Here is a 407994-nt window from a genome sequence, read left to right as displayed (position 1 = left end):
CTTGGTTGTATCTTAACAACTTTAATACAACCTTTTCCTCTGAGTGATATGACACAATAGAGCGGCATAGCAGATGATGTGGCTCACCACCTGGGTTTCCTCCTTTAGGGCTGAGGTACTCTTCCTCAGCTGCTGCACATGTTGGCAGCTGATGGCTCTCAGCTTGAGTTTCTTTGGGAACCCCCCTGCCTTCATTTAACTCAAGGCCATGCTTCTTCCCTGAAGAGAGTCTACAGCCAATGACTGTTCAGTAATGGAGTATAAAGGCCCAGTTGCCTTGGCTGAAAGCAGAATAACTTTGAAGGGTCTTCTGAGATCCAAAGTTCTCTGTAGGATCTGAGGGAGGCCTCAGTTGCAACTGCATCGTAATTTGATCTCTCCTTCTGCCCAATCCGGTTTCCCTCATCCCTCAAATATGATTCCCTACAGCACTCTCCAATAGACCTCCTGGGCTCAAATCTGAGTCTTAGAATCTGTTTCCCTGGGAACCCAACCTGTAAACTGGTAATATAATAATGGACATGTCACTTGATTCCAAGATGAACCTTAGAGGATGGTGCTTTACAAATGGAGAAATTGTTGCTTTCATCAGGTAAGGGGTACAGAAAAGGAGGGTTTGGGAGCAATCTGAATTTTAAGGCTTCGCCCAGTTTTTCTGACCCCTCTTGGAACCCAGTAATCTCCTCTTGTGATGTCCACTTCCTTGACTTCGGTCACACTAAATGCAAGCTCAGGCACAGAATTCAGCCTTGGTAATTCTCTAAGACCTAGCTTATGTGACTGTCAGTGGTCTGAGATTGAGGCAACTGGAGAGAGGACTGCTCAACAAAGCTGTTGCCATTCTCCTGCTTTCAAATGATTTAGCGTGGAGTGAAGTTTGTTCCCTTCGTCCAGAATGTTAATGAAGGCCAAAAACAAACAAACAAACTCTACTATCCTGATATTTTTCTCCAAAAAAATTTCCTGAAACTCTAGCTTTAGTAAGCACATTGTGCCACTCTATTTCTTCCTACCAGTTTTTACGTTAGTCAGGGCTCTTTCAGGTGCAAATAGCAGAAACCCTACTCAAGTTAGGTGAAATCAACAGAAAATTATTAACTCATTTTACTGGGGAATCCGAGAATGGAATTCAGTTCCTGCTATATCTAAGGGAACAAAATAGGTCATCAGAATGTCCTCTCTTTTTTTCTCTCTCCCTCTCTCATCTGTATCCTTCTGTATGTTGACCTTTTTATCTTCCATTGAAAATGGGCTCTTGGCTGGGTGTGAAGGCTCACACCTGTAATCTCAGCACTTTGGGAAGGGAAGCCAACTTGGGCATATCACTTGATCCCAGGAGTTCAAGACCAGCTTGGGCAGCATGGCAAGACCCCGTTTCTACAAAAAAATACAAAAAATAGGCTGGGTGCAGTGGCTCATGCCTGTAATCCCGGCACTTTGGGAGGCCGAAGTGGGTGGATCACCTGAGGTCAGGAGTTTGAGACCAGCCTGGCCAACATGGTGAAACCTCATCTCTACTAAAAATACAAACATTAGCCAAGCGTGATGGTGCATGCCTGTAATTCCAGCTACTCCGGAGGCTGAGGCAGAGGTTGCAATGAGCCGAGATCGCACCATTACACTCCAGTCTGGGCGACAAGAGTGAAACTCCATTTAAAAAAAAAAAAAAAATTAGGTACTTGGGAGGCTGAGGTAGGAGGGTTGCTTGAACCTGGGAGGTTAAGGCTGCGTTGAGCCATGATGGTGCCACTGCACTCAGCCTGGGCAACAGAGTGAGATCCTATCTCAAAAAACAAAACAAAAAACAGAAAATGGGCTCTCTTCACATGGTGAAGAGGCTGTCTGCAGGCAGGTCTTCCCTTCCTTCAAGCTCCATGACCTAAAAAACCAAAACACACTCCCTACTAGCTCCTTTAGTTCAAGGGAAAAACGTTGTTTAGGGTAGATTGGGTCTCATCTCTAGGATTGTTACAGAATCATCATTGTGACCAGGGTGATATATTAGTCAGGCCTGGTCATGTGTCCATCTCTGGGCTCAGAGGTAGGATCTATTAAAAAGAGAAAGAAAAGTAAGATGGGAAGCCAAGAACAAGAGCCACATCAGTGTCTTGCAACTTAATGAAATGGAAAATCCATACTTCTTTTTTTCTTTTTCTTTTTTTTAAGACAGAGTTTTGCTCTTGTCGCCCACGCTGGAGTGCAATGGCATGATCTTGATCTTGGCTCACTCAACCTCTGCCTCCCAGGTTCAAGTGATTCTCATGCCTCAGCCACCCGAGTAGCTGGGATTACAGGTGCCCACCACCACGCCTGGCTAATTTTTGTATTTTTAGTAGAGATGGGGTTTCACCATATTGGGCAGGCTGGTCTTGAACTCCTGACCTCAGGTGATCCACCTGCCACAGCCTCCCAAAGTGCAGAGATTACAGGCATGAGTCACTGCACCCGGCCGGAAAATCCATAATGTACTAGCCCAAGTAAACTCTATTAGTCCTCCCTCTCCCAATTAAACTGAAATGATCAGAAGGCAAGTTGCATAAAAGTGTTCAATGTAAATTATTTTTCAACCCTCAGAGATACACAAGCTAAAATAGAAATTCCACATTATCCATTGCTCAAAGAAAATTAAATACATTTTCTAGTTCCTTAAAAACAAAACAAGACATACAGAAACCATCCATTATCCAGGAAATTTAAGAGATTCATGTTACATTTTAGGCATTAACAATGATTGTTCAATAAAGACGTCCTAAAGTTTATTTTCAGTAATATAAGAATTATATCCATTTTATGTTTTAAAGGGATTCAGTTGTATAGTACATTGAAATGCCAATTATGTTTGACTACTATTCTATATTGATTTATCCAGACACTATCTGCCCTGTGGGAAACACATAAACTTTTCAGCCTTCACACATGGTAACACTGGGAAAATATCAGCAACAACTCCTTGTTGCCAGCGTTGGTTACTTTCTTACAGTACATGACCCTGCATCTGTCTTGCTGGTTTGTAAGCTTCTGAAAGAATCATTGTTTGACAGAAGTGTTGCTGAAGGGTGTAACAATGGCAAATTGGACCTCCACTTGTAGTGAGAATCTTGAAGCTGTGTGCAAACAAAGATCTGAGCAGAATAATTTTTGAATAATTGGGAATTACATACATGAATACATTTGGATATAAAAAATGCAGTCACAGATGGGAGAAGCCCTTGATTCATCAGACAAGTTGCCTTAAGAGAAAACATAATCACAGCTAAACATTAAATCTGCTGCTTAAAATATGTTAAGTCTTTTGAGTAAAACAGGCTTTTAAACTTAAGGCAATCACTTGGTTCTTTGCTCACACTATTTTGAATGTGCTTGTGTCAAAATTGGAATAGATTCCAAAAAGGCTGACAAACAGTTATGAAGAATCAGTTATATTTTCTGATCACTGTGATTCATAAAAAATTATTAGGAGGCAAGAAATAAATTAATTGATCTAAGAGAAACAAGGGTAATGCCACCTGCTTTGTAAGCTTCTGATTTAGGGTGCTGAGTACTATACCTTGGGCTCAGAATTTCAAAGTTAAATTTTTTTTTCTTTTTAAACTTTAGTGTTACATGCAAATCTTTTTCTTAGATTATAATAGCTACAATCTTGGAGATTTAATATTTTATGTAAAATGGTTTAGCAACAACTGCAAGTTTTGATGTTTGAGCTACTATTTGTTGGAGAAGTCAATTAATCATGTTCCTATGAACGGGTCTCCAGTTCTCAGGGTATAGTCTGGTACATTTGTTTAGCTGGTGCTTTTGTCTACTTTGCATTTATATTGACTATTTGAATACAATGTTTTTCAAACTCCAAGTCATGCCGTATTAGTGAGAAGCGAAATCAAAATATAACCAGCATTTAAATTCTTTTTCTTTGTGAACATATTTAAACATACACAAAATAGAATAGGCTGGGCGCAGTGGCTCACCCTGTAATCCCAGCACTTTGGGAGGCTGTGGCAGGCGGATCACTTGAGGTCAGGAGTTCGAGACCAGCCTGACCAACATAGTGAAACCCTGTCTCTACTAAAAATACAAAAATTAGCCAGGTGTGGTGGCATGCACCTGTAATCCCAGCTACTCAGGAAGCTGAGGCAGGAGAATCGCTTGAACCCGGGAGGCAGAGGTTGCAGTGAGCTGAGATCACACCACTGCACTCCAGCCTGGGCAACACAGCCAGATTCCATCTCAAAAAAAAAAAAAAATAGAATAGTAAAATGAGCTCCCATATACCCATCACCTAGCTTCATTGATTATCAACATATTGTCACATTTCCTTTTTCTATATTTTTGTTATTTTATTTTTTTGAGACAGGGTCTCACTTTGTCACCCAGGCTGGGGTGCAGTGGCATGAACAAAGCTTACCGCTGCCTCCACCTCCCGGGTTGAAACAATCCTTCTGCCTCAGCCCCTTAAGTAGCTGGGAATACAGGTGTGCACCACCATGCCCGGCTAATTTTTGCTTTTTTTTTTTTTTTTTTTTTTTTTGTAGAGACAGGTTTTCACCATGTTGACCAAGCTGGTCTCAAACTCCCGAGCTCAAGTGATCCTTCCGCCTCGACCTCCCAGAGTGCTGGGATTATAGGTGTGAGCCACTGTGCCCGGCCTTTTATTCTTTGGGGAAGTATATTAAAGACAATTCCAGGCTGGGCACAGTGACTCAACGCCTGTAATCCCAGCACTTTGGGAGGCCGAGGCGGGTGGATCACGAGGTCAGGAGCTCAAAACCGACCTGGCCAAAATGGTGAAACCTCGTCTCTACTAAAATACAAAAATTGGAAGGAATGGTGGCGGGTGCGTATAATCCCAGCTACTCGGGAGGCTGAGGCAGGGAATTGCTTGGACCCGGGAGGCGGAGGTTGCGGTGAGCAGAGATGGCGCCACTGCACTCCAGCTTGGGCAACAGAGCAAGACTTCGCCTCATTAAAAAAAAAAAAAAAAAGAAAAAAGACAATTCCAGACATCATGTTAATTTACTTCTACATATTCCAGTGCCAACATGCATCTCTAAACATATTTTTTCTTACGTAACCACAAAGCCATTATCATGCCTTAGAAAATTAGCAATAATTGGCTGGGCGCGGTGGCTCATGCCTGTAATCCCAGCAATTTGGGAGGCCAAGGCGGGCAGATCACCTGAGGTCGGGAGTTCGAGACCAGACTGGCCAACATGGTGAAACCCTGTCTCTGCTAAAAATACAAAAATTAGCCAGGCATAGTGGTGCGTGTTTGTAGTTCCGGCTACTTGGGAGGCTGAGGCAGGAGAATTGCTTGAACCTAGGAGGCGTAAGTTGCAGTGAGCTGAGATCACGCCACTGCACTCCAGCCTGGTCGACAGAGTAAGACTCATTCTCAACAAACAAACAAACAACAAATTCTATGGTCAATGTTGCATGCTCATTGTATTGGAACTAACAGTAGCATTGTATGTGATTGATAATTCCTTCCTGGAAGGACTTCTTTCATTCAGGTATTTGTGACCTCACTGGGCTCAGTTCTCCTGCCTCTCTGGCTCTTCTTTCTCAGTTTCCTTTGCTAGATTTTCATCTATACATCCTCTAAAGATTGAAATGACACAAGCCTCAGTCCTTGGACTCCCTCTCTTGTCTATCTGCATTTTCTTCCTAGATGCTTTCATCTATTTCTGTGGCTTCAAATATTAGGTACAAGCTGCAGATTCCCAAATGTATCTTTAGCTCTGACTTTTCCCCTGAACTGACTTGTATGTCATATAGCCAACCCCTATTCAAATTTGACGCTTGGATGTCTAGCAGGCACAAGCTTAATATTCTAGAAGATCATTTTTGATTTCACTTTTTAAATCTGCTTCTCTTTGTTTTCTCCTTTTAAATCAGAGTCATCTCCATCTTTCTAGTTGTTTAGGCCAAAACCTTTGGAGCCGTTCTTGACTTACAATCCACAGCCAATCCATCAGTAAATCCCCTTGGTTCTACTATTTAAATAGAGTAAGAACCTGACCCTTTCTCATCATTTCACCTGCTGCCCTCTAATCCAAGCCACTAGCATCTCTATTCTGGATTAGCCTTCTCTTTGGTCTATTTTTATTTATCCCCATTCCCCTAAAATCTCCTTTCCAAACAGCAGATAGAGTGACCCTTTCAAAATGCAAATGGGTGGCTGGGTGCCGTGGCTCACGCCTATAATCCCGGCACTTAGGGAGGCTGAGGTGGGTAAATCACTTGAGGCCAGGAGTTAGAGACCAGCTTAGCCAAAATGGTGAAACCCCATCTCTACTAAAAATACAAAATTAACTGGGTGTGGTGGTTCATGCGTGTAATCTTAGCTACTTGGGAGGCTAAGGCATGAGAATCGCGTGGACCCGGGGAGGCAGAGGTTGCTGTGAGCCTAGATTGTGCCACTGCACTTAAAAAAAAAAAAAAAAAGCAAAAGGGTGTGGTGGCATGCACCTGTAGTCCCACTTCCTTGGGAGGCCAGGGTAGGAGGATTGCTTGAGCCCAGGAGTTCAAGGCTGTAGTGTGTCATAATTGCACCTGTGAATAGACACTGCACTCTAGCCTGGGCAACACAGCAAGACTCCATCTCTTTAAAAGCAACACACCAAACTATCCAATGGTTTCTCATCTCATTCTAAGTAAAAGTCTTCAGTCTAAATAAAAGTCAGTCTTCACGGCCACCTACAACACCCTGTTTGATATGGCCTCCAACTACCTCTCTGACCTCCAGGCCCCTCTCCACCCCCTGCTCCTTCCTCTACTCCTACCCCCTGCTCTCTACCCCCTGCTCTTTTCTCTCATCCACACAGTCCTCCTCCTTAAAGTTCTCTGAATAGGCTACACCTATTATTGCCTCTGGGTTTTGGTGTTTGCTGTTCTCTAAGCCTTAACCACTCTTTTTTTTTTTCTCCTTCCAGAAAATTCTCCTGGCTTCCTCCTTTCCTTCCTTCAGGTTTCTGTTCAACGTTTTTCCTATTTAAAATATCAACTCTCCGGGCGTCGTGGCTCATGTCTGTAATCCCAGCACTTTGGGAGACGAGGCAGGCAGATTGCTTGAGGCCATGAGTTTGAGACCAGCCTGGGCAACACGGCAAAAACCCGTATCTACTAAAAATACAAAAATTAGCCAGGGCTTGGGCCTGTAATCCCGGCTACTCAGGAGGCTGAGGTGGGAGGATCGCTTGAGCCCAGACGTCGAGGCTGCAGTGAGCCAAGATCGTGCCATTGCTCTCCAGCCTGGGTGACAGAGCAAGACCCTGTCTTGAGAAAAAAAAAAAAAAAGCAACTCCCCCCATGACACCCTCAATCCCTTTACCCTGGCGTATTTTGCATCACAGTTCTTTTTGTCTTCCCAAATTAAACTTTAAAGAGCTTAATTAGAATCTAGGGTTGGTTTGTTTTGTTCTCTGCTGTATTCCTAGGATTTCAAATAGTGTATGGCACTGGATATGTATTCAATAAATACGTGTTGAATAGGTGAATAACTTGTATTCCCAGTGCTCAGTAATATAACCCAGAGTCAATCAATTCACCTTGTTTCTTTTGGGGGCTTGGAGCGGGTGTCTTCGTTCCCTCATCTCTCAAAGGAGAGGTGAGCTAGGTCATCTCAAAATAGACATTAATTTAACACATATTTAATGAGACCTACTGTGTGTCTGGCACTGGGTAGGTGTATGGCCTACAATAAGAGATCACAGTCCCTACTGATAAGGAGTTCGTGGGATTAACTGATAAGGAGTCCAGTGGGATAAACAGTCACTTCGGAAATGACCGTGGGAGGGCTTCCAGAGGAAATACCCGCCGCGTTTGCCTCGTGATAGGTAGGGGACAGGCAGGTGTAGAGGGAGTGGAAGGCTGTTCTCAGCTTCCCACGTGTGCACAGGGAACCGATCCAGTCTGTAAGCCCTGTGAAGGCAGCGACGTGGTTTTTTTGTTTTGTTTTAGACAGAGTCTCGCTGTGTCACCCAGGCTGGAGTGCAATGGCGCCATCTTGGCTCACTGCAACCTCCACCTCTCGGGTTCAAGCAATTCTCCTGCCTCAGCCTCCCGAGTAGCTGAGATTACAGGCGCCCGCCACCACGCCCGGCTAATTTTTTGTATTTTTAGTACAGATGGGGTTTCACCATGTTGGCCAGGCTGGTCTCCAACTCCTGACCTCAGGTGATCCACCCGCCTCGGCCTTCCAAAGTGATGGGATTACAGGCGTGAGCCACTTCGCCAGCGATGGGTTTAACTTGCCAGTTTTCTCCCCATATTTGGCTGGAGACTCTTAATTACATTGTTCTTTTACTTCTCACATGTATATGTGCATTTACTGAAGGGAGAGGCGCGGTAGGGGTGGAGGGTTGGGGAAGAGAGTCAGTTCAATTCCAGCTTTAAAACTATAGGATTTTTGGTAGAATTCATTTATTTTCTAAAGCGAGGCCCCGCGTACGCGCTTAGGGTGGGGACCTGCGCGTTCCTTTACACTGTTCCCAGGCCCTGATAATCCACATCCTATCATGTTGAACCTGGGAGGCAAACGGCAAGGTGCAAAAGACCTCCACGGTTTCTCCGGCCCGCGTTTCTGAGAGTGAAGGGCCGTTCCTATTGGACATGGCGTCAGGGCTGAACGTTAGCAGCAACATCTGCACTCGGGGGCGGGGGAAACCTTCCCACGTCCTGGGATCTTCATAGTCGGCTCTCCTCGAGAGTTCTCGGTATTTTTACTAGTTGGCCTCCCACAAGCCTCTGCGCCAACCTGGGAGGAGTTGACCTCTTGCGGCTCTACCAACAGAGGAGTGCAGGGGTGCAGCGAATGAACACGATGCCCAGATCGGAGACGGAAGACGGAAAAGAAAAGCTTCGATAATGAATCAAGCAACATCGTTTATGTAAATATTACATTGGGTCTTCTGTCCTCGGAGAAGTGCGGTTTTCCATCTTCCAACCTAAAACAATCCGTCGCTCCCCCCACATTTGGCACGCCCGGCAGTTGGTCTCTGCCGCGCCAGGCTACCCTGCGGTCACATGCTCCTCCTGTCCTTCTGGCGGAGCGTGCTTCCCGCTGCGGGGACGTTCGAGCAATGGCAGCCCTGCTGAGATCCGCGCGTTGGTTGCTGCGTGCCGGGGCGGCCCCGCGCCTCCCGCTCTCCCTGCGCCTCCTCCCTGGCGGCCCGGGCCGGCTGCATGCCGCCTCCTATCTGCCCGCCGCTCGCGCCGGGCCCGTGGCCGGGTGAGTGCCCAGGCCCTTTCTCCAGGCAAGCTGCGGCGCCAGGGTCCCCCGGGGTCGTGGGTGCCGGCAGGGACCGGGTCCTGCCTGTGCTCGCCACCCTTCTCCCCGCCCCAGGACCTAGCCTCCCCGGGCTCCGCACCACGCTCCCTACCAGGGGTTTTCGGGTGACAGGGTTAAGCGCCTTCAGAAGGTCACGGCTGTGGGCATGGCCTGCCTCCGGCTTGAATCCTGCCCCCGCCACTTCAGCCTGGACCTTACTGCCCTCGGGGTACCCATGGTCAACGAAGATGAGGGGGGCTTTGAAGACTGCTTTGGGAAGTCGGGTGGTGGTCTTTTCCTTACACTTGGCCAGCTTGGGTGGTGTCCCACGTGCGGTCACCGTTGGTGATCAGTAACCACCTAGCATTTAGATATTGGAAATTTAGCTTTTTGCGAGGGATGGGGCGGCGAGGAGTGGGTTGGGAGTTTGGGTGAGCCACGGATGACTTAAAGCTGGACGCTGGATTATGATCACTTTGGGCTTTTGCCTGCGTTCTCTTGAATGGAGTTTTCCTTCAGCATTTAAGAAGGTGTTGCGCGAGTTGGGCTGGAGTGCAGTGGCGCGATCTCAGCTCACTGCAACTTCCGCTTCCCGGGTTCAAGCGATTCTCCTGCCTCAGCCTCCCGAGTAGCTGGGATTACAGGTGTGCGCCACCATGCCAGGCTAACTTTTGTACTTTTAGTAGAGACTGGGTTTCACCATGTTGGCCACGCTAGTCTCGAACTCCTGACTTCAAGCGATCCTCCTGCCTCGGCCTCCCAAAGTGCTGGGATTACAGGTGTGAGCCACCGCTCCCGTCCTGTAAGTGTCTTTGAATGAATGAGCACATGCAAGGCACTCTGTTGGAATCTGGGGATGCAAAGGCAAGTTAAACTCTAAGTGGGTGTCAGATAGGCGAATAAATGCTCTCATGGTTTGAGGTTTATCAGAGATAGGTTTGGTATAGACTTTTGTAGTGGAGGGGAAAAGAAAAGTTGGTGAAAGTGTTCATTTGGTTATTAATAGTATTCTGACCACCAGAGAAGGGGAGATAGGTGCTGAGCTTTTAGCATTGGAGAAAAAATGATTTTGAAAGACTGATGCTTGTAAATTAAGGTACTTTGAGAGCTCGCGTAAGGACTGAGAGCCAGGGATCTGCAGTAGGCTGGGCCCAGACTGCAGCCTACTCCAGATTTATCTGCATTTTATCCTCAAATTATCTGCATTATGCCATTAGAGAAGTTACTTAACATCTCCAGGCCTCAGCTTCCTTAGCTATAAGGTGGGAGTAGTAGTAGTGTTAGGAATATTGCAGAATTATCTGTATTAAGCACTTAGTATAGGGCCTGATGCCTAGTAAGTGCTTTGTTGGTTACTACAGGAGTCATAATATCTACGGTTATGCGGACCTTCATGGACCAGCCTGAACACCTAATCTCGCCATAAAATTACGTGGAGGAAATAATTTATGATTTCTTAACAACTTAGTTATAATCTTTGGAATGGAGCGTACTTGTAATTTGGAGTCTGCCTATATTTTCTTATTGGGCTTGAACAGTTAACTTTCCGAAATCATGCCTCTGAGCACAGAACTATATACATCTCTTGGCTTTCAGAGTTTCTTTTGAGAAAGTTGTGCCCATTACTCTTATTTTTCTAATCCTCAGCATTTCTGTGAGGCCAGGGGAAGGTCCACATTTTCTTTTATCTTCACTGTTGCATTTGAGGAGAACTGAATAAAGAGAGAACATAGTTTAGTAGAAAGGGTGGTCTCGGTGTTCATCAGACCTGGGTTCTGTTTACTTACTGCGTAATCTCAGCCATCTTACTAACCTGTCTGTTCCTCAGTTTCATTATCTGTAAAGGCCTTTCCCCCTTATCTTTGTAAAGTTGCTTTCTTATCATTCAGATCTCAAATGTCTCTTCAGGGAAGCCTTACCTCAACACTCAATCCAAAACATGCCGGTCCCACTGTAGATTTATTCGTGGCACACCTCACTTGTCTGATATCATTACTTATTTCTCTGGTTTTTTTTTTTTTCTTTAGTAGAAGGTAAGCTATATGAGAGCAGGACTTTGTCTTGTTCACCACTGTGTGTTCAGGTGACAGCAGGCAATAAAGAAGTGATTGTTCCCTCTTTTTCCTGGACTCTGAGCACTGTATATAGTCTCCTACCCGACATCCTGTAAGCATGCCCAGATCTTGCCCACGTGAAACACAGAACCTTTCCTGGAACTCTGTTTACTCTAGAAGTTTCTCAGTCTCTTCCCTGTCCATACTTCTCTGTCCCTTTAATTTCATCACTTTTCATTCACTTTCCTATCCACTGCAGTCACACCGCTGTCAAAGGCCATTATTATCTTATTGATTTTTTTATTGTATTTTTGAAAAATTATTTCAAAAGTGCCTTGAAGAACAGTTGCAAAAATTATTCCTTAAGGTGCCTCGAGGGACAGTTGCAAAACCTGGGTGGTGGGAACAATAAACTAAAAATCACCCTTAATTATGTCAACCAGAGAGCCATTCATTGATAGCTGTCCTTCTAATGACTTATGTATGTGTAAGATGTATGTTTATTTAACTTTTTGAAAGGACCTCTTTTAATTACCAAATCCACTTTTTAGGCCTTGACCTGGCATATTACTCTGTCTTCCATTTTCCCCTTCATGAGACACTTTTCTTGGTATTGATGACACCATTTTTCTAGGTTCTCTTCTCTTTAGGATTTGTCTCATTTGCTTGATTCCTCTTGCTTCTGTTCACCTATTAAATGCTGATGTTCTTGGTAGTTTTACTCGTGGTCCTTCTGTGTTTTCTCAACATTTTCATTCTCTTTTGTGACCTTTTCCATTTTTCAGGGCATTACTTACCTATCTGATGATGTTTCTCCCAGATATGGACCATCTACTACACATCCACCTGCTTGAACTATAGGTACTTCAGAGCCAACACAGCTCAAATTGGACCCCTCCTTCTTCTTTCATCTGTTCCTCTTGTGTTCCCTATTTTCGTGAATGTTGCTGTTTCTACCTGCCTTCCAGAAAGATCCTGGATATCTACATATTTGTTTTCCCATTCATCTCTCACTCCCTTCACCCCCCATTTATTGATTGCACAAATGATTAAGCCCTGTTAGATCTGCTTCATTTGGAATGCATCCCTTTTCCTCCAGCCCCTTCATCATTCCCTAGTCTCCCTGATAATTTGATCATGTCATTTTCCTGCTTACACTTAAGCATTGTGGTGGCTCCCATTGGGTCCAGAAGGAGATCCAGACTCTTTAGCACAGGTGCTTTATGAGCTGGAGTTGCCTCTGGAGCGTCAACTCTTCTGAGTTCCCTCCCATGGCATCCTGCGTTCTAGCCGTACCAGACTACTACTTTGAAGTGCTCTACAGCAGGGCTTCTCAAACTCTAGTGAGCATGATTGCCTGGGGCTCTCGTTAAACTGCAGATTCTGATTTTGTAGGTCTAGTGCTTGTCTGTGGATCTGTAAGGCTTTGATGGGCCATGTTGTATATTTCCTTGCCTTTGAGTGTAATGTTGACTCTTGGAATGTGTCTCCCCTTCCCCCTTAGTCAGGTGTCCCCCATCTCTGTTGAACCTTAACTTGACTGCCTCTCCCATTTGACTGGCTCCTTTCTTGTGCCTCCTCTTAGACCGTGTATCACTAAAGCACCCATTAACACTATGACGTGCACTCACCAACACTCTGGAGCTGGCTGTAAGTTGCTTGAAGGCAGATACTGTGTCTTACTCCTTTTGCTTTCCCTGGTGTTTAACTTTGTGGCATATAGTAGGTGTCAAATGTTTGTTGAGTGAATCAATGAAAATCTTAAGACATTGAAGAAGGAATATGGTAAACTGGAGGAGATTGAAGGGATGCTTAACCCACCCATGCAGTGCAGTGTGTCTACACAAATTCACCCTGAGCTTGATTTCCAGGAATGTCCTATTTGAGGACAAATGAGTATTAGTGAGTGAAATTATTAGACATTAGTAATCTGTTTTCAAAATTGTAGCACCAAGAAGTATATCCTTTTACTTTGTAATATGTGGTCTTGCTCTTCATTTTCCCATCTCAGTACATCTATTTTTCAAATAGATGCTTTCTGGAAAACCAGCTTTTACTCTGTTCTCTTTGAGGTGATAAATACTCTTGCTTTGTCACATACATTTTCCTTGCATTTCTGGATCAGAGCTGCTTTGTGTGTGTATTCTTTGTGTGATGGTTTTTAGCATAATACTTGTATACTTCAGAGGAAAGATAAGCTTTGAGCTCAATCTGTTTGGAAGTAGATCTAGACTAATGATTGGCCTAAAGGTGAAAATTACATATTGTTCTTTGATGGGATGGTGTGATTTTTATTTCTAAAGTTGGAAGAAAACTTTTAGAAAACTCTCATTTTAGAAAAATCTTCTGCAAATATTAAGAATCTGATGGGTCCGGCTGGGTACTATTGTTCACACCCATAATCCCAGCACTTTGGGAGGCCGAGGCGGGCAGATCACTTGAGGTCAGGAGTTTGAGACCAGCCTGGCCAACATGGTGAAATTCTGTCTCTTACTAAAAATACAAAAACAAAATTAGCAATGGTGGCGGGCGCCTGTAGTCCCAGCTACTCGGGAGGCTGAGGTGGGAGAATGGCATGAACCTGGGAGGCGGAGCTTGTAGTGAGCAGAGATCAGGCCACTGCACTCCAGCCTCAGTGACAGAGTGAGACCCCATCTCAAAAAAAAAAAAAAATAAAAGTATCTATACATAAGTTAGCCAGGCGTGGTGGCCCATGCCTGTAATCCCAGCTACTTGGGAGGCTGAGGCAGGAGAATTGCTTGAACCCGGGAGGTGGAGGTTGCAGTGAGCCGAGATCACGCCATTGCACTCCAGCCTGGGCTACGAAGCGAGACTCCATCTCAATTAAAAAAAAAAAAAAAAAGAACCTGATGGGTCCTTTGGGGTTCTGAAATCTGTAACATTCGGCCTCTGCTCTGTGAGTGTAGATTTATCAATCACAGGGCTAGACAGGCACATGTACAACTATTAGACGTGCTGTCCATAAGAGAAGAATATAATATTGTGGTATTTCAGAGAGAGGAGCAGTGCCATTTGTTTTATGGCAGGGGGACATTGAGTTTTAGAGGACACATGGTAGTGGATATTCAGAATGTTCCAAAAATAGAGAAGAGCGTGAAGAGACTTGGAGGCCGTTTATCCCGTGTAGCTGTGTGGGATGTGGTGGAAGTTGATTTCTTGAGGCTACCAAGATTGCTTAGAAGGTAGGTTAGTTGATGATTGGAAGCCGTTGGAGGATTTTAAGTACAGATTTTGACAAAGTTTATGTAGATTATAGGAACGTGGGGATGGAACAACACTGGTATTGCAAATTAGCAGTAATAGGCCTTCAACGAGGTAGTAAAGAACTGACGAAAAGATCCGTTTCTTGAGAGAAAGAGAACAGAAGATTGGTGAGAGTGTTAGCAGAATTAAGAAAAGTAGATTTGGGGATTAGGGTAAACAATGGTACCTTTAGAATAGATGCTGATTACTTTCTTTTTTTTTTGAGATGGAGTCTCGCTCTGCCACCCAGGCTGGAGTGTAACGGGGCCATCTCGGCTCACTGCAACCTCTGCCTCCCAGGTTCAAGCGATTCTCCCACCTCAGCCTCCCAAGTAGCTGGGACGACAGGCGCATGCCACCATGCCTGGCTAATTTTTGTATTTTTAGTAGAGATGGGGTTTTGCCATTGCCATGTTGGCCAGGCTGGTCTCGAAATCCTGACCTCAGGTGATCCACCACCTCAGCCTCCCAAAGTGCTGGGATTAAAGGCATGAGCCACCGCACCTGGCCTGATGTTTATTATTTTCAAAGTGTGTTTGTAAACATAACATCATACAAACATTTCAACTTCCGTGGGTTATTACAAATTAGGAAACAGGGTTAGAAGTATAATTTATTCAAGACCTCAAGTTGAGATTCAACTCCAGATACCGTGATTCCCGTTTCTGAAATGTTTTACATATGTTGCAACATATGTTACAAGTGTTTTACATATGTTACACATTTGATCTTGTCATTTTCCTGTTTACAGTTAACTGCCATGGTAGTTATCATTGGGTGCAGAATGAGGTCCAGACTGTTGTGTTTTAGATGGTGAAGGGATTACTTATGGACAAAAACATTTTTTAAAAGGCAATATATGATATAAACTTGGGATTTAAAGACTTTCACAGGTAAGTAAACATAGAAGATCTCAGAATGTATCTGGAAGGGATCTTCATAGATTCTGAAGAGTGTCCATGTCACATTATCGGTCCCAATCTGGTTAACTGACTTTGCATTACTTCCTCCATAGGTGAGACACAGGAGACATCCCATTTGACTGGAGGATCCTGGGAGATGGAAGGGAAATCTCGATAGGTGGAAAGGAGTGGATTGGTATTTCAGGCCAGAAGGTTGTTATAAAGTGTAGAAGGGTGGCTAGTAGCTTTTTTAGTCTAAAATTCTGTGATTTACCATAAAGCATAAAACTGGGGCAGCTAAATTTGTCAAAAGTTTTTGGAGAATTCAGTTCTTAGAGGGAGAAAGTTCATTGTGACTTAGTTTTATAAAAGATTTTTTAGGCCAGGCCCAGTAATCTCCGCACTTTGAGAGTCTGAGGCAGGAAGATCACTTGAAGCCAGGAGTTCAAGACCAGCCTGGGCAACATAGTGAGACTCCTGTCTCTAGAAAAAAAGAAATTAGCCAGCTGTGGTGGCATGCACCTGTAGTCCTAGCTACTTGGGAGCTGAGGCTGAGGTGGGAGGATTGCTTGAGGCCAGGAGTTCAAAGCTGCAGTGAGCCATAATTGCACCACTGCACTCCAGCCTGGACAACAGAATGAGACCCTGTCTCAAAAAAAAGATAAAGGAAAGATATTGTAAAAACTCAGAGGCATTTGGTCAGGCGTGGTGGCTCATGCCTGTAATCCCAACACTTTGGGAGGCTCAGGCGGGCGGATCACGAGGTCAGGAGATCGAGACCATCCTGGCTAACATGGTGAAACGCCGTTTCTACTGAAAAAAATAACAAAAAAATTAGCTGGGCGTGGTGGCGGGTGCCTGTAGTCCCAGCTACTCCGGAGGTGACAGAGCGAGACTCCATCTCAAAAAACAAACAAACAAAAACTCAGAGGCATTTATTGAGCACCTTCTATAATAAGACAGCTATTGTTTATTGAGCAGTGGCGTCTCTTTTCTTTCTTGTTAGACGGAGTTTCGCTCTTACTGCCCAGATTGAAGTGCAGTGGCGTGATCTCGGCTCACTGCAACCTCTGCCTCCCAGGTTCAAGCGATTCTCCTGCCTCAGCCTCCCAACTAGCTGGGATTATAGGCATGCGCCACCATGCCTGGCTAAGTTTGTATTTTTAGTAGAGATGGGGTTTCTTCATGTTGGTTAGGCTGGTCTAGAACTCCCGACCTCAGGTGATCCGCCCGCCTTGGCCTCCCAAAGTGTTGGGATTACAGGCATGAGCCACTGTGTCCAGCTTTTTTTTTTTTTTTTTTTGAGACAGAGTCTCTGTCTCCCAGGCTGGAGTGCAGTGGGGCGATCTTGGCTCACTTGCACCCTCTGCCTCCTGGGTTCAAGCAGTTCTCCTGCCTCAGCCTTCTGAGTTGCTGGGATTACAGGCACCTGCCACCATGCCCGGCTTATTTTTGTATTTTTAGTAGAGATGGGGTTTCACATGTTGGCCGGGCTGGTCTCGAACGGACTTCAAGTGATCTGCCTACCTCGGCCTCCAAAAGTGCTAGGATTACAGGCTTGAGCTACCGTGCCTGGCCCGTTGTTTCTTTTCTTAATTACATTTACCATAATTAATATTTTTAAAGGTCTAATTTATTAGATTTATTACTAGATAAGAATATTCTAGCCAGTGCCTTATACATAGAAAGCACTCAGTAAATATATTTTGAATTAATAAATGGAAGAACAGAATTGATGTGATAAGTAAAGAACAATGATAGGATTTTTGAAAAAAGATGGTTTTGAGGATGGTTGATCTGGCAGTTGTATGAAGAGAGGCTGAAGCCTGAGAAACTAAAGATTTGTTGCAGAAATCCATGAGTTCATCAAGAGCCTCAGACATCTAAGCACTCACTAGATGGGATGTAAAGGCTGAGAGACTTTGCCCAATAAAATAATTAGTCTAAGATTTTGAGTTTGAGTTTGTGGGAACAGGGTATTAGTGGAATGGTTGGTTGCAGTGGAGAAATTTGAAGGGAATACCAACCTTTTTTTTTTTTTTTTTTTTGAGGAGTCTGGCTCTGTCGCCCGGCCTGGAGTGCAGTGACGCTATCTCGGCTCACTGCAAGCTCCGCCTCCTGGGTTAACGCCATTCTCCTGCCTCAGCTTCCTGAGTAGCTGGGACTATAGGCGCCCGCCACGGCCCCTGGCTAATTTTTTGTATTCTTATTAGAGACGGGGTTTCGCCTTGTTAGCCAGGATGGTCTCAATCTCCTGACCTCGTGATCTGCCCGCCTCGGCCTCCCCTAAGTGCTGGGATTACAGGCATGAGCCACCGCGTCCGGCTCATTACCAAACATTTTTAAAAGGCATTATCTTTTTGCATTTTGGATACATTTAAAACTCGGGAGGCTCCAGCAGTATATAAAAAGAATGATTTACCGTGATCAAGTGGGATTTATTCCAACTGTGCAAGGCTGGTTCGGCATTTGAAAATCAATCCACGTGATCCAGCGTATCAACAGGCTAAAGAAAATTCAAGTGGAATAGTTAAATTAGGGATTGGTGAAAACGTAGGAGATAAATTTGAGTTCCCCATTTTCTACATTACAGTGCAACAAAATAAGTTGAGAGAGCGGCTCTATGAAAACTAGTTTTGTACTTTACAAGTGTGTCATAAAATCCAAATCCCTTATTTATCTGCCATTAGAGACTTTGCACTGTCTAGTCTCACTCTCACTGTCTAGGTTTAATTTTTTACCACTTTCCAGTGTGAACACCCAATTGCAGCCAGATTAGTTTCTTCAATGCCCTTTTGCCACGTTGAGTTCGTTTCAGAATGAGACCGTCTCAGAATGAGACCGTCTGAGTGCTAACCCTGGCCCTATCATTAGCCTTAACTGTGATGACTTTGGGCAAGTTGCTTCAGTTTTTTCATTTGTAAGTTATAATTTTCTCATACCCAGCACAAATTAAACACCTGATAAACATTAGCTATTAATAATGCCTCTTCTGTCTTCTACCTGTATCTACCTTTAAACTCTTGATAGCTCTAAAGTGACACTAAACTGATTCATAATATCAGTGAAGAAGAAAAAAAGTGGAGAGAAGAGTTTTAAGAACGTGTATGGCCTGGGCATGGTGGCTCATGCCTGTAATCCTAGCACTTTGGGAGGCCAAGGTGGGCGGATCGCTTGAGGTCAGGAGTTTGAGACCAGCCTGGCCAACATGGTAAAACTCCGTCTGTACTAAAAATATAAAAATTAGTCGGGCATGGTGGTGTGTGCCTGTAATCCCAGCTACTCAGGAGGCTGAGGCATGAGAATCGCTTGAATCCTGAGGCAGAGGTTGCAGTGACCTGAGGTCGCGCCATTGTACTCCAGTCTGGGTGACAGAGCAAGACTCCATCTCAAAATAAAATAAATAAAAATGGGCAGAAAATACTTCACCAGAAAAGACATATAGATGGCAAATAAGCATACGAAAAGATGTTCAACAGCTTATGTCATTAGAGAAATATAAATTAAAACAACAATGAGATACCACTATCGGAATGGCAACAATCCAGCAAAACGTCGAAAACCCCAAATACTGGCAAGCATGTAGGACAACAGGAACTCTCATTTATTGCTAGTAGGAAAGCAAAATGGTATAGCTATTTTGGAAGATAGTTTGATAGTTTTCTTAGAAAGCTAAACATAGATTTACCATTAGGTATTTACCCAAATGAGTTCAAAATGCATGTCCATACCAAAACCTTCACACAAATGCTTATAGCAGCTTTATTCATAATTGTCAAAAATTGGAAGCAACCTGGATGTCCTTCAGTAGGCAAATGGGTAAACAAATCATGTATATCTACAAAAGAACATTATTCAACAATGAAAAGAAGTGCGCCGTCATGCTGTGAAAAGACATGGAGGAACCTTAAATGTGTATTGCTAGGTGAAAGAAGCCAATCTGAAAGGGCAGCATGCTGTATGATGCAACTATATGACATTCTGGGAAAGGCAAAACTAGAGACAGGTAAAAATCAGTGGTTGCCAGGGGTTCGGAAGGAGGGTGGAAGGAATGAGGAGATAGAGCATGGGGCATTTTTAGGGTGGTGAAATTATTTTGTATGATACTGTAAAGGTGGATACATGTCATATGTTTGTCAAAACATGTATACACACAGTGAACTCTAATGTAAATTATGGACTTTGGTTGATGGATAATGTATCAGCATTGGTTCATCATTTGTAACAAAGATACTACACTACAGCAAAATGTTACTAGGGGAAATGGGAGGGAGAAGAAAGTGGGAACTGTTCTTTCAGTACAATTTTTCTATAAACCTAAAAACACTAAAAAATTGTGGGTTTTTTTCTAGTCAGTCTCTGCTTATCAAAAAATTGTGTTTATTTTTTAAAAAAATGGTACATGCTTAAAAGTAGTGGGGAGGGTCCCATGGAAGCCTGCTTAGTAGGATAATCTGATCCCTTATATCTTTTTTTTTTTTAATGGACATTCAACTATAAGATCGTTTTCTATTGAAGAGTTAAAAAAAAACCCACCTTAATTTTTTTAAAAAAACTGAGAGATAATAACTTTAAATGGTAGATTTTACAAGAAAACATTTATGGGTAATTTGAGTATTAGTGGTAGGAGCTGGAGTCTGGAAGGAACCTGAGACATTTAACTAGGAAATGTAAAGGAGCCAGTATGATACTTGGATGAGATGATACAATAATTTCCCCTTATGTGGTTATATCAATTTTGGTCCTTAGCATTTGGAGGCAGTGAGCTCCAGCTTGTGCAAGCCTGGTGGGTGTGATCTTCTTGTGGGGCCCCACCGTCACCCCTGGACTTGTTCTGTTCTTTCTTTTCTGTGACGACATACCCATTACTCCAGGCTGTGAAACTCTTGTTTCCAGAATGTATTAGAGTGAATTTAAAAATAAGTTCTGGACCATATAACTGAAGAGTGAAGACTTCTTTGGTTAAATATGTAATCCTTCCTCTATCCCAATTTATTTTATAATAGATTCATGTTTCTACTTAATTAAATCCAAGCACACTTATGAGAAGGAGACTCGGCTGCAGTAAAGACATGTATATGAGAAAAATTTGCCTAGAATATTCAGAACAATGTGCTAGTTTATAAACATGTTTTCTGCCTGAAATTTGAGTTGGTCTTCTCTTACATTTAAAAAATATCCTGTAGCGGAAGTTTTATTTTTGCTCTTTAACAGTTTATCAGATTTGCATTGTGTAAAAAACTTTGGCAAATAGACTTCACAATTTTGAAATTTCTGTATTAATCAGCTTTTGTTGTTGACTAATATTATTGCATACTCCTCCAAACTTGACATGTTGTCCTGGACAGTTTAAAAATAATGTCACTTTGTGCTTGCGGGACATTAAGAAGGGGATAGTTTAGTAACAACTGATAGAGCAACTAGATAAATGCCTTTTGGAAGTAAGGGATAAATATTATTTTAAGGGTATATCTTCTGTGGTTTGTAGCTTAATTCAGCTCGTTTGACAAACTCGAGTCAATTAGCCATCTACAATGTGCTGATCATTGGTCTTACAAAAATAAGACATTGTCTTATTTAGTCAGTATCTTGATTTTTTCCATTATTTTATACCTAGATGGTGGAATCACTAATGGTTAGAGTCATGATTTCTCCCAGATCACAGTGGTAGAATTTCTAGTCTATTATCAATTACAGCCTCGTTTTATATAAACTTGAGGTGAAACCTCTAGTATAGTTTCCTTTAGTAAAACAACACATACTTGATCATTCAATTTGTGACTGGTTTTTTCAGATTAATAACATAGGATAGAAATGTAAGTTTTATTTTTAAAGTCACCATTGTGATGAAAATGTGTACGTCTGAAAAATGTGATTATATTATACTTAGTTGTTATATAGTGTATAATATATTTAGTGGCTGCTGTAACTAAGATATTTGCAATAAATGTGTAAACCACTGATAATTAGAAATCATTTGTTAAAAGTGATGTTTAAATGCAGAGAAAGCATTTTTAAATTCAACTCAGATTGATAACAGGTTTCCTTCACACATAAGAATTATTTTTTATCTGATATTTTTAAATCAGGTACAGCTTATATTTTTACCTAGAATAGCCTAGAGAAGAAAGTATATGGGAACTCTACTTAATGCACGATTTTTCTATAAACCTAAAAATATTCTAAAAATTGTGGTGTTTTTTTTCCTAGTCTCTGTAAAAAATTGTGTTTATTTTAAAAAAAGGTACAGCCTAGAAGCCCTCAGATTTCATGTTAGAGAGCATTCGACTTGCATATTAGACTCCATTACTAAAATAGTGAATGGTTTAAAGATTGCTTGCTCTTTGTAAACACATAATGTACTATTCTGACCATACCTAATTTGTAATCATTTTTCTTTCCATTCTGGCTTCCTTAAAATTAATGATGTTTAACACTTTATTTATTTTTGGTGGCAGTTGTTTTAAATAATTAGGAAAGAATACAGCTAACATTTTGACAGTTGCACAGCAGATAAGAATTAAGAGCCTTATCACTATTAAGTGTTTCAACTTTATTTAGACAGATTAGAAATTATTTGGGCCTAAATGATCCTTAAAAAAAAAAACCCTGCATCGTTTTAGCCTGGACATTGGTCTTCTTTTAAATTCATAGTAAGCTTATACCTAGAAAACTTAAAGGTAGTTATAAAAATTTTGGATATATTTTAGATCTCTTGTCTTATTTACAGAGATGAGAAGAGCTTTGCAGCATAAACTGCTTCATCTTCTGTCATTACCTTGTTTTGGTTAAGGAGAGATTTAAAAAACACTTAAAACACACTGTATTTCCATCTGATTTTGAAATCATTCCATGTTCAAAGTTACCAAGATGTTGTCAATTATTCAGGAGATTTACTGTGCATATAGTTTATGTATGTGTGTATATGATTTTATCTAAAGTAAAAGCTAAAACTTTCTTTCCCATTAGTTCATACCTCTATTTTTGGTATTGTACTGTGATTTTAGGTGTTTAATAACTAATTTTAAAATTTGTTTAAGTTTTGTTCAAAAAATGACCTAAATAGATAGCAACTGATTATTATTAATTATGTTTCATTTTTTAGAGGACTACTGAGCCCAGCCAGGCTGTATGCCATTGCTGCCAAAGAAAAAGATATTCAAGAGGAGTCCACTTTTTCTTCTAGGAAGATTTCCAATCAGTTTGATTGGGCTCTAATGAGACTAGATCTTTCTGTTCGAAGAACTGGCCGCATTCCAAAGAAGCTTCTACAAAAAGTTTTTAATGATACCTGCCGCTCAGGTATTTCAAAATTTCCTGTTCATAAAGTTGACTTTTGGCTGGTCACAGTGGCTCAGGCCTGTAATCCCAGCACTTTGGGAGGCAGGTAGATCGCTTGAGGCCAAGTGTTCGAGACCAGCCTGGCCAACATGGCAAAACCCCATTTCTACTAAAAATACAAAAATTAGCCAGGCATGGTGGCGCGTGCCTGTAGTCCCAACTACTTGGGAGGCTGAGGCATGAGAATCGCTTGAACCCAGGAGGCAGAGGTTGTAGTGAGCTAAGATCGCACAACTGCACTCCAGCCTGGGCGACAGAGAGAGACATCTGTCTTTAAAACAAAAAAAAAAGTCTTAAATTTAGGTTGGTGCAAAAGTAATTGCAGTTTTTGCCATTAAACATAATGGCTGCAATTACTTTTGCATCAACCTAAATAAATACTTGAGGGTAAGCTCATTACACAGTAGATTATTTGATACTTTAATTTTCTTTGTTATATTCTGTTGATTGTCATTTATGTTATGATTGTGATTTCTATCTTGTCAACTCATCTGGGCAAAGTTTGGAGTAACTAAAACATTTTTAGATTTTTTTTTTTTGGGATGGAGTATCGCTCTGTCGCCCAGCAGGCTGGAGTGCAGTGGTACGATCTCGGCTCACTGCAACCTCTGCCTCCCGGGTTCAAGCAACTCTCCTGCCTCAGCCTCCCAAGTAGCTGGGACTACCGATGCATGCCACTGCCCAGCTAATTTTTGTATTTTTAGTAGGGACGGGGTTTCACCATGTTGGCCAGGCTGGTCTCGAACTCCTGACCTCGTGATCCACCCGCCTTGGCCTCCCAAAGTGCTGGGATTACAGACGTGGGCCACCATACCTGGTCTAGATGTTTATTCCATATCAGAAAATAAAAATTGTCTTTTTGCTTTTCCTAGTTTATGGAGTCACTTTTAGTAGTAAGTTTCTTGGAAGATAACTAGTTTTTCTTACCTTCCATTGTAGAGTGTCAGGTTTCTGTAAGATGATCATATAAGACAGCTTTCCATTATTTTCCTTTCATTTTCAATTAGCTACTAAAAATCTGTTTGAGTCACTAATGCCTGATGCAAGCTATAGGTCTTTCACTCCCTGCCCCCGACCCCCAAAAGCCTCATGCAAACATATGCATAATTTTGCATGCAGTTTAAGAGGATTCTGTAGCTTCCTAAAGCCTATTCGTGGGTTTCAGACACACTCAGAAGTGTAGATATAAAATCTGATGGTGAGAGATACCAAAGAAGTATTAATTATTACTATAGTTATGTACATTTAAAGACCTGTGTCACATTCTCTCTCTGACTTATTTATTCAACCATCACTACAATCAGTTTTGGAACATTTTCATCACCCCAAAAAGAAATTACCCAACTCCTCATCCCTTCCAGCCGTAGGCAACAACTAGCGTATTTTCTGTCCCTGTAGGTTTGCCCTACTCTAGATATTTCATATAAATGGAATCATACTAAGTGGTTTATTTTTGCTTTGTTTTAAAGTCAGCTTTCAGGGATATGTAGATAAAGCTTACAGATATAGGGAGAGGGAAGCTTATATTGTAGCTGATTATGAACCTAACTTTTCTATTCATAGATGTTAATTACACTGCTTTACAGTATTCTTTCTTTCTCTCTCTCTCTCTCTTTCTTTCTTTCTTCTTTTTTTTTTTTTTTTTGAAACAGAGTCTTGATCTTGTTGTCTAGGCTGGAGTGCAGTGGTGCAATGTCGGCTCACCGCAGCCTCCACCTCCTGGGTTCAAGCAGTTCTCCTGCCTCAGCCTCCCGAGTAGCTAGAATTACAGGCATGCGCCATCTCGCCCAGCTAATTTTATATTTTTAGTAGAGACAGGGTTTCTCCATGTTGGTCAGGCTGGTCTCAAACTCCCGACCTCAGGTGATCTGCCTGCCTCAACCTCCCAAAGTACTGGGATTCGCGCCTGGCCCTTTATACTGTTTTCATAAGATACTGGGAAGTTTAGCCTTTGAATTGTAGCAAGCACTGCCTATAAAGTAGGTTCTTTGTATTTTTGTATTTGATAGAGTTTTGCAGATTACATAGATTTTATAACCTTAGATTTCTTAAGAAAGCAGACTAATATTTAAAGTTTGACTTGTAACTTAGTAACACTGTACATTAGGATAGGATTTTTCTAATTTATGGTTACTCTCAGTTTGAGCCAGAAGATTTTTGAATGCTTATAGATTTCTGTTTAAATTTTGATATTTATCTATGTGATATTGCTGCTATGTTAAATGTTATCCATTAACCTTTTTTCCACAGGTGGCCTAGGTGGTAGTCATGCCTTGCTTCTACTACGTAGTTGTGGTTCTCTCTTGCCTGAACTAAAGCTTGAAGAGAGAACAGAATTTGCTCATAGGATATGGGACACACTTCAGAAATTAGGTATGATTGTTTAAATATATGATGTGTATAAAAGGTGTAGATGTTTTTTCTTTTTGCAAAAAAGTGTTTGTTTACATAAATGCTGTAATTCAGTTTTATGGAAGGGCTACTTGATTCATAATTTTTTGATAATATTTATTTGGTGAGGTATAGTGACATCTAGGGTCATTAACAATAAATAATTTTTCATAACAAGTATTACTTACAAGTACGGTAAGTTAAAAAAGAAAAAGAAGAAAATAGCCGGTTTGTCTGTCAAAGTTATAAATGCACATACCATTTGACCGAGCAGTTCCATTTGTTCGAATTTAGGTACAGATATACTCACATATGCAAAAGGATATTCTTCATTGTAGCTTGTTTGTAATAGTAAGAAATTGGAACCAATTCAAATATTCTTCTCTAGGGGATTAGGTAAATAAATTATGGAGTACCCGTAAAATAGATTACTGTGTAACTGTTTTAAGAAATGAAGAAGCTCTTTATATGCCAATGGGGGTGTTCTCCAGAGTATAAATAAAAATTAAGGTGTAGACCAGTATGTATAGAATGATACCATTTTGAAGAAAAGTGTTTTTACACGTGCATGTGTATACAATATTAAAATATTTCTAGAAGGATGATGAACACTGGATACAGGTTTTACTTGACCTTTTTATACCTTTTCAGTTTTATGTCATGTAACATAGTACGTATTCAAAAAATAATTTGAAAAAAGATGGTTTAATACAATTTAATGTTCATTCCTGATTTAAAAAAATCTTAAAGTATAGAAAGATGCTTCTTTAATGTGTTAAAAATCTAAAACCGACAACAATCATGTATAATGCAATGAAATAAGATGTGAAACAATACAAGAAGTTATTATTTTTAGATGATGTGATTGTTTAATCTGCAAAATCCCAGAAAATCAGCTCACAGTAATTAGCTGGACTCACTAAATGTTTAAGAATCCATACCTCTTCTAGTTATAAAAGAAAATAGAGAAAAGAATCCAAGAAAGTATAGCTACAGATAAATAAAATATTTAGGACTATCCTTCAAAAAGTGAGTAGGACCTATGTGAAAAAAACTACAGGATAAAGACAGATTCTTCCTTCACAGTTTTGAATACATCTAGAATACATTTTGATAAGTTGATTTTTTTTTAAGTTAAAAACTATATAGATAAATGTTGACTTTCAGAATGGAAAAGGATTTTATAAGTATAAAAGGAGCAGAAAAGTAAAGCTAAAATATTGAATCTCTAAAAATTAGAAATTTCTGTATGTCAGTAAGTCATTGAACTGGGAGAAATATATGCAGAAAAGGTTACATTCTAAAATAGAAAAAAGCATTACACAGCAGTAATAACATTAATTCCTCCATATAAAGATTAACAATGTGTTATTATATTAACATTCTTTACAGATAGGTCTCTCCTGTATAAGTGTCTGCTTTATAAGGATGGAATCCATGGCTTCTTTATTTTCCTGTTTGACAGTAGCATGATGCTTTGTGTATAATGGCATTTGATACATACTTGTTGAATTAATATTGCCAGAAACCTTGTAGTTTGCCAGTTTGACTCTTGTTTACAGATTTATAAAGATACAAGAGATCTTTTAGCTTAAGTAACTTGTCCAAAATTACAGAATGAGCTGTTGACAGATCTGAGCTATCTGTAAGATGGGGCTGATAATAGTGTCTCAAAGTTGTTGTGAAGTTTGAGTGAGCCACTATATGTGGAACACTTAGCATAGTGCCTGAAACATAGTATGAAAGAAACATATCTGTTAAGATAAAAATGTGTATTAATTTAATGGAACAGCTCTCTGCTGCCTAAAATCACATACTCTCACCCCCAGATACTAACCATAGGCCTGTATGGTCACAGGCAGTTGAATAAAGATGTGAAATTTAATGCATGAAAATGTAGTGAGACATGTTACCACAAAATTGATATAAAGACCATGATGTCATGACTCAGTAGAGTAAGGCTGTGTGGTAACCTTATTTGATGTGGCCCTAAACAGTAGGGATACAAAGAAAACAAAGGTCATTAGAATACAGATAATTAACAAGAGCATACCATAGATCATGTTCATCAGCTGAAAATGGAATGCATCCTTAAAATGAAGGCTTTGAGTGACAGAATTGCCAGCACAGTCCTACTGTGTGAAAGAACTGAAGTTACAATCCATTCTTCACAGTGTGTCTGTAATGTGAGGACTGCTTTATATAGAAAAATCTTACAGTCACTTTTAAATATAGGGATATTGTCAGCGTTTTCTAACAGGAAGATAATTTTGTGCTTCATAAGTAAGAGGCCTTTTAATATCCGAATAGGCAGTTACTTGTAACTATACAGTAACTCAGTAATTACTGTCTTACATGCTTAGCTTGCTCTGTGTGACAGAGTATCTGTGTAGATAGGTCTGAGCGCCAAGATGGATGGGTGAAATGCTAAAGTGATAGTTTTACTCTTTTTGTTTGTTAAATTTAGGTCCACTTTAAAGCATAGGATTTTCAATGCTTTTCTAAAAATTCATTTTAAATTTCATTTGTAGGTGCTGTGTATGATGTGAGTCACTATAATGCTTTACTTAAAGTCTATCTTCAAAATGAATATAAATTCTCACCAACTGATTTCCTGGCAAAAATGGAGGAAGCAAACATTCAACCAAATCGAGTAAGTAGTTGCTATTGTGAATATATTTTCACATCCACCATTTTTTTTCTTTACTCAGAAAAAAAAGTATATTTAAAATTAACTGGCCCATTTCATTGACAGGTGACATACCAGAGATTGATTGCTTCTTATTGTAATGTAGGAGATATTGAAGGTGCCAGGTATGGATCTGTATGAACATGTTTAAGCGAACAAATTTGTACATTTTGTAAATCTAATGTCTGTTCACTCTTTGTTTTAAAGCTTCTTCCTAATGGAGGAAATTGTTTCAGAACTGTTTTAATCTAGAAAATCTGGTAATCTGACTTACATAAAATATAAAATTATCGTGTAAGAGAGAAAAGATAAGTAAAAGTTGCTATTTTAATTAAAAATTTGATTTACTGGAGAGAGGTATAAAGTTGTTGAGCTATAAAGCTGACTTTGCTTTTTTTTTTTTTTTTTTAAATATTTCCTAAGGGAAATGTTCTTAACCATTTAAGCTGTATTCATTTATAAAACTGGAAGTAGTGTAGAAAATCAGTTGCACCATTTCTCTGCTTATGTAAAATTTATTACTACTTATGAATGGAAGGTTTGGAAAATAAGGGATAAATTGGAATACATAATTTCATTTTTATCTAAAAGAATCTTATGAAACTATGCTTTTAAAAGGGTAATTAGTAGTGTAAGACAAATCAGATAATCAGATTTTTAAAAATCTAGTATTTGTATCGATAGTACTTCAAGACTGTTGATACATTAGAGAGTGGGGTTTTGTGGGAAGGGGATCAAAGGGATTAGTTCTTTCTTTGTGGTTTCTAAAACAAATGTATATTACTATTATATTTTAAAAACAAAAGTAACTCAAGGCCTAATTCTGTACATGTTGTAAAGAGTGTTCTTATAAATACTTTCAATGAGTATCTTCGTTTTTCCTTTGCAGCAAGATTCTTGGATTTATGAAAACTAAGGATCTCCCAGTTACAGAGGCAGTATTCAGTGCCCTTGTGACAGGGCATGCCAGAGCTGGGTAATGTTCAACCTAAGGTTTTGGTTCTTAAGTGATAGATGGCTGAGATGCTAAAGTGGTCATTTTACTCCTTTTTTGTTTGTTAAGTGGGGTTTAAATTAGAGAAAATTATTGTAGACAGTTCTTAAAATACATTTGTCTATCCCTTCAAAAAAAAATCTGTAGTATATGAGGTAGAGCATACTAATATTTTTATAATGAGCTTTTACATTTGTTCCACAAATCTTTCTTTTATTTGAATTTTTAGAAATTGGGCTTGAAGCCGGGCGTGGTGGCTCATGCCTGTAATCCCAGCACTTTGGGAGGCTGAGGTGGGCAGATCACCTGAGGTCAGGAGTTCAAGACCAGCTTGGCCAACATGGTGAAACCCGGTCTCTACAAAAATATAAAAATTTAGCCGGGCATGATGGCAGGTGCCTGTAATCCCAGCTACTTGGGAGTCTGAGGCAGGAGCGTTGCTTGAACCCGGGAGGCAGAGGTTGCAGTGAGCCGAGATTACACCATTGCACTCCAGCCTGGGAGACAGAGCAAGACTCCATCTCAAAAAAAAAAAAGAAAAAAGAAACTGGGCTTGATCTGATCTGAAGTAACTGCTCTGGAAAATATTTTTATTTTTGAAGAGTAATTTACTAAATGTTATTCTTACCTCGAAAGTTAAGTCTGAGTCATAACCTACATAATATTAAGAGGGTATGTTATTTAATGTCTATGTAATTATTATTATTTTTTAATGGGGGATCAGATGTTTATGATCTTTATTATTTCAGAAACATATATCCAGTTTAATATACATTAGTTCTTTTCTGACATCATAATTCCAAATGGTACTTAGCATTTTTTATTTTAATAAGCATATGTTTTAGTTTGAATAACTATATTAAATTTGGCAAAAGCATAATAATCTGTTTTTTGAATTAACTTGTAGTGATATGGAGAATGCAGAAAACATTCTCACAGTGATGAGAGATGCCGGAATTGAGCCTGGTCCAGACACATACCTCGCATTATTGAATGCATATGCTGAGAAGGGCGACATTGACCATGTTAAGCAGGTATGACTTATGTCTAAATAAACATACTTTAAAATCATTTGTAAAAATTTGTGTTATGTTTTACATGAGGCAGGAAAGTGAAGTTTATACCTGTTTTCAAAGATGTTTCCTTGCAGAAAGTAGTATTTATGGAGAATTATTATAGTTTAGTATCTCGGTGCTGGTATGTAACAGTTACTGTTGAAGTAGAGTATTTCCTGTTTTTTAAAAGAAGTCGTAAACCTTTAGGTGGTATTTTTCCCTAGTTTTTTGAATCTGGATATTTTATTTAGCTTTAATACTTAAATAAAAACACTCTAACTTTGTCTTCTAATTTCTGGAACTCTCTATAGACTCTGGAGAAGGTGGAGAAGTCCGAGCTTCACCTTATGGACCGTGATTTACTGCAAATTATTTTTAGCTTCAGTAAAGCTGGGTATCCTCAGTATGTCTCAGAAATTTTGGAAAAAGTTACATGTGAAAGAAGATATATTCCAGGTAGTTTTAAAAAAATCTATTTACATGATTTTTATAAAAATCTGAATTGCTATTCTTACATGATGGAAAGGACATTTTCTAACAATGGGCATTGTGGGAGTTGAACATAGAACTCTTAAAGTCAGTTAAATAAGCCCAAAAACATGAGTTAATGAACACATGGGGATGATTTGATTTGCAGGTGTTTTATTGTTATTTAGGCAGTTATATGCTTTTGATGTTTGCAATTCTTATTTTGTCTTCAGTATTGGAACATTGGTTGCAGTGTAAAAATATTGTTCAGTTTATTAACAAAAGATGTCTTTGTTTTCTTCCCAGATGCAATGAACCTCATTTTACTTTTAGTCACTGAAAAATTGGAAGATGTAGCGTTGCAAATTTTACTAGCATGCCCCGTATCAAAGGAAGATGGCCCAAGTGTCTTTGGCAGTTTCTTTTTACAACACTGTGTGACTATGAATACGGTATTCTGTCCACTTTTACTTTGTAGACAATGTAATTGGCAGTGAAATAAGATTCTTTAAAGTATAGGAACATTTATAAGATTAGACCAGTTGTAAACATCATAACAATGTTCTTGTGTTGCAAGATTTTTGGGTAGAAAGAGGATGCGGGGTTTAAAATGCTCATCTCAGAAGTGGTAGAATATTTGCAGCAGGTCAAACGGTGGGGTGTTTGCCAATCCAGCTAATGTGGTGACTTTTTTCCCACAGCCTGTGGAGAAGCTAACAGACTACTGTAAGAAGTTAAAGGAAGTCCAGATGCACTCCTTTCCTCTGCAGTTCACCCTCCATTGTGCTTTACTCGCCAATAAAACTGGTACTACATTCTTAAAGTTAAAGCCAAGTAAGGAAGTTTTGCTGAGGTAGCTTTGTGATCTTTTATGATATCTCTTTCAGATTTGGCAAAAGCCTTAATGAAGGCTGTGAAGGAGGAAGGTTTTCCTATCAGACCTCACTATTTCTGGCCATTGCTAGTTGGACGTCGGAAGGAAAAAAATGTTCAAGGTTAGATTTTGCCTTTTACCGATTTGTAATGGTTCCCAGAGCCAGTATGACAGTTTGCACGCACATCTAATTGGATTCTTTGGAAAAGCATACTTATTCCTGAGTATTATGAGATAATGGAATTGTTTTAAGTCATCATGAAGTATTATGTGTAAGCATTTTAAAAAACAAAACATGATGGATTTCTTTCATCTGAATTTCATTAATTTCATTTCTTATTTCATCTCTGATCTTGATATTCAAACTTAATGAACGTAGTTTTTTTAAGTTCTTAAAAAAACTCTTTAGTTCTTGATTTTATATATAGTGTTTGAAATCAGATTGTCTACCTTTAATAAAGATAAAGTTGTATATACAATTAGGTTCATGAAAACAAAAAGTATGGTCATTTTCTTTGTGGGCCAATCTATTTCTTTTTAACTGAGCTTAGTTAGAATAATAGGAAAGGCAGGAAAACTTTTATTGTGAAATGAGTACTCATGACCTGACAGCCTGCTGATTGAAGGACAAAAATGTTCAATCTTTCAGGTTCTTAAGTACGTTTAAGCATTTATCATACTTTTCCCTTGTACACATGGGATGTCTATAGGATATGAATAAGAATTGAACAAATATTAAATTTTAGAGTACAGTATCTAATTCTTCGGTTTGCATTATTGGTAATTCAGAAAGAGTAGTCTCATAAAAAGATGCTTTTAACAGAAGTACTTTCCCCTTGGGGAAACAAAAAATGGTCTTTTTCATTTTATCTCGAAGTATAATGTGCTTTGGAATGAGATGCAGAATTGTTAGTGTGACATTGGGTGACAAACAGAATGCACAAACAACAAAAAAAGTGCTTTTAGCAGACTTTCATATTGCAATTTTATTTTAAATGTACAGCCGTCTTCTGGTTTAAAGGAAATAGTGAAACAAGTATTCCCTAATTGTTTCTGGCTATAAAAGTCTCTAAATCCTTTTTAGAAAAATCTTTGTGAAAACAATATGCTAGTTTGATTAACTCTTTGTATATCCTCCAGTCTGAAAGCTCCAAAAGGTAACCTATAACCCAGTGTTTTGGAACCACAGAAAGTTTACATCATTCCATCAAACTCTTCAGGCATGTTAGTATTGTCCACCTTTACACAAGTATGAAAATTTTTTTGGTACCAGTTGAAATGTTTGTTCATCAGGTTAATCTGCTTTCCACAACCATGTCACAGTTGAATTGATTACTACATTTTTACTACTTAGTAAACATAAAAGAGTTAGGTAATTTCTTTCTATGGTTGTAGCAGTTGAAATAGTAGAAAATGGGCTTTATCTCAAATCCATCTTGTCTTAGAATCTCAGAATTTAGATTTTAAAAGTGCTGTACTGAAAGCTCACATTACGTGAATGAAGGAACTGAGGGCCACACAGACATTCAGTGACTGACCTTAGCTTCCACGTCTAGGTGTGATTAGGCTGGGATTAGAATAGAGGGTTTCTGTCCTCCTTTTAAAATATCCTTTTTTATACTATAACCCTTCCATATTCAGCTTTTGTAAGTACTATACTGTGTTTATTTTCTAAAAATTCTTAGCTGCTGTTTAAAAATTAGTTGCCAGTTTTTACACGAATAACATTGCTAAAAGAGAGTGAATTTTTTAATCGATGAAGGTTTTGTCTGAAAAAATATAAAAGTTTATGCTTTTATATTGTGTGTTCTGAGAGTGCAAAAGATTGTCAGTTTTACAATTTTTAAAAACAATATATTCTTCTTTGCAGTAGGTCCTGAAAGATAGTAAAGTATATATTCTACAGTCTTCTTTTATATAACAGAGAAATGGCTGTATGTATTCTTTATAGTTTCTTTAGTGTAAGGTAAGAAAGTAACATTCTTATTAGTGCAATGAACTTGTTCTTTGTCCAGTGAAAGTCACGTATAAAATGGTAGAAATCACAGAAGAAAGTGACTGCAGTGATGGAGGATGTGCTGTGTTTCATGAGGAATAAATACATCTCTTCAGAAAATCAAAGATATTTGGGGATCAGACAAAGTGGAACCAAGAGTTTTCAACAATAGGATAATCAAGTGTCTTTTTTTTTTCTTTTAAAAAACATATATATATATTTTTTTCTTTTTTTTTTTTTTTTTTTACTGTGACACAGCCTCAGGAGGTCCTGAGGGCATGTGCCCTGTATAATAATCAAGTTTCTGTTGAATTTTTCTGGCTGCAAATTTAGCCATCACCAACCTCCAAGAAAGATATTTATAATTACTTCCTCATGGCTCATCTTACTAGTATTTATCTCTGTGGCACAAGTGAAAAGTTATCACTTAGAATAATGCATCTCTAGCCAGTTGGCCTGACTTTCAGGAAATAACCTGTAATGAATATGGATCTATATCCCTGGGCATATTTAGAAAACATAGAAATGAGAATGTGAAAGGGATAAAATACATAAAGAAGGGCTGATCAGAAAGCCCAAATGCCAGTTGAGTGAAGTGGTTGAATAGAAGGAACTTGCTTTTTTTTTTTTTTTGACACAGTTTCGCTCTTGTTGTCTAGGCTGGAGTGCAATGGCACTATCTCGGCTCCCTGCAACCTCTGCCTCCCAGGTTCAAGCAATTCTCTTGCCTCAGCTTCCTGAGTAGCTGGGATTACAGGCATGCGTCACTGCACCCAGCTAATTTTTGGTATTTTTAGTAGAGACGGGGTTTCACCATGTTGGCCAGGCTGGTCTCAAACTCCTGACCTCACGTGATCACCCGCCACAGCCTCCCAAAATGCTGGGATTATAGGCGTGAGCCACCACTCTTGGCGGAACTTACTTTTCAAAGAGGAAGCAGTTGCCTCCTAATAAAGTGAGTGCCGTGGCTAGAGTGTAAAATCCTGTGGAATGAAACAGTCATAGTTGGTGAAAGTTGTTCAGGCAAATCATATATCATTCCTGATAGTTGGTGAGCTGTTATAATTCTCATTAAACTTTTTAAATGGAGACTTTCCTCTAGATTGATCAACTTTCTCATGGCTATATTGAAATATTTTTATTAGATTATTTAGTCTTAGTTTAGACTTTCTGTGTTCACAGAGGTTTGGAATCTATTTATATCTAAGTTAATGTAAGATTATTTTAATCTTTTTCTTGTGAAAAGAAATGTGAATTGTATTTTTTATTAGAATTTGTTCAGATAGATCAGTCTTTCCTTCTTATTGGTAAGTGCTTCTATCCCCCCATCTGACTATAGTTACTGAACAGAATATCTTTCTTTGTCTGCTCTCTCAGGCTGCCTGAGCGAGTGATTGAGCAGAAGGTGGGATCCCAGGTTTTCTTGAGCCTGCTTTAGTTTCAGTTAGAAAGATAATGTAAGTTAAAAATGCCAGCAAAATAGATAATGTAAATGAGCAGAACATACTCCTCCTTCTGATAAATGTTACTGGAAAAATGAAGAACTAAGAGAATGAAACATATTTGAGGCTTAGAAGATGGGGTGAAGGGTTTCCTGTAAGAATAAGAATCTTGTAGCTGCAGTCAATTTGGTGGCCAGTTTTCAAACACTGAAAAATCTATCATCTGAGAAACTTTTCAGGATTATGTATTATTACAGTATTTTGATACAGCTGAAAAAAATTAAGTTATTATTGCTCCTATTAACATTTATTTAGGCTGGGTGTGGTGGCTTACACCTGTAATCCCAACACTTTGGGAGGCTGAAGTAGGGGCATTAGTTGAGCCCAGGATTTTGAGACTAGCCTTGGGAAGTTGGCAAAATCCTGTCTCTACAAAAAAATAGAAAAATTAGCCGAGCGAGGTGGCATACTCCTAGCTGCTTGGGAGGCTGGGGTGGGAGGATTGCTAGAGCTTAGCAATTGAGCCTTGATCGTAGCCACTGCAGTCTAGCCTGCGTGACAAAGTGAGATGCTGTTTCAAAAAACAAAAAAATCAAAAACAAAACACCACACACCCAGTTATTTAGTAGTTTTAGGATTCTGCACATATTTTTTCCTTTAAATTTAGTGACTACCCTGAGAGTTAAGTGGGGAGCTTTATTATCATCATTCCTATATTGGCAACAAGGAGCCACTGAAAATCATCCTTTTTGGTGGCAGAACAAGGACTTAATCCCAGTTCTTTCTGATTGCAGGAAAAACATGTAGGCTTTAGCATTTTTTGTAGTGTAACAAGCACCTGCCAGGAATTAAGAGACTTGGTTTCTTTTTTTTTTTTTTTGAGATGGAGTCTCGCTCTGTCGCCCAGGCTGGAGTGCAGTGGTGATGTCGGCTCACTGCAAGCTCTGCCTCCTGGGTTCACGCCATTCTCCTGCCTCAGCCTCCCAAGTAGCTGGGACTACAGGCGCCCGCCACCACGCCCGGCTAATCTTTTGTATTTTTAGTAGAGACGGGGTTTCACCGTGTTAGCCAGAATGGTCTCGATCTCCTGACCTTGTGATCCACCCGCCTCGGCCTCCCAAAGTGCTGGGATTACAGGCGTGAGCCTCTGCGCCCGGACTGAGACTTGGTTTCTTACTCAAGTTATGCTTGTGATCTTGGAGAAATTACTTTATACTTTTGTTAGAAGATTCATTGACTTTCTTTACCCCACTTTTAAAAATTGACACAAACTATATATATTCAAGGTGTACAATATAATGATTTTATATACAGGTACATTGTGTCCTGATTACCATAGTCAAGTTAATTAACAACCATAAACCTTCAACACCCATAGTTAACCATTTGTGTGTATGCCTGTGTGCATGAGTGTGGTGAGGACACTTAGAATCTGTTCTTTTACCAATTTCAAGTCAACAATACAGTATTACTAATAGTAGCCACCATGCTGTACATTAGAACCCTAGAACTTACTCATCTTATTAACAGAAAGTTCGTGCCCTTTGACCAATATCTCCCTCACCCTAGTCCCTGGCAACTGCTGTCCTACTTTCTGCTTCTGTGAGTTTTCGACTGTTTTTTATTCTAATGTAAGTGAGACAGTATTGTCTTTCTGTGTCTAGCTTATTTCACTTGATTAGTTGACTTCTAAAGGCATTTCAGCTTTCTTTATGTAGAGAAGCACACCCAAACCCTGATTGAAACCTTGGAGTTTGACATACTGATCTAAGCCAAGTGGTAATATTGAAAATTCTTTTTTTCCAGAATGTTATAGTTCTGTTGTCTGCAATCTTGCCCTAAGAATTTAGACCACAAGAATTTCTTCCATGCCTATGTATAATATTTCAGTTCTTGGAACTTCCATCTATTCAATAGGCATAGACTCTTATAGGTCAGAAAATTATTCATTAAGTGCTTCGACACATATTGCCTTGCATAGTCCATGGATGGTAGTTAGAAAGATTTAGCAAAGGAATATGTGTAAAAGCGTCTGGAAGCACAGTTCCTGGCATATTTCCATTTCTAGTGTGTAAGCCACCAAATTATGGCTCAGAAACATGCGACAACTTGCTTAGATTTACATTGCTATTAAGTACCAGAACTAAGGGGGAGAGCTGGGTCTTTAAAGTCCAAAGCCTTTTTTTTTTTGTCATTTCACCAGAGTATCTCACCAGCAACTTAGCCGTTTACTTTAACTAAATAATAATTGTCCTGGAAACAATTATTACTGGTCAGAAAGGACACTGAGGACATAAGATTAACACAAATCTATTACTAGGAATTCAGAAGCAACTTAGCTATGTCATCATGTCAGGTGCTTAGTAATCTTTTCATATAAAGAAGAGCACAGTGGGATTTGCCATCTTTTATGGTAGTTATCAAGGTTGTTAGTAGTGATACCCAGTGAATTATTAGAGGAATAGTTTAAATTTCGCTTACAAGTATTGTTAGGCTTCTGTGTGCAGTGTGGACCAACTCTACATGCATGTTCTCTTAAATTTCAGTAAGCACATGCTTTGTTTAGGGATTTTAAAAAACATTATTATTATTATTTGAGACCGAGTCTCGCTCTGTTGTCCAGGCTGGAGTGTAGTGGCGTGATACTGGCTCACTGTAACCTTTGCCTCCTGGGTTCAAGCAATACCCCTGCCTCAGCCTCCCCAGTAGCTGGGATTATAGGCGCCTGCCACCATGCCTGGCTAATTAAAAACATTATTTTTACATCTTGAAAAATACATTTAAACCTCTTAGATTTGAAGATATTAGGTTATTTATTTATTCTTCCCAGCCAACTTTACTGAGGTATGAAGGATTAATAATTGTGTAGCTAAATCTATATCTGTCTTTCTATCAATCGATCATCTATCTATATGATAAACAACATGATGTTTTGGAGACAGTGTCTCACTCTGTCAGCCTTGACCTCCCAGGCTTGAGATTTTCCCACCTCAGCCTCAGTGGGACCACAGGCTCATATTACCATGGCTGGCTAGTTCAAATAATTTTTTTTGGTAGAAACAGGGGTCTCCTTGTGTTGCCTAGGCTGGTCTCAAATTCCTGGGTTCAAGCAATCCTCCCACCTTGGCTTCCCAAAGTGCTGGGATTACAAGCATGAGCCATCTCACCTGGCTACATTTTGATATGTGTACACATTGTGAAGTCATTACCACAGTCAAGCTAACATATCCATCACCTCAGCTAGTTATGGAGGCTCTGTCACCCAGGCTGGAGTGCAGTGGGGTGATCTCAGCTCACTGCAACTTCTGCCCTCTGGGTTCAAGCAGTTCTCCTTCTTCAGCCTCTCTAGTAGCTGGGATTACAGGTGTGTGCCACCACACCCAGCAAATTTTTATATTTTTAGTAGAGATGGGATTGTGCCATGTTGGCCAGGCTGGTCTCAAACTCCTGACTTCAGGTGATCCACCAGCCTTGGCCTCCCAAAGTGCTGGGATTACAGGTGTGAGCCACCGTGCTGGGCTTTTATTTATTTTTTTATTTTTATTTTTTTTTAGCTAGTTACCTTTTTAAAAATTTTGTATTGGCCGGGCGTGGTGGCTCATGCCTGTAATCCCAGCACTTTGGGAGGCAGATGCAGGCAGATCACAAGGTCAGGAGTTTGAGACCAGCCTGGCCAACATGATGAAACCCCGTCTCTGGTAAAAATACAAAAATTACTCGGCGTGGTGGCGTGCGCCTGTAGTCCCAGCTACTCAGGAGCCTGAGGCAGAAGAATCGCTTGAACCCAGGAGGTGGAGGTTGCTGTGAGTTGAGATCGCACCATTGCACTCCAGCTTGCACAACAAGAGCGAAACTCCGTCTCAAAAAAAAAAAAATATTGTGGCCAGAACACTTGAGATCAACTCTCTCAGCAAATATCAAGTATTCTGTACATTGTGTCCAGAACTTATTTACCGTATAACTGAAAATTTATACCTATGGACCATCATCCCTTTTCACTCACACCCCAGTCCCATAACAGAGTTCAACTTTTTTTTTTTTTAGTAGATTCCATATATAAGTGAGATGATGTAGTATTTATCTTTCTGTATCTGGCTTATTTCACTTAGCATGTGCTTCAAGTTCATTCATGTTGTTGTAAATGACAGGATTTTCTTTGTTTTTAAGGCTGAATAATATTCCATTCTATATGTGTATATATGCCACATTTTCTTTATCTGTTGACAGCATGTTTCTACATCTTGGGTACTGTGAATAATGCTGGGATGAACAAATGTTTCTTCAAGATAGTGATTTTATTTCCTTTGGACATATGCTCAGAAGTGGGATTGTTGGTAATTCTACTTCTAAGTTTTTCAGGAATCTCCATACTCTCCCACCAACAGTAGACCAGGGTTCCCTTTCTCTCCATCCTCACCACTGTCTAATCGCTTTTGACTTTTGATAGTAGCCATTCTGACAGGTGTAAGGTGATATCTCATTGTGGCTTAAATTTGCATTTCCCTGATGATTAGTAATGTTGAGCATCTTTTCATAAACCTGTTGGCCATTTTTATGTCTTTGGAAAAATGTGTATTCAGATCCTTTGCCCATTTGTTAATTGAATTATTTGGGGTTTTTTTGCTATTGAAATTTGTGAGTTCCTTATTATATATTTTAGGTATTAGCCCCTTATCAGATACGTGGTTTGCAAATATTTTCTCGCATTCCATAGGTCGCCTTTTCATTTTATTGTTTCCTTTACCGTGCAGAAGCTTTTTAGTTAGATGTGGTTCCACTTCACTGTTTGTTTTTATTGTCTGTGCTTTGGTCTCAAGTCCAAAAAGTCGTTGTCAAGGCCAGTGTTTTCTTCTAGGAGTTTTATGGTTTCAAGTTTAAGTCTTTAATCTATTTTGAGTTGATTTTTGTGTATTGTATAAGATAAGGGTCCAGGCTGGGCGTGGTGGCTCATGCCTGTAATCCCAACACTTTGGGAGGCTGAGGCGGGCAGATCACGAGGTCAGGGGTTCAAGACCAGCTTGACCAACATGGTGAAACCCCATCTCTAGGATCACGAGGTCAGGAGTCCAAGACCAGCCTGACCAACATGGTGAAACCCCATCTCTACTAAAAATACAAAAACTAGCTGGTCGTGGTGACGTGCGCCTTTAATCCCAGCTACCCAGGAGGCTGAGGCAGGAGAATTGCTTGAACCCGGGAGGTGGAGGTTGTAGTGAGCCAAGATCACACCACTGCACTCCAGCTTGGGCGACCGAGCAATATTCAGTCTCAAAAAAAGACAAGGTCTTGCTATGTTGCCCAGGCTGGACTTGACCTCCTGGGCTCAAGCAGTCCTCCTGCATCAGCCTCGTGAATAGCTGAAACTATAGGTGTGAACCACTGCCTGCAGCTCCAGCACCATTTATTGGTACCTTTGTCAAAATTAGTTGATTATATGTGTGTGGGTTTATTTTTAGATTCTTTGTTCCGTTGCATTGGTCTATTTGTCTGTTTTTAGGCCAGTATTAGGTAATTTTGTATATGGTGAACTGTTTAAAGTTAAAATATTCTGATTCATAACCTAAATTTTAAAAAAAATTATAGTTTTTTTTTTACATAATTAAATTTTATCTAAAAGAAATGTGCAGGTATTTATAATGTAGTTAGACTTGCTTGTGTTTTTCTGTACTCAGTAGGAATTTACTGTCAATTATTTGTACTGGAGTTCATCATGTAACAAATTCGAAAGAAATGTAATTTATCTTTAGGTCTCTAGTAGGCCAGAAACAGGGACTTTTAGGGGGAGTTTTAATAATGTGAAAGTAATGAAGCTGAAGATAAGTAAGTTTTTAGAAGGAGAAATAAGAATGTTCTTTCTTTTTATTAAACTGTAGCCTCTGTCAAATTAGGTGATACTTGAGTAATCTGACAGTTGTCTAGAATTAACTGGATCTATTTGAAACTCACTGTAGCTCTGAAAACATGAAATGACTTAATTTTTAAGAAGTTATTAAAAGAGATTTTTGTGAGTGGGAAATGAGATAGAGGAAACAACTTATTTGATTTTTAAGTTAGTTTTAAATACAATTAGACAATAATTCATTAAATTGTTCTCTATTAATTTTTCCTTCTTACATTGTAAAATATGAAATCAGAAATTAGTAACAATTAGGGAACTTTTTACATAAGTGCTTAATTGAAAACATGTTTTGAAATCAGTCACTTCTCTTTGCAGCATTTATTCTGGTCAAATTTTTTGTGTACAAGTCCATCATTGCTCTATAATAGCAGTGTTGTATTATAATCACTGTTTGGGGTGCCAGAAATGTTGGGCACATTGCTTAATTGTTTCAAGTTTCTTTATACTTATAATTTCAAGGATAGTTTCTTGAAATTTACTGTTTCACAGAGGGGGATGAAGAAAGGAGGAGTTAATTTTTTTATCATTGTATCTCACAGTGTTTCTTTTCTGCCTTTTAGACAAACGAATTGCTGAGTAATTTTCTTATACTGTGATTCAGAAAATAATTGAACTGAACTTACCGATCTTTTCTTACTTTATTCTAAGTTCTCTATCTCTGTGCTTCTACATTTTATTTGGTAGGTATAATTGAAATCCTCAAAGGAATGCAAGAATTGGGAGTACATCCTGATCAGGAAACATATACAGATTATGTGATTCCATGCTTTGATAGTGTAAACTCAGCACGAGCCATTTTGCAGGTGAGTACAAGTGTGGTTTTAATTTAATAATTGAAGAGGATATCTTTCCTCCTTAATGTTTAGTGTTGACACACAAAAAAGTCATTGAACTGAGGACTCAAAATGGTCAAATCTGTATACAATTTTCTTTTTTTCTTTTTTTTGAGATGGAGTTTCTCTCTCATTGCCCAGGCAGGAGTGCAATGGCACAATCTTGGCTCACTGCAACCTTTGCCTCCTGGGTTCAAGCAATTCTTCTGCCTCAGCCTCCCGAGTAGCTGGGATTACAGGCATGCGCCACCATGGCTAGCTAATTTTGTATTTTTAGTAGAGACAGGGTTTCTCCATGTTGGTCGGGCTGGACTCAAACTCCCGACCTCAGGTGATCCACCTGCCTCAGCCTCTCATAGTGTTGGGATTACAGGCATCAGCCACCGCGCCTGGCCCTGTATACAATTTTCTAAAGCTTTGTAAAAATATTAGTTGGTATAACATTTATAGTGGTTAAACTTTCAAAACTCAAAAAGACAAAGCAGCTTTTTTCTTGTGTATTAAAAAGACAATATGCCAATATCGGGAAAAATTAAAACAATATTAACTCCTAATCCCATCCTGAAATGCCCCTGCAATTTTCATTTATAAATTAGGTTTTATTTTATTTTATTAAAGAAACAGGAGTTTCAGTATGTTATCCAGGCTGGTCTTGAACTCTGGGCTTAAGCAATCCTCCTGTCTTAGCCTCCTGAGTAGCTGGGATTATAGGCACATGTCACTGTGCCCTGCTTCAGTTTTCACTTTTTGAATATTATTTTTCACTTCCCATAAATTTTCATAAATGCACTAATAGTATATATACTAGTCTTTCTGTCTCTCTCTCTTTTTTTAAACTTCAAACCTTTGTTTTTCTACCAGAAGTTTTCTACTTCTGGTCCTTAGCAGAGTAGGCAAGCTGTTGATGAAGAGGCACATGAAGATGTTGATTGGGACAGTGCATTGGATTAGCAAAGGTTGCGTTTTCCACTTTCAAAACAGCATGCTTAGCGCTGAATATATGAATTACAAAAACAAAACAAAAAGTGCTGTGCAGTTAGGAACAAGTTGGCAGAGCACCTAATACCTAATAAGGAACATGTTGTTTAAGAGATGTTTCCTACACAGTCATTCATGTAATACCTTGATTTTTCTAATAATGTTAGAGTGTTTCTTTCATTAAAATAATTACATAATTACAGTCTTCTGAAGTGTTAGGGTTTATATCTTCAGTGTCTTCACCTCTTTCCCTAAGTTCTTAGTGGAGTATGTTGAGCCTGTACTATACATATTTTACTGTTAAAAAAAATTTTTTAAGTAACTTTCCCACATATTCTTACTTTTTCAGATGTTTTCTTTCTTTGCAGAAATACAGCCCCCAGATCAGTGTCTTTGTGGTTACTGCTTTGGCTTTCTCACTAGTGACTTATCTTAGGGAACAGCAGATCTAATTTGGAAACTTATCCCAAATTTGGTTACATTCATTCTCATCTCAACTATGTTGCCTTCATTGCTGGAATTTCAGTAGTATTGAGTGTTTTGGGATTGAAAACAACTACTCTGTTAAGTGCTTAATAGAACTCACAGTATTGATCTGCTTTTTTTCTTTGTTTTTTGAGGCAGAGTCTTGCTCTGTCGCCCAGGCTAGAGTGCAGTGGTGCGATCTGGTCTCATTGCAACCTCCTCTGCCTACCGGTTCAAGCGATTCTTCTGCCTCAGCCTCCCAAGTAGCTGGGATTACAGGTGCCCACCACCACACCCAGCTGATTTTTGTATTTTTAGTAGAGATGGGATTTCACCATGTTGGCCAGGCTGGTCTCAAACTCCTAATCTTAGGTGATCAGCCTGCCTAGGCTTCGCAAAATGCTGGCATTGCAGGTGTGAGCCACTGCGCCCTACCTGATAATGCCTTTTGTCTTCAGCTGGGCATTAAAAAGTACATTTTTAAATTAGTTTTCAGAAATTACATAATAAATGTTTGTTGATAAATTAGAGAACACAAGTAAGTGGTAGGGCTGTACAATCTGTCCATAGTTCCTTGAGATAGTCATTGCTTAGCATGTATGTTCTTTCAGATGTATACTAGGCTGGAGAAATCTCTTTTAGCAAGAAAGTATACTGTTCATATTATCGAGCAACTCTTATTATACTGTTCCTATTATCCACCTAACTTGACAGAGGCTATAGTTTAATAAAAAGAAAGAACATTCTTATTTTCCTTTTAAAAACTTACTTCTTTTTGCCTTCATTACTTTCAAACTCCCCCTAAAAGTCTCTGTTTCTGGCTTACTAGAGACCTGAAGAAAAATTACACTTCTCTCATATTTGTTTCATGATGAACTTTTTTTCATTTGACACCTTTTCATAACAGTATTTAATTCCACAAAATATATTTTATGCTTGTATGCTGTTTCATTGTATGGGTATGCCATAATTTATTTTTTATCCTTGCTTATTGCTGATTAAGTGGTTTTTTAATATACTATAATAAAATGATTCAATAAATGTATTTGAGCTAAATTTTGACTCATATATTTAAATTGTTAAACAAATGATGTTGGGACAAGTGATGAGCCTCTATGAGTTAAATTACATTAAATTAGATCCTGGCCAAACTGTATGCCCCAAAATATTTTAGATTAATGCATTGAATCTTTGTTTTGTCTTGAATGGGAGAATTATTCTAGTGTCCTCAGTAGTAAACTCATCCTGGAAGTAAGGCCCTCTAAAGGCATCAGACCATCTGTATTTGAAGATAAGCATTTAACTTAGAATGCTGAAATGTCATCTTTAAATTTTTGCTAAAATTCAATTACTGAGCTTATCTATTTTTCTAGAAAATCAGAGAATATGGTGATTCAAATAATCAGGAAAACAGGATCTTTGGCTTATCAAAATATTGTTAGCTGAGATGTATTCTCATTGATATATGCTTTATCTCCAGGAAAATGGATGTCTGTCTGATAGTGATATGTTTTCTCAAGCTGGATTGAGAAGTGAAGCAGCAAATGGGAACTTAGACTTTGTATTATCATTTTGTAAGTATACAACATTAGCGGTAAACTTGATAGATGTTTATTTCAGTTACTATTGAGGGCATGCAGGGTGGTTCACGCAATGAAAGCAAGGAAGGTTTATATGTTTTGTTAAAGCCAGACTGATAAAACGGTTTATGAGTTGAACTTGTGGATAATTTGGAAGTAATTTTAATGTTATAAGGACATTGAATATTATATGTAATATGGTGTTAGACTGAAGGCTGGACCTGGAGACCCTGAAGACGTGGATATTCTTTATAATTTGGCCACCGATTATGTGATTTAGAAGAAGTCTTCTAACCTCTCTGCTTCACTTTTACTAAACAGGGATAGTACTACCTAACTTGGGGGAGTTGTGAAAATCAAATGCGGTATTGTTTCTGAAGTGTTTTTTAAACTAACATCTATTATAAAGACTTCTAGTCTTCATTAACAAAAACACAGCAAATGTTTACTAAACATTTTTAAACACTAGTGTGCTTTATAATGCTCATCACATGTTAATACAATTATCTCCATTGATAGATGACTAAAGGCATAGAGAAGTTAAATGATTTGCCCAAGGTTAGTGATTTGAACCAGAAGTAAGATGTTCAGACTTTAGCTTTGTTCTTTTCACCATACTGCACTTTATTTTATTTTATTTTATTTATTTTTGAGACACAGTCTCACTCTGTCACCTAGGCTGGAATGCAGTGGTGCGAACTTGACTCACTGCATCCTCTGCCTCCTGAGTTGAAGCGATTCTCCTGCCTCAGCCTCCCGAGTAGCTGGGATTATAGGCACATGCCACTATGCCCAGCTAATTTTTTGTATTTTTAGTAGAGACAGAGTTTCACCACTCCTGACCACAAGTGATCCGCCTGCCTCAGCCTCCCAAAGTGCTGGGATTACAGGTGTGAGCCACTGCGCCTGGCCTGTATTTTATTTTTAATTAATAAATAAGACGTTCTTAAGAGACCTTATTTTTTAACACGTCCATGGTGTTGCTTGACAGTTTTTCAGATCTTCTGAAAAATATGTCATTTACAAACAAAACACAGACATAATTAATTTTTAGCTCCCTAAAATGTTAACAGTTAAGCTCTCATTAATGTTATATTCAAACTGTATGGGTGGAACCTTTATACCAACCAGGTTATTGGTATGTATTACTTGTGCATGTCGCTTAAAATATTTGTTGTAATATTGTAAGGGAAAGGCAAAGTGTCCAGTATGAAAAATGGTGACTGTTGTAGTTATTTGAGTCAAATATTGAGTATTATTGCTGGCTGCTATCTGAGTGTATTGATTTTGCCTTCCACTCTGTATACTATATAGATTTTCCAATCTGACAAGAAGAAAACAGAGAAGCATTAGCAGAGGAATCTGGGCTCACGAGGTGGATCCATGAGAGCTGCCTTTTCCTTTTATCATATCATCCATTCCACTTCGTTGTCAACCTCTTGATTTTTCAGGCTTGTTTGTTGCTAAGGAAACTAGATGCTTTTTGTCAGCAGCCTTCATAGCTGAGATGTTTCTGGTCATCTTTTTAATGAATAAAAACTTGACAATATTCTGTAGAATACTATTTTGAATAGTATAAAAATGAATTTTCAAGAGGTTGTTTATTAGATTTAAAAAAGAAAAATGCCAAGAAGTTTGCCAAGTATTTGAGCTTTTCCTGTCAGTGCCTTCCCCTCCAGCTTTGATTTACAAGTCTTTGAAGAGCGGTTCGTTCTATGATTGCTGGTACGTGCTTCAGGCAGCTCTTAGGAATGCACTACTGGTTACTACATCACAGGAAATGTCAGGTAGTAGAGAACAGTAAATGGATTATCTTGATTAAGTTTTGGAGTAGTAGAGAACATTTTCCCACTTGTGTTTGTAGGCATGGAAAACTAATTTGATCACATGAAATTAAAAGCTGCTGAGAGGCATGTGGTGGTGTTCCCTTTAAAATTCCTTGAGTGACTCAGTGCAGGTCATTTTAAAAGTGACTTTTAGATTTTCAAACACTATAAAAGCACTGAGAAACTTAGGCTCCTTGTTCAAGGAATATAGCAGCTGATCTAAAACAATTCTCCTTATGTGTGTGGGTTAATTTGTTATTTTTGGGGAGATGAACACTTAAAATGGGCCATGACTTTTCCCATGGGATTTTTCTTTAATGAAACCAGGTACCTTAACCTTCACTTAAACTGTATTTATTGTCTTCAGAATTTGCTTCTACTATGAATTCCTCTCTAATCCCATCCTTTTTGTATTATTCAGTAGCCACATTACATTTATAGTGAAAAGATTAACTCTATTACTTATAACATGGTCCCATTTTAGTACAATTACAGGGAAAAACAAATTCAGGGAATGCCTACTGTGATCTCATCCCTTGCTAGTTTGGCAAGGGTTATGTGAAGAGTCAGTGTAAGGTGTGATTCTTACACAATGGCAAATCAGGCTTATAATGTCAGCATTGAAACATACAAGGTTGTAGACTGTTAAATGTCAAAATGAGTAGTAGAGCAAACAAATACTCAGAAAAGTGAAAGATCAATATAAGTCAATTACATAACGGACGTATGACCTATTTTATTATTACTTTAGGTGGTTACTCTTGTGTGAGTGCAGGTCATTGATCATAGTGGAAAATGAAATGAGAAAGTATGAATGGTTCAACAGAACCCAACACCTCTCCGAGAAAAGAATTTTTCCTCTCATGTGCTGTCTTTAAAGAACAAAAGTCTTGTAGGGTATTACAGTCTCTCTCTTCATGGTGCCACCATGTCCAACAACATACAGCCTCAGTGTGTGTACCAGGCTGACTCTGATTCTGCTGGTATGTTAGTAATTGCCATTTATAGGAAAGGATATTTATAAATTAATTAGTTGTATATATTCATGAAAATTAAAAATACGTTAAAAGGGTAGCTTATATTGCAGATATATATTACTGCATTGTCTAATTTTGTATGAAAACATTTTTATTTTTTAAATACAATTTCCAAAATGAAAACTAAAAGGTATTGGTATAAATATGTTTTCAATTTGATAATACAGGGTTTTTAAATTTGTTTGGTCTGAGATTTAATGATGGTCATTTTCTTTTGCAGTGAAATCAAATACATTGCCCATCTCGCTGCAGTCTATAAGAAGTAGCCTACTGCTAGGCTTCAGGAGGTAAGATGATCAACTTAAATGTTCCTTGCCTGAACATGGACTGATTTCTCCTGTCCTTTTGACTTATTGCATGAGGAAAAATACAAATATTCTTATCTTTCAGTGTACATTCAGTTTACCTGAAATAACCTTTGCTTGTTTAATTTTTTCTTTTAAGTCATTGAATTAAATTTAGGCAGCTTTGTGTCATCTTTTCTGAGAAATGCACACAGGTTTGGTAAAGATCCTGTTTCCAGGAAGAAAGTCCTGTTTCAAAATGGCAAGTTGGAGTTACAGACCAATTTGCATATGTATGTTCAGCTTATTCTTTGAGCATTTAATTGCAAGGTGACTTTTATTCAGTAAAGTATCATTCTCCCCTTCTGTGTGCTCAGAGAATGTTAATGACCTTGCCCTTCCAATTTTGTTATTTTGAAAATAGATAAACATAAAAGCTGAAAGAATAGTAAAAGGGAATACTCCCATACCACCCTTTTTTATTTGATTTATTTTTTTGAGACGGAGTCTTGCTCTGTCGCCCAGGCTGCAATGCAGTGGTGTGATCCTGGCTCACTGCGACGTCCGCCTCCTGGGTTCAGGTGATTTTCCTGCCTCAGCCTGCTGAGTAGCTGGGACTACCGGTGCCCACCACCACGCCTGGCTAAGTTTTGTATTTTTAGTAGAGATGGGGTTTCACCATGTTGGCCAGGTTGGTCTCGAACTCCTGACCTCAGGTGATTCACCTGCCTCGGCCTCCCAAAGTGCTGGGTTTACAGGCATGAGCCACTGTGCCCATCCTCTGTAATACCCTTTGTGTAGATTTGCCAGTTGTTAATATTTTGCCGTGTCTACTTTCTCTCATACCCTCTTTCTCTACACAAGAAAGTACCTACACACACACACACACACACACACACACACACACACGTTTTTTTCTTTTTGGCTGAACCACTTGAAGTTGTATGCATAATGACACTGGATCTTTCAGCATATTTCTCTTAAGAATAAAGTCATCATCTCTAAAATCACAACATCAGTATCACTCTGAAAAAATTAACAATACTGTACCACCATCTGATATATGTAGTCCATGTTCAGATTTTCCCACTTTAACAAGTTTCCTTTATAGATGTTTCACTTTTTGACTGAGGAGTCAATTAAATTGATGCATTGGATTTGATTGCTACATCTCTTTATTATCTTAATGCAGAACAATTTCCTTAGCTTTTTTGTTTGTTTTTTAATAACACTGGTTTTTGTTTTGTTTTGTTTTTTAAGAGCCCAGGCTGGAATGTCTCTTCTACATTTTGTATTTTTCTGTTTTTTTTTTTTTCCCATGATGAGACTCAGATTAAGCATTTTTAGCAATAGTACTTCATGGGTGATGGGCACGTCTTACATTGTATCACATCAACAGATATAAAGGCAGGTGTGCAATAATGATGCCACCACCAAAGTTTGATCACTTGGTTAAGATGGTGATTCGCACATCTCTCTTGCAGAGGCCCCTTGTCCACTTTGTAATTACTAAGAAGACTATGGGGTGGTAATTTGAGACTGTGTCTACCCTGTTTTTCCATTACTTTTCCCTCCTTGGTTTTAGCAGCCATTGGTAATCCTTGTTGAATCAGTTATTGGTAGTTCACACAAGAATGAGTTTCTTTTTTTGAGATAGGGTCTCGCTCTGTCCCCAAGGCCAGAGTGCAGTGGGTTAATCAGCCTACTGCAGCCTTTACCTCCCGGGCTCAAGCGATCCTCCCATCGTAGCCTCCCGAGCAGCTGGGACTATGGGCGCATGCCACCATGGCTGGCTGATTTTTAAAATTTTTTTGTAGAGACGGGATCTCACTATGTTGCCCAGGTTATTCTGTTGAGAGAAGCAGTGTAGCACAGTGATTCATAATTTTCTTTTCTTTTTTTTTTTTTTTTTTCTTTTTGAGACAGAGTCTTGCTCTGTCACCCAGGCTGCAGTGCAGTGGTACGAACATGGCTCATTGCAGCCTCCAAATTCTGAGCTCAAGTAATCCTCCTGCTTCAGGCTCCCATTTAGCCAAGACTACAGGTGTGCACTACCACGCCCAGCTAATTTTAAAATTTTTTTGTGGAGATGGAGTCTCACCGTGTTGCCCAGGCTGGTCTTGAACTCCTGGCCTCAGGTGATCCTGCCACCTCTGCCTCCCAAGGTGCTGGTATTGCAGGTGTGAGCCTCTGCACCTGCTGCCCTAACCTTTTTTGATTCATTGATCTCTTTGAGAATTTGTTGGAAGCTATGGCTCATCTTTCCCTGCAAAAGATGCATATTATAAAATTATGACTATAATTTAATGGAGTTCATGAAGTACTTTCCCTCTCCCTATAAAAACCCGTATCGTGGAAGCCAAAATTAAGAGCCTGGAGTGTATCCTTCCATGCTTTTCTCTGTATAGAAGCAGAGACCTGTAAGAGGTGTTTGAAGTTTTGCTTTGTTTTGTTTAAACAAAAGTAATATATCATACTTTACATACTACTCATCTTTCTTTTTCACTTAACAACACTACATGAACATCTCTTGGTCTACTGATATAAATCTAAGCATTTATATCTGGAGGGGATTCCATGGTAGGGCTATACCATAAATTTTCAATCACTCCTTTATTAATGGACTCAGATTCCTTCTAATTTTTGCCACTACCAAAACAAAGTGGTACATTACATATTATGTCCATATGTATATGTGTTTGTGCACATGCATGCACATGTGTGTACATATATATTATATATACATTAGTTTATCCCCCCTCAGTGGCTAGAATGTAAAAAAGAGACGTCTGTTTTCAAGAGTGTATGTATTCTTTAATAGCTACTACCATACTACTTTTCCAGAAAAAGTTGTATTAGCTCATACTTAGATTAGCAATTCACACTTCTACCAGCAATGTATGAGAGTACCCACTTCCTGCAAACTTACAAGTATTAGACATTACAATGCTTTTTAATTTTGGCCAAGCTGATGGATGACAAATGACATCTTAATGTATAATTTTCAATTTGCATCTTCCTAACTATTAAGCAGGGTTAGAGCATACTTATTGGCCATTTGGATTTCTTCTATGAAATAACCTATTTAAATTCTTTGCCAGTTTTCTACTAGGTCATACAATTTTTGTTGTCAATTTGTAAGGTATTGCATTTGAGGGATATTTATCTATACACTGTCACATGTGAAATATGTTTTTTTTTAAACCTTGTTGCAGAGATGAGAGAGAAATGTAAGGATAAGATCTTGGATAGTTACTGGAAGGAGTCAAAGGAGTTTGTAGTCAGTGTCGCAAGTTACAGAGATGTAGGGGAGATAGCCCTATAAAAAGAGGGTGTTCAGTTTGGTATTTGGAAAAGTTACTGAGTTTTTTTCTTTTCAAAATGGAGATGAGGTCTCGCTGTATTGCCCAGGGTGGTGTTAAATTCCTGGGCTCAAGTGAACCCCCAGCCTTGGCCTCCCAAAGTGCTGGGATTACAGGCATGAACCACCGGCCTGGCCATTATTGAGTATCTTTAAGAGAAGAGTTTTGATACTATTGTAGTGGAAGAAGCCCAGCTAGAAGCTCTGAGAATCTTGGTGTCTTTGTTTTGTTTTTAGTGATTGGATTATGTATACTATAACTGAATTTATGTGTGCTTTCAGATTATTTATATTTTTATTTGAATAGATAACATTGAAAATATTCGAAAATGGATTACCTTATCTTTAAACCACACCAAGCTAGGTGCTCTGCGTCTCCCCTGACTTAAATCCTTTTTTGGTGCTTTCCCTGTTTGTTAGCATCTAAAATTTTTAATTGATTCCTGGGTTTAAAACTAGCCACAGATTGGTCATTTTTTTAACTTTCCACTTTAAAGTTAGATAAAATGTTTAAATATGTTTAACAAAGGGGACACTACCCAGGAGCCTCCAGTGTTTGCACAGTTGCAAATCTGTCTTTATTCTTGACATAGTAAAAATAAGTTTAAGCGGATTCCTTCCAGGAACATATTTCAACATGTAAGTCCTAAAACTGTATACCATTGGTTAATTTTTCTTATTGTAGATAAAGAAAAATCGTAGGTTGTGGTAACTTGGCATTTTTCATAAGAATATGTGCCTAATTCAGAGCACTTGTGTAACTACAGGTGATTTCTTTCTTCTACTCCAAAAACTAGTCTTCGTAACTATGAATGTTTATAGAAGGTACTCAGTCTTCTGCCAAGGTTGGGGAAGGGATGAATCAGGGCAGGGGCTGCAGAGAAATTGCTGAGAGGCATATTGAGTTTGTAGAGGGGAAGGGAAGGGTTTTTCAGGCCGAGGCATTGAGGCTGAGAGAACAGTGGTTCTGGGGAAGTGTAAGTAGATTGGTAGTAGCTTAAGAAACTATGAAATAATTACAAGAAATAAAGCCAAAATGGTAGCCCAGGGGTCTTTATGAGTAGTCTCATTCTAAGTTAGGATATTTGGACCTTGAGTCACATGGCTTCGAGCCATTGAAAGGTTTACATGATGAAGTTAAGATTGACAGATATTCAAAGGGGAGAGTACAGGTAAAGGCAGATAGGGGGACAGGAAACATTAGGAGATCATTCACAATTTATGGGATTCTTTTAGGGGACTGTGGAATTTCCAGTTGAAGGTATTTTACATCGCCTTACCAAATTTGTTTCCTCTTCTGGGAAACAAAGAACTTAAATACGTACATGCAGGATTGTCTTTAAGATAAAAAATATAATGCACTTAGAACCTAGTACAAAGTCTGGGTCACTTTTAAGGGGCATGTAGGGAAGGACAGTTCCTGAAAGAGGTTGAGTAGCATCTAGCAGATAATGGCTAACAACAACAGAAATTCCAAAACTTAGTGAAAGAGGACCAAAAAAATGTTAGTTGAATTTTGAATTAAAAATCACTGGTAATTTTAGCATAAGTAGTTTCAGTGGAGTTTGGGGCCAGAAGTCAGATTGCACTGGTTTGGGCACTGGTAACTGTTCCTTACAACAGCTTGGTTTTGAAGGATACCGTTTATTTTTGTTTTGGTTTCAAACCTGTGGCATTCACCATGAAGCTTCACATTCAAGGTAGTGCTTTTAGTCATTTTCAGTTGTTTTAGGTATATGTGAAATTTTGAAAGTTTATCTCCATGCCTTCCTTAGGTACTTCATGCCACGTTTGAGGGCAGCTTAATATCCAGTTGTTTTTTTTTTTTCTTTTGAGACGGAATTTCGCTCTTGTTGCCCAGGCTGGAGTGCAGTGGCGCGATCTTGGCTCACCGCAACCTCCGCCTCCCGGGTTCAAGCGATTCTCCTGCCTCAGCCTCCTGAGTAGCTGGGATTACTGGCATGCGCCACCACGCCTGGCTAATTTTGTATTTTTAGTAGAGATGGGGTTTCTCCATGTTAGTCAGGCTGGTCTTGAACTCCCGACCTCAGGTGATCTACCCACCTCAGCCTCCCAAAGCGCTGTGATTACAGGCGTGAGCCACCACACCCAGCCTTAACTATTTTTTATTTGACAGTAAGTTGATACTTTGATAAAAATATATGGTTAAAGTAAATTTTAAAAATAAATAAATAAAGGAAGCCCAGCTTACTAATGTTGAGAGTTAAAATAGAAGTACAAAATTTAGACTGGACATGGTATGTGTTTATTTTTTTATTTTGGAATTTTTAAACCTTCACGAAAGTAGAGCTGCCATGTACCCATCCCCCAGCTTTAACAGCCAAGATTTTGGCAGTCCTGTTTTACCATTCCCCTTCTCTTTCTTTGCTGGACTATTAAAAATAACTATGGATCTTTGTCATCTACCCATAAATACTTCAGTATATATCTCAGAACTTACTTTAAATAAAACAACATAACCACCGTAATATCATACCTGACAAAATTAATCCTAGTTGATAATCAGAATTCATCAAATGCCCAGATGGGTCCGGGATACAGCAAAGGAACCATGGCAAGTTTTACCACTTAATATTATGCACTTTGGCACATTAGCCCCTCACTTTCTTGCAAACTCTGATTGTTCTCTACTTTCCTTGTCCTGTTTTTCAAATGTGGTAGGCTACTGGCAAGTTAAGATTCCTTGGAATTAAAGCTCTTTGTAGCCTAACCAAAAAAAGATACCTAATTTTTATCTTATTTTACTGTATTTTATTCTTCACTGTTACAGCTTCAAGTTATCCCCTGCTGGAAGACCACATGAGTGATACTCTGTCTTCTCAGGGAATTATATTTAAAGGCACATTAGTTTTGATCACCCGGTCCAGGTGTTGGGATTTCTCCATTATGTAGTAACTGTTTTTCCCATTACAAGTAACAAGCAATCTGTGGGCAGTCACTTTGAGACTCACTGTGTCTCCCAGGCTGGAGTGCAGTGGCACGATCTCGGCTCACTGCAACCTCCGCTTCCCGGGTTCAGGCAATTCTCCTGCCTCAGCCTCCCGAGTAGCCTGGATTACAGGCATACACCAACACTCCCGGCTAATTTTTCTACTTCTAGTGGAGACGGGATTTCACCATGTTGGCCAGGCTGGTCTCAAACTCCTGACCTCAGGTGATCCACCTGCCTTGGCCTCCCAAAGTGCTGGGATTGCAGATGTGAGCCACCAGGCCTGGCCTATTTTGAATATTTGAGGTGGGTGAGTGTCAGCCTTTCTAAATTACCTTTGTCCTGAAAATTCATCCTGATACAGCAAACATTTATTTACTTATTAATTTTAATACTTTGATCTGTACATATTACAAGTATGCATATACTTGAAAATAAACCTGGGTTTATTTTCGATCCTTTGCTGCCCTCTGCAGGTCTATGAATATAAATCTTTGGAGCGAGGTAAGTCCCTCTAATATTGCAAATCATAAGGTGCTTTTAACGTTACAAGCCAATACCATAGGTTATGTAATAATTTTTATCATGAAACCTATATTTGGTTTTCTACTAAAATTTTGCTGGCAGAGTTAATGTTGAAAAATAATAGTTATGTGTGTCTTTTAGTGTTTGTGAATCCAATTGATAAGAATCCAATGGGAGGAGGGAGAGGATCAGGAAGAATAGCTAATGGATGCTGGGCTTAATACCTGGGTGATGGGATGATCTGTGCAGCCGACCACCATGGCACACGTTTACCGATGTAACAAACCTGCACATCCTGCACATGTACCCCTGAACTTAAAATAAAAGTTGGAAATTAAAAAAAAAAGAATCCATGAGAATAGACACTTTAATCTTTAGACCCCTTTTGTTTTAGTCTCATTAAGATGAATGGAAGTTGTTATTAAATATCTAAAAAATGTAAGTTATTTAGCAGTTCAGGATATTTTACTTTATATTTCAGTAAAACTTAATATAAAATGAGGAAACCAGTTCAGTGTCAACAAGACCAAAAGCAATATAATGAGGAATAATATTGGTCAATAATTCCTATAAGCTCTTTTCTATTTATAACAGTTCATTCAGAGTGATGTTTATATATCAATTTATAAATCAGTTTAGAGTCTTTCTGTGTGACATTTCACAAAACATTGCAGTTTTCCTTCAACATGGATTTGTTTTTGTTTTTAAAAGACAAACCTATTATTTAAAAACAAAACAATCTCCTTGGCGGGTGGGGGTGGTTTTGAATTACTGTGAAATAGAATAGTACCTTACTGGGGAGAGGTTTTATTATTTCAAGAATTCAATTTCAGATTGTGTTTGTTCTTGTTTGCTTCTCTTGCTGCAATGCACGAATTTTCTGTCTTACCAGATAACAGAATTGTTGTACAAGGATGGACGTTATTGCCAGGAGCCTCGAGGACCGACGGGTAGCGTTTCAATTTCGATGATTGTAACTTATCCACAAATCCATTTTTCTGTGTAATGATGGGTTAGGAGGATTACAGCAGTAAATACTTTATTTTTTAAAGTGGAATTTGAAAACATTTGGTTATAAATCTTTATATTGATTACAACATTTTGAGATCTAAAGTGTTTGATTTTGTTACAATTATTTTTTCTAAAGACAGGGTTGGGAGGCTTTTTCTTTTCAGATATTGGGGAAATGTTTCTTCTAACATCTATGGAAATAGGCTTAAAAATCAGTGATTCTTAGTATTTATGTGCTTTTAATGTTTTGCAGGTGTAGTTAATTTTAAACATAAAATGTAGCGAAGGTTCTTGTGGATTTCCGCTTAAATGTAATTTATTGCCCCAAATACATTGTTTTGACATTTAATGATTTTCATTTTTCATATAATGAAGCTAGACTATATAGTTTTCTGTAAGATGGTACCCCTCTTGAAAGTTTACATTTCTATCCTAGGTATTACTGTAACATGGCCCTATACATTTTATGCTTGAATGCAAAGGAAAATTACTGTTGTTACAAAACATCTTTGTTAATCTTGGTTTTTCATTGGCTAATAGGCAGCTCTCCACAGGATTACTGTATCTGCTTATTAAAATTGTTTAACTTTCTTTACTCAACATTTAACAATCCTTTCTAATTTTATGTGCTTCCCTAAATATTGTCCACAAAAAAAAAACAGTATAGAAATGTGTACAAGACATTTATTTATTCTTATTACGTGTGATTTGGACAGGAAAGGGGTAAGGCCTTGGGCAGGACCACTTCTGTCACAGAGTGGTGGAAAAAAAATAGATTGAAGTAAGATTCAGTACTGAAAAGCTGTCACTCGGTCTGAAAATAATTAATATTCCTTTCACTCACCAGTTAGATATGTGCTCCCAAACCACATAATCTCTATGCCTCAGTGATCATTGTTGCCATTTCAGAGCCTCTCATCAGGGTGACATCTCACACCAAAATGATTTCTTATAAATTAATCTTGATAACATGACAGTCTCGGTAATTTTAGTGGAATGCTTTCTCTTGTTTTTTTCCACAGAAGCTGTTGGCTATTTTCTTTATAACTTGATTGACAGCATGAGTGACTCAGAGGTACAGGCCAAGGAGGAGCATTTGAGACAATACTTCCATCAGCTGGAGAAGATGGTACCATTTCGTTTTTTGCTATATAATGCCTGTCCTGCCTGACATGTATCTATTAGATTTGAAATTGCTGCTTTTAAGTACAACCAGACCACTTCTCAATGACATGCAAGAGTTGGAGACTTAAATTATGTCTGAGATAATTTCTGTTAGACAAATTTCAGTTTGGTTGTCTAAAACTCAGGTTTTTTCCCCCCTCCCTTCCCTTCTCACAGAATGTAAAAATTCCTGAAAATATCTACAGAGGCATTCGTAATCTCCTGGAAAGCTACCATGTTCCTGAATTGATTAAGGTGTGTGTGAAATAGCAATCAACTGGATAAAATGCTTAACTTACATATAACAGCATGTTAAAATTTTATTTAAATATGATGCTTTTGGTCAGAAAAAAAATTTGTTTCAATGACAGCCATTAAAACGAAGCTTTTCATTGATTGTTCATAAATACTATTTATATATTCATAAATATATTTATAACGTTAATTACATTGATTAATAAAGTATGAAGAGAATGTCTAAAATTTTGGAAAGATGAAAAGTAGTAATATGAGGTGAGACTTACAAATTTGCTTTTGATGTTTGCTGATGTATTTTTACGTGTGTTTTCTAATTCTGGGCTAATTTAAATTTCAATTTTAGGATGCTCACTTGTTGGTTGAGAGTAAGAATTTAGACTTTCAAAAAGTAAGTAGGATTTTGACTAGATTCTACATGCTATAATACCCATATTTAATGAGTATTCTGGATTGTGTACTTATAAAACCAGTGATTCCTCACATTTTTATCATCTTGTATACCTCTAAGAAGTTGGTAAAACCTGTTCCCCACCTCAGAAAAATCAACATATCTAAGAAATTTGCATATAATCTCAGAAGGTTTGTAAATCCCTGGAGTCCATCCATGGATTCCCCAATTAATATCCCTGATAGCATTTATGACATTTAGGAAGGTAGAAAGGAAAGTCAGTTTAAAGGGAAGAGTGACAAAAGGCATACTATATTTCCTTTTTCAGGAAATTTTTCTTTTCTTTTTTCTTTTCTGTAGACTGTGCAACTTACATCATCTGAATTGGAGTCCACACTTGAAACACTAAAAGCTGAAAATCAACCTATAAGAGATGTCCTAAAGCAACTCATATTAGTGCTTTGTTCAGAAGAGGTAACATTTGTTTTAATATTTAAATATTATTAAGGCAAAAAATTCTTGGTAACAATAAGAAAAACCAAATATAATATTTATGATTTTTACAATTGATCGTTATATGTCAGGCTTGTAAAGAATGCAATTAAATGAAAGGTTAACTAATTTCAGCTACACCTTGAATGGCATGTTTTCTGGTTGCTGTAGTTTGTTTACGATAATCTGCAAAGTGAATGATAGTAACAGCTGTGATAGGTTTATCATACATGCCAAATGTCCTTTCAAGCCATGGCTCCGGTCTCTTATATCTAGATTGTCAAGCAACTGATACACGCAGTAGTCATTTGCAAGTCAAATATTACTAGGTTGTTAATGCAGGGATTGAAATTCCATTTTCCTGCTGGAAAAAAGCTCTTTCTGAGATAAAGGGTCCCTTGCCTTTTTTCAGCGGGCATCCAGCTGTACTTTGTGTTCATTTTAGTGTATGTCTGCAATTTGTGGGATATCACTAGACTATTTTTCACTTTCTAGTTCAATATAATTGAGCCATAAACTTGTAGTTTTAGGGAAAAAATATCATGACTAACTTTATGATTATAATCTGCTACTGTTAAATTCTAAAATATTTCTTCATATTACTTGGATACTAAACTAGACTGAGAAACTTTTCAATGATACATATTTCTGCATCCTGAAATTAGACTGTGATTAGGATTTGATTTGGGAATTACTTAATCTGGAAGTCTTTTTTAAATAATACCATACACAAAGCCTAAAACATCAAATTTGGCATAAATAATGGCCTATTTTATATTACAGATAACACATCTTTTAACCCCTACACGTGTAAGACTTGCCCACTTCTTAGAGGTGAATAAAAATATCAAGGGGCAGAGTCAGGTTGTTAACATGAAACCATTTATTTTTAAAGTACTATTAACTTTTTCTAAACTCTGAACAGTAAAGCTAAAAATGTGACATTTTTACCTTCACACTGATTTCTTCTTTTTCACATCTATGCTGTATTTTAGAATATGCAAAAAGCCCTTGAATTGAAAGCAAAATATGAATCCGACATGGTTACTGGTGGCTATGCAGCTTTAATAAATTTATGCTGTCGACATGATAAAGTAGAAGATGCCTTGAACTTGAAAGAAGAATTGTGAGTACCCTGGCACTGAAACAAGTTGTCAACATTTATTCTGCTCTACAGACCTTGATAGATTATCTAGATGGAATATTACTCTCTTATATAATGTCATTTTTAAAAATTCTTTTGTTGTCAGTGTTTTTGAAATTTCGTATTATACGGCTCTTTAATTAATTGTGGCTTATGTTCAGCAAGGTGTCTTTGTTTAAGTATGATAAGACATTCTAGTCCTTAGAACCAAAGGTTTTTTTCCATTGATTATATATCATCACAACAGTGGTGATGGTGGTAACTGTTTTAAGAGGCTTGATAACATTTCCCTTTCAATATTGTAGTGTAAATAAAATTCTATCCATTTCTCAGGTACCTTTGGCTTCCTATCCTGTTAGATTTTTCAAGTAAAAATGTCAAGTATTCGTGATGAAGGTTAGAATCACTTAAAGCCAAAGAGTTTCTTCATAAGTATCCTTTGCAGATGGAGTGATGCAATATATATGTAGTGTTGGGCTTTTACTTCACTAGTCACTTTGAATATAATTTCGTGTGAACTTGTATATGGCTTCAAAAAGAAATCCTAACTGAAGCGTAGAGGCCAACATTAGTTCAGGTCTTCTGATGAGCTTTTGAAAAGTGATTAAATGGATGTTGCTGTTCTTTTAGCAGTTAATTGACTTTTAAAACAATATAAATGTGGCTTTAATTTTTAGTGACCGCTTAGATTCATCTGCTGTCCTTGACACCGGCAAGTATGTAGGCCTTGTAAGAGTATTGGCAAAGCATGGCAAGCTCCAAGGTAAGCCTCAGCACATAAAGGAAATATGTGATGCAAGTATCTTGCCACTGGAATAACATGTGAATTGATATTAATGGATATCATGTCCTGCAAAGTGCTTGAACACTTTGCATAGAAATTTGCATGTGAATCCAACCAGAGCTACATGGACAGTGTAGGCCATTAGTTTTAATGGATTGGCAAGCTTGTCATTTACATTTGCACAGCTCAGTGCTTTTTGCATTTCTGCAGCTAGTTTTTATTAGCATTGCTGTTTGGATTGAGTTTGAAGATCATGACTTATGGCACAATTTGCTTATGTGCCTGCACTAATGGCTTTGTTTTTGCTTAAGAAGGTCTGAAGGCTGAACGTAAAACCTATAAACGTAAAACCTATAAACATAACCTAATATATGCGCCTGAATTTTGCAGTAGTCTTTGCCTTACTTTTTAATAACATTAACAAAATATATACTTTAAAGTTTTTATTTTAATTAAGGTTTTTATTTAATGGTTCATGGAAAAAGCATAGCTGATTACACAGCTGATTTGCATACTCAAATTTTCTCGTTGAGATAATGCTAAGCCTAATAAAATTAATTACACTTGATAATACATTCATACTATTTTCTTGTTTCTTAACTTTCTGATTTGGCTTTATTTTGAAATTTCCTTTTTAGCCTTCCTCTTTTCCTTTGATTTTCAGAAAAGATTGTTTTAATTTTATTATAGGGAAAAATGTATGGAGAAAATCATTTATTAGAACATTGAATGTTTTCCTAGGACGCCTTTCTAACTCTTTCTAAGGATTAGCCTATTTTTTTAAAATCACTTTTTGTAAAGTGGTCAAAACATTTTGTCTGTGTAATAATTAAGAACAACATTATAAAAATGCACTTATTCCATATCCTAAAATGTTTGTTTCTGCCTTCCTAATGAAGCTTAATGAATCTAATGTATTAACATGCAGTCTTTTGGAAAGCTTTCATTGGCTCTGCTTGGCTAATTAGTATCGACATAGCAAACAGGCCCTATCGGTATCAGACCATTAGTCTGGCTGTATATACAGTGTAAACACATCTTTATTATCTGGCCTCCTGACAAGCCATCTGCTGAAGAAACAATGGTGTGATTTAGCAGATGTTAGCTCTGAACGATAAAAGCATCCATTTAGGAGGATCTTACAGCTATAGGGCAGACCATACAGGGTTATGTGGTACAGAGTGGGCACATAGTCCCTATCTATAATTTGTAGTCAAAGTTGCAGGGAAATGATAAAACCATGCTATTGTGGATTTATAATTGTAGTCTCGTTTAGAAATGCAAGTAGTAATTAACTTGAAATCGGCATTATACACTAGAATTTACATTCCTGCTGGGCTTGAAATGCTGTTTTAATAGCAGTTTGTTTTCCCTACATGAAATTACCTAAGGGTCTTTTGTGTTACTTCATTGTAGATGCTATTAACATTCTGAAGGAGATGAAAGAGAAGGATGTTCTTATCAAAGATACAACAGCCTTGTCCTTTTTCCACATGCTAAATGGCGCAGCTTTAAGAGGTGAAATTGAAACAGTAAAACAGTTGCATGAAGCCATCGTGACTCTAGGGTTAGCAGAACCATCCACCAACATAAGTTTCCCATTGGTCACTGTACACTTGGAAAAGTAAGTTAATTGAATTTTGAATTTTAAATGTTGGCATTAAAAGAATGAGTCTAATAATTTTCGGATTATACTTTATAAATACCCTCATGATGGGGAAGCCTTGGAGGTCATTTACCACAGAGTAAGAGGGCTAATATGAACTAGGTGACCTTTAAAATCACTAGCAGCCCTGTGGTCCTGTGGCTTTACATATCAATGGAATAGTCCCTGGTGCTTTTTTTGTAGGAGCATGTGATCACTTGAATTTGAATCTAGTTTTTCCTAGTTTTGAGCCTGATAAGTGTTATTAATAAATATAAGAAAAAAGGATCTTCTGGGGCTTTTGAGTATGTGTCTTGACAGTTATTCAGGTAATAAGTGTTGAAGCATCTTCAGTGCTCCTTTTCTTCACAGGGTATTTTAAATACATATACCATTACAGTTATTCTAGCTTTGATAAATGTTGTAGGAGATGAATTTTACTGATAGGGCAAGATTTACTGAGTTTGTTAATTTTTCCATTTGAAATGCTCTTGTTGGTGCTCAATTTAAGGCATTATTTGCAATGTAAATCATAAAGTCAGTCTATTTTATAATGAATAAAACATTTTAGTAAGATGACTAAGCGTAATTTATCATCTTTTTCTTTTGTACTTGTTTTTGTTTTCTGTTTTGCTTTTTAAATTTCCTAGATCTTCTTTGTCAGCTTTTTCATAGCTTAACATAGTTTGTAATCTGCATTACATGGAGACTGCACTGGCAAATTAGTTTAAACAACCCTAGGCAAACAAAAATAGAAGATAATAATTAAAATAAAATAAAATGGAAGATATACGTATCTGAAAGTAGTAAAACACCGAAAATGAAAAGATACTAATTTAGATTTCTTTAGTTCAATTAACAGGGAGAGCTGAATTTGACTGAAACGCAGAAATATCTCACTGTGGATGTAGTGTGGATGTTGTCCTGTTGATGCCAGGAGAAAAATAAAATATGTATTTTAACGGTTCTCATGTTTTCCCCAAATTTCTGGTAGTTTTTCTTTATTTATTAGAGAGTTTAATTAATTGAATATAATAAATGATTTAGTGTTGAATTTTAAATGTATAATAAAAACCATCTCTTTTAACTAACTTAAAAAAATGTGTGAATACATGCATGCACACATGAAATAATTCCTTTGCCATCCAATCAAAAACAATTACCGGGTTAGATGACTGGTCAAATCTTAACCTCTACAGTCTCAGCATTACATCCTTTTAAAGAAATAGTGATTCAAATAATGACTGTGTTATTGAGTTATCATATTCATAGCCAACTTTATATAGAAATCCTATAATTAATATGCTTCCTATTAGAATTTTTTTCAATTGCTTAAAAGACCCATTTCTGCAAATTGCATGTGCAACTCTACAGAAGGATTTGAAAGAAATGGGCCCAGTGCCCAGAAAAATTAGGCCCTCCTACACTACCGGGCAAAAATAAAATAATTAACAATGAAAATGAGGCCATCGTAGAAAAGTATCTTACAAATAGAAATACTTTGAAGACAGAGGAGACCTGAAAGCTTTCCGAAAGAGGTCTGCAGATGGGGCTCATGAACCAAGGAGAGCTTACCCATGGGAAAATGGAAACGGTGTGGAATTCAAATGTTAACCTAGAGCATCCTCTGTGCTTCTGATTATATCCTGAAGTCAGATATTTCTGTGTCTCAGTCAAATTTGGCTCTCCCTGCTAATTGAGCTAAGGAAATCTAAATTAGTGTCTTTTCATTATTGGTGTTTTACTACTTTCAGATATGTATATCTTCTATTTTTATTTTATTTTAATTCTGTTTTTATTTGCCTAGTTTTTTTTTTTTTTTTTTTTTAGACTACTTTGCTAATGCAGTCTCCATGATGAGGTCTTTCAGTTTCATCTATCATAATAAAAAGGGCTATTGACTCTTTCAGAGTCATGAGACTAATAAAAAGATAAAGGAAATTTTATATTTATGAAATTACAGAAAACAGCAGAAACATTCGTAGTCAGGGGAAATGCCTGGAGTAAAACCCTGACTTTGAAACTCTTTCTCAATTGTGTTTTCTCCAACTGATGGAAGATAGCTAATTAATTCAGAATCATGACAAGTGCTAGGATTAACCACACTAGCCTGCCAAAAAGTCCACGTGTATTCGATTTGATTAAATGTGTATAATCTTCAGTAATATCATGTAATTGACCTCAGCAGGTATGAGCTCATCTGGCAAATGAGCTTTATTTATTCAAACTTGTGATAAAAGTATAAAAAACATTTTGAAACATCATCATAAATCTTCACCCTTTCATTCAAAGGCAGGCATCTTTTTGGCATGTCACTGTAAAAGGCTCTAAAGAGAATATCACTTTCGTGTTGTAATTCTGAAGCAGTTCCATGAGACTGAGTTCCTTAGAAAGATAATCTCTTTAAGTTTCAGTGGATCTTAATTCTGAACCGACTTTTCCAGCATTGGACAAAACACAGGAGAAATTAATACTGTGTCAGTTTGTGTTATTTAGACAATGTAAAAAAGCTTTATGGGTATAGAAAAAATACACTGTTTTTATTCATTTGCCAAGGGAAATCCAAAACAATAACAGATTTAGAAAATTATAAAGAAGTTGGTAAGCTAACCTGCTTTTGTATTATCAAAATGAAAATACTTGCATTGAATGGAAAAAAATTTGCAGTTGAACAAAATTTTTATGTTTCATTTACATTACATTACAGTCTCTAAGCCACGTATTTTACATGTAGTCCAAATGAGTATTATTTCAAACATTTTCTTTTGTAAGTATTTTATCTTATTAAAATCATGCCTGATTCATGGAGATGACAGCAATCCGTCACATTAAGGAAGAAAGAAATGCTTTAAAATAGGTTAAAAGAGTTTTTTATTAGTCTTCATGTTATGGTCAAGGAAATGAAATTAATAAAGTCTGGGCCATCAGATATTAAAGCATAAAAATTTGTATGATGCAGTTTCAGGTTCACTTGTTTTATACCTGATCCATTTTGGTTTCATTGCATGCATTAAAAAATAACTGAAGCTGTTTAACTGGATTATGTTGGTGCAAGTGATCAAAGCAGCTTTAATTTCTGCTTTCCATTAAGGATTTTTTTTGTGCTGGTTTGTGTTATAATCTGTATATGTACATATGCATTTCATTTAAGTGTGTCATGAACTTCATATATACTATCCTCCCAGAATTCTTGCTGAATTAATCTTGAGTTCATAAAGGTCACAATTTCTCTAAGATGAACTTGTAACAATGTTTTTGGAACTCACTGTAACACTTTAATATGTTACATAAATGGGAAATAGGCTTTTTAAAATGTTGATGATTCTGTTACACATGCTCCCCTTCAATTTTAGCATCTTCATTTGTACTGGATACTTTCATTATTTATGGGAATGCTTGCCTTCTAGAGTAAAACTCCTTATGTGCTGAAAGGAAATTAAGGAGGTTTGGCTCTTTTACTCCATTATTGCAATTAAGAATTTAGCATCATCAGTGCCAAAGGACAAAAAGTGGTTCATTTGCCCTAGGGGGACAGGACAGTGATAAGATGATTTTTCGTCAAGGATCATTGGGTCGTAATTAAGTTACATTCATGGCTATTGCTTTTTGAAGGATGATTGGTAAATGACAGGCTTCATGTGCTTAGTACGGACAGTGTGCAGTAGGGTTTTTTCTGCCTCTGTCAGAAAATCCTGTTGAGCCTGATAATGTAAATGTGGCATTTTATTCTGAACAAAAGAGCAGGGAAATGAGCTATCTTGTCTAATCATTCAGTTGTTTAACACCGACTTCCAGTTTAGACTCAATTGGCTGGAAAGCACTTGACATGTGAAGTTAGTGCTGTTCCGAACGCATGTTTGAGTAAATTTTAAAGTAAGTGACAGCTAAATTGTACCTAGGGAAATTACAAAGCCTTCAACACAGTTAATTTTTTGGGGAGGATTAGTTGTAATTGCAACACCAGTCTCCTTGAAGATTCCTCATTTATAGATGATGAACAGAAAAAAAACATTTAGCTCTTTCAAGTGCTGGTTCTCTTAACAGAATAATTTTTGTGAAGATGATGGTTTCTCTTGAATTGGTTTCTTCCCATATTGAACATCTGCTGAGGATTTGTAAGATAGTTTGTTTTTAAGGAGTTCAGTTTGGTTTTTGTTTGTTTGTTTTTTCTTTTTTAAACTTTTTTCTCCCCCCACAGCCCTTCTTTTCTGTAGTGATTGCAGATTTGAGCGCATTTCAGTAAGGAAGCCTGTTACATAAATTGCCACTTCACTAACAATGTATAAGTTTAAAGTACTTTATTCCAAATAAAAAAAATCAATATTTGTCATCTTTCGTTTTTTGTTGTTGTTGTTGTTTTTATTTTTATTTTTATTTTTATTTTTTTGAGACGGAGTCTTGCTGTCTCCCAGGCTGGAGTGCAGTGGCACGATCTTGGCTCACTGCAAGCTCCGCCTCCTGGGTTGATGCCATTCTCCTGCCTCAGCCTCCCGAGTAGCTGGGACTACAGGTGCTCACCGCCACGCCAGCTATTTTTTTTTTTTTTTTTGTATTTTTAGTGGAGACGGGGTTTCACCATGTTAGCCAGGATGGTCTCGATCTCCTGACCGCGTGATCCACCCACCTCAGCCTCCCAAAGTGCTGGGATTACAGGCGTGAGCCACCGCGCCCGGCCATCTTTCTTTTGTTGTTTAAGTATACTCTCTGGGATTAGAAAGTTACTTAGTATAAATTACGAGACTTAAGTTTAAAGCTACTAATAGATAAATAGATAGTTGTCACTCGTGGTTGTTTTAACAATTCCAGATTGTATGAAATACATTTATGATTTTTACAGGTATATGTATTGAGGAATGTATATGAGTTTTAGGAGTACATGTTTCTTGGTATCTCAAAGTAGATAGTTTTATGATTGGTGGATGTCCCATAGAAATGTCTGTCCAGCAAACTTACATGCTACATGGTGTTTGTTTTTCTGTCAGTGACGTTATAGCATACTTCAGTTTCAGAATGAGGACTCAAATGAGTGGTACTATCAGATTTGCCATCGGAGCTTCAAGCTTATTTATCGGGATGTTCTTCCGTGTAATAATGAAAAAATTGTAGTTTGTAGTAGCTCTTTGTAGTCATGTTCCCTTAAGAAGTGAATTCTAGATTCTAGAATGAATTTTGATGCAGGCCAAGTGAGTCTATTCAAGTTAATGAATTTAACTCTATTTTAAGTTTCCAAATTTCTTGCTGGACCCAGCCTATCTCATATATATGTTCTTAAAATTTAAAATTACAGAATCTTTTCCTCAATTTTACCTTTATTTCATAGACTTACAGAATTTTGGTAAAGCTTATATTTTTAATTTGCACCAAACAAAATACTGCTTTTTAAAATGATTGCTTACTTTTTATTAGTGTACGTAGTTTTATGCATGAAAATTATGTAGTCTATTGAAATTTTGAGGGGGGTGTCTTGATTTTTTTTTTTATAAAGGGTAATAGTATGCTACAGAGTTGATTTTCTTTTAGTGTCATTTGTGAAAGCATTGACTAAATTTTTATTAGGAGTGAGCCTTTAAATATTTGTATGTGAAGCTTTAGGAATTATGCATATATGCTGATACAAGCATGGGCTCAAAGTTTTGAATGCAAAATTAATGTGTCAACATTAATTTCTTCAGAGGATTATTGTTATTTCTTAGCAGGATTTAAATCATTTCTAGTGCTCAAAGAAATTCACAGATCACTTTGGGTCACAGAAGCTAGAAGTAGACTGATTGGTAATGTGTTGTCCCACATTTTGGTTGTAAAGCAATTTTTACCTTTCTCCTTTTGATATTGTGCTTCCCTTACTGATTTCATCCTGCCTAATAAAAGTGGTATTTTCACCTGATGATTTTCTCTGCTTGTGCAAAACACTTTAGATGAACCTAATAAGCACAGAGTCATAGAACCTGTTAGAACTAGGAGGGAACCCAAATGTCCTTGAGTTCAGCTGTTGTGATAATTTGCTTTTCATCACCACTTCTAGAAATGTATCACGTTGCTACAGCTGAGTAGCATAAGTACTCTTATCAGTTGGGATGGAAATCCAAAGTCCTATGACTACATAGCTATCTTCATAGCAATGCAAATTTTAGGTGCTTTTAAACATATTTTTCATTTCCGTCATCACCTAAGTTTTCAAGCTTTATTATGAAAGATTAATAGTGACATAAATTATGTGGGGAATGTAAATTTTTGTCTTTTAAAATGACATGATCCAACCACAAGTCCGAATTAGATAATAGGGACTGAAGAACTGACTAGTCATTTACTTTGTTTTTATCTCCAGTACACTTTGTATGAGGTATTTCATTATAAATTTCTAATTCATTTTGTTGGCATCCTAAGAGCAGTAACATTGGTTCTTAAAATTACTGACAAATATATGAATTATTTCCATTTTGCCATTCTTGTTTTTTCTGTTGTTGTTCTGAACATGTATAATCTTCAGAAGCATATATTTGGAGACCAAAGACTATTAACGTGTCGCTTTGATTGACAGAACAATTATTCATTCATTTATTGATAGCTTTGACCTAATGTAGGGGGAAATACAATTGAGACAATACTATTCTAGTTTGGGAATTGATCTGGAAAAGCAAATCATGCCACTTAAAAAAAAATCGTATGTGTGTTAGCTTTGCTCTTAAAAAATGTTTTAGTAGTTTTTCGTTAAGCAGAGTTATAGAAAGGCAATAACCGAACCTGTGTCTGAAGTAAGGGAAAATACTGATTATATAAAGCTTTATATCATATGTGGTAGCTACTGTACCATTTCTCTTCTATGACAGTAATCCAGCCTGCAACATCTACTTGCAGTTTGAAATTAACCTGTAATTTAGTCTTCACCCCAAATGACAAAAATTCAAATGACTCTGTGGGGTGCCAGAAGATGCACTGTAAACAGGGCTTAGTAAGGGGATAAGGTAAGAGTTCCATCAGGATAGGCTCGTTTTCACTGTGTCACTATTATTGCAATAAAACTAACATTTCTTCGTTGTCTTTTACTTTTTTAGTACAGCTTAAAATCAGATCTTGATAAAATAGTAATTCAACTTAGGGCAATGTAACATTTGTATAATAGGCAAAAATGTGAAGGCTTTAACAGGAAGTATAAAAGGACTTTCTGGTTTTGAAAACTGTTATGTGTATGAGAAATTTATATTCTCTACAAAGATTTTCACTAATTGTCACTAGTTGTACTTGGAGCCATGTCTCTAACCATGCCTCTTTTTAAAATACCTTTCATACTCTCTTTTCATAAATCGTTAATTTCTTATTCCAAATTGCACCACTTTATTACATTATTCAAATACCAGTGCTTTTAATAAAGCATAATGTGTAATTAGATGTACTGAACTGACAATGGGAAGTCCAGCGACTTGCTTACCTAGTACCTTCCTCTGTTTACCTGGTAGCCTTAGTCAAATCAGCCAGTCTCTAGATGCCCCAGTTTCATTATTTCTTTGAAAGTAAAAGGGGGTGGCAAGTAGAATTGGATCATATAATCTCTATAGTTCTTCCAAGGGATTTCTTTTTTTTTTTTGAAACAGAGTTTCACTTTTGTTGCCCAGGCTGGAGTGCAATGGCACGATCTCAGCTCACTGCAACCTCCACCTCCCGGGTTCAAGGGATTCTCCCTCCTCAGCCCCCCGAGTAGCTGGGATTACAGGCATGCGCCATCACGCCCGGCTAATTTTATATTTTTAATAGAGATGGGGTTTCTCCACCTCAGGTGATCCGCCCTCCTTGGCCTCCCAAAGTGCTGGGATTACAGGCATGAGCCACCGCACCTGGTCTTGCAAGGTCTTAAATATTTCTCATACTAACATTGTCCTTTTATTTTATTTTTTTTATATTACCTGTGAATTTTATTTCAGTATGGTAAGAGAGAAATTACAAAAAAACTTTTAATAAAGACAGGGTTAAAGTAAATTGAAAGCAAATTGTCCTTTTATGGGGGGAAAATACTTCTTAAGGACCCACAAGAATATAGTACCACACTGTTGTTTAAGAAACTGATTTAATGACAGTGTCTTTTTATTTTAATTTCTCACATAAAAGAAGGCTTGACTTTGTAATTGGAAATAATTTTTAAAAGCTTACCCTTTAATGAAAAAAGTATTTAGAATTCTTCTAGAATTCACTGACCAACACGAATATCCTAGTTTTCATAATAGTAAGTTCCCATATATATGAAACTTGAGGTTATTTCCTACTTGGCTAGTAAGGTGACAGTACAGAAAATATTATGATAAAGATGAAAAAGTTCTTGAAAATTCCTTATTAGCTATTGGTGGACATTTAATAACGTTTACCAAATCTGAAATTATTGAGATACAATTGTTAAAGGCACGTAAGTGATTGGAAAAAAGTATTTGACGGTAGTCCTTGCTTTCAGAAGTAATACATTCTTACAGCAACTTTCTACATAAAGTCAGAATTTACAGTAAAATCAGAGAATGCCTTAATCTATTTGGACTTTTTTATAAAGTACCCTTTAACACACGAAATAATAAAAGATGAAGCAGGGTAAATAGTGGATTGCTGATGATGTATGTTTTCTGAACATTTACTTATATATAAAGATTGTTTCTTTTTTTCCCCCATTTTAGCTTTGTGGTTTTCTACCTTAAGTAAAGCTCAGTTGTTTACATATTAACTGGTCATTAAACATCTCTCTAAAGTATTACTAAGAGACTAAGCTGAATTCGATTTATTTTATTCATTGCTAATTTTTTTGTTTCTAAGGGGCGACCTATCTACTGCTCTTGAGGTCGCCATTGACTGCTATGAAAAGTATAAAGTATTACCAAGGATTCATGATGTCTTGTGTAAACTGGTAGAGAAAGGCGAGACTGATCTAATTCAGAAAGGTGAGTCACTTTCTAGTATCTTAATGTAGTTTTTTTTTCCCTTCTTGCTGATTTAATCTTAGTGTATTGTTAAGAGAAACCAGCAGAAGGCCAGCACATTCAGATAAACTTTCTTTATACTTGTGAAATCTAAAAGAAAAATATCAGGTAGATTTCCAATATTATACATGTTCTTGATTTTAGTAACTGTTCATTTTGAAAAAATGTCTGTTATTTTTGTGTTCTAATTCTTGGTGATCTGCCTTTATGAAGATTTTTTTTACCCTTATCCTCACTAGTTCTCTTTGTAGCTACTCTGTTAGGTACTTAATTAGTCGATATAGCTATATTCTTTAAGTTATTCTTAATATTTGTTTTTAAAATAAATTTTTCTTGTATTTGTCTGGAACTTCATATGATACTGTTTTTCTGGGTTTTTTTTTCTCCTAATATATATATTTTTTTCTCTCCTACCTAGCAATGGACTTTGTGAGCCAAGAACAAGGTGAAATGGTGATGCTCTATGATCTCTTCTTTGCCTTCCTACAAACAGGAAATTACAAAGAGGCCAAGAAGATCATTGAGGTGTGATTTTAACTACAGTGTTCTAATTGTAGAGCTATTTAGACTCTTAATTAGAATACATTTAAAAATTTTAACCTTTAATTACACTTGTTCTGATTCATGTTAATAGAATTCAATCCCAGTAATGTTGGGGGAGGGGGATCTCGGCCAGCTTCTTTATTGTATATAATTACAGTTCAGAAAAGGCAGTCTGGTTGTATATTAAATTTGTTTCCTCACTTTGTTAAATTCACTATTATATATCAAAATGATATTTGCATATTAAATCTTGGATTGTGGAACAATTAAATTAAACTGGCATTCCTGGGTGTAAAGTTGCTAATCCTCTTTGCCAAAGAATTCTTTGTTCTTAAAAGCAGTGGAATTTAATTTGCTGCAGACCATGCTCAAGATTTATTTGTAATGCTTGTCTACAAGTTAATCAGCCAAACAAGTGCTGTCTGCAACTGTTTGGCATTTAATTTAAATTTTCTTCTTCTTTTTTTTTCCACTATGCTAAGCAGCTTATGGGAAATGGTAGGTGACAAACCTGGCCTATTTAGGATTAGTATATTTTATCTAGGCTTTACTAAATTTTGCTTAGTGGAATTGATAAGTCAAGGGCCAACTATAAAGTCTGTCCAAATTGTGATTAATTTCACTATTAAACAATTCTGTGTCCACTAAGAAAACAAAACATTCCGCAGAAGATGGACCCATTGCCTTAAGAAAAATTATTTCATGTGATTAAAACTGTTAACTTATAAATACATCAGTAATCATGGGTTTTCTCAGATTATACTTCGCTTTTGGTCAATGTCGTTTTCCAAAAATATACAGGGGACAGGATGCAAAAGTGGTGTTTGACCTCTTTATTTGTGTATTGATGACTGCTTATCATGAAACTGAAAATATAGGCACACAACCCAGAAAACTGTATTTTTTTCCTCCTGATGTTTTTTGAAGAAGAGAACGGTGTAGTATAGAAAAGGAGGACTGTGAAATCAATTCAGAACTTTCTTCTCTTTCCATTTTATGACTCAATCTGCCCACTTGTCAGCAGACAGTGGGGCATGCTATCGTGCTATCTTGGACAGGTGCTTCTGTAGCTTAAGTGGTTCATTTACATTTTCTAGAAAATGGTATAATTTTTCTTCCACATTCGCTTCTGAAAGTACAGTGAATCCAAATGTGAGAAGAGCTGTCTGGCTATTGAGTTCTGCTCCTCTGTAGGTACAGTGTCAGTATTAGCAGGTCACTGATCAGAGCGGAAATGAAGCTCAGCTCTGAGAGGTTCTGCAGGAGGAATGCATGTGCCTGTCTTTGTGTAGTAAGGTGTAATAGAGCCAGAGGCAGAAGAGTGATTTCTTGTTTTGCCATCTACCTGCTTATGTGATAATGGACAAGTTATTAAACCTTTCTAAGCTTCCTCATGTATAAAAGAGAACATAATATCTGTCTTTAAGATTCAATCACATAATGTATGTAAAGCAGCTTGCATGTTTCCTGGATTATGGTAAGTGATCAATAATATTAATTCCCTTTGCCCCTTAAAGGTAGGGATTGTGTTGTCTTCTTTACCTCACATAATTCAAAATATGATGTTCAGCATAAGGTACATGTTTGCCACATGAATAGGCAAGAGAAGACTGCCTCTTAATTACTTAGAGCTTTGCCACAGTACAACCACATTTAGGAATGGCTGTCTGCTGATGACAGAATTTTCGTAGTAGGTGTGTACAAAATTTTTTAAAGGGTGAAGAATAGCTTTACAGAAAGAATACTACAAGTCATGAGCAACATTTTTATCATTCCCAAAAAAAGCAATAGTGTCTTATCATTGGGTAGATTCACTATGGTTGAATTTACAGAGCTGCTGTGTATTTGAAGCGTTGTGGAAATAATTAGATAAACCAGTCATAAGCTCATTAAATGAAGAAAGATATAGGCAAGGTTCAATGTGTAAATATCACCTGTTTTTTTGTTTGTTTGTTTTTAAGATGAATTGGCATACATGTATCATGTGTTATATGTAGTATATTTGACAGTCTCCAGTCTTTTTTTTTTTTTTTTTTTTTTTTTTTTTTGAGACAGGGTCTTGCTTTGTTAGCCAGGCTGTAGTACAGTGGTGGCTTAGCTTACTGCAGCCTTGATCTCCTGGGCACAAGCAATCCTCAGAAAGACCTAGTCTGAAAAAAGTCCTTTCTACAACACTTCATCTTATAGCAATTACTACATTCTGTAGATTCTCTTTTTAAAGGTCTATCTCTTTGACTAGAATGAAGGGAAGGGAGAAAGACTGAGAAGGAAAGGAAGGAGGGAAGGGGAAACTGGTCCAACTGGGAAGCCATGCAAATGCTATCAATCACCTTTGCTAAAGAGCTTCATTCTGGAGGTTTCAGATGAAGAAATCTGCCAATGCCACCTTTAAGGGTTCATGACAGGAGATTCTCTATCAGATCTAAGAGCTTCATTTATCTTGTACCTATGTTAATTCACCCTATTTTCTGTTAACTCAGGTCTCTCTCCGTCATTTACATAGCATTTGAGATGACTGAGTAAAGTGTCATAAAAATCCACCACCATTACCTTAATTTTGAGTGTAGCAGTGTTTAGGGTGAGAATTAAAAGATGAATTGTGCGTCTGCACTTAGAGTAGAGACAAAAGCATTCCAGGCAGAAGGAACTGCCTGTGTGAGGGCCCTGAGGCAGCAAAGAGGTTCCTCCCTTTATCGTTCTTCTGCCTCTCAGAACTCTTATTAGATAACACTAATAAAATGACATCTGGATTGTCTGGTACATTATCAGACATTTAATAAATGCTAGTTTGATTCCCTTCCTTCTCTATGCCATTCTTTACTGTGTAGAGGTCAACCCTTCTGTCTCTTCTGCAGATACATCCTCTGTAGGCTGTCTTAAGAACTCTTGGGAATCAAACCCAAGGGAAGAGGTTAGAATACGAAATGCTAAGTTTAAAGCAGAACTTTTTTCTCATCTTTGTGTTGGTTCTGAGAACCTAGCAGTGCCTGGCACATGACAGGCATTTAGTAAGTGATTGCAGAACTACTCAAAGGGCTAAGAGTTAAATTAAATAATATATTTCTTGATAGAAACCTTTAATATGGTAACATTTCATACATCATTTAACTTTTTTGCTTGTATATATAATCTTTCCCTGGATTTAATGTCTGGTCTTGGAAAAAAAAGAATGAGTAACCCAAAAAGTGATACTTTATTTGTATGGTCTGCAACACTGTCTTCCTGGGAGGTAAATGAAGTACCTGAAAAGGTCATAGACTAAAAGAAGGAAGTCATTTTTCTGTTTGTTTGTTTACAGAGAAATACCTTCTTTTACCATAATTTCTAGCAATAGGAGTATTGGACTAGAACTCACGAACCCTGAGTTTTAGTTCTGGCTCTGCTACCAGGAACCATAAAGGAGGTCCCATCCTTAAAGACATAACAACATTACTGTCTTTGTGTATCAGGGGCTTTCAAAATGGTAATGACATTTGACCCACTTTTGAGAAATGATCCTAAGTAAATCATCTGAAAACCAAAGTAGGTAAAGATGTAAATTATGATTATTACCTGTAACAGTGAAAGTTTTTCTCAAAGGAGAAAGGGCGCAAATGAACTCCAGTTTGTTTATGAAATGGAATGATGTGGCCATTAAAAATAATGCTTACAAGATTTTGGATTTTCGAATTTGGGATGTTCAACCAGTAAATAATACAGATATTCCAAAAGTCAGAAAAATCTGAAATCTGGAACGCTTCTGGTCCCAAGCGTTTTGGATAAGGGATACTCAACGTATAGTAGTTACGGAATTTGAAACCAGGCCCTGAGTTTCTGTTTTCTATTGGTTCCTCTGTACCATCCTACGTCCATGATCTCATGACCCCTCAATATCTGAACTGTCGAAAATAACTTACCCTTTCTCCGGAATTCCTCTTTCTTGACTTTTCCCTCTCTCCCTATCTGCTGTTTTGCCTTTCCATCACGGTGCAGCCGGAGTACATTTTGATCTCTTCTCAGTGGGGGAAAAACTCTCTTTTGATGGCTTTTGATTTAAGACCAAAAGCTTGGATTCCAGTGATCTCCCAGTCTTTGTTACTCTTCCTTTTGTTCTTTTCCAGATCTGATTCAGGAATTTTTATCCCATTTGCCTTCCTTAATAAGCCAGCGTGGATCGTATACACAGACAGTGGATTTTAGAGCTAGGGTTTGTTTGTTTGTTTGTTTGTTTGTTTGTTTGTTTTTGTTTTGTCCTCCAAAATTTCAGGATATGTCAGTTCTCATGTAAATATATACCCCCTTTTGTGAGTTAGTTTAGTATCTCCTATAACACCTGGTCAAGTGGATAATTTTTTAGTTCATGATAGTTTGTTAATTGGACTTGCTCAGCCATATTTTCCTCCTTATTATACATGGTCTTCAAGTCTATCTTGGAAAATTTTAGAGAAAAGGACAAATGCTAAAAGACTTAATAGTACCATGAGACCTTTTTTGCTCCCTTGTTCTGTGCTAGCTATGGGGATAAATATAGTTGATCCTTGAACAACATAGGTTTGGATTGTGTAGGTCCACTTACATGTAGGTTTTTCTTCAGTAAATATACTGGAAAAGTTTTTGGAGATTTGAAAAAACTCACAGATGAACTGCATAGCCTAGAAATACTGAAAAAAATTAAGAAAAAGGTATGTCATGAATGCTTAAAATATAGGCAGATTCTAGTCTATCTTATTTGCTACCATAAAACGTATACAAATCTATTATTAAAAGTTAACATTTATCAAAACTTACACACACATAGACTATACATGCTGCCATTCACAGCTGAGAGAAATGTAAACAGAAGTAACGAAGTACTAGTCATACGAAGTAACGAAGTACATAAAATTCCCTACAGTACTTATTGTATTACTGTAATTATTTTGAATAACACCATGACATCCATACACAGTATCACTAGTGATGCTGGAAGTGCTTCTAAGAAGTAAAGTTGTGACATTTCAAGAAAAGGATGAATTGCTTGTTATGTACTGTAGATTGAGGTCTGCAGTTCTGGTTGCCTGCCATTTCAGATAGAAATTCATCTTGTAAAAAGATGTCATAAACTTACGGTATCAAAAAATGCAGTACTGTAAATGTATTTTCTCTTTCTTACAATTTCCTTAACATTTTCTTGTTGTAGCTTACTTTATTATAATGATATAGTATTAAATACATGTAACATACAGAATATGTGTTAATCGACTATTTGCTATTGCTAAGACTTCCAGTCAACAGTAGGCTATTAGTAGTTCAGTCTTTGGGAAATTAAAAGTTATATGTGGATTTTTGACTGCACAGATGGTCAAACTCTAACCCCTGTATTGTTCAAGGGTCAGTTGTACTTGGACGGTACTTGGGTTGGGGTGGGGATGTTGTTTTCTTTTTTTTTTAAGAGATGGGGTCACACTGTGTTGCCCAGACTGGAGTGCATTGGCTGTTCACAGGTGCAATCATAACACACCGCAGCCTTGAACTCCTGGCCTCAAGCAGTTCTCCTATTTCAGTCTCCCGAGTAGCTGGGACTACAGGTGCATACCACCTTCTCCAGCATTCTTGTCTTTGTCTGTCCCTTCTTTAAAGCCCTTGTGCACATGATTTTTCCTCCTACTATGTTAACTAGGGGACATGAGGCTAGGGCGGGCGGTTTTTGTTGTTGCTTTCATTTGACATCTCCAGCAGAAGTGGCAAGAAAAATCAGAACAGGTGAAAATTTCTATTTGAGTTAAATTCAGGATAATCTTCCTTGAGACAGAGTTTGAAATGCAGTAGAAAAACTTTCATTTCTTTTTACCTAACAGGTAATAATTATTGGATATCTATTTTTACTAGTATACATAGAAGCTTATGATAAGCTTTTTATGGTAAATTTACATCAGAGTGTTGTAATGAAATTAAAGTAATGACAGTTATTTTTGACTTTGGATTACTTTTTTTTCCCCTATACAAGTAAACCTAGTAGTGAATTGCAACTGCAGAAAGTTGTGGTTTGAAGCACAGTAGCTCAGGTGGAAACAAACATGCAATTGTTTCTATAAAAATACTTACTGTATCCTCACTGTTCATTAGATAGATTGTATGTGGCAACACAGAAAGAACTAAATATGAGTTTAATTAACATTAACTGTTTTTTCATGTTATATTTAACATCCCAATTAGAATTCTATTCTTCTCCATGTTTTTATTACATTTTCTATTTCTGCTTTCAACTTGCAGTTTTTAAAATTCAATAAGATGTTAAGAGATAAGCCAGAAATCTTGACATTACAGCAGCCTAGGAGATTTAGTTAATCTGACCTAGATGTTCTTTTGATGATTGAGATTTATATATGAAAACAGTTCTCAATTTCAAAATGAAACATGGGAAGATCTGCCATATAAATCAGCTGTCCTGCCAAAGACAGGCAGATTAATCAGCCACAAACAGAAAGAGTATGTCATAAAAGTTGTGCTGTTTAGATTGTTGGCATTTGGATCAGCAGTAATATTGAAAGTTGTAAGTGACCGTAGCCCTTGCATTTTGCCGTGTTCTGAAGAGGATTATTTCATAGTTTTTCAAGGGCTTTTAGTATATATTGACATTGGTTTCATTTTCAGTATTATGCGTGTGAAACAAAACAAATAACGTAAGAAAAATCCTTGAGAAGAAATTGTGCCTGAGTGTAGATATTAATAGTATTTGAGACTGTATTTCAATGACTAATTTATTCATCATTGATTTCTTGTATCCCAAAAAGTGGATGATATAGGAAATGAGAACAAGCTATCCAACTTCTAGTCTACCAATTTTTCTGTCATCCCACCAAAGCTGCAAGATGTTAGTTTCCACTTCAGTTCTTAATTTAACGTTGTACAATGTTATTTTTTAAAATTAAAAATAATGAGGACTTAAGAGATTAGATTCAAGGGATACCTGGTTTGATCAACAGAAGTGAGCGGAGAAAGCAGTAAAGATACCTCCTCTAGACTGGAGCAGCCAGGGCTAATGAGTATGTAGTTTTCTTACCATAATGCTGTGATTGAAATGTAGTATTTAATGGTGAAGCCCTCTTGCAGATGATGAAAATACTATAGAGTGACAAATCCTTGGAATTATGTTGAAATGGTTTGTCTTTTATTCCAGTATCCAAAATTGTAAACTAAGTGCTTTGAAGCCAGACTTATTGACCAAACGATAGTAATTTCTAATTGAGGATATAACATATGTCTCAGTTGTTTAATTGAACTGAGACTATAAACCAATTTTAAAGTACTTAGCTTGTTTTGTTCTTTAAACATTTAGTTTTAGGTGCTAGGCAAAAGTCATTAGAGTACTTTTATCACTGTGAAGTTCGCAAAGCATTTTCTTTTAAAAACGAAAGCCAATGGTTTATTATTGTGACAACTGTTACTTTGTGTAACATTGATAATTTTTGTCTCCTGAGTCTATTGGAATAAAGTGTATGTGTGTGTGTTCAAGAGAGAGCGTGTAAATGAGAAAGAGCACGTGCAGTCAGGTGTGGTGGCCCATGCCTGTAATCCCAGCACTTTGGGACGCTGAGGTGGGCAGATCACTTGAGGCTAGGAGTTCGAGACCAGCCTGGCCAACATGGTGCAACCCGTCTCTACTAAAAATACAAAAATTAGCCAGGTGTGGTGGCACACACCTGTAATCCTAACTACTTGGGAGGCTGAGGCAGGAGAATTACTTGAACCCATGAGGCGGAGGTTGCAGTGAGCCAAGATCATGCCATTGAGACTCTGTCTAAAAAAAAATAAATTAAAAATAAGAGCACATGCATGTGAATGTTGACACACACTTTTTATTTGACGTTTTCTAGTTTATCGCTTATTTTTGAACTAAAGACAGTATAACCATTTTATTAATTAAAGATTTATGGAATGAACTTTGACGTGCAGTGCAGCATTTGGAAATTATCGGCGTCTTCTAGGCAGAGGTTAAGCATAGTTTGTGTTTTATGCTCTCTTCTACTCTTACTTAAAGGTCTTTGATAACTATGGGGTTAATTATAGTTTGTATTAGTTATAGTATAAATTTAGTATATAGATTGTATACTAGTATATATAGTTTAGTATATAAGTTTAGTATATATATTTGGCAGCAAATTCATAAGAAAAGAAACTGTCTTTGAGGAAAAAAATAATATTCAGCCGAAGCCTTACCTTGGGTGCTATGTGATTATTTTATTTTACAGACTCCAGGGATTAGAGCTCGATCTGCAAGGCTTCAGTGGTTTTGTGACAGATGTGTTGCAAATAATCAGGTTTGTATTTGATTCAGATGTCTCAATCACCTAAAAGTGTGAGTAGAAGGCAAGGGTCCTCTGTATCACATGAAGATTTGGGGACTTCGAGAGACAGGGCATTGTGGAAGCAGTGTTTATCTCGATCATTTGCCAGATAAGCAATGGCTTATTTCTTATTCCTGAGGTGCAGTAGAAACCCTAAACTGTTAACCTGGGCCCTGATGATATTATCTTTAACTAGTTGGTTGGAGCAGGCTGACCTAATGTCCTTGGCACTTCAAGCCTGCATTAGTCCTTAGTGGAAGAAGGAGTTGCTTCCCAGAGCTCTGGAATTTCTGCTTGCCCTCCTCTGGTGCAGGTACCTGTTTGCACCATGCCAAGTAAAAGCCACAGGGCAAGAAGAGTGTAAAGTTTGGAGGGGGAAGTATTTTTGTTAACGTACGATACACTCATTGAGTTCTCCCACCCAGATACCTTTGAATTAGTTATTCATGTTGTGTTCTTGACTCCAAATTTTTTTAAAATTGTGGTAAAATAAGTATAATGTAAGATTTATGATTTAACCTTGTATAAGTATACAGTTCAGTGGCATTAAGTTCATTCATATTGTTGTGCTCAGCCCATTAACTTTTGAAATGAAGTTCAACTGCCCTTTTGGTAAAGCTAATTTGAAAGATTATTCCACTGCTATTTGTTAACTGTAAAATACATCCTTTACACAAGGTAGATCTATCTCTTAATCTTACTTTTAAGGTTGAAACTCTGGAAAAATTAGTGGAGCTGACACAGAAGCTATTTGAATGTGATAGAGACCAGATGTACTACAATCTGCTAAAACTGTATAGTAAGTGATTTAACTATTCTTCACGCTTTCATTTATTCTGTTGAAGGCAGTGGCAGGAAAGGAGTATTTGGTTTTGAGGGAGCTCCAGGGATTGTCAGAAGGCAGTTTTCATTCAACAGAGGCTCAGGTAGAGGCTAGATTGAATTTTATCACAGAATGTTATATCGTAGCACTAGACACTGTATGTCTTCATAATTTCTGACATTCTTACTGCAATAATGAGAAAGTACGAAAACCTTCATCAGAACCACAGAATTTAATAGGACTTTTTGAGGTAAGAACGGTCTTTCTGTTCTTTTTATTTAAACCTTCAGGTAAATTTATTGGTGACTTTTATAAATAGGTAACCACCAACACATTCATGTAAGTAGAGATTTTTTTCTTTTTGCAAAAAGATGCTTATCTTGCATATCTATATACAAACTCATTGTTAAACAGCTTTTTAAATGTCATTATATATTTTTGAGTCAGCTATATATTACAAACATTTTTCTATATTTAATCACCTACAAATAACTTATATACTACATAGATATACTAAAATTTATTCAGCCTATCATCTCCTATTACTGGGTTTGTGAATAGATTTCCATTTTCCATTTCTAAAACAACACTACGTTATTCATTTTTGTGCCTTAATCTTCATTCACATCCTTAACTGTTTTTTGAGGCTGAAATCTTAGTATTTGTATTTGACATTTCTGAAACTTTCGATCTCTCTTTTCAAACAATGCTCTAGTACTTTTATACTAGTGTACACATTTGGAGCTTTACAGTTTCTTTTAGGATATTTCGGTAGAGAGGAATAACACTTAGAACAGCCAGTGACCTTTCCCTATTTGTTTCATGGATGTTTATCTAGATTTATTGTTCTTCTTTTCTCTTGGCAAATTTCCCTTCACCAAACGAATAAGGGGATTTATTTGTCTTTTCAAACTTGTATTTATTACCATTGAAAGCTTTATTTTACATCTCGATGATGTAAATAAAATTAAACTTGCTTAAAATTTTACATTCCAGTTTTTGGTTGTATTGAAATACATACTTCACAGTGTAATTCTTAAGACTTTGGCTTGAACGATGATCAAATTCTTGCACACAATGCTGAGTTTGGTATTGAATGTATAGAATTAAAAACCTGTATTTTAGGCAGTTGGTCCTCAAATTGCAAATTATAATCTGTGTTTGAGCACTAACATTCCACTCTACCTACTTTTTCTTCCTTTTAAAAACAATTTCATGATGAAATTCTAATGTGCCAAGTTCAAAAGAAGCACTGACTATATGTCTAAATATGTCTTATTATTTCAAGTAGTCCTCATGGAAGACTATATAAACTTGGATTCAGAAAAAAAAAAAAAAAACTATGAAGCCCTTACTGTGTGCTAGACATTGTGGTAGGCACTGCAGATGTAAAGGTAGTGCTCTGCTGAAAGGGTCAGCCCCATCACCAAGTCTTAACACTGCAGCGGGTAAGAACAACTGTAAGTATGTGGTAGTCTAAGGCCAGGTGAGAGGTGGCCAGCCACACAAACTTACTCTTCCTATTCAGAAGAACTTTTACTATTAGTTTTGCTTTGTTTTTGAGACAGGGTCACCCAGGCTAGAGTACAGTGGTGCGATCAGAGCTCACTGCAGCCTCAACCTCCTGGGCTCAAGAAATCCTCCCACCTCAGCCTCTCAAGTAGTTGGGAGTACAGGCATGTGCCACCACACCTTGCTAATAATTTTTTTTTTCTTTTTAACTTTTTGTGGAGACGGGGTCCCACTATGTTGCCCAGGATGGTCTTGAACTCCTGAGCTCAAGCAGTCTTCCTGCCGCAGCCTTCCACAGTGCTGGGATTACAGGCATGAGCCACTGTGCCTGGCCTTTTTTTTTTTTTTTTTTTAAAGAAACAAAAAAATATACAACATTTAGCTTCATCTTAAAATTTCCATTAGGGATATATGGTCTCTGAGTTTAATACTATTTTCTTGTCCTTAATTTCCTCTATGTGTCCTATTGGACACCTGTCTCCAATTCCTTCTTGCGTTGTATTTGAGTCAATAGTTTGAGGAGGTTGGCAGAGTGTGGTTAGCTTCTTAGGAGGCTGGAAGCCAGTGGAATCCTATAGAGAAGTATATATTCTTTTTAACCACATTTGTATACTTCCTACCTTCTGCCGTGTTATAAATGGATAATCTGGTTATGATAGCCCTAATCCTTTCCTTTCTGAAGAAAAAGCAAGCTATCCCCTTCTGCATTTTGCCTTCAGACTTGGGCCACTATTTAAATATTGTTACATGGACTCAGTTGCTTTGAAATGGAACATAAGATATGAATTGGGTCTTGCTGTGTTGCCCAGGCTGGAGTGAGTGGTGCTCACTGCAAGCTCCGCCTCCCGGGTTCACGCCATTCTCTTGCCTCAGCCTTCCCAGTAGCTGGGACTACAGGCGCCCGCCACCACACCTGGCTAATTTTTTGTATTTTTAGTAGAGACAGGTTTTCACTGTGTTAGCCAGGATGGTCTCGAACTCCTGACCTTGTGATCCACCCGCCTTGGCCTCATTATGCTTTTTAAAAATCCATATTTTGCATTGTGGATTTCTTTCTTAGGATGTGATTTTAGCCCTTGAAAGAGATTGGATTAGTAGTTATTTTTGGATATTTGTTGAAAAGCAACTTTCCTTCGTTTATTTTAAAACGGTTCCTTTCACATACTTAATACACACTTAATTTTGTTGTAAATCATAACATAATACAGAAACATGCACAAAACAAAGATATGTAGCTCAGCCAACACCCATGGAACTGTGTAAGTCTTACATACATTTAAATACTAGCTTTTATTAATATAAAACTGCTTTCATTTTCTATGGACTCAATATAACATGATCTGTTACAAAATTTTGTCCTAATTCAAACTTCATTTCTATCCTTCCCAATATATTGTGACCTTTCATTGTGACAGTGTTGCAAAATTAGCTTCTAGAACCTATAACAAACATTAATTACATGAATGAAATGACTTCCTCACTTGCTTAAGGAATTTTCTATTATTTCTATATGACAAACATTTTCTTATGTTCTGAACACTTCTTTACAGATAGAAAGTAGAAATTAGTTTCTTTGTATAGTAGTCTATCCAAGAGTCAAACTGCCTTACATTTGTAATTTTGCAATACAATTCTTTGAATCTATTTAAAAAGTATGTATAACCTCAGCATTTATTCCGTCTCAGTAATGATTCATATATTATTTCTTCAAGTATGTATAGCCATTTACATTTCTTTTCATATTGTATGGCTTTTTCCTCCTCCATTATTACACAAGTGAAATGGACATATTCTGATTACTAAAGATTCAAACAATGTAATACTATACTAGCTAACTATGAAAATGTCATTGTGTCCACCACCACCCCCTAACCGCTTATCTCAGACGTAACTTTGTGAATTGGCCATCCTTTCCATGTCTTCTCTGTACATTGCCCTCTCTCTACCTTTATATCCATGTATTTTTTATGTATGTACCTATTATTTTGATTCTTTTATATCCTGTTTTGATTGTTTTATACTTTACTTGTTTCACATTCTACATTTCTACATTGTGGCTTCTTTTTGTTTTACTTAACAATATGAAATAAATTCACAAGAAAAATACTTGCTTTTTCTCCCTTTTAATACGAATCTTAACTGCTGGTATCCTTAAAACCTCTGAAGTTGATGAATGACTTTTTTAAAAAATGAATTTATGGGTTCTTAACATGTATTTGTGTTTTATTTTAGTCCTTATTTGTTTTAGTGTTCACATCTCGCCCAGGCTGGAGTGCAGTGGCCCGATCTCAGCTCACTGTAACCTCCACCTCCCAAGTTCAAGCGATTCTCCTGCCTCAGCCACCCCAGTAGTTGGGATTATAGGCATGCACCACCACACCTGGCTAATTTTTGTATTTTTAGTAGAGATGGGGTTTCACCATGTTGTCCAGGCTGGTCTCGAACTCCTGGCCTCAACTAATCTGCCTACCTCGTCTTCCCAAAGTGCTGGGATTACAGACACGAGCCACTGCACCTGCCCACAAGTCTTATTTTAATAGGTGCATCTCTGTAATATCCTTGTCTTCCCAAAGTAGAAGCTTTTTGTATAATTTGTGCTTTTTTTAAACAAAGAAAATTATGTTCCCAGAATTCTTGCAGCCTAAAGGCACGGAGTTGTAGATTATCCACCCACCTTTTTATTGTTTAGAATAACTAATCCCTTTTTAAAGGTCCTTAGCAGTATTGTGTCTAGCTGTTGGAAACCTTCCCTGTCTTCCCACAGTCCACAAGGACCTTTTGGCAGTCAACAGAAGTGCTCCACTGCAGAATAAAGATTCAGAGGCTTGGATTTTTTTTTTTTTTTTAAATCAAATAAGTTTTATACTTTCACATACTTGAAATACTTGAATTTTATATTACACAATAACATTTTAATGAAGAAAAAGCGTAATTAGTTAATGAGAGTCTTGTTTTGAAAATTGGTTGTAAATGTAAGGCTTTTATATTAGTTGGGCTAATTTTATCAGTATATGTATAAAATCACTCTGCACTTTAGGTTAATTTCTGCCATCTGGGCCTCCTTGCGATGTAGTCTGTATGAAAGTTTAGGCTGCAGCTGGGCAAGGTGGCTCACACCTATAATCCCAGCACTTTGGGAGGCCAAGGCCAGTGAATTGCTTGAGGTCAGGGGTTCAAGACCAGCCTGGCCAACATGGTGAAACCCTGTCTCTACTAAAAATACAAAAATTAGTGGGGTGTGCTGGCGCGCACCTGTAATCTCAGCTACTCGGGAGTCTGAGGCAGGAGAATTGCTTGAACCCTGGAGGCGGAGGTTACACTGAACTGAGATCGGGCCACTGCACTCCAGCCTGGGCAACAGAGCAAGACTCCATCTCAAAAAAAATATATAGGCTGCAATCTGTGTGACCCAGGGGAATTTCTCTAAGTTTTTTTTTTTTTTTTTTTTTTTAAATTGCTGATTTCCCATGAAGAATGAGTATGCTTTGTTTTTTGTTCTTTGAATTTTTTACTTTTAGGAGTCATTAGTTATCAAAAAACTTAACTTTTTGGTTTTGGGGAGAATAATCTAGGAAAATCCTACGTGTTTTTAGTATTTTTCCTCTAAAATGCTGAGGAACAAATGTATTCATGTTGTCTGGAACATTTGTGCTGTAAAACAAACCCCTCCTTCCTAGAGCTGGATGCCACACAATCCAGATATTTCTTATACATACTAGCAAATTAAAAAAAGACATCTAAAGCAGTTTTTCTGTGCATTTAATAATTGTATTACACTTAGTGTCATGTGACATTTTTCATATCTTGCCCCAGTTTTTCACAAGCAGAAACTAATTTATTATATTAAATGACTTGATGTTTCCTCTTCCAACCATGAGAATTTCTAAAAACAAAGTTTTGATTCTGGAGTTTTTGCTATTTGTAAAGACTAGATTACCACATGAAAGGAAATGGGCTTTTCAATATGAAGGGATCTGCCTATTTCCTTCCCAGCCCTTGTAATAGTCTGATAACATTATCAGTTGAGATAAGAAATCTAAGAAGATTCCATGTATCACACAGGGTCATAGAAACTCTTCATGTCAACACAAGAAACATAGACAATTCTCTATTCAACTAAGTGAAAAGGTTTGTAGATTTGTCACTTGTAAAGAGAATTACACACTTGCAATCATTTTAGTACACACCACAGCTGTGTACTATACGGCAGCAGCCCCCAACCTTTTTGGTACCAGGGACTGGTTTCATGGAAGACAATTTTTCCACAGACCAGGTTGTGGTGGGGGATGGGGATGGTTTGGGGATGAAACTGTTCCACCTCACATCATCAGGCATTAGTTAGATTCTCATAAGGAGTTCACAACGTAGATCCCTCACATGCGCAGTTCACAATAGAGTTGGCACTCCTATGAGAATCTAATGCTGCCGCTGATCTGACAGGAGGTGGAGCTCAGCGGGTAATGCTCACTTGCCCACCCACCGTACACATTCTGCTGTGCAGCCCGGTTCCTAACAGACCACGGACCAGTACCTGTAGCCTTTGCAAAGATCATAGATATATGTATACCGTATGCACTGCATACAATCACAGATATATGTATATTGCATACGGTACACGTATGTATGTATGTATATGGTGGCATATGCCATATATCTATCTATCTATATCTATATATATATCTCTATATATAGAGATATCTATATATAGATATATATATATCTATATATATATATATATCTATATATATATATATTTCCAGGATCTTTGCAACGCTAAAGGTCATAGTTGAATTGTCACCTGTTTCTGATTTTGATTTCGGCAGTAGGCACTTTCTCAGTAACATTAAAAAGACAAACTTCTTATCAACATGATTGGAAGTGTGTAATAAAGTGTGATGGGGGCTTCTTGTTATTGCTTTTTAATAGGTAGGGTATTTTTGGTTTGTAATTCAGAAGTACAGAGAAAAGTTCCCTTCTCGACTTCGGGTCACGGTCACTTTTGGTTCCTTTCCCTAAAGGCAGCATTTGGAATAATGCTTTCTTCAACATCAAATAAGAAAAAGTTCTAAATATTTTTGTGTATTCTGTTTAGCATATTTATTGATTAATTTCTGCTTAATCAAATTCTACAGAAATAAACGGTGACTGGCAAAGAGCTGATGCAGTCTGGAATAAAATCCAAGAAGAAAATGTTATTCCTCGTGAAAAGACATTAAGATTATTAGCAGAAATCCTTAGAGAGGGTAACCAGGAAGTTCCGTTTGACGTACCTGAGGTAATTGTTTTTGGCATAATCGTAACAGATTTTGTTGTCAGTATAATTAGGTTATAGATTAGCCTACTTTTATATTGAAAAGATTACCAGTTTTTATTTAACAGAATAACTTTGTTTTAAAGTTGTGGTATGAAGATGAAAAACATTCCCTGAATTCTTCGTCAGCCTCAACCACAGAACCTGATTTCCAGAAAGATATATTGATTGCCTGCCGATTGAACCAAAAAAAAGGCAAGCACATACGGGGATGGGGGTGTGTGTGGGGGGGTGGTCTTCTTTCTAATAGCAGTGTGGGGTGTAAGCCCAACCAATTAGAAGTGCTCTAGGATAGAGATAGGACTTAAATTTTACATATTTCTTGTCCCCTTCCATACTTTAACGAAAACATTTTGGGGCAATTGGGAAAATTTAACTATTGACTGAGTGGTAGATAATATTAAGGAATTACTCTTTTTATTATTTTTTTTGAGATGAAGTCTCACTCTGTCGCCCAGGCTGGAGTGTAGTAGCGTGATCTCAGCTCACTGCAAGCTCCGCCTTCTGGGTTCACGCCATTTTCCTGCCTCAGACTCCTGAGTAGCTGGGACTACAGGTGTCCGCCCCCACGCCTGGCTAATTTTTTATATTTGTAGTAGAGATGGGGCTTCACTGTGTTAGCCAGGATGGTTTCGATCTCCTGACCTCGTGATCTGCCCACCTCGGCCTCCCAAAGTGCTGGGATTATAGGCATCAGCCACCATGCCTGGCCGGAATTACTCTTATTTTTATTAGATGTGATAATGGTATTATGATTTACTTATAGGGAAATGTTCTGAAATTTTGAGATCCACATGAGTTATTGAGGGATGAAAAAAGTCAAAATTTCTATAATGTATTTAAAAATGCTTAAGCTATAAAAAACGAAGCAGGCCGGGCATTGTGGCTCACACCTGTAATCCCAGCACTTTGGGAGGCTTCAGCCTCCCAAAGCTGGCAGATCACGAAGTCAAGAGATGGAGACCATCCTGGCCAACATGGTGAAACTCCATCTCTACTAGAAATACCAAAATTAGCCGGGCATGTTGGTGCATGCCTGTCATCGCAGCTACTCGGGAGGATGAGGCCGGAGAATCACCGGAACCGGGGAGATGGAGGTTGTAGTGAGCCGAGATCGCACCACTGCACTCCAGACTAGCGACAGAGTAAGACTCCGTCTCAAAAAAAAAAAAAAAAAGCAAATCTAGTAAGATGTTAATTGTTAGATATAAGTGATGGGTATATGGAAGGTGAGGTTCATTATACTATTCTTTTTTTTTTTTTTTTTTTCCCCCCGGAGACAGGTCTCACTCTGTCACCCAGACTGGAGTGCAGTGGCGCAATCATGGTTCATTGCAGCCCCCGCCTCGTGGGCTTAAGCAGTTATCCTACCTCAGTTTCCCAAGTAGCTGGGACCATAGGCACACACCACCACACTCAGCCAATTTTTGTAGTGACAAGGTCTCGCTATGTTGCCCGGGCTGGTCTTAAACTCCTGAGCTCAAGTGGTCCTCCCACCTCGGCCTCACGAAGTGTTGGGATTGCTGGTATGAGCCACCACCCCCAACCTGTACTATTCTTCATACTTTGCTGTACATATGAAATTTTTCGTAATAAATGCTATTGTTGGCATACATTTTTATTAAAAGTATTTTTTGAAAATAACTTTTTGTGGCACATATTATAACTTACTTGAAAGCAAAAAATGATTAAGGCATTAATTACTATACTAGTATGTGTTGAAGTGATCCAGCAATATCTCAAGGTTAGAGGTCTGTTTCTTGACTCTTTCCCTTTCTCTAGTATTAAACTTTCCTGAAGACATCTTCACCTTTATTATGCCTACTTTAAATTTTTTATGACCGTCTTTAACCCTCTGTTATGAGCTTGTAAGTTGAATTTTATGTTTTTACTTAGACTTCTTATACTGTTCCAGAATCATATATTACTCTTATTTTCTTTACTTTTGTTAATTTCTTTTCATTCTAGCTTTCCATAGAATGATTCCTTCAGTTTTGGGGTGGATTTCAAGGATGGTTCATGATAGTTTACCATTAAGGAAATAAACACAAGAGAATTTTTTTATTTTAGTATTGATAGTTTTGAGGTTTATTGGAAAGGAATCAATTTAGAAATTTATAGAACTTCTTAATTTCCTAACTTAACTAGAAGGTTTGGCCAGGCTTGCAGGCTCATGCCTATAATCCCAACAACTTGGGAGGCCAAGGTGGGCAGATCACTTGAGTCCAGGAGTTTGAGACCTGCCTGGCAACTTAGTGGTATCCCATCTGTTCAGAAAATACACAAATTAGCCTGGCTTGGTGGCACAGGACTATAGTCCCAGCTACTCAGGAGGTTGAGGTGAGAGGATCAGCTGAGCCGGAGGTTGAAGCTGCATTGAGCCATGATCGCACCTGGGTGATTGAGTGAGACCCTATCTCAAAAAAAGAAAGAAAGAAATTTTGTGGCATTGATGTAAAATGTATGAAGTAAAAATAAGTTCTTATGCCTCCTCAGTTACCTATAGTATAACTTTTTATTCATTCTGAGTCATTTTCTTTTGAGAAGGAGTCTTGCTCTGTCACCCAGGGTGGAGAGCAGTGGTGCATTCTCACTGCAACCTCCACTTCCCAGGTTCAAGTGATGCTCCTGTCTCAGCCTCTCAAGTAGCTGGGACTACAGGCGCACACCACCACGCCCGGCTAGTTTTTGTATTTTTAGTAGAGACAGGGTTTCCCCATATTGGCCAGGCTGATCTCAAATTCCTGACTTCGTGATCTGCCCGCCTTGGCCTCCCGAAGTTGCTGGGATTACAGGCGTGAGCCACCATGCCCGGCCCATTCTGAGGCATTTTCCTTTGCTGCATATTCAGTCTATATATCTTTGAGTACACACTATGCATCTTTGAAAGCGAAGTATAAAATTAAGCTTGATTAATACTATGTAAATGTTCTGATGAACTTGTGTGTGTGTGTGTGTGTGTGTGTGTGTGTGTGTGTGTGTGTGTGAGAGAGAGAGAGAGAGAGAGAGAGAGAGAGAGAGTCTTGTTCTGTTGCCCAGGCCGGAGTGCAGTGGCGCAACCTCTGCCTTCTGGACTCAAGTGATTCTCCTGCCTCCCAAGTAGCTGGGATTATAGGCACCCACCACCATGCCTGACTAATTTTTTTTTTTTTTTTTTTTTTTTTTTGTATTTTTAGTAGAGACAGGGTTTCACCATGTTGGCCAGGCTGGTGTCAAACTCCTGACCTCAAGTGATCGCCCACCTGAGCCTCCCAAAGTGCTGGGATTATAGGCATGAGCCACCACCACGCCCGTCCTCTGGTGAAGCTTTGATTTAGCTAAATGACTAAAATGAATATATGGTTAGTGTACAGTTTAAGTGAAAACATTTAAGTAGTTAAATAATTAAATACAATGCAGTGTGTATTATAAATGTGGAGCTACCTCTATTCTGGAATTTTCATTTATCTAATTGGTTTCATCCTGTTAATTCTTTTCTTTTCTTTTTTTTTGAGGCAGAATGTTGCTCTATCACCCAGGATGGAGTGCGGTGGCGCAAATCTTAGCTCACTGCAGCCTCTGCCTCCTGGGTTCAAGCGATTCTCCAGCCTCAGCCTCCCAAGTAGCTGGGATTACAGGCACCCCCCACCACCCCTAGCTAATTTTTGTATTTTTGGTATAGACCGCGTTTCACTACGTTGTCTAGGCTGGTGTCGAACTCCCAACCTCAAGTGATCCTCCTACTTTGGCCTCCCAAAGTGCTGGGATTACAGGCATGAGCCACTGTGCCTGGCCATAACTCTTCAGAGTTTCCTGTTTCTTTTTTTGTATATCTCAGGATTCGAATGTTTAGTAAAATATGAATGCTTTGAAAATTGAATGCTTACATTAACATTTTTCTGGTAGTTCAGTCTACTTAAAGGTATATCGTGATTGTCACATTGGAAACAAACGTGCGGTGAATGGGTTTGGTATATTAAAATGCTAATTAAAAAAAAAACTAACAGGGACTAATTACACAGCCACACCAAGTTAATGTGAAGGCCACAGTTTTAGAAAACAACAAGAGTTTCCAAACAAGTGAAATACTATATACGATTGTTAGGAAGTTGACAATAATTGCATTACATCTTAAGTTTTTAGCCCCCTAAAAAGCATTGGGTATTGAATGGCAGATTTTATTGCAGTCATCTTATTGTGTGTCATGGTTTAAATATTTTATTTAGCAAGCCATTCTGTGACTTTAATAAGTAAATAAAAGTCTTAAATTTGTGATGCATTGATACTGGTACTCAAATGAAAATATGTCTTTATTTTCTCCCGTTTCAGAAAAGTGAAATACACCGAATAGACTAGGTATCTGATGGAATAATCAGTAAATGATAGTGGAGTTTCTTCTTGCATATTAGCGTGTTTTTATTTTCCGTTTTTTGCCAGTGTCCTGGAATATACAGTTGTTCACAACCATAGAAATCTAGTGTAAAGCACTTGGAAATTTAATGACTAACAGGGACTGTTCTATGGAAGACTGACTTGAAATGTGATAAATCTCTGCCATTGTTACTTTCACTTGCCCAAACTGTTCTCCTTAAGATGCAAATATAAATGTTGCCGTATATTTTTTTCTCCAAATTTAGCTTAAAGGGATAAATATTTCTTTGACAGTGCCACTTAAGTTTAATTAAGGGACTAATGCACACATTCCCTAACTCATACATAGAAGCGTAACAATTTTCGCCTGTTCAGAAACTTCTAAAGTAGCTTAAAATGTTCTTCTGAACATTAAATAATATCATGTTCTGTCTTAATTAGAAGTTTTATATTTCCTTACATTGAGCCCTATATTCGTAGAAGGCCGTACGTGATAGTTCATTTATGCCCCATCTTTATTGTGATTTGTTTATCCACAGAAGGGAGTAGATTGTAGTTTCAGTTGGCTGTTTATAGCCAGGCAGTTTTATTTCAGAAAAGTATAAGTGACTGAAAAGTGTAGTTACTTCTCTTTTGGTAACATCTTTTCATTCACTGACAGTTATTGTGAACAAGTGAAATAAAACTGTTAATCAGTCAAACAAATGTTGCTTAGTTTACTTGTTAGATATCTGTATATTTGAAAATTGTATGTTTTTGTATAAGTCCTGTCGTAGCCAAATAATGTGATCTCCTAATTTTAGAATTATAGGCTATATTCTCTTTAGTGCTATTGTGCTGAAATGTTAACCATTGTAACCACCCACTTATAGATTAAAGATTGCTTTAAAATGAATCTTTTGCTCCCCTCAATCTAAATTATACCTCTGGTTTATTTGGACTTTAACACACATTTTGCGATTTATTTTGAAACTAGTATCGTCTTTTCATAAATTCAGAAGAGCTGTTTCTCATTTTTATTACAAAGAAAATAATGTATCAACTTAAGAAAGCTGGTATGAGAAATCATTTTAAGAGGAAACCCCTTCAGGCACCATCCATTCAGATTAAGGTGTAGTTTCCAAACCTGTAGCTTTGTCTTTAAAATATTTGAAGAATTATGTCAGTGTGTCTCTCTATAGAGTGGTAACAGTGGGTTGGTATTAAAAAGCAAAAATATTTGGGTTTAGGTCTTTGTTTCAGGATTTTTTCCATCCTTTTGGCATTTCAGAATAATGTCATCTCATTTTTTTTGTCTGTTTTCTCTCATAGGGGCATATGATATTTTCCTGAATGCAAAAGAGCAAAACATTGTGTTTAATGCTGAAACCTACAGCAATCTCATTAAATTACTGATGTCAGAAGATTATTTTACACAAGCAATGGAAGTGAAAGCATTGTAAGTGTTAGTCCATTTATTAAACCTCTTGTTTAAAAAAGAATATTGGCTGCCATTAGCCAATAATTATAATAGTAATGTGCTGTGTAGTAAAATTGCTTGATTGGCCTCAGCTACCCATAAAAATCATATGAAATGGTTAACTAACTTTATCAGGTTTTTTCACCTTCAAAAAAAAACACCTTTACTGGCCATATACAGTGCAGTACATTTTGCTTACTAAGTTATATTCCATCACAATTCATTTAAGATATCCATGCACAGAAAAGTAATTTTATTATATTCTGTTCCTTGTTCAACATCTAAATCCATGTACCTTTTGTGGTGGGAGCAGCCTGAGAAAACAAAGACACCATGGACTTTGAACTTAGACCAAGATTTGAATCTTACTTAAAAGTTCTGTGACCTTGGGAAAATTACCTGCTATCTCTGATCCTTAGTTCTTCTTCCGTATGATGAGTGTATGATAATATTACTTAATATTAAAGATTTCTTCTATGTGTTGAAGAAGGTAGAGTGAAGTAGAGAAAACATAGGTACTGAACACATCTTATTTGTGTTTCCCCCTCCTTTCGTGTTGTTTTTGGATTAAAAAAAAGAAATCTGACTGGGCGCGGTGGCTCATGCCCGTAATCCCACAAGTTTGGGAGGCTGAGGTGGGTGGATCACCTGAGGTCAGGAGTTCAAGACCAGCCTGGCCAACATGGTGAAACCCTGTCTCTACTAAAAATACAAACATTAGCTGGGCGTGGTGGCATGTGCCTGTAATCCCAGCTACTCAAAAGGCTGAGGCAGGAGTATCACTTGAACCCAGGAGGTGGAGGTTGCGTTGAGCTGAGATTGCGCAACTGCACTCCAGCCTGGGTGACAAAGCGAGACCCTGTCTCAAAAAAAAAAAAAAAAAAAAAGAAGAAGAAGAAGAAGAAAAGAAAAGGAATAATCTGAAAAAAATTTTAAGTCCGCAGCACTTTTAGAATATTAGAATCCTAAGCAGAAAATGGATGCCTGCCATCCTTTCACATCACAAGAAAACCTGGCAGTGTCCTAGTGTTGCTAAAGTTATGCATCATAGGGCCGTATTTAGTGTCTGTGTTTTAATGTTGAAAAACATGTTCTGTATGACTGTACTTGTCTGTGTGTATATGTGTGTTGTCTTGAATCATCATTTGTATGTCTTGATACAAGAGTCGCACTAGGACTGTTGGGTTTTTAATGTACTCTGTGTGTCATTTGTGTGTTTTCTCAATTCCTAATCAAATTTTATATATATATATATATATATCTAGAACACTCGATATACCCTTAATTAGTGACTTGGAAAATTTGACAGTGAGCAGTATCCTGTCATCTGTAACCACTAGGTCAAGGGTGTGGATCATCTAAAATTACTTTTCTCAGAAAATTATGAAACTCTCCATCCCAACCCTCTCTGTGATAATGAAGGAGAGCCAGAAAAAAGAGAAGCATTTTGTGTTGAGAATTAAGTATGATTAAGTGATGAGATAGAAGCAAAGACAGAAAACTTAAAAAAAATTAGATTTTGAGTTTGGTCACAAAGACCTCTGAAATGCTTCCTGAAAGTACAGATTTTAATTTTATTTATTTATTTATTTTTTCATTTTCATTGGGTTTCTTCTAGAACAGTGATACTTACTCTGGTAGCATAAGAAGATTCCTCTCAGCTCACCACAAAGATTCTGATTCAGCCAATTTGGTGTGGGGCCTGAGAATGTACATTTTACTCCATAGCCCAAGTGATTGAAGAATCATGTCTTAAGCATTCTGATCGCATGTGATTAATAACAAATTGTACTTGATGTATCACATGTAACTATATTATAAAACATACTCAAAATAGAAAATCTTCATAAGGTGAAATTTTTAAAAAGAGATTTAAGCCCAGGCACGTTGGCTCATGCCTGTAATCCCAACACTTTCGGAGGCCAAGGCGGAAGGATCCCTTGAGGTCAGGAGTTCGAGACCAGCCTGGCCAACATGGTGAAACCCCATCTCTACTAAAAATATAAAAATTAGCCGTGTGTGGTGGCAGGCGCCTGTAATCCCAGCCACTCAGGAGGCTGAGGCAGGAGAATCGCTTGAACCTGGGTGGCAGAGGTTGCAGTGAGCCCAAGATCGCGCCACTGCATTCCAGCCTGTGTGACAGAGCAAGACTCTGTCTCAAAAAAAAAAAAGGGAGAGAGATGTAAAGGTTTCCTTGCCTTACCCTGGAGTGTTCATGCAGTGTGCATGCTGCTCATTGAAGACCACTGGTCTAGAGTAGTTTCAAAACTGCAATTGCAGCCAATTAGTGGGTCATGACATCTATTAAGTGGGACAGAACCAACATTGTTTCAATGAAATAGTATAGACTATTTCAAAGTATTTCCTGTAGTAAAGATATTATTTCATGAAAAGTTGCTTTCAGTTATGCGTGTGTGTATGTATCTGTGGATTGGGTTGTCTATGTAAAACATCATTTCTTACTATAATCCTCCCATGGATCTTGATCTACCAAGGTTGAAACTGCTGACCTGGAAGATAGTTGTAAGCATGACCGTCTATTTGCCTTAAATTTACAACCTGTGAAACATAGGTTTATCTTCTTCCCTTCTTCTCTAGATCTTTATGAAGCCTTCCTGAGATAAAATTGACATGTAAAAAGATACATATTTAATGTATCTATCTCAGTGAGTTTGGGGATAAGTATACACCCTTGGAACCATTGCCTACTTCAAGGCCACAAACATATCCTTCCCCTTCCAGAGTTTTTTCCCACCCTCAATATTATTATTATTATTATTATTATTATTATTATTATTAATTGGGTTTTTTTGTGTGAGAGAGAACACTTATGATCTATCCTCTTAGCAATTTTCAGTATAAATACAGTATTGTTAGCTGTTAGCACTATGCTGTATAGAGCTCCAGAACTTACTTATGTTCCATAACTGAAACTCTGTACTTTAACCATTATCTCCTCATTTCCCCTCCTCCCAGTCTTTGGTGTCTACCATCATACTCTGCTTCTGAGTTTGACATACAAGTGAGACTTTTCTTTTAGCTGTGTTATCCACCAGGGTTATTTGGGAGTTGCCTTCCTCCGTGCGTCTGTGTCTACCCAAGAGAACCCAAGATCCAAAGCCTGAAGTCAATCTGGGCTTTGGATGCATGTCCTCTCCCTTGAACCAATAAAATGTTATATCTAACTATGTAGAATTGTTTCATGGGTTAAATTGTTGAGTACTTTTAAAAATAATGCTGGACTGAAAATTCAGAAGTGAAAGTTCAAGTTACGAATTATCCAACTAACTATGTTACTTGAGATATTTCAAGAGATATTTTGTGGGTTCGGTTCCTGTTTATTGCCAACTAGGTCCTCTCTTCCCATTTCCCATTCTGTATCAGTGATCAGAGTGAAAAACAACTGCTGCTTTTTTATAGGCAACTTTATTATAATATGGTGGTCAAATGAGCTACTGTAGCAAGTGGCGGTACCGCCCTAGTATTATTCTGGCAGTCTTACTCTGGATCCATAAATAGCTGTTTTTACAGTTTCCTATATAAGGTCACTTGGTCAACCTTGAGAGCCATAGTTTTGGCCGAGCATGGTGGCTCAGTGGTTCGTGGCTGTAATCCCAGCACTTTGGGAGACAGAGGCAGGTGGATCACTTGCAGTCAGGAGTTCAAGACCAGCCTGGCCAACTTGGTGAAACCCTGTCTCTACTAAAAATACGAAAAATTAGTCAGGCGTGGTGGTGCGTGCCTGTATGTAATTCCAGTTACTCAGGAGGCCAAGGCAGGAGAACGGCTTGAACCCGGGAGGCGGAGGTTGCAGTGAGCCAAGATTGCGCCACTGCACTCCAGCCTGAGTGACAGAGTGAGAAAAAAAAAAGGCCATAGTTTTCCTATGAATTAAAAAAAATATCATTTTTATTTTGCCTTTGTTGTCATCTAATGTGTTACAGATACACTTGACCTCTAATAAGATTTCTTCAATTTTATTTACAAAGTCATTTAACCTTCCCAATAAGCCATGGAACCTCTAAAGTAATAGTAACTTTTAAAAATGTTCAATAAGCCATCTTTCTTTCATTTTTAGTTTCTTCATGTTTCAAAATAATTTATCTGTAGTGAATTCTTTCAAGGGAGGGAAACCACTGATTCAAAGAGCAGTAAGGGATATAAACTCTTTTTTTAAATCTCTGCTAACATTAAACCATATTCTTAGGGAATTTAGGAATCATGTAACAACAACCCTACTTTATCTTTTGAGAGTAGCACTTGATTTTCTGTCGTTCCTCTTGGCTTCCTGTATCATTCTGTTCGGAAATAATGCTATATCTGTCACTGATGATTTTTGTTGAATTGGCCTGTTTTTGTTATCCTAAATAATATAATCACCAACTAATGTCCTTTCTGCATATTATGTAAGCACAGTCATTGCTTACATGAAAGCTCACTTCTCATGCCTATATTTTTACATGTATTATACCATATTTACTTAAAAGTGTTACCTAAAATCCATTAATCCATTAAAACCATAAGGCAACAAAACTTCTCCTAAATTTGAAAGGCTGTCATTTCAGAGCAATAAATTCTCTGAAATGTCCAATGTGAAAGTTTCCCTATAATACTGTCTTCTTTGGTTAAGATAGTTTAATTTTTGCAGTTGGTCGTAAATTGAAAGAGGGTACTCTTTTTCCCCTATAATTTTTTTCCCTTCATTTTGACAGTTCTAAAAATAAAATGTCTAGAATTCTCTGCTATCCAGTTCAGTAACCACTAGTCATATGTGACTGCTTAAATTTAAATTAGTTAAAATAAAATATAATTAAGATTTCTGTTTCTTCATCAGAGTAGCCATGTGGCTAGTGGCTAACCCTATTGGACAGCCAATAGGGTTATTGGATGATTGGATGATATTCCCATCATCACAGGAAGTTTGATTTGAGAGCTCTGGACTCGATTTTTTCCAGAAGGAAAGATCAAAATTAGGTGTGAAAAGTTAATGTCTTTTATTATATTGTATAAATGATTCCAATATAAAGATCTCTACCCGCAACTTTTTAAAATTTTTTCCTTTTGCCACTTTGGAATCTGTTTTGGTTGTAATTGGTCAGTTTCTACATATGTAGGATATATTATTATAGAATAGATCTGGGGTTTCTTCTTCCTGATATTTATCTCCACTTTCATATTTGTAATGAGCAGGCAGCTTGAGAGAGGAAGAGATTATTGAAAAAGAATGTTACAGGCTTTGAGGTTTTTGAAAGGTTTGTAGTTCATACTTAGTGTCAAAGACAAGTTTTGTTGCCTTGTGGTTTTAATGAATTGTAGGTGAATATTTTTAAATTAATATGGTATAATACATGTAATAATATTAGAAGTGAGCTTTTAATAGTGTCTCATTTTTATTTAATCATGTGAAAGATTGAGAAAGTAAATCCTTTGTGCAATTCTTAGTCTCATGCATGAGTTGTTGACTTAAGTTGTTGACAGATGGGACAAAGGGAGAAAAGTCAAACTGAGCAATGGGTACTTTGGTGGGATAAAGAGGATTGGTCGGAGGAATAAGAAAATCCTGTGTCCAGGGACTGCAGGGGTGGACCTTAGAGGCTGAAAGTGACTGAGAGAATGGGCATGTCGTAGTGTCTCTGGGGGATTTTCTTGGGATTGATGAAAATAATTTAGCAGTGACCCCACTTTTGTTGCAATCTGCCCAGCTTATATGTCCGTGTTGGCAGGGCATGCTGTTGTTGGCAACAGGGTCATCACTGAGCTCGATAAGGCAAATGGGAGCAATTGCTTTTGCTCCTTTTGACCTGTTTAGATTTTCTAATCCGGAGATGAACTCTGGGAGCATTAAGGATGCAGAAATTTCATCACAGGAGATGCGCAAACAGTGTAGCAAACAGAAATCTCCAGCTAGGTTTTGGGGTTTTCTGTTTGTTTTTGTTGTTTCATTTTGCTTTTTTTAAATCCTGTAGGTTTTATTGAAAAGTCAAGTGATTTTTTGCTCTTGAGTTTTAAAAGTTGGTGTTTTGTTTCAAACTTAAGCTAGGGCAAGATGGTTGTGTGAAATTTTTAATTTTAAAGTACCAATAGTTTGAGTTCTGCAGTATGTTCAGCTTCAGAAACTGTATGAATCTAGATGGCAGAAATTTGAAAATTAATTGACCAAATGATAGAGTGTTAGTAATCTGCTTTAGTTTTTATTTAAAATGTACAGTGCTGAAAATAAATCCTCATTTTAGTTTCTGGAAGAAGATTTTTACATTTTATAATTACTGTGAATGTAGAAAAAAAAAAGTATCCAGCTTAGGATATGGCAGAACAATGCGGGGCACGCAGTTATTTTAGTCATCTAATATGTCAGCATTCAAGAATCTGAACCGATTGTTTAAAAAAAATCTTGTACTTTGTTTCTTTTGTTGCTCATTTCCAACTTTGTCATCTGTCAGAATGCAAAAAAAAATTATCCTTCTATAACCATTGACAGGATAACACAAAAGCTGTCTCCAGGTCGATATTTTGCAGCAATATTTTTAACATACGAACAGTAGTTTTTATAATTTCACCTTGGTGCTCAACCATTTATTATCGTATCAGAAGCATGTCAGTAATTCCTTTCTAAATGTCTGCTTCTTTTAGCGCGGAGACCCACATCAAGGGCTTCACACTGAACGATGCTGCCAACAGCCGCCTCATCATAACGCAAGTTAGGCGGGATTATTTGAAAGGTATGTCACAATGCTTGACCTTTACGTCACATTAATGCCTCTGCAGATTTTTCTTGTAACGCCCTTCGAATACTTGGATAAAGGAGTCCATTTAGCAAATTACCTGCTTATCAAGAGCCTTTTGTGGTAGCTGAGAGACATAAATTACTGTACATGCATTTATAATACAGCTTGAATATGAATGTACTTGTCATTTGACCACTTAGTCCAGTTTCCATTCCATTTAACACAAGATGGGTTTTCTTAAGATGAATCACAGCTCTTCAGACATGCAAAATTTGTGTTCCAGAACGAGAGAAAGTACAGGCTTTCAAGTGCGTTAAAATTCACAGCACAAGTCATTTTGCTTTGGAAATTAACATACTTTAGAGCATCTGAAACAATTCCCAGCAGTTGTTTCTTGCATATTGTGTTGGTTGTGTGTGAGATACCAAATCAGTTAAATTGAGTGTTAAATGTGTGGGATTGTGCACCAAATGATTATAATATTGATTTTTAAAACTTAATCTAATACTTTTTTAATAGTTCATAATACCAACAGCAATAAAATACAGTGTTTGTTTGAAGTTTGGAGTTTTCAAATTAATGTTAAGAGAATGACACCTGAAAGATGTGGACATGACTTTGGGGAGGATTGGGATTGGGGTGGGGGCCACTGGTTTGATAGAGGCTGTTTATGAGTTTTGAAGGGGATGAATTGGGATGTGGAGGTCTTATGAATGATCTCCCAAGGGGCACTATGACGAATCTCTTAAATTTAGCTAAGTAGCTTTCCACTTTAAGATTTACATTTGAATTTGAGTGAATACAGTGATACTGCAGTTTTGCCAGTACAACAAAACCCACTTAGGAGATCTTCAAGAAAGGTTGAAAAAGCTCTGGAAATGTAACCTTATTGCTTCCTATCTCTGTAATAATGGTATTATTCCTCACTGCATGTTCTGGTTTTGTTTTGGGTTTTTTTTTGTTTTGTTTTTTTTTTTTGTTTTTGTTTTTTTTGAGATAGGGTCTCATTCTGTTGCCCAGGCTAGAGTACAGTGGTGGGATCGCGGCTCACTGCAACCTCCGCCTCCTGGGTTCAAGCGATTCTCCCACCTCAGCCTCCTGAGTAGCTGGGATTACAGGCGCCCGCCACCACGCCCAGCTAATTTTTGTATTTTCAGTAGAGACAGGGTTTCACCATGTTGGCCAGGCTGGTCTCGAACTCCTGGCCTCAAATAATTCTCCCACCTCGGCCTCCCAAAGTGCTGGGATTACAGGCGTGAGCCACCACGCCCGGCCTGCATGTTTATAACATAAGTTCACATCCTTGAGAGGAAGTTGTTGTTTAATTGTGCAGCTTTAATGTTGCTTATAATACCTAAATGTACTGGTCTTTAGCTGTCTTCCTAATTGATTAGTACTGAATATGTAAGTGAATAGAAAACACTTCTTGTGCCCAGACTTTTGTGGCTAGGCGCAATGGCTCACACCTGTAATCCCAGCACTTTGGGAGGCTGTGGCAGGAGGATTGCTTGAGTCCAGGAGTTCAAGACCAGCCTGGGCAGTGTAGCGAGACCTTGTCTCTACAAAAAATTTTTAAATAGCCAGGCATGGTAATGTGCACCTGTAGTTCTAGCTACTCAGGAGGCAGAGGTGGGAGAATTGCTTAAGCCCAGGAGGTTGAGGCTGCCATGAGCCATGATGGTGCCACTGCACTCAGCCTGGGCAAGAACAAAACCCTTCTCCCGGCCCCCCCAAAAAAGACTTTATGTCCTATTAGTATTTTATGTAATAAAATGATAAACAATTTTAAAACAATGAAAAGTTAAACTTGCTCGCCATATAAATAAGCTCATTGTCATAAATAGCTTTTGTTTCTGTAGACATGGAGATAAGAACAAAACACTTTTCTAATTTCAGGGGGTTCATTTTTCAGCTGAACCTGACCCAGATTTCTTCAGCTGGATTGGTACCCTTTATTTTTATGTTAGGTGCCCTGTGTAAGCTACAGGAAAGGACATGGTATAATTTCTCATCTACTCTTCTGAGCTGTTCAGCTCAATTGGAGGTTGCCTGAGAGCAGGAGCCTCGAGCGCACTGTTCCTGCACTACCTCCCCCACCCCCACCCCACCCCCCTCCCTGAGCACATCACCACAAACCTGTTGTTAGAGTAAAATGATCATCAGTGAGGACAGGAGTAGTGTTTGCACTATTCCCATCTTCTTATTTTGCTCCATGGCTGATGAGAGCTCTTGATTTTTAAAAATTCCCTTCCGTTGTTCTGCCTTTCTTTTAGGTTTCCTTTTCTCAACCCCATCTAAAGCAGAAAGAAAAAATAAAGCCGATTAAATTTTACTGTTGGTGAATATTAATAGCTGATACGTGGCACTTGTACAGTGTAATTAGTATCACTAGTGAGTAATTGAGTAAATGTTGGAATTAGGTGACAGTGGGAAAGGACCTGGGGGGAGGGATGTGGATGGGTAACATTTTTGGTGTCCCTGAAGTCATTAACTGTACAGAAGGCAAGCCTTATATGAGAATAGGATTTAGGTCACAAGGTCCTGTGCTATCTTTAGACAGATGTGAAATGGTCTGTTCTCCCCACCCTTCTGCTCTCTTGTGCACACGCGCACTCATAGACGGAAGCTCTGGGATCATTGGAATCTTCGAGTCTTGTCTAAAAATATGATTTTACCTTGGGCAAACTAATCTCTGTGCCCAGGGGTCTCATCTGTAAAATTGGTACTTGTCTCGGAAGGGTAGTTGTGACAGTAGCTGTTTAAACTGCTGTGCCTGGCATGTAGTAAATGCTCAATAAGTTTGAGTTACTGTCATCACCATCATTAATCTTATTTTTGTTATTATTGTTTTGATGTACTGTGGGAAGAGCCTCCCTAGCTGACAATATTCTTGGTTAATAAGACTATTATTATAATTATCTGTGTATGACCACCCATTAGCAAAATTTTATCAAGCTTATTATAAATATTTTTAAATAGTATAAAAACATTTTTTGTTTCCTATATGTGCATGTGTATTTTTAAATTTTTATTGACTATGCTTTTTAACCTGTTTTTCTTTTTTCTCATTTGAGAATGAGTGGTTTAAGATTGTAGATTTCAAATAATCATAAATTCTTTATTCATTAATGAACACTAAATTCATCATGTCTTTCCACTGTATTTTGAGTACACTTCAATTAATACACTTTCCCCATTTTTCTGTAAAACTAAGCTGTTCTTAGTTGGAAAGCTGTTTGGAGAGTCTTAGTTTTGTCTAAGTTACATTGCTTTAGTTGCTATAAAGCTATTAAGTTTTCTTCGATAATGGTAGGGGTGATTGTTAGGCTACTCCTCAGTCTACCACTTTATTTCATATCATGATTTTGCTACAGTTTTATGAGTCAGTTAGCTAGAAGGCTATTCCATAGTTATTTATAATCAAGTACTTGAAAGTGTGATACTTCAAAAAAACATACAAACAAAACTCCATTGATTATACTGATGCTCCTCAACTTACCGATGGGGCTAAGTCGGGATAAAGTTGAAAATGCATTAACTACCCCATAAACCCATCGTAAGTCAGGGACTGTCTGTATTTGTGGAAATCAGTAGGCATTATTTTTTAATTTAGTGCAGGAAAATAATCACAAGGCATCTAATCATAAAATAAATTTGTTGGTGTTAAAGTTCAATGTTTCAGTTTGGAACATTGATCCTAGAGGATCAATGTTTTTAGTGTTTTTGAGAAAGAATTGTTGGGATATTAAGTTTTGATGATCATTTAATCTTCGAGTTAAAATCTGGACAAGTATGAACATGGATAGAAGTCACACATTTTTGGAAACTCTAGAAAATCTTTCTTATTTGTATTCATTTGAACTTACCAACTTTAGTCACTGAATGTTATCCCTAAATGGAACTCATATTGTCGGTAACATTTGTATTTTCTCTGTGACTTAAAGAAGAAATTCCTCGGGCCTCTAATATCTTATATAGTCAAGTAAATAATTTTTGGGGGTATCTCATGAAGTATTAATAATTTTCTGTAATCTAAAATTAATTATTCATAGCTTTTTGTTTATGGCCATTTGGTGCTCATATTTAAAAGCTGGTTTTCAAAATGCATTAAAGTCAGCACAGGTCATATAAGAAAAGCCATCTCCTGCTCTTGTATTTTAGAGGCTGTGACAACACTGAAAACAGTATTGGATCAGCAGCAGACCCCTTCTAGGTTAGCAGTGACCCGTGTCATCCAGGCATTGGCCATGAAGGGTGATGTTGAAAACATAGAAGTAGTTCAGAAGATGTTAAATGGACTCGAAGACTCCATTGGACTTTCAAAAATGGTTTTCATCAATAACATTGCTTTGGCTCAAATAAAGAAGTGAGTATTTGCAAGCCTTCTTTTCCTTCATTGGTCACTAGAATGGGCATTGCCTCAGATACCACCTTTTAAAAACTTTTTTAGACATGTGGAAACCTTATCAACTGCAGAGGAAATGTTGATGCTAGTTGCTGATTAGGGAATAATTATATGTTGAAAAATATGTTTTTTCTTTACCTTAAATCTTAGAATAAACAGCATTTACCAAATTCATAAATCTTGCTCCACAGTTGATAACCTTTCTCATTCCTGTGTATATATGCCAGGCCTCTTGTTGTCGAAACACTTTGTTCAGAAGTGAAAAATGATCTCATTTGTTTGTCAGTAATATTTGATAGGGACACTAGTAGAATATTGTGAAGCAGAAGGCCCCGCAAGCTTATTAAAAATGTGCATTTCCGTATTCATATTCCTTACCCACCCCGTGAACACTCTCCCACCCCCACAAAAAGGGAGGTATTTAGAGCTGATTTTCTTACCACTGTCTCTAGATTCCTTTTGAGAATTACCCCTGTAGAAATAAATAAGGACTTGATTTTTAATAAGCTCCCTAGCAAAGTACTTTATGGAATTTGATACTTTCAGTATGCTTTTAGAAAAAATGTTCTTTAGTAATCTTGCATACATTTAATGGGACATGATATTAAAATATAATGTTTGTTTTTGTAGGGGTTTTTTTTTGTTTGTTTGAGAAACAGTTGTGTTTTGTTTTGACCTTTTCAAACTATTTCGCCAGATAGAACTTCCCTTTAATAAGAAAATGTGATTGTTTTACATTAGAAGATTGAAGAAATTACTCATCTAAGAACTGGGTGAATTTTAAAGTTTTACCACATAAACACAGTTTTATATGATTCGGAGAACATATTCACTATTAAGTAATTCCTTAAAACTTGTAAGAGAAATATATTGTAACAGTATTCATTTTTAGTTAGAGAATTATGTTTAATATAATAATTTCAACACAATATTGACTGATTGGATTTAGTATGCCATATGGTAACAGTAAAGTATCCATTATAGATTACCTTAACCAAAAAGATAGTCATAGAGATAATTTTTACCATAACTTGCTAAATAAGACCATGTAACTGATTTTTTTCAATGTAAAGTGTGAAGATACTTTTTCCTGAGATTTTTAGTATAAACTGAGTATTTTCCAAATGTATAATACCTGACAAAAAGAAATTGAGGCGACCATAAGTTAGAGACATGCATATATGCCTTTTGAAACATCATCAGTATCTTTAAGAATCCTGAGATGTTAAATACTATTTTTATGCAGTAGTGACAAGTTGTGGATCATAAAGCCAAAATTGTAGCATTTATACAAGTTTTCATTTTATATCCAAAGAGTGGCAAAAATTAAGTTAAATATTTAAGATACAGAATTTTAAAAGTTATCTTCATTAATTCTCCTGTATATAGTTGTTTGATCTTGTCTGTAGAGCATTGTTAAAACAAGCAACTATTTGAACTGCTGTGAAGCAAAATAAACAACCACTGCAGCACGAACCAGCTAGTGAATGTTTTTGCTACTTAAATGTGATTCAGGGTTTCAGTTGCCTAGTGTTTATTTGGTTAAGTGTAAATGTATTTCATTTTTTTCCTAAAGTATTAGCATGAGTGGATATAAAAGTAAGTTCTTAGACTAAACTGCCTGTAATATTAACATAAAAGCAAATTTTTAAGTAATTTATTTTGCTTTTAACAGTAATAACATAGATGCCGCAATAGAAAACATTGAAAATATGCTTACTTCAGAGAATAAAGTCATTGAACCCCAATACTTCGGCTTGGCATACTTATTCAGAAAAGTAATAGAGGAGCAGTTGGAACCAGCAGTTGAAAAGAGTAAGTTAGTTGTTTGTGCTAAAGAACACACAAGCACATTTTCTCTCTAGTGAGACTAGACCAAATTTCTTTGGTAGGTGAGTTATACCACTGTTCTAATGAAAGATTTTTCTTACCTGTCATTTTTCCAGTAAGCATCATGGCGGAGAGATTGGCCAATCAGTTTGCAATTTATAAACCTGTCACTGATTTTTTCCTTCAACTTGTGGATGCAGGCAAGGTGGATGATGCCAGAGCTCTCCTACAGGTAATGACCCTCCACTCATGGAGCAGTGGGGCTCGAGGCTTGCAAGAAGTAAATTGAGAAATTACTAGACATAGGCGTGTGGTGGAATACTAGAAATTCAGTGTGGTGTGCAGCTAGCTTGTTTACATTCAGTGTGAATCACGGTTGCAGGACAAGGACTGGATGGTAGATTTTAGGTTACTGGTTTTAAAGATGCCAGATCAAACTAGAAATGTCTTTAGAATTGAGGTAGCGGGGAGCGGCGGGTGGTGCGGGGGTAGGTATGGGGCAGCGAGTTTCGCTGAAATGATTAAAGACAAATCTTTCTGTGCAGATAGATAATGCAAAACAACAATTCCTTTGATTTTCTACTTTAATTTCTCAAATGCGCTAGATACTGTGCGTCACCATGGCAACACAGTTTGCAAACAAAAAGTAGGAAATGTTTGCTTTTCAAGTACAGCTTCTCACTTGAATACTCAAACATTCTCAGTGCCTTATTCAAGGTTTATTAAGAGTTGAATATGCTTTCTATTCACTTGTGTGTCACAGACACATTAAATGACAAATGCAGGTCTCTGTGGCCCGCACTCTCAGTTAAATTAGCAACCTTCAGGGAAGGAGACAACTGCATTCATGCCATTTTAACAGCACTAAATATAAAGCTATGCCAAGTGCCGACAGAACAGTGGGTGATCCTAGCTGCCACTGGCAATGTACACAAACAGGCACCGCCGGGGAGCCCCTTCCCAGCAGGTGGCAGTCAAACAGTCACCGTGATCCCGCCAACGGCTGTGTTTGTGTAGACTCCCTGTGTCAAATTGAGGCGTGGGACCAATTTCTGATCGTAAATAGTATTATATTCCCTTACATTTTTACCAGCTGTGAAAGATCTTAAGTAGTAGATAGGGAAGGTAAAACTACCCATGTGCTTGACCTCCAGTTTTTATTCTTCAAGTTCATCTAGTTTGACAGTAGAATCCAATCCATTTTTAAAAGGAATACCTGAAAAACTGTATCTCTGTTAACAGTTTTATAAAGGGTGAATTAGCACTGCTTCTCAGACTCTTACTTTTGTTGCTGGAGAAGGGAAATTCCGGTTCACTGGGAATTTTCTTGTTTTGCTTTGCTTGTTTACTTTTTTTCCTTTGTTTTTTTTTTTTTTTTTAATTTTAAGGAAAAGGCAGTTTATGATAGGGATTTCAGGACTTTTAAAATTGTTTTATCTTGCTATCTTACGTGGTGAAAAAAAAAAGAAGGAAGATACTCATGCTTTATCTTCATATGTACATGTCTAAGTACCTACTAGGGGTATAATAAGCATATACATATCTAATTATACACATGATGGTATGCAATCAGTTTTAACACATCCTTTTGATAGTTCTTTAGAAAGTGGCACTTGGTACTTCATCTACTAGCTTGTTCTCTGCCATAATCAAGGTTTTTCTGGAAGAGCACAATTGACAGCCGCCTGGGTGGGTGGCAGCAGGGATGGCGCCTGCTCCCTCAGAAAGAACTGCGTTATCTGCAGTGACCTCACTGAAGGGCTCTTGGTGGTAGCTGAGTGTTGATGCAACAGCAGAGTCTTTTCATTTACCATCTCATCACTAGACTGGGGTTTCAGATGATAAACCCTTCACCCATCCTTTACCTGCTTGTCAAACAGTAAAAGATTATTCTTGCCGTAGCGAAGAATACTTTATTCACAGATGTCAAAAACATCAGTGCGTAATGTAAATGTTCTGTGTGGCCCCAAAAAGTTCTTTTTATACCATTCGTTTTAGTATTGACAGTGTTTTAAAGCTTTGAAAGAGCAGTGTTCTTTTAGAAACTTAAAAGAATGACATCTGTGATGAGTGTAAACTAAAATATTGTCTTGCCATATTTGATTTTACTATAGCATCTAAGATTGGATAGACATTTGATTTATCTGGTCTGTCATGTAAACTTTTTTTTTTAGTTTAACTTTGGTCTCTTTCTCAAGCGCTGGCTGTCTGTTGCAGTGAAAGCCTTTTATAAAATAGAGAGATTGAAATCAGTCCTTTTGTATGCATAAGTGTAGGTAATTATACTTTAAAGAGAACTTGCTTTGTACATTTTAATTTTTATAAAGAAATGAGCAGTTATCTCCCTGACACCTTATTAAATGTATAATTAACCTTATGATCCCTAGCTCACTTGTGAATGCTTGGCAGTATAATTGGAGAGGAATAATGTTTCTTTTTTTCCTCTTTCTTTGCAGTCCTAAACCTTATTCTGTGGTTGTTGAAGCATTAGTTTAATTTTTCCCTTTTCTTTTTAAACAAACTTTATACTTGCAATGCCAAGGACAGCATTCACCAAAGCTTGGCATAGCTTGCACTTGTTTTCTTTTTTCTTGCCTTAAAAAATAATAGTCGACTATTAGGCCTTCCTATTGGTAATAATACACTACTGTATTATTGTGAACTTTCTTAATTGGAAATATTCAGTTTGATCCACTTGTTTATCAGAAACCTTCACTTACTGAATAATGTTTTAATTTTTAGAGATGTGGTGCAATTGCTGAACAAACCCCGATTTTGTTGTTGTTCCTCCTTAGGAATTCTAGGAAACAAGGAAAGGTACTGTGCTTTACCTGCTTACAAATCAATGATACTGTACGTGCCTTGCTCAGAAGTATTGAATTTAACATAAAAGCCTGTTGTTTCAGGACCTTATTTGAGAATACTATAGAGATTCAAGACTTTGCTTGTCTCTACTTAGAGTCAGTTTTGTCGTCTGTTAGCTGTACTGGAAATGTAAAACAAGTTCACGCAGGAATTTTCCACTTACACAGGTATGCATTGAGAGCCCCAAGAAAAGGCCCTTAAAAAATGCAAGATTAGGCTGGGCATGGTGGCTCACACCTGTAATCCCAGCACTTTGGGAGGCCGAGGCGGGTGGATCACTTGAGGTCAGGAGTTTCAGAGTTTGAGACCAGCCTGGCCAGCATGGCGAAACCTGGTCTTTACAAAAAAAAAAAAAAAAAAAAAGAAAGAAAGAAAGAAAGAAAGAAATGGAAGATTAAAATTATGTTGCTTCGGTCACCTTGGGACATTTAACAATGCAGAAGCACTACCAAGGAAAATGTACACTCCAGAGTGTCTCCTAGCACGTGGCTACTTTTGAGCATTTATCAGGTATAAACCATCAGGTAAATGAGCCACTTGGCTTTCAAATTGATATGGAGCCACAAATTAATTCTAATTTGTGCAGTTACTTTATTTACACTGTAAAAGGGGTGGGTGGGTATGTAATAGAACCAAGTCCTTTTGAAAAAATTTTTTAAAAAAAAATTTCTGTGGGTACATAGTAGGTATATCACATTCTACTTTGATGTTTAACTGTAAGTATAAAATTAAATTTCTCTTAGATCGGATTTTACCTCTTGTATACGAGAAACTACATTCTTAGTTTATTTGGGTTCTTTATGAAGTTTCAAACCACATGCCAACTGTGATGCTTGTTTTATTTGAAACATTTAGGCTGTGTCCAGTTTGGGAGGTCTACGTTTTCCTGAATTTCTACACCCTTCCCCTAGATATACCTACACTTTTAAAAAATTTGCTTCATTGCATCTGTGACTCATGTATTTATTTACTACCAACAACTTTTAGAAAATATTTAATTGCCCCTTCTTTCCTTTCAGAGAGGCTGTGTTTTTATACGTGTGATTAAAAAGTATAAGGAATCTGAAAAGCACTTGTCAGTCCACCTGTGGGACTGTGCCAAGTCCCTGTTGCCTTGTCCAGGAGATGGGACGGGAAATGCACGGCAATATGTCTGCTTAGAACATCCCACCCAGGACAGTTTAAAATAGAAGAAGCCCTGGGAGGATGCAGGTCCAGGTGTGGATTGACTGAATAAACATGCTATAGAAAGGAGTTAGGATTTTTAAGATGCCTGTTAACAGTGTTCCATTGCTTGACAGTAGAATAGTTAAGCCAGATTTTGCTCCTCTTGGTGAGATGGGAAGAGGGCATAGATGTTTATATATCCATCATGGGTTTATCCAGTAACGTTGGAGTAGGGCGGGAAATACTCAGCAGATATTCATTACGGCATAGCAGTTCTGTATTCACTCGCTACAGGAAATAAAGCCATAGCCGAGTCTGCATATTCCTGGAAGAAATAAGTAAAAATTTCAGTGAGATTCTGGAAATGCTCTTTTTTGTATGTCAAGTGTGTAACACTTCAGAATGTTTTAACTGAATTCTTTACAATTTCATCAACCAGTTGTGGCACCTAAAGATAGGGTTGTTATCTCTCTACCCTTGGGATCTCATAACTTCTTGGTATGGTCACCACTTGACAAAAGAAGCAATGTGTTTATCATATTCTAGAAAAATATTCATAGAAATGTAAGTGGAATTGCATTAACCTGTGGAAAAATGCTGGTTTCTTTTAGCTGTAGATTATTGAGTCAATATCAAATGCTAATATACAAGGGACAATAGTGCATTAAATTTAATAGGTAGTTCTGTTATAATTATTGTGAAAATTTTTAATATAGTGTTGATTTGTCAGTGTTCTAATTCACTGTTAATTTGCGGTTTTCATAATATTACCTTTATGTAATTTCCTAGGCATCAACTGTGAAATCTGTGTTAGAATTGATTCCTGAATTAAATGAAAAGGAAGAAGCATACAATTCCCTCATGAAAAGCTATGGTAATATAAGTTTAATTTGACTATATTATTTATTTAAATGGCTTTATTATTTAAGTGACTATATCATGTAAATGACTTGTAGTATAGTGAACTAAGTCTTAGTCTTCAGCTCAAAGGCAGTAATCCTAAATATCAGATAATTATGATATAAATAACTCAGTTCTGGAATATGTTTTTAAACTATTAAGAAAAATATGAAATTATGCATATAACTTTAACATTAAAAAGTATCACTGAACATCTTCCGAGCAGTCCGGGTATATTGAGTAGAATCCCAGGCTCCTGGGAAGACCTGGAAATCCTCTTGGACTTATATATCAGAAACCAGTTCAGTCTCCCCAAGGGCCTGCCACCTGAAACAAGTACACATTTGAGACTCACTTAACTGGCCTTCTTGCTCCTTCAGTACCCTCTCTGCTTGCCTGCTACTCCTTTGAAATGACAGACCCTTGATTAAAAAGTAGCCCAAGGTTTTTACGTCCCAGTTCAAATTCTGGTCTTTTAACCAGTTTGTTCCCTGATTGCCAGACAATCACATATGAAAGGAAATTGTCTAAAGTTTCCTCAGTCATCAAAATAAATGTTAGCATTTCTCAATCATGATCACCTCTCCATCTGTGGCCCACTGATTTGCTCACTGGAGGCATGGGGTAAATAAAGAATTGCTTCATTGATTTTATCTATGGGAGGACAACAGACTCAAGAATCAGAATTAGTAAGTCAGTTCTCTTTTTCCGTCCTTACAGGGAGAACATTCTGTATTATTTCAAAATAGAGCTAATAGTCATAAAATTTATCAAATTTCCAGTAACTAAACACAGGCATACCTGGAAGATATGGTTCCAGACCACCACAATAAAGCAAATATAATGAACAAAGTTACATGAATTTTTTGGTTTCCCAGTGCATATAAAAGTTATGTTTACACCATAGTGTAGTGTATTAAGTGTGCAATAGCATTATGTTTTTAAAAAGTACATACCTTAATTTTAAGATATTGCTAAAAATAGTTAACGATCATCTGTGCCTTCAGTGAGTCATAATCTTGCTGGTAGAAGGTCTTGGCTCAATGTTGATGGCTGCTGAATGATCAGGGTGATGATTGCTAAAGGTTGAGATGTCTTAAGACAACAATAAAGTTTGCCACATCAGCTGACTTTTCCTTTCACGAAAGAGTTCTCTGTAGTATGCGATGTTGTTTGTTAGCATTTTATCTGCAATTGAATGTCTTTTCAAAATTGGAATCAATCTTCTCAAACCATACCACTGCTTTATTAACTAAATTTATGTCATATTCTGAATCCTTTGTTGTCATCTCAACAGTGTTCACAGCATCTTTACCAAGAGTAGATTCCTTCTCAAGAAACCACTTTCTTTGGTCATCCATAGGAAACAGCTTCTCCTCATGTTAAGTCTGATCATGAGATTGTAGCAATTCAGTCACGTCTTCACGCTCCACTTCTCCTTCTAGTTGTCTTGCTATTTCCACATCTGCAGTGATTTCCTCCACAGAAATCTTGAGACCCTCAAGGGGTTCATCCATGAGGGTTGAAATCAGCTTCTCCCAAACTCCTGTTAATGTTGATAATTTGACCTCCTATCAATTACAGATGTTCTTAATGGCATCTAGAAATGGTGAACCCTTCCCAGAAGGTTTTCAGTTTACTTTGCCCAGATCCATCAGAAGAATCACTGTCTGTGTCAGCTATAGCCTTATGAAACATGTTTTTTTTTTTTAATTTTATGTTTAAAACATGGAACGCTTTACACATTTGCGTGTCATCTTTGTGCAGGGGCCATGCTAATCTTCTCTGTATCATTCCAATTTCAGTATATGTGTTGCCGAAGTGAGCCCAAAATGTGTTAAGACTTGAAAGTCAAGATTACTCCTTGATCTATGGGCTGCAGAATGGATGTTTTATTAGGGCACCTGAGAACAACATTAATCTCCCTGTATATCTCCTTCAGAGCTCTTGGGTGACCAGGTGCATTATCACTGAGCAGTAATATTTTGAAAGGAATCTTTTTTTTCCTGAGCAGTAGGTCTCTACAGCAGGCTTTAAATACTCAGTGAACCATGTATAAACATCCATGCTGTCCTCTAGGCTTTGTTGTTCCATTTATAGAACACAGGCAGAATAAATTTAGCGTAATTCTTAAGGGCCCTAGGATTTGGGAATGGTAAGTGAGCATTGGCATCAACATAAAGTCACCAGCTGCATTAGCCATTGAAAATAGAGTCAGCCTGTCCTTTGAAGCTAGGCATTAGCTTTTCCTCTCTAGCTATGAAATCTTTGATGACATCTTCTAATATAAGACTGTTTTATCTACATGGAGTATCTGTTGTTTAGTGTAGCCGCCTTCATCAGTGGTCTTAGCTAGATTTTCTGGATAACCTGCCGTAGCTTCTGCATCAGCATTTGCTGCTTCACCTTGGACTTTCGTGTCATGGAGATGGCTTCTTTCCTTAAACCTCATGAACCAGCCTCTGCTAGTATTAGGGCCTTGCACTGGATTAGGCTTTGGCTTTTAAGGGAATGTTGTGGCTGGTTTGATCTTCTATCCGGACCAATAAAACTTTCTCCATGTCACTAGTAAGGCTGTGTCAGTTTCTTATCATTTGTGTGTTCAGTGAAGTAGCACCTTTTTAATTTCCTTCAAGGACTTTTCCTTTGCATTCACAACTGGCTGTTCCACGCAAGAAGCCTAGCTTTCAGCGTATCTCGGCTTTTGACATGCCTTCCTCACTAAGCTAAGCTTAATCATTTCATTTCTCGCTTCTGATTTAAATGAGAGATGTATGACTCTTTCACTTGAACACTTAGAGGCTATAATAGGGTTTTTAATTGGCCTAATTTCAATATTGTTGTGTCTCAGAATAGGGAGGCCTGAGTAGAGGAAGACAGGAGAATTACTAGTCAGCATCGCAGTCAGAACACGTTTCTCAAGTTTGCCATCTTCCATGTGTATGGTTCATAGCATCCCCCAATTACAATAGTAACATCAAAGATCACTGGTCACAGATCACCGTAACAGATATAACAATAATGAAAAAGGTTGAAATATTCCAGGAATTACCAAAATGTGACACAGAGACACAAAGTAAGCACATATTGTTGGAAAAATGGCATTGATAGACTTGCCCAAGGCAGGGTTACCATAAACCTTCAATTTGTAAATAACGCAACATCTGTAAAGTGCATTAAAGCCAAGGTATGCCTGTAATGTGAAATAGTGTCAAGCGCATAAATCTGTGTGTGTTACTACTAAATTAGGTAATCCATTTTGGGAGGAAGGTAGAAAATCAAGAAGTAAAGAAAGGCAAGATGCCAGAATTTTCGGAGCAGCTTCCTAGAAGATAGAGCTTGAGCCCTTAAAGGGTTCAGCTCCTCAGGAAGGGAAATAAAGGATTTACACAAGAAGTTGACTTCATGGAAACAGCAAAGATGTGTTCCAACTCCACTAAGAGCTGATGAGTCACCCTCATTCCACTTTGGGAGACTCTTTGATTGCTGAACGTCTCACCTCTGTCTTAGGGGTTCCCCTGGTGCTGCCGGAGTTGCGGTTGACAATATCAGAGTCAGTGTAGGGCAGGGGTTTATGTGATGCTTAGATGCTAACAATCTAATGCAAAATTAAGGAGTTGAATTACCAGCAGTAATTGTTAGCAGAGCCCTTACCATCTCCATGGTAAACTAAAAAATTTCCACAAATCAGCCACAAGTAGAGAGCCAGCCAAATTTGGCTCCTAACATATTTCATCATTCACTTAAGTGAAACTAGTGTAACTTGTTAATGTCTCCTTATAGGTTTTGCTTTTGTTTGTTTTTTGAGATGGTGTCTCGCTCTTGTTGCCCAGGCTGGAGTGCAGTGGCACCATCTCGGCTCACTGCAAGCTCCACCTCCCGGGTTCACACCATTGTCCTGCCTCCGCCTCCCAAGTAGCTGGGACTACAGACACCCGCCACCACGCCCGGCTAATTTTTTGTATTTTTAGTAGAGACAGGGTTTCACCATGTTAGCCAGGATGGTCTCGATCTCCTAACCTCGTGATCCGCCTACCTCGGCCTCCCAAAGTGCTGGGATTACAGGCGTGAGCCACTGCGCCCGGCCTATAGGTTTTTTGTGTGTGTGTATCATTGTAGCTAACTATACTTTCCATATTTGTTTATTTTACAATAGAAAAATGAAAAGCTTTTTTGATGTTGAGCTGATGATCTTGATGTTGATGTAGATTTCTACATAATTGACATGTCCCTCTCCACAACAGTTCCTGGATTATCTTGATTTCACAGTGGTTTTAAGCCAAAGGGGATTGAATGGTGTGTATTATTTTATAACTGAGGACTTCAGTTTGTGGTCACTTGAACTATCATAGGTCTTAAATAATGTAATAACCTAAGTGAATGGTATCAATATTATTCTAAAGTCCTTTAAATGTAGCCATATTTGTCATTTTCTTCTCCTTCAAAGTGAGTGATGCCGAATGAGGGATGTAGAGAAGTGAGGGAGATGGTAGATTCTGAATGTGGCTTCTTACTGAAAGTAGTTAAGTGTTCATTTGCCGTGGGATAAAGGGATCCAGCCGTCCCTGAGTGGCTGTTTTGGTGAAAAGAGTAAGATAGGTTGTCTTTATCTCTGATTAATATATTTTTTTCTTTATGTCAGTCTCAGAGAAAGATGTCACATCTGCTAAAGCACTGTATGAACATTTGACTGCAAAGAATACAAAATTGGATGATCTGTTTCTAAAGCGTTACGCATCTTTGCTGAAGTATGCTGGAGAGCCTGTCCCTTTCATTGAACCCCCTGTGAGTATTTCTTAATTAAGGGGAAAAAATACCTCTGCAGATTTATGTGCACTTCATAACAATGTGTAAGAAAATAAGTTGAAGACTTAATTACATGAGGATTAGATCTCTGTGAAGAGCCCTCAGGGGATGGCTTGAGGGACTGAGCAGCATGCCTTGGCTGCGGCAGTCGGAGAACATAGCTCTCTGGGGCCACAGTTTAAAATACAAGGTCTGTCTCAGACCTTCAGCTATAGGCATGGATTTACCAAATGTCCTTGGGGCAGTTCTCTCATTTCAACTTGAAATAGGATTTAATGGCCTGTAGTTCAACAGCCAAGCATATTATGTCAGTGGTAATTACTTGTTCATTTACATAAGTTGGTTTTTATTTCTTCGTCTAGGAAATTTTGCCTTTTTTTTTTTTTTTTTTTTTTTTTGAGATGGAGTCTCGCTGTGTTGCCCAGGCTGGAGTGCAATGGCACGGTCTCGGCTCACTGCAACCTCCGCCTCCCAGGTCCAAGCGATTCTCCTGCCTCAGCCTCCCAAGTAGCTGGGATTACAGGGGCCTGCCACCATGCCTGGCACATTTTCGTATTTTTAGTACAGATGGGGTTTCACCATGTTGGCCACGCTGGTCTTGAACTGCTGACCTCGTGATCCGCCCACCTCGGCCTCCCAAAGTGCCGGGATTACAGGCGTGAGCCACTGTGCCCGGCATGTTTTCTTTAATAAGAGAAATCACATATGCACAATTCCTTTTTGTTATGTCATTGAACTGAGTCAATACACCGTGTTTATTTCAAACACCTCAGCCTTCCATACCCATACCTCCATATGTGCACACACACATGCTTGCACATACACACGTATACACACACGCACCCTACCTCCTGCTGCTAGCTTTAACTCTGAACCCGAGGCCCTTGAACTTGTGATTTCATGAAACAAGGAAGGAGTACTGAAGCTTGAGGGGCAGCATCTTCCATGGGCCTGGCAGTCTTAGCTACCAGTTGGTAGTGTTTTATGATTTTTTAAGTTATGTACCATCACCTCTTGCTGGTATCTCTAACTTCCCTCTTTTTTTCTCCTTAACAGGAAAGCTTTGAATTTTATGCACAGCAGCTAAGAAAATTGAGGGAAAACTCTTCTTGAAATAACCAGGCGATACTTTGTTTTGTATATATTTGTGATTCTGTGTCTACATGTTATTTTGAAGTATATCTGAGGGAAAAATAAATGAAAATTTTCTTTATGTACTTATGTATGTGTGATGCATGTTCAAAGTCTTATTGACCATAACTCTGTGCACTTGGTTATTGGACATTTTTGGAGTTTTTTTCTCTGGGAAAAATCGATAGTGTTTTCTTCAATGCTGCTGCTGTGTGAAGCCATACTTTTTCAGGATTCTTCCCCTAATTGGCTCTTTGGTTTCCCTGCTCTGTTTCATTTATTTCATTAAAATGTTATTCCTTTATTTAAGATTCACTTATTAGTCTGCTGTTTCTCTGAAAAATTTTAGAGCTAGGTATAGTGACCGTGAACTTTCTAACGCATAATATTCTGTGATACAGCCATTCCGTACATGTGTGAAGTCCTGCATAACTTTCGAACTTTGTTAAATGTTGGCACTAGGAGTCATCAGATCTAGGCTTCATCATTTTCCAGTGAGAAGCAGAGACCCAAAGGGCCTGTTACTTGTGCTTGGTCAGGGGACTGTCTGTCATGCCTGGAGGCTCTTCGGCACACTTCCCCATCTTTCCCTTCTGCCACTGTGGCTTCAAGCACCTCTGTTCATAGAGCGTCTCTGAAATTGAGTCTCGGTCATGACTTATCCCGAAGTAGAGCAATGTGTTTCCTCTCATTGTAGTTTCAGGACTTTGTCAGTACAAGCTCTGCCCTAGGCTTGTTACTTTATACTCATATCCTGAAAAGATGTGATTTCATCTATGAAGGGGTAAAATATTGGTTTGTATTTAATTGTTTGAAATAAAAGTGATCCCTATATTGAATCTCATGCCTGTTAATATCTACACTGTAAGTAGTGACTTCAAAAAAATTCTAAGATAGGTAGTCAGGAGAGTTTGCCATTATAAAAGGTGTCTTAATAATATGGAATATTGACCTAACTGGAGATGAGGTAATTAATTACCGAAATGTTGAAAATGTTTTGAGAACTCTCCCCATTTTGGGGTATTCCTTGTTCATTTGAATTTGGTGACTCCCTACTGTTCCAGTTTCAGTGCCAACTTGGGTCACACTGTTCACATCAGGGGAGACCTTGCCTTGGGGACGTAGGCGGGCCTCTTGCAACTTGTGCTGTTGACCTTCTGTCTTGTGGAACTCTCTCTCCTGCATCTGCTACCTGCCCGCAGATGGTGTGAGGGAGGGTTGATGGCGGGAAGCCAGGAAGTAGATGTCATCATGGTATTGGCCAGGCTTTTACTTCAACTCTTTTTGTGGCGTTAGATTTAAGGAAGCAGGGGGCATGGCCAACGTTGAGTCTTGGCCCAGTGGACATAGTGCGGCTTTCCCTTGAGCACTGCCCAGATGCAGGACCTGCACATGTTACAGGTTTGCCAAAAGCATCTTTTTTTTTTTTTTTTTTTTTGAGATAGTCTTGCTCTGTTGCTTAAGCCAGAGTGCAGTGGCGCAATCTCAGCTCACTGCAACCTCCGCCTCCTGGGTTCAAGTGATTCTTGTGCCTCAGCCTCCCACGTAGCTGAGATTACAGGCTTGCACCACCATGTTCAGCTAATTTTTGTATGGTAAAGACGGAGTTTCACCATGTTGGCCAGGTTGGTCTCGAACTCCTGGCCCCAAGTGATCCTCCCCCTGCGCTCGCTTCAGCCTCCCAAAGTGCTGGGATTACAGGTGTGAGCCACCACGCCTGGCCAAGAGCCTCACTCCTGTCTTTAGTGATTGCACTGAAGCAGGCCTCATTTTTTTGCAGTCATGCTAACCACAAGTTAGTCAACATTCACTAATTGACATTCATTAGAATAGGTCTCCAAGGTGAGGCATAACGTTGGGGTGTAATCTGGATTTCGCAGTCATCTTTTTGGGGAAACTGAAAGTACCATCTCATTTGCATGAAGTGACTCCACACTGGCCCTGTATATGGACTCTGGTAAAATGTGAGTGTGGTACAGAGGAAATAGGTAAGACCCCCTTATCTAGCCCTCTCGGCAGCAGCGGGGGGGTGTTACAAAGGACTAGCTGTTCAAATATCTTTTGTATTGTATTGATTCCCCTATTGAATATAAATATTTAAAGTATAATAACTATACTGTAGGTGGGCTTATGAGTGTTCTAAATATCTAATAGCTAAATTGAAATAAGTAGAAATATAAACAATTTAGCAGCTTTCTGTAATACATTTACACTCAAATTATAAGCAGCTAATTCTAAAAAAGATGTCACTGTAAACTATTGAGAACTATAGTATTTTATATATAATTATATGTTCATGTATTTGAACCCAAAATAATTTTAACTGAAATGCTTTGAATAAAGTATACTGTAAATATCTGTGGGCTGCTGCTGCTTTTTTTTTTTCTTTTTTAAACAAACAGTCTCACTCTGTTGCCCGGCCTGTAGAGCAGTGGCGTGATCACGGCTCATTGCAGTCTTGACCTCCCAGTCTCAGGTGATCCTCCCACCTCAGACTCCCAAGTAACTGAGACTACAGGTGCATGCCACCACGGCCAGCTAATTTTTTGTATTTTGAAGAAACAGAGTTTTGTCCGGTTGCCCAGGCTGGTCTTGAACTCCTGGGCTCAAGCAGTTTGCCCACCTTGGCCTCCCAAAATGTTGGGATTACAGGCACGAGGCCCTGCACCCAACTGGCACCTTCATTTTTATCTTGTCAAATGTTTGCACAAGTGCTTTAAGCCATTTCAAAAGACTTCAGTCTTAGAATTATAAATTAAAACTTAGGCAGGGACCTCTGTTATGGCTAGAATTTCCTTGTTAAATGGCCTATAGGTTGTATGTAGACAACTGACAAAAGTCAGTGCTTATCTGTTTTAAGGACAAGCAGATAATTTGAGACTTCTGTGGAATAAAGTTGGCAAAAATTAGAAGGTAGAGCTTGGGTGTGTGGTAAATTGACACCTAAAATGAAGGAGGTTCTATCTGTATCAGAGCATTTTACATCCCCCTAGATGGCTGGGGCCCACCCACCTCACGGACAGGCTGCCTTCAGCACCTGCACCCTTTTTCGAGAATGCTGAGATACCGTCAGTGTCACCTCTGCCTCTTGGGCCCCTCACCCAGCATATTGTTCCCTTTCCAGGGCTTCCACGGCTGCTTGAGCAGAGCAGGTATCACACTATCTTCCACACAGATTCTGAACTCCACAGGGACCAGTTCTTGGTCTCATTATGTGTCCCCAGACCTAGCATAATCCTGTCACAGTAAATCAAGCCGTCTGTAGTCAGTTCTGTGCGTTCTAAACACTGCACCTACTGCTATGGGTCAGGCAGCCCTTTTGCAATGAGAATTCACCGTGAGAAACCTAGGGTCACAGCAGTGAATTTGCCCAGAATCAACTTGATAAGTTGCATGGCTAGGACTCTGACTAAAATCATTTACTTCCTATGAATAGGAAATGGAAGCAATCGGTTTAAAGTCAGTTAAAAGTCAAATTGGAATTGAAACTGTAAGAATATTCTAATTAAAAAAAAAAACCCTCACATTCACATTAATAGAAGTGCTCCCAGTTTCCAGACATCTTACACTGTAAGCCTATTTTCTTACACTTAATTGAAGATCCAGTGCCTGGCATAATCGCTGAGTTTACCAGTTCCAGTAAATTATTAAGCAAGCTTTGTATTGCAAATTGTTCTGAGGACAATTTCTTTCTCAAGTCTGCAATGTGTGTACTCTGCACACTTTTTCTCATGTCCTTGAGCATAATTTTCATTTAATATTTGTCTTTCTGATGAACCAATATTTGTAGAATTTCTATAACCGAAAGCAACATTCCTGAAGGAGGGCCGAACTAATAGCTGCAGGGAGTACAAAATCACGGTAATTTATCGCTTTCCTGTTGTACAATCATGCATGGGAGTGTTTCCATTAGAAATGTATCGTGCTTTCAGGCCCGTGGACTTTACAAAGCCTACATTATGCAGCCTTAGTACAAATAAAGAAAAGCTGCATTAGCAAATCAAAAATAGGCACTTATCTTTTTCTTTTCTGCATGGAGGAAAAAAAAAATCAGGTCCAGGTAAAGCAAAAGTGTTCAACCAGCTTCAGTCTTCCTGCCCTTGCACAGTTGTTTGGACAATGGTTGGCTGTTGAGATCTATCCTCAGAGAGTTCTCTAAAGTAGCGTGTTGTTTTTTATTTATTTATTTATTTATTTATTTATTTTTTGAGACGGAGTCGTGCTCTGTTGCCCAGGCTACAGTTCAATGGCGCTATCTAGGCTCTGCAACCTCCGCCTCCCGGGTTCAAGCTATTCTCATGTCTCAGCCTCGAGACTAGCTGGGATTATAGGCGCCCACCACTGCACCCGGCTAATTTTTGTATTTTTAGTAGAGGCGTGTTTTTGTCATGTTGGTCAGGTTGGTCTTGAACTCCCGACCTCAGGTGATCCGCCCGCCTCAGCCTCCCAAAGTGCTGGGATTACAGGTGTGAGCCACCATAAAGTAGCGTCTTCAACCCAGGCCTGGATGTGCCCTTGCTGTGACATTCCCATTATTTACTTGTTTTTGTCTGTTTTCTCCCTGAGGAGGTGAGTTCTTCCAGCACTCTGCAGACCTGCCAATTAGCAGAGCTTGGCATGATAGGCACCCGGTAGGCATCACTGAATGAGTCAATCAATGGGCACACCACCATGTCCTTCCCCTTTCCAAGTCGTGTTCCTTCTGAGATGGATGATTTGTGTGCTTTGGAGGGTTTCCTCCACATGGTGGTCTTCTTACAGGATTTCTAGTCAGCTCTGTAGCTCAGAGTTAGGACACCGGGGATTGAGGCCCAAGGAGTCCTTCAAAACCCAAGTGCCCACATAAAAATATTTTCAAGTTTACTGTCAGGAAGAGGAGGCCTGTGAAAACCAGACAAACTCAAGATCAAGCTGATTCCAAGCACAGTGCAGGGCTTCTGTGCAATAGTGGAATAATGGAATCAACACAAATAAAGCTTTTCTTTTCTCTCTTTTTTTTGAGATGGAGTTTCGCTCTTGTTGCCCAGCCTGGAGTGCAGCGGTGTGATCTTGGCTCACTGCAACCTCCATCTCCTGGGTTCAAGTGATTCTCCTGCCTCAGCCTCCCAAGTAGCTGGGATTATAGACATGTGCCACCACACTCGGCTAATTTTGTTATTTTTAGTAGATATGGGGGTTCCACCATGTTGGCCAGGCTGGTCTTGAACTCCTGACCTAAGGTGATTCACCCACCTTGGCCTCCCAAAGTGCTGGGATTACAGGCATGAGCCACCACGTTCTGTTTTTCTTGTTGTTTTGTTTTGTTTTGTTTGTTTGTTTGGAGATCGAGTCTTGCTCTGTTGCCCAGGCTGGAGTGCAGTAGCGCGATTTTGGCTCACTGCAACTTCCGCCTCCCAGGTTCCAGTGATTCTGCTGCCTCAGCCTCCTGAGTAGCTGGGACTACAGGCACTTGCCACTGTGCCTGGCTAATTTGGTATTTGGGATAGAGATGGTGTTTCACTATGTTGCCCAGGCTGATGTTGAACTCCTAACCTCAAGTGATCCACCCACCTCAGCCTTCCAAAGTGCTGAGATTACAGTCATGAGCCACTGCGCCCAGCCGAAAGAGCTTTATTTTTAGCATGGGTCAGTAGAGCTTATTAGCAGTTTGGGGAAACAAGAATATTTCCAATTTTAAAGAGACGAGACAATCATACAAATGATGTGAGCACTATTACATAGAAAGCAGAGAAGTGTTTTTGAGTTGGTTTGTGTTTAAAAATCTCAACCCACTGCTTAAACGTTGTTTTAATTATTAGCTGCTAACACCACACGTGCTGCTGTTCCTAGTGCACCAGCAGAGAATGGGCTGTGCTCCATCTGCCTGCCTGCCTACCTGCTGAAGCTGCCTCAGGCAGAGCTCATGTGATAAAGACAGGGGATGTTGCTCTGTACCCAGGCCACTTTAAATGAAGAACAAATCATTATCAAGTACGAATGACAGATGACTTGAAATCTGAATTATCTAGTGCAGACTATTCACAAATAAGGATGTCTGTTGTCTCTCAGGTGTGAGCATTGGATATATTTTGCAAACAAGCAAAGGCCAACCAACAAAATATTTCATCACTTTCCCCGCATTCCAGTTCCTTGCACGCTTCCTCAGGGCCTGTTTGGTGCTCCAGACCCCAAGGCCGGTTGGGCCAAAGGAAAGTGGTCTGTATGCTGTGCTAAGCCACTATGAGGAACCCCTGGTCCCAGGTCTGTTAACACTTGGATTTGACAGATTTGAACATTTCTGTTGCTAGTTGTTTAATTTGGGATCATGACAAGAGTTGAAGTAGAAGAAAACAAAAGCAAATGCGAGATCTACCTCTGTAGACTGGTTTAACCCAGGGCAAGATTACATCTTATATACTATTTATAGGAACAAGAGCAGATTTTTTTTTAAATCAGGAAATATTTGAGCCAATATTGGTGATTATTTTCTGTTTAATTAAAATTCCCCACCAATAGCATAACTTGAAATTGGAGGGCTTAAAATGCAAATTTGAAAACCTTTACCAAGGCTCTGCAAACTACACCCTCAGGTCAAATCTAGCAACCTGCCTGTTTTTGTAAATAATACTTTCTTAGAAGACAGCCACACCGGCTGTACGTTACTATAGTCTACAGCTGCTCTCACACTGTAACAGCAGAGTTAAGTAATTGCAGCAGAGCCTATAAGGCCCACGAAGTCCCAAATATTTACTATCTGACTCTTAACAGGAAAACTTTGCAAGCCATGCTTTCAATACTGACAAATAAACAAATCTCTACCCTTTCGCAATGCAGGGCAGGGCTCGCTGAACAGCATGCATGCCTCGAGAGCCTTGGGTTTTTTTTTTTTTTTTTTGAGACAGAGTATCGCTCTGTCACCAGGCTGGAGTGCGGTGGCTCAATCTCGGCTCACTGCAACCTCTGCCTCCCGGATTCAAGCGATTCTCCTGCCTCAACCTCCCAAGTAGCTGGAACTACAGGCACGCACTACCATGCCCAGCTAATTTTTGTATTTTTAGTAGAGGCAGGGTTTTGCCATGTTGGCCAGAATGGTCTCGATCTCCTGACCTCGTGATCTGCCCTCCGCGGCCTCCCAAAGTGCTGGGATTACAGGCGTGAGCCACCGCACCCGGGAGAGCCTTGGTTCTTTGTTTTCCTGGCCTCACAATGCCTTGAAGAGCATTTTAAACAAAACAGACCCATGGGATCAGAGTCTCTGGGCAATGGGTCCACATTGGCTTTTGTTAAAGCTCCAGCATGGGCAACCAGGGTGGAGAACCACCGCTGTAGGAAAAACACAAATAAATGGCAGCTGCTATATTTTCTCCATCCCTCCTGCCTTTGCACTTTGCCCTTTTCCCCTTCAGCACGGCATACAGAGCCACTGAGTTACCAAAACCCATTGCAGACCGAATGGTGAACTCACAAAGTCAGGTGATGTATCTTAGTGGCTGTCAATCACTGCACATTAGAATTACCTGGGGAGTTAAGGCAAGCTACCAATGTCCTCTTCATCCTTCCCCCTTCTTCATTCAGGCCTAACGCCATTAGGGGACCACAGTGACAAGGAGGTGGGGGGAAGTTGTGGTGGGCCACGGGAGTGTGAGGAAGACAGCTGCAGACTCAGGGAAAGCTGGACTTGGGAGTTAGAGCCTGAGCAGGGTAGGCAGGACGTCCATACAGGAGAAGGCGTGGCAGTGTAGATGGGAGATTACTTACCTGCAGGCGGTTAATCAAATGAGTAAATAACCTAAGGGTAATGGAAGCCAGGTTTCTCACAATTAGAGAAGAGGGAAGAACCTAGGATCAACTCTGTGATGCTGGATTGGAAATGGATGTTATCAGAGTAAACTCATGTGTACTTAGGTGTATATGTATGCACATGCGCGCGCGCGCGCGCACACACACACACACTCCCTAACTCTGTTCACTGAGAGAGCCTGGGAGCAGAGATGTTCCACAAGCAAAGAGCATACTTATCACCAAAACCTTGGCTTCTAAATACCATTTTCCACTAAGAGGAACCCAGATTCTCTGGAGAAACATCGGATTCCAGGGCTGAGATGGGAAAATACAAGATGAACCTGTGACACCAGGTGCGGTGGGTCACACCTGTAATCCCAACACTTTGGGAGGCCGAAGCAGGCAGATCACTTGAGGCCTAGAGTTCACAACCAGTCTGGCCAATATGGTGAAACACTGTCTTTACTAAAAATACAAAAATTAGCCAGGTGTGGTGGTGGGCACTGTTAATCCCAACTACTTGGGAGGCTGAGGCAAGGCAATCGCTTGAACCTGGGAGGCAGAGGTTGCAGTGAGCCGAGATCGCGCCATTGCACTCCAGCCTGGGCCACAGAATGAGATTCTGTCTCAAAAAAAAAAAAACAAAACAAAAAATGAGCCTGAAACTCTTGGTTGTTTCAGCCCTCAAAGGATGATGAGGACATATCAAAAGGATGCAGAAGCCAGCTCGACGGGGTTCCCACTGGCCAAATCAGGGACAAGCTGAGCATCAGAATTAATCACAATAATAAAGGGTTGTAAGGATACAATGGGAATTCACAAGTTTACATCAATCAAAATTTTAAAATGCATAAATGGAAAGTTTACAATTTACATAGTTTCAAAGTACCCACTTACAAAATGCTTATTAATTATAAAGGGAGGGAAAATAGTAACTTGGCTGTGGAGAAGCCTAGCAGACACCCCTTTAATCAAGTGATCAAAGTGAACGTTGTTGGTATGGGAGAAGTTGAAATCACATGCCTTCTGATAGGATGCACTGGGCAGAACACAAATTGAGAGACAGCCTTCAAACTCAAGTATCAAGGTCACAAAAGTGAAGGAAAGTTGACAAACTGTTCCTAAACTGAAAGAGACAAAAGAGACTTGAGAACTAGATCCAAGGCTTGATTCTGGTCTAGATCCCCTTGCTATGGAGGACATGATAGGAACTCCCAGTCAATCTCAAGAATGGGGTCTGCAGGTTGGATGGTGGCAACATGACCGTGCAAGCATCCTGAGTGTTGCAAGTGCTTTGGAAAACGGCAGCATGCTTGAATGTGCACAGATCACCAGGGGGTCTTCTTAAGACGCAGACTCTGACTCATTGAGCCTGGGTGGGGCCTGAGGCTCATGGGACCTATCCAATCAGCTCCAGCTGTGCCCATTCTGCTGGCCCAGGGATCGTACTTGGAGTAGCAAGACTCTAGTGAACCTATGAAGAGTATTTGCTATTTACCTCCCAAACACGCACCTTCCCCTTCTTTTGATTCTAAACTCTAATTTTCCTTTGGGAACATCCTCTCCTGCCCTCTGTGCACCTGTTTTGGGTCAGATAGTCCCCAACACTCAGGCAAGAAGTGTGCAACCTGGGCCTCTGCCTCCCCATCCTCTGGCCACTGTGAAAGGTTCAAGGCTGGTTCTGAAACCCAGGCAGGGCCAGTGTATTCATCTGCTCTCACACTGCTATGAAGAAATACCCAAGACTGGGTAATTTATAAAGAAAAGAGGTTTAACTGACTCACAGTTCAGCACGGCTGGGGCAGCCTCAGGAAACTTGCAGTCGTGGTGGAAGGCTCCTCTTCACAGGGTAGCGGGAGAGAGAATGAGAGCCGAGCGAAGAGGGAAGCCCCTTATAAAACCGTCGGATCTCATCAGAACTCACTCACTCTCAGGAGAACAGCATCAGAGAAACCACCCCTATGATTCAATTATCTCCATCTGGTCCCGCCCTTGACACTTGGGGATTATTACAATTCAAGGTGAGATTTGGGTGAGGACGCAGAGCCAAACCATATCAGTTAGTGAAATGCAACTCTAAGAAGCCTGGCTGAGTTAACAGCCTCTACAGACCCCATTTGTCTTCTGGAGCCTTCCTAAACTCCTAAGGCTTACAGCGGCTCAGGCCTTGCCTTCTGCCCTCTAACTCCAAAGGCCTCAAAGGCTTTTCTGATCCCCATATGACTCCACCACAAAGTATCCATGTGCCCTTAGGAAAATGAATTTTTGCTTCAGTTTTCACACCTATAAAATGGGATACCACTTACCTCAAGGGATTGTCCACCTAAAGTGTTTTCACAGGACCTGCTACAGAGTAGATGCTCAATACATTTTTAATTGTTCACGTTGGCTTTTGGAGCCCATGACCCCACACAAAAAGAAGGGATGGCATCTTGCTGGTACATCTTAGGTCACTTTCTGTATTGATGGTGGCTCACCACGGAGTGTGGGGCCCCTGGAAGATGAAGCCAAATCTGCTAGCTACTGTTATTGTTCCCTCCAGGTTCCAACAATTCCTGCACAGTCTAGCTACCCAATTCATTCCTAGTTTGCTCCCATCCTATATCGAGTTGCCTATATAAATGCATATCAAAAGGAAATAAATTAGCAACGTTGTAGGTGCCACCGAGTGCAGGTTTTCTCCCAGTCATCGCAGTCTCCTGCCAGTGAGCAGAAATCCCTTTCGACTGTCTTTATTCTACTGCCATCCTGTGGCTGGTCTGTGCCACTGCAGCACCCTGGGCCGGATGTAGCTGAGCATCTGTAGGGTCATTGTCCTCACTGTCCCCAGGAAGGGGCTCCTGAGGAGGGAGTGCAGTTGAAGGGTCTGCTCAGGTCCCCCACCAGCGGGCAGACGTCTGGCGTGAATCACCAGTCTTGACTTGGTTTCTGTTTGATGAACCTTAAGGACACGTAGTACAGGACCATGAAGCCACCGCTGAGGCCAATGACGATGAGGTAGATGGCGTAGAGAGGGTACGAGTCCAGCTCCATGACACTGAGGATCTGGAGACACAGACATGCAGTGGGCTCATGAGGAGGATGGAAAGCCGGACGTCCAATAATTTAGAACCCGAGGCCTTCCCCGCTTACTTTATCTCCTGAGACCGCGATGGTGAGGTTCCCGAGAGGCATTTTATAAGTTCTTCTGCTGAACTGAATCTTCATCAGCCCTTCAAAACACCACCGCAGGAAGGACACTTTGGAAATCCACGCGGGCACTGGAGACAGACAGCCGCGTTACTCACAGGTGTCCCTCATATTCTCATGGTTTCCCCATATTCGCATGGTCTCCCCCATATTCACAGAGTCTCCCCATATTCCCATGGTCTGCCCATATTTGCATGATCTCCCCATATTCCCACAGTCTCCCATATATTCAGTCTCCCCATATTCCCATGGGCTCCCCATATTCGCACGATCTCCCCATATTCCCACGATCTCCTTTATATTGATGTGGTCTCCCCCATATTCACACAGTCTGCTCATATTCCCACAGTCTCCCCATATTCCCACGGTCTCCTTTATATTGACACGGCCTCCCCCATATCCAGTTTCCTCATATTCCCATGGTCTCCCCATATTCCCATGGTCTTCTTTATATTGACATGGTCTTCCCCATATTCACACAGTCTCCTCATATTCCCACGGTCTCCCCATATTCCCACAGTCTCCCCCATATTCACAGTTTCCTCATATTCCCAGTCTCCCCATATTACTAGAGTCTCCCCATACTCCCAGTCTCCCCCATATTCACACAGTTTCTTCATATTCCCATGGTCTCCCTATATTCTCATGGTCTCCCCATATCCCCACTGTCTCCTTTATATTGACACGGTCTCCTGCATATTCACATGATCTCCCCATATTCCCACAGTCTCCCCATATTCCCATGGTCTCCCCATATTCGCACAATCTCCCCATATTCCGACGATCTCCTTTATATTGACATGGTCTCCCCCATATTCACACAGTCTCTTCATATTCCCACGGTCTCCCCCTATTCCCACAGTCTCCTTTATATTGACACTCTCTCTCCCATATTCCCACAGTCTCCCCATATTCCCACGGCTCCTTTATATTGACATGGTCTCCCCCATATTCACACTTTCCTCATATTCCCACAGTCTCCCCATATTCTCACGGTCTCCCCATATTCTCACAGTCTCCTGCATATTCATGTGATCTCCCCATATTCCCATAGTCTCCCCATATTCCCATGGTCTCCCTATATTCTTGCAGTCTTCCCATATTCTCACCGTCTCCCCATATTCCCACGGTCTCCTCCTATTCTCATGGTCTCCCCGTATTCCCATGATCTCCTTTATATCGACACAGTCTCCCCCGTATTCAGTCTCCCCATATTCCCATGGTCTCCCCACAGTCACACAGTCTCTCTTACCTGCACAAGGGCACATCCCACTCTCTGAGACAGGGCCATGGTGGCTCTGGCCCAAGTTCTCTGATGAGCAAGGAGGGGAGAGAGACCAGAGACCAAGAGGCAAAAGGGCAGAGGGGTTGCTGGGGACATGGACTGGGGCCGAGGGAGCTGAGAGGCCACGGGGTCACCCACACATTTGATCCATAGCAATTCTCGAGAGGGATGTGATGAGGCATCCCTGCACGTGCTCAGCTTCATGGACTGTGTGGGCTGAGGAGACTCAGCGGCCCCACACCAGAGACAATGGAGCCTGTGCCCTGATCCTATGGAGGTGGCATGGTATGGGGAGGGGAAGGAGGCAATGAGCCCTGCCTGGGTGCATCAGGAAAGCCCTGGCAGAAGAGATGCCCCATGGAAGGCGGGCATGACATTCCCAGAGACAATAGCTGGGCAGGCTCAGAGGTGAGAGGGTGGGGTGTGCTGGGGGCTTCAGAAAGCTGGGGAGGCCGCAGGGATTGAGCAACCCTGGGAAGATTTGAACAAAGGGGGGCATGGGTTTGCACCTTGGAAAGCTCACTCTGCGTGGCTGAGTCGAGAGGGATGTGGAGGGGCCCAGGTTACAGAGACCAGGCTATGGCAGTGGCCCAGGCTCAAACAATGGTGGCCAGGGATGGAGACACAGCCAAGCAGACATTTCAGAGAAACAGGAGGCAGAATCGACCTGGCTCACAGGTGGATGTGGAGAGGGAGGGAGACAGTCAAGGGCGACTTCTGGATATCAGCTGTGGGATAGGAGGAGGTGCATCTGGAATCTCTAATGGAATCATTCCTTTGGCCTCCAGGGCAGTGGGCAAAGGCCTCTGCTTCCAGAAGGGCCAGCCTCGAGTTGGATCTAAGTGATAAGTGTCCATCTCCAGATGAAAGCAGGCTTCATCCAGTCACATGAGTCCTAACAAAGCTGGCCCAGGCCCCGGGGGCAGGCCTTACCTGTCCACAGGCTGCTCAAGTTTATCATGAAGCCCCCGGCGAGGTAGAAGGAGTTGTAGAGGGCATTGCTGAAGAAGGAGGCCATGTGGAAGGTGGGGAGCAGGGCCGCGGCGGCCAGGGCCATAATCCTGCAACAGAAGACCACCAGCCACACCAGCAGGAAGTGCAGCAGGAAGGGCTGGAGGCCTGGCCTCAGGTTGGCCAGCCAGTAGGTGGGCATCCCGTAGATGATGATGTAGGCACAGTGCTCCGGAAGCTCCCCGAGGATCTGCAAAGAACAGCCCTTGCAAGGATATGAAGCCAGCACCTTCACTGCCATTATTATAAACGTTTAAAAGTAGCAGTGCCCCCAGATAGCAACCTTCCCTCCTGGTGATGATGAGGCTGTGGCAGGAGGGTGTGCTGGGACCCAGGAGCATGAGCTCAGTGCTGGCCTCCCCCTTGCAGATACCAAATGCTCCCTCTAGGGCAGTTCAGCCTGTTTCCCCCAGGGCAGCAATGGGCACCTGCTGTCCTAAGACCTGGTTTCAAGTCCCTACTCCCCCTGACCAGATCAAGTAGCTGTGTGGCCTTGGAGAGCCACGTAGCCTCTCTGAACCTCTGCTTCCTGGAAACACCTGCCTGGCCTGCTGGGGGGCCACAGTGAGGCTCTGAAAAGGTAAAATACAATGAGGACTTCTTTTTTTTAGATTCCTTCTGGCCAGAAAACTATCATTCCTGGTCCACAGTCCTGGTGTTTTGGTAAATGTTTAAAATAAAAGTTCAAGTCTCTGAAACTCCCCTAGAAAATGTGGCATCTGGTGGCATCGGTGACTTCACATGACCCACGGCCCCATGGTTCAGAAAAGCCTTCCTTGTAGCAACGTTTTCTCCACACTTACCCCCACCCTGGTGGGTGGGGGGCACTTGCTCTCAACCCTGCCCAGTCACCTTGGCAAAGAAATATGGACCAGTGGTGTACAGCCCGTCTTCCAGTTCATAGTAAAGCATTGCCCTCTCTGAGTAACCTAAAAAGTAAGGGAAAGGAAAAGAGAATGAAGAAGTAGAATAAATCTACAGTGCTTCTGTTTTGGAGACTCTCTTAATACAATTCAAAGTAGTTATCATATTGCCCAAGTCTCTAATTTTTTTTTTTAAATAGGCACAGTAAAGCCATCCTAATTTAGATGTTTGATGAGGCTCTTCAGGTTTTGCAAGTCTGTAGCTCGTGTTCTGCTGTCAAATATAAATCCTGCTAGGATAGGAACAGCTAAGACTCGGTAATTTACTTTCATTTGTATGCTAATATTAACATGCAAACTTTAAAAACATTATTGTCTTATATATCACAATCACAATGAAATCAAACCCGCTCCCCAGGAGCTCAGAGGAACACAGCTTGGAGGTGGCTGAGGTCCTGCCTGCCCATGCCAGTGGGCCACACTCACATTTGGAGATGACATCCAGAATGACGTTGAAAGGGATGAGAGCACCGATCATGAACAAGAGGGCGGCTGTATCCATGAAGGAGAGCTGGATGCTCCCATGGCCAAAATAGAGGAAGCCGATGGTCATTGACATCAGACAGGCCTCCGCCCCATGGATGAGGAGGGTGGGCAGGTCTCGGAAGTCGTTGGAAATCTGACGACTTAAAAACCAAAAGGAAGAGATGCTGAGGCAACAGCATACACCAGCCCCGTGACCCTGGGAATGTCACAGTCTCCATAAGCCTCATTTTTCTCCTATGCAAAATGGGGATGGTAATACCTGCCTCATAGAGTGGCTCTGAGGATTAAATCAGAAAACTGATGACAGCATCTGTCCCACAGTAGGTACTCAATAAATGATTGTTACTTTTATCATGAATGTATCAGCTTGGCAATGTTACTCAAAGAAATGATCCTGAGGAAAAAATCAATTACTTCCATAAAGATGTACGGACAGGCTGGGCGTGGTGGCTCACGCTTGTAATCCCAGCATTTTGGGAGGCTGAGGCAGGTGGATCGCTTGAGGCCAGGCGATCGAGACCAGCCTGGCCAACGTGGAGAAACTCCATCTCTACTAAAAACACACAAAAAATTAGTCAGGAGTGGTGGCACACACCTGTAATCCCAGCTACTTGGGAGGCTGAGGCAGGAGAATCACTTGAACCTGGGAGGCGGAGGTTGCAGTGAGCCAAGATTGCCCTAGTGCACTCCAGCCTGGGTGACAGAGAGAGACTCTGTGTTAAAAAAAAAAAAAAAAATGTACGCTCAATGATGTCTGCTGCCTCATTGCTTGTAGTAGCAAAAGCCTGAAGATAATCTGGCCATCAAGATGGACTTAATGGGTGGGTGATTATGGCTAGACTAACTGGAATGCCGAGGAAGACCCAATCAGACGGGAGGTAGAGGTGCTGCCCTAAGTGAAAAGAAACCAGCTACAGACCAGCATGCAGAGTATGATCCCGCTACGTTTACAAATGTGTGTATGCATGGAAACATCAGGAAAGACACACGCCACACAGTGCCGTCTGGCTTTCTTTGAGGGCTGGTATGACCACGACTTCCCTTTTAACCAGAGATTCTCTCCTATTGTCTCCATTTTTCTCAATGACCCTATGCTATTTCTACGATCTTCCAGCCGGTGAGGATATCTTAATTTTGCTTAAAGAATAAAAGCAATAGGGGTGTTCTGTGTCGCACTGAAGGTTAGTGCTGGTCCCAACAATGCTGTTTCCTTTTTTTGAGATGGGGTCTTGCTCTGCTGCCTAGGCTGGAGTGAAGGTGCAATCACGGCTCACTGCAGCCTCCACCTCCAGGAATCAAGCAATCCTCCCACCTCAGCCTACCAGGTAGGCCCACGCCACCATAACTGGCTACTTTTTATAATTTTTTGTAGAGATGGGCTTTCACCTTGTTGCCCAGGCTGGTCTCGAACTCCTGAACTTAAGTGATCCACGCACCACAGCCTCCCAGAGTGCTGGGATTACAGGCATAAGCCACCAACGCCCTGCTGGATGCTGTTTTTTTCAAATGACTCTACCTCTCACTTTCTCCTTTAAATTCACTTTAATAGAAAGGGCTTAATGTGATATACAAAGACTTGGGCAGGGGGGCGGGTTCAGTAATAAAATGACAGATAATTACCGGATCAGCGTCGTAAACTGCTGCACCGCCCCAGGCATCTTCGTAGGACTCGGGAGGCAGTTGGTGTCTAGTGGGGTCACGCTGCTGGGAGGCAGAAGATGTGGCCAGGTCATGGGGGCAGCCACCTTCTGCAGGGAGCTCTCCTCTCAGAGTCGCCTGCCACCTTACCTTTCCACACAGGTGTCCTCGTCAAGATCCTTCGTCTCTGCTTTCCATAGAAAGTCATCTAAGTCACGCACTTTTTCTAGAAACAGGGCTGCGAGTGACTGAGCCTTCTCCCTGGTGGCCAATTCCTGCTCTCTGCTGCGCCTGTCAATGCTGGTCAGGTCCACTGCAAGCAGGGGATGTGGAGTCACAGGTGGCCTGTTCCCTGGCACCTGCTCACAGGTGAAGAGCTTGGTGCACGCCCAGCTCACAATGCTGATCACCCCTCGTGGGGCTCTGGGACATTCTCCCCACCCTCAGCCATGAAGCAAGGGGCAGAGCAGAGAGAGGCAGAGGGACCCCAAGGGCTGGTCCTTCACCCTGCCAGGCCTGACCACATCTGCAGAAGCCTCAGGGTAAGAGCAGTGGATCAAAAAATGGGAAAGAGTAGAGGCCCCGCCCAAGTCCCACTACCCAGGCTCATTTTGAGGACATCTTAGGACAGAGCAAGAGCCTTCAGAGCCAAGGGCCACATGACAGTCATGCTCTGGCTCCAACTCCAGCTGTCCAGGAAGCTTTAATGAGGACTCAGTGCCCCTCCATGGGGAGAAGTTGGGCTGGTCGGGGGAGGCTGAGTAGTTAGGCTCCCAGATAGTGAGCGTTCCATCCAGAGAGTGAGAATTCTATCCAGATAGCGAGAGTTCAATCCAGATGGGGAGAGTTCTATCCAGATAGACAGTGACAGTTCTATCCAGAGGGTGAGAATTCTATCCAGATAGTGAGAGTTCTATCCAGAGAGTGAGCATTCTATCCAGATAGTGAGAGTTCTATCCAGAGAGTGAGAGTTCTATCCAGAGAGTGAGAATTCTATCCAGATAGTGAGAGTTCTATCCAGAGGGTGAGAATTCTATCCAGAAAGTGAGAGTTCTATCCAGAGGGTGAGAATTCTATCCAGATAGTGAGAGTTCAATCCAGATGGGGAGAGTTCTATCCAGATAGATAGTGACAGTTCTATCCAGAGGGTGAGAATTCTATCCAGATAGTGAGAGTTTGATCCAGATGGTGAGAATTCTATCCAGACAGATAGTGAGAGTTCTATCTAGAGTAAGAATTCTATCCAGATAGATAGTGAGAGTTCTATCCAGAGAGTGAGAGTTCTATTCCCACACAGTGAGAGTTTTATTCAGATGGTGAGAGTTCTATCCAGATGGTGAAAGTTCTATCGAGTTATTAAGAGTTCTATCCAGAGAGTTAGAGTTCTATCCAGACAGACAGTGAGAGATCTAATGAGACAGAGAGTGAGAGTTCTATCCAGATAGACAGTGAGAGTTCTATCCAGAGAATGAGAATTCTATCTAGATAGTGAGATTCTATCCAGATGGTGAAAATTCTATCCAGACAGAAAATGAGAGTTCTATCCAAAGAGTGAGGATTCTTTCCAGACAGATAGTGAGAGTTCGATCCAGAGAGTCAGAATTCTACCCATATAGTGAGAGTTCTATGCAGATGGTGAGAATTCTATCCACACAGATAGTGAGAGTTCTATCCAGAGAGTGAGAATTCCATCCAGATAGTGAGAGTTCTATTACGACGGAGCGAATTCTACCCAGACAGATAGTGAGAGTTCTATCCAAAGGGTGAGAATTCTATCCAGATAGAGAGTGAGAGTTCTATCCAGAGAGTGAGAATACTACCCAGATAGTGAGAATTCTATCCAGATAGTAAAAATTCTATCCAGATAGATAGTGAGAGTTATATCCACAGCCTGAGAATTCCATCAACATACACAGTGAGAATTCTATCCAGAGAGTGAATTCTTTCCATATAGATAGTGAGAGTTCTATCCAGAGTTAGAATTCTATCCAGATAGTGAGAATTCTATCCAGATTGTGAGAATTCTACCCAGATAGTGCTAGTTCTATCCAGAGAGTGAGGATTATATCCAGACAGTGAGAATTCTATCCAGATTGTGAGAGTTCTATCCAGAGGGTGAGAATTCTATCGAGACAGGTAGTGAGAGTTCCATCCAGACAGTGAGAATTCTATCCAGAGACTGAGAGTTCTATCCAGATGGTGAGAAGTCTATGCAGACAAATAGAGTTCTATCAAGAGTAAGAATTCTATCCAGATACTGAGAGTTCTATCCAGAGGGTGAGAATTCTATCCAGATAGATTGTCACAGTTCTATCCACAGAGTGAGAATTCCAACGTGATCGACAGTGAGAATTCCATCCAGATGGTGAAAATTCAATCCAGATAGCGAGAGTTCTATCCAGAGAGTGAGAATTCTGTCTACATAGATAGTGAGAGTTCCATCCAGACAGATAGTGAGGGTTCTAGCCAGATGGTGAGAATTCTATCCAGATAGTGAGAGTTCTCTCCAGATGGTAAGAATTCTATCCAGACAGATAGTGACACTTCTATCCAGATGGTGAGAATTCTATCCAGACAGATAATGAGACTTCTATCCAGAGAGGGAGAATTCTATCCAGATAGATAGAGAAATTTCTATCCACAGGGTGACAGTTCTAACCAAAAAGATAGTGAGAGTTCTATCCAGAGAGTAAGAATTCTATCCAGATACTGAGAGTTCTATCCAGATGGTGAGAATTCTATCCAGACAGATAGTGAGAGTTTTATCCAGATGGTGAGAATTCTATCCAGACAGATACTGAGAGTTTCATCCAAAGAGTGAGAATTCTATCCAGATAGATAGTGAGAGTTCTATCCAGAGAGTGAGAAATCTATTCAGATAGACAGTAAGAGTTCTATCCAGATGTTGAGAATTCTATCCAGATAGTGAGAGTTCTATCCAGAGGGTAAGAATTCTATCCAGAAAGATAGTGAGAGTTCTTTCCAGAGAGCGAGAATACTATCCAGATAGATAGTGAGAGTTCCACCCACATGGTGAGAATTCTATCCAGATAGTGAGAGTTCAACCCAGAGGGTAAGAATTATGTCCAGAATGATAGTGAGAATTCTACCCACAGTGAGAATTCTATCCAGACAGATAGTGAGAGATCTATCCAGAGAGTGAGAATTATATCCAGATAGATAGTGAGAGATCAATCCAGAGAATGAGAATTCTATCCAGATAGTGAGAGTTGTATCCGGATGGTGAAAATTCTATCTAGACAGGCATTGAGACTTCTATCCAGAGACCGAGAAGTCTATCCAGATAGACAGTGAGAGTTCTATCGAGATGGTGAGTATTCTATCCAGATAGTGACAGTTCTATCCACAGAGTGAGAATTCTATCCAGACTGTGAGAGCTCTATCCAGAGGAGGAGAATTCTATCTGAAAGATTGTGAGAGTTCTATCTAGAGTGAGAATTCTACCCAGATAGTGAGAGTTCTATCCAGAGGGTGACAATTCTATCCAGATACATTGTCAGAGTTCTATCCACAGAGTGAGAATTCTATCCTGATCGATAGTGGGAATTATATCCAGATGCTGAGAATTCTATCCAGATAGCGAGAGTAGTATCCAGAGAGTGAGAATTCTATCCAGAAAGGTAGTGAGAGTGCTATCCAGACAGAGAGTCAGAGTTCTATCCAGACGATGATTATTCTATCCAGATAGTGAGAGTTCTCTCCAGCTGGTCAGAATTCTATCCAGACAGATAGTGAATATTCTATGCAGATGGTGAGAATTCTATCCAGACAGATAATGAGACTTCTATCCAGAGACAGAATTCTATCCAGATAGATAGTGCGAATTCTATCCAGAGGGTGACAGTTCTATCGAGAAAGATAGTGAGAGTTCTATCCAGAGAGTAAGAATTCTATACAGATACTGAGAGTTCTATCCAGATAGTGAGAATTCTACCAGACAGATAGTGAGAGTTTTATCCAGATGGTGAGAATTCTATCCAGACAGACAGTGAGAGTTTTATCCAGAGAGTGAGAATTCTATCCAGATAGCTAGTGAGAGGTCTATCCAGAGGGTGAGAATTCTATTGAGATAGATAGTGACAGTTCCATCCAGAGGGTGAGAATTCTATCCACATTGATACTGAGAGTTCTATCCATAGAATGAGAATTCGATCCAGGCAGACAGTGAGAGATCTATCCAGAGAATGAAAATTATATCGAGATAGATAGTGAGAGCTCTATCCAGAGAGTGAGAATTCTATCCAGATTGATAGTGAGAGTTCTATCCAGAGAGTGAGCATTCTATCCAGATAGTGAGAGTTCTATCCAGATGGTGAGAATTCTATCCAAACGGATAGTGAGAGTTTTATCCAGCGAGTCAGAATTCTATCCAGAGAGATAGTGAGAGTTCTATCCAGAGGGTGAGAATTCTATTGAGAAAGATAGTGAGAATTCTATCTAGAGAGTGAGAATTCTATCCAGATAGTGACAGTTCTATCCAGATGGTGAGAATTCCTTCCAGATAGTGACAGTTCTATCCAGAGGGTGAGAATTCTATCCAGATTGATACGGAGAGTTCTATCCACAGAGTGAGAATTCTATCCAGACAGATAGTGAGAGTTCTATACAGAGACTGAGAATTCTATCCAGACAGTGAGAGTTCTATGCAGAGATTGAGAATTCTATCCAGACAGTGAGAGCTCTATCCAGATGGTGAGAATTCTATCTGGACAGATAGTGAGAGTTCCATGCAGATGGTGACAATTCTATCCAGATAGTGACAGTTCTATCCAGAGGGTGAGAATTCTATCTAGATAGTGAGAGTTCTATCCAGATGGTGAGAATTCTATCCAGATAGAGAGTGAGAGTTCTATCTAGAGTGAGAATTTTATCCAGATAGTGAGAGTTCTCTCCAGAGGGTGAGAATTCTTTTTTTTTTTTAATTATACTTTAAGTTTTAGGGTACATGTGCACAATGTGCAGGTTAGTTACATATGCATACGTGTGACATGCTGGTGCGCTGCACCCGCTAACTCGTCATCTAGCATTAGGTATATCTCCCAGTGCTATCCCTCCCCCCTCCCCCCACCCCACAACAGTCCCCAGAGTGTGACGTTCCCCTTCCTGTTTCCATGTCTTCTCATTGTTCAATTCCCACCTATGAGTGAGAACATGCGGTGTTTGGTTTTTTGTTCTTGCGATAGTTTACTGAGAATGATGATTTCCAATTTCATCCATGTTCCTATAAAGGACATGAACTCACCATTTTTTATGGCTGCATAGTATTCCATGGTGTATATGTGCCACATTTTCTTAATCCAGTCTATCATTGTTGGACATTTGGGTTGGTTCCAAGTCTTTGCTATTGTGAATAATGCCGCAATAAACATACGTGTGCATGTGTCTTTATAGCAGCATGATTTATAGTCCTTTGGGTATATACCCAGTAATGGGATGGCTGGGTCAAATAGTATTTCTAGTTCTAGATCCCTGAGGAATCACCACATTGACTTCCACAATGGTTGAACTAGTTTACAATCCCACCAACAGTGTAAAAGTGTTCCTATTTCTCCACATCCTCTCCAGCACCTGTTGTTTCCTGACTTCTTAATGATTGCCATTCTAACTGGTGTGAGATGGTATCTCATTGTGGTTTTGATTTGCATTTCTCTGATGGCCAGTGGTGGTGAGCATTTTTTCATGTGTTTTTTGGCTGCATAAATGTCTTCTTTTGAGAAGTGTCTATTCATGTCCTTCGCCCACTTTTTGATGGGGTTGTTTGTTTTTTTCTTGTAAATTTGTTTGACTTCATTGTAGATTCTGGATATTAGCCCTTTGTCAGATGAGTAGGTTGCGAAAATTTTTTCCTATTTTGTGGGTTGCCTGTTCACTCTGATGGTAGTTTCTTTTGCTGTGCAGAAGCTCTTTAGTTTAATTAGATCCCATTTGTCAATTTTGGCTTTTGTTGCCATTGCTTTTGGTGTTTTAGACATGAAGTCCTTGCCCGTGCCTATGTCCTGAATGGTAATGCCTAGGTTTTCTTCTAGGGCTTTTATGGTTTTAGGTCTAATGTTTAACTCTTTAATCCATCTTGAATTGATTTTTGTATAAGGTGTAAGGAAGGGATCCAGTTTCAGCTTTCTACATATGGCTAGCCAGTTTTCCCAGCACCATTTATTAAATAGGGAATCCTTTCCCCATTGCTTGTTTTTCTCAGGTTTGTCAAAGATCAGATAGTTGTAGATATGCGGCGTTATTTCTGAGGGCTCTGTTCTGTTCTATTGATCTATATTTCTGTTTTGGTACCAGTACCATGATGTTTTGGTTACTGTAGCCTAAGAGGGTGAGAATTCTATCCAGATAGATAGTCAGAGTTCTATCCACAGAGTGAGCATTCTATCGAGACAGATAGTGAGAATTCTATCCAGAGAGTGAGAATTCTATCCAGATAGATAGTGAGAGATCTATCTAGACAGATAGTGAAAGTTCTATCCAGATGGTGAGAATTCTATCCAGACTGATAGTGAGACTTCTATCCAGAGATTAAGAATTCTATCCAGATAGACAGTGAGAGTTCTATCCACATAGATATTGAGAGTTCTATCCAGACAGTGAGAATTCTATCCAGAGAGAGAGTGAGAGTTCTATCAGTAGGGAGAATTCTATCCAGATAGTGAGAGTTCTATCTAGAGGGTGAGAATTCTATCCAGATAGTGAGAGTTCTATCTAGAGGGTGAGAATTCTATCCAGATAGATAGTCAGAGTTCTATCCATAGAGTGAGAATTCTATCCAGACAGATAGTGAGAGTGCTATGCAGAGACTGAGAATTCTATCCAGATACTGAGAGCTCTATCCAGATGGTAAGAATTCTATCCAGACAGATAGTGAGAGTTCCATGCAGATGTGAGAATTCTATCCAGATAGTAAGAGTTCTATCCAGAGGGTGAGAATTCTATCCAGATAGATAGTGACAGTTCTATGCAGAGACTGAGAATTCTATCCAGATAGTGAGAGCTCTAAGCAGATGATGAGAATTGTACCTAGACAGATAGTGAGAGTTCCATGCAGATGGTGAGAATTCTATCTAGATAGTGAGAGCTCTATCCAGATGTTGAGAATTCTACATAGACAGATAGTGAGAGTTCCATGCAGATGCTGAGAATTCTATCCAGACAGTGAGCGTTCTATCCAGAGGGTGAGAATTCTATCCAGACAGATAGTGGGAGTTCTATCCAGAGAGTGAGAATTCTATCCAGATAGTGAGAGTTGTATCCAGAGGGTGAGAATTCTATCCAGATACATAGTCAGAGTTCTATCCACAGAGTGAGAATTCTATCTAGATAGATAGTGAGAGTTATATGCAGAGAGTTACAATTCTATCCAGATAGTGAGAGTTGTATCCAGAGAGTGAGAATTCCGTCCAGATAGACAGTGAGAGTTCTATCCAGATAGTGAGTATTCTATCTAGATAGATAGTGAGAGTTTTATACAGAGAGTGAGAATTCTATCCAGATAGTGACAGTTCCATGCAGACGGTGAGAATTCTATCCAGATAGTGAGAGTTCTACCTAGAGGGTGGGAATTCTATCCAGATAGATAGTGAGAGTTCTATGCAGAGATTGAGAATTCCATCCAGATAGTGAGAGCTCTATCCACATAGTGAGAATTCTACCTAGACAGATAGTGAGAGTTCCATGCAGATGGTGAGAATTCTATCCAGATAGTTAGAGTTCTATACAGATGGAGAGAATTCTACCCAGACAGATGGTGAGAGATCTATCCAGAGGGTGAGAATTCTATCTAGATAGATAGAGTTCTATCCAGAGAGTGAGAATTCTATTCAGATACTGACAGTTCTATTCAGATGGTGAGAATTCTATCCAGATAGTGAGTGCTATCCAGAGAGTGAGAATTATATCCAGATAGGTAGTGAGGGTTCCATCCAGAGAGTGAAAATTCTATCCAGACAGATAGTGAGAATTCTATCCATATGGTGAGAATTCTATGAAAATAGATAGTGAGAGTTCTACCCACAGAGTGAGAATTCTATCCAGATAGTGAAAGTTCTATCCAGATCGTGGGAATTCTATATATAGAGAGAGTGAGAGTTCTATCCAGAGAGTGAGTATTTTATCCACACAGTAAGAATTCTATCCAGATGGTGGGAATTCTATCCAGATAGATAGTGAGAGTTCTACCCAGAGAGTGAGAATTCTATCCAGACAGATAGTGAGAATTCTATGCAGATGGTGACAAATCTATCCAGATAGTGAGAGTTCTACCCAGAGAGTGAGAATTATATCCAGATTGACAGTAAGAGTTCTACCTACAGAGTGAGAATCCTATCCAGATTGTGAGAGATGTTTCCGGACGGTGAAAATTCTACCTAGACAAATAGAGTTCTATCCAGAGAGTGAGAATTCTACCTAGACAGATAGTGAGAGTTCTATCCAGAGAGTGAGAATTCTATCCAGACAGGTAGTGAGAGTCCTATCCACAGAGTGAGAATTCCATCCAGATAGATAGTAAGAGTTCTATCCAGACAGATAGTGAGAGTTCTATCCAAATGGTGAGTATTCTATCCAGACAGATAGTGAGAGTTCTATCCAGATGGTGAGAATTCTATCAAGATAGACAGTGAGAGTTCTATCCAGATGGTGAGAATTTTATCCTGACAGATAGTGAGAATTCTATCCAGAGACATAGAATTCTATCCAGATAGATAGTGAGAGTTCTATCCAGAGGGTGAGAATTCTATCCAGATAGTGACAGTTCTTTCCAGATACTAAGAGTTCTATCCGGAAAGATAGTGAGAGTTTTATCCAGAGAGTAGGAATTCTATCCAGTTAGTGAGAGTACTATTCAGATGGGAATTCTCTCTAGATGAATAGCGAGAGTTCTATCTAGAGAGTGAGAATTCTATGCAGATAGTGAGAGTTCTATCCAGATAGTGAGAATTCTATCCAGATAGATAGTGAGAGTTCTATCCAGATTGTGAGAATTCTATCTAGGTATATAGTGAGAATTCTATCCCGATGGTGAGAATTCTATCCAGATAGTGAGTGCTATCCAGAGAGTGAGAATTATATCCAGATAGGTAGTGAGAGTTATATCCAGAGAGTGAAAATTCTATCCAGATAGTGAGAGTTATATCCAGAGAGTGAGAATTCTATCCAGATAGATAGTGAGAGTTCTATCCATATGGTGAGAACCCTATCAAGATAGATAGTAAGAGTTCTACCCACAGAGTGAGAATTCTATCCAGATGGTGAGAAATCTATCCAGATAGTGAGAGTTCTATACAGACAGTGAGAATTCTATCCAGATTGATAGTAAGAGTTCTATCCAGAGAGTGAGAATCCTATCCAGATTGTAAGAGTTGTTTCCAGATGGTGAAAATTCTACCTAGACAGAGAGTGAGAGTTCTATCCAGAGAGTGAGAATTCTATCCAGACAGTTAGTAAGAGTGCTAACCAGATTATCAGAATTCTACACAGAGAGATAGTGAGAGTTCTACCAAGAGACTTAGAATTCTACCCAGATCGTGAGAGTTCTATCCAGATGGTGAGAATTCTATCCAGATAGATAGTGAGAGTTCTATCCAGAGAGTGAGAATTCTATTCTATCCAGTTAGATAGTGAGAATTCTATCCAGATAGTGAGAATACTATCCATATAGTGAGAGTTGTTTCCAGGTAGTAAGAGTTCTATCCAGAAACATAGTGAGAGTTTTATTCAGAGTAAGAATTCTATCCAGTTAGTGAGAGTTCTATCTAGATGGTGAGAATTCTATCCAGACAGATAGCGAGAATTCTATCCAGAGAGTGAGAATTCTATTCAGATAGTGAGAGTTCTATACAGTTGGTGATAATTCTCTCCATATAGATAGTGAGAGTTCTATCCAGAGAGTGAAAATTCTATCCAGATACACAGTAAGACTTCTATCCAGATTGTGAGAATTCTATCCAGATAGATAGTGAGAGTTCTACCAAGAGAGTGAGAATACTACCCAGATAGTGAGAGTTCTATCCAGATGCTGAGAATTCTATCCAGACAGATAGTGAGAGTTCTATCCAAAGAGTGAGAATTCTATCAAGATAGATAGTGAGAATTCTACCCAGATGGTGAGAAATCTAGCCAGATACTGAGAGTTCTTTCCAGGTAGTAAGAGTTCTATCCAGAAAGATAGTGAGATTTTTACCAAGAGAGTAAGAATTCTATCCAGTTAGTGAGAGTTCTATCTAGATGGTGAGAATTCTATCCAGACAGATAGCGAGAGTTCTATCCAGAGAGTAAGAATTCTATTCACATAGTGCTAGTTCTATCCAGAGAGTGAGAATTATATCGAGGTAGATAGTGAGAGTTCTATCCAGAGAGTGATAATTCTATCCAGATAGATAGTGAGATTTCAATGCAGATGGTGAGAATTCTATCCAGATAGATAGTGAGAGTTCTACCCAGAGAGTGAGAATTCTATCCCGGTAGTGAGAGTTCTATGCAGATGGTGAAATTTCTATCCGGATAGTGAGAATTATGTCCACTATCCGGATAGTGAGACATAGTGTCCACTATCTGGGGAGTGAGAATTCTATCCAGATTGTGAGAGTTCTATCCAGAGGGTGATAGTTCTATCCAGAAAGATAGTGAGAGTTCTATCCAGAGAGTAAGAATTCTATCCAGATAATGAGAGTTCTATCCAGATGGTGAGAATTCTACCAGACAGACAGGGAGAGTTTTATCCAGATGCTGAGAATTCTATCCAGACAGATAGAGTTTTATCCAGAGAGTGAGAATTCTATCCAGATAGATAGTGAGAGTTCTATCCAGATGGTGAGAATTCTATCCGCATTGATAGTGAGAGTTCTATCCACAGAATGGGAATACGATCCAGACAGATAGTGAGAGATCTATCCAGAGAATGAGAATTCTATCCAAATAGATAGTGAGACTTCTATCCAGATAGATAGTGAGAATTCTACCCAGATGGTTAGAATTCTATACAGATAGTGAGCATTCTTTCCAAGTAGTAAGAGTTCTATCAAGAAAGATAGTGAGATGTTTATCCAGAGAGTAAGAATTCTATCCAGTCAGTGAGAGTTCTATCTAGATGGTGAGAATTCTATCCAGACAGATAGCGAGAGCTCTATGTAGACAGTGAGAATTCTATCTAGATAGGGAGAATTCTACCCAGATGGTGAGAGTTATTTCCATATAGATAGTGAGGGTTCTATCCAGAGAGTGAGAATTCTATCCCGATAGATAGTGATAATTCTAACCAGATGGTGAGAATTCTATCCGGATAGTGAGAGTTCTATCCAGAGAGTGAGAATTATATCCAGATATATAGTGAGAGTTCTATCCAGAGAGTGAGAATTCTATCCAGATAGACAGTGAGAGTTCTATGCAGAGAGTGAGAATTCTATCCAGATTGTTAGAGTTCTATCCAGAGGGTGAGAATTCTATACAGACAGATAGTGACAGTTCTATCCAGAGGGTGAGAATTCTATACAGCAGATAGTGAGAGTTCTATCCAGAGAGTAAGAATTCTATCCAGATAGTGAGAGTTCCATCCAGAGGGTGAGAATTCTATCCAGAGAGATTGTCAGAGTTCTACCCAGATGGTGACAATTCTATCCAGATAGCGAGAGTTCTATCCAGATAGGTAGTGAGAGTTTTATCGAGATAGACAGTGAGAGTTCTCTGCAGATGGTGAGAATTCTATCCAGATAGTGAGACTTCAATCGAGAGAGTGAGAATTCTAACCAGATAGATAGTGAGAGTTCTATCTAGAGGGTGAGAGTTCCATCCAGAAAGATAGTGAGAGTTCTATCCAGAGTGTAAGAATTCTATCCAGATAGTGAGAGTTCTATCCAGATCGTGAGAACTGTACCAAACAGAGAGTGAGACTTTTATCCAGATAGTGAGAATTCTATCCAAATAGTGAGAGTTCTATCCAGAGGGTGAGAGTTCCGTCCAGGAAGATAGTGAGAGTTCTATCCAGAGTGTAAGAATTCTATCCAGATAGTGAGAGTTCTATCCAGATCATGAGAATTCTACCAGAGAGTGAGAGTTTTATCCAGATGGTGAGAATTCTATCCAGACAGATAGTGAGAGTTCTATCCAGAGAGTGAGAATTTTATCCAGACAGATAGTGAGAGTTCTATCCAGAGGATGATAATTCTATCCAGATACTCAGAGTTCTGTCCAGAGGGTGAGAATTCTATCCAGATAGATAGTGAGAGTTCTATCCAGAGGATGATAATTCTATCCAGATACTCAGAGTTCTGTCCAGAGGGTGAGAATTCTATCCACATTGATAGTGAGAGTTCTATCCAGAGAATGAGTATTCTCTCCAGACAGATAATGAGAGATCTATCCAGAGAATGAGAATTCTATCCAGATAGATAGTGAGAGTTCTATCCAGAGAGTGAGAATTCTATCCAGATAGTGAAAGTTCTAACTAGATGGTGAGAATTCTATCCAGACGGATAGTGAGAGTTTTATCCAGCAAGCGAGAATTCTATCCAGATATATAGTGAGAGTGCTATCCAGAGGGTGAGAATTCTATCAAGATAGATAGTGAGAGTTCTATCCAGATAGTGAGAATTCTATCCAGATAGTGAGAGTTCTATCTGGATGGTGAGAAATCCTTCTAGATAGTGAGAGTTCTATCCAGAGGGTGAGAATTCTATCCAGATTGATAGCGACAGTTCTATCCACAGAGTGAGAATTCTTTCCAGACAAATAGTGAGAGATCTATCCAGAGAGTGAGAATTCTATCCAGATAGATAGTGAGAGTTCTATGCAGAGTGAGAATTCTATCCAGATAGTAAGAGCTCTATCCAGATAGATAGTGAGAGTTCTATGCAGAGTGAGAATTCTATCCAGATAGTAAGAGCGCTATCCAGATGGTGAAAATTCTATCTAGACAGATAGTTAGAATCCCGTGCATGCAGATGGCGAGAATTCTATCCAGATAGTGAGAATTCTATCCAGAGGGTGAGAATTATATCCAGACAGAGAGTGAGAGTTGTATCCAGAGTGTGAGAATTCTATCCAGATAGTGAGAGTTGTATCCAGAGGGAGAGAATTCTATCCAGATAGACAGTCAGAGTTCTATCCACAGAGTGAGAATTCTATCCAGACATTTGGTGAGAATTCTATCCAGACAGTGAGAATTCTATCCAGAAAGTTCTGAGAGTGACAGTTCTATCCAGACAGATAGTGAGAGTTCTATCCAGATGGTGAGAATTCTATCCAGATAGATAGTGAGAGTTCCACCCAGATTTTGAGAATTATAGCCAGACAGAGAGTGAGACTTCTATCCAGAGACTAAGAATTCTATCCAGATAGACAGTGAGAGTTGTATCCAGAGGGTGAGAATTCTATCCAGATAGTGAGAGTTCTATCTAGATAGATATTGAGAGTTCTATCCGGAGTGTGAGAATTCTATCCAGATAGATAGTGAGAGTTCTATCCAGAGGGTGAGAATTCTATTGAAATAGATAGTCAGAGTTCTATCCAGAGTGAGAATTCTATCCAGATAGTGAGAGTTCTACCCAGACGGTGAGAATTCTATCCAGATAGTGAGAGTTCTAACCAGAGTGTGAGAAATCTATCCAGACAGGTAGTGAAAGTTCTATCCAGAGAGTGGGAATTCCATCCAGATAGATAGTGAGAGTTCTATACAGAAAAATAGAGTTCTATCCAAATGGTGAGTAGTCTATCCAGACAGATAGAGTTCTATCCAGATGGTGAGAATTCTATCGAGATAGATAGTGAGAGTACTATTCAGAGAATGACAATTCTATCCAGATTGTGAGAGTTCTGTCCAGATATATAGTGAGAGTTCTATCCAGAGACAGAGAATTCTATCCAGATAGATAGTGAGAATTCTATCCAGATGTTGAGAATTCTATCCAGATAGTGAGAGTTCCTCCCAGTTAGTAAGAGTTCTATCAAGAAAGATAGTGAGAGTTTTATCCAGAGAATAAGAATTCTATCCAGTTAGTGAGAGTTCAATTCAGATGGTGAGATTTCTATCCAGACAGATAGTGAGAGTTCTATCCAGAGAGTGAGAATTCTAACCAGATAGTGAGAGTTCTGTCCATATGGTGAGAACTCTATCCAGACAAATAGTGAGAGTTCTATCTAGATGTTGAGAATTCTATCCAGATAAATAGTGAGAGTTCCACACAGAGAGTGAGAATTCTCTCCAGATAGTGAGAGTTCTATCCAGATGGTAAGAATTCTATCCAGATATATATTGAGAGTTCTATCTAGAGAGTGAGAATTCTATAGATAGATAGTGAGAATTCTATCCAGATGGTGAGCAATCTACCCAGATAGTGAGAGTTCTATCCAGAGAGTGAGAATTATATCCAGATTGATAGTAAGACTTCTATCCAGAGATAGCGAATTCCATACAGATTGTGAGAGTTGTTCATGGATGGTGAAAATTGTATCTAGACAGGTAGTGAGAGTTCTAACGACAGAGTGGGAATTATATCCAGATAGATAGTTGGAAATCTATCCTCAGATGTTGAGAATTCTATCCAGATAGTGAGAGTTCTCTCCAGGTAGTAAGAGTTCTATCCTGAAAGATAGTGAGAGTTTTGTCCAGAGAGTAAGAATTCTACCATTTATTGAGAGTTCTATCTAGGTGGTGAGAATTCTATCCAGACAGATAGCAAGAGTTCTATCGAGAGAGTGAGAATTCTATCCAGATAGTGAGGATTCTATCCAGATGTTGAGAATTCTTTCCATATAGATAGTGAGGGTTCTTTCCAGAGTGAGAATTCTATCCAGAGAGATAGTGAGAGTTCTATATAGAGTGAGGATTCTATCCAGATAGTGAGAGTTCTATCCAGAGAATGAGAATTCTATCCAGATAGATAGTGAGAGTTCTATCCAGATGGTCAGAGTTCTATCGAGGAATACGAGAGAGTTCTATCCAGAGAGTAAGAATTCTATGCAGATAGTGAGAATTCTACACAGATGGTGAGAATTTTATCCAGACCGATAGTGAGAGTTCTGTCCAGATGGTGAGAATTCTATCCAGACAGATAGTTAAGAGTTTTATCCAGAGAGTGAGAATTCTGTCCAGATAGATAGTGAGAGTTCTATCCAGAGAGTGAGAATTCTATCCAGATAGATAGTGAGAGTTCTATCTAGAGAGTGAAAATTCTAACCAGACAGATAGAATTCTATGCAGATAGTGAGAATTCTATCCAGACAGTTAGTGAGAGTTATATCCAGAGAGTGAGACTTCTATCCAGGTAGATAGTGCGAGTTCTATCCAGAGGGTGAGAATTCTATCCAGAAAGACACTGAGAGTTCTATCCAGAAAGTAAGAATTCTATCCAGATAGTGAGAATTCTATCCAGATGGTGAGAATTCTACCAGACAGATAGTGAGAGTTTTATCCAGAGAGTGAGAATTCTATCCAGATAGATAGTGAGCGTTCTATCCAGAGGGTGAGAATTCTATCCAGATAGATAGTGAGAGTTTTATCTAGAGTGAGAATTCTATCCAGATAGTGAAACTTCTTCCAGATGGTGAGAATTCCATCCAGATAGATAGTGAGAGTTCTATCCAGAAAGTGAGAATTATATCCAGATAGATAGAGAGTTCTACCCAGAGAGTGAGAATTCTATCCGGATAGAGAGTTCTATTCAGATGGGAAAATTGTATCCAGATAGGGAGAGTTCTATCTACATGGGGAGAGTTCTATCCAGATAGAAAGTGAGATTTCTATCCAGAAAGTGAGAGTTCTCTTCCCACACAGTGAGAGTTTTATACACATGGTGAGAGTTCTATCCAGATAGTGAGAGTTCTATCCAGATGGTGAAAATTCTATCCAGTTATTAACAGTTCTATCTAGAGAGTGAGAGTTCTATCCAGACAGGGAGTGAGAGTTCTATCCAGACAGGGTGTGAGAGTTCTATCCAGACAGGGAGTGAGAGTTCTATCCACAAAGAGAGTGAGAGTTCTATCCAGAGAGTGAGAATTCCATCCAGATATTGAGAGTTCTGTCAGGATGGAGAGAATTCTATCCAGACAGATAGTCAGAGTTCTACCCATAGGGTGAGAATTCTATTCAGATAGATAGTGAGAGTTCTATCCAGAAAGTGAGAACTCTATCCAGATACATAGTGGGAGTTCTACCCAGAGTGTGAGAATTCTATACAGATAGTTAGAACTGTATCCAGAGGGTGAGAATTCTAGCAAGCTAGAAAGTGAGAGTTCTATCCAGAGAGTGAGAATTCTATTCAGATAGTGAGAGTTCTATCCAGATGGTAAGAATTCTATCCAGATAGATAGTGAGAGTTCTATCCAGAGAGTTATAATTCTATCCCGAGAGTGAGAGATCAATACACATGGTGAGAATTCTATCCAGACAGATAGTGAGAGTTCTATACAGTGAGTGAGAATTCTATCCAGATATACACTGAGAGTTCTATCCATAGAGGGAGAATCCCATCCAGATAGATAGTGAGAGTTCTATCCTGAGAGTGAGAATTATATTTAGATGGTGAGAGTTCTATCCAGAGAGTGAGAATTCTATCTAGATAGTGAGAGTTCTATCCCGATGGTGAGAATTTTATCCAGACAGTGAGAGTTCTATCCTGATGGTGAGAATTCTATCCAGACAGATAGTGAGATTTCTATCCAGAGAGTGATAATTCTATCTAGATAGATAGTGAGAGTTCTCTCTGGAGGGTGAGAACTGTATCCACAAAGATAGCGAGAGTTCTAACTAAAGACTGAGAATTCTTTCCAGATAGTGGGAGTTCTATCCAGATGGTGAGAATTCTATCCAGAGAGTGACAGTCCTATGCAGAGGGAGAGAATTCCATCCAGATAGATAGTGAGAGTTCTGTCCCCAGAGTGAGAATTCTATCCAGATAGACAGTAAGAGATCTATCCAGAGAGTGAGAATTCTATCCAGATAGTGAGAGTTCTATCCAGAGAGTGAGTATTCTATCTCGATAGATAGTGAGAGTTATATACAGAGAGTGAGAATTCTATGCAGATAGTGAGAGTTCTATCTAGATGGTGAGAATTGTATTGAGATAGTGAGAGTTCTATTCAGAGGGCGACAATTATATCCAGATAGATATTGAGAGTTCTATCCAGAGAATGAGAATTCTATCCAGATTGTGAGAGTTCTATCCAGATGGTGAGAATTCTCACTGAAAATTAATAACTTGGCCTCCCAGGCACCCTGCCGAAAGCAGGAGAATGTCTGGCTGGAGGGTTCTAGGGACCGGCCAACTTCAGGTAGATTTCTCACTGACCCCTTGGTCGGCTGCTCTGCCCCAGGAGGGAGACAGCACACTTGGCTGTAGACCCAATCTGATCAGCCCCTGCCTCCTAAATCCCAGGGATGCTAACCTGTAGGGAGCACCAGGCAACCCCACACCACAGCTGTCCTCTTGCAGTGCCTCTGCCTTCTACCTCCAAGGCCCTGGCAATGCCAGAAAAGGCAAACTGAGCCCAGCCACAGCCAGGATCTCCCTATACCCAGCTCAGTCTAGGACCATGCATGCCTGCCCACCCTCCCTTCATTCCTTCCCCAGAACCTTGGCTTGGCTAGAGGTTCCCCACTCCTCTCTCTTCCCCTTCCCTCCTCCCATATCCTTTTTTTTTTTTTTTTTTTGAGATGGAGTCTCACTCTATCGCCCAGACTGGGGTGCAGTGGCACAATCTCAGCTCACTGCAACCTCCGCCTCTCAGGTTCAAGCAATTCTCGTGCCTCAGCCTCCCAAGTAGCTGGTACTATAGGCAAGCGTCACGCACCCAGCTAATTCATATATTTTTATTAGAGACAGAGTTTCACCATGTTGGCCAGGCTGGTCTCAAACTCCTGACCTCATGTGATCTGCCTGCCTCAGCCTCTGAAAGTGCTGGGATTACAGGCATGAGCCACTGCACCCGGCCCTTCCTCCCATTTTCATAACACATCTCAAGACAAGATAATGTCTAGGTGGGGTCTTATAAACCATGATGTGGCCCCCTAGTGTGCAGCACTGTAGCTCAAAACATCAGATTTTTGGGTAACCCAGGCCCCGTGTAGCTCTTGCATCCCAGGTTGGTGAGAGGTTCCTGCCCCAGGGCTTGCAGGCCAGAGCCCCTTCCAGTAACAATATAAAATGTAAAAAAGAGTTTTCAGGTTTGCTGTGGACACTTGACTTCTGGTAACCCCTCTCTGGGGTTACTTTAAATTATTCCCCGATGGCCAGGTCGGCAGGTGCCTTTTGGCCCCTATTCTGGGGATGGCTGGCCTGAGGATGACACACCGTCAGGAAGCCAGGCTGCCACCTGAGCACAGGGAGGGAGGTGACCTTTCTGTGAGTTCATGCAGAATGTGAGTACAGAGGGCAAGGGGCGGCCTGTCCTCCTGGGGGAAGGATGGTGGAGAACTTGGGACACTAGGAGGAGGGTGTGGGCTGCTGGACGAGGAGTCACAGCCAGGGCTGGGCACCAGTCCCAGTTCTGTGCCTTACAACTGTGCTGGAACAGGTGTTTAGCTCTGCAAGCTCCAGGCTTCTCATCTGTAAAGATGGAGATGGCCTTGGCCTGGCCGGGGCTTGAGAGTCAAACAGGAGACCCTTTGAGCCTGGCATGTTTGGGCCCCATGTTTGCCTTCAAGGAGATGATCGCTGTTGTCCTGTTTACTGGTGGGGTCCTTGCTACAGTTTGCCATCCTGGGTGGAAGCTGGGGGCTCAGGCGACCTATAGCATAAGCCATGACAGCTGTCTCCCTGGGACCTGGTACAACCATGACGCCTGTCCAGCAGCCATGCCCTTCCTCAGCACTCAGGATTTCAGGCCAGGTACCTGGGAAGGCAACTGTCCCCTGCAGAATGAAGGAAGCGGCTCATGCTCCCTGAGTGTAATATGCTGAGTGTTCAGGACCCAAGCAAAGGGCAAGCCTGGGGCTGCCAGAGCAATTTTCACATCTAGAGATTCCCTGGCCAAGGCCACCACCCTGGGCCCCCCTCTGCCACCCTGCACCTTCAGGCTCCCTGCCACTGTGGGAACACCAGGGCATGTTTTAAGATCTGGTGACTTCTTGACCTTAAAGGTTGTTTCCCTACTGAGTCTGAATAAAGACTCTGATATTTATTGATCCCCACCCTCTTGAATTCCATGCCCTCCCATCTTTGGAGTTTGCAAGTTTCTAATCTATCATGCACAGAAGGGTAGCTCTTTGTCAGAAGCTTCTATTTCCAGGCCCTCATTTCTAGCATTTGATACCTGGCAAACCACCCCATGTTCTTCCCCATCATTGCTCCTCCTCTCCTGAAACCTCTGGGAGTTTCTCCCCTGAATCTTTCCAGCAAGCTTGGGCAGGGTTTAAGCATCGGGGAGGCCCTGTGTGCCAGGGCCCTGGCTGCTGGCCTTGGGGACTCACCATAGAAGTCAGCAGGATTGCTGTAGCGAGGACAGGGGTAGCCGATGGCTGTGAAATACTGGACCATGTGCTGGGCCGCCCCTAAGTAGATGGGGGTGCCAGACGTCATCAGGAGGACCAGATCAAACAGCCTGAAGATGTCAGAGCGAGGCTGGTGGAGGGAGATGAGCACCAGCCGGTTGCCTTTGGCCAGCCTGGACAAGGTCTTCACCAGGTTGTGGGCTGTGAAGCTGTCGAGCCCAGAGGTGGGTTCGTCGAGAATAAGGATTCCTTTCCAACACAGAGAGGAGCCTGGTGAGTCGGTGGGGCTCTGGCCAGACCAAGCCAAGCCTGAGGGGACCGCACAGGTCCCTCTGCCCCCATCTGCCCCCCAGGCCCTCACCTGGGTTCCACAGGAGCTGCACCCCAATGCTGACTCTCCTGCGCTCACCCCCCGACAACCCCCGCACGTACATGTTGCCCACGCGGGTGTCAGCGCACTGCCTAAGCCGCAGCTCCGCGATCACGTCCTCCACCTGTGGGCCAGAAGGAGCTTTGAGGCCACCTCAGGGGCCTCCTTCAGGGCTGGACACATTGTGACCCCAAGGATAAAGGCGCCCGCTCCTCCGGCTGGGTTTGAAAGTGAAGGGAGACAGCTCCAGCACTTGAGTTCCAAGCTGCAACATTGGTTCCCCTGATTCTTTCCACAGGTCCCGAGGGGCCTCGACGTGCTGGGCATGGTGCCCTGTGTTAGGAACGTGGCAGTGTATTGGGGACCATGGCTCTCTACCCACATGGAGGCCCAGAAAACACACAAACAAATACACTCATCCCACATCTTGACAAGTGCAGTGAAGGGAACCAATGGGCTGAGCTAGCTTCTGGCGGGCTGTGGGGTTTGAAAGGAGGGTGGAGGGTGGGCTGCAGCCCAGGGCTGGCGGAAGGCAAGCTGAGTTGTTCAAACTCGACCTGCGGCTGGGTCCTGAGGCAAGGCAGCAGGGGAGGAGCGGGGCATGGACACTGTAGCTTCTTGGACCTGGGGGTCACCACTGGGGCCAGTTAGTTACCCTTTTGTCACGCTGGGCCTGGGAGAAGGTTCTGGGCAGCCGCATCTGGGCAATGAAGGCCAAGGTCTCTCGCACAGTCAAGTTGGGGAGCAGCTGGTTGTGCTGGCGCACGTGGGCCACACACTTCCTCACCAGCTGAGGCGAGCTGGGCTGCCCATTGATCCAGATCTGGCCTGACTTGATCTTGCCGCCGTGACCTCGGCCAGTGATCACATCTAGCAAGGAGGCTCTCCCACAACCTGCAAAGCCACCAGGGATATCCCTGAGAGCGGAGCTTCTGTGGGGGCCAGGCTGTCAGCCACTGCTCCCCATACACTCTCCAGGACCCCGGACTACTCTGTCCGTGCAGATGTGACCAGCCCCTAGAGAGGTGGCATAGTCCCTGGACCTAGATGGGGTGGGCCCAGGACATGGAGCTCCAAGCCTTCTGTCTGCAGCCAACGTGAGCACCCCTGTGGGGCTGCAAGGCATGATGGCGCTGGGGGTTCAGGCCAGGCCAGCCAGTGGTGGCCTGACAGGAGAAAGCTAGAGTCCTAGATGCCACAGGGCCAGCTGGTGCCTGGAGCATTTGTCCCCTCCTGCCACCCACCAAGGCCCTTTCTCCCCAAGGCAGGCTGGTGTTAACATAACTATTTTTGGCTGGCAAACATGCCAGCAATGTCTCATTATTCAATGTCGGTTGGCTCAGAAGCTGGCTTTGTGAGGACTAATTTGGAGCATTTATAGAGCGTCTTTTAAACATGCAAAACCAAATCTATTTTGAGAAATAATGGAGAAAAAAATAGAGAAATAATAGAAGTGGAAACAATTTAAAACTACAGCACAGTGTACATATATGTTCTGACTGTATCTACACCCATCTCTCTTCTTTTCATCAGTGGTACTTTTACTTTTTCTTTTTTTTTTTTTTTTTGAGACAGAGTCCCACTCTGCTGCCCAGGCTGGAGTGCAATGGTGTGATCTCAGCTCACTGCAATCTCTGCCTCCCGAGTTCAAGCAATTCTCCCTGCCTCAGCCTCCTGAGTAGCTGGGATTACAGGCGCTACCATGCCCGGCTAATTTTTGTATTTTTAGTAGAGACAGGGTTTCGCCATGTTGGCGAGGCTGGTCTTGAACTCCTGACCTCAGGTGATCTACCCGCCTGGGCCTCCCAAAGTGCATCAGTGGTATTTTTAATACTCTTTTTTAAAAAAGGATTCACCTAACTGAGGGTGGAGGATGGGAGGAGGGAGAGCAGGAAAAAACACTTGGGTACAAAGCTTACTACCTGGGTGATTAAATAATCTGTACAACAAAACCCCGTGACACTAGTTTACCTATATAACAAACCTACTTGTGCATCCCCAAACCTAAAATAAAAGTTAAAAAAAGATTCATTGCACTCAAGTTAACAGCACCCTCTTCTGAATGATGTACTAATTATTATTGATTTGAGAAAGTAAGCATCAGATTGGATCCAGTTTCCAAAAACTTTCGGTGAGCCTCTGTCTGTGACAGCTGTTCAAGCTATGAATGCGGATTGGGCTCAGGCTCAGAACATCTTCCTACCGTGGAGCTAGGAATGAGCTCTTTCCACTCCCGCAGATGGAGTGTTTTCTGCTTGTTTGCTTGTTTGTTTTGGAGATGGGGTCTCCCTCTGTGGCCCAGGCTGGAGCACTGCAGCCTCTACCATCCAGGTTCAAGAGATTCCCCTGCCTCAGCCTCCTGAGTAGCTGGGATTACAGGCACCTGCCACCATGCCTGCCACCACACCCGCCACCACACCCAGCTAATTTTTGTATTTTTAGCAGCGACGGGGTTTCACCATGTTGGCCAGGCTGGTCTCGAACCCCTGACCTCAGGTGATCCGCCTGCCTCGGCCTCCCAAAGTGCTGGGATGACAGACGTGAGCCACCGTGCCCGGCCCCAGATGGAGTTTTGATCTCCAAAAACCAAGAAGCTTCTTCACATGATCTTTCTGGTTACTGTGCAGAGGCTCTCAGGGTAGAAGGGGCCTGTGCACCACCTCTGGGTGTACCTCATTTAAGATCCCTGAGAACATGAGTGGAACAAAATAGCCAGGAGAGAAACCTGGGAGAGAAGCTTCAGAGCCAGGCTCCAGGGACACAGAGGACTTCACCAACATTCACAGGGACCACGGATTCCCACTCAGAAAGCAGGAAGGCCACGTTTTCTGAGCAAAACTTTGTGAGAGCGGTGGGGAGCCTTCCAATGGAGGATGCCTGTGGCATCTGGGGAGACTCTCTGATATGGTTTGGCTCTGTGTCCCCACCCGAATCTCATCCGAAATTGTAATCCCCACGTGTCGAGGGAGGGATCTGGTGGGAGGTGATTGGATCATAAAGGTAGATTTCCTCTATGCTGTTCTCATGATAGTGAGTGAGTTTAAAAAGTTTACACTCTTATGGTTTAAAAGTTTTTGGCAGTTCCTCCCCTCATTCTTCTCTCCTGCCACCATGTAAGATGTACCTTGCTTCCCCTTTGCCTTCCACCATGATTGTAAGTTTCCTGAGGCCTCCCCAGCCATGAGGAACTCTGAGTCAATTAAACCTCTTTTCTTTATAAGTTACCCAGTCTCAGGTAGTTCTTTAGAGCAGTGTGAAAACGGACTAATACACCTTCCATGAACTAAGACAAAACACCCACTGGCATTCAAGACCCTTATTCAATGGCTGGAATCTCCAAATCAATAAACTCATCAATTGGAAACCACTTTTGGCATTGCTGAGAGTATAAAAGAAACTAAAATGCCTAGGGCTGCTTTCTTTTCTTTTCCTTTTTTTTTTTTTTTTTTTTTTTTTAGACAGTGTTTTGCTCTTGCTGCCCAGGCTGGAGTGCAATGGTGCAATCTCAGCTCACTGCAACCTCCACCTCCAGGGTTCAAGCGATTCTCCCACATCAGCCTCCCAAGTAGCTGGGATTACAGGCACGTGCCACCACGCCCAGCTAATTTTTTGTATTTTTTTTTTAGTAGAGACAGGGTTTCACCATGTTGGCCAGGCTGGTCTCGAACTCCTGACCTCAGGTGATCCACTTGCCTCAGCCTCCCAAAGTGCTGGGATTACAGGCATGAGCCACCGTGCCCAGCCTGGCTGTTTTCTTTGTATTTTAAAAATTATGGCCAGCGTTCTTTTGTGTGTATGTTGGGCAGGGGGAGAGGGGGATGGCAGTAAAAGTCACAGGAAGTGTAGTTGATGAACCTTTCTAATAAATCATTTTAATAATTTCAGCTGCTCAGTTAAACTAAATTTGGCCTGAGGCTGCCTGCATACTTTGAGTTCCCACAGAGCAAACTGCAAGCAAACTTAGTATGTAAACAAACTGCAACTTATCTTAGCAGTATATTCTCTTAAGACAGAGACTGGCTGAGACAAGTTGCTGAGTCTCAGCCAATCATGGCAGCCAAGCATCAGCCAATCACAGGCTACCGACTGATGAGCTCCTGTCCATACCCAACACCTGATCACATCACCCTCAAATAAATAAGGTGAACACCCAACTGTAACCAATCAGCTATTTCTGTAGGGCACTTCCTTTTTCTGTCTATAAATACTGCCTGACCAAATTGCTTGGGGGAGCCTCTGAACTGGTCCTGTTTTTGAGTGCTGCCAGATTCATTAATCACTATTTGCTCAGACAACTCTACTATTTATTTGTCTAAAGTTGTTTGTTGTTGTTTTGTTTTTTGTTTTTGTTTTTTTTACACAGGCAAGTAAACCTGAAGCCAAACAACACTGAATCTATAAACAACCAGGAGATGCTCGGTGCAGTGACTCATGCCTGTAATCCCAGCACTTTGAGAGGCCAAGGCAAGCAGATCACCTGAGGCCAGGAGTTGGAGATCAGCCTGGCCACCATGGCAAAACCATATCTCTACAAAAAATACAAAAAAAAATGAGCCAGGCATAGTGGCACCCACCTGTAATCCCAGCTACTTGGGAGGCTGAGACATGAGACTCGCTTGAACCCAGGAGGAGCGGGTTGCAGTGAGCCGAGATCACACCACTGCAATCCAGCCTAGGCAACAGAGAGAGACTGCCTCAAAAAAACAAAACAACAACAACAAAAAAAACAAAACAGGAGACTATTCAGTGTAATTTATTCATTCCTTTCTAAGAGACGGGATCGTGCTCTGTTGCCCAGGCTGGAGTGCAGTGGCGCGATCTCGACTCACTGCAAGCTCCACCTCCCAGGTTCACGCCATTCTCCTGCCTCAACCTCCCAAGTAGCTGGGACTACAGGCACCCACCACGACACCCAGCTAATTTTTTGTATTTTTAGTAGAGACGGGGTTTCACCGTGATAGCCAGGACGGTCTCGATCTCCTGACCTCGTGATCTGCCCGCCTCGGCCTCCCAAAGTGCTAGGATTACAGGTATGAGCCACTGTGCCTGGCCGGGATCTACTTTTTTCTTATTTAGGTCAGGATTGCAGGGACAGGGACAGAGTGAGAGGGACTTCATGACTGTGATGCTGTTTCAGTTACAAAGTGCATTTATACATAAGATTTCATTTGATCTTTGGTTATACGGTAAACAGAACTTATCTACCAGACGGGTGTAAAAGTTTGGAGCAGAATGTTTAAAAAATTGAGTAATCTCTACCTCTGGAAATGATTAATTAAAAGATATAAAATGCTCTCTCCAGCACTATGTAAGGGTGTCCCAGGGAGAAATGTCTTGATCCGAGAATGATGAAACCAAAGTTCTAGTTCTAGCTCTGCATTAAATATGTGTCCTTACGAGAATCCCTCAATTTCTTTGGATTTGAGTCTCCTCATCTGTCAAATGGAGGGGAGTGTGTGTGTGTGTGTGTGTGTGTGTGTGTGTGTGCACGCGCGCGTGCAGGAGGATACTCTAGACACACTGAGGAGTAGGGAGTTTGAACACCTTCCTCTGAAAATGCTTCCAAACTGGTAGGGAGAAAGAAAGGTGGAACATGATGAGAATGACCTCTGTTCCCCAAGCCCCCTTTCAGCTCAGACATTCTCTCATTTTAAATTTGGCCATGGAAATGACAATTTGAGGCACTCCAAGAACCTGGCTCTTTGCAGATGAGTGAAAGTTGTGCTAAGTAAGACACTGGAGAGGCTGTCTGAGAGGTGAGAGTGTGGCAGGGGCTGTCTGGCCATAATCAGAATGTGATTGTGGAGGAACAACCTGAACCAATGCCCCTCATGGCTGGAGGAGTCTGAAAAGAACATTACATGCTGGAGCTGTTTGCTGATCTCTCCGTCCAGGTGTTAGCCAAAGTCAGATGCTCTGGCCACAGCCTCGGGTGGACAAGAGGCGCACTCATGACTCTTAACAACAGCACCTACCCTCAAGCCAGCAAATGGAGGAGCCAGGATTTGAGCCCAGGTCTGTCTGACCCAGAACCTGTGTTCTCAGCCATTCTGCTGTATTATTCTACTAGTCAGCAAAGAGCTCCATAAGAAGCATCCATTTGTCCAAAGGACCATTCTGTATCCCAGGAGAGAAACCATTGCCCAGCGATTTGCCTTTCCGGTACCTGAGCTCCCTATGATGGCCAGCATCTGCCCACTTCTCACTTTGAAGCTTAGGTTCTGGATGCCCAGCTCACAAGAATTCTGGCAGCTGGGAGATGTCCAGGGCATCTTGAACTGAGCCAGCTGCTCAAACCAAGGGACCTGAGAGGCCAGGTCCACCTGTGGGGAGATATCAGAAGGTTCCTTAGAGAGCTGAATGGTTCAGAGGGCTTCAGCAACTTCTGTTCAGCATCTTCGTTCCCCAGGTGGCCCCTCTCCACAGAGGATATGTCCTCACCTACACACAATAGGCCCCAACCCAGGTTCTACCAAACACGGAAGCAGGACCCATGCTGAGAACCTGTAGCTGCTGTTTCTAGGTCTGAAGATAAGAAGAATGAAAAGCATGTACAGGCCAGGCATGGTGGCTCATGCCTGTAATCTCAGCACTTTGGAAGGCTGAGGCAGGTGGATCACCTGAGGTCAGGAGTTTGAGACCAGCCTGGCCAACATGGTAAAACCCCGCCTCTACTAAAAATACAAAAATTAGCCAGGCATGGTGGTGGTTGCCTGTAATCCCAGCTACTTGGGAGGCTGAGGCAGGAGAATCACTTGAATTTGGGAGGCAGAGATTGCAGTCAGCCAAGATTGCACCACTGCATCCCAGCCTGGGTGACAGAATGAGACTCCATCTCAAAAAAAAAAGTAAGGAAAAAAGAAAATCATGTGCAATAGTGGTACAGAAATAAAAATAAAACACGAAGCAAAATGTCTTCACTTGATACTAGTAATTTACTAATAATTTATCAGATGTTTACTATGTGCAAGACATTGTGTTAATCACTTAACATCCATCACCTTATTCAATCCTCACTGCAAATCTATAACATAGATATGCTCAGAATCCTTGTTTTACAGATGAGGCTCAGGGCAGTTAAGCAACTTGCTCAAGGTCACACAGCTGGTAAGTGGCAGAGCAGAGAAAGGCTCATTGGCTTGTCCCAACTCACACCCACAGGAAGCCAGACTCAGGCCTCTGAAGTTCACCATCCCAGACCCCACCATGTCCCATCTGGGTCCCTGGGGAGCTGTGGGAATATGGATCCTTGAATCTGACCAGGGGGTTCCTGGGTGCCTCTGAAAGGTCAGTCATTGTCTTTGCACTCTGGATGTTTTATAAGCTCCAGGGATAGTACATTTTACAAAAAAAAAATTATATATATATATATATATATACACACACACACACACACATATATATATAACTAATGAAATCTGAATAAAGTCTGTAGTTAATAGCATTGTACATTGTTCATTTCTTAGTGTTCATAATTATACTATGGGTATGCAAGATGTTAACATTAGGGGAAGCTGGACAATGGGTATATGGAAACACTGTGTTATTTTTGCAATTTTTTCCAAAATCTAAAGTTATTTCAAAATATAGTTTAAAAAGAGTCCCAGAGACATTTTTCTATAGGTTCACGCATTTTGTTTTATGTTTATACAACAGTTTTATTCTCTTTTCAAGCCTCTCAACCTCCAGCTCTGATATATGCCATTGATGACACCTATTGCACCTGACACGTGAGGCATCAATGTGGACTGGACTCTGTCCTTGCGGGCAGAGGGCCTGCAAGTTGGGCCCACCCTTTTATTTCCACCCGGGGAATTTCCTGGCTGTCCCTGCCTGCTCCTCTCCCCTTGAACCCAGGCGTGCCTCTACCTGGTAGTTGAGGTCTCTGACCTCCAGGGTGTTGGGCTGGCCACTGTAGGTGAAGTACAGGCTGTTGTCACTTTCAGAGGAGAACAATCTATCCTGGAGGCCCTGTGGGAGACAGGAGAGATGAGGGGCTCCTTTAGAAGCTGCTGAGAACATAGGAGAAGACAAGAAGGAAACCAACAGGTGAGAGCAACTTCTTAGAGCCGACGTGGTTAAATCTCAAATTGGCAACAGATGGGATTGCACAGGTGGAACCTCAGGGCTTTGGGAAAATAGGAGTGCTGACAAGGGCCCATCTCCTCTTCCCTTCAGAGAGAGGTTTGGGGCTTCTCCCGGGGCACCTTCCCAGAGAACCTCAACCTCAGGCTGGTGGAGCCTGAAGCCAAGCAGCTTCTGGTAAAGAGACCCAGACTCTGGACCGGAGAGAGTTCTATAAAAAAACCTCTGTGCTCTGAGAAGACCTGACTGGAGTGGGCAAACTCTTTGCCTTTAACTTTCTCTTCCCTGCAGCTGGCTTAATATCTCCTGAGGCCAAACAGACATGACACTTGCAGCATGTGAGAGGGAAGCAGCTGTTGAGAGTTAATGCCCAATATTCATGAAGATACCACCCTGAGAAAAATTCTAACCAACATCTTAGTCCTCACTAACATCTGGCATACTTCTCCTCATATCTGATTTTGATGAAGAGTTCATGCAACAAAGTGATGGAAAATGCTGCTGGGAGCTTTGAGAGGAAGTCCCTCTCATCATCATCATCATGTTGTTGTTATTGTCGAAGTGGTGGTATATTTGAATGTACATTAAAAAATCAATGTTTCATGGTGTCGGCTGATACCTTTGAATGGTATTAACCATCTGCAGATCTCAATTCCTCCTATTTTGACAATTCAATCATTTAAACCATTGAGGCCCAAACAAAGAAGCAACAGGAAGTCCCCCATCATTTCTTTTTCTTTGGATTGGGTCTCGCTCTATCACCCAGGATGGAGTGCAGTGACATGATCACAGCTCACTGCATCCTCAACCTCTCAGGCTCAAGCAATCCTCCCACCTCAGCCTCCCCACCACACCCAGCTAATTTTTGTATTTTTTGTAGAGACAGGGTTTCACCATGTTGGTCTCAAACTCCTGGGCTCAAGTGATCCACCCACCTCAGCATCCCAAAGTGCTGTGATTACAAGGGTGAACCACCTCGTCTGACCTCCATTTTTTACTGCATTCAATTTTTCTTACATTTCTGTCAGGCAGGAACAAGTACACTTTCATTAACAAGTTCCCATAGACTTTCCTCCTCAAGCTACCATTCTCACACTATACATTCCTTCAATCAACCATGCACCCAACAAACACTTATGGGGAGCCCAGAACACCCTTCAGGCTTGGAATTTGGGATGTGACAATGAAAAGGCCGTTGAAAAGCTTAGATTTTGGCAGATGAGACAGGTGATTACGATGGAGCGAGACAGACCAGGCAGAGAGGGAGGCTGACCTCAAGCATCTGACCAGGGTTTATTTTCACTATGTACACAATGCACGCACATGCTGTAGGTGAAACTAACATGACTTATGCCTTACGTGAAAATAACAAATAACATACAGCAGTCTTCTTGTCAAAGTACCCCTGCAATGATGGGGGCCAGAAGTTCTCGGAAAGAACATTCCAGGTCAGTGGAGGTGGAGGGAAAGAAATTCGGTGACAGTATGCCGCAGGCGTGCTGTGGGGAACCCTTAGAGTTCTGGGAGAGTATGAAAAACAGCAGACGAAAGTGACTTCCATTGCTTAATGTTTGAATTATCACCATAAAGACCCAAAATTATACAGAAAAAAATGGGAAAGATAAACACCTAATTCAGGAGAGGGGTTATCTCTGGGGAGCGGGGAGAGATGAAAGGAGAAAGGGGACACAGTAGGAGTGCGGGGATCAAGCTTCAAAGCTTTTGGTAATTGGTGGTGTGTACATGAGAGTTCTTTAAGCTGATTTGTGTACGATATTTCACAATATGTTGTCAAATTGAGAGAGCAAGCCAGTGAGTAGAACTCCAGAGTTCCATTCCCACCTCAACCCCAGTTGCCAAAGCCCCCAAGCAGGAGGGAGGTTGAGGGAGAGGAGGTAAGAAGGTCTGTGCCCCAAGCTCCTGAGGAGATTGAAAGCAGCTCGGACAGATGCTGGACTCCTGGCAGATCAGCCCTTCGGCCTTGCCCCTCACTCGCCCTCTCCGCTGTCACTGTGCACATTGCTTCATTGTCCCATTTTTGTTGTTGTTGTTGAATCATCAAAAAATCTTAGCCATTGCCAGCTGTGCGCAGTGGCTCATGCCTGTAATCCCAGCACTTTGGGAAGCTGAGGAGGGCAGATCACCTGAGGCCAGGAGTTCAAGACCAGCTTGGCCAAAACAGTGAAACCCTGTCTCTACTAAAAATACAAAAAAAAATTGCCGGGCATGGTGGCACACCCCTATAGTCCCAGCTACCCTACTCAAGAGGTTGAGGCAGGAGAATCACTTGAACCGGCAGGTGGAGGTGCAGGGAGCCGAGATCGTGCCTCTGCACTCCAGCCTGGGCCACAGCGTGAGACTCTGTCAAAAAAAAAAAAATCTTATCCATTTCTAAGAGACTCATGTGGGCTAACATGCATCTTGCTGTTGTTGTTTTTAAAACAAATATCTGCAGGAGGGATATTAGACAATGTAAATGAGCTGAGAAATTACTTCTGCTGGCCAAAACATCCCCAGGTCGGATTTAGGCATGGAGGAGGCGCTGAGGAAGGAAGGTCAGACATTTGGAGTCTGGAGCAATGTGTGGAGGTAACCTGCAGCCCAACTGGGTTCCACTGTGTGGTGCTTTGAGAAGGGGAGGGAGCTGGCAGACAGAGGAGGCAGAGCAGAAACTGGGTAAGAGGAAGGGGAGAGGTGCCTGGTTGCTTGTTCCAAGGCTCACCCCAAGCCCCTTCACTGTGGCCTGGGAAGGCAGGTGTGGGCCAGCCCTGACTCCAACCACCATTGAGGGATTGTGCCTTCCAGGAGTTGCACAGGCAGCTCATCTTTCGGAGGAAGAAAATTCGTGCCTGGGTTGGGGACGACCTCTGTTCCATTTTAAAATATTTTCCTTGGCTCCCAGGAAGGATTTGTTAGACTCTTCCTGAGGTTTTGACAAACTCTCTGTATTTTTCAAATACTTAAGTATCTATTCGGCTGACATCTTAATCAGTACGACTGTCAGAACATCACTTGAATTTCTGACAGGTGACACCCAAAAAAGCAAAAGCAGGTTTATTTGTAGGTAACCAGCTCTGCTCATGCTGGGCTACATTGTAATTTCTCCTCGTATTAACTTCTGATCAAATTCCTGAGTCAGATGCCTAGGCAAGAAGGAAACTCACAGAGCACATGTTTCTAGTTCTGAGATGAGGAGCCTATGCCCCGGGGGGAGTGATGTGCTGACACTCACGGCTGGAGGGTTGGCAAGAGGACACGCAGGACTTGTTCCTGGCTGAAGAAATTTTATCGAAACATTCAGCCTAGGTCACACACAGCTCTGCCTGCTGCCAGGGTTTCTCTTGTCCTTCTCTGTTGCTGCTCCTGCCCATGGCATGAGGAGTTTGTGGGTTAAGGGCACTTGCCACTCCAGGTGCCCAAGATGCCAGATATTCTCTGTGCAAATGGCCCCAAGTCCATCCCCAGGGTCTGTACACCTCTTCCCAGGCCCAACCTCCTGAGGACTTTTAGGCCAGAGAAGTATATGTCTGTGCAGGGCAGGGCTGCAATGCAGGTAGGCAGGAGGGTGACCATCCAGGGTGTTGAGGGCCCCATGGAGTGGGATGGAGCTGAGGGGGCCAGAAAAGGGGGACAGGTTGTGGCTCGGGCTGGAAGTGGCTCCCCCGTACCAGCGCATTCTAGCCAAGTTGCCTTAGAATTTCTCAATTTACACATGGCCTTTCAGGTTGTGAGGAAGATATGTCAAGATAAGAGGATAGAAACTATTTTATTTAACTGTTCTTATAGCTTGACTGATGACTTTTATATATCTAGACATAGGAAATGTGACCCTCATCCTCTTGTTCCAAGACCCACAGGTGTTACGGGCAGACCGTCACTCAGCACCTGGAGTGACAGGATCGGACAGAAGGGAAGCAGAAATGGCAGGGCCTGCGTGCATTTCTGGTGTGGTCCTAGCATTTCTTTGCCTCTCAAGCTGTGGTGGCTGAATCGTCAGCCCTCCCAGGCAGGAAGTGTTCCCAAAGTCCCGCTGACTTTCTATTCTATTCAGGCTTTAAACATTTCCCGAAGTGGTGGGCCCCACAGGGTATTCAGAGAGCAGAGCTGGTCAGATGTGGTGGTTGCAGAACTGACTAGAAATGGTGGGCTCCTTGGGTCTGGCCGAGTCAAGTCCTGGAAACTCAAGGCCAGTCCAGGTTGTTTTCCCCATTGGGTGTGGAATCCTCGATCATGCTTGTCTTTCTCTCCTCCCTCCTACCCACAACAGGCAAAGATGGAAAGGTAGGATGGGGTGAGGTGGTGGGAGTGGGGATCTGCTTCTCGCTTGTCTTCCAGTTTAGCCTCCTGCTTCAAATCCTGCCACATCCCGAATTCAGTCAAAGGCTATTTCTTGAGTAAACACTTCTCAGGTAAAATGAGGAAGGAAACATACCTCCACCTCCTGCCACCTGGCTGCTTCTACTCCTTCCAGCTTTCTCGCAGAACTTACGATTGCCTGTTAGAGCCACACATGCTGATGTTCCCACAAAAGCCGTCTGTCACCCTGTCTCACCCATCACTTCATTACTGAGACCAACCTGACAGCCACATGGATGGAGGAGACACCAGTGGAGTCCCTGGCATGTGTGAGCACATTTCTATGATGGAGTCTCATTCGGAAAAAGCGAAACTGGCCAGGCACGGTGGCTCATGCCTGTAATCCCAGCACTTTGGGAGGCCGAGGAGGGTGGGTAACCTGAGGTCAGGAGTTTGAGCCTGACCAACATGGTGAAACACTGTCTCTACTAAAAAATACAAAATTTGCCAGGTGTGGTGGCAGGTGCCTGTAATCTCAGCTACTTGGGAGGCTGAGGCAGGAGAATCACTTGAACCTAGGAGGCAGAGCTTGCAGTGAGCCGAGATCACGCCACTGCACTCCAGCCTGGGCAACAGAGCGAGACTCCGTCTCAAAAAAAAAAAAAAAAAAAAAAAAAAAAAAAAAAAAAAAAAGAGAAGAAAAGAAAAAAGAAAAAGTGAAATTGTCCCACATCACACAAAAGAACATCATTTCCCTAAAAGAGCATTTCTTAGGGCAGGAAGTGACCTCAGAGGCCTCTGGGACCCTGAATCTGTTCCCCTCCGCCCTTTGACATGCAGGAAACAGTCCTGCGGCCATGTCCTCACACTGCTTGATGTCCGGGTGGTGCTAGGACAGAAGGCTCCTGAGGGAAGAGAGAAAGGTTTGATTTCTCCTACCCGCCCACCAGGCCTGGGCCGACTTCCCATTGCTCACTCACCGAGGTATCCTGGGGAGTGGCCCCTTTCGGCAGCCCTCTCTCCTCTGCCGCCTTCCCGGCCATGGGGCCCACAGGTCTGTGACCCTGGGCTGCAGCTCTCTTAGACCCAGCTGCTGCCTGCCAGGGCCAGTGTCTTCACTCTGTTTCCTGGAGCAGGGACACCTCGGCCTCCTGCCCTGGGCCCGTCTCTCCCAGCATTCCTTGCTGGCAAGCCCACCTACAAACGTGTGTGTTCTGCCCACTGTCAAGATAAGGACGCGCTGGCTAAAGGTACATCAGATAATGGTCTCCGTGGCCAAGTCCCAGTCCTGCTGTCCCAAGGGACTCCGGGGTCAGGTGGAGCAGGCAGGGCAGTCTGCCACGGGCTCCCCAACTGAAGCCACTCTGGGGAGGGTCCGGCCACCAGAAAATTTGCCCAGCTTTGCTGCCTGTTGGCCATGGGTGACCTCTCATCTTTGACCCCCGGAGGGTCCATGGGTCTCCAAGTAAACAGAGGCTCCCAGAGCTCCCTGGAGGGGGCTCCTGCCACCGCCCCGGAGCCTCACAGCCTGGGCATCCTCCATGCCTCCTACAGCGTCAGGTAAGGCAGAGCCCTTGCTGCTGCTGCTCCCCCAGGAGTGCGGGGCCCGGCGCTCACCCCTCTGCTGCCTTTCTTCACTCTTTAAGTGCCAGTCTGGGCACTTCGGGCTCCCTCTTTAGTGGATCGGGTGGAGAGAGGAGAGGGAGAAGGGCTGTGCTGGGAAACATGGAGCGACAGTGAATGGCCCCTCCCCCTGCCCAGGGAAGGGCCTGGGCATAAACAAAGTGGCAGCAGTGCCCTGCCAACCCAGTGTCTACGGCCTGCCCTCTGTGGATGGGAATGGGGGTACTGCGAATGCAAGGAGTCTTGAAACCTGGTGAAAGAATGCAGGGACAGCCACCTCGCAGCCAAACGGACAGGACATTCAGAGCAACTCCAGCACAGGCCCCCTCCCTACGTGGCAGACAGCCTCAGTCGCTATCTGCCAGGTTCTACAGAGGAGGGCGCAGAGACTGAAACACGTTAGGAGCCTGTCCGGAGACTACTGGGGTGGGGCACAGGTAGGATCAATGCTGGGGACCTGGGTGTGGCCCCTTCCAGGGCCCCAAGCTGCCTTTGCCTTCCTGGGGTTTCCTTTAAAGCCACCGCGTGAGGCCCTGGTGGGACATCACATCTTGCCGGCAGCAGTGGACCAGGCAGATCCTCAAAGATGTCTCCTTGTACGTGGAGAGCGGGCAGATCATGTGCATCCTAGGAAGCTCAGGTAAGCTTGGGAAGGAGGATTCTAAAAAGGATTTGGCTTGAGTTAAACTCCACATTGAAGAAACAGATTAAGTTGTAACAAGAAAGCCACAGGTTTGATATTAGAATGAATTCTATTGATATCTGACTGTGAATGGAACTGCTACCAATGTGAAATCTTTAGAAAGATCCTTGAAAGAGTATAAAATTCTGCCTAACATGTACGTGAATTCATATTTCAAAATATAAAAAGCCCCCACAGTTCCATGGCATATAAAAGTACTCAGGAAACACAATTTCCCCTATCTGTACACTGCCTAGAGACAGGAAAAGGATTAAATAAGCACAAAAATGCCCATTAAGCCCCTATCTTTGATTCCAGTGGTGCTTTTTTATGATGGTATATTTTGGACATACAATCAAGAATAGAGAATAGGCTGGTCACAGTGGCTTATGACTGTAATCCCAGCAGCTTGAGAGGCTGAGGTGAGAGGATTGCTTGAGCCCAGGAGTTCGAGAGCAACCTAAGCAACATAGTGGGACCCCATCTCTACAAAAACATACAAAAGTTAGCCAGGCATGGTGGTGCATGTCTGCGGTCCCAGCTACTTGGGAGGCTGAGGTGGGAGGATTGCTTGAGCCCAGGAGATTAAGACTTCAGTGAGCTGAGATAGTGCCACTGCACTCTAGCCTGGGCAACAGAGCAAGACCCTGTCTCAAAAAAAAAAAAAAAAAGACTGGAGAATAATATTTAAAAGTTCATGTATTAACATCGGGCCTTATCAGATCTTATCTGGTCGTTTTTCTTTTCTTTTTTTTTCTTTTTTGAGACAGAGTCTCACTCTGTCACTTAGGCTGGAGTGCAGTGGTGCGATCTTGGCTCACTGCATCCTTAACCTCCTGAGCTCAAGTGATCCTCCCACCTCAGCTGGGACTACAGGTGCACACCACCATGTCCGGCTAATTTATTTTTATTTTTATCTTTTTTTGTAGAGACAGCGTTCTTGCTATGTTTCCCAGACTCTTTTTCTTTTTTAAGGAATTAAACATTACAAATTGCACTGAGGTCATCCACTGCCCGTTCTCCACATCATCCTTCTCCTCCTCTTTCCCAGGGTAGCTGCATTTGAGCCTACAGTCGGTGTTTGTGCCCCTGCATCAGCCAGTCATTGCCCCAGAGAGTCTAGCCTTTGGTGAGACAGCTCCTTGTGGCCGAGGGCAATTCCCTGGGAGGGTCCCTGTGGTGAATCTTCTGCAGCTGACGTTCTCAGCAGCTGGGGGATGGCTGCATTGGCCCTGAAGAGGGGTTCTGTGTGGCACACCACAGTGTCTGCTACACTGGATTACCATCTACATTTTAAGGTTAAAAGCTTCTGACAAATTGGCTCCACAGAAGCCTCTTGATTGAGCTATTGCTTGCAAATTGTTGACATTCACTGCCACTCTCTACTTGTGTTATTCTCTTCAATGGAGATGGGGACTCCATTGAAGTCTATGACCAAATGTAGGCATGGTCAGCCTCCTTAGACTCAGGGAATTGAATCCATGGCTATTCACCTGCTACAGCAGGTGCACAACCAGATGCCAACAGTAGTGTTGTTAAGAGGAATTCCCAGGCCGGGCACGGTGGCTCATGCTTGTAATCCCAGCACTTTGGGAGGCAGAGGCGGGCGGATCACTTGAGGTCAGGAATTCGAGACCAGCCTGGCTAACATGGCAAAACCCGTCTCTACTAAAAATGCAAAAAAAAAATTAGCCAGGCCTGGTGGCAGGTGCCTGTAATCCCAGCTACTCGGGAGGCTGAGGCAGGAGAATCCCTTGAACCTGGGAGGTGGAGGTTGTAGTGAGCCAAGATTGTGCCACTGCACTCTAGCCTGGGCAGCAGTGAGACTCCATCTTAAAAAAAAAAAAGAAGAGGAATTCCCAGACTGTCTCAGTCCACTCAGGCTGCTACAACAAAATACCATAGACTGGGTGGCTTATAAAAAGCAGAAATTTTTTTCTCACAGTTCTAGGGGCTGGGAAGTCCGAGATCAAGGGGGTCAACAGATTCAGTGTCTGGTGAGGGAGACTTCCTCCTAGACAGCCATTTTCTCACCCTAACCTTGCATGGCAGAAGTGGGGAGGGGTCTCTGAGGCATTCATCTGAATTGTAAGAGCTCTCCATAACCTAATCATCTCCCAATATCACCTCCTTGCATGCCCCACCTCGTAATATCATAATCTTGGGTGTGAAGATTTCAACATATGAATTTTAGGGAGACATAAACATTGAGACTATAGCACTGACTAAAGCTGTTACACTTTTCAAAGACTTTGTCAGTTCTTATTTCCATTTTTAACCAACATCTAGCTATACACATGTACCGTAACATCCAGGGTCATTCTCAGCTTCCTTTTGATAAATACAGTGTGCTTCTTTAAAAAGAAAAAAAACTGCCTCTTCTCCTTTAACAAATTTTCACCTGTTGCAGTCCTTATAAAGAAGTAAACAAGGTGGCATTTAGCACCCTTCTCAGAAGTGTGTCCCACTTCTAAGAACAACAAGAAATGGAACCCCCCATCTCAGAAGTGCACCCCAAAGGCCAATGCTCAGAAGTGCACCCCAAAGGCCAATGTTGTGTTTCATGCACATACAGCAGGACAGCAGGAGGGGCTCTTGATTGGGGTGGGGGAGTGGGCTGATTTCTGATGAGATGCCTAATTACGGCTTTGGGACAATGCCTACACTTTATACTGAAATGAATCCACAGTGGGCTGCAAGTTCTACAAGGGCAGGGACTGTATTCTACTGTATCCTTATCACCTAGAACAGGGTCGGTCACGTAGTGGGTGCTTAATAAATATTTGTTGAATAAAGGAGTAAAATAATTTTATGAATTACTCCATAGTATTGCATAAAATGACAATTTCATTGGTGTCTTATCTCAAGCAGTATTATCTATCAAATCTTCATTAGCGAGGCAAAAGATGATGACATATACGTTCAAAGTCTCACTAGAGTATAGTCTAAAGCAAGCCTGCACAGAGCCATCCAACTCCAGGGGAACTCCAACTTATTTGAATTGTTATTTGCTGTTGAGGAGGGCGTAGACTCTGGGTTAGATGCTTCTTTGCAGATTATTTAGTTGCAAATGTCATAGTTTTATCGCCCTTTAGGGCATTAACCTTATGATCCATCCGCCTTGGCCTCCCAAAGTGCTGGGATTACAGGCATGAGCCACCACGCCCAGCCTCTCATATCCTCTTTTGAATGAGCTTTGTCATCTTGCTGGTTCCCTCATTAATGAGTTAACAAATACTTGACACATTTTTTTAAAAAACTAAATTCATTATTATAAAAAAAAAAGTATCCCAAAATTTAGTGGCTTAAAACAACACCATTCATGATCTCTCAGAATGTCTATGGATCAGAACTCTGGAAGTGACTTGGTTGGGTAGTCCTGTCTTGGGATCCCTCCCAGAGAAGTATACACTGGATTTGGCAACAATAAAGTGGCTTTAATATCCCTGGGGAGGCCAGTTTTGATGAAGTGGTGGGGCTGGGACCCAGGCTGCAGGATATTTGCAGCTTCTGCCAGAGTTCAGATTGGATCCAAAAAATGTAAAGCCAGGATGGCTCTGGTTAGAAGAACCACACGACTGGGAAATTACAGGGCACATTTTGAAAGACAATCCCAATGAAGTCACATTTTGTTTCTTTATAATGGGTTTTCCTCTCTTTCCCCACTCTGTCCACCTCCTGAACACGCAGGGGCTATTTCTGAGTTTTGTCAATGATGCATTAGAAAAGAAGACAACTGCTAAGGGAGTTGATTCATCTTTGTACCTCTCACAGCAACAAGCAAGTTTCTTTAAAATATTTCAACAAGGGCCAGGTGCGGTCGCTCACACCTGTAATCCCAGCACCTTGGGAGGCCGAGGCGGGCGGATCACCTGTGGTCAGGAGTTCAAGACCAGCCTGGCCAACGTGGTGAAACCCCGTCTCTACAAAAATACAAAAATTAGCCAGGTGTGGTGGCACACGCCTGTAATTCCAGCTATTCGGGAGACTGAGGCAAGATAATTGTTTGAACCTGGGAGACAGCGGTTGCAGTGAGCTGAGATCTTGCCACTGTACTCCAGCCTGGGCAATAGAGTGAGACTCCATCTCAATAAATAAATAAATAAAGGGCTGGGCCCGGTGGCTCACGCCTGTAATCCCAGCACTTTGGGAGGTTGAGGCGGGCAGATCACGAGGTCAGGAGATTGTGACCATCCTGGCTAATGCAGTGAAACCCCATCTCTACTAAAAATACAAAAAAAATTAGTTGGGCATGGTGGCCGGCGCCTGCAGTCCCAGCTACTCAGGAAGCTGAGGCAGGATAATGGCATGAACCTGGGAGGTGGAGGTTGCAGTGAGCCGAGACTGCGCCACTGCACTCCAGCCTGGGCAACAGAGCGATACTTCGTCTCAATAATAATAATAATAATAATAATAATAATAATAATATTTCAACAAAAGATCTCTTTGGCTCTGCACAAGCCATCTCATCAGTAGATTTCTCTTGCTATCTTCCCAGATAGTTCAGAACTTCCTGCCTATTTCTCTGTTATGAGTCCCAACTTCTCAGCCTCCTTGGATAGGAAAGGCCTGGGAGGTCTATTCTGTCTCCATGAACTCTGGGCCTATGGTAAACTTGTGTCCAATATGACTGAGGGGCCATCAGGTTCTTGTCCTAAAGGCATCACCTAACCTTTAACCTTAGAAAAAAGCAGTGGCTCACGCCTGTAATCCCAGCACTTTGGGAGGCTGAGGCGGGAGGATCACCTGAGGTCAGGAGGTCGAGACCAGCCTGGCCAACATGGTGAAACCTCATCTCTACTAAAAATACGAAAATTAGCCGGGTGTAGTGGTGCATGCCTGTAATCCCAGCTACTCAGGAGGCTGAGGCAGGAGAATGGCTTGAACCTGAGAGGCGGAGGTTGCAGTGTGCTGAGATTGTGCCACTGCACTCCAGCCTGGGTGACAGAGTGACACTCAGTCTCACTCAAGAAAAAAGCAAACCAAGGGAAGCATCATCCCCCAGTCACCTCCAGCAGGCAGTTAGTTCACCACAACCCCTCTGTGGGAACTTCCTAGTGACATCCAGCTAGGCTATGCCCCAGGCTCTAGTGCAGGCTGTGGCCAACTTGGTCTTACCAAAGGACTTACCAAGCCAGTGCTTCTCAAACTCGACTGAAGCAGAGCTGACTCAGCAGGTCTTGGGTGCGGCTTGAGGCTCTGCATTTCTGGCAAGCTCTCAGGGGTTGCTGATGCTGCTTGCTTTGTGAGCAAGGCTCTAGACAATGTCACCTACATCCAGGTACAACCAGACCACCCCAGGGGGGCACAAAAAGAAATCCGTCCTAGGATCCAAACGTTTCCAAGAGTCTTGGCTTTCCTCTTATTCTGATACCTATAAGTATTTTGTTTTTCAATCCAAAACAGTTTTAAAGACAAATAAACAAGCAGAGAAAGCACGTTCGGTCTTGACCCAGATGAGAGAAATGGCATGTCCCCTCTCACTCAGGGGACAATCCAGAGACTCACTTGCGCGTGAGACTGCTGCACGCACAGTGCGCGTTCCATAGGGCAGGGCCTGTATCCTGCTGTGTCCTTAACACCTAGAACAGGGTCCGTCATGTAGCACTCATGGCCCGCGGGGTCATGCCTGCACAGAGGGTCTCGGGAAGCTCCTCCAAGGCCGGCACAGAGTGGTTCCTCTAGGGCCTTCTGTTGTCGCCCCGCAGGCTCCGGGAAAACCACGCTGCTGGACGCCATGTCCGGGAGGCTGGGGCGCGCGGGGACCTTCCTGGGGGAGGTGTATGTGAACGGCCGGGCGCTGCGCCGGGAGCAGTTCCAGGACTGCTTCTCCTACGTCCTGCAGGTGGGCGCGTCCCCCACACCCCTGGCCCCCCCGCCCGCCCCGGGGGCTTAGGCTACACTGACGCCCGAGTCTCCTGCAGAGCGACACCCTGCTGAGCAGCCTCACCGTGCGCGAGACGCTGCACTACACCGCGCTGCTGGCCATCCGCCGCGGCAATCCCGGCTCCTTCCAGAAGAAGGTGGGTGCAGCCCCCCGCTCACAGAGGGCAAACTGAGTACCTTTGCACCCCCCGCTGCCCTCCTCTCTTCGCCTACGCTTGCCCATTCCTTCCCTTTGCTCGTCACTCCTTCACTCTAGAGCGCGCCCTGCGTCCTGCACCGTGCACCCTGTGCTGCCCCTAGTCACATGTGCCTTTGGAGACTTGAAATGTCACTAGTCCAGACTGAAACGTGCTCTGAGCGCAAAATACACATCAAATTTCAGACTCTTAGTCTGAGGAAAACAGAACGTGAAAAAGCCCATTAAGAATTTTTAGGTCGGGCAGGGTGGCTCATACCTGTAATCCCAGCACTTTGGAAGGCCAAGATGGGAGGATTGCTTGAGTCTAGAAGTTTGAGACCAGCCTGGGCAACATAGCGAGACTCAGTCTCTATAAAAAATACAAAAATTAGTTGGACGTGGTGATGTGCGCCTGCACTCCCAGCTGCTAAGGAGGCTGAGGCAGGAGGATCTCTTGAACCCAGGAGGTCGAGGCTGCAGCGAGCCATGATTGCACCATTGCACTCCAGCCTGAAGGACAAAAAGAGACTCTGTCTCTCCCAACCAAATAAATAAATAAATTTCAAAAAGTATTGATTACAGGTTGAAATGGTATTTTTGGCTGTAAATAATATGTTATTAAAATTAATTTCACCTGTTTCTTTTTACTTTTCAAAATTTGGCTACTAAAATTTCACTTCTGTCTGTGGCTTGCATTACCCTTCTCTGGGACCATGCTGTTCTACAAGTTCCCTGTTTGAACAGACATAGTTATTTTTGCCACTGATTTTTCTCAGCTTGCTTGGAGGCATCTTGAATGTGCCTCATCCAAACTGGACTGAGTTAATGAAGGAAGAAATGATTGAATTGTCAACTCCTTCTAGGTTCCAATCTCTTTCTTAATTGTCTCCAGTTTGGAAGTAGCCACAGGTAAACCCACCGGGGACCTTACCTGGAAACTGCTTCATTTCTCTCTAGACTGGGAAGGCCCACAAGCACCCAGGGAACCAATGACAGGTGGACATGCCTCCTTCAAGGGGCACAGCTCCCTGGGAGCAGGAGAACTCCCGATAGCAGAGTTCTCTCCAATTGAGAGTCATTTCTGAGCAAATCCAGCCCACAGCGTGTAAAATCCTGATAAGTAATTCAGTGGGAAGGAAGTGCTGATGATAATAAAGGAGATAGCATGGCAGATCTGCTTCTGTCCTTGGAAGAACCTGGAAATAAAGCAAGGCCAATGTGAGCAGGCTATGTCTGCGGGGCTGTTGGCTAAGGCTCAGGCTTCCTGGACCACTTCAGAGAGCCCAGAGAGTCCTCTCAATCCTGGCCCTGCCATTTGCTAATGGCATTATCTTGGGCAAGTTATGGAACTTTGTTTTCTCCTCTATAAAAAATACAATAAGAATGCATTTCTCCTGGGTTTGATGTGAAGAATACATCAGATTACGTGAAAGCACAGAGCATGGAGGGTTGGACTTGCTCATCCCAATAGTCCTTCCAGGGACTCTGAATTCCATTTCCAAAATTTGTTTCCAAAATGTGGGAGAGCATTCCTGCTGGGGTGTGAAACCTCTGAGACAAATTAAGTAAATGTCTTCTCTGTCCATCTCTTCCAAGCCAGGAGGGGCAAGCTTACTCCTTATGATGTTACAGAGATGAGAAGGAGGCTCGGGAATCTACCCTGGCTGGTCAGCACAGAAATCTCACTGTGTCAAGCAAAGCTTAATTCTAGGATCCTTCTACCCTGATGGCAAGAGAAGAGCTTTCTTTTGTTCCAGAATATATCTATATCTAGTTTATTTATGCATTTTTACCTTCTCATTATTCCTTTGTACCTATTTCAGATATGTCCATTCTTTGGGTGGGTCAAAGCTACATCTATGCCGTCAACCCCACTCCCTGACTCCTCTTGAATGTTGGTCCACAAGTCATTCCCTCTTCTTCTGCAATCTAGCTTATTGTTTTTTAATGCAATGGTTTTGTTTCCATTTTCATAACACGGCCTTATTAGGGGTGTCTGGAAACAAAACTTATTACCATATGAGTATCTTCTGTCTCTTTCTGCTTTCCCCCTGGGGTTTCTGCAGTTAGAGGTAATCAGTACAGGGGGACAGAAACAGATTTGTGAACAGGTCTCTGGAGAGGAGATAAGCTGAGGAAGGAAAGACAGTGAGGGAGGAAAAAAGCCAAGCTTCTTGATTAGAAATTCAGTAAAGAATTTTTTTTAGTCGTTATTGTTTTGGGAGAGTTGAGAATGAGGAGGAAAAACGGTTTCAGGGAGTTACAGGCTTTAAGTACAGCGAAGAGAATTGGAAGAAAGGGAATTTTAAATGTGGCTGGGGGTTATAAATTGGGTCCCCATTAAAGTCCTTAAAGAAATTCAAGTAAAGATTGGAATTATTTTTAATTACTTCTGAAGGCTGGATTATATGTCTTTGATGTGGACTCACACTGAGATTGTACCACATGGGACCCCAGCACTTATTTGGGTTATACAGTGGGAAACAGGTTTAGTTCAAATCAGGTTGGATTTTTGTAAACACATAAAGCATTTATGATAATAAAATTTCAAAACCCAAACACTTATGAAAGTAAGCGATATTGTAATCATGAATTTGGGGGATTTTTCTGTATGGGCTGCAGTGACTATGGCTCCTGCAAATAGGAGTTTAATGAAGTATCTGTTGTTTCCTGGTTAATTTTCCTGAAGCAAGTGTAAGCAGTTTGTGTTCTAGGGAATCTTATTTTATTTTATTTGTTTATTTATTTATTATTATTTTTTTTGAATCGGAGTCTCGCTCTGTCACCCAGGTTGGAGTGCAGTGGTGCCATCTTGCCTCACTGCAACCTTGGCCTCCCGGGTTCAAGCAATTCTCCTGCCTTAGCCTCCGAGTAGCTGGGATTACCAGTGCCTGCCACCACTCCCAGCTCATTTCTGTATTTTTAGAACAGACAGGGTTTCACCGTGTTGGCTAGGCTAGTCTCGAACTCCTGACCTCAAGTGATCCACCCACCTCGACCTCCCAAAGTGCTGGGATTACAGGCATAAGCCGCCATGCCAGGCCCATTTTATTTTATTTTATTTTAGAGACAGGGTCTTGCTCTGTCACCTAGGCTGGAGTGCAGTGGTGCCATCATGGCTAACTGTGGTCTCAACGTCCTGGGATCAAGCGATCCTCCTGCCTAAGCATCCTGAGTAGCTGGGACTACAGGCACGTGCCAGCATACCCGGCTAATTTATTGTTTTTTTCTTTCTTTTTTTTTTTTTTTTTTTTTGTAGAGACAGGGTCTCTCTTTGTTGCCCAAGCTGGTCTCAAACTCCTGGCCTCAAGCAATTCTCCCTCCTCAGCCTTCCAAAGTATTGGGATTACAGGCATGAGCCACTGCACCCAGCCTCTGGGGACGTTTTAAAAAATTCATATTATTTATTTAAATCTGACACATGTATTACGATTTAAGCCGAATTGGATCATATTATTATCAAAGACATGCTTTCCCCAGGGTGTGGTGAGTCTGGAAGTGGCCCTTGGATTCTTGGGCGGTGTGCTGCCTCTTTCATGTCCTCCCCAGCCCATGAATTGAAATAGCAGCCACAGAGACTCCCAGCCTTCCTGTAATTTGTGTCTCCTGCAGGTGGAGGCCGTCATGGCAGAGCTGAGTCTGAGCCATGTGGCAGACCGACTGATTGGCAACTACAGCTTGGGGGGCATTTCCACGGGTGAGCGGCGCCGGGTCTCCATCGCAGCCCAGCTGCTCCAGGATCCTAGTAAGTGGCACCCAGAACTGTTACTAGCTGCTGTCTGGGCATCTTCTGTGTGTGTGCAGATACTTTGGGCCCTTTCTTCACGGTCCTCATTTGGAAAGGGGTTTGTGTACAACTGAAATCACAGGTTTTTCAAACTGAGGACCCAGTTTTTTTGGAAATGCTGTACAGTTCATTTCCTGATGCGATTCCATCATCCAAACAAAACAGCTCCTGGACCCGGAAGCGTTGCATTGGTGTTGAAGTGTTCCATTGGGGTTTTCCTTGAATATGGAGCCTTGCCCTGCCAATCATTTCTTCTCACCAGGGCAATACCACTGTGTGGGCTGGGGAAAGCCAATGAGTTTTGATATGACCACAGGTGTTCATGAAATGGCAGGAATTAAAATAGGAATTTGAATGATAAACTCAAAAGTGTATATGTTGTGGGGAAGGGAGTATCAAAACAGAGTAGTCAGTCCTCTGCCAGGTTTGGTCATTTTCCCCATCACCTGGGGAAACCTCGCCACTCATGCAGCTGGAGAGGACAAACTGCATCTGGATCCTTTCTTTGCACTGTGGTAGACCAGGACGGCCTGTTCTTCAAATGGTGCTTGGTCACTAGAAGGCAAATAAGAGAGATGTTTTTAACAGCTCTTGTCACTTTTTTTTTTTTTTTTTGAGACAGAGTTTCGCTCTTGTTGCCCAGGCTGGAGTGCAGTGGTGCGATCTTGGCTCACTGCAACCTCCACCTCCCAGGTTGAAGCGATTCTCCTGCCTCAGCCTCCTGAGTAGCTGGGATTACAGGCGCCTGCCACCACACCCGGCTAATTTTTGTTCTTTTAGTAGAGACAGGGTTTCACCATGTTGGCCAGGGTGGTCTCGAACTCCTGACCTCAGGTGATCTGCCTGCCTTGACCTCCCAAAGTGTTGGCATTACAGGCGTGAGCCACCGCGCCCGGCCCCCTTGTCACTTTTTAGGAAGAAATAAGTTACTTTAAACCCTCTAAAGAACCCAAATGCCTGCCACACTTCAGGCCTTGTTTTATTCGTCAGATTTTTTTCTTTTCTGTGCAAAGACCCTGCTGGTGTTGGAAAGTGTTACAGACATGAAATGGGGTTGTCTTTTTGACCAGCCTTCTCTCAGTCTTGTTTTAAAACAACTTGATGCCAGCCTGCCAGCCCTTGTTCCCTGACAGGGTGCCCTGAGCAGAGCCCAGATGGCCCGTAAGAGGCCTGATCTCCTTACTCCCTGTGCCCTGGAGGATTTGAGCCCACATGTGCTCCAGAGCTGGGAACTAGGCCCTTCCACATCAGGTCCTTTCTCCTGAGCTCAGGCTGAAAGCCAGTTTACATGTTTACTTCCCACCGCACACTGTTTGAATGGGGTACAAACTCAATAAGGAACAGTTCAGAACTCTGAGTTTTAAGCACAGAGCCTGGGCTCTGCACTACCTTAGAAGTCTGGCCCTTCTTTGCTGGCAGAGGTCATGCTGTTTGATGAGCCAACCACAGGCCTGGACTGCATGACTGCTAATCAGATTGTCGTCCTCCTGGTGGAACTGGCTCGCAGGAACCGAATTGTGGTTCTCACCATTCACCAGCCCCGTTCTGAGCTTTTTCAGGTAAGAGGTTCAACTCGTAAAGGCCGGGTCTATGGTGTGTTGAGCTGGGAATCACAGGGGCAGGGGCAAGATTTGTACCAGTGGCCAGGCACAGTGGCTCACACTTGTAATTCCAGCACTTTGGGAGGCTGAGGCAGGAGGAGCACTTGAGGCCAGGAGTTTGAGTCCATCCTGAGCAATAAAGTGAGACTCCCCATCTCTAAAAAAAAAAAAAAGAAAGAAAGAAAGAAAAAGAAAAATTAGCCAGGCATGGTGGTGCATATCTGTGGTCCCAGCTACTTGGAAGGCTGAGGTGAGAGGATCGCTTGAGCCCAGTAGGTCAAGGCTGCAGGGAGTCGTGATCATGCCATTGCACTCTAGCCTGGGTGACAGAGGAAGACCTCATCTCAAACAAACAAACAAAAAACCGTTAGTGCTAGAGAATTGGAGCCAACAGCTCCTGAGAGGGGAAGAGCAAAGGATGAAAACTCACTTCTTTCAGCACCTACCATGTTCCAAATACTTTCTGTACATAGCTCATTTCATCTGCACAACACTCCTATGAGGTGTGTTTCAGTGTATTCACCTTACAGAGGAAAAGAGTGAAACTTAGCAATGATTCAAAATTGATAGTTGGGCGTGGTGGTGTGCGCCTGTAATCCCAGCTATTCGGGAAGCTGAGGCAGGAGAATCGCTTGAACCCAGGAGGTTGCAGAGAGCTGGGATTGTGCCACTGCACTCCAGCCTGGGTGACAGAGTGAGATTCGGTCTCAGAAACAACAACAACAACAACAATAACAACAAAACAACAACAAATTAAGCCAAGATCACACAGTTGTTAATAGTAAAAAGCTAGCATTAGCCTTTCACAGCCAAGTTGGCTTCAAAGGCTGTGTTTTTCCACGAAATCATACTGATTTCCTTCCAAAAAAACTCACTTTCTCCGCCCAGTATCCCTTTAGTTAGCTATTATTTGCTTTTTACAGAGGAGGAGCTGAGATTTAAAATGAAAACAAAAAAACAAACTAAGACCCACCCCTGCTCGCCCGAGGTCACTCACTTGGCTTGGCTGGGACTTACGCCCAGGTCCAGTCATGCTTGTCTATCCCAGATATGAAGCTGGGCGTCAGGATGGGAGGCAGCATGACCCACAGTGGTAGCCTAGGCTCACAAGGGTAGGGATGCATTTCGAATGTCTCCAAGAATACTGATGCAGGGCCAAGGTCATCGAAGGACTGACTGCTTATGGGAAATGCATTTCCCATAAGGACTTGGTGACCATAAGGAATACCTGACCTTGGCCCTGCATCAGTGTTCCCAGAGACATTCAAAGTGCATCGCTACCCTTGTGATCACACACTAACTACGTCTGTTGTCTGGTCAGCTCTTTGACAAAATTGCCATCCTGAGCTTCGGAGAGCTGATTTTCTGTGGCACGCCAGCGGAAATGCTTGATTTCTTCAATGACTGCGGTTACCCTTGTCCTGAACATTCAAACCCTTTTGACTTCTATAGTAAGTTTTTCTTTCACATTCCCCATCATGAATGTTTTTTAAACTTTCTCATCTCAGACTTCTGCCTGGATGACACCAGTCTAGTGGATTTGATTTTTGCTTTTGTTTTTGTGTTTTATACTCTTCAAGGAATCAATTTGGCCGGGTCAATGAACTTGCCAGAGATGACTATCAGAATGAGGTCAGGGATCTCTCTCAAACAAACTGGCGCACTGCTACTACTTTATCAGAGCATAATTAGCTGAGCTTCTGAATTCTCCCAGACAATCCCAATGGGATCCTCAAGGCCCTGCTGGGATGCTTTAAAGTATTCTGATTTTATAGGTGGGCATTAACCACAAATTTTATCTTGATGGGATGAGGTATTATGGCCAGTACTCCTGTACCAATTGTATATCCATGTACATACATGCATTTAAAAACACATGGGTGACATCTTTTGGGAAAAACTTTTAGTGGACCTGACGTCAGTGGATACCCAAAGCAAGGAACGGGAAATAGAAACCTCCAAGAGAGTCCAGATGATAGAATCTGCCTACAAGAAATCAGCAATTTGTCATAAAACTTTGAAGAATATTGAAAGAATGAAACACCTGAAAACGTTACCAATGGTTCCTTTCAAAACCAAAGATTCTCCTGGAGTTTTCTCTAAACTGGGTGTTCTCCTGAGGTAAGAGGCTCACAAATGTGAGAAATGCCTGTTAGAGGTCTTTAGCCATCCCCCAATAACAATTCTGAAAAGGAATTAAAACAGGGTTGTTTGTTTTCAGGAGAGTGACAAGAAACTTGGTGAGAAATAAGCTGGCAGTGATTACGCGTCTCCTTCAGAATCTGATCATGGGTTTGTTCCTCCTTTTCTTCGTTCTGCGGGTCCGAAGCAATGTGCTAAAGGGTGCTATCCAGGACCGCGTAGGTCTCCTTTACCAGTTTGTGGGCGCCACCCCGTACACAGGCATGCTGAACGCTGTGAATCTGTGTAAGTGCCCACGTGCTGGAGGTGCACCTCTTTCTCCCTAAATACCTCCCTTCTCCAGCTGTAACCTTACAAAAGTCTACCATTATAAGGGTTTTTCTCTGAGCTAAACCCAGCCCTCTCCAGGTTCCCTCTCTGGGGAAAGGCAACTATTGAGTTACCAACACGTTAATATGAATGAGCTCACCAGGTGGATCTCTCTGAGGGCTAAGGATCCAGGGAAACATGAAGTGACAATGTACTGGTGGGGAGAGTTTGAGGAGTTTTTCAAAAGATCATTCCTCCTATCTCATCTTGGCCATCTCAGATGCACAGCCCATGGGGTGCTCAGCGACCAGGCCAACTTTGTACCGTTAGCTTCTCTTTGGAGCTGATTTTAGGACAGCCAGCACCTAATTTTCAAATTCAGTGGAATTCCAGAGACAAAACCTGGTTGCCTAACGTTGCAGGAAGCAGGTGTTAGAGGGATTCCCCAAAGGCAACACTGTTAGGGAATAAGAGGGAAGGACTTCGCTATTGTGAAGTTGCTCTAGAGCTTGACATGAGGGGCAATGCTAAGTGTCTGCATCTGTGGGGTTTGCCTGGCCTTCCGAGAGCAAGTCTAAAATGCAGGCTGCTGGTGGTGGGGGCGGGGTGGGGTGGGGGGAATCCTGCACAGAAAGAAGACAAAGTGCTTCAAATCACTTATTCATGCCCCTTTTGCATGTACTTTTCGTGAATTGGTGACAACTCCCCACTTTAGAGAGAAGGAAATAAATGACATCTTTTGCAATTGTATTGCAATTCTGGTAGAGTGTAGATTTCCGGGGTGGGGATTTATTGTCCTGTGGATGGCAGGTCCCCTCCTTCTATGACTAGGGAACCCCCCTAGCTGGTCCTCACCATCCAGCCCTGACAGACCTCACATTCAGCTTGGGCTAGCCCTCCCTTTTTCAGCTGGGTGGTGACTGACTGTTCTGAAACCTGCCTTCCATCCCCAGTTCCCGTGCTGCGAGCTGTCAGCGACCAGGAGAGTCAGGACGGCCTCTACCAGAAGTGGCAGATGATGCTGGCCTATGCACTGCACGTCCTCCCCTTCAGCGTTGTTGCCACCATGATTTTCAGCAGTGTGTGCTACTGGTGAGGGGTTGTTCAGTTCACCCAGGGCCGGGCTCCCATGGAGTCATGGAGCTAGTGGGACTCGTGCAGGGAGAGCTCCAGGGTGAAGTTCTCTGCTCTGGAGGATCTACACTTTGCCCATCAGTGTCTAGTGCAATGTCGTATCTTCCAGGACATTAATTTTATTGTAAATAGCCCAACTGTGGGTTGCAGGAGACCTGAGAACAAACCAACAAGATGACATGTGCCTGGGAATGACCTGTCCCACATTCACGGCAGGGCCTGGGCCAGAGAAGAGAGGACTCTGAAGTAGCTAGGACCCAGGTGCATGGGGGGGGGCCTGGGGGAGGGGAGAAAGCAGCCTGAATGTAAAACCTTAAAACAGACACATTCAGAGGGTGGGAAGAGGACAGCAACCAACAGAGGAGGCAGAGGGTGATCAGGGAGGTAGAAAGAGAAGCAGGATTGGGCAGCATCAGAGAGGATGAGGAAGGAGAGAGTTTCAAGGAAGTGTCATAAACACTTCAATATTGCAGGGGTTAAAGGAGGTGAAGCATAAAGGGAGAAGGCCATTGCAATTTCCCAAAAAAGAGCTTCGGTAGAGTCATGGGGGTGCAAGTCAGGTTTACAAGAAGGGAAGGTGTAAGATGGAGGAAGCAGATTCTGTTTTGAGAAACTTGGTGTTACAGGGTAGGATGAAGAGGGGCAGTTACTTAAATGATGATCAAGTTCAAAAAATGGTTATTTTAGGATGTGGTAAATAAGACCATCAAAAAACATCAGATTGAGAGTAGATGAAAATGCAGCCAAAATTTGGATAAGTCAAAGAGGAAGTTCCCAGAGTAGACCAAGGTAGGGATAGGGGAATCAGAATAACATGGGATCAAGGATGCAAGCAGCTAGGGTCACACTTTCAAAGATGGGGTGCGGGAAGAGAGGGGGAGAGAGAGAGAATGAAAAATAGAGATGATGAAGATATCAAGAAATTCATAAAATGGGAGGTGAATTCAGCTGCTGAGCACTGGGGAGAGAGATTGAAATTGGGAAGGGGGAAATTTTAAAGTAGAGGTTTATATCAGTCATCATGGGACATGCTATTAGAATTCAAGACACAACAAGGAAATCTTAGGGGTCCAGGGGCCAGCTGAGGCAAAGTGGCAGAGGGGATCCAGTTAGTGCGGCAATAGGCATTGTCCAGCACACCTTCCATTGCTTAAGGGAGAATAGGGTCCCCAGATGTGGGAACTGATAAGGCAAAGAATGGCAGAAGGGGTCCAGCATCTGCGGCAGTGAGGGCACTGGGGAAGTGAGAGGCAGGAGGCTGTGCTCAGAGAGGGTGTCCTCAGACTCTGAAATCCTGGGAGCGAAACCATTTTGAGTAATATTTAAGTCCAAGACATGGTGAGTGATGCAGATTAGGTAGCTGGAGCCATTGGAATTGAGATTCGCTAATTAGGAACCACTGATGTGGATGGCTCATCAAGAAGGTTAAAGAGCTTGAGGAAAATGATAGGGGAGAGGAGCAAAAAGAATGACTCTGGTCCAGATGCTATAAAATCATCAAAGGCAAGAGGATGTTTTAAACATCACAGAAGACAACAATGAGGAACGGCATTGATAGCATAAGCAAACTTCATGATTTGTACAGAGGAAAAGTAGATGGCCTTGAAGAGTAAGTGGTAAGGAGGGGCGAGTATAAGACATGCCAACATTTTTTGCTTACTCTACAAATGGGATAAAGAGCAGCCATGCCTAATGGTCATTGAAGATACGCTATCACCAGGGAAATGTAATTTGGAGAAAGGAATATAAGAGGAAAGGTGCATGGATATAGGGTGGTTTGTTTACAAGAAAATGAAGGTCAGGCCAGGCATGGTAGCTCATGCCTGTAATCCTAGCACTTTGGGAGGCTGAGATGGGCAGATCACTTGAGGCCAGGAGTTCAAGACCAGCCTGGCCAATATGGCAAAACCCCATCTCTACTAAATACAAAAAAATTAGCTGGGTGTGGTGGTGCGCACCTGTAATCCCAGCTACTTGGGAGGCTGAGGCAGGAGAATCACTGGAACCTGGGAAGCAGAGGTTGCAATGAGCCAAGATCACGCCACTGCACTCCAGTCTGATCAACAGAGTGCAACTCCGTCTCAAAAAAGAAAACGAAGGTCAAATCAGTGGAAGGGGTTGGTAGAATAAAAGACAAGAATGGAATGGAGTAGGGCTGGGGAGGGCTAACCTGATCGAGGACAAAAGAAGTGAGGGATTTTCACGTAGGCAATAATCCCATATAACAGAGATGAGGTTCAGGGAAGGGGGTGCTGGGAAGCGGGTTGGGTGAGCCCTTTAACATTAGGTAGGTGTGGTGTTGGCTAGGCAGAACATGGTTATTTATGAAGATGCCTGTAGAGTTCAACAAGCCTGCTTACTGCGGTTAGTTGTGACCATTGTCTAAGTAATTTAATGTTTTCCTATGAGAGCTGAAGGAGCCGTGAAAGGGAAAAGGTGGCTCCCAATGAGTTGCAGCCAATGGGAACAATTTGATATAATAAATAGTCTCATGTTGACTCCTTTCCAAAACGGCCTTTCAAAGGGGAGTGTGGCTTGCCCTGCAAACTTCTCCCACCCACTCACCACAAAGGATTTATTCACAGAGGCAAGTGCAGTATTTTTCTTAAATGATAGCCCTTGGAGAGGAAACTAAAGAGCTTATGCTTTTCTAGGACGCTGGGCTTACATCCTGAGGTTGCCCGATTTGGATATTTTTCTGCTGCTCTCTTGGCCCCCCACTTAATTGGTGAATTTCTAACTCTTGTGCTACTTGGTATCGTCCAAAATCCAAATATAGTCAACAGTGTAGTGGCTCTGCTGTCCATTGCGGGGGTGCTTGTTGGATCTGGATTCCTCAGGTAAGATATCATAATTCAAAAAATTTAGATTGGGATAATCTGTTATTAATGATCACCTAATAATGACTGAAGTAAAGGAATACCAGAGAACTGATAGTGGTTATGGATATTACCTTATAGTCTAGAGCATTTATACTGCTCGTTAATCATTGCCTTAGACCTTGAACTGTTCATTTGTTCAATAAAATGTCTTTTTTATCGGGAATCAGGAACTAACAAGTTTATGTTATGATATGATTCACATGTAATAAACCATTATACCAAGAGAAGAAAACCAGCCCGGATGTTCCAGGAAAAACTCACAGCCCACATGATAGGCTAAATAAATTGCATGCATTAGTTCATTTCTGACCTGGTACTGTTGAGTGTGAACTGCAGTTCTCAATTCCCAGTTATTCTTAGGAATTAAGACTAGTCAGACAAAAAAAAAAAAGCCTGCAGGATAAAAGACTGCTCCAAAGAGTATCAAGGCTTAAAGGATATGCACCAAATGATAGCAGTAATTATCTCTATCTCTAAAATCAATATCAATAGTGATATTGATTTTAATTTTTTTCTTCATATTTCTGTATTTTATCAATGTTCTGTAATGGACAAGTATCATTTTATAACCAGGAAAAAATGTATCCACACACATTTTTAAAAAGCAGCAGCAAAAAGGGCAGAAAATTTTAAAAGGCTAAAAATGATCCCAGGCAGGTGGTGTGAGTGGGATCTAGTAAGTAATCTCTGGGTCCCCAAGGAAACATGAAGGCTGTTTCTTTGACTTAAAAATGTAAAAATCAAGTCAAAAAGCAAAAGCATTACTGAGCATCTACTATATAAAAGTATATGTGTGTGTTTAATTATTTAACTCTCAGAGCAATCCATTTTCAGATAAGAAAATGAAGCTCAGACTTGACTTTGCTCAAGTCACACCACTATGAAGGCTGTGACGCACGTGACTTCGTGGAGAGAGGCTGACCTATGAGTCAGAAACTTCCTCTACCACTTGCCAGTCTCTTTTCTATCTAAATTAGTTTCCTCATTTATAAAAAAGAGATCACTATTTCAGCCCCACCTGCCTCAAGGGATCATGAGAAGGAACGGAAATAATCAATATGAAAACACATTATAAATTGCAGTGAGTTATACGAAGTGAGATATTATAAAGCAAAGTGAATTAGGCTTTGATAAATCAAGGAGGATATTTTTTCACACGAAGACCATGATATTGTATTTGTCCGTGTTGCTTAAGTGGATTGTTAATATTTATGAAAAATGCAGAAATCAAATCACACCAAGAGTACAGAATCAAGCCAGCAATGTACAGAGCCAACCTTGGGCAGCATTTCCTCTTTTATATTATTTGAATCATTGTTTCAGTTAATCTGGTGCCATTTCATGTACAGATGATCCCCGACTTATGATTTTTTGAGAAAGTGATACTCGTTCTGTAGAAACCGTATTTTGTTTTTGTTTTTGTTTTTTTGAAACACAGTTTCACTCTGCCGCCCAGGCTGAAGTGCAATGGCGCGATCTCAGCTCACTGCAACCTCTGCCTCCTGGGTTCAAGTGATTCTTGTGCCTCAGTCTCCTGAATAGCTGGGATTACAGGTGTGCGCCACCATGCTCGGCTAATTTTTGTATTTTTAGTAGAGATGGGGTTTCGCCATGTTGGCCAGGCTAGTCTCGACCTCAAGTGATTCGCCCACCTCGGCCTCCCAAAGTGCTAGGATTACAGGTGTGAGCCACCGCAGCCAACCTAGAAACTGTATTTTGAGTAGCCATACAATCATCCTGTTTTTTACTTTCAGAACAGGATTCAATAAATTACATTAAATATTCAACAAATTACATTAAATATTCAACAATTTATTATAAAATAGGCTTTGTGTTAGATGATTTTTCCCAACTGTAGGTTAACGTTAAGCTTTCTGAGCACATTTAAGGTAGACCAGGCTAAGCTGTAATGTTTGGTGGGCTAGGTGTCTTACATGTGTTTTTTTGTTTGTTTGTTTGTTTTGAGAGGGAATCGCGCTCTGTCACCCAGGCTGGAATGCAGTGGCGCGATCTCGGCTCACTGTAACCTCCGCCTCCCATGTTCAAGCGATTTTCCTGCCTCAGCCTCCCGAGTAGCTGGGATTACAGGTGCCTGCCATTACACCTGGCTAATTTTTGTATTTTTAGTAGAGACGTGGTTTCACCATTTTGGCCAGGTTGGTCTCAAACTCCTGACCTCAGGTGATCTGCCTGCCTTGGCCTCCCAAAGTGCTGGGATTATAGACGTGAGCCACCGCGTCTGGCCTTAAATGCATTTTTAACTTAGAATATTTTCAACTTATGATGGGTTTATCTGGAAGTAACCCCATCATAAGAAGCATTTGTATTAGGGTTTTAGGAAAAGGAGGTTAGTTGCTCTTTATTTTTATTTTTGTTTGTTTCTTGACGCAGAGTCTCACTCACTCTGTCACCCAGGCTGGAATGCAATGGCACGATCTCGGCTCACTGCAACCTCCGTCTCTCAGGTTCAAGCAATTCTCCTGCCTTAGCCTCCTGAATAGCTGGGATTACAGGTGCGCACCACCACGCCCAGCTAATTTTTGTATTTTTGGTAGAGATGAGGTTTCACCAAGTTGGTCAGGCTGGTCTCAAACTCCTGACTTCAAGTGATTTCCCTGCCTCGGCCTCCCAAGGTGCTGGGATTACAGGCGTGAGCCACTATACCTGGTGGTTAATTGCTCTTAAAAGGTAGGCAGTTGCAAAGAATACTAAATGTTCTCAGATTAGTTGCAAAATCTTAACAACCCAAGGCTTCATATGAATTCCACTTCCATCGCTGAAAATTAAAACTCCACTCTTAAAGGCCACATCAACCTGCTAGTCATTCCATTTACCCATTTTTCTCCCCAGTCATCATCTTTCTGGGTGAACTGCCTAAGGCATTTGTGCTGTTGGCTCCCTTCTCTTTTAAACACAAAGGAAATTAGCTTTGCTGTGTTTTCTGCTTACAAAATCATGCAAGTTCTTGGGGGAAGAAGTGCTCACAATATAAATGTGGATGTGGAAGAAAGTAAAAGTTACCTGAAGTATCAGAGCCTAGAGTTAAATTTTGTTGTAGTTCTTGCTAGAATTTTATATAATTTTTAACAAAGATGAAATCATCCTGTTGTATAAGATATAAAATATGCATACTTTTTTTCCCATTTAACAACATAATATGAATTAGGTGGGTGTGGTGTCACGTGCCTGTAATTTCAGCTACTCAGGAGGCTGAGGCAGGAGAATCACCTGAACCTGGGAGGCGGAGGCTGCAGTGAGCCAAAATCATGCCACTGCACTCCAGCCTAGGTGACAGAACAAGACTCCGTTCAAAAAATAAAAAAGACAAAGCACAAACCAACCTAATGTGGACAATGTCATGTCAATACATCCAGATCTATGGTTCCTCCCGCTGCTTCTCCTTCTGTCTGTGCCTTTCACTGATCCATTTCTCTCTCTCCGCCACCTGCACAAAGTCTGTTGGTTGTTCCCAAGGCTAGAGGCGCACTCTCTTTGAAGGCCCCTTTTGTTTTCTCTCTCAGCCTATCACACACTACTTCCTGTCACGGTCTTCCTTTGCTGTAATAGATTATCCACCCCTTGAAGGCAGCAGCTGTGTCTCATTCATCATTTTAGACCCTCTCAGCAGCCAGCCCAATTAGGCCTTGGACCAATTAGGCCTGCAAACATTATTTGTTGAGTGAATAAGTAAATGACTCTGTCTTTGAACTGTATACACACTGCATCACTCACCAAATCATGTTGGTTTTCTTTTCTGATATCAAACCATAGGTGCATGTGGAACATTTTGTGTTTGACTCTGTGTGGTACAGGGAGAAACAAAGGTTCACAGTTCCTACCTCAGAAAGATAGCACCCTAGCCACTAGGCAGCCACCATCTCATGGCCATCATCCTACTCCAGGCCTTTGTCATCTCATAGTTGAACTTTTTTTGTAGTCTGGTCCTTTTTTTTTTTTTTTTTCTTTTCCTGTTCTTACTCTGCCCTCATTCTAGCCATCCTTCTTGCTGGAGTCACGTTAATTTTCTCAGAATGCTGATTTCAACGTGACCTGTCTCATTCATGGTCATTCAACCTCAACTCACAGCAAGGCCCTGAAATGGCTGTTGCTGGCTATTGTTCCGAGCTCCCCTCCCACTGTTCCTTCACATCCTCTCTTCCAGTGTTTCTGGTCCAGTCAGTCCCATATGCAGCCCTTGGCATACCTGTACTCATACCATTTCTGCCTTCCTAGAATTTCCATCCTCTTCCCCTAATTCCTTCCCAGAGTCCCACGTATCCTTTTCAATTAGCAACCTCTCAATGTGGTTAATTCAATGTTGTGCCTTAGGAAACTGAAAGGTTGAGGACACCTTGCAAATAGGTGAAACCATAAATACTAAATACAAGAACATCATGGATGTGTGGTACACATTTTTTTATACTTTCTTGGCACAAATAGTTCACTACTGTATATTTTTATAGTTTTAAGGATATATTCTATATCTCCAACTACATTATGAGTTCTTTAGGGATAGGATACATCTTTTGAAGTTCTCAAGCTCCTAGAACTAGTGCCTTGCAAACAGAAAGAATTTTATACCTTTTGATTGACAGAAAATATACAGTGGACTAAGAAGACCACAGTGTCAGCACACAGTTTCACCTGAAATAGATTGGAGAGGAGACATATTTCATTTTCACAATGAATGTTGGTTCGGTCTCTCCTTCCTTTTTCCTTTGTATTCTAGGTTAGTTCTAACTTTCTACGTTGGTACCTTCAACTTTCTGTTTAATCACAAATCTCCTCCTCCAATTGGTATGTGTTAGGTCTGTATTTTCTTGTACGTTTATATCAGTAGTGCTTACCAAAATAAGTAGACAGTAATCGTCTACTTGAGAGAACTGTTAAATTAAGGTCTTCACTATAACAGGCCACCAAGCTGTGCCTAAAAATGACAAAGTGCTATGCTTACTGACTTGGAAGGATGTCTGAGACATATGTTTGGCAGAAAAAGAGTAAGTTAGGAAAGAGCATGAAGAGTTTAATTCCATTTATATAAAACTTTTAAACACACATGTTATATATATTACCAAAATGTTAACAATAGTTATTTCTAGGCAACGGTATTTCTTTATATTGTTCAATGTTGTTTGAAGGTTTTTTTATAGTGAGCATCATTTTTATAATAAGGAGATAGAAAACTATATTCCTGTTGGAAAATATAAGGATTGCCTTTCTTTTCATTTGGTAGGACTATTGCCAGAGCCTACTGAATTTCATTTTTGTTTTCTTTTTCTTAAGAAACATACAAGAAATGCCCATTCCTTTTAAAATCATCAGTTATTTTACATTCCAAAAATATTGCAGTGAGATTCTTGTAGTCAATGAGTTCTACGGACTGAATTTCACTTGTGGTAAGTATTCTATTTGGGGATATTATTTTTGCATGTTACTCTGAGGAAGCAATTTCTTGGAGGAAATGTATTTTTGAAATAAAAACTGTGTTTTATAATAATTCAATTTAAAACTCTGTTTTGAAATACAGTCCAACATTTTCTCTGATTTTTAAGATGAAAGAAAATAAGCAGTAGTCAAGTTAGTCTCCTGTCAAAGGTCAACAGGTAAGGGACACTTGGATGTTGTTAGAAAATGACAGACCTTATGTACACTGAGGTAAACTCCAGAATATTCTGGATAGACTCAGTTCCTGTATCTACTGAACACATTCAAGCAGGCTGAAGTGGCTTCTTGTTCCCCAAAATGTACATCGTACATAGCTAAATAAAGCTACTTTTGGCAAAAGTCTATTCCTCAATCCCACCAGATGGAAGTAGAACCAAGACAAGGACCTCATGGCCATTAGAAATCTCAGGGTGGCCGGGCACAGTGGCTCACGCCTGTAATCCCAGCACTTTGGGAGTCGGAGGTTGGATCACTTGAGGTCAAGAGTTCGAGACCAGCCTGGCCGACGTGGCAAAAACCTGTCTCTACTAAAAATACAAAAATTAGCCAGGCGTGGTGGTGCGTGCCTGTAAATCCCAGCTACACAGGAGGCTGAAGCATGAGAATCACTTGAATCTGGGAGGCTGAGGTTGCAGTGAGCCCAGATCGAGCCACTGCACTCCAGCCTGGGCGGCAGAGTGAAACTGTGTCTCAAAAAAAAAAAAAAAAAAAAAAAAAACGAAAAAAAAAACCCCAAAAAAAACAAAAAAAAAACAACCAAAAAAATCTCAGGGCCACTCCAAAGACAACCAAAGAATATGGCTGAATTTAGTAGTGTTTTAAATAATTTTAAGTGATAATGTCAGTAACTTTAGGATAGTCTGTGCTAAGGGATCATGATTTTTATCACAAATATGGTAATGAATCTATACCCAAAATAGAAACAAAAGCATGTCCATCTTCAAATGAAGCCAAAGGCCAGAACTGCTCACTCTTGCTTCATCAAATTGTAAACTCTGGGCTTGCTAAAGTGTCCTGTATTTTTCATTAAGGGTACTTAGCAAGCGCTTGGTAAATACTTGTTGATTAAATTACCTGAGATAAACCACACCTGACACTGTCAATCTTTTCCTTGACAGGCAGCTCAAATGTTTCTGTGACAACTAATCCAATGTGTGCCTTCACTCAAGGAATTCAATTCATTGAGAAAACCTGCCCAGGTGCAACATCTAGATTCACAATGAACTTTCTGATTTTGTATTCATTTATTCCAGCTCTTGTCATCCTAGGAATAGTTGTTTTCAAAATAAGGGATCATCTCATTAGCAGGTAGTGAAAGCCATGGCTGGGAAAATGGAAGTGAAGCTGCCGACTGTGCATGACTGCTCTGAACGTCTGAAATGAGAGTGCCATGTATTTCTTTCTTGACAGGACATCTCAAGTCTTTTAACCATTAAGACTCCATTTGTGCCTCTTGGATCCAAGCAGGCCTTGAATGCAATGGAAGTGGTTTATAGTCCCTTGCTCTTACAACTTGCAGGGACATGTGGTTATTTGGAAATTGTGACTGAGCGGACCCAAGAATGTAAATAATATTCATAAACCTATGGGAGACTCGTGTGACTATTTTTTTTCCTTGTTCTAGGCACAGAAAAAAATAGGTCAGCTTAAAAATATGTTTACATTGGATAAAGGATTAGGCAAAAATAAAATGTTTCAAGGATTCCTGACCATAAGTGACAGAGAAAGAGAGTTGTGGGTTTAGATGAAGCAAGGTTATCATGCAGAATTGGGTAAGAATGCTTCTGTTCCTGGAAGACCCAGAGTTAAATGCAGATGTCCACACGAGGGGTCGGAGTTACCTGATCACATCGAGAGAGTGCTGGGCAGATGGATGGTGAGCACCACTGCTACAGAGCACCCAGTGATTTTACTGAGGATTAAAATAAAAAACCGTAGGAATGGGCTCAACAGTGAACAAAGCACACCAGACAAACCTCTGGTTATGTTTTTAAAGATTCGTTTGCTATTTTTCACTTTCAGCTGAGTTTACTTATAGGCACATTGTGCACATGTACCCTAAAACTTAAAGTATAAAAAAAAAAAAACCTACCGAAAAAAAAAAAAAAGAATTACAAGTAAACTTTACTAAAGTATATGCACTGAGAAATAACCCCATTAAGGCTGGAGATCAGCTGTTATTTAAAGTCCATATAGAAAAAAATGCTGACATAGCTAGACATGGTGTCTCACATCTGTAATCCCAGCTGCTCAGGAGGCTGATGTGGAAGGATCGCTTAAACCTAGGAGGCAGGGGCTGCAGTGAGCTATGATGGAACCACTGCACTCCAGCCTGGGCAACAGAGACAGAGCAAGACCCTGTCTCTAAAAAAGAAAGAAAAAAAGTGCTGACATATTGTTTACAAAGAACAGGGTACATACTAGAAATTCACATTCTTGAACTGTAAAGGGTGCTGATATGTATAAATACAGACACCTGTATTACATATTTTCAAGGATAAAATAATGTAAATAGGTTATTAAAAATGGGTTCTGGCCAGGCGCGGTGGCTCATGCCTGTAATCCCAGCACTTTGGGAGGCCGAGGCGGGTGGATCACGAGGTCAAGAGATTGAGACCATCCTGGCCAACATGGTGAAACCCCGTCTCTACTAAAAAATACAAAAATTAGCTGGGCATGGTGGCAGGCGCCTGTAGTCCCAGCTACTTGGGAGGCTGAGGCAGGAGAATCGCTTGAACCTGGGAGGTGGAGGTTGCAGTGAGCCGAGAATGCACCACTGCACTCCAGCCTGGCGACAGAGCAAGACTCTGTCTCAAAAAAAAAAAAAGGTTCTGTATTAAAATTACTGATTCTCTTTCTGATTGATCTTCAAGTAATTCCATGTACAAACCTGAAATGAAACTGTCTCAGTGTTACTATGGTAACTTTGGGTGAGAATATGGTAGAGAGCGCATGAACTTGTTCACTGACTGTGACCTAACTTGTGAAGAAAGATAAATTATAGCATTTGAAATGTCTCACACTGAAATAGGAAAGATCATTTCATTAAGGAAACCACAGTAAAATTCTATTTCTTAGAACAGTATTTAAGGATGTGGAGGCATTGGTAAATTATCAGACTAGTATTGTCAATTTTTATAAAAGGTCTTTGACATGGATGATTATGGTGTAATAGTTACACAATGTCTTACAGATTATATATGTCACATCAGTTATAGACAATTCTGGAGATGATAATCTATTAAAGTAGTTCAAAGAGAGTCCCACAGGAACCTCTTTTGAAATCACTGATTTCAACTTACTAAAGATATGGGTGTACAACATAAGTGGAAACATTTTCTACTATTCATATGCAGATGAATTTCATTCTAGCTCAGAAACATTTGGAAAACTGACATCACACGTGACTTCAAGCTATTAAATGTTAGTGATAGCACCTTAGAAAAACACAATGGCTTTCAACATGTGACAGTTTGTGTCTCAAGTCAAAAATGGACAGTGATGTGTAAGAAAATCAAATTACATAATAACAATTCCTATTACTCTTGTGGAATAGGCTGTTTCTTCCCACCAAGTCAGTGATGTTTCTGAGATCATAATGTTCACTGTAAATTTAAAGGGATTTCTTTTTCCATAGCACTCAGCAAGAAACGTGTGCTAAAGACTGAGGTTCCTTGGAAACATGCTGAAAATTCTGTTCTCAAGGGTGTCAGAACCATACGTACTGCAAATAATTTATGAAGTCCTAGTTCATTGCAATAAGCAGATGGCTTGCTATCTGCTCAGACAGTACTCCCTTGGGGTAGTAAATGTGCTTATCTGAAGCTGGGAGTCAATATATTTTGTATGTGGACATGGAAGAACATAGAATAAATCATTTTTAATCATAGCAATTATACTTACTCAAAATGAACTTGGCTAGCAGGTACACACATCTACAGATTGGAATGGCTTCTTAAAGGCTATCCCACCTTGGAAATAATCCTGGTTATCCGCAACACATGATGTTTTGTCCTGCTTCTTGATAGGATATCTCCTTAGATGTGCCTGTTCTTCAAAAAGTGGTATTTAAAATAAATGTGTCAGTCTCACAGCAGGGTGAAATTGGTGCTGATTAAAAATGCCCCATTCCAGACCACTGATGGCGACACTCTAGGTGTGGGGACCTGGGAATGTGCATCTCCTATTTCAGGTGCTTCTTGCGCCTCACTGTTAAGAGTAAAATTTTGACATCTGTGAACCCAATTCCGGTTTCCTCCCAGCTACAGCTGAGAATGCCTTTTAGAAAGAATGTGTCTAACGTGGGCACTTAACCTTGCATTTAAAACTGTAACCAAATACTCTTACTTTTATATTCCTAAAAACATATAAGCAGAAACTTATACATGCTGAATTGAGTATATACCACTTAAACATGTTAGAGGTAGGTAGTAGAAGATTCTTTTATTTTAAAAAAAATTACACGTGGTTCTACAATAATTTTTCCTTTTAAAAAGCTTCAAGATATACAGGGAGATGCACTAGTCCAAGAAATCCAGCTTGTCCTTTAACAAATTATACAGTTTAACTTTCTTCACATATTGCCACAATAGTTAATTCACAGTATAATCTTATTTGTATTTGGAAAAGAAGAAATAAATATACAATAATTGAAATAGGTTCAAGAATCAAGCTCGATTTGTTTCCAAGACTTGGAAGAACTTCTTTTGTACTGTTCCAGTTCCTAAAACAAAAATATGTATCACTTTAAGAAAAATCAACTTTACTAATTCAAGGAGGCACCTTAAAACTGCCTTCTCATTTTTTAGATATATCAATGAATCCTTAGTAGCATTATCATTCTAAATATTTCTTGCCAATTATTTTGTAAATGATTATGCTTAGGACTTATTTTCTAGAAATACTGTCTTCAGAGTTTCTGTGTGGCTAAGCAGCACTCAGAGATGAATTTATTAAACTTTCAGACAAAATTATGTACATAAACTACATAATACATATGAATTGTCTTTCAACTAATGAACTAGACATCTGTCATCCTTCAAGTATTCAAAAGTGATCTTATTTTAATTGTTTGCTGTTCAGCTCTAATCAAAAACTTGGTTGAAGTTAGCAAAATATTTAAAAAATACATACCCAGGCTGGGTGCGGTGGCTCATTCCTATAGTCCCAGCACTTTGGGAGGCTGGGGCAGGAGAATTGCTTGAGCCCAGGAATTTGAGACCAGCCTGGGCAACATAGGGAGACCGTGTCTCTACAAAAACTGAGAAAAATAATTATCCAGGCATGGTGGTGTGCGCTGTGGTCCCAGCTACTTGGGAGTCTGAGGTGGGAGGATCGCTTGAACCTGGGAGGCCAAGGCTGCAGTAAACTGTGATTGCGCCACTGCACTCCAGCCTGGGTGACAGAGTGAGATCCTGTCACAAAAAAGTGTGTGTGTGTGTGTGTGTGTGTGTGTGTGTGTGTATCCTTTGTCCCAGTGATTTTACTTTTAGAAATTTATCATCCATAACAATAGAGCAATGCACAAGGATGTAAAAGAAGGAAACCCATTGCTCTGTCTCAGCACAACTGGAAACAACTTTGATGTCCCCCAGTAAGGACTGATTAAATAATTAGCGTTCATTCACAGGTGGCTTCCAAGGCAGCCAGCAAAAATAACAGTGGCCACATGAAAACATAATGTGTGCCACATGAAAAAAGCACACAGATAGGGAGAGGGCAGGATACTTCCATTTTCTATTTTATATACATCTATCTATAGCTCTTGAATTTTTTCACAAGGAGTATATCTTACCTTTACAATTCATAAATAAATTTTAGTGGAGGTGGCTATCCTGCACAAGGCAACTGACATGTAAAAGGGACCATCTAAGGGGATGCCTCTTGGCCTCCTACATGTTGTTCAATGTCTAAATAACTGTACAAAGGTTGTCACTACTTCAAATAAAACGTGGTTACTCTGCAAGATGAGGCAATCAATGCCCTTTGGCTAACATAACTGAAGTTCACAGTTGCTATGAAAAGAAAATCCATTCTAATTTTCAGAAAAATTGCAGAGCGTACCTTTCATACCTATACCCTAAGTTACTAAAATTTAAATGTTAAATGTTTCAAAATGGTATATAGACTTAGGAAGAATTTTTCCTTGTGTGTTTTTTTTTTTCCTTTAACTTCCTCATTGGATTCTAGGAAGAATTTTCATGGTAATAATCATATGTAGTCTTTACAGCTTGTTTTATTTTTTTCTAATAAAGCTAATTCAGTTCACCAGTTATCTACCACTTGCGGTTTTAAAGATTAACTCATAAAGAATAAACAAATTGTTTACTGCAAACTTTGTCTTTAACTGGAAGTTAAATTATTTTTACCAATGACAAAGGTGAAAATGTTGTTTTGAGATTCTTTGCTGGTAGTATCTCCCTTTTGCAGACAGCAGACTGTGAGAAAACTAGGGCTATCACACAGGCCATGCCAGAGGGAGAAAAAGGAATAACCAATATGAGACAAAAACCACCAAGTCCACTAGATCTTCAACATGACAATGATACGGCCTCAAAATAATGCATTGATGTTTTAAAGGGATAGCAAGTAAAGTTTTCCGAAGATAACTGTGGTTGGCCAAGAAGACCTTAAAAATAAATGTTAACTGTAACCTTTTTTTTTTTTTTTTTTTTTTTTTTTTTTGCTTTAACAAAAATAATAGAAAAGAAGCTGGGCACAGTGGCTCATGCCTGTAATCCCAGCACTTTGGGAGGCCAACTCAGGAGGATTGCTTTAGGCGAGGAGTTGAAGACCAGCCTGGGCAACAAAAAACAAAAAAATTACCCGGGCATGGTGATGTGTGCCTGTAGTCCCAGCTACTTGAGAGGCTGAGATGGGAGGATCCCTTGAGCCCTGGAGTTCAAGGTTGCAGTGAGCCATGATCTCCCCATTGCACTCCAGCCTGGATGCCAGAGCAAGACACAGTATCAAAGAAAAAGAAAAAAACACAAAAGAGGTAGAAGGGCTCAGCAAGTGCTTTCCACATTCGCATTCCCTTAAAATCGGGAATGCTCTAAAGCTAGAGGACTTTTAAAAAACAGAAAATACTACTTAAGTATTTTCTGGTGCCCATGTGAAGTCTGGCAAAAGACAGAACTTTAAATAATTAAAGAGGGCTAATCACGAAAGACCCTAAGTCTGCAGGAAAGATGAAAGGGGTCTTCCTACCAATCCTCAGATCCTTGAGGACTGACTTCACAGCACACAATTGGAAACAACTTAAGGTCTCACAACTACTCATGAAATAGTATGAAATAATATTCAAATTAAAAATTTTATATAGTAGAATGTCAAAATTTAGATTCGGATTATCAATGAAATAACAGCAACAACACTGGTAATTGTTAGGGTATCTTTACAGCTAAAGCATAAAATTATGTTAAGGTCCTGTGTGTGCAATCTGGAATCAATTCGTCTAAAACCACACAAATAAAAGTGGTTTAGAGGCAAACTTAGGACAGCATAACTTTTCAGGTAGGTTAAAAAAAAATCTCGAACCAAGAGATGACAGGAATTGGTGATCTGCTGGCAGTGAGATACAAGAGATGAATGAAGGGTGATATGGGTACTGTGGGGCTGCCTTCCTTTTCCACACAAAATTCTTATGGTTTTAAGTCATTTAGAGAAGACAGATTTGAATGTGAAAACTCATGATGCTCACAAATACCCTAATCCTTTAATAATACTGATGTATATGAACTTAATAAAAGTGATCATTATACAATATAAACAGATATTCTTATCAACAACAACAGTTAATCATTGACTCCTAGATAAATATTAATCAGGGATGACTTCCAACTAATCCTTATAGCCAGGCTGCAAACATAATAAGGGTTACATAAGGTCATTTTCCTGTTTCTACAACATGCCTCTCACTTTGCTACAGCTATAAAACCTCTAAATATTCATGGCATATTTTTCAAAAGTCTTCTGGACCGTTTACATAAAATGTTTTGCTTACTTCTCCAACAGCCCCCGAAGGTGAATACTGAGAAAAAAACCCTGGCTCCTACTCCCAGCTGACAGCTGTTTTCAGGTTACCCTCGCAACAACGTGACTGCCACCTGAGAAGTTGCTGGGGCTTTCGATCTAGTGCTTAGCATATATAAGTTTACTCATATAAGGACAGATTCTGTACAACGTCTCATTTTATCAAATAAAACTAAAATCTAAGTTTGCTTGTTTGTTTTTAGAAAAATCTAGGCCAGGCGCACTGGCTCATGCCTGTAATCCCAGCACTTTGGGAGGCCAAGGCGGATGGATCACGAGGTCAGGAGTTCAAGACCAGCCTGGCCAAGATGGTGAAACCCCGTTTCTACTAAAAAAGCAAAAAAAATTAGCCAGGTGTGGTGGCAGGCACCTGTAATCCCAGCCACTCAGGAGGCTGAAGCAGAGAATTGCTTGAACCCGGGAGGCGGAGGTTGTAGTGAGCCGAGGTCATGCCACTGCACTCCAGCCTGGGCGACAGTGTGAGACTCGTCTTAAAAAAAAAAGAAAAAGAAAAAGAAAAGAAAAATCTAAGTATTTGAGTGATGGTGAATTTGCCAACTCTTAACATTCTTACATCAGACTTGTGTGTTCAAATGGGGCTATCTAGTGATACATGGGATGGTGGTGTCCACTTTTAAGCATTTTCCTGAGAGAACCTGGGTTATGTCAGGTATGTCTGTGTGCTTTCAGATCGTGCTTTCAGTCCTTAACTGGGCAAGATACGTTTTCTAGTACAAGGAAAGTATAGGTATGTCTGAATGTCCTAATCAAAAACAAAGCTCTTCATGTAATTCCACAAACCAAAGACTATTAAGAAAATGTCTCTCCAGCAGCAAGGTAAGAATCACCACTCATCTTTAATATAATGAAAACTGGAAAATCAAAAAGGTTTATGTGAACACTAAGTCATGTCTGGGTGGTGGGATGACAGGTGATTTAAAAATTTTTCTTTATTCATATCAAATTTTTATTTTTTCTACAGTATACTATTAGTGTGTTATTTAAATAGATGTACTACTTAAATAATTTTAATAGTAAAGAAGATACTCTAAGTAAATACATAGAGAAAAATGTAAGGAATTCCCAAGGCACCCCAGGTTTTGTGTTAAAATTTCAGATGAAATTAAGTAAATGTTTAGGATAATACCAGATCCTTCTGAATTCTCATCTCATCGACTTCATTTTCAGCATACTGAGGATCTCTCGCAGGGTCCTTGATATCTTTCAGCGTGTTAATACTCTGAAATTACAAATCTCAAAATCACTTCACGCCCATAAACCAAAATTCAATGGCTACCATCTGCCTAATAAACCAAGCTCCCATTCCTCAGCCTGCCACAAAGGCTCTCTATGATCTTTCTAGCTTTTCTCATCACCACTGAGGCCCACTTCCAATTCTGCCAGGTCCCCTTTCAGTTGTCTCTCCCTTCTCTAACAGCCAGATAACTCTCTTTGAAAGTGGAGCAGGAACCATGTCTTACCTTTTTTTTTTTTTAACCCCCACAGTGCCTATTTACATTTTCAGCAAATGTTTAATTGATTTTTGAGCATAAAAGATGAAAACAAAGTTATCATAATAAGCCCTTTGACACATTTCCTATAACTGTTAGACAGTGCTAAAAGTCTTGCTTTTAAAAAAATTAGAAATATGTACCTTTGGTGGAAAGAGCTTTTCATACACTTTTTTCCACAACTCCATAGGTGAGTGGGCATGAAGCTTTCCAATGTCATTTTCAGGAACAGGAGGAGATCCTAAAATAGCAAGTTTTACCACAAATGACTGCAATGATTAAAATATTACAAACTCCACCAATAAAAGAAATGACACTAACAAAGGTATACATCTCGGATCACTCATTTTCCCTCTCCTTAATATAGTCACCATAAAAATTTACCCTACCCAGCATAGCAAGGTCACTGGGACAGATTCTAGTACTGAAAGAAGAGGAGGCAAAGAGTAATGGGTAAACTGTAACTCTCATTCTCCACACCCTATACCTATACCTGTATCTATATCCTATTAACCAGTAATTCCAGTTTTTGGTAGTGTTTGCCCTAGAAACACCTGCAAACTGGTACTGTATTAAGGATTTCACACTGCAGTATAATTTGTTATCAGTGAAAAATTGACCTACAACCAAAATATTCATCAGTGGTGAACAGTGCATTAATTACTATGCATAGCCATGCTCTGTAACACTATCCAACAGTTAAAATAAGAAATAGACCCACATACAGCATTAATATGGAAAAACTACTAAGGTATATTGGTATATTGAATTAAAAGGTACTGAATAATAGGGTATATTGAATAAAAAGGGGAAATTCCAAAATGATATAGACTGAACACATAATTACATTAAAGCAAATAGTTTTTTTACACTATATACACATGTGTGTAAAGGCATAGGAAATTGGAAAGAACACAAATTTGCTCCTTGTATGTACTCTTTTACCTTTTTACAAGGAGATATCTTTATGTGTTACTTGTATAATTTAATTTGAAAAATTTAAAACTTTGCTGCCATTTGCAATTTGTAACTGGATATTTCCCATCTTTCTATTTCCAACAACTGTATTGTTCCCCAAAACTGTTTTACTGGTGATCTTCCAGGACATCCTTACCACTTTGGTGCGAAAGCCATTGATACGCTCCACTGATGTTATTCAGCTTTGCCAAGTTTTACTTGTATTCCTTTGTGTGTCTGTGTGTATATTAAGTTCTATACAATTTTATCACCTGCATAGGTTCATGTATTTGCTACCACAGTCGAGACACCAACTTAATTCCACTAGCACAAAGATCCTGTGTTGCCGTTTTATAGACATAACCTCCTCCTTCCCGACCCCTCCCCTGGTCTCCCCATCCATAGTTCTATCCCTGCCCTCTGACCACCACTAATCTGCCTCCATTTCTAAAATGTTTTTCATTTCAAAATTTTTTATAAATAGAATCACACTGTATGTAATCTTTTCTAATTGGCTGCTTTTCACTCAGCATGATTCCCTGGAGATTCATCCAGTCTGTGTGTATCAATTATTTGTTCCTTTGTATGACTGAGTAGTGTTTCCTGGTACAGATGTACCACAGTTGTTTAGTCACTCACCTGCTGAACAACTTCTGGGCTGTTTCTAGGTTTTGACTACTAAACATAAAGCTGCCATGAACATATGCCTAGAGATTTTTTGTGTGAGAGTTAAGTTTTCATTTATCTTGGATAAATGCCCAACAGCACAATTTCTAGGTCATATGGTAGTTGCATGTTTAGTTTCGTAAGAAACTGTTAAACTGTTTTCTAGAGTGGCTGTACCATTTTACACTCCCACCACCAATGTATGAGAGATCTGGTTTCTCTGCATCCTTGCCAGTATTTGGTGGTGTCACTATTTTTTATTTTAGCTATCCTGTTAAATGTATAGTGATATTTCATTGTGGTTTCAATTTGCATTTCCCTAACAACTAATGATATTAAACACCTTTTCATGTGCTGCTTTGCTATGTTTATGTCCTCTCTGAAATGAAATGTCTGCTTATGTCTTTTGCCCACTTTCTAATTGGATTATTTATTTTTCTGTTGAGTTTATATATTCTAAACACTAGTCCTTTGTCATATATGTGGTTTGAAATTCTTTTCTCCCACACTATGGCACGTCTATTCATCTTCACATGGGCTTTCATAGAGCAAAAGTTTTTAATTCCGATGAGATCTAGGCGCCATGATTTTTAAATTCAGCAATTATGAACTCTCTTCTGGCCTCCAACTATTCATAGAAGCAAAAGAATTCCATCAGCATTATCTATCAGTACAACAGTGATTCTCACTGCTACTGGAATTAAGTTGGTGCTAATTATAATCATAAACATCAGTCTCCATGACCATTCACTAAGCAAAATCACCTCCATTCCTTTCATTCCAATTAATCTATAATCTCATTACAAAGATTTCTATATTTGAAGTCAAGTCACCTTTAGCTTGTAAGACTAACAGAGGATGGGAAATACAAAAAAAAAAAAAAAACCCTACTGCCCATTAGAGTTTTAAAAGCAAACTACGCCACCTGCAGAGGATAAAGAAGTGCGAGGCTCAAAGATCTTCACAATGAAAACAGTTTCTGTGGGAAGGTAAGGGCCTTGAGATATAAACTCTTAAACTTCCTTTTGATTCAGAAGCCTATAGAGTCTATGAGTTTAGGAAATACATTCCATTAGATGAGGCATGCTATTTCATAACAAAAAATCAAATCATACCTAATTGTTACAACTGTGTTCTTTTTGGTTTACTCTACCACTTCAGTCTCTCATATACTTGCTAATTGCCTGTAATATGTAGCTTTGAATTTCCTCACTACTCTATGCTCCTAGCTTCTTTAAAGCCAAGGAGCTAAAATTTAAAAGTACCTGGAAATCAGTTGGGGAAAGAAAATACTTGCAATTTGTTTTTCAGTGGAATAGAGATCAGAAATGAAAAATCAGTCTCTTATGTGGTGACATCACTTCCATCACAAACATGTCAATGTGATGCATGTTACATTAATACTGGGCATATAAACAAACACACAGGAAATAACAGCAATGATAATGAAACCAGAAATAGGAGTATGTTGGAGACAAAGTGAACATGGAGTAGGACAAAATCAATAAGCAATTAAAAAAAGATTGAACAATCTTAATAAGTTCACTAACCTATTTGACCGAAAGAATCCAATCCTGCTGTGATAAACAGCGGTTTATTCTGATCCACACATATTGATTTGCTACGTGGAGAAGAGAAAGATTCTAAATTAGTTTAGCAATTAGATTTGCTGCCACGCTCTCCTGTAAATATGACAGCAATATTATCGGCTAGTTTTACATTTAGCCACTAATGAGAGCATTGCCCCGAATGAATGAGTGACTATCAATTTAAGTGATTTCAAAAATTAACATATAGCATAAATAAACATTTTATAGGAAAAAAAGTGACAGACCCTATTACCTTAAATCAAAACCAAGAGAAGTAGCAAGGCTAAGAAGATACATACCAAAATTTTCAATTCCATTTCAAATCAGTAAAAGAAAGTGATAGTAGAGGGAAGCTACTGAAGTGTGGGAAAGGAAGTAAAAGAAATCAGGGAGCTAGTATAATATTATCATTATTTTATTCCAGCCTCAAACTAAATGTTATGTAACATTTTGGTTGTAAAATTTAAGAAATATTTAAAGAATATAAGAAGCAGGAAATAATATGAAATTATCCCCTTTATGTTGAGTCTTGACAAAATAAATAATAATATTAATAATTAAAAATAATAATAAAATAAATAATAAAATAAATAAAATAATAATAATTTAAAAAGAAATTATCCCTTTAAGAAAAGCCATCTGGGTCACTTTCCTGGTCAAGACACAAGAGACTGAGTAGAACAATAATCAGATGAGACAACATTGGCTAAATCAATCACTCAATAAATGATATAAAAAATATCTTAGCAGTACCTTTTGTCAATGCCAAATGCCAACTGGTTGATAACTCCACGTATTTTTAGTAATAGAGCTTCTGATTTACTGGTAAACTTTAAACAAATCAGGAGAACAAATTACATGCTCTATTTTCCAATCACAGAAACAGGTAAAATAAATATGGCTTTGAACAAATACAGATTACAAAGAGAATCACTGTTTTGTTGCCCAGCAAATACTTCTGTTTGAGTAGACAAAACAAAACCTGAATAAAGAAATCTTGGTAACTTTAACTCGTTCTTCAAACTTAATGAGTACATGATGTGGAAAGGACTTGTGTTTATGTACTCATCATTTCAGCTACTCACACAAATGGACCATAATCACTGTCAAATAATTTCTTTAAAATATATATATATGAATGTATGTTTATGGGCTGTATGTGTGTAAACATACTCATTATGGTCTAAAAGAAAATTTTCCAAAATGCAGTTGGGTTGGTTAGAAAATAAGAGGTATACCTCAAAAGTAGCTTTCACATCCAAGGGCGTATTGCTGCCTTCCAAAGAGTCACTGTGGGACTGCAGACTGGTCTAATGATGCTGATACTCACTAAGGTAATTTTTTAACTTCTTTTTAAATTGCTTTTGGTGCCTAAGCTACTGAATATTTTCAGTGCTGGTATATAACTAGGGAAACCAGAACCAGAACATTTCAGAGAATGAAAGGGGTTGGGTACTATTAATAATTAAGCTGTGACATCAGATGAATACCAGGACATATGGTTACCCTACAGATCTTTAAAAGCTAGATTGGATTTCTGTAGATACCAAAAGTCATTCACAGCCAAGTCAAAATGACTAAGAGGTATGGAAGTGGGAAAAACAACTTTGAACTGAAATGAAATCTAATTGTGAAGCAAAGGTATCAGCGTTATGGTTCCAATGGTAATTCCACAAGATAAGCCTCATTCTGGATTAAGAACAGAAAGTTCTTAATGCTCTCAGAGAAAGTATTCAAATGAGAATACTCATGTATATGTAAGATCTGACACATTTATTAAAGAAAGCATTGAAATAATTGTAATGCTTCTACTGAGACCATGTTTTAAAATACATACAGAAAACTTTAACTGAATTTTAGAAATATAACTGCTCTGTTTAATTTTATTTTCTTTATGAGAAAGGAAAAACCTAATCACAAACATATTTCATAGAAGATAGGGCTGGGAGAACATTAGATGTTTTCTAACCCAACTCCTCCATCTGCTGCATCAATCACTTCTAAAACATCCTTCACAAAGAACTGTAGGCCTTCTGCTTAAACAAACTCAATGCCTGGAAACTCATCTCCCCAAATAATTCATTGTTTTCAGATAATGGTAGTATTAGAATGTGCTTTCATATTTTGAGTAAACTCTATTGATTCCTTTTTCTGGACCTTAGAATAGCAAAGAATGAATTTAGTCACTTTTCCATGGAACATTCCTTCAACTATATTAGAGAGTTATCACATTTTAGGTGATATTCTCCTGGTCCTCATATATAATAATTTTAAGTCCCTGCCATCCTCATGGCTCTTCTCTGATTCTGGTTCTACTTATCAGTCTTCTCCTGTTCTTTTGGGGGGCGAGGAGCATATTGGTTTTTTAAGAGATGGGGTCTCGCTCTGCTTCCCAGGCTGGAGTGCAGCAGTGTGATCATAACTCACTGCAGCCTCAAACTGCCAGGCTCAGGCAATCGTCCCTGCCTCAGCCTCCTAAGTAGCTAGGATCACAGGCATGCACTATGATGACTGGCTAATTAAAAAAATTTTTTGTCAAGACAAGGTCTCATTTTGTTGCCCAGGCTGGTCTTGAACTTCTGGCCTCAACTGATCTTCCCACCTCACCCTCCAAGTGTTGAGATTAGAGGCAAGAGCTACCACACCTGGCCTGTGTTTTGTTTTTATTAACTTAATTAGATTGTTCATAATATTGAATCAATATTCTCAACTGCACTATATAGGATCAACTATAGTGTTGGAAAAAAAAAAAACCCTGCTAAATTTCATGGAATTTTGCAAAGCAGTACCCAACTTTCTTCCTTAAATGGGGCAGAGGGTAAGAAGAGATGTGAAACTGAAAGATGAGGCTTTGATCACTTTGGCTACATTCTTCCTGAAAGGCCTTATGGTTCCTTTGGTGGTCCAGAAGTACTCCACTAACCCAAACCCTGTTCCTTTAGGCTTATTAAAAGCTGAGATGAAGCCATTCTCAAAGTCATTCCCTGGTCCCTGATCTTGTTTGATCTCCTGGGCCATGGTTAATCCCAGGCTTGCTGTGGACTGCGTTGACCTGACTTCATCTAAATTTGTACCCATGAGACCAGACTGGACCCTCCATCAAATGTAATCTGTTCCTAAAGAAATACAGGGATTTCCCTCAGCTAACTTTATAACCAGAATTAAATGTGTGACCCTCTCTAGTGGCAAAAATAAGTAACTGCAAGATCTTTACCTCTGTACCCTCGATGAGCCATTCACTTTAAATTCCCCATATCCTCTCAAAATAGTAAAGAACATTTCCCAAAGTACTGTGTCAACCTAATACGTAAGCAAATACGATTCAAACATAAAAGGTGATCATTTTTAAGAAAATACATAATGAAATGTGTAATGTTTTGAAAGGTATAAAAACTGACAATACATATTTTGTACATATTACTTTCAGTTAAAATATTCTAGCCATGAAAGCAAGCGGCTAGACCATGTTGTCTCTAGGTTCCTCTGAGTGCTTTAATTTGGAGGAAAAAAGAGACCATTAAATAATTATTCAAATGTAAAGGAAATTTTTTTTTTTTTGAGACAAGCCCAGTCTGGAGTGCAGTGGTGTGATTTTGGTTCACTGCAGCCTTGACCTCCTGAGCTCATGTGATCCTCCCACCTCAGCCTCCCAAGTAGCTGAGACAACTGGTGTGTGCCACCATGGCCAGCTAATTTTTAAAATTTTTTGTAGAGACAGGTTCTCACCATGTTGCCCAGGCTGGTCTGAAACTCCTGAGCTCAAATGATCCTCTCGCCTTAGCCTCCCAAAGTGTTAGGACTACAGGTGTGAGCCACTGCACCCAGCTGGAAATTTTTTAAATAAAAATGTTTTGGCCAGGCATGGTGGCTCACGCTTGTAATCCCAGCAGTTTGGGAGGCCGAGGAGGGTCGATCATGAGGTCAGGAGTTCAAGACCAGCCTGGCCAACATAGTGAAACCCCATCTCTATTAAAAATACAAAAATTAGCCAGGTGTGGTGGCACGTGCCTGTAGTCCCAGCTACTCAGGAGGCTGAGGCAGGAGAATCACTTGAACCCAGGAGATAGAGGTTGCAGTGAGCCGAGACCATGCTATTATACTCCAGCCTGGGTGACGGAGTGAGACTGTCTCAAAAAAAAAAAAAAAAAAAAAAAAGTTGTTATATTTTATTGCATTAAAGGACATTTAGTAAAGTTTAGTCCTGCTATGGGAGATAATGATAACAGTGATATAATAACCAACATTTATTGAGTAATATTCTGTTCTAGGCCCTGTGCTAAGCATTTCACATGTACTCCCTCTTTGAATCCTCACAACAACCCTATGAAGAAGGTACTGTTTTTCTCCATTTTACCCTGGAGGACAATGAGGCTTAAGTGAAATTAAGTGACTTGCCGAAGATCACACGTCTAATAAATGGTCACTCTGAGATTCGAACCCAGGGAGCATGACTTCAGATTTCATGTTTTTAACTTTTACAACAAACAGCACTTTTTTAAAGAGCCCCCATCCCCAATACACACACTGATAGAGTTGATTTTTGTTTTTCTTTTAGGGGAATATAGATTCTAATTCTTAAGGGGATACCAAAAATGAATAAATAGATCATCAACTTATCTCTTTAAACTTGGTTGGGATTTATGGATATAAGCAATTTAGAACTTTTGTTCCAAAGAAGGGGGAGACCATCTAGCAGTGCATGTTCAACAGATGCATTATCAAACACTCTGTAAGGAGAGGTCTTCAGCAGTGGGAAAGCAACGGGACCATGTGCATTAGCAAAAGCATTTATTCCTCGTAGCTGTGCATCAAGTTGCTGATTTCCCCAAATTTGGTACTGTCCATTCAAGCCCAAAGGACAAGAAATGTACAAACCATTAATGATGCTCCATAATAATGTGCAACAAATCGAAGTGTCTTGCATATTACCTTTCTCTTCTCAGACTCAAAATCCTGTAGAAATATGTTATTTTAAAAAGTCAAGATAACCAAATATCTATAGCAGGAAGATTCAAATTATTAAATGTAGAATAGATTATTTCTTATTTTTTTAAACTCACTTTCAGGAATAGGATTCCATTACCTTGATATTTATTTCATAGAGAGTTGAACAATAGCTGCAGCCTTCTTAGAACTACAGCTAACAGATCTTTCTTTGTTTAAATACTTAGCTCAATAGAATTTAGATATAAGCACACATTTCATAGTGTGGAATTCTAACGATTCTCTGACAAGCAAAGATAAGAAGGAACTAATTTTCTACTTTCTTCCATTTAAAAGTTGGGAAGTAAGTCATATTCCCCAGTGACTGGGTTGAAGACTTTTTTTTTTTTTTTTGAGACAAGTGTCTCACTGTGTAACCCAGGCTGGAGTATAGTGGTGTGATTACAGCTCACTGTAACCTCAAATTCCTGGGCTCAATTGATCCTCCCCCTTCAGCCTCCCAAAGTGCTGGGACTACTGGCATAAGCCACTGTGCCCGGCAAGATTCATTTTCTAAATCTGCCTTATCCCCATTCTAATCACTGCATTTATTTTCTTTACCTATTTTTTTCTGTCCCAACTATGTCTTTTCCAAAATCTTTAAGATGCATGACTTAACCGATTCCTTCAATAATTATTTTTCTTATTTTGATATTATTTTTGTACCTCCCTCATAAAAAGCACAGCCATATATGTACAACAAACTCAGCTAGAAGCGGAAGAGCTTACCTGAAAAACATCATATTTACTTCCAATTATGACCAGAGGTACCGGAAATGGGTCAATTAATTCATGATCCTGCTAATAAACATATTTCCTTGAGTTGTTGTAATTCTTTATTGCTAGGTGCTTAGCAATTTCTATTTACTTCCAAAAACATTCCATTTTCAGTCTCTTCATAGATGTTTACTTAATTTGCTTGACATAGAATTTGTTCTAATATTTAACTTTCACTTCCTAAGCTATATTTCATAAGTGTAAAACTAGAAATGGCAATTCCCTAAATTACTATGATATTTATTATTTTCCTTTTTCTACCCTTTTATTTCCTTATATAACATATTACCTTCCTGGTTTTTTTTTATTCTATTTTATGTTGACTGTTGGAACAGCATTTATCCAGCATAGATTTGTTTTGTTCCATTATTTCCTATGAAAAACACTTCCTCTCTTTTTTTTTCTTTTGAGGCAGAGTCTCCCTCTGGAGTCAGGCTGGAGTGTAGTGGCGCGATCTCGGCTCACTGCAACCTCCACTTCCCAGGTTCAAGCGATTCTCCTGCCTCAGCCTCCCAAGTAGCTGGGACTACAGGCATGTACCACCACACCCAGCTAATTTTAGTATCTTAAGTAGAGACGGGGTTTCACCATGTCGGCCAGGATGGTCTTGATCTCTTGACGTCGTGATCCGCCCGCCTCGGCCACCCAAAGTGCTGGGATTACAAGCATGAGCCATCGCACCCTGCTACACTTTCTTATAAACTCTGGATAATATAAAATGCTGCTCTCAGTTTTCCAGATGATGATATTTATTATTGTATTTGAAGAACTTGTGTTACCATCATAGCAACTTTATAATTTAATTAGCTGTCAGATGATAAAAAGATACTGAATAAGTGACAGAAACGAAATGAATGTAAAATACAGAGTGATGGTGAAGGCTATTACAACTCTACCCCTTGCTTAAAGTTGTAGCTTCATCTAGTCTTTGTCAGGTGACTTTTGTACAATCTGGCTTTTTATCTTCATTTTTACAGAGATTATAAAATCAATATCAAACCACTACTTTAAAACTCTATTTCTCTGATTGGTGTAATATGCCATAACAATCACAGAAGATGTCTAACAAGAAGATATAAGGAATCTTCTTCCTTGTTTTGCTCTTACTGAGGTTTTAATAAATTGCTGTAATTTTCCAGTGAACAGGTTCATCTACATCAAATGAATTTCAAGTCATGCATAAAAATCTAAAGAAGTTGTTTGTGATGTTATCATTAACTATAAATGGGACTAAGGATTCCAGTAATAATCCCAAACAGCAACTCACAGGATGATCCTTCGGCATATTATTCCAGATCTTCTGTCTCATTTCAGAAACTGCTTTAGCATTTGTCTTTCCCAGTTTCATTATCACTTTGTCTACATGGCTTTTTGTGGCTTGCAAGAGATTTTCCATGGTGGGCCAGAGATCATTAGGTTTTGAAAGATCCAGAACGAGAACAAGAGAAAACGTCCTAAAGAAATAAAAACACTTTTCAAAAAAGACTCAAAATAATTACCATTTTGAAATCCTAATGTACTGAAATTTATCTAAGAATAACTAAAATATACCTTAAGGGGAAAAAAAAACCGTAGCATTATTCTAAGACTCCCAAAAACAAAAAACCAAAGTCATAGCCTTATTTATTCCAATACTTTCCTCTAGTAATATTTAAGTGTTACAATAGTGGAACTAAGTTTCTGTTTGAACTAAAATTAAAAGTAGTTTAGTTCAAATAGAGAAGCTCCAAGCATTTGCATCGACAATGCCACGTTTACATCCAGTTTTACTGTGTGCTCCAAAAAAGGGAAGCAAAAATAATAAAAGAAGCAAAAACAGTAACACAATAATCAGGTAAAGGAGAAGAAAATAGATATATGGGTGGACCTTGCTAGGGAACTACCTAGTTAATCTCCACAATAACCCTCTCCAGAAGATGTTATAATGTCCATTTTATAGATTAGAAGTCTGAGGCACAGATTTATATAATTAGTAAATTGTAGAACTGGTATTTAGATCCAAAGTTACACGTTTTTCTGCAATACCATTCTGTCTCTCTGAAAGCACACTCCTGACCACCAGATACATGACCACCATCACCACATGCACTTGTATTCTGTTCATGCCCATCAAACATAAACCTAGACTCGGCAACAAAAACAAACATTCCTGTTCAAAAATGGGCAAAGAGGCCAGGGATGGTGGCTCATGTCTGTAATTCTAGAGCTTTGGGAAGCTGAGGCAGGAGGATCACTTGAGGCCAGGAGTTCAAGACCAGCCTGGGCAACATAGTGAGACCCCAACTCAACTATATTAAAAAAAAAAAAAAAGAAGGCAAAAGACTCAAATAGACATTTCGCCAAAGAAGATATACAGATGGCCAATTAACACATGAAAAGATGTCCAACTTCCTATCCATTAGGCTAGCTATTGTCAAAACATTTTTTTGTTGTTGTTTTTGGAGGAGGAGTCTCTATTGTCCAGGCTGGAGTACAGTGGCATGATCTCAGCTCACTGCAACCTCTGCCTCCCGGGTTCAAGCCATTCTCCTGCCTCAGCCTCCCAAGTAGCTGGGATCACAGGCATGCACCACCACATCCGGCTAATTTTTGTATTTTTAGTAGAGACGAGGTTTCACCATGTTGCCCAGGCTGGTCTCGAACTCCTGACCTCAGGTGATCTACCCACCTCAGCCTCCCAAAGTGTTGGGATTACAGGTGTAAGCCACCACTCCTGGCCTAAAACATTTTTTTAAATGAGAAGATAACAAGTATTAGTGAGGATACAGAGAAATTAGAACCCCTGTACATTGCTTATGGGAATGTAAAATGGTGCAGCCACTGTGTAAAATAGTATAGTGATTCCTCAAAAAATTCACCATAGAATTACCAGATGATCCAGCAATTCCACTTCTGAGTCTAAACCCAAAAGAACTGAAGGAAGAGATTTAAACAGATAATGTACACCAATGTTCATACCAGCATTACTCACAATAGTCAAAAGATGAAAACAACCCAAATGTTCTGCATGGATTAACGGATAACTGAACTGTGGTATTTGTTTACACAATGGAACATTATTTAGCCTTAGAAGTGAGGGAAATCCTGACACATACTACAAACGGAAGAACCCTGAAGACGTTATGCTAAATGAAATAAATAACAAAAGGACAAATAATGAATGATTTCATTTATATGAGGTACTGGAGTGGTCAAATTCATAGAGACAGGCAGTAGGGATGATAGTTGCCAGGAGCTGGGGAAGGAAAAACAAGGAGTTATTGTTTAATAGGTAAAGAGTTTCAGTTTGAGAAGATCAAAAAGTTCTGGAGATGTATGGTGATGAGAATATACTTGATGTTACTGAACTGCACAGTTAAAAATGACTAAAATTTTACGCTATGTATATTTTACGACAATAAAAACTAAACATTTGTAAATCTAGGAGTATTTTTAAAAATGGTTATAATAAGTATGTAGAACCATAATCCTTGATGGTTTAGGATTATATCCAATATAACCAATATATCCTTGATCAACACAGCAAACATTCTGCTAGAAGACATAGCACAAAATTATAATATGTTATTTAATTATTTTGTTTAGTTCAAGTAAACAGGCTATTTTGTATAATTCAAGCAAAACAGTAACAATTCTGTTGGTCTAAATTCAGAAAGTAGTCTTTTACACATTAATTATCAAATTTTCTAAAAATTATTGTGCTATTACATTGTCTAGGCAATTATATTTATGTCATTTTAATAAGCTCATAAGCAGTTTTGCTTAAGTGTAAAAATAGTATATACATTTTTAATTGTACTAATTTCATTTTCAGGGTTTTGGTATGGTTGTGTTTCAACTATGATTTAACATTTTTTCATTGTGATGAAATGGATATAACATAAAATTTATTATTTTTTCAAATGAAAAATTATTCTAAGCAAAAGAAAAATAAATTACTCAAATTTTTTCTAAGATTAAAATTTTTGTTTACAGTATATTAGAAATACTTTTGTTACTTTTTACCTATTTCATAGCAAATGATAGCCAAAAAATTTTTTTACATAAACTCCTAAAACAGAGATTCAGACTACAGGAAATGTTCTATTACAAATTGTCTAAAGTGTGTGGAAATGTTCAATGCATTTATAATTCTATAAACAGTTATTTCAAAGATAAACAGTATCTAACAGTATTTGGCAATATTGTTTTCTCAAGTTGTGAGACTTCATCCAACACAAGGAAATTATGTGTCAAACTAATTCCAGTCAAAAACAGTTTGAGTGTTTTTGACATGGTGAATGAAATGTTTTTCCATGAATTATTTAACCACCCAGCAACCTACTTTAGACCCAAGCCTATGGCTCCCTTTCCCTTTCCCTCTGTTGATCATAACCCTGACCCTTCCTCTCTCCTAAAGCAGGTCCCAGCTGTCATGGGGCTCCAGGGAAAGGAAGCCCAAGACCTCACAAATGAGGTATTAACCCTTGGGATGATCTGGCTTCCTGCAGAACCTAGAATTTCCACAACCCCAGCAGGCCAAAACCTTTTGGGCTTCAAGAAGGGGAGTGAGGTAATAAAACAAGTCAGTTGAATAGGAGGCGACTCCCAACCCAGGTAAGAGCCACCTCCTGTATTTTCACCCTTTCAGCCTCTGGCCACTGTAACTGGAAGCTCCTCCCACCCTATCTCTCTCTCTCTCTTTTTTAAAGAGACAATGTCTCACTCTGTCACTCAGGCTGGAGTACAGTGGTATGATCATAGCTTACTGCAGCCTTGAACTCCCTGGCTCACGCAATCCTCCTGCCTCAGCCACCTGTGTAGCTGGTACTACAGAGGCTTGCTATGATGCCTGGCTAATTTTATTTTTTAATTTTTTTGTAGAGATGGGGTCTCACTATGTTGCCCAGGCTGGTCTTGAACTCCAGACCTCAAGTGATCCACTGGCTCTGGCCTCTCAAAGTGCTGAGATTACAGGCCTGAGCCACCGCACCTGGCCCCTCACCATCTCTTCTCAACCACACCACTAGGCACTATTCCCAGGCAGCTTCACTTATTTGTCACCATTAAAGAAAGACAAATGAAAAACTATATAACTGTAAAATTCCATGTTCCTGAAAAATAAAATCATAGAGAAAAGTGTTCAAAAGTGGAAAAGCAAGATCTAAATATGTATATAAAATATCCCAAACCTGTACGAAGTCTATTTACAGACATTGAAAAGGCTGAAATACCTCAACATGTTAAAGTGGTTATTTTTTAATGTGATTCTGGTTCCTTTTACTTTGTGTCTTTCAGTATTTTTACAAGTTTTCTGTAAGCGCATATATTACTTTTCTAATAAGTGAAAGAAAGTAAATCATATTTCACTAAAAGGAAAAAAAAAAAGACCAAATAAAACCAACCGTATCCAGCCAGTTCTAGAAAAACAACGGTCCCATTAACAAGAAATAATTCAATCCTCCAAGGAGCTTAATGACCAACATGTAACAACTAATTGTCAAGCCCTTTGTATTTGATCCAGGCAGCAGCAATGGTTTATGTTAAACTCTAAGAACAAAATATTTCAGATTAAAAAAAATTGTTTTTCTTAGCTAAGACCAGTTCCCAGGAACACTAAGAAATGTCACAATTTTCCACATATTTGGCCAACATGTGGGAGTTACTGTCAGGAAAACATCACTCAAGCGTTTTGAGGTTTTCCTCTAAGTTCTATTTCTCTAAGGTCAGCAAACGGAGAGACTTTCTCTCTTCTCCGACATATAGTCTTCCTTTAAATGAAGCTTCAAGAATATTAATTAGCACTAAATTCAAAGGTAGCTTATAATACTCAGCTGAAGAAAAAACTCAGAGCCGAATTAACTCATACTGAGATGGATAACAGAAAGAATTAGGCTTTTCAAATTTATTTTTACAAAATGAATTCACTGCCCAAGTGTAATTTGATGTATTTTTGTTTGTTTGTTTTCAGCTTGCAAAATATGTTACTGGGGGGAATGTCAGCTATCTCAGTTCAGCACGGGCCAAAATCTTGGTTCTTTTAAAACTTCTTTGAAAGCATTACAGGTTAGGCATTTAGAAAGGAAGTGGGCATAAGCCTTCAGCAACATAAAACTGTGCCCCAAAATTCTGACTGAGAAAAGCCAACTCATATTCCTCCTAGGGACACTCCTGTGTACTTACAGGTTTTCCTGGAGCTGGCTCACTTACCGTAAGGTGTCACCTGTGATGGGTATGCTGATTAAGTCCAATAAAGAGGTTCCTCCACCGAGTTCCCAAAAGTGAGCGATATCTTTTGGCTGAAAAACAAAAATTTTTGATTTTTTGAAGTTTAAGTACTTCTTATATGTCATTAGCACTTCCCAGTAATAATTATACATACAAAATATTGCAGTCCTTAATCAACCCTTTCTTGGCAGTCAAAATTTTTTCCTTTATCCCATCCCTCAAAATGCATCAAAGCACCTACTCTAAAGAAAAATGATGAACTATTCAGAATTGTTTATATGTGTACACAAATGCCCTAATTCTAGTAATACCTAAACAGAAGACATCAACAGTGCGTCAATCTTGTAAATAACATATGTAGCATATACTTATGCAGATTTTAGATAAAAATTAACCCGTTCAACAAATTTCGTATTATCTTTTGGAAAACATTTATAATTCTAGATAGAAATAAAACAGGTGAATAGGAAAACATTCCTATTTAGGAAGACAGAAGCTCGCAGAATGAATTAGACACACGTAAAGCATGAAGAAAAGGGACAAACAAATGGCAATCCTGGCTGCGGATCAAGATTACTTGAGCAAAAGTATAAGCAGACGATTTGTTCCTGATTCCTGTGGAGAATCTGACAGGCTACCACTGACAATAATACACGGTAGGTGGGGGAACAAGAGTTCAAACAACTGCTTCTCTTTTCATAGGACCCTCAAAATAATAGGAAACTGACAGGGCTAGGCAGCCAAGAAGTTCAGAAATAAGATCATCTAGGGTTGGGTGCAGTGGTTCACACCTGTAAACCCCAGCACTTTGGGAGGCCAAGGCTGGAGGATCACTTGAAGCCAGGAGTTCAAGGTCAGTCTGGCCAACACAGTGAGACTCCATCACTATAAACAATTTTTTTAAATTAGCTGAGTGTGGTGGTACATGCTTGTAGTGAATTTGTGGTGACAGTTTACTTGGGAGGCTAATGCGGGAGGATTCTTTGAGCCCAGGAGTTTGAGGCTGCCATGAGCTATGATCCTGCCACTGTACTCCAGCCTGGGAAACAAAGTGAGACCTTGTCTCCGAAAGAAAAAGAAAAGAAAAGAAAAAGGACCACTGATTCCATAAGACGTTCCTAGACTGTTGGCTAATGGCATTTCTGCTTCTGTCCTGACACTGAAGACACTTCAGGTCACTGAAATTGTGAGGAGCTGACAAAGTGCTTCTATTTAGGACTCCTAGGGAATTAAATCTGAGAAAGACATGATGCTTCCAGAATGAATATGGAAATATCCCACTTGATAGTACACAGTTTAGAAAAAAAATTACACAAGTTTTTACGTATCTGCTCCCATGAGCCTGGAAGAGACAGATTGTCAATAAAATAAGTTTTAGGTGAATATATATTATTTTGGATTTTTGACAAAATTTCATCCTGTAATCTCTACAATTGTTTGGCTGTTCATATTTGAATCATTAATTTTTGTGGGAAAAACAATTCTTCCCTGGAAAATCTCCCTCCATTCACAATTTGATAAAGGGAAGCTTTTAGAGCTCTTCTCAAAAGTTAAGCTTATGAGAGCTGTCTCAAAGTTTCCAATGAAAAGCATAATTACATTTCTAGGCTTATTACTCATGTCAAAATTCAAGTGACTCACAAAAATGAAGTTCTCCTGTATCTCTATATATTATGTTTTTTTCTTTAAATTTCAGTTTTAATAACCCACTTTCATTGGTGAATCCTGGAAGCAACAATAGGCAGTTTTATCTCTTTATACACTGTCTAATGAGGAAATATTTGGACTAAGTCAGTGTATAAAAATGTGCCTGTGTTAGCAGAGTAGCGGGATGCTCCATTCTAGATTGTCCTTCTACACACTTAACTTTAAGAAATGATCTCTTTTCAGGTGACAACTCCAAAAAGATTCTATTTAGGAATTCCCCACCCCACCCCCTGCCAGCATATACTATGAACCCTTCTTCTATCCTGAAGAGTTTATCATGTTCCTCTAAAGAGACATTAAAACAAGTGAAAATAGGATTATAATCAAGCAGGGCATATGACCTCAACTAGTACTATCAACTTCAAGATGCATTTTTAAATGCTAATAATTTAGATTTTAAACAGTATATTTTCATAAATATTCCACAGGTCAAACCTATATTTTAGCAGATTTTTTGAGAGACAGAAAATAACTCACAACACTATTCTCATGAACTGTACAATAAAGTTAAAAAGGTATCTTATTCTAGCATTTTAAGACATAATAAATGAGAAGGCTAAAATGTTTTCACAGTTTGGGTTGGCTTCTATCTGCCACACTGCATTTGAAGTTTAATGGTAGACAGCTACGAAGTGTACAACTGGGTATGTTTATTGATTACAGATGAGATGGAAAATGTAAAACAAAGTCAGCAGCATTACTTTCCCATCTATGGGCATAGCAATGTCACTTTAAAAGACACTTACTGTGTTGTGCCCTTTTGCTCTTCTTCCATATGTATATTCCAAAGCTAAGGTTGGTTTTGGTGGTTCATCTCTGTATAATAAAGGCCGATAGTATTATCATTGTAGGTGGTATTAGTTTCTTATGCTATCACCTTACCTGATTCATTTTTCCTTCCTCTTGAAAACTTTATTAGTAGAGAAGTTACCTTGTATAATAGCGTTGAAATAAATTATATTCACAAAAGAAATAAACCTGCAAAACACCGTCTTAGTGGATTTTAACAGCACATGCATGTGGTAGCCCCTAAAGGCACTGCTGGGGCAAAGTAGAGAATGTGTTGAGGCTGGCAGCGTGGATGGCCACGCTGGGCACAAGATCTCTACATCCAGGCCATGCAGGAAGCACTGACACTGGGTGTTTTTTTTTGTTTTGTTTTTGTTTTTTTGAGATGGAGTCTTGCTTTGTCGCCCAGGCTGGAGTGCAGTGGCACGATCTTGGCTCACTGCAAGCTCCGCCTCCTGGGTTCACGCCATTCTCCTGCCTCAGCCTCCCGAGTAGCTGGGACTACAAGCACCCGCCACCAGGCCCAGCTAATTTTTTTTGTATTTTTAGTAAAGACAGGGTTTCACTACGTTAGCCAGGATGGTCTAGATCTCCTGACCAGGATGGTCTCGATCTCCTGACCTCGTGATCCGCCCGCCTCGGCCTCCCAAAGTGACACTGGGTTTATACTCAGCCCTGATGTGAGGAACCTAATGACTGTCAATTTAAAACATCAATGCAAGACTTGGCCAGGCATGGTAGCTCACGCCTGTAATCCTAGCACTTTGGGAGGCTGAGGCGAGTAAATTGCTTGAGTCCATGAGTTTAAGACTGGCCTGGGCAACATGGCAAAACCCTGTCTCTACAAAAAAAAAGGTAGCACATGTCTGTAGTCCCAACTACTCAGGAGGCTGAGGTGGGAGAATCACTTGAGCCTGGGAAGTTGAGGCTGCAGTAAGCCGAGATCATGCCACTGCACTCCAGCCTGGGTGACAGAGAGGCACCCTGTCTCACAAAAAAACAAAAACAATGCAAGACTTTAACGCAGTTCTCTAGCAGTTCTTTATCTTAAATCACAGCCCAAACATGGGCATCATTTAGATAATGATAGTTAATAAATTATATCAACAAGTCCTTAAAATCAGTAATGATTAGGAAAATATTAAAACAATTTGCTGAATTATTTATACTATAGCTTATATTGCTGGTAAGCAGTTTTATGGTGTATATATATTTAATTTTTTATTATGGTAAAGAACACATAAAATAGAATTTATCTTACCTATTTTTAAGTGTACAATTCAGTAGTATTAAATTTATTCACGTTGTTATGTAACTAATATTCAGAACTTTTTCATCTCACAAAACTGAAACTCCATACCCATTAAACAACTTCTCATTTTCCCTTCCCCCTAGTCCTTGGTAACTACCATTCTACTTTTTGTTTCTGAGTTTGATTATTTTAGATATCTCATATAAGTGGAATCATACTATATATATTTTATTTTATTTTATTTATTTATTTTTTTTGCAGTGGCACAATCTTGGGTCACTGCAACCTCTGCCTCCCAGGTTCAAGTGATTCCCATGCCTCAGCCTCCCAAGGACCTGGGATTACAGGGGCCCGCCACCACGCTTGGCCAATTTTTGTATTTTTAGTAGAGATGAGGTTTCACTATGTTGGCCAGGCTGATCTCGAACTCCTGACCTCAAATGATATGCCCGCCTCGGCCTCCCAGAGTGCTGGGATTACAGGTGTGAGCCACTGCACCCACCCCAATATTTGTGTTTTTTTTGTTTCTGGCTCATTTAACTTAGCATAATGCCTCAAGGTTCATCCATGTTGTAGCATGTGACAGAATTTCCTTCCTTTTTAAGGCCAAATTATGTTGCTACATATCTTTATTTTACTTTCCTATTTTATTTTATTGAGACAGGGTCTCACTCTGTCATGCAGGCTAGAATGCAGTGGCGCGATCACAGCTCACTGCAGCCTCAACCTCTCGGGCTCAAGTAATCCTCCCACCTCAGCTTCCTGAGTAGCTGGGACTACAGGTATGCACCACCATGCCCAGCTAATTTTTGTATCTTTTGGTACAGACGAGTTCTCACTATGTTGGCCAAGCTGGTCTTGAACTCCTGAGTTCAAGCGATCCGCCTGCCTTGCCCTCCCAAAGTGCTAGGATTACAGGCATGAGCCACTGCACCCGGTCCCATATCTATCCTTAGACTGGAGAAGAAAGAGAAATGATTTTTAAATTTGTGACTTACATAATTATGTTTATTGAATATTCTGAATATCACCCCTGCATACATCTTTTGAATACGTTATATAGAGAGTAATATTCGGTTATATGTCCCAAAAGATAGAAATTTTATCAAGCCAAATGCCACTTTTAAGACAAAATTCATAAGATCTGATATTTAACCTATATTTTAGAAAATTAACCTTTTCCTAAGTAGACTATTGAGGAATTGAAATTAATACTTTTCAGGGCCAGGCGTGGTGGCTCACACCTGGATTCCCAGTACTTTGGGAGGCCGTGGCAGGCGGATCACCTGACATCGTGAGTTCGAGACCAGCCTGACCAACATGGAGAAACCCTGTCTCTACTAAAAATACAAAATTAGCTCGGCGTGGTGGCACATGCCTGTAATCCCAGCGGGAGGCTGAGGCAGGAGAATCGCTTGAACCCAGGAGGCGGAGGTTGCAGTGAGCCGAGATGGCGCCATTGCACTCCAGCCTGGGCAACAAGAGCGAAACTCCATCTCAAAAAAAAAAAAGAAAGAAAGAAATTAATACTTTTCAACTCAATGTACTATTTTGTAGTATTTTATCCTAAGCTGGTGTTGTATTAGATGATTTGTTTATGACAGGAAACGTCTAAATGTGGTCTAAAAAGACCCATGATTCCTGGATATGGAAAGATAATACAGGTGTTACTGTTGATAGTTCCTCTGAGAAACAATATTGTTGGTGAAAGGAATTACACAAAAGCAGGAATTTATTATTTGTATCCTTTAAAAATATTTTTCAAATGAGTGATGTTTCTTTAATGTGACCTTAACACCAAATTCCATCTCTTTTGATGATTTTGGAGAAGTTATAAGATATATGTATTCAAATGAAGGGAACAGAGAAATATCTTCCAAAAATGACTGAAGGCTTTCCTCATCAGCTTCCTGAAACATCTACCAATCATACTGCTAAATCTTAATCTGATGGCCTGCTTCTACAGTATACGTTAGGAAATATATAAAATAAATGATAAAATATCCAGTTTGAGGACCAACACTGTGCTTCAAAAATGTACCCCTGAGCAACTAAAGCTTACAATGAATGTTCAAATAATTGTAGATTAGGTAGAACAAAAATAATTTAAATATCAGAGTAGCATAGCCAAAAAGAAGGTAAATACTATTGTAGGTTGGGTAATTATGGTAACATTTCTCCCTCAAATAGGGAAATCCAGTATTAGTCTCATATAATTTTTGGCTTATTGTTAGTTTTATATTTAAAGGCGCTCTTAAAGGTTATACTAAGGATTTGCTAAGAATTAAATATTTTGTTTGGGTCTCAAAATCGTTCCCCTTCCTTATGTCTTTTAGAGCTAACTTGCCCTATACAACTAGAATAAGCATAAATATAGTTTAAAGGTTAACATAACACTTACCTGTCAAGACACCTTAGAATAATAGTAGTCTTTCCCTGGAAATTAAAAAAGAAGGAACACTGCGTTAATGTCACTCATATGTAAAAATTGTATTATTGTTCGTAATTGTGGCCCAAAATAGATTTTTAATCAATTGAATGATAAATTACCTGGAAACTAAAAACTAGAAACTTTCGGAATTGTTCTAAAGTTTGATAAGTGGAAAAAGTTAACTGTCAACTTTCCATCACAGTGTAACTACACTGCTATTATTATAATTATAAAGTCCCACAGATGACAAATACTAGCAAATCATACCTCACTTAAGTGGTCAACTTGGCAGCTGTCTTAAATTTTTTCTCTACTCATCAATGTTAATTACTGGTTAAGCCGATGCTTAGTGTCTTTTAAAATGTTTTAATTCCAATTGTTGAAGTGGAAATAAAGAAAAAGGTAACATACAAATAAAGGACACATTGTAAATATGTTCAAAGTAAGCAATTCAGATACTGCATTAGAGTAATTTGTTTTAAGTCCAGAGGATGTACTTATTCCAAGTTTCTGTTTATTTTTATTTTATTTTATTTTATTTTTGAGACAGAGTCTCACTCTGTTGCCAAGGCTGGAGTGCAGTGGCATGATCTTGGCTCACTGCAACCTCTGCCTCCTGGGCTCAAGTGATTCTCGTGCCTCACCCTCTCAAGTAGCTGGGATTACAGGTGCACACCACCATGCCTGGGTAATTTTTGTATTTTTAGTAGAAACAAGGTTTTGCCATGTTGGCTAGGCTGGTCTTGAACTCCTGGCCTCATCTAATCTGCCCACCTCAGCCTCTCAAAGTGCTGGGATTACAGGTGTGAGCCACCATGCCCAACCCCAAGTTTCTTTTTAGGAGTAAGGAAATACAAGTTCTGGCCTAATTCCTACCACTAGTCAGGCAACTTAACTTCACAGCTTAGCCAGGGATTAGCTCAGTGGTTTATATCATTTTTAAAAAATAGTAAAATCCTTTTTTTTTTTTTTTTTTTAAAGAAAAGACCCCTTGCAAGGAAACAGATAAAAGAGAAACAGCAGGACAAGCTCCACTGGAGGAAACCTTCAGGCTCTAAAGAAAATAATTTGGAAAACTCTGGATTGCCAAAAACACAGAACACTTATTATATGTGTTTTTGTTTTTACTAAAAAAACCTATAGTTTTTGACAAAAAAGATAATTACTCCAGATTATATCTGGAATACGATCAAATTGAGTAAATTTTTTGTAATGAGATATATTAAAAAATAACTGGAATTGTACAATATAAAAATGTATATTATTGAAGGATGTTTATTGGCCAGTGTTACATCAAACTGAAAAACTAAAAACAACCTACATGTCCCCTACTGGCTAAATTAATTATGGTAAACCATATAATAGAATAATATACAGCTATTATGAATGACAATGTAGAAATATACTTACTGACATAGTAAAACATTCATAATAGATCAGCATGTCTCTGTTTTCAATTAAAAAATACTTTTCCTGCTTCCTTGAAGTACACACACACACACACACACACACATAGACAGAAACAAACACACAAATGTAGGGGGACATCACTATGTTAATAATGATTATTTCTAGCTGAAGGATTTGAAGGTAATTAAAGTTTTTAAGAAAATCAGGATTTTCTGCCAGGCATGGTGGCTCACGCCTGTAATCCCAGCACTTTGGGAGGCCGAGGCGGGTGGATCACGAGGTCAGGATATCAAGACCATCCTGGCTAACATGGCGAAACCCCAACTCTACTAAAAATACAAAAAAATTACCAGGCGTGGTCGTGGGCACCTGCAGTCCCAGCAACTTGGGAGGCTGAGGCAGGAGAATGGTGTGAACCCAGGAGGCAGAGGCTGCAGTGAGCCGAGATCACACCACTGCACTCGAACCTAGGCGACAGAGCGAGACTCTGTCTCAAAAAAAAAAAAAGAAAAAGAAAATCAGGATTTTCTAATTTTCCTACAATGAACTTGTATCATATGTAGTATGCTGTAAAAGTTCTAAATTAATAAGGGCTACATTACCCAAAAAGTAATGTACTCTGCAAGAAAGTAGAATAAGAATTGGAAGGAATTTTAAATAATATCTAGCCAATTTCCTCAAATTTTCATGGTACACTAGTATTCATTGATTTAAATCACTCCCCCTCGCCTTTTTTGTTTTTTTTTTTGAGACAGAGTCTCCCTCTGTTGCATAGGCTGGAGTGCAGTGGCACCATCTTGGCTCATGAAACCTCTGCCTCTGGGTTCAAGTGATTCTTAGGCCTCAGCCTCCGGAGTAGCTGGGATTACCAGTATGCACCACCACGTGCAGGTAACTTTTTGTATTTTTTAGTTGAGATGGGGTTTCACTATGTTGGTCAGGCTGGTCTTGAACTCCTGGCCTCAAGTGATCTTCCCACCTCAGCCTTCCAAAGTGCTGGGATTACAGTCTTGAGCCACCACGCCTGGCCTTAAATCACTTTTATTATTATTTCATATAAATGTATAGCACTATATGGTAACAATTCCAAATTAACATAAACTAATCTGGGAACTGAAATCAAGTTTTAGATTATCATTAAAATTACAATCCAAAATTTAAAAATTCATTAGTACACTCTGGTCCCCTGAGCATGTGGCTGTAGTCTTGTGGGTTTCCTAATTCAAGAAACATTGACCTAGTACAAGTTCATTTAGAGACCATCAAAATGAATCCCATCTTCCCTCCCATTGCCTCAATCGCCCCAGATGTCCAGCCCTCTCCTCTGACCCATTATCCCTGGAACTCTGAATTTCCTAACTCTGTAAACATCCCTTAATCTGGCCCAATAATCCCCTTCTGTCTTCCCTTCCTCTAAAATCCTTCCACTCTATGACTTCAGCTCCATGACTGGCAAACTCCCCAATATCTCAGCCTTTTCAGAATATTCTCTCCACATGTTGGCCTTAACTAAAATATGACTTACCCTGAACCCCTTCCTCTGCAGCCTTGTTAAACGAAGCTATTTATTCTCACTACCCTACATACATTAGGGTCCTCCTTGCTCCCCAGTGCCACCTATAAACAACTACTCTACCTCCCTCCTCTTGAAAAAACCTCAGAGGCTCGTATCAGTTTACCACCAGGGTTGTTGTCATCTCTTCTGGCTCACAATCTCCCTTACCTTTTCAGCTACTGTCATGAATCTTCTTCACACCCACATGGGTCTTGGCAATCCACCTGACATCCGGAGCTCTCAGTGCATTTGCCTCCCAATGGAGGCCTTTTCCCTCACTCTGCTTCTGCCATGGTCACTTCCAAGGTTACATCTTGAAGCTTTCCAGTTTCACTGGAAACTGCACTGCTTCCAAAATCACATGTACAAACAACACATTCTCTAACCACTTCTTCAGGCATCCCCACAGTAATAACTCTTTGACCTTAGTGAAAGGTCTCAAATGTCCATTGACACCCCTCTTCCCCCCACTAACAGTCGCTCCTACTCCATCAGCCTCTTCCTACCTTCACTTTTCTCCTTTTCCATCTCAGAGCCCATAGTTTATCATTACAATCATCTCTGTTAAATACCATTCATGCCCTGAGCTCCCTCACTTTGCACTGTACCCAACCAGCAAAGACTGCCCCAGGTAATCACCTTCCTCCTCCATGCCTGCACCCATGCAAGTGAGTGATGGTGGAGAAAAACCATGTACTCTGGGCAGATTAGTATCAAACTAACATCCATCATCAAAATGGCAGTCAACAATGACTGAAAATCCTATTACATTCCTCTAGTATGATCTTTCTCCCATTTGTTGGAATATCTGTTTCATACATTTTTCTTGATCATCTTAGAATACTCCACACTCTTCACCTGAATTACTTCTCTTTCCTTACTTCTCACCTTCAAGCTTTAGCCATCACTCTCTTCAGGAGGCTTTCCTAGTCTCCCAACTTTCTGGGGTGAGTTAAGTGCCCTCTCTGTTTTCCACCACAGCATTTGTCTCATGGTATTGTCATTGTTGGTGTACAAGTCCTGATACACAAGTTGCTTCCCAGGGAGAATGCCTTTCATTCCTGTTTCCACAGTGTCTAGCAGGATGCTTAGCATATAAAAGATGTTCGATCAATGTCAACCGAATGGATGAACAGATGGTTGGAAGGAGAAAGAGAAGGCAGCAGGGCAGTGGGCTTCTTTGGTAAAGGGTGATTACTATTAATTGAACAATAGAAGCATTAATCGCTTCTCTTTATCTTCCAAAATAATGTTCTCCATGAAGCAGAATCAGATACTTTTTTCTTTCTTTTTTGAAACAAGGTCTCCCTCTGTTGCCCAGGCTAGAGTGTAGTGGCACAATCACGATGGCTCACGGCAGCCTTAACCTTCTGGGCTCAAGTGATCCTCTCACCTCAGTCTTCCACGTAGCTGGGACTACATACAGGTGAGTGCCACCACACCCGGCTAATTGTTTTATTTTTTTGGGGGGAGACTGGGTTTTGCCACGTTGCCTAGGTTGGTCTCGAACTCCTGGGCTCAAGCAATCCATCTGCCTCAGCCTCCCAAAGTCCTGGGATTACAAGCATGAGCTACTGCACTCAGCAGAATCACAGACTTTTTAAAGAATAATACCCTCAAAAGTTTTAGATATCAAGGGAGTTCCCAAATCATCAGAAACAAAATTACTTTTATTACTAAAAACAAAAAACAGTTTGTATATGCCACATATTGCCATCAAGAAAAAGGGGTGGTTTCACAAGTAACAAAAAAACAAAACAAAACAAGACAAAACAGGGTATCATGACTACAAGGGAGTCAAGAATAACTGTTACAGAGAGCGCTAAGAGGATACTGGTAGGGGTATTTTGTATGTAAGCATTTGTATGATGGAGTCAGTAATCAGTACCATTAGTATAAGCCATTCTATCTAATATTCTGTGTACAGAATGTTTTCTGTAATAGAAATGTATTTGTACCATAAGACTAGTACTAGTTATTTACTCATTTATTTAAATCCATGTATGTACCTACATGGCAGTAAGATACAATGTAGGAAACTGTTAAGTACTATGCCTAATATGAAAATCACGTGCATCATAATAGTAAACTCGTGAAATAATGCGTAGCCAGGGGCGGTGACTCATGCCTGTAATCCCAGCATTCTAGGAGGCTGAGATGGGTGGATTGCTTGAGTCCAGGAGTTTGAGGTCAGCCTGGGCAACGCAGTGAAACCCCATCTCTATTAAAAATACAAAAAATTAGCCGGGTGTGGTGGCGCATGCCTGTAATCCCAGCTACTTGAGGTAAAATCACCCGAGCCAGGGAAGTCAAGGCTGCAGGGTGCTGAGATCGCACCACTGCACTCTAGCCTGGGCAACCAGAGCGAGACCCTGTCTCAAAAAAAGAAATAACATGCTTATAAAATATATACTTATATAGTTGGGTTAAAATTTTAAAATATAAATGATCTCTACGATAATTTTATTTTAAAGAATTAAGTTTGAATTTTAAAAAGTGGGCCAATATGAAAACTCTGGAAAATAAAAAAATTAAAAACAAAATAAAAACATTAAGTGATTAGAATTTTACTATCCATATTTCTAATTTTTATCAGAATTTTTTATTTACGTATTTGTATAATTGGGATCATGTCATGTATGACACTTGTGTCCTGCTTTTTTAATTCAGATTATATTCTTACATCACTAAAACCTTTTTCATGGTTGTACAGGTATTTCTCCCAATATATGTAATCTTAATGTTGTATATAAAACCCCCAATGGAGGGTGTCCGGTTGTGCAGAGAGGGCCTTCTGGGACTCATCTGGAGACAAGACGGGTGCTCAGGCTGCCTGGGCGCTGACGTTGCCCAGTGAACACGTAGCCCTGCTGATGCAGAGTGTAGTTTCTGAAAGCTTCGTATTTGTCAATGCGCTTAAGTGGAAGCATGGAGCACAGAAAGTGAACAGGAATTTGAACCCCACACAGAAATGAGCTATGGCACTACATGAATTTCAGCATCTTGCATCTGGCAAGCCTTGACCTTTTTGTGTCACCAGTCATTTTGCCTTCCTGGCAGGAACTTTGTGGGCCAGGCAAAGTTGCATGAAGATATGATGCATATGTTCCTACACTGTGTGGCCACTTCCACGCCTTTCTGTATGCTTGGCCAAGTAAAACAGAGACTTACAACAAGTGGGGAGGGGTCCCTTCCTACCAATCAGTGGTCCACTGGAAATGCTGCCATATTTTCCCCAGATATTTCAAAATAATTAATAACCCTGTAACAAATATCATTGACACAGTTCAATTATTCCTTTAATGAGATTTCTAAAAGTAAAGTAACAATCTAAAATATAAAATTGTTAAGATACTGACTTACTGATTTAGAGACTGACTTAGATATTTACATGAATCCTAGCTTTTACACTCAATTGTGGTAGAAGACCTGAATATTTTCAAATCATGAAATAAAAAATAGTTTAAATATATTTTTCTAAAATTTTGTTTACTATTATAGTTTTTCCTAGATTAATAATAAGCACTTTTTAATTCATGCTAAACCAGATTGGTCATCTGGTTAAAGTGTTGAAGTATCTACATTTTAATCAAAGTATTAACAGATATTTTACCAATGGTTGTTAAATCATCACAATAATTGAAAAAAAGAAAGCATTACCCCATTTTTACTGCCAATGAAGAAAACAAATTTTTCTGCAATTTCAGCTCCATCACCTTCACTTCCATTAATTCCCCTTTTTTCCACTTCAGCTTTTGCAATTTCCCAGAGAGTTTCACTACATGAGAGGCAGAAAAAACAAAATTGAGGGAAAAAGAATTCTTTCAAATATTTATTTCAAGCTCAGAGAAATTTTATTTCAGTATAATTTATGAAACAAATGAACATTATTTTCTGAGGAACAATAATCTGGTAAAACATCTGAGGATTAGTCATTCTATGATTTTATTTTTCTTTTGTTGCTTTGAACTAGTTCTCTGAAGAATACTGAAATTGATAAGCAGAGCCTTTATTGCCAGGATTTGAGGCTGTCACATTTGGGTCTTCCCCTACGGTTCATAGCTGTGTATGTCAGCTTCTCAGACACATATGGAGGTACAATGACTTTGGGAATGTACAACTTGAAAACCACAAACATTTAAGTCACCTAGGAAGATGGGAAAAGTACAAAACCAGTGTATCAAATAATCTTTCCTCCCTGAAACATTTCTTTTTTGTGTTTTAGATTATGTTTTTAGGTAAAAAAAAATTTTGTTTAATATAAAAGTATATGGGAGGCTGAGGCAGGAGGATCACTTGAGATCAGCCTAGGCAATACAGGAAGATCCCATCTCTACTACTGCTACTACTACTACTACTACTAATAAATTAGCATGGGGGAGGGATAGCATTAGGAGAAATACCTAATGTAAATGATGAATTAATGGGTGCAGCAAACCAACATGGCACATGTATACATATGTAACAAACCTGCACGTTGTGCACATGTATCCTAGAACTTAAAGTATAAAAAAAGAAGAAGAAGAAAAGAAAACAAACAAAAAAAATTGGCTGAGGCTGGGAGTGGTGGTTCACACCTGTAATCCCAGCACTTTAGGAGGCCAAGGTGGGTGGATCACTTGAGGTCAGGAGTTCAAGACCAGCCTGGCCAACATGGTAAAACCCCATCTCTACTAAAAAAAAAAAAAAAAAAAAAAAAAAAAAATTGGCCAGGTGTGGTGGCGGGTGTCTGTAACTCCAGCTACTCAGGAGGCTGAGGCATGAGAATCACCTGAACTCAGGAGGTGGATGTTGTATTGAGCCAAGATCGTGCCACTGCACTCCAGCCTGGGCAACAGAGCGAGACTCTGTCTAAAAAAAAAAAAAAGAAAATAAAAAAAGAAAAAGAAAAGAAATTAGCTGGGTGTGGTGACATGCACTCGTGGTCCCAGCTACTAGGGAGGCTGAGGCAGGAGGATTGCCTGAGCCCTGGAGGTCGAGGCTGCAGTAAGCATGTTGACATCACTGCACTCCAGCCTGGGTGACACAGCAAGACCTTGTCTCCCCCCGCCAAAAAAAAACCATAAAGAAAGAAAGAAAAAAAAACCCTAAAACCACAAACATTTTGAAAACAATCCTTTCATTGATTTCTTTACACAGATATATAACTTTACACGATAAAATCATATATATATTAATTAAAGCCTAAGTGAAAATGGAATATTAAACTAAAAACTAACCATGGGCAAGACCTGATAGGTCCTAGCCTGATTCTGCTACTTCCTATGTATGTGAACTTGGGAAAACTACCTAACCTCTTTAAATCCTTCATTCCTTTATTAATTAAACAAATATTTATTGAGCACCTAATATATGCAATCCTCTGTGCTATTCCCCAGGCTCAATTGTTTCTCTATCTCTAAAAAGCCAATAAAAAAGAGTATCAGCTTTATAGGATTGTCATAATTGTTAAAATATATATGTAGTTTAGGGCATGGCCTATACAATTACAAAAATTATTGAGGGCTTGTAATTATACTATTCAAGAACCAGGAATAAGAAAAAGGGTCAAAACAGGAGTCCTTAAATGTTTGCACTAAAATTCATGCATTTATTTCACAGGTGAGCCTTCAGAACTCAGTTTCGGGCTGTTTGCTCTTCATTTACACAACATTCTTTCAAAATATGAGGATCTGCTTTCCAAATACCTAGCAGAGAGGAAAGACGGAGGTGCTGCAGTCAGCCACGACACCTGCGGAAATCGGGAAGTATAACCATAGCTTTATAACTAACCAATTATCCCTTGATGGAAAGCTGACAATTCTCCACACTATCCCAAGGAGAGAAAAAGATTTATCCTGCTCTGTGATGCACTCCCTGACCCCTCTCCCCGACGTGCTTAAGCATAAATTGTTGAGAAAAGGTTTAGGAATATCTTGTGAACAGGTAATTAAAATGAATATCATAGAATTGAACAGCTAGAATATAGTTTACAAACCCTCTCCCGTTTCCCCCCTTAAAAGTGATGTTATACTTTCCACAGTGCCTTCCAAGTTTCCCCTCGCTTATTACTGCGAACCCCCGCACCAGGAGGGGAGGCCCCTGGGGAGAGGAGGCTTTGTGGTCTAGCTCATCGCCGAATGTCCTGCTCCGGAAGTAGTCTCTGGCCTGCAAGAAACTTTTATTCAATCATTGAATGGGTGGAGTTGCTGATCTTTCCAAATCTCTCACTTTTCTACCTAGGGAACTTTCTTTTCTTTCCTGTTTGCGGCAGAATCTTTATGCTCAAGGCTGATTCCTAGGTCCCCGACCCTGCATATCCTGGTGGCAAGTAGCCACCCCCACAATCTTCCAACAGCTGGTCCCGCCTGGGCTTCCTCTCTCCAGGAATACTCTCAGTAGCCTTTCCCACGCAAGCCGGGTTCAGGGAATACCTGGGCATCGTCGACGGCCTGGCTGCCGCAAACGTCACAGGCTCGGAGTAGTGACCAGCCTAGAATCAGGCGGCGAGCTCCGCAAGGAGTCTGGGAGTGAGGCCTTCTGGGTTGCCATGGGAGCGACGTCGCGGCCGCGGTTGCGTGGGGAGACGGGCATCATGGGAAATGTAGTTTTCAGGAGTCCTTTTACATCTCATTCTCGGCCTCAAGCCTTAGGATTGCTTTTAGATCCCAAGTTAGTAACTCCTTGTTACCTCCTAGAACGAGATGATAAGGGGTTACAAACCTGGGATCTAAAAGCAATTTTCTTTTATTTTAAAATTTTTTTACTGGGTGTCAACTATATGCCAAGGGTCTCTGCTCTCTCTCTCTCTCATCTTTCACTTTTTTCTTCCCAATCGCCATGATTTAGGAATAGAGGGTGTAACAATCTCTTGAGCTGTTTTCTGCTAATTTACTAGAAGCAAGGAATATTCGGACTTTAAAATTTAAAATAAGGCACGTAATTTTAATATTTTCCAACTTTCTAGATGTTTAGTTGTTTCAAGTTTTATTCAATAGCACATTGTGTATTTATTAATAAATTAATGAAGCAAGTGCATCTCCTACATACTTCATTTACTTTGTGAATGTAGATTATTTTCTTTTGGAACTTTGTGGTCTCTTTATAGATCTGCAGGAGTGTCCAAATAAATAACGAGCATTGAAATAAATAACAATCATTGAATATGCAAGGCCCTATGCTACACAGAATAAGGAATAAAGAGATGAGTAAGAAAAGATCGCTGCCCTTAAGAAAGACACACACTCAGCTAATTATAAGCACCTAAGGAAGTGAGTGATCTAAACTATTGTATAGAGGTACAAAAATTGCATGAGGGCAAGTGACCAATTATGCCTGAAGGAGATGGTGAAACCATGGCACTGATAGTATTTGGTCTGTATTGAATGCTGAGTAGACTCAGGCTTTCTAGCCTAAGATGCCCTGAATATTTGAAGGAGATACCCTCCCTCCAGTCCTCTACTATTCGGCTTGATTTCTATGGTGCGATGTTCAAGTACATGGGCTTTGGCGTGAGATGGACCTAGGTTCAAGTTCTGACTTGGCCACGCTGGCTAAGTTGTCACATTGCCACATCGGGTAAATCACTGAATTTCTGATCCTGTAAAGCGGGAAAGATTGTGAATCTTAAATGAGATAAATGTAGGTAAAACATAACTTACGTGGGTGTCTGACACATTATAACTGCTTAATGCTTGTTATTATTGTGTGATAAGCTGCTGGTCAGCAACTTCGAACAAAGAAACACAAGGAACACATTCCTGGAAACAAGGCTGATGGTTGATAAAAGGGTGTTTATTTCAAATAAAGTCATTGGGAACAAAATCCTCCCAACACCTAGGTATATTTTGGAGACGTAAAGAACACTAAGCTGCACATAGGAAGGGAATTAATGGGAGTAGAGCTCACCGAAGAAAGGATGATTTTTCAAAGGAGGCTTATACATCTGTCATTGAATCAACAGCTATAGCCTGGTGCTAAGCCAGACTTTAAGCTCACAAACTGATATGGGACAGATTGTAATGAATTGTAATGATTTGGGTTCTAGAACTTCAGAATACTTTTGCATGCTAGTTAGGAAGGCCTGTTGATATTGATAGCAATAACGACAGCTAACATTTTTGCCAAGTGCTTGCTATGTACTGGGCACAATACTCAGTACGAGTACTTCAAAAGTACACTTGTTTGAATAACGGGGAGAGGTGTTTGAAGGAGGGAGCTTGGTAACCAGGAAAGTGAAGGTGATCCGGCTGGGCCCTGATCAGCAGCATTGATTCAGGGTTGATTCAGTTGATCTGACTGAGCAGGTGAGTTCCCCTTTCTTCCCTCATTCCTCTTGAGGCCTTCATACTTGGGCAAAGAAAGTGACTTTCCTGGGTAGATGAAGATTGTTCTTAAGGTAAGAATGGAAGGAGAAGGAGACAATTTTATGCTGCTTTCTGGATGGAATGAGCAACAGTGCAGAAGGGTAAAGGCGTGTGCAGGATGTATTTGGGAAACTGAATAGTTTGGGTTGCGATCATATAAAGTGCCTGGTGGAGCTACAGTGGAAGAGCAAACTGGGCAGGTAGATGGGGCTACTGTGAAGGATGCTGTAGTCTAGACTTTACTGTGTTGGTTATGAGAAACCAAATAGGGTTTAAAAATAGGAGTGTGCCATGATTAGACATGAATTTCAGTGAGATAATTTTTTGCAGTTGTGTGAAGGGTGGTTTGGCATCTAGAAGACCATGCGGAGGCTATTAACAATAGCTAGGAAAGTGACAGGCAGAGTTTTAAAATTTTTTCCCTTGTTTTCAAAGTTATATAAGCTAATTGTAGGGGAAAAAACGTATGCACAGAAAATTAAGAGGGTAAAATAAGCATAAGCCAGAAGTAGTAACTATTAGGTATTTTGGAAATACATTTGATATGTTTCATTCTAATCTTTTTTCTTACAAAGTTGAGATTAATTGTAAAGTTAATTAATGTCCTGATTTTAACATGTATTTCCCCATATCAAATTTTAAAAATGCACCATATCAAATTTTAAAACTGCATCATAAACATAACTTTGATGGTTGCAGAATATTTCACTGCATAGATTTTTCGTAATGTACTTAAGCATTCTCCTAATGTTGAGTACATTTGGGGTGGTTCAGAGTGAACACCTAACATGAGCTGGGTTAATCACAGTCCTTCCCTGAAATTTTTCAAACTAGAATTGGGAAAAGTAAGTCACTCTACCTCTAGAGGAAATTAGCATATTTTATGCTAAATGAATTATTTTGTAGTTAGTGAGCACACATCAGACACACATCAATATGAAGGGAAAGTGCTGGCATATGTCTCATGGTTCTAATTGTCCCTAAGGCTTGCCTGTGTCCTCACCTTTCTTATGGCTTGGTTGTTCAGCTTGCTCTTTGATTATATGAGACATCCTAATATCCTTGTAATACAATTTCTCATTTTTGTCTAAGCTAGTTCAAGTTGAATTTTGGAATTTACAGCAAAAAGAGTTCTATCTAATACAATTACTAGACAGTAGAAAGTAAGACGTTGGTAAAAGGGAGAAAAGTCAATGTTTCCTTCTTGATGGATGAACTGGTGATCCTCTTAACCAATTTTAAGGGGCACAGAGCAGGAGAAGCAGGTTTAGAGGACATGGTGAGTTTGAGATATCGTCCAGCAGACAGTTGGACCATTTGGGGTCTGCTGGACTTGGCAGTTAAGTGGTCAGTGATAACCTCATGTGAAGATGTTTCGATAGAATAGTCAGTACATGAAAGCAGTGTTGATGATACCCTATCCCTGAGTGGAACATCTTATAATCTGTACATGATCCAAAACCCAAGAACTCTCCACAAGCTTTCCTAAGGTTACACTTTCTGTAAACTTTTCTCTCATAAAAGGCAACTCTTATTGGGTTTGATAGCATTTTCCAGAAACTCAAGAAGTTAATAACATCTAAGCCATTTCCTCTGGTATCACCCAATATTCAGTTCCTAGGAGCTCCTGGGAATTCATTAGAGCCACATAGTGAGAGAGGGAATTAGCCTTCTTTTGCCACTGCCACTGCTAAAGAAGAGTTGTTTGATTTTCATAAAACCACAGTATAACCTAGCAGCACGTTCAGAAAGAGCGGCCCTTCCCCTCCCACCCCCACTCTGTTTATTAGAAAATTATGTTGGCAGGCCGGGCACGGTGGCTAACGCCTGTAATCCCAGCACTTTGGGAGGACAAGGCGGGCAGATCATCTGAGATCAGGAGTTCAAGACCAGCCTGACCAACATGGTGAAACCCCGTCTCTACTAAAAATACAAAAAATTAGCCGGGCGTGGTGGCAGGCGCCTGTAGTCCCAGCTACTGCAGAGGCTGAGGCGGGAGAATGGCGTGAACCCGGGAGGCGGAGCTTACATGAGCCGAGATGGCGCCACTGCACTCCAGTGTGGGCGACAGAGCGAGACTCCTCTCAAAAGAAAAAAAAAAAAATTAGCTGAGCATGGTGGCAGGTGCCTGTAATCTCAGCTACTCAGGAGGCTGAGGAAGGAGAACTGCTTGAACCCGGGAGGCAGAGGTTGCAGTGAGCCGAGATCGCGCCATTGCACTCCAGCATGGGCAACAAGAGCAAAACCCCGTCTCAAAAAAAATAAAAGAAAATGGACCGGGCGCGGTGGCTCACGCCTGTAATCCCAGCACTTTGGGAGGCCGGGGAGGGCGGATCACAAGGTCAGGAGATCGAGACCATCCTGGCTAACATGGTGAAACCCCGTCTCTACTAAAAATACAAAAAATTAGCCAGTGGTAGCGGACGCCCGTAGTCCCAGCTACTCGGGAGGCTGAGGCCGGAGAATGGCATGAACCCGGAGGGCGGAGCTTGCAGTGAGTGGAGATTGCGCCACTGCACTCCAGACTGGGCGACAGAAAAAAAAAAAGAAAGAAAATGATGTTGGCAAAGCACAGGAAGGAAGGGTACTCAGTATTCAAGTGCGTTGCTGAACATTTGTGTCCTATTTTGGAGTTATTTGCTAATAGACCTTTCCCTAGTAAAGTTGGTATTCCTTTCCTATTACTGGACTGCAAAATAATATAAAGCATACGATAAAGTTTTTTGGAATGATGCGAATTATAATCCAGAGTCACTGTGACTATGTACAATTTAGGTCAAATTAAATCCAACAAATAAAATCACAATATAAAGTAAATGCTTACCTTGTCTCCTCCCCACAGCCTCTGCCCAGACCCACCAACTCTTCTTTGTAGGACTGATCTTCCCACTTAAATCCCCAATAATTGAGTGTCATAAAGATATTGAAGAAAAAAAAAAACACCCAAGAAAAGCCTGTATGTTGGTCCCACTGAAATATAGATAAATCTTGCTTCACCCTGAACATCTACATGCGGACTTATCTTAATTTGGAATTTAAAGGAGAAAAAGTTCTTTTTGTTGCAGTTAAATCCCTTTCTTCTTCTTCTTTTTTTTTTTTTGAGACAGAGTCTCACTCTGTCACCCAGGCTGGAGTGCAGTGGCGTGATCTCAGCTGTCTGCATCCTCTGCATCCCGGGTTCAAGCACTTCTCTGCCTCGGCCTCCCAAGTAGCTGGGATTACAGGCGCCCACCATCACACTCGGCTAATTTTTGTATTTCTAGTAGAGACGGGGTTTCACCATCTTGGCCAGGTTGGTCTTGAACTCCTGACCTCATGATCCACTCGCCTCGGCCTCCCAAAATGCTGGAATTACAGGCGTGAGCCACCATGCCCAGCCATCCCTTTCTTCTTTTAGGGAAAAGAGAATGGGGGGAAATGTGAGAGGAGATGTCATTTCTGCATAAATCAGGTGGGCAGCAGGGAAACTGCTGTGTCCACTTCTTCTTGCTTGTCACTTCTCTTCCTCAATTTTCAAATTACTGGAGCTGTCCCTCCCTAGAAATCAGCTGCAGGGGGGATGAGTGGGTGGGGGAAATATGTTCTTGGCATCCCACCAACAGGTAAAGCCTTTTTCTAGAGAAATATGGTTATCCATGGTGGTTACTTCTTCAGGATCATGCTTCACGCACAATTAAGGGTTAAATGTATTGTTCTAGGAACTTGATCACTGTGTATTTTTTTTAATTGGCAGGTAGATGTAAGCACATGTATTTCTTTTTAATGAAAAAAAAATCCAAACAACAAACTACTAAACACATTTTTAAACAAAGAGTCTTTATAAGTTGTGACTAACTTCTCTTGTAAATTGAGAGTTAAAGTCATTTCTAAGCTGTGATAGTATTTGATTTTAAGGGCACACACACACAATCCAGAACATTTAAGACAAATTTTTGGAACACAATCCATTCAACTCACCTATATGAAATATGAAATCATGGGAGAACCAATATTTCTATCTATTTACCTATTTACATATTGTGTGTCAATATGCACACATATGGATTAAAATTACAATTCTCCAAAACAGCTCCCTTTTATATGGATAAAACAAAGCAACACTGAAGACAAAGCATGAATGCAAGAGAAGGAGGTAATAACTACCATTTTCACTGGTACTACACCTCAGCTTTGACAATGAAAACATTAGGTATTTCTTGAAGATTATTCAAAAGATAATGCTCAAAATGGGTTTTGTAAATCATTTATTATGACTGAAAGGGAAGAAAATGATAGGAGACAAATATTACAATTAAACATGTAACATTATTCTCTTGTAACCAATCATAATAACATACTTTGAATTTTTGAATGGCTATATAATTTCCCAGAAAATAAAATTTTCACATCATCAGTTACAGAAAATTGATTTCCTTCCATCAAAATATTTTATCTCTGCTCTATCAAAAATAAATGCCAAGTCTAAGGTACTACACAGTTTAAGATAAGCCTTCACTACTTGTTTAAATTAGAGGAGTGTGGGGAGGGGCTTACCAAATGATGAATAAACTACTGCCTGAGAATAAAGCCCTCACACATAAGTAACAGCTCTGTCAAGCCTCTGGCTCACCAACTAATTATTAAATGGCTCTCTAGGAACTTAGAAACTCTTCTGTAACCCAGCCAAAAGGCTTCTGAGAGTCATCACAAACTGGTTACCAGTTTATTCTCAAAAACAAATTTGCTTATTCGATGGGCGACTGTGGCTCAAAAGATGTAGGGGAAACAGTCAATTGAAATCTATTTTGATGGGGTTTAAAAAATATTCTTTTTGTCATTATCAATAAAGTAAAATATTATTTGAGCAATGTATTTCTTAGTTCTGTCCCTTCTAAGGATGCTAATACAGTATGGAACATTTTTAAAAGGCTTAATGTGAGAACAGTACATTGCCACAGGGAGAAGGCAGCAAAGAAGAAAATATGAAGGCTCGGGCAACAAATTAATTCAGCAGCTAACATTTCTCAAATTGGTTAAAAAAAATGACAAAGTGATAAATATATGTCCAAAAAATAAATACAAATATTCTATACATAAATAAAATTAAGTATACTCATGATTACCATTACAATTGAACATTTTAATAATATAATTTTCATGTCTTATCACAGTTTCATTTTTATCATGAATATGAACTACACTGTTGTGACACATACTGGAATGCACTGACCACTTACATAACCTAATAAAGTAATGCATTTAAGTACTCTATCAACTAAAATTTAACCTCCTTTGACAGAAGAATTATTTTCTCTTTTCTTTTAAAAAATATTTTTGAGGCTGGGCACGGTGGCTCATGCCTGCAATCCCAGCACTTTGGGAGGCCGAGGTGGGAGGATTGCTTGAACCCAGGAGTTTGAGACTAGGCTGGACAACATAGGGAGATCCTGTCTCTACTAAAAATACAAATATTAGATGGGCATGGTGGTGCATGCTTCTAGTCCCAGCTATTCAAGAGGCTGAAGTGGGATTGCTTGATCCCGGAAGGTCGAGGCTACAGTGAGCTATGATGGCACCACTGCACTCCAGCCTGGGCAACCAGAGTGAGACCCTGCCTCAAAAAAATAAAATAAAATTTCTGGAGCCAGGTGTGGTGGCTCACACTTGTAATCCCAGCACTTTGGGAGGCTGAGGAGAGAGGATTGCTTGAGGCCAGGAGTTCAAGACCAGCCTGGGCAACATAGCAAGACCCTATCTGTGCATACATATGTATGTATGTGTAGGGAATCTATTTTCAAACTATAATTAGAAGGTAATGTGTGAGGAGCAAAGCTTTAAGGATTGTCTTTGTTTTTAAAGATATTATTAACAAAGCAAGGTCAAAATGACCCAGCACCAAATACAGTGAAATGTGGGCAATATTCTTCTGAATCTGGGCAGCACTGACAGCCAAGGAATGTCAGGAATCACCATCTTGTTTTAAATTTTACACTCCAGTGATGTGAAAAGGTGACGGTATACTTTCTAATACCACACAGGAGGCTCAGGTTACCTAATGTTATCCTGCTTTCTCACATAATGATTCATAGAGCCGGAAGATGTACTGCACCTGCTCTGAAAATGTACTCCTCGCACCACTCTGCAGCAGTTTCTTATGCTGCATGTTCTACTCCTTTCCAAACACTATATCATTAATTAAAAGCGCATTTAGTTATAGCACTTACTATTTTGGCAGTGAACATTTCCAAATAATCAACTGGTTTACCAAATGGGAGTTTGGAATCTCCCTTTCTAAAGATTGCCAGAATATTAAAAAGGGGAAAAAAAGAAAAGAAAAGAAAAGCCACATTGCACAATGTGTCTGATGACAAGGGAGAAGGGAGATGGAAAAAATGATGAATTCTTACTCATTTACTCTATAAGAAAATTAGTGTGTTGGCAAATTTTGTGTTTATGTTTTACTGTTAATATTTATTTGAATATTTAAGAATCAAATAAAAGAGACTAACCCCCTTCATTGTTAAGGTTTGGAATACCGGTGTGTGGCTGCCGTGCTGCCAGGTGTAAACGAACTTGTAGGGAGCTGATACAGCCACAGCATGGAGGACAAGGAGTGAATGTTCAGGCTCCCCAGCTTTCAGAGTAAGGTGGGGCCTTTGGTCGGTCTGCTGCTTGACAGAAGAGGCTGGCTTCCCATCATTCTGGCTTGGGGTCCCCGGGTCTGGGCTGAGAGCAGTGCTGGAGCAGAGAGGTGGTGAAATGCTGCCTTTTGCTGATGGAAGTTGTTTATGTAACTGGCGATCAAAAGAGTGATTTCAAGAATCTAAAACAAGGAAAACAGAATTGTTTTGCTCCTTAGAAGTTCTCATCACTTCCAGAAGAGAGTAAAGTGTTGGCCACAGGTGAGCTCCATTTGCAAGTGCCCAGGCTACCAGAATTCCCTTCTCTCTAGATCAAACAATGAAGTGCTTACATGTCCAGCACCATCAAGGCAGCCACACGTTTTTTCATTACTTAAACCAGCAGAAAGAGTGAATCTCAAAAACAATCAAATTGAGTGGCATTCTTAGGAAATGTGACAGTCAGTAGTAGAACTCTATCAAATTATCATAAAGCCACATTAGTGAATATATGAATTAAGAAAGTTAGTGTCATAAGAACTCTCTATTTTCACTAAAGACTGAGCTCCCTGATCTGCACTTAATGGTTAGCTGCTTTCACTTAAGTATAGGCTTAATTAAGAAAGACATCTATTTTGTAAAAAAAGCTTCAGATTCCGAAGAAGTAATTTCTTTTATCTGATAACATTAAGACAGCTAAAGTTGTAGGAAAATCACTTTCAATTAGAATTACATGTTAGAATGTAATCCATTTATTTATTGCTTTTACTTAGAGATGTTAAAACTACACAGTTTGTTAAAAGTCGTAAAGGAGCAAGTATGTTTTAATTATAAAATCCCAGTCTTTCCTCTAATGAGTCCATAAAGCAAATAACCTCAAGTGAATAAGATAATGTGTATAAAGTACCAGGCAGCAATAACTTAATGCCACAACTATTTATTTTGAATCTTCTATATACCTGGCATTGGGCTAAGTACCCTACAAACTTCCTTCATTTAATTTTTAAGCCAAAAGAAGTAGGGAGTATGTTACCATATTTTTAGACAAAGAAACCAGAGCTTGGAAAGATGATGTAAGTTGGACCCATGTTTGTTTGACTATAAATAACGTCTGTTTTCCCATCTGGAATGCAGTCTTTGCTGAATAAATGTTTTAATATGAAAACAATTAGCATTGCTTTTTGGCCTTCTGGCTAAGACTAAGTGAAAACAACTAGGACAAAAAAGTTGGCAGAAAGGCTTCTACTCACCTTGGGTTTTGCCATGGCAAAAAGTAATTTCTCTGTTGGTTTGTCCTTTGAATGTGTATTGTTAATGACTACCATAAAATCATCTTGATAGCCTCCAAAGGTCATTAGACTCTTGTACACATAGCTGACTATTAACCTCTTTAAAGATAAGAAAAAGTATATATGTTATATGCTCTTACTTCCAAGGAGAGATGGAAAATAATTAATAATATATCTCCATTAAAAGGCAGATATTAATCAATTATGGTATAATACAAAATTATTTTCTAAAATAAAATGTATTATGATCCAAAATAGATAGTAGTGGTACTAATTTTATTTAGGCATCATCTACCTTTACAATGTTGAGTCCGAAACAAGTCACTGCAGAAAAATGAGAAAATATAAGAAAAAAATAAAAAGCATCTATATTCCAGCATCTAGTGGAAAGCCACTGTTAATATTTTTTATATGCCCTTTCATATATCTCTTATATTTATGTTAGGTTAAGCCATATTACTGATACTTTTCATGGTCAAAATGGTCAAGTATTGGTAAATCTACATAGTTCACCTAGATAGATGGATTTTGAAATCCATAAACAGAAACAGTATCACGTATTAACCCTTTGTCACATATGCAGCAAATATTTTTTTCTAATGTGTTTCCAAAACAATGTAAAAATATAACTTAGGCCGGGCCTGATGGCTCACGCCTGAGGCTGAGGTGGGAGGATCACTTGAGCCTAGCCTGGGCAACATAGGGAGACCCAGTTTCTATGAAAAAAAAAAAAAAAAAAATTAGCCGGGCATGGTAGTACATGCTTGTGGTCCCAGCTACTTGGGAGGCTGAGGCAGGAGGACTGCTTGAGCCCAGGAGGTCAAGGATGCAGGGAGCAGTGATCACACCACCGCACTTCAGTCTGGGCGACAGAATAAGACCCTGCCTCAAAAAAAAATCAATAAATCAATAAAATAAAATAAAATAAAATGTAACTAATATACAGCCTGAAAGGACTCTGCATATCTAATGATTACCTTGCAAGACTGAGCAGACCATTCCAGGACTGAATGCCTCAGACCCACCTGTGTGTGCTTCCTGGCCTGTCTGGCTACCTCCTGGGAGCTAGGGAGCTAGTTTTCTGAACTAAGGTAACTTAGTACTGGTGTATAGGTTTTTTGGTTTGTTTGTTTTTACTTTAAGTCACTGATTTTATAATATCTTCAAGTTATCCATTTAAAAACTAAAAGGCACTCAGAAAATATAACCCCTTGAAAAAAAGTGTGTGTGTGTTTGTTTTTTAAGCAATTATAAGGGGAAACAGTGACTATAACACAAAAGAATAGTTTGGTTTCCAGAAAATTTTCAGTGATCTTCTGATTATAGCCACAGGATTAGACCTGCCAGGTGAATTTAGTAATTCCTGCTCACCAGATTAAACAAAAAAGAGAATAAAATTGTATTAAATAATTAGACACATGAAATATGATAAAAAATGTAAATTTCGGGTAAATAAATGAACACATATAGATATCATAGTTTGAATTTAAACTATGTGAAAAGTGCTAAGATGCTATATAAATGACATTATAGGAAATTATAGAAATTGTTAAAGAAGCCTTAGTGAAAGTGAACTTAAACTTTGGTAATTAAAGTTCCCACCTTAATGATTTCTTACAGATTTTTATTTTACACAGGAAACAATCTTCTTAACACTTTTAAAAAATAATCATTTCATGAATGTAACCATGATCACAATTTAGTCATGGTATCAAGATTTTTCTCATACACAATAAACGACCTGTCTTATCTTGTTTTAAAAGGTTAAATTATAATCATAGCTGTATTTGTAAAATGACTGTTCATGACATAGTATTAGGAAGAATGTTTCCTGGGTAAGAGAAAAATCAGATTAAGATATCATTACTTTCTGTTTACGGTACACTGAGCAATGGAAACAGTTGACTTAATGCAAAACTTGAGCGTTTAAACTTACCATGGAGTTGTATTCTAAGAGGCTTAAACCATCCTCATGTACAGCCAGCCACAAGAAAGTACTTCCAAGTGATGATGGAGTTATGGGCTATGAAGAGGTGAAAATACACTATATTATAAATACTAAGCAAAATTACAGGAATATTTTTCAGTCTAAATGTCATGTAACATTTGCCATTAAACAACAATAATAACAACAAAAATTTATTAAAAATCTCGCCTAGGAAAGAGGCAGGGTGGTATACCGGAGCTAAGAGTGAATTCGATATTAGGAGACCTAGCTTTGAGACCCAAACCTGCCATATATTAATGTATGCATTTGGATAAACTACTGAATCTGTTTGAGGCTCAATTTCCTCATCTTTAGCATAGGAACAATAATGTTTATATTTTACTTTTCTTCTGCGTTAAGACGTTAATAGTCAACAAGTTTTTAGGGTTTCTATGATGACCAAAATCCTAATGAAGCAAAATATACTGATATGCTTGATAAGTTGTGTAGTGCTATTACAAGGTAAAAGATTATTATTATAATTGCACACCTTTCCTGAAAGTTTATTAAATCTGATATTCAATGTGTAATAAAAACACAATAACAAGAAAATATGAAACTGTGTAATCAATAGTAATGAGAAATATGAAAATTTCCACCGAATTTTTTATTGTAAAAGCTACGAAATTGACTGGGTGTTGTGGCTCTCGCCTGTAATCCTAGCACCTTGGGAAGCCGAGGTGGGTGGATCATCTGAGGCCAGGAGTTCGAGACCAGCCTGTGCAACATGACGAAACCCCATCTCTGCCAAAGACACAAAAATCAGCTGGGCATGGTGGTGCACGCCTGTAATCCGATCTACTTGGGAGGCTGAGACAGGAGAACAGCTGGAACCTGGGAGGCGCAGGCTGCAGTGAGCTGAGATAGTGCCACTGCACTCCAGCCTGTGTGACAGAGTGAGACTTCATCTAAAAAAAAAAAAAAAAAAAGCTAAAAGCTACTCCTGGTTCTCATAGAAAAAAAAAGCTATGAAATTATATTAATAAAAAGAATCTCCTACCACTAGAACCCAACTGAAACCCATGAATGTTTTTGAGCAATTAATGATGCTTGTTTGGTTCCATTAACAAATGAAATCCTAAAAAAAATCTTAACTATTTCCCTTAAATTTTACAAAACAATGTCAAGACTATAGATATAAAACTGGAATGAATGTTGGGTTATTTTATATAATAAAACTTGCTAGCATCTCATATATACAAAACCCTGAGTTAGAAACTGTCTACTGAGGGCTGATTTGCAAAGGATAGGGAGAATTCAATTCAAAAGGATGCCCTTCAACTCTAGTGTCCACTGACAGGTGAATGGATAAACAAAATGTGGTATATATATACCTACAGTGGAATGTTATTCTGCCTCAAAAGGGAAGGAAATTTTGACACATGTTACAACATGGATGAACCTTGAAGACATTACACTAAGTGAAATAAGCCAATAACAAAAGCACAAATATTATATGATTTCTCTTACCTGAAGTTCCTAAAGTAGTCAAATGCATAGAGACAGAAAGTAGAGTGGCAGTTGCCAGGGCTGGGAGGAGGAGGGAGGACTGGGGAGTTAGGTACAGTTTCAGTTTGGGAAAATAAAAAAGTGTTTAGATGAATGGTGGTGACAGCAACACAACAATGAGAATGTACTTAATGCCACAGAACTATACACTTAAAAATGGTTACAATGGGCCAGATGCGGTGGCTCACGCCTGTAATCCCAGCACTTTGGGAGGCCGAGGCGGGTGGATCACTTCAGATCAGGAGTTCGAGACTAGTCTGGCCAAAATGGTGAAACCCTGTCTCTACCAAAAATATAAAAATTAGCTGAGCGTGGTGGTGTGCGCCTGTAATCCCAGCTACTTGGAAGGCTGAAGCGTGAGAATCGCTTGAACCTGGGAGGCGGAGGTTGCAGTGAGTCAAGATTGCACCACTGCACTCCAGTCTGGGTGACAGAGTGAGACTCCGTCTCAAAAAAAAAAAAAAAAAAAAAGGTTAAAGGGTAAATTTCATTATGTGTATTTTACCACACACAGAAAACAGGATGCCATGAAGCAACAAAGGAGGTGTCGCTTGTTATAAAGAAAGAAAAGTGAGCAAAAAAGATGCTTGTCACGTAATTTGAAAAGCAATATTATTATTTAATAATATTTTGTGCCAGCAAGCACATTTTATCAGAACAGAAAAGGGTATTTAATATTACTTCCAATGCTGAAGTTAGAATTAAAATCCATGCTGCTCTACAGTTCAAATCTATTCCTTGTAATTTTAAAAAGTAACGTTCAACTTCCCGTAAGTACATTAATTTTATAGATGTTTAAGAATACTAACTTTATCATCTTTTTCTTAATTAGTATACAGCTTTCAGTTCCACTAGAAAAAAATTAATTCTCACCTATCAATAATATAGTCACTCATAGAATCAGAGTTAGAAGATACCTTAGATTTTACTTTTCTAATCTAAGTATTTCATTAACAGATGAGGAAAAGTGAGGTCCAGAGAGGTAACCTGACTTGCCCAAAGTTGCACAGCTATTCAGCAATATTTATTAAGTGATAATTATTAATTACGTGCAAAGCACTACAGTAGGTACAAGAGGAAGATTTTAGGATCAGTGAGTTTATAGTTTCAAGGAGCATGCAATTTAATAGTGAGTATAAAACAAACACACAGAAAAATATAACACAAGGCAAGATGTATCTTAAGAGCCTGAGAAAGTACAAAGAGACATGTTTCAACAGAAAGAAAAGGAATCAAAAGGCATAATTTTTCCCTTGGGGAAAGGGCTGGCCATCCCTGGGCAGGGTGGGTCTCCTTCCTCAGTGTTCCTGCAGCAGTCTGTTCATGTGACTCATAGTGATATTTGCCATACAGTGGTTTGTTTATAGGCCTGTTGTTACAAAGTAAAATAGTCCTGGAAGTTCATGTACAATCCATCTGAAACAATAGGTTATGTATCCCTAGAGCTTAGCTCAATGTTTAGCAGACAGAACTTAGTAAATACTAATGAGCAAATGAGTGACAGAGTAAACATGTGCATGGATGAATGAATGAACAGAAGAATGCAGAGTTCAGCTGTGGTTTAGGACTCATGATTCACCTAATGAGTCCAAGAAATGATTTAGGGTGGGAAAAGTTGGGCAGAGAGGAAAAGATAGAGAAGCTTTTCTGCCCTTTCTCTAGTGTCTCTTCATTGTTTTCTTTACATTATTGGATATTTCTTCATTTTTTACAAAAGCCAAGGATACTAAGTCTGGGGTAAATCTGGTCAACTATGTACACAAAGGTTTTCATTATGCATCTCTCTCCCATTCTTTCTTACTTTTGCAAGAAACAACTTGGCACCAAAGAATGGCCACTTCCTGGCTACTGTCAAATAAATGCGCACACAGTCAGCAGCACTGTGTCCCCGGAGGGCCATCCATCTGGTTGAAAGTCGCTGGCAAAGCTGCCTAAAAAAAAAGAAAAGAACAAAAACAAAAACACTAAAGCAAAAACATAAACAGTGTGTCATAGTCTTAAGATAAAACTCTCCTTGAGCCAATCCTAAGCATAACTGTGATCCCTAGGCATAACCCAGGTAAAGATTTTGTGACTCTCATCACACCACTGTCCATCACTTGTCCTTTCTGGAATATTCCTTTCACCAAATTCTCATACTATTCGTGTTTTCGGCATGAACTAGGTACCCACAGCAGGTCCATTTTTAAAATCTGAATATCTACCATCAAAACTTAGCGTAAATTAGTTTAAAAGATAATTTCTCATGGGAATATTTTCATTTTAAAAGAAAAGTACAGGCCCGGTGCAGTGGCTCACGCCTGTAATCCCAGCACGTTGGGAGGCCGAGGCGGGAGGATCACCTGGGGTCAGGTGTTTAAGACCAGCCTGGCCAACGTGGTGAAACCCCGTCTCTACTAAAAATACAAAAATAAGCCAGGCATGATGGCGGGTGCCTGTAATCCCAGCTACTCGGGAGGCTGAGGTGGGAGAATCACTTGAACCCGGGAGGTGGAGGTTGCAGCGAGCCGAGATCACCCCATTGCACTACAGCCTGGGTGGCAGAGCAAGACTCTGTCTTAAACAAAAACAAAAACAAGTAGTAGAGCCCAAAGATGAATCCCTGATGGTAGAATTTTAGGTCCTCCCACCCCTGGCTTGGAGAGATGTTAGATGCAAGGTGAAACTTGTCAAATCAAATTACAAAGGCAAGCACTTATTCTACATAGACAAAAGGCTGATCTTAAATGTTTCTATTTTGGAAAAGCTCACGATAAATTGGATTTGCCTCTATTTCTAAATCTAATCAGCTTCTCTTTATATATTCTCTGAAATTGAAACTCCAAATTGAGGTAAATTAGAAACTTTTATATTAAAAAGTCTTTTGTAAGAAGATAGTTTATTTTTATTTCAACTTATTCATAATAGAATATACAAAATATAATTTTTTGGTATGTACTTCATAAAATTAAACATATTATTGGCCAATTTTTTTCTCTTATTTATTATCAGGGTTGTTCTGGACAAGAATGAAAAAGATCAATTAAAAAGTACATCTAAAGCCTTTTTTTTTAATTAAAGAAAGTTTAAATATAGATTCTAAAGCTTCTGGGCTTATCTTAAATAAAAATATTGGCTGGGCACAGTGGCTCACGCCTCTAATCCCAGCACTTTGGGAGGCTGAGACAGGCAGTTCATGAGGTCAGGAGATCGAGACCATCCTGGCTAACACGGTGAAACCCCATCTCTACTAAAAATACAATAAATTAGCTGGGTGTGGTGGCGGGCGCCTGTAGTCCCAGCTACTTGGGAGGCTGAGGCATGAGAATGGCTGTACCCGGGAGGCGGAGCTTGCAGTGAGCCGAGATTGGGCCACTGCACTCCAGCCTGGGCGACAGAGCGAGACTCCGTCTCAAAAAAAAAAAAAAAGAAAGAAAAAAAATCTATAATCTCCTGTGGCTCAATCATGTTAAAAAAATCTTGAGAAAGCTGTCCAAATGTTTTTCACCTTTAAAATTTGAACACAAAAATATTACCAAAAAACTAGTATGACCCTACCCTATAAAGAGTTACAAAGATTTCCTTACCTTAACTGCTCTTCAGAACAGCCATCTCTATACCTTTTAGGATAAAATTTCTCTATGACTTGCTTTAGAGTTTGATTCACTTTGCACTGATTGGTAACATGCCCTGCTGGAGTTGAGAAAGGTCTTTCAAAATCTCCAATCTCTACCTAATTGGAAATCCACAAAAGTGAAAATATATTGAAAAGAGTTTTAAGACAGAAAATCAGTTAGTTTTATTTTTTCTAAACATTCTTTTTTAACACATAATACATAAATCTATTTGTCATGATTATGTGATTATGAACTTCATAATCATATGTAGGAATTTTTATAAATTACATTTGAATTATAATTTTTTTTTTGAGACGGAGTCTCACTCTGTCACCCAGGCTCATTGCAACCTCTGCCTCCCAGGTTCAATTGATTCTCCTGCCTCAGCCTCCTGAATAGCTGGGACTACAGGCATATACCACCACGCTTGGCTAATTTTTGTGCTTTTTGTAGAGACGGGGGTTTCACCATGTTGGCCAGGCTGGTCTCGAACTCCTGACCTCAAGTGATCCGCCTACCTTGGCCTACCAAAGTGTTGGGATTGCAAGCGTGAGCCAGAGCCACCGCCTGGCTTGAATTCTAATTTTGAAAAAAATCTGTAATTTAAACATTTGAGTTCCATTTCTACATTAACCTTCCTAGTTTACTATCACCATCTAGTAGTACTTGCTAAAGGTCACTACTTTGTTATTGTCTGCAAGGACAATTTTTCATTTTTAAGGCACTATTTTAATTGCTGATAATAAGATGAAATAGATGTTAAAAATAAAAGGCAACAGACGGGTGTGGTGGCAGGCACCTGTAATCCCAGCTACTCGGGAGGCTGAGGCAGAAGAATCGCTTGAACCCAGGAGGCGGAGGTTGCAGTCAGCCGAGATCATGCCATTGCCCAGCCTGGGTGACAGAGCAAGACTCCATCTCAAAAAAAAAAGTTATAAGAAATTTCAAAAAACTATTAGTTGGACTTTTTGAGGGTCTCTCCTGAATGTAATGGGAGCAAGAACCATATTCTCATTACTTTGTTCCTAGATTTTCTCCATGTTATTGTGTTCATACTCTCATTCTACTAGCATTAATCCCGGGAATAGAGTCCTTCCCAGGATATACAGTTGTGTTCGGAACCACAATTTATACTTTATTGGAGCATGAAGTTCAAGGTAGGGAGTATTAAGGGAATGTTGAGGCTGGAGGGGCAGGCAGAGTTCAGATCTTGAAAGTCCTTGCATGTAAAAAAGGAATGACAGAGCTAGATTCACATTTTTGCTGTATCTCTATCCCAGTTACTAGTGCTGCCTAATAAAGCTCCATGCACAGGTGACATTGTGCCAGTTTCCAGGCTCAGCCCTTAAGAAAACAGCAGTTTCCACTTCTTGTCTATCTTCTGGGACATTGTTGCTGTCACCCATTCACCATTCTTGGAGGAAGCACAAGCAGTCATATACATGAAGAGACCACGTGTAAGGTGCTCCAGCTGACAGTCCCAGCAGAAGTCCCCACAAACAGCCGGCATCAATCAGCCACCAGACATGACTGAAGGAGCCTTCAAATGATTCCAGCCCTCAGCCATAGAGTGACAACTGGCTCTCAAGCTATGTCAGCTGATACCACCGGAAGCAGAGACACACACTGTCCCTTCACATCCCTGCCCAAATTACTGTCTTAAGTAGCTGAGTTTTGGAGTCATTAGTTATGTAGCAATAGATAAGTGGAAAAAATCCCTCTAGCATTTGTGTGAAGGATAAATTTGTGAGGGACCAGACCAGAGAAAGGCACACTACTTAGGAGCCTGCTGCAGGACAGCAGGCAGTATGAGACAATGATCCGAACCTTAGCAACAGAAGTCAGCATACAGAGGAGAGAACAGACTAAAACATCCCTAAGAGTTCACATTCGCAGGATGTGGTGACTGGTGGAAAAGGGCCAAAGTGAGGGAAGAGTCATGATAATTCCCAGGTGTGAAGCTTGTTTGGGGGACCGGGTGGAGGCAGTATCATAAAGAGGAGACAGAATGTGAACACAGAGGAGGGACGATGATTAGTTTGGTTTTCAATATGCTGATTTTGGCTGGGCGCGGTGGCTCACGCCTGTAATCCTAGCACTTTGGGAGGCCAAGGCAGGTGGATCACTTGAGGTCAGGAGTTCGAGACTAGCCTGGCCAACATGGTGAAACCCCGTCTCTACTAAAAATACGAAAATTAGCAGAGCATGGTGGTGAGTGCCTATAATTCCAGCTACTAGGGAGGCTGAGGCAGGAGAATCGCTTGAACCCGGGAGGTGGGGGTTACAGTGAGCCAAGATTGTGCCACTTCACTCCAGCTTGGGCAAAAGAGGGAAACTCTGTCTCAAAAAAAAAAAAAAAAAAAAAGTTGATTTTAAGGAGCCCATAAAAAAACTACGAACTGAAGAAAAAAGATCTGGGAAACACTGGCATAGGTGGTGCATAGAATAAAAAGAATGATTGAGATGTCCTGGGACAGAGTGTAGCGTGAAGAGCCATAGGCCAAAGACCCTGGGGAATCTAAGCCTTGGTCCAGATGCCATATGGCAGAGTTGCTTTAACATTTTCCTTAATTAACCTAGGCAAAGACTTGGGTGTGGTTGAGACTATGGGTTGCATCTTATGACCATTCTCTCCTTCTTAAGAAAAACCTTAAATTTAGCTGGGCACACTGCCACCCCGCTGAGACCACATTCCCCGGACTCCCTGGTAGGTAGTAGGCAAGGCCATGTGACTAAATTCTGATGGGAGAGACATGAATGGAGGCGTTCTATGCAGCTGCTGAGAAGTTTTCTCAAGTGCGGGAGAGCATGCCCTTTTCAGCCCTTCCCCCACCCTGAAGCCCGGAACACTGACATTAGCTGGCACTCTGGCAGACTCCCAGGACCATGGTGATGACACCCTAGGGATGGCAGAAGAGAGAACAGGATAAAGCCCATGACCCTAATGGCTTCACAGAGGTGCCAGGATGCCTCGCTCTCTATGTGAGCGCTAAATATACTTCTATTCTGATTAAGTCAGTATTAATTTTGTGTGTGTGTGTGTGTGTGTGTGTGTGTGTGTGTGTGTGTAGAAGATTGAACTTAATCCTAGCTGATACAATAGGCAAATAAAAGAAAGTGCTCTAGCCTTTTCAAGGACTTACTCCTATTAGACTACCAAGCGATTTCAGCATGACATCTTCAAGCCCACAGCTCTACACTCCAATTCCTTTATTAAATACAAAGCCTAGAGATATATTTTCAAAATAATTAAGAAACTGGGTTCTCTTTATGGAATACTGTCTCATTCTACATCATTGCAATTGTCAGCAGTTTAGAGGCAAACTATAATTATAGTGCCTGTAATTTTTAAGGTGCTAATTGTAGCAAAACGAATGTAAAGAATTATTGAAGTATATTATTTTACGTTTAATTCAGTGTAGAAATTAGTATCATATTATTTCAATATATTACTCCATATAACATGGAAGTTACCTGAGATAAAAGAGCTGCCATTTCTAATGCCAGATCTTTGTTCAGAGGAAAAAGTCCATTTATGATTTGATCATTTGTCTGATACATTAACAGCAACTTTTCTCTATCAGTCTCTCCACGAGCTTGCACTGAGAAATATAGTCTGTAAAAAAAAAGAGTAAATTTCTCATTAAATTATATTCTTACAAGGAAATAAAGTAAAGATAAATCCAGAGGACTGAGATGGGGTTGTTTTAACACAGTACTCTAAGTGGTATGAACTTAGACTACTACTGTCAATGACTTCTGTTTCTGTTCTATTTAGTACTTTCCGCAAAATAAGAAAAAACTGCTTTGAGGTTGAGGTTGAGAAGTGCTGGAGGTGGCGCTGAATCACATTAAATGTCAATTGTCTAAATACACCAATGAAAAGACAGAGATTGTCATAGTTGATAAAATATAAAACCCAACTATATGGCGCTTATAAGAAATCCACTTTAAATATAAATAAAAATATATAAGTAGAAGTAAAGGGATGAAGCAATTTTCTAGGCCTTGAAACACCAAATCCTTAAATGTTCCTGAGGAAGGACCTAAGACATCAAGCGAAATTAAATATGCCCTCTCTTGCAAGGAATGTATGATACAGGCCTTTATTTCAATGGGCTGTATAAACCCAGTCTTCAAAACCCTCATGATCCTTCCTGAATACCTTGGACACAGCACAGAAAAGGAAGTGAAGGTTTCAACTCAAAACTACCCCCAAATCAACATCAAATAAGGGGAGGGGGAGAAGGTGAGTTTTCTCTGGGAATCTGAAAGATAATATTTATAGATTTAAGTGTGTTTTGACTTTTTGGCCACAATCTGATAAGCAGCTTTAGGGGCTCAAAAATAGTTTACATGTTATCACTATTACTCACTGAAACACAACATGGCTTTTGTCTGCCTAGGGGGGTCTTCATCAAATCAGTGACTCTCTTTATTTATTCACTGTGTCATTTATTCATATGTGAGATTTGTGGGGCTCTGACTTCAGGCTGCAGATCAGGCACAGGTGCTGTAACGGCTCTAAATGCTGTGACAATGGGGTGGGTGAGCAACATCTTGACACACCTGAATACTGCCATGACAACACAGTGGCTGGAAAAGAGAGATTTAGATACAGTAACTGTTAGGTGTGTGCTCAGTTTGGCTATAACTTTGCATTTTCAGCCTTTTCTTCCCCCTACACACTTGTGGGAGAGGACACACCCCTATCATTTACAGTATCTCTCCCAGTAATTCTCTCAAATAGCAGGGAAGGGGAGGGCAGCAGGTCTGAATCTCTGGGCAAGCATGGGTGGGTATACTTTGAAAAGCTCCTCCTACCCCATGATTCTATTCATTCTTTCCTCTTTACCCAGTTTACAAATCAGAAAAATCCTAAGCTCCATTTTAATCTATGATGACTACACAAAGACAAATAATGCAGGATTATATTGTTAAACTGGTAGTAGAATATGGCTGGGCAACAGAAACAGATGACAAATCCAAAATGATATCAGCAAAGCCGTATGAAACAAAGAGAAGAAAATTTAAGATGAAAGCCTTTCTTTTTGGCATGCTTACATTTGTATGCATAGCTTATTCTCCCTACTTGAAGTTAGGAAGTATATCATACTCATCACTGTAATCCATTAGAGTTTAGCTAAGTGTTACCACTGGAAGGTTTGGTAATATGGCTAAGGGGAGAAAAAGAACCAAATGGTTACAGGCAAGAAGAGCTTAAGTGCATTTTCTCTTATTCCCAGCAGGCAACACAATTGAGCCTGACAGGGGAAAAGGAAGTATCACTAGCAAAAAAAAAAAAAAAGAGAGAGAGAGAGAAACAATACTGGACATGAACCATGGGCTCAAATCCCTAATGAAACAGTTTTGGCTCCAATAGCTATCCAGGGATTTGGGGAGAATTTGAAGAGGAACAAAAATGACCAAGAAGTCATAAAAATCAAATCCATGGAGCTTGAATAGGAAAGGCACTAGAGGAATGTGATCTAAGCCTCTCACAATATGGCCAGCTTTCAGCTGCTTCCAAATCCTAAAGAGGCCTGCAGCAGACAGAATGGGCTTCCATGACAGCAGGCAAGGCTTAGATTAGCTCGCGGGGGTATTCCCAAATCTCCACCTCCTCATTGGACACCCAGGAAGCTGAATACTGTGGGATGGAAATTGCGTCACTGTGGACCAGTACCACTACGCAAATATACTGCTTCCAAATTCAGCAGGGCTCTCAGCACCACTGGGCGATCCTTTTGCTTGCCCTCAACTGGATCCATATTCATTCTTCAGAGCATTTATTTCCTACTGTTGCCCTTCCCATCCTCTTGTAAACTTACTGGGGGGAAAGCCTGCAATCTCTCTCTGTTCACCCTTCCTTCACTCCTCAGTCCACCATGGTCTACTGGTTATACTCTACTAAAACTGCAATTGTTCTCTTCCTGCCTCAGTGGCGTCCAACTTCCAGTCATCTGCTCAGAAGTCACCACTCTGCAAAGTCTTCCTCTATGTCCCTACAACCTCTTGTACGTATGCGTCATACTCATGGTAACGACAAATATCTACAAAGCATTTACTATGTGGCAGGCTCTGAACCAAGTGCTTTACAATTGCCAACATTTAATCCTTCAGACAACCCTAGAGGTGGGAGTCATTTTGACCTCCGTTTCACATACAGGGTACCTGAGGCACAGAGATGTTAAGTGACTTGCTCAGGGCCACATAGTAAGTGGTAGAGCCAGGATTCTAACCCAGGCAGCCTGTCTCCAGCCCATGTTCTTCACTCCTGTGCTACATTCTTCCTGTTACAGCACTGATTGCATTGCTAAGACTTCATGTCTGCCTCTCCCTATAAACTGGAAGATTCTAAAGGGCAAGGAAACTCTATTCACCTTGGAATTCCCAAGGCTTCAAACAAGTCTTGGCACTGGTAGATGGCATGAATGGACAAATAAATGGTACGTGAGAATTGCTAAGTACAGGAATTATTTGCCAAAAATCCTGAAGAATTCCCTTTCATAGTCTTAGGCAAGTGACTTAACTCTCTAAAGCTTCAGTTACCTCATCTGTGAGATGGAAATAATAATAGTACCTCAAAGGGTTGTAAGGATTATGTAAGAATGCATACAAAGAGTTAAGAATAAGGCCTGATGTTAGGTAAATGTTCAACAAATGAGGGTTAGTAGTAGTAGGAGTACCAGTAGTAGTATTCCCCAGAGGTCTCTGGAATCATGAGAGTCTCTCTCTCTCTTTTTTTTTTTTTGAGACAGAGTCTCGCTCTGTCACCCAGACTGGAGTGCAGTGGCATGCAGTGGCACGATTTGGCTCACTGCAACCTCTGCCTCCTGGGTTCATGCGATTCTCCTGCCCCAGCCTCCCATGTAGCCGGGACTACAGGCGCATGCCACCATGCCCAGCTAATTTTTGTATTTTTAGTAGAGACGGGGTTTCACCATGTTGGCCAGGCTGGTCTTGAACTCCTCACCTCAGGTGATCCGCCTGCCTAGGATCCCAAAGTGCTGGGATTACAGGCGTGAGCCACGGTGCCTGGTCCACATGAGAGTCTCTTGATCCTGGAATTTTTTTTGGTGTGAACATAGCTAGGAGAAATGGGATAAACTCCATTTCTTGGCTTAAACTTCTGGCTATGGCCAGTTTTCTTTTGTTAAAAACATGCCTTGGCTCTTACAACTTCAAAAACACAGTGAGAAATCAAATTAAATAAGAAGCTTAACTATGAATAGAATTTAAATGTTAGTTGCCAACGGTTGTCTATGAGAACAAGTTCAAAACCTGTTAATTAGATCTTTCATACCTGAATCTAAATAATTAAAATTCCATCACTTGTTAAGTATCCATTTAAAATTCCATGATAAAGAGAATTGATATTTTAGCTTTGTTTGTTACCCTGCTGCTTGGCAGATGAAGAATCAGGTCCTTGGCTGTGTGACAGGTCACAGCAAGGTTCCCTCCTAACTGTATCACTAGAAATTAGGGCTCATTGTCTAAGCTACTTATAAACACCGGCAAAGCACGGCCATGTTTAGAAACATTACTTTCTCATAGCTGTGGCTATCCAGCCATTTCAGAGTTCTGTTAAAAATCAAGCCTTTCAGTTGAGTTAATTTTTTTCCTGCTGTCAAAGACATTGTCATGAGGTTTTACTTTTAAACAAGGTAATCATCATCTGTTATTCACAATTCTCTCTTTTAAAAAAAAATTTTTGAAGAGATTTATTCTGAGCCAAATATGTGTGACCATGGCCTGTGACACAGCCCTCAGGAGGTCCTGAGAACATGTACCCAAGGTGGTCGGGGAGCTGCTTGGTTTTACGCATTTTACGGAGGCTGAGACTTCAATCAAATAACTTAAGAAATCTATTGGTTTGGTCTAGGAAGGCAGAACAACTTGAAGTGAAGACTCCACAACCTCTTATGGCAACCCAGACATTCCTTTCTATTGATTCCAGGTCTTTGGATAAACTCAACCAACTGTCAACCAAAAAATTTTTATTCACGACTCTCTTTGTCCTTCCTTGTGATGTTTGTTAGACTTGAAGCATTATTTTTACCTGTCTTTCATATCCAAATTTTATCCAAATTTCACTTCAGTTCCAATCATAGCCATCATACTCAGAGTTGGTATGTATTAAGCATTCATAAGGTTTAGATTATTAGGAATAGTCTTGGCTGGGCGCAGTGGCTCATGCCTGTAATCCCAGCACTTTGGGAGGCCGAGGCGGGCAGATCACCTGAGGTCAGGAGTTTGATACCAGCCTGGCCAACATGGTGAAAACCAGTCTCTACTAAAAATACAAAAATTAGCTGGGCATGGTGGCAGGCGCCTGTAATCCCAGCTATCTGGGAGGCTGAAGCAGGAAAATCGCTTGAACCTGGGAGGCAAAGGTTGCAGTAAGCTGAGATCGTGCCATTGCACTCCAGCCTGGGCAGCAAGGGTGAAGTTCTGTCTCAAAAAAAAAAAAAGAATGCCTGAACCTCTTCTCCATAAATGTCTTTGGCAGGCCAGGTCCAGGAGCTGGCTCCTTCCACAAAGGCTGAGGCCAAGAGGCAGGGGCAGCAATGAGGACCGTTAGGTCAGTGCTTCTCAAAACCCAGCACGTGTAAGAATTATCTGGAGAGCTGTCAAAACAGGGACTCCTGGGCTCCACCCCCGGAAATTCTGACTCAGTGGGTCTGAAGTGGGGCCTAATGATTTGCATTTCTAACATGTTCCACGTGGTCCTGAGGCTGCTAGTGTTGGGCCCACGTTGGGAACTACTGCTCCAGATTAAACAGAACTACAATAATAATCTAGAAGGTCCAAATATTCTAGCCTGCTGTCCTTCCCAGTCACCAAAGGGCCACTGATACCTTGATAAAGTTTGCCCTCAAGGGAAACAGGTCCCTCCAGGGATGAAGCCTATTAGATTTCCAATATCTATGCAATATTGCTTATCTCTAGGAATGCATGATTTTAAAATCTTAGACACCAAAGATTAATAGTCACTTTCTTATTACTTGAACCTCTGGCAAATCATCACAGCTCATGAGCCCCTGAATAAAGAAGCTCCAGTGTTCACAACCACCATTTATTCAGATCAACAGAGTCTGTTCAAATACTGGGTGGCCCTTTAAGTGGCCAACTGGATGAGAGAAGAGCCCAAAATATGAATGTGCCATATTTATTTAACTGTTCTCCCTAGTAATAAACATGTGAGTGTCTGTCCCAAGTTTTTAACAAAAACATTGACAAAGAATATGACAAAAACATGACAAGGAAGATACTGTGACATACTGGAATACTCTGCCCACTTATCTGCATATTTCTGTGGGATAGACTATTAGAACAAGAAATTTTAAAGTGGATCAAAATTACATTCTTTATGTTGTACAGTGCCTTCAATTCTTACATTCCAATTTTAAGTCTGAACATCTTCCAAAAAGAGACCTCTGAGTACCACTCCAATAATTCCACCAGGCTCTGGGTCTGACATTTTATAGATTCCTTAATTTACAGGGTATAAGACTCAAATAAAACCAGCAAAATACCATTATTTTGTTATAATTAATGTGAGCTGGTCAGTTAACAGTGTTTATTAAGTACTACCTTTTGCTAATACATGAAAGAAATGAAAATATTTAAAAAGAAAGAAAGGAAATCTGGTTCCTGACTACATGCCAAAGTACATTACCATTTTATCTGTAGAGAAGGTGTGTGCTCCGGAGTCTCCGGCATTTTCTCAATTCTTGACACAAGCTAAGCAGCCTCCATCTACAGGCCTTTGAACATTCTTTTCTATGCATTTTGATGTTCCCACTTCCATCTCCCTCTGAACTTGGTATAAACATCATTTCCTCAAAGAAGCCTCCCGAGGTCTCCCGTCTAGGTCAGGCTCACTGTTGTGTGCCCTCACAGTACCTCTCTCTCTCTTCAGAGAACATACTGTGTCATTACACACTCATTAGAGTGAGGATATGCCCAACAATAGTCTTCCTCACTAACCCGTAGATTCCAAAAGATCAGGAACTGGGTCTGTCTGTATTTATTACAATTTTATTTATAGCATCCAGCTAAGTGATAGGCCTTACAGTTGAAGCTCGGTGAACACCGAGAGAGAGAGAGAGAGAGAGAGAGGGAGAGAGAGAGAGAGACAGAAAGAAAGAGAAAAATGAGAATGAAAGACTGAGAAGGAATAAATATGAGTATAAAGAATATATGACTTCCAAAAGACTGAGGCAAACATAGGACATAGGTATCTCCTCTTTTTTTTTTTTGAGACAGAGTCTCGCTTTGTCGTCCAGGCTGGAGTGCAGTGGTGCGATCTTGGCTCACTGCAAGCTCCGCCTCCCGGGTTCATGCCATTCGCCTGCCTCAGCCTCCCAAGTAGCTGGGACTACAGGTGCCCGCCACCACGCCTGGCTAATTTTTTGTATTTTTAGTAGAGATGGGGTTTCACCATATTGGCCAGGATGGTCTCGATCTCCTGACCTCGTGATCCACCTGCCTCGGCCTCCCAAAGAAACATAGGTATCTCTTCTTACTACAGATCTGTAGTAGGGTATTGAAGTATTCAGTCTTTATGAAAAATGTAATAATACTGTTAAAGGAAATTATGAAAGTGAAAAATGCATCCTTGTATCAACTACTCTAAGAGAGCAACTATTTTTTTCTGTAGTTTTTCTGATTGTGTGCGTGTGTGTGTGTGTGTGTATTTTTTGTTTGTTTTGAGACAGGGTTTCACTCTGTTGCCCAGGCTGGAGTGTAGAGTGCAGTGGCACAATCACGGCTCACTGCAGTCTCAACCTCCTGGGCTCAGGTGATTCTCCCACCTCAGCTGTCTGAGTAGCTGAGATTACAGGCACATGCCACCATGCCTGGCTAATTTTTTGTATTTTTAGTAGAGGCGGGGTTTTGCCATGTTGGCTCCCAAAGTGTTGGTCTTGAACTCCTGACCTCAGGTGATCTGCCCACCTTGGCCTCCCAAAGTGCTGGGATTATAGGCGTGAGCCACCGTGCTCAGCTGAGACCTAGTGTTTCTGATGTTTGTCTAAAAGCATATTTTCATAAAATATAATTCTTTATGACATTAAGAGACTAGAATTAGAAACAAAATTTTATGTGACAAGGTTTTTTTCCTATAGAAACAGAGTTATCATTTATAGAAAGACAAACTTACAAATAAATAACTTTTAAGGCATTCAATAGAAAGGTAAATAGTAGGTGCATTATTAGAACATATTGTATACTCATACTTTGGCATCTGGATGCAGTATTACACACCTGTTTTTGTATGTCAGACGAACAGTCCTTGTACCTTCACATTTTCCAGGCTGCTGTTCTTTGGAAGCCTGTTCCCATTTGGAAATAATGTCACAAATCTAGAAAGGAAGTGGAAAACTGAGATTTACAGTACTTTTCAAATCAACATTTTTTGAAGACAAGTGTGCTGCAGACTGAAATTTTTCAATTAATATGATCAAACCAAATATACTCAAGCTTTTTGTTTTCAGCCTCTGTGCGGCTCTGAGTTTAGTATGTAATTATAAATTGCTATTTGGTCCACTTATCCTTTTGGACACACATTAACTTTGGACTGTGGCCACGCATTTTTTACTCAAAAAGGAACTGTAATGTAGGACTGCCTGAAACTGGAAACAAGAAGATTCCAGGGATTTTTCCATGATTTGGTCACTGAAGAAGCAAGTTTTTCACCTTCCGAGTTCAAAAAGATTTTAATAACTAAAGTTATACCAAAGAAATTTGACATATAATTTATGGAAAGAGTCTAGACCCAGGTCTAGCTATTTGATTTTGGGTAACTCATTTCCCTCTCTAGGCCTCAGCTTTCTCATTTGCAAAATAAGTGCATTATTTCTCTAAGGTCCCTTGTGGTTCTGTAATTCTATTTATTTTTTTATTTTTCAAATTGAGATGGGGTCTCACTCTGTCACCCAGGCTGAAGTACAGTGGCACGATCTCAGCTCACTACAACCTCCGCCTCCTGGGTTCAAGTGATTCTCCTGCCTCAGTCTCCCGAGTAGCTGAGACTACAGGCACCCGCCGCCATGCCTGGCTAATTTTTTTGTATTTTTAGTAGAAATGGCGTTTCACCACATTGATCAGGCTGGTCTTGAACTCCTGACCTCAAATGATCTGCCTGCCTTGGCCTCCCAAAGTGCTGGGATTACAGGCGTGAGCCACCACACCCGGCCTAGTTCTATATATATTATTGCCATTACTAAATGGAAGCTCTATTAAAGTTATTTTACTATGATCTGGAAAAGATTCTTTTAAAATCCCTCCCTTTTCATTTCCACAGGTCTGTTTTCTTTCTTTCTTCCTTTCTTTTCTTTTTCTTTTTTTTTTTTTTTTTTTTGTGAGACAGTCTTGCTCTGTCACCCAGGCTGGAGTGCAGTGGCGTGATCACGGCTCACTGCAGCCTCGACCTCATGGGCTCAAGAGATTCTAGTGCCTCAGCTTCCAGAGTAGCTGGGACTACAGGTGTGTGGCACCATGCCTGGCTAATTTTTGTATTTTTAGTAGAGATGGGTTTTTGCCATGCTGCCCAGGCTGGTCTCAAACTCCTGGCCTCAAATGATCCACCTGACCCGGCCTCCCAAAGTGCTTGGATTACAGGCGTAAGCCACTGCACCCGGACACAGGTCTGTTTCCTAAACCATTTTTCATTTCCAGCTCAGGCCTTCCCTAACTCCCAATGCTGAACTTAAACTCTCTCTTTCTGTGCAAAGTTCACAGCACTCTCAAAACTTTCATCACTTTCAACCCTAGTTCAAGGTTATCTGTGTATAAAGCTGCTCTTCCGTAAGCAAATTTTAAGTTCACTGTGGGCAGGGACTATTTCTGGTCCTTTTGTATTCCCCACAGAGTCCAGCCAGCCCCTGGGATACAATAAAATAGCTTAGTAAGTATTGCTGAATAAATGGAAAAAAATGGAAAGCCATTTTATTAGCACTTCTACATATCTACCCTTATTATCCTAATACTTAGAGTATCATTTCCATTACTAACACCTTTCCTCTCTTTAATATGGAATGTGTATATGTAGAGATTGTGTATTAAGAATTCTATGGGTTTAACAAAGTCCTGCATTTTTTTTTTCTTATCGTGGAGATTAGATTGGTTAAAGTTTTGGAAAACTCCTGAATTAAACTTCTTGCAAAGTTTACTCTTCTTGTAAAGAGTAGCTTCTTTGCTGTTCGTTGGGCTTGGCTCCTGAAAAGGACTTGGTTTCACCTTGATGTTTCCTTGAAGACAATGCTCTAAATCTCTGCCAGAAGGATCGTCAGTGAACAACGCAAATCCAGACTGCGCTGGTTTCCTCATTCCTGTGTCCTGGTTCAAAGTATTCAAAAATTCTTCCACTGTGGTAGATGCGTCAAAACCAACTACCTAGACAGAAATAACAAAGCAGTTCTCTTAATAAGAAATATATAGTTTCAAACTGAGATTTTAAGGATGAAACAGAGCATACTTGATGCATGATTAATGATAACATATTTTTCTAGGTGCTTCAACTTTTTTTCCCAAAGCTCCTCTGGAGAAAATTAACAAAGTTACCTCATAAATTAGCTTGCTGAAGAACTCAAAAATCTCAGCTTCAGCCAACAGACATGAATCCAAAATAGAATGATCAGTTGACAGCTATAAATATTTTGCAAAGATATTATGCTTACCCATTAGAAGCAAACCAAGAACTATAGTACAATATGCAATCTTTAATCAAATGGAAAATAAACAAGAAATATGTTTAAATAAATGAACACCTTTATGTATTTAATGTTTGTTTCTTTAATAGGCAGTTAAGTATCTGAATTCTGTGATAAAAGGCATATGGCTACAAAGACTAATTGCTAGTTTGGGAACATGTTTGCTTCAATTAATAAGCAGGCATCTAGATCTGAGAACTGGAAGGGCCCAGTGAAGTTTTCCCAGATAATTTCTGAGATTTGGAGATTTTAAAAGAGACTAAAATTGTACACACCCAGTATCAGTAATTATTTCCACACCTAGGAGGTGTACTGATGGGAAAAAGCCCCAACCGAAGTGTTTTTTATTTTTCTGTCCATCAGAATCATAATGGCAGTGAAGCCCATCCCTTATTTGGTTCAGTATGGATTTGTTATTAGTGTGAATCCTTTATAGCAAAACTGTTTCAAAACTCAGCTGTTCTGATAGTAAATCTAATATATTTGCATGTTTGTCACTGCCAGGTGCTGACAAAAGTAAGCAGAGAAGTCTCTGTTCCCTATAACAGAGGTTGTACATAGGATTGTTGGCTAAGCATATTTTCATCAGGTAACCTACCTGGTATATCCCATTCATGAAGTGCACAGGTATACTAAAGGGCAAAGAATGGTGATAAGGGTTTCGGAGAAGAGTTGAAAGAATTTCCATCCTTGAGGGTCTTGCTTCTCTGTCACCATTTTGTTGCGTTCTTTCTACACAACGCTGGCAGTAAATGGCATATTTTCCAAATTCTGTCCTGTAATACAAAACTTAAGATAAAATCTAAGAATAAATTTAATTGACAACCTAATATGTGCAACCATTAAGAAAGCATCCGTGTACATTATCACAATGTATTAGGCTAATTTTGACAGTAACTTTTTTTGAATGATAATACTAAACTGCTGTAACTTTCCTCAAATTCCAACTTCTTTATTTTTGTAACTGCCTCACTCAAACCTCCCCACAAAGCATTCTTCATCTTTACTGTATTATTATAGTCACAAGCTGAATTTAAAATTACCAGTCACAAGTCAATATACAGTGATTTAATATTAACAAATATAAAGAAAGCAATTGCATGAAGAATAGTACAGAGTAACTTATAAAAACATGTTACAGCAGAATTCTCTTCTGAAGAACATGGTGGTTAACGCTTGACCACTAAACAAGGTAAAAAAAAAAAAATGTCTTCAGGCCAGGCATGGTGGCTCATGCCTGTAATCCCAGCACTTTGGGAGGCTGAAGTGGGCAGATCACCTGAGGTCGAGAGTTCAAGACCAACCTGGTCAACATGGTGAAAACCTGTCTCTATTGAAAATACAAAAAATTAGCCGGGGGTGGTGGCGCACGCTTGTAGTCCCAGCTACTTGGGAGGTTGAGGCAGGAGAATCACTTGGACCTTGGAGGTGGAGGTTGCAGTGAGCCAAGAACATGCCACTGCACTCCAACCTAGGTGACAGAGTGAGACCCTGCCTCAAAAAAAAAAATCTTCAAACAAAAATAAAAATATGTTTTCTTTCTTTATTCTATAAAAAACACTGCATTTGTGAAAAACTGTTAAGCATTAGAAAAACTCATTAGAATAAATAAATGTAAAAGTTGGATAGAAATCTTATTTGTCCTTGTTTGTTATACATAAATTTTACTGCTTATTCAAGCAGATTGATAACACCTGTCAAATATGTTTGTATTCAAGTGCCCTGTAGGCAGATCCTTGGTCTCGGGGCTCCTCAGTGACTGCAACTGAAATTACCTGACCTTGGTCACAGATGACCTTGATCACAGAGGCCCCACAATGTATTATGAACTGTAGAATATTTTCCTATTGCTTCCAAGTTGGGTTTGTTTATTTGTTTGTTTCTTTTACTGTGTTTGCTTTAGTCCAAGAGTTTAAGCAACCTGACACAAACCTCTTGGTGGACAAAATGACCCTGGATAAGCCTTGGCTGAGTGACCTGGGTCCCAATGTAAGAAAGCCATTCTGGAAGTTGAACTTTAAATGTGTTTTTCAAAGGAGTAACAATTCTGAAGTAATTCAAATACATACAATTAGAAAAGGAGGGAAGACCATGGGGGAAATTTTTCACATAAAAGAATTCAATGTGCAGAGAAATAGTAAAAGGGAAAACTAAGGAAACAAAATAGTTGCTTTTATTGAATGAACACCCACTAATGCTAAGTCATTCATACTTGAAATGCAAATGCACTTTTCACTTAAAAATATTCTCTGTCAGTTTTTCAAGTATTTATTGCAATCTTCCCTAAGAGATTTAACATAACAAAGGAAATATTTTCCTAGCTCCACATCAATGATAACCAAAGGCTTCCTGTACCAATATTTGTTTCATACATTCTTCTGAAAATGTACCTGGCAGATCGTTAAATACTTATGATTTATCGTAGACTTTCAGAGGCCACATAAACAGTTCAGCTGGCTAGTATTCTGCACACCTGGAATCTGCATTCCTCTTTAGGTGAAGCCTGAGGAGCCACAGGAAAGGATGATGGGGAAGGAAGAGCCCAACGCAGAGTGCCAAGAGCTGCCAGCCCTGGGCAGGGAGAAGCACCACAGGTTAGATACCACGTGCCAGTCAGAGATCCACATCTGAGTGAGTGCAATGGGCTGATGACAGTCTCTCTTAACCCAAAAACGTTTTGCTTCTTTCACATATGCATGATCTGTTTACAGCATTTATCATAGGTTAAAAACAAAAAACTCTACATTGGGTCAGATCTATGATCCATCTAGTTGTGTGTATGGTTATCTACAACTGAGGAACCAAGGCACAAGCAGACAAGGTGCTCCTTTTTGACGTTACACTCAAAGATTAGGAACATTGTTTCTTTTTTTTCACTTACGTATTTACTCATTCCTTGAAATACAAGTAATAGTTTTGAGAAACGCAGATTGCAGAACAGTAGAAAACACATGCCCTAAATCAAAACCAATCTACCTACACACACGTATGTATCTACATACCTAAATAAGGGACAAGTATAAAAATATTAACAGAGGTTATCTTTAGGTAGCAGCAATATATGTGATTTTTATTTTTCCTTCGCTCTGTTCTGTATTCTCCTTTCTATATTTTTTCAAGGAAGTATAAAACATGTTACAGCAGAATTCTCTTCTGAAGAACATGGTGGTTAATGCTCAACCACTAAACAAGGTACAAAAAGTCTTCAAACAACAAAAAAATTTTTTTAATTTCTTTATCCTATAAAACACTGCATTTGTTAAAAAATGTTAAGCATTAGACAAACTCATTAGAGTAAATAAATGTAAAAGTAGGATAGAGATCTCATTTGCCCTTGTTTGTTATATATAATTTTTCAGTCATTTTTAAAACGTTATATTAAAAAAGTTGGATAGAGATCTTATTTGCCCTTGTTTCCTATGTATAATTTTCAGCCATTTTTAAAACGTTATATTAAAAAAGAGGGAGAAATAGGCATTGTCCCTGCCCTTAAGGAACCTACAGTCTAGTAGGAGACAGTTATATATTTAAACAGTAAATTATAATACAACATGGTAATACCACGTATTAACTTTTTAAAGCATAACCAATGGAAGGAATGACTAACTTCTTGTGGAGTCAAGGAAGGCATCACAGGGAATATGTTGCTTAGGCTGGACTATAAAGTCTACGGAAGGGAAGGAAGAGGAGGGATCCAGGTAACAGGAATACCATCAGGTGCATGGTGGAGAATATTGCAAAGGTGGAGTGTGTTTGAAGGATGGGGCGAATTTATTCATTCACTGTCTGCTGGAGGCAGGAAGTGGAGAAAGAGCGGGCCAGTGGAGCCAGATGACAAAGTGTTCTTGATGCAGATGAAGCTTAAGCTTCAGATTCCCTCTTGGGCACAGGTCCTGGGAAAGGCTTATTAACTGTGTTTACATGGTCATATGATTTCTAAAATGTGCAAAAGTAATCCATTTTCAAGTCTTTGTCTTAAAGAGCATTTCCCAAACTGTATAAGCTTCGGTCTCACAAAACCTAGATCCAACCCCGACAGTCCTATATGCTAAGGTAAGAAATTTCTGATTTATCCTGTGGCTAACAGGCAGTCAATACACAAAGATAAAAACAGGTGTTCATTGAAGAGTAAACACAGATGACTACCAAACACCTGAAAAATATATTCAACTGCACTAATAAAGAAACGCATCCTGAGTCAATAGTGAAATATTTTTTTTTGCCTGGTAAGAATTTAAAATATACTGAATGTTGTTGAAGATATAGGAAAATTCTAAAAATGAATTCAAAGGAATTCGCTGGACCTGTCCACAAGATTTAGGTTCCTGGTGGGCGCGGTGGCTCACACCTGTAATCCCAGTACTTTGGGAGGCCAGAGCGGGCGGATCACCTGAGATCAGGAGTTCGAGGCCAGCCTGACCAACATGGTGAAACCCCATCTCTGCTAAAAATGCAAAATTAGCCGGGAGTGTTGGCACATGCCTGTAATCTCAGCTACTTGGGAGGCTGAGGCAGGAGAATTGCTTGAACCCGGGAGGCGGAGGTTCCAGTGAGCCGACATTGTGCCATTGCACTCCAGCCTGGGCAACAAGAGCGAAACTCCATCTCATTTAGGTTCAAAGATGTCTACTGCAGAGGTATTTATTATAGGAAAAAATATAGAAATGTATCGTACTTAATGTTAACATGACCATTAATGTTTTGAAGAATGTCTAAGGATATAGGGGAAACGATTATTTTCTATAGTTTAAAAAAGTAGTATGCACACTGTAACTCCAGCAATATAAAAAACTGTGAGTGTACACACACCAACATACACACATTTATATATAAACATATAAATAAACCAAAAAGGTAGACATCAAAATATTAATACCTATTTTTCCTTCTGCACTTTTTGTATTCTCCAAATGTCTATGCTGAATGTGTATCATTCTTACAATCAGAAAAAAAAACACTTTAAATTGCATGTATATGTATCAATATTAATATCTACCTGCAATGGTCCTGGTTGATTCTGTGGCTGTCTTCGTCTTGTCTGTTTAATAAGCTGACAGCAAATTTCATTCTGCAGCTCAGGATGTGTCAGGCAGATTTGCAAAGCACTCTGGGCTAAAGATATGTGGTAATCAATTGCAGGAGAGTCAACTGCAGCATTTATAAAAAGCTGGCAGGTCTGAATTAAACAAAAAAAGATATATTCAAGGTGAGGAGTGATTAGATTTATTCTGCATGAATTATATCGAATATCTTTTCAGCAGTAGTTTTTGTTTAAAATGATGGAAAAGGATATATTATGATAACACTAATCAAAAGAAATCTGGAATCGCCACAATAATAGCAGACAAAGCAGATTTCAGAGCAAGGAATTCTGCCAGAGATAAAGAGGGTCATTTTATAATGATAAAGGGGTCAGTTCATCTAGAAGACATAACAATCCTAAACATCTACATACTTAATAACAGAGCTTCAGAATACATGTGAATCTCATCCAGCATATTTTTCATTTTAGTCACTGCATTTTTCATCTCTAAAAATTCAATTTGGGTCTTTTTAATATCTTCTCTTACTCTTCTTAAAATGCTCATGCTTTCCTTTACCTTCCTGAACATGTGAAGTGTGGTGGCCAATCTCCAAAGTGGTCCTCCGTGATCTCCACATCCTGACATTCAGATCCATAGTTAATTCCCTCCTGTATTCTACCAGGGTTGGTCTGTGTGACTGGTAGCATGTGGCACGCCATTTCTAAGATTAGCTTATAAAAAACAATGCACTTCCATCTTGGTCACTCTCTCTCTTTCCCCGTTAGATCATTTCCTCTGGGGAAGGTAGCTGCCATGTCTTGAGCAGTCATTTGGAGAGGCCCATGTAGTGAGGTACTGAGGCTTCTTTGCCAACAGCCACGTGAGAGAGTTTGGAATCCTCCAGCCCCATTCCAATCTTCAGATGCCTGCTACCCCCGCTGACAGCTTGATGGTACCGCCAGGAGACTATGAGTCAGAACCACCCAGCTAAACTGCTTCTAGATTCCTGACCCTTCAAAACTGTGTGAAATAGCAAATGTTGTAAGTCACTAAGTGTTGGGGAAATTTTAAATGTAACAGTAGACAACAGATACACAGAAATGTCCTTATCTACCATCACCTGCATCATTTCTAGATATGTTTCTATGATTACTTTTTCTTACCCATTGTATTGTCATACTTGACCCGATTCTCTGTATGCCTGGTGATCTTTGACTGGATGCAGACGTTGTGAATGTTATACTCTTGGGCACTGGACTTTTTGGTATGCTTTAAACATTTTTTAGCTTTGCTCTGAGATGACAGTTAAATTACTTGGAAATGGTTCGGTTCTTCCAAGGTCTGTTTTAAGTTTCTTAGGGTGGACCAAAACAGCCTTACATTTAGGACTATCTGGGCCCCATTCCAGAGGCAATCACCTTCTGTGCACTCTATTTGATGTCCAATGTATCAAAGATTTTTCCATTCTAGAAGATGGGAAAACTGTTTCCAGCTCTGTGTGAGCTGGAATTTTTTTGCCTGTGTCTTTCTGTCCTCAGCCTCAGGTACTTTCCGCACATACACACATGCTTATCAGTTCTCAGATGAAAACACGAATCTCTGGAGCTCTCCCTCCCTCCCTCTCTTTAGCTCTCTCCTCTCAGCCCTGTGATTGATTGATTTATTTATTTTTTAGACGGAGTCTTGCTCTGTTGCCCAGGCTGGAGAACAGAGCTCAGCGCAACTTCTGCCTCCTGGGTTCAAGTGATTCTCCTGCGTCAGCCTCCCAAGTAGTGAGATTACAGGCACCAACCACCACAACTCGCTAATTTTTTTATTTTTAGTAGAGACAGGGTTTCCCCCTGTTGGCCAGGCTGGTCTCGAACTCCTGATCTCAGGTGATACACCCACCTCAGCCTCCCAAAGTGCTGGGGTTACAGGGTGAGCCACCGCGCCCGATCAGCCCTGTGAAGTCTAACTACCTTGGCCTTCTCAAATTCTGAACTCTGTCTCCGTGACTCAGGAAGACTGCCAGGCTCTATTTGGGTGCTCCCTCTCTGCACAGCAGTCTTGAATCTCTCCAGACAGTAAGCTGCAGCAATCACAGGGCGTATGTCATTAGTTTTTTCCGAAGAATCTGTCCTACACTGCCTACATTCAACATCTGAAAACCACTGGCAGGGCAAATCCAGTCCCTGTGGCTCCATCATGGCCCAAAGTAGTTCTTCCTTTTTATCTTCTAACTGGTTGTTGCTTGCACACATAAAAGCGTTTGTTTTTTGCTTATTTTGTACCTCTCACTATCTTATCAAATTCTCTTTTTGTTTGTAGTAGTTTTTTAGTTTGTTCTTTTGGGTTTTCTGGGTATACAAATATACCATCTGTAAATATTTTCATTTATTGCCTAATAACATCGGTTAGTTCCCTAACAGAATGTTAAATAATAATAATAATAACAAACTTTATGTAATTTATACTTTAATTGAAAAATTTAAAAAATAATGGGGCATATCTTTGTCTTTTTCTCACTTTAGTGGAAATGTTTCTAAAATTTCTCCATAAAGCATGATGCTTGCTTTTAGCTAAAACAAGAATATTTTATCATGTTGAAGTATCTATGTATTGCTATTCTATAAATGTTAAATTTGTCAAATGCCTTTTCGGCATCTACAGATATGATTATCTCCCTAATAATAAGTAATATTAATAGATATCCCAATACTTAGCCATCCTTGATTTCCTAGAATAAATCCCTTTCAGTCATAATTTAATATTTTCTAACATTAAAAAATGTTATTGACACATAATAGCTGCATATATTATTGGAGCATATGAATTTTTTGATACATGCCTGCAACATGTAATAATCAAATCAAGGGAATTGGGATACCCACTACCTCTAACATTTGTAATTTCTTTGTGTTGGGAACATTCCAAATCTTCTCTTCTAAGTATTTTGAAATATACTCTAAGTCCTTGTCAGCTATAGTTGCCCTACTGTGCTGTTGAACACTAGAACTTATTCTTCTTAAATAAATGTATTTTTGTACCCATTAACCAACCTCCTTTCATCCCTCCACCCCCTACTACCCAGCCTCTGGTAACCACCATTCTATTTTACCATCTACCTCTATGAGATCCACTTTTTTAGCTCCCACCTATGAGTGAAAACATAAGATATTTGTCTTTCTGTGCTTGGCTTATTTTACTTAATATAATGTTCTCCAGTTCCATCTATGTTGTTGCAAATGACAGGGCTTTGTTTTTCGTAATGGCTGAATAATATTCCATTGTGTATATATACTACATTTTTTTCTTTTTTTTGAGACAGAGTCTTGCTCTGTCACCCAGGCTGGAGTGCAGTGGCACACTCTCGGCTCACTACAACCTCCACCTCCCAGGTTCAAGCGATTCTTGTGCCTCAGCCTCCCTAGTAGCTGGGATTACAGGAATGCACCACTACGCCCAGTTAATTTTTGTATTTTTAGTAGAGACAAAATAAATTTTGTATTTTTAGTAGAGACCAGCCTCCCCATGTTAGCCAGGCTGGTCTCAAACTCCTGGCCTCAAGTGACCTGGCTGCCTTGGCCTCCCAAAGTGCTGGGATTACAGGCCTGAGCCACTGGCCCGGCCCATCATTATCCATTCATCTACTGATGAACACTTAGGTTGATTCCATATATCGGTTCTTGTGAACAGTGCTATAATAAATATAGGAATCCCGATATCTCTTCAATATACTGACTTACTTTCATTTGGATATACTCCCAGTGAGACTGCTGGATCACATGGTAGTTCTATTTTTAGTTTTTTGAGGAACCTCCATACTGTTTTTCAAAGTTGCTGTACTAATTTACATTCCCACCGATGGTGTATGAGTTTTCCTCTTTCTCTGCATCCTTCACAGCATTCGTTATTTTCTGCCTTTTCGATAACAGCCATTTTAACTGGGGTGAGATGATATTTCATTACGATGCTGATTTGCATTTCCCTGATGATTAGCGATGCTTAGCATTTATTCATATACTTGTTGGCCATTTGTATGTCTTCTTTTGAGAAATGTCTATTGAGATCTTTTGCCCATTTTAAAATTGGATTATTTGTTTTTTGCTATTGAGTTGAATGATTTAATATTCTTTAAATGATGCTGGATTCTAATTGCTAATATTTTATTATTTTTGTTCAATCTTTGCTGCATTCTCATATGAAAGCAATACTTATTTAACAAAGAGAATATAGTGATATAATGACTGAGGATTGCTTCAAAATAATCCAAAGTTAGGGTGCAGTGGGAAATGGGAGAATAAAACAAAATTGGCCATGTGTTGATGACTGTAGATCTGAAAGATGAGTACTTTAGGCCTCATTGTAATATTCTCTCTACTCATATATGTTGGAAATTGTCCCAAGTAAAAAGTAAAAGAAAAAATTGAATTTAGAAAAGTTCCTTCTTTTTCTATGCTTTGGGACAATTTAAACAGCATTGAAATTATCTACACGTAAAGTTTGGTAAACTCCTCTGTTTAGATTTTCATTTTCCTGTGGAATCAATTTTGGTCATTTATATTTTCTTATAAAATTGACCACATCATCTAGATTTTCAAATATACTTGTATAGTCTTTCTTGCTTTAGGTATTGGTGTACTCTACAGGTGGGTATTTTTAAACATTCCATTATAGAAATTTTAAAAATGTATAAAAGTAGAGAGAACAGCATAATAATCACCCATGTACCCATCACCCAGTGTCAATAATTATCAGCATTTTTCCAAACTTCACCACCTCCCCACCTCTACTTTTTTCTCCTCTGGAGTATTTTAATGTATATCATACTACTTTACCAATAAATACTTCAGGCTGGATCTCCAGTTGATAAAGATTTTTTCTATAGCCATCCATGACCCCACAAATAACAATAATTCCATATTATCTAATAAACAAATAGATTTTTTGAGATGGGAGAAACTTAGGCAAGACAAAGCCAAAAGAAAGAGATGGAGCTCCAAGAGACTAGGGAAAAATGAAGTACCAAGATCCTGGTGTAGAGTCCAGACTTGGAAACACAGAAGGTCCACCGTTATCTGAGGCTGGAGGAGTGGAGGAGAAAGGGTTGTCTATTAAGTGGAGGGATTTTTTTTTTTTTTTTTTTTTGAGATGGAGTCTTGCTCTGTTGCCCAGGATGGAGTGCACTGGTGCGATCTCGGCTCAGTGCAACCTCCATTTCCTAGGTTCAAGTGATTCTCCTGCCTCAGCCTCCCAAGTAGCTGGGACTATAGGCGCATGCCATCACACTCGGCTAATTTTTGTATTTTTTAAGTAGAGACAGGGTTTCATGGTGTTAGCCAGGATGGTCTCGATCTCCTGACCTCATGATCTGCCCGCCTCGGCCTTCCAAAGTGCTGGGATTACAGGCGTGAGCCACTGCGCCCGGCTGCAAGGGGAGGGCTTTGAGGTGGTCATGTCATGTCTGATGTCCTCTAATTTTCTCAGTGAAATAGAAGGTAAGTTTCTCTGCTGTATTCTTAAGTAGAGAGTTTGAGGGGGATGTGACCAAAGACAAGCACAAGGCAGAAAGTTGGCTGTGAGAGAGGAAGACCCTGAATTTTTATTGGCGTCAGACTACATGGCTGTTTGATGCTCTGCAGCATTGCACATCTGGTTATACTGGCAGCAGAAAACATAGCACTGATCTAGGTTGGGATCTGGCTGAAGAGTACATGGAATTATGGGTCCCAAGGAACTACAAGAATTAATAGAAACAAACCAGACTAGATAAGGAAGGAAGAAAAGCCAGGACGCAGTTATCATGATCTTAAAAAAAGCTAATGGTTCAAAACAAAGGTCTTAGAGATGAAGAAAAAGTGGAAGAGTAAAAAAATATAAGAGCTTGTAGGCTAGGATTCTGGTTAAAGAAAGAGATGTTCGAATTGAAGCTTTTAGATGTGACGTACTTGTGAGGAATGGTGAAGTCAGGTGTGGACATGGAAAATGGGATGATGAAGGAGGCCAGAGGTGAAGCTTACTGGAATTTAGAAGGTCAAGAAACTTAAAATCATGGCATTGGTGAGTGAAGTGATAAGAGTCATTTGCAAGACTTCAGGTAGAGAATGTGAGTTGGGAGCTAAAATTCTTTGATAATTTTTTTTTTTTGAGACTTATTTTCACTCTTGTTGCCCAGGCTGGAGTGCAGTGGCGTGATCTCAGCTCACTGCAACCTCCATCTCCTGGGTTCAAGCAATTCTCCTGACTCAGCCTCCCAAGTAGCTGGGATTACAGGTATGTGCCTCCATGCCCATTTAATTTTGTGTTTTTAGTAGAGATGGGGTTTCACCATGTTGGCCAGGCTGGTCTTGAACTCCTGACCTCAGGTGATCCACCCTCCTCGGCCTCCCAAAGTGCTGGGATTACAGGAGTAAGCCACCACACCTGGCCCTTAAAGAAATCTGAAGAGTTACTGGAAGGTAACTGATGATAGGGATAGAAGGATAAAGAGTGCGAAGTTGCATGGCAAGTTTTGAGTGATTAGGGATTTCTAATAGAGATTGAGGAATAAGAAATTGAGAGTAACACTAGAGAGGAGAGAGAGTGCTGACCCCTCTCCCATTGCTGTGCCTGGTGTGATGTGGAAAATTAGAGGTTAAAGGGGAAATGATTCATCTGATACCAAGTATTTCACATTGCCCAAACCATACACATTAATAGTTTATTTCAGTAAATCCCAAATCCTCACTAAGAAAGCATATGAAATTCACCTAATTTTATTTCAATGATATTCTTAATAATAAACACATTTTGAATTTTCTTGGAGTAAAATTTTGTAACCCAAAATGTTATTTTTAATTTTTTTCCAATTATTTAACAACATATAAGTATTTTACCTTAAATCATTTAACAACATATAAATATTTTACCTTAAATAATTTAATAGCTTCTGTCTGCAGGGCTTCGGAAGGTAGAGTTGTCAGAGGGGAAATGATTCCTTCTTTACTGTGACACAAAGTGGGGTGTCTCCATATCTGAGAGGCTAAATGCAGAATAAAATATGAACAGAAAACTGAATAAACCACTTATTGTGGCCTCTTATTAAATTAATCCTTTAGACATTAGCTCATTCAGGCTTGGCTCACAACTTTAAGTCACAAAGGTCAGAAAAAAACTCTTTGGCAACATTATTTTATTTTGGTAGCCAGGTCATTGGGATTCTCATGTTACTGTTTTTTGTGTTTTGTTTTTTTTAATTTTAAAAATTTCCATAGGTTTTTGGGGAATAGGTGGTATGTGGTTACATGAGTAAGTTCTTTAGTGATTTGTGAGATTTTGGTGCACCCATCACCCAAGCAGTATATACTGAAACTGATTTGCCTCACCCCCTTCCCACCCTTTCCCTCAGTCCCCAAAGTCTATTGTGTCATTCTTATGCCTTTGCATCCTCACAGTTTAGCTCCCATTTATGAGTGAGACATGTTCCTGTTTTGGATAATCTAGAAGAGTTGGGTCCTAATTTACTAGGCTGCAATAAGTCTACCAGGGCACTATCACGTTGCTTAAATGTGCTAAAGATTGGTGACCTAGGTAGGGGGCATGACTATATATGAGAAAGAGCTGGGGAAAGATCTAGAACTTCTCTAGAGAGGAGAAGCCAAAGTAGAAAGAGATATAAAGATAAAGAGGAACTTGAAGGCATTCCTAAAATCAACATTTATTAAATTCCTGTGTTGGACACAGCAAATAAAATGTGGTCTCTCTTAGCGTATAAAGCATAGGATAGAATCTAGTCTCTCAGTGGGGGAACCTTAGCCATAAAAATTCATTTCAGGCCAGGCACAGTGGCTCATGCCTGTAATGCCAGCACTTTGGGAGGCTGAGGTGGGTGGATTACTTGAGCTCAGGAGTTCGAGACCAACCTGTGCAACATGAAGAAACCCCATCTCTGCCAATGATACAAAAATTAGTCGGGCATGGTGGTGCATGCCTGTGGTCCCAGCTACTCAGGAGGCTGAGGCAGGAGGATTGCTTGAGCCCAGGAGGCAGAGGTTGCAGTGAGCGGAGATCATGCCACTGCACTCCAGCCTGGGTGACAGAGTGAGACTCCGTCTCAAAAACAAAACAAAAACTTAATTTCAATGCAAAACTACAAATGCTATAAATCTTTTGGCTTCCCTGGGCCACACTGGAAGAAGAATTGTCTTGGGCCACACATAAAATATATAAACACTAATGATAGCTGATGAGCTTAAAAACAAAAAACTCACAAAGAAATTTTGTAATGTTTTAAGAAAGTTTATGAATTTGTGTTGGGCCACATTCAAAGCCATCTGGGGCCACAGGCCACCTGTGGGTTGCAGGTTGGCCAAGCTTGCTATAAAAGAATTAAGTGACAAAACGCATTAGGACATAATTTTAACATTGATGAAGCACCTTTTATGAGCCAGATGCTGAGCTGCAGAGGGCTGGCTGGGGGATCTCCTAAGGCTAGGTGGGGTTTCATTATGTTGGTGAGGACTGCCAACGAAGGGGGCATTCCAAGCAGAGGAGCAGTGGAAGCAAAGGCAGAGGGAGGTGACCTGACACAGACTAATGAGGAATGATGGTGTCCCTGCAGCCAAAGAGCCACAGACAGAATTCTCTCCCATGATGAGCAAAGGCAATGAAAAGGTGGGTATATTTCAGGGAAACAGGAACCCATTAAGTGAAAACTCCATTAGGCTAAGCGGGTTGAGGTCCATTTCATTAACCATAAAGCTTTATTTATATGTTTATGAACTTACAAGGCTCCCCGTCTATATTTAGCAATTTGCAAACCAGTTGTTCAAATTCAGATCCAACGTTTACATTGTTGCTTCCAGCTGCAACAGTCAGATGATAAAGCCAAGTGTCCTTAAAACCAGAACATATTAATTAAATGTTAAGACACAGTTTTGATTAAAGAAAAAAAAACAACTTGCATAAACAGTAGAAAACTTTGAGATGGAAATGAACCACTTGCTTTAATTTTTAAATAATAATGAAAAGCCATTTATTCAAACAATTCTGAGGCATGCTCACTTGAACTGTGTTTATATTACCTTTTCCCATTATTTACACTTTTCTTATTCAGATGCATTTTAGAAAAGCATGACAAAATTAAGACGAGTAACACATGTTAAGAGACTAAATACAACCAGCTGATATTCTTTTACAAAATAAATAAATTCTATTAAATTAAAAATCTGGCTCCCAGAGTGATACATACAGAATATTTTGGAAATCCAGAAAATTTAAAGAAAACATAATACCCGTCTTATCCCATTCACCAAAGATTCCTGGTCTTTTTTTCTCTATGATAATATATATGTAGATTAAATTTTTACATAGTTGAATTATTCTGAAAGTAGAGGATAATTTCTGAATTTTAGTAATATAGTACAAGCACTCCCTTGTTGCTAGAAATTCTTTATAAACAAGTTTTAATGGCTGCAGGATATTCTACTACACATATGGACACACCATATTTATTTAATCAATTTCTTATTGCTGAACATTATGATGGTTACTAACTTCTCACTGATAAAAAATACTGTGACAGCTATCATCTGTTAACTGAAAAGGAAATGTTATATTTTCCATCTTTAAAATACTTCAAAAATAAAATTATTTTAAAAAGAGTATTGTAGGCCGGGCACGGTGGCTCATGCCTGTAATCCCAGCACTTTGAGAGGCCAAGCCGGGTGGATCATCTGAGGTCAGGGGTTTGAGACCAGCCTGGCCAACATGGTGAAACGCCGTCTCTACTAAAAATACAAAAATTAGCTGGGCATGGTGGTGCATGCCTGTAGTCCCAGCTGTTCGGGAGGCTGAGGCAGAAGAATCTCTTGAACCCAGGAGGCGGAGGTTGCAGTGAGCCGAGATCACGCCACTGCACTCCAGCCTGGGCAACAGAGTGAAACTCTGTTTTAAAAAAAAAAAAAAAAAGAGTATTGTGTTGAACAAACTATACATAAATTTTTGGCTACATTTACTAACATTTTCTTTTTCTTTCTTTTTTTTTTTTTTTTTTGAGACAGAGTCTTGCTCTGTCACCCAGGCTGGAGTGCAATGGCGCGATCTCGATTCACTGCAACCTCTGCCTCCAGGTTCAAGTGATTCTCCTGCCTCAGCCTCCCAAGTAGCTGGGATTACAGGAACCTGTCACCACGTCCAGCTACTTTTTGTATTTTTAGTAGAGATGGAGTTTCACCACATTGGCCAGGCTGGTCTCGAACTCCTGACCTCAGGTGATCCACCTGCCTCGGCCTCCCAAAGTGCTGGGATTACAGGCGTGAGACACAGTGCCTGGCCAACATTTTCTTAGTATATATTTTTTGAAATAGAATTATGAGTCATTACTAGGGCGAGAAAACTTTTAGGAACTCTTGAAACATATTTTCAAAGTACTTTCCAAAGCATTTACACTAATTTCTATTCTCACCAGTGGTATATAGGAGTGCTTCCCTCCTCATAGCTTCACTAGCATAATTTTTTAAATCTTTGATAATCTCAGAGACAATAAAAGCTTTATCATTTTTAAATGTGCGCATCTTTGATTACAGATGAGCGTAAGCATTCATTAGCCATTAAATTCCTCAGTAAGTTGTTCATCAGGCCCTCTTTCCATTTTTCTACTAGAAACATAGTCCTTTTCAAATCATATGAGAGGTAGCAGAGGCAAGTGTTCAGGAACACAGGCTCTGTGGTTAGAGATAGGGGTCTAATATCAACTCTGCCTCTTGCCAGATGTGTGACCACAGGAAAGTGCTTCAGTCTTTCCATCTATAAATGGGAATAAGGTCACCTCCCACAGAGGGTAATTGGAAGGATGAAGAAGAGATATACTTAGCACTTGGCCTGATACATGTGCTCAAAAACAATGATCAATAGTAACAATAATAATCTATAAAGAGTTGTTTATATGTTAAGGATACAGTAGCCATCCATGAAATATTTTGTTTTCTGTATTATCTTTTTAGTCATATTTATGATAATATTTGACATAAATAATTATTTCAATTTTGTATAGTCAAATCTATCAACCATTTGCACTCTGATTTCTTACACTGCCTTTTTGTTTTTGTTCTTTTTTTTTTTGAGACGGAGTCTCGCTCTGTCGCCAGGCTGGAGTGCAGTGGTGCGATCTCAGCTCACTGCAACCTCTACCTCCTGGGTTCAAGCGATTCCCCTGCCTCAGCCTCCCAAGTAGCTGGGATTACAGGCACACGCCACCTCGCCTGGCTAATTTTTGTATTTTAGTAGAGACAGAGTTTCACCATGTTGGCCAAGATGGTCTCGATCTTCCTGACCTTGTGATCCACCCGCCTCGGCCTCCCGAAGTGCTGGGATTACAGACGTGAGTCACCGCACCCAGCCCGCCCTTTTGTTTTCTTAGAAAGTACTTCTGATTCAGAACTCAGATAAAGGCCTTTTTAAAAAATAATTTCATTGAATTCTTTTAACTCTTTAAATTCTGGAAATTATTTTGCTATCTGTATGAGATGAAAATAATAATCTGGAAATTATTTTGCTATCTGTATGAGATGAAAAACTAATGTTTCCTAAGTAGCCAATTTCCTCAATATATAAGAAATACATAATCATATGTATTGAATGATATATTACTTCCCCATTAATTTGTGATACCTCCTTTATCATAAATGACTACATGTACATATAATACATAAAATAATTAATTTTCTACTGTATCTAAGGCCAAATTTTATTAAAAATTAGTCAAAAATATAAAACAGAGTCCTTAGATTTACCAAAAAATGTTCAATCTGAGAGATCCACATTTTTAACATAAGTTCCTTTAGCCCTCCACTTCCACGCACTAATTTCAGCCTTGATACCACTCTTACCAACAGGATTAGAAAATGACATATTTGAACGAGGCTCATTTCCAGGGAGGTAAAGAATCTCTGAAAACAGAGGTGAAAGTCTATAGCAAAATTTTCTTCCTTATTTCCATTAAATTGATTTGATAATTATTACCAATATCTGAATAATATTAGTCTACATCATTCTAAATCAACCAATAAGTCTTTGAATACCTTTTCATGCTTGGATCCAATTAGGAGGTAAGTTGGACCTTGGTCTTTGGGATGGATAACGATAGTATAATGTGTGGATAACAGACTTCGTCCACTGGCTTCATAATCTTCATCTGAATCACAAGATCTGTCAACCTCTTCCACTTTAGCCTCCCAGAGTTTGATCTGACCTAAAGGAAACTAAAGTAAATATTAGTAATTGTGAGGAAGGCATTTTCTAAATCTTTTCCTACTAAAACATTTCATAGTCCTTTTCATTTTTAAATTTATAAAGCATACCTTTAAAAATTTTACTTTATTTTTTATTTTCCTTTTTTTTTTTTTTTTGAGACAGGGTTGGGTCTCCCTCTGTCTCCCAGGCTGGAGTGCAGTGGCGCAATCAGTAACCTCACTGTAACCTTGAACTCCTGGGCTTCAGGGATCCTTCCATCTCAGCCTCCCAAATAGCTAGCACTACAGGCACATGCCACCATGCCCAGCTAATTAAAAAAAAATGATTTTTTTTTGGAGATAGGGTCTTGCTACATTGCCCAGGCCAGTCTCAGACTCCTGGGCTGAAAGAATCCTCCTGCCTCAGCCTCCCAAAGTGCTGGGATCACAAGCGTGAGCCACCGCATCAGTATAACATACCTTTTTAAAAATGATGCCTAGAGGCAATTTGATTATCCACAGTGTAACAAAAGTAGTGGCAACAACCAAAGAGCCTAAAAGTAATATGAAAGAACCATATACATATTAGAGATTTAACTTCTGAGGAAAAAACAAGATGCTACTTTTATGCAGTAGTTCAGATGATTCAGCTGTACTAAAATTCTTATAGGAGGCAGAAAGAAATTATTTAGATAGACAGTTAGGGTAAAGCAAGTCCCCAGCAGAAAACTTTCCTTTTTAAAAACGCAGCTCAAAGATAGCTCCTTTTCTAACCCCAGGCAGTTCAAGGAAATCACTTCTCTTCTAACAACAAGCAGCCTGAAAGAGCAGACAGTGAAACACAGATAAGACAGCTTCGGCACAGAAGGAGGGGGGAAGGTCTCCTGGGTAATTACCAAACTCCACACTTGTACAATGGGCCCCCCAATAAAACAGTGGGCCTTAATAAGCACATTCTTTTCCCTTTGGACACACTAAGATAGAGAAGCTAAAAGCAGACTAGAGGGGGTGCCTACAGCTGCAAGAAGATGGCAACAAACACAAACTCTCCCTCCCAGATAAGCAGGACAAAGAAACACAGACTAACAGTCAGCCTATGTGGTTACGGAATGAGACAGAGCTGATAAAAAAAACTCTGCTCTGTACAGATAGCACACCTGGTTCCAACTAAACCATCAGGAGGATAAGATATCCCCTCCTTACAAGCTCCCTCCTCGCTAGCCCATTTATAAAAACCCTGACATCTTTACTACAAATTGGCAACCCACTCGGGACCCTTCTCTGTGATGGAGAGGTGTTCTTTCCTTTTGCACTATCTACTAAACTCCTGCTCTAAACTCACTCTGTCTGTGTGTGTCCATGACCCAGATCTCCTTGTCCTTGAGAACAAGAACTTTGGTATTTACCCCAGACAATGAGGCTGCTTCAAAATGACCCATTATTTAGTTAAGCAACTAGTCATAATTCACCAAAACAGTCATTTGACTTTTTTATCCCACAGAATTGATCAGCAATTTGATTAAGTTATTGGATCAAAAGGACAAGTGTATACATAGTCTCAAAACTGCTTATTGAAAAGAAAAATATTGTTCCTAGAAAAAATAACAAGATTAGATAGGTAGTGCAAAACGAACTATCATCCCAAATGCCAGTAAAGGAGGAGCATTCCAAGGCTCTTTGTTATATATCACAAAACAATACCATGAATTTCTCCATCTTAAGGGTAAGAAAAACTTCCTAAAGCCAATTTATATTAAATTTTATCTAAGCTTTTATTGACAAAACCAACTATATCTGGTGTGTTGAATATTTGGCCTATCTGTTGTAAAACTTTTGCTCTAATTTAGTACCTTTATTCCAGGAAAATACACGGTCTGCATCAGATTTATAACTTCTAAAATATTTGGCCAAGTTTGCAATTGGAGTTTTGAAAAAGTTCATTCTAACTACAAGGATATTTACCTCACACGTTTACATGCTAAGTTTCAGGGCTCAGTGCTGGAGCCCTTCTTCCATCTATGCTCACTCTCTGGGTGACCTCATCTAAGCTCATGGCTTTAATACCAGCATGTTAGCTACTCCCAAATTTATAACTCCAGACTCACTAACTCTACTTAGATGTTGGATAGCATTTCAAACTTAACAGCATTTCAGACTTACCTTGGTAAGTCCTCCTTGACAACCTGCTCTGCCCAGTCTTCCCCATCTCAAGTTGTTGGCAATGTTACTTTTCTATTAATAGCTATTAACACCCAAAACCTTGGCATCATTGCAGTCTCTCATACTGACTTTTCAGTCAATAAATCCTGTCAACAAGACTTTCAGAATCTATCTAGAATCTGTTCATCTCTCACATGTCCACAGCACCACTAAACCACAATCCCCTCTCACCTGGATTACTGCAATGGCTCCTAACCCATCTCCTCCTTATTCCCTCCGGTCTATTCTTAATCAGCAGTCGGCGTGTGCCTGTTAGACACAGGCAAGATCATGTCCCTGTTCCGCTCAAAGCCCTCCAGTTGTTTGTCATCTCACTCAGAGCAAAAGCTGAAGGGTGGCAGAATCTGCCACCCCAACAGATATCACTTTGGCATAAGGGTTATTTTGAACTAAAGGCATTTTTAAAAGCAGCAGGTGCAAGAAGGGTGTTCTGACCCTCTGCGTTTTCTTCCCAAAGGCAGGAGGGAACCTGCCTTTCATAACGCCTATATGAAAGATATCCTCCCTTTACCAGAAGGAAAGTAAGATTCTTGTCAAGATGGGAAGCCGAAGCCTGGGGAAAGTTATACAAACAACCCTTGTTAAACTTAATCTTATCTTCCTCCTCACTTCTCCACCCAAGTAACTACCCCAGCCCAAGTCTCTTTGCCTTGTCACATTTTCACAATTTACTACACTTTGTCCAGTTTGGTGTATAAGTGTTCACCTTTATGTCTTGGAGTCTTCATTGCCTTAGGAAGGCTCCTCTGTGATGTAAAACTTAAATAAATGTATATGTTTCTCCTGTAATCTGTCTTAATGTGAATTTAATTCTCAGGCCTGCCAAAAACCCTAAGAAAGTAGAGGTAAAATTTCGCCTCTCCTAAAAAGCAAGCTTTTAATAATAGGATGAAGAAAACAAATTCTATTAATACTATGATAATACATAACAATACTAACCTAATTGTGTACTTTAGGCACAATGATATGAAAATCTAGGTTTCATCCACCCTAATATTTAAAGATGGTTATTCATTTTACCAAAGGATGCACCATGCCTTGATAAGCAGCAAACAGACCTAGTGGTTTCAAATATTTTGATTTAATAAAAAAAGACATTGATACAGATTAAAAGCAAATTCTTTTGGAAATATTTATAGCAAAAAATGAAGTAGGCCTATAATGATTCACATATATTCTCAATACTTTTCCAGTTGTTATAATGGATTTCTGTTTATGTATCCATTCTTCTGACTTGTTTCTTCTGTGATCAATGCTATCCATTTTTATTAAATTATTTTTCTATTTATAAAAACACATGCTTATTACAGAAACTTGGTAAGTATGGAAAGGATTTTAAAAAGAAAGAAACCATCCATATTACTGTGATCACAGATAATTATTTTATTTAGATGTGTCAGACTGAGATTTATAAACTTGGCCTTCCAATCACCATCCTCTAAGATCTCATAATTACAGAGAAATTGGGAACTGTATTTGCCAGAACCTCCTTCCCTGTTATGGTTCCCAGTTAGAGTTTCCTGTGAGAGAATCTACTTGAAGTTTAGAAGGAGAGGGTAGAAGAGTTGTTATTCTCCTGGGACTACGGTGGCTGATGTTGGGGCTCATGTAAGATTCACTGAAGCTTCCCAGTGAAGCCTCGAGGACCAGCTGCCTTCAGTCCTTTGGCCAGAAATCTTCAGTGTTGTCTTCTCTGACCTTCATTGGCAGTTTCCCTAACTTTTACCACTCCCATACAACTTTTCTAAAAGTTATGTAAGTTATAAAACTTCTCTAATATTTACGTATGTCCACAATTCTATATTAACATTTTTTTTTTTTTTTTTGAGATAGGGTCTCACTCTGTCGCCCAGGCTGGAATGCAGTGGTATGATCACAGCTCACTGCAGCCTCAATCTCCTGGGCTCAAGCAATCCTCCTGCCTTAGCCTCCCAAGTAGCCAGGACTACAAGCATGCATCACCATGCCTGGCTAATTTTTTTTTTTTTTTTTAGTAGAGACTAGGTTTTGCTATGTTGCCTAGGGTGGCATTAGATCTTTTACACCTGTAACACGTACAGTGGCTTCTGTTTTCCTGACTGATGAGTTAGGATTACATTGACAGCACAATTTTGTATTGTACATATTCGGGTAGCATTTGTATGTCGGCATTTTCCCACACTACTTCAGAGATTGTTTGTTTGTTTGTTTATTTTGAGACAGGGTCTCATCCTGTCACCCAGCCTGGAATGCAATGGTGCGAATCACAGCTCACTGTAACCTCCACCTTCTGGGCTCAAGTGAGCCTCCAACCTTGATCTCCCTAGTAGTTGGGACTACAGGCACACACTACCACACTCAGCTAATTTTTAAATTTTTTGTAGAGACAGGTTCCCACTATGTTGTCCAGGCTGGTCTCAAACTCCTGGGCTCAAACGATCCTCCCACCTCTTGGCCTCCCAAAGTGCTGGGATTATAGGCATGAGCCATCATGCCTGGCCTCAGTATTGTTTTTAATGGCTGTACTGCGTTAATCTCTACCCCATTAGCAACACTGAGTATAACGGCATGTATTTTAAATACAGCTGGTCAGACCTGAGAGTGTAGGCTATCAAAAGGGAAGGAGAAATACTAACTGTCCCATGTGGTCACTAGACCAAGAAGTTTAGTCTCATTAACACAGTAACAGTCACAGGCTGCTCTTCAGAGGAGCAGTCATCATTATGTTATACAAGTACTCGTGGCCCATGTTGGTTCAATTTTTATAGCTTCAGTTATCCAAAGGTGACACAGAATACCCATAATGATGACTGGGCATGCGTTTTACCTTTGGGCAGACACCCCATCTTTTTATTCTGAAATTTAAAATAATTCAGATTCTTTTGGGGAGGGGATTAGTTTAAACATTAATAAACAGAATATAAACAGGCAGATGGATGGGTAGATAAGCGGTATTCGGGAATTTGAGGGCTTGGGACAGAAATAGATTCCTTTTCCTTTTTAGGTTTTCTTTCCTAACTTGCTGCTTCCTTCTATCAACCTTATCTGGTCTGTAAGAACCTGGGAAAATATAAGAAACTGATGGTTGTGGGGAGGGAATAGAAGAAGACTGTTCTAGGTCTTAGAAGATGCATTAATTAAAAGTTGCTAAGGCTTGTAATTAAGAATCAAGACCCTTGTAGGTGTAGGTGATAGACCTTTGTGTGATTTTCTCAGTTGCACCAAATTATACCAAATTTCAACCTCATAAAGATTCTGAAGTTTTACAAAGTAAGAGAAGAGAGAAAAGGAAAAGTTTAAGCCCTAACACACAAAAAGTTACTTCAATTGGCATATTAAAAATACATACATACCTTATCTTCTTGACTCCGAAAATAATATAATGTCTTTCCTATTAGTGTACACCAGACTCTCTTGGAATATCCATGTTTTACCTGAAACCATATTTCAATGAATTACAAGTTTAGCCCAGAACTCTGACACCTTAAATTATAGCTTATACACCCTATTTGAGTTTCTATAGGCATCCAGTTTGCCCAGATATAAGTGATATTCCAAATAGATTGTCCAGTGCTGTTTAAGATGTACCTGTCACACATTGAGCACACATGGACATAAATAGGGAAACAATAGACACTGTGGACTAGCAGGGTAGAGGGCACCGGGGTGGCTGGGTTAAAAAGCTACCTATCGGGTACTATGCTCACTACCTGGGTGATGGGATCTGTACTCCAAACCTCAGCATCATGCAATATTCACATGTAACAAACCTGCACGTGCACCCCCTATATCTAAAATAAAAGTTGTAAAAAAAAAAAAAAAGATTTACCTGTTAACAGTAGTAGAATGGCAAGTTTTGCTTTGGTGCTCACCATTCAACATACAACGAATGTTTACTATGCATCAAACACTATGCCTAGGACTGAGGTTTCACAGATGGATAAAGAAGGGAGTGGAGGGGTGGATTATGGGAAATTATGTAATGGGGTACAATGTATGTTATTACGAGTGATGGGTATCCTAAAAGCTCTGACAGAATCACTATGCAATCAATGCATGTAATAGAATTCCACTTGTACCCCATGAATGCATTAACATAAAGAAGAGAAAGTGCAGTTTCACCAGTAAGTATATTTCATAGTTTCCACATTTCACAGATTTCCAATAGCCATGTGGCTCTCTAGGTTAACACTCTAATGTCAATGCATGTAACAGAATTGCACTTGTACCCCATGAATGCATTAACATAAAAAAAGAGAAAGTACAATTTCACCAGTATATTTCATAGTTTCCACATTTCACAGATTTCCAATAGCCCTGTGGCTCTCTAGGTTAACACTCTAACATTAGAAGTGAGAAGATGAAGGCTGTGCGCGGTGGCTCACGCCTGTAATCCCAGGACTTTGGAGGCCGAGGCGGTGGATCACCTGAGGTCAGGAGTTCAAGACCAGCCTGACCAATATGGGGAAACCTTGTCTCTACTAAAAATACAAAAATTAGCCAGGCGTGGTGGTGGACATCTGTAGTTCCAGCTACTCAGGAGGCTGAGACAGGAGAATTGCTTGAAACCGGGACACGGAGTTTGCAGTGAGCAGAGATCACACCACTGTACTCCAGCCTGGGCGACAGAGCAGGCTCCGTCTCAAAAACAAAAAAGAAGTGAGAAGATGAAAACCTGAAGAATTCTAGTAATTTCCCAAATGTAAAAGATTCATTCATTCAAAAACATTTGATGCCTTCTTAGAAGTAATCATACAAAGTAATAAAATAATGTTAAAAGCTATTACTGTAAATTGAGTACCTCCTGTATATCAGGTACTAAGTTAAGTGACTGGGACAGAATTTGAATCTAGCTCTTAACTTTGAATAGTCAGTAAGTGATATAGGCCCTGGAGTAACAGATTTGAACAAGATACAGTCTCTTTCTCGGGAACTCACAGCCTTGTGAAGAAGACAGACAATTAAATCAGCAGTATGTTAAATATTTTCATCAAGAGTGCAGAGGCTCACAACTGGGCTGTTGTGAGAACCAAATGAGAAAATGTAAATAAAGGATGACAGTAGTTACTCAATAAATGCTTCCGTCCTCACTATGAATAAAAAGTAAAACACATTTTCTTTTAAACTCATAAACCCAGTCAGCCTTTGGGCTTTCAAAGCTGTGGTTTAAGCAAATGAGTAACTCCACCACCTAACGGTTTGATGGATTTAGAATGCTGTTTGAGAGAAAACAAAAAATGTCTCATTTGAGACATGTTTCAATTTAATTAAATTTAGAAACATATTTACAGACAAATATCCTGGAAGCTTTAAATAGCGCTGTGTGGGGTGTTTTTTTCTTTTCTTCTTCAAACAATCTTCAGAAAGAAGTCTCATAAAAACTGAAGTATAATGCATCTGGCTATAGACAGTGTACTTCTGAAATGATTTATCTTTAAAAGAGAACAATGTATGCCTTCGAAGAAATGCAAATTAATGAAGACCTTTGCCAATTCACTGTAAAAGCTGTGTTTTAACAATCTATCTTTATACATAAATCTTGTATTAGAATTTTTTTTTTTTTTTGAGACGGAGTCTCGCTCTGCCACCCAGGCTGGAGTGCAGTGGCGCCATCTCAGCTCACTGCAACCTCCGCCTACTGGGTTCAAGTGATTCTCCTGCCTCAGCCTCCCAAGCAGCTGGGACTACAGGCACGTGCTACCATGGCCAGCTAATTTTTGTATTTTTAGTAGAGACAGGGTTTCACCATGTTGGCCAGGATGGTCTCAATCTCTTGACCTTGTGATCTGCCCGCCTCGGCCTCCCAAAGTGCTGGGATTACCACTGTGAGCCACTGTGCCTGGCCTAGAATTTCTTAAATCTCTGACTTACTCTTTAAAAAACTAGAAAACAAATTATACTGGAAGAATCCTCACGAAAATTTAAAGGCAACCTCAAATCTCAAGGTGATCTAATTAAAAGAATAATTTTTTACCATGCTTCCATGACAAAGGTAGTTTCTATTGGTTTTGTTTGAAATCTTGAAGACAAACAGTATATCATATCCCAATTAGCCCTTGCCACTGCACAAACCATAAGCCCCTATGGTATTCTCTCCTTCCCCATAAGCCCATCCCTGTAGCATTCTCCACCACAAATCCTGCCACCAGCCTTGCTGACTTCACTATCAAGGTGAAACTCTTGGATGATAATAGCTAGCATTTTTTGGTGTGTTTATGATGTGCCAGGCACTGTTCTAACACAATTTATATGTTTAAATAATTCACTTAATCCTCCCAATACCCTGTGAGGTTGGCTCTATTATTATCCCCATTTTATAGGTGAGGATGCTAAGGCACAGAGCCTGTAAGTAACTTCTTCAAGGTCACACAGGTGGTAAGTGGCAGAGCCAGGACTTGTGCCCAGGCAGTCTTGTTCCCATCCTTGCCCTTGCCTCTTGGCCACACTGTCTCCACAACCTTGCTCTCTTCACTTCCAGTAACCTTTGCTGTCCCTCCACTTTTGCCACCCATCCCCTCAGCCATACCCTAATCCTTTTTCCTTCACTGGGAACTGCTCCACTTCTGCAATTTACTTTCTATTCTCTGATCACAACTTCCTCCCAATTCCTCCCACTTCCCTCCCCCTCTCACTTACCACACTCCTATTCTTGGGTTTGTTTGTTTGTTTGTTTGTTTGTTTGTTTGAGGTGGAGTCTCACTCAGTTGCCCAGTCTGAAGCACAGTGGCACAATCTTGGCTCACTGCAACCTCTGCCTCCTGGGTTTCAGTGATTCTCCTGTCTCAGCCTCCTGAATAGCTGGGATTACAGGCATGTGCTGCCATGCCCGGCTAATTTTTGTATTTTTAGAGAAGACAAGGTTTCACCATGTTGGCCAGGCTGGTCTCAAACTTCTGACCTCAGGTGATCCTCCCACCTTGGCCTCCCAAAGTGCTGGGATTACAGGCATGAGCCACCATGCTTGGCCCACACTCTTGTTCTTTACCTCATTCATAATTTTAAGCCCCTTGATCCTTCCATTTTATTCTAGCTTATCAGTCCCCTCCTGGCCCCATGTCCTTCTCTGCCAACTTGGGTTTCCATGTTTGATCACGAAACAACTCTTGCTCCAGGGCCTGTGATTATGCTGTATTCCTTTGCTTCTAACAAATCCACTCAACAAAATTCCATTTGCTTTTAAATAATCTAGTGAAGAATGTGACAAGAGACAGATGGTTATAGGAAATAATATTAGCCATAATTAATAACTGTTGAAACTAGATGATGAATATATGAGGGCTCATTATATTATTCCCTCTATTTTCACATACATTGGCAATGCCCATAATAAAACATTAATTTCAAATATCATCTTGAAAGATACGTGGTAAAGCAAGTAAAATGTTGATTGTAGAAACAAGGTGATGGGCATATGGTTGTACACTGTAAAATTATTCTGCTTTTTTGCATATTTGAAAATTTATATAATAAACTGTTAGAAAAAACCACTATCCTCACTTCACTACAATGTAAATTCTCTGCTCCTTTTTCTGGGCATCTGAAGATGTTAGAGAAAAATATTCGATAAAAACTCAAATCAGAAAGTCTGGTGGGCCTTCAATAATACTTACCAAGCCTTCTATTTATCCTTGGGTACATCCTACTTTCCTGAATGATTATTCTCCACCCTTTTCCCCACTCTTAGTAAATAACATTGTCGTACGGAATAATGTTCATTAAGAAAACTGAGGATATTAGACATGATATCACTCAATGTCCTACAAACTTAAGATACTTTTCTGCACCCTTCCTCACTTTTCCTCCAGTTTCAGCCCTTCCAGTGTGCCTTCCCACTATGTCCAGCCACCCACTTCTTCTGGACTTTGTCTTTAATCCCCCTCCTCCCTTCTTCCAGGGGCCTTCCCCTTAGTTTGTGAACTCAAGGTACATCTTTTCCACCCTAAAAAATGCCTCTCCTGACTCCAGGTTCCCTCCAGCTTGATTCTAACATACTGAAAGGTATAGATAGTCCTTGAAACTCAAATACTTCACTTATTAATCTCCCATTTACCCTTCAACCCACTGAAGGCAACGTACCTTCTTCTCTGAGCACATGTGACACTAGATCAGTCACAGGCATTACTCTCAGACCTCTGCACACATCTCCTTACTGTGCCCTTAAATTTACAAGTGTTACCCTGCTCTCCCCTGCCCTACATAATTTCCCATAATTGCCACATGTATGCTGATGATTCCTCGAATCCTTCTCTCCAATCCAGCCCTCCAGCACTCTTCTCCGATGTAGACTGGTGGTCTGCTGCCTGCTGGACTTTTTAACTAAGACATCCTACCAGCTCCTGATGTCTTCCAAAATCACCTAATCTTCCTAAAACTGCTCCTCTTTCCTGAGCTCTCTCTTATCTGCTATCATCTTTCTACCAGGCATCTTTATCTCTTCTACTTCCTAACCCCAAATTCAATCAAACTAAAGATTTTACCTCTTACCATTATTTAAATTCATCCTCTCCTCTCTTTTCCTGTAACCCCTTCAGAGTTTCATCCTCTTCATAGGAACCACTCCCTTAACTGTTCTTAGAACCTCCACCTTGCCTCCCACTGATTCATCTTCCTCTTAGCAGAGTAATCTGTTAGCAACATGAATATGCCCATGCTCCTGTTACAAACCCTGCAGGGTTTCAAATATCCTTCAGGATAAAGACCAAAGTCCTTAAAAAGACAAAAATAGCTTTCCACCATCCATAGGCCCCTCTAGCTTTTTCTCCAAAGGACTTGTTCCTAGTGCAGCTGGCACTGCTTCGAGATTTTTTTTTTCTTTTTTTCTTTTTTTTTAGACGGAGTTTCATTTGTCGCACAGGCTGGAGTGCAACATTGCAATCACAGCTGATTTCAACCTCCATCTCTCAAGTTCAGGCGATTCTCCTGCCTCAGCCTCCCGAGTAGCTGGGATTACAGGTGCCCGCCAGCATGCCTGGTTAATTTTTGTATTTTTAGTAGACGGGTTTTCACCATGTTGGTCAGGCTGGTCTCGAACTTCTGACCTCAGGTGATCTGCCTGCCTCAGCCTCCCTAAGTGCTGGGATTACAGGCATAAGCCACTGCTTCAAGACTCTAAGCCTTCATTCGCGCTGTCTCCTAGCCTAGAGTACCACCCCTCCACCCATTCCCACTTGGTATAACTAACTCCTACTCCTCCTTGAAGACTCGGCACAGGTAAATCTTCTCTCAGAAGTCATTACTGACACATCTCAATAATTGTACTTTATATCATTGTAAATAAGCTTTTGTCTCCCTCTTTTTTAATAGATTATGAGGCTCTCTGAGGAATGGGACAGTGGCCTATTCATCTTAGTATCTTTCAGCACATTGTGCTGCATGTGGTAACTGCGTAATACATTTTCGTTTTTTAAAGAACTGAATTTTTATATAGAAAATGTTTTTCCTAAGCATTAAAATAAAAATTGCAAGAGTGACTGTCTAGAATCAAATTAGTCAAGTTCTTAGCATCTACCTATATTATTCTGTACTTAATAAAAACAATGTGACAACCTGAGAAAACTTCCTCCCCTCCAAGGTATTCAAATGCAATTTGACAGTATCTCATATTGCAGCCTGAATGTGAGCTCAGAACAAGTCACTCAGAATAACTGAGGGAAGCTGTTCTCTCATAAGGTTCTAAGGGTGAAAATATGGGGGTGGACAAGCACAAATGGCAGGAAGGAAACTTAATAAGCATCCTGGCTATAAACCCTAATGATTTAGTCATCTGAGAATCCCATCGACTCATACTCATTTAAAATGCAATTGTGAAATGGGAAGTGGAGAATCGCAGAAATGTTATAGGAGCAGAAACTGACATGCCTTGCTGATAAAGTAAAAACAAGCAAGCAAACAAAATCCTAATTGTGGGGGAAGTAATAAACCCTTAGCCATGGGATCATCTTAAACTCTCAGGGTTTGATATGCATATGAGGTCCTTGAAACAAGAGCATAGCTCATTATTATGAATTATAGTAAGAATGTGATTTAAAGTAGCAGTGTGTTCACTGGAAAAGTATTGTGCAAATATTTTGTTCCCTAACCCATCAGTAACTAAGAAAACATTTTCACAGTCGTATTTTAGAAAAAACATAGTACATAGTATATTTCTTTGTTTAATGCAATAGTGAATTAAGTTTTACCTTTGCTATAGTTGGTCAGTCTTTTTAAATATTATGGAATAACACCCACCTACATTCCCACATTAATAATAAGTATAAACTACACAGTAGCATAGTTACTTTCCATCTAATTTTCCACCTCTTACATAATCAGAGTACATGAATGAGGAGTGATTATGTGTGTATACATATTTTGTTGTATTTTTCAAAAAGTGACCAATAGGACTTTTTAAAACTTAAAAATAATATTAAGTCAATACTTACTCATTGTAAAAAAAAAAAAAACAGAATTAAGCAAAAATAAATAAAATCACAGAGATAACCAATATACTTTGGTATATTTCCCAGACATTTTTCTATAAATACTTACAACAAATAAGGTATAATAATGTAATACTGCACTCTACTTATTACCTAACAATACATCATATTTCTATAGCATTAGATATTCTTTTACAACATTTAAAAGGCTGCATAGTAAAGCATTATATGGTTGTACAAACATTTTTTAAAGCTATACCTTACCCTACATCTAATTTGATCCCAATTTTTCTTTATTATGAACCATGCTGTGCAAGGAATCTTTCTGGGGTAATGGAAATGTTCTGCATCTTGATAGAGTCAAAAGTAAATAGCTTTCAAAACTAGTCAAACTCTACACTTAAGATCTGTGCATTTCAGATATATTAATCATACCTCATTTTTTAAAATAGGAAAAAAAACATGCTGTGAGGAACATCTCATAATTAAATCTTTTGCAAATTAAGACCACTTCCTAAGGATAAATTTTTAAAACTGAGATTGCTGGATCAAAGGAGATATATATGCGTGTGTGTGTGTGTGTGTTGATTTGATATTGATTTGTTCACTCAAAATTATTGGCTAAGTTAACACTTCAGCCAAGATATTGCCAAACTGCCTTTTAGAGTAATGCTCTCACTAGCAGATTTCTTTTTTTTTCTACTGCCTATGTAATTGCAGAAACTAGCAGATTTTTTAATCTGTGTCAATACTAGGTTTCAAAATTTGTAAAAACGTCTTACTTTTCACCAGATTTTAAAAAGTGCCACCTCTTATTTCAATCTGTGCTTTTAAAAAAATTGAGTGACAGTAAAATGTTTTTCCATATGCTTATTGATCATTTGTATTCCTTCTAACCTCGATGATCTCTCTTTCCTGCCCATTGAGTCTTTTGTTCCTTTTCCCCCAATTGGTGTTCATTGTTTGCTTACTGATTAGAAAAAAACGTGTTAAATATTAATGATATTAACCAGTTTTCACATGTTTCAAATACCTCTTCAAAGTTTTTCAATCCTTCTTTTAAAAATTCTGCTCGTAGAATTTTTAATAGAGCCTTTACATTTTTACATATTATAGTCAAATTTGTCTTCTTTTCATCTTTATAGTTTTTGCCTTGGGCATCATACTTAAAAACACCCTTTCCTATCCCCAAGATCATATCAATATTCAATATATGTATATGCTCTGACATCCCATTTTCAGCGATCATGGGCTCATGCCCATAGCTGCCTGGGACATTGCTATGCACAGGAGGTTCCTACCTTAGTGAGCAATCCCTTCATGGTGGGTTTGCCCTCAGGCTGCAGGGAAAGTGGGTTGGCAGCTTGTACTCGAAGAACATTCTGTAACACTTTAATCCACTCTTCCAATATATTGGGAGAATCTGCAGTCAGATAGTATGTGTGTTTTTCAGTGGTCAACTAGAATGCAACGAGAAAGGTATAGGAAAGAAAACTGTGAAGATTTAGGATTGTTAGCATTTCCTTGTTCATTATTCAAACGTCATTACTTAACACAGAAGCAAACATGCTAAATCTCAAGTCCCAGTTTCTAAATAAATGACTCCATATCAGTTAGAATATTTTAACCACTTTGTGAGAATTACAGCAATTAAATTTTTGTGGAAATAACTTTGTTACTCCAGTTTACCTAATTTTGGGGTTATGATTTTATATCTTGTTTATTTGTCACATTTTCCCTTTCTTGCTTAAATGTGTTACAGGTTCCTACTTTTCTTTTTTTTTTTTTTTTGAGACAGAGTCTCTTTCTGTCGCCCAGGCTGGAGTGCAGTGGCGCCATCTTGGCTCACTGCAAGCTCCGCCTCCTGGGTTCACACCATTCTCCTGCCTCGGCCTCCCGAGCAGCTGGGACTTACAGGCACCTGCCACCATGCCCGGATAATTTTTTTTGAATTTTTAGTAGAGACGGGGTTTCACCGTGTTAGCCAGGATGGTCTCGATCTCCTGACCTCATGATCCGCCTGCCTCAGCCTCCTGAAGTGCTGAGATTACAGGCGTGAGCCACCGCGCCCGGCCAGGTTCCTACTTATTGAAATGAGGAGCAGAATGATTAAAGACTATAATAAAATAGCATAGTTTTAGCAACTAAAGAAGAGGTTTCTTAATACAAATGACAAAATCAACTATAAATAAAATAAGAAGATCTTGCATATAAGAAGATAAATTATTGGAACGAACATGTGATTAGATATTATGAACTCAGAATGTTCCAGTCTCAAATTAGCCACACTGCAAATTTTCCAAATTTCAGAAACTTACAAATGATTCTTAACTGCCATGCCCAAAGACAAAGCTTTCCTTGATTCTCCTTTCTAAATTTTTGAGAGGTTTTCAGGTACAAATCACTGGAAACATTGATAATGTACCTTTCTGGCAAAGTTGTCCTCCACCCTCCAAAGGAGCAATATAAGAAAATAATGGTTATTGAAGACATTTCAGAAATAAAGTGTCTGACTTTAAATTACATATACTAGAATATCTCAACAGCCTGTGTTTTAAATTTAACAGATTTCTGGCAAGACTGGCCTTATGTGTGAGTAAAATGGGCAGCAGCTGCCCCTACAGTGTGACTTGCTTGGCAGCACACTCCCTCTGCTCACCAATATATTTCCCACTTTGGTGTTATGGCATCTGAAGTTCATATAAGAACTGTCATTTTCAGATTCTATATTAAAATACAAACATTCCTGAATTTCACAGTACATTATATAACTAACATCTTATTGAGAATTCATTTACCAGATAACCCTTCCTTAAAATAGCTTCACAGTTGGACAGCTGAAAATACCTAGGAGATTAAATATGAGGAAAGAAGAGTATAAAGGAAGAAAGGTAAAGTGTGGTGGGAGTTACTCAACACACACCTAACTTACATTATAGTTTTAACCAAAAATTCGTGGAGTTTCACATACTTCCAAGGCATCAAACTAACCCCCCAAAGTGAATAAAGAAACACTGAATTATCCTATCTCCTTTCCATTAGGTTGGATAATTGAGAATTGAGTCTGGCATGATACAAAAAAAAAAAAAAAAAAAAAAAAGTTAAGTACCTGAACTGTTTGTTTGTTATCTCCTCTTAAAATACTACAGGATGCACTAAGTTCAATATGGCCCTGGGGTTTTCTAATTACATCACTCTGTATGAAACAGAAAAACAAATGGAAAGTGATTAACTTTAACAGTAATAATAAGGAATGCTTTGTATCATTACTTGCATTATGGGAAGGAAATCAATCAGGCGTCTGATTTATAGTTTGAGGAATTACGTTCTAAACAGAAAACACTTTCCACTCACCGGAGATTTGTAGTAAAGTAATTCACCACCTTTAAGAACAAACCACCGCCGCTTCCAAGACTTGACTTTACCACTCATTTTTAATAAATAACCAGATTTTTCCAGTGGTTCCTAATTTTTAAAAGATAGACAAAAGCATTTTCAGTTTCCTTTTGGAGGCTCAATCTGACTGACTGCTTTTTAAAAATCATATTCAATATTTACATTTTTCCCATTATCACTGGAAGATGAGCAAGTTTTTGGGAGCTTCTGCTCTGGCTGTGAGTACTCCGTGTCTGTGGAGTAAGCATCAGGAGGAATAGCATAATCACTTTCAGAAGCCACAGAGGAGAGAGACACACCTAAGAGAACAAAGAAAGAAATCAAGTCAGTATTTAATACTGGGGAGGGCCAAACACCAGCTCTGAGTGCTCCTACAGAATGCAATTATTCCTAAATCATAAGCCTCCCTAGACTAGATTTATTCTCATTCCTTTGGCCATAAATAACTTTTTTTGAGACAGAGTCTCGCTCTGTCACCAGGCTGGAGTGCACTGGCACAATCTCGGCTCACTGCAACCTCTGCCTCCTGGGTTCAAGCGATTCTCCCGCCTCAGCCTCCCGAGTAGCTGGGGCTACAGGTGTGCGCCACCACGCCCAGCTAATTTTTGTATCTTTAGTAGAGATGGGGTTTCATCATGTTGGCCAGGATGGTCTCGATCTCTTGACCTCGTGATCCGCCTGCCTTGGCCTCCCAACATGAAGAACTTTTAAAGCAGAAAACAGAACTAAGAGGTAGGGACTGTCATGTAAATCTCTAAGGAAGTGAAAGGAACAGGAATAATATTTTGGTATGATTACAATCACACAGCTATTTTACATATATAAAATATATGCAAGAGTCTACTCATGTATATTTTATTAAGAATTAAAAATATGTGTATTTACACATTGACATATAGGCAAACAAATGTTGAACCTTAATTTATCAAGATTTTCACAATCACATTTTAAATTTCTTAACTTCTGTAATCACTTTTAAAGTAACCTCACATTTTAAAAAAACACAATTCAGTAGTATTTTTTCATTCAAGTTCCATAAGCTACTAAGCAGTTTACAGATTTTAAAAATATTTCATAAAAGAGAAACAATAAGATTGAAAGATATAAACAAACTATTTCTTTCACTTGCCAGCAGCTATAACATAAAATTCAATGGAACATTTATACAATGATTCATTTGCCTTTACAGAAAACTACCTGGGAGTTGCAAGCCACATTTCATGAGTCACTACAATTGGAGATTTAGAATATATTAAATAAAATCAAGGACTTAGGTAATTATTTATAAAAGTATCCAGCAATTTTTAAAAATATGTATTAACATTTAAGGGACATATTAGAACAATGCCACTCTTGTGACACTGCTTTTTATTTGACTCAGACAAGTAACAGTTGCTATAATATCTTCATTTTTCATAGAATAAACAAAAATGTAGACCTATAGGGACCTCAGTGATTGTCATGGCTAAGGCCCAAGGAGACTAAGGCCCAGAGATTAAAGGATTTGTCCAAAGTCAAAGAGTTAGGCAGGGGCAATGTTGGAACACAAGTCTCAGGCTCCCAGGACCAGGGCCAGTGTGCCAGGCACTGTCCTAGATGCTAGGGATAGAGCAAACAACAAAAATATTGGCTCTCGTGGAACAAATTCTAGCGGAAGGAGACCACTGACAAACAGGCAGTAGGTGGTATGGAACAATAAAACATAGAGCAGACTAAAGGGAATAAAAAGAGCTGGCAACAGAAGAAAGACAAAGGGCTGCAATTTGAGTGGTGTGGTCAGGGTGGACCTCATTGAGAAAGCAGCGTTTGCTGATGGAGGTGAGGGAGTCAGCTATACGGACATCTAGGGGAAGAATACCAGCTGGAGGAAACAGCAGTGCCAAGGTCCTGAAATGCAAGCATGCCTGGCATGTCTCAGAACAGCAAGAGGGCCAGTGAGACTGGAGCTGAGTACAGAGAAGAAAGGAGATGAGGTCAAGTACGTGACCGAATCCTGGAACACCTTATAGCCGTTGTGAGGAGCCACTGCAGTGTTTCCAGCAAAAGTGTGTCATAACCTGATTCTGGCTGTAGCGGGGCAAGTTGAGAGCAAGAAGACCAGTGGAAGCTCAAAATATGAAACCAAGGAAGGCTGAGCAGCTCCAGTTGAAGCCGAGGGGATTGGAAGTATCCAGAGGTTCCATGGAACACAGTTTGAAAGCCAACAGACACACCATGCTGCATTAAGGGCTTTTTATAACATACAGATGTCATTTGGTGGAATTAGATCTCTCTGTAACCACTACCTACACACAGAATGTCTTCAAAATCCACTAAAAATCATAGACATATTCCAAGTAAATGTTGTTCTCCACTTTAACATCAGATTAATTGACAAATTTTAAGGTATATTTTCTGCCAGTTAGCAGTGTAACAACTTTAGCTGAAATAAGTCTATTTCACAAATGCCAAGAAAGAAACCTCATTTTGGCCAATTATCTCACTTCATTCCAACAATAAAGTGATCTCCCTCTCACAGACAATAAAAAGCTGAAAAAAAAAAACTATATAATTTGTCTGAAATCACAGAGAATTAAGAAGAGAATTAGGAATATAAACATATCAGTCATAGGCTAAAGTTCTTTTCACTAGGGTCTGAAGCAAGTTCTTGGATTTAAAAAATAATCCTGTAATGGAGATAAAATTCCCAATTAATATTCAGAATGATCTGGAGTTGCCTCATATGCCTGCGATTTTCCCTCACCTCGTTTCATGGCTCTGGGGCTGCCTGGCCCACTCCTACTGCGTGAGTCTGACTCTGACGTCCGGGAGCTGGATCTGGAGCTGTCTTCTTCCTCTGACCCAGATGAGTCATCCAGGAAAGGGCTGCTACTTATTTGGGTCGCCTTCTAAAGAAAAGTGGAACAACCTCCCTGTATCCATCCCTAATGTTACCACTCATCCAAGAAAAGGCTGCTAGTTATTAGGGTCGCCTCCTAAAGAAAAGCAGAGCAACCTCCCTGTATCCATCCCTAAGGTTATCACTCTTTTTAGATAACAGAAAGTTTTACAGGAAGAAGTCATAGCATAGAATTTTTTTTTTTTTTTTTTTTGAGGTGGAGTCTTGCTCTTGTCACCCAGGCTGGAGTGCAATGACATGATCTCGGTTCACTGCAACCTCCGCCTCCCAGGTTCAAGCGATTCTCCTGACTCAGCCTCCTGAGTAGCTGGGATTACAGGCACCTGCCACCACGCCCGGCTAATTTTTATATTTTTAGTAGAGACAGGGTTTCGCCATGTTGGCCAGGCTGGTCTCGAACTCCTGACCTCGTGATCCGCCCGCCTCGGCCTCCCAAAGTGCTGGGATTACAGGCGTGAGCCACCGTGCCCAGCCAGCATATGATTTTTAAAAGGAATTTGGGAATGTATTTTGCTGTTATCAAAATCATGTTGTTAAACCCTGAATTCTAATAAGCAATTATAAAAGATGCCTGAAAATATAAGGTTGTCAATACCTGCAATCCTTCTTTTAATTAATACTTCAAGCAAGGAAGGGGTACCCTGGCACTGATACAAAGATCTGCCTAAATTAGGAGTTTTCATTACATTATTAATAATATGTCTCCTTTAAACAATTCATGGCCATGGGGAGGTGGGGGAATCACATGGGACACAGTAAAAACTGACTCAGACCTCTAACATTCTGATAAGTGTCTTCTGCAGACCTTTCCATTCCTTCTTTTTTATGATATGTTAACGTGAACTTGTAAAACTTTCTATAAAGGGAGAGCCTGTGTAAAATGTTAAGAATGGAATCTGGAGCTTGAATTAACAATTTCCTTGATCCATCATGAAGAGAAGCACATGTTTTAACAATAACAATAATGAGTTACCCCCTTCAAAGTTGTATACACTGGGGTGGTCATGTTCTTGTATATCAGAGATGTATAAAGTCCTGATGTAGTATAGGAAAGGGTTGCAGCAGAATCTGAAACAGAAAAACAGGAAACAACATTTTAAAAAACTTCTAATTAGCACATTGGTCTTTTTCTTATGAATACAAATGAGCATAATCTCCATTTAAAAAGCAATTCGATTAATACATGATTACTAACTGTATAGTCTACTTTACAGATTATGGCATTTACAGGTTTATTTATACACTTTTTTACATGGTTCATTATTTCCTCATGTGTGCTAGTTCCCCAACTAGACTGCAAGCTCTTTGAGAGCAAGAACCATAGCTTTTATTTCCTTGAAATCTCCATGCATGCTTTGCTCAGGCTGGGCAGAACTAAGTACAGGCAACTGCTTACCAACCAATTCAGTAAGCAGTACATAGGAAGATATTCTCTGACTATTCATAACCCTATTACCAGCATGGTATCAAAACCACTGTTCTGGTGGGGCATGGTGGTTCCCATCTGTAATCCCAGGACTTTGGGAGGCTGAGGCAGTGGATCGCTTGAGCCCAGGAGTTTGAGACCAACCTGGGCAACATGGCAAAACCCTTTCTCTACTAAAACCAAACATGGTGGCATACACCTGTAATCTCAGTTACTTGGGAGGCTGAGGCACAAGAATTGCTTGAACCTGGGAAGGGGAGGTTGCAGTGAGCCGAGATCATGCCACTGCACTACAGCCTGGGCGACAGAGCAAGACTTGTTCTCAAACAAAAACCAAAACCAAAACCACTGTTCTTAAGCCTTTATCAGGTAAATCTGATGTTGAAATATTGGAATGTAATTTCCTAGCTAAGTGTAGTGGCTCACACCTGTAATCCTAGCACCTTGAGAAGCTGAGGCAGGAGGATTGCTTAAGGCCAGGAGTTTGAGACCAGTCTGGGCAACACAGTGAGACCCCCATCTCCACAAAAAATCTTAAAAAGTATCAAGGCATGGTGGTATGCACCTGTCATCCTAACTAATCAGGAGGCTGAGGCAGGAGGATCGCTTGAGCCCAGGAGTTCAAGGCGGTAGTGAGCTATGATCACACCACTCCACTCCCACCTGGGTGACAGAGTAAGACGCTGCCTCAAAAAAAAAAAAAAAAAAAAAAGGATAAAATTTCCTGAATGGAAAGAACTGCAGATAGCTGAACAGGAACTGAATATCAATAGTTACCCCTAACATATGAATTAGTGGTGGGATAGGGAGGAGGTGGTAGAAAGAACCACAGGAAAATTTCTTGTTATTCCAGACAGTTCTTGTTGTTTGGTTTTATTTTTTGTAATGAGCATGCATTGTTTCCATAAGAATTTTTTGGAAGAAATAAAGAAAGGGGAAATGTGTTTTAAATTCTGGGAAAAAAGGACATAGAAGCCTATATTTTTACCATTTTAAACAGCTGAAATGCCACAGTTTCTCTGATTTAGTCTCTCTCAGGTAAAAAAATATACATCAGAGTTGAGTGTATTTGAGTCCCCACACTAAGATGAATTTCAATTTTAAAATACAAATCAGCAACCCTAGAAATCATTTTTTGAAAGTTTACACAACTCTTTATTCCAATGAATTTAGACATTTAGGAAGTTCTTAGCGAATGAAATAGCAATGCAAATCACTTTTCTAAACTTTTTTTATTGTGGGAAAAAACACAGAACATAAAATTTACCATCTTAATCTTTTTTTTTTTTTTTTTTTTTTTTAAGACAGAATCTTGCTCTGTCACCCAGGCTGGAGTGCAGTGGCACAATCTCAGCTCACTGAAAGCTCCACCTCCTCGGTTCACGCCATCCTCCTGCCTCAACCTCCCGAGTAGCTGGGGCTATGGGCGCCCGCCACCACGCCCGGCTAATTTTTTTTGTATTTTTAGTAGAGATGGGGTTTCAACGTGTTAGCCAGGATGGTCTTGATCTCCTGACTTCGTGATCTGTCTGCCTCAGCCTCCCAAAGTGCTGGGATAACAGGCGCGAGCCACCGTGCCCGGCCCATCTTAATCATTTTTAATTGTACAGTTCAGTAATGTTAAGTGTATTCACACTGTTGTAAAACAGACCTCTAGAACTTTTTCATTTTGCAAATCTGAAATGCTATACCCAGTAAACAATAAATTCGCTTCTCCACGCACACCCTGACCCTGGTAACCGCCATTCTACTTTCTATTCCTATGAATTTGACCCTTTAAACACCTCCTTTAGGTGGAATCATACAGTATTTGTCTTTTTGTGACTGTACCATGTATTTGTATTATACTATCCCTTAGCACAAAGTCCTCAAGGTTCATCCAGGTGGCAGCATGAAAAAGCACTTACTTTTATTAACACTCTCCATATTGAAGGCCTCAGACATTCGAATACCTGATTTGGCTACAGCATAAATTCTGCTTTCCTAGGGTAAAAGAGAGAGTTTGAACAGGGTATTTAAAGCAAAAAAAAAAAAAAAAAAAAAAAAAGACTACTTTCAATACACATGTTTTTCATTTGTTCTTCATTTAAGATTCACTAGAGTACAGCATTATTATAAAACCATCATCGGTGCCAACTAAAATATGCCATTGTGAATAGTACTGTTGAGATTTTTCTCCATCTGTTAGTTTTTCCATTATTTATCTTTTTCCCACATTTTTGTTTGATAAATTATTTTGAAGACGTGAAGAAAAAGTAAGAGAAAGCTTTTTCACAATCACTGACTACACATAAACACCACCTTTAATATTCTTACCATTCTAGAATATGGTTGGCGGTGGGGAGAAAAACCATGAGTGGCTATAACATTAAGCTAGAAACCATTCTCAATCATTGATTACACATAAACACCACTTTTAATATTCTACTATTCTGGAACATGGTTAAACAAAGAATGGAAAAACCTGAAGTCAGAAGTCATAGATACAGTAGCATTAAATGCTATCGCCTTCCTATGTCAATGTACATTTCACTCAAGTAGAAGAGATACCTAAAGTCAAACAAGAAATGAATATGAGAATTGCAATGGAATTTATATTATCTTGTTCCAAAAGTAGATTATTTTGTTTTCTCTTCTCTTCTGAAAAATCTCTGAAACAGGTACTGGACAGGTTACTAGCCCTGCTCCCTTGAGAAAAGGGACCACAGGTGGTTCCTAATGCATAGAGCAACATGTCCTGAATTTAATAATGGGTCTAACTTGGACACAGTTGACTGTCCAGGACACAGTGGGCAACTAAGGCCATCCTCTTCAAGACAGCCAGTGGCTTGAGAGGCAACTGGCATGAGTTCTCCGACTATCAGGGACATTTTCGATTGAATAGTGCCTGGCTGAGTGAATCAGATGTAGTTTCTTTGAGTGTGAGATACACCCACACACAAACAGCAACAGAAAGACATATAACAATAAGGGCAGTAAGCAGGAGACGGGAGGCAGTCTGAAGCCCTAGGAGACTGGGGGAAAGTGGTTAGTAGTAGAATTAGAGAGAGGGGACTGGAGGCCTGGGAGGACAAGCTGAGCCACTGGGAGCAGGGGCAATGGATGTCACTTGTTTCTATCGGAGGTACTGCTGACTATCACATGTTGTCCCTCTAGAGTGACTATTGTAATTTGCATGGTATTCCAGTTCAATAAGGATAGGCTATGCCTTAAAATAAGCTCTTAGAAATTTTTAAAATAAACTCATATTTATTGAGGCAATTAGAATACATCTCTTTTCCTTGAAACCTGAAAATACCTAATAAACACAGAAATAAAATCTCAGACTTGGCCAGTCTGCTGGAAGGCTTTTGAAAAGCAATACTACTTTTTCAGGACCGAATAGCTTCAAAAGAGTAAGAGAAGACAGAATGGAAAAAAAAAAAAAAAAAAAAAAGTAGTAGAATGGGTTGCCAAATAAAACGAACTTAAAAGCCTAACCTAAATCTCTGAAAATCTCAACATCATAAGATAGGCAAAATTTCAATTTCTTGCTGCCTAAAGTATAACATAATTAGAATTCCAGAGATTCACATGCCATTAACTTCCACTTTCCTGTGCTATCCAAAATTTAGTAATAAACTACAGAAGGTTTCATGTGGATATTGAAATAAAATGTCCTCTTGAAAGCAAATAAGAGCACATACATCTTAAGTTCTGAATTTATATTAGAAAAACATGTCCACCCTAATTTGCTTAAAACTGCATCAGTCACAAAATAAAAAATATAGTAATAAAAGAACATGACTCCAAAAACCAAAAGAGTCCTGCAACCCAGATGTTTCTCTGGAGGCCAAAGGTTAAATTATGCCAGCATGTGAAGAAAAACTTAAATCTATAACAGATCATTTCAGACCAGGTGCAGTGGCGTGACACGCCTGTAATCCCAGCACTTTGGGAGGCTGAGGTGGGTGGATCACCTGAAGTCAGGCATTCAAGACCAGCCTGGCCAACATGGTGAAACCCCACCTCTACTAAAAATACAAAAAATTAGCCAGGTGTGGTGGTAAACGTCTGTAGTTCCAGCTACTTGGGAGGCTAAGGCAGGAGAATTGCCTGAACCCAGGTGGCAGAGGTTGCAGTGAGCTGAGATGGCGCCATTGCACTCTAGCCCGGGAGACAAGAGTGAAACTTCATCTCAAAAAAAAAAAAAAAAATTAAAATTAAACAGATCATTTCATTTTATTTCAAATATTGGAAGAATTTTTTTTTTTTTTTAGTCTAGCAGTGTTATCCTACTAATGGTCAATGTTTCAATGGAAGAAGATTTTATCTATTCTAGGTCTGTAGAAAGATACTTTGGAAACCAATGGCTATATAAGCTCAAAAAGAAAATTAAATTTATCTTAAAGCCAATCAAATAACGACTAAGTTCAAAAACTTATAACTAACAAGAGTTAAGTGTCCCGGTTCAGAATTCACCCAAAATATCACAGTTAGGGGGAACCCTTCTTTCCCACCTCCAATGTTTCCTTCCACATGGAGGAACCTCCAGTAATTGAACACTGCTGATCCCTCTCCACCTATTCACTTTCCCCTCCCCAAGAGGAAGAGTGGCTTAATGTGATTGGTAAGCTGAGAAGGAGAAACTGGGCATGCAGAGCCTGGCAACTTCCTCTCCCCTTTCTCTTGAGAAGTAGCTGCCTGCAGGAAACAACCATCTGTTCTGTTTTTTGAGGTAGTAAGTTTTAGAGGGGCATGGCTTCAGTAGCAGAATCCTGTGGTGGTCCAGGGCTTCCTGGGAACAGGTGACTCAATCCAGCTAATCTCAAAGTTCAGTATTAGAAAGCTCATTTGCCCACTAATTCTCTAAAATTAGTTTTATCAGTAAATAAGGTAATACCTTGATCTCCCATCTGTCTTGTCATTATCTTATTTCTCAATTGATTCAGAACTCAGTGAGGGAAGAGAAGAAGAAATTTTATCCTAAAAACTGGAAAACGTCAGAACAAAGCTGGATTTGAAAGGAAAGAAGAAAAGAAAAAGTAAAACTTGAAAATGAGTGTGGACACTTTGGGAGGCAAAGGCAGGTGGATCACTTGAGGTCAGGAGTTCAAGACCAGCCTGGCCAACATGGCGAAACCCCGTCTCTACCAAAAATACAAAAATTAGCCAGGCATGGTAGTGCATGCCTGTATCAGCTACTCAGGAGGCTGAGGCAGGAGAATCACTTGAACCCGGGAGATGGAGGTTGCAGTGAGCCAAGATCGCGCCACTGCACTCCAGCTTGGGCGACAGAGCGAGACTCCCTCCCAGAAAAAAAAAGTGTTGAGAAAAAAACTACTGCGTATGTGTTACATGCGGTGATATAATTACCCAAGAAGGAAAACGGTGCAGGGGAGGAGTTGGAGGTTTGCTGTATGCCACCTTCTTTGCTGAGTCACAGTGTTCCTGGTCATCTGAATTTGGAGAGTCCAAGGAGTCATAGGAAAATAATCCATCATCACAACTCGTGTCCATATTCTCTAAAACTTCTGTACTGTCTCCATCAACTAGATCAAGATCAGTTTCCTGAGGTCTCAGTGGTCGTATCATGCTTATAGCGTTTCTATTTGTACCAAACATCCTGTCAGAGCTTAACTGTGGCTGGCTTAAGTGCCTTTTGGCTAGTGCTACACTTATACTGAAAACATTAGGAATCCTTAACTTTGGGGGTGGCAGGTGTGATGAAGGCACTAATTGTGTTCCTTTTCCAGAGAGTGAGTTAGGATGCTTTGGCATTAAAGCTGGGGTCAAAATAGGGCTTGGGGTGTTGGCTTCACTCGATGAAGATGAATAATCGAGTCTCTGGGATTGAAATTTTTTATTCAGTTCATCCGAGGAACTATCTTGTTCCTTTTTACTTAATTCAGAATTTCCCTTTCCAAGAGGACTATTTAGAGCTTTCCACTGTGCCTCCTGCTGCCAAGAATATAGCTTCTTGTGTTCTGGTCTCTTTATGCCAAAAGTCTCTTCCTCAAATATAGAGCTGCTGTCATCAGATGCTGTCAGATACATTTCACTTCCCATCCTGCTACACTGGACCCCTTCCTCAGATGTGTGACTGGAGAGGGTGGATGTGCATCTGGACTTGGATCTTCCTTTGCTCCCGTCTTCCTCATCAGAGCTCCAGTCACTCACAGGAGCCCCAGAATTCTGGGAGATGCCACCATCTGTGGCAAAGCTTGTTCTTGTTTTCCGATTCTGTTCTGAGCCACAAGGGGTTTGATGCAATGTTCTCTGGCCTCTGTTGTTTTCTAGAACTTGGTTATCAACAGACTTTTCTGGAATTTCCATTTCTAGAAAAGGATACATCATATCAGCATGCTGCCTTTAAGAATATAATCTTTCTGTACATTTAGCTTTATGTAGCTACACTGTAGAAATTGACACTGTAGAAATTTGCTGGGTGCAGTGGTGTGTACCTGTAGTCCCAGCTACTTGGGAGGCTGAGGCAGGATGATTGCTTGAGCCCAGGAGCTGAAGTCTGCAGTGAGCTATGATCAGCCACTGCACTCCAGCCTGGGTGACAGAGCAAGACCCTGCCTCTATTTTTTTTAAAGGAATAAACCAAAAATTTCATACAAATAATTTACATTATCCTGTGTTAGTCTTATGTCTTTTTTAAACACAAGTTTTTGAAAACTATAAGCTTTATATAAAACTCAGAGCCCTAACATGTCAATATAATAGTTTCCAAATTGGTTTTTACAAAAAAACATGTTGGGAAAAAAAAAACTGAGAGTCTAAAGAGAGATAATAAAAGAAGCAAAATGTGAAACAGGGCAACTTTCACTATCAAAGAAAGCAGTCACCAAAAAAATGAACAGCATGAATTCTATTTTAGAAGGAAAGAAAATGACACCTCCTTTCAACTAAATATTTAGATTATAATGAAGTAAATTTAAGCATAATAAATACAAAGCTATAGTTTAATAAACAGACCTTGCACCAAACTTCGATACATTGAGATATGCAAAATCATGAAGAAAATATAAACACAGAAAAGCTTTCCTTGCTCTACTTTTGGTTTAATCATAACTACAAAATGTGTTTTTATAATAAGAATAACACTCTTTAAAAATATCTTTAGATATGGTTTATTTTTATGTATAACATAATTAACAGAATGAACCATTGGCTTCATAAACAAGGAATTAAACTTTTAGACTGAAGTGTAGAAAAGAAACTTTGAAAACATGAAAACATAGACAGGACCTTCATAATTAAGGAACTAGAGGCTGAACAAATAAACTCTAAAATTCGGTATTAGGAAGTTTGTTAAATTTGCAAATGAGCAAGAGCATCAGTACAAGCAATCTCAGCTGTACTCCACTATTAGAAAAAGGGAAGGAAATGAAAATGGCTTCTCAAAAGGCAAAAAAAAGATGCAAGTAGGCCGGGTGCAGTGGCTCACACCGGTAAATCCAGCACTTTTGGGAGGCCAAGGCTGGCAGATTGCTTGAGCCCAGGAGCTCAAGGCCAGCCTGAGCAACATGGTGAAACCCCATCTCTACAAAAAATACAAAAATTAACTAGGCATGGTGGCATGTGTCTATAGTCCTGGCTACTAGGGATGCTGAGGTGGGAGGATCACTTGAGTCTGGGAGGTCAAGGCCGCAGTGAGCTGTGATCGTGCCACTGCACTCCGGCCTGGGAGACAGAGTGAGATCCTGTCTCAAAAAAAAAAAAAAGAGAGAGAGAAGAGAAGAGCAAAGCGAGTAATGGCATGAAAGCAAGGAGCAAAGGAGCCTTCGGATTGGAAAATGTATCATTTTCAGAATTTCATAACCAAGCATAGAGACAACTTTTACTGTTATACTTTTTCTCTTCTGGGGGAAGGAAGTTGGAGCTGAAAGTAGAGAGGATGAAAACTCAGGCCTCTCTAAAATATTTGGGGAAAGTCAACAAAAGTGATTGTGCTAGAGGTGGCAAAGCCAACAGCTACAACAAAGCAAAATTTAGATGGATTTTTTCTTTTTTTTTGATAGAAGCACTTCAAGACTAAAAGAAGAAGAGTAGAAATCTGTATACAGGACCAGGGTTTAAATATCTAGGAAAACATTTTCCTCTTGGAAGGATTAAAGGAAAATCAAAGAGTTATCAATTTATCCCCTAGGGTTTTTTTCTTTAGAAGTTTGCTATGCCAATGTTTAATTTCATGTGTAATATTAAGTAATGTTTTATATTTTAAATAATGTTTTATGTGTAATATTAAGTAATGTTTTATATTTTAAATAAATAATGAATAGGAAATTCACAGTTCTAATCTGAAACTCAGCTAAAACAAGTACAGCATCTTGCAGATGGGACAGTAAACTTTTTAATTTTAAATACCCACCTTCCACCTACAGCAGGAAAAATATATTACGAAGGAAAAATCAGTTTCTCCTATGCAAAGGCTCTCAGAAAACACAAAATAATTAGACACACAAAGTTAAATGTTGTATTGCTCTTTAGAAACATTCTCATAAAACATCAAATTGTCAGAAAAAAATAAGGAAAATTAAGCTATATTTGGATTAATCTTAGCAAATGAGTCTTCCTTTTTAAAAAATGCCAAAGTCAATTCCTGTAGTTCATAAATACCTTCCATGTCTTTTCCTTCAGTGAACTCAGGTTCTTTCGATGATATCTTGCTCATTTCCTCAGATTTTACTACTTGAGGAGGACTCCTTGCTCGAGATAAAAAGCACCCAAAGGTCAAACTGCTCAGGCGCTGGCCTTCCGAAAGCTTTAGTGTAGAGACAGTGGATGACTTCTTTCCTTGAACTTCTACAACATCGTTAATCAAAATTAAGATTTGAATTTTTTATAGAAGTTTGTTAAACATAGAACCAAGGCATATAAAAACTTGAACAAATCACTCTTTATGCCAGAAAAAAAGCCTAAAGTTCATCTTTATTGATGTACAATAACATAGAACCTTCAATGACAAGCATCACATCCCAATGTTTAAATTCTGTTTTACATATTTTGAATGTTCAAAATATTTTTAACTGGAGAAAGAAAAATATCTAATCCCTTTAAGAGTAGTTAGTTCTAAGCAACGACAAAACACAAACAGATTATAAATAACTAGAGAGCTCTAGCTTCCTGCAAAGTCAAGTATTGACAAATACCAGTTCAGCGTTGGTAAAATTTGCACAGTATGCCACTGTGAAGAAAAAGAAACTGAGGTCCTGGTTGCCGAAATAACCAAAGAAACTTGGATCATCCTTGGGGCAACCATCCCATGATAACTGTAATGACTTTTGCTTATCTTAGTTTTCAGCCATGAGAAAAAAGTAGATGGGGAGGTTGGGTCTATGGTAACCACAATATAAAGAGCTTTAATCACTTCTTTAAAGAGAAAAAAAAAGAGGAGGTGAGTAAAGAATTTATACAGGTAGTGAAGTGATTAGGTCAGCATCTAATCATGAATTTAATTCATCTCTTGGACTTTTTTTTTTTTTTTTGAGACAGGGTGTCTCTTTGTTGCCCAGGCTGGAGTACAGTGGCATGATCATGGCTCACTGCAGCCCCAAACTCCCGGGCTCAAGTGATCCTCCCACCTCACCTCCCTAACCAGCCCCCAAGTAGCTGAGAGTATAGGTGTGTGCCACCATGGCCAGCTAATTAAAAAAAACTTTTTTTGTAGCGATGGGGTCTCACTATATTGCCAAGGCTGGTCTCAAACTCCTGGCCTCAAGCAGTCCTCTCACCTTGGCCTCCCAAAATGCTGGGATTACAGGAGTGAGCCACTGCGCCTGGCCCAGTGGCCCAGCCAAAAGTTATAAATAATTTTGGAGATATATGTTTTTTTTAAATAGACCAATCTCACCACTGATATTCTTGAGTTTATCAGCGGATTATCAATTGATTCTCCTAACTGACTGGATTCAAACCCTCATCTAGAAGATCCATATGGGGAAAGGATTAGAACACTGGTGATCCATGAACGAACTGAGTTATGACATTTGCATGCAAGTAACCACCAGCTCAGGCATCTAAGAACACATGGAAGTGCCTCAGAGCTACCCTCAATTAATGCCAAGTTCAATAATGTGTTCAGCATGTGTGATGCCAAGAAACCTCCTCCAAAGTGTTCAATGCAGCTACAAATGTATGGTATCTGTGACTCCCCTAATCTCCATTAAAAGGTCTATTCTCTAAGGCCAAAATTCAAGTCTTCTTGGACTTCTGGAGTGCATGTCTCTCTGATACAACTACCTCTAACTCACTATCTTGTGTGGTAAAGTCCCCTGTGTTCTTTCAAGAAAACAGGGAGATACAGAACTACATCACTTAGAAGGAGCAAAATGTCCTTACCATTAGAGATTGGTACCCATCATCCATATGTCTGACCTCCCAGGCTAATGTCTCTGTACAGTACTTTTAGCAAGCTGGACTCTCTGGAACTTAGTTTGGTTCTAAAAAGTGTACCAATGGAAGGTCTTTTAGAATAGAGAGAGGCAAAATTAGTATTTGGTCATGTTTTTCTGATCTACGTAGTGACCACTTTGGTAGACATCATCAATTCCATCTCTTTTTTGCCTTCCACTTTCAGGCCCAACATTCACTCGAATGCAGGACTTCTGGTTTGTTTAGTAATTCTCTTTCATTTTATGGCAACAGCTTCTTGGATGACATCCATAATCGCATCTTTAAAACATCAAAAAAAGTAAAAGCCTATATAGTCAAATAAATCCAACTAAGCTATCTTAGTAAAGTATTTGTACCTTGTAGTTTTGACTGCATTGTTCTTATCTCTTCAGTTTGGTTTTGGTTGATCAAACGAAGATTCTGATTCTCCAATTCCAGCTAAGAGAACATAATGGTATTCTTTTCATATAGAGATAATATTATAAAAATGTACTAATAAATTATAATATTAGAAAATGTTAATATTTAGTTTCTCTACATGTGTAAGCAAAATACAAAGGAAATGATAAACAAATCTCAGATTAATTTATCAGAATAGGCTATCGACCTAGATAATTATGGTATCAATATTTACATTTTTCAGAACTAAGAGTTTTAAATGTTTTCACCCCTTATGCCTTTTCCACTGTAAAATTATTTTAAAGGAAACGATTTCAGCTTTAAACTGCCATAGAAATGAAAACGTGTGCTTCTCAGCTACCAAATACATTAATTTTATGAGATATAGATGTATGTCCTATTATTATTTGAAATTAATTAGAACTAAAATTAACTTATTAGAATAAAGTTATTCACACTGATCCTCATGAGTCTATTAATATGTTTAATTTTTAAAATACACTGGATATTAAAATGAAAGCTACCTATATCTCATTTATCAAAAGATAGCAGTATCACCAACCGATCAAAATTCTTTGTTTTACTCAGAGTAATCACATATTCTGATGATGTATCAATTCAAAAGAAGTAAAAGGTAAAGAAAAGGAAAACATATAGCAATAAATACCTCATTTAACTTAACTGTTACCCATTCTTTTATCTTAGCTGCTTTCTCTTCTATTATTTTAGCTTCTTGTATTCTTATTTGTTTCTGAAATAACAATAGCAATTTGTTTAGTTCAAACATAAACTCAATGGTCTGGAAATGTTTTACCATAAATATACAAGGCATATCCACTTAAAACTTGATTCCAAGTTACTATATCTGCTTTCAAATTACCAAATAGGTTTTTAAAAGAAAAAATTATTCGGTAGATACAATAAGAAACCACAAAGCCACATGCATGTATTACTAGTTTTAACAACCGCTATTCTCTTTCTCTGAAAGATCATACACTGAAGTCAATCCACTGAATTTATCAACAAAATAAGCCATTTCTGGGAATGGTCTAGGATTTAGGGGTCAACCACGTTGGGGAGAAGAGAATAAGACTCTCCTTAGGGGCATGGCTTTTTTTTTCCCCTCAAATACTAGCTTTCAAAGATGCAAGAAAAATAAACATAGTGAAATTCTAGCTCTCATTTACCAGCCTTAAAATCTGGTTATGGTCACAAAACTATTGAGAATGTGTTTACCAAATAAATCGCAATAGGCAGGGTCTAGGGGTGGTAGAAAGCTGAAAACCACTGACCTAAAGAAACACTGGTCTTTATCAAGAAATGGGGAAAAAATGCTGAAAATAAACAACACATTTAACAAAATGATTTCATAGTGGTCATATTTAAATGATGTTAAGTGAGCATTAAGTACATAACCCCAATCCCCAGTGCAATTTTTTCCTTTTTTTTTTTTTTTTTGAGATGGAGTCTCGCTCAGTCGCCCAGGCTGGAGTGCAGTGGTGCAATCTCGGCTCACTGCAAGCTCCACCTCCTGGGTTCACGCCGCTCTCCTGCGTCAGCCTCCCAAGTAGCTGGGACTACAGGAGCCCGCCACCACGCCCGGCTAATTTTTTGTACTTTTAGCAGAGACGGGATTTCACCATGTTAGCCAGATGGTCTCGATCTCCTGACCTCGTGATCCACCTGCCTTGGCCTCCCAAAGTGCTGGGATTACAGGTGTGACTAATACATTTTTTAAACTAGATTACTTGATTCCAATAAAGTGGTTCAAAAATGGTGTACACATTTCTAAGCAGAAGGATTGGCATCAAATATAAATATTTAAAATGTAATGTTCTATAAACATTTCCAACATTCTAACAATCTGAAGCAAAGATGGGTTGCAAACAATTTAGGGGCATACCTGCTGATAACCAAATGTTCCCAACTTAAATACTACATTTAAACTCTAACATCTGGCTGGGCATGGTGGCTCATGCCTGTAATCCCAGCAGGTTGGGAGGCTGAGGTGTGTGGATCAGGAGTTCAAGACAGGCCTGGCCAACATGGCAAAACCCTTTCTCTTCTTAAAAAAAAAAATACAAAAATTAGCTGGGTGTCGTGGTGTATGCCCATAGTCCCAGCTACTCGGGAGGCTGAGGCACAAGAATCACTTGAACCTGTTGGTTGTGGGTGGACTTGCAGAGGTTGCAGTGAGCTGAGATCGAGCCACTGCACTTCAGCTTGGGTGACAGAGCAAGACTCTGTCTCAGATAAATAAATAAACTCAAATGTTTGAATATTAACGAGCATTCTCACATCCAAAAAGTGTTAGATCTTGCCTTGGAATCACTCTGAACTTAAAGGAATGCCATTTTACTTGCACCTTTCACCAATAAATGTGATGCAATCCTATGGGTTGACCGAATAAGCAATATTTCTCCCCAAATATAGAAATTTAGGCTCTCTCTTTTTAATCTTTGTGATTATGCACAAATGAGTGCACACACTTAGAACTCTTTATCAAATTCTTCCTAACCTGCTCTTCAAGTTGCAATTCCAAGTTTTGAATGACGTCATCTTTTTCCTGTATTAGCGACTCCAGATCTTGACACTTATTATATAATCTTGTCTCTGATTCACTGGTTTGAATATTAGCTGCTTTTAATTTATCTTCCATAACTTGTACCTAAATTCAAAGGATAAAATATTAAAATTGTGTGTGTACTCAGGTTATCACAGTATTAAACCTAGAATTTTACCTTAATATTATGTAGATTCCTAAAAGACTTCAAAAAGGAAAATATTAAACAGCAAGGTTTAATATATTTAATGATTATAAAGTCTCAAGCCTATTTCACCAAGTGGTGTTACCTTGGAGGTACATACAAACATAAGAAATTCTCAGAATATTGCTATCATATAAAGTAATGTACATGTTTCCTAGAGCGATGACAATATGCAAAGTGTTTATATGAGTATAGAAACAGAAAGTTTCCAGCCCTCATTTTTTCATATTTTAAACAAAGAGTATAAATTAACACAGGTGAGTGGTGAGGTGAGACCCAGACTGGATGGCCTGGTATAATAATGTATTATGGGAAAAAACTTGAACCTAGGTGAAAAAGAAACATATACACAATGGAAAGGGGGGTGGGAAAACAACCTTAAAGCCCCAAATGATGGAATCATAAAAAATAAAAATGTATTAGAGTCTAGATATAGGTAGGAGAGTACACTCAATGAGGGCTTCTTGATTCATTCATTTAACAAATATTCACTGAAAACCTGTCAAGTGTCCGGCTTATTCCAGGCCCTGAGAAAGCATCAGCAAATAAACTAGACCCCCAAATCTCTGCCTGCATAGAAATTACATTCTAGGCCTGGCACAGTGGCTCACACCTGTAATCCCAGCACTTTGGGAGGCCGAGGCAGGCAGATAGCTTGAGTCCAGGAGTTCAAGAAATTAATTCTAATGGGTAAGAGAGATCACAAATATAATAAATATGTTTTTTTAAAAAAAGAACAGTACTTTACATTACTCAGGTGATAATGATAGAGGCGGGAGGCAGACAAATGCCTAGGCAGATGGGGCAGGTCCCTGGTGAAACCCAACCTTCAAGCTGGAAACAGTCCCTGGTAAATCCTTGAACCAGATTGAGAACCTGCCTTCCCGTTTGGCACACTTTCTTTCGATTGATCCCATCCTTCACCTATTTTACATATACCTACCCTTTCCTAATTGGTTTTCTAAACTATCATGCCCACTTTTGAGTGATGTCTTTACTTTAACCTTTTTTGCTTACTCACAAGCCAATCAGCACGCACTCCCTATTCTGAGCCCATAAAAAGCCCCGGGCTCAGCCATATTGGGAAATCTCCTGCTTCGGGTGGGGGGACCACCCCCAACATCCCCTCTCCGCTAAAAGCTGTTTCATCATTCAATAAAACTTCCTGCCTTGCTCATTCTTTGAGTGTCCGTGCAACTACTTCTTCCTGGTCGTGAGACAAGAACCCAGATGTAGCTGAGCTAAGAAGCAAAAAATCCTGCATCAATAAGGGTAATGGGAAAAAAACAGAACAGGGTAAAAGAGACTGAGTGTGTGGCTGGAGGTTGAGTGGTGCTGCAAGTTTAATATCTAAGATAGATTGGCCCTGCTTGGATATTCTGTAAAACACATCCAGGCATATAAAATCTCAGAAAGGCATATCTGCATATTGTGTTTGCCAACCTACATGGATAATATAAGTCTATTCAACTCATAGTAAAGTTTAGATTTTCCTATCACCACCTTTTAGTTCTCACTTTTCTCTCCTTTAGTTCTTTGACTCACAAACTTGATCCTTGATTGTAGATGGTCTAGTTGATTGGATGCCTCAGCAGAAACTTCACAAGGAGATCCAAATAAGAGATGTTTGAGATGTTAATTGTAGTAAGAAGGAAAATAAAGTATTGAGTACTATATACAATATTAAGACTTTCATTCTACATACTCCAAATAGGTAAGACTAAAATTTTAGCAACGTTTCAGATTATAGAGGCAAAGAGAAAAAATAATGTGAAAGCATTTGAGAAATTAAAGATGATAGTTAAGATGAAAATCTGAAATTATTAAAAACACTTCTGAAAAGTCAAAAGGAATCCTTACTTAAAGCTAAAAAATATTTGACTAATGAGGGTTTTCTCCTGAAAAGGTATAAAGGTTGGTTTGGATTTATTTTTTTGAACCATGAATGCCAGGTTTCATCTGTGGGTTCACTGCATAAATGTAAATCAATTCAGATGCCAAAACTGTTCTATTTAAATACCAACCACATGGCTGGAAACTAGGAAAATAAAAGCACAAAAAAAAAAAGTTGAAGAAGAAGAAAAATGTATTCTACTATCCAAATGATAATTTAAGTTACCTTAGATTCTAAGAAATATAGTGGGCTTTCTGCATGAGCTGAAGGACAAAGATCTGTATCAAGACAAAGGTCTGCATCAGAAATGATGTCATGCAAAACTGCCCAAGCAGGACAGACAGCTGAACAGTAATCTTAAGATGGTATAGCTATAGCCAGTTCCACATACGACATTCTGTAGCTGAGGAAGCAGGGAACGAGGAGCAGAGCCCAAGTCCAAAATGATAGTTCTCCTCTGGGCACAGAGTAATAGAAGTAAACCTCAAGAAAAACAAAAGTAACTGAGTAAGAATAAAAATAAATGCTACCAGACCTACATCTAGTGTCCTTTTATTAAGTTAAAGCAAGCCACCCTACAGACATTGGGTTGCCACATAAAATAGTCCTATTGTTGCTTAGGAAAGGTCTATAGACCTGAAAAACTATGGTTTGGAACTACTCTTTTACCCTGAATAACACATTCAATTTGGAAGTTGTTATTGTATGAGTGAATGCTACAGAGCTCCTCGGATGCATCCTTGCTGTCTGAAGCTCTTTAATTCAACCATTACTTTTAGACAAACAATTTTCCTAGGCAAGAAAAATATTGGCAAAAGGGGCAAAATCTCTTAGAGAAAGAGACCACAAAGTAGTTACAAGCAACCTACTTACCAACTGATCCTATTAAGACCAAGTTCTGTAGACAGGATTTAGCCTTCTTTGGTAATTAATATGAATAAGAGGTCTACAGAAAAGCTAAGAGGTCCACAGAAAAGCCAAGATGCCTTTTAAAACATCTCACCACAACCATATGGAAAATAGCTCACTTGTTTTTCCATTCATTTAACCAGAACCATTTAAGAATTTTAACTACTCAGAGACTGGCCAATAACAAACACCTGTGAATTCAAATTGCTTGTTAAATAAACCCTCACAAATGTGTATACACGGATAGCCTCCAGTGTGGAATGCTTCCTGTTTTTAGGCTACTTTGCTTCTTTACTTCTAGGAGAACCTCTGATTGTATCCACCCACCTCAGCACACTCCTCACCCACTTCTCCCAAACCTTCTTGATCCCAAGGTCCCTAAACTCCTGTTCAGCAAAGGGTTAACTCAGTAGACTTGGGGTGTACAGATCCTCCACATTCCAAAGAAAGGACTGGTCCTTCACTGGCTCTTGGGAGACAACCTCTGATGCCCTGGAATATCTTGACTGTTAAGGCTGCCTTTGTATTAATATAAGTGAGATCTTGGGCCACACCACATAGTTTATGCTAATGGTCTGACTTATGGTGAGTGCCTGTTTTTGTGTTCACCTGGGGCCCTGGGCCAAAATTTATCAGTTTGACCTCTGGGTGGGCTGGAGACTGACTAAGATCAGTCAGGTGGATATTTCAGACCTACATGACTGACCTCTAATAAAAATCCTGGACACCAAGGCTTGAGTAAGCTTATTTGTTGGCAATGTTTCATACATGTTGTCACACATTGATGGGAGGATTAAGTGCATCCCTGTGCAACCCCACAGCAGAAAGACAACTGGAAGCTCATACCTGATTTCTCCTGGACACCACTCTATGTGCCCTTTTCCTTTGTTGATTTTAATCTGTATCTTTTCACTGTAATAAACGGTGACCATGAGCAAAACAGCTTTTCTGGGTCCCATGAGTTATTCTAGCAAATCACTGAACCCAAGAGTACTGTTGGGGATCCCAATACAGCTTCCAGGGCTATTTTCCATAGGAGAAAGCAGGAGCTGCAAATATTACTCCCATTGTAATTATTCATATCATTATTTCCTTCTTCCCATTTCTAACCTCATTCCTGTCCACTATACATAATCAAGATGTGACTGTATTTTTAAGAGGGGGTTGCAAGTTTCTATTTCTATATATAAATTGCTGTGGCATGACAAAGATTCCTGATTGTTTCCAAATAGAATGACAAAAGAAATTGTTTAGAGTATTTTAAATCCCAGACTACTTTCCAGTTACTTAAAATTTACTTGTTGATTTGTTTAGATTTGTTTAGATTGTTTAGATTCATACAATAACAACTTCCTTATAGATTCTGGATATTAGACCATTGTTGGATGCATAGTTGGTGAATATTTTCTCCTATTCTGTAGGCTGTATGTTTACTCTATTGATAGTTTCTTTTGCTGTGCAGAAGCTATGGGCAAAGGACATGAACAGACACTTCTCAAAAGAAAACACAGGCTGGGTGTGGTGGCTCATGCCTGTAGTCCCAACACTTTGGGAGGCCGAGGAGGGAGGACAGCTTGAGCCCAGGAGTTTGAGGCCAGCCTGGGCAAAAGAGTGGGAACGCATCTCTACAAAAAAAATTCTAAAATATTAGCTGAGTATAGTGGCATATGCCTGTGGTCCCAGCTACTCAAAAGGCCGAAGTGGGAGAATCACTTGAGCCTGAGAGGTCAAGGCTGCAGAGAGCCATGATCATGCTGCTGCACTCCAGCCTGGGCAACAGAGGAAGACCCTGTCTTGAAAAAAAAATAATTAAATAAAACAAAAGAAGATATACAGGCAGCCAAGAAACATATGAAAAAATGCTCATCATTGCTAATCACCAGAGAAATGCAAATCAAACAATAATGAGATACCATTTCACACCAGTCAGAATGGCTATTATTAAAAAAGTAAAAAATAACAGATGCTGGCAATGCTGTGGAGAAATGGGAACACTTATACACTGTTGGTGGGAATGTAAATTAGTTCAGCCACTATAAAAAGCAGTCAGAGGTTTCTCAAAGAAACAGAAGTACCATTTGACCCAGCAATCCAGTTACTGGGTATATAGTCAAAGGAAAATAAATCGTTCTACCAAAAAGACACATGCACTTCTATGTTTATCACAGTGCAATTCGCAATAGCAAAGACATGGAATCAACCAAGGTGCCCATCAATGGTGAGTTAGATAAAGAAAATGTGGTACATACACACCAGGGAACACTACACTGCCATAAAAAAGAATGAGATCATGTCCTTTGTAGCAACATGGATGCAACTGGAGGTCATTATCCTAAGAGAATTAATGCAGGAACTGAAAACTAAATACCACATGCTCTCACTTATAAGTGGGAGCTAAACATTAAATACACAAGGGCATAAAGATAGGGACAACAGACACTGAGGACTATGAGACAGGGAGCAAGAGACGGAGACATGGGCTGAAAAACTATTGGGTACTATGTTCACTGCCTGGGAGATGGAATCATCCATATCCCAAACCTCAGCATCACGTAATATAACCATGTAGCAAACCTGCACATGTACCCTCTGAGTCTAAAATAACAGTTAAAATTATTTTAAAATATAAATATATATAGAGAGAAGGGGGGACATGGCCAGATATAAGGCTGTAAATAAGGAGAGGGACACACGGATCTTTGCATGTCATGCTACACTACTTGGATGGGATCTCATAAGAAAGGGAAGGCCATATGTTTATAAAATATCTTTTTAAAGCTTCTTAGAAAACTTGAACTCAAGAATGTGTCAAAATTTACTGACATGTTATCAGTGAAATCAGCAAGTTGATTATAATTTTTATATGTTTAATGCAAATTAATTAATCATTCTAATCACATTTACAACACAATTATTTTGGCATAGTACTCCATGATTATAAAGTAGGATTCTTCTTGCAGAAGTTGAAAAGCAAGATCATTAAATAATTTGCTTTCCATATAATGAAGGGTGGGCCTCATATAGCAAAGCATTGCAATGTAATATCCATTACAAGGTCATGGATATTAGAATGACTGAGCAGTATTGATTTATTAAGAGTCAAAAATGACTTCAGGCCGGGCACAGTGGCTCACGCCTGAAATCCCAACACTTTGGGAGGCCAAGGCAGGGGGATCACCTGAGGTCAGGAGTTTGAGACCAGCCTGACCAACATGATGAAACACCGTCTCTACTATAAATACAAAAATTAGCCAGGTGTGGTGGCATGCACCTGTATTCCCAGCTACTCGGGAGGTGGAGGCAGGAGAAATGCTTGAACCCGGGAGGCAGAGGCTGCGGTGAGCCAGGATCATGCCACTGCACTCCAGCCTGGGCGACAGAGCAAGACTCAGTCTCAAAAAAGAAGAAGAAGAAGAAAGAAGAAGAAGAAGAGGAAGAGGAAGAAGGAAGAGGAAGAAGGAAGAAGAAAAAGAAGGAGAAGGAAGAAGAAGAGGAAGAAGAAGAAGAACTAACTTTACAGAAAGGGAAGATTAGCTCATGTGTTAGAATGGTCAGAGGCAACTTTAAATGTAGCTGCTACCATGCCTGAATCAAACACAGGCAAGGGATCAAGCCCAAAAGGATAAAATAAAAAGACACATACTTTTATAGGGGAATAATCTACCCCAGTTGGTCAGCATAAATAAATGTAATATATTAAGGTATCCACCTAATTAGATACTTGGGAATGAATCCCATATGTCAGTATTTTCCAAATATGCTCTTTGCTGCTTTTCTATCTCACAGGAGTACTCATAAGTAGAACTGGGTTGATTTGATCACATTGCTTCCAAACTTGTGAACAACAATAATAAAGATGCACTAGGGCCAGGCGTGGGTGGTGGCTCATGCCGGTAATCCCAGCACTTTGGAAGGCTGAGGCTGGAGGATTGCTTGAGCTGACAAGTTCGAGACTAATCTGGGTAATGTGGTGAGACATCGTCTCTACAAAAAAAAAAAAAAAAGGTTAAAAAACATTAACTGGGTGTGGTGGCACATGCCTGCAGCCCTAGCTACTCCAGAGGCTGAGGTGGGAGGATTGCTTGAGCACAGGAAACAGAAGTTGCAGTGAGCTGAGATCGCATCACTGCACTCCAGCCTGGATGACAGAGCAAGACCCTGTCTCAAAAGACAAACAAACAAAAAAAAGATGTACTAGAACATTAAGTATAAAGATCACCAAGATTTATCTGGCAATAAAATATTTATCTGTGACTTTTTTTCTGCAGACAATTTAGTTAATTGTTACAGAAGTGATGCCATTCATTGATAAACAAAGGGAAAAATGTACAAAGCTAAACTATAGAGTTGCACTGGCTTTAGCTGAGTACTGCTTTTAGTGGCAAAATATTCCTTTTTGGTTAAGATAAATACAGTTGTTTGAGTCTTAGGACATGGTTGAATGAGAAAAGGCAAGCTGATTTCAGCAACATAAACATCAGATAGGCCACAGTCCCATGGAAATTGTTAAAGATGGCGAAGGATTCAGTTACTCTAAGTTATTAACACTTAGTCTTGCAAAGGCCAAAAAAGGTGACTTCATCAGTGCATGAGAATTCATCTGCTGTCTGTATTTCCTGTCGACTTTTAGATTATGAAGTAATTGTAAAGAAAAAAAGTCCTTCTGAAGTGTAACAAAATATGCAGTAAATAAATTTAAAGTGTTGTGACAAAAAGAAATGCCTACAGGTTTTGCTAACACATGGAAACTCTGAGAGATTTGTAATTCTCTCTCTTTTTTTTTTTTTTTTTGGTAATGGGAGTAGCAGTATGTCTAAAATAACCAATCCTGGTGTATTTTTGCTTAAAGATATAGCACATAGAATTAAATAACTTTATACCCAACATCCTCAAAGAACAACTTCAAAGGAGAGAAGTCCTTCCTGTCAAACTTACCAAGACCAGTGGTTGGCCCTGATGGCAACAAACCTCTGTGGTTTGCTTCCCTTGAATCGGGAACAAGGATCCTTTTTTAAAGACTCCTCACTGGATCTCATAAGACCCAAGGAATTGGGGTGGGGCAGGGGTCGGTGGGGGGCGGGTGTAGATAGTTGAAAATCACAAATAAAAAATACTTAATTTAGTTTAATTTTCAAAAACAAACAAATTTGCCACATATTATGAATTAAGAATTTTAAATTAAGGCAAAACAAAACCATCCTCAATTTTTTTCTCTTTTTCCCATAATATGGGCAGTTAAAGGAGAGAAAGGAAGGGAAGGGAAAGATAGGGAAGAACAGATAGATTACATATAGAGACATATAGACACAGCCAGGGTACAGAGGTAAAGAAAGATGCTACTAGGAAGGCCAAAGTCAGAAAACACAAGACAATGAAGGAAAAAGAAGGGAAGGGAAAGGAAGGGGAAAAGAAGGGAAGGAGAAAAGAAGGAAAAGGAAGGGGAGTATAGTATCATATCCTATATGATACTATAGAAGAGGATACACAGCATTATACATTTGTCAAAATCCATAGAACATAAAACACCAAGAGTAAACACTAATGTAAACTATGGGATTTGGGTAACAATGATGTGTCAGTGTTGGTTCATCAGTTGTAATAAATGTACCACTCTGGTGTTGGATGCTGATGGTGAAGAAAGCTTGAATGTGTGTTGGAGGGGAGAGGATATATGAAAGCTCTGTACTTCATACACCATCAATTTTGCTGTAAATCTGAAACTGCTCTAAAAATTAAAGTCTGTTTTTAAAAAAGCAATAACCTCCCTGATGAAATCATTGATTTAAACAAGGTAATCAATGGCTGCTAATATCACCAAAAAAAAAAGAGAGAGAGAGAGATAACTAGACATCCACCTCCTGGTGGAGGTCAACAATATCACCCAAGAAGTAGTCTTGAAAAAAGAGAAAGAAAAGTCAAATTTTTAGATCTAACTATATTTTACAGGAAATATAGGGGAAGAGGAGCTTGTTAAATCACATCATAGGTATGCAATAGGCAAACTCCAGAATGTGGAAAGCTTTAGAGAACAAATTAACCCATACAAATAAGTTGAAAGAAAAAAGGAAAAAAGACCCTATAAATTAAAAGAGTTTAAGAATCAAATGAAATGTATCAATCTAGTTTAGATCCCAATTTGAACAAACTAACTATTAAAAACAAAAAAAAAGAGGGCCGGGCGAGGTGGCTCACACCTGTAACACCAGCACTCTGGGAGGCCAAGGTGGGCGGATCACCTGAAATCAGGAGTTTGAGACCAGCCCGACCAACATAGAGAAATCCCATCTCTACTAAAAATACAAAATGAGCTAGGCGTGGATGCCTGTAATCCCAGCTACTCGGGAGGCTGAGGCAGGAGAATGGCTTGAACGTGGGAGGCGGAGGTTGTGGTGAGCCAAGATCGTGCCATTGCACTCCAGCCTGGGCAACAAGAGCAAAACTCCATCTCAAAAAAAAAAAAAAAAAAAAGGGTATATAAATAAAAGAATTAAAAAGGGGTACTCAAACAAATATATGTACGTTCTTAACAGCACTAGTCACAATAGTCAAAAGATGAAAAGGTAGAATAGGTAGGGCACAGGAGACATCGAGGGCAGTGAAAGTCCATAAAAAGACAATGTCCATAAAAAGTCAAATGGATAAACAAATTGTGTGTGTGTGTGTGTGTGTGTATATATGGAACATTATTCAGCCATAATGAGGAATAAAGCATGACACATGCTACAACGTGGATAAATATCAAAAACATTCTGCTAAATGAAAGAAGCCAGACACTAAAGATCAAATAGTATATAAATCCATTTATATGAAATATCCAGAATAGGTAAATCCATAGCAACAGAAAGCAGATTGGTGGTTGCCAGGGGCTAGTGGGAGGGGGAAATGGGACTAAATGCTTAATGAATAAGGTTTCCTTTTGAGATGAGTTTCCTTTCGACATTTTGGAACTAGATAAAGGTGATGATTGTACACAACACTGAAATGTTCATTTAAAAATGTTAATTTTGGCTGGGCACGGTGGCTCATGCCTGTAATCCCAGCACTTTGGGAGGCCAAGGGGGGCAAATCACAAGGTCAGGAGTTCGAGACCAGCCTGGCCAACATGGTGAAACCCCATCTCTCTAAAAATACAAAAAATTAGCCAGGCGTGGTGGTGGGTGCCTATAGTCCCAGCTACTCGGGAGGCTGAGGCAGGAGAATCGCTTGAACTCAGGAGGTGGAGGTGGCAGTGAGCTGAGATGGCACCACTGCACTCCAGCCCAGGTGACAGAGTGAGACTGTCTCAAAAAAAAAAGTTAATTTTATGTTATGTGAATTCCACTTTGATTAAAGAACAAAACACAGAAGCAATTATTAGCTATTTGGAAAAATCTGAATACTGACTAGATCTTTGATATACTGAAGAATTACTGGTAATTTTTTGGTGTGATGATGGTATTGTGGTTATGATTTTTAAGGGTGTTTGGTTTCAGATTAGTATAGTATATAATAATGGATGAAATTATACCATGTCTGGGATTTGCTTTTCAATAGTCCAGTGTGAGGGGGGCAGGGGAAGTGGGTGGAGGTACAGATGAGGCATGACTTGACTAATTGTTGAAGTGGGTGATGCGGGTTCACTATACTATTTTCTCTACTCTTGTATGTGCTTAAAGTCTTGCCTAATAAAGTTGTAAGATTTCCTTTTCAAGCATAATTAAAAAAATCAAAGATTAGGCTACATTGGGCTTATTTAGAAATCTATTAGGCACTTACTCTACCCTATAAAATTAAAACTTTCATGTATCTGCTGAATCTAAAATAAAAATTGAGGGTGATGGGGCCTGGTGGGGAGAGGGTCCAGAGTAGGCTCTCAGACCCGAAACTGAATGGGGTGTCTGGGGCATCAGGGAGCTCCCTTGCCTGGCCCTCAGTGGCCTGATGGAGTAAGAGCGTTTGGTTGAGTGATTCAGATCTGGTCACTATGGTAGGAGAACAAAAATGCATATTGTGTCATATCGTGTACAGCTCCAAAAAGAGGCACTAGTCATGAGTGCCGAAGGTGCGGGCCCACAGAAGTGAGTCTTTCTGCATACGCAAAGCACATTTCTGGCCAGCTGCACAAAGATAACGTTGATGCCCAGGAAAGAGAAGATGATGGAAAAGGAGAGGAAGAGGAAGAAGATTATTTTGACAAGGAACTCATTCAATTAATAAAACAAAGGAAAGAACAAAGTCGACAAGAACCTTCCAGTAGCAGCCAAGAAGTAAATTCTGATGACAGGTGACCCCAATGGAGCTGAGAACACCAAATTCCTCACCAACACAGACAGAGTTACAGTCAGCCAGCATGGCATCACCCTGGACCTCCACAGGAGGATTGTAATTGGAAAAAAGATCGCTTTAATAATACATGGAGAAACAGCTTTCTGTATTCTTTGAGGAATAGTGGTGGACCAAAAGGATGTTCTGAGTGGCATTAGAGTGTTGCAGGAGGCTCCTTGACTTGGTTTCACAACCATAGTAATTCTGGAGTTGGTTGGCATTCAAATAGTGGAACAGTAGATTGGAATCATAATGGTACAGGAAGGAATTCCAGTTGGCATTCTGAGGGAACAGGTGACTTTTCCAGTTGGCATATGAACAACAGTAACGGAAACTAGAAATCCAGTGTATGTAGTAAAAATAATTGCAACTAAAGTGGCCCTGGACATAAATTTCAACCAGGCAGAAACAGAAATTCTACTTGTCAAATGGAAGATGTGACTATGCTATGGAACAAGAAATCAAATAAGTCAAGCAAATACAATCAAGAAAGATATAATTGGTAGTGTCAAGAAAATGAGAAACTTGGAATGACAAACTTTGTACGGCTGCCACATATAGAGGTCCTTCTGAAAGATTTACAAGTGATAAATTTCCTTCGGAAGGCTTACTTGACTTCAATTTTGAGCAGCCAGAAAGCCAAACCACTAAACAAACAGACACTGCAACTTCCAAAATTAGTGGAAAGAACAGCAGTGCAGCAACGGGGAAAGCCTTGTTGCCAGACTCCTTACCCTTCTAAAATAAAAATTAAAAAGGAAAAAGATTTGGTAGTACTCAAGTTGAAGGAAGGAAACATGACAAACTTAGAGGAAGCATAAGGAATTTCATATGCACTTCTTAGGAGAAATAATTTTGTATTTAAGCCTTTTTTTTCTTTTGTTTTTAGTTGATACATAATAATTGTACATATTTATGAGATACAGAGGGATATTTCCATGTGTGTATACAATGTGTAATGATCAAATCAAGGTAATTAGCATGTCCAGCACCTCAAACATTTACTATTTATTTGTGTTGTGAACATTCAAAATCCTCTCTTCTAGCTTTATGAAAATATAGAAAGCTGGCTCTTTAAGCTTTTTGTAAATATGCAATAAATTATAGTTAACCATATTACTCCATAGTGCTGCAGAACACCAGAACTCACTGGAACTCATTGATTAAACTGAATATGACTGAGATCTTTTCATGAAATGAGAAGCTATGGATTTAGAATCATTAAACTTTAAGGCTGGGTGGGCCCATCCAAACCCATCATTTTACTGCTCATTTTAATGCTGGAAGACCCAGAAAGGGTTATGTGACTTATGAAAACATCTTTTAAAAATAATAAAAGTTGTCTGAGCACAGTGAGCTCACACCTGTAATCCCAACACTTTGGGACACTGAGCATCACTTGAAGCCAGTAGTTCAAGATCATCCTGGACAACATAGTGAGACCCTGTCATTACAAAATTTAAAAATTTTAATAAATAAAAGTTATATTAAAAAACTCAAAGTATGAAAATATAGGGGGCCAGGCACAATACCTCATACCTGTAATCCCAGCACTTTAGGAGGCCAAGGTGGATGGATCACCTGAGGTCAGGAGTTTGAGGCCATCCTGGCCAACAAACCCCATCTCTACTAACAATATAAAAATTAGCCGGGTATGGTGGTGCGCACCTGTAATCCCAGTTATTCAGGAGATTGAGGCAGGAGAATCACTTGAACCCGGGAGGCGGAGGTTGCAGTAAGCCAAGATCGCGCCACTGCACTCCAGCCTGGGCCACAGAGCAAGATTCCGTCTCAAAAAAAAAAAAAAAAAAAGGGAAAAAATCATTCCTGATTCCGTAATTCAAACAATTGTAAACATTTGTTAAAATTTTGGGGTGTTTCCTCTCAGCCTTTTTTTTTAACTCTTAGGTTTGACTTTTCCTAATACAACTCTAAGCATTTTTACATATTAATGCAAATCCTTAGAAACAATTATTTTAATGGTTGTCTAATATTTCATGGAGTTGATAGAGTTTACTTTTTCATTCTTCTATAATATGGCATTCATATTATTTCCAACTCTTTATAACTACAAATAAAGCAACTATGAACATATTTATATACAAAACTTAAATATAGTTAGTATTACCATAAAAGTCATATTTGATTTTTCTCAGAAGTAAGATAAAACTTCCTTCCTAATGGAAGCCTTTTTTTCCTTTTGAAAATTTGTTAATGGACAAAATAGAGTTAGATTCTCCATTTTCTTTATGGATCAAGCTATGAACAGTCAAAAAGATAAGATGTAGAGGTGGGCTGATAATTGTCTTTCCATTATGAGCAAAACAATCTTTATGTGAGTAGTACAGGCAAAAAAAATTTAAAGTAAAATTATACTCTACCTGTTGAAAAGCTTTTTCTGCTTGACGTTCAGCATCAATAACTTGTCTCTCAAGCTGTTGCATCTGTAGAGTGAGGGAAAATATAAATACAAAAATTTATTTTTGAAAAATGAGCCTTTCTGAAAAAGGCTTTAAAAATCTCATAATTCTACCTCCACCTCCACCTCCACCTCCACCTCCACCTCCACTTCCACCTCTACCCACGGTCTCCCTCTCCCTCTCTTTCCATGGTCTCCCTCTGATGCCGAGCCGAAGCTGGACTGTACTGCTGCCATCTCGGCTCACTGCAACCTCCCTGCCTGATTCTCCTGCCTCAGCCTGCCGAGTGCCTGCGATTGCAGGCGCGCGCCGCCACGCCTGACTGGTTTTCGTATTTTTTTGGTGGAGACGGGGTTTCGCTGTGTTGGCCGGGCTGGTCTCCAGCTCCTAACCGCGAGTGATCTGCGAGCCTCGGCCTCCTGAGGTGCCGGGATTGCAGACGGAGCCTCGTTCACTCAGTGCTCAATGGTGCCCAGGCTGGAGTGCAGTGGCGTGATCTCGGCTCGCTACAACCTCCACCTCCCAGCCGCCTGCCTTGGCCGCCCAAAGTGCCGAGATTGCAGCCTCTGCCCGGCCGCCACCCCGTCTGGGAAGTGAGGAGCGTCTCTGCCTGGCCGCCCATGGTCTGGGATGTGAGGAGCCCCTCTGCCTGGCTGCCCAGTCTGGAAAGTGAGGAGCATCTCTGCCCGGCCGCCATCCCATCTAGGAAGTGAGGAGCCTCTCTGCCCGGCCACCCATCTTCTGAGATGTGGGGAGCGCCTCTGCCCCGCCGCCCGGTCTGGAATGTGAGGAGCGCCTCTGCCCGGCCGCGACCCCGTCTGGGAGGTGAGGAGCGTCTCTGCCAGGCCGCCTCGTCTGAGAAGTGAGGAGACCCTCTGCCTGGCAACCGCCCCGTCTGAGAAGTGAGGAGCCCCTCCGCCCGGCAGCCGCCCCGTCTGGGAGGGAGGTGGGGGGATCAGCCCCCCGCCCGGCCAGCCGCCCCGTCCTGGAGGGAGGTGGGGAGATCAGCCCCCCGCCCGGCCAGCCGCCCCGTCCGGGAGGGAGGTGGGGGGGGGTCAGCCCCCCGCCCAGCCAGCTGCCCGGTGCGGGAGGTGAGGGGCGCCTCTGCCCAGCCACCCCTACTGGGAAGTGAGGAGCCCCTCTGCCCGGCCACCACCCCGTCTTGGAGGTGTACCCAACAGCTCATTGAGAACGGGCCATGATGACAATGGCGGTTTTGTGGAATAGAAATGGGGGAAAGGTGGGGAAAAGATTGAGAAATCGGATGGTTGCCGTGTCTGTGTGGAAAGAAGTAGACATGGGAGACTTTTCATTTTGTTCTGTACTAAGAAAAATTCTTCTGCCTTGGGATCCTGTTGATCTGTGACCTTACCCCCAACCCTGTGCTCTCTGAAACATGTGCTGTGTCCACTCAGGGTTAAATGGATTAAGGGCGTTGCAAGATATGCTTTGTTAAACAGATGCTTGAAGGCAGCATGCTCGTTAAGAGTCATCACCACTCCGTAATCTCAAGTACCTAGGGACACAAACACTGCAGAGGGCCGAAGGGTCCTCTGCCTAGGAAAACCAGAGACCTTTGTTCACTTGTTTATCTGCTGACCTTCCCTCCACTATTGTCCTATGACCCTGCCAAATCCCCCTCTGCGAGAAACACCCAAGAATGATCAATTAAAAAAAAAAAAACTCATAAAGTCATCATCAGTTTGGATATTTTAAACTAGTTCACTGGAGATGAGTTAAATACAGTTAGCACATTAAAGGCTCTTTGCATATTTAAAAGTTGATCAAAATGCCAGAGTTTCGATACTTTTAATACAAGGACTACATATATACCTCAAGAGTATTCATCAATAGAATTTTCTTCAGTGGATTGTAGATTAAAAATTATGGATTAACATATATTAAGAACAAGAAAATAAATCTAAGAGGAAAGAAAGGCTTCAAATGTCCTATTTGACCGCTTGATCAAAAAGTCATAATGACATCAAGGAAGTGGTGTGTTCTCATGAACTCCGTGGGTGCTAGGTTTAAATAAACTCTGGGTAGTTTTACATTCTTACAGACTGATGGAGAGAGTATAGAAGAGATTCTTTGATTAAACACACAGACACACAAATACTAAAACGAATATTATAAGGAGAATTTTAAAAGCCTTAAGAAGGACCCCATGCTAATCAACATACGGGATGTGTTGTACCAGGGGCTGAATACACAAATCGTGAGGTAAAACTCAATTTTATTCTTTTTGGCTCAGTGCTGATGTCTGGCTCACTTTAGAGCCGTCTGTGACTCATCTCTGCTCATTTTCAACTTTATTGCTGGTTGGAAGGCCAGGCGTGCAGAACTCCTGGTATACCTCTCACCCGCAGCAGCCCGGACCCCACCCGCAGTGGCCGCCGCGTCCCGCTCCTGCCCCGCCCCCTTCTCTACGCCACCGAGAAGCGACCTCCCGCAGCTAGAGTGGCCCAACCGGGAGCGCAGCCGCCAGCTCCGGAAGGCGCGGGACCCCAGGACCCGGTCCCAGGCTGCCTTTGACCCTGGCACACTGTCCTAACGCCTGGAAAATGGTTTCCGCTAGTGGGACATCATTTTTTAAGGGTATGTTGCTTGGGAGCATTTCCTGGGTTTTGATAACTATGTTTGGCCAAATTCACATTCGACACAGAGGTCAAACTCAAGACCACGAGCACCATCACCTTCGTCCACCTAACAGGAACGATTTCTTAAACACTTCAAAAGTGATACTCTTGGAGCTCAGTAAAAGTATTCGTGTTTTCTGTATCATCTTTGGAGAATCCGAAGATGAGAGTTACTGGGCTGTACTGAAAGAGACCTGGACCAAACACTGTGACAAAGCAGAGCTCTACGATACTAAAAATGATAATTTGTTCAATATAGAAAGTAATGACAGGTGGGTACAGATGAGGACCGCTTACAAATACGTCTTTGAAAAGTATGGTGACAACTACAACTGGTTCTTCCTTGCACTTCCCACTACGTTTGCTGTCATTGAAAATTTAAAGTACCTTTTGTTTACAAGGGATGCATCCCAGCCCTTCTATCTGGGCCACACTGTTATATTTGGAGACCTCGAATACGTGACTGTGGAAGGAGGGATTGTCTTAAGCAGAGAGTTGATGAAAAGACTTAACAGACTTCTCGATAACTCTGAGACCTGTGCAGATCAAAGTGTGATTTGGAAGTTATCTGAAGATAAGCAGCTGGCAATATGCCTGAAATATGCAGGAGTTCATGCAGAAAATGCAGAGGATTATGAAGGAAGAGATGTATTTAATACAAAACCAATCGCACAGCTTATTGAAGAGGCATTGTCTAATAACCCTCAGCAAGTAGTAGAAGGCTGCTGTTCAGATATGGCTATTACTTTCAATGGACTGACCCCCCAAAAGATGGAAGTAATGATGTATGGCCTGTACCGGCTCAGGGCATTTGGACACTATTTCAATGACACACTCGTTTTCTTGCCTCCAGTTGGTTCAGAAAATGACTGAGGCCTGGAGAATAATAGACCTGTGCTGTCCAAGAGCACTTGAAATGTGGCTAGTCCAAATTCTGATACAGTGTAAGTGTAAAATACGTACTTCATTCAATAATTCATATATTATTAGAAAACAGTATGAAGATGTAAAACATCTCAGTAATATTTCATATTGACTCCACATTGAAATAATGTTTTGGATATTTTGCATTAAATAAAATATACTATTAAAATTAATTTCACCTGCTTTTTAATTTTATTAATGTGTCTATTAGAATATTTTAAGTTACACATGTAGCTTACATATTTCTACTGGATAATAAAGGTGTAGAACATTTGTTGCCACCATGTATGGCCACATATTTAACTGCCTGTCCACATGGCAGCATTTTTTTTTTTTTTTGAAATGGAGTCTTGCTTTGTCACCCAGGCTGGAGTGCAGTGGCACAATTTCGGCTCACTGCAACCTCCGCCTCCCGGGTTCAAGTGATTCTCCTATCTCAGCCTACTGAGTAGCTGGGACTACAGGTACACACCACCATGCCCAGCTAATTTTTTTATTTTTAGTAGAGACAGCGTTTCACCATATTGGTCAGACTGGTCTTGAACTCCTGACTTCAGGTGATCCACATGCCTCAGCCTCCCAAAGTGCTGAGATTACAGGCATGACCCACCACACGCAGCCCCATGGCAGCATTTTAAAAGGCAGTTTATTACAGGGATCTAGATTCTGGAAGAGGTTTCAAATATTTGGATATGTAAATAACTGTGCAAGTACATTCTCAGTACCTCATATTTAATTTCTGTGAAAATATTTCAAATGTTTAATGAGCAAGTAATGTGGTTTCAAAGCATTTTGTTGAATTACTTGTTTAGACTATGGCACTATATAGAAGCAGCTGGACAAGCATTAAGTCTTTTGGATGTCTCTAGAATATTCCCTAAACCAAAAACCAACTAGCAAACACATGCCAATACCACATTCTTCCACTACTGGCAATATGCTGACAATTGTCACTTCTACAATATAACTATATTCTATTTTCAGGGAAATTTGGTTTTTCTGGAGCCTTACTTAGCCTGGATTTTGAATATTGTCAGGATTGCCAGGAGAAACAGAAGAATGCACAAAATTTTGCTAGTGAAAAAAATAGTTCTCTTAAGAGAACTATGCAAATATCTTGTCTGATTTCTCCTCAAATGTATAGTTTCTAGTGATAACAGGAAGGATAAAAGTCAGCTTGCTTCACTGTTACATAACTAATACAGGTCTTTCTACATAGTAGATATTTAATATATTACAAATTATTGATGAAATGACAAAGCTCTCTGTCATGCCTAAAGTACCATGCATATATGAAGGACAGTATCATTATTTTTACCACTGCCAAATAACTTTTTTTCTGCTCCTATGGCACTGACTTCCTATCTTGTACTATCTTCCCAACTACATTGTAAAGTTGTCTTGAAGGCGCAATCAGGCTCAAAAGTTACTTGCTTTCTTAATGAAAAGGAGGTAATCCTTGAAATATGAATATAGGGAAAACTGGAAAGAATACTGAACTTAAAGGCAAGACCTAAATTGGAACTCAGATTCCAATACTAGCTATGTGATGATGGGTACATTATTTAACTTATCTGAGTCTCCTCTCCCTACCTGTAAAATGATACAACACTTATTTCACAGCATTTATAAACAGAAAAGCATCCAACATAGTATCTAATACTTAACAGGTGTTCAATGAATAGTTACATAGAAATTTTTTAAGCAGCCTATTTCTACCATATATATGTGTTATTTTTATGAATAATTTTAAGTTAGGAAACTCTACTATTTACCAATAGTTTGCCACTGGACTCTAAAATTCTTGTGTATAAAATGTGGATAATATAACCCGTTCTGACTACTTTACAGGATGTTGTAGGGCTAAAAATAAGAAAATATATTCAAGCAATGTGAAAAGCTGGTGGTAACTCATTTATTTAAAAATATTATGGTAGCAGTTGTAGTGTTATAATTTGAATGATAAAACTAAAAGTCACAAATGTCCAAAAACAGGATTATCTAAATATATAAATAATGGTACATCCTTACAGTTAGATACCATACAGTCATTACAAATTTTTATGGATGGAGGAAATGATATATTTGGGACTTGTCTCAATATAACATAGGAGGAAAGAAGTAGGTCAGGGTGCAGATGAAGATGAAACAGGATTGGCCCTGAGTTGACAACCATGAAAGCTGGGTGATGTGTACAGGAGGGTCCATTATAACATTCTGCTTACTTTTGTATGTTTGAAAATCTCTCTAATAAAATGTTTTAAATATATATGAAAAGATGTAAATGACATATTTAAAAATAAGTGTAAATTATATATAGAATGATATTATACATAAATGATATATTGAGGGAAAAGGGACTGCAAAGCAGTAATGAATGTTGCAATCAAATGTTTGTTAAAAAATTTACGTGTGCCTGTTTTTATGGAATTACATAAACCAAGGACAAGGAGTTGTCTATATCTAGGTGACAGGATTATGGATAAAGTAGTTTGCATCATATATGATGAGGCACCAGAGGGAGTTTTACGGAGCTGAAAAAAGGAAGAGAATAATGGCAGGGAGGAAAAAAAATGGGTGTTAGAAACTTGCATTAGAAATAGTAGGCAATAGTTAATCAAAGATAATTCTGCTCCCTTAGAGGGAATGAGTAGAAAATCAAGAGGAAGATTTTCAAATAACCTGTGAAATTAGAGAGGCTATATATGAAAGTACATAGAAAAAGGGTTCAAATGCTGAAGTGGCATCTAACTAGGCAACAACTGGTGATGATGCCACTGCTAATTAGGAGGTCATTAGTGACTTTTGTGATTCCAGCTGCACTGTGGAGAAGTGAGGGCATAAGCTGGAATGCAAGAGTCTGAATGAATTAAAGTCATTAGGAAGAGCAAATTAAACCTAAAGCCAACAGAAATTTAAAAACTAACAATAAAGATTAGAGGAGAAATGAATAAAATTAAAAACATAAAAATAGAGAAAAATCAATAAAACCAAAAGCTGGTTCTTTAAAAATATCAATACAATTGATAGCTCTCTAACCAGACCAATAAAGCAAAAAAGAAAAAAGACACAAATTATCAATATCAGTAATGTAATGGGAGACATCACCACAGACCCCACAGATGCTAATGAGATAACAATATTATGAAATACTTCATGCCCATAAACTGGACAAAATAGCAAAGCTCATTTAAGAAGAAATAAGTTAGCTTAATAGCCCAATGTCTATGAAATAAATCACACTTGTAGTTAAAAACTTTCCCACAAAGGAAACTCCAGGACTAGATGGTTTCACTTGTGAATTCTACCCAAAAATGTATAGAAGAATGAATAGAAACTCAACAAAAACTCTTCCAGCACATAAGAGAAGGGAATGCTTCCTAACACATTTTATAAGGCCAGTATTGCCAAAACCAGAAAAAGACGAATATCCTTGTGAACACAGATGCAAAAATCTTTAACAAAATATCAGCAAATCCAATCCAAATATACACAACAAAGATATTATGTCATGGCTAAGTGGGGTTTATCCTAGGAATGCAAGGTTGTTTTAACTTTTGAAAAATAAACCAATGTAGTTCACCATGTCAAGTGGCTAGAAAAGAAATATCATTTCGATAGATGAAGAAAAATCATCTGACAAAATTCAACATCCATTCACAATAAAAATCTCTTAACAAACTAAAAATACAAGGAATTTCTGATACCTAATAAAAGGTATCTACAAAAAAACCTATAACTAACATCATACTCAATGGGAAAGCCTGAATGCTTTCCTCCACAAGAATGTCGTTTTACCACTTCTACTCAAGGTTTTACTGCAGGTGCTAACCTATGTAATAGCCAAGAAAGAAAAATAAAAAGCATATATACTGGAAAGGAAGAAATAAAGCAATATTTATTCACAGATGACATGAGTATCTACACATAAAGTCCCAAATAATCTACAAAAGAACTAATAAATGAGTTTATTAAGGCCATAGGATACAAGGTCAATATACAAAAATCTGTTGTATTTCTATATAAGAGCAATAAATGGCCAGGTGTGGTGGCTCACACCTGTAATCCCAGCACTTTGGGAGGCCGAGGTGGGTGGATAACCTGAGGTCAGGAGTTCTAGACCAGCCTGGCCAACATGGTAAAACCCGGTCTCTACTAAAAATACAAAAAATAGCTGGTCGTGGTGGCAGGTGCCTGTAATCCCAGCTACTCAGTGGGGGGCAGAGGCAGGAGAATCACTTGAACCCAGGAGGCAGAGGTTGCAGTGAGCCGAGATTACGCATCACACTCCAGCCTGGGGGACAAGGGCGACACTTCATCTCAAAAAAAAAAAAGTTAAAAAAAAATAAGAGCAATAAACAATTGAAATTAGAATTTAAAAAACAGTAGCATTTACAAAAGCATCAAAACCATAAAATACTTAGCTATGAATCTAACAAAATAAGCACAATATTTATATGCTGAAAATCACAATATACTGATAAGGAAAATTAAAGAAGAGCTAAATAAATGGAGAGTTAAACTATGAGTCAGAAGACTCGATATTATTGTCAGTTCTCTTCCAATTGACCTATAGATTCCACCCAGTCTTAATCAAAATCCTAGCAGGCCTTTCTGCACAAATTAAGAAGAAGAATCTGAAATTTGTATAGAAATGCACAGGACCTAGAATAGCCTAAGCAGCTTAGAAAAAAAAAAAATTAGAATATTCACAATACCTGACATCAAGACTTATAAAATTGCCAATAGTAGTCAAGAGAATGATATTTATATAAAAACAGACATATTAGATGAATAGAACAAAATAGGGTTCAGAAATATACTTTAAAATATGCAATCAATTTTTTTTCAATTTTTATTGGTTTACTCTATCTTCATTGTCAGATCCTATAGCCATCACATACTACAATCTCCCTACTCTAGTTGACTGAACCTCATTCTCTAAATTTCTTAGGGAAAACTGCTGGGAACAATATTTTCTGAGTTCTTTAATTGCTAATAGCTGCTTGCTATGCCCTTTATACTTGAAAGCCAGTTCTGCTTAATACGAAGTCCTTGGATCATATGTGCTTTCCTTGATATCTGAAACATGGTAGTCCATGTTCTCCTGGCATAAAGCATTACTATCAGTGTAAGAACATAATTTTATTCTCCTAATGATATAAAGGTCATGTTTTTGTTTTTGCCTAAATACCTAAAAAATGTTTTCTTTTTCTTTAACATCCAGTATTTTGATGAAAAATATGCCTTGAAGTGGGTCATTCTAGGTTGATGTTCTCAGCCACACGATCCACTATTTCAATATGCAATATTTTGCTTTTTTAAGGTTCTGTAAACGTTTCTTAAATTACACTGTTTGTATTTGTTTCATTCCCTTGTTTTCTTCAGGGGCTTCTTTTATCTGTATATTGTATCTTCCTTACTTATCTTCAATACTAGTCATTGTTTCAAATCCTTTTGATCTTTCCTCATTTTGATGTTTAAAAGTTTCTGGGAGGCTGAGACATGAGAATCACTCAAACCCAGGAGGCAGAGGTTGCAGTGAACTGAGATCACATCACCGCACTCTAGCCTGGGCCAACAGAGTGAGACTCCGTCTCAAAAAAAAAAAAAGTTTCTTCCTTTTCACCTTCATTTCTCATTAAAGCATTATGTGTTGAGTTTATCCATTCTTCGGTTCCTTCTGCTTTAGTCTTAGTTTATAAAATATATTTTTCTACTTGTAATTCTTTGTTGAGTTCTATCACCTCATTTCTGATTTTTTTCTAATTATGATTCATGCTATTCGTGTCTTATATCATTTTGTTAATGTCTTTTGGTTAATTTATTTTTTCCCACTATTTAAAGTCGAGATATAATACACATGCCATAAAATTCACCTTTTAAAACAGTGTAATTCAGTGGTTTTTAGTATATTCAAAGAGTTGTGCAACCATCACTGCTAATTCCAGAACATTTCTATCACCCTCCCCCTAAAAAAACCCTGTACCCATTGGCAGTCATTCCCCCATTGCTTTGCTCTGCATTTCTTTAAGTATGAGTGAGGCTGAATACCTTTTTCCATGTTTATTGGCTACTAGTATTTTTTGTATACTATCTTTTCATAGCCTCTGCTTGCATGGTGATTACTTTGAGTCTGGGTATTTGAACCAGTGTCTAGTCTCTCAAGGAAGTTAACAGATTGCTGGAACTCCATGAACTTCAACTTTGCCCAAGTAGGGGCCTTAGTCAACCAAAGAGGACTGAGAAGCCCTTGTAAGTTTAAGTAACGGACTATTCCTGGAGCTCTCTGCTGCACTGCTGCTTAGCTCAACCAGCTGACCATTCCCTACTCCTTGATCATCCAGAGTTCTCTCAAGTTAGAGAGCAGTTACCACCTTTTCCCTTCCCCCACCTTTGTGCATAATATCAGGGATGGGTATCAAGGGAACTGGCCAGACTCAAAGCTAATTAACTCTTCGGGTAACAACTGTGGAAACACAAATTGAAGAGTTGTTTTATTATTGTTGTTGTTTTGGGGATAGGGTCTCACTATGTTGCCCAAGCAGGTCTCGAACTCCTGGGCTCAAGGGATCCTCCCTCCTCAGCTTTCCCAGTAGCTGAGACTACAGACAGGTACCATTGTGCTGGGCTTTAATCAAAAAGTTTTGATCCTGTAGTTCTACTCTGACCCATTCATTGTACTTTAGAGAACCTTCCAGAAGAAAGAATTGCAATTATTTAAAAATGTTATATACACAAGAAGTTCATTTGCAATGTTGTTTAAACTAATGGAAAACTATAAGTAGCCTGTATGTCTAATAGTAAGGGAACTGATCAGTAAATCATCAGTATTTATTTACTGAGCTCTTTATGATTATGAATACAGAGACTAGGGGACAACACAGAACATGATAATGATAAATGATCTAATATTTTATGAAACAAGTTTATTTAAACTATTTACATCTATGTATATATATTTTAAGTTATACATTTAAAAATAAGAATGTGGCCAGGTGCGATGGCTCATGCCTATATTCCCAGCACTTTGGGAGGCCAAGGTGGGTGAATTACCTGAGGTCAGGAATTCGAGACCAATCTGGCCAACATGATAAAACCTTGTCTCTATTAAAACACAAAAATTAGCCAGGAGTGGTGGTGGGAGCACGTAATCCCAGCTACTTGGGAGGCTGAGGCAGGAGAATCACTTGAACCCGGGTGGCAGAGGTTGCAGTGAGCTGAGATCATACCACTGCATTCCAGCCAGGGTGACAGAGCCGGACTTCATCTCAAAAAACAACAACAACAACAAAAAAGAATGCTAATAGTAGTGTTGTTAAAGAGCAGGCAGTATTTCTCCATTTTTCCAAACTTTTTAAAAAATTGAGAAGTAATTCACATGCCACAAAATTAACCACTTTAAAGTGTACAATTCAGCGTTTTTTTTTACTATATTCACAGAGTTGTGGAACTATTAGCACCATTTAATTCCAGAACAGTTTCATCACCTCAAACAGAAAGCCTGTACCTATTAGCAGTAATTCCCCATTGTACTCTCCCAATCGCCCTTTGCAACCAATAGTCTACTTTGTTTCCATGATTTTGCCTATTCTGAATATTTCATATGAATGGATTCCTATAACATGTGACCTTCTGTGTCTAGCTTCTTTCACTTAGCACAATGTCTTCAAGGTCCATCCATGCTGTAGCATATGTTTGTACTTCATTTCTTTTTATGCCTGAATGATATTCCACTATACGGATATACCAAATTGTGTTTATCCATTCATCAGTTAGTTGATGAGCTTTTGCGTTGTTTCACTCTTTGATTATTATAAATAATGGTGCTATGAACATTCATGTAAAAGTTTTTGTGTGGACTTGTCCATTTTCTTAGGTATCTATTTAGGAGTAGAACTTCTGGGTCATATAATAACTCTATATTTAACTTTTTGAAGAACTACCCAACTGTTTTCCACAGTGGCTGCACAATTTTACATTTCCACCAGCAATGTATGAGACCTTCAATTTTTTCATATAATGCTTGTTATTATTGTCCATCTCTTTGACTACAGCCATCCTAGTGAGTATGAAAAGATGTCCAGGTAATTAAAAGGAGAGAGGAGAGAGTCTTTTCAACAAATGATACTAGAAGAAATAGCCACATGACATTTCCTTTAACCATTATCTTGCATCATATACAAAAACCATGTTCCTTTTCCACACTAGAAAAAAATCCTTGTAATTCTGTGTTAGGCAAAGATTTTTCAGAAAGGATACTAAAAGCATGAACCAAAAAAATTGGTAAAATGGACTTTATACCCATTTTAAGTGTCTGTTTTTCAAAACACACTATTAAGAAAAATGAGATACTAAGCCATTACTTACTATCACTAAGCTATTATTACTATTACTATTACTAAGCCAATACTTACTATTAAGAAAAATGAGATACTAGAAAAATTAGTGCAAAACACATCTGATAAAAGACTTGTATCCAGAATATATAAGGAATTTTTACAATTCAAGAATACAAATAACCCCATTTTTAAAAATGCTAAAAGGATTTAGACAGATACTTTACCAAAAAATAAATATGGATAGCAAGTTAAATACGTAAAAAGATGGTCAACATCATTAGTCATTAGAGACATGCAAATTAGAACTAAAATGAAATACAACTACATACCTATTAATATGGCTAAAATTACAAAGATTGAATATGCCAAATGGTGGTAAAACTGCAGAGCAAGTAGAACACTCAAGCATTACTGGTAGGAATGCAAAATGGTACAGTCTCCTTAGAAACAGTTCGGCAGTTTCTTAAGTTAAACATATGTTGGGGGAGGAGCCAAGATGGCCGAATAGGAACAGCTCCGGTCTACAGCTCCCAGCGTGAGCGACGCAGAAGACGGGTGATTTCTGCATTTCCATCTGAGGTACCAGGTTCATCTCACTAGGGAGTGCCAGACAGTGGGCGCAGGCCAGTGGGTGTGCGCACCGTGCGCGAGCCGAAGCAGGGCGAGGCATTGCCTTACCTGGGAAGCGCAAGGGGTCAGGGAGTTCCCTTTCCGAGTCAAAGAAAGGGGTGACGGATGCACCTGGAAAATCGGGTCACTCCCACCCGAATACTGCGCTTTTCAGACCGGCTTAAAAAACGGCGCACCACGAGACTATATCCCACACCTGGCTTGGAGGGTCCTACGCCCACGGAATCTCGCTGATTGCTAGCACAGCAGTCTGAGATCAAACTGCAAGGCGGCAGCAAGGCTGGGGGAGGGGAGCCCGCCATTGCCCAGGCTTGCTTAGGTAAACAAAGCAGCCGGGAAGCTCGAACTGGGTGGAGCCCACCACAGCTCAAGGAGGCCTGCCTGCGTCTGTAGGCTCCACCTCTGGGGGCAGGGCACAGACAAACAAAAAGACAGCAGTAACCTCTGCAGACTTAAATGTCCCTGTCTGACAGCTTTGAAGAGAGCAGTGGTTCTCCCAGCACGCAGCTGGAGATCTGAGAACGGGCAGACTGCCTCCTCAAGTGGGTCCCTGACCCCTGACCCCGGAGCAGCCTAACTGGGAGGCACCCCCCAGCAGGGGCACACTGACACCTCACACGGCAGGGTATTCCAACAGACCTGCAGCTGAGGGTCCTGTCTGTTAGAAGGAAAACTAACAAACAGAAAGGACATCCACACCGAAAACCCATCTGTACATCACCATCATCAAAGACCAAAAGTAGATAAAACCACAAAGATGGGGAAAAAACAGAACAGAAAAACTGGAAACTCTAAAACGCAGAGCGCCTCTCCTCCTCCAAAGGAACGCAGTTCCTCACCAGCAATGGAACAAAGCTGGATGGAGAATGACTTTGACGAGCTGAGAGAAGAAGGTTTCAGACGATCAAATTACTCTGAGCTACGGGAGGACATTCAAACCAAAGGCAAAGAAGTTGAAAACTTTGAAAAAAATTTAGAAGAATGTATAACTAGAATAACCAATACAGAGAAGTGCTTAAAGGAGCTGATGGAGCTGAAAACCAAGGCTCGAGAACTACGTGAAGAATGCAGAAGCCTGAGGAGCCGATGCGATCAACTGGAAGAAAGGGTATCAGCAATGGAAGATGAAATGAATGAAATGAAGCGAGAAGGGAAGTTTAGAGAAAAAAGAATAAAAAGAAATGAGCAAAGCCTCCAAGAAATATGGGACTATGTGAAAAGACCAAATCTACGTCTGATTGGTGTACCTGAAAGTGATGCGGAGAATGGAACCAAGTTGGAAAACACTCTGCAGGATATTATCCAGGAGAACTTCCCCAATCTAGCAAGGCAGGCCAACGTTCAGATTCAGGAAATACAGAGAACGCCACAAAGATACTCCTCGAGAAGAGCAACTCCAAGACACATAATTGTCAGATTCACCAAAGTTGAAATGAAGGAAAAAATGTTAAGGGCAGCCAGAGAGAAAGGTCGGGTTACCCTCAAAGGGAAGCCCATCAGACTAACAGCGGATCTCTCAGCAGAAACCCTACAAGCCAGAAGAGAGTGGGGGCCAATATTCAACATTCTTAAAGAAAAGAATTTTCAACCCAGAATTTCATATCCAGCCAAACTAAGCTTCATAAGTGAAGGAGAAATAAAATACTTTACAGACAAGCAAATGCTGAGAGATTTTGTCACCACCAGGCCTGCCCTAAAAGAGCTCCTGAAGGAAGCGCTAAACATGGAAAGGAACAACCGGTACCAGCCGCTGCAAAATCATGCTAAAATGTAAAGACCATCGAGACTAGGAAGAAACTGCATCAACTAACGAGCAAAATCACCAGCTAACATCATAATGACAGGATCAAATTCACACATAACAATATTAACTTTAAATGTAAATGGACTAAATTCTCCAATTAAAAGACACAGACTGGCAAGTTGGATAAAGAGTCAAGACCCATCAGTGTGCTGTATTCAGGAAACCCATCTCACGTGCAGAGACACACATAGGCTGAAAATAAAAGGATGGAGGAAGATCTACCAAGCAAATGGAAAACAAAAAAAGGCAGGGGTTGCAATCCTAGTCTCTGATAAAACAGACTTTAAACCAACAAAGATCAAAAGAGACAAAGAAGGCCATTACATAATGGTAAAGGGATCAATTCAACAAGAGGAGCTAACTATCCTAAATATATATGCACCCAATACAGGAGCACCCAGATTCATAAAGCAAGTCCTGAGTGACCTACAAAGAGACTTAGACTCCCACACATTAATAATGGGAGACTTTAACACCCCACTGTCAACATTAGACAGATCAATGAGACAGAAAGTCAACAAGGATACCCAGGAATTGAACTCATCTCTGCACCAAGCGGACCTAATAGACATCTACAGAACTCTCCACCCCAAATCAACAGAATATATGTTTTTTTCAGCACCACACCACACCTATTCCAAAATTGACCACATAGTTGGAAGTAAAGCTCTCCTCAGCAAATGTAAAAGAACAGAAATTATAACAAACTATCTCTCAGACCACAGTGCAATCAAACTAGAACTCAGGATTAAGAATCTCACTCAAAGCCGCTCAACTACATGGAAACTGAACAACCTGCTCCTGAATGACTACTGGGTACATAACGAAATGAAGGCAGAAATAAAGATGTTCTTTGAAACCAACGAGAACAAAGACACAACATACCAGAATCTCTGGGACGCATTCAAAGCAGTGTGTAGAGGGAAATTTATAGCACTAAATGCCCACAAGAGAAAGCAGGAAAGATCCAAAATTGACACCCTAACATCACAATTAAAAGAACTAGAAAAGCAAGAGCAAACACATTCAAAAGCTAGCAGAAGGCAAGAAATAACTAAAATCAGAGTAGAACTGAAGGAAATAGAGACACAAAAAACCCTTCAAAAAATCAATGAATCCAGGAGCTGGTTTTTTGAAAGGATCAACAAAATTGATAGACCGCTAGCAAGACTAATAAAGAAAAAAAGAGAGGAGAATCAAATAGACACAATAAAAAATGATAAAGGGGATATCACCACCGATCCCACAGAAATACAAACTACCATCAGAGAATACTACAAACACCTCTACGCAAATAAACTAGAAAATCTAGAAGAAATGGATAAATTCCTTGACACATACACTCTCCCAAGACTAAACCAGGAAGAAGTTGAATCTCTGAATAGACCAATAACAGGAGCTGAAATTGTGGCAATAATCAATAGTTTACCAACCAAAAAGAGTCCAGGACCAGATGGATTCACAGCCGAATTCTACCAGAGGTACAAGGAGGAACTGGTACCATTCCTTCTGAAACTATTCCAATCAATAGAAAAAGAGGGAATCCTCCCTAACTCATTTTATGAGGCCAGCATCATTCTGATACCAAAGCCGGGCAGAGACACAACCAAAAAAGAGAATTTTAGACCAATATCCTTGATGAACATTGATGCAAAAATCCTCAATAAAATACTGGCAAACCGAATCCAGCAGCACATCAAAAAGCTTATCCACCATGATCAAGTGGGCTTCATCCCTGGGATGCAAGGCTGGTTCAATATATGCAAATCAATAAATGTAATCCAGCATATAAACAGAGCCAAAGACAAAAACCACATGATTATCTCAATAGATGCAGAAAAAGCCTTTGACAAAATTCAACAACCCTTCATGCTAAAAACTCTCAATAAATTAGGTATTGATGGGACGTATTTCAAAATAATAAGAGCTATCTATGACAAACCCACAGCCAATATCATACTGAATGGGCAAAAACTGGAAGCATTCCCTTTGAAAACTGGCACAAGACAGGGATGCCCTCTCTCACCGCTCCTATTCAACATAGTGTTGGAAGTTCTGGCCAGGGCAATCAGGCAGGAGAAGGAAATAAAGGGTATTCAATTAGGAAAAGAGGAAGTCAAATTGTCCCTGTCTGCAGACGACATGATTGTTTATCTAGAAAACCCCATCATCTCAGCCCAAAATCTCCTTAAGCTGATAAGCAACTTCAGCAAAGTCTCAGGATACAAAATCAATGTACAAAAATCACAAGCATTCTTATACACCAACAACAGACAAACAGAGAGCCAAATCATGAGTGAACTCCCATTCACAATTGCTTCAAAGAGAATAAAATACCTAGGAATCCAACTTACAAGGGATGTGAAGGACCTCTTCAAGGAGAACTACAAACCACTGCTCAAGGAAATAAAAGAGGATACAAACAAATGGAAGAACATTCCATGCTCATGGGTAGGAAGAATCAATATCGTGAAAATGGCCATACTGCCCAAGGTAATTTACAGATTCAATGCCATCCCCATCAAGCTACCAATGACTTTCTTCACAGAATTGGAAAAAACTACTTTAAAGTTCATATGGAACCAAAAAAGAGCCCGCATCGCCAAGTCAATCCTAAGCCAAAAGAACAAAGCTGGAGGCATCACACTACCTGACTTCAAACTATACTACAAGGCTACAGTAACCAAAACAGCATGGTACTGGTACCAAAACAGAGATATAGATCAATGGAACAGAACAGAGCCCTCAGAAATAATGCCGCATACCTACAACTATCTGATCTTTGACAAACCTGAGAAAAACAAGCAATGGGGAAAGGATTCCCTATTTAATAAATGGTGCTGGGAAAACTGGCTAGCCATATGTAGAAAGCTGAAACTGGATCCCTTCCTTACACCTTATACAAAAATCAATTCAAGATGAATTAAAGATTTAAACGTTAGACCTAAAACCATAAAAACCCTAGAAGAAAACCTAGGCATTACCATTCAGGACATAGGCGTGGGCAAGGACTTCATGTCTAAAACACCAAAAGCAATGGCAACAAAAGCCAAAATTGACAAATGGGATCTAATTAAACTAAAGAGCTTCTGCACAGCAAAAGAAACTACCATCACAGTGAACAGGCAACCTACAGAATGGGAGAAAATTTTCGCAACCTACTCATCTGACAAAGGGCTAATATCCAGAATCTACAATGAACTCAAACAAATTTACAAGAAAAAAACAAACAACCCCATCAAAAAGTGGGCGAAGGACATGAACAGACACTTCTCAAAAGAAGACATTTATGCAGCCAAAAAACACATGAAAAAATGCTCACCATCACTGGCCATCAGAGAAATGCAAATCAAAACCACAATGAGATACCATCTCACACCAGTTAGAATGGCAATCATTAAAAAGTCAGGAAACAACAGGTGCTGGAGAGGATGTGGAGAAATAGGAACACTTTTATACTGTTGGTGGGACTGTAAACTAGTTCAACCATTGTGGAAGTCAGTGTGGCGATTCCTCAGGGATCTAGAACTAGAAATACCATTTGACCCAGCCATCCCATTACTGGGTATATACCCAAATGACTATAAATCATGCTGCTATAAAGACACATGCACACGTATGTTTATTGCGGCATTATTCACAATAGCAAAGACTTGGAACCAACCCAAATGTCCAACAATGATAGACTGGATTAAGAAAATGTGGCACATATACACCATGGAATACTATGCAGCCATAAAAAATGATGAGTTCATGTCCTTTGTAGGGACATGGATGAAATTGGAAACCATCATTCTCAGTAAACTATCGCAAGAACAAAAAACCAAACACTGCATATTCTCACTCATAGGTGGGAATTGAACAATGAGATCACATGGTCACAGGAAGGGGAATATCACACTCTGGGGACTGTGGTGGGGTGGGGGGAGGGGGGAGGGGTGGCATTGGGAGATATACCTAATGCTAGATGACGAGTTAGTGGGTGCAGCGCACCAGCATGGCACATTTATACATATGTAACTAACCTGCACAATGTGCACATGTACCCTAAAACTTAAAGTATAAAAAAAAAAAAATAAATTCCTTAATTGGCAAAAAAAAAAAAAAAAAAAGTTAAACATATGTTTACCATAGACCTATAACCCTACTCCTAGGTGTTTACTTAAGAGAAATAAAGACATATACATCCAAACACCTGTATGTGAATGTTTACAGCAGCTGTATTCGTAATTGCCAAAACTGGAAACAACCCAAATGACCATCAACTAGTGAATGGATAAACACATCATGGTGCACACGTACAATGGAATACTACTCTACAATAAACAGGAACAAACTATAGATACAGACAACACTGGTGAACTCAAAAGCATTCTAAACGATAGAGGCCATTCACTAAAAACTATACACTTTATGTCATACTATATGATGCTCTAAAATAGGCAAAACTAAAGGTCCAGAAACTATATCAGTGATTGCCAGGGCTTAGAGTTTGAGAAGAAGACAGACTATAAAGGCGCAGGAGGGAAATTTCTGAGGTGATGGAAATAGTGTTTATGTTGATTGTGGTAGTGGTTACGGAATCATATATATTTGCCAAAACTCTTTGAACTAAACACCCAAAAGGGTGACTTTTACATATGTACTCAATTAACTTGACCAAAAAAAATTTTTAAAAAGTGCCTTGCAGGCCAGGCACAGTGGCTAACACCTGTAATCCCAGCACTTTGGGAGGACAAGGCAGGCGGATCACTTGAGGTCAGGAGTTCGAGACCAGCCTGGCCAACAGGGTCAAACACTGTCTCTACTAAAAATACAAAAATTACCCAGGCATGATGGCACGTGCCTGTAGTCCCAGCTACTTGGGAGGCTAAAGCAGGAGAATCACTTGAACCTGGGAGGCAGAGGTTGCCAGTGAGCTGAGATCTGACCACTGCACTCCAGTGCAGTGAGACTGTCTCAAAAAAAAAAAAAAAGTGCCTTGCAACCCCAAATTCCAAAACATACAAAGAAAACTAAGAAAGACAGATAACAATATCAATGGTCAAAAGACCAATTTAGTCTGGTAAAATAAAAATGATAACACCATGTGAAAGACTTCAGATTTCTTATGTTTAGGATTGTCAAAGAGATGAAATGAGAATAACATCTATTTTTTAAAGGACAAGAATTGAAAAAAAAAAGAAGAAAAACAGCAGGGAGGTGTTAAACAAGAACGACCAGGCGAGAAAATAAACCAGTTTAAAGTCTTTGCCAGGCTTGGTGGCTCACGCCTGTAATCCCAACACTTTGGGAGGCTGAGGCAGGCAGATAGATGGCTTGAGCCCAGGAGTTTGAGACCAGCCTGGGCAACATGACAAAAACCTCGCTTCTACCAAAAAAAAGAAAAAAATATATATATACAAAAATTAGCCAGGCATGGTGGCACACACCTGTATTCCCATCTACTCAGGAGACTGAGGTGGGAGGATCGCTTCAGCCCAGGAGGTCAAGGCTGCAGTGAGATGAGATCAAGTCACTGCACTCAGGCCTAGGCAACAGAGTGAGACTCTGTTTCAAAAAAAAAAAAAAAAAGAAAGAAAAAAAAGTCTTAAAAATTTAGAAATACATAGTCACTGAAAGAAAAAACTCAATAGATGGTTCAGTAGCCAGCCTCTAAATGTCTCGCAATGATCCTCACCTTCTGGTAATCACACCCATGTGTAGTTGCTTCCTTCACAACATAGGGCTGACCTTTGCAACCAACAGGATATTGTGGAAATGATGAAGTATGACTTCTGAGAGTAGGTCATAAGACGCACTGCATCTTCCACCTTGCATTCTCTTGGATGACTTGCTCTGGGGGAAGCCAGCCACCATGTTGTGAGAACCCTCAAGCAGTCCTGTGGAGACATCCACACACTTAGGGACTGAGGCTTCCTACCAACAGCCAATACCCATTTGCCAACAACCATTTTGGTGAACCATTGAAAGTGAACCCTCCAGCTCCAGTCAAGCCTTCAGATTACTACATCCCAGGCCAACATTTTGACTGCAACCTCATCAGAAACATAAGCTAAGTTGCTTCCAAATTTCTAATCCATAAAAACTGTGCAAGATAATAAATGCTTATAGTTGTTTTAAGCCATGAAATTTTGGAGTCATTTGTTAATACAGCAATAGATAACTAATACAGATGAAGTAAACTATACTCTGAACCCAGTAGAAGAGAGAGCTCATAACATGAAAAATGGTACAAACAATTCATGTATCATTTAATACACGTAAGTGTGAAAAATATAAATTACCAGATTTAAGAGACATGCAGAGACTTCAAAGTAATGGGAAGGAGCAGAAGAAAACAAGTGAGTAAATAGGAATAGCACAATTATGCTGAAAGATAAAAGTACACTCCCTGTATAATGCAGAATAATTGCCTAAGGCCTATATGTTTTATTTTAAAAAATGAAATGAAAGCTCAAGATAATAATACAAAGGAAGATGAAGAAATATTCAATGGGTAGTTGAATAATGTGAAGATCACTGTTCAGAAGACAGAAAATGATATTGTGTTAACTTTACCTTCTGCAAGGACAATTTATATTATGTATGTGTGTTATAATTTAAAGTGTAGGCACAATTGTAGATACAGAAGAAGGAGGGCAAAACTTACTGTTTACCCTTAAAATTTTAAGACACACAGGTAATATAAATAATTATCTGCGCCACCCTACACCAGTCTGCCCGGTATCTATCAATGCTGCAGATACTGGGAATACATTTAGAGATCATCTTCTGCAGAGGTAGGTCCACCTTCTTGAAGTACAGACAGACCTGCATGGTGCACTACATGTGAAACTTAAAAGATAAAAACAATTCAATTTCTCAATAGACAGAAACAAGTTTATGCTAGACAACCAGAAGGTGATCCAGTAACTCCTATCCCATGTGCTCTTTTTCCATGGGATGTCCTCCATCAAGAGATAAAAGATATTTCCCCTTCCCTTAAAACTGGGCCACCCTGTGATGGGCTTTGGTTGTTAGAATGCTTTGTACCTTTTGAGACTGGGCCTGAAGAGATTTGCAGCTTCCACTTGCTCTTTCTTGGAGCCCTGAATCACCATGGACAGAGATCTGGCTACCTTGGGAGCGGTTTAGTAGGGTGGCTCAGATAGTTTCCAGTTGTTTCACCACTCCCAGCTGAGGCATCAGATATGTGAGTGAAATCAAGGTGTGGCGGCGTGCACCTGTAATCCCAACTACTTGGAAGCACCTGTAATCCCAACTACTAGGAGGGCTGAGATGGGAGGCCAGGAGACCTAGACATCCAAGTGAAATCATCTTGGATATCCAGACCCAGCTGTCCGAGCACCCGCAGTGAGTCCACCCTCCAGCTGATTTGCCAACTGAATGCAGTCACATGAGTGATCCCATTCAATGCCAAACAGAGTAAAAGAACCACCAACAGAATCATGAACAAATAAAATGATTGTTAATTGAAGCCACTAAGGTTTTTTTGTTTTATTTTGTTTTGTTTTGTTTGTTTTTTGACACGGAGTTTTGCTCTTGTTGCCCAGGCTAGAGTGCAATGGCGCGATCTCGGCTCACTGCAACCTCCACCTCTCGGGCTCAAGCGATTCTTCTGCCTCAGCCTCCCAAGTAGCTGGGATTACAGATACTTGCCACCATGCCTGGCTAATTTTTTGTATTTTTAGTAGAGACAGGGTTTTACCATGTTGGCCAGGCTGGTCTCAAACTCCTAGCTTCAGGTGATCCACCCGCCTCAGCCTCCCAAAGTGCTGGGATTATGGGCGTGAGCCACTGCACCCAGCCCACTAAGGTTTTCTCTAATGGACAAAAATTGTATATATTTGTTGTGCACAACACGATGTTTTTAAATATGTATACATCGTGGAATGGCTAAATCAATAAAGCTGCTAAGTTTTGAGGTAGTTTTTTATGCAGCAATAGATAACTAAACCCCAAGGTTAGCCTGTTATGTGTAGATCTGTAAAGATAATCCTCTGACTATTCCTGTGATCATCTATCTGGTCATCATTCCACTGGAAGCCACTCTCATTTTGACATGCAGCTTCTAGGAATATCTTCATATCTTCTCTTAGCTCTCAGTCCTTGGATGTGAAATGGAGAAATTCAGTGTCTCAGCTTCAAGAATTATACTCATAAAAAGTACAGAGCTTTTCCTAACTTTCCATTCCACAAACTGTATAAACATATACCAAAAATAAATGTATTACACAGATTTGCTTTGTTTTGAGGCAAAAAAAATGCCCATTTAAATTGTTAAGATAGGCTGGGCACAGTGACTCATGCCTGTAATCCCAGCACTTTGGGAGACAGAGGCGGGCAGATCACTTGAGGTCAGGAGTTCGAGACCAACCTGGCCAACATGGCAAAATCCCATCTCTATCAAAAATACAAAATTAGCCGGCATGATGGCACACACCTATAGTCCCAGCTACTCGGGAGGCTGAGGCATAAGAATCACTTGAACCCAGGAGGTGGAGATTGCAGTGAGCCGAGATCATGCCACTGCACTCCAGCCTGGGCAATACAGCGAGACTCTATCTCAAAAAAAAAAAATCACTAAGATACATTCCAGATTAAATAGATGATGAAGTATTAATGGCACAATGATAAGTTAACCTTTAGAAGAAAGATTTTTCTGAACAAAGAATGTGTATTTTTTTCTTTTCATGAAAATGCATCTAATATTACAAATTAAAAGTCTGCTGCTGTTGCAAAGCTCAAGGAGCTGTTGAGGGCTGAATTACTCTCCCAGACGAAAAATCTCATTCAGTTGTAATAATCATCCTACCCCAAGTGAGATTTCCAACCCATCCCCACACAACCTTAGGCTTTCAAAGTAGGTCGTTTTGTGATCATGTTGGAAAAACCACTAGTTCTTTCTCTAGGACAAGGTGGGACATCTGAAGTCTTTCTGGTTGCCTGCCATTTTTCCATTCTATGGTTTCTAATGGATTTACACAACATTTAGCATCTTCCATTGTCCATCAAAGATACATAATTACCTAAATTTTAAGAGCTTCATGAAAGTTCAAATTGAAGGTGCTGGTTTCTGTTCCAGAAAATGCCTAGTTTCTAAAGTGTTATCTAAAGAAAAATCAATCCCAGCTATTGTAAGACTTTCAGCAGTTCCTGGTTTTGATACTCTGCTCTCCACTGCTCTTGATTTCCTAACCTTTCCTTCACCAAATCCCCCACCACTACACTATCCTATACAGATATTTTTTTGTTGTTTTTAATTATCCCCAACATTTCCTTGCCACATTCCAGTTTCAAGTTCTATTCTGTTATAAAGTATTTGTGCGGGCCTTTATTATTATTATTATTATTTTATTTTTATTTATTTTTTAGCCCAGGCATCATTATAGCACTGCAGCCCCCGGAACTTCTGGGCTCAGGCGATCCTCTTGCCTCAGCCTCCTGAGTAGCTGGGGCTACAGGTGTGCACACCACACCTGGCTAATTTTGATTTCTTTATTTTAATTTTTTTGAGATGGAGTCTCACTCTGTTGCTCATGCTGGAGTGCAGTGGCATGATCTCGGCTGGCTCACTGCAACCTCCATCTCCCAGGTTCAAGCAATACCCCCGCCTCAGCCTCCTGAGTAGCTGGGACTACTGGCGTGTGCCACTGTGCCCAACTAATTTTTGTATTTTTAGTAGAGATGGGGTTTCACCATGTTGTCCAGGCTGGTCTAGAACTCCTGACCTCAAGTGATCTGCCCACCTCAGCCTCCCAAAGTGCTGGGATTACAGGCGTGAGCCACCACGCCTGGCCTATTTTTTTAATTTTTTGGTAGAGATGCGGGGGGGGGGGGTGTCTTACTATGTTGCCCAAGCTGGTCTTGAACTCTTGGCCTCAAGCAATCCTCCCATCTCGGCCTTCCAAAGCACTGGGATTACAGACATGAGCCACTGTGGCAGCCAATGCTGGCCATTAAAAAAAAAAAAAAAAAAAGTTAAGGAGTTAAGAGTTTTAAGTGGTTACACTTAAAGAACAGAAATTCAGTGTATAAAAATCAACACCTGGCCGGGCGCAGTGGCTCACGCCTGTAATCCCAGCACTTTGGGAGGCCGAGGCAGGCAGATCACAAGGTCAAGAGATCGAGACCATCCTGGCCAACATGGTGAAACCTCATCTCTACTAAAAATACAAAAAAATTAGCTGGATGTGGTGGTGCACACCTGTAGTCCCAGCTACTCAGGAGGCTGAGGCAGGAGACTCGCTTGAACCGGGGAGGTGGAGGTTGCAGTGAGCCGAGATCTCAACACTGCACTCCAGCCTGGCAACAGAGCAAGACTCCGTCTCAATAAATAAATAAATAAATAACATAAAATGTCAACTACTTCCAAAAGGTTTATTAATAAAAGTAAATGTACTCTTTTAGCCAATTCTTTTAATATTTGCCTTCATGTTTTAAGTAACATGCTTCTGTTTCTTTTGACTTTTTTAGTTTAGTGATTTCTTATTCACTCACTTAATGAAAAATGAGGATTTAGCTCTCTGTTCTCCTTGCCATCCATCCAAACAAATACACTTCCTATCTCCCATTCTCCCAATATGTTTATATCTTACCTTTGGTTAAATCATTGTTCAGAAATAGTATTATTGTAACTATGTGTGATATTCAGAGCTGAACCATGTAAAACCATGTAAAAGAACTGTTTACTTTTTCCTTTCCTGTCTTTTTTTTCCTAGAGTTAAATGTCTTTTATTCAGCTTCTCATGAATGAATCAATAATTCAACTCCAAATTCCCACCACTGTGTAAATTGTCTCTCAAAATGTTTGTTCACGTCTGGTTTTCTACCAATTTCATGTTTTTAAGCCACTCCCAGAACTGACCTGTGCCAGGCTCAATTGGTTCACCTGTCTGCCTGGGCACAGCTGACTTCTTGGGGAGACCCCTCAACTTTCTCCCATATAGAATCTCTTGTTTCCTATATCCCATGCCTTCCTCGTTCTTGGTTTACTTCCTCCTTTTAATAAAGCACTCCTTCTGGAGAGTCCTCAGAGAAGTTACATGGGACCTTGAATGTCTTCAAAATATCTTTATTCTACCTTCAAATAAAATTCATAATTGGCCTCGGTGCAGAATTCTGGGTTTGATATAATTTTCCTTCAGAATTTTGAAGACATTTTTTCATTATCCTCTAATTTCTAGTGGTGCTTTTGAAAGGTCTGAAGCCATTTCAATTCCTGATGCTTTGTATGTGAACTGTTTTTTCCTCTGAAAGCTTGCAGAATCTTTTCTTTGATCTCTATATTCTAAACGTTCATTATGATGTAACTTGAGGTGGAAATTATGTTAATCTGTTATGGTAGGTTCTTGGTAGACACATTCAACTTGGAATCTTGTATGCTTCAATTCTAGGAAACTTTCTTGTATTGTTTCATTTATTTTCTTCCCTCCAGTCTTCCTATTACTTGGATCTTGGACATATTGAACTGGACCTCTAAATTTCTCATCTTTTCTCTCCTATTTTCCATCTCTTTAATGTTTTGCTTTACATCCCAGGAACTTTCCCTTAGTTTATATTTCAACCCTGCTCTTAGGTTTGCCATTTTTTCTACCATGTTTTTGGTTTTCTAAGAGCTCTTATTTATTCTCTGAATATTCCCTGTGTCATGGATGCACTATCCTTTCCTTTCTCTCTGAGAATATTAAATGATAGAGTTTTGCTCATTTTGTTTTGCTTACTTTTCCCCACATAGGCAATGCTGGTTTTTTCTGATTGTGCCCTGTCTTTCGTGTTAGAGGCTTTCTTCAGATGTCTGGTCATCCATGATGTGATACGTAGGTTTAAGGGTGAAGGACTAAAAAGCTGACTAGAAACTTTGGCACATATGTGGGGTTTGTTAACCAGAAAACCTAACCTTGGGTGTTCTGGCTGGGCTCCCTGTTGGGGAACTACTGATGTCAGCATCACTATTTCTTTCCTCCTGGACTCATGGAGTCCCTAGAGACTTCTATCTCCTCCTGTAGAATAAAGGGTGGCTGCTAGCATTTTAGGAGCCAAGTGGGAGAAAGGAGGTTGGGGGTGAAGGGCCAGCTTACCATTAAATATGCATACAGTCAGTTAGTTCCCCTATTTTTAGTGTAGCAGAGTTCTGGATAGCATAGCCTAGAATAAGGCTTGGAGAATAAGGCTTGAGCTCCTCCTTCTAAGGGCCAAATGCCCTGCAGAGCCCTGTAAAGACCTAGAGGCGGAGTGACATGAAAGACTGAAAACAGTAGGTATTAATGTAAAATCTGTGGCCCTTAGAGTCAACTAATTCATTGAAACCTTCTCTCTTAAACCCATCTGCCAAATGTCTAGCAACTAAGCATTTACTTCCTGCTAAAAAATTGAAAAGTTATTCTCTTACAAAATTGAATAAGTGAATTGGAGTGCACTAGTCCAACAGCTATGGCATCTATGACCTCACCGCCCAGCAGATACTCTCCCACCCTCTCACACTAAAGAAAAGATTGACTGCTAACCAGCAACTGACCATTTATACATAATTGTCAGTTTACTTTGCAGGTGTCCTATTCTTAAATATAAATAGACCACTAAAAATCATCAGACATTTGAGAAAAGTTTGCAACCTGAAAAGTAATTACAAACATAAAAACAGGAAAATAATCCTAGAAGAAAGAAAGATAATTCAGGGAACAGAAGATAACTTTTTAAAAATTCAAATTAGTGTTTAGGAACCAGGAACTTTCAAATACATTATTTCACAGCTATGCTATGAGACAGGAATTGTTATTCCCATTACAGAGATTAGGAAATTGATGTTCAGAGTGAATATGCCTTGTTCATGGCTGGGATTTCAGTCTTCATGTTCTGATTCCCTAATGCCCTTTTAGTTGAACCACAGGTGCTATAGAATTTATATGCCAGACGCACACAGTGTATAGTTATACAGAACTATATGAAAATCAGAGTCCCAAATACAAAAAAAAAGACACAAAAATCTTAGCTGAAAAGCATTTGTCTTGATTTCTGTCCTTTGCTATTTGTTCAGCCTAGGAATCTTTTATCTGTAACTTAAAAGCATAACATTCATAATAGGAAAAATGCTAAGTTACATGTTATCAGGGAACTTATCACAGAAAGAAACAAAGGGATAGAAATATAACCAAGAGAGGCTAAATTTGAAATTTGAGGGCCGGGCGCGGTGGCTCACGCCTATAATCTCAGCACTTTGGGAGGCCGAGGCGGGTGGATCACAAGGTCAGGAGTTCGAGACCAGCTTGGCCAAGATAGTGAAACCCTATCTCTACTAAAAATACAACAATGGTTGAGGCAGGCATAATGAATACACATAACAGAAACTCAATGTTTGCTGAACAAAATGAATAAATGAATGAATGAATGAATGAATGAAAAGATTTTAACTCCAAAAAATTATGTTGTGAGGATAAACTTTGATAAAGGGTAATCACTACATTTTCACAATCTATATTACAAATTATAAATTCTGAACACTTCACATTGCATTAATGTAAATATACATTAGGTATATCCAATAAAACTTAGATTATTTTAAAACCAGTTTAAATATAACAGTAGTAGGAAAGGTAATGCTGGCCAGGCGCGGTGGCTCATGCCTGTAATCCCAGCACTTTGGGAGCCCAAGGTGGGCAGATCACAAGGTCAGGAGTTCAAGACCAGCCTGGCCAACATAGTGAAACCCCGTCTCTACTAAAAATACAAAAAATTAGCCAGGCATGGTGATGCATGACTGTAGTCCCAGCTACTTGGGAGGCTGAGGCAGGAGAATTGCTTGAACCCGGGAGGTGGAGGTTGCAGTGAGTAGAGATCGTACCACTGCACTCCAGCTTGGGCAGCAGAGTGAGACTTCAACTTAAAAAAAAAAAAAGAAAAAAGAAAAGAAGAAAGGTAATGCTTTGCTTTTGAGTGATTATTTGTTTCTATTAATATAATCATTCAAGCTGGACAATAACTTTGCAAAATACTCAAAAAAGCAATGCAGACAATATTCATGTAAGTTTTTACTTTCACAATATAGACTATAATGTAAACCTTGGGTCAATTCCATAGCCAATCTATATTAAGTCAGTAAAAGAAACCTGAAATGGCCGGGTACAGTGGCTCACGTCTGTAATCCCAGCACTTTGGGAGGCCAAGGTGGGCAGATCAGTTAAGGTTAGGAGTTTGAGACCAGCCTGGCCAACATGGTGAAACCCCATCTCTACTAAAAATACAAAAATTAGCTGGGCATGGTGGTGCACACCTGTAATCCCAGCTACTCAGGAGGCTGAGGCAGGAGGATCACTTGAACCCAGGGGGCAGAAGGCACCACTGCACTTCAGCCTGGGCAACAAAGCAAAACTCCATCTCAGAAAAAAAAAAAAAAAAAAAAAAGGAAAGAAAAACAAACCTGAAATGATCTATGGTCCCATATCAGGCTTTAGACAAAAATAAGTATTTTATGAACAGGCCAATTATGTAATAACAAAATGAAGCAGCAAATTCTAAGTGCTTAATTTACTGCTACAGAAGTACCCTCTGTAGCCAAAGTGAACTTAGCAGCAAGTGGCAGAGGGAAATTTGCCACTGAGCCTGTATACTTACAGAGCCTCTCATTGTTAAAGGGATTGTATACAAATAAATTTGTTTAATGGATTGGTTAATTTAGGTGGAATCCTTTAGGACCTTCACACCCACTGATGTGGACAGCAGTTCCCTGCCACGTGTCTCTCTTCCTGACTTTTCCCCCACAGACCCCATGAAAGATTCTACCACCAAACATTATTTGATGTTGTTATAATAAATAATATCTTCAACCAGTAACCAAAGATGTGACATTTAAATTAGCCTATACGGTCCCATTGTTAGTATATGTAGAATTTCCATTAGACACTGTGAAACATTAGGCAAGCCAGTAGAGTAACTGAGGGAATGTATAATTTAAATAGGTTAATCATGATATTGTACTGGATTGTTGGGTAAAAGCATATACTATGCTGTCCAAGGACTCCTTATTCCTATGAGGCAATCCAAGTCTGCTTCAAGGGGATCACATTCACAAAAGAAATGCCAAGTGGCAGGAAATTCCAGATGGCAATGCCACATCAGGTAGAGGTAGCATGAGGTTATGCGAGCAATGCTGATGTCCAAAGGGAAAATTCTTCATATTTTTCTCCCTTTCCTTTTCACCGAAAATCTAACTCATAGGAAATAACATTTCACTTCAACTGACAAAGAAACTTTCCTTTTTCCCTCCCTGACTCAGAAACTAACTAGTAATATTGTAAAGTAGGAAAACTACTTAAATCTCAGCTTCCCTGAAGAGTTTATATTTGGCATACTAGGGATATTTCCAACACCATTCCTTAAATTCCTCTAAAGACCTCTCCCACTTACAGCAGCACTTGCCCAAGACTTCAATAAGGCCTTTTTCTTCACAAGCTTCAATATTCTAAGTTACTTGGAAACTGTGATGAAAAAAAATAGGTGCAAAACAACTTTTCTAAAAGATCCCATGTATTATCCAACTTCATCTCCAAAAATATAGGGCATATATAATTGAAATTCATCTCTAATTATAAAAACACCTAGATCATCTCACATATTTTTCCTTTAAAAATTCAGAAATACATCTGCTATCAATATGTAATTACATTTAAGGCCAGGCACGGTGGCTCACGCCTGTAATCCCAGCACTTTGGGAGGCTGAGATGGGTGGATCACTTGAGGTCAGGAGTTCAAGACCAGCCTGGCCAACATGGTGAAACCCCGTCTCTACCCAAAATACAAAATTAGCCAGATGTGGTGGCCCATGACTGTAATGCCAGCTACTTGGGAGGCTGAGGTGGGAGAATCACTTGAATCCAGGAGGTGGAGGTTGCAGTGAGCCAAGATTGCGCAACTGCACTCCAGCCTGGGCAACAGAGTGGGACCCCGTCACACACACACACACACACACACACACACACACACACACACGAATGTAATTACATTTAGGTCACCTCCCCTGTTCACTTAACCAGTGTGTCCATTCAGAAAGACACAGGAAAAAAAGCTGGGCACAGCAGCTCACGCCTGTAATCCCAGCACTTTGGGAGGCTAAGGCGGGCGGATCACAAGGTCAGGAGTTCGAGACCATCCTGGCCAATATGGTGAAACACTGTCTCTACTAAAAACACAAAAATTAGCCAGGCGTGGTGGTATGTGCCTGTAGTCCCAGCTACTCATTAGGCTGAGGCAGAAGAATCGCTTGAACCTGGGAGGCGGAGGTTGCAGTGAGCTGAGATGGCGCCACTGCACTCCAACCTGGGCAGCAGAGCAAGACTCTGTCTCAAAAAACAAACAAACAAACAAACAAAAAAAACCAGAAAGACACAGGAAAATAATAACGAGTTACTTCTGTGTGCCAGACGCTCTATTAGCTGCATCACAAGTCTGAAAGATCTACGGTCTAACGGCAGCTCTGCTTTTTGTTAGCTGTGTGATATTGGGCATGCTACTCAATTACTCTCAGCCTTAATGTTAATTCTCTAGATTGAGGATAATAACAATCACCTCATAGGGTTACTGTGGGGTTTAAACTAGTTGATGGTTGCAGTAAAGACTTAGGAACCATATTTGGCCGCTAGAGTCAGCTTCCTATAGCCATAACTAATAAAATGGAACTAAGAACTAGAACTGTTGCAGGAAAGAGAAGTTGGCCACAATTCCGGGCAAAGAGCTAAAGAACCAAATTAGTATTCTCTCAAGAATCTTCACCCTTGGGCCTGCATCCATTTAGGGGGAAGGTATAGAGCACTATTAGGGAGAAGCCCTGGGGCTGACTGGTGCTAACACAAAACCAAAGAGGTGGATAGGACCAGACCAGTCTCTGGAATGCAACATTTGACTCGAGTTGGCACTTAGAAGCAATGCCATACGGTTTGCATTGAAAAATACATAATGTTAGGTAAATCGTTATTACTACATACATACATACACACACAGGTAGCTGCCCCCAAGCAGAAGTGGATTTTTATGTTGCATGGCTGAATAGAGGACAGAATGGATGAGTGGATAGATATATCAGAGAAGGCAAGGAAGGTGAAAATTAGAAAGGCCATATAGGCTGATAGCTAAGCCTTCAGGCTTAAAAAGACAGAATGCCTGGGTTTGAATCTTGGCTCCACTACTCACTTTTTAGTGTGAACTCAGTCAAGTTAAATAACTTTTCTATGCCTAAGTTTCCTCTTCTGTAAATGTGGATAATATTAGTAACTACCTCATAGGATAGTTATAAGGATTTAAAAGTTTATATATTTAAAGCACTTAGAAGATTTCTTGGCATAGTAAGCAACAGTTTCCTAATCTATAAAATGAGCACAATAAAATGTATTACTTCACAAGTTGTTATAAGAATTAAATAAATCATACCATACCTATACAGAGCTTATCCTATACATAATAAATCAATAAATATTAGATATTTTCATTAAAACATGGATGGAGACCAAAAGAAATTTTTAAACCTGAGAAAAATATTCATAATGGAATATAACAGAAAATATTGTGAAAATCCTTATTCATATTTTTGTGTTGAATATATTTATTGGGAAGCCATGAGTAACTTGGCACATTTATCTACTTTCCAATGTGTAAAACACATCAGAATAATTCCATCTCTTAGATCTGCCAAAGAATTTATGTCACAGATACGAAATACAGACCAAAAAAAAAAAAAGAAGAAGAAAATTAAAGAAAAAGAAACCACAACTAGAACAGCAATTCCGAAATAACATTCCTATCAATGTTCATTCACTGACAAAGAAAACATTTAATCTGATAGCATAAAAATTAATAATAAAAAAGCTATTTTACTTATAGAGAAATTACTGGAGATAACAACACTTTTATTATTTTTAAAATGGGCACTCATTGAGAAACTTGCTGCAACATGCTTTCTAAAGAACAGAACAAATGTTGCCATAAAATTTAGAATTTAAAGGTCAACTAATTGCAACCCAAATAAGCTAATATCTTCTATTTAGTCCATAAGGAAGCCAAACGAGTACAGAAGTCAAGAAAAGCAGGAAAATTTTGAGAGGGATCCTGTGGTCAACAGTGTCAACTGCTGAGAGGCTTAGGCAACAAATGGGAAGTGTCCATGAGGTTTAGTAATAAGGACATAATTGGTGGATCCTGACAAAAATCACTGTATGGGGCAGTTGGGGTTGTTGGAAAATACCGGATAAATCATAGTACAACATGGAAAATGATTTTCATTGACAGAAGAGCAAAAGATAAAAGATGAGTCACTAAGTTACGTTAGAAAAAACTTCTCCAACTTGGAGATACTCAAACTGGGATTTTATAAGCTATAATTTTAATAATTTTGATGTAATATCAATAAATAAAGCACATTGAAGTTCAGGATTCATTGACTGATTGATTACTGAGTCATCCTTGACCCAAAGTGAGTAAGGATAACTTTAGTCTTCTACCTAAAAGATGTTAAAGCCCAAAAGTTTGAGATGATATATATGCAAGTTTAGACTTAATGATGTTTTGCTGAATGTTATTATAATAATTCTGTACTAAGAGATTCTTGGCTAGCAATGAAAGGAAGATTTAATACCTTTTTTGGAGATATGATACATGTACCAATCTCCATCCCAAAAGGATTATGCAGATTAGTGTTTCAGAAACCACCTGTAAGTTCTTCTGATCAGTTCTGAATAACCACTAATATCATTCATCCATTCATCCAGACAGTGCTTTCCAATAGAAATATAATATGAGCCACAGGTGTGATTTTAAATTTTCTAATACACACGTTTAAAAAGTAAAAAGAAGTGGGTAAAATTAATTTTAATATTGCCTATTTAACCCAATATCCACAATATCATTTCAACATATAATCAATATAAAAATTATTGCTGAGATATTTTACATTCTTTCATGCTAAAACTTTGAAATCCTGTATTTATTCTACTTTTACAACACACCTCAATTTGAACTAGCCTTATCTGAAGTGTTGAACATCCACATGTGGCTAGTGGCTACTGCATTGGGACAGCAGAGGTCTAGAATTCAAGTTCCCTGGAAATAGGAATATGGGTTGTCTTGTTCATATATGTAACTGTAGTATTAAGAACGGTGTCTAACACATAATTAGCCCTCAAAGAATATTTGTTGAATGAATAAATGAACAAATCTATTGGTTTTATACACATACTTGCAAAAAATTCCTGTAATATAAATGAAATTCTAATTACATGATTAGAAAAGCATATAATTATTTTAAACTCAATTCTAGCCCAGGCAAGAATTTAGCAATATATACTTAGTCAACACAGATTCCTAAGTAGATACATCTTTCAAATACGGTATAAACACATTTTACTATCAATAGATAATTTTTTTCTATAATCCCTTCAATATGATTTTTGTAAACATTTAGTAGATCAAAGCTGTCATACTCCTCTAATAAAATCAAATAAATTATAGCTTTCTCTCTGGAATGAATGAACTCTACATTCACCAAACATACACGGTTCTCACATATGCCACTAGCATTTGCAAATAAATATTTTTTGTCTTAAAGTCCAATCTACCCTAACACTGGCAAAAGAATATGCCAAATATAGCTTCAAATACTTGACAAAAATTAAATCAAACCCCCAAAGTACTGAGATTATTTAATATAAATGAAGCAGACCCTAAATAGCTGACATTTAATAACAAAGCTTAGGGAGAAAGCTTACCTTCTCTGCTAAAAGCTCTCGTATCTTGCTTGCTTGAACTCTAAATTTCATGAGTTGGGACTCCAGAGCTACACATCGTTCCTTCCAATCTACTGGTCCCTCTGGCTCAGAAAGCTCTGCCATATTCTAAAAAAATTAAATAAATAAACAAAAAATTAAAAAGTAAAACATTCAAATGCTACAACACAATTAATATTCAGGATAATTTGTTAAATTACCCAATGTACACATTATAATCACTGTCTAGTGAGATCCATGTACAAATTTTAAATTCTAAGACAAATTCCAGAACTGGTGAGAACTTATGGAAAGAACTTAATGGGAAATAGGAGACTAAGGCTGGATGGAGCCCAACTGTGCTACTTAACCTTTCTATGTCTCAGTTTAGCCAATCCAGAAAAGGGGGCATGTTGACAACAAACCATTATTCCTTGTGGGTATGTAGTGAGGGACAAATGAAATACTGCTATTTCTAGTAGAACAGACAGTATAACAACACCACACAAACACAGAGTGTTATTATTTTAGCTGTGCCCAACAGATAAGATTGTTTGAATCTATCAGCTCATAATTTTACCATATTCTGAAATTTAAGGAAGTATTACAGTTTGATTCAATTGCTACAATTCACGGTTTGGATTTTTACTATAATGATTCCTTATCATCACTCTCAATTTGGCCAGGTCCAGGTTAAGTCTTTCAAGCCAGAGGTCCTTTGGCGTATTTAAGGGTAAGTTGTTGTGATCCTGACAAGTTTGCATAATTTTTATTTGGTGTAAGAGAAGGCACATATACATGCAATTTGGAGTTAGCCATATGAAGTAAATCTGGAATTAGTGTTTTCCATATTAACTTTCCTTTGGGAGGATATTAATTGCAGGGAGAAGCACTGTAAGGGGGAGGACAAGATGCAAGGGAATTGGTTTTGAAATTTTGAAGTGTTACTTGATTTTGGAAGCATGATGGTTTCTGGCTCTGAGATACATAAAAGTAGTTTTAAATGTTTGGTAATATTTTATCAGGCTATTTTTAATAAGCAGCCTAATAATGTATTTCTGAGTTCCCCTTGCTATGAACTGCCCTGCTATGAAATTTACATTAGGAATGGAAAGCCTCAGTTATGAAGAACGGTGACAGCAAAACTCTCAGAGCCCTGGAATGGAACTGCAGTTGAAGTATACTATTCTATTCTTTTGTTTTCTAAAAATATAACCACATTGATTTTCCCAGTATTTAGCGTAATATAGAATCCTCCCTAATCCTACACCAGTTTTTAAAAACTTTATGCTGCTAAAAACCCACTAAAAGATTATTTTCCTAGCATGAAGATTGTTTTGTACTTAAATCAATTTTCACATTAATACTGACAATATTCAGTACGTTAGAAATAAATATAAGCAGAATCGTTCTTAAAAGACTACAACATTTATTAAGTGCACCCCAGCTTCTTAAAGCCTTCAGATGTCCCCAAATTCTAGCCTTAATTTAAAGGAAACATATTACTGTAGAGCTGGAAGTCATTTTATTTTCATTTCTTTGTTTTCATAGAATCCTTGCCCCATTGTTTCCTGAGGTTTTTCCTAAGGAGATTAACCTTGTTAATAACCTTTTCCATTACCCATATTAGCATTTATGATTAATGATTCACATTGGCATTTACTAGCAATGATTTAGGAGTAGATAATGCAGTTTGTCGATCACAAACACGTTCACAGTTCTGGGGCTGCTTCATTTTTCTCCTTATTAGCTTTAGAGCGAACAGGGAAAGAAAATATGGATGCAATACTAGAAAATAAAAAGTAGGCCTGAAAGGGGCATCTTTACGTCTTGAACTACCATATCATTCCGCAGAAATGTAGGGATACTCTTCTAGCTTAAGGAATAAGAGGAGTCTATTTACCTATTTGTTAATAGGTTAATACTGGTTAATTTTTGCTCTACATGTAAAATAACTTGCCTATGTCCTACAGTAAAATGTCCACAGTTTTAAAAATAACATGAAGAGTGGATATTTTTCAACAAATTGAAATCAATCAATGTAATGCACCATGTGAAAAGAATAAAGAACAAAAACCGTATGATCATTTCAATAGACACAGAAAAATCATTCAACAAAATCCAACACCCCTTCATGATAAAAATATTCAAGAAACTACAAATAGACAGGAACTTCCTCATCCTGATAGAGGACGTTTACTAAAGCCCACAGCTAACATCATACTTACTGATAAATGACTGACAGTTTTCTCCCTGAAATCAGGAACAAGACAAAGATGTCTTTTCTCACCACTTCTATTCAACACTGTAATAGAGATAATAGCCAGGGCAAGACAATAAAATAAAAAACCATCTAGATTGGACAGGAAGAAATAAAACTATCTCTACTTACAGATGACATGATCATGTGCATAGAAAATTCTAAGGAATCCACAAAAAAATACTAAACTATAGAGTTTAGCAAGGTTTCAGGAAATCAGATCAACATACAAAAGTCAGTTGTTTTTCTATACACTAGCAAGGAAAAATCCAAAAATGAAAATAAGAAAATATTCCATTTACAATAGCATCAAAACTAATAAAATATTTAGGAATGAATTTAACAAAAGAAGTGCAAAATGTGTGCACTGAAAACTACAAAACATCACTGAAAGAAATTTAAAAATACCTAAATAAATGGAAGAAATTGTATATTCATGGATTAGAAGACTTAATATTGTGAAGATGGCAATACTTGCAAATGGCTATATACACACAATGCAATCTCTATCAAAGTTGCAACTGCATTTTTTGCAGAAATTGACAAGCTGATCAAACTTTGCCTGGAAATTCAAGGGCTGAAGAATAGACAAAATAAAATTGAAAAGTTGGAGGACTCACATGTTACTATTTCTAAACTTACTACAAAGCTATACAGTAGCTTGATTACACAGTGTGGTACTTGCATAAAGATAGATATATAGATAAACAGAATAAAGTTAAGTCCAGAATTAAAGCCTCACATTGATTTTTGGCAAGAGTGATAAGATCATCCAATGGGGGAAAGAATAGTCTTTTCAACAGATGATGCTGGGACAACTGGATATCCATATGTAAAAGAATGAATGTGGACCCATACCTCATACCATATATACACAGTAACACAAAATGGATCACAAACTTACAGGTACCAGCCAAAGCTCTAAACCAGGGGTGTCCAATCTTTTGACTTCCTTGGGCCACGTTAGAAGAAGAATTGTCTTGAGCCACACATAAAATACACTAACACTAAAGGTAGCTGATGAGCTAAAAAAAAAAATTGCAAAACAAATCTCATAATGCTTTAAGAAAGTTTACAAATTTGTTTTGGGCCACATTCAAAGCCATCCTGGGCTGCCTGTGGCCTGCAGGCCACAGGTTGGACACGCTTGCTCTAAACTCTTAGAAGAAAAGAGGTATAAATCTTCATGACCTTGGATTAGGCAACAGATTCTTAGATATGACACCTAAAGCACAAGGAATCGAAGAAAAAATAGATAAATTGGACTTCATAAAAATTTTTAAATTTTTGTCCTTCAAAGGACACTATCAAGAAAGTGCAAAGATAACCCACAGAATGGGAAAAATAGTTGCAAATCATGTATCTCAGGGATTTGTGTCTAGAATATATAAAGGACTCTTAGGACTCAACGATAAAAAAAGATAACCCAATTAAACAATGGGCAAAGGCCTGGACGTGGTGGCTCATGCTTATAATCCCAGCACTCTGGGAGGCCGAGGCGGTTAGACTGCCTGAGCTCATGAGTTTGAGACCAGCCTGGGCAAGGTGGCAAAACCCTGTCTTTATTAAAAAAAAAAAAAAAAAAAAAATTAGCCAGGCATGGTGGTGCAGGCCTGTAGTCCCAGCTACTTGGGGGTTGAGGCAGGAAGATCACTTGAGCCCAGGAGGTCGAAGCTGCAGTGAACCATGTTCACACCACTGCACTCCAGCCTGGGCGACAGAGGGAGACCCCGATCTTTAAAAACAATAATAATAATAAATTAAAAATAAATAAATAAAAATGGGCAAAGTATCTGAATAGAGATTTATCCAAAGAAGATATACAAATGGCCAATAAGCACATTATTTGCTATGAGAGAAAATGCAAATCAAAGTCACAACAACATTCCACTTCACATCAAATAGGATGTTCTAATGAAAAAGACATCTAACAACAAGTGTTGGTGAGGATGTAGAGAAATGGGAACCCTCATACATTGTTGGTGGGAATGTAAAAATGGTACAGCTGCTTTGTAAACAGTTTTACAGTTCCTGAAAAGTTTAAACAGGCCAGCATGGTGGCTCACGCCTGTAATCCCAACAGTTTGAGAGGCTGAGGTTGGAGAATTCATCTCTGAGGTCAGGAGTTCAAGACCAGACTGTGCAACATAGCAAGACCTCATCTCTATCAAAAAATTTAAAAATCAGCTAAGCGTCGGGGAGCTTACCTGTGGTCCCAGCTACTCGGGAGCCCTGTGTGGGAGGATCACTTGAGCAGTGAGCTATGATCATACACTGCACTCCAGCCTGGGTGACAAGAGTGAGACACCGTCTCAAAAAAAAAAAAAAGTTTAAATATAAAGTTACCAAGTTATTGGAGTAACTTTATATTTGGTATATCAATATAAAGTATTGGTAACTTTATACTTGGCATTGGAGTTGCTGGGTCATATGCCAAGGGATGGGGTCATATGCCAAGGGATGAAATACACATCCACACCAAAACTTGTAAATAAATGTTCAGAGCAACATTATTCATGATAGCCAAAGAGTAGAAACAGCCTGTGTCCACCATCAGATGAATGAATAAAATGTAGTAGATCTGGCTGGGTGCAGTGGCTCACTCCTGTAATCCCAGCACTTTGTAGGGCAAAAGCAGGTGGATCATCTGAGGTCAGGAGTTCAAGACAAGCCTGGCCAACATGGCAAAACCCCGTCTCTACTAAAAATACAAAAATTAGCCAGGCATGGTGGTGCAGGCCTATAATTCCAGCTACTAGGGAGGCTGAGACAGGAGAATTGCTTTAACCCAGGAGGCAGAAGTTGCAGTGAGCTGAGATCCTGCCATTGCACTCCAGCCTGGGTGACAGAGTGAGACTCTGTCTCAAAAAAAAAAAAAAAAAAAAAAAAGTGGTACATCCATACAATGGAATATTATTCGGCCATAAAAAAGGAATACAGTACTAATACACGCTATAGTCATGGAAGAGCCTTGAAAACATTATGCTAAGTGAAAGATGCCAGACACAAAAGGCCACATATTGTATGAGTCCATTTACATGAAATGTCCATAAGAGGCAAATCCAAAGGACAGAAAGTAGGTTAGTGGTTGCCAAGGGCTGTGAGGAGAAGGTAGCAGATACTGACTACAATGGATAGGGGGTTTCTTTTTGGGGTGATGAAAATATTCTAGAATTAGATATTGGTGATGGCTATACAACCTTGTGAATATACCAAAACCCAGTGAACTGTATACTTTAAAAGGAAAAATCTTATAGTTTGTGACTTATATTAAGATCTCAATAAAAAAGATCACATATTTACAAATGACTAAAGAAAAAGTCGCAGTTTAAATGGATGTATACTAGGACTGCATTTACAAATTTAATCAACCATTATTTGTGGTTATCCCTGCCAAGAATTTCACAATTAGCTCAAAAAATTGAGAGGTAACTGTTAACCCCAAATATGAAAAGTATCATACATATATCTTACCTAGCGCACTTTGCTATGATGACATAATAAATTAATTCAAAGTCAAACATACCTATTTCTTTAGTTATGCTAATTATATATTTTATAGTGAAGTAGCAAAGCCTTAAGAATATTATTAAATTGGCATTTAACATCTACATTCCCTATTAATGGGTCATAATAAATCAGAACTGCAAATTGGTTGGATAATGGTCTGCACTGAGATCCAGACACCTGATTCCCTCATTTCATTCTGTAATTTCAGTTAGTTAACAAGTACAAAGCAACTGTTGTATTAGTGCACCATCTTGGGTAGTTAAAAATTCTAATTTTAAACAATATCCGCCATCCTTTTCATTACCACTAATGTTATAGAACTATATAACATTGGGAATATATATATAACTATATAACATAGCCGACTGCTAAATAAAGAAAATACCACATATAGATTCTGAATTTGAAAGGAATCTATCATGTCTAGATTCTGCATTTGAAAATAATCTATCTTCACTTCAGGGGACAGGAAAAAGTCTTGGAGTTCCAAATACCCCCAGTGATTTTTGGAAGTATTTACTGACATAAGATAAACTGTTTACAATTGTGGAGTGAATGCTCTTTTCTCTGAATCTCTGACTTCCTGTTTCTCTTCCAAATCCCAAAAAGGAAAGAAAAAGAAATGAAAGAATTATTCTACTTAGGCTTACCCTGATGAAGCGCAGCGTTAGTCTCTATGATATTCTTTAGTTTTTGCCTCTTAAGGGACAGCTTAACTGGGCTGGGTAATCGTGTGTGTGAGTGTGTGTGTGTGTGTGTGTGTGTGTGTGTGTGTGTGTGTTAAAAGATCTTTCTCGACGAGACTGAGGCATGCCTTGTTTAAGGAACCTTCTGACCACCACCTAGCCACCTAGCCCCACTTGGGCAACGCCTGCCCTTCGGTGACCCTGCCCAGAACAGCCGAGCTCCTCACTACATACTCCTCTGGGACACACCGCTGTGCGGGCCAGGCTTCCAAGACTGGCATTTTCACAAAGAAAGCAGTGACCCTCAGGTAGCCCACCACCAGAGCTTTTCCAATGTAAGTGGTTCGACTTCTATTTCCACAGCGTTACGCACAACAATATCGACGGGTAAAAAGTGTTGTCCTTTAAAAAGTGCCCCACTAACTTCGGGGACAGTGGTTTCCGGGTAGGTCACCTTAGGGTGCTTTGACGTGCCAGCAACTCGAGGTGTACAAAATGCTTCTTTAAAGTTTTGAGTTTAAAGTTTCGCCCCGGAGATCCTGGTGGATCTCCCGAAGCCTAAGGCGAGCGCGGCATCCCTGACCGCGCGGGTCCCTCGGCTCGGGGACCCTGGGCTGCCCCGCTGCGCCCCCGGGACCGCTCGCGCCGCGCCAGAAGCCCGGGCCCAGTGTTTCCAAACAGAACGTCACGGGAGCCCACGGGCGCGAGGGACCGCCGGCCACCGCCCCCTGCCCACCTCTCCCGGCGACATCCAGACTTGGGGGCCGACTCTGGGCTGTGGCGGGAGGTGCAGCGGCGGATCCCGAGTCAGCCCGCTCCGTCCCTCTCGTCCCCGCCTTCCCGCTCCTCCCGGCGCCCCAAACCTCGGCCCCGCGAGCCCCCCTGGACGGGGCGCCCTCAAGGGGGCGGGGATCCCAGGGTGGCAGGAACTCTGGAGTGGCCCCTCGTCCCCGGGCTTTCTCACCTGTCTATCTCAGCAGCGGGTCCCCGGCCGCAGCGCCCGATGTCCCGGCCGCGACTGGCCCCCGGGATCCCCGGACTCTCAGCCCGCGCCCGCCTCAAGCCGAGCTCGGAGAGGGCGGGGAAGGGCACCGCCTCCTCCAGGGACTGGCAGCCGGTGTAGCCAATGGGAGACCACAGCCGACCACCGGGCGTCACCGGGGGTGTGGCTATAACTTTGGCTCCTCCCAGTCCCTGCCCCAGGAGGGAGCTCTGTCCTGGAGTGGTACCCCTAACGTCCCAACTGCGAGACTCCAGAGCTTGCTGCAGCGGCCGGTCACCTTCATTCCACTCCGTCTGCCTGGACTGTTGCAGCACCCTCCCTTGGTCTCCCAGTCTGAAGTCTCTCCTCTTGCCAATCCACCCTTCATCTTCCTGCCAGGTTAATTTCCTTAAGAGCAGTTTTGATGAACAGTGTGCCAAAGACTTTCATTGGCTTCCGTTTGCTTAAATTATCAAGAACAGATTCCCTAGTCTAGTGTTCAAGGTCTCCATCCCGTCTTTTCAGGTTTATTTCTCACAGCTGCCCTTCACACACCTGAGACTACTGCTGTGCACCTCGCCACCCGAAGGAAGTGGCACTAGGAGCGTTTACATGCTATTTCCTGTCTCCACTTCAAAAAGCTCAGAATAATCTTCTCACCGGGCGCAGTGGCTCACGCCTGTAATCCCAGTACTTTGGGGGACCGAGGCAGGTGGATCACTTGAGGCCAGGAGTTCGAGACGAGCCTGGGCAACATGGTGAAACCCTGTCTCTACCAAAAAAAAAAAAAAAATATATATATATATATATATATATACACACAAAAAAAAAAAATTAGCTGGGCTTGGTGGCGCTCACTTGTAGTCCCAGCTACTCAGGAGGCTAAGGCTGGAGGATTGCTTAAACACAGGAGATGGAGGCTGCAGTGAGCCGCGATCATGCCACTGCACTGGATCCTGGGCGACTGGGCGAGATCCTGTCTCAAATCATCATCATTATCATCATCATCATCATCATCATCTTCTCCATGTAACTATGTCTGTCGCTCCACCTGGCAGAAATGTCGTCTCTGGGCCGGGCGCAGTGGCTCATGCCTGTAATTCCAGCACTTTGGGAGGCCGAGGAGGGCAGATCACGAGGTCAAGAGATCGAGACCATCCTGGCCAACATGGTGAAACCTGGTCTGTACTAAAAATACAAAAATTAGCTGGGCGTGGTGGTGCACGACTGTAGTCCCAGCTACTCGGGAGGCTGAGGCAGGAGAATCGCTTGAACCTGGGAAGCGGAGGTTGCAGTGAGCCAAGATAGCACCACTGCACTCTAGCCTGCCTACAGAGCAAGACTCCATCTGAGACAAAAAAAAAAAAAAAGGTCTTCTCTGGTTTCTGCTCCCTGAACATCTAGATTTTTGCCTCTCTTGGGGCTTAGCTCCCTCTGCCTTATGCACAGCTCCTCACATCTCTTTTAGACTGTGAGCACTTTGAAAACAAGGATTTGTGGTTTTTTTTTTTTTTTTGCATTCTCCTCAGCACAGAGCATATTGCATAAGTAAATTAGTGATAATTTAAATCCAGGTGAATTTTACATCCCAACTTAGGGTCTGGAGAGGTCAATCTCAGGGTAAAATAAAGAGAATTCTGAATGTTATGGATAATCGTTCCCCAGGTCACAAAGCTAGGTCAGACAGATTATTCTCTTTGGTTCACAGTTGGCCAATAGAGAGTATCAGAAAAACTTTTTCTACTACAATCTTTTTTTTTTTAACTTTATCTCATCTTATATAAAACACACACACACACACACACACACACACACACACACACACACACACACAGAGGATGGGCACAGTGGCTCATGCCTGTAATCCCAGCATTTTGGGAGACCAAGGCGGGCAGATGACTTGAGGTCAGGAGTTTGAGACCATCCTGGCCAACATATCGAAACCCCATCTCTACTAAAAATACAAAAATTAGCTGAACATGGTGGCATACGCCTGTAATCCCAGCTATTCAGGAGGCTGAGACAGGAGAATCGCTTGAGCCAGGAAGGCAGCAGTTGCAGTGAGCTGAGATCGCACCACTGCACTCCAGATTGGGTGACAGAGCAAGACTCTGTCTCAAAAAAAAGGAAAGAAAAAACCACAAAAGAGATAAAGATTTTCAAAGTTTCTCAGAGGAAAAGCAATAAGTGAATACAACTAAAAGTCCAGTAAGCAAGTATCAGGCTTTCATATTTCTTCCAGATGAGCATTAATTTTGAACAGGATCCCAGACTACCCCCACACATCAAATTCCTTTTGCCTTCTGTGGGAGCTGATGATGCATATCATATGAAAAATTGTCTTCAAACAGCTTTGGCAAACAAGCAGACTGGACTGGGCTTATTTTATAGAGCACGCAGGAGTTAAACAAACAGAGTTTCAGTAACTTGCATAATTTAACACAGCAAGTCAGTAGAGACCAAGCAGGAGAAAGAGAGAAAGAATGCCAAAATAGAATCACTTCCGTTTGTGAGTCAGAAATACTAATTAGACTAAAAGAACTGAGTGAATAAAGTCACTCATGAAAAGCCGCTTTGTAAACACGGCTGCCACCCTTGTAAGGCTTAGCCAATATTTACTTACTGTCACCTTTTTCTAGAAACATGACAAACTGAATTTGTCTGGGTATGGAGAATACAGCGGAACAGCATCCTATCTTTGTCTATGCTGAGAAAAACACATGGTACAATGGAATATTATTCAGTGGTAAAAAGAAATAAAGTACTGATACATGCTACAACATTGATAAACCTTGAAAACATTATACTTAATGAAAGAAGCCAGTCATTTAAAAGGCACATACTGTAGGATCCCATTTACATGAAATGTTCAGAACAGGCAAATCCATAGAGACATAAGTGGATTGGTGGTTGCTTAGGGCTGGGAAGGATCGGGGTGATGGCTAAGACAAGTGAGGTTTATTTTTGCGATAATAAAAACATTTATGGTGATGATTACACAACTTTGAACATACAAAAAGCCATGGACATACGCAATTTAAATGGATAAACTGGATGTTATTGAATTATATCTCAATAAAGATGTTTTAAAAAAGAAAAACATGTTGAATTTTGTGTTTTTACGTTAGGTAGCAGGGATAGAAAATGTTAGTAGCAATAGGCACCTTTGTTTTATAAGCATTAATCTAAATTGTGATATTATGTTTATTTGTGATTATTTTGTCTGTTTTCCCCCCCACAAGACTGTAAGTGCCAGAAAAGTAGAACAACTGTTTTTGCTCTTTAATGTATATCCAGTATCTAGCAAAAATCATAAGTCAAACCACCGTAAATCAGGAACTGTTTATACATCTCAACTTCTTTCAAGAAATTGAACCTACAAGGTCTAACAGCTGATTAGAAGGCGGATTAGAAGGGAGGCTTTGTGTCTGCATTATCAGGAAATGATGGTGCCATTTACAAAAGTAAGGAAGCAAGGAGAGGGAACAAGAAGAATGAGATCTGGCTTGGAGGTACTGAGCACAACTTGAGGTGCGAGTGAAATATCCAGGAGAGAGCCAAGAGAAAATCAGTCAGGCTGAGCTGGGGAGAAGGTTTGAATTTGGGTGTACATTTCAACGTATACTTCTGCATAGGGGGAGATTACTGTAAATTGTAGAATGATTGCTGGCCATGTGGCCATTTGGCACATTGGGAGCAAGGACAGAGGGGTTGAAGGGAAAAGAGGTACGGAGCTGGGTAAATATCAGGGAATAAGTATCTGATCCTTTAATCCACCACACATAAAATCCAAAAAGAAAGAAGGAGGGCGGAGACACTATCTCCACTAGAATAAGCTTGTGGCTTCTGGCACGGAGAAAGTATAAACCCCAGCACCTGGGAAAAGATATCAAAGACAAGGGGAAGATTTGGAAAAATGAATAGAGCTAGCAGGAACAGCTCTCTCTAGCTGAGGAGGGTACAGGTCTGGGCACTCCAGGCTGTTTACCTGCAACCTAGGAGACCAGAAAAGCCTTGGCATGAAGGAGGCCCTACAAACAAGGAGACAGACAAGCATCCTGGCCCTCCCAGTGGGGGTGGACCAGGAAAACAGTTTCTTTGATGTGTCCCCAGTGTCCAGAGCATACTGGCTTGCTCAGTCCTTTGGGTCTGCAACGAAGGCAGGATTTGCTTCAATCTCACCTCCCCAGGTGAGCTGGGCCCCCACTATCACAGATTGGTTGGGGGTAGCATAGGTGGTGCCAGAACTGGTGAAGGTGAGAGACTAATGGGCATTGCTAAGGTCATGAAAAGAAAACAAGTGTGTACAGAAGCATAACAAAAGCACAGAGGTGGGTACTTTGAGCACCACTTATTTTAAGGCAACTGAAAAGAGGAAAAGAATTGTTGAACCAGACTGAGGGAGAGCCAGTAATAGTTTGTTCAGGACCCATGAAGTTAAAAAAAAGAAAAAAAGACACTGGACATTAAAATCACACAGGAAAGCTGGGCAGGGTGGCTCACGCTTGTAATCCCAGAACTTTGGGAGGCCAAGGAGGGCGGATCACGAGGTCAGGAGTTCAAGACCAGCCTGGCCAACATGGTGAAACCCCATCTCTACTAAAAATACAAAAAAAATTAGGCAGGCGTGGTGGCATGCCCTTGTAATCCCAGCTACTCAGGAGACTGAGGCAGGGAGAATCACTTGAACCTAGGAGGTGAAGGTTGCAGTGAGTTGAGATCTCACCATTGCACTCCAGCCTGGGTGATAGAGTCACACTCTGTCTCAAAAAAAAAAAAAAAAGAAAAAGAAAGAAAGAAAAAGAAAATCACACAAGAAAACAGTGATCCAGACAGTAAAAAGGTGTTAAATGTGAACAGATTATTTTTCTTGCTTGGGGTCAGTACCTACCAGGCAAAGGCAGCCATTCTGGTACAGAATCTTATTACGGCTGACAGCTAACAGTCCTCCTTCTCTCTCTATATGGTGCATAGAGACAGCTTATGCCAGAATTAAGGGAACAAAGCAACGCAGCAAAACTGACCACGATATCCCCTGATGCTAACGGTTAGAGAAAAGACACACTATAAGAACATTATTATGTGCTGTGTAATAATTGTAAAATGAAACTGCGTCTTCAAAAGACTCCAGAGAAAGCTGAGGTCAACAGGATGGTAACAAGTACAGAATGCTCAATGGGGAGGCAGGACTTGAACTGGTTAATCAGAAGGATCTGGTTACTGCATTGTTAGGGTTAGGGTGAGGCAAGGTCACAACAGGAGGCACTAGCCTGTGAGCACGAGTGAACGGATGAATGAATGAATGATTGATGGTGGTATTCACGAGGGAGATTGAGCCGTCTTGCCCAGCTGGAGGGGAAAGAAGTTTGGCATCAGCTGATATCCGGTTCTACCAGATGACATCGAAGTATTGGGAAGCAGGTCCAAAACAACATAATCAGAAGTGACTGTTACAGTTTCTTCTATTATATCATTGTCTGTGGAATATACTATGGAGATTTCAGAACTTGGCAGAGTGGTTGAAGACATACAAGTTGAGCATCTCTAAATGGAAAATCCAAAATCCTAAGTGCTCCAAAATCTGAAAGTTTTTGCATGCCAGCGTGACATCAGAAGCGGAAAATTCCACAACTGACCTCATGTTATGAGTCTCAGACAAAATGCAGGTGTACAACACAGTTTATTTAGCATCCCCAAAGGAAAACGACCCTCCCAGCCCTCTTCAGGTATGATACAACTTTTCTGTGCACACACAGATTCCCCATGCAAACATACCCACAAAGGGTAATTAAATGGCACATGTTCAGGTTGAACATTCCAATAGCAGGTTTCCCACAATGCCCCACATGGAGCCAAGATCTATGTGCAATATTCACGGTGGTTTTGTTTTTGTTTTTGTTTTTTATTCTCTGCTCTGTGGTATAAAGTTATTGTTGCAAATGTAAAAAAGGCCTGCAGGTACCCCCGGGTAACAGTGATAAGAAAAAGAGGATGCCTTTTTGTTGATCTATAGCACCAAAATTCAAACCATTGGAAAAACTGCACGAGAGTGTGTGAAATATCTCACAGAAGAGTATAGTGTTGGACAGAACACCACCTATATCCTTCTGAAGAAACAGAAGGATGAACTGTTAGAAAGTGATGAACTGAAGTTAATGAAAAATTTAAAAAAACACTCCATAAAGCTAAAAATTAAGATCTCGATCATATATTGAAAGGCTGAATCCATCAGTGATTCAGTGAACACATGCCACTTAATGGTAATGCTGATCATAAAACAAGCAAAGATCTATCACAGTGAACTGAAAATTGAAGTGAACTGTGAATATTCAACAGGCTGGTTGCAGAAATTTAAGAAAAGACACAGGATTAAATTTTTTAAGATCTTTGGTGATGAAGCATCTGCTGATCTACAAAGCAGTGAAGTTCACTGACGAATTTGCAAAGGTCATCACTGATAAAAACCTGATGCCAGGGCTGGGCACGGTGGCTCATGCCTGTAATCCCAGCACTTTGGAAGGCCAAGGTGGGAGGGTCACTTGAGCCCAGGAGTTTGAGACCAGCCTGGGCAACACGGCAAAACCCCATCTCTACAAAAAAAATACAAAACTTAGCCAGGCATAATGGCACATGCCTGTAATCCCAGCTACTCAGTGGACCAAAGAGGGAGGATTGCCTGAACCCTGGAGGTCAAGGCTGCAGTGAGCAGAGACCATGCCACTGCACTCCAGCCTGGGCAACAAAGTGAGACCCTGTCTCAAAAAAAAAAAAAAAAATCTGATGCCAGAAAATTCTACAATGCTCATGAAACATCACTGTTTTGGCGTTGCTACCCCAGTCAGACACTGACCACAGCTGATGAGACAGACCCTAAAAGAATTAAGCATGCCACAGAAAGAATAACTGTGCTGGGATCTGCTAATGCAGCAGGGCTACATGAGTGTAAACTTGCATGACAGGCAAGAGCTTGACTCCTCACTGTTTTCAAAGAGTGAATTTCTTACTGGTCCTTTATGCTAACAAAAAGGCACGGATTGCCAGGGACATCTTTTCTGATTAGTTTCATAAACATTTTGTACCAGCGGCTCATGCTGGCTTCAGGAAAGCCAGACTGGATGACAACTGCAAGATTTTGTTCTTCCTTGACAACTCTTCTGCTCATCCTCTAGTTAAAAATCTCATCAAAAATAATGTTTATGCCATGCACTTTCTAAATGTGGTTTCCACATTTCCCAAATGTAACTTTGTTAATTCAGCCATGTGACCAGAGAGTGTCCTTAGATCAATGAATAGTAAACATAAAAATACTTTTTTGAACTGTATGCTAGCAGCAGTGAACAGAGGCATGGATGTGGAAGATTTTCGAAAGGAATTGAGCATGAAGGATGCCATATATGTTGTTGCCAGGGGTTGGAACACAGCGGTTAGAGACCAGGTTGTTCATGCCTGGCACAACCTCTGGCCTGTGACTATGTTTGGCAATAATGAACAAGGTGACGACTTTGAAAGATTCTCTATGTCAAGTGAGAAAAATACGATGTCCAACCTCTTTTCATATGTGAAAAATATACCTTCAGAGTCCAGCAGTAAGCTAGAAGTGGATATTGAAGAAGTTTTTAACATCGATAATGAGGCTTCAGTTGTTTATTCATTGACCGATGGTGAAATAGCTGATATGGTTCTGAATCAAGGTGATCGTGACAATGGTGACAATGAAGATGACATTGTTAACACTACAGAATAAGTGCCAAGTGACATGTGACATGGTGGAAATTTGTGATGGGCTTATTAAAGGACTAGAGTAGTGTGCATTCATAAGAGAACAAAAATTGTGTTTGCTTATAAAATCGAAGAGAAACTTTTCAGACAAAAACCATTGTCAATAAAGTAGATGACTTTGGGGATAATATTTTTTAAAAAACCATCCAGCAAAAGGTCTCCTCATTACTAGAGGGCCACTTCCTGGTCCCTAAACTGGTTCTAATGTTTCTTCTCACCTAAAGAACAATAAAATACAGTGTACAGTAACCTTTTAATCAAACACAGCATAGCAGGTGGAGGCTGAAAGCCCACCATCGTTTGTTGTTGCTGTTGTTTCACAGCTGACCCAGGTATTCTGGTAAGGCTACTATACTGCTTAGTTACCCTGAATACATCATTTTTTTCACTGTGTTAGTGACATGGCATTTTTTCCCTATTAAATAAGTATGTGAAAATAAGTATAAGGAAGTGATTGCTTGTCGGTAGCATATAAAATCAGAGTCAGGAATGATGGTGATGCCAAACAGCCACAGATTGTCCATACAGGTAACTGAGATTGAGCCAACTTTGCTTTCTGATAGTCCAGTGTAAACCAGCTTTGTTTCATGCATTTGAAATATTGCATAAGTTATTTTAAATATCTTATTAAATTAAAATACTGTATAAAATTAACCTTCAGGCTATGTGTATAAGGTATATGTGAAACATAAGTGAATTTCATGTTTAGACTTGGGTCACATCCCCAAGATATCTCATTATGTATATGCATATATTCCAAAATCCAAAAAATTCCCAAACCTGCAACACCTCCAGTCCCAAGCACTTTAGATAAAGAATACTCAACCTGTGTTTGATTGCACTGTACCGAATGAAGTACAATACTAGTGTATTTGGTGGGTATTAGAAACTTGCATAAAGCATTTTTTTGAAAAATAGGAGATACACAGCAGGTCAATCCCAAGAGTTAAGGTTAGGAGGACTAGGCAGTTGAAGCCAGGGAAATGAAAAAATGCAAGAGGGCAATGTGTAGGAACAGAACAGCCAATGACATGCTGAACTCAGGAGGTTGGGGTCTCTCTGAGCTTAGCTGAAATAACGTGAGATAACTTGGCAGCAACATTTTGAACAAACAATCCAAATGAAAAAGTAATTACTTGCATCCTTGTTTTCAATAATTCTTTTCCTTTACTTAATCAAATTCATATGGTGGCCTTGTACTTTGAACTTTAGTGCTATGTTACTCTGTTATATACTCAAATCAATATAAAAACCTTTTTCTTAAGAGTCCCATAGCCATATTTGCATCACAATATTTTGTTTCCTGATTCTACAGCAATATAAACTCATTTTTACTGGAAAATATAAAAAGATAGAAAGAACAAAGATAACCTAAATAAACCACAGGCAGTCTTCATAAACAATTTTACATTTTGTTGTCTTTCAGTCTTTTTTCTGTACATATACTTATTTCCCTTAAAATATGGGATTATGCTGAATTCTTACTTTTATCAGGCTTTTATAGTTAACATATTATTGTGAGCATTTTCCTTGTCATTAAGTATTATTTGAAAATGTTTTTCATGATTGGTTAATAGTCCATCCTAAGATTTTATCCTAGTGTATTTAAGCATTTAATATTGTACAGTTAGATTGTTTTAAATTTTTAATTAGTATAAAAACAGCATAACTTTTTCCAAACTTTCATGTTTTCCTAATAGTCTTTCGGAAGACTTTTTTATGGTGGCTTTGATGAGATATCACTCATATACTACACAATTCACCCCTTTAAAGTGTATAATTTAATAGTTTTTAGTATATTAACAGAAGTGTGCAACCACTATCATAATCAATCTTAGAACATTTTCATCAACCTAAAAAGAAACCTTGTATACTTTAATCATCACCTCTTAATCCTCCCATTCCCCTCAACCCTAGGCAACCACTAATCCACTTCCTGCTGCTATCGGTTTGCCTATTCTGGGCATTTCATGCAAATTGAACTGTATAATATGTTGTCTTTTGTGACTGGATTTTTCACTTAGCTATTATTTTTAAGGTTTATCCATGTTGTAGAATTTATCAGTAATACATTCCTTTTTATGGTTAAATAATATTCCATTATATGGATAGATCACAGTTTGTTTATCCCATTCAGCAGTTAATGGACATTTATTTGGGTTCTTTTGACTTTTTAGCTATATAATGAATGTTGCTATAAACATCTCTGTACAAATTTTTGTGTGGACATATATTTTCATTGCTTTGGGTATATCCTACAAGTGGAATTCCTGGGTCATAGGAACTTTATGTTTAACCTTTCGAGGAACTTCCAGACTGTTTTTCAAAGTGGCTGCACCATTTCGCAATTCCCCTAGCAGTGAGTGAGGATTTCACTTTCACCACAACCTCATCAATACTTGTTATTATGTGTCTTTTTATTACAGTCATCCTAATGGTTGTGAAGTAGTATGTCATTGTCTTTTTTATTTGCATTTCCCTAACAACTAACAATGTTAAGCATCTTTTCATGTACTTATTGTCCATTTGCATATCTTCTTTGGAGAAAGTCTATTCAGGTCATTTGCTAATTTTTCATTCGAGTTATCTTTTTTTTTTTTTTTTTTTTTTTTTTTGAGATGGAGTTTCGCTCTTTTCCCCCAGGCTGGAGTGCAATGGTATGATCTTGGCTCACTGCAACCTCTGCCTCCTGGGTTCAAGTGGTCCTCCTGCCTCAGCCTCCCAAGTAGCTGAGATTAAGGCACCTGCCACAATGCCTGGCTACTTTTTGTGTTTTTAGAAGAGACAGGGTTTCACCATGTTGGCCAAGCTGGTCTTGAACTCCTGACCTCAAGTGATCTGCCCACCTCGGCCTCCCAAACTGCTAGGATTACAAGCATGAGCTGCTGCACCTGGCTGGAGTTATCTGTCTTTTTATTATTGAGTTGTAAGAGTTCTTTATGTATCTTAGATACAATTCCCTTATCAGATACAGGATTTGGAAATATTTTCTCCTATTCTGTGTGTTGTCTTTTTACCTTCTTTCTTTCTTCTTCTTTTTTTTTTTTTTTTTTTTTTTTTTGAGACAGAGTCTTGCTCTGCTGCCCAGGCTAGAGTGCAGTGGCACAATTCTGCCTCACTGCAGCCTTGACCTCTTGCCTCCTGAGCTCAAGTGATCTGCCTGGCTAATTTTTGTATTTTTGGTAGAGACTGGATTTTGCCATGTTGCCCAGGCTGGTCTCGAACACCTGGGCTCAAGCGATCTACCCACCCCAATCGCTCAAAGCACTGGGATTACAGGTGTGAGCCACTGCGCCCGGCCTTTACTTTCTTGATGGTGTCCTTTGAAGGACAATATTTTTAAATTTTGACAAATTCCAGTTTATCGGCTTTTTCTTTTGTCATTGGTGCTCTAGGTGTCATATCTAAGAAACAGTTGCCTAATGCAAGGTCATGAAGACTTATGCCTATTTTCTTCTAATAGTTTTAGAGCTATTGCTCTTACATTTAGGTATTTGATTCATTTTCCCCATTATTTTTTATATATGGAATGAGATAGGGGTTCAAATTCATTCCTTTGTATATGGATATCCAGTTGTTCCAGTATCATTTGTTGAAAAGACTGTTTTTTCTCCATTAAAAGTTCTTTGTAGGCTGGGCGTGGTGGCTCATGACTGTAATCCCAGCACTTTGGGAGGCCGAGGCAGGCGGATCACCTGAGGTCAGGGGTTGGAGACCAGCCTGGCCAACATGGTGAAACCCTGTCTCTACTAAAAATGCAAAAATTAGCCAGGCATGGTGGCATGCACCTGTAATCCAAGCTACTTGGGAGGCTGAGGCAGGAGAATAGCTTGTACCTGGGAGATGGAGGTTGCAGTGAGCTGATATCGCGCCACTGCACTCCAGCCTGGGTGACAGAGCAAGACTCCCGTCTCATAAAAAAAAAAAAAAAAAGTTGTTTGTATGTATCCTGTTGAAGATCAACTAACTGTCAATATGAGGCTTTATTTCTGCACTCTCAAGTCTATTCCATGGATATATATGTCTGTCTTTAAGTCAGTACCACACTGTCTTGATAACTAGCTTTGTAGTAAGCTTTGAAATTGCAAAGTCTTCCAAAAGATGGCTTTTAACACAAAAAACTCATTGCAGATAACAATAATGCCTATTTATATGTGCTTTACAGTTTTCAAAAATTTTTAAAAATATGATGTTCTTAAATTCTCACAATCGGTTGGTGATGTGAGTAAGGCAAATATTTTAGGTTCCTTTTACAGACAAATACTTACGCCCAAGGCCATGGCATCAACTGAAAACACACCCCAGACTAGAACCTAAGCCTCTGATGTAATACTCTCTTCCCTTTTCTATTCTTTCTGTTTTCTGTCTTCTTGGATGTTGGTATTAAGTCCATAGGACATTTTATCCTATAATTTATATTAATAAAATATTTTATAGAAACAAAAATTCAAAAATACAGTTGCTCAGGCTTTCCAAAATTATAAGTGTAATGTGGTTGCAACTACTTTCTTTGATAAATAACCAGTCTAAGAACAATCTATTTTAGTTCGGGTTCCCACAAGAGAATCTCAGAGACAAGGATTTGGGTGCAAGCAGTCTATTTGAGAAATGGTTACAGGAGGGAGTGGGGAAGTGAAGAAGGGGTGGAAGGAAAGCCAGTAAGTGTACACTAATTAATTAATGAAGGGTAATTAATTACTCCCTGGACAACTGGGGCTCTTCTCACTGAGTCTCTCTTCTGAACTGCCTTTATGCGAATGTCCTTCATTTTGGGTTCTAAGTCTAACTGGATTTAACACTCTAGGAGGAAAGAATCTTATATGAACTTCACATCATTAAAATCTGATGGTCAATTCTCAGTTCTAACCTTAGTTGATGGAACAGAAGCATTTGACATGGTTGATTGTTCCCAATTGAAAAAGAGAAAAACCGTCCTTAAAATCTGAGAACTAGCCTTGCAGTACAGCTCATTCTCAGGGTTGTAAGGAGCTAGCACATGGTGTCACAGCTAGGCCACAGTGTTCTACTGGACATCAACAATTTCACAGGCTATCAATATCAGACAAGGTCACTCTGTTACCATGATGAGATGAGATTAAAAACAAAACAAAACACCTCACTACTGCACAATTTTGACTAAGCATAGACAAAAGCAAGTTTCACAATGCAAATGTCCCAAAAGTATTCCCCTGTCCTGGCTAATATGAGTGACCACCGCCTCTTTATCAATTATAGCTTTAGCCTCACTGTAGTCTTGCCTCCTTTCAGATAAGAGTCATTACAGGCCGGGCGCGTTGGCTCACGCCTGTAATCCCAACACTTTTGGGAGGCCAAGGCGGGCAGATCACGAGGTCAGGAGTTAGAGACCAGCCTGGCCGACATGGTGAAATCCTGTCTCTACTAAAAATACAAAAAATTAGCCAGGTGTGGTGGCGGGTGGCTATAATCCCAGCTACTCAGGAGGCTGAAGCAAGAGAATCGCTTGAACCCGGGAGGCGGAGGTTGCAGTGAGCTGAGACTCTGCCACTGCACTCCAGCCTGGACAACAGAGTGAGACTCTGTCTCCAAAAAAAAAAAAAAATAGTCATTACAATGCCCAATCATAAAATTATCTTCACTTCTTAATAGCATATAATCCAGAGCAAAACCTCACTTCTTCCTTGAATTCCCCTTTATTCCCCCAATATCTGGTTAAAGTTAACGTTCAGTGTATGTATGGTATAAGTTCAACTACAAGTCTGGTGGTCTTTGGAGGAAATGGACACAAATAGAAGTTCCAGTGAGATTCACCTGAAGCCTTCACCACTTTGGAGCAGGACCCTCAACTCAGTCCTGTGCACATCTAAGACCCTTTGTGTTTTACTTTCCCATGTTAAATTGGACTCTAATATTCCACTGAAACCCTTCATTGAAGCCCAGTGTTGGATTTATTTTATTTTCATAGGAATAACATCCCCTGGGGTTTAAAGAAACAAATCGAAGCAGATTTGTGTTGTTCGGCAAAATTATTTTCTAGCCCTCTAACAACACCTGCTGCTAGTTGACTAGCATTTTGCATGTTACCTATAGAAAGAAAATTCTGCAGGGAGAGGATGCCACAAGTCTAAGAAGTTCATCTTTGAGTTAGCCTCAAAGGCTGTGTTCGAAAGTCTCCACAGACCAGTTTGAAAAGTTTCAGTAAACTTTTCCCTGGGTCCCCGTTACAAACCTCAGGCTTTGTCTTTGTTTTCCTGAGAACTTCTCTGTTTAATTTCATCTGCACTAAATCGGGCATTTTGTCCAGCTGTGGATTAGCAGCTATTGGCCTCTGGCCAAGCTCCAGAGACACAAAGTTAGCCACTCACCATCCTTACAGAGCACTCAGCTCTCAGGCGCTTTCTCAATATAACACTGCACTTCTTCCAAGCTAACAGCTGCCTCCTTCATGTTTTTCCCCTCATAGGATAACTTGTACACTTACTTTTCTAACTGGCACAATTTTTTCAGGGAAAGTTTGGAATTGTAATAGCCAATTTGGGGGAAATTTTGACACGAACAAGATTGTTCATTTGAGGAGTATCTCAAGACAAAAGAATGAAGAAACCCTCACAAGGCGATGTCTTGTTTGTCTAAAAGAGAGAACATTTTGCTTAACCCAGGAAACATCCCCTTATTGGTTTTTGTACTTTGGGAATTAATAAGACCTGACATTTTAATTGTATGTCTCCATAAAATTATCAAGGACTCAAGTTATGTCAAAACCAATTGTATGTCATTCTCTTTTGTGTGTATATATGTGGAATTTATTTTTCTACATCTAAACTTCCTTTCCTCTTCTTACAGAGGGACCATAATTACCTTTTTACAAAATGTAATTTGACATTTGTCTGAAGCTGGCTTCCTTACTTTTTTTCCTATTCTTTTTCCTCTCATTTTTCTTCTCTTGGGATACTTTAAAGATTAATTAATTGTTAAAAAGCATTCAGTTATGTACTTACTCTAGGATTATAGTCTAGATAAGCAGTCAAAACTATCTAAAAGGAAGAAAAAGTTATTAAATTGTGTTTCTTCTTTTCGACCCTAATAAAGGTATATTTACATAATAGCCTACATAACAGCAAGGAGATAAAAAGAAAAGGTTTTAATTCTAAAATAAAAGAAGATATTTTGTCATGATTGAGAGTCTGTAAAAATTAGTTTACCATATTAAAATAATGTCTGCATAATAGTTTGGTTTGTTCAAGACCAGAATCAAATTTCTTATAATACAAACTTCTTAAATTTCCTATACTGGTTTTATAAATTAAATCAATTACCACTTGCTTCAAGTAAAAATTTATATGTGTAAAACTGTATTCAACTGAAGGGAACGATAATGAATGTCTGGTCAAAGGGTTTAATTTTATAAAATTCTTCAATGTTCGAAATCATAAGAACTTATGTGTTAGCTAAATTATAATCTCCAGATCTTTAACCAACTTTAAAACCTTAGACAAACAATTAAGTTAATACTTAAATATGTTTGTGTGCATTTACAAGCAGACAGTTTACAAAAGAGAAACAAATATGAAACATTGGTCACTAAACATAATTTTAAGTTATATTTATTGCTTAAATTGACAATTGATTAACAAAGTATGAAAATATACTTGAATAACATGCTATATCTATATTTTTAGTTAGTTATTTTTGCCTCCCCAAACTTCTTAGAATAATATTAAATAAGTTTCAAAGAGAAGAAAATAACTAAGTAGATTTTGGCTTTCAATTCTCTAATTTTCTTTCGTGTCTGGAGAAAAGAAAAGTTTGTTACTTCTGTTAAATTTAACACTTAATATAAATATTTTATTATGCTAAATACAATACTGTAATGTTTTATAATACAAACATATACAAGACAGTGGTTATGATTTTCTGTTTGTTTATTAAGAAAATTATGGTATTGTCGTATGGCAAACTGAGTATGATATATACAATGTTTTATTTACTATACTGATGTTAATTGTATTTTAAAATTATAAAACCTTTAAATTAATATCTATTTGTATACTTATATATCTTTGTATAGATGATGAAGCACATACATATGAAGGTATATCAATACATTCTTAACTGCAAATTGTAATGTAAATAATACGCCAAAGGAGAATAAAATTAGAATTTGGATTGAGTCCTTACTTTTGAAAAAAAAATGTTCTTAGTAACTGTTGTTGTTTATTCCCCTGTGTTTTTACAGTTTTGTGACACTTTCATCTTTAGATATTTGCAACTTATCCCTTGTCTTCTTTAACCATTCCTGATGTTGCCTTCCCTAAATTAAGCTTCAAATTCAGAAGAAAAACCTGTTATGATGTTTTTTATACCTAAAGTATAGTTCAGTTTCTTAAAATGACCATTAAATAACACAAAGAGCTGCTCCATCACCCTATAAAAGAAGGGAAAATAGAAATAAGTTAGGTTTGTTTAAAACTCTTCAAATTTTAATTCAAAATTTGTATGAGCAGTCTTTTGTTCACCAAACACCTGACAGACACTAAAAAAAACACCGGACACTAAAAAAAGAGTTTATCTTCTTAGGCAAATTATAGTTACGTACATATGTTAATACCAATATATTTCGGCTTGTCTGAAGATAATGACTTATCTCAACTGATTATTCACAGTTACAGATGAAACTCCTTGTTTTACTTTCCCCACTTTTCACTATTACACTTGACTAGTCTTAAAGAAATAGTCTTTCCGGCTGGGCATGGTGGCTCACACCTGTAATCCCTACACTTTGGGAGGCCGAGGTGGGTGGATCACCTGAGGTCAGGAGTTCGAGACCAGCCTGGACAACATGGTGAAAACCCATCTCTACTAAAAATACAAATATCAGCTGGGTGTGGTGGCACACGTCTGTAATCCCAGCTACTCAGGAGGCTGAGGCAGGAGAATCTGCTTGAACCCAGGAGGCGGAGGTTGCAGTGAGCTGAGATCGTGCCACTGCACTCCAGCCTGGGCGACAAAGCAAGACTCTGTCTCAAAGAAAAAAAAAAGTAGTTTCTCTAGTCTCTCTATGACTGTTTGCTCTCAAGTTTATGTTTTAAAAAGGCACGCTCATGTATAAACTAGTATATTAACTGTCTACTAAGATACTTCTTTCAGGATTCTAGATTCACAATCTGTATTTCTCTTTTTGCTCATAAGAAGCCTGAATAAATGTTAGTGGTAATAATTCAAATACATGGTCATCTTTAGAGGCCTATTGCTTGAATTTCAGAATTTCATTGAATAAGCAAGACATAGCCACCTTGTCTGTGGGGCAGCAACAATAAAATGTGTAAAAACTTCAATTATTGGCCGGGCGCGGTGGTTCATGCCTGTAATCCCAGCACTTTGGGAGGCCTAGGCGGGCGGATCACGAGGTCAGGACATGGAGACCATCCTGGCTAACACGGTGAAACCCCATCTCTACTAAAAATACAAAAAAATTAGCCGGGCGAGGTGGCGTGCGCCTGTAGTCCCAGCTGCTGGGGAGGCTGAGGCAGGAGAACGGCGTGAACCCGGGAGGCGGAGCTTGCAGTGAGCCGAGATCGCAGCACTGCACTCCAGCCTGGGTGACAGAGCAAGACTCCATCTCAAAAACAAAACAAAACAAAACAAAAAAACTTCTATTGTTTTGTTTTAACGTCTCCACTAAACTTAGTGGTTCCTATACCATATAGACTCTTCTATTGACAGAACACGCTCATCACTTTTCAGCTAGTCAGCTAAGCTTTATAAAATATCGTTAGCCAGGTGCAGTGGCTCCTGCCTGTAATGTCGGCACTTTGGGAGGCTGAGGCGGGTGGATTGCTTGAGCCCAGGAGTTCAAGTTCAGTCTGGACAACATAGCAAGACCCCGTCTCTACAAAAAATTTGCTAGGTGTGGTGTCGCGTGTCTGTAGTCCCAGCTACTCGGGAGGCTGAGGGGGGAGGATCGCTTGAGCCCAAGAGGTTGAGGCTTCAGTGAGCCGTGATTGCACCACTGCACTCCAACCTGGGCAATAGAGTGAGACCCTGTCTCAAATAAATAAATAAAATGTTATTGTTTGCCTTTCCCATATTACTGCAGCACTAACCAACCACCTTCCCTTCCTTTATCTGAAAAAAGAACTCTGTGATTATTTAACCCCTAACAGGGAACTCTCCATTCCTTTATGGACCTCCTAGAGACTTCCTTGGGCATCCCTGATTTAATTTTGTGATTTTTCATACTTAAAAAGAAAAACTAAAACTTGCCAGGCAGCCTAGGCTATCACAAGCTTGAATTTACCCTTGAAATAAAAGTTTCTCACAGAAATTAAATCAGTCCAGATGGGCTGGGTGCTGTGGCTCAAGCCTGTAATCCCAGCACTTTGGGAGGCCGAGGTGGGCGGATCACCTGAGGTCGAGAGTTCGAGACCAGCCTGCCCAACATGATGAAACCCTGCCCAACATGGTGAAACCCTGCCTCTACTAAAAATACTAAAATTAGCCTGGCATGGTGGTGTGCGCCTGTAAGCAACCTGGGAGACTGAGACAGGAGAATCACTTGAATCCGACAGAGTGAGACTTCATAAAAAAAAAAAAAAAAAAAAAAATCAGTCCAGGTGGCCATATTAACTACTCTTGCCCAGACCTGCCAGCTATCGACAGATAAAATATTTGTACTGACAGTAGGCATTATTTGGGTTAGTCCTTGACTTCAAAATGCTTTAGAAACAAAAGGATTTCCCAACCATTACAGGAACCCTTATAAAATGGATAGTGAATTAAAGAAACTGGAGATGTTTTGGTAGTATCGAAAGAGATAGCCAAAATAAAAGTGAGAGTTTAACAAAAATCCTCACGATATTACCCACAATAGCAGAGAGAAATTAGCCACAATAAGGAACCACCATTAGTGGGGCAATTTTAAGAAGTATTGCTTGCTGATGATGTTTCCAATGTATCCCCTATATGCCAAATATTTGTATCTCATTCTCTCAATTCCTCTAGGTCTTTGCTCAAATATGACCTTATGAATGACATCTTCCCCGACCACCCTACATGAAATAATAATCTTCTGTCCTACACCACTTCGTACTTTCCAACAATTTGCCTATCCTCTGTCTCTCCCCACTAGCATGTAAGCTCCATGAAGCTTTTTGTTCTGTTCATTCCTGTTACCTTCAGTACTTAGAAATGTCTACCACATAATAGTACGGAATAAATGTTCATCAAATAAATAAAATATGCTTTCCTAACTCCACTGCGCTTGGCAGCATTCATGTATTCATTTAACGAACACTACCTTTTATTTTTCAAGCACTTGTGTTGACATCTGCTGATCAACAGTGACTAATGCCTGCCTTCAAGGAAGTTATGGTTTAGCCAGAGGGAAACATTGACAAGTAAACAGGCGATTTAATGCACGGTGTGATAATGCTGTGATAGACATTGTGGGACTGTATAGCAGACTCATCTAGCCCAGTCTCGAGAGAATCAGGGTAATTCCCGGAGGAAGCAGTGTCCTAGCAAAGGCATGAAAGACAAGAAATTAATCCAGGTGAAAAATTAGGAGAGTCAAAAGCGTTTCATGCCAGGCATGGTGGCGCACACCTGTAATCCCAGCACTTTGGGAGGCCAAGGTGGGTGGATCACTTGAGGACAGGAATTCCAGACCAGCCTGGGCAATGAGTGAGACCCTGCCTAGAAAAAAAAAAAAAAGAATGTTTCATGCAAAGAGAACAATCTGCAGAAAGGCTGAGCAGTGAGGGGATGTTGCTGGACCTAAAAGCTTACCCCTCCCCAGGGTGGAGATTTGTTTCCTGTATTGAGTCTTTGCACATGTTGTTCCCTCTGCTGGGAATGGCTGGAATACCACCCTGTTTCCCACTTCATCACCTCTACATCCTGAAAAATCCCTTACTATGTGGCTTTTTTTTTTCCTCTTTTTCTCTTTTAAAAAAAAATTTTATAGAAATGGGGTCTCGCTATGTTGGCCAGGTTGGTCGTGAACTCCTGGCCTCAAGCGATCCTCTCACCTCATCCTCCCAAGATGCTGGGATTACAGGCATGAGCCACCATGTCCAGCCTCTTTCTCTCCCTCTTTTTATACATATGATCTCACCCTGTCATCCAGGCTCGAGTGCAGTGGTGCAATCATAGCTCACCACAGCCTTGAACCCCTGAGCTCAAGGGATTATCCTGCCTCAGCCTCCTCAGTAGGTGGGATTACAGGTGTGTGCCACCGTGCCCTACTTGGCTCTTCTTGTCTCACATAAGCCAAAATAATCACTTCCTTCTTCATCCCTTTACTATAATTAGTTTTTTCCTCCATTATATCCCTTAGCAATGTTTTTCTTCAACATTACATGAAATTCCTTGGAGAATAGAAAATATGTCTTACATATTTTGTATCTTTGGACACTAGGAACCCAAATGGGCAGGCATAGTCACTCACTAAATATTTGTTTAATGAATGAGTGGATTATTAATTCTGCTTCTGTTTCACTTGGACAAGACTGGAAAAATCCTAGGACTTTTCTGCATCAAGAAGAGAATAACAGTGCCACATGTCTGCAGAGTCAACAGAGTCAACATCTCAATTTATATCTATCTTACAGATATAAATGTATGTCTATATTATAGATATAAATCGAGATGGGTGTGGCTATAGATATAGGTATATCTATTATATCTATCCATATTCTAGTTCTTGCCTGATTAGTAAAGGAAGTAAAGAACCACACATGAACTTTATTTCATAAATTTGTTGATATTTGTCTCCTACTAGTTCTGTGGAAGCAGAAGCTGAGATTGGCTTGGCATGTAAGATACTTAGGGACCACCTCTTGTGAAGGGAAGGAGAGGACGTAGGATTTTAAGAAAACTAACGTAGACTCCTCAAAGCCTCAGCCAATGTCCTGAGGAGTCCTAGGCACGTACAATTTCATTCAGAATCGTCCCACAATGACCTAAAATAGCCAGGCCTTCATGCCCAGGATGCCATCAGTACATCAGCAGGTGAACGTAGGCCTCCCAGGAAGGGCACGTGCTTGGATGTGACAACAGTTTAGGGAAACCTCAATGGGAGTGAAAGCTGGAAGCTGTCTGATTACCACGTTCGCAGCAGCCAGGGCAACAAACCCTTCCTTGAAGTAGGATCCCCGTATCTACTGAAGCCTTAATCCAAAAACATACAGTCATAATTTCAAAGGAGGTAGGTTATGTTCAAATTTCTCTAACAAGAATGTACGTATTTTAAAAGGTTTGGAAAACATCAAAGATGTATGATAGACATCAGTATACTGGAAATATACTAAAAATAAATTTTTCTCAGAGATACTATTGGCATCTGAAGCTATTGCCATGTAGCTTCCTTTAAGTTTGATGGGCAAGACTTTCATGCCAGAATTTTGGTTTACTTTATCCCATAAAACATCTAACATTTTCCATGGCAGATTGCAGATCACTCTCTCCTATGAATTTCATTTTTCCCATCCCTCCTCCATGACATCAGGAGCTGCCTATTCAAACAAATCATACTTAAACTGATTCATATGGTAGCCCCTACACTTGGAAGTTTAGTGTTATTCTTTTATGTTATAAAATAATTCGTCTGGGCACGGTGGCTCACCCCATCCCAGCACTTCGGGAGGCTGAGGCAGGAGGATTGCTTGAGCTCAGGAGTTCCAGACCAGCTTAGGCACGGTGATGAAACCCCATCTCTACAAAAGATACAAAAATTAGCCGGCTGTGGTGGCACACACCTGTGGTCCCAGTGATTTGGGGGGCTGAAGCGGGAGGATCACTTGAGCCTGGGAGGTTGAGGCTGTAGCAAGCCAAGACGGCACCACTGCACTCCCACCTGGATGACAGAGTGAGACTCTGTCTCCAAAAATAAATAAATAAACAATTCTTTGAAATTTTTTCTTTTTTTTTTTTGAGACAGAATCTGTCACCCAGGCTGGAGTGCACTTGTATGATCTCAGCTCACTGTAACCTCTGCCACCCTGGTTCAAGCGATTCTCCTGCCTCAGCCTCCCGAGTAGCTGGGATTACAGGTGCCTGCTACCGTGCCTGGCTAATTTTTGTATTTTTAGTAGGGACAGGGCTTCACTGTATTGGTCAGGCTTGTCTTGAACTCCTGACTTCGTGATCCACCTGCCTCGGCCTCCCAAAGTGCTGGGATTACAGGTATGAGCCACTGTGCCCAGCCTCCCTGAACTTATTTTAAAGCAAGAAAACCAACTGATTTCTTGAAATTTGTTTAATATAATAGATATTATTGAAGAATTTTACTTACAAATCTTTCTTTTTTGTTTCCTTAAGGGAAAAAAAATACCTTTTATTTGAAAAAAAAATTAACTTTTCCTCTGCATCTAATGATTTTTTTCCTCTTGGTCTCCTTTTTTCTTACCTGTGTCACCCTAGATCATCCTATTATTTGCTATTAAAATTAATGGCAAATCCGCAATTACTTTCACACCAGCCTAACATTGTTGCTCTTTCTTCAGGACCGCATTTCTTATCTGCTCTAGCCAATGCTTCAAGATTTCTTTCTCAGCTCTTAGCTCTTCTCTCTCTCTCTCTCTCTTTTTTTTTTTTTTTTTTGAGACAGAATCTTGCTCCGTCACCCAGGCTGGAGTGCAGTGGTGCGATCTCGGCTCACTGCAACCTCCGCCACCTGGGTTCACGCCATTCTCCTGCCTCAGCCTCCCAAATAGCTGGGATTACAGGTGCCCCGCACCACGCCTGGCTAAATTTTTGTATTTTTAGTAGAGACTGGGTTTCACCGTGTTAGCCAGGATGGTCTCAATCTCCTGACCTTGTGATCCGCCCACCTCGGCCTCCCAAAGTGCTGGGATTACAGGCTTGAGCCACTGCACCTGGCCTCTTAGCTTTCTTTCACACCTTACATGGATATTGCTACCAATAGGATCCAGAGGTCACGTAGAACATACTAAGGGCTAATTCTGCATAAAAAAGAATTAAACTTTTTTTTTTTTTAAGAGTCAGAGTCTTGCTCGGGCTGCAGTGCAGTGGTGCGATCTTGGCTCACTGCAACCTTGACCTCCTGGGTTCAAGCAATCCTCCTGCCTCAGCCTCTCGAGTAGCATGCACCACCAGGCCTGGCTAATTTTTTGTATTATTATTGTATTTTGTATTATTGTATTAATACAATAATACAAAAAATAATATTTCGTATTATTTTTTGTAGAGACAGGGTCCCCCTATGTTGCCCAGGCTTGTCTCAAAGTCCTGGCCTCAAGTGATCCACCCGCCTCAGCCTCCCAAAGTGCTAGGATTACAGTTGTGAGCCACCATGCCTGGCCAAGAATTATACTCTTATAGACAATTGAAAAATAGTCTGCCAGGCCCTCAAACCTCAAGGCTCTTGAGGTATCAGGTGTATCATCTGTTACCCCTATGCACTTACATCTCTAACTCTCGCTCAAGCTGGTATTCTTTTTCTCTGCATTTTTGCAAGACTACAGAATGGCATTCAGGCCCATTGAGGTCAGTTTATAAAATGCTACTGGGGCACTTGTTTGCCAGACACTATAACAGGAACTAGAGGAATAAAGATAGTACCGGCCCTCCAGGATCCTGCCATCTGATGGGGTAGACATTCATACAAACAGATCATTCCATACAAAATTGTAAATGTTAACAAAGAGGTAGATACAGTGTGCTATCAGAGGACAATAACAGGCATTTAGCACAATCTAGGGGTTAAGAAAGGTTTCTAGAGGCAATAACAGCTGATTTGAGTCTTAAAAGATGTGTATGAGTCAGCCAGGCCCACATTACTAGAGTATTATGTGCAGGTCACGAGCGGAGGTGGGAAAGGTAGCCCATAAGGGTAATGTATTCCCCCAAGAAGCAGCTACTGTATTCTATAGGCCATAGGGACCCGCTGAAGAGATTTAAGCAGAGAAGTCCCTTGGATTTTGGAAAAAACATTTGCACTGGCACAACATGAAGGATGGCTCTAAAGTAGTGGTTCTCAATGTGCGTGGACTAGCAGCTTTAGCATCTCCTGGAACTTGTTAGAAATGCAAATTCTCGAGCCCCATCCCAGACCTATTGAATCAGAAACTCTGGAAGCAGGGCCCAGCCGTAAGTGTTTTAACAAGACCTGCAGGTGATTCTGATATAGATCAAAGTTTGGAGACCACTACTCTAAATCAGCAGGAAAAACTTGACAGTATCTGGAACAGGGCTTAGATTAGGGTGAAGACAGCAAGGTGCAAAATTTAAAAAGCTCCAAAATCCTCAGTAATCAAAAGAAGTAACATTTTAATACAATACCAGGCTCTTTTCAAATTCCTAGCCTCAAGCAGTCCTCCCACCGTGGCCTCCCAAAGTGCTGGGATTACAGACACCACTGCACCCGACCCAAAATTCTAAATAAAGGCAGGCTGTTTGTTTTTAGACCCCGCGTTATTGTGCAATGGGGACAGTTGTTTTCCATCAGCTTGGGGTTCCCAAAGTCCACATGGCTGTCACATTCCCCATCAGGCAGATTTATGGGGATTGACAAAGGCGAGTGGACAGATGGGGTGACACGGGTCAGGGCCAGCTGTTGAGAGCCATGCAGCACCGGACCCTCCATACTTAGAAGGGCTCCATGCTTGGTTTAATGCTCTGCTGTCACTGTTTTGAAGTTCTTAATAAGTTTTGAAGAAGAGGACCTGCATTTTCGTTTTGCACTGGGCCCTCAAAGTTTCCGTCAAATTGTTTTGGGGGGTCTTTTTTTCCTCCCTTCAAGTTTTATTCCAGCATAGTGTAAATACTGTCTTTTTATTGTTGTAGAACTTTTATTAACTTATGAGGTGACATTTTGGTAAGTGTACGTAGGGCACACATTTTTTTCTTTTGCCTCAGGCTCCAATGTGACTTAGCACAGTACAGGGCTAGAGACATTTTTTGATCGTCACAACTTGGTGATGCTACTGCCATCTAGTGGGGAGTGGTCGGGGTGCTGCTAAAAACCCTACAATGCATGGGACAGTCCCCCACAACAAGGAGTTATGCCATCCAAAATGTCAACAGTGCTGAGATTGATAAATTCCAATCTATAGGGAAAGCAGGTTGTTAACAGTGTCTCAGAATGGGGCAGTAATAGCAAATATGGAACTATCTAGAACTCAATGATTAATCAGCTAGGAGGAAGTGGAGTTTAAGAGAAAAAGACTTACAGAATTTTTGCTTGTTTAGGGCATAAGTTAGTATAGCAAATTCAGGAGGAGGAAAGAGGCAGAAAGAAGTGAGGCAAGGCCGGGCGCAGTGGCTCACGCCTGTAATCCCAGCACTTTACAAGGCTGAGGTGGGTGGATCATGAGGTCAAGAGATCAAGGCCGTCCTGGCCAACATGGTGAAACCCCGTCTCTACTGAAAATACAAAAATTATCTGGGCGTGGTGGCGTGGGCCTGTAGTGCCAGCTACTTGGGAGGCTGAGGCAGGAGAATCTGCTTGAACCCAGGAGGTGGAGGTTGCAGTGAGCCGAGATCATGCCACTGCACTCCAGCCTGGCGACAGAGCGAGCATCTGTCTCAAAAAAAAAAAAAAAAAAAAAAGAAAAAGAAAAAGAAAAAGAAAAGAAAAGAAAAGGTAAAGAAAGAAGTGAGGCAAAAAGAGATAGGAGTTTGAGGCTGGACATCAAATGGAGGCGTTTGCTTCAGGGCAAGCATCTTGAAGTTCTGAGGAGAGAGATTTTAGAATTGTCAACAGGTACCTCTATTGTGAACCTCTGCCCCGCCCAACGCCTCTGGACAATTCTATTCCCGCTGCCTTAGAGAATGGATGCCACAGCAAAACCAGGAGACAAGAAAGGCAATTTTAGGCTTTTTAAGTCCCCAAATGATTTTTCTGAAACTCATGGTGGAGAAATAGTTCTGTACATTTCAAATATTTAAGCCTAACGAGCTCATAGGATGGAGTTGATTGTCATGCTATAAGTAACAGGCTAGGGACAACAGGCAAGGATCCAAGTACTTTTCCCTTTTCCCTGCGAGGAAATAAAGATTCTACAGGTGTGGGAAGAAGAAAAACAAAAAGGATGTAGAGAAAGAAACATCTGGGACAACAGAATTGGGTTGGGGTGCATCATGTGGCCACATGCAGAATCAGCACCAAAACCTCCCCAGGCTCCACCTAAGCAGGTACCAAGGAGCTGACTTTCCTGATTTTTCCAAGGTGCTGTATCTGGGGAGATCAATACAAGATCAGCAGATAGAATATTCCCCAGGAATGACACCTACCTATGGGCAGACCTCCTTCCCAACAGCTCAGAACAGGTGTAGGCCCCAGGATAGAGGGAAAGCCCCATCACCTATTCTTAGGTAGCACTGAAGGGAGCCACATTCCACTGGGGATGAATGCCAAGGTACTCTCCCACTGCTTTGGTTAAGTTTCATAGGTGTTTATCTAGAATTGTTTCCAGATGGTTTTTTCTTCTTTTTCAGTTTTTATATCAGCAGAGGGTAAATTCAGTTTTCATACCAAATGTTTTCAGCTTTCTTTACTGCCATTAATAAAAGGCAAGGGCCAGACGCAATGGCTCATACCTGCCATCCTAGCACTTTGGGAGACCGAGGTGGGCAGATCGCTTGAGCCCAGGAGTTTGAGATCAGCCTGGGCAACATGGCAAACCTTGTCTCTACAAAGAATACAAAAATTAGCCAGGCATCGTGGCGTGTGCCTGTAGTCCCAGCAACTTGAGACGCTGAGGTGGGAGGATCACCTAAGCCCAGGGAGGTCAAGGCTGCAGTGAGCCATGATCACACCACTACATTCCAGCCTGGATGATAGAGTGAGACCCCATCTCAAAAAAAAATAATAATAAAATAAAAGGAAAGGATCCAGTCACTGTGTAATCCCAGGACTTTGGGAGGCTGAGGTGGGAGGAATGCTTGAGCCCAGGAGTTTGAAACACTTCTGGGCAACAGAGCGAGACCCTGTCTCAAACATAAAAAGAAAAGGCAAGGTTTTGCTTGTTTGTTTTAGAGACAGGATCTAACTCTCCTGTCCAGGCCAGAGTGCAATGGTGCAATCATAGCTGACCGCAACCTCGAACTCCTGGGCCCAAGTGATCCTGTTACCTTCATCTCCCAAATAGCTAGGACTGCGGGTGCATGCCACCATGCCCAGCTAATTTTTTTTTGTAGAGACAGGATCTTCCCTTATTGTCTAGGCTGGTCTTGAACTCCTGGCCTCAAGCAATCCTCCTGCCTTGCCCTCTCAAAGTGTTGGGATTACATGTGTGAGCCAACATTTCTGGCAAGAATTTTCTTTGTTGTTTACTCTTTTTAGATAGATTTTCTGGCTATAAGACAATTGTTTTATATTTCCTGGGTTTTTTTAACCCCCTTTTATTTATTTATTCCTTTATTCATTAGTCCTCATATTTATTTTCTATACCTCTGCACCCCTGGGTGCCTTTGAAGGCAGAGATGTTATCTTGTTCAACTTTACATCTCCTGAGCTTGGCACAGTGCCCAGAACATAGTAGGTGTCTGTAGTGGATGCTGTAGGGCACTGCCCAGATACCCCCTTTTAGGACCAAGGCACTCATCCCCCTAGGTGCAGCTCTGTTACAGCTCTCAGCGAATCCAATAACTGGTGGAAAAAGAAGTGCAGAGGCTCAGTCCCCTTGCCAAGCCAACACCAGAGCTCCCAGTAAGATTGGCTGACGCCACTGTTGCAAATTCATTCCAGTTCAACTCTTTCTGACGAGTTCTGTTTCCCTCAACCCCTTACAAGGGTGATCCTCAAGAATGCTCCCCAGTAACCCTCCTTAAGCAAATCTCTGCCTAGAATCTGTTTCCTAGGAAGCCAACCTAAGACAGTGCTTAATAAATATTTGTTGAATAAATGGATGAATGGGCTCTTCCATTGTAAACTACACAGTTCCTCACCCTGAGCAGAGATATAGGGGAAAACCTCTGACCTTTATTTGTGTATTCAACATTTTATTTTCTCATCTCAGGCCGTAAAAGTCAGAGCCCAGCCTCAAATAGTTCACCCAACCCTGGGGTCATGGGTGACTTTCACATGATGATGGTATCCACACTGAGTTGTTGCAGTTATATTGTCATTTGACCACCAGATGGCAGAGGTGACACTTGGAAAGCCTCTCTTTCTGGCCCTGGGTCGCCTATCCCAGGATTTAACATTAAACCCAAATTACCCATTTAGTGCCATTAATTCCCAAGCCCTTGTAATTACGGCATTGTTTCATTTTGTAGGAAAGTGTCACTGCCACAATTGGCTCATTTGCATATAAAAAGGAGGGTTTGGAATATAATGGAAAGAGCCCCGGACTGAGCATCAGAATCACTGCACACCAACCACTTGCTCCATTTGAACATGTTTCTTCATCAGTTAAAAAAAAGAGAGAGAATTCCAGCCCTGCGTGCTTCACAGGCCTTTTGTGAGGAATAAATGAAAATTACCAGGGTTGCAGGAAGGGGCCTGATTGAAGTTCTCCCTAGTCCAGGAGAGCTCCGAGTATGGGAAGCGGGATCAATTCTGTGTGGGTGGAGAGGCACTGTCTGGGTTCCTAGGCTTTCTTGAGGCTCAGACCTCGAGGTAAAGGAAAGATAGGATAGCAGCTCCTGGAATGCTGCAATGCAGATTTTAGAAAAAGAATACTCCATTATCTTGTAGGCAAGGTGGGAAGGACAGTAGAACTAGGGTGAACTTTATAGGTCACCTAACTAAATTGAGTGTTAGTGCTGGTGACATCAGGTCAGGACTAGGACACATCTTTATCTACTTGTTTCTTATATAAAGCTTTATGATTTTTTTTTTAAAAAAACCAGAACATCCCAGAGTTTACACATTCAAATGAGATTAGTCCCCTTTAAAGAAATCACCTTTGGGGCCATATATTTGTTTCTTCAAAAATTAGTATAGTTTCTGATATTTTTGGAAATCCTTTTGGATGTTGCTTTTTAAACATTCTCTTCAGCTTCCTCAATGGCATAGACATCTTTATTCTTTGGAAATGGATTTCATTTTTAGAAACCACCAGCAGTAATTTTAAGATTTGGCAGGTATGATTAAGAGGGGGTGGTGGTGATCATTTCACCAAATAGACAAAAGCAAGGCTAGGCCATAAATAGCAAGACTGATTTTTTTATGTAATCAAAATACACAAAACAATGGCAAAAAAAATAGTGTTCTTATTTGTTTGTTTTTGTTTTTGTTTTTTTAAGATGGAGTCTCACTCTGTCACCCAGGCTGGAGTGCAGTGGTGTGATCTTGGCTCACTGCAACCTCCGCCTCCTGGGTTCAAGCGATTCTCCTGCCTCAGCCTCCCGAGTAGCTGGGATTAGAAGCATGTGCCACCACGCCCGGCAAATTTTTTTGTATTTTTTAGTACAGACGGGGTCTCACCATATTGGTCAGGCTGGTCTTGAACTCCTAACCTCATGATGCGCCCACCTCAGCCTCCCAAAGGGCTGGGATTACAGATGTGAGCCACCGCACCCAGCCAGAAAAAAAAAAAAAAAAGAGTTTTATATACTCAAAGTAATTACAAGAAAATTAAAAGAAGTGTGAAAGGTCACACTAATTTGAACATGCAAATTTGGGGGTAGCAAATACTTTTATGCTTCTGCAAGTTAGGGCTTTCTAAGCAAATTTTACTGGGGACCTGGACAGTAATTTATGGATCAGATAGTGAGAGAAACCTGAAACACGCACAAGAGAGATTTACTAGACATAGACATGAGACCTTCATAACACACACATCTCCACTGGAGATTTATCTTCTGGAGAGAGATTTACCTCCTGGTAAACCTGGAGGTATGCGTTTACTTTTCAAGAGGCACGAGTGATATGGTTTGGATGTTTTGTCCCTTCCAAATCTCATGTTAAAACATAATCCCAAAGTTGGAGGTGGGGCCTGGTGGAGGTATTTGGATTATGGGGGCAGATTCATCATGAATGGCTTATTGCCCTCTGCATGGTAATGCATGAGTTCTTGCTCAGTTAGTTTATGCAAAAGCCTGACACCTCCCACCTCGCTCTCTCTTGCTCCCTGTCTTGCTATGTGACACGCTGGCTTCCCCTTCACCTCCTGCCATGATTGTGTTTCCCAAGGCCTCGCCAGAAGCAGATGCCAGGGCCATGCTGCTTATACAGCCTGCAGAACCGTGAGCCCAGATAAACCTCTCTTCTTTATAAATTGCCCAGCCCTGGGTACTCCTTTATAGCAATGAAAAGGGACTAACACCGGGGGATGAGACCTGGATTGTGGAGACATCCCAGGGTGGTAAAGTGGTGACACTGGACTTACCTTTCCCCAGAAGTTTATTCATATTCCAAAGGGTTAAAGTAAAAACCCAGGAATCTTCCCATCGTGTTTCCAGAGAAACTCTTGGAAGAAGGAAGAAGTACAGCTGCCTCTCCCTTCTACATCAACACCTAGATTAAATTGGGGGAGTGGGGGTTCCTCACTTATAATACATATTACTTACATGTAGAGTTTGTTCAGCCACCTCTCGTTGTATCATTAAGGGATAAGAATTTGGGTACAGGGGATCCATGGGATTGTTTTTGGCTGTAAGTAAATAACAGTAATCCGCTCTGCTCCAGAAACCTTACGTGTGGATACAGGATAATATTAGTTAATATGGATATTAAAAACTTAACTCAATGCCGAGTGTGGTGGCTCACATCTATAATCCTTGCACTTTGGGAGGCCGAGGCCGGCAGATCGCCTGAGCTCAGGAGTTCAAGACCAGCCTGGGCAAAATGGTGAAACCCCATCTCTACACATTAAAAAAAAAAAATCTGGGTATGGTGGCACCTGCCTGTAGTACTAGCTACTCAGGAGGCTGAGGTGAGAGGATCACTTGAGCCCAGTGAGGTCGAGGTTGCAGTGAGTCGTGATCACAACCACTGCTCTCCAGCCTGAGTGACAGAGTGAGACCCTGTCTCAACAACAACAACAAACCCCAACACAATATTTACCTTTTTCAAAAGATTGGAACTATGTTTTATACAGTGTCTTCTCCCTTTGCAGAACCCTGGTAGAGTGGAATCCTACTGTCAAAAATGGACATCAAACTTTTCCATCTCTTCCTGTCCCAGGGATTCCTTCTTCAGATGTCCCCCAAAAACCATAGTAGTGAGCTACTAGTCCCGTCTCCTATGGATAGGGCTAAGAATTGGGATTGCCATATGGACAGATGTTTTTGAATGGGGGAATAATGAGGGGATACAAGAATGCTTTGTGCAACAAGAATGAGAAAAAAACTTTCTTTTCAAAAGCATTTTAATCAAAGATGGTGCTATGCATTTTAAATTTTTATATACTTAGAGGAAAAACTTTAGACAAATTAACTTTAACAGAGTTTGAGTAATGAACGGTTCTCAAATTGGGCAGCCCCCAGAATCGTAATAGGTTCAGGGTGACCCCTGGGCTTTGGCATGGTTGGATAACATTTATGGACAGAAAAAGGAAAGTGACCTGTAGAAGTGATGCACAGAAACAACTGGATTGGTTACAGCTGGGCATTTGCTTTATTTGAACCTGGTTTGAACAGCTGGCTGCTTGTGACTGGCTGAGCCTCTGCTACTTAAGAGATCAGGTTACAGTCTGTTTAACATCAAGTTAGGTTACAACCAACTAAGTATGGAGAAAACAGTAGGCCAAACTTAAAATATGTACGGAGGCTAAACTCAATTTAAGAATACGGCTTTCTATCTGTGCCCAACGCAACCATGGGCTTTCTTTAAGATGACAGTATTATAATCCAAATGGTAAAAAATGGCAGCTTTGTGGTAATTTGGGCATGTTCCAATTAGCAACTCTACAACCTATAAAAACAGGCCTTAAAGGTTTATTAAGCCCATGTTAGAACACTAAAGAAAATTTAAGAAAAAAACTCACTCACAATCTTACTCGCCTGACAAACTGCTTCTCCAAACCCATTCTCTTCCAAACCCTGTTCATAGTACCCATTATTTTACAAAGTTGAAAACACAATGTGTATATAATTTTCTGTTCTAATATTTTTAGATCATATTATTTTACAACTATTTTTACTTATTATTACATTTTCTTTTAAAGTTTAAATATTTGTTTATTTGATATAAAAAGTACAAACAACAATGTGGATAAATTTAAAAACAGTATTGAGCAATGTTATGAACAAAGTAATTTTCCATTGGATAGTTGTATTTCATAATAAATTTAGTATATTATTTCAACTGAGCTGGCAAGTTATACTATAGTTTGTGAATACTCATCTCAGCTCTCCTCCTTATTTTAAACGGTGGAAATACTTCTGTAGTTTGCTGCCACACAGTGGTAAAGTAAGCACCATTGCACGCTGCCACTGCAGAGGACTTGCTGGCCTGGTTATCCTAACTCAACAATTTGCAGAGCTACTCATGCTGGCCACTGTGCTGGGCACTAGGAATCTAAAGATGGTGTCCAACATGGAAAAGTTTATAAATCAGTAGGAAGACTGACAAGCATAAGAATAATTACTATCAACTAACAAACTGATAATGCTGTCACTGAGACAGAAATCTAAGTATGATGGAGAATAGGAATTTCTTGTCAGGTTTCACTGAGGAGGTAAAATGTGAGATGAAGCCTAGCAGAGAGCACAGTCGATGAAAGGACAATGCTTTCAGGGAATATTGAGGTCACTCAAGTGGGAACTTGGTGTGTGTGGAAGGAAGAGGGTGGTGTCACACAGACAACAGTCACTACATATTCTTACGTGGGAAGGAATTGTGGTTTTGTTTTTTGTTTTTTGGGGTTTTCTTTTTTTTTTTTTTGAGATGGAATCTAGTTCTGTCGCCCAGGTTGGAGTGCAGTGGCACGATCTCAGCTCACTGCAACCTCTGCCTCCTAGGTTCAAGTGATTCCCCTGCTTCAGCCTCCCAAGTAGCTGGGGTTACAGGCTCCTGCCACCACGCCAGGCTAATTTTTGTATTTTTAGTAGAGATTGGGTTTCACCATGTTGGCCAGGCTGGTCTCTAACTCCTGACCTCAAGTAATCTGCCCGCCTCAGCCTCCCAAAGTGTTGGGATTACAAGTGTGAGCCATAGCGCCCAGCCCCTCAGGAAGGGATTGCTTAGGAAGAGAAAGTTTGAAGAATATCTAAAAGGTTTCTTAAAATCAACCTAGTTTTATGTTTATGTTCTATGCTGACTTACATGAAAATGTATGTCATTAAAGGTAAATAACTTTGTAAGAAGACATGAAAATTATTGTTTCCTTAAGATACTCTATGGAAATTATATTCAAATAAATCATAAATAAGTCTTTCCTTAGTTATGATCCCTTAGTGCATTTTAGGCAGCAAGGGAAATCTGCAAAGGTGTTATCATTACTATATGAAATGGTTTGGATCTGTGTCACCACCAAATCTTATGTTGAAATGTAATCCCCTGTGTTGGAGGTGGGGCCTGGTAGGAGGTGTTTGGATCATGGGGGCATATCCCTCATGAATGGCTTCGCCTATCCCTTCGGTGATAAGTGAGTCAGTTCTCGTAAGATCTGGTTTTGTAAAAGTGGCACCTACCTCCCACTCCACTCTCTCTTGCTCCTGCTTTTACCATGTGATGTGGCCGTTCCCTCTGTCTTCCGTCATGATTGTAAGCTTCCTGAGGTCTCCCTAGAAGCAGATGCTGGTGCAATGCTTTCTGGATGGCCTACAGAACTATGAGCCCATTAAACATTTTTTTTTTCCTAAATTGCCCAGCCTTTTTTTTTTTTTTTTTTTTTTCTAAATTGCCCATCCTCAGGTATTTCTTTTTTTCTTTCTTGGTTTTTTTTTTTTTGTTTTTTTGTTTTTTTAAGATGGAGTCTTGCTCTTGTCACCCAGTCTGGAGTCCAATGGCCCAATGTCGGCTCACTGCAACCTCTGCCTCCTGGTTCAAGTGATTCTCCTGCCTCAGCCTCCTGAGTAGCTGGGACTACAGGTGCGTGCCACCATGCCCAGCTAATTTTTGTATTTTTAGTAGAGACAGGGTTTCACCATGTTGTCCAGGCTGGTCTTGAACTCCTGACCTCAGGTGATCCACCTGCCTCAGCCTCCCAAAGTGCTGGGACTACTGGCATGAGCCACTGCACCCAGTCTCTGGTATTTCTTTATAGCAATGCAAGGATGGCCTAATACACTATGGTTGGCAGCCTCTAAATCGGCCCTCCAATGATACCGGCTTCCTGGTATGCACACCTTTGTGTAGAGCCTCCCTCACTGAATAGAGCTGACCTTTGTAACCAATAGGATACTGTCAAAATGATGCTGTGTTGCTTTGTGGCTCAGCCATTAAAGTCACTGAATCTTCCACCTTGTACTCTCTTGCTTATTTTTGGGAAGGCCAGCTGCCATGTTGTAAGATGGCCCAAGCAGCTGGGAAGAGGTCCATGTAGAGAGGAGCTGGAGGCTTGTGTCAGCAACCAGCACCAAGAAGTCAGTCAATCATCTTGGGAGCTGATTCTCCAGCCTCAGCCAAGCTGTCAGGTGACTGTAGCCCCAGCCAACATCTTCACTGAAACCTCATGAGAGACTCCTAGCCAGACACATTCAGCCAAATTGAATTTCTAACCCACAGAAACTAAGAGATAATACATGTTTATTGTTTTAAGACAGATAAATAGATATATAAGTAATAGTACAGTACTTTGCTTTCTTTCACTGACTTGGGGCCAAACATATTAAATAACACAATATTTATATTCATAGGTCTAGTATACAGTTTTGGGCTTCATTTTAGATATAAAACTATTCAGGCCGGGCGCGGTGGCTCACGCCTGTAATCCCAGCATTTTGGGAGGCTGAGGTGGGTGGATCACCTGAGGTCGGGAGTTCGAGACCAGCCTGAACAACATGGAGAAACCCCCCTCTCTACTAAAAATACAAAATTAGCCGGGCATGGTGGCGCATGCCAGTAATCCCAGCTACTTGGGAGGCTGAGGCAGGAGAATCGCTTGAACCCGGGAGGTGGAGGTTGCGGTGAGCCGAGATCGTGCCACTGCACTCCAGCCTGGGCAACAAGAGCGAAACTCCATCTAAAACAAACAAATAAACAAACAAAAACCTCAAACTATTTAATATGGGGGATTGCTGAATTATACATGGCACCATGCATTGTTCGCAGAGTACCATACGTGATAATTTTGGGAGATGTAAAAATGACTATGAAACTGGGAGACACTATCATGTTTTTCTGTACAGAAAAGATTACTTGCAAGAGAACCTTACTTTTGACTGGTCAGTCACACTGCTTCTGAAGTTTTGGCTGTTATTGACCTTCATGAACAGGTAGTAATTATGTAGGCAATTAAAGCCTTTCTTTTGTGGCCTTAAAAGGTCAAATTTTACTTATTCAAATGTCCATTCAAATGTAAAAGAATCTTAATAATTACATATAAAATCATGTCATTAAATAATAATAATTTTTTTGTAGAGACGGTCTCTCTCTGTTGCCCAGACTGGAGTGCAGTGGCTGTTCACAGTTGTGATCATAGCATGCTGCAGCCTCGAACTCCTGGGCTCAAACAATCCTCTTGCCTCAGCCTCCCAAGTAGCTGGGATTACAGTCAGAAGTCACTGCGCCCAACTCTAAATAATTATTTTTAAAATTCCCTTTTCTAATTGAGTGGAAAATATTATTTTTACAGGTACATATTTGCAATGCTAAACTACATTAAAGAAAATGTCGACACAAGGATTACTTTTTATGATTTTTATCTAGTCCACTGTTACTATGTCAAGTATTTTCTTTTTCAAGATGGAATCTCCCTTTGTCACCCAGGCTGGAGTGCAGTGGTGTGATCTGGCTCACTGCAACCTCCACCTGCCGGGGTTCAAGCGATTCTCCTGCCTCAGCATCCTGAATAGTTGGGATGACAGGCGCCCGCCACCATGCCCGGCTAATTTTTGTATTTTTAGTAGAGATGGGGTTTCACCATATTGGCCAGACTGGCCTCAATCTCCTGACCTCAAGTGACCCACCTGCCTTGGCCTCCCAAAATGTTGGGATTACAGGCATGAGCCACCGCACCAGGCCTTGTCAAGTGTTTTCATTTACACTTTTATATACTAAGGATCCTTTAAAAATTTCCTTGGAACACATGTTCACAAATAAAATACATAGTTACTTTATAAAAGTTTGTAGTTCAAATTCATGCTATTGTGTCCTGAAAAACCTCAAGCAGTGTATTTAAAGTGGTCTCAAGTTGGTAGTGCCACCAGATGCCTAGCAAAAAAGAGGATATCTTCTTCAAAGATGTCACTATTTCAACCTTTAAAACAAAACCTTTGTTGCCTGGAAATAATTGGGGTTTGTACGTTTGGAAAGTAACAGATGATTCTCTACGAGAACGTAGGGGTTTTTTGTTGTTGTTGTTGTTGTTGTTGTTTTTGAGAATTTTATTTATTGATTTATTGATTCACTTTATTTTTTATTTTTTTCCCATAAGTTATTGGGGCACAGGTGGTATTTGCTTGCATGAGTAAGTTCTTTAGTGTTAGTTTGTAAGATTTTGGTGCACCCATCACCCAAGCAGTATACACTACACCATATTTGTCGTCTTTTATCCCTCGCTCCCCTCCCACTCTTCCCAAGTCTCCAAAGTCCATTGTATCATTCTTATGCCTTTGTGTCCTCATAGCTTAGCTCCTAATGATCAGTGAGAACATATGATGTTTGATTTTCAATTTCTGAGTTACTTCACTTAGAATAATAGTCTCCAATCTCATCCAGGTCACTGCAAATGCTGTTAATTCATTCCTTTTTATGGCCAAGCAGTATTCCATTGTATACATATACCACAGTTTCTTTACCCACTCGTTGATTGATGGGCATTTGGGTTGGTTCCAAGATTTTGCAACTGTGAATTGTGCTGCTATAAACATGCATGTGCAAGTATATTTTTTGTATAATAACATTTCCTCTGGGTAGATACCCAGTAGGGGGATTGCTGGATCAAATGGTAGTTCTACTTTCAGTTCTTTAAGGAATCTCTACACTGTTTTCCATAGTGGCTGTACTAGTTTACATTCCCACTAGCAGTGTAGAAGTGTTCCCTGATCACCACATTCATGCCAACATCTACTGTTTTTTGATTTTTTTGATTATGGCCATTCTTGCAGGAGTAAGGTGGTATTGCATCGTGATTTTGATTTGCATTTTCCTGATCATTAGTGATGTTGAGCATTTTTCATATGTTTGTTGGCCATTTGTGTATCTTCTTCTTCTTCTTCTTCTTCTTTTTTTAGATGGAGTTTCGCTCTTGTTGCCCAGGCTGGAGTGTAATGGTGAGATCTCGGCTCACCGCAACCTCCACCTCCCGGGTTCAAGTGATTCTCCTGCTTCAGCCTCCCAAGTAGCTGGGATTACAGGCATGCACCACCATGCCTGGCTAATTTTGTATTTTTTAGTAGAGACAGGGTTTCTCCATATTGGTCAGGCTGGTCTCAAACTCCTGACCTCAGGTGATCTGCCCGCCTTGGCCTCCCAAAGTGCTGAGATTACAGGTGTGAGCCACTGTGCCTGGCCCTTCTTTTGAGAATTGCCCATTCATATCCTTAGCCCTTTTTGATGGAATTGTTTGTTTTTTTCTTACTGATTTGTTTGAGTTCATTGTAGATTCCGGATATTAGTCCTTTGTCAGATTTATAGATTGTGAAGATTTTCTCCCACTCTGTGGGTTACCTGTTTACTCTGCTGACTGTTCTTTGCCGTGCAAAAGCTCTTTACTTTAACTAAGTCCCAACTATTTATCTCTGTTTTTATTGTATTTGCTTTTGAGTTCTTGGTCATGAAATCCTTGCCTAAGCCAACGTCAGGGTTTTTCCAATGTTATCTTCTAGAGTTTTTAGAGTGTCAGGTCTTAGATTTAAATCCTTAACCCATCTTGAGTTGATTTTTGTATAAGGTGAGAGATGAGGATTCAGTTTCATTCTCCTATGTGTGACTAGCCAATTATCTCAGCATCTTTTGTTGAAAAGGGTGTCCTTTCCCAACTTTAGGTTTTTGTTTGCTTTGTCGAAGCTCAGTTGGCCATAAGTATTTGGGTTTATTTCTGGGTTCTCTATTCTGTTCCATTGGTCTATGTGCCTATTTTTATACCAGTACTATGCTGTTTCGGTGACTATGGCCTTATAGCATAGTTTGAAATCAGGTAGTGTGATGCCTCCAGATTTGTTATTTCTGCTTAGTCTTGCTTTGGCTATGCGGGCTCTTTTTTTGTTCCATATGAATTTTAGCATTGTTTTTTCTAATTCTGTGAGGAATAATGGTGGTATTTCGATGGGGATTGCATTGGATTTGTAGATTGCTTTTGGCAGTATACTTCCTCTAGGTGTTACCATTCCATTTATCTGCCCCTTGCGTACTAGAAGGACTAGAAGGAGTTGCCTCTGCTTGATCTTGCCAATTCCTCTCTTCCCAGTCTCTTTTAAACCCATTCAAATCTGCTCCAAGTAAACTTTGGCAACTTCATCCTTCTAGGTGCTCAGGCCAGAAACTTTGGACTCATCTTTGACTCTTCATTTCTTCATACCCATATTCTATCCTTCAGAAAAAAATCCTGTTAGCTCTGCTTTCAAATTATATCCAAAACCTGTCCACTTCCCGCTCTCCACTGCTACCACCCTGGTCAGTGCCACCAGCATCCTGCCTGCCTAGTTTACCACAACAGCCTCACTGGGCTTCCTGCAGGCTCTACAGTCTTTTATTTTTTTTTCTGTTTTGTGACGGAGTCTCACTCTGCAGCTCAAGCTGGAGTGCAGTGGCGCAATGCTAGCTCACTGCAACCTCTGCCTCTGGGGCTCAAGCAATTCTCGTGCCTCAGCCTCCCGAGTAGCTGCGACTACAGGCACACAACATCATGCCCAGCTAATTTTTTTTTTGCATTTTTGTAGAGACGAGGTTTCACCATGTTCCCCAGGGTGGTCTTGAACTTCTGAGCTCAGGTGATCCACCCGCCTCAGCCTCCCAAAGCGTTGGGATTACAGGCGTGAGCCACCGCGTCCGACCTACAGTCTCTTCTTAACAAAGTAGCTCCAGTGATTATTTTGAAATGTACATTAGATGTTATTATTCTTTTGCTCAAAATCACTCCTCATTTCATGAAAGAGTCCATGAAATAATGTGAAAGCCTTATATAATCCAAAGCCCCTTGTCCCACTCCTTAGTATTTACCTTGCTTGGCTCCGGCCACTCTTGCCTCCTTGCTATTCTCCCAGCAGGCAAGCCCTGCCCTGGAAACTTTGTACTGGCTGTTCCCTCTGTATGGAAGGTTTCCCCTTCACCAAGTGTCTATGTCTCTTGGAAATCTTTACTCAGTGAGGCCTACCCTGATTACCCTATTTAAAGTTGCAATGTACCTCCCCTATACTCTCACTTTCCATTCCCCTATTTTTTCCATGGCGGTGTTAAATTGAACTAAATACCGCCTGAGAAAGCCTCTGCACTTCCATATTTGAGTCCTTGTGGATGAACCATAACCTAACTTAGTAGGTAGACAAGACTGAAAGCCTAATTTAGGAGTGTGCTTCTGTAACAATAGCTGAGTTTCAGCCAATCCCAGCAGCCATACTTCAACTATTCATACAATGCTTACTGTTCAAACTGTGTTCAGGTAAGGCAAATGCCAAGCTGTAACCCATCCAGCTGCTTCCGTACCTCACTTGCTTTTTGTACATCACTTTCCTTTCTTTGTCTGTAAATGTGCTCTGACCACGAGGCATCCCTGGAGTCTCTCTGAATCTGCTATGATTCTGGAGACTGCCCGATTTGAGAATCATTTTTCCCCTTGCTCAATTAAACCCTGTTAAGTTTAATTTGTCTGAAGTTTTAACAGTAGCTTCACCTTTCAACATATGTTTATTATGTTTGCTCCCTAGCCCACCTCTCGCTGTGCAGGGTGAAGAGTTGCAGTGTCTGCCAACAAAAAAGGGGTTCGGACCCACTGAGTTATATAATTAGTAGGTCTGAAACAATATACATATTTTAAAAAACATAAAACTTAAAAATGGTTAAAATGGTAAATTTTGCTGTGTATTTTACCATAATTTAGAAAAAAAGGAAATAAAATCTCACAGCTCCTGTAAAGTAGCATTTCAAGAAATTTTTACTTCAGTTATGTGTGAGTACTTCTACGTCCACAGTTTCAAAGTCTGCAATGTATTTCTTACTATGTCAGGGTCAAAAATACCAGAAAAAATTATGGTGGAGAACCGTCTGCACACACTCACCAGCTGACATGCACAACATAGTTCACAGCAGCAATGTTTAGAACAAAAACTGGAAATAATGCACATGTTAAGAGGCAGCAGGATGGATACATAATGAAGTATATTAAACAATGGAAAATTACGGTCCGGGCGCCATGGCTCACGCCTGTAATCCCAGCACTTTTGGAGACCGAGGCGGGCGAATCACGAGGTCAGGAGTTCAAGACCAGCATGAGCAACATGGTGAAACCCCGTCTCCACTAAAAAATACAAAAATTAGCTGAGCGTGGTGGCGCGCGCCTGTAATCCCGGTTACTTAGGAGGCTGAGGCAGGAGAATCACTTGAACCCGGGAGGCAGAGT

At 39.9% G+C, this 407994-nt stretch overlaps 6 protein-coding genes, 2 long non-coding RNA genes and 4 pseudogenes across 37 annotated transcripts, besides 20 other annotated features; 6 read left to right on the top strand and 6 right to left on the bottom strand.

Annotated features, from left to right (window-relative positions):
* Window positions 8759-9038: an enhancer, noted in NCBI's record as "active region_15681". NCBI's record gives its function as "activates an Ori minimal core promoter by ATAC-STARR-seq in GM12878 lymphoblastoid cells {active_cell/tissue: GM12878}" and the evidence as "EXISTENCE:reporter gene assay evidence [ECO:0000049][PMID:35858748]".
* Window positions 8759-9485: a biological region, named in NCBI's record as "H3K27ac hESC enhancer GRCh37_chr2:44222679-44223330".
* On the top strand, window positions 8760-118801 carry LRPPRC (leucine rich pentatricopeptide repeat containing). 5 transcript variants are annotated; one of them, XM_047442809.1, is made up of 38 exons: window positions 8760-8885; window positions 22591-22787; window positions 25077-25199; window positions 27749-27870; window positions 27973-28031; window positions 28796-28882; window positions 29808-29934; window positions 30267-30411; window positions 30730-30875; window positions 31125-31230; window positions 31311-31418; window positions 41319-41437; window positions 44391-44484; window positions 47574-47640; window positions 54425-54452; window positions 55366-55423; window positions 56507-56613; window positions 56826-56903; window positions 57250-57294; window positions 57655-57768; window positions 58782-58912; window positions 59608-59693; window positions 61131-61338; window positions 70147-70271; window positions 70729-70835; window positions 79064-79132; window positions 79868-79958; window positions 86627-86769; window positions 86892-87000; window positions 92467-92593; window positions 99245-99333; window positions 103501-103705; window positions 105420-105559; window positions 105691-105806; window positions 108317-108391; window positions 110396-110480; window positions 115149-115291; window positions 116369-118801. In XM_047442809.1, exons 1-38 carry the CDS (start codon window positions 8863-8865, stop codon window positions 116423-116425), a joined length of 4059 nt encoding a protein of 1352 aa, XP_047298765.1. In that variant the 5' UTR covers window positions 8760-8862; the 3' UTR covers window positions 116426-118801. The 5 variants fall into 5 exon arrangements, 4 of the variants coding, with proteins under 4 accessions (XP_047298765.1, NP_573566.2, XP_006711978.1 ...); XR_007068563.1 differs by lacking the exons at window positions 8760-8885; window positions 116369-118801 and adding exons at window positions 9036-9226; window positions 114663-114802 and having other exon boundaries at window positions 115149-115203; NM_133259.4 differs by lacking the exon at window positions 8760-8885 and adding an exon at window positions 9036-9226.
* Window positions 8834-9485: an enhancer, noted in NCBI's record as "H3K27ac hESC enhancer chr2:44222679-44223330 (GRCh37/hg19 assembly coordinates)". NCBI's record gives its function as "activates a minimal SCP1, AML or CMV promoter by ChIP-STARR-seq in naive H9 embryonic stem cells {active_cell/tissue: H9 hESC(naive)}" and the evidence as "EXISTENCE:reporter gene assay evidence [ECO:0000049][PMID:30033119]".
* Window positions 9139-9458: a silencer, noted in NCBI's record as "silent region_11429". NCBI's record gives its function as "represses an Ori minimal core promoter by ATAC-STARR-seq in GM12878 lymphoblastoid cells {active_cell/tissue: GM12878}" and the evidence as "EXISTENCE:reporter gene assay evidence [ECO:0000049][PMID:35858748]".
* Window positions 16427-16927: an enhancer, noted in NCBI's record as "H3K4me1 hESC enhancer chr2:44215237-44215737 (GRCh37/hg19 assembly coordinates)". NCBI's record gives its function as "activates a minimal SCP1, AML or CMV promoter by ChIP-STARR-seq in naive H9 embryonic stem cells {active_cell/tissue: H9 hESC(naive)}" and the evidence as "EXISTENCE:reporter gene assay evidence [ECO:0000049][PMID:30033119]".
* Window positions 16928-17428: an enhancer, noted in NCBI's record as "H3K4me1 hESC enhancer chr2:44214736-44215236 (GRCh37/hg19 assembly coordinates)". NCBI's record gives its function as "activates a minimal SCP1, AML or CMV promoter by ChIP-STARR-seq in naive H9 embryonic stem cells {active_cell/tissue: H9 hESC(naive)}" and the evidence as "EXISTENCE:reporter gene assay evidence [ECO:0000049][PMID:30033119]".
* Window positions 18341-18841: an enhancer, noted in NCBI's record as "H3K27ac hESC enhancer chr2:44213323-44213823 (GRCh37/hg19 assembly coordinates)". NCBI's record gives its function as "activates a minimal SCP1, AML or CMV promoter by ChIP-STARR-seq in primed H9 embryonic stem cells {active_cell/tissue: H9 hESC(primed)}" and the evidence as "EXISTENCE:reporter gene assay evidence [ECO:0000049][PMID:30033119]".
* Window positions 20848-21048: a silencer, noted in NCBI's record as "peak3686 fragment used in MPRA reporter construct". NCBI's record gives its function as "represses an SCP1 promoter by STARR-seq MPRAs in K562 erythroleukemia cells {active_cell/tissue: K562}" and the evidence as "EXISTENCE:reporter gene assay evidence [ECO:0000049][PMID:32103011]".
* Window positions 47568-47768: a silencer, noted in NCBI's record as "peak3685 fragment used in MPRA reporter construct". NCBI's record gives its function as "represses an SCP1 promoter by STARR-seq MPRAs in K562 erythroleukemia cells {active_cell/tissue: K562}" and the evidence as "EXISTENCE:reporter gene assay evidence [ECO:0000049][PMID:32103011]".
* Window positions 59530-60095: an enhancer, noted in NCBI's record as "NANOG hESC enhancer chr2:44172069-44172634 (GRCh37/hg19 assembly coordinates)". NCBI's record gives its function as "activates a minimal SCP1, AML or CMV promoter by ChIP-STARR-seq in naive H9 embryonic stem cells {active_cell/tissue: H9 hESC(naive)}" and the evidence as "EXISTENCE:reporter gene assay evidence [ECO:0000049][PMID:30033119]".
* Window positions 83739-83840: a silencer, noted in NCBI's record as "fragment chr2:44148324-44148425 (GRCh37/hg19 assembly coordinates)". NCBI's record gives its function as "represses an EF-1alpha promoter that drives an FKBP-Casp9 reporter gene in an ReSE screen in phorbol 12-myristate 13-acetate-treated (for megakaryocytic differentiation) K562 erythroleukemia cells {active_cell/tissue: K562(+PMA)}" and the evidence as "EXISTENCE:reporter gene assay evidence [ECO:0000049][PMID:32094911]".
* On the bottom strand, window positions 100332-100613 carry RN7SL455P (RNA, 7SL, cytoplasmic 455, pseudogene; annotated as a pseudogene).
* Window positions 106361-106655: an enhancer, noted in NCBI's record as "tiled region #9630; K562 Activating non-DNase unmatched - State 17:Gen3'". NCBI's record gives its function as "activates a minimal TATA promoter and a strong SV40 promoter by Sharpr-MPRA in K562 cells {active_cell/tissue: K562}" and the evidence as "EXISTENCE:reporter gene assay evidence [ECO:0000049][PMID:27701403]".
* Window positions 112230-112333, bottom strand: RNU6-1048P (RNA, U6 small nuclear 1048, pseudogene; annotated as a pseudogene).
* ABCG8 (ATP binding cassette subfamily G member 8) lies at window positions 122037-166054 on the bottom strand. 2 transcript variants are annotated; one of them, NM_022437.3, is made up of 13 exons: window positions 165909-166054; window positions 160417-160518; window positions 158714-158870; window positions 153203-153441; window positions 152539-152671; window positions 152157-152426; window positions 132887-133049; window positions 132719-132802; window positions 131039-131238; window positions 130542-130618; window positions 129612-129879; window positions 127337-127464; window positions 122037-127249 (listed from the first exon to the last, which is right to left on the bottom strand). In NM_022437.3, exons 1-13 carry the CDS (start codon window positions 165969-165971, stop codon window positions 127112-127114), a joined length of 2022 nt encoding a protein of 673 aa, NP_071882.1. In that variant the 5' UTR covers window positions 165972-166054; the 3' UTR covers window positions 122037-127111. The 2 variants fall into 2 exon arrangements, with proteins under 2 accessions (NP_071882.1, NP_001344250.1); NM_001357321.2 differs by having other exon boundaries at window positions 132719-132799.
* Window positions 156570-156619: a silencer, noted in NCBI's record as "silent region_11428". NCBI's record gives its function as "represses an Ori minimal core promoter by ATAC-STARR-seq in GM12878 lymphoblastoid cells {active_cell/tissue: GM12878}" and the evidence as "EXISTENCE:reporter gene assay evidence [ECO:0000049][PMID:35858748]".
* On the top strand, window positions 160505-161238 carry LOC102725159 (uncharacterized). Its single transcript, XR_940032.4, has 2 exons — window positions 160505-160596; window positions 160924-161238. It is a non-coding gene; the product is annotated as an uncharacterized LOC102725159 (long non-coding RNA).
* ABCG5 (ATP binding cassette subfamily G member 5) lies at window positions 165794-198814 on the top strand. 12 transcript variants are annotated; one of them, XM_047445409.1, is made up of 13 exons: window positions 165794-166178; window positions 167070-167191; window positions 172942-173078; window positions 173158-173256; window positions 176910-177042; window positions 178504-178643; window positions 180007-180136; window positions 180593-180806; window positions 180907-181112; window positions 182090-182228; window positions 184925-185110; window positions 190436-190548; window positions 191716-192553. In XM_047445409.1, the coding sequence occupies exons 2-13, from the start codon at window positions 167170-167172 to the stop codon at window positions 191907-191909; spliced, it is 1713 nt and encodes a 570-aa protein (XP_047301365.1). In that variant the 5' UTR covers window positions 165794-166178; window positions 167070-167169; the 3' UTR covers window positions 191910-192553. The 12 variants fall into 12 exon arrangements, with proteins under 12 accessions (XP_047301365.1, XP_006712136.1, XP_011531326.1 ...); XM_006712073.4 differs by lacking the exons at window positions 165794-166178; window positions 191716-192553 and adding exons at window positions 166186-166488; window positions 198614-198814; XM_011533024.3 differs by lacking the exon at window positions 165794-166178 and adding an exon at window positions 166186-166488 and having other exon boundaries at window positions 180907-180977.
* Window positions 176678-230986, bottom strand: DYNC2LI1 (dynein cytoplasmic 2 light intermediate chain 1). Of its 5 annotated transcripts, none has more exons than NM_001348913.2 (14): window positions 230879-230986; window positions 228126-228243; window positions 221471-221505; window positions 217775-217844; window positions 215304-215392; window positions 210382-210568; window positions 209067-209138; window positions 208230-208307; window positions 204108-204184; window positions 203316-203386; window positions 200286-200383; window positions 199779-199871; window positions 194501-194644; window positions 176678-177639 (listed from the first exon to the last, which is right to left on the bottom strand). In NM_001348913.2, the coding sequence occupies exons 1-13, from the start codon at window positions 230884-230886 to the stop codon at window positions 194516-194518; spliced, it is 1125 nt and encodes a 374-aa protein (NP_001335842.1). In that variant the 5' UTR covers window positions 230887-230986; the 3' UTR covers window positions 176678-177639; window positions 194501-194515. The 5 variants fall into 5 exon arrangements, with proteins under 5 accessions (NP_001335842.1, NP_001335841.1, NP_001180393.1 ...); NM_001348912.2 differs by having other exon boundaries at window positions 209067-209135; NM_001193464.2 differs by lacking the exons at window positions 176678-177639; window positions 194501-194644 and adding an exon at window positions 195015-195320.
* LOC105374571 (uncharacterized) lies at window positions 230033-230872 on the bottom strand. The gene is made up of 2 exons (XR_940033.2): window positions 230479-230872; window positions 230033-230152 (listed from the first exon to the last, which is right to left on the bottom strand). It is a non-coding gene; the product is annotated as an uncharacterized LOC105374571 (long non-coding RNA).
* Window positions 231051-231100: an enhancer, noted in NCBI's record as "active region_15680". NCBI's record gives its function as "activates an Ori minimal core promoter by ATAC-STARR-seq in GM12878 lymphoblastoid cells {active_cell/tissue: GM12878}" and the evidence as "EXISTENCE:reporter gene assay evidence [ECO:0000049][PMID:35858748]".
* On the top strand, window positions 232675-232905 carry RN7SKP66 (RN7SK pseudogene 66; annotated as a pseudogene).
* Window positions 237038-367765, bottom strand: PLEKHH2 (pleckstrin homology, MyTH4 and FERM domain containing H2). Of its 10 annotated transcripts, NM_172069.4 has the most exons (30): window positions 367646-367765; window positions 360229-360354; window positions 326100-326162; window positions 312362-312511; window positions 310511-310594; window positions 309801-309882; window positions 307669-307854; window positions 304417-305378; window positions 300969-301044; window positions 298609-298703; window positions 297480-297624; window positions 294899-295035; window positions 294695-294805; window positions 294450-294536; window positions 292642-292800; window positions 284276-284356; window positions 278574-278753; window positions 275280-275388; window positions 273423-273535; window positions 266505-266684; window positions 263982-264079; window positions 262107-262284; window positions 261036-261191; window positions 259062-259159; window positions 251265-251406; window positions 247761-247906; window positions 245996-246125; window positions 242635-242721; window positions 240660-240797; window positions 237038-239612 (listed from the first exon to the last, which is right to left on the bottom strand). In NM_172069.4, exons 2-30 carry the CDS (start codon window positions 360349-360351, stop codon window positions 239427-239429), a joined length of 4482 nt encoding a protein of 1493 aa, NP_742066.2. In that variant the 5' UTR covers window positions 360352-360354; window positions 367646-367765; the 3' UTR covers window positions 237038-239426. The 10 variants fall into 10 exon arrangements, 8 of the variants coding, with proteins under 8 accessions (NP_742066.2, XP_016858840.1, XP_024308463.1 ...); XM_017003351.3 differs by lacking the exons at window positions 360229-360354; window positions 367646-367765 and adding an exon at window positions 346158-346348; XM_024452695.2 differs by lacking the exons at window positions 326100-326162; window positions 360229-360354; window positions 367646-367765 and adding an exon at window positions 325387-325408.
* Window positions 258551-258792: a silencer, noted in NCBI's record as "fragment chr2:43973372-43973613 (GRCh37/hg19 assembly coordinates)". NCBI's record gives its function as "represses an EF-1alpha promoter that drives an FKBP-Casp9 reporter gene in an ReSE screen in HepG2 liver carcinoma cells {active_cell/tissue: HepG2}" and the evidence as "EXISTENCE:reporter gene assay evidence [ECO:0000049][PMID:32094911]".
* Window positions 285888-286088: a silencer, noted in NCBI's record as "peak3684 fragment used in MPRA reporter construct". NCBI's record gives its function as "represses an SCP1 promoter by STARR-seq MPRAs in K562 erythroleukemia cells {active_cell/tissue: K562}" and the evidence as "EXISTENCE:reporter gene assay evidence [ECO:0000049][PMID:32103011]".
* Window positions 289801-290000: a silencer, noted in NCBI's record as "fragment chr2:43942164-43942363 (GRCh37/hg19 assembly coordinates)". NCBI's record gives its function as "represses an EF-1alpha promoter that drives an FKBP-Casp9 reporter gene in an ReSE screen in HepG2 liver carcinoma cells {active_cell/tissue: HepG2}" and the evidence as "EXISTENCE:reporter gene assay evidence [ECO:0000049][PMID:32094911]".
* Window positions 323430-324458, top strand: LOC100421122 (zinc finger protein 106 homolog (mouse) pseudogene; annotated as a pseudogene).
* Window positions 328361-328655: an enhancer, noted in NCBI's record as "tiled region #13975; HepG2 Activating DNase unmatched - State 4:PromP, and K562 Activating DNase unmatched - State 1:Tss". NCBI's record gives its function as "activates a minimal TATA promoter and a strong SV40 promoter by Sharpr-MPRA in HepG2 and K562 cells {active_cell/tissue: HepG2 | K562}" and the evidence as "EXISTENCE:reporter gene assay evidence [ECO:0000049][PMID:27701403]".
* On the top strand, window positions 328596-329874 carry C1GALT1C1L (C1GALT1 specific chaperone 1 like). Its single transcript, NM_001101330.3, has one exon. The coding sequence runs from the start codon at window positions 328703-328705 to the stop codon at window positions 329648-329650; it is 948 nt and encodes a 315-aa protein (NP_001094800.1). The 5' UTR covers window positions 328596-328702; the 3' UTR covers window positions 329651-329874.
* Window positions 338801-339431: an enhancer, noted in NCBI's record as "OCT4-NANOG-H3K27ac-H3K4me1 hESC enhancer chr2:43892733-43893363 (GRCh37/hg19 assembly coordinates)". NCBI's record gives its function as "activates a minimal SCP1, AML or CMV promoter by ChIP-STARR-seq in primed H9 embryonic stem cells {active_cell/tissue: H9 hESC(primed)}" and the evidence as "EXISTENCE:reporter gene assay evidence [ECO:0000049][PMID:30033119]".
* Window positions 367532-367861: a silencer, noted in NCBI's record as "silent region_11427". NCBI's record gives its function as "represses an Ori minimal core promoter by ATAC-STARR-seq in GM12878 lymphoblastoid cells {active_cell/tissue: GM12878}" and the evidence as "EXISTENCE:reporter gene assay evidence [ECO:0000049][PMID:35858748]".

This window comes from Homo sapiens, chromosome 2, assembly GCF_000001405.40.
Source record: "Homo sapiens chromosome 2, GRCh38.p14 Primary Assembly".
Classification (NCBI taxonomy): domain Eukaryota; kingdom Metazoa; phylum Chordata; class Mammalia; order Primates; family Hominidae; genus Homo; species Homo sapiens.
The sequence above is the reverse complement of the archived record's forward strand: the minus strand, read 5'-3'. Positions and strand labels throughout refer to the sequence as shown.

Bases quoted from the DNA above. Each gene is read 5' to 3' on its own strand.
- PLEKHH2 (NM_172069.4), bottom strand. From the start codon at position 360,351: ATGGCAGAGCTTTCTGAGCCAGAGGGACCAGTAGATTGGAAGGAACGA. The intron at 295,036-297,479 runs GTGAGGGAAAAT...TTGTTCTCTTAG, and splicing joins CCCCAGAGCCATGAAACGAG to GTGTGTCTCTCTCCTCTGTG. The intron at 262,285-263,981 runs GTGTGCAGAATA...TTTGTATTACAG, and splicing joins AAGAGGAATGCAGATTCCAG to GACAGAATTTGGAAAATATG.
- ABCG5 (NM_022436.3), top strand. From the start codon at position 166,346: ATGGGTGACCTCTCATCTTTGACCCCCGGAGGGTCCATGGGTCTCCAA. The intron at 178,644-180,006 runs GTAAGAGGTTCA...TTGTCTGGTCAG, and splicing joins CCCGTTCTGAGCTTTTTCAG to CTCTTTGACAAAATTGCCAT. The intron at 181,113-182,089 runs GTAAGTGCCCAC...TTCCATCCCCAG, and splicing joins GCTGAACGCTGTGAATCTGT to TTCCCGTGCTGCGAGCTGTC.
- C1GALT1C1L (NM_001101330.3), top strand. From the start codon at position 328,703: ATGGTTTCCGCTAGTGGGACATCATTTTTTAAGGGTATGTTGCTTGGG.
- ABCG8 (NM_022437.3), bottom strand. From the start codon at position 165,971: ATGGCCGGGAAGGCGGCAGAGGAGAGAGGGCTGCCGAAAGGGGCCACT. The intron at 130,619-131,038 runs GTGAGTGTGGCC...CTTACTTTTTAG, and splicing joins TCTGGATGTCATCTCCAAAT to GTTACTCAGAGAGGGCAATG. The intron at 127,465-129,611 runs GTAAGGCCTGCC...GTCTGTCTCCAG, and splicing joins CTTGAGCAGCCTGTGGACAG to TGCCCGCGTGGATTTCCAAA.
- LRPPRC (NM_133259.4), top strand. From the start codon at position 9,078: ATGGCAGCCCTGCTGAGATCCGCGCGTTGGTTGCTGCGTGCCGGGGCG. The intron at 28,883-29,807 runs GTAATGTTCAAC...ATTAACTTGTAG, and splicing joins ACAGGGCATGCCAGAGCTGG to TGATATGGAGAATGCAGAAA. The intron at 105,807-108,316 runs GTAATGACCCTC...TTTAATTTTTAG, and splicing joins ATGCCAGAGCTCTCCTACAG to AGATGTGGTGCAATTGCTGA.
- DYNC2LI1 (NM_001348913.2), bottom strand. The intron at 204,185-208,229 runs GTTTGTACATTT...ATTTGTTTAAAG, and splicing joins ATTATGGAGCATCATTAATG to TTTACCAGTAAATCAGAAGC. The intron at 200,384-203,315 runs GTTAGTGAACTT...TTGCTATTTTAG, and splicing joins GGATTCTTTCGGTCAAATAG to GATCTCCTCCTGTTCCTGAA.